Source organism: Haliotis rufescens, unplaced genomic scaffold, assembly GCF_023055435.1.
Source record: "Haliotis rufescens isolate VD_foot unplaced genomic scaffold, xgHalRufe1.0.p SCAF_16, whole genome shotgun sequence".
Lineage (NCBI taxonomy): Eukaryota > Metazoa > Mollusca > Gastropoda > Lepetellida > Haliotidae > Haliotis > Haliotis rufescens.
The window spans coordinates 30,070,561-30,616,773 of record NW_025963846.1 but is presented as its reverse complement, the minus strand read 5'-3'; the positions used below and the strand labels follow the sequence as shown (position 1 = coordinate 30,616,773).

Here is a 546,213-nt window from a genome sequence, read left to right as displayed (position 1 = left end):
GGCCTGTAATCTAACACGCGAGAACTGACCAATGAAATCTGAGAAGTAGGAATACCGGTAGACGCTGTTGCTTGATTGACAATGCCAATCAAGAAAGGGAGGAGCTTGATGATATCGTTCTCTCCCAGTAAATTCCGATGTCAAATAACGACGTTATTTGGACGGAAAAACGATGGTTTGAAAGCGTCCAAATAACATCGTTTTTCCGTCCAATGACCATATACGGAAAAAAACGACGTTTACGTGTTTGCAGTGTGTGTGCCTGTGTTGTTACGCATTACAAGAAAGTGCCATTTTCGAAGTGTTCTTGCGATCATGGCAGAATGGAGATAAACTTACTTGAAATTTGACATTTTTGAACAATCTGGCGTCTCCCGGGAAGCCGGGGGACTATTCATTTCTGCTTTGGTCAAATTGATGCAATTACACTAACACCCGAAACCGAATGTCATGTTTGAAAGAAAACGATTCAATATCAGAAATAGACAGCCTAATAAACGTGTTTCAGATTATGTTTCTGAATTAAGGATACTTGTGAGTATACTGATTTGGAGGTGCAATTGAGGGATCGTTTAGTTTGTGGAATTAATGATGAAGCAATGCAGAAACGCCTCTAAACTGAGAACCTTTGGATTATATTCATTGTGTCTTGGCATGGAGATGGCGTCAAACATTAGAGATGAAATAAACCCCCAAGCAAACAAGACTGCTGTACACAAAGTGAAATCTATGACATGTGACCGATGTGGAGGCACAAATCCCAATGGCAGAAATTGTTTTTAAAGAAATACTGTTTGCAACGGCTGTGGTCAACTGGGACATATTGTGTGTGTGTCATAGGTTATCATCTCAGATTCGACATTCTCCACAGTCACGTGGTCGCGGTTTCAGACATGGTCAACCAGATCCTGGTAGAGGCCGAGGCTGTGGATGTGGAGGTGAGACACATCAATTGATTTCTACTGCCCAGGAAGATGTAGAATATGAACTATTCAAGATGGACACTCATAGTAAGCGAAGAGTTGAACCTTACATGATTGACATGACTGTTAATGGGAAACAGTTATCTATGGACATTGGCACGGGGGTGGCAACCTCAGTGATCAGTGAACGACCATTCAACTCATTATGGAGACCACATGAGAGACTACACCTGTATGAAATAAATGAAATTCTTTGATCGTACACTAAAGAGAAGATTGAAGTCATGGGTAGGAGTGATGTTCAGGGAATGTTATGGTAATCAAGAAGAAACATTATCTCTTGTGGTAGTGAAAGGAGATAGTGAGAATCTTCTAGGGAGAGACCGGTTACAATGTATCAAGTTAGATTCGGAAAGACTCCTGAAAGTGAAAAATGAAGGATTACAGGACATTTTGAGATCACATGCAGATGTTTTTTTTCTAGAAGACATTGCTGAGCTTAAAGGTCACACAGTGAAAATCCAGATATTGACAAATATACCTAGTTTCTATAAACACAGAAATGTAGCATATGCTCTCCGAGAGGAAGTGGAGACAGAGTTGAATCAGCTAGAGAAACAAGGTATCATCAAGCCTGTACAGCATTCCGAGTGGGCGGGACATATCGTTCCGATAATCAAATCAAATGGCTCCGTGAGCATCTGCGGTGATTATAAACTAACAGTGAGCAAGGTACCTTGGCCTGATATATATCCTCTCCCTCGTTTTGAGGATTTGTTCGCATCATTATCTGGTTGAAAGACTTTCACTAAACTTGCTCTCAGTCAAGCCTACCAACAGTTAACTCTGGATGAAGAATCACAAAAGTTAACAAACATAAACACCCACAAGAGACTCTACAAGTATCTTCGACCTCCGTTTGGGATTTAAGCGGCGCCAGTCATATATGGAATGTTTGCTGGGAGACATTCCGTCTGTAAGTGTTTACAGTGGAGAGACTGAACATCAACATCTGGAGAATATTCAGACTGTTTTATCCAGAACGGGTAAAGCAGGGTTACGACTCAATGGGCAGAAATGTAAGTTTCTGGCCAAATCTGTAGAGTATTTGGGACACAGAATAGATGCAGAAGGACTGCACCCTTTGGATGTAAAAGTGCAAGCCATAGTAGCGGCTCCAGCACCTAGAGATACCAAGGAACTGAAATCATTTCTGCGACTGGTACAATATTACCAGAAGTTCTTGCCTAACCTCTCCACTACACCTGCTCCGTTTAATCGATTGCTCATAAAGAATTTTCCTGGAAAGTGGTTACCAAATGAAGAGAAGTCTTTTAAAGCTGTGAAATGTCACTTGTCATCGAGCAGCTTACTCACTCACTATGACCCAAAACAGCAGATCACACTTGCCTGAGATGCTTAACCTTACGGGGTAGGAGCAGTGCTATCTCACATCTTTGATGATGGCTCTGAGAAACCAATCGTGTTCGCTTCACGCTCGCTCACTCAAGGCGAGAGGAATTACTCGCAGCTGGATCGAGAAGCGTTAGCCATAATCTTCGGAACTAAGAAGTTCCATCATTATCTATATGGACGTTCATTCAAGCTCATATCGGATCACAAACGATCTTCAAGATCTGGATCTTCAATCCACACAAAGGAATATTACCAATGTCATCCAGTAGAATACAGACATTGGCCGTAGTGCTCTCAGCCTACAACTATACTTTAGAGTACAGAAAAGGCACAGTGATGGCAAATGCTGATTGTATGAGTCGACCATTGCCTCAAGTAGGAACAGACCCTCCATTACCTGGAGACACCATACGTCTGATCGAAAGTATGGAATCAACTCCTGTAAAAGTGCAACATGTAAAGGCGTTGACAGACAGAGATCAAACATTGTCACGGGTACGAACATGTGTACACAGTGGATGGCCAGATAGTTTGGACAAATCAGATGAGCTCAGTCCGTATATAAAGCGTAAACTTGAACTCAGTGTTCAGAAGCATATACGTGTACGGCCGTACCACCCTGCATCAAATAGGATGACCGAGCGTGCCGTAAGGACTTTCAAGAATGGTATGAAACGCATGATAGGAGGAAGTTTAGAAACGAGACTTTCCCGTTTCTTATTCAAGTATTGACTCACACCTCAAACTACAACTGAAGTTTCACCAGCTGAACTCTTGTTAGGTCGACGTCCAAGATCATCTAGATTTACTCCATCCAGATCTAGGTGACAAGGTTCGTCAGAAACAAGTGAAGCATAAATTCACACATGACAAATCTGCTTAGAGATCGTACAATCCAGGTTGGCGAGCCAATTGTTGTAATAAACTTCAGGTGAAAAGTGGTTACAAGGAATAGTGTCAGAGAGAACGGACCCAGTGTCAGTTTGGGTTGGTCTTGTGAATGGTGTTGTTCTGAGACGACACATAGATCAGGTGCGGCTCCGTTACACAAGTGAGCAGACTGAAAGTGAATCTGCAATACCAGATAGTGTATATGTGCAAAAAGCAGTTAAAGAACCTGTGTTCAATAATGTTGAGCCACCAGCTCAAGGTGTAGTAAATGAGTCCAAAGTTGTAGAAACGCATGAAAATGTCATACCAAAGGCTCAATCATGTGTGGTAGCAGATAGTTCACATTCAAAATCATGTGATAAACCAATGAGAGATCTTGTGATGACAGAATCCAAATCTACAGTACACCCAAGTGAAACTTTACGTCGTTCAAGTAGACTTATCAAGGCTCTGAACAGATTGAACTTGAAGATTTCAAGTGAACAGTGAATAATGACTTTATACGGAGCAATATAAAGACTTTAAATCTCACAAATCTAGTCATTTTCAATGAAATTGTGTTTTCATTACTAAGTACATGTGTAAAGGTTTTAAGTTTTGGAAATGTGTTCTTTTATTGAAGTTAATGATCTTCCCAAATAGATAATATTGTTTATCTCATGATAGGGAACAATGTTATTTTGATATGTTGATCAGTAAACTGTATTTTGTCAATGTGTAAAATGTTCAGGAAAATGCCATGAATAGTTTACATTTATTCAGCATTGGATAAGGTTAATTTTAACGCATAATGTTCAAATGTTTATTGCTATTGGATAATGTTTAGTTTTGAATGGCGAAAACAAAACTAGGTGGGAGGAGTGTAATAGATCTCCCTAATGTACATCGAACATTCCGATACAATATATGCTCCCTCTTTTAACAGCATGGCGATCATTCCGGTGATCAACAAGTGTGCACGCCAACCTTATGAAATATATATAAACTGTTCTAAAGACTGACAGTGTTTGTTATGTGGAGTTACCACAAGTATACTATCTCGTTTTTGTTCTTCTGATTCTTAGATGATGCTAGGCGAGATTGACGGTGACATGGAAGCAAAATTGGGCGAAACGCTGGACTTTGTGGCCGGATGTTGTGCGCTCTCAATCGGTTGCGTTCGGGTCTGCCACGAATTGGTCTCAACGCAGGAATTTTCTTAGCTGTTAATGTTACAGTTGCGTATAGATTCCGTAGATGTGATAACCGAATAAAGTTGTGTTGTTGACGTGACGTCACACGTGGCAAGTCATAAGTGTTGCCCTGTTGTGTCCAAAGAGATGATATTGTGGTTAGATGAACATCAACATGTCTGGCAACTTCCTTTTGCGCCATTCCTGTTTGCAGCATACCCACGGCGTCGTAAACCTTGGTTTTCAGCAAGCTGTGGCATTACATATGTGTAATTTACGTCTTAACAAAAGTTTGTTTTTTTTATGAGCACCTGATAGCTACACAATCATTGTGTAATGTGCATATTAAAAAAAACACATGTCTGAGTATCACCCAATTGTGCGCCGTGTGTGAACATCCACATGCAAATTGTGAGATGTCTTCGTGAATATGTATAGAAAGATGAATCATTTGATTTCAGAATAAATTTACATTTATTGAACTTAAAATGAAGCATAATTACCTTTTCCGTTAGTATATTTTGCAATTTTATTACTACAGTAGTAATTGTGTTCAGTACACCAAGGACACCTCTAGCGACGTCAATTTCTTTATAAACAGACTTAATATCCTGAACAAAAGAGTTTGGGATCATAAATGCTTTGGTGGATATTTTTGGAAAGTTTGTGCTCAGTCCTCATTTAAAAAATTAATCCAAAAAAATATTAAATTATCCTTGACGTTTTGTTCAGTATATACACTCGTAACAACGTGTCTTGGTGTTTGCATGGGTGTGTTGGTAGACGTTGCATACGGCACACTAAGAGAAAATTTGGTGATAACACTTTGTATCACCTATCAGTCACGGTGTCTCTGTAAGACAAAGAAGGAATCATATGTGGTCAGTCATATTAGGTGAGGTGTGAAGTATAGGGCTTCAGGTGAATATATTGATTATCTAAATCATGTTTGTTTGTTTGTTTGTTCGGTGTTTAACGCCGCAATCAGCTCATGTAAAATCAATAAAATAAAAATCATAAATAATTTCGACATAACAGTCACAAAAGCTATTTCTATTACAATGATTAATATTTTATTATTAACAAACGAAATTGCGTTTAAAACTTAGTCTGTTGGTATTTTGTATCTCAAACATGTTTTACACCATTGACAAAAAAACATCCATTTGCCTTCGGGTACAAACACTTCAAGATGTCTGTACAAAATGCTTGCTTGTGGTGGTATGAATAATAAACAGGCCTGTAAACTATGATTAGTAATCACCAGTGATATATGTTCAACATGTCCGTACTACCTGTTTGTTTTTAGAGTGTACTTGTCGCTGACGTGACTACATGGGACTGGCGGGCTACATCTGCCTAACAATTGACCTTGTTATGTTGAAGGGAGGCTCATACGATTCTCGGGAAATTTGTGACGACAGTTAGACTTGCAGGATCTTGTTGGGTGTCCCAAATACCTCCAAGGACGAGACAAGTCATAACGACACAGTTGTGTAAGAATGTGAAATATGTCTCACACGATGTCTCTCCTTCTGTATTTGTATTACAACAAAAGTCAGGAGAGTTTTGTTTTACCTATTTCAGTAAAGATTATTTCTCTTTAACAGCGGTACAACACTTGGTCGTTGAGCATGCATATTATTGATAATCGTCTGATCACTGATCAGTAACTTGAACTCCAGAGACCTGGTGAAGTGAACAGCGATTTGAATGCCTGTTTGGACACGATTTCCTTATAGCCTGGCATAAACAAGTTGTGTATACAGAAATCTTTTCCCAAATCTGGAAAGACTGAGTGACACTGAACAAATAGTTGAAGGGGCGACAGGTGGCCCACTCGTCTAAGGCTAGGCAATTCGCTGTGCAGACTTCGTCCCTTTTGCACGCCAGTAACCTATGATTGTGCGTTCGACTTCCGGTACCCCTACCCCCCCCCCCCCCCCCCCCCCCCCCCCCCCCCCCTCCCAAAGATCCGCATCATTGGCCTTCCAGCCAGCATTGGTTACTAGAGAGCAAGTCTACATCAGAATTCCCACGTAGATTGCACAACATAGGGAAACGAGTTGCAGAGCGCACCCCGCACTAATAATCACAACCCACATGAAAAGTCACACGTTCCGTCACAACATTCCCTGGTGCGGGGTCATCTGCAGATAGGGTGACCATGAAATCGACAACTCAAAAACACATTTATTTCTCAGGAAAAGCCCCCAGGGTGGCACTATGTTTGAGCCTCAACCCCGCACTAGGGAACGTGTGATTATCTGCAGACAGCATACCCATGTATTCATTTATGTGTGAGCCTCAACTTAGTATTATATATTGTTTATTTAAGTGTAATACACACCTGTAGAATTAAAAATGAAATATATGCATGGTATACGGTGCGTCCAGCCATCAATTGGTTTATGAGACACTGAAATGTGTACATATATGTGATTCATTAAAAAAGTAACTTATAACAGCTTTAAGAAATACGTTATAAAATTGTTTGCCGCGTTTTAAACACCCTAATAAGTTTCAAAGCTTGACGATTTTGAAGTTTAATAGCATTCATAACAAATATAAACTCATCATCATCATTAAAATGATAAAGTAAACGATGTTATGGACATTTGCCTTTTAAAGATTAAAACGCAAGTCATCATAAAAGTTAAATTGGGTTAAGAAATAACATTCATCTCATACCGTATCAATATGTATTTTCTGGGACAAAATGCAATATTTACAATACGTCATTGCAGGTGGTTTTGAAGGCTTTGCATATCTGCCGGTTATATATATATATACATGACATTTATATATATATAACATTTCTATAATAATTATGACGCATGGGAATTACCTTATATTTTCGGTGTTTGCAAAACTTATTCCTATTTCTTCCCCTCATCATTCCACAAAGAGATGCGTTAATTATCAACATCGCTGTTAATTAATATCCCTTTAACATAATCAACACAACGTTTAACTGCCAAGTCATCATACAACAGAACTGTACCGTGATAACGTGCTAAAAGCCCTACTATGTAAAAAAAAAAATATTTCCCTCTTACTTACGGACCAGAAAATCCTACAAGCTTTATTCTGTACAACTTCGACTTCCCTATTTGTGATCATACCCGCGATACTCGCACCATTCAACAATACAGTTCCAACAAGCGACTTATACAAATTAGTGAATACATCATATGTCATCCCATCAGCATATTCGAATTTAGGGAACAAGATTGACAGGGCTCGACTAGCTAACTTACACAGACCTACTTGCATGAACATCCATAGATTTTACGGAAAAACTATTATCACACGAGGATAAATTTATGTATGATTTAGTGTTTATTTATAACAACGTTCAGTTATGTGTTTGTTTAAACGGTTTATCCACCCAGTGGTTCGATGTTAAGTGTGGACTTAAACAGGGTTGCCTATAGTCCCCACTGCTTTTTATGTTGTATATTAATAATCTGTTGTGTAAATCAGAATGTTTGTCTTTAGGCGTCACTATAGACGACACCATTATCAATGTGCTGATATTGCTTTAATGTCTGAATCGGAGACAGATCTTATCATCATGCTTGACTGTCTCGGACCCTTATGTAACAACACCACAATATTTGTAATTAGTAACAAGTAAAATATCGAACATTTGAGACGGCTATCAATCTCGAAGACGAACTGCGCATTCACTTGTGTCGAAGACATGCTACAAATTGTGAAAAATTACTGCTATGAAGGCGTATTGTTCATAGTATATCTGGACTACACACATATGACAAAGGCAACTGCTAGCTCCTCTGGCAGAGCACTTAGTTTACAGGTCTCTGAATATGAAATAAAAGGAGATATGCAATACCGTACATTTACAACATTACGTCGCACGATGGTGTGGTCTGTTTTAGGATCTTGTATTTGGGGAATGAATTATATGCCGTGTATTAATGCTGTACATAATCTCTGGGTGCGAAAAAGGAAGCACCAAGAGTAGCTATAAGCGGTGACATTGCATGGACGCCACCCATAGGTTGCCAATGGGGAAGTGCGGTTCGTCTATATAAACGTCTTTTCAATCTAAAGCAAGGTCGTATCGCTCGTAAAAGATATGTATGGAGTAATCTCTGTACAACCACAAGAAAGGAAAACCTTGACTTCCGCACCCACTGTGAATTAAAAGACCTGGTGTCTTGACCACTTTATCCCCCCCCCCCCCCCTCCCCCAGCTCAGGTTTTATTGTTACAGAGGTAAAACATTTGTTTTTTAATACATATAGGTTTTAATGAAAAAATGTAATTTCACACCCCGTTGATCCATCGCACACGGGAAGTAATACATTTAGAGTATATTGATGTTTCAAGCACAACTACACTGTTGAGTATGTCACCCGCCCCATGCCCCGTGCCCACAGAATGGCTTTATGTAAATTCAGATGTGGAACCGCTCCTATCCAAATTGAATTAGGACGGTATACCAGCATGCCTTTAGAAGACAGGAAGTGATTTCAGTGTCTTAACGTTGTTAAAGATGAATGTCATGTCATTATAAATTGTCCTGTGTACAGTGATAAGCGACGAAGTCTCTTAAACAAGTGTCACGAGTTAAATTTAATCAACATGTGTATTGAGCAGAAAATAGCCTATAGTTTGTCAGATAATATTATGTGTCCTCTTACCGCCAAAACCTCAATGACATTTTACAAAAAAGCAAAAGTGTTTTATACAACTTCTAGTCAGCTTCTGCTCTTCTTATAATAGCTAAATATATGAATACATTTTAGGAGAGTCTCTATACAACTCATATTTGGTCCATATATGAATTATATTATGTAACTGTTTAGTAATGAATTAGGGTGAGACTGTAATAAAAAGTCTGCCTGTGTCTGTCTCCATAAGCTCATACAAACATAGGCTCAGGTTGCTATAAACACTACTGTGATCAACACAGTAGAAAGTCAAACTTCCCCTGGTGCGGGGTTATTTACACGACCACGCGCTGTTATTTGTAATCTCAGTAGGCGTGGTATCATATTAGCTTGTGTGCTGATTGATCAAGCTTCATGATTCTCGGGAAATGTGACTCATAGGAGACGTGTTTTTACTACTGGCTGTAATACAATGACGTTAGGTTACGTGACAGGTAACATACATCAGATAACTGCGCATTTTATCTTTGTTAGAATGCCGAACTCTGAACAACATTTCGGTGACAGACTCACCGATCACGCCATGAAGTGAAGAGCACTTAAGCCCACTGCAGGTTTAAGGGCTTAGCACACGCACAGTTATATTTCATTTAACACATCTTGTCTCTATTCAGGTAAACTATAAGAAAATGCACAAGTGAAATACCCCTGCTGCGAGGTAACCCTGGTACATGGAACATAGCCATGTGTAATTTGAGATTGTGTAATGAGTACCACATCTCGTGCAACAGTCAAGACTACACTGGCATGCAGTAGATTTATTCATAAACGTGTTATTATTAATATTTTTTATCAATACTATTGTGCTTCGGCAAAATCTCGGTTTAAGTAGATTTGTTACTTTCGATAAATAAATTATATTTTATTTATCATGACCAAACATAAACGCACAATACAGAATAATTGTTCAGTATATAATGTATTTATTGTTTAACAGTCAGAGCATAACGCAGGTTTGGCTTGCTCGAAATCCCCAATTTAGCCAAAAAAGGTGTTGCTTCCACCTGTAATACACAAGAAGGTATCAGCCCTGCCTGTAATGCGCGTTAAAATGCAGCCACGAACCTTTAATACGCGAAAAGAAAGAATTTTCCGACGGGTAATAACTGTTAAGAATGTAGCTGCCGACCTATAATACGTGTTAAGTGAGTGAGTGAGTGGGTTTAACGCCGCCTTTAACAGTATTCCAGTTATATAGCAGCGTGTAAGCATAATGCGGGAGGAAAGCCCAAAGTGATGCAGGTCTCAGGCGTTGACCACTTCGGTGAGACCCACGAGCACGGATATGGTGCTGACAAACCTAGAAACATAATCGGGGTGAACCGGGATTCGAATCCAGAATGATAGGTTTCTGGCGTGCCCAAGGGACGCAACTCTGCACAGCGAATCGCGGCGCCTTAGACGACTTGCCCACCTGTGTCCCCCAAAACATCTTAAGAAAGTAACTTCATGCTGCTCTTTGGTAAATGTAAAGAAGCTCCCGACTCGTAGTACTTGTAACGAGAGTAGCTATTGACCTGTTTTATGTATTAACGAAGTATCTGGCTGCTAGTAATACGTGATTCGAAAGTAATAGCCCACCTGTAGGAAGTACAAGAAAGTAACTGCATACTGCTCAATGGTATATGTAAAGAAATAAGCTCCCGACCAGCAGTACATTGTCGACCTGTATTATGTGTTAAAGAAGTATCTCATTTTCATGCAAAATTTGGTATTCTTGTTGCGTGTAGTTTTGTGTTGTCAAACGGCAATGAAATACCAGTGTGTATGGTTAATGCTTCAGAAGACCCCCAAACAGTGTAAGTACTTCAGAAGACCTCCAAACAGTGTATAAGAATTCTGACCTGTGAAGATCAGGGGTAGAATGGGTCTTCAGCAACCCATGGTTGCCGTAAAAGGCGACTTTGCTTATCGTAAAAGGCGACTAACGGGATCGGGTGGTAAGGCTCGCTCACTTGGTAGAGGTATGTCATCGATCCCATTTGCGTAGATCGATGCTCATGATATCAATCACTGGATTGTCTGGTCCAGACTCGATTATTTACAGACCGCCGTCATATAGCTGGAACAAACATACAAACGTATAAGCACTGAAAGAACATTGGAAAATGACGATTACTTTTCAGTGGCATCTGAATCATTGTACACGTTGACTGGATATCAATATCATATGTCCTGTGTGGTGAAAACACCGGATGCTCAGACATTGAGGAACTGATTGAGATAAAGTTTGAAGAGATGCCATGTTGAGCAGACCTATTTTTTGTATCATCTGATGTACACCTGTGGTTTCTGGTACAAGCATTCTGGGTAAAACACGCGTGGGAGAAACACGTGTGTTGTGTTGTAAGTGGAGTGTTAAGGTGACGGCCAATGACCGAGCATAAGTGTGCAGCAGTACAACAGGCAGTGACATTATTAAGTGGCATGTAGGTACATATAATACCATTCTATGGATGTAAACACACTTGATGATACATCTGTGAGGTTTTAGACCAAAACTATTTACACCTGTTCACAGCGTTAACAATGTTAAGTTATATTTGTATATTTAGTAGTTATTTTCTTTTATTCTGTCAGCCACACCCCATGCCTTAATGTCACCTTATGTGGTTTATCTTGAACATACATGCAAACTTGTTTTCCCTTTATATGCAATCACAGTATCACACTTTCAACAGTTGGTGTGTATAAAAGTGCCCTTGCCATCATGAAACTAGAATTGCCAAAAAGGGTTGTATTTGCAATAACAAACAACAGTGTCATCCCATGAATACTTTTTGGTTAAAGTGATTATAGTGTTATAAAAGAAAAAGGTTGACAGACAAATGTCAAACCATCTGACAAATAAGATAGAATTATAACTTTTAAAGCCCTTATTTCTGAGGTGTCCATATTTTTTAGGATTTTCTTTCTATATTGGGGACAAAACAGTCTACCGTCTACCTGCATTTAGTTACGTAAACAAATACCCATTATAAAGTGTGAAAATGAATTCTACTGACGAGAAATATTTTTTATCCCATAGGTCCGCGAAATCCATTTGAAAAATGATTTTTGTACCAAACGGTCTTGTGAGTTTGTACCCAAACCGGCATGTGTTTTTGTACCCAGAATAATTGTTTATATGAGTATCAAAGATTCACATTACTTTTTGGAGCAAAATTTGTTATCCCTTCCCTAGCATTATCAATTTAACTGGCCTCTTCTTCAGTGACGTCACTTTCCTGTCAAAATCAAACAATCAATTTGAGTTGTTCCAATTTGGACTGACTACACTCAATGACCATGTACTGTTAGTTATCAATATTATGAACTCGGGGAAATGTTTTATCATAACGTTCTGCTCATTGTTTGCAATGAACATGAAAAATTAAATATAGTCATATATTAAGTTTAGTTTTCTAGGGTACAAAATCACCGAGTATTTTGTGTTCAATTGTGTTTTGGGTACAAAATCAAGGGGAGGCGTAAACGTTTTAGAAACATCCTTAATATTCTAAATTGTCCTTCTTGCAATGGTAGACTTACAACAATATTATGTTGTTATTATTATGGCATAGCAATATGTTATATCGCTTCCTGCTGTCATAGTTTTCATGAAATAATTTTAAAATTCACTGAGCGTGGAATCCTTCACTGTTTTGGCAATCACGAAAATATATGAAACAAATAGGAGTGAAGACTGCTACCCAGATCAATAAAGAGTAAACAGGTGACGATAACAAGGTAGACACAATTTTATGGATAACAACTTCATTAATACGATAAATAGTAGATTATTAAGTTTCTTTTGAACTTGAAACTACTTCGGAACTTTGGTGATGATAGCTCACTAACTTTTGGACATTTTGCCGCGATGTCTTTTATGCAGTACTTGCTTCCGGTTTCAGAAATGATGCATAAAATGGCAAGTATTTTGATTATTTTTCGTTAAATGTATTATTTTGCTTTTGAAGGGTTTACCTAGAATGTATATCAGTTCAAATTTTGCATATCATACAATATTTTTCATTATTCGCATTGTTCATTGACTTTGTTCAATCGATTCTGCTTTTGGCAGAGATTTCTTTTGAATATGTTTCTATTTTTATTTTAAAACAATAAAAGCAAATCAAAGTACACAATATATTCAAAACACATGGAACTAGAATTAATCCGATTCCTCATTGTAAACTCTGACTGGGTTGAAGCGACTCAAAGGGATACAAATGTTATCGTCTTAATAGTGACAGTTCAACTTGAACCTGTGGATTTAATTACGTCTTCATTATCCAACTGTTGAAGGTAAGGGATATAGTAAAACAACTACATTGTTCGGTAATTCAGATTGTCATGTTAATTTTACCCAGACAAATCACTTTTGTAGCTTGTAAGTGAGAATAGCTAGACTCATACTGATCATCATACATTAAAGTTTCAACATTATCACATTTGCTTGAAATGAAAACCTGGATTGGTCAACAGGCATATTTGAAGACCTATCCAGTACACATATGATTGATACAATGTTTAGGTATTGTTTAGCTCGACTAAGACAGTAAAACGTAGTTTCTACACAACCTAATCTTTTATGTAACAGAAATATAAGCGACAAAACCCTTTCCTTATTAAAAAGAAATCTTGTTCAGAATTGAGTCGATTGTACGATTCCGACATTATCATGAGCATATGTTTAAGATTAATTGTCAAATAGTGAACACATGTTCACGAACAGGTGAGCGTATCGAGCCCCACCGGCTGCGGTTGTTATGCCACTCCCCCTCCCTCTCTCCCTCTCTCTCTCTCTCTCTGCCTCCCTCCCTTTGTCATTCTGTATGTCCGTCTCTCTCTCTCTCTCTCTCTCTCTCACTGTCTCCATGAATTTTCAAATAGTGACAACACCAGGTGTTCACGAAAAGGTGAGCGTATCGCCCCACAGGCGGCGGTTGTTATACTTCTTCCCTCCCCCCCTCTCTCTCTCCCTCTCTCTGTCTCTCTCCCTATGTCTGTCTCTCTCTGTCTTTCACTCTCTCTCTCTCTCTCTCTCCCCCCTTATTGCAGACACATAGTGTTTATTACTTAGCTGAAGTTTGAAAACATAAACAAATCATGTCTTCGTAGTAAAGACCACAGATGCAACATGAAAGTTATCACAAAAACAACAATTCAATTTGTTGCCACAACCAAGTAGAAGTTAGGAAATGAATACTTTTTATCTGATTTGGTCATATGTTTTTGATATGTTATGGGCATGGCTTGATATGTTTATATTATTAGCATTCTTTTTAATGAAGACAAAGATTCTGTACATCTTAAAATCGATTTTTAGTGCGGCATTAAACAACAAACAAACATCATCACAATCTCTACGCGTAGCGTCAAGCACTGGCGACCAAGTCCTCTTCTGAATGCCCGTTGACATGGCACAAGACAGACATGCAAAGATCATCTGCACTTGTAATCACAAGGTACATGTATTTGAGACACTTGAGTCACACATTCAATCCCAGTCAAGCATGGTCTGGCGCGAGGTTATCAGCAGGTAGCATGTATATCCAATCAATTATCTGTAATTTAAGTATTGCGTGTACAAGGTCGTTGAAGGACGTCAATTGTTAGAGAACATTATATTGCAACGAACATTCGCCTAACTGTTGCCGCAATTGGAATGCCAAACTCTGAACCACATTTCTATTACTCACTCACGTAGTACTAATTCTTTTTGGATATCTAATTCCTACTTTATGTCAATGTTCTGGTTTGCAATCGGATATTATTTCTTCAAATGGATATCATTTAAGTTTTACAATGTTATGTTTAGCTTCAATCTGACATTCGTGGATCGCGAAGGACTTTTAACATTGGAACTTGTAATTATAATACAGTTTGCAGAACATGTGCTTAAATGTTGGCGCCATTGTCACACATTAACCATCTGTTTTATAATTTGTGAAGTTATTCGCTTTGCTCTATGCTGATTAAGGGTTATCTGCAGAAAGTATTGGATTTAGCGATTATTGTCACCAAAGGAAACTAAAACTTAATATTGAAAAATGTGAAATCCTCATATTTAGTGGTAGCAAACGAGATTATAGTTACACATTTTTATTATCAGACTTTTGCTTACAAAATGTAAATGAATATAAATAATTTGGTGACATCTTTTTTTCTACAAAAAAAATATTTGTGTGAAAAGGGTACGGAAGCCATGAATTTCATTTTGTCAAGAGCTAAGCACTATAATTTGTCAGTTGACTGCCAACTCAAGCTATTCGACCCTATAGTAACGCCTATCTTAACTTACGGTTTTATGACACCCTTATTATGACAGACAATAATAACATCTGGACTGGCTATCCAGACAGTAATTGGCTTCATATTAAAATAAAGAATATCACATGCAACCAAGGGAGGATAAACAACACATGTAAACAAGGTGGGGATAAATCAAACATGTAACCGAGGTGGGGATATACTTCACATGTAAACAAGTTTGGGATAACGAAAATATGAAACAGAGGTGGGGATAGACAGCACAGGTAACCAAGGTGGGGATAAATCACACATGTAACCAAGGTGGGGATAAGCCAAACATGTAACCAAAGTGAGAATAATTCAAACATGTAACCAACGTGGGGATAAACTACACATTAAACCAAGGTTGGGATAAACCAAACATGTAACCAAGGTGAGAATAATTCAAACATGCAACCAAGGGAGGATAAACAACACATTAAACCAAGGTTGGGATAAATCAAGCATGTAACCACGATGGGGATAATCCAAACATGTAACCACGATGGGGATAAACCACACATGTAACCAATGTGGGGATATGCCTCACATGTAATCAAGTTTGAGATACCGCAAACATGAAACAGAGGAGGGGATAGACAGCACAGGTAACCAAGGTGGGGATAAATGACATATGTAACCAAGGTGGGGATAAGCCTAACATGTAACCAAAGTGAGAATAATTCAAACATGTAACCAATGTGGGGATAAACTACACATGCAACCAAGGGAGGATAAACAACACATTAAACCAAGGTGGGGATAAACCAAACATGTAACCAAGGTGGGGATAAGCGAAACATGTAACCAAGGAGGGGATTAACCACTCATGGACGCAAGGTTGGGATAAACGACACATCTAAACACGATGGGGATGAACCACACATGTAACCAAGGTGGGGATAAACCAAACACGTAACCAAGGTGGGGATAAACCAAACACGTAACCAAGGTGGGGATAAACCAAACAAGTAACCAAGGTGATTATAAACCACACACGTTGCCAAGTTGGGGATAATCTACACATGTAACCAATGAGGGATCAATCACTCATGTAACCAAGGTGGGGATAAACCAAACATGTAACCAAAGTGGGGATAGCCCAAACACGTAACCAAGGTGGGGATAAACCAAACAAGTAACCAAGGTGATTATAAACCACAGATGTTGCCAAGTTGGGGATAATCTACACATGTAACCAAGGAGGGATCAACCACTCATGTAATCAAGGGGAGGATAAACCAAACATGTAACAAAGATGGGGACAAACAACTAATGTAACCAAGGAGGGGAGTAACCACTCATGGACGCAAGGTTTGGATAAACGACACATGTAACCAAGGTAGGGATAAACCAGACATGTAACCACGATGGGGATAAACCATACATGTGACCAGGGTGGGGATCAACCAAACATGTAACCAAGGTGGGGATAAACCAAACATGTAACGAAGGTGGGCATAAAACCAAACATGTAACCATGATGGGGATAGACAACACATGTAACCAAGGTGGGGATAGACAACACATGTAACATGTAACCAAGGTGGGGATATACAACACATGTAACCAAGGTGGGGATAAACCACACATGTAATCAAGGTGGGGATAAACAACACATGTAACCAAGGTGGGGATAAACCACGCATGTAACCACGATGGAGATAAACCACACATGTAACCAATGTTGGGATAAACCACACATGTAACCAAGGTGGGAATAGACACACATGTAACCAAGGTGGGGATTGAAAACGCATGTACACACTGTAGGGATAGACAACACATGTAACCAAGGTGGGGATAAACAACACATGTAACCAAGGTGGGAATAGACACACATGTAACCAAGGAGGGAATAAACCACACATGTAACCAAGTTTGGGATAAACCACACATGTAACCAAGGTGGGGATAAACCAACACATGTAACCAAGGTGGGGATAGACACACATGTAACCAAGGAGGGAATAAACCAAACATGTAACCAAGGAGGGAATAAACCACAGATGTAACCAAGGTGGGGATAGACAACACATGTAACCAAGGTGGGGACAAACCACACATGTAATCGAGGTGGGGTTAAACCACACATGTAACCAAGGTGGGGATCAACCAGACATGTAACCACAGTTGGGATAAACCACACATGTAACCAAGGTGAGGATAAACCGCTCATGTCACCAAGGTGGGGATAGACAACACATGTAACCAAGGTGGGGATAAACCAAACATGTAACCAACATAGGGATAGACAACACATGTAACCAAGGTGGGGATAGACAACACATGTAACCAAGGTGGGGATAGACAACACATGTAACCAGGGTGGGGATAAACCACACATGTAACCAAGGTGGGGTTAAACAACACATGTAACCAAGGTGGGGATCAACCAGACATGTAACCACGGTTGGGATAAACCACACATGTAACCAAGGTGAGGATAAACCACTCATGTAACCAAGGTGGGGCTAAATCAACATGTAACCAAGGTGATGATAAACCACTCATGTAACCAATGTGAGAATAAACCACTTATGTAACCAAGGTCGGGCTAAATCACACATGTAACAAAGGTGAGGATAAGCCAAGCATGTAACCAAAGTACGGATGATTCAAACATGTAACCAAAGTGGGGATAAACAACACATGCAACCAAGGGAGGATAAACCACACATGAAACCAAGGTGGGGTTAAACAACACATGTAACCAAGGTGGGGATCAACCAGACATGTAACCACGGTTGGGATAAACCACACATGTAACCAAGGTGAGGATAAACCACTCATGTAACCAAGGTGGGGCTAAATCAACATGTAACCAAGCTGAGGATAAACCACTCATGTAACCAATGTGAGAATAAACCACTTATGTAACCAAGGTCGGGCTAAATCACACATGTAACCAAGGTGAGGATAAGCCAAACATGTAACCAAAGTACGGATGATTCAAACATGTAACCAAAGTGGGGATAAACAACACATGCAACCAAGGGAGGATAAACCACACATGTAACCAAGGTGGGGTTAAACAACACATGTCACCAAGGTGGGGATCAACCAGACATGTAACCACGGTTGGGATAAACCACACATGTAACCAAGGTGAGGATAAACCACTCATGTAACCAAGGTGGGGCTAAATCAACATGTAACCAAGCTGAGGATAAACCACTCATGTAACCAATGTGAGAATAAACCACTTATGTAACCAAGGTCGGGCTAAATCACACATGTAACAAAGGTGAGGATAAGCCAAACATGTAACCAAAGTATGGATGATTCAAACATGTAACCAAAGTGGGGATAAACAACACATGCAACCAAGGGAGGATAAACCACACATGTAACCAAGGTGGGGATAAACCACACATGTAACCACGATGGAGATAAACCACACATTTAACCAATGTTGGGATAAACCACACATGTAACCAAGGTGGGAATAGACACACATGTAACCAAGGTGGGGATTGAAAACGCATGTAAACACAGTAGGGATAGACAACACATGTAACCAAGGTGGGGATAAACAACACATGTAACCAAGGTGGGAATAGACACACATGTAACCAAGGAGGGAATAAACCACACATGTAACCAAGGTTGGGATAAACCACACATGTAACCAAGGTGGGGATAAACCAACACATGTAACCAAGGTGGGGATAGACACACATGTAACCAAGGAGGGAATAAACCAAACATGTAACCAAGGAGGGAATAAACCACAGATGTAACCAAGGTGGGGATAGACAACACATGTAACCAAGGTGGGGATCAACCAGACATGTAACCACAGTTGGGATAAACCACACATGTAACCAAGGTGAGGATAAACCGCTCATGTCACCAAGGTGGGGATAGACAACACATGTAACCAAGGTGGGGATAAACCAAACATGTAACCAACATAGGGATAGACAACACATGTAACCAAGGTGGGGATAGACAACACATGTAACCAAGGTGGGGATAGACAACACATGTAACCAGGGTGGGGATAAACCACACATGTAACCAAGGTGGGGTTAAACAACACATGTAACCAAGGTGGGGATCAACCAGACATGTAACCACGGTTGGGATAAACCACACATGTAACCAAGGTGAGGATAAACCACTCATGTAACCAAGGTGGGGCTAAATCAACATGTAACCAAGGTGAGGATAAACCACTCATGTAACCAATGTGAGAATAAACCACTTATGTAACCAAGGTCGGGCTAAATCACACATGTAACCAAGGTGAGGATAAGCCAAGCATGTAACCAATGAGAGAATAAACCACTTATGTAACCAAGGTCGGGCTAAATCACACATGTAACAAAGGTGAGGATAAGCCAAGCATGTAACCAAAGTACGGATGATTCAAACATGTAACCAAAGTGGGGATAAACAACACATGCAACCAAGGGAGGATAAACCACACATGTAACCAAGGTGGGGTTAAACAACACATGTAACCAAGGTGGGGATCAACCAGACATGTAACCACGGTTGGGATAAACCACACATGTAACCAAGGTGAGGATAAACCACTCATGTAACCAAGGTGGGGCTAAATCAACATGTAACCAAGCTGAGGATAAACCACTCATGTAACCAATGTGAGAATAAACCACTTATGTAACCAAGGTCGGGCTAAATCACACATGTAACCAAGGTGAGGATAAGCCAAACATGTAACCAAAGTACGGATGATTCAAACATGTAACCAAAGTGGGGATAAACAACACATGCAACCAAGGGAGGATAAACAACACATGTAACCATGATGGGGATAACGCAAACATGTAATCAAGGTGGGGATAAACCAGTCATGCAACCAAAGAGTTAATGAACCATACATGTTGCCAAGTTGGGGATAATCTACACATGTAACCAAGGTGGGGATAAACCAAACATGTTACCAAGATAGGAATAAACAACACATGTAACCAAGGTGGGGTTAAACAACACATGTAACCAAGGTGGGGATAAACCAAACATGTAACCACGATGGGGATAAACAACACATGTAACCAAGGTGGGGATAAACCACACATGCAACCAAGGTGGGGATAACCCAAACATGTAACCAAGGTGGGGCTAAATCACACATGTAACCAAGGTGGGGATAAACAACACATGTAACCATAGAGCGGATAACCAACACATGTAACCAAGGTGGGGATAAACCAAAAATGTAACCACGATGGGGATAAACAACACATGTAACCAAGGTGGGGTTAAACAACACATGTAACCAAGGTGGGGATAAACCAAACATGTAACCACGATGGGGATAAACAACACATGTAACCACGGTGGGGAAAAACAACTCATTTAACCAAGGTGGGGATAAATCACACATGTAATCAAGGTGGGGATAAACCACACATGTTGCCAAGTTGGTGATAATCTACACAGTAACCAAAGAGGGATCAACCACTCATGTAATCAAGGTGGGGATAAACCAAACATGGGGATAAACAACTAATGTAACCAAGGTGGGGAGTAACCTCTCATGGACGCAAGGTTGGGATAAACGACACATGTAACCAAGGTGGGGATAAACCACACATGTAACCAATGTGAGGATCAACCAAACATGTAACCAAGGTGGGGATAGACAACACATGTAACCAAGGTGGGTATTAACCACTCAAGGACGCACGGTTGGGATAAACGACACATCTGAACACGATGGGGATAAACCAAACATGTAACCAAGGTGGGGATCAACCACACATGTAACCAAGGAGGGAATAAACAACACATGTAACCAAGGTTGGGATAAACCACGCATGTAACCAAGGTGGGGATACACAACACATGTAACCAAGGTGGGGATAAACAACACATGTAACCAAAGTTGGGATAAACCACACATGTAACCATGATGGGGATAGACAACACATGTAACCAAGGTGGGGATACACATCACATGTAACATGTAACCAAGGTGGGGATACACAACACATGTAACCAAGGTGGGGATAAACCACACATGTAATCAAGGTGGGGATAAAAACACATGTAACCAAGATGGGGATCAAGCAAACATGTAACCACTATGGGGATAAACAATACATGTAACCAAGGTTTGGGTTAAACCACACATGTAACCACGATGGGGATAAACCACACATGTAACCAAGGTTGGGATAAACCACACATGTAACCAAGGTGGGGATAGACAACACATGTAACCAAGGTGAGGATACACAACACATGTTACCAAGGTGGGGATAAACCAAACATGTAACCAAGGTCGGGATAGACAACACATGTAACCAAGGTGGGGATAAACCAGACATGTAACCAAGGTCGGGATAGACAACACATGTAACCAAGGTGGGGATAAACCAGACATGTAACCATGATGGGGGATAAACCACACATGTAACCAAGGTGGGGATAGACAACACATGTAACCAAGGTGAGGATACACAACACATGTTACCAAGGTGGGGATAAACCAAACATGTAACGAAGGTCGGGATAGACAACACATGTAACCAATGTGAGGATCAACCAAACATGTAACCAAGGTGGGGATAGACAACACATGTAACCAAGGTGGGGATTAACCACTCAAGGACGCAAGGTTGGGATAAACGACACATCTAAACACGATGGGGATAAACCACACATGTAACCAAGGTGGGGTTATACCTCACATGTAATCAAGTTTTGGATAACGCAAACATGAAACAGAGGTTGGGATAGACAGCCCATGTAACCAAGGTGGGGATAAACCACACATGCAACCAAGGGAGGATAAACCCCTCATGTAACCAAGGTGGGGATAAAGCACTCATGCAACGAAAGAGTTCATGAACCGCACATGTTGCCAAGTTGGGGATAATCTACACATTTAACCAAGGAGGGATCAACCACTCATGTAACCAAGGTGGGGATAAACCAAACATGTAAGCACGATGGGGATAAACCAAACATGTAACCACGATGGGGATAAACCAAACGAAACCAAGGTGGGGATATACCTCACATGTAATCAAGTTTGGGATAACGCAAACATGAAACAGAGGTAGGGATAGACAGCCCACGTAACCAAGGTGGGGATAAATCACACATGTAACCAAGGTGGGGATAATTCAAACATGTAACCAACGTGGGGATAAACCACACATGCTACCAAGGGAGGAGAAGCCACTTAAGTAACCAAGGTGGGGATAAACCACTCATGCAACCACACATGTTGCCAAGTTGGGGATAATCTACACATTTAACCAAGGAGGGATCAACCACTCATGTAACCTAGGTGGGGATAAACCAAACATGTAACCAAGGTGGGGATACACCACTCATGTAACCAAAGAGTTAATGATACACACATGTCACCAAGGTGAGGATAAAATGGGTTTATATAATCAGTTGTTGCAAAGTTGCAAGTGCCACCATCGTTGGATCCAGAACTTTCTCCTCAAGAATCCCAGATTTTAGTTCAATTTTTACTGCTGAGGCCAAAGCTATCCTAACAGCTTTGACCTATATTAAACAACAAAACCAATATAAAATTTCATCATCTTCTCTGATTCGTTATGTTGCCTTCAGGCACTTAAACGTGTCTCACCATATCACCCTATTATCCTTGACATTTTAGAACTCTATAATGATCTTTCCACTGGCCAATGTGACATCGTCTTTTGCTGGTTGCCAAGTCATGTAGGCATAACAGGTAACTCAAAAGCTGATGCGGCAGCTAAAGCAGCTCTTGACAAACCTCTATCTCCACTTCGTATCCCGTACAGTGATTTCAAACCCACCATCAACTCTTATACTCGGGATCTTATGCAAAAGAGGTAGGACATCCAAGTAGGAAGCAATAAACTTCACGAATTAAAAACCAACAATCGGTCATACCTACTTGGGTTGCCAGTCAAGACATGACGAGGTCGTTTTACGACGGTGTCGTATTGGCCACAGTCGGTTTACACACGAATATCTGCTTAAGGCAGATGAGGACGAAGTGTATCCCTTGTGATGAAAGGTTAACCGTCAAGCATATATTGCTTGACTGTGTGGACTTTGCAATCGCAAGGCATTCACATTATCAAAGTGTAAATCTAAAAGATCTCTTTTCCCGTATCAGCGGGCATCTCATCATAAATTACTTGAAAGAAATTGGTCTGTATAATAAATTTTAAATATGTATGTGAATAATTAAATGCTTGTTTTTAAATTTGGTGTGATGCTTTTAGCAACTGACATTGTTAAAGGCTCTGTCCAGGAGGTTAACGTAGCGTAAAAAAATATTGTCCCCCTGTGTGACACGTAATCCTATAGTAATTGATGTAACTATCATCAACCAGTGTTTTAAGCCAACTCATTGATGAGAATTTTTTAATATTGGCTAGTATTGTGCACAACCACCAGTGGCTAAAGTGATGACGTGAATCCTGCAAGGGTATCATGCAGGAAGCAGAGGTACTGTAAGTCCCCATGATCCCCAGCGAGGTGGCCTAGCTTGGGGTTACTGGTGGCCTATAGCCCGTGTTTTAAACTGTATTAATGATATTGTTATGCTCATATGTTTCTTCAATTGTTTTTAAATATAGTATGCTCCAATATGTTTCATAAATTGTTTTTAAATATGACATTGCATTAATAACTTAATTGTGTATATATTAACTTGGTCTCGTCGCTATATGGCGGAAATAATGCCGATGGGACGTTAAATTTTAACTCACTCACTCACCCATATAATCAGTTGGTTAACTTCACTTTCGACACTTTGTGATGCATGTACATATATGTTTCTTCTTTCTGACGACACATACTCTTCAAGAAAAAATACACAATACGGATATTTTTGCCGTAAATGCAAAATTAGCGTAGCATGAGGTGCCAGATGAAGAGGTGTAATATGTTTTAGTGTCAGTGACAACTTTTCCGGATAATCCCAACTAGGACATGCAAACTATTAGTTGGGAAACACGTACGATTCGGAAAAACGCACCAAATTCATTAACAAAAGGGCCACGGAGCTGCACGTAATGAGCGTGCAACAGCACTATGAACGGTAGGGTTTTGGATTGCCTGGCTGCGTCAATCGAACAGTGGCAGTTCAACAACATGCCAAGATTAACAGAAGTGCAAAGAAACAACGTTATATGCCGCTTGCAGGAAGGGGAATCCCGATCAGCTGTAACCAACCTTTTCTATGTAGCGCAAAGTACCACCAGAAGGCTATGGCATCGGTTTCAACAGCATGGGTCAACACGTGATCGGCAAAGATCGCTACATCCGACTGCTCCACCTACGTGAAAGGACGACCACAGCCACCTCAACCGCATCCCAAATACCTGGACAGCGCACCGTTAAAGAGCAGCAAGGCAAGACGTCTTGTTCGACCCAACATAGGTATGTTCGTCAACACAGGTTATGGAGAGATGTCTACTTCAGCGACGAATCAAGATTTCTCCTTCGTCGAGGGGATGGAAGACCGCGGTTCTACAGACGTCTGAGAGGCTGTTACGCCAGACACACGACAAGGTGCATCACGAATAGACTGTAAACCTTACCGTTAACATACAGTAGTTCACTGTGAATTGTTTACAGTGCTTCTCTGTAATATCTATTTACGGTAATGTAACGCCACAATTACGTAAAACTGTAATAATCTTTTCTGCTATATTAGGTCAATTCAGTAATTAATTTGAGGCATTGTGGGGTCGTTTTTATTGACTGCCGCCTTTGGGGACAGCCTGGAGATGAATGGAATGAATGTAATTTGATAGGATACATGTTCCTAGTTTGAAACCTATACTCACCGCCAAAAGAAACGCGAACCTTAGAAACATATAGAGAAGTGTGTACGTTAAGAACAGATGTTTCCAATGTGTACCACTTAATGACAAAACTAACAATCAGTCAGTGTTACCACAAAGTGTCTTTATTCTTATCCCCATACGCCGCACGTGATTTCCAAACTTTACACGCTAATCCTGCACAAGTGAAATGGTGCACCTCGAGTCATGGATAAATGACATCACGTGTGATGCGTTCAGGGGGGTTGCTTCACACAATGTGACAGAATTGGCGATTGTGCATCGAATCAATCGAATATCTCTTGAATATGAGTAATTCATCATATATTAACCAACATATATGGTATTCGCTTTTCTTTTGTCGATGAGTATATATTAGATATATAGTATGTAGGTTCTACTTTACATATATGTAGCTTGTTCTCATCTCTTTGTCGAGGTATTTGCTACTTGGTCGCGAGTGCTGTTCCCTTGAAACGTCCACGCTCAGGCAGTATGTTCACCGTTACCACCTTCATCTAGATATTTCAAACATCCAATTTTCATGGTGCTTCGTCAGTCTTTGTCAAGGTCAAGGATGAAGGTCGAGGTCAACACGTGGCAGGACAACTCTTAAAATGCATCATGGAAGGGTGTGGTTATCTTTTTAAAAACGCAATTTTAATATTTAAGAGAACACTTATCCCGAAATGAAACCATATGCTCTTATAAGAATTGTAGCCTTTCTTTTAATAAAACGTCATCTTTTTCATCACATTTGTCTCGCACGCATCCATCTTCTGATATTCTCCATACTATTCTGTCAGATAAGGAGGCTAGAATATTATACAAATAAAATAGATTTTGAAAACCCTGCAAGAACTTTGATTGACTCGGAGCATATTACCACTTTACCTGTTGATGACAATAAACATAATATACTTGAAGTTATGGTACAATTACAGAACAAATATGTCATAGATCAAAGCCACGATATAACTGGAATACTGTTAAAAGTGGCGTTAAACACAACTCACTCACTCATAGATCAAAATGATGCATCAGAATCATTTTTCAAAATTGTAAATTGGACCCAACGGCAAGTGATTTATTTGCTTCGTATAACAATAGCCCTTTTCATTTACAAAAGTGCAGATGGTATTTCAACAAAACAACACTTCCATTTTATTGAATTTAAAAAAAATAATATTTAAATAAAATCAATAATCAATCTGGAGACTCATTAGTGAAAGAGTAATTCTATGCATTTGTGTCAAATGTCTGAACACATTGTGATGCTTGAGACGCCCTGGGCAGTGGTGTGCACAAATACATTTACTGAATATTATGCACACATATGCATCTTCAATAAATTTACAAACAGTTCGTAGATTTAATAATCAGAGCTTAATATACAATCCGTTTATTATACACCAGAACACCAAGTTCTAAAATCTATCCATTCATAAAACATCCATCTGGCTGACTGACACCAGACTGTTTTTGAGTAGTTTCATCTCTCCGTCGGTTTTATGTGCGTGTCATTGTTTTTCATTTTGTTCACAAAAACCTCCGTGTCCGTTTCGCGCTCAAATCCCATATAACAATAACCTTTTCAGACGACGTTCTAAGGGACGTAACTCCAATTTCTTACAACGTGGGCTGATATCGATCGCCTCTTCAAAATGCATTGACAAGCCTCCTCAGCCAAGCCAGTTGTAATACCTGTCTGTTTATTACACCCCCTGTGATATGACCCTCACTAACATGTCTCCATGCACATATGTGGCAGTTACAGGTTTTGTTTAATTGTCAACTAACCAGTAATATACCAGTAGTGTATAGTGTATAAAATACATAGTGTAGTTAGTATTAGTATTAATATTAGCATTAGTTATTTGTGTCAGCATTAGTATATAGTGTAAATAATACATAGTGTAGTTAGTATTAGTATTAATATTAGCATTAGTTATTTGTGTCAGCATTAGTATATAGTGTAAATAATACATAGTGTAGTTAGTATTAGTATTAATATTAGCATTAGTTATTTGTGTCAGCATTAGTATATAGTGTAAATAATACATAGTGTAGTTAGTATTAGTATTAATATTAGCATTAGTTATTTGTGTCAGCATTAGTATATAGTGTAAATAATACATAGTGTAGTTAGTATTAGTATTAAAATTAGCATTAGTTATTTGTGTCAGCATTAGCATATAGTATAAATAATACAGTGTAGTTAGTATTAGTATTAATATTAGCATTAGTTTTTTGTGTCAGCATTAGTACATAGTGTAAATAATACATAGTGTAGTTAGTATTAGTATTAATATTAGCATTAGTTATTTGTGTCAGCATTAGTATATAGTGTAAATAATACATAGTGTAATTAGTATTAGTATTAATATTAGCATGAGTTATTTGTGTCAGCATTAGTATATAGTGTAAATAATACATAGTGTAGTTAGTATTAGTCTTAATATTAGCATTAGTTATTTGTGTCAGCATTAGTATATAGTGTTAATAATACATAGTGTAGTTAGTATTAGTATTAATATTAGCATTTGTTATGTGTGTTAGCATTAGTACATAGTGTAAATAATACATAATGTAGTTAGTATTAGTATTAATATTAGCATTAGTTTTTTGTGTCAGCATTAGTATATAGTGTAAATAATACATAGTGTAGTTTGTATTAGTATTAATATTAGCATTAGTTATTTGTGTCAGCATTAGTATATAGTGTAAATAATACATAGTGTAGTTAGTATTAGTATTAATATTAGCATTAGTTATTTGTGTCAGCATTAGTACATAGTGTAAATAATACATAGTTTAGTTAGTATTAGTATTAATATTAGCATTAGTTATTTGTGTCAACATTAGTATATAGTGTAAATAATACATAGTGTAGTTAGTATTAGTATTAATATTAGTATTAGTTATTTGTGTCAACATTAGTATATAGTGTAAATAATACTTAGTGTAGTTAGTATTAGTATTAATATTAGCATTAGTTATTTGTGTCAGCACTAGTACATAGTGTAAATAATACATAGTGTAGTTAGTATTAGCATTAATATTAGCATTAGTTATTTGTGTCAGCATTAGTATATAGTGTAAATAATACATAGTGTAGTTAGAATTAGTATTAATATTAGCATTAGTTATTTGTGTCAGCATTAGTATATAGTGTAAATAATACATAGTGTAGTTAGCATTAGTATTAATATTAGCATTAGTTATTTGTGTCAGCATTAGTATATAGTGTAAATAATACATAGTGTAGTTAGTATTAGTATTAATATTAGCATTAGTTATTTGTGTCAGCATTAGTATATAGTGTAAATAATACATAGTGTAGTTAGTATTAGTATTAATATTAGCATTAGTTATTTGTGTCAGCATTAGTATATAGTGTAAATAATACATAGTGTAGTTAGTATTAGTATTAATATTAGCATTAGTTATTTGTGTCAGCATTAGTATATAGTGTAAATAATACATAATGTAGTTAGTATTAGTAATTATATTAGCATTAGTTATTTGTGTCAGCATTAGTATATAGTGTAAATAATACATAGTGTAGTTAGTATTAGTATTAATATTAGCATTAGTTATTTGTGTCAGCATTAGTATATAGTGTAAATAATACATAATGTAGTTAGTATTAGTATTAATATTAGAATTAGTTATTTGTGTCAGCATTAGTATATAGTGTAAATAATACATAGTGTAGTTAGTATTAGTATTAATATTAGCATTAGTTATTTGTGTCAGCATTAGTATATAGTGTAAATAATACATAGTGTAGTTAGTATTAGCATTAGTTATTTGTGTCAGCATTAGTATATAGTGTAAATAATACATAATGTAGTTAGTATTAGTATTAATATTAGCATTAGTTATTTGTGTCAGCATTAGTATATAGTGTAAATAATACATAGTGTAGTTAGTATTAGTATTAGTATTGTGACAGAAACGTATTTTCAGTAATGAAAAATTAACTACGGTTTTATTAAAAATGTGTGCTCCCCGGGACTCGTAGTAAATTTACCACCTTTATACTCCTTTAAAACTTTCCTTTTGGTCGTGGAATGGGGGGAATGTTTATTTCCAGCTGGGTTCCTATCGCATGGTCTGCACGTGGGTTCAGTTTAGTTTCAATTTCCGATCAGAGCGTCTGAAAGGAGCGTTCTGATTGGGTGACGGGCGGATTGTTGACCAATCGCGTCTAGGATAGGTGCGGGAAGAGGTCAAGGTCGGTTGGCGCGGTAAAAATAAGGGGGCTTGGCACCTGGGTAGACTGTCTTGCGGTTGATCGATACAGGTGAGGTGACCGCACCACTCTTAACTCTGTGACGGAGTTAGTTCCTAGTTGATCTGTGAGGGATCTATGTCCAAATCTTCTGAGGCGGTATTGAAGAGCAACCTCCTCGTGGTGAGTGCTGGGTAGCGCTAATAGCTCTTCCCCCGTGTGGAACCGGGGCAGAATATTTCCACAGCCTCCCATTGCTGGTCGTATGAGGCGACTAAAATGGGCAACCTGTTTGCCGTGGGTTGCGTCCCTGTGTCGGCGGAGGACGGGAGTCTGGTGGTTGAGGGCACTGGTTCCAGGAATAGCGTTCCTTTGCCTAATACACCACTTCGACCCTTACTTCGCCTAGACGGGTGGTAGGATGGGCCCGGTCCTATCAATCGGCTGGCCATGCCGAGCCCTGTGCATTAATGATTGTATTTGCACACAATAATTTGAGAATTCTATTTTACTTGAGGTTTGGCCCTGATTATTATAACTGATGACTCAATTCCACTTCACATGTTTGTATTTCAAATATCTGTATTTAAAGTATGAATTTTGCCTAGAGTCCTATGCCCAGAAGGCGGTGGCTCATGGGCCAATCTGGTGGATAAATTGATTTTTCGATTTTTCTGCTTGAGTATATCATCCGAGTTTCCTTGGTGCTGCAATTCGGAGGCCCGCTTGTTCATAGCATTGTCTTTATGATACTCCATGGTGGGTGGGGAGCTCGGATGATGAAACTAAAAACACTAAACATGGATTACGAAGCCCCCCTAACAAGAAACAAGCGTCAACTTGAAAATGATGATGAACCACGACCATCAAAATCTATTGATTATTGGCCACGTTTTCTCGTTATCGAGACTCTTGACAAATCACCACTTAAATTGAACCCTTTTGCCGTGTCAAAAGGTGTTCAAGGCATTGCAGGTGAGGTACGAAATATCAAACGGTTGCGTTCAGGATCTTTACTTATAGAATGTAGCAGAGAACAGTAATCTACCAACCTGTTGGCAACTGATATGTTTGTCGGTGTTCCTGTTTTGGTCTCTCAAAACAGAACATTAAATACCAGCAAAGGGATCGTGAGAGACAGAGATCGTTTGTTTGCTGACATGACAGAAGATGATATAGTGTCAGAAATGAAAGAACAGGGAGTTACTTTTGTAAAAAGATTTACCACCCGGAAAAACTCTGTAACTCAACCTACAAACACCTACCTCTTCAATTTTTCATCTCCTACTGTTCCTAAATCAGTCAAAGCAGGCTATTGCCATATCATTGTTGATGTTTACATTCCGAACCCTTTGAGATGCTTCAAATGCCAAAAATTCGGTCACAGTGTCAATACGTGCACATTGTCTGTTACGTGTGCTCACTGCAGTGAGAAAACACATGTAACAGAAGATTGTGACAGTACCTATAAAAAATGCACCAACTGCTCAGGAAGCCACTCATCCTTTTCAAAAGATTGTCCTTCCTGGAAACTGCAATGGAGATCAATAAAATTAAATTCACAAGGAACATTAGTTTTGCAGATGCAAAAAGGCTTGTTGTTCCACCCCAAGAATCAAATGAATCTTATGCGTCCATTACTGGAGTACCCTAAGACACAACCCGTAAAGTAACCACATCGACTCAAACCACTTCAATCAAATGTCAAACAGACTTGACATGGATAAACACGGATGGTCCTGAAGTCTTTTCTCCTGACCAGTCCACTGAGACTACAGAATCACTTCCTGTAACACCTGTTAAATCACAATCATCGTCTCAGCAACAATCATTATCACAGTCCGCTTTGCAAGTGGAATCTCAAACAAAGCCAAAAAGAGTGGTCAAAAACAAAATTAAAACTAGAGCTGACGCTTCAAATAAATATCAAAGTGGCAGAACCTCTAAAGGGGCAGATAATCAGATCCAAATTTTCAACAAATTCGGATCCCTTGAGGACATGGACGTGTCTGAACATGTCCATGATAGGGCACACAGCTTGTCGCCCTAGAAAAAGGTGTGGGGTAGATCCCCTATCAATCCCCCGAAAAGATAGTTTATTCAAATAATGTTGTTCAGTGGAATTGTAGAGGATTGAGGACTAATTTTAGTGAATTGCAGTTATTAGTCCAGGATTTGAAGCCATCAGCATTCTGCTTACAAGAGACATACCTAAAGCAGACAGACAATTTCAACTTACGTCAGTTCAGTGCTTATCATTATTTTTCTCCTCCAGGTGATAGGGATACTGGCGGCTCTTCAATCATTGTGAGAAATGGTGTTATCCATAGTCCTGTCACACTTCAAACCACTCTTCAAGCCGTTGCAGTTCGACTTACTTTGAACGTTGCTTTTACTCTTTGCTCATTGTATATTCCACCTTCATCAGCTATCAAGCAGTCTGATCTGCAAGCCCTCTATAATGAGTAATCATGGGCGATCTGAATGGACACAACCACTCTGGGGTGGTTCACACACTAACAATAAAGGTAAAGTAATTGAGGATTTCCTCTCTAATAATGATCTGTGCTTATTTAATGATGATTAAAACACTTACCTGCATCCTGCAACTGGCACCTACTCTTCTCTGGATTTGTCTATAACACACTCCAATCTACTCAATGAATTTGAATGGTCAGTCCACAATGACCCTTGTGGAAGTGACCACTTCCCAACTATCATTAAAGCAATTAATCCATCTGATAATCCACCTTCAACTAGATGGAATTTTACTAAGGCAAACTGGACTTTACATCATTAGCCTCGAATAAGCTCACTCCTGAATTTTTCAGTGATGCTGCTGATCCTATTCAGGTGTTTTCTGATGTTTTAAAAGACATTGCTGACGAATGTATCCCCAAATCCTCTACAATTCCACATATACGTAAACCATGGTTTAATACCGATTGTAAACAAGCTAGGAAAGCTAGAAAAAAGGCAGAGAAATATTTCCGCCATCACCCAACTGTCCACAATTTAAATAAATTTAGAATTCTAAATGCAAAAGCTCGCCGTACTTTCAAACAAAATAAACGCCAATCTTGGCGCAATAATGTATCCAAAATGAATTCCCGAACACCGATGTCGAAAGTTTGGAATATGGTACAAAGAATTAAAGGTAAAGGCTCTAAATCTAGTGTTCATCATCTTAAAGACGGTGACACATTAGTAACTGATACCTGTGATATTGCCAATACATTAGGTGAAACCTTAGCTAAACATTCATCCTCATCAAATTATACACCAAAATTTCAGAAATTTAAGGATCAGCAAGAAAAAAAGGAAATTAATGTTAACAGTGATAATGGTGAGGATTATAATGAAATATTTTCTATTCATGAGCTGCATACCGCATTAGGACAAGCTCATGATACTGCTACTGGTGCAGATAATATCCATTATCAGTTACTAAAACATTTACCTGATTCATGTTTAGAGACATTGTTGACTATATTTGATCATATCTGGACAACGGGTGATGTCCCTTCATCGTGGCGAAATGCTGTCATAATTCCAATACCTAAACCTGGCCGTGATCACACTGATCCAACAAATTATAGGCCAATATCACTTACTAGCTGTGTTTGCAAGACAATGGAACGTATGGTCAACAACAGACCTATATGGAAACAAATAATATTATAACAAATATTCAATGTGGTTTTAGGAAAAACAGAAGTATCATTGACCATTTGGTTAGACTTATGTGAAAAATGCTCTAATAAATAAACAACATGCTGTATCAATCTTTTTTGACTTAGAAAAAGCCTACAATACAACCTGGAAACATGGAATTTTAAAAGATCTTCATGAGATGGGGTTGAAAGGCCGTTTACCTTCTTTTATATCTTAGTTTTTAACAGATAGAAATTTCCAGGTACGTGTGGGATCCACTTTGTCTGATTTTTACGATCAAGATCAAGGTGTCCCACAAGGTAGCATTTTATCAGTGACGTTGTTTAGTATAAAGATAAATAGTTAAACTAAGGTTTTAAATGACTCTGCTGATGGGTCGTTATTTGTTGACGATTTTAATATATCATGTCGAGGTAAAAATATGCACACGATTGAAAGACAGATCAATGTTTGGGCAGAGCAGAATGGATTAAAGTTTTCTAAATCTAAAACAAATTCTATCCATTTCTTTCGAAAATATAAACCACATAAGGACCCAGAATTACATCTAGCTGGAACTCCAATTAAAGTCGTAAAAGAAGCTAAATTTTTAGGGATAATTTTTGATCATCACCTTACGTTTTTACCACATATTAAATATTTGAAAAAAGCAAAAGCAATCCATCATCAAGGTCTAAGACTCTATCTTGGATCTTTCCGAACCTCCCCTAGTGACAGTTTGTACATTGTGGCCGACGAGCCATCTCTTAAACAGCGCCGTATTAAACTTTCGTTACAGTATATCACAAAGTTATATTCTAATGAGTCAAACCCTGCACACAGCTGTGTATTTAACCCCCTTTATGAGGACCTGTTTAGTAAAAGTCATCTCTTATTCCGCCTCTCGGAATAAGAATTAAACCTTTTATTTCTGCTGCTGACATTAACCTTGAAAATATATCTCCTTTCCGTCTGCTTTACTCTCCTCCTTGGCAATTGGTAAAGCCACAGGTGGATCTTACATTATCTAGACTAAAGAAATCTGACACTAACCAACTACAATATCAACAAGAATATAATCAGTTAAGAAGTGAATACAACAGTTACAAATCAATATTTACAGATGGGTCCAAGGATGGAAGTGCTGTTGCCAGCGCAACCATCATTGGATCAAGAACTATATCAAACAGATTACCAGATGACTCTTCAATTTTTACAGCAGAATCAAAGGCCATATTAACTGTTCTAAACTATATAAACAACCAGTCCAAACATAAGGAATTTATATTTTTTTCAGACTCATTGTCCTGTCTTCAAGCAATAAAAAATGTGTCGTATCAGCATCCAATTTTACTTGAAATGATTGAATTACACAATAATCTTGCATCTGGCCAATACGGCATCCTCTTTTGTTGGTTGCCCAGCCATGTTGGGATCAATGGTAACACTTTGGCTGATGCTGCTGCTAAGGCAGCACTCAACAAATCTGTGACACCACTTCTTCTACCTTACAGTGATTATAAACCTGTCATTAGATGTTACATCAGACAACTAATGCAGAAGAAGTGGGACACCCAAGTGGGTATAAATAAATTACATGCAATAAAAGCAAATATCGGTTATACCTACCTGGGTTGTCAGTCCAGATTTGAAGAGGTCGTATTAAGACGATGTCGTATTGGCCATTCTCGATATACTCATGAACATTTACTTATAGGTGAGGATCCTCCATTCTGTATCCCTTGTGCTGAAATAATCACGGTCAGGCATGTCCTGCTTGACTGTATTGATTTTTCCAACACAAGGGATCAATATTTCAAAGTTTCAGCAATGAAGGACCTTTTTACTCAGGTAAGTTCTCATTTTATTCTTGTTTTTTTTAAAAGAAATCGAATTGTTTCATAAATTTTGATCATCATGTTATGTAAATAAATAAATTAATTTTTATAATTGGTAAAATAAATCAGTAACTGAGATTGTTAATGGCTATATCCTCGAAAGGGGTTGAAGTAGTGTAAATATATTGTCCCCCTGAGAGGGTATGTAAGACCACGTCTTTCAAAGTATATTTATTTATACCATGGTTTTAATCGTAGCATATGTGTTATTTTAAATGTTTGCTAAATTTGTCAATAATAGCCAACAGCTGAAGGGGTGATGTAAATCCGGCTGGGGTCCATGCAGGTAGCAAAAGTACTGTTAGTCACCATGGACCCTAGCATGGTGATCTCTCTTCAGTGGCTGGCAATCTATAGCTCATTTTTATCTTGTATTGTATCGTATGATGTTATATTTTTATGGCTTACTACTAGTTTTAGATATAATCTGTGATAAATCTAGTTATTTTACTGTCCTTCGTTGACAGGTTTTTATTTCGTATAAATATGTGTATTATTAATGTACTTCTCGTCACGATATGGCTGAAATACTGCCGATGTTACGTTAAATCTTAACTCACTCACTCACTCACCCAAATCTTCTGTAAATAAAATTTGAGAAGAATTTGGTAGAGTTAAGACTCTTTGGGAAACCGGTAAGATAGTGGGCGGGGCGGGTGACATTTTACAGAAGTGCAGTGCATAGCAGGGATGCAGGATTATCTTAAGAGTGATGTAGGGCAAACTGGCTAGGTAGAAAAGTAGTAAAAACGGCATGTTGGGTAATGTTAGGATTTTGAGGGTGGGGGTTAGGTTTATAATTTGAGTTTCCTTGATTTATTGAATAAACTCTATATTTTGTTACTCCGACTTTGTTTATTTATTTTTCTAATCACTCCTCTACATCCCAAAAGAACTGGGAAATAGGTCGGCTGTAGGTTAAGAATGACGAACACAACGCAAAGCATGAGACATTGTTTGTGACAGCTGTTCTTATTACAGTATTATTATTGATATTAGTATTTAGTATTAGTATTTGTTTTTAATATTAGTATTTAGTATTTAATATTAGTATTTAATATTAGTATTTAGTATTAGTATTAAGTATTAGTTTGCAGTATGGGTTTTAGGGATCTTAATGAAGATTTGATACAACACCTTTTAACTTAGTTATGCTTGGGTCAGTCACCACCCTATCAGCTCCTTTGTGTCAGCCACTTATCACCACATGTAAATGTATATTATTATTATGTTGATCTATTGATCACGTTTTACACCACCTAAGAAGTATTTTGATTTGATGTATGCATATACTATATGTATGTATAATGTAATTCTAATGATGTACCATGTTCTGACGTATACATATCCTCTATATATGTATAAGGTAATCCTAATGATTATGAAGTATCATTTCTCATTTTAATTGTCATAATTTACAAGATTCTTATTGAGTGTTATTGTGCATTTCAGGGTGTAAAAGAAAGGCACACCACACATACTCGTCATCTAATAAAACGAATCACACCGTAGCAGTGTTTTGACATCATTTATCGATGAACACACATATTCTGCTACACATTCACCATACCTCAAACCATTGATAGGCATATGACAAGAGTTTATGTAGAACATATTATAGATTATCTTTCATGTATTTATTATCTAGCGCTCTACCGGAACTGAAACGATTAGTAATGCTGTGAGGTAACTGAAATACTAAGACCCTAACCCAATTCGGTCACGTTGAATATTGCATGTTACCGCACACCTTTTGTTGCAGATTATTGTGTTTGTAGGCGATATACGATACATTAATACTCGTCTTTGTAAAACCGTAATCAAATCAAAATAAATATCATAATCTCATTAAAGGGGAGGTTACTGGATGTGGCCTTACAGTGTTGTTCATGTGCATAGTTATTTCTTGATGTCAAAGATTATGGCTTTGCTTATGAAATACTCTGTATTGTTTGGGATGGATAAAATGCGTGGTCGCTGCGTGGTCGATGTACACCTACATTACAGTCACAGAACCGTGTAAATGAGACAAGAGTGGTACAGTCATGGATACATTGTTGTGTTACCTGTCAAAGATTCATGGACACATTACTGTGTGTTACCTGTCAAAGATTCATGAATACATTATTGTGGTTTATCTATCAATGATTCATGGATACATTGCTTTGGGTTACCTGTCAATGATTTATGGATACATTGCTGTGTGTTGTTAACTGTCAAAGATTCATGGACACATTCCTTTCGGTTACCTGTCAAAGATACATGGAGACATTACTGTGTGTTACCTGTCAATGATTCTTGGACACATAAATGTGTATTACCTGTCAAGGGTTTCGAGCTGTCCACCAGCATGGCCCCAGTGTCTGAGGAGTGACATAAGCCGGCCATATTGCAGGCGACGAGCTTCACTGTGTAGCTGCTTCCATCGTGGAGGTCCAGCTTGGCAGATTGTCCTGTAAGAAAAGCCTGCACACATATACATCTCTGATTGGCGACAAATCATATTTTGTCTCTTAATGCTTATACTGATTTCCTTATTCGACACTTACATCCAAATACGTTGTTAATTACACTTATTCAGTATCACGCCTGACGAAGGGGCAAGAAGTAGCACATAAGCGTCGTTTCACACAATAAAGAAGTTGTTGTACATAAAGTTTCATGTCTTGATGTTCTTCAACCTTCTAAATGACTATCAAAGACTTATCTCCAACTTCTCACACTTTATCTCACCCTGTACAGGTTTGGAAAACAAGATGGCTTCCTTAAGAAACACATCCGGGTTTTGCTTCCGATCTTGAATCCTTATTCAAGTTCTCATTCGATGAAATAAAGTATACATATTTGGAGGTAGGTGATTCAGGAAGAAATTGGTGTGAACAGATTTAGAAACAACTGTGCAGCCAATCGGATATGTAGAAGTGTTTTGTAAATCCTAAAGTGCACATTGGCAGACATTTCATACAGGAGCCCCAATAGTGCAACGTAGACAAACTCATATTAAATGAGGAACGACTCAGTGGATACTGCAGCTACAATACATCATACAGGCTCCCCGTGTCATGATGTATGAATACTGTCTTTCGACTTTAACCAGGTTCGTGCTCAACGGACAGATGATATAAATGATGTGCGTTATAGCTCATAACCTGCTTAATTGTAGGCCCTGACAGTCGTGTACATAGTCTGTCCAACCGGAAGTTGGTGGTCACGTGACAGTGTGTCGAACATGGCCCCATCCAGGGCTGCATTCGTTGCTGCGAGAATCTCGTCACATCCTGGTATTGTCCCTACACGCCATTCATAGTGGTCTAACCCAGACTCGGGTTCGTCGAGGCCTCGCCACTTACGACCAAGGAATGTCCTGAGAACAATAATCACACAGAACTATGTGGCAGGAAAATGTGATCTTATGGTCCAGTAATTCTTTTGTTTTAAAATTACAACCTTAAGATCCGGACAAACTCAGAAATACAGATAGTACTTTAGTATTGTTTTTTACTAATTTTATTTTACAAATGAAAATAATAGCCTATTTACGGTTTCCAAATAAGTTGGATAATACTATAGCCAATGACGGATTGAGTTGCATCATGATCACCTGGAAGCCTGATATTGGACATCTTCATCTCGGGTTCCGTCCATGATGTTCCCAGTTCGTGGAGCTGTCACGTCTAGGATGACACCATCACATGTGGCATTGGTGCACAGACTAGCCATGTTACATGCGGTCACTGTCACGTAATACGTCATGACACACTTGAAGGCAATGTCATAGAAACCCACATCTGCAACAAATGGACACGCACAGGGTAGTCGCATTATGGCTTCATATATATTAATACTACCATTTGGCATGCACATTTTACCGCAGTATACCTTCATAAATATCAGTACCACAGTAAGACACTCTATGTACATTGATAGAGCATACTGTTTTGAATGAACAATGGCTGCGTAGATTGTCTTCTAATATCCCTTTATTGATGTAATTGGATGTATTAAGTTGGCAAGTGCACCTGGTGGTGCTAGCCTTACAAAGGGAATATTATGTAAATACACAAGACTCAGAAATAATAAATGATGCTTCAAACATACATTTGTTATATGCATTTCACATTACCTCAGGAAATTAAAGGCATTCTCTCACAGGCTCTTACAAAATGCCTCTTCAAAATAGACTCTGCCAAATAGAAGATTAAATACTCTTAAAACATTTCCTTTATAATTGTATTGCTGGCCTCCAAACACTTACATTTGAAATAATAATAATTATATTAATAATAATAATAATAATAATAATAATAATAATAATAATAATACATTTCCTATGCTTAACCATGATAAGGCATCCCCAAATATTCCAAAATGACAGGCACATAATTTTACCCTGTATATAAAATGGTTTCTTCCACAATTTCACAAATATGGAGAAAATATGGTTTAAAACAATGATATGTCACGTTAGTGGTTTTATAATCATACCCATTACATTATATGTATTTTACAGCATAACACCCCCTGAATTACAACAACCTTCGACTACATGTGAGTTGATAATTGACTCGTCCACAAAAACAAGAAGAAAATCCTTATGACCATATTACCAGAAATTACACCAACCAAATTCACGGTAATTCTCACTCATTATTAGTGGGAAATATTCAACTTATTCTCTGCAAACAAACTTTCTATAAAGAATGACACTGGATGCTCGTGCCTCGGTACATGTGCTCTCCTGAGAGCGCAGCGCACGACAGACAAAAAAACCTAGTTTTTTAAAGGGCGATCACTCCAGCCCTTTCAAAAACAATGCACACCCCTAATAAAATCACGGGTGCAGAAAATAGTCATGATAGTTTTCAAAACATCCCTCCCAGCCAACACAAGTGAAGAGTGAGTGAGTATGGTTCCATGCCGCTTTCACCAATGCTCCAGCAATATCACGGCAGGAACACCAAAAATGGGCTCCACCCCTGTGGGGATTCGAACCAGAGTCCTCGGCATGACGAGCGAACGCCTCAACCACCAGGCCAGCCAACCGCCCTCACAAGTGAAAAGTAACTTAATCATCATGATGGTATTTAAGCACAACAATGCACTTCTGCACGGATCTCTTGTACTGTCCATGTTGAGTTTTAACTGCAATGTTTCCCACAATACCAGGGTAGACGTCAACAACTCGGGCAAGTCGCCACTGTCCTCGCAGCAAGTTCTGGTCAATGAGTAGAACAATATCACCCACCCACAGCTGTCTTGTCTTAGTATGCCATTTCACTCTGTGCATCAGTGTAGGGACATACTCTCTTATAAATCTTCTTCAAAATTGAGACACCAGGGACTGCACAAATTCAAATCTTCGCCTCAAATTTTTAGTTTCCCGAAAGGAACCTTGTCGCACATCACAGGAAGCACGACCAATCAAAAAGTGATTAGGTCTTAATGGTTGCAAGTCATTAGGGTCATTTGAACAAAACCCAAGCAATCTAGAATTGATCAAGCACTTGACTGTAGACAAATCAGAATATATTTGCACTTGTCAAATCTGTGATTTATGTATTGTATATATATGTAGCTTCTCAGAAAAAAAATTGAAACTGGATTAAACTTCACTACTTGTTCCTATCCAGCATGTCTATATGGCGCCAGAATACATAGTTTTGATGCACAGAAAGAGTTGTGACAGTTTAAGGATGTACATTTCATCAATGTTTTACAAAAGGTATTTCTGTATTAATAAAGAAGTTTCTACCTTCATGCACTGACCATGGGAGTTAATTCATATTTCATAAAAGAAGGGGGTCAAGGGTCAATTCTATAAATGATTGAGGCTGCAAAGATCATATCACCCTAAAATATTTTTGCGACTAAAAAAATTGAACAAATCTTTAAACCTCAAAACCAGTTACAATACATATTTAAAATTGAGTAGTAGTCTGTTGTTTGCCTTACTTTGCTGACATCATCAGAACATAGCAGAGTCTGCTACATTCATGGAATATGGTTTTGACACTCATGACATGATGCGATTGATATTGTTTGAGATTGCTCGAACTTACACCATCCATTGTTTATATAATTAAACACTCAAATGGCTGTCAGCATTTGGTAAATCATCTATGGAGGGGCTATCACAAATGTTTGTGCTTTCATATACTTCAAAAATCAAAAGTATAATCACCTATGATATAGGCTGGTGACATGAGTACACATGGAAAGGAATCAGAAGAAAATCTCAAAGTTGGACAGAGAACATGGAATTCAGGCCAACAATAAGCAAGGGACACATTAAGCAGCTTTAAAGTCATCATATATGTAAGGCTGGATAATGAGCTTTACCAGAAAATAGGAAATAAAAGGGTGCATTGTTGCCAGCAATCTCAAATGCTGACCAGTGAACCATACCGCCTATTAAAGCCGAGAAATAGAAATGGACCCTCAAGTAGAAAAAAAACTCTTTGAAACCACAACATGGAAGGAAATTACACTTAACTCTATTGATTTATTTAGTTAAGACTTTAACATACTCACAGGACATCAAACATCCTTACTGTTTAATGTTTCAAGGTAGCTAAACTTGCTTATTTCAGTTATTTGCCAGTTTCAATGAAACAAAGTTAAAATTCCATATAATTTTGAAAATGTACAGCTTATCCTGACATAAATGTAATTCTTTTTATTCACAATTAACAGTGTCATGCAATGCCAGCTTAAAATAGTGTTTCTCTCCAATAATTTATGGGTTTATAGGGGAATGAAAGATACAATGCATTTTACTAAACAGGGGAGATAATTCAGTGTTGTCGAACACTATCACATTCTTTACAGATGATTTCAGAACCATAATGTTACATTCCAAAAGAGCCAGTGGATATTATTTTCATCTAAGCAGGTTCTCGGACTGGTGTATAGCCCTTATTTCATGTTTGCAAACTGAAAAACTGCACAGTGGGGCATTAAGGGAGCACTGTTAGAAATGTCTAGTGCATGAGGGTGATCTTATTATGGCACTTGATAGTGAGCAACAGAGGAACCTCAAGTGGACTGGGGTTCTTAAATGTACTTAATGTACCTACATGTCCAAGTTCCACAACTTCTACAAGGTAATAGAGCGCAGCGAGGCAAAACAAGGGTTGTCGATCACACACTGCCAACACCGGATTTCGGATCAGCTTCTCCAAATGCCAAATTCGATGTCAAAACTCCTACTTCTTCTGCATGAGTGCACATACACCTCCCCAGTCAACATCAGGCATGCGAAAAGCTGAAGTGTTCAGACAATATCAAATGGCAAACCAGTTTGGATATAACAGCCAGGAGTCAGTTCTTGAGGGGACAAAATAATTATTTGAAAGTCATATGAGTGAAAAATAAGTCTGTTTTAAGAAACTTAATAGAAAAATAGCATCATTCATTCACACAAGAGCACCTAACAGAAAGATATATTGGTATGCTACATTGTTTACTGTAAATAAGAGGATGTGTGACATATTCTGCTGTCAGCAGTGTACATGCTTCATACTCAAGATAACGGCATCGCGTAACTTAACTGGCAAGCGATTGACATAAGGCAGAAATTGTTGTGGCAGTGGTGACTTTATCCTAATTTGTTGTCCAATTCATCAGTTTCAACAAATTCAGAAGGCAGGAGGAGGGCTTGTTGGACAGAGGTACCCTGGGGGGTTCGTGCTGAGTTCGACCACAATACGAAGCAACATTCATTTCCAGGCCATCCAAATGCTCCATTCAACCCAAAATGTCCCCAACTTCACTGTCATTATTTTTAAATTTGCCTCCATGGTGTATCCATGGTGAAATATAAACAGAAAAGCATGTAAAGTATGAATTACTGAAATGTGCACTCACCCTACAGGTTACACACAACCAAATGTTTTCCCATAGACTTCTATAGTAACGTTATGATTTTTTTTTAAATAACTAAGCATTCAACAGCTATTACCTGTATGTGTGTGCACAGTTTGGCCTTAGAGCAGCAATAAAAAAAACGAAAATGACTAGCTTAGTCAGCTCCTTTTCCGAGTACCGGAAGCTAAACACAACACCCCCAGTTTCGCACCAAATGTCACCTACTTGAAAATAGCTGTGGTCACATTCAGCATAAGTCATCATGTTGAAAAAGACAGTACTAAATATAGAAAAACATGGTCAGTTTTAATAACTGGATGGATGTACATTTGAAAGACATAAAAATCTTACAGAATATGCTCCAATCACAGCCTGCAGATATCTCTCGATCTACACTGAAGGTTTTGGTTGAAAATGTAAACACTCGGCATTCGGGAAATTCGTGTTTTCATTTTCAACTCGGAAGCGTGTTTTCTCCTTTACCTAATGGATATGTCATTTCCTAAGGCTTGAGACAGGATTTATTGCAATGCAGAACAGACTTGGCAGAGAGAGTGGCTGCTTGTACCAGTCCGGATTAATGCCGATTGTAAATTGCTAGCCAAATGATATCGACTATGCCGCAGTTTAACATGCATTCCCCACTGAATATACCGAGTCCGAGGCGACCAGACCTTGTTTTATCCCCTGAGTGCCAGCATAACAACAATTAACTTCTTAACGTTTTGCTTGAATAATGTAGAGGATGTGAAGGACACTTTCACAACTTTTGCTCGTTATAGTACACATGCTGAAAGACTGACTAAGACGTATAAGGAACAACTACACAGATGTATTAAATGGTGTACAGTCAAGGAAAATTGTTTATTTTGACGGACAGACAGAATATTCTATACTTTAGGCCCTGAGCCCATAGTGCAAACAAAAAAGAAAAAGATAATTTAATGTTCATGCTGAATAAACGGCAAGAGTATTGTACTCTTCATGTCAAAGGGATAGAAGTTTTGTTTAAAAAATTTAGTACTTGACAAAGGAATTTAATAAACAATTTCATAATATTTGTATTGTCGGTGGACATTAGTCTCTCAAAGGCTTCAGTGGTGGACTTATGAGATGATTGGCGAAACATTATCTTCTTGGTTGGGGATAGCTATTATTGGGAATATCAATAATACATGAACTTCATCTTCAACAAAATCAAGGTCTCCAGCATGTCAGCATAAACAGAGGCGATCTTGAAGTTGAGTTATTGTACGACGGCCACATTCAACTGCACGTCTCAGTTTATTACACCGAAACGTGGTTATATTTCGGTTGATGGTTACAGGTTAATATAGGTTCACACATTCAGTAGAGACTTAAACTTAGAATAATAATTGCAATTAGATTAGTGAGTAAGTGAGTATGGATCTACACAACTTTTAGCAATATTCCAGCAATATCACGGCGGGGGACATCAAAAATGGGCTTCACACATTGTACCCATGTTGGGAATCAAACCCGGGTCTTCAGCGTGATGAGCGAACACTTTAACCACTTGGCTTCCCGACCGCTCCGCGTCTTTAGATGAAGGATTGAAGGAGTGAAGCCAATATTGAAAGAAGCAGTCATAAAATGTCGGAAGATTACCATAAACGATGAGATAAAAATGTTTCTTATACGAGATGCCCAAGTAAATTTACCATTATCATTACGAGTTTTAATCATTTTATATGCTTGGTGGGTAAGTCTATGTTGTGGTAGATGAATCAATTTGCAACAGCATTTAACTGCTCTGGATGCAAAATGAATTATATTGCATGAGGAATCTGCCCCCATATTGCTATCGGTTTACTTGTCAACTCATGAAGCGAAAACATTAAAAAAATCTATCCAAATTTATAACTGTACATGTTGCCGCAGAAAAAACACGATCTTCAGCCCTGTCATCGTCTCTGTATTATATATGAGGAGATATAAAGACTCCACCTCGCCCACCTTCCTTCCCCAATACTGTAGCAAGCTGGATGATGACAATGATGAAGTTTCGGGGGCTCATTATATATACCTTAGACGGGTGTCAGTATTACATTTGAAGTATGATGATAAGCCAGAATCTGATCTCACATAAGCACGCAATGACGAATATTCACAAAAAACAAATTATATACTGAACAACAAAAGTTCCTGTGACAATGAATAAGATTTACAGCAAAGGTATGTTTTTTACCAAATCTGAAACAATTTCGGTTTGCAACAGATAAAAGACTCCTGCAAGTGTTCAAATGCAATATGTCAATTTACAAATCAGTAGCGTGTGTATCCACCTGTGGTTGCGATGCAAGCAACATATCTTCGTCTCATGGAATGGACCAAGCGTCGCACAAAGTCCTGTGGGATATCTGTCCATATCTGCTGAAGCATGTTTCAAAGTTCCCGGCGTATCTGTAGATCACACGGTGGACGTCGAAGGCGCCGATCCATCTAATTCCACTTGTACTCGATTGGTGAGAGATCAGGGGAGCGAGCCGGCCAGGGGATGATATTCACGTTGTTTTGTTGAAGAGAATCCTGAACAAGTCGAGCAATATAAGGCCGGTCGTTGTCATGTTGAAAGGTGACGCCTGGGCCAGGACGACGCAAAAACTGTGGAACAACAGGGCCGATGATCTCGTCGCGGTAGCGCTGTCCATTGAGGTTTTCCCTCCACCACTATCAAACGGGTCCTCTGTCTTGATGTAATCCCACCCCATACCATCACGCTGCCGCCCCCGAACCGATCTTCTTCCATGACACAATGATTGACGTAACGTTCACCTCGACGTCGGTACACTTGAATCCGTCCACCGCTGTGGCTGTGGCTGCCATTAAATTGTCCTCCATGACACGGGGACTTCTTCATCTTCTTCTCAACCGGCTTGTATTTTCTTTTCATATCAGGCCGCCAGGTATCGAACCCCCAAACAACCCCTCCCAGGGCAGACGCTCCATCCACAAGGCCTTGGAGGCGGTCTGGTACACATGATGACATGTTAATTGTTGGTGTTTCTCCCGTTTTTTGTTCATCCTAATCGCCCTCTTAACATCAATAAAACCTGATACGTAGGCATTGCATAGGCATGGGACAAACATGTATGTGCAGTCGTCAAGGTAGTTAAGACTATTGGTAATGAGCAAGTCGCGCGCGAGTGTGCGTTCAGAGAAAAGCGTGTTCGGAGCAGGGTGTTTCGCCTAATGTGTTGACGACTGATATGGTATATATTTAAATGTTGGCCATTATCTGCTGATTTCGTGAGTGTAACATTGTTGGTCATAACATACCACGATGTGGCAGTGGACGTTTGACGACGTGTCCAGCGTCGACCCTGGGGAAATCAGCAACACTGCAAACACGAAAACGTCGTTTTTTTCCGTATATGGTCATTGGACGGAAAAACGACGTTATTTGGACGTTTTCAAACCATCGTTTTTCCGTCCAAATAACGTCGTTATTTGACATCGGAATTTACTGGGAGAGAACGATAGCGTTAAGCTCCTCCCTTTCTTGATTGACATTGTCAATCAAGCAACAGCGTCTACCGGTATTTCTACTTCTCAGTTTTCATTGGTCAGTCCCCGCGTGTTAGATTACAGGCCCGCGTTTGACGCTGCACTCGAAGCGCTTAGCGGAAGTACTGAAATCAATCGTTCTGCGCATGCGGAGTACTTAATGCCTTGACCAAATTTTCCGTTCTGTGCATGCGCGATTTCGCGTATTGTTTCCTAGATTTAATGTCACCACTATTTGACAATGGTTCATTAACACAGTCACGTGAAGGTTCGGACTCGTAACGAGTAACTCCATTTAAATTGAAGAGTATCCCCAGTGATATGGGAGATTCCAAGATGAAACTATTCTATGGCTATCTCGGCTGCCACCCAAACCGATCTAAACGGGACCCGATAGCTTATTGTATGCTATATAGTCATATGGAAGTGGACAAGAACTATACATTGTATTCCGGCCGATTGTTCTTGCATTTACTTATAAGTCAGGAAAATGGACTTAAAAGGAGAGTTGTTGAATGTTATTATTTTAATTATTAAATGTTGCCTATACACTAATCTGGACGAACTTCTCATTGTTCTGTTTATGTCATCCTATATACTATTAGTATGTTACCGTTCTAAAGTCATCCTCTCACATAACATTATATTGTTCATAGTATCAAAGTTTAATCAACAATATCAAGAGCAGCGATTCAAACCACTGAAACACACAAACACAAGGCTGTTATCAAGCGCTTGTGCAGACGTGATGCATCGTAAAAACTGTATCGTGATGTCTTCAGAAATACTATTATACTACGAGATAGTACGGCTAACGCTGACTCACCGTGGAACAAAGACAATATCGCTAATACAGATATAACGTATTTGAATGTTAATACTAAAGACAAACAATAATTATTTTTGCAGCGACGATATAACACGTATACGCGTTTATTGTTAACTTTCATCAGTTTTGCTCTTCATTTTAGTAACTTTGTTTTCACATATATATGTAGCAATACCCGACAAGCATGTCATACATAATTATGGGGCAGTTTTCAATCTTGTACTGACTTACTCTGGTGTTAATGAGCGAAGTTTATTGGCTTGTGTGTAAAACCCCGTTTTTCTGGTAATCCTATTATTACTTAGTTTATTTCTATCTAATGACACCCTGTAGTCATGGCTCCGTGACTATCCATAACAATTAAGATGAACATTCAGTTCAAGTAAATGAATGAGTTTGTTTTGACGCTACAGTCAGTCAAAAAACCAATGCTGTGAGGTTTGATAACACACTTCTACCAGATCGAAAATCGTGGATCCTCATTTTCTGCCTAAAGAGAATCAAAGTTCATATGCTAATCCATCTGCGAATACCGTCCCACTCAAGATGACCTTACTTGTTGCTAAATCTATCATCTATCCCCCCAATCTCACCCCCACGCCCCCCCCCCCCCCCCCCCCCCCCCGCCACACGCAGCGCACGCACGCAAACACGCATACACGTACACACGCACGCACACGCACACGCACACACACACACACACACACACATTAATTGTTTTATTAAATGTATCTTAACTGCCTTTGTTCTGTAAACCTCACCACACACACACAAACAACTGACCTAAATAACCTGGACAGGACAACTCTGCAGGGGGCATTCTCAGTGGCTTCAAACGCGCTGAAATGTTTCGCCTTGCATCCACGATGGTGGACAAGTGAAATCGTATGAAATTTGGCTTTTTTAGGTCCTATCGCTTTTTTGATTACCCAATAAAGTCAATTCATAGTTACACGGTTGAGAAGCTTACGACTTTATAAGACTTATTCATCTCATTCCAAAAAGCTACTCGCGCTCACATAAAGTTGTAGTTATTATGTCACTGTTTTATTTCTTTAAAAATATATTACATGTTCAACAATAACAATTAAGATGAACATTCAATTTCCGATATAAGTAAATGAATAAGTGTGTTTTACGCCACAATCAGTCAAAGACCAACGTTGTCCGGTCTGATGACACACAATCTACCAGGTAGCACATTGTGTACACCCTATCCCCATTGAAGTCTCCACTGTGGGTATTCCTGGGGACGAAAAGGTCCCATGTACCTAGGAATTTCATCAATACATTCATGCGCGCCATTCTCTGCCTAAAGAAGATCATATAGTTAACATGCTAATCCAACTCGAACTACCATCCCGCTCAAGATGAATGTTTTATGTAACATCCAACAGGCCCACATTTACGCACGCACGCACGCACGCACGTACGCACGCGCACACACATATTTGGATTTACCAATCCCTGAATTGAGAAGACGTGCGTTACGAAGCTCCTCCAAGTCATCATCAATATCCGTATATGTCTGGGATATCATTACCCATCCAAAGCCGAATATACATTTATTGTGTTTTCTTGACAACAAATGTTATAATTGGGATAACACTTTCTGAGTAAAGTACAGATTCTCGTACTTTCTTGGGTTGAGTCCCGTCCGGGATTTGAACCCACACTGTGAGTGAGGCACCCAATCGCCAGAACACAATGTTGGCGATCTAACCCAGCCACCGAACCAAAAATGTTAGTCCAGATGACGTATACTTTGTGTACTCCTCTGACAAGAGAAAAATGGCACGGCTTCTATGACCGAAAGCTTTGAACCAACAATGCCTTTAAGAAAGTGGTCAACAGTAACACACATTATATTTGGATACCACTTTCTTAGTAAACTACATATTTTTAGGGTGGAGATAATAGACGTTGATGTTTGATTATCAATGGACAAATTAAAGCCAAAACTTAACTTATGAATGATTGGTAATGGGAAATGGACAATGGGCAAAAGGGAGGCGGGGTAATCAGCGCCATGCCAGTTATCTGTTGGCTTCCCTTCTTGCGTTCCCATCTTTGCTATCTTTTTACTTTTGTTGTTCTTACAGGTACAAATATATGTTCTCTGCCTCATAGCATTTAATAATATGAACCTGATGAAGGAGAAAGTATATATTCCGAAACGCAGTGTTCCTCCGTTGACATCCATAAATATTTTTCCTTTGGTGTATCAGTTCTTAATGCCCTTCAAAGACTCAATCTAGCTTTGTTTTTAAATGTGGTGATATTTGCGTAGAATATAATATGGTCATGCCTATATACATTTGGGTCTTTGTCTACATAAGCATTTAGACATACAATTCAGAGCTAAGGACATTGCTAATTCTGCAGGCATGAAGTACACGTCATAGCAAGCTGTGATCTTTATTCATACTTTAGATATTCGTAATGGAGATCTGTAACTGAAGTTTACCGTAATCTTCCGCAACTCTCACCTCCTGACCAGTTGAACGTCTTAGTGCATTCAGATGCCATTGTAAAAATCCAGGCTGCCCCTCTTTCTGTGATGTTTTGACGGATGAAATCTATTGCGTTATAATAATCTCTGTTTGCTGATATATAATATGTACATGTTGTAAAATATTTACGATATTTTAAACGTGTAATTCGATGCATATGCAATGCAATGTGAACATAAGTGCGGATGCACGAAGGCGGTTATAGTCATAGTTATACTGCGATGGATGTAGGGGAATGGTAGGGGGGTGTATGTATGTATGAAAGCACGAATACCGATACATGAGGGCGGATATAGTTATAGTTCGATGGATGTTGGGGAATGGTGGGAGGATGGATTATGTATGAAAGCATGCGCATGGATCCATGATGGCTGACGTAGACATAATGGTGGGGAAAGAAGAATGTGATGTGTGTGTGTGTGTGTGTGTGTGTGTGCGTGATTGCGTGCGTGCGTGCGTGCGTGCGTGCGTGCGTGCATGCGTGCATGCGTTGTGATACGAGGGTTGGCGAACATGTTGTCAGATGATTGTGTGAGTAAGTTAAGTGGTTGAGGATGTGGCAGGTATGAGTATTGGTACATGCAGACTTGGGGTTGGGGGACTGGGTGTGCCTGTACTGAGGTCTTTTGTTTCACTCTCTTATAGTGTTTTCTTTCACTCAAATACTGTTTTACGCATTTTAATGACTGAAACTGTAGTGACTCAAAGGTCATACTGGCCGGGCATTCAACATATCTACCCCAACTACATACGTAGCCATTTTTATGGTGTACAATTCTTCTTCTACCTCTCTCTCTCTCTCTCTCATACACACACACACACACACACACACACACACACACACACACACACACACACATTAATTGTTTTATTAAATGTATCTTAACTGCCTTTGTTCTGTAAACCTCACCAAGTTTCAGCTTTCGCCTCTTCCTTTGTTGACTGAGGTTTCACATTTGTAAAATGATCTCTCTTATCTGTCTGTACCATCAGCTTCAGCCCTCACCCCCTGCAGTTTTCCCGTCCCATATTGCCAAGCAGGTGACCCACAAGGAGGAATACCGCCCTCCCTCAGTCCAGTGATACTGTTCCTAGCACAATATGTTGGGGATACGTAGCCTTGCTGTGGGCAAACATTTTGTAACAATTTGGCAAACTTTGATATGTAAACAGCAAATATTATTCAGTTTTATTTCAACAAAAACGGAAAAAAATCGGATCCTACTTAATTTGTGGATACCATAACAATAAATCAAGCCAATAGATCGTTTGAGCTGGCATGAATATAATTTTTTTTTAGCAAGTCGATAGTCATAATTCCCTCTGTTGGTCCCACGTGAAATGTTCTTCACGAATAGAATAGATGGCTGATAGACGTTCGACCGAATAATATCATTTGCTAACTTCAACTGTTCATCTAAATTCCATGAATGTATGTTACATAGTTCATATGTTCATGGGCTTCTTCACTGAATGTATAATGTGGAGGACTACTTCACTTGAGGATAAGTAACATAAATAATGATGATAATTATGATAGTATTGCCCTTATTATTCCTTCAGATTATTAAAAAAAAGTTATTATGTTTTCATAGAGAGAAGGAGGTATGGAGATTGTGAGATTATTTTTAGCATCGGAATTGTTAACATAAGTCTTAAAGATATTATGTTTTGTTTGTTTGTTGTTAAATGCTGCACTCAGCAACGTAAGGATATTAAAACATTACATTTAGGTTCAGTTGTATTTTTATATTTGTATCATTTTGCAAATGTTACAGAGACCTGATAAGGGATATATAATAATGTATAGTCGCTATTCTTAAAGTAAGAATATGTTAGATTTATCAACCAGAAATATTGCACACAAGAGGATAATCATATTTCATGACACTATTCAACGTCGAAGTCAACGATATTTTGTAATTGTTATTGCTACATGACACGGATACGTCATGATAAAGCTATTAGAAATTGGCATTTGATGATATAAGATAGCTACGCGATAAATCACAAAGAACAAAGAAGGAAGCGATATTTATTTCACGATAAAAATTGTTCTATTATGACGTCATTTATTGAGATTCGAACATGCACTCGCAACTTGAAAAGTAAAATTTGTAAATTTGACCTTATTTTTTAGAGGTATGTGTCTAGTGAGTTGTTCCCAATAAATGTTGCTGGAGAATCCGAAAGTGAGAGTGATATGACAATCGGTATTGGGAGAAAAGGTACAGATGATTGACGAGAAAATTGTGAGAATATGCGGGACCAAACTCAAATCCTAGAATGGATTTATCTAGCATGGCCGCTGTCGGATTCTATTCAAGGAATCATCATTATTTAAGTACGGGTAAATATTGTAAAGCGTGTATTTTTTCCTAATTTAACACCCTAAAAGAGGCTGTACGTAATGTTGATATCTCATATAGAAATAAACGAGTCTCGGTCGTTGTTTATCGCACAATAAACAACTCCTACTCGTCGTTTGTTTCTTAATTACATGACCATATACACTTACATTATATCTTTTCATGTTTATCGGTCAACAAAAGCGACATAAGCATTTCCATTATCATGTGAAACCCTTGCCAAAAGTAGCGCCAACTGCACCATTGCGACAACATCAGGAGCATGTTTCATGATTCATCATAATAAATGATGACATTGGATGCTCGCAAAAACGCGAGCTCATTCCGATCCACTAGTGGCACCCGCCACAAACACGTGCAAAGGCAAGCCAATTGTTCACCCGAAAAGGCAGAGAATTGCATCTGACATCATTTTTGTCATTGATACGTCAAACCTGGAAATGCCGTCTACACGTCCAACACAAAGCCCAAGCCAGGACCCAAATCCTTCAAACCCGGCCAAAGTTCTGTTAATTACATACATTTCCCCCTAACCTTAAATAATCTATACTAGTTCTGAAGTAAATCGTATTTACCCGTATGAATCGTCTTATGTTATTTATTGCCGATAAACAGAATATGCACACTTTCTGAGAGTACTGTGTGATAAGTCACGCACCAAACCTATACTCTCGATATACATGCTGCTCTTACTTAAAAAAGAATATCGGGTTAACAAGATACGTATATTAAAGTACCATGCTTTCCTGATGTGCTCTCATTCTAATTTGAAATAATGGCATAAATAGTTACCACTCATCTTTCAATATTGTTCAAGGTTGGGTTAATCACGAACATATTTGAATATGTACAACATCTATACTTACTTATCTTTATACTTAAAGGCATCAGGTTTGTCTGTCATGAGACCCCGAAACAAATATGTCCAACACAGCCCAATATTTGGCTCTTGGCTCCTTGTTCTTATATTTTATAAGTATTGTTTACACAACTGTTTTTTTTCTGTAAAATATGTCCATTTCAGAAATTAGATGTTATTCTAGCATCAGGTCTGTGGTACGTTTACTGCATCAGCATTACATTAAAACGATATTACATTATATAAATCCACACAGAGGAAATGCTTAACATTTATCTTTTAAGGAAGAGTGCAGGACGACTTGCTTTATACATATAAATGTGGACATATATGTATGGACATTTGGATGATACAGCCATACCTCCTTAAAGATAGTGTTCGTAGATGACTGTAGAAAATGGAATAATTATGTGAGTAATCGGGTTAATACCACGTTCAGCAATAATTAGCCATATTGCGATATTGGTTTCCAACATACAAGACGGACCATGAAATTATGACTTGAATTTGGACCTCGCTTTCTGGTGTGATGTAACACCCCAGAATCTCCCGTAGAAAAAGGGCTCAAAGCACGAATTAAGATCACGAGATGATACTGATGTATGCATCTGGACATATATTTGCGTAGTATTACTACCTTAATTCATCAGTATATATGTATTTTGCATAAAATGATATTATAGGATCGACGCTGACATGCGCATATAACCTATTCACCAGTGCTGTAATATTTCATTTCTTCTGACACATATCGACACGAGAAATTATATTTAAATTCAAAAGGAGCCCAAATGGGATAGAAATTTGAGTCTGAACCTGTTGAACAAGGCTTGTTTCATTTTGGGCTATAGCATTGCCGCAAGGCCTGGGCGGAAGGGAACACCTGTTTGCACCAATCAGATACCAATCACAACTTCTCTCTCCAAACGAAAACAAAATACGAAAAATGTCGGAAGTGTATCCTTCTAATTTTCTATTTAGATACATGTTTTAACTTTAAAGTAATTATATGTATCTCATGTATTATTGGTATCTGTGATGCTGGTACCGTTTTGTTGCCATTGTGTAGCTTTTGTGGAGTTATTATGAATATCAAATACATGCCTTGAAATATGGACTTGTGAAAGAACTCATCATTGAATCATTTGCATTTAAATTAATGCATATACCATTTACTTGGCGTGTATGGACATATTATCCATCTACTTATACACACTTATTATGGACATATACAGAATTTCATTGTACCTTATTATTTTAAAAAATACCCGTGAAAATCCGGGTTAGAATAGGCATTCAACAACCCATGCTTGTACAAAGGCGACTTGGCTCGCTGACTTGGTTGATGCATGTCATCGTATCCCAAATGCGTAGATCGGTGCTCTTGATGATAATGACTAAATTGTTTGGTCCAGACTGGATTATTTACGAACCACCGTCATATAGCTGGTATATTGCTGAGTGCGGCGTTAAACAACAAACAATCAAACAAAATCTATAAAATTATTAAACACCTTCCAACAATGAGAAATTAAACTTATATTTTCTAAATATTCTGTTATATTTATAACATAATTTGATTCATAATTTAATTATTGCGTTGCTTTCTTCCCTGTCATTCAATGTGCATGTTCAAACCCCTAAACTTTTAATATTTCATTTTTCATAAATGGCTACGTTAGTGCGCTGCCTAGATCTCTCGCGATCGTTACCTATTCACAAGAATAGATTAAAATAATTTGTTTTACTATCATATTTCTGTTTATCTAATTCATAATACGAAATTGATAATTCATTTATAATAGTATAGATCATATTCGTATATATCACTATCTGATGCTAAGGTTTTATTTCAGAAAATATAATTAATTCAAAATGTAGAAAGATACACAATTTGCCATTATTTGACTTTTAAACTGTATAAAGTATGATATAATGATCAGAATGCCTGTAACGGGTAGTATTTAAGAAAGAAATATTTGTCGAGAAGTCCCATTTTTCAGATATGCCCTTCAGTAGTAGTATTGCATATCTCCAGAGAGAGGTTTACATTGTAGTTCTCATTATTTGTGGATAATTCCAAAAGCAACATAGAAAATATATATGCTACCATGACAAAAGAATACAGAGTATACATAACTCGCAATTCTATATATTCAGCAAACAGCCCAAAACCGAAACTCCACAACAAATCCGATTACACTGATTAAGGCTGTCCCAGTTTTCCATGCGATACTGACGCCCGTTCGTCTCCCAGACCATTCAGAATAAATTTAAAAGGAATCCAGCTCAAGTCTAGAACGATTTGGCAAGACTAGATTGCCTTAATTCTATCCATGAAAGTAAGCATTAATAAAAACATATTGTTCTTGTCTGCTTCAGATTATATTTTGTAGATACTTATTTTAACTAGGAAAATTGTATTGACACCGGCGCTGTCCCTATTGAAGCTATCCATAAGAATTTCGAATTGCCGTCCATTGTTCGATGTCAATACATCGATGACAAGTGAGGATATCAGAAAGTAATCGTTGATGCCGCGCTACACTTTGATAAAAATTATAATCAAGTTGACTGGTGTGTACATTACTACAGTGAACATGTACATGATCATGCCCTAATAATCAAATGTCGTAATGTCAAATACTAATTTATTATTGTGTGATGAATTTAACTGGATCAGTGGTAACATGTGATATTAATATTCCATCAATTTCTTTCCTGGTTGGTCCACCCATGTCTACAAAATGAAAATAATACAATTAAAATGGAGCATACAACAATTCTTAATTTCAGGCTAGAGCTGTGGAAATCTAGACTTTCCCAATCATTATAGACTTGAGTTGGTCTCATGTTTTACATTATTCTCTTGGGTCAACGTCACAGCTCATACCATACACTAACAAGACCAGCTTGCCCCCCGCCGGAGCTCCCGGATTTTGGTTATATCATCTAACATGGCCAACTCTGCTCTTAAGTAAACACGAACCTAATCAGCGAGGGGTCCTTTATCATCCCTATGTGGCTGCTTATAAAAATCTGATATCTTTTCCCAAAGACCTGGTTAATAATATATTTTCTGCTGAATATTCGAAACAAATAGAGTGAGTTGGTACTACATGTACATATGTATACGGTTCTATTTTAAATGACTGCAGCGATCCATTATGAAAATAATTTGTTTTAACGCCGCTCTCAGCAGTATTCCAGTGATATGTGACGGCGGACTGTTGTATATGAAATATATGCAAATTGAATCTTGAATCTTGAAAGTTGTAACATTTCCGCAAATAAGTATCACATGCAGTATACAGTATATCAACTGCAATATACTGTATACATCAGTATACAGTGTGTCGCAAGCTCTGTGCTGGGCTGGAGCACACATTTCCTACACCTCTCCCTTCGGCAAACACATCACGAGGGTTGCAACGAGGTCACAGGTCAGGCGTGCACTCGTCAGTTGTCTAATACGGTCAAGAGTAAGATCTTCCGGAAGACCACTGCACTGGAGGTATGTGGATTATTGAGGAGGTACTACGTGTTTGGAACTGGGAGTTGAACACTAAGCAATTTTAGAGAAGAGCTCACAATAAAACGTTATGGACTCGCGGACGGACTTGTGTTTTCATTTCAAGACGTACATTTATCAGGTTGAACTTCCTAACTGTAACAATAACTGAACTTTACGCCTTTTATACACATTTGTGTTGGGGCGACAATGAGACATATTTTGACCTTGAAAATGTCGCGTTACGGCATCGTCGCCCTTTTGTAAAATAAAGAAAAGGATTATCAAAAAGCGTCAGTGCGAACACGCGACAATGCGACAAATGGCCAATTGTCGCGCTTTTGTTAATTTTGACACGTTTTGCTTGTTTTTGTAAAGGCGTCAATGCGACAATGCGACAACGAGACAATGTCCCTTCCATAGTAATCCGTGCAAATAAAACAGAGTAATGAAACAGAAGTCTGACATGCCAGTTAAAAGATAGAGTGTTGCAGCTTCTGATTTCATAGATCTTCAAGAAGGGTTATCAATAATGGGATGGGTGATGAGTTCAACTGCATACGCTGTGGTTAACAATAATGCTCCGAGTCAATACATTTTGCAAATGTATGACATGTATTACGTGAATGAACATATTGTTTATACTCGTCCATGTTTTGGACGGACAAAATAATTTACATGCTCGGTAAAACTGAGCACGGGCATCATTGTGTGTTTCCGTGCTTTGTTCAGGTGAACATTTGACTTGTCCTTGCATGTGTTTGTGACGGGTGCCACTTGTGTGGCAGGATAGGCTCACCTTTTCCGGAACACCCATTGGATGACCTGAACCACTTCGGATTTTTATCCCACATCAGTATGATACACCATGATATAACTGAAATACTGAAATACTGTACAGTTGAAAATGATGTTTAATGCGATTACCGTAGTGTGTTACTGCAACTGTTCATATTTTGTGCAGTGATGTTATGTAATATGTAAAAGAAAGCATATTCAATTATCCAATTGATTTGAATAGAATATACTTGCGTCAGTGTATTTTATTAACGCCCCAAATCGTAATTTAAACACATAAAATAACAGATCACGCATGGTGCCTTGACTTACTACTAGATTTAATGGGCCACCCCGGAATAAAATAGTTCCCCCCAAAGCGAGGAACATATGTTTTAGTATGTTTACAAGAAATATATTCCAAACAATATCCTCATTAGATGAGAAGATCTTTTACAGAATTACCTCAGTAAGTCAATTACAATGACAGCGTCGTAATACATTTACATCAAGTACAATACGTCAAAATGGCCGACACGATAAACGTGACGGGAGATATTTTCGAAGTTGTTAATTAACCTGTGGCTATTTCAAGCCTTTGGCATCACTGATCAACTGGCCGATCATTGAAAGGTGATTGTGAAGATGTGTCAAATAGATACTAAGGTAAATTCATAGATTTCTGTAAATTGTCACTGCGACAGTTTGGATTTTTTTTCGTGTTTTATTCTCTCTGGGATGGGTTGTAGCGAGGGTATCCTTAAATGGGCTTGCAACCACGCTTCCGTATGAATTCGTAACTGGGAATTCCTAGGGTTTTCCCCAGGAATGTGGAAGTAGTCAGTGTTTACGCCTTTTCAAGAATACAGTCACGTGAAGAACGTCATGTGACCGACCTCGCGTCCAAGTCGTATATCTTGTAAACTTCACATTAAAAAAATAGTTATTGTTATAACCAAATGAAACACAACCCATTATCCGATAGGGGTAACTGTACATAGCCGTTACCACAATAAACTTAGTAACATTGCTTGGTTTGACTTCTTGGCGCGTGTCTGAATTCCATTAACATGTAACATATCCTAAAACTAGCTTATCAGCAAATCTCGCTGCACTGCGCGCGACAGATACTAGAGCAAGGCATGCCAGAAATACGAAACCTAAAGCTTCCGAAAGGAAGCCTTGGACATCACGTGCGTCGGGGAACCAGCGCCATCTGATTGGCCGTTAACAGTTGTCCAAGGCGGAGCAAACAGCATCGTTTTTCCGTCCATTTTACGCTTGAAAAACTCGACCCTTTTCTGGACACTTTCTAGACGCTGACCAATTAATCAATTTTAATGAATTTTTAGTCGTTTTTCCGTCCAATGACCATATACGGAAAAAAACGACGTTTTCGTGTTTGCAGTGCAAGTAGGTTTTGTCCGGAGCTACCCCCGCACATGTCTTATATGACATGAAAGCTGAGACACTGGGATTTCCGACGATGTACGAAAAACGAGAGCGACCTAAAGCGGGTCGTGAGTTTAGTCAGCGACGACTTCGATGCGTCACGTCGTCTCTGCGATACCCAGGTCAGTTTTCACACATACGCTTACTGAGCAGTCAGAAGCCACAATAATAGAGCAAAGACGTTCCCATACTTTTGCACATACATACGACAGTCGTAGCTACGAAAGCTTTGAGACTGATTGTTGTTGTTTAATGCCACAGCCCCGCAATATGCAAGCTCTATGAGTCTGGACCAGACAATCCAGTGATCGACACCATGAGTATCGATCTATGTAATTCGGATACCATCACATGCAGCAACCAAGGTAGCAAGCCTGACCACCTGATCCCGTTACAAGCCTGGGTTGCTGAAGACCAAACTGAACTCGGATCTCCGGGGTGACCACTTCGGAGAACGAATCCGTAACCATATATCCAGTTAACTAGCCATTTGCCAATTAGACATAAATGTTGCAACAAGACATACAATGTCAAATGTTTGTAAATAATTTAAAAAGCAACGATCTGGAGTTTTCTGAAGTGTCCATAAAGTGTAGATTTTGTTTGTTTTCACCGATGTTGTCTGGAAATTGTTCCTGTGGAATTAGGCCTTGGTCGCTGTCCTTGTTGGTTGAAGTACTGTTGGTTAACCGTCTATCAGTAATTCGACGACTGTTACACACGAATGAGGTTTGTGGGTGAATGATCCATTTCATGTGATGTTCTAGGTGCCTGTTAGATCTCACGCTAGTTCCTTGCTTGAAATACCCTTTTAAGCTCCCGTTGGCGAAAGCTGAGATCGTTGGAGACGCCGAAACCGACCTCCTTCAGTACAGGTTCGACTTTTAAGGACTCCATCTCTTCATCATATTCCCGATGTTTCACAGTTAAGGATCGTGATCCGCTTAGATTATCACGTTGGATTCCTAGGCGGTGAGCACGAATAAGCTAAGACTTTTCCCTCGTTTAAGTCTATAGACAGTCATTGAGAAGGTATATGATCTTATCTTTACATAATAATGACGTGTCTACCACTACGTGGAACCTTACATTGTGTCAGCGGCTGAACATCTCCAGCTTAGCGAGTGGACATATGACATCTTATTCTGTGTCTTAGTGTCATCTATGTTGTCATACATGATACTGTTTGTCTGATGGATAGTGACGAGCTGACTTTCAATCCCTTCATGCTTGATAATGTCTGAACGTCCGATATGACTGAACTAATTTCACTCGTAAGGTCCGTTTTGACAGTACAAAGCAGACATCCTCGTAGCTTATTGATTACATTATACAATTGTAAATACTTTAATATTTATGCAGATTACCATAACACTGCTGCACAAGGGTCGAGTGTTTAACGCTGTAATCAGCAATGATTCAGTTATGTCACGGCACCCTTTATATTGTTGGTATGTTGATCAAGTGGTTCATATAATGAACAATGATATGATGACATGCAATCGACCTAGTCAACGAGCCTTGCCACTTGATCCATTTATGTCAACAAACAAGTTCAAATGGAGCTCTGTAGCTCACCTGACCAATGCAAAACGATGTGTACGACACAACTCATTTTGGTACAAGTTGAGGTGAGGTGAAATCGGGTTTAACGTCGCGTTCAATATTATTGTACCGATTTACACGTATATGTGTGTGTGTATGTCTGCTTATTTGCAGTTTCATAGTGCTAGCCCACAACGATAGCATGCTGCAGTTTTAACATGCAAACCCTACTAAGTTACAGTGTACTGACCCCGAGCAACCCAGTTCTAGTTGTATTCCCTTAATGCCACGTGCCAGTCAGGGTAACGCTTAGTATAATGTAACACCTGGTCCTGTTATAGTGGAGCGGCTTAGTGTCAAAAGCCGTATGTGTAGCAATGATTGCACACTAGGGTTAAGGCACTGTGCAACTTACACACGTTCCTAGCGATTGTCGATCTGTTTACAGTCTATTTGTGGGGCATGTAATATATGGTGTCCACACAACATTTGGTTGAGATGAAGTGAAGGATGATCTCAGTTTTCGGTTCCTGGGAATCGGCATCTGTTTGGTTCTGTTGATTGTGTTAAGAAAGAACACGCTTTGGTTCTTTTTTCTTGCATTGATAGGCTCTTTTATCCTTCAATTCAAACCGAAAATCACAGACTGTGAATTGTGGGGGTAGAAATCGTGTATTTTGTTCCACGGTGCCAGATAATGTCCTTTAGACAGCAGTTCTGTGCATGGGTATCATCTGTGAAAAAGTTATCTGCAGTCACATTCCTATTTGTGTCAATAAATGGACGACAGAGGTCAATACTTCTACGTCAAACAATTTGTCTGATTCTTTTATAAAGACAGGATTTTATACAGTGTACATGCATATTTTATTAATATAACTTTCTCTCATCACGGTATGGGTGAACTATTGTCAATGTGAAGTTAAATATTATCTCACTCACTCAATATGATGTTGTCAGCATTTACAACAGTAGTTATATTAATGAGGGCTCGAGCTCAATCCCCCTCCTGGCCCAGTTCAGTCCCAGTAAATACTTCAATGTAAGTTGTTGTTTTTTATCATTTTATCATTTGTCAAAAGACAAAATAACTATATTTGATCACATCATATCTGGGACCAGGACCAGGTCTTTATAGGGGTTCCAATTCAGTCCTCTCCAGGTACAGGTCAAGGCAATCTAACATATCTTCTCCCTAAGATCTGTCAGTAATATTTCTTTGTAAGAACCCAAACGCTTTATCCCACCTGTTTACCCGAAAGCGCTAAAAGAAAAACAACATGTCTTTCCTTTTCATTCATGCATTATTTGCAATGCAGTCATCAACAACTAATAGGGTTTGGTAACTTTTTTTGTGTCATGAAATATTCGTAACCGCTCATAAAGTGCTCTCCTGGGTCCACTTTGTATGCCTTTGAATCATTCATCACCCAACCTTTTGATCAGGTCTTTCTTTTTCGTCCGTGTTTTATTTGCAATGCAATCATTTACAACAAATAGGGTCTGGGGTTTCCATCTGTCATGAAATATTTGTAAATAGTCAGTGCTCGCCTGGGTCAACTTTGCCTCGGAATCATGTATCACCCCACCCCTAGATAGGTATATTTATCATCAAGTATAATAACACATTGTGAGTGCGTGAGTATGGTTTTACGCCGCTTTTGGCAATATTCCAGCAATATCACCGCGAATCACACCAGAATTGGGCTTACTTGGACATATAATCGCGATGTGCACAAAACTTTCATGGTAATGACCATAGTGCTAGTCAGTAGTTGTGTGCAGCGGTACAGTACCGCTCCTGGCTTCTGATTGGTCGAGAGGATATGTGACGTCACTTCCGGTTTCGGTTTGGTCACGTGACTGCGCATGCGCACAGGGCATGATGGGTCCTGCGTGCGCATCCAAGATGGCGACCCATCCGTTTCCGGTGGCGTGCGCATCCAAGATGGCGGCACATCCGTTTCCGGTGGCGCACGCCTCCAAGAGGGCGTCGCATCCGTGTCCGGTGACGCGCGCATTGAAAGAGGGCGTCGCCTTCGTTTCCGGGGAGGAGGGATGGGGAAAAACCCAGAGAAATGGTCGTACAAGGTGAACAAGATCGACAGGGTCGTTGTTGTTCTTGGGTTGTTCTAAAAATAGAAATAGAAAAGGCGGTGGTGGTGCAGGGAGGGAGGAGGAGGGAGGGAGGGAGGAAGGAAGGCGGGAAGGGAGTCGGGTTCTTTGTTTTGTTTTGTTTTGTTTTGGTGGGTGGGTGGCGATGGCATGTGGAGATGAAGCTCACTGAGACGAGCTTATCAAACACAGTCGACGACTCTGCCACTTTGTTGCTAGGTTGACGTCATATCGGCGAAGGATCTTGCAACAACATGTCACAAATCATGTCATCGGGTATGGTGATGTGTTTGTCAACTTTGAGGTGTAAGGTTTCGTTCCACAAGGCGATCGTGTATTGTAGCCCACGATGACAGTCGTTCGTCTAAGTTAAAAGTCGGGGAGTGGCGAATTTAAAGGGGCTCAAGGTGTTGGCTGAATTCTAACGGTGAATCGACAGGCACAGACATGAACGTGTTGTAGGTATATGCCTACGTGAAGTACTTCGTGTCACCCCCCATGCAAACGTGGTGCCACGCGTGACGACAAACAGACGTTGACGTTGATCCATAGGATGATTATTATCATTTATTTATTCATGATACCGAGGTGCTGGCACTCGTGTAGGTTGACAGGTGTCCTGTCATTCGTGTTGCCAGGCACCCGTAGTGTTTCACGCGTGTTGCCAGGCAAAACGTGGTGTCCTCTGTGTGTGTGTGTGTGTGTGTGTGTGTGTGTTCAAACAGACGTTGACGTTGATCCATAGGATGAACATTATTATGAATGATGCCGAGGAGTCGGTACTCGTGTAGGTCGACAGGCGTACTGTCATTCGTGTCTCCATGCACACGCCATGTACGTCGTGTGTTGTCATGCAAAACGTCATGTACTTCATGTTGCCATGCAATCGTGATGTCATGCGTGTGTGTCTTCAAACACACGTTGATCCACAGGATTATTGATCCTTTTTTGTATTTTATAAGGAGAGAGAGAGACCGATAGACATACGTGGTGTTTGGCTCGTGTCTCCAGGCACACGTGGTGTTTCACGCGTCTCTATTTCTATATATTTATTTTATCATTTGGAGACGTACCATGGTGGTGTCCCGCGTAGGCGTGTGCCTCCAAGAGGACGAGGGGGTGGGTGTGGGTTCTTTTGGATGGTTGTTGTTTGGGTTGGCAAAGCAAGCAGGGTGGGTGTCGATTAGTCAGAACACCATGTGGATTCCATCATGTCTTACCAGGCAGCTGATTTTTCAAACATGGCCCTTCTCTTTTATCTATTTATACTATATAATATATTACAACGAGCATGTGCACTGACATGACAGACGCACGGACAGACAACGTAGACGACATCTCAACTCAACCTCTACCCTCGGTTCGGCATTCTACTGGAGTTGAGATCAATCAAGACACAAAGAGTCAGTTCAATTTATCCCTGTTTAATAATGAACAACAACTTAGATACAGACAAACAAGGGGAAATAATGCGAATAATGCGAAAAAGTGGATGACAACCTTCGTCATCGTCATCACACAGGTAGCCTGCTCAATGTTGCAACGAGTGCTTCTGTGGCTGCTGCTTCTGTTGGTGAAGGTGTTGCTGCTGCGGCTGCTACTGCCGCTCTGTATAGTGCTGAGATGAGTTCTGGTGCTGCTGCTGTTGGTGAGGGTGTTGTTGCTGCTGCGGCTGCTTCTGCTGCTGCGTGGAGCGCATCGAAGAGTTCTGTTGGTGAGGGTGTTGCTACTGGTGCTTCTATGGCTGTGGGGGTGGTGTCTGCCACTGCTGGTGCCACTGCTGCTACCATTGCTGCTGCCACTGGTTTTGGTGTGGATGCAGCAGCATCTGAGGTGTCCATAGGTGATGGTGAAGGTGGGGGTGATGATGACTGCGCTGAAGTTACTCCTGTTACTACGGCGACGAGTGCAGCTGTTGCTGCTTCTACTGCTGTGGGTGTGGCGGCTGTGGCTGTTGCTGCCGCCCAGGATAGTGCTGAGGCGAATTTTGTTGTTGCTGCTTCTTCTCGGGGTGTCCCCTTCGATGCCCTCACACCTGCCATGCATTGCGCCATCTGTAGTGCATTGATGAATTCTTTTAGTGAGGGTGTTGTTGCTGCGTCTGCAGCTGCATCTTCTTCTTCCTGTGTGGTGGCTGCTTCTGCTGCTGCTACGGGTGTTGTTGATGGTGTTGTCTGCGATGAGTACTGCTGCAGCAAGGGTGCATGTGAGGTTACTATTTCAACGAGTGCTACTGCTTCTGCTTCTATGGCTGCAGGTGTTGCTGCGGCTGATGCTAGTATTGCTGTCCATAGTGATGAGTCGAGTTGTTGTGCTGCTTTCACTGCTTCTGAGGGTGTTGTTGTTAGTATGGGTGCTGCTTCTGCTGCTGCTGACGCTGCAATGAGTGCTGAGGTGAGTACGTCTGTTTCTTTTAACGTCCCCTCTGCTACCACTGTGGTAAGTGCTGCGACGTATGGTGCTGCTGCTTTTTGGGCTGCTTTGAGTATGGATGCTGTAAGTGCTGCTGCTTCAGGTGTTGGGGTTGACTTTTCCACGTAGAGTTCCATGCTGGGGATGCAGATGCCATACTCCGGAGGAAGAAATGTGTCCACAATACTCTTTAACTTCTCATGCATGCAGTCATGGGAAGCTTTGTACAAGGCACTTGTTCTCATCATCTCCCAATGCAGAACTAGCTGCTCCCCAAGGATGTCCGCCATGGCACGACGCAAATGCTCGCTATTGAGAACGTCCTCGTCCTTGTCCCCCTTCTCCTTCTTCTTCTTCTGTTTGATGATGATGCGGTAGTGGCCATTGTTGTCTTACGGTAGTAGTAATCGGAAGATGATGGTGTTGTTGCTTGGACCGTTCAGTGAAAAGTGATGGCCAGGGAACGTTGGGCGTATTTAAAGACACTGACACTCTGCTTTCTGATTGGTGGAAAATCCGACCTTCTGATTGGATGGTTTCTGTCCCACACGCCACCAACCAGTGTGGTACTTGTTTCTTTTCCATGGGGTTAGGCTTGTAGCGTGAGAGAGAAAGCACAACCTCGGTTCGACCAATCAGAGGCCACCCTGGCTCGAACGCGGCCTCTGATTGGTCGACAACCCAGGCTTCGGATTGGTCAGATTTCGATCCGTTTTTTTCTGTAGGGGTCCATGTCGATTCAGTTTCGATCCGCTGTCATGAAAACATTTATAGAAAGTCGTCTCTGTACCCAAAGGGGAGCGTGTCTACAGGTAGGCCTGTGATTTCGTCGTAGACGAGACGTCGCTTGTCGTACACGGTACGATAGTCTTTTCGGGTGGGTTTGGTCACGAGTGCGTTTTCGTGCCTAGCTCCTTTTCGAATGATCTGATGAGGGTAATCCAAACTGATTTTCTCCTCCTCTTTCCCAGGTCGTTGCCCCAGTATCAGTCCTTTCATGGTGTCAAAGTTGAGATGGCGTTGGTTTTGGTAATTCAAAGTGAACCCTCGCACTTTGCAGGTCGTGTGCGTTCCATCGGGTCTGGGGTTCATTAACTCGTAGCCATAGTTTTTGGGACCTCCCGACACAAACGTCTTGATGGTGTTTCCGTCCAGTTCATCCGTAAATTCACCCAACGAATGGCCCAGCTCTGGATTCGCGTCGTGGGGTCGATGAATGTAAATGACGCTGTCCGTGTCAAAATACAAGACCCTGCGTCCCACCAGGGCAAGGGTCTCGTATAGCTTGAGACATGCTTGGGCGGTGACCCAAGCGGCGATGGCGACGTTGAAATGAGAATGAGGGGTTTGGTATTCTTTCTGATGGGTATAGGTCACTTCCACCATGTGTTCGTTGACAACGGTCACATCCTCGATGGTATTGCGTTCATCCCTCCACAAGGCAAAGTACTGTACAGGATCGTTCATATACACGTTCTGACTGTAGTCTACCCGTTGTCCAAACTTGCCCCAGAGCGAATTCAGTTGCATCTTGGCAATCGTGCGAAGTCCTGGAATTTTTTCGATGCGATCCTTGTCCAACCCAATGCCTTCTTTGTCGTAGATCTCCTGGATGTAATCGTCGTGATCCTTACATCCTTCGGGGTATCCGCTGGCTTCGAGCTTCTTGAAATGTCGATCGATGTAAGTGTCAAAGAGTCCCACTTGCTGGGTGTCGGGGTCATGCTGTGCAAAGGTGTCAAAATGCCAAACGTCGTAGATCTGAAGCACCCAGTAGTCATACTTCTTCACGGCTTCCTGGAGTTCTACGGTGGCGTACGTCCCCACCTGTGACCTCTCTTCGTCTGTGTGTTCGCAGGGGGAGTCTGACCGGGTATCGGCACACGTACGGCACAAAGGACAGAGCAGTTTGCCACCCGATCTGTAAGGCAGTAGCGGATGGTAGAGTCGTTTCGGGGGTAGGACACGGCATTGGATCAGGCCTTTCAGTTCAAACAACGTGTCCACAGGGGGTTGATGGAGAAGGGTCGGGTGTCCCGTGGGAAACGCTCCGGTCTTACAAATGTAGGGGTAAAGGGAACAAATATCTATGTACTTGATGGTTTCACCTTTTTGGGCTTCGTAGCATAATCGCGTCGCATTGGTGCGTCCTCCATAGAAGGCGTCGCGAGGGTTGAGCGGTCCGGGGACGTGGATACAGCGGGGTCCCTGCAAGAAAGCACGCAGAGCGGAGTCCTTCCGTTGCATTTTTGTAAACTCGTGCTCCATCAGGGTGACGATTCGTTTCACGTCAGGGTGTTGTCGGTGTAACGGGCTCCCAACGACGAGCCCAGGACGGGATGCGGTTCTCCACGTTGGGTCTTGTGACAGACCTGGCACCCATGCCAGAAACAGCCCAGGAATTCATAGACTGTGCCTGTCGCTGGATCGTAGCCATCCACGGTGTACCGATGGTGACCCTCCCCACACGTGAACTCTTTTTCACCTCCATTCCTGGCGTGCTGGAGGTGCAGATGGGGGTCCGTTTCCATCAGATAGTGGAGCCAGTGCATACAGGCCTGGGAATAGTTTCTCTTGGGTTGGTAGCCTTGAGGTGGAAGAATGGCGATGGTATTGGGTTTCAGGTCGTGTTTTCGAAAGGATTTCATGGTGAACGCTGCAGCTGTCATCACTTCCACAAAGGGATCCATGCCCACCGAGTGGATGGCGTTCTGTCGGAAGTCGGCGCATCCCCGTCTCAAAATGTCCACATCGCTCTGGCATTAGGCTAAAAGTTCTCCTTGTAAGTCGAACAAGGCTCCTTCTTGCACTTTTTGAGTATGCCACTGGAGGAAGGCTGTGCGTTCCGCGGGAGACATGCCATCAGGATTGTACGTGACGGCTGGTGGATAGGGACCTCTGTAGGTCTGGTTGACTCCCGTATTAAAAAAGTGTGGAAAGTACCCTTTCTTCAGTTCTTTCAGCCCAAAGCTCTTGGGTAAGGCTTTCAGGGGGTAAGGGATCAAATCTTCGAAAGACAACCGTCCCAGGGTCATCTGCAAAATTTGTTGGCCATGTCGGATCTTGGTGGGGAGTGTCACCAGGAGGGGGGACAGACCCTTCAGGATTAAGTGTAAATCATAGGATCGTGCATTATGGGCCATCACATAAATGCGATCCTCCTTCTGGACTGTATGGGTGGCGGTGTTCTTGTTCTTTGGCATCTTTGTTTTCTCCACTTCCATGACCTCTTCCCCCTCCACCTCCTGCTGGGGTGATGCATGTCCTTTGGAATCGTACTTTCTTGAGGGGGTGTCATCCAGTTTTCTTTTGTTCCCCAGGCGGGGTGTTGTCCCCTTGCGTGTGCTGCCCTCCTCTTCCTCTGGGTTGGGCTTCTTCCTGGGTTTTTCAGCCAATGTGGTCAACCACACACACACATCATGTCGCGTGGTGGGGCCTCGAAACACGATCTCACGGCTGAGACCATATCCTTCTTCTCTCCATGGACAGTGTTCGCACAAGTCCTTGCTCACTTCACTGATGCACCGTCCACATCCCAGTTGCACCACGCACAAATTTGGAATGTGTTCCCCCATGTCTTGCATGCATTCAAAATCGTAGAAGGCGTATTGGACATTGTCTCGTACGTGATGTTGTTCCTCTTCCCCCTCCTCCTCTGCTTCCTCTCCCTCCCCCTCTTCCTCCTCCTCCTCGTTTTCTTCACGGAGAGGCGTCATGTAACAGCGATGGTCTGGGGTCATGGGTTCTCGACACACCAAGCAGGGATGTTCTTCGTCGAAGCACTCGTGGTGAACCATGGGGGTCTCCAAGACGCGGACAAGATGAAAACAGGTCGGGCACCTGTGAATCGATTGACAGGCGCTGGGTTTTCCCTCTAACGGTGACTGGAGATGTTGAGTATAACACGCTGGATTGGGGAACCAACGTTGACATGTCAAGCAAGGGATCCCGTGCTCTTCCTGGGGCTTGCAATAGCTAGAGTGGAGGCAGCGATGACAGCGGTATTCCTTGGTGCAGGGGTGTTTTTCGGGATGGTCGTAACGTTGGTCGCAGCGTTCGCAGTAATGGTTAGAGCTATAAAAAGCGGGCATGGAAGTGATGACATCGTAGTGCTGATCATGATGATAGACATGCAGCACAGTGGCGTGGGGCGGAGCCTCATCACACTTGTACAACAGTCTCTGGTCCACCTCTTGACTGTAGACTTTCCGTTGATAATTCAGGCGGGTCAAGGCGCGTCCCACGCGTGCGAGGTCGTCCAGGCCCTGACAGGGGCCTTCAGGCAGGCCAAGACGCCGAAACAAGTCCCGTGCCCGTATGTCTTGAACGTCGACGCGATCCGTTCTCTTCAGTCTCAATCGCTGGGTTTTCCATTCTTGGGTCAGAGGGTGAGGCTTCTGGGCATAATGCTGTGCCACCACCAGGGCCCGTGCCAAACAGGATTGATCTTGGTTGTTGATCCGTACAATGCCCCTTTTGCATTCGAGTCCAATCACGTTTTTCAGCGGGGGAACGCCACTGCCCGATCCTAGCCTGTCGGGATCTGCGACGTGTACTAAAGTCACAACCATGGTGGCATCGATGTTCAGGGCTTTGTTGGACTGTTGGACTTTTTCCACGGCATGCAAAATATCGAGCCCATGGAGATCTTCAAAGCGACGAAAGGGAATCCGTATGGGGATGTTCAAAGCGGGATGATCGATACCTAGACCAATACGATCTCCCTTCTGGCCTGACATCTGTTCATAAAAGTCATCGATGACTCTGTCAAATAAAACTGGCAGTTCCATGGGAACGCAGTCCGGTGGTACGGTGTCCAAGTAGTCTGGGTTGAAAGTCAAACGATAGGTATGGTTAGCGGTTCTTAATCGTCTGGAGCGGGTGATGTCTTTCCTCTCCAAACGATAGGGTGTACTCTGCGTGTCCGTCATGGTGGCGATGAGTGTCTGAGTGTCAGCCCTTCCTTTATATACACAGAAAAGAGGATCTATTGATAGAAGGTCTCTGATTGGTCGAAAATCTGACCAATCAGAAGACAGCACCGACCAATCAGAAGACAGCACCCAAACCGAGTTGTGCTTTCTCTCCCATGGAAAATACATTTTTTCCTATGAAAAAAAACAAACACAACAGTCGGACCCATTTGAAAAACTGAGGCTCAGTCCAGGCATCGAAACGGATCCATCGGCGTGTCGCGTTTTGGAGCCATCAAAACAGGAGCCCTTTCGATCCACTCTAAAAAATGAATTGTGTTGTATTTTTTAGGATGGAGAAATCAGCATGCTCACCCCAGGGAGAAAAACAGGATAAAACATGGTTACCCATCAGAAGCTTGGGTTGTCCTTCAATCAGGAAACAGGTCGACAGTGTCTTAAATAAGATAGACACTCTCTGGTCATCACTTTTCCTATGAACAAGAAACAAAAGGGCCGGGCCAGTTTGGAAAACCGAGGTGAAAGTCAGGCGCCGGAACGGACCAATCAGCACGCAGCGTGTTGGACCAATCAAAACAGGCACCATTTCGATCGCTCCCTGCATTCCTACATGTCTGTGCCTGTCGATTCACCTTTAGAAATTCAGACAACACCTTGAGCACCTTTTCGCCACTCATCCCCTGTTGCTTAAACGAACGATTGTCCTTGTGCTAGAATACGCCCGCCTTGTGGAACAAAACCTTACATCTCAATGTTGACAAACACATCATCATAGTCGATGACGTCATTTGTGGCATGTTGTAGCAAGATCTTTCGCCGATGTGGTGTCAACCTAGCAACAGAGTGGCAGAGTCGTCGACTGTGTATGATAACTTTGATAAACTCGTCTCAGTGATCTATCATTTCCACACGCCATCGACACCCACCCTGCTTGCTTTGCAACCCAAACAACAACCATCCAAAAGAGCCCACACCCACCCCCTCGTCCTCTTGGAGGCACACGCCTACGCATGACACCACAATGGTACGTCTCCAAATGATAAAATAAATATATAGAAATAGAGACGCGTGAAACACCACGTGTGCCTGGAGACACGAGTCAAACACCACGTATGTCTATCGGTCTCTCTCTCTCCTTATAAAATACAAAATAGGATCAATAATCCTGTGGATCAACGTGTGTTTGAAGACACACACGCATGACATCACGATTGCATGGCAACATGAAGTACATGACGTTTTGCATGACAACACACGACGTACATGACGTGTGCATGGAGACACGAATGACAGTACGCCTGTCGACCTACACGAGTACCGACTCCTCGGCATCATTCATAATAATGTTCATCCTGTGGATCAACGTCAACGTCTGTTTGAACACACACACACACACACACAGAGGACACCACGTTTTGCCTGGCATCACGCGTGAAACACTACGGGTGCCTGGCAACACGAATGACAGTACACCTGTCAACCTACACGAATGCCAGCACCTCGGTATCATGAATAAATAAATGATAATAATCATCCTATGGATCAACGTCAACGTCTGTTTGTCGTCACGCGTGGCACCACGTTTGCATGGGGGGTGACACGAAGTACTTCACGTAGGCATATACCTACAACACGTTCATGTCTGTGCCTGTCGATTCACCGTTAGAATTCAGCCAACACCTTGAGCCCCTTTAAATTCGCCACTCCCCGACTTTTAACTTAGACGAACGACTGTCATCGTGGGCTACAATACACGATCGCCTTGTGGAACGAAACCTTACACCTCAAAGTTGACAAACACATCACCATACCCGATGACATGATTTGTGACATGTTGTTGCAAGATCCTTCGCCGATATGACGTCAACCTAGCAACAAAGTGGCAGAGTCGTCGACTGTGTTTGATAAGCTCGTCTCAGTGAGCTTCATCTCCACATGCCATCGCCACCCACCCACCAAAACAAAACAAAACAAAACAAAGAACCCGACTCCCTTCCCGCTTTCCTTCCTCCCTCCCTCCCTCCTCCTCCCTCCCTGCACCACCACCGCCTTTTCTATTTCTATTTTTAGAAAAACACAAGAACAACAACGACCCTGTCGATCTTGTTCACAGATCCTCTCGACCAATCAGAAGCCAGGAGCGGTACTGTACCGCTGCACACAACTACTCTAGCCCACGGAGATACCATGCTGAAGTTTTTATATGAAAACAGTGTACTGACAGACACAGTGTATTTTAACAGACACGGTGCACTAACTCTGAGCCAACCAGTTCTGGTTGTATTCCCTTAACGCCACGTGCCGTATATTGTATATTGCACACTACGGTTTGAGTTTGATAGATATGTATGTTTATTTGCAAGTATAATTGGAAATACAGCCATTCTAATCAGTACCAAGATTGTATAAATATATACTTAATAGATATATATTAACTACCGGGCAAAAGAAAGTTTTCATTTTAAAAATAGTTGTATAAAACGCAAAAAAGCTGGTACAGGTTTGAACCCCCGCAGAAAACATTCGCACAAATGCAACATGACCACAACCACAACGCAGATTTTCGAACGCAGCTTTCCAAATCATGCATTGTTGGAGACGTGCGAAACGTGATTTTGAGACATTGGTCCGAATGCACGTGCGTGATTGTGGCATAAATACGGACGTTGGACAGAGCAGGCATTCAGTAAGCAAAAAAACACAAAGAATATGCCCAGACAAGCGCAACGAGACAGAGCGATCGGTATGGCCAATATGGGGGCTACTCAAATTCAGATAGCCAGAACCTTCAACTGCTCCCAGACCACCATCAGCAAGTTGATAATCCGCTACCAACAGTTGGACAGACTCAAGACCGGCCAAGATTGGGAAGACCGAGAGTGACAACACCGGCCGAAGACCGCTACATCCTGCAGATTCACCTCATAAACAGATGTGTGACGGCGACGTCAACGGCGGCAACAGCACTAGGGCTTGCCATCAGCAGACGAACAGTCCTTCGACGACTTCGTACGGCTGGTATACGAGCCTACCGACCCTTCCGTGGAATGGCCTTGATCAGTCTACACCGTCAACGCAGACTGCAATGGGCATGAACTGTACGTCTGTGTCAGCGACGTGACTGGGCGAGAGTGCTCTTCACAGATGAAAGGGGAGAGCGACTGCCGCCAAACTGCATTAGAGAAGTTCACCCGTTTGAAGGTGGAGGCATTGTATGGGGTGGCATTTGTGGCCAGACAACAACATGGCTGGTTTTCTTCCGAGGAAACCTGAATGCTCAGCGAAACTGGGATGAAGTGTTGAGACATGTTGTGGTGCCCTTTATTCAACATCAGCCAAGTGGATTAACTTTGCAACAAGACAATGCAAGGCCTCACACCGCCCGAATTGTTCAAGACTACCTGAATAACGTTAACGTCAAAGTATTGCCCTGGCCACTTTGTTCTCCAGACATGAACCCCATTGAACTTCTCTGGGATCATCTTGATCGTCAGCTGAGACAACATGTAACGCCCTCAGCGAACCGACAGGAATTTGAACAGACGCTATTGAACTTATGGAACAGGATTCCTGTTGACGTTATCCGCCGACTGACAACGTCTATCAGGCGGCGTGTGTTGGCGTGCATGGATGCCCAGGGTGGTCACACTCGCTATTGATGACGTGTTACCTGACCACTGTGTCATGGACTCTTCATGCACTTTTTCAATGAAATCTGATTTGTGTAATTTTTAATTTGGACCCCTTGACTCTTTCTTTGTGTATTGCGGAGAATGCAATATCGGCATTAAAATGCACTTTCATTCTACTTCATGGAAAATTATTTCTGTTTATAAATTAATCATCATAAATCTCACATATGGCTTTGTTTTGGTGTTTGGTCAAGTGAAGTCGGTGAAAACTTTCTTTTGCCCGGTACTTATATATATATAATCCTGGTACCAACGAACACTCTACGTCAAGTATTGCTACGGGTTTTTTTCTGAAAGAGATACTTAAGAGGTCATCGTGATTCTTCTTAAAATAAGACCCCCACCTGTGATATAAAGTTTAGTAAGTTTCGTTCGACTGTGTGAGTATAATATTATCTTGACCAGCCTACAAATCCCAGTTCATGTCCTATCTAGGCTACAAACCCTTTCAGAAGGAGAAACATTGCGGTGAAACTCATTGACTGTCTGATGTGGCCTCCCTCTCATGTATTTCTTAAGAGCTAAAAAAATGACCAACAAAGCACAACAATCCTGCATCAACGTTTATTACTTACATATGGATATATGAACTCGAAAATGCGACAGTGTGCCGCAGGTGGCTTACGGAATGTATATTTGCAGAATGTTACACGAAGGCACACAAACATATTCAATACTGCATACAGTCAATACATTACATTCTTATCATTAACGTAACACCCAAAGCAAGTCCGGTGACCTCAAGGAGCAAGGCCAGGACAGTCTTTCAAAATGAACAAACTTACCACATAATTATGAGAACATTTCAAACAAACATGAGAAAAAAATGGTAACATAAATGTATAGATGGCTAAATATCACCTTGACTCAGGTACACACACACATTTCCCATCTTGCTGTGCAGTCCATTTTATATTCCAGCTCACAGTCCGACACAAAAGTCATCTTTAATACAAAGTTCATTTCCTATAACCTATCCCCAATGGCGGTGCCAAGTGTTTACCAAACAGACATGGACATCAGCAAACAGATTATATGACGACTGGTTCCCGCTCTGACAGCACAATATCTTCTCCATGTGGTAATGTCTCTCTGGACAGTCCACTGGGTTCAAACGTGAGGCACTTTGCACAGAACGTAAGAATCAAAGTACACTCATTTGCAAATATTCACATCAAATTTGGATGCAGTACAAAATCAGCTAAAAATAAAGCATGATAAATGGCAAGTTTTATTGTTGAAATTTTGGATTTTGCTTCTAATTATAAATAATGGAAGCTGCATAAGCATTTAGCATGACACCATGCAGCAGTAGATTAGTTTTAGATATGTATGCAAGCTATGTTCCAGTTCAACATACACACTGAGTGTGACTCTTTCCTTGGGGTAGTTCCACTGACTCGAACGTGAAATTGTCTGTTAACAACTGTGATATGAAATAAGGCAAATGGCCTCTCAAACCAAATTCATGCAGATGTCTAAAGATGACATTGTTCCATGTTTCATCATACGTCAAATTTATCAATATGTCGAGGCACGTTTCTTGTTAATCAAATGCTTATGGGTTAGAATACTGTGCAAATGATTGTACCTGATTAAAGCTGCTCCTGCAATTTAATTGTATGATGTTAATGGATCTATTGATAGGGGTTCAGTGGACACCTTGAGTGCCTGGAAAGTTTCTGATGTATTGGGCATGACGGCATTACTGGCAGTTCAAACATAATACAGACTGTCACAGGTGTTACCAAAGGAGACGACAGCTCCAAATTACACTGTCTGAATTGTCCCAATGTCCTTTGAGGATTTCTTTTCTGATGGTGATCCTGGTGGAAGTTCTTGTGTTTGTTCCTCTGTCTGTGTGGCATGAATTGTTGTTGGAACAGCAGGAGGCAGATTTAGAGCATGAGCAGGGTCTGTAGCAGGATCATGAGTTGGAGTATAATCACAATCTGGAGGACCAGGATATGTGGGAGGAGCATGAGTTGGAGTATGATCACAATCTTGAGAAGGAGCAGCATCTGTGGGAGGATCATTAGATGGAGCATGATCAAAACCTGGAGAAGAAGCAGGGTCTGTAGCAGGATCATGAGTTAGAGCATGATCAAAATCTGGAGAAGGACCAGGATATATAGCAGGATCATGAGGTGGAGTATGATCAAAACCTGGAGAAGAAGCAGGATCTGTAGCAGGATCATGAGGTGGAGATGATCAAAACCTGGAGAAGAAGCAGGGTCTGTAGCAGGATCATGTGTTGGAGTATGATTATAACCTAGAGAAGTACCAGGATATATAGCAGGATCATGAGTTGGAGTATGATCATAATCTTGAGAAGGAGCAGGGTCTGTAGGTGGATCTTGATATGATCAAAATCTGGAGAAGGAGCAGGGTCTGTAACAGGAGCATGAGTTGGAGCATGATCACAATCTGGAGAAGGAGCAGGATATGTAGGAGGATCATAAGTTGGAGTATGATCATAATCTGGAGAAGGAGCAGGATATGTAGGAGGATCATGAGTTGGAGTATGATCATAACCTGGAGAAGGAGCAGGATATGTAGGAGGATCATAAGTTGGAGCATGATCATAACCTGGAGAAGACGCAGGATCTGTATATTGATCTTGAATTGGAGTGTGATCATGATCTGGTGAAGGAGCAAGATCTGTAGGAGGAACAGGAGGATCTGGATTTAGTGCTTGAGCTTGAGCTTGAGCCTTGGCTGGAGCGGGAACAAGAGCTGCACCTGGACCTGGAGCTTGGTCTTGATTTCGAGCAGGTTCTGAAACAGGGGCCGGAGCTATGAGTGAGTGAGTGAGTTGGGTTTAACGCCGCTTTTAACAGTATTCCAGTTATATCACGGCGTGTCAGCTTAGTGTTGGAGGAAAGCCCGAAGTGATGCAGGTATCAGACGTTTACCACTTCGGTGAAACCCACGAGCACAGGTATGGTGCTGACAAACCTAGAAACATAATCGGGGCCAACCGGGATTCGAACTCACAACCATAGGTTTCTGGTGTGCCAAAAGGGACGCAACTCTGCACAGCGAATCGCAACGGTGCATACAGTACTGTTATGGCAAGACTTGACCAAATCTTTGACATTTACGTCAATGAATGTAAACAGGTAAGTATGTTTGATTATTTTGTTCCCTTGTCTTCACATGAGTGAAATGTACATCAAACCGGCAATATTTCAGCCAGAGAGAGAGAGAGAGAGAGAGAGAGAGAGAGAGAGAGAGAGAGAGAGAGAGAGAGAGAGAGATTCTTTATTTCCTCCAGATGTCATTCCGAAGATTACAATGAAAATATATTCAATTACACGCAGTTAACACAATAAAAAGGCATAACATATTTACAATTACACACAGTTTATCAAATTCAGATACCTAAGTGATGACAGATTTTCACTAGAAGATATATATCAAAAGATGCCTTAGTTGTACAGATACGGGCGAATTGAAGTATAATAGTTTCCCAGGTGTGTTGATCCAGATTGTGAGTAAATTTTGTTTCAGCCCAAAAATAAGACTGATAACATATCTGTTTCGTCTTGCATTTCAAAATCAACATATTTTTTAACGTCAAGTACGTCAATAAGAGAAGAGAAAAACGCATTTCTTTCTGATATCAGCGCTTCACAATGTAAAATAATGTGGCTTTCATAGTCGAAAGCATGCCTATTACAGAGCATGCACTCTTTCGAAAGTTTACTGCGTGATGAGACTTTCACACAGAGTTGTAAAGCAGGTCGATATTCCGGGTACAGAAAAGCTTATTGCCAAAGTACATGGTATGTTAATTTCGTATGAATTCTCTTATAACGGGACATGATTGCGTTATTTGATACATTTGTGAGCCATGATTGTTCTTCGTATGTGCATATAGTTTTGTTAACACGATTTCTCCATTTAAATTTGTTGAGGGAAAGTACCATACTGAGTATACGTACGAAGGTAGGGACCCAGATTGTATTTATCAAGTGTTCATTTAAGTTCTCCACAGATTGTCTTTGAATTGACAGGGCTTGCAATGGACGCGCAGAAAATATATTTTGCAAAGTTATTACAGTTCAGATTGCATAAACGACCAAGAAATAAAAGTTTGCATTTATCAATATATGCAGTAATTGTCCAAAGTCCAAGGTTCGAAATAGTAGATTCTGAAGGAGATCTTTTATCAAGACCCTGTACAATGCGTGCAAAATATCTTTGCGTGCCTTCCAACAGAGCGGCATGTTGACCCTTAATGTCATAGAGTAATTCACATCCATAAAGGCTGGTTTTGAGTATCCTTCTGAGACATATTTTCACGCTTGAAATTGGATGAAGATCATAACTATTTAATCCTAAAGATCTTAGGGAGTTAATATCTTGTCTTGCTTTATGACAGTACTTTTCAATTCTTGTTTTACAAGACAGATTGTATGTTAGAAGTATTCCACCATACACCGTAGAGTCAGTTGTAGTGATGTGTATATTACCAAGTTTACAATGACAGTTATACCCCTTGCGTTTTGCTTTGGTGAACACAATAATTGCACTTTTTGATGGATTGTATGTTAGGCGCCCCCTTGAGGCATATGTATGTACAATATCAAGGGATGTTTGTAAGCCTCTCGGTGATGAGCTAATAAGTGTCGTATCGTCGGCAAGTAAGACTGCAGGAATATCCATACCATATGCACGAATGCCACATTGTGCTTGCCTAAGGGCTGTAATGAGGTCATTTATAAAAACAAGAAAAAAACAAGCAGAGATAACTCTGCCTTGGCCAACACCTTGATGAACCATACATCTTGGTAGGAAATATAAGCATAACTATTTGTATAACAATGATGTAGTAATTTCCATGTATTACCTCTAATGCCCAGTTTATGTAGTTTGTAAAATAATCCATCGTGCCATATCCTATCGAATGCTTTTTCATTATCTAAGAAAGCTGCATAGACTGCAGAGTCCCTTTGTATGTAATACTGAATGCCTTCGATCAAGTAAATACTGACATAATAGCTCAATGTTCTTTTCTAAAACCAAACTGTAGCATATCAGGAAAGTCTGGGTTAAGCCTACATAGTTTGTCTTCTATACGTTTGAGCAGTATTTTTTCAAAGAGCTTACAGAGACATGATGTCAGAGTAATACCTCTATAATTTCGAGGGTCAGATTTTTCATTCTTCCCCTTATATATTGGTATGACCATACCAAGTCTATAATCATAGGGTACATGTTGTAGTTTCATCATATGATTAAAAAGTATACGTAAGGAATAAATAAGATGTTCTCCTGCATAGATAATATGTTCATTTGTAATCTTATCCGGACCTGGGGATTTATTCCTGCTGAGGGATTTGACGGCCTCTCTTATCTCTTGACATGTAATTTTTTTTTCCAATTCCTCGTCAGGCTTCTCTCGTACTTGTTTAAATATCTGTACCTTACTAGTTATATCTTCTTTAAATACTTCATCAAATCCTTCGGAATGGTAGGGTTTGGCTAAATCTGAAAAGTATTTACCCCATAATCTGCAAATAGCTGAGGGTGTAGAACCACATTCGTCCTTATAGTTAACTATAGGTATCTCGGCCACCCGCCCTCGTTGTTTTCTAACAGTTTTATGAAAAGAGTTTCTATCAAGTTCAGCTGACCTCTCGATCTCCCTTAGGGTATTCTTTTTGTTGGACCTTTTCGATTTTCGATAGAGGCGCCTGAAGTGTCTCTTTTCAGTTTTATAAGAGATGCGCGAATCTGAGTTTTCATCCCTGGGTTTACCGTTATTTAGCCATGCACGTCGAGCAACCCTCATACGGTAATGTGCATCATTTAGTCCATCAGGTTTCCAGAATGGTTTAAGATAAGGTTTATATTCACTTTTAGGGATGCAATTGGAACTTGCAAGTAAAAGGCATTTACTTATATGGTCGCTATATGTGTCAACATTTTCAGGCTGACAAGACAGATTACAGTCGTGAAAGGAGTTAAGATATGTACCAAATTCACTTTGGTACATGAGTATATCATCTTGACTTGCTTTGTTCCATTTTGGAACAGGGGGGTTAATATTGAGATTATTTCGACCAAAGGCTCTCAATGACATAGATAATAAACATGGGAGATGATCTGACACCGTATAAGGGCATGTATCTATAACATGGAGATCGGTAACATGGTCTTTTATCCAAGAGGGTACCAGAATATAGTCAATCATACTCTTTAAGGTGTTATCCTTGGATCTACATGTATAACGTGGGGAATGGGTTGCGAACTCACTAATGGTGTGTAGGAGGTGTCTATCAGATATAGCAGTGCTAACTAACTTACCCCGGGCAGAGAGATAGTGCTTACAAATATCTGCATTTTTACTTCACACGGGCTACAGGACTGCAAATGCAGTAGCCTATGGTGAATGTGGTAGGTATCCACTTCATACTATTTATCATGTGAAATGCATTAAATATTCGTTTAAGATTTTGCAAATGAGTCCAAACAGATTCCCATACCAGTGTTATAAAATGTTATTATCCATTGCTGATAGAAAACGTCCTAACTGGGCATCGCATATCAGACTTTTGCTAAGTCATTATGATTTTGAGGATGTATGGGCTGCACAAGGCGTTGGCAATGCAGAATTATTTGTACATATGTTTAGCGAAAGAGTTAAAGATTGTTCGTTTCAAGATTGGCATGCATCTCTAGGCAGCAAGACCCTCTCATTCTATTAACTGCATAAGTCTAATATCGTTTGTGAAAAATATTTATCCAATATTAAGCATTGTGAATATAGAAGGCTAATAACCACATTTAGATGTGGACAGAATACTCTTTGTATTTAACTTATACGTAGGGGTGTTGCTAATATTGAGGAGGATGCCGTCTTATGTCATGTAATTGAGGATGAACTTCATGTTATATACAACTGTCCTCTTAATGCAAGTCGGCGGGAAATGTATATCCCAAAGACAGTTAATCATAATTATTTTTGTTTAGAAAGACTCTGTCAAGTATCCAACAACGATGCAATGATAAATTTTGCCAAATTTATAATGTACGTGTTCTCAACACACACACACACAAAAGTATCAATTAGGTAACTCTTAGATAAATAAAATGTAAATGTATTTTGTACAATGGGTCAAATGGCCTTATACAAATAAATCTGTCTATCTATCTGTCTATCTGTCTAATATCTGCATTAAGATCACCAAGGATAAAAGTAACACCCTGTTCACAGAGATCATCATACATATCTATGAGTTCGTTAAGGGCGTCACAATACACAGAATGTAGTACATGAGTTGAAGGTAGGCGACATGCTATTACATAAATATCACAGTAGTGTCGCCGAGTTAGTTTGATAGCTATTGCGTGGTCTGTGCTTACAGTGATAGTGTGAGCTTTCCACTCGCTGTTGCTATTAACTAGGATTGCTAATACATCTAATCCCCGAAAACAGCATGTTTCCGGAGAAACAGCATAAGAGGATATCAAATTTAAATCCTGAAACATATTTAATTTAGACATTCTATTTGCCGGCAGCCAATGCTCCTGTAGGGCCACAACATCAACATGTCGAGACAATGTCTGGCGAATATGGTCTGTACCGTGGAGAACTCCACGTACATTCCATGTTAATAATGATAGCGTCATTAGGAGTACACCCACCTTGATCACAGTGTCCCTTCTAAACTGGATGTGACACATGAATGTTTTATTACCTGTGGGTATGAGAGTCGGCGTTACGAGATGTCATCCGGGTCTTGGGTGCATATTCTCTCGTTTTAATACCTGGAGGCCAAAAATCTGGATTAGTAGAAACGAAGTGTTCATAGTCGATGTTCACTTGCACAGTGTAGGTGTGTTGGTAGTAGTAGGGTTGATTTTTCTTCATAAGTCGGACAAAGGTGACACGCACACGCATATCCTGGGCGTACTCGTATATCAGATCTTTGACAGAGTCAAATGGTTCATCAGCTTTGATGTTGTACAGAACTAGTCGTTTTGTCCGGATTCTCGGTACTCCTTCTAGGGCGTGGTACGTCTTTGCCAGTGATCTGATGGGGTACGATTTCGGTTTCTCGTTGGTGAGGTGGTTATCAGTGGGGGATCGGTAGGTTTTGCTCGAGCTCACCTGTTGCCACGGCTCTGTTTCACTATGTTCATCCTGGTAGGTGACGTCATAGTCGTAGTTCCGTTCAGTTAGATCAAGGTAATCGTGTGCTGATTTATCCTTGCCCGTAGCGATGTTATCTTGGGTAGGTGTTGTCTCACGTTCACGACGCTGGGTGTCTGAGTGAACACATGGCTTTGGCCTGCCTTGCGCTAATCTGTCTTCATCCGTGTTAATATCAGGTGTATTTGACATCGATGCTGTTGGAGACTTAGTTGTGGTAGATGGTCCATCTGTTTTATGTGATTCGACGACATGAGCTACTGTCACGTTAATTTTATTTTCACCATTAGATTTATGCTTGTTAGATATAGTGGTAATCTTGTTTTCGATGACTTTGAGTTTGGAGTCAACTGAGTAGTTCAACCGGAGCATTTCATTTTCAAGTTCAATGATATGATCACGATATGATTTGTTTTGTTGGTTGCACAACTTTAGCTGTGCCCTCAGCTCCGTGCGCCTGTCTTCAGAGTCGCTCAGTTTGTTATTTATTAATAAAACTTCATTGACAAGTTTGTCCTTTTCACAGATAGCCTCCCTGAGTAAGTTCATTTCGCGGGTGAATTTGTTTTCCAATTGTGCTAATTTGTTTTCAGCCATATCATTTCCACGAGCAATGCACTGTTTTATCTGTATAACATGGCTGAGAATTGTAGATATTGAGTCACTCTCCTCGAGTGGTATGACGTCAGCTGCAGTGTGCTCAGTAGTATAGGTAATAGGGGTTCTGGCTCACTTCCACTGGAGCCAGATTTATTACCTATACTGCTACTACAGGGGGGATTTTTTATGTCAAAATGATTATGTGATTTAACGATAGTCATGAGTTGTATTAAACGAAATATCAATATTAATTAATAATGGATAAAATTTACTATAGCCCACGAGGATATTGGAAAGGTGTAGGAGCAATAAAAAAATTAGCCACCACGGCTAAGGTATCTAAAGATGTGACCAAGGATTGGTTAAAGAAACAAGCGATGTGGCAGATATATTTACCGGCACCGCGTTATATACCGAGGAAGAAGTTTGATATTTTTACGACGAATGAAGTTCATCAGGCTGACCTCTTGTTTCTTCCCCACGATGAGGTAAAACGCAAAACGTATAAATACGCTTTAACGGTAGTGGATGTGGCTAGTCGATACAAAGAGGCTGAGCCATTAACATCGAAAGAATCAACAGAGGTAGCTAATGCACTGAGTCGCATATATAAACGCGGGCCGCTAAAATGGCCTAAGCTATTTCAAGTAGATCCCGGTCGCGAGTTTATGGGATCGGTAACTAAACTGTTAACAAAGAACGATGTCAAAATCGTCCGTGGTGAAAGAGAGGCCCACCGCAGTCAAGCTATCGTAGAAAGATTTAACAGGACATTAGCGGAACGTTTGTTTGGCTATCAGTATGGGATTGAAATGAAATCCGAGCGATTGAGATCAACCGAATGGGTGACACGATTATCAGCCGTTGTATCAGCGCTGAATAATGAAGTAACGAGATTAATAGGGAAGAAACCATCCAATGCCATTAAAATGAAATCCGTGACTTCCGAATCTTCAGCACCGAGGAGAGGCAAAGAACGAAAACTTCCAGATAGAGTAAGGGTAAGATATTTATACCAGGCCGGTGAACTCGAAGGAGGCCTACGTCGCGCAACCGATCCCATATGGTCCCTGAAGATGTATAACATTAGTCGTTTGGTTACGAAAGAAGGAGAGCCTATTCTTTATTATCTTCAAGATGGACCGGCAAGGGCATTTGTACGAGAAGAGTTGTTCATAGTTCCCAACGGTACGGTATTACCACCATAACCATAAGCATAGGTAGTTACACCATCCTTATCAATCCATCTCTTTGTATCTAAGGGGGATAATGATGTCTTGTTCATTCTTAATCCATATATCCTATGATCGTAACTTCTTAAAGAGTTCATCTCGTGTTTGAATGTTCTACCGTTGAATAATGATTCTTTATACTGTTCGTGTTTGATATGCTTTTTTACAACATACTTCTTAACGCCCTTGGCTTTTCTTATCTCCCCATTATCGGACTTCTTTATAGAATACATCTTAGGTCTTAATCCTACATACTCCGCTATAGGGGTCCCAGCACATTCATCCTTCATCTTACCTAATACCTTTTTATTTACAACGCTGTGCAGTGGATTATCTTTAGGATAATCGCTCGTGTCGTACATATCTATTTTTTCTGCCATATCTTTATACACATCCTCGGTTTGTATTTCCATCAACAAAGAATCTGTGTCGGTATATAACACCTCGCATCTATCGCCGTATTGCTTCTTAAGTTCGTTGTAATAAAAGTCATACATTAAGTGTTTTGACAAGTCGAGAATACTCATACCGACGTACACCGGTCTGTTGAATTTTATATTACTCTTCTGCATATGCAACGCGGCTAAGTCGTTATCGAATATCTTGCTTCTGTTAAAAGCCGGACTGGCTATAAGTTTCCTGAGTCTTTCTTCCTCATTAGATCTGACTAATTTAACATCAACACGCTTTCTCAGATTCTCCATGGTTTTACCAAATACCGAGTTATTCATGAGCTTATACAGATTCTTTTCGAAATCGCTGGTAGCTATCTTTCTTAAATCTGTGTTCAACCTTATATAGGGCTCCATCCAAGGGCTTTGATCGAACTTTAGAACTCTGTGTATTTTCTTAAGTTTCATACCTAACGATAGATACAACTGGAGATTTCTGTAGTGAACTATATATTTTGTCTTATCCATCAAATTTGGTACGAGTTTTTCTACGTTAGCTAACCTACTATTACCCATCAAGGAGCGTTGATATTCCGACATCCAGTCTTTATTAACCATTAATCTCTCGGGAGCTAGCGGATAACTGTTATGATCTTTATGTAACGAACTTGGATATTCCAAGTCAACTTCTAGTATGTACCCTTTATTCGCATCATTATTATCGATATCATTAACTTCGATCCATTCAAAACCACCTGTGGGTAAAGGTTGACTCATAGCCCATCCGTACAAATTGTTGGCGTTGAGATATAATATGTGCGTGTCGGGTTTACTCGGATCGTATCCTTCCACTAATTTATTATTAGCCTTAGAATACCTTTTAGCTACCATCGATATACCACCTCTTAATCCTTTCTCAATAAACAAGTGCATATCGTAATCTGTGAGTAGTTTTAGTTCTACGCCGGTCTTCTTCAACAATGCATCCCACGATAGTCCGGGACTGGAAAAGTACCATGCCGGGTCCAAGCCGTATTGTTTGAAACATGTCTTTCTAAATATCTCGAATATATCGGCGAGTAACAGTACATCGGTTTTTAAGTACAGATCGTGATAATCGCCTAAATTCTTACAACCTAATTTATCCCAGACCGTCAGAGCGTGTTCATAATCGGCATCTGTTATTCTAGATTCTGTTAAGTTACTATAGAATGATTCGAGGGGTGGTAATTAAGTTTCTTCGAATCTAGACAAATCATCCATATATTCGTAAGGATATACACCTTTTCTCAGCAACAAATGACGAGTTATCTTATCGGTATATTTATTTGTTATCGCGAAGTCATCGGGATTGTTCGCATTAGCTAAATTGTCCAGGGAAGATAACAGAAACTGTACGGAGTCTATGAATCTAAGCCCATTACTTTGCTTTGTTCTAGATTTCCCACCCTTGTCCCTATAATGTATAGGTTTAGTCAACGAGAACGATATGTATTTTTCCAGGAAAGGAAAATGAGAGAACAAGAAATAGAAGAAATACAAAAAACATACAAGAATATAGAAGAATATAGAACTGCATCTACAGATACCAAAAATATTGTAGAACAAAATTTGGGAAGCTGGTGTAGAAAGGTGTCCGAATTTTCGGGAAAAACTATTTCTATACTCGGATGGAAAGGAGAACGTGTTGTAGCTAGATGTATCGAAAATGTAGATGTATATTGTTTTCCCGCTATTTGGCAAACAAAAAGACTGCGAAAGATACTAGAATTGCTAGAAACAGCTGCACAACACACAAAACCGGATAGATATGGAAAGTCTATGTATTGGATCCCAATGGTAGAAGGAGACGAATTGTCTCTGCACGTGGAAGAAACAAAAATGTTCTACAACAACGAGAACAAAAAAATAGAATACAATCCACAAGTTGTAGAAAAAACACCAAACCAAGAACTACTAGCAGCAAATACAAAGATAGACAAATTCGAAGAAGAAGTGGAATATTCTTCCATACAATATATAGAAAAAGCGCCAGCATGGAAAGAATGTACAAAAGCATTGGATTTGGAAGGAGAATACACATGTAGAAAATTTACCAAAGGTATATTTCGAGGATTGGAAAGTACTATTCTGTTTCTACAAACAACAGATGGATCGGAAATTCCAGTATATGGAACATTTTTTGCAAGAAGAAGTTGCAAAATTGGATCCTTTGGATACATATACAGCACCAATACTATGCAAAATAGGAAGAGAAAAGAGAACAATACATAGGAAGAAAGATAGATTGGTATCTATATCTGCAAAACACTAGTACGCAAACATACCACAAGGCAAAACAAGTCTAGAGTGCCCTATTCTATTTGTAGCAATATACAACTTTCCTCCATATTTTTCCCTTCCCCAAACTTTCTCTTCCTCTCCTTCTGCAAGGTATCCATCTATTTCCCATCCCCCTTCTCCACAAGGATACTTTCTGTTTTTCTCTATGTATTCTTTTGCAGTATATACATGTTTGGCATTTCCAAAATCATATTTCTTCCAATCTTCTACACAAAATCTTCTGGGCATACCATTTTCTTGGACATATTCCATAGTTGTTTGTATTCTATACTATATATAGCATATATCCAAATGGAAAATCTATAGCATTCGAAAAGCATCCTGTTTTGTGGGAGGGTCCTGCGGTGGAACAATGGACGCTTCCTTTTTTCTCCGTAGTTTCCATAGTACAACAATTGGAAGGAGAATATATCCCACTATATTTGTGTATTTGGCAAACCATTGCGCTTTCTGTACATTCTTTTCCAAGGACTCTACATCTTCTTCTATATCCTCCACATCCTTCCCAAAGGACTCCAATTCTTCTTTCTCCTTCGCAATATTGTTTCGTATATCCAACAATACTCTATATATATCTCCCAATATGTCTTCGCGAGACACACGCTCTATGGGGTTGTATGGTTCCACCTGTGTCGTGCTTTCTACAGGGTTCTCCGAATTTTTCCATATTCTATACAACCTCCCAGCTCCAATACCATATTTTCTTTTCGCATCCTCCACGGAGATGCTCCCACGAAGGGCACGAATTTCTTCCAACTCTTCTTCGGATAGATTTTTCTTTCGCGGCATCGTATACATATTCTACGAAATCTTGTCTCCAATAGGAATCCTATACATAGAAATTCCAAGCACCAAGAATCCTGTACCTAGGAAAAGCAAGCAAATGCTTGTAGCAAAATATAGCAAAATATAGCAAAAATATAGCAACAATATAGCAAAATATAGCAAAAATATAGCAAAATATAGCAAAATATAGGATTTGCTATATTTTGCTATATTTTGCTATATTGTTGCTATATTTTTGCTATATTTTGCTATATTTTGCTACAAGCATTTGCTTGCTTTTCCTAGGTACAGGATTCTTCTTTGGAATCCTTTGCTTTTGTATAGCATCGGAGTGGTCCAAACTCTACACCTTCGTTTGTGGAAGATAGGATGTCTATACGAAATATTGGACAAGCGCGAAACCCAAAGTCTCCAATTGCAAATTCTACTGCTCTTTCCCATTTCTTCGTATCTTCTATTGTCTCTTTTTTCGGATGTATATGTATCCCTGCTATTCTCCTAGTTTTTGTGTGTGCATACCATGCTACAAATATCTTCCCAAGAGGTCTAGAGGCGACTATACAACATCTATCCAATTTCTTTGCCAAGTTTCTCCATTGGTTTTCTGGTGGTTGTTCGAGAAATAGTGGTTCTTCTTTGGGGGATACCAACTCTAGAATTTCGTCTACAACCCAAGGTCCTATGTCTTCGTCTGGTGCATACACAGATACTTCTATTCGAGAACAACCTCTTTTCTGTACGTCTGGATGCAAAAATGTTTTTCGTAGGTGTCTATTTGGACAATCTACATAATTTTTTTATTGCTCCTACACCTTTCCAATACCCTCGTGGGCTATAGTAAATTTTATTCATTATTAATTAATATTGATATTTCTTTTAAAACGACTTTCGTTGAATCGCATCACTAATAGAAGCAATGATTGGCCCCAGGTATTGGTGAGCTAGAGCCAAACTCATGACTATCGTTAAATCGCATAATCATTTTGACATTAAAAATCCCCCTGTAGTAGCGGTATAGGTATATGAATCCTGCTCCAGTGGAGTTGCGGCAGAACCCTATTACCTATAAAAATTTATATCATTGGCTCCAGGTGGAGTCAATTTAGCTGAATCTTATGACTATCGTTGAATCGCATAGTCATTTTTACATAAAATATTCCACCTGTAGTGATGGTATAGGTATATAAATCCTGCTCCAGTGGAGTTGCGGCAGAACCCCTATTACCTATACTACTTGCTCAGTTGTATCGTCATCCTCTTTAATAGGCGTACACATAGACTGGGTTTCCCATGGATTTAATGCTTGCTCGGCTGAGTACCTTTGCTTGCAATACATGATCCGGTATGCCACCTTCCACATAGTGAAATATGTAGTATATATCCTGTGAGTATTTGTTGAGAACAGCCTGCTTATCATTGTTCTTGGCTCTACGGGATACCAATTTCCCAGGTGGAAAATCATCGCATGTATCCCTTGCATGGTCGTAAATACTTTCACGTATGTGATTTAGCTCACGTGGGTCACTCTTGTATATCTCAATCAAAGATTGTTGGAAAGACTCTTTGTCTTTGTGTCCCAGCTTACGCTTGACATCGTCATAGCTGGCTATATGCTGACTGTCGCTTGGCTGGGTGTTGTAGAATGTTTCCTCAACATCGGTCATTGTTAACCAATCAAGGTAGAAGCCTCCGAGCACGGCTGGTACGTGAGCTCTAATCAGCCTCAAACACGCAGCACATTGTAATGATATAGAAAGTTTTAAGTTATTTCCAATAAAGTAGGAACTGTTATGAGAAAAGTGATTTCATAAATCCAATCAGTACCTTGAGATATCCATACTGGACACGTTTTTGCATTGTGGACATTCTTGTAGTCTTTAGAATATAATTTGTTTTGAAGAACGTTGCAACTGCGACCATTACAGTTCACGCATGCGCATGCGCAGTTATAAAACACACTAATTTAAACGCGTTTGATATCAACACTTTTAGATTTTACTAATTAAAATATAAACCACTAGCAACCAAAGTTTGATCATAAAACATGATTTATATCACTACTTCAACCACCGGTTGATGTACACAGTTTCTTGCTCCAGCGCCCTCAACAACCAGACGCAGTTTCGCTGGAAATGGGTTGGCCAATTTAATCGCCTCGAACAACAAAGCCACAATCTACCCCACGTCTTCACTGGGAACTACACATGAAAGATTTACGTGAGCCATGTTTGGCTAGTGGTTTATAATACACCGCAGGCGACTATTTGTATGTCTAGGACCCTGTTATCGTCGTCTCGTTTCTGAACTGAGTGTCGTTTGTAATTCGTTTACTTACGTTTATCTGCCTAAATATTAACTAAATATTAAAATTGTAGCATCTTATGAAAATAGAATATTTACTGTCATTTCTTATACTACTCAATGTTTGCTGAGGATAAAACAAAACATAAAAATTGAAATGTCCAGTACGTTGCACAGATGAAATCGAGATACTGTCCAGACTTCTCAGATATATAGAATGCTAAACGAGCTCCCGTGTAATACCAATTTTATGAAACGAGTGAATAGTTCTGGTATCCTAACTATTCATGAGTTTCATAAAAATTGGTTTTACACGGGAGCGAGTTAAGTATTTGATTTATTACTTGCCATTTATAACGTTTTTAGAATTACACTGTTGAGTGTGAGTAGGCTGACACCTACACGATCCACAGCATAATCCAATTGAGTTTCACAGAATAATACTTCAAACACGTCAAAAGTTGAAACGTAGGAATTTAAAACCATACAACAGTCCACATTTAGAATTCAGGCGTCCGTTCCACAAAATTATCGTAGCGCTAAGGTTATCGCAACTCACATACTTTAACTTAGAAACGACTGTCGTTGCGTTACAATACGATCGCCTTGTGAAACGGGGCCTTGCACCTCAAAGTTTACAACCAAGTCACAATACCCGATGACGTAATTTGTGGAATTTGTTGCAAGATCCATCGGCAAAACAATGCCATGTTAGGTCAGCCTAGCAACAAGGTTGCTGGGGTCATCGAGTGTGCATAAGCTCTCCTCAGTGATCTATCATCTCCAAACGCAATGCCGTTGAATAAGCCAAGGGATGTTGAGAGCTTTAAATATTTGTTCGTGAAACGTGTTCCGAGAGTACATAAGCACGCTTTTTTGTATTACACAATGTGTAATACAGCTGTATGTTTTCTAAACGGGTGATCTCTTCACGGGCAAGTAATAAAATTGCCAGAGATTGCGTAGACAAGGAGAACATTTTAGGGTTCCAACGAAGCCAAACATGGAGGGGGCTCAATCATGATTTTGGGTGGGATTAGTTTTGTTTGTTTGTTGTTTGACGCCGCACTCAGCAATATTCCAGCCATATGACGGCGGTTTGTATAAAAATCGAGTCTGGACCAGACAATCCAGTGATTGACATCATGAGCATCTATCCACGCAAGTCAACTAAGTCAGCGAGCCTGACCACCAGATCCAGTTAGTCGCCTCTTACGACAAGCATAGTTGCCTTTTACGGCAAGCATGGGTCGCTGAAGACCTATTCTACCCCGGATCTTCATGGGTCGGTGTTATTATTGGAGATAGAAAAGCTGATATCCATGTCCCACAGCGGCAACGATGTCAGGTGTGCTCTACAGGAATGACATTCTGGATGGTACGTGAGACCATATGCCGTGCAGTCGGACCAGACTTCATCCTCCTGGACGATAACGCACGACCTCATCGTGCCAGGGTCGTTGATGCCTCCTTAGAGCTGGAGACTATTGTCGTCATGGGGTGACCAACCCGGTCACCAGACCTCAACCTTTTCGAACATATGCGGAACGAGCTGCAGCTCGCCCCCGCACGACGTCCTGGCCTATCGGCAGATCTACAGGAACTGGGCAGTACAATGACAACATACTTTTTGTTTATTAAGCATGTCTTCACAAAATATTGTCTCTGGCTATATGCACACAATTTTATGTATTACCTTTTAAAGTGGTAATCCTTGGCAAACACTGAGCATTATATTACATATTATACACTCTAATAATTTGTATATACACTACCTTTTTGTGGTTTCTTTGGGCTCCCCATTATATGATCCATGTATTGCTGGAGAATTGGAATAATTTCTATCATTTTTTTATCGACGTTTGTATTGATGTCTTCCAGAATCTTCCGCATCCGCTGCACAGTTTCTTCTTCAAGGTTGTCCGCCAGCGTCTTACCTGAAGTTAGTGCTTCTGCAAATTGGTAGCAATTGGTCATAAGGCTTATTTACAGACATTCAAAAAGCGTTGTTTGACTAGAACGTGCATGTATGGAAACAACTGACAAAAAAAGGAACGACACATGATGATGACAATGATTCACTCTATCCAAATTGTTGTGTTAACGTAATATTACGTGTTAACGTGTTAACCCTATTGTGATGTTCGGAAACCAACAGGAAATTTCGCGATGCAGGTTACACTTTCACTTACCTTGGAACTTGATTTGTGATGTATGATTAGTTTTCGGAAATTCATTGGGGATATCATGTTGACAGATAGTTTATATTATCTATTATGAGTCACATGCGTCCTTTATTACCTGTACATGACTTTACAACTGCAATGGCTATGTTCTGTTGAAGGACGCACACTTTCAGGTTGCGGACCCACGTTAATAATGAAATTGATACATGTTACAAATTTATCAATGACATGTACATCTATCTAATAACACATTTAGGTTTGTAAATAAAGACGAAAAACATATTTAGAACCTTAAGAAACATCGACTAAAAGCGGAGTCCAGCATACGATTTCAAACATATCATAAATGCATGTTTCACTATTCGCGAAAGGGGGAGGGTGTCCTGCCCCATTGGTGGCCCCATGGCAAACACATGCAAAGACAAGTCAAGTGTTCACATGAAAAATCACGGCAACATATGGTACAAGTCAAAATAGCGATTTGCATTGGACATTGTTTGGAAATATTCTCTACTTTTAACTTTAACAGAAGAAGAATCCATATGCGCAAAAACAAACTGCAATTATATATAATGTTCATACAACGACTCCAGTTTAAGCAACGCCCATTTTGTCAGCCTCGGAAAACATCTTATGCTTTAACCACGGCACGAAACTTGAATTGTATATTATTCACTAGTCACTACCAATGATTCTGAAAATATTGATGTAAATGTGTTAAATATGGACATATTTTGTGTCACAATTTCTTTAGTTTAATTATTGTCAGGTCTACCTCTGGCTGTGCCAGCTACAATAAGTTTAGTAGGACAAATTGATGTTGGCAGAGGAAATGGAGGGCTTGGATCTTATTCCTAAGTGTTTTCTTATTACCAAATAAATATATACAATTGTTTTTTTATTTTGAAAATATGAACCCGTTTAGGACCATTTGTGATTTTTACTGAGACATAGTAATAACTGCCTCTCTAATGTATGCACATTTTTAGCATGACAAGATATGTTAATAAACGCGACAAACCCTTTCCATATTCATAAGATATATCTGCTAAACGCAGAATTTATTTTACGATTGTTATTACCGTATTTATTAATGGAAACTACCTTCTACCTAAGCTTGTTTAGCTTTGATTAAAATTTAAGATTGTAAAGTTTCTAGTTTGGCTCGGGTGGTGGGGTAGCCTCGTGGTTAAAGCGTTCGCTCGTCACGCCGAAAAGACCCGGGTTCGAATCCCCAAGAGTACAATGTGTAAGGCCCATTTCTGGTGTTTCCACCATAATATTTGTGGAATATTGTAAAACCGACGAAAAACCAAACTAATTCATTCACTCACCAACTCTAGTTTGACTCAGTGGAATTGTTTAGGGTCACTAATATAAAAAAACAGATCAAGTTGTTAAAATATTTTGCAAAGTATTTTCTGCAAAGCCTTTTAGCCTCAGTAAAGTTCTATCTGAAGGTGTCACAGGTTTTTAAAAAAGATAGGAAAGTGCTCAATCCACAGAGGTCTTCGTGGATGGACCAATCGCATTCAATAGTAAATCTGAAACTGTCATCTGTACCAGTACGGGGATGTCCATATGTTTTGAACCACCATCATATATACATGGGTTATTGTTAGAAATGAATTTTCTAAAAGCTTCCCCTTACTGGTTGTGTGTAGACTATTATGCCAAATTAAATCACCAGTATTTGTACAGGCTTTGGGGAGTTGATTATAGAGCACCTGAAGATCAGAAAACACAGAATACAACAGCTTGAAGAGGGTTAGTAAGATGATTGGGGCTAAAGAGTGAACACCTCCACTGTCATTAGCATCAGGAGGTGAAAAGAAATTGAAGAAGTATGACATTTTATATTAAATTTGTCAGTGTTTGAATGGTATGTTTCCTGTAAACATGTTGCCGAGGGTTTACAATTTTGAATTGATACCCCCAAGAAGTGAGGTACTGGGTATTAGATTTCTGTTGAACATTCTTCTTTCTTTTTTGGTTAACTTTTATTCTGAAATGATTGGTTGTTTAGGAATCGGCTGCGAGCGAGTATAATTTTGGTTTCAGTTTGTCAATCAGGGCATGATTTTGAAGAGGCCATTTTGTATTGGCCATCACAGTTGCTGCATTCAATCTGTACTCTCATGGTTGGTACGCTGACAAACCACGGAGCATGTACGGGTCTTTCACCCATGTTTGAACATTATTAATACTTGATTGGATTGAGGACATACAATGTTGATATCATCATCATTAATTGAATGTGGGACCGAAGAACGGGCAAAAGTGAATAAGTAACCACATACTCGTTGTGTTTAACATAATAAAGAGGTTGACATCCAAAAATTATTTTTCTTATGAATATTGTCCCGATACACGGCGTGGCAAGCCGACTGATACCACCACCTGTCCTGGCGAAGTAAGGGTCAACGTGGTTCGTTGCTTAGAGGAACACTGTTCAATTCAATTCAATTCTTTTTTCTTTATTTCAGTATAAAGGCCATAGGCCCACGTACAAATACTCATTGAAAAATACAGTATGAGGCAGATGACAGAGGGTATTAAGTGACAGTATTTCGGATTGCAAGTGCTTCCAGTATATACTTAACACAATTAGTTACAATACTAGTGCGGTTACAAGATAATAGAGTATTATATTTAAATAAGGTAGGATTGGAAGAGTAATAAATAGGTAAATACTTATTTCTTAAATATCTGTAACATGGGCAGACAAGCATAAAATGAAACTCATCTTCAATTTCCTGTAAATTACAATATCTGCACTGCCTATTACAGTACTCTATACCGCATCTTCTACCTAAATTTACCATCAATGGCAACTCGCCAATTCTTAACAAACAAAACATACGTCTATAATGACGGCTTGTGATTTCACGGAACCAGTGAGCTGTAACTCTTATTTGTCTGAACGACTAAAGTTAAAACTGAAAAAGCTATACACTTTTATAACTGTATATTGTTTACGAACACACAATGCTTTAAAGAAAGTGGTCAACCGTAACACATGTTATGTTTGGGATGACACTTTCTTAGTAAAGTACAGATTCTCGTTCTAAAAAGTGAAATTCATCTGGGATTCCTTATCAACAGCCCACAAAGTTACGTTCTAACCGACTCAGCCACCGAGGCTTCCACAAAATGAAAGTCCGAAAACTGGTAATTAGATCACGTAGATGACGTACTTTGTGTACCCCTCTGACAAGTGTAAATTGGCACAACTCCCTTAGCCGAAAGCTATGAACACACAATGCCATTTAGAAAGTGGTCAAAAGTACAGATTCTCGTACTTTTTTTAGTTGAGTCTCATCCGGGATTCGAACCCACACTACCAGAGTGAGGCACCTAATCCCCACACAAAGTCAGCGACCTGACCAACTCAGCTATCGAGGCTTCCACAAAATGAAAGTCCGACACTTGGTAGTCTAGATCACGTTCTGCGTGTACCCCTCTGACAAGTGTAAATTGGCTTACTTTGTGTGCTGGCGATTAGGTGCCTCACTCTGGCAGTGTGGGTTCGAATCCCTGATGTACTCTACTAAGAAATGTTATGTCAAATATAACATTTGTTACATGTATATTTTTAGCATAAAAAATGTCCTGTGGTAGATACGTGAAGATCATTTCCATATTTGACGCATCAGTGACACAAATTATGTCCGATTCAATTCCCTAATTTGAGTGGTGCCATGTATTTCTGTGTTTGTTCATGTGAACACTTGACTAGCCTCTGCATGTTGCATGGCAACTTATATGATCGACTTGGTGCTTCTTGAAAGTGAGGCAAAGCTCAGTGGACCAGTTAAAAGACATGAAGTTCATAGAAGATGATGTAGATGTATGTCCATAATAAATATAAGTGTCGTTCTGTTGAGTACCTTTCACAAACTGTTTACATGTAAATACTTGTTGCAAATAGAGATTATGAGTGTCAACACTGCCTTGATTCAGACACGAGTTTCGTAAAATTAGTATGATACACACATAAAGATAATACGCTGTTATTATTTAATATCAAGCAGCTAGAAATGACCATTCTGGTGGTCAGTTAATCTACATTTGAATAGAAGCCCTTACTACTTACTGAACAAAGCATCCAAGGTGTATCTTGAGGTTTCGCTGCTTTTTGTGGCGTTCCCCTTCTGAATAAACATATTTGGATCCATTTCTTAGATCACGCAAATGAACACGACCGTCAAATATAACACCCGTTACTACTAGTGAAATTATAATAGAGAGCGATTCTTTCATAAATTTCGAGAAATACGTTTGTTTGTAAATTCATGCCTGCATTAAAGTAAAGCACTCCTCACGAATGACATTATGACACCAAACATGAGACCAAAACACATGAATATACTATAGATATTAAGTCCAATCGTTTAAGGCATTAAAATACTTTTTTCGAAGTGAAATAAGATTGATACTGCATGCTGTCCAATAACATTTCCAATATAAATGATTGCTGTTACTTCTCGGGGGTTTTCAAACTACATTGAATGCGCTGGTAACTTAATTGATTATATTCTTGCAGATACATTAGTTGAGTGGTGTCAGATTTAGTTAGTATAGTTTATGCTGACACTGTATTCGATTTTGTTCTGATTTCCTTAGTTTGACCAAGGCCATGTCAGGGCAAAGAGAAGAAGACAGAAGGGGGGAAAGAGACAGAAGATTTCATTCTTTTACCAATGAATCAATGAATAAATATTGCTTTATGCCATATCAGGTATTCGCGTCGAGAACCAGTTGATAAAGAAACCAGCACATAAATAGAGGATTCATCCCGAGTATTTCCCATATTAAAACACACGAGTGATGAATTCTATGTATCATTTTCACATTACTGAAATAAACATCAGAAATAGTGCGTAGTGATAAGTGTTTTTCATTGCCGTGTGACGGTACTTAGAATCAAAATAAACAACCTGTTAACTCCTTTATGACATAATCTTTCGCTGAAAAAAAGTCTCTCGCATTCTTTTAAACATGATACTTGAACGGAGGACTGCAGAATAATTAACACTTTAATAACGATGACAACAACGATTTTGTGTGATTTGATTATATATCTGGTATAATGTCACTGATATTAAACTTTCGAATCAAACTGCGCTCTCACTTGAAGAAGGTCAGAGTATGCTTGAGTCGGTGTCACTATTGACCAGTTATCCGCATTATTTGATTATTGTCGGAACATAATGGTCATTCAACTTTTGCACAAGGTGTTTACCCGCAGTGTGATTAGTGAGCCGTTTCAATGTGTTGGAGACAGGAGGCATCGCACATCGAGAGGAAAGTTTGTTTTTCCCAATGCGATAGCAGATAAACCACTGATTGCCAGGTTTAAGCATGCCTAAAGTGTGTACGTCAATGTAAAAGGGATCGTCATCTCAACAGATGTCGAGCGGAGTGTTACTTCAGTTCATTTTGATGTCTTCGTGAAGATACGTGCCGTTTGGATTTTGTACGCGTTGGAGCCTGTGGAGTTGGTCATTTTTGATGTTACTCATGTTGCAATAGTTAAGCCGAGATATGACCAAAGATCCAGCAAAAGTGTGTGCAGATTCTTTTGTGAGTAGATGTCGAACGCTTTCCCATGTTGCGGAGATGAAAGAAGCAGGACTTGCAGACATGGCTTACATGTTATTCCATAGTAAGTTCTATCCCTTCTTGTCACATGGACAGTTCGAGATATCCTTGATCATCTCCATTAACATGCAAAGTCCTCAGAACACATGTTGTATTGATCATTGACACCTCTTAGCATGAAATGGATTGTGTTGTATAGCCATAGACAGTTTATAAAGTGCATTGGCTTATAGATTCAAATGGATCCGGACTGCCAGAGGGACTCGATTTATTCATCACCAATCGGGTCGGCTCTTCTGGGGGAGTTGCCACGCCCTACTTTCAATTATCCTCCCCCTTAATATCTCCCGTGAACGTGAAAATTGTAAGGATGACGTGAAGGAATAGCCATACCCTATTCGTTTTAGTGATCTATCGATGCTGCTCTGAAACCCTGTGAGACTGTTTCATTCATAACTTTCCCCATTTGTTTTTCGAACGCTAATGACAAACTTTGATAAAGGAGTGTCTAATTCGTTTGGGGGTATTTTATGCATTTGGCGAATTTCATTTTAGCCATCGATCATGCCGTCCTCAAGCGCCACAAATCTACCTCAGGTATCTTTAGGCTTTGTGCTCGTCGTTTGCTTCACCATGCTCGACGATGGTGTTACGATGCCGAAACGTTGGTCACAGGGGATTCTAGATAACCTACCTTTATCACAGTCAAATTCAAATTCGTTACCATCAACCAGTAACCTGTAATATACATTTGAAAACACTGATATCGCTGTATCACTCCCTCTTTGATCTATTAAAACATTGTCTCCAACATCAAAGGTTTCCATGTTGTTTTAAAACACCTGTTCCCACTTCCGGGATTTTTAATTTGTATGTCTTATTTGCATACTTATGTCATTTGGGTATAACACACACGTTTCATGACATAAGCTTATGTCATTGATAAATGCTTTAGTTAAATGATAAATGATGATATCAAGATCCGACAATAGCTTTCCAAATTGCAAGAGATATTAATTTCTAGTAATAGTTCTATGACAATAATGAACGAATTGCGAACACATTACAACTGGCGGTGGCACAGGACAGCAGATGTTTAGACCGCCAACAGACAATAGGGATAAGATGGGAAAATTTGACATTTTTGGGATCAGTAGTGCGTAATGCCGCCACAATCTGTCAAAAGTTCATTCACTCGATGAAGTTTACTGTGTGTGAGTTTTCGAATTGCAATTTGAGCGATTCTGTTCCACTCTTGCAGCCTCCGTGGTAGGCGGTGTATAACGTTGACGCACACACCTCCCTATCAGGTCCCAGACGTGTTTAATGGGGAAAGATCTTAGGGTCATTGCAGGACTTGGCAGCCTATGGTTGTTGTGCTACTACTGGAGTTCAACATTGACGATTTACTGTATTGTTAGCATGGGCAATGTTGTCCTGAAAGGCAACCTACACGCCTTGCAAACGGCCCTTCAGAACTGTCCAGTGACCCTTCGACAACACAAGGAACGCACCAGAGATTTAACGTCAGATTGCCCCACAACCGCCTATCAAGGAGGTGCACAATGAATCAGACTCATCTAAGAACATGACCTTTCACCCTCGACGATTACCCCAGTTTCGATGTAGTCGGATGAAAGTTTGCAGCAATAACATTTTGACCATGTTCTACTTTTGTTGACCTGGAACGCCCTAAGAGACTGTGTAACATTGAACGTATTTGCCACTGCACACTGACTGTTTCCAGAATGCTAATAACCCGTAGAAGATCCTTGCATTGCAGACGCTCCTTCGCTAGTTCAAACACAAACAATGAATGAAATCATGAAAATCACAACTGTATGTTATGCTGAATCAATAAGATTGACAGAAATGATGGTCAACAAAGATTGACTTAGCTACCTTCCTGGAAGTATCTAAATCAGGAATGACACCCTGTGCATGTGTGTGACACTACTGTGTGTGGCGGGTGCAAACGATAGGTTGTATTTTGGAGCAAGGAATTACAGACATAAACGTTATTGCATAGGATGTTTGTCGCCAAACACATGTCCTTGTTCTAATACTTGGTATTAACATTTATATTTTATGGTCCCTTACTTTTTGTTAAGTGTATATCATAGACCAATGAAGATAATAATACAATTTATCGTGCAATAGTGCAAAGTTACTGCTACTCACGAAAAATGTGTTCTCTCCAAATGGATTCCATTTCCTCCATTTCATCCCTAGGAAGGTCTGAGGACTGAGCTGCAAAATATGGTACATTGCTAGTGTTACAAACATCTAAAATATGGCAAAAGTTGAGTGATTAAACTTGATTAGACATTTTAGAAATTTATCCCATCTCTATCCACAGAAAGTTTACTCGTCAACTATGAGAAAATGATCAAACTTGAGAAAGACTTAAAAACTTTCCACCTTCATGCTATGAACAAAACGAATGAATGAGTTGACATTGGTTTGAAACATATCAGCAGTATTCAAGCTCTTTCCCGGTGAGAAGCATTTCATGAAAAATCCAGAAGTGCATGCATATACAGAAATATCATACAAGGATGATATTAAGACAACATAAAATATCCGTCAAATTTCACAGACAAAGAGGGAAAAACTTACTAGAATCTATGTCTTGTCATAAAAAAATGTTGTATTGTTAAGGCTTTGTACTTGAATAAACATGCTTTCACAGTAGAAACATAAAAATATGTATGGCTTAAGGAATGTGTTCATGTTTTACAAATTAGTTTGATGTTGACTGAACTGCGAAAATACATGGTTATCCAGAACTTGACCCTATGAATCCCATACTTGAAAACCTCTAGTATTGACTAAAATAACTGTTCAATGCTATGTCACCCACCGGGTACGGATAATTTACATGTCTGTCATGTCTCAAAATATATATTGTAAATATTGTATCATGCCACATGTATGATGATCAGTTAATGAATTAATATAGTAGTTTCAACAAAGTGGTAATTGTATTAGTAATGTTCATTGTATTTTAGAACCATGGACCATATATATATATATATATATATATATATATATATATATATATTGTATCTTATAAGTAATGGCGGGATCGAGTTATCGCCCTTGATGAATTGTTTGTTTACTTTAGAATTAAGATAATGATTTTAAATATCATATGATTATCAAGTTCAGCTTCATGTACATTATGAACGGTCGCTTTGTATTGTATTAATATGGGTTTGAAACCTGTACACTACTGTTTCCATAATTTTATTGTCTTGTACATTACATGGTGTCATTATCTATTAAGGCAATAAAGAATCACGCCCGTAGCCTGTGTTGGACCTTGCATTTTGCCATCACAAACCCCGGTTTCAAAATGGAGTCCCCAGTGAGGTCTTTTGCTTTAGAAATGTCAGCCAGAATCTTCGTGGGGTAGACCGCTCCCCTTCCGCTCCCCTGTGTACATGCACATGTGCTGTAATCTGCCAAGCCATGTGTTTCCATATACTTTCACGGTATCTGTGACTGACTTCTTTGTATTGACATTTGTGGATATGACGTTGTGTATTTTGTTTCCTATATAGTAAATGTAACTTGTACGTTATTCCCGTACACATATCAGATTTCTAACATCTGATATTTTGTAAATTACTTCCCTTTGCAATCAATCATGTAATATATGTTACTTCATAGTATCTATTTGTCTTTGCCGGCTTAAGTTTTTCATTACTGTATTACAATTATCTGCATCTGTGTAAGGTTTCGTAATTGTAATTACATTCAACCTTTCTCTACATTTGTAATTATAGATATTTATCTGGCCAGTAAACCTTGTTATGTAGCATTTCACAACTTGTTAAAACATTTTTCGGTGATCACGACATTTGTATACTTTGGTATTGTGTATATTTGCTTACGGCATGTTTAGTTTAGTTTAGTTTAGTTTAGTTTAGTTTAGTTTAGTTCAGTGACTTTTGGATTAACTGTTTTGTTAGTTTCAATAAAGTTTGATATATTTGCCTACCTTCCGTAGACTTGGTTTACTTAATTGGTTTAGTTAGTATTTAGTTAGACGTTTTGATTAGCTGTTTAGTTACTGTATTGAAACTATCATATTTTATTATAAATTCTATTTGCTTCTTTCACCTTTCTACACTTATGCAAATAAACTTGGATAGGTATTAAATTATAATAATAATAATTGGGTAAGAATTAGTTTTTGTTGTTTTTTTCTGACTGCCTTACCACAGCATGACCTAGTTGAAAACTTTTCCCCATCTGCACCTTTTTTCACATTTACATTACAGCATGCCTTGATCTATTCCTTCGTGTTGTCTTGTGGGTCTTATGTTCACACCTAGTATTAGTTATCTTAGGTACTTAACTTCATTATGAAGCATATTAGTATCTTCTTTTATTTACTGAGGTTCTTCTTCTTCTTCTTTTTTCTAGGAAATATTGTTGCAAGCCATTATCACAATTTCTGTGATTTTTCATAGTCGTTGCACATCTTCTTCACATGCTTTTGCGATCTTCATTTGGATTTTTGTAATCCTTCCTATTGACTGCATCATACTCTTTCATCATGAATCTCGAAGAAGAGGAGATGGAAAGTTTGCTGACTATATTTACAAAGATGAGACTGTCTCCAAAGATGACCAGATGACTTTAAAGCATGGATTCAAGGGATGGCACAACAGGAATGACCTATTGTAAAGACAGAGCCTGGTGTCAAAGGCGCCTCCTCAGCCACTAATCCTTGACTTGCTGCTCCACCTTCAACATCTGGCATAACATATCAACACTTTCCCAAGATACCATTCTTTAGCGGAAAGACTGGAAAGGACACTCCATATGCCTTGTTGTTCAAAGACTCATTCTCTAGATGTTATACTCCCGGTTATCAGAAAATCTTTGAAGGGAGAAGCCCCACTGGTTGCCATGAAGCTTGGACACACTGCCACAGTGGAGGACCTCTTGTTCAAGATCCATTCTGCTTTTGGAACTTTGAGAAGGAAGGAGACCCTGATGTCAGTTTTATGGTACTTTCCAAGGAGACAAGGAAGATGTTACAGCATGGGGTTGCCGGCTGGATGGAGAACCTTATGTACCAGATAGCCTCTTAACGTCAGGTGAACTGGGAGGAACAGCCTGAAATGCTCCGAAGCAAGATGTAGGATGGCCTCAAGCCTGAACTGAAGAGCCTTGCTGCCCATACGTATTATAACATCTTCAACTTTGATGAGCTCCGACTATGTTTGAGGGAAGTTGAGTCGACATGAAGCGGGATCAAAGTCACAGCACAGGAAAGAAGACAGCTACCATAAATATGTCCTCTACCTCTGACTCTTCTACTGCTGTTTCAACTAAGTGATGGATTTTAAAGCCATGATGTGGGATATCAAGACAGAACTAGCTGACCTTAAGGAGCAACATCAACATTCAGCTCAAATATTTCTTCAACAGACTCATCACTAGACTCTCAAGGTATTCCTCAGACTTCTTGAAAGAGGAACAGCAAACATTATGGGAAAAGGAATGGACCATCACATCCAACAGGCTCGTTCCAGTCCAAGATGCCATCTGTTATGCCTCAGCAACAGCCTTCTTACAGTCAGCACTCGCCTCCTAGACCACAAGCGCCATATATGCCCCAGCCTATTCCACCACCACAACCGCCTCAAGTTGATTGATATTGACTGCAGCCAGAACCACTGGAATCCATCTGTTGTTACTAATGGATTATGACATGTTTCTGTTTATTGAGAAGCTGTTACGCGGGGTATATCAATGGTTTCTTAAAGATTTGGCAAAGCCAATAATTTACAGAAACTTACGACTCAGATAAACCTATTTCTATATTCTGAATTCAGAAGGAAATTCTCTTTGGATCTTTTGGAGCTTTGCATCATATGCCAAGGTCAGTAATAATTTACATGATCAGAAAAAAGAGTCCCTCAAGGCAGTATTTTATCAGTGACAATGTAAACATAAAAATCGACCGCCCTGTTAAAAGTTTAAAATGTTTCATTATTTATTTATGATTTTAATATATCATGCTGTGGTGCAACCATGCGCACCATTGAGAGACAGTTACAATTTTGTCTATATAAAATACATAAATTGTCTCTTGAAAACGATTTGAAGTTTTCCCAAACAAAACCCTATTATGCTCACTTTTGCAACACTTAGAAAATACATAAAGATCAGTTATTTGAATATTATTCCAATTAAAGTGGTCAGGGAAACCAAGTTTTGGGGTATTATCCTTGATCATAAGTTATGCTTTATACCTAATATTAAAAATCTTGAAGCTAGATGCTTAAGCGCTTAGTATTTTAAAGGTGGTATCATATGGCAAGGGGGGTGGAGACTTTTGCATCTCAATAGAACTTTGAAAAGGTCAAAACACGATAATGGTTGATTCATTTGATTCGTAAATAATATATCAGATAACTTGACACTATTCACCATAAGGGACTTCAGTTGTGGTTTGGAGCATTTAGGACTATTGACAGTTTGTATATGGCGACAAATGAGCCTTGTCTTAATTGGAAACGAATCAAACTGCCATTCGTATACATCACTAAACTTCCAACCGATCTAATCCAATATTTAACAATGTATTTGCTCCTCCATATCAATATTGTATGACAGAAACAAAATTCAGTTCCACCACTTGGCATTTGCATACAATCTCACATCAAAGATAAAATGTAATCATTTTGCTATTGCAGAATACAAAACAACAGCAATGCCTCCATGGCCTCCATGATAATCAGTACAACCAGATGTTAATTTAGAATTGGCAAAACTAAAGAAGTAACTTATCAATTATTTTATCAACAAGAATTGTACGAACTGAAGAACCTTTATCCCTCTCATTTCAGTATCTACAAAGATGGATCAAAGGTAGTGAGTAGGTATCACCAGCAACTGTGACTATCAGTTTTCCATTTGAATTTTACGAGAGAAACTCATGCTATGGCTATTGGCTGCCCAATCACGAAGGCATCAGTGGCAACTGTAAAGCCGGTGCCTTGGCAAAAGCTGCTCTGAATATGTCAACTTGAAAAACAAACTTCCACTTGCACAAACCAAAATCAGTCCGATTGTAAGACAGCTTGGATTTAAGATCACAATCTTAGTTAAGACCGAAATCTTCAACGGTGGAGGTACGAATATCTTAAACACGACTCCTGTCTACAGTTGTCTGCAAACGCGCATAGCTTGCATATAATGACTAGAACCAGTTAGGACACACAACACTTACCACCTCCCTCGATCGCACCTTTGATAGTTTTATCAAAGGTCCCACTTATTTAAAGGAAATATTTTTTGATCGGCATTGATACTGTCATGATTTAAGAATTTTTAAATATTGCAACAGAGACAAAAACCTACTCTACCTACTATAAAAGTATTGAAATACGAATAAATTCATTCATAAATTTGGCTCTAGATTTAGTGACATAATTATTTACGAAAATTAAAATTAACATAATAATATGTCCTCATAGGAAAACATGTAAATGTATGATCGTCATCTGTTTGGGAAAGCTTTTTGTCAAATCCTGAATATATCCTTCATGTTTTCGTTTTCAAAGCACAGAAAGATGGGGGATTTCAAGAATGAATGGGGGAAATAAGAATAATAAATAATATTTCGAGAGAGCAGTTGTTTAATAAATATTCACTGGGTATTACTTATATTGATAATTATACTTTTGATATTTATGGGATATCTTAGACAAATTCTAATGCCTCATCATGTGTATTTGCCTGTGCGATGAATTCTTTTAAATTCATATATCAAAACTGTTCGTCCTCGTCCAATTCGTCGAGTTTAGATTCAGACATGTATGGTTTTGCACTTTATCTTGTATTTATTTGTAGATTAATTTACTGATAAACTAAAGTCAAAATAACTGACACGAAAGTCACCCCCCCAAAAATATGATGGGAGCTCAGCGATTCTACAACATAAATGAATTGGGCAAGATAGATTTTCCTCTACGGGCTTATACTAAGGGAAACCACTCCCATCTTGAGGATAAACTAAGATTAGCTGCCCTTGAGTTATCCAAAAGGTCACGGACGTCAATAATCGTTGCAGAAAACTTAGGTTTTTATCCTTCCCTTGATAAACGAAACAGTATGTTGTTTCACACTTCTTTCAGCATTGAGTCGGGAAGAAATAGTACTTTAGCTATCAACTCGATACTTATGTGGTTCACTATCGCAATTAACGACATTTCCGACGTTAAATCTCTGGTGCGTTCCTTGTGTTGTTGAAGTGTCTATTCCAATCATACACTTTAACAAAATATAAAGGCAATGTTCAAACGTAAATCAGATTATACACGTTATACAGGCCCTGTCTTGCACACCATTTTGTCAAGTTTATTCTGGGACTACAACGATCTTACCTTCTTAAGATCGTTTTGATTGTAGCTTACAATGATCTTAGCCAACAATGGCTTTATGCAAGTGAATGGTGATTGTAGGTGAAGCTTAAGATGGCATACATAAGGATTTACAATTATTGTAGTGCTACGACCCCAAATTGGAACAAAAAGGTTTTGGCTAAACTCCAGTCAAAATCAAATCAAGCCATTAATAAGAGGTCACACCCATTCTGGTCTATATTGCCATGACGAAGTTGTGTTACAGCGGTGCAGCATTGGACACAGTCATCATACTCTCTCATTTATATTGAAAGGTGAAGACGCACCTTTTTGCATCCCTTTTAATAGTCAAATTACTATGAAGCACGTTTTGATTGACTGTGTTTATTTGCACTTTTGAGACAATGCTATTACGATAATGTGCATGCCATATCTGAACTTTTAGTAAGTTTCTAACCACTTGATATTAACATATTTAAAACTCTATGATAACATATACAATTAAAAAGAGGTGGGACACCCGGGTAGGAAGCAATAAACTAAACGAATTAGAAGCAACAATCGGTCACACCAACTTTGGTCGTCAGTCAAGATATGACAAGGTCGTTTTACGATGATGTCGCATTGGCCACAGTCCATTTACTAAAGACAGTTAATGTCACAGGGGTACAGAAAATGTCAGTATCGGTTGTGCGCACCACGTGCATCAATCACTGCTTGACACCGACGCCCCATAGATGCAATCAAGTTGTCAATAACACGCTGTTGGATGTGCTGCCATTCATACTGAAGTGCACCAAGAAGCGCCGGAAGTGTTTGGGGCGGTGGATTCCTTCTGCGAACGTGTCGATCCAACTCGTCCCACAGATGCTCAATCGGGGACAAATATGTTGACCGGGCTGGCTAAGGTAATGTTTGGATGATGTTGTGCTGTAAGAAATCCTGACAAACACGTGCAATATGCGGTCGATCGTTGTCCTGCTGGAACTGTCCGCCATGAACGTTGACGTGAGGAAGAACGTAAGGCTGTAGGATCAAGTCTCTGTAACGCACACCTGTCAATGCACCTGCCACATGCACGAGAGGCGTCCTACCACCGTGATGAATTCCGGCCCATGTCATGACACTCCCGCCGCCAAACTGGACAACCTGCTGCACACAGTTGGGGGCGTGACGTTCACCCCGACGTCTGTAGACACGTGCGCGCTCATCAGCACGTGTGAGTAGGAAACGGGACTCGTCAGTAAACGGTACATTTCTCCACCTCGCACGTGCCCATCTAACCCTTTGTTGGCACCAAAGCAGACGGTCCGCCAGATGACAATACATGATGTCGAACAGGTCTTCGCGCAAAAGGTCCAGCCTCCCTCAGTCTGTTGCGTACCGTTTGATCTGATATTCTGCATACCCCAGGGATCTGTGTGGTTGTAGACGTGGCTGTGGTAGTGCGGTCTCGGAGGTGTCGCAGCCGGATGTATCGATTTGTACTTGGGTTGTTACCCTTGGTCTTCCTGACCTTGGTCTGTCGTCAACTCTGTTGGTGTTGTGGTATCAGTTGGTCCACAGTGCGGAGATTGTCTGTCTGGATACGCAAAGTGCCTGGCCACTTCTTGCTGAGTTGCTCCAGCTTGTTATCTCCAAATGGCGTTGTTCCGTTAAGCTGCATTCAGTCTTGGCATTCTGTCACCGCCTCTACTGCCGTTATAAGGATTGTATGAACATCCGTTGATGTTAATTTTTATACCCATCAGTAGGGGGGCCTGCATGCCTAAATGCAGGACCCTGTGCTGCACGTTTTTTACAGGCAGTTGCGTTTGGATGAAGCTGTAAAAGTGATCCCCAAACGCTACGTGTATGTGCTTTGCATGTGTTTTCGCGAATTATAGACACATCATCTTTCTGTTTGACTTATTTGGTTCTCATTTAATGTAATTATTTTAGATATTTGGCAAAACGTTGTTTTACATCTATGTCAAGTTTCTTTTTTTGAAGAGTATATATTGCTTGACTGTTTGGACTTAGCAATCGCAAGGGATTCACATTATCAAAGCGTAAATATGAAAGATTTCTTTTCCTGTTTCAGCGGGCATCTCATCTTAAATTACTTGAAAATTTAGATTTAAAATTATAAATATGTATGTGAATAATTAAATACTTGTTTATAAATTTGCTATTATAAACTGATATTGAAGGCTCTTTCCAGGAGGTTAAAGTACTGTAAAATTATTGTCCCCCTGTGTGACACGTAATCCTATCATAATCGATGTAACTATCATCAACCAATGTTTTTAAGCCAACTCATTGCTGAGTATTATTTAATATTGGCTGGTATTGTGCAAAACCTCCAATAGTTAAAGTGATGACATAGATCCTGCTGGGTATCATTTCAAGAAGCAGAAGAACTGTAAGTCCCCATGATCCCCAGCGGGGTGGCTTAGCTTTGGTAACTGGTGGCTGATATCCCGTGTTTTAAAACTGTATCTTTGATATTGTTATGCTCAAATATGTTGCATAAGTTATTGATTTAACTTTGCCTATATAACTAAATTGAGAAATAATTAACCAGGTCTCGTCTCTATAAGGCTGAAATAGTGCTGAAATAGTTAGGTTTAATTTTAACTCACTCATTACATCTCTTCTCTCTAGGGTTCATGAATTTGGCGAAGACCTTCATACACAATACGTTTCAGACACTCAGCAAGGTGACAGTGCCAGTGTCAAACACTATCCGCCTATTGCAAGCTAGCTAGGAAGGCAAGGAAAAAAGCTGAACACTATTTCCGTCGCCATCCTATGGTCCACAATTTAAATAAATTTAAAATATTAAACGCCAAAGCTAGGCGTACATTTAAACAAAACAAGCGTCAATCTTGGCACCATTATGTCTCAAAGATAAATTCACGTACGCCAATATCTAAGGTATGGAACATGATCCGGAAGATTAAAGGAAAGGGTTCTAAATCTAGTATCCATCACCTTAAAAATGGGAATGAATTACTAACCGATACTTCTGATATTGCTAATAAAATTGGTGAAACTCTGGCTCAACACTCTTCATCCTCAAACTATGTCCCTAAATTCCAAAAATTTCAAAAGCAGCAAGAAAAGAAACCTGTAAATTTTAGTTCCGATAATGGAGAAGATTACAATGAAACCTTTTCCATTCATGAGCTCAATACTGCCCTTGGCCAAGCTCATGATACTGATACAGGGTCTGATAATATACATTATCAACTCTTAAAACATTTACCGCAATCATGTTTAGAAACCCTCTTGATGATATATGATAAAATCTGGACGTCAGGAGAATTTCCTTCTTCATGGCGTGATGCTATAATTGTTCCCATACCCAAACCTGGACGTGATCATACTGATCCTTCAAATTATCGACCAATTTCATTAACAAGCTGCGTTTGCAAAACCATGGAACGCATGGTCAATAACAGATTAACATGGTACTTGGAATCAAATGACTTAATCACAAATATCCAATGTGGTTTCCGTAAAAATCGCAGTACCATTGACCATTTAGTTCGACTGGAATCATTCATTAAGAATGCCATTGTAAATAAGCAACATGCAGTGTCTATCTTTTTCGATCTAGAAAAAGCATATGACACTACATGGAAGCACGGTATTTTAAAAGACTTACATGACTTTGGATTGCGAGGCCGTTTGCCTCAATTTATATCCAAGTTTTTATCTGACAGACAATTTCAAGTCCGCGTGGGTACTACCCTGTCTGATCATTATAATCAGGATCAGGGTGTCCCACAAGGCAGTATTTTGTCTGTCACATTGTTCAGTATTAAAATAAATAGCCTCTCTAAGGTTTTAAATGACTCCATTGATGGATCTTTATTCGTTGATGATTTTAACATATCATGTCGTGGTAAAAACATGCATACTATCGAAAGACAATTACAATTATGTCTAAATAAGATAAATAAATGGTGTTTAGAAAATGGTTTTAAATTTTCAAAATCCAAAACAAATTGTATACACTTTTGTAGGAAATACAAACCCCATAAAGACCCTGATTTAATTTTAGATAACACTCCGATTAAAGTTGTAAAAGAGGCTAAGTTCTTGGGTCTTATTTTTGACCACCATTTAACGTTTTTACCTCACATAAAATATTTGAAAAATAAATGCCTGAAGGCCCTTGATCTCCTAAAAGTTGTTTCAAATTCCAAGTGGGGAGGGGATCAGAAAACCCTCCTTCAACTGTACAGAGCACTTATTCGCTCTAAACTTGATTATGGCTCCATCATCTATGGTGGAGCCTGCAAAAGTAATCTTAAACTTTTGGACTCTATTCACCATCAAGGTCTGAGACTTTGTCTTGGATCTTTCCTAACTTCTCCTGTTGACAGTTTGTACGTTGAGGCTGATGAACCTTCCCTCAAACAACGCCGAATTAAATTATCCTTACAATATGTCACTAAATTACGCTCTAATACCTCGAATCCAGCATATGACTGTGTTTTTCACCCCCTTTATGAAAATCTCTATAATAAAAAATCATCGGTTCTCCCCCCACTTGGAATAAGACTTCAATCTGATATTTCTGCCGCTAAAATTAATCTTGCAGCTATAGCCCCCACGCAGCTTTTGTCTTCTCCACCTTGGCAGTTGGTAAAGCCAGAGGTGGATCTGACATTAACTAAATTAAAGAAATCGGAAACAAATCAACTTATTTATCAACAAAAATATAATGAATTAAGAAACACATATAATACTTACAAATCTATATTTACTGATGGTTCCAAGGATAGTGGCGCTGTTGCTAGCGCCACTGTCATTGGATCCAGGACTATCTCCTCCAGATTACCCGACAATAGTTCTATTTTCACAGCTGAGGCCAATGCCATTTTAACAGCTTTACAATATATCAGTAAACAGTCAAAATATCAGAAGTTTATCCTATTTTCCGATTCTCTTTCTTGCCTGCAGGCTATCCATAACATCTCATGTCAACATCCACTTTTAATCAAAATTATTGAATTATTTAATGAACTTGCTACTGGCCAATACGACATCGTCTTTTGTTGGTTGCCCAGTCATGTGGGCATCAAAGGCAACTCAATGGCTGATGCTGCTGCAAAAGCAGCACTCAACAAATCTGTGACACCACTTCTTATCCCATTTACTGATTATAAACCTGTAATCAGATCTTATATTTGTGATCTGATGCAAAAGAAGTGGGACTCCCAAGTAGGTATCAATAAATTACATGAAATTAAACCAAATATTGGTTACACCTACTTGGGCTGTCAGTCCAGATTTGAAGAAGTCATTATGCGACGATGTCGTATTGGCCATAGCAGGTATACACACGAATATCTTTTAAAAGGTGAGGATCCTCCATTTTGTATCCCTTGTGATGAAGGAATCACAGTCAAGCATGTCCTGCTTGATTGTGTTGATTTTTCCATCACAAGGGATAAATATTTCAAAGTTTCATCCTTAAAGGATCTTTTTAATATCAGTGTTCATTTAATTATTGACTTTTTAAAAGAAATTGAATTGTTGCTAAAATTTTGATTGATATGTTTTGTATATAGTATAGTTTTTATAATTGGTAAAATAAATTTGTTAACTGTGATTGTTAGTGGCTGTATTCTCGAAGGGGGTTGAAGTAGTGTAAAATTATTGTCCCCCTGAGAGGGTATGTAAGACCACGTCTTTCAAAGTCTATTTATTTCTACCACGTTCTTAATCGTAGTATATATGTTCATTTAACTTTGGCTAAATTTGTCATAATCGCCAACAGCTGAAGGGATGATGTAAATCCAGCTGGGGTCCATGCAGGTAGCAAAAGTACTGTAAGTCCCCATGGACCCTAGCATGGTGATCTACCTTCAGCTGCTGGCGATCTATAGCCTGTTTTTATCTTGTATCGTTATGTATAGTGCTATTCTCTTTTAAAATTCCGTACTAGTTTTATATCTTTTTCTGTGATGATCTAGTAATTTTACTGTCCTTCGTTGGCAGGTTTTTATACAAATGTCAATGTATGTATTATCTTTAACTATTGATAGTCACGATATGGCTGAAATATTGCCGATGTGACTTAAAATTTAACTAACTCAACTCAACTCAAACACTATCCGCCATAATGAAATCCTGACATTCGTCCTGATCTGAAGAAAAATATGACTCTAATGACAACACTCTTTCTTTCACTACATTCACGACCAGATGTAGATATGGAAAAGTTGTTTCGTTTTGAAAATCAAAGGGACCACCAAGTTTGGCTGATCATGGTTCACTTTGATTAGGCAACAAGTCTGATATTCTGAAATGCACCAAAGCACCAATTGGTCGACAACTTCGAGGCCAAATTAGGCACAGTTGTTGTGCTGGACATGGCCACAGATGTTCATGTGGCGCGGTCAGCGAAGACATTTGCTGAGTATGCCATTCCTGGAGTCTCAGATAACTACAACAGTTGCACGTATAGATGCCATATGGGATAACTACCAAGAAAACAACCCCAAATCCCTCACAAATAAGCCTCGTGGTACAGGTCCACGGGCTAGGATTGGGGATAGCAACAATGGATTTCTAAAACAAAAAGGAGTTATTCTGTGACCTCAGTGAGGAGCTTGTCAAGTAACTTGTCAAGTAAGATCCTTCTCATTACCAAATTGGAGAGTGTTCTTTCCAATGGGCTGTGCAATGTATCAGCTCTCCCACCCTGTTACCACTCTGGAGCAGATACAAGGATATTCCTTCATCTGGCACATGCTGTAGCACTGCCTTGCCATCTTGGCAAAACACAACAAGACTCACTGAAACACTGGTGACATTAACCAATCAACTAGATCTGTTCAGCCTTCAATCTATTCACGTGCAGAAGCTGGAATGATTTGTGATTTATAGTAAGTGGTGTGGTTTGGCTAAAGTCAATGAAGCCAGACATTGTCTTTTTACAACTGGTAAAAAAAACTCTCCTGAGAATATACCACCCACTCAGGCACATAAAAGGGGCACTGCTTCACTCATGGTGTCTATCAGGAATTAAAAGTAAATTTTAAGTTGAAAAAATGAAAATAGAAACCCAAAATACAGCTGAATAAACTTGAAACAGTGTTTAACAATCAAAAAGCTCAAAATCTTCGGAATAGCTTTGAGATTCATAGGATTCGCCATCAGAAAGTTGGAATGATACAGTAGTGCGTGATTTCCTGGAGAACACTCCAGAACTCGACAACACTCAGTGTGTTCTGATCAAGCGTGCCCAGTGCCTTAAATCAAGAAATAGAATAAAACCTATAATCGTCAAGTTCAGTTCCAATAAGATCAAAATGAATGTGCCGGAAACTGCAAACGCGTGAGTGAGTGAGTGAGTTGGCTTTAACACGGCGTGTCAGCTTAATGTGGGAAAGCCCGAAGTGATGCAGGTCTCAGACGTTTACCACTTAAGTGAAACCAAAGAGCACGGATATGGTGCTGACAAACCTAGAAACATAATCGGGCGGACCGGGATTCCAAACTATAGTCATAGGTGTCTGGCGTGCCCAAGGGACGCAACTCTGCACAGCGAATCACGGCGCCTTAAACGACTTGACCGCCCCATGCTGCTAATGATTTTACACAGAGAGGGCGCAGACAGGACGCGTAACATCGTCAAGCCTGGAGAGGAGGGAAAGGCGGCTTACTTTGCTTATGACAAGCTGGTTATTGGGGACAATATATATATACACGGAAAGACAATGGCATTTAAGAAATAAGAAAAAATAGAAAACAGAATTCCAACAGAAGTGATATTGTTCAGATAAAGAAATTCGCCCCAGGGTGAGCGATGACAAGTCAACAAGTTAGGGGCGTGGCCTCAGAGTGAATGATAAAGGAGACAATTACCATTTGGAAAGTGTGAGTTTAAATATCTGCAGTGATAACATTCAGGGAGTTCACTTAGCGGAAACGAGCACCTGCTTCATTAGAATCTAAAACCTTGCATAATGACGATTCAGTAGTTCAAGATATTTTACCATGTTTTCCATGTGTTGCTTCTGAAGCATGGCGGTTGATGAATGTAGGACGTTATTTTGGGGGGACTTCTCTGTATATTCGTCAAACTTTGTCAATCTTCCACAAACAGTAGAGCTATTATTATATAATAATATCAGTATTGAGGAACTTGACACTGACAATGCTAAAATTAATTAAAACTTAATATGACACTGAAACAGAAAATTGTGTCGTTTGGAGATTTAAAAGCTGACACTGAATACTTTAAGGTCTTTATTATTGATGATGAGTCGGACGTTGACCTATTTCAGCTCGGTGACATGCATGATACTATAACACCTTTCGTGAACAACAAAAGACATGAAACAAATCTTTTTGACCTATGTCTAGTGGATTTATGTTGAGTATTGGGAATTTTAAATAGTAAATGGCCGTAAATCTAGTGATTTAACCCGAGCGTTCACATGTATTACTCGTACCGTACAGGTTTAATAGCTTATGTTATTGTATCTTCCAGTGTGTTCAATCAATATCTGATTAGTTGAAGACTTCAGAAGTGAATCAGATCACCTCTCTGTTACGTGTCGGTTGCAGTTTCAGTCTGTAAGTTACAGTTGACGCGAGGGGTGATTTCGAGCACTGAACCGGTTGTTAACAATAGATGTATTGTACATTTGGATAGACATTAATATTAATGTTGATACGTTGGTAGAACTTTTGCATGTTTCGGGGTGTTCAGTTAAGAGCATTTACTTCCGGGTTGAGTAGTACATTGAAAGAGCAATCCGTTTGGTTTGGTCGTGAATGTAATGTATTAAAGCCAAGTAAATATACTTTTGTTAAACTTACTCGAAAGATGTAAAAGAGACATTTATCTTGAAAGTAAAAGTGTATCTTGAAATGTTTGTAATGCAAAGTAAAGTGAAAAAAGTTATGTTTTAGCGAATATGAATTTATATATATATATATATATATATATATATATATATATATATATATATGACACGCACCCCTGCACTAATACCTTAAGAACACGTCCCCAAATACGTGGTCTAAAGGTACTAGTGCAGGGGTGCGTGACAGAGGTGTTCATGGGCTGATGAGTTTTTGAATGTGTAATACGACAACTTTGATTTTGATTATGTGAATAACTGTTATGTTGGGTGCCGTAAACGGTGACTTTTCCTTCTCCAGCAGCTAGCCAAGGGATAACGTAAGAGGTGGTTGGTGACTAGCGGGATCGGGTGGCCAGACTCACTGACTTGGTGGATGCATGTCATCGTATCCCACTTGAGTAGATCGATACTCATGATGTCAATCACTCGATCGTCTAGTCCAGACTCGATTATTTACAGACCATCTTCAAATAGCTGGAATATTGCTGAGAGTGGCAAACAAACAGTAGTGTTTTGCCATACATTTGGAGAAGTTGCATGACAGGTACTCTTCTTCAGAAAAGAAAATCACCTGACCCTAATAACTGTTTCGTTTTTGCATATCTTGGGTAAGGTCTTTACATCTTTTGGAGGTTACAGTTAGAACTTGGATGGAAGGACATTTTATTATTCGTGAGTCTTAAGTAGGAGTAAGTAATGGACAGTGGATAATATATGCTCCTCACAAAAAGTTAAGCAACAAGTATTATTTTCCGTGCAACATTCTCATCAGTGTTGAATGCCATCCAATGAGAAGAATTAGGCAGGAGAATAACCTACGAATACTCGACTCAAAGCCTTTTCCATGTAGATTTTCCTGATAACACTGATAACATCGCCTGATCACAACCACCCTCAAAACACACATGCAAAATGCACGACATGCATGTTTTACAGACTTCATCCATGCACCCTGATTGCTTAAAAACTGCCAGCTAGGGCAATTTGTCGACATTAACACTTTAGACATGGCTAGGCGTCACTTAACGCCAACTGAGGTTGCTCAGATTGTTGGAATGGTACAGGGGGGGGGGGTGGTCTCACCTAAACTGCTGTTGTCAATCATTTTAATGTTCACCGCAGTGTTTGTGTGAAATGTGGTGATATAAGGGGGGGGTGGTCTCACCTAAACTGCTGTTGTCAATCATTTTAATGTTCACCGCAGTGTTTGTGTGAAATGTGGTGATATAAGGACAGATATTTTCAGCCCATTGTCAGATTTTAGCCAAGGTTGAATGTCGAGCCAAGTGTTAAGTATTCTCCATGTAAATCACTTAGAGAGGGGATTATATGCATTTTTTTGCAGACGATGTTAGTTTGGTGGACGATTCTGTGATTTGTTTGCGTTTATTGTTTAAAATAGGGATTAGAGGTAAATGTGGGTAAATCTAAAATAATTGGTTTTAAAAACGGTGTTTAGAAATGGTGGTTATTCGCTAAATGTGGAAAAGTGGTTTTATTCTGGGGCTGAAATGAAAACTGTGAATAATATATTTAGGCGTTATTTTTCTTCAAGGTTAGTGTTTTCCAAAGTGTGTGAAACCTTGGCTGTAAAAGCCTGTAAGGTAAGCCTTCATCTCCATAGATTTTTGAGAATCATTCAAAGTATATTTGATAATAGAATTGTCTTTTTGTGAGGCTCGGAAATGTTGGGATTTACTTTTGGGAGTCAATAGAAAGGATAAAGAGTAATTTCTTTTAGACGTGTCTGGTTGCTCCAGGTATACCTTAAGGTTGTGTTAGGTGATGTCTTAATGAGATCATCTTTTCTTGGCTTCCTATGCACGTTGGCATTAAGGAATTTCGAAAGTAGATTCTGCAGCTACAACTGCTCTTAAAAAGTCATTGTCGAGCAATATGCTGACATGAAACCTGCTGTTTTGCAGTATGTTGGTAAAAATTGACAGCAAAGCTAAAATAACGAGGTCTGTAATAAGCGTCATGTCATACAACCCTCGATTTGGGTATAATGCCTTTACTGCTTTAAGTCGTTAGGATGAAGTTGTGACCCGAAGCTGTCGCATTGGACACTGCCATTATACACATTCTCCTTTATTGAAGAGAGCGGATCCCCCCTCAGTGTGTTGCTTGTAGTCCTCTGACTGCCACGCACACCTTATTGGAATGTCTCGATTGTGCATTGATTCGTCATAATTTTGCATTCTGTTCAAACACTTTCTGAACTTTTCAATACTGTTTCTACCAACTTATTTTTAGCCTATTTGAAGAAAATTAAGCTGTTCGAGAAGACGTAGATGCCAAGTTCTGAATGTCAGTTTAATATTAGTGATAATGGACTGATGTTTTAGTTATCTTGTCATCCCGTTTTAAATGTTCTTTTATATTGAAAATGTCTCGTCAAAACCACAAGCATGGCGAAGGCGGTAATTAACTGATCGAGCCACCCCATCATGTCGCTTAAGACACTGTGTCTGTGCCAAAGATGGGCATCCACTGACAATGTGATGGACAGTCTCATTACATTCATTTCATAATCTACATTTCACATTCACATTTGGATGCAAACCACCAAAAACGCCTTCTGTTTCACTTTTCAGACCAGACGACTTCATTCAAGCAAAGGACTCTGCAGGATTTCTGATCTTCTCAACACACTGCACATAAACTCGATGCAGTGGTCGTTCAGATCTCCTGGAAAAACATGACATGGCACTTCGCTTGGTTGACATTCATTTCTGTACCGTCCAGCAGTACAGAACCATCAACAAAATCAACATTGCCATTGATATTATGTTCAACACCCTTGGCTCGTTTTAGAAAACTGTCTTGACATGCTTCACGGGAGGATTATCAGACAAATAAATGTGTGTAAAAGTGCACAAAACAATTCTATCATGAAGAGCCTCCACATTATTCAAACAACGCCCTCTCATCATAATTGGTATTACAATTATTACTAGTATTATTTTTAATTCTATTTCGATTGAAGAGATAAATATGTAGATCTAATCTTTGGTTAGAATATGTAATATTGAACATAAAAACAGCACAACAGATCATGACCGAGGCGAGACTTCTGTGGAAGAAAATCCTATTATACACATGAAGTTTGAAGTGGAAACTCAACATTTACACATGTTAAATTAATCAAAGTGTCTTTATTATGTTGAGGAAGGACTGCGTACACATTCAAGGATCGGGCGACATCTGTTATAAATTTGGCGCCACTGAATCGGTTCCATGTACAGGTATGACAAATGAAACACTTTGCACAACACAAGATTGGAAGTAAATGATTAATGACGCACAGTGCACATTGTAAACATATATACCAATTCCAGCATCGTTGTGATATCACCAAATGCGTAATTAAAAGGCAAAAACAACTGTAATCATACACCTGAGCTGTACAAACATCACTTGAAAAGACATCTATGTAACCATATTTGGCACAGAGGATGAAAGAAAACATTGTAAAAAATGGCAACAGTTGAGTGAAGAAAATAAGAAATTTCTTATGATCAATATATTCCCAAAATCTATTCGTAAACACCAGTGATACTGTTAAAAGTTTCGACTTTGATGGTGTTTTGTTCAATTTAAGAAATAAAGAGCTTTGTTTTGTCATCTTGGAAAGGAATGACAAATTTGTTTTCAGGACCAATTATTGTCACATATAGTTTTAACAACATTTTAATGTTTACGTTTTCAGGATCACAAAGAGAAATATTTTTAAAAGTTACTCATTGGCAAAAAGAGTAAATCATCCCATAATGTTGCTACACATCATTCAGATGTTTCAGGGTCAATGGGCGTGTCATTCTGAGAATGGTCTTCAAGGGTTAATTCTTTACCACATTGTTCTAATAGGTATTAATTGTAGGGACTTGAACAATTTACAGGCTGCACATATCTTTCTAGAAATGTAGTTTCACATAGAAAAAATTGATAGAAAACTTGAATTTGAACTTTAACCTATTCATTTTCACAAAATTGTTGATATACTCAAATCAGACTTTTATAATGGTTCTAATTCGAGAGTTAATGGACAGACAGACGATGGACAATGCACATTTTAAGCTCTAGTGGAACTTACACCGTGCGAAATAACATCTGTGAAGACCATCTGAAGTCCATCAAAGACACAAAGAGTCAATCAAAGAGTTTGGAGTTACGTGCTTCTAAAATACCACAATTTGATATATTTAAGAACATAATCACAGTTGCCTCTGCCTTTTAAATGCTTGAAAACTGTTTTACCTTTGGAACTCAACAATTTCCAATCTTATGTTTTTTTAACTGTCTAGTTCCAAACATCATATTTGGAATTATTTATTGAAAATGCGTAAAAGTTTGGCTGTACAATGACAAAACCTTTTCCATATTCATTAGAAATCACTGCCAAAAGCAGAGTTGATTTTACGATTCTGACTATATCATGAGCATGTGCCAACGATTAACTATGGAATGGTGATGACACCAGGTGTTTGCGTAAAGGCGAGGCTTTTCGCGCAAACATATATCTCACACGTTACAATTTATGTTAGGGAGAAACAATTAAATATCCTTGGGGCAATCTGTGAGTTTATTTTGGGTAACTGCTTAATACGAGGATTTTCTCAGAGAAGCAGAGCCGAAGCATATTTTACTTTGTCACAACACATTGTTTTATTCATAACATCCAGCTTGTTCATCGGTGAACGTCTATTCTGGTATTAAGATCTGAGGCCAAATGAATGTTTTCCAGTATTATCTGGAACAAAACATGTTTATAATCCCAGAACCCCTCGAGAATATAAAATGGTTGGTCCCTTATTGTTATGTGAAATTACTTCATTCGAAGACGAGTGTTATACATTAATGTAGTCATCGGAGAAACCACATGCAAACCATGTATTCCTGATAAAGTGAACCAGAGACATGCACGCATTTTCAAGACATTTCTTCAGTGTAGACAGGATCATTATGACAAAGGTAAAGGCAAGGGACACATAAAACACGAGTAAAGGAAAAAGGAAAAGTGCGACCAAATCCCAACATGCCAAAAGGACCGCACAAACAGACAGTATTCTTGAGATGGGCCGCATCTGAAACAGCAACAAAACTACAGCATATAGAGGAATATATAGAAGATAAGAGGAACTACGGATTACCAGTCCCTCGTGAATGAATTCTGTGTGTCGCTAGCCTTAAAAGAGGGACTTGAAACGTTCATTCACAAGGGGAGATAATCCACTATATCTTAGTTTCGAGAACGTTATTCTTCATATTACTCATTGTCACTCTTTCTCCAACTGGAATCGCAAAAAATCATCTGTGCAAATTTTGGAAGGTCATTAAACTGCACCTTTGTACTCTTGTAGGTTTTTGTCATCTCAGTGCATGGCTGAATATTGTCAACGTCGGACATATTCCAGCTATATCACTGGGGACTGTAAATAAGCATGGGAAAGGATTACAGTTGTCTGGACGAATTGGCTCTAAAGGATATGCAAAGACTAGAAAACAGAAGCATCCCTTCACTGACATTTCTGGAAAGAGCACACATCCGCTATGAGCATGCATTCGTGGTTTGATATGGTGTATAACAATTGTCCATTATCATTATCGTTAGAAAGTCCCATGAAGCATGACATACCACCAAAGTCCAGTGTTATATCTTCGGTTTGGTGAAAACATGGCTTGAAACATTTACTCTTTTGTGCAAATTTTGTAGGTCGCGGGTGCTACCGATGGGGCAGGACATGCTTCCCCTTTTAGTGAACAGCTGGTGTCATCAATGATTTTCAATGTTCAATTCATGTAATTTTCATACTTTTTTATGCCTATTTTCGGCGACAATTCAAGACTTATAATTCTCTGGCGTTCTAGAACCTCACATCCATTTAAAGTTTGTTTGGTTTGTATGATTGTTGTTTAACGCCACACTCAGCGAAATCCCCGCTATAGGTCTTGACCAGAAAATCCAATGATTGACATCATGAGCATCGATCCACGCAATTGGGATACGATGACATGCATCAACCAAGTCAGCGAGCCTGACCACCGGATCCCGTTAGTCGCTCCTTACGACAAGCATGGGTTGCTGAAGCCCTATCTACCCTGGATCTTCTCGGATTTAATGAATGAAAGCCATTTTGTTTCCTATGACGTAAGTAAAAGAACATATGTCTAGAAAAGTGGGTCTTAATAGTTAAGTCAAAAACCGAAAATACTTATGTCTAAGTCTTTTGATAAATATTACTTTAAGTTTTTCCACTAAACCTAAGACACTAAAACAAGAAAACTAAGATGTTTAACTTTCATGTGTGACCTAAGTTGATAAATACGACCCCTGAATTCCTAGTCTAGGCCCATTTCGGAAGCTTGACCACTGTCGCCGCCTGGTGAATATGTTATTATCACTGACATTTGCTATCACCACAGTATTTTTGTATTTGATACACTGCCATTGAACATTGTACTACCACTCCATTGTAATGTGCAATAATCTGTATTGATTTGTAAACCTGATGAATTTTGTTATACATTTTTGAATTGTTTTCCATTTGTTGGTTGTTTTTTGGGGCCAGTTTGGTGAACAATACGATGCCTGAGAAAAAAACAATGTGAAAATATAAGGTTAGGGCTGTTGCGCATTATTAAAAGTATTTATTTTGAGGTCTCTATTTGTAACCACCCAAAAGCGCTAGCGAGGAGGCATGTATTAATTAGTACTGCAACTACCGGGTACAGAGTATAGGCCATTCTTAACTTAGTTGTTGGGAGACCTGTGTTGTAAATATAAGGATAAGGATAAGTTTAATTCCACACTGAAAGGCCTCAGGTCCATAGTACAATTCCGGAAGTGGTTAACAGGTTATATTCTAATTAACATAGCATAATAAAAGAACATTGATAGTTTTGTTTGGAGTATCTTTGTCAGTTGTTGACATGATCCAAATATATTTTTGTTGTGTGGGATTTACATAAAAAGTCAGTTCGCTTTATATTTACTTCTTAAATGATCGTATTTTGGACAGACTAACAGAAAATGACACTCATCTTCAATCACATTTAAACCACATTGCTCTCATATTGTCAATGCTCTGGCTCTGTTTCTATGTCTGCCTACATCGATCCTAAGTCTATGAGCTGCATAAAAACTTATTTTAATATTATATTATTGACATCAAACAAATGGTATTCTGGGGAAATAGTTGTCTAAAAAAGCATGTAATAACTGCATTTTTCTGAACTTAAGATATGCAGTGACCATTTGTGTAAGTAAATATCCTCGAGTCTTTTGCACATCGATACTAAAAACGAATCGGGATTGTTACGTACACATTGGTTATGCCAATGATACCCGTAGCCGTATTCATTGAATAACAACTTTACATCGTATATCCAAGTAAGAATTCCATGTTTTTATACAATAACATAAATTATAACGATTTCTTGGTAATCTATCAATAGGCATTTGAAGAATCTTGGACCAATACTTGATAATTCTAACTTGTTGAAATATGTAAAGTGGTACACTTCCACGTTCACTATATACCATAACACTACATGTACAGTTTTTTTCACGCCAAGTAATAGTTTACAAGCAAAAAGAGGGACCAGTTCAATATTTTTGTATTCAGCATGACCCCAGACCTCTGCTCCATATGAAATAATTGGAGTATTTTTTGTATCAAATATTTAAAAAAAAGTTTTATATGAAAGATCAGTGAACGTTTTTAAACTATGTAAGATTCCCATTAGTATCCTTTTGCCTGCTTTGCTGCATTACACAAGACCAAATAGCGTTAAGATTTAGGGTGGTCTGTAGTGTGTTCGATATGTTTGGTATTGTGTGCAGTGAATGAGTACGTGTTCTGGTGTTTCTTGTTGTTTGCAATGTGGGCAGTTTCCAGTTGTGTGTAGATTAGCTATTTTACGGTGATTATTTAGTTTGGTGTGGCCTGTTTGTAGTTTAGTAATTATTCTGTCGATTTTTTTGGATGGGTGTATTATTTTTGGTTAATTAGTTGGTTTTTTTTAGTACTTTCCTGATTTGGCTATTTAAGTTTTGGTATATATTTTGCCATTTTTTGTTCATTTTTTGTTTAGTGAGACGTTTGATTTCTGATTTTGAAGTGGGTAAGTTTAAGCTTATTTCTGGGAGGTTAAGGGATAATTTTGCTGCTTTATCCGCCTTTTCATTTCCAAAGATTCCTACGTGGGCGGGGGTCCAAATGAACTCTATTTGTTAACCTGCCCTAGTTAAGTTGTTTGAGCTATTGAGTATTTGATTTATTAGTGTTTTTATTGTTGATGTACTACAGTCAAAACCATATATTTTAAAATCAATTTAATGACAGACTATGATTTCCAAGTCCCGATTAGCAAATCAATGAGGTATCAGTTTCACCACATGTGGACAGACCGCCTGTACTTATATATTATTTTTTCATAACTATTCTCCAGTTAAAGTCCTATCCTCTTATCAAAAAATCTGTGAGAGTGATCATGATTAACGAAACTCATTCTCGTCAAAGAATACAGAACAAATGAAGAATCAGATGCATACATTTATTGCCATGCTTCATTCGTCACGAAGTAGATTTACATACATTTGTGAATAGCACTTAAACTGTGATAATGATTTGACCATTGTCCATATTATATTATAAATATTAACCATAATGTGGATTTCCGAATATATAAACGACTCCAACGTTGATATTTCAGTCAAAAAAAAAGTCAGCTGTCTTTTAACGTTCAGGGGAAAAGGGTTTGCTTTCACAATTGAACATTTGTTTTCACCAAAGGACAATCAAATCAAGCCAAAAACTCGAAAAATACACATATCTGGTTAGCGACCGTCATGATACAGCGAGGGGGGAAATTCGTCTGCTCTAACTGTCTTCACAAAAACATTCCAGTCCTTAATTACCGAGGCAGCTGTGACGTAGTAGCATTAAATTCGCTGCGTTTTCAGCATATAAGATGTGTAATCTGTGGAAAGACTAAAGTAATATTACGGCTGACATCTTACTTGCATGGTTGTTTTAATAGAAAACTTACGGTTTAAAAACACAATTGTTCTTATATAATGTCTTTAGGTTTGGTTTATAAATACAAGAGAAGATTTTTTATACATATAAAACTGGTCGAAAATACAGCTGAACAATAGAAAAATAAAAATAGGAGTTGTGAATAGTGACAAATTTTAATTACATCACAGTGTCAATAATTATTGATTGATTCCGTCAAACAACTGTGAAACCAATTATTGCCATGTACGTACATGTACACAGGAAGTCGGCGCTGTCGGAGGCTCCAGGTAAATAAACATCGTGGTTTTATGACGGGAGATCAGACGAACCGTGAACCAGGGGCATGCGAAGTAATTACACCTAAAGGTGGTAGAACCCGGGTATTGTCTCTTGGACTGGCTAATTGATCGTATGTATAATTGGTATATATATTCGTTTTGACACCCGTGTTTCATGCGCATCCCGGCTCATGAGCAGAATACAGACAAATGAGGCCCCGTGATCAGCGGAGCGTGAACACACATTTGTAATTCAATCTAATATACTTTCCTTGATTGATTATATGGCTGCGGTCGTAGATCCGGATGTATCTAAATATGCTCAGTATATACACAGGGTTTATTGTTATACTATTAGGATTAATAGATACAATTGAGTATTTATACCCTTGATCATTTAGTTAGTCACTACTTTCACATTGTGATTGGTATGATTTGGGTTATGATTAAATTGACAAAATAAGAAATCATTCCGTGTATATGTGTATTATATATTGTACCCCAATACTTAATTAAATTGTGTATAAATAAGGACACTAGGTTAATTACTGTGATTGATTATTTGATAAACATATTCACATTTAGTTGCGTGATATGTCACAGAGGTAAAGCTAATTCACAACAACTAATTGTCCCATTTATTTGGCTTCTATCTTTTATATGAAACAAATGCTACAACATCGGGTGATAAACTTCATTGGCAATAGACGTAGCATATAATTGTCCGCATGAACAGTCTACTCTGTTCCAGATATGTTTATTCATTTTGTCGGCATTTAAATCGTTGCATTCCTGGCTCAATGATTCATTTGACGAAATCTTGTTCCCTGTTTTGAATTACTGTCAGATAGTTCCAGAACAATTATAAAATTTCCAGCCCTATGTGTTGCGCATAATTCCGAGATAATTCGAAGTTCATATTCTTGTACGAACACTTATCAAAATTTATTTATACCTAGTACTATTATGTACATATGTATATTAGTTCAAATTGTAATAATGAGGCCCTCTTTATTCTCGAATCGGCCTTTGTTCTACGACAACCGTAAGTCGGTATGGGAAAACAAAATATTTGTTTAATTGTTCAAAGTTCAAAGTCAATGTCATATGACTATAGACAAGGAAGATAAGAAATTATATATAAAGAGTAGCCACTTTAAATGACTGAAATTATTTTAGTTAAAATTTGCTCATGATTTGGTCTTTTCGTGGTGCATAGTGCCAAAATACTCTTAATTATTTACTTCCATGTCATTACTATTCTCACATAAGGTCAAAAGTTGTACAACGTATAACAGATATGATTATGACATGTTGTATCCAAACATTTCCAAACATTTCCAAACAAATCCAAACAAATCCAAGCTCGGAAATATGACCTTGCCAAATATTGGAATGGTCATATTTCCACTGGGAATAGTGGTATTTCCAAGTTTTGGATTTTATGGAATGGATGATATTTTGTCCAGTGTTACTGGTGTGGTAATTCCAGGATAATCTACCTGTGAAAGTTACCTCCAGATATTTGTAAGAAGTGACAATTTGTAACGGATGTGAGTTGAAGAACCACTTTTCCTTACTTGGTAGTCTATTTCCCTTTTTAAAAACTTTCATTTTCTCAGTGTTTACTTGGAGTTTACAATTAGAACAGTATAGCTCCAGTTGATCTATCAAATTCTGTAAACCTTTTGTCATACTAGAGAACCGAACTATATCATCAGAAAAAAGCAACAGAATTATATTAACAATATCTGGATGCAGCTGTATTCTAACATCATATTCACGTTCTAAATTCATATTAAACAGTAATTCAAGATATGGTAGTCGAATATTGTCAAAATGTTTCAAAACTCTGGAACTGAACCATCTATGCCGGAACTCTTGCTGTTATTTGAACTCGTAGATAGCTTTTTGAATTTCCTCTCTTGTAATTGGCGAATCAAGAATTGAAGCAGTTATGTCATTGTCACATGTTTCCTGATCTAATAATTCAAAGTAGGTATCATCTCTAACACCATTAATTACCACTAAACATATTTTGAAATAATCACACCATTTATCAATTTCAATACTATTATTAAATTCATCAGGCTGGATTCTTGTATAATCCCTCAAACTACTGCAAATCTTTTTCTCTACTGAATTTGTTGAGGCATGTGCATCTCTTACTTTAGTAACTGACATTCCCAATCAAACCATCGTGTTTTCTTATCAATGTGAACTACTTTCTTCATTTCGTCACCAGCATAAGAGAGTTCCTTTCTAATAAACTCGATACTTCAATCAATATTTGTGAATACAGCATCAACTGCTTTTTCAACAAGTGATACAAATTTAAAGATAAGTTACACACAAATATTTCTTCTTTATCAGTTCTCCGTTCAAATCTAAATAACAAATAGCATCATAACCATCGATGCCTGAAGTAGCGTGCGTACATAAAGACATTGCTCATCGAAAATGTTGCGACTCGTAACGTGTTTCTATGTTGAATGTTTTACAGAGGTCAAACATAAGTACGGTTGAGATATTATAGTCATTTACGTTTGCCCCTGTACTACTAATGAATGTTTAGTCCCCAATACCAGCGTCACTGCAACAACGGCAATTCACAATACGAATATTTAAGACAGAGGATAGGTTCAACAAACATTTACCAAACTTATTCAAAATATTATCAGCAGAGTATCTCTGTTAATCAAAATGATCTATCAATAAATCCAAAGACGTGTTATCACGACCGTCAAGATAATCCAAAATGTCGTCTTAAAAAATTCGGGTTCTGTCCCTGTTGTAGAGTTAAAATCACCCCCCAAAATACATGAAACGTCATCGATCTGATTTAAAATATCCTGGAGCTTGTCTTGGAACATCAGCACACCATTTCTAGACGTAGCACGTTTATCGTAAGAGGTTGAGCTTCTGGGTGTATAACGCACAACAGTACAGCACGTTTGTTTCAGTACCGTAATTTATCTAAAAGAATGTAAACAGTACAGCAAATTTATTTCAGTACCGTGATTTATCTAAAAGAATGTAAATAGCACGTTCTTTCACCCAAGTCCATTTAATATATTTTGTCAGCTGTTTTCTCACCATAACCATGATACCCTAGAGAGTCTTCCTGCTTTCGTTAACTTATCACCTGGTCTAGTATAATATAGATAACCCGCCAACTTGTTTTGAAAGACTAACTTCTGAAGCAGACAGACAGAAGTTTATTCAATATTTTAGGCCATATGACCTATAGTACAGAAGTGTTTTTTTTTGTATCAACATTGTACAGTCACGTGTAGGTAATAATAACTTTACATATAATATAAACGTCTAATTTCAAAAATCTTCTTCAGGAATATTGACAGAGATGATATTGTATTAGCATTGCGGGAGTTCAACAAATTTTTCATCAGTTGTTCATCTTTGTACATAGTTGAAATCATTGGGAGGTATCTATTTCTAAGAAACTGATAATATTTGCAAATGAGAAGTACATGAAACTCATCCTCAACATAGCCTTCATTACAATAACTACTTTCTTTATCTTGTACATTTTTCTTTCTGAGATTATTAACATTAAAATTATGTAATGATATACGTATTTTAAACAAAGATCTTCTAAAAGTTTTATCCTGAAGTTCAGATACATATTTTTCAGGAACAAGTAATGATTTTATATTCGTATAATGGCATAAAAACCTTGAAAATGATATTTGACAGTGCCAATCTTGTGAAAGTATATCAAGTTATCTTTGCTTAAGATTAAGCATTAAGATAAATAATTTATCATTTCCAACATCTTCAGATATCCATGCATTAGAAAAAAACAGACAAACGAAGAATATTCCTGATATCAGACACCCTGTTGACAATAAGTAGAATCATTTTTCGTTTTAATTTCAGCTTCTACTGAATTTATGTTTTTCCGTAACTTTCAAGAATTACTTCCCTTAGTTTGTCACCTGCGGTCCAACACAGTTGGAAACATGAAGAAATCGGTAGAGGTAAACACATGTATGACGTGCTATGAGACGCATGAAGCAAACACAAACACAATTTCATGTATCCAAGTGATGGTGTAGCAGGAATAAACTTTTGAAACGAATGACGTTAATTCTTTATGTTCTCTCACGAACACACCCATAAACAATATTTACCCTTTTCATCCTAGGCTTTTAACATATTATAACAATGAAGACGAAATCTATTTGAATTCATACGAAGTAGCTTTATGCAATATTTAACTGCCCGTAACTGGGATGAAACAAAAAGACTGGTATGACCAGTTTCTCCTAGAATGGCTTTGTTAGAGGCATATTTACCGACACCTAAAAACGTTTAAAGTACATGGCATGAATTTTTTCTATGGAATCATTATATTGACATCCCCATATTTCTGAACCATACAGAAGAGTTGGTGCTATTTTTCTGTCAAAAATGTCCGAAACAACTCGGAAAGATATACATTTGTTTTCTTTAAAAAGTCTATAGAGAGGAATCACGTCTTTAGATGCTTGCAGAGCTAACTGCTTACATGCTGTTGACCATGATAATCGAGAAGATACAGTCAATCCTAAATATTTATAATATGAAACAATATTGACTGTCTTATTACAATATGTCCATTTTTCAAATATCTTTTAAATACCACATTTTCTGAGGACAATAACATTTGTCTTTTTCAAATTTACTTCAAGGCCCCATTTCTCACAATATAACTGGAGAACATTTAACTGTTTCTGGAGGCCACTAACTGAAAATGATAATAAAGCAACATCAAATAGTAATAGCATTATATCTATTATATCTTGTGACACAATGACTCCGTAATCACATTCATGATACATTTCAGTTACAAGTTCATTTATGAAAAATATAAACAGGACAGGGCTGTGTACACAGCCCTGTCTTACACCAGCTAAAGTTCTGAAACATTCAGTGATTCCTTTATCTGTCTTGATACATGCCTTAACTGATGAGTACATGCTCTGTAGAACATTTGACAATTTGCCTGTTAATCCTTTAGTTATTAATAAAATCATCATTTTCTTTCTATCCACATAGTCAAAAGGCTTTTTGAAATCGATAAAGGCACAATAAAACCGGCCCTTGGGTTTACTAAGATATTTTGTACACAAAGATTGAAAAATTAATATATTGTCTGATGGAGAATAGTTAGGTCTAAATCCAACTTGGGATTCTGATAACAGGTCATTCACAACTAACCATGTTCTAATACGTTTTTCAATCACAACATCCTCACCGGCTGCTTTACCCACTTTTAAATCATTTAAAGCTTGTTTAATTTCATTTTCAGTAATTTCACCTGATAAGAGCTGGTCAGTAAAATGCATTTCATTACAATGTTGACATGAATGGGAATCTAAAAATTCCTGAACTGATTTATCAAATTCATTCACATTTCTGATAAAAGCTGGATTTAATAAATCCTTAAAATATCTAAACCAAGTGTCAGGGGTTATATCACCTTGTCATGCGTTACTTCTCAAATAGTGCTTTATAGTCTTCTAGAACTCTTAACAATCACTCATATTTGCAGCCTTGGTTAATTTCTGACTCATATGTATTTTATACTCATTTTGTTTAGTTTTTACACTTCTTTCTGAATTCAGTTTTTGCACATAAATAATCTTTTAAGTTTGAGTCACTCTTGAATGATCTGAAACGATTTAGTAGCATGTATTTCTTTGATTTAAGTTGACAGCACTCTGCATCAAACCATAACGGTTGCTCTTCAGAGGTTTTATTTCTAGACCATCTACAGACGGCCCCCGCCTTTTCCCCACAGTAGATAAGTATATCAGCTAATTTCATAACTGCAGCGTTTATGTCAGTTTGCAAAACAGAAATAAAGTCGTCAAACATTCGGCTGCTTTCTCTGCTAAAAACATATTCTTGATATGCTGGTATTCTGTCTATAGGAAGCCCATATTTAGGAACAGGAGTGAGGGTAATACCAACAGTGTTCTCTGTAGCTTGCATACTTTGTAACTCTGACGTGAAGACATGTTCCATACTACATAGAACCGGCAAGTGGTCAGACTCGGTTCTGTTAAGAACCACTTCTGAATCCCCGTCCCTGTGAGGCCTACAATGTCAAATAATTGTAAATATGAAACAAGATCACAGTCTTCTAATTTAGCCTATAATCAAGATATATTGCCATCACTTTTTAAATCCTTGTTATGGGCCCCGGCCACACTCCTATGTAGTGCAGTCCTGCTGGCTGCCCCTAGAGCTGGTAGCCTGACTGCGGGTAGTGGGGCGCGAACTTCCCTCGTCATTGATCTTCTTCTTTACATATCTTTAATTCTTGCCTCTGTTTCAAAGTTAAGTAATTGGAAATGCCATATCCCTTTGACCTAAGGGAGTCTCTCTAACTTAGAGACTTCAGCTTATCTTCCCAGTGCACAAGTTTAGCGATCACATGGTACAGGGCGTGGCCTATCCGTGCTACGTTGAAGTATTCTATGCGCCCGCTCAATGTCTCTTGGAACAAGCAGATCGTCCCTGCCATTGTTCAACACTTCCAAAGTTTAGCAATGATACACAAGAGTCATCAGAAAGATGACATATCCCCCCGGCAGCTAACTGTAAAGTAACCACAAGTAAATGTGCAATTCTGTATGTAATGAGTCAAGAGTTGAATGTTCTCAAAGAGGAATACATTGTATACCCACAAATGATCCACCATGGTCACATCCATAAGAAATGGAAAGTAACACAAGTGTGTTTCTGTTGTTGTTTTGTATGCAAACTGTAAAATATTAAGTTTTGTTTGATAAATTCTGATGGTCGAAACAGAAGTCGTTCATGTAATGTTATCAGTGGTTCGGAAAACGTTGTTACGTAACGCACGTGCAATACGTGCTCGGGCTTTGCTACCGATTGTCACTTGTCGTCTGATGAATAAACGAAGTGGGAAGTTGGCAGGTTGTCTCTTGGTAATTGACAGAACACTACACAAACAAATGACAAATTACAAGAAACAATAACTAAACAAGCGTATAGTCAACGAAGTCATCTATATCCCCCTCCCATTTTAACACGTTATGGTCCCAAACCAGGTAAATGACTGGTGTCTTGGCCCATATCAAAATAGCTGCAATGGAAATTCTAAAATAAACATTTCTAAAACTGCTTAATGTCAAATGGCACCAGTTCAGTGTGTGCTTTATACACTGATGGAATAAAAAAAGGATCGCATAGATGGTGCAGACATAAGATTTTAATACAACACTTGATCAAATGAAAGCTACATGGTAAATAATGACTTAATCTCAGTTCTCCAGTATGACGTGTGACCACCATAAGCTCTCACAACAGCCTTACAACGTCTTGGCATACTCCTAATTAATGCCCGGATTGTAGCCCTTGGAACATTATGCCACTCTTGTCGTAAACAGTCAAACATCTCGTCAAGATTACGAGGTTGATTAATGCGATCTCGCACCCGACGACAAAGAACATCCCATAAATGTTCTGTCGAGTTAACGTCTGGACTTTTAGCCGGCCATGGAAGCACAGCGACCTGGTTCTGTCTAAAATAATCGGCTGAAACACGAGCAGTATGTGGCCTTGCAATGTCCTGCTGAAACTCGAACAACCGCCCAATTCTGTTAGCGAACGGAAGCACCACTGGGCGTAACACTTCATCACGGTAACGAACACCAGTTAGACGACCATCCACACGAATCAAATCTGTTCGTTTGTCGTTGGTGATTCCACCGCAGACCATCACTGATCCACCTCGGTATCTGTCATGCTGTTTGACAGTGCATGCTTGGTATCGTTCATTACGTCGTCTCCAAACACGTATCCGACCATCTACATTGTTCATATTGAAACGAGACTCATCGCTGAACATGGTGTATCGCCAACGACGCAGCTGTCTGGCTCCATGCTGCCTTGCCCGCTGTAACCTTCGCTGTTTGTGTTCTTGAGTCATCCTGATTCCTACCACGTGGCGGCGACTTTGTAGACCCGCTGTACGCAGCCTGTTACGTACTGTGCGATCACTTACCCGTAGATGTGTGACAGCTCTGAACTCGGCATTCACTTTTGGGGCAGGTTTAAAGCGATCCCTCAAACAAATCAGACGAATCTGACGATCTTGACGCGCTGTAGTTTTCTTCGGTCGCCCACGCCCACGTCTCATGAGAACATCGCCGGTCTGCCTGTAGAGGTTCCACAGTCGTGAGAGGACACTGATGGACATCTGAAAGTGTCTTGCAACTTCTCGCAGTGACTGGCCTGACCTCACAATACCGATTGCCTGCCATTTCTCCTTCAAACACATGTACTGTCTTGGTATGTTTCACGCAGTCAATGAGATCGGCCTTACAGTAGAAGGCTTTATAACCCTTTGTGCCATGAAAAACAACTGAAACACGTGTACTTCCTGTCTTTCTATAGGTGATAGCCTGCGTTTTTGAGATGTTGACCATGTACTTCCGAAAAATGGCCACAAAAAATAATAACATTCGGACTCATTGAACAAACACACTATGCGATCCCTTATTTATTTCTATCAGTATATATCGACATGCAATGTTTGGCAAGGATATATTTAACAGTTTATTTGTTATACTCCATAAGTGAACCCACCCTTTATTAAAATTTAAATCCAACTTGTTGCCATGGAAACGTAAAAAATAAACATTTCTAAAATTCCTTAATAGCAAAAGGCACTAGTTCAGTATGTGCCTGTTAGACATGCAAAGTTTTGTCAGAAAGTATTTACCAGTTTCTGAGTTACGCTCCTGAAACGAACACCACTCTTATAGAACCTAAGTCCAACTTGTTGCCATGGAAACGTAAAAAATAAACATTTCTAAAATTCCTAAATAGCAAAAGGCACTAGTTCAGTATGTGCCTGTTAGACATGCAAAGTTTTGTCAGAAAGTATTTACCAGTTTTTGAGTTACGCTCCTGAAACGAACACCACTCTTATAGAACCTAAGTCCAACTTGTTGCCATGGAAACGTAAAAAAAAAACATTTCTAAAATTCCTAAATAGCAAAAGGCACTAGTTCAGCATGAGTCTGATAGACATGCAAAGTTTTGTTAGAAGATTTTGAATGGGTTTTGAGTTATGCTCCGGAAACGAACTCTACCCTATAGAACCTAAGTCCAACTTGGGGCTAACGTACGGTTCTCAGTAGAAAGTGACAACTTGGAGACGATGGCTTGCGCTATATACAGTTTTACTTTATACATGTAGATATATACATAGAAAAAATACTATGTGCCAGGTCAGCACAAAGAGGTAGTGCTTGTTGTCTTGGTGCCCCGGAGCACGCAGCCTAACCCTAGCTAGGCTAAGGGTAAGACCTTTCTTTCTTTCTTTTCCAATCTCTCTGGACCAAGGCTTATATAGCCAAGGTCATCTGACATTTAGTGAGTAATAAATATAAATGTAAACAGTAATTCATCAGCAGGTTGGCAGACGGTCGATGTACACAAAAAATGGGATTAACAGATAGGATTAGCATCTTATAAATAACTGCAATTAAGTGTTTCAAGGCATATAGATGTCATGGCTCCAGGGTAATGGGCCTTTGCAATCAAATGTTCTTCAGACAATGGGTGTTGTAAATCAGTCGCCATGACAATATTCCTAAATAGCAAAAGGCACCAGTTCAGTATGTGCCTGGTAGACATGCAAAGTTCTGTAAGAAAGTATTCAACAGCTTTTGACTTCCGCTCCGGAAATGAACACCACCCTTATAGAACCTAAGGAAAATGATTACGGACGGACATACAGACGGACAGACGGGCAGACGGACAGAGAGACTGGTTGATCGCTATATCCCTCCGCATTGTATGCCGGGGGGGATAACAAGGACAAAAAATGTGCCAAATCACATAAAAGACTGTGGCTTAAAAAGTGAAGGAATCAATGAGTTTTCTACGCAGTCACACTCATTTCACTACAACTGCATATACCTCAGTAGATTAGATTTCGATGTCGATTTATCTCTGTAGTGCTATGATTGCAACAGGTACTTGTACCCATTCCTCAGATATCAACAATTCATCTTCCAAAAAACATTCACATTCCATGATCACTCGAAAGCTATTGTCACCATCACAGATGGTCATATTGGTGAGTTATGATCCAATTTTCCAAACATAATGAAGAACAATCAATGCACAAATCAGCGAATATGTTAAACAAAGAAAAGTCTCACAACAAAATATGTGAAAGTACAGAAACATGAACGATTAATGCAATTGAAGAAATAACATGTTTAGCACATCATTTTCTCCAAATAGTGAACTCAATTTGTGATGTAAATAGTCTTTGTCACATTTTGTTCTGTTGAAAGAAAGATGTGTTTATTGTAATCCTTTAATCACATTGTTACGAAGAGAAGTACATTTTACAAACACCTAGTGTCATCACTGATTTTCAGTGGTCTACTTATACTTACATAATTCTCACAGCTATTTTGGCCTTTACGACCAATCGAACAGCTATTCAAGACAGGTTGTTCTCTTACATTGACCTTTTCATAGGTGTATAGGAGAATTTCTAAGGGTGTAGAATGCATGGAGCCTTGCTTGCTTGCTTGTGAACAGAGGGTATGACTTTTTGTGCGACTGTGTAATTTCTCCCCCAATAAGACCACATATGGAGCCTCCATATATAAAGGCTCTGCCTCCACTGTATTTTTATTTCGACCTTGAACATGATAGACTTGAGTAATGTGTAATCAACCTTATTTACGCGTCACTTTCAATGTTTAGAATATGATATTTGCATTAATGATGATCCAATTCTTCAATGTTGTATATACCCATGAGACATGCACTTTAACAACACTTTCCCGCCTGACCGTGTGCTAAATGTTCTCCTCTACCCAGATGAAGGCAATGAACTGTCAATGTATGCAGGGGGATTTCCTGAATGTGCTGATATGTCACTTCAACACTGTGATTTGTTGACAACATAACAACACCACACGGATAATTAATGACAACTGTGCTGAGTGATTTTGATAGTTTCAAGACTACTGTCTCTGGGCTTGGTACTACAGGTTTAGCTTGTTTGCTTGTTTGTTGTGCTTCGCCTCATTCAGCAATATTCCAGCTATATAAGACTGTAAGTGATCAATTCTGGCCCAGACAATCCAGTGATTTACATCATGAGTATCGATCTACGCATTTGGGATACAATGACATGCATCAACTATGTCAGCGAGCCTGGCAACCCGATTCCGTTAGTCGCCTCTTATGACAAGCATGGTCGCCTCTTAAGGCAAGCATGGGTTGCTGAAGTCGTATTCTCTATGCGGATCTTCATTGGTTTTTGTTACAGTTTTAAAGCAAACCTGTCATGAAATCACGTGGGATTATGATGACATCTACATAGACTTTAGTCAGCAGTGTACCAGCTGGAAGGGTGTTTAGCCTACAGAATCGTAACTGCCTCAGTCAATGACATCTGAACAATCTGATAATATTAAAATATCTCCCATGCGTTGCATGTCAACTCTTCCCAAATAGAAAACACAAACTCTGAATCAACAAGCTACAATATTTTAATTTCATTTTTAATACATTGTCTTTGATCTATTATTAGCAATCATGGGGGTCAGTTTAGACATGTTGGTTTACTCAAAGCGGAAAACAATAACATTCATACATCTTCGGAGCAAACAGATCATGGACAATGGACCATACCAAAGGCTCACATGGAACTTTGAACATACATCGTTGTACAAGCATGATATTGTTGATGCATCATATTGTATATGCATAATGTACATATAGTGTATTGTACATGTTGAAAATGGGTTGTATATGGTATTTTAGGTACAGTGGGGTCATCCTTATGCACTGCTCTAGTACTATTCCTCAAAACTGACAAAACGTCGCAAAAGTCTTAGACACAGAAATTGTTCATTTTGGGGATAGATCAAAATATTGTAAATTGTGTCATCTTATATATAGCTTGGTAAGATTTTGTAGTAGTTCCATTTGTGTATGTCTAACGTGTAAGGAGTGAAATTACATCATAGTACCACGACCAACACATATCCCATGGATGAACCATGGGCATGTGCATGCACACTAATAAATAAAATTTGGAAAACCTTTCTTGAAAACATTTATAACACACAAACATGATGAAAAGGGTAACCGTGGATCCAACGAGAATCAGTTTTCTTGAGACGCGACGCATCTGAAATAGCAACGAAAATAGAAAAACCCAACGAGCTAAGGTCGTTGGTGGATTGCGCCAAGAAACCTTGATACGAAATATGTACGTACAATAATTCCCAGAAAACAAGGTAAAAAGTAATTTGGGCTAACATCAAGCACTGTAATAACATGCTCTCTTAAAATTCCAATGAAATGATTTTTTAACCTAGTTCTAATTGCCTACCCTTATCACTTTGTTTCTGAAATTTGAGTTAAAACTTCTAAATTTGAGACTGCAATATATATCTTCAGAGGGTATTTCATACACTATGTAACAACTGTTTGACCCCATTTCAAATTTGGTTTCATGCTGAATCGCTCTTTTCAACTACTGCTAACACACTTTAAATGCAAGGAAAGCATCCCAAACATATATTGTTATATATACATACATTGTGTTGATAACCACGTACTTAACCTACAGAAATAACACTCCAGTGAGTTTATATATATATACAACAATGTTCGATATATGAAGTTTCAAAAAGTTCTCACACCCCACACAAAGTCATATTTAATGACGATTGTAGATAAATGCTGTACCAAGCTTCCCTAAACAGTGTTGTACCTTTGTATATATATACATATATATTCTTAGATAATTACTTGTCTTTTCATAAGAATTTTAACAAAGTATATTGTAATTTCATTACAGTGCTTGTTGTTTGTTGGAATTACTTTATTTCTCTTAACCCCCCAGAGGAGTTTATGCTTTCTGGGGATTATTGTCCGTCTCAAATTAGTGATAAAAAATGAAAAACGTATTATCCACTAATAAGGGCATAGTATCGGAGATAAATATTGTTTGGTTTCTTAGTTAGTCACTATTCTTTTCATTGGAATGTTAAGAAGGTATGCTATAATTTCAATATTTTATTACAGTGATTGATGTTAGCTGGCATTATTTTAATCCTCTTAAACCCCCAGAGAAGATTATCCTCTGAGGTATTTTTTTTCAGTATATCTGTCACAAATTGGTGATAACTTATGAAAAACTATCTGTTTCGAAAAGTATGTACCGCATTAAACGTGAGGTACCAAATTTTTGTATCAAGGTTGCTTGGTGCAATCCACCAACATGTGCCAAGATTAATGATCTTCGAATACTCTTCGTATAAGGTCAAAGAGAATATTTTCGTTAGTGACAAAACCCTTTTCATTATAGATTTTCCATCCATTCAATTTTGATCAAAACAGATATATTACAGCAATAACTGATTGCAACAAATTTATTATACATTCTCATGCTCTTTGAAACTAAACAAGACATGCCCGAAGATACCGGATATTAAATGTGTATGCTTCGAATTATGATTTCGTGCCGTTATCATGTTGGATTCTGTTTTTGTTGTTGGGGCAAGGAGTTATTATCCCAGCAAAAGTTGTCAGTAAGTTGTTGTTAGTTCTTCATGACATATGAAAGGAATCCAGACAGTTACATTTATTCGTTTATTTCATTAAATATACTTCTTCCTATGAAAGGAAATATTGTATGTTGTATTAATGATCCACATATAAATCATACATTGCTACAAATATTGCATAAGTTAACATGGTTTGCATTTATTTATTATTATTTCATTAACTGTGAGAAGTTCACAATATCTAATAGAATACACAATATCTAATAGTATATGCAATGCAGGTAAAGAATATCCACGACCCTCTTTTGATATTAATAAAAACATTGCATATAATGTTATGTATTAAGTATTCTCCTTTCCCATGCATGGGAAATCTATGCTGCATTTGCTGACGACTGTTTTGTTCCCCTTTGACAGTGCACAGGAGATCTGTCACTCATTTGTTGTATTTGAATTCTTCGTCAAAATATAATGTATAAATACGATTGAATTGTCTCGTTTGTTTCAAAGAAACGGTCATGTGCTCCTTATCAAATTAAGTAAACCTCCAATGCAAATCGACATAGTTTCAGGGTCCAGTTGCACAGAGCTCTCTTCGGTAACTCGTAACTCAATGTTATTGCAATGGACTCCTAGCTAAGCTACTATTGGATGATAAATCAATTAACCTATTTGTCGAATAGACGTACCTAATGTACATAGTGCAGAATATATATAGTAGGTGGAGGATTAACAGTAGAGGATTAAAAGTAACAACAATAGCATACATGAGTGAGATAACATTGGTAGGTGTGACAACAAAGGGATGATGCTGTCACAACACGATGGACAGAAAACACATAGCTGGAAGCCAATAGGGGGCATGAGGCCAATAAACAGATCAAGGCTATTTCATCCCACCCGCCTACTATGAACTCATCAAACAATAATCACTTATCCTGTTTATTGGCTTCCTCCACCTACTATATATATTCTGCACTATATCCCTCATACCCTCCAAAACAAAAATACCAAAAACCGACCTAAATTAATAAATCAAATACTTAAAAGCTCCAACGACCTAACTAAGGCAGGCAAACAAATAACCTTCTTGTGGATACCCGCCCACGTAGGAATATACGGTAATGAAAACGCCGATAAAGCAGCTAAACTATCCCTCAAAATCCCAGAAATAAGCTTAAACTTACCCATCTCAAAATCAGAAATTAAAAGTGTAAACAAGCAAAAAATCACCAAAAAATGGCATAACCTATATCTAAACTCAAACAGCCAAATCAAAAAAGTGCTCAGCAAACCACTAACCAAACCCAAAATTCTCCATCCATCCAAAAAAATCGACAGAGTAATCACTAAACTCCAAACAGGACACACCAACTTAAATAACCACCTAAATTTTTTTTAAAAACACACTACAGGTAACTGCCCACACTGCAAACAACCAGAAACCCCAGAACACGCACTCATCCACTGCACACACTACCTAACACATCGAACCGCATTACAAACCACCCTCAATCTAAACAAGGCTCTAACTCTAGAAGCAATACTAAACCCACAAAATAAACTAGAAAACTTCAAGGCCTTAGGCGTATTCTTAATAAAAACGGAACTAATAAAACGCATCTAAAAACACAATAACCTACCAAATCAAAATCACATAAACAAACAAACATCCACCATACCCAGCTCCCTTAGTTCTCCTCCCCAATCCCATCGGCATCTATTCCAAATCTCAAAATTCCCCAATTCTATATAAGCAACCCCTAAAACCCCCCTCTTGGGTTGCACAGACCACCTTCGCCCCTTTCGGAAACACATTAAATGGCCTGGCCGGGCCCGTGTGCGAAATACGCATCAGTCGGAAAGCGCACGTTAAATCTCCAAAGTAAGTAAGTAAGTAAGTACCCTCATTCAGTCTTGCTTGAAAACGGTAAAAGGATCTATACCGAAACGCCGCTTTTCACAGTATTAAAGTAGTTGTTATCCATAAAATTGTGTCTATAATGTCATCCGTCAACTTCTAAGTAATGCCTATCAAACAATTTATTACAATTTACGTCAATTTTTATTACAATTTGCGTATTACAATTTACGTCAAATTTTATTACAATTTACCTTGTTATTACAATTTACGTCAAAATTATTACAATTTGCTGCAAGTATTACAATTTACCTTTTTATTACAATTTACGTCGTAACAAGACCTCAGTGTAATTAAAAGTAAACGTAAATCAGTTAGCGGAATGCCTTTGATGTCTTCAGTACTATGTATGATAATCTTGTACAACCTATCTTAACGTATAGTGCAGCAATTTGGGGAACCTGATAATTTAGTTGCACCAAGCCATCGAAAATAGAGCCTGTCGCTTTTTCTTAAGTGTTGGTAAAACTACTCTTAATTTGGCCTTGACAGGTGAGATGGGTTGGTTATCGATTATTACTAAACACAAAACTGAAGTTGTACATTTCTGGAAGAAGTTGAATTCAGCTCCACCAAAGAGATAAATAGCTTGTGTCAGAAATTGGTCTCTGTCATTCCGAAAGTCCTGGGACAGCAAAGTTGTAGGAATGTTTGGTTCTATGGATTTACCATTTTTGGATTTGCATAATATTGGTAAAAGAGATTTCCAAATTTTGAAATCAAAATTGATAGAACTTGATAGGGAAAACTGGTTTTATGGACTTTGGAGTGACACTTGCCATACTAAAGGTAATAAGCTTAGAACGTTTAGATTGTACACTGAATGTTTCACTTTATGTACGTCATATTCTGGATAGATCACGACGAAGCACTTTAGCTAAACTTCACTGTGGAACTTTACCTCTAGAATTAGAAAGAGGCCGTCATACATCCCCCAAAACACCTATATCTGAACGCGTCTGTAAATTATGTAACGGCCAAACTGTTGAAGATGAAGTTCACTTTTTGGTAACGTGTGATTGTTACAGAGATCTAAGACCTAATCTTATCAGAAAGTATCCTTTTTATCCCTTCTTATATTACCATGCAGAAACAAAACTAGAAATGGCACAGTTTTATGTAAGGAACTTTTACCTACTCTTAATCATACCCAAAACATGCGGACGGAAGACAGGGCCTAATTTCCTTCTTTATTACTGTCTTGGGTGCTAGTTAATAACTTGCAGGCTTGCTCACTGTGTCATTGTAGGTGTTCACCTTTTTCAGCTTCCACTGATTAATAAATATAAAGTTAAAAACGAATCATCATGCACTTTGTCAACACATGACAACATAGATATTGGAAAATTATCAAAGTCAGTGTTTACATCCTGATCCACATGTTCTGCCTAATTGATCCGTTTCCATTTACCAAACTTTCTGGGCATTAACACCAACACATATTTCTCCCTTCGTATGGCTTGTTACAACATAACTTGTCCCACCTGTCAACATTTACAAAATATATCATTATTGTAAAAACATCTGAAACTTGCATGATTGGTCTTCCAACAATGAATGTATGATTCATTTCTATACCCCTGGTTTAGATTTGTTCCGAAAAGAAAGCTTGTGAAGTGAGGTTGTGATTTAGGTTGGTACCACAGACGCAATGTTGTGACAAATGTTTCAATTCAGCTTAATAAAAGCAAACACTTTCTCCAGGTTTTTGATATGGGTGATTTCATAACTGGGGACATGCCAACAGGTGTCTGCTACATAGCTTTTGTATTAAAATGGAAAATTCTTTTAAAAAATAACATCCAATTAAGATATATTAGTTTAGGGTAAATTAATTCATTAACATTGTACGAACATCTATATTTTTCAATTTAATCCTTTAAAAGTCGACATAAGTTCCTTTTTCACAAAACAAAATAAACATTAATGATATATTTGACGGAAAACTAAAATAGCGGTAAATTTACATTTGGTTAAAGGATATAAACTGACGTCCAAAAGAAACTTACCACCTGAAAATATATATTTCAGAAAAAGTAAACATTTGTTTTCGATGAAGTCTATCTAAACCACATAACCTAAATACAACAATAGTGTTTGCAGAAAATGTTAATCGTCTGTTACATGTTTGCGAGATAACACGCGAAAAAATGAAAAACATGTGCACAACGGACAACTGAAGGACACGTGTAGGTAAGGGTATAAAACGATTGCAAGGGCACGTCAGACATCCCCAGTGATAAAAAAACACAAAAGAAATGCCACGACTCACAGTCGAACTACGTGAACGAGTCTTTGGTATGGTACAGATGGGAGCCACCCACGCCCATATTGCACGAACCTTCGGTTACTCCCGTGTTGCCGTTACCAACTTGATGCAACGTTACAGAAAGACAGGGCGGACCGCTGACAGGCCAAGAATAGGCAGACCCAGGGTGACCATGCCTCATGATGACCGGTACTTGCGTACCTTGCACCTCCGAAATCGCTTGCTGACAGTGACGTCATCGGCGACAAATGCCTTAGGTCACAGAGTTAGTCGACAGACAGTGGCCAGGAGACTCAGGGTTCACGGAATCAGGGCTTTTAGACCAAACAGATGACAGCTATTGACAGCGCAACATTGTCGTCTGCGATTGAGATGGACCCGGACTGTACGACGTTGGCAACGACGTGACTGGCAGAGGGTTGTTTTCACTGACGAAAGTCGATTCTGTATGTTTAGGGCTGATGGAAGACAACGTGTTTACCGCCGAAGAGGTGAACGAACGGCGGCGTGTTGCGCTCAGGAGGTCGTACCATATGGTGGAGGGAGAGTCATGGTGTGGCAGGAGAGGACACCGCTGGTCATCGTCGACGGAAACTTGACAGCTCAGCGGTACATGGATAAAATTCTTCGTCCAGTTGTCCTACCATTTCTCCAACAGTAGCCACGTGGTGTCATTTATCAGCATGACAACGCTAGAGCCAATACAGTCCAAACTGTCACTAACTTCCTCGCAGCCAACAACGTCAACGCCCTGCCGTGGCCTGCACGCTCACCCGACATGTCCCCCATAGAACACCTCTTGGACTTGATGGATCGTCGTGTTCGATAACGACTACACTCTCCAGCCAAACGGCAAGAACTGTTCTTGGCCCTCCAAGAAGAATGGCGTCATCAGACGACTGACGTTTTCTGTGCGTCGAAGAGTTTTTGCGTGTATTGAGGCATTTGGTGGTCACACACACTACTAATGACTTGTTATTGAACATGAGCGATTGTTTATGTACTCTGCCTATTGTCTATGATTCTGAAAGCTCGAGTTTTGTACCACACCCAACTTTGTGGGGCTCTGACGTCATTCTCGGTCTCAGTATGGTTGTCATTTTCAGTGTTGATTATGTTGATATATTGGTCTTCTCAATACGCTTTACTTCATGAATGTATGTTTTGTTGTTTTTGAGCAAGAGTGATTGCAAACTCTGGTAAAGTTTCTTTTGGACGTCAGTTTATATAGTATGTCCCAGGAACTTTAATTATCTCCGTCACAGTGCTACTATATGTTAAGTAAATGCTCTAAGGGAGATCACTCTCATCAGAAAGTAGATTTGGAAGACAGCAGCATGGCTGCCATGAGAAAGACTAATGTTTGAGCTTAGTATTTTACATGACATCCCTAAATTAGTATTCAGTTATGGCAGATGCATGATGTGTACTAAATCAATGTCATCGCAAAATACATCATGGGAAAACCATTTTAAGTATCAAATGAATAATTTTGCAAACAGTGATAAGTTTTATTTGAACCCAGTGTGTCTCAGTCAGTCTTTTGGAAAGTGACCTTGCTAATAGGCCTTGACCTTTTTAAAATTATTATTGTTGTATGACGGTAATGACAATGAACAACACACCTGAATGTTTATTGAATCAGTAACCAACAAAAATACAAAGTTAGATGTGTCCATTGTGCTTAATAACAATAACACCTCACTCTGTCGATTCCCTAAGCAGAAAAAATAACAAAAGGGTTTTAGAAATTGACACTTGTTCAGCCTGATTTGTGTCTTTAGTTGTAAAGTCGCCCATCTGTTTTATGAAAAGAAAAGCAATCTGTAATTATGATTGGTTTTGTAATTGGTGATCTCTCAAGATTTTCACTATAATTTCGAAAGTTTTGTCTTTTGGCTTTTCTGAAGCGCTCAAACTTTTCAAAAGGAAAAACGTCTTTCCACTAAATACAACACAGTAATGTGGGTACATCTTTGAGTTTATCAGTATCATTTGCAGCGAAGTCAACTTCAGCTTTCTCAACGCAACCTGACTAATCTTCCAGTGATGCATTAAATTTACAAAATGTTCCTATAGAACCTGCCATGGTGATAGTCTATCCCAATTCATCATCGGCACTGCCGCCATCGTTTTTGATGCCAAATATCACTTAAGAATCTCGCTTGGAATTTCAGTTACGAAGTCATCAAACTTTACTGGTTTTGGTGTTCAGCCACTTCGCCTATCCACTCTTTACTCATAGTAAACAGTACTCGCAAACTATACTTACCGAAAAGCGACACTGAAACAGCATGATGCTAACACTTGTGATGAATCAACGGCAAATAACAGTGTAAAAGATGAGGAATGGAGGTACATCCAAACTGGGAACTCCTTTTCAATAAGCCATAGCTAGAGAGAGTTACCTTCCATAATACATGTTTTTAAACAATGTTTCTGGTGACCTTGACTGTAATTGGAGGTCATTAAGAATACTATAAAAATAAAACCCCACCAAAGAGATCATTCATACAAAATTAAATTCCAATCATATCGTGCCAAGGATAGTATGTACACTAGTCTTTGGGGGATTGCCGCTTCACACTTTGTGACCTTTGCTTTCCATGACATCCAAACATATGTGAGAACATAACTTGTTACAATTTTGGAGTGAGTGAGTGAGTTGAGTTTAACGCCGATTGTAGCTGTATTCCAGCTATATCACGGCGTGTCAGCTTAATGTGGGTGGAAAGCCCGAAGTGATGCAGGTATCAGACGTTTACCACAATGATAGGTTACTGGCAGGCCCAAGGGACGCAACTGTGCACAGCAAATTGCGGCGCCTTAGACGACTGGGCCAGCCGTGCCCCCGAGAAATGTTGGAAGTGTTGCAAACATGAAGTATCAATACCGTAGTAACAATAGTTCCTGACGTTTGACACAATCACAACGTGTGACAAGTATTGAGTCAGTTATGTATAGTCTATTATAAATGATTTCCTAAAATTTAAACCATGATTACCAAGAGTGCTCTGAGAGCACAACATCCCCCGCATGAATTTTTTTAACGAGTCAAATGAAGCTCCGTAAAACAGGGGCAGTAACTCTGTCAACATTAGTCGAAACGAAACGGGACCGCGATATGCGTATCATCAACATGTCGACATCTTGTGTGTAGAGTGTCAGGGATATTCTCTGGAAACTGTAGGAGGAGTGGATTTCACAAGCTTATTACCCTCTCTCACAATAAGGCAAATGAAGCTCCGTAAAAAAGGGGCAGTAACTCTGTCAAAATTAGTCGAAACGAAACGGGACTGCGATATGCGTATCATCAACATGTCGACACCTTGTGTGTAGAGTGTCAGGGATATTCTCTGGAAAGTGTAGGAGAAGTTGATTTCACAAGCTCAGTACCCTCTGGGACGGACAGACGGGCGGGGGGACGGACGGACTGCGCCACGACATAACCCCTCTTCGGCCATTTCTGGCCAGGCGGGGGATAAAAAGGTGCCCCTCTTGTGACCTGGGCCTTGTATGGAGGACACCAACACATTGACGTTATTGATACCCAATTCTAGATATTATGACCATTCAGTTTCGGCAAATTCAAGGCATATTAACACTCCAGTTATCATGTAGGCAAGCTTGTTCTACACCAATTTCATACTGTGTGACCTTGACCTTCAATGTCACCTTGTCAGATGTAAAAAGAATTGCCCAGGTATCCCCCAAAATGTTTCATAAGTTCAAGGCTACTCACATAGCATGTTGAGGTATACCTCGAATTCTGTAAGCGCATAACTTGATTGTGAAATCAGTAAATAACCACACATGATCAGTGAATAATTAAAAACTTATATGTTTCCAATCATATTAACAGCAATACAATATATGAAAAAAATGTCAAAAGAAGTACACACACAACATGCAGTCGTACACACAACGTACAGAAGTACACACACAACATGCAGTCGTACACACAACGTACAAAAGTACACACACAACATGCAGTCGTACATACAACGTACAGAAGTACACACACAATATGCAGTCGTACATACAACGTACAGAAGTACACACACAACATGCAGTCGTACACACAACGTACAGAAGTACACACACAACACACAGTCGTACACACAGCGTACAGAAGTACACACACAGCATGCAGTTGTACACACAACGTACAGAAGTACACACACACCATGCAGTCGTACACACAGCGTACAGAAAACACACAACATGCAGTCGTACACACAGCGTACAGAAGTACACACACACCATGCAGTCGTACACACAGCGTACAGAAGTACACACACACCATGCAGTCGTACACACAGCGTACAGAAGTACACACAAAACATGCAGTCGTACACACAGCGTACAGAAGTACACACACACCATGAAGTCGTACACACAGCGTACAGAAGAACACACACACCACGCAGTCGTACACACAGCGTACAGAAGTACACACACATGCAGTCGTACACACAGCGTAAAGTACACACAACATGCAGTCTACACACTGCGTGAAGAAGTACACACACAACATGCAGTCGTACACACAACGTACAGAAGTACACACACAACATGCAGTCGTACACACAACGTACAGAAGTACACACACAACATGCAGTCGTACACACAACGTACAGAAGTACACACACAACATGCAGTCGTACACACAACGTACAGAAGTACACACAAAACATGCAGTCGTACACACAACGTACAGAAGTACACACACAACATGCAGTCGTACACACACAACATGCAGTCGTACACACAGCGTACAGAAGTACACACACAACATGCAGTCGTACACACAACGTACAGAAGTACACACACAACATACAGTCGTACATACAACGTACAGAAGTACACACACAACATGCAGTCGTACACACAGCGTACAGAAGTACACACACAACATGCAGTCGTACACACAACGTACAGAAGTACACACACAACATGCAGTCGTACACACAGCGTACAGAAGTACACACACAACATGCAGTCGTACACACAACGTACAGAAGTACACACACAACATACAGTCGTACATACAACGTACAGAAGTACACACACAACATGCAGTCGTACACACAGCGTACAGAAGTACACACACAACATGCAGTCGTACACACACAACATGCAGTCGTACACACAGCGTACAGAAGTACACACACAACATGCAGTCGTACACACAACGTACAGAAGTACACACACAACATGCAGTCGTACACACAACGTACAGAAGTACACACACAACATGCAGTCGTACACACAACGTACAGAAGTACACACACAACATGCAGTCGTACACACACAACATGCAGTCGTACACACAGCGTACAGAAGTACACACACAACATGCAGTCGTACACACAACGTACAGAAGTACACACACAACATGCAGTCGTACACACAACGTACGGAAGTACACACAAAACATGCAGTCGTACACACAACGTACAGAAGTACACACAAAACATGCAGTCGTACACACAACGTACAGATGTACACACACAACATGCAGTCGTACAAACAATGTACAGATGTACACACCTATTTCCTCCTCTTGTAGTAGCAGTATTGGGGAATAAATCTGTCCCCATCAAGCTTTTCCTCCCCCTTACCTATACTACTGTTTAATAATAAAAAAGTATCCCTGCAGTGAAAGCATTTTTGGATTTCAGATTGCGTAGTTATACGATTACTATGGATATAACAAACACGCTTAAAACGAAATAACGGATATAGAGAACTCACTTTGTGGTCCCGTGTCAACTGTGTCAAGGATAATGTTTATATTTATAATTAACTCTTTATCCCTGAGCTGCTTGCATGTCAGCATTCTGCCTATCATAACATCCGCGGTTTCGCCTGGCAAAGCTGCAACAAGCATGAAATACTCACATCCCCCGCCAATATGACATGTCGGGTGTGTGCAATGCATTAGCTCCTGTGAACTTTGTTCACTGGGCCTTTTTGCAAAGAAATATAGTACGTTTTTCAAGATCTGCTCCGGAAACGAGGACTACCTCTATTTTCAGTCTAAATCAAAGTCGTTGCCATGGAAACTCGAAAAGAAACCTTTTACAAAAAATCCAAAACTATCAAAAGGCACCAGTTCACCACTCGACCTACCAATGTGCAAAATATGGTGAAGAAATATGGTACGGTTTTCAAGATCTGCTCCGGAAACGAGCACTACTGCCATTTTCAGTCTAAACCAAAGTCGTTGCCATGGAAACTAAAAAAAAAATATTTATTTTAAAATCCCAAACTATCAAAAGGCACCAGTTCACTACTAGACCTATCTATGTGCCAAGTATGGTGAAGAAATATGGTACGGTTTTCAAGATCTGCTCCGGAAACGAGGACTACCGCACTTTTCAGTCTAAATCAAAGTTGTTGCCATGGAAACTTGAAAAATAACTTTTTTGTAAATCCCAAACTATCAAAAGACACCAGTTCATCACTAGATCTATCTATGTGCCAAGTTTGTTGAAGAAATATGGTACGGTTTTCAAGATCTGCTCCGGAAACGAAATGTGACGGACGGACGGACGGCTGGACGGAAGGGCGGTCGGATGGAAGGATGGAAGGACGGAAGGACGGCCGGACGGAAGCACGGACGAACGGCATCCATTCCTATATCCCCCTTCCACTTCGTGGCGGGGGATAATAAACAATTAAAGGCACCCGTGAAGATCTAGGTTAGAATTGGTCTTCAGCAACCCATGCTTGTCATAAGAGGCGACTTAACGGGATCGGGAGGTCAGGTTTGCTGACTTGGTCGATGCATGTCATCGCATCCCAATTGCGTGGATCAAGGCTCATGATATCAATCACTGGATTGTCTGGTCCAGACTCAATAATCACAGAGCCGGAATATTGCGGAGTGTGGCGTTAAAAAACAAACAAACAAATGATCAAACAAGTGATTTACTGGATTAAGTGCTGACAGCTTGTCAGTGAATGGTTGACCTCTCAACTTCCGACCTACCTGACCGAATTGAACCCAGATGACACTTTTCACGCTGATGAGACTAGTTTGTTTTATAGACTTGTACTTCAGATATCTCTACACTTGAAAGGTGAAAAATGTCACGGTGGCAAGTAATCTAAAGACGGCATTACTCTTGTAATAGGCGCCCTCTAAAGCCTGTAAAAGGCGGCCAGTGACAGTAGAACTATAAAAATAGTTGACAAGGTCAGATGTTATACTGCGGTGTTTTGCATGTGCGGTGTTTTGCGTGTGCGGTATTATTTTGTCTTTACGTTCTAGGAGGCTCCTTACCAGGTTACCAATTCTTATTATAAACAAAAAACAAAGAATGATGTTGGATTTAAAGTTTATTTAACAGGAAAAAAACAACAGGGGCAAAATCCTTCTCTTATCTATGACCTACGTAGTTTTCCCCCTTCCCTACCTACGTAAACCTATTCAACCTTATTACTTAAACTTGTACTCTTAACCACCCCTCTAACTGAACTCCCAAAAGTAAAACGTCTATAAAACAAACCTATTCAATACCTACTCTACCTTTCCCCCAACCATACCTCTCAATCTTATATCTCAACGAAAGCCCTATAAGAAATAAGAAATGATCCTGGTGGAGGACGGGGGAGTCGACCGTACCTTACAAGATACTGGTGAGTGACGACTGACGATTCCTTATCCAGGGTAGGCTTATAAAGCCAACATGCGGACCATGTGACCAGGAAAACGGACACGACCAATGAACACGCTCCTTACATCTCGGCTCTCCCAATCATTGCTTCCGCCTAGCCGAGCATGCAAGAAGCGTGGCATAAACTTCTACGGAAGGGCTACAAAGATAGGTACTACGTCAGCCGTTCAACTCCCCCTTAAACTAACCCACCCACTACGTTCTTAAATATATATATTTACCCACAATAACCCCCAGTCGACCACAACTCTTCTAGTGGATTCAAATATTACAGGGACTGGGAAACTTAAGCTTTTAGTGATCGGTAATCCCTGACTTGGTTGATGCATGTCATCATATCCCAATTTCGTAGATCGATGCTCATGATACTGTTACGAGTGACACAGTGCCTCCAGTAACAAAAGGAAGGACCCAACTCAGTTTCACTATTAAGCATATTTAATTATTACCTAAACATACAATTATTCAATATTTACACAATTACAAATACAATCTGGCAAACTAACATACATGTGGCAAAGCAAAATAGCTGAATACGGTACTCAATGAGTTGCAGATTTTCCTCCAATCGGACACAATCCGAACCCTGGTCATAAATGTATTCCAATCACAGTTCGATTATCCCAAGACAAAGACAGTGTGTCCAACTCAAATCACAGTTCCACTTTCAAGTCTCTCACAAATGACCAACATGCCCCGAATTCATCACAGATTCAGAATCAGTCATTTGACAAGCAGTTTTCGTAGCTCCCCCAGTGCAGATTGAATCATCTGGCAGCTGTGATTGAAATATTATGTGGAAGATATTTATGTTTTTGAAATGTATATTCATTCAGTATTTGAAAATGACCATATTTTTCAAGATTTAGTCCCTGAGACTCCCCCTCTGGATCCTCCTATGCACATGTACATGTAAAGTTGAATGCTTAGTTAATTATGTTTTACAAATATAACGTTACTATAGAAGTGTATCTAAAACTATTATTTTGTCGGAAATAATATGTTTCTACATCATGTTACATGTATTTTAGTTGCAGATTTACTATATGCATTTGAATTACATTCATAATCATTTATGCTCAGCAGGATATTTTTATGTATGGAACAATTTGACCAATCACCATTGCTGCTCCTGTGCCCGTGATCACATAAACTTCATGTTGACATATAATTGTCAAACTATAACAAATATGAAGTCAAAGTATGACATTTAAGATATTCTCTGTCCGTTTAAGTTTGTTTCAAGGAGCCAGCAATTAATCTGGCCTTGGTTGCTGTAAATAACGGAGATCAATTCACACACGATTTCGACGAAATGAATATAACAATATTGAATGAAATTCTGAAACAAAATAATAAAATAAGTAACAAACATAAGTCCAAATATACAATGAAATATATTTAATATTCAAGATTAATTTGGGTACTTCAGTACGGAATTGTTGACATGGTATTTCCGGTGTTACTTGCTCACAGTAAGTCTTTGTGTAGGGGAGAAAAACATCAAAACTCTTCTACCCTGTGTTTAGGGTGACCCCCCTTGAAACCCCGCTAATTCTAGGTACGAAAAAATCGCCTTACACACGGTGAGTGAAAGGCCATTGAGTACATCTTAAATTAAAACAGGTATACTACCATTGATAACATATGTCACCACAAAATCAGATAATGCAACAAACAAATGTAGACACGCATTTATCTCATTGAAATGTGGACTTTTCATACAAATCCAATAATTTTTAAAGGTTGTCAATATGAGCTGATATGCATACATGCTTCTTGGAACGACTGACAAGAAGACCTTGATGTCTACTGGCTGGTTTGTGGTTCCAGTTCAGTCTGTGTTCTTAGAACATCGGCAACAGCACCGGCTTCGACACACATAGGAGAAGCAGGGGATGCAGGGGCAGCATTGGCATATATAGTAAGAACCGAAGCCTGAAGAGTCTGGTTCATAGATGCAGCAACGCATCTGAAATTAAGTATGTATTGCTGCAGGCTGGGTTTGTAGATATTGTTTACATGTTATTAGCCCAGTTTGAGTGTTTTTATTGAAGCAGATTTGTGACATATTGCAAGAAAAATCTGCATCAAATAGTTCATAGATCAACATTCACATTTACTCGATGTCACCTTTTGTTGCATGAAATTGCTCAAACCTTCTTTTTAAGGTAGGTTATGAAACACTCTGATGTTTATAGATTCCATATCTACTGATTTTACAGACAGCATATTTATAGTAACAAATCATTATCGGATACATTGATTCATAATGTATGTAAAAATCAAATTTCCCAATATACAAAGGAGCTAACATGGATTAAAAATTAATATTGCATGAACGATGAACACACACTATCAAGAAAGTCACAACTTCCAGATTCCAGCAGGTGCTTTCTTGGTTCCAATTTGTAAACTTTTATGGTTTACAAGAGTTTACATTCAGTGAATTCATGAACTATCTTGAACAATATGTATCTATCTGTAACTAGCTATTTATGACTAACATCCACACGAAGAATGCTTGAGAAGAAAACTGAAGGCATCATCTATGGTGTTATTAATTCTTGGCATAAGTAGTGTACTCAAAGTAGACAGAAAAGCTGTGTAATGTGCTACAAATATCCATGGCCGAAGCACATTTTAAACCCAGTGGCAGTTTCTTTTCGTTTGGCTAATGATATAGCCTATCATTTTGTATGTTTGATGCCTTTTCTGTTCTTTGAATATTATTTTGGTGAATTTGTGAATAAGCGTGCACTAAAGTATTCAAATATACACAGTTTCTATGTTCTGTTTACTTGCACTTTAAACACTCGGCCAGCCTATTGACCTTTTTCACATTTCACTACTTCTGGTTTGAAATTGAGGCTTGGAGAGCATAAAGTGAAGGCTGGATAGCACATGATGCATTTTGGTGATGTCAACCATCCACCCTCCTTACTGAAATAATTCGGCAAGTAAGTCTGGCAGTGTCGTATACTAGATTATAGTAGCTGGACACCGACAGGCACACACCATTCACCAAAGTAATTTATTTTTTGGTTTTAGTCAAGGTGTGAGTTTGAATAAATTTGCGAATTGTATTTGAAGTCAGCTTGGTCTTTGGCGAGTAGAAAATATTGACCTTTGACCACATCTAGATAGATGTCAAAAATTAACTTAATTTTATGTTGATTTTATTCATCTTATCGTAACCAATGAAGAATCTACAATCATATACGCCACACCATGACGCGCTAAAAGTCAGATATGAGGCAGTTTGACTATTAAATGTGAACAACAAGGAAGTTCCAACGGTGTCATTATTGGCATGTTTGTAGCATGGACAGATCAGATATCATAGTTTTGTGGGTCTGTCGATCCTCTATAAGAGGGTTCTTATGTTGTAACAATCTGCCCTGTTTGGACAACGTAACGATCTTAAAAATGGCGATGATCCCGTTCATAAATCTTGCATCTCGACGATCCTTTCTGTCTGATCGATATAGGTTTAACGTAAGCTGAATTTTGATTTCATTATTATGGTACTATTATTATACCAGACAGATTTGTTCATCATATGCTCACCAGATTGTTTAACATTATCACAACAAGTATACTGACCACCATAACAAAACTTTCTTCCAAAAGTTATTTTTAATGTTTGGAATAATCTTTTCGTTAATATAGGCAGCATCAGCGAGGTAAATTACCTCTTCACTAGCTACATTTCAAAAATGAAAGCTGTCCACGTGAAATTACCATGAACCAGTGTCTTAATCCAGCTTACTTTCAGTGCAGCGATAACCATTTCCACCACTGGGACACTGACTACGCCTTATTTAGGATGTAATGACATAGTTTTCCTTTTAACTTTCTCAGGTTTAGATCTCCAGATGAAGTGAAAACATTTTGACTGAAATGTTTCTAGTACAATTTTGGGTGGGCTTGATATACTGCAAAACAGATGATTAAGATTTTACTGCAACATTTCTACCCATAGGAGTCAGGGTTCTCTTTTCCCACATTTTCATTTCCTTTTCTACCTTATCAAACTTGTTTGTATAGTTTAAATTAATCATATTTTCCAAATCAACATCATAATCTATGCCTAATAACTTAAACTGAGTTTCTGACAAGTCAAAATTCCAGTCCTCACATATCTTATATCTTGATTTTTTTTTTACCCTATCCATATCAACTTTTTTTTCAGCATATTACTTTTAATTCCGAAAACCAGGCAAACTTTTTTAACATACTCATTGTGGTGTAGTGGCTTTTTCAGATCAAGCAGAGATTTAATATTACCCATCTGCATACGTTTTATTTTGTTATCATTTCTTATCAATATTGCTAGGATTTCCGCACAAAGAATATGGTGATATCGGATCCCCCTGACCCCTTGAAACCTTAAAAAAGCACTAGCATATCCATTTACCAAAACACTTGATTCAATATTTTCGAAAAGAAGACGTTTAACCAATGTTGAATACTTGGTCCAAAATTTAAAAAAAGTACATTATGCATAAATTTTCTTTCCACAGAATCAAATAATAACAATGAACCTGGTATTTGGTAAGATTCAGTATATTCCATCACATCATAAATCATTCTTGTAACCTCACCTATATATCTACCAGCAACAAAATCTTTTTGATCCTTATGAATAATTAAAGACAAAACATTTTTTTTTCTGTTTGCAATCGACGCTGCAGCTAACTTATAAGATGTGGTAAGAAGGGAGATGAGGTGCCAATTCTTTAAAAATAAGTTTGGTTTATTTTGATTTGGAATCCATGTTATCAATCCTTGTTTGATGGAAACTAAATGAGATCCATTTCTACATGCATAATTTAGAGCATTTATTAAATAGCTATGAAGATCCACCCAAAAGAATTTTTAAAATTCTGCTGAAAATCTTTCTGTGTGCAATCTTCAGTTTTATACAAGTTTATGCCTGACTAAAAGCACCACACCTGTCATTGAAATAGTAGATCTGCAACGTGTGCCTTGAGGTCGATCCAGACAATCAGTATTTTTTTTATCCTTGTGATTATCCTTGAGGTTCACAGGCAAAGTCGTCAATGCATAACCGCAGGAGAGCGTCGATCATTCAGGATGGCAATTCCTCAATCATACATCAGTATGATATGGTGTAATTAATAATGAATCTGATATTTTACTGGTCTGTTCTGACTAACAGTCATCGTTTCAACAACACTGCCTGGTACACCAGCCAAGAGGTCATAAGTCCCCAGACACTGTAAGACGGTAGACCGGCCAAGCCATAGCCCCATCAAATTAGTTCATAACTTTAGGAAGCTACCAGTCATATCATTCATCATTTAAATCTATCACATTTCACAATGTCTGAACTACGTATTTCATTTCAATTCATCATATTTTATCGATAGATTAAAAATTATTCACTTTTTCCAGCTATGTTATTAAAAATAATGTTCTTAGATATACACTTCGACAACAGGTTCACACCTAACACGTCAAAGAGCAAAGTAAAGACATTTCGAGCAAATCTTTAAACTCAACAAAAAAATATCTGAAAGTTGTCAAACTTACATCAAAGTGACCATTTCCATCTTTTCTTGCAATTGTGTGTATTGTCTTTGTTTGTTTGTTTGTTTGTTCTTTAATACCGCACTCAGCAATGTTCTGGCTATATGACGAAGGTCTGTAAATAATTGTAAGTCAAATGACATCTCGTCTTTCGTCTCCTCGATTTCTCGGCTCGGATACGATGTTTAATGCTCAAAATATATGCATGAGAAATCTTTGTCACAGCTTGTAGGCACTCGTGAAGAGCAACCTTCTCGTGATGAGTGCTGGATAGTGCTAATAGCTCTTCCTCCGTGTGGACTCGGGGTAGAATTTGTCCACAGCACCCCATTGCTGGTCGTAAAAGGCGACCGAATTGGGCAACCTGTTTGTCATGGGTTGCGCCCCTGTGTCGGCGGAGGACGGGAGTCTGGTAGTTGAGGGCACTGGTTCCAGGAACAGTGTTCCTTTGCCCAACACACTACTTTGACCCTTACTTCGCCTAGACGGGTGGTTAGAATGGGCCCGGTTCTATCAATCGGCTGGTCATGTCTAGCCCTGTGCTGGAAAATTGTTTGTATATTCTACTACATTATATTGTATTTTGGCTTTGAATGTTAAACTTTCTGCAAATACGTTTGCCTAGAGTCCCATGCCAGAAGGCGGTGGCTCATGGGCCAATCTGGTAATGTCGACCTCTGAGTTCTATATGTCTCCAATTTCTTGTTATGAGCAGAACCAGCCTAGCATTATTATTGGTAGACAAATATAGCTATTCATGCCGTATTTACTGGAGTATATCACCCTTGTATCCCCAGTTTTTGCATGCCGGATCTCTGCTGCAGTGAAACACTGTCCTTGTTGACACTCCGTGGTGGGTGAGGAGCAGGAGTGCTGAATGTTACTACCTACATCATGTCACTTAACCATTCTGGTTCCGTTAGAAATGACAAGAAAAGGAGATTAGAGGCTGATCATCTCTCATATCATGAAGATGTTTCAGTTTCAAAACAAGAAACTTGGGCCAAATTTATAGTCATTGAATCTACAAACGGAGATCCACTTAAAATCAATCCTTTCGTTATCTCAAAGACTATTCAGTCCATCTGTGGAGAAGTTAAGAACGTTTCTCCGAGGTGGTTTGCTCCTTGTTGAGTGTGATAGACGTCAGCAATCTATAAATTTGCTAAAACAGCATCAGTTTGCAAACATCAGTGTCGCTGTTTCAGCGCACAAAACACTAAACTCTAGTAGAGGCATTGTTAGAGACAGAGCCCGTTGTCTGACGGACATGTCTGAGGAAGAAATAGTTGCCGAACTTAAAGACCAAAATGTCACTTCTGTTAAACGCTTCACTGTCAAGAAACAGGATGGTAGAATTGTACCCAGCAACACCTACCTGTTTACATTTGCTTTGTCTACATACCCAAATCCATAAAAGCTGGCTATTTCAATATCGGGGTGGAGGTGTATATACCCTCTCCACTCCGATGTTATACATGTCAAAAGTTTGGGCATAGTTCCAAATCCTGCCGTTACTCTCATCGTTGTCACCGCTGTAGCGAAGATCCTAAATGTGCAAATTGCAGTGGTGACCATCTATCATCCTCTAAATCTTGCCCTGAGTGGCAGATTCATGCAACAATCTTAAAATTAAAATATGAAACCAATATCCTTTTCCATGGAGCTAAAGAACAAATTCTGAGCCAGACTCCAGCAAAGTCATCTACTTCTATCTCCTACTCAGCTGCTGTCTCAAACAAACCAAAAACGGTTTCTATTTCGTGCCAAACGGATTTAACGTGGGTTACATCTGACCAACCAGTGAATACAGATACTACACAATCTCAATCTCTCACTTTGGCAACATCTTCCTCCAAGACTGTGACTCAGTCACAAGCTGAGGTTGATCAAGCTGCTGTTGATATTGCTGTACCTGTTGAAACGTCACAAAAACAACGCAAACGCCTAAATCATAAAAAAACAATCATCACAGAGCGCTTCTCCTTTAGAGGTACCAGTAAATGTTGAGGTTCATAAATCATTTGACCCTCTGGAGATGGAGGTGACTCCATCATCAGAACAGACATAGGAGTCCGTCTTCTTCCCGTGGCCGTGAGAGATCCCCCATAGAACCTCAATGAACCAATCTCTTAAAGTCATTCAGTGGAATTGTAGGGGACTTAGGAATAATTTTAATGATGTACAGTTATTAGCACAAGATTATAAGCCATCAGCATTTAGTTTGCAGGAAACCTATCTTGGAAATGCGTCAGTACAATTCATATCATTCTTTTTCCCCACCAGGTGATAAAGCCACTGGGGGTGCTTCAATTTTGGTGAAGCAGGGCATTATCCACAGCCCTGTTTCTCTTAACTGTAATCTTCAGGCTGTTGCTGTCCGTCTTACCTTAAACATAACCTTCACACTTTGTTCATTATATATTTCTCCATCTTCGAATCTTCAGCAGTCCGATCTTCAAGATTTATTTGACCAGCTCCCTAAGCCCTGTATCATCATGGGTGATCTTAATGGTCATAACCCTCTATTGGGCAGCTCAAATACTAACAATAAAGGGAAAATCCCTGAAGATTTTATTTTAAATAATAATCTGTGCATATTCAACGACGGCTCGAACACATATTTACATCCTGCAAATGGAACGTATTCTGCATTAGATCTGTCAATCACAGATTCTAACATATAATGAATTTGAATGGTCGGTCCATGATGACCTCTGTGGAAGTAATATTCTGAAGGTAATTACCGCTGTTAATCCCACAGATGCTCCACCTTCAACACGATGGAATTTTTCAAAAGCCAATTGGCCATTATTTCAGACTATGTGTACTGACAAATTGAAACCAAACCTTTTCATGGATGTCACTGATCCAATTTAATCATTCTCTGACAAACTGAAGAACATAGCTGATGAAACTATTCCCAAGTCCTCTATGAACCCACATATTCGGAAACCATGGTTTAATGACGAATGCAAACAAACTAGGAAGCGTATGAAGAAGGCAGAGAAATACTTTCGACGCCATCCTACCGTACATAATTTAAACACTGTGAAAATTAATTCTGCCAAGGCTCGACGAACATTTAAACACAATAAACGTCAGTCTTGGAAGAAATATGTTTCTAAAATAAATTCACGCACGCCTATGTCAAAGGTATTGAACATGATCCAAAGAATCAAACTCAAGGGTTCTAAATCTGCTATTTGTCATCTTAAAGATGACAATATTTATTGACGGAAAAATCAGATATTGCCAATAAATTGGGCGAAACTTTAGCTAAACATTCTTCTTCGTCAAATTATAATCCAAAGTTTCAGAAGTATCAACATCAACAAGAGAAGAAAAACGTTAATTTTAATTCTGACAACGTCGAAGATTATAATGAAGATTTTTCACTAAATGAACTACACACTGCTTTAGCACAAGCTCATGATACTGTGACTGGTGCTGATGATATTCATTATCAGCTCTTAAAACACTTGCCTGATTCTTGTCTTACAACACTACTGAATATTTTTGATCATATTTGGACAACAGGACATTTTCCTCCTTCATTGAGAAATGCGGTAGTTGTACCCATACCAAAACCTGGCAGGGATCATATCGATCCATCAAATTATCGACCTATTTCATTAACTAGCTGTGTTTGTAAAACCATGGAGCGCATGGTAAATAATCGATTAGTTTGGGTTTTAGAAACCAATAATCTGATTAGTAACATCCAATGTGGTTTCCGTAAAAACCGAAGTTCAATTGACCATTTGGTTCGTTTAGAATCATTTGTCAAAAATGCTTTTGTAAATAAACAGCATCCTGTATCTATCTTTTTCGATCTTGAAAAAAGCTTATGATACCACTTGGAAGCATGGTATTTTAAAAGATTTACATGACTTTGGTTTAAGAGTCCGCTTGCCTCAGTTTGTATCACAGTTTTTATCAGACAGACAATTACAAGTTCGAGTTGGTTCAACCCTGTCTGATCATTATAATCAGGATCAGGGGGTTCTAAAGGGCAGTATTTTGTCTGTCACATTGTTTAGCATCAAAATAAATAGTTTATTTAAAGTTTTAAATGATTCAATTGATGGGTCATTGTTTGTTGATGATTTAATATTTCATGTCGTGGTAAAAATATGCATACCATTGAAAGACAATTACAGTTGTGTCTTAATAAAATTAATAAATGGTGTCTTGAGAATGGATTTAAAATTTCACAGACCAAGACAAATTGTTTACATATCTGTCGGAAATATAAAACCCATAAAAACCCAGAGCTCTCTTTAGATGGCACTCCAATTAAGGTTGTAAAAGAGGCCAACTTTTTGGGATTGATTTTCGACCACCATTTGACGTTTTTGCCACGTATCAAATATTTAAAGACTAAATGCCTGAAGGCCCTGGATCTGTTAAAAGTCGTCTCGAATTCTAAGTGGGGAGGGGGATCAGACAACCCTCCTTCACCTTTATAGATCATTGATCCGCTCTAAATTGGAGTATGGCTCCATTGTAAATGCTGGAGCTTGCAAGAGTAATTTAAAAAAGCTAGATTCAATCCACCACCAAGGACTCAGACTGTGCCTTGGTGCTTTTAGAACTTATCCTGTTGACAACCTCTATGTCGAGGCTGATGAACCCTCTTTGAAACAACGCCGTGTTAAATTGTCTCTTCAATATATCACTAAATTACACTCTTATCCTTCTAATCCTGCTTATGTCTCCGTTTTTCAACCCCTATATGAAGAGCTGTTTCAGAAAAAAAAGCTGATTCCACCACTTGGAATTCGGAGGAAAACACATATTATTGCTGCAAATATAGATCTAGATATTATCTCATTATATATCTATTATATCGTCTCTTGTCTACTCCTCCCTGGCAGCTGGTGAGGCCAGAAATAGACGTTTCTCTAACCCGTTTTATTAAATCTGACACAAATCAACTTATTTTTCAACAGGAATATGTACAATTAAGAAACATATATGCCACTCACCGTTCAATCTTTACTGATGGATCCAAGGATGGTGGCAAGGTGGCATGTGCCACTGTCGTTGGATCAAATCATATATCATCTAGAATACCATCAATAGCTCTATTTTCACTGCTGAGGCCAATGCTATTCTTACAGCCTTAGTATACATTCAAAAGCAGTCTACATATCAACAATTTATCATCTTTTCTGATTCTTTGTCTTGTCTTCAGGCACTAAAAACAGTCTCTTCTAATCATCCAATTATTTTAGATATTTTAGAACTTTATAATGATCTTTCAACTGGCCAATACGACATCGTCTTTTGTTGGTTGCCCAGTCATGTGGGCATAACAGGCAACACAATGGCTGATGCTGCAGCAAAAGCAGCACTCAACAAATCTGTGACACCACTTCTCATTCCACACAGTGATTGTAAACCTCAGATGTTACATCAAAGATCTAATGCAAAAGAAGTGGGACACCCAAGTTGGTATCAATAAATTGCATCAAATTAAGCCAACCATCGGTCATAATGCGACGATGTCGTATTGGCCATAGCAGATATACACATGAACATATACTGAAAGGTGAGGATCCTCCATTTTGCTTCCCTTGTGATGAGATAATCACAGTCAAGCATGTCCTGCTTGACTGTATTGATTTTGCCATCACAAGGGATAACTATTTCAAATCTTCATCTCTTAAGGATCTTTTTAATAGATAAAGTTGGATTTTAAAAGAAATAGAACTTATTGATACATTTTGATTGTGTACATAGTTGATTTTTATGATATTGGTAGTGTTTAATGAGGAACATAGATGGTTAGTGGCTGTATCCTCAAAGGGGGTTTGAAGTAGTGTAAAATTATTGTCCCCTGAGAGGATATGTAAGACCACGTCCTGAAAGTACGTTTATTAATACCACTGTTTATAAACGTAGTATATTTGTTTTGTTTGAATTATGGCTTAATTGCGTACCATCGCCAGCAGCTGAAGGGATGGTGTAAATCCTGCTGGGGAGCCGTGCAGGTAGCAGAAGTATTGTAAGTCCCCACGGGCCCAAGTTAGGTGGCCCTTTGGTTGCTGGCGATCTCTAGCCCGTTTTTTATAATGTATTGTTGAGTAATAGTTTATTCTTTTAATTGTTCTAAACTAGTTTTACTTATAAACTGTGATATGCTAGTTGTTCTACTGTTCGTCGATGTCAGGTGTTTTATTTTAATGTCAGTATTATAAATACTTCTTGTCACGATATGGCTGAAATATTGCCGATGTGACGTAAAGCTAAAAACTCACTCACTCACAGCTTGTAACCTACCACAATACATGAACCAGTTCCATATTTTTAACATAGATCTGATTTCCTGCGTAAAACGTTCAGAATAACACGATTTAACCAAAACCTTTTGTCAAAATCTGAAATTCATCATACACAAAGATGATATGATTGCTGTAATTTGATTGGCTGCATTGGGTCTCAGGCTAAAAGTTGACTAATCACAAACCTTGAGCAGATTACTGCAAGAAAGCGTATAAATAAACCAATTTTGATCCCCAAAAATCGCCTGTTACAGCTGTGAAAAGACTCCAGAGAAGCTTACTTCTATAGTTGTTAGCGCCAAAACGAACACACTTTACTGATTAACTCTTTTAACGTCAGTCAACCAAAAGCTTTTACTGACACTGAGTTCCCAGAGACTTTTACTTTCCCTTTTAAATATTATAAGGTTTTATATTCCAAGCTATTGTTAGCATTTTCTATAATTAAACTTTATGGAAGAAAATCAGAAATATATCAATTGTCTGACTTAAACTGAAGATCAAAAGAAAGTTGACATTTGATGAACTGTAAAACTAAAACAAAAGACCCAAAAAATGCTGATGCAATTGATTCTGGGAGTTCAATTCAATTCACCTGTTGTCAGTCATGCAAAATATCAAATGCATACAGTCAGCTGAACAACAATGGCGGTCAGTGTACATGAATGGGGGCACCAAAAGTCAGTTCTCACAGAATTCGTGACATAGGCTGTGGCCAAGAAGTTGGTGGAAACATCAGCGGACACTAAGGGGGCATTGGGGTGACGTCATCGATACTTCGTATGACCTCCCCTCGCAAGGATGCACGCCTCAATGCGTGTTCCAGGTCCTGTCAGTTATTTGGATGGTGGGGTCATTTCCTCTGCTCACTACCCAGATGATCTCAAAAGTGCTCGATGGGAGACATGTCGGGAGACCGTGAGGGACAAGGCAGTACGGGCACGCTGACATTGTTAGGAAGTCCTGCGTGAACCGGGCGATGTGTGGTCGGGCGTTGTCCTGTTGCAGGATCCGCCTTTGCTGTCGCTGCAGAAATGGCATAACTCCTTGTCTCAGCACTTAGTCAACATACCATTGTACATTGAGGTTGCCAAAGATACACGCAGTCTCCCACTCCGAGGCGTGTCAGTGTGTGGTCAGTCCTGTTGTACCGAGTGATCAGTTTGCTGATGTTCTGACGTGAGCAGCCGCGTGTGCTGGCACTCTGACCTTGTTGAATCCCCACAATGGCCATACAAATGGCCCTCTATCTCTGTTCTGCATTTATACGTGGCATTTGTTCGGTGTGTTTGGTTCATGTGATTGTGTCTGCTACTTTCGGTTGACTTTTATACCGGCACCTTCTCGGTTGCTCCATGCAGTACCGAAAAACCTGTTTCCATTTTCTTTTTCGCAACACGTGCATTGACAGCTACATGATCTTGGTTCTTTGGAAACGAGTGTGCTTTATTGTTTGCTTCATGTTACAAACACATGACCTCATGCATTTTGTGGTTATTCAAAATTTGCCAATGTAAACTTTATTTGGATCTTTAGTTGATTTTTTACTTAGGCAAATCTGTCATAAATTTCTATTTTGTTTGTTAACTTTTTTTTGTTAACTGTTTTATTCTGCTGGGTGAGCTTTATTCATAACTTGTTTATGTTAACCGCATTGAACATGTTTCCTAATATTATTTTTTCCTTTCGGAACTTTAAAAAAAAAATCATTTACAATCCTGACATTGGATCTGACAAGATTTACAACAGTCGGTACGAAATATCTCAGTTATTGACTCTACATTCATGTCCGACAATTAAGACTCGCTCATCAATGCATCTTGCAATGTTTCTTTTCTTTTTTTTTCTTCTTTTGTTTACAGTTATACTGTTTTTAAGGTATTTTCCTTTTTTCAGCCTGTTTGGTAATATTGTGTTGCCTCTCATTAACCCCACCATCCTCGATTAAAAAAGTCTGCATAAAATCCATTCCACTCGCAAAATCATTCACGTTCGCTTTGAGTCTCAGTAACCAGTCGCAAGCACCAAAAATGATAAATCTAATTACCTCTCTACAAAAACTAGTTTCGAGATCTGCTGTGCAAACACAATGTCTGTTTATTTCGTTAAGGGACAGTTGCCAAGTATGCTGTCTATTCGTGAAATGAGCAACATATATTTCATTATTATTACTAGTAAAGTGCAAGAGAAGAAAACATTGCAAGCGAAAAACAGGAATAAAACATTTGGTGAGAGTATCAGTTACCTGGGGCATTTTTAGGCTTTGCGTTTGTCGTATACTTTGCCATTAAATTACTGCGACAATGTTTTGATGATGAAATGGTGATCAATGGAGAAGTTTAGAAGTATGAAAAGTTTACAACTTTTCCCATGGTTGTTTTCCCTGCTACAATAGCCATACTTGGCGAGGTGCAAGGTACTCCACATTTTCCTGAGCGCTCCAAAAATGAAGCGGCATGAAGCGGCATGAAGCCACAACTTAGTACTTAGTTGTTCCTTGAAAGTACGCCACTTGCTTGTAGCACGTATGTAGATAACATGTTGTCTAGAAAATATTTACATAGTTGTTTTGCTAAATTGATGCCATATTAGAAATATCAGCAGCCCGTTCAGGCCTCTTCACAGTACAGTGCATGGCAAAAATAACATGTTGTAAAGCTTTTCATTTCCTGACCATAGGTAATTGATATAATCATGTTTTGTTGATGTTGTATTTATGCTAGAATCCTTCTTGTGTTATTTTCACGTATCCGTTAGATAGATGCTAGTCACATTGAATAGTTTTGTAGAGTGATTATGGGTTACTTCCTTTGCCCATTTTATGTAAACATTGGATATTGAGATCGTTGATCATCTTCTCTGCCTCCCCGTAGGGACCCGGGGAAGATAAACAAGAATGTGTCCTCAGCACCCCATTGCTGGTCGTAAAAGGCGACCAAAGTGGGCAGCCTGTTTGCCGTGGGCTGCGACCCTGTGTCGACAGAGGAAGGGATTCTGGTGGTTGAGGGCGATGGAGCCGGCAATAGTGCTCCTTAGTCCAACACACCACTTCGAGCCTAACTTTGCCTAGACGGGAGGTAGAATGGGCCCGATTCTATCAATCGGCTGGTCATGTCAAGCCCTGTGCATAAAATATTTCACGCACACTTTTGGTATTTAAAAAAAAATCTATTCTACCTGTCTATATCACATCTATCAATGTATAAAACTTGCTTAGAGCCCTATGCCCAGAAGGCGGTGGCTGATGGGCCAATCTGGTGATGCTGACCTCCGAATTCTGTACTTCTCCAATTGATTGAAATTTAATTTGGTAGAATGCTATAGCTCTTCGTGTCAAATTTGCTGGAGTATACCACCCCTTTATCCCCGGTCTTTGCAGTTTGGAGATCCGCTGCAGCATAAGAATGTCCTTGTAGACACTCCATGGTGGGTGGGGAAAAGGGGTGCTGAATTATTTTCCTTTCGACATGGCTTCCCATCACCCTGGTTCAAAAAGACGACATATAGAGACTGTTGAAAATACTACGCCCACTCGATCAGACTATTGGCCACGTTTCTTGGTTATAGAAGCTTTAGACAAAGAACCAATCAAACTGAATCTATTTGTTATCTCCAAAGGTATCATTGGTATCTGCGGAGAGGTTACAAATGTCACAAAGCTTCGTTCTGGCTCTCTCCTTGTAGAATGTGCACAGAGACAACAATCTATCAATCTTCTCGATTTAAATGAGTTTGTCAATATCAAAGTTGTTGTCTCAGTGCACAAGACACTGCACTCGTGTAAGGGCATTGTCCGTGACAGAGCTCGCTGCCTGTCCAACATGTCCGAAAACGATATAGCCAAGGAACTTGACCAACAGTCCGTCACAGCTGTCAAACGATTCACTGTAAAGAGGGATGGTGTGGTCCAACCGACCAACACCTACCTCTTCACTTTCGCCCGAACTACTATCCCTGAATTTATCAAAGCTGGTTATTGTAACATCGGAGTGGAGGTGTATATATCCCCAATCCACTCCGGTGCTACACCTGCCAAGCGTTTGGACATGGATATACAAGTCCTGCCATGCCTCCGCTGTTTGTTACTGCTGCAGTGACAAACACGAGGCCACTGACTGCAGGAAGGTTGTGAAGTGTGCAAACTGCGGTGGGAACCATATGGCTTCCGCAAAATCCGGTCCTGTGTGGGAACGCGAGTCCCAAATTATTAAAGTCAAGACAGAACAAAATGTCTCGTACATCGAAGCTAAGAAGAGGGTTGTGGGTCTTCCCTCAACCACTTCCACTCTCTCTTACTCTGCTGCTGTCTCCCGTCCTCCTGTCACTACTGCCTCTATCGACAGCCAGACTGATCTCACATGGGTCAAGTCTGTTCAGCCACTTCCTACTGCTTCACTAAAAAAAACAGCTGTGACACCCTCGTCTGTGACTCCTCCGAAAAACAAAACTGTTACAAATGTTGAGTCTCAGACTCCTAAACCAACACATGAACCCGAAACAGAACCAGAACCAGAAATTACCAAACTTACAAACAGGGAAAAGAAATTATTGAAAAAGAAGCAGCAAAAACAGCTGCAAACACCAAAGGCCACCTCTCCTTTAGAGGTCCATAACTCCTTTGGTCTTCTGGACATGGAGGTAACTCCATCTCCACATCATACCGACAGGAGTACTACAAAGTCTTCTTCACGTTCGCGTGACATTTCTCCTGTGGAAGCCCCACCATGAATCCACAAAACATTGTACAATAGATTTGAAGAGGTCTTAGGAAGAATTATAATGAAATACAACTTTTAATCCAAGATTTTAAACCGTCAGCTTTTTGTCTCCAAGAAACATATCTGAAACACACATATCTATTTGATATCCGTCAGTACAGTTCTTACCACTCGTTTTCCCCTCCTGGTGATAAATTTATTCTATCCTGGTGAAGCAGAGCATAATCCATAGCCCTGTTCCACTCAACACTACTCTTCAAACTGTTGCTGTCCGTGTTACTTGGAACATAGTGTTTACACTGTGTTCACTGTATCTTCCACCTTCCTCAACTATCCGTCAATCAGATCTTCAGACTTTGTACGATCAACTCCCGAAGCCCTGTCATCATAGCGATTTAAACGGTCATAATCCCCTATGGGGTAGTACTGACATAAATAATTAGGGAAAAGTCCTTGAAGATTTTATCTCAAACAATGATTTATGTATCTTCAATGATAGTAATACCACATATCTTCATCCCGCCACTGGCACATACTCTGCCCTTGACCCTTCACTGACAGATTCAAATATTTTTAATGAATTCGAATGGTAGGTCCATGATGACCTTTGTGGAAGTGACCATTTTCCAACAATACTTACAACTATAAATCCGTCTGACGAACCACCTTCAACAAGGTGGAACTTTACAAAGACCGACTGGTCTTTATTCGAAACACTATGTTTTGAAAAACTAAAACCCGAAAGTTTCAGGAATGTTCCTGATCCAATACAACTTTTTTTCAGATATATTGAATGCTATTGGAGACGAAAGCATTCCTAAGTCCTCTGCAAACCCTCATATACGTAAACCATGGTTCGATAATAATTGTAAACAAGCTAGGAAGAAAGCTGAAAAATATTTCCGACGACATCCAACTGTCCACAATTTCAATAATGTTAAAATCACGGGCGCTAAAGCGAGACGTACCTTTAAACAGAATAAACGTGAATCCTGGAGGAACTATGTTTCAAAAATTAATTCCCGCACACCTATGTCCAAGGTGTGGAACATGATTCAAAAGATTAAGGGCAAAGGATCTAAATCTGGAATTCACCATCTTAAAGATGGTAATACACTTTTAACTACTAAATCCGAAATTGCCAACAAACTTGGTGACACTTTGGCAAATCATTCCTCATCATCGAATAAAAATCCTCAATTTCAGAGGTTTAAAAAACAGCAGGAAAAGAAAAAAGTCAATTTCAACTCTGATAATGGTGAGGACTTTTATGAAAAATTTTCACTCCATGAATTATATACTGCCCTAGGGCAATCTCATGACACTGCAGCAGGAGCCAACAACATCCACTATCAGCTCCTGAAACACTTGCCCGATTCATGTTTGGAAACGTTACTTAGTATGTTTGATGAAATATGGACAACCGGAAATTTCCCTTCTTTGTGGCACAATGCTATTATTATTCCTATTCCAAAGCCAGGACGGGATCATACAGATCCATCCAACTACTGTCCAATATCATTAACTAGCTGTGTTTGTAAAACCATGGAGCGCATGGTCAACAATCGATTAGTCTGGTACCTGGCCCCGATTTCTCGAAACAAACTTAAGTTCAAAAACTGACTCAAGTCTGAGTTTTTACTCAAATCTGAGAAAACTCAACAAAATGCATTTCTCAAACCAAACTGAGTTCAATTTTCGACTCAAACTGAGTTTACAACTTGAGTTAGGTAGGAAGGTTACTTAAGTTTTTTTGTCGGTCATAAAATGGCGGTGTTGAATAGACGTAGGCGTCGTATGCGTCGTAGGCAGAAACAAATATCAACATTGTCAAGGGGATTAGTCGATAGACAAAATCCTCTTGAGTTCATGGAACCCGAGGAGTTATTCATGAGGTTCCGTTTCCGTGCGGAGAGCATTTTATTTATTGTTTCCCTTGTTTGTGAGAAACTTGAACGGTGCTCCAACCGAAGCAGCCCATTACCTGTTTTAACGCAGGTACTTGTCGCCCTGCGTTTCCTGGCCACTGGATCATTTTATTGTTTGATCGCCGATTCATATTCGATTATTTCAACTTCTTCGGTGTTTCGGTCAGTCAGAGATGTATGCACTTGTCTGATTGAACATCTCCGGCAATTTGTATGTATGCCAAATGGACAAGATGCAGACAAGATCAAGAGAATGTTCTTCCAAATTGCAGGTGAGTGTGTTTGAAAGCGATTCCTCTTCAACTCGCCTCTTCAGTATTAATTACTAGGTCAAATAAGGGGGAGCTACTCTAATTCTTGTCATTTCTATATAAAAAACCTTTCCCTTTCTGAAACGAACAGCTATCATCATGACATAAATCTGGAAATTCTGACGGAAACTTTCAATAAAAATTACGTTTATCATATTTTAACATATACACTTTAAATTTCCAATACCTTTTGTAAAATGCATAAAAATAAACGCCTTCAATCGTTTAAAAAATCAAATTGTAATGAAATATTTTATAAAATATAATCAAAGATAATTACCATAACAGCCAACTCAAAATTCTTGACATAATGTTATTTAAAATTGGCAATATATTCCTGATAATAACAATAATTTATCATTAATGAATCTTAAAAATGAAACATATAATTTAATTTTTCAGGTTTCCCAAATGTTCTGGGCTGCTTAGATGGAACCTTCATCCGCATTATAGCACCCTCAAGGAATGAAGTCGATTATTTGAATCGTAAAGGATTTCACTCGCTCAATGTTCAGGTAATAATATTATGTTTATGACACTTAATAATTGTTATTGACAGAAGCTAAAATCACTTATGTTCATGTACGTTTTATGTTTCATGAAATGTATGAAAATAGAATCTATATTTTAAAATTCACAAATCACTGCCTACACAATGGCAGCCAAAATATGAATCATACCATTTCAATTATTCTTTTGTTATAATTTCAATCAATCTGTTTACTGACCAGTGACATGCAGTGTTTTGTGCTTATAAATGTATTGAACTGACCTATAAATTCTATCAGATGATATGTGATGCCAACTACAAGTTCCTCAATTGTGTTGTGAAGTGGCCAGGGAGTGTCCATGACAGCCGCATCTTCCGGGACAGTAAAATCAGCGTTGCTTTTGAAAATGGTATGAGGTCATAATTCATCTTTAATCTGACATGATTTGAACTGTAAATTATACCAAATGACAAAACTTTTAAGGACACAGTTCATTTACAGAACCAATAATATTTATTGCTGAGGGAAAGGGGTAAACAGCCTTTTGAAATGATTATTTAAAAAAAATGTATTATTATGGTTCCAAGACAATTGGTTATTGCATCACTGTTAAATCAGTAAAAGAATCATTTTCTGCATGTCATGATCAAATGTCACCAGAAAGAATCACACAAATTCTGATCTGCTTCATTTTATAGGAACATACAAGGGCTTTCTTCTTGGAGACTCGGGATATCCCTGCAAGTCATACTTAATGACACCTTTCCTCACAACCTCATGCCGGGCTGAAGAAAGATATAACAGAAGTCACTGCAGAACTAGAGTTTTAGTCGAACAGAGTTTTGGAATTTTAAAACGAAGATTTTCTTGCTTACACAGTGGATTAAGAACAACACCTCAAAATGCTTGTAAAATTATAACTGCCTGCGTGATTCTACATAATATTGGTATTGATAGAAAAGATATAATAAATGTTGATCATGATGATATTGACACAAATAATAATGTCATTGTCCATGTTGCTGATGAATGGACAGGTAGCAATGTTCGTAAAAACTTGTGCCAGCAGTTTTTCAGCTAAATGTTTGTAATATGGAATACTTTAAGTGGGAAGGTGGCAAGGGATTGGCTTGTTCAATTTTCTCTAGATTATCAATGTAAATTGCAACTGACATTTACTGACCTATGCATAAATGCATTGATGCTATCTGTATTTGATGTAGCTCCCAACTGTTTTGATATATAGATGCTTGTATTTGTGGTCAAAAGAATTTTGCTATTAACAATTTGTTTGATAATGCTGGTTTATATCTGGTATCTTCCTGCTTCTTCTAATACTTGTGTACAGGTAAACAGGAGCTATTGGACAGCCCAGGTATAGTCAGGGATGAGTGACTTTGCTAGTTAGACAAAGTAGGTATGTGGATCCGTCAATGTTACTGTCCATAGGAATGCATGAAAATAATAATAATAATAATAATAATAATGATATAGTTTATTAATGTGTCATGTGTACATAATAAACATGGCCATTACTGGCCTAAAAGACACTCCTAAAATTATACAATCAATGAAATACATAAATAAAACATTATAACTAATAATATCTTTATATGTATACAGCAACCCCACCACCTACCCCCCGCCCCACTCCACAGACACATATTCTCACGCAAATTCAACCTAGACACCAGTTCACACAGCTTAGCACACCCCCTCCCCCTTCCCCCATATACATGTCTCAGATCGGCGAGTCACATTCAGTATGTTTCCTTGAATTCCAAATTGTTTTTTCCCAAAGGCAAATTTTCTTGTATTATTTATTTATATATCTTGGCAATTAACATAGCTATTGACATAATTATTAATTCTTGTTATAATATAAATTATTATTCTCTTGAAACTTTACTACACATCTATCTTTATGTTCTTCATTTTGTACTTTCATTTCATTTTACTCTTCTTCTAATGTTACACATTTCTTTCTTAATATTAGTATTTCCAGCTCTAACTTTTCCTTCTCTAATTTGGCAATGATGTTTTTGGATCTAAAGTATTCTGCTTGTTCTTTTAATGTAATTGTTTCTTGTAAAAATTTCTCTTTTTTGGCCCGGAGGGTAAGAATTTCTTCCTCATGCAATTTAGCTTTTTTGGGGGGTGGCTCCTTGAAAGGACCATTGCAGGGACTTGGGGTTGGAACTTGGAGGATTCCCTGTTTGTCAATCACAAGATCCAGTTGCACCGGGCAATCTGAAAGAATAATAATTCATCCAAATTCATAAATTGCTTATCCATGTTTCCACTGTATTTTTATGAGTGAGTGAGTTTGGTTTTACGCCGCTTTTAGCAGTATTCCAGCAAGATCACGACGAGGGACACCAGAAATGGGCCTCACACATTGTACCAATGTCGGGATTCGAACCCGGGTCTTCTGCGTGATGAGCTAACGCTTTAACCACTAGGATAACCTAACGCCCCTTATTTTTATGAGTTTGGTTTAAATCATGATGAGTATCTGTTGATGAATTAACACTTATATCAGAAATATATTTGCATTTAATCATACATAAATGCTGAACCAGGTTTTTTTCCATTGACACCTGTACCTTTATTGCACAAAAATGCGCTATGTGCTGTTTTCTCTAGGAAGTTATTCAATTCAATTTTTAGTACAAAGCTGACATATGTGTAAACACATGAAATCCGACATGTACATTATTTAGAACTTACTGGGCTCATTTGACAACATGTCCATGCCCAACCCCAGATCCTCTGATGCAGTTGTTGCAGATAGTGTTCCACTGAAATCTGAAACATTCATGAACAAAATCATTATAGCCATTCTCTTTGTTTATATGTTTGTTGTGTATTTATTTTTAGGACTCTATTATTGTTATGTATGCAGTGAACATAAAATAGCTATAAGACTAATTATGTATTTTCATTATCATTTTTTGAATTGTCAACATATTTTATCACATTATCACATTGACTCATAAGCATCTGTGATGAGTGTTTAGTTTATTTTTTTCAATTGTTTTCATAATTATAATTCATTATATTTTTTATAAATGTAGTGATATACTTGATATATATATTAAGCATGTGCATATTTATTATACCTTCAGTGTCAAAGCCATCTAACAAACCCTGCAGGGTAGGTCGATCTTGTAGATTTTCAATGATCAACGTCTCGGCAAATGAGGGCGAGACTGGCTTTGGCCCACCACCAGTTTTGGGACGTCTGATGGCATCAGATTTGTCTTTGGCTGAAAACAAATCACCATATAACTTATTACATCTGCTTGTGATGACATTATTGATTTACCTTTGTAAATAACATACTGAAATTAACATACTGAAATGACAATGACAACAATGTTATTGTTTTCTTATTGAGTAAGTTCTGTTATTATTTATTCATTGTTTTAATTCCTGTCAGATATTTCGATTATGCTGGCCTTCAGCTGCATTGATGTACTTGTATCTGTTAATTAGTTTTCATATGCTGATACTTGTATAGACTGTAAATGTCGAACCTCTTTGTTTCAGATTGGCATACTGTTTTTTTGCCTCCTCAACTGTTCTTTTGACCTCTCCTGATTTTCTGTTAAAATAGAAATACAGACCATCATGATACATGCAACAATTTGTTGTCTTACTGACTTACCACTAATGGTGTTGTCAATGCCTCCAATTTTCACCTACCCAACTATCAACAGGTAGGACAGACATATAGACATGTTTATTCATTATCATGGACCCCATGGCAAAAAAATGAAATACTCGTATTATACATAACTATCATATAACTGTTTGTCCAGTGTCAAGTCACTGTAATTGTGTCAATGTTACATAAGTGTGAATTACATTTTAATGTATACAATACCAATATGCTGGAGTATGTCAAATGTATGCATCCATGTACCTGTCTTCATTCATGGTATTTCAGTTGTTTCCTAATGTTACATTTAGTGTGACATACCATTAATTAAATGAGAATCAAATGACATCAAAATTTAAATACCAAAAATAAAAACATGTTTTGCACTAAAATAATGTGTTATTGCAACATTTATTAATAATAAGGATATTAATACAAGAACATTGCATCACAAAATACAAATACATGCAGTGAATAATGATTTTTGATGTGTTTGCCTTCGACCGGAATCGAACCGATGTCTAAAGATTAATCTTTAAGACTACCATTCAAAAGCTTCATTACATCTAACTTAAATATTATAAATAAACACTTTGTTATCATAAACATCCAAGTATGAACCCATCACACATGTTAAAATAATACATGTGTGAACCCATCACACATGTTAAAATAATACATGTGTGAACCCATCACACATGTTAAAATAATACATGTGTGAACCCATCACACTTGTTGAAATAATAAATGTGTGAACCCATAACACTTGTTGAAATAATAAATGTGTGATCCCATCACACTTGTTGAAATAATAAATGTGTGATCCCATCACACATGTTGAAATAATAAATGTGTGAACCCATCACACTTGTTGAAATAATAAATGTGTGAACCCATCACACTAGTTAAATTAATAATTAAATGTGCGATTCCATTGCACTTGCTAAAATAATAAATGTATGCAAATCTAACTCACTGCAAAGGACGTTGAACCCGATACTCCTCAGTCCTGCTACAGACATCAATGGGAGCAGAGCACAAGCACGTTTTGCAAATATTTCAGTACCTACCTCATGATGATTCTTGGCCAGAGATGAATCACAATTGCAAATATTTACTTGTGTTTTCAAAAATTCATTTATCTACTGAGACATATCTCACTCCTAAAACTGTCCAGTATAAATTACAGAAACGTATGTATTATTATTAATATCTTATTATTATCATTGTTATTAGAGCGGAAATACAGTACACCCCAATCACGACCCTCATGCAGCTAAAGCCTTTTTAGGTTTTCCTGATGACAAGGCCCAGATATACCTGAAACTTCCAAACTTACTTTCATCCACTTTAACATGCCACAAATATGATATTTCGGTATAACTGTTCTTCCCGTCTCTTAGTTCCCGACTTCTCTTTAACCAAACCTTCGAGTTTGCAGTGGAATCGAGACAGTAAACAAGGTGTGAATGATTATGGTACGCTTTAAATATAATATCGCGGTGATTAATTTATAGTTGATCGTAACGGCGAATGCTTACTAACACAGTAACTATGTAATACGAAAATATGTTTCTTATTCATCATTCAACTATGACACATCCATTGGTATTAATCGATGCTGATTTTCTTTATCCAATATTCGGTAAACAAAGCTTCCCGTCATTGGCGACTCAAGGGCGGGCAACTCTAAATCATCTCGCTATGGCTATTTTGGTGTGATACGTGTGGATTATGTGTTTTTCATCACTTCCTGTTTTGGATTATGCATATTCAGTATGCATACGACCTCGGCTGCATGGGTCATGCGACAATGCCTACAAAAATTGATTGGAGGTAGGGACTTTTCCACTTCAAAAACATTCCAGAAAATATCATCAAAAGAGTTAACGTGTGTATACTTGCAAGTAGCTATAGTCGTTACATACCGCAACCAGTCCTGTATTCGATCATGCGATGAACTATCGTACTTAGATTTGCATAAGTAAATAGTCGACAGGTGTGTGGATTACGAGATTTGCCGACACCGCGATAATAGAGTCATACAATAACAACTGCAACTATGTGACTTACGCATTTAGGGCATTCACCACCTCCTCCCAGGCTTGTTCTTTGATTTTTCCTCCCTTCGTTGTGCCGCATCCTTTAAATTTTCCAAACAGTCGATGTTGAATTTGGTTCACATTGTCAATTAATAAAATTCGCTCTTCTTCAGTCCAATTCGGCCTCCGTTTGCTCTCAGCCATCGCGGGTATGTTAGCAGAGGACAAAACGTAACATCACGCGCATCCGTGTTTACATTGGAAACGGAAGTCAAATCTCGCGCCAAGGCCGCTTACATCGCATAAAAAAACAAACTGAGATCGAACTTAAGTGCTGAGTTTAAAACTCAGCTGAGTTTTTGCTGAGTTTGATTCGAGAAATGCAGTTGAGTAAAAAACTCAGCTGAGTTGTTTTTGCAAACTCAGTTTGAGATTTGAGTAAAAACTTAAGTTTGTTTCCAGAAATCGGGGCCTGGAGACAAATAACCGCCTGAGTGACATCCAGTGTGGTTTCCGAAAAACAGAAGTACCATTGACCATTTAGTGCGTTTAGAATCTTTTATAAAAAAATTCATTGTCAACAAACAACATACTGTATCAATCTTTTTCGATCTAGAGAAAGCATATGATACGACGTGCAAACATGGTATTTTAAAAGATTTGCATGAATTTGGATTGAGGGGCAGATTACTTCAGTTCATATCTCAATTTTTTAAACAACAGACAATTTCAAGTACGAGTGGGCTCTACCCTGTCTGATCATTTTGATCAAGATCAGGGCGTCCCTCAAGGCAGCATACTGTCAGTCACCCTTTCCAGCATCAAAATTAATAGTCTCACTAAAGTATTAAACAATAGCGTTGATGGTTCACTTTTTGTTGACGATTTCAACATTTCTTGTCGTGGTAAGAATATAAATACAATAGAGAGACAGCTACAGCTCTGTCTTAACAAAATTCAAAAATGGGCAAACGAAAAGGCTTCAAATTTTCTAAATCCAAAACAAACTGTATTCACTTTTGTCGTAAATACAAACATCACAAGGATCCAGATTTATTTTTAGATGGTACTCCTATCAAGGTAGTAGAGGAGGCCAAATTCCTGGGCCTCATATTTGACCATCATCTCACATTCTTACCACACATTAAATATCTCAAGGCAAAGTGCCTGAAGGCTATCGACTTGTTAAAGGTCGTTTCAAATTCCGAGTGGGGAGGGGATCAGACCACCCTCCTTCACTTGTACAGATCATTAATACGCTCAAAACTGGACTATGGTTCCATTGTCTATGGTGGAGCCTGCAAAAGCAATTTAGAAAAATTGGACACTATACACTATCAAGGCCTAAGACTCTGTCTTGGAGCTTTTAGGACCTCTCCCGTGGACAGTTTGTATGTGGGGGTAGATGAACCTTCACTCGAACTGCGCCGCATTAAACTTTCACTGCAATATATCACTAAATTGCACTCAAATAAATCTAATCCAGCATACAATTGTGTTTTCCACCCTCAATATGAAAACCTGTTTCAAAATCTATCAAAACTGGTTCCACCACTTGGAATCAGAATTCAACCACACATCACTGCAGCTAAAATAGATTTAAATATTATATCACCTCACCGTCTTCTCCTCCCTGGCAGATGGTGAAGCCAGAAGTAGACCTCACTCTAACCAATCTAAAAAAAGTCGGATACCAATCCTTGGGATATCAACAATTGTATAACCAATTACGCTCCAAATATAATTCTCACAGGTCCATTTTTACAGACGGGTCCAAGGATGGTGGCAAAGTTGCAAGTGCCACCGTCGTTGGATCCAGAACTGTCTCCTCAAGAATCCCACATTTTAGTTCATTTTTTACTGCTGAGGCCAAAGCTATCCTAACAGCTCTGACCTATATTAAACAACAAAACCAATTAAAAAATTTCATCATTTTCTCTGATTCGTTATCTTGCCTTCAGACACTTAAAAGTGTCTCACCATATGACCCTATTATCCTTGACATTTTAGAACTCTATAATGATCTTTCTACTGGCCAATGTGACATCGTCTTTTGCTGGTTACCAAGTCATGTTGGCAAAAGCAGCTCTTGACAAACCGTTATCTCCACTTTGTATCCCGTACAGTGATTTCAAACCTACCATCAAATCTTATACTCGGGATCTCATGCAAAAGAGGTGGGACACCCAAGTAGGTAGCTATAAACTACACGAATTGAAACCAACAATCGGTCATACCTACTTGGGTTGTCAGTCAAGACATGACGAGGTTGTATTACGACGATGTCGTTTTGGCCACAGTCGGTTTACACATGAATATCTGCTTAAGACAGATGAGGACGAACCTCCTAAGTGTATCCCTTTGTGGTGAAAGGTTCACCGTCAAGCATATATTGCTTGACTGTGTGGACTTTGCAATCGCAAGGGATTCACATTATCAAAGCATAAATCTGAAAGATCTCTTTTCCTGTGTCAGCGGGCATCTCATCATAAATTACTTGAAAGAAATTGGTCTGTATAATAAATTTTAAATATGTATGTGAATAATTAAATGCTTGTTTTTAAATTTGGTGTGATGCTATTAGCAACTGACATTATTAAGGCTCTGTCCAGGAGGTTAACGTAGCGTAAAAATATTGTCCCCCTGTGTGACACGTAATCCTATAGTAATTGATGTAACTATCATCAACCAGTGTTTTATGCCAACTCTCTGGTGAGTTTTTTTAATATTGGCTAGTACTGTGCACATCCACCAGTGGCTAAAGTGATGAAGTAAATCCTGCTGGGGTATCATGCAGGAAGCAGAAGCACTGTAAGTCCCCATGATCCCCAGCGAGGTGGCCTAGCTTTGGTTACTAGTGGCCTACAGCCCGTGTTTTAAACTGTCAAAATGATATTGTTATGCTCAAATATGTTTCATCAATAGTATGCTCCAATATGTTTCATAAATTGTTTTTAAATATGACATTGCATAAATAACCAAATTGTATATATATTAACTTGGTCTCGTCGCTATATGGCTGAAATAATGCCGATGCGACGTTAAATTTTAACTCACTAACTCACTCATCTTCTCTGCCAAAGACAAAATACATTATTTATTAGTCTTGTAGAGCATGTTGTAATTACCGAGAGATTTATAGTGGATTGTTACGATCAGCCCTTTTGTTTTGTGCTAGGATCTGTGACTGTCATCTCATATGCAGATGACAATTGCAAACAATGTCTGATGACTTTCCTGAGAATGAAAATAAACGTCCATAAGGTGACGTCTGTTTTTGTGCTACATGTCACAACACTGCTCACATTCTTTTAATTGAACAGTGATGTAATAATTGTACTTTTTAACTTATCCTGCATTACTCCTTAATGCATTTATTGTTTGTTCTTGACAGAGAGCTGTGTGAAGTATGAAGTATTGTTGAAGACTAGCTGAGAGGCCAACCATATCACAGAGCTCCAACATGACAAGGAAGTGGTGATGTCACAGATCAGTACATTACTGCTGTCACTCACAGAAGCAAGGCCTGTTTTTGATCTCAGTCATAAAACTTCTTGAACCCTGGCGTGCTTAATTATACAGTGATTTTCTCTTGTGACTGTGTTGTGCCTACAGTTTGTATCTTCATATTTGTATATGATTTAACCTTCAGCCTGCTGAATTATTTTCACACTTCTTACCCCTGCCTGCTGGATTAATTTTAGTATAAGGCGCTCTAAAGAGGGTGGGTGATTTCAAACAGTCGGTGCCTCATTAAACAAGGGCCAATTAAAGAAATATTTTGCACATTTATTCCTGATAGAAAACTTCAATGTACTATTTAAAACTATCCCGATGTTTTCAATCATACCAAGGTTAAGACCAAAGTGAACACAAAACTTGTAAATTTTCTTGAACTTACCTGAAGTACATTATTAAAGGTGGTTTGTGTTTCATGCTAGGAACCTTTAAATATCGTAACATTTATGCAAATTGATTTCAATAATCATATCTCCGATATCTTAATTTTAATTGAGTAAAAATTCAGGTTTTTTTTATCAGCAAATAACAGCGCGATGGTAAATTATGAACCATTTCAGTACATTTAAACGTTAAACAAAAAAATAACTTAATTTTCGAGGTCATCATGTCAGTTGCAGAAAAACGAATAATCGGGTTTATCTGACGTGTCATGTTATAAAATTTGCGGGAAACAATTAATGACATAAATATTCACTTATCCTAATTTCAAGCGTTTTGGTTGAATATTTACGATATACAAAAAATAAACAACCCGTGTCATGATGCTAGCAGGCGTCCTAAAACCAAACATGGCGCGCTTCGCCCGATCTCTGCATAACAAACTGCTTTTTTAATATCAACAAAGATTACATTGCCTTTATAAATATAACTTGGCGAAAGTTGACGATCTTCTCAATCCAAGAGTATTTTATCCGTCATATTCCGATTAATATGACGAAAGAAAAACGAAAATAAAGATCGTTAATTCTGACAGCACTATTTCAATAAGTGCAAAGGTCACCGGATGTGATGTCACAGACAGGGGTAGTCTGCTGATAATCTTTCGTATCAAAACAATTACAGTAAATTTTGAAATAGTTCGCCTATCACAAACAGCAAAAACATAAGTCGATACACAGTATCAGTAATCACCACTAACATGAAATAAAAAGGTGACTTTGACGATATAATTTGCGTATTAGTTCAATCAATTAGTTAAATCAATATGCCACATGCATTTTCTAAGTATCTTTTAGTTGAACTTCTGTTGGTATTTAAGAATCACCATTCAATGTTACGATGAATATAAATTGGACATGATTCCTATTTCTGCGATGTACACGCTGACAAGTTTCACTACAACAAGTGTATCCTACGTAATACGTCTATGGATATCGTCGATTAGCATGATCACCCTCTACAACAGGGGCGCGAAAATGGGCTTGACAAAACGTGTTTCAAAATAAGATCTCTGCGTTGCTGAATATGATAGTGTATAAACAAGCAATAAAATGCTACGTACATATTTTCTGTGTAAGTTCCACATTAAATTTGGGATAGTTTTCCTTTCGGGAATACATTCATAGAGTCTAGCATGATTTTAGAATAGTTTCACGAAGGATTTCTAAATTTATTCCAAAAATATAAAGACCACCATGATTGCGTATTGATGATAGATTTGTAATTGTTTAATTATTTACAGCTGTTTACAGGTTTTAAAATTTTAAGTTATATTAAGTAGTTATTTATTTCCACAATGTTTGTGTGTGTGGACAGTACATATTTGTCTTTGCATCAGCAGTGTAACTGATCAAACTTCAATTATTATCTTTAGTTTAAACATCTTTTTTCAACAATTATTATCTTTCACTCTGAAAATCAACTATGTGAAAAAGTAACTCTCTGATGTCATCATTTTAATTTAAGTATTCCATGAATAAAGAATTAATCAGATCCTTAACATATACATACTAAACTCATATCGACATTAATCTTGTGCATTATGTGGTTTGTTTCCAAATAAAACAATTCTGAAATAAAATTTAAGAGGAATATTATACTTTAATTACAGTAACAGTACTTGTTGTTTAACAGTACATTGCATTTTTGTTTGTTTAATCACAGGAACCTGGTAAGTAAGAACATAAGCTGGTAAGTTAGCAGAAAATGCTATCTCAGTCTTCTGGTTGGAATGAAAAGAAACGTGCCTGTGTACATGTTTACCCTTGCCAGATGTATTTTTTCCAGTCAGCCAATCCATTACTTTTGTTCACCTTATGTGGTCTATTTTATACATAGAGGTACTGCTTCCAACCGGTTTTCCATTTGTATGCAATCACAGTATCACAACTTCCTCAGCTAGTGTGTATAAAAGTTCCCCTGGCATCATGAAAAGAGAATTATAAAGGAAAGTCATATTTTCATTCAAAAACATATCTGTCTTTCCTTGAATACTAAAAGCGATTTTCATAAGGACTTTTCTTTGATAGACCATGTGACACGTTAGGTAGAATTATAACTTTATAATCCCTCATTTCTGAGGTGTCCATATTTTTCACATTTTAGATATTTTTAGGACAAAACGTGATCCGTGTAGGTGTGCCTGTTTTGTTATGTAAAACAAATTCGTGTCTTAAAATGAGAAAAGGAATCATTCAGACGATATTTTTATCCCATTGATTAACGAAAACCAGTTGAAATGTACAGTGGTGACTTTTGTACCCAAACTTTCTAGTGATTTAGTACCCAAATGAGTATGTGATTTTGTAAACCTACCTAGAATTACTTCAAAGATATACATTCATATAGGTGTCTTAAACTGAATATAATATCACTTTCCTAACAAAACAATACATTCTAACTTAGATTTAACCATTAACTGGTCTCTTCTTCAGTGACAAGACGCAAATTTTCTCTCAAAACTAAACAATCAATTTCAAGGATCACAGTCATAATCATATTATGAACTTCATGAATTATTTTATTATTTGTTTTGTTCATATGCATGAAAACGTAAATATAATTATAGATCTACAAATTCACAAAATATTTTGGGTACAATTTAATTTGTTTTGGGTACAAAGTCGCATATAGGAGCCTGGAATCTATATATATTTACACTACCTCCATACAGTCGCCGTGTACCAAAAGTTTAATCGGTTCAGAGGAAAGAAGGTTCTCAGAAAGTTTTCAACAACATCTATAATATTTTAAATTGTTCTTTTTGTAATGTTAGACCAATAACAATATAATGTTGTTATTATTATGGCATATCTATACGTTATATCGCTCTCCTTGCGTTCGTTTTCAGAAAATATTTTAAAATTAAAATCATCGTGCGTGAAATCCATTATGGTTTCGGATTTAGACTAACACATTTGATGGCGATAATCACGAAGAAATATGAAACAAATAGGAGTGAAGACTGGTCTCCAGATCAATAAATAGTAAATAGTTGACGAAAAATAGTAAATTATGTATTTTCTTTTGAATTTGAATCTATATCGGAATTTCTTTATGATAGCTTACGAACTTTTGCATATGTTGCTTCCATGTGTCACATGCGGTACGTGCTTCCGTATTGCCAATGTGTTTTTAAATATAACTCACTCACTCACTCACGTGCTTCCGGTTTCAGAAATGATGGTTAAGATTGCAAGTATTTTTACTATTTCTCGTAAACTGCATTATTTTGCTATTGAATAGTTTACCTAGAATGTTTTTGGCAGTAATGTGCTGATCCGTGGCGTCCCCACGCTGTGTGATTGGTTGGCATCTCACATAGAAGAACAACTTCTTCATCAAGACTTCACACAGTGAGTGAGTCAGTTAATGCTTTACGTCACATCGGCAATATTTCAGCCATATCGTGACGAAAAATGTGAAAATTTGAATACATACATTTTTAACTAAATTTAAACCATGTCATCGATGGACATTACTAGAATATCACAGTTTATTATTTAAAACTAGCATACAACTATAAAAAAGATAGCACTATAAATTACGGTACAATATAAAAAAGGGCTATAGATCGCCAGCAGCTGAAGGTAGATCACCATGCTAGGGTCCATGGGGACTTACAGTACTTTTGCTACCTGCATGGACCCCAGCCGGATTTACATCATCCCTTCCGCTGTTGGCGATTAATGACAAATGTAGCCAGAATAAATGAACATAGATTCTACGATTAAAATTGTGGTGAAAAAACATTACTTTGAATGACGTGGTCTGACATACCCTTTTAGGGGGACAATCATTTTACACTACTTCAACCCCCATCAAGAGTAAAGCCACAAACAATCTCAGTTAACAATTTTTCCGCTACCAATACTAAAATATGTATTATTTACAGAACATAGCATCAAAATTTATGTAATAATTCTATTTCTTTTAAAAACCCAATAATTAAATGACTACTCACGTGATTAAAAAGATCCTTTAGCGATGAAACTTTGAAATACTTATCCCTTGTGATGGAAAAATCAACACAGTCAAGCAGGACATGCTTGACTGTAATTCTTTCATCACAAGGGATGCAAAATGGAGGATCTTCACCTTTTAAAATATATTCATGAGTGTACCTTGAATGGCCAATACGACATCGTCTTAAAATGACCTCTTCAAATCTGGACTGACAACCCAAGTAGGTGTAACCGATATTCGCTTTTATTGCATGTAATTTATTTATACCCACTTGGGTGTCCCACTTCTTCTGCATTAGATCTTTGATGTAAGATCTAATGACAGGTTTATAATCACTGTATTGTAGCAGAGGTGGTGTCACAGATTTGTTGAGAGCTGCTTTTGCAGCAGCATCAGCCATTGTATTACCAACAATTCCAACATGGCTGGGTAACCAACAAAAAACGATGTCATACTGGCCAGTCGCAAGATCATTAAATAACTCAAGAATTTCAATTAAAAATGGATGCTTACATGACATATTTTTAATAGCCTGAAGGCACGAAAGTGAATCTGAAAAAATAATGAAGTCTTTATATTTGGATTTGTTTTTGATATATTTTAGTGCTGTTAAAATTGCGTGCGCTTCTGCTGTGAAGATGGAACTATGATCGGGTAATCGTGAAGATACTGTTCTGGATCCAATGATGGTGGCACTAGCAACTGCGCCACCATCCTTGGATCCATCTGTAAATATAGATTTATATGTGTCATAAGTGTTTCTTAATTGATTGTATTCTTGTTTATAAATGAGTGGATTTGTATCAGATTTCTTAAGTTTAGTTAATGTGAGGTCTACAGTTGGTCTTACCATCTGCCAAGGAGGCGATGAAAAAAGTTTTGTGGGAGCTATATCCTGAAAGTTAATGTTCGCAGCAGAAACGACTGATTTAATTCTTATTCCTAGGGGTGGAACAAGAGATGTTTTCTTATTGTAAATATCTTCGTCTAGAGGATTAAATACCCAATTAAAGGCTGGATTGGACTGATTGGAATATAATTTAGTGATGTATTGTAAAGAAAGTTTCAAACGGCGTTGTTTTAGAGATGGCTCATCCGCCTCAACAGATAGACTTGGAATAGGAGAAGTGCGAAAGGCTCCAAGGCAAAGCCTCAGTCCTTGGTGATGGATAGTATTAAGTTTTTTTAAATTACTTTTACAGGCTCCACCATAGACGATGGAGCCATAATCAAGTTTGGAACGGATCAGTGACCTGTATAAGTGTAGGAGGGATGTCTGATCCCCTCCCCACTTTGAATTAGAAACAACTTTCAACAAATCTAGTGCTTTCAGGCATTTAGCTTTAAGAGATTTAATGTGTGGTAAGAAAGTTAAATGGCTATCAGAGATGAGTCCCAAGAATTGGCCTCTTTAACAACTTTGATAGGGGTGCCATTCAAAAATAATTCAGGGTCTTTATGCGGCTTATATTTTCTGCAGAAGTGTATACAGTTAGTTTTAGACATAGAAAATTTGAACCCGTTTTTGAGAGACCATTTGTGAATTTTATTGAGACAGATTTGTAACTGCCTCTCTATGGTATGCATATTTTTACCACAACAAGATGCATTAAAATCATCCACGAACAGTGATCCATCCACTGAATTACTTAAAACCTTGGACAGACTATTAATTTTAATACTAAACAAGGTGACAGACAAGATACTGCCTTGTGGGACACCCTCATCCTGATTATAATGGTCAGACAGGGTGGAACCCACTCGGACTTGAAATTGTCTGTCTGTTAAAAATTGTGATATAAAACAAGGCAAACGGCCTCTCAAACCAAAATCATGTAATCCTTTTGAATGCCATGCTTCCAAGTAGTATCGTAGGCTTTCTCAAGATCAAAGAAAATTGATACTACGTGTTGTTTGTTTATAATAGCATTTTTTACAAAGGATTCTAATCGTACTAAATGGTGAATAGTACTTCTATTTTTTCGGAAACCACATTGGATATTTGTAATTAGATTATTGGTTTCCAGATACCAAATTAATCTATTATTAACCATTCGTTCCATGGTTTTACATACGCAGCTTGTTAAGGATATAGGACGATAGTTAGAGGGATCTGTATGATCCCGGCCAGGCTTCGGTATTGGGACTACAATGGCATTATGCCATGAAGTAGGAACATTCCCTGATGTCCATATTTGATCAAATATGTCTAAAAGTGTCTCAAGACAAGATTCTGGTAAATGTTTTAAAAGCTGGTAATGAATGTTATCAGCTCCTGTTGCTGTGTCATGAGCTTGCCCAAGGGCGGTATGTAGCTCATGTAATGAGAAGACTTCATTATAGTCTTCACCATTACCAGAAGAGAAATTAACTTTTATCTTTTCCTGTTGTGTCTTAAATTTTTGAAACTCCGGCACATAATTAGATGTTGAAGAATGTTTCGCTAACGTTTCTCCAAGTTTATTTGCAATATCAGTTTTATCCGTTAATAACGTGTCACATTCCTTAAGATGGTGAACAGATGATTTTGAACCTTTGCCTTTTATTCTTTGCACCATATTCCACACCTTGGAAATGGGCGTGCGGGAATTTATTTTGGAGACATAGTTCCTCCAAGACTGACGCTTATTTTGTTTGAAAGCACGTCGTGCCTTGGCATTGGTAATTTTGACCTTATCTACTTTATGGACTGTAGGATGGCGGCGGAAATACTTTTCCGCTTTCTTCCTATATTTGTGTGCCTGTTTGCATTCGTTGTTAAACCATGGTTTACGAATATGTAGAATTACAGAGGACTTTGGAATTGCTGCATCAGCAATTTCATTCAGAAGTCCGAAAAACAACTGTATCGGATCTTGAACATGTTGAAAAATGTCAGGTGTTAATTTTTCAGTGGATAGGAATTCATATAAAGATCACTCAGCCTTATTAAAATTCCACCGTGTTGTTGGTGGACGATCAGTAGGGTTAACAGTTTTAAGGATGGTAGGGAAATGGTCACTCCCACAAAGGTCATCATGAACTGACCATTCAAATTCGTTGTAAAGATCTGAAACTGTGATGGAGAGATCAAGTGCTGAATATGTTCCTGTAGCAGGATGTAAATAAGTGTTTGAATCGTCATTAAAAAGGCAGAGATTGTTGTCCGAAAAAAAGTCTTCGAGCACTTTTCCCTTTCCGTTTGTATTTGGACTTCCCCATAGAGGGTTATGCCCATTTAGATCGCCCATGATGATACAGGGCTTTGGTAACTAATCATAAAGATGCTGAAGATCAGCCTGCTGAAGAGTAGTCGAAGGAGGAATATATAAGGTGCACAAAGTAAGTGCAATGTGCAAGGTAAATCGGACAGCTACAGCTTGAAGATTGGTATTGAGGGGAACAGTACTGTGGATGATGCCTTGCCTGATCAATATAGTAGAACATCCAGTAGCTTTCTCACCTGGAGGTGAAAATGAATGATAGCAATTGTATTTCCGTAAATCAAATACATCGCTGTGCTTAAGATAAGTCTCTTGGAGACACAGTGCTGATGGTGTAAAGTCCTGAATTAGCAATTGTATCTCATTAAACATTTTCCTGAGTCCTCTGCAATTCCACTGAATCAAATGAGGCGTGTGAGTCATGGCGGCTCAATAGGTAATCTCACACGGACTTCACACAGCTCTTTCTCGACATGACTTTGAGAACAAAATACATCCATGAGCTTCAAAACCTTGCCAGAGGAATCCAAAATGGGCGATTTGGTTTCAACACTTTGACTTCATTTCAAGAATTAGGTGTAAAGTTTCAACACATGAACTGACAATAGTGAATAATTTTGACACTTGACATTCTTTAGCTAATGTACTCTGACATTTGATTTTTGATACTTAAAAACAAAATTCTAGAGATGTGTAAAATGCCTCTGGTAACCTTGACCTCATACTGAGGTCACCCAAAAGATGATGCAATCGAGACCCTACCCTAGACATCATGGATATTAAATTTTATTTAATCAGAAATACTCAAAAGTTATTGTGTACAAAAAGTGTTTGATACCCAGTTCCTAGACCTTCAATGCCATTACCTTTTGGATGCTTCTCAATGAAGACAAACGAGGAATGAATTGTGCAGTGGTTGCAGAGACAAAGTTTTACTGAAACAATATCCCCACATAATTCCTGATTGTTAATTTGAATTATGACAACTAGATGTGAGTAAGGTACATATTATTTTGTGATTGTTTTACTTACACGGTGTTTCATGTATTATGTGGAATGTTACCTAGTTTCACTGCAGCTCAAATAGATTCTGTGAAAGTTGATTTCATGGGGACCTGAATGGTAGATATATATTAGACTGGAGATAGCTGATATGACAAGGATAATTAACGACACTTACCTGATCATTTTTGTACTTCTGAAAAATGTCTTCAGCCAGTTTCCAGAGTTCAGTACGGTTGGAATGATAATAGCTTTCATTTTTGTTGACAAGTCTTCCTTCGTCAATCACAAGTTTCGTCTGTTTGTCCTGAAGCTTGTCCTGATCATCTTTACTAATGCTGAACTGGTCTGCAGGTTTAGTACTGGATGCAATGATCAAGTATGTCTTGACACCTGAAAAGAATGTACCATGTAGAGGACAAGGACATACCAAGTGATACCAGCAAAAACAGGGTACAAACCAGAATGTCAGCAAGGAATGTAACCACAGGCAAGTGTTTATCAGATGAAAGAAAGCAGCCTAATTTAGGATATGTCATGGCTGACATTCCCAAATCATCAGATCATTTATCTTATCCTGACTCATACTAATTGTTCATCTCCTCTCATTTTTCGATTGATTGATTGATAAGTAAAATGTTTTATAGGTGTTCGGGCAACTAGGACCATTTACTCCTTGCCGTTAATAAAGGTTTGCTAAGTACCTGGATATTTTATAAAGTATAAAAAAATGCCACACGCTTTAATATAAGCGAGAATGACATTCTGAACATCATGGTGAACAATATTCCCAGAACATAAAATACCAGACAATGAGAAGTCAATATTGAGAACTGTTAGTGCATACACCATTGCTGATGAACATACTTTTGGCAATGCATTAAAACATGAGCTACATTATCAAGCTGATAACACACTGTACAATGTGCAGAAATGTCTTTATTAATAACATTTAGATAAGCTCCAAGACCACAATGCCCAAGACGAAATCTGGTTAAGAGAACCTCCTCTCTCCGATTATGTGTAGATATGTGTAATTTAGTGATAGAAGGATCGATGCCAAAGATATGACGTCCTTTTAAGGATGCCTATCTCTGCTGCCATTTTGTTTTAGCATGGGTCATACTGACGGTGCCAAACTCTGCAGAAGAAGGGAAAATTGGTTCATCCTGTTCGGATTCATCAAATTCTAGTGCAGCTTTTGCCAATTTATCAATTTTCTCATTTCCGAGTAATCCAACATGAGCGGGGATCCATGAAAATTCAACATCTAACAGATCTTTACTTAAGTCATTATAAAGGACGAGAATAATGTTGATCAAGTCCTGCCTAGCTGAGGAAGAACCTACCCGAATTCCTTTTAATGCACTGACAGAATCACCGAAAAATACCTCTGAAACAAGCCAAATTAATCCAACGCAATGCTTCAATGATTGCTCCTATTTCAGCAGAAAATACTGATAAGTGATCAGCCAATCGGATAGACAGTTCTCTCTTTTCGTTAACGATGAATATACTAGAACCAACACGACCAGACACTGGGCACTTACGGCCATCAGTGTAAATCTGCATAGCATTCAACCACTGTAGACTTTGTATATGTTCCTCAGCTATAGCTTTAACTCGGGGCGCTGGCTCACATTTATTTACCTGCTCCAGGACATCAAGATAAACTGATGGTAGTTCAAGCAGCCATGGTGGCTTTACAGGCAGAACAGTAGTGTCATCTATTGCAACATCACGCACAGAATGATAGAAAGCAGTTCTCTGAGATCCCATAGTGAGTGAGTGAGTTGGGTTTAACGCCGCTTTTAACATTATTCCAGTTATATCACGGCGTGTCAGCTTAATGTGGGAGGAAAGCCCGAAGTGATGCAGGTCTAAGACGTTTACCACTTCGGTGAAACCCACGAGCACGGGTATGGTGCTGACAGACATAGAAACATAATCGGGGCGAACCGGGATTAGAACCCACAATCATAGGTTTCTGGCGTGCCTAAGGGACGCAACTCTGCACAGCGAATCGCGGCGCCTCAGACGACTGGGCCACCCGTGCCCCTGAGATCCCATAAGGCCCCATACCATTTTTCCAAGTGTCATGAAAATATTCTACACAATCATTCAACACAGTTGACGTTGAGTGTTTTCTCCCAAAAGATTTCAATTTTAACATATATCTAACGTCTAACATTTCATGCCTGAGATCTAAAGGCATTTCAACTGATTCAACTTGTAAAGCCTAAACAGAGGTGTTCCTGAACACTCCAAGACATAATCTTAGGGCTTTCGACTGAACAACGTCAAGTCTTGCTTTTTGTGTAGCACATGCAGATCCATAGGCTTGACAACCGAAATCAAGTCAAAATCTAATGAGGGCTCTATATAACATTAACAAACATTTCCTGTCTGCACCTGATTCGGTACTGGAAATACTTCTCATAAGGTTCAGGACTTTATAGCATTTCTGAATCAGATAGTCCATATGTGGTTTCCAGGTGAGCCTCTTATCAAACCAGAGACCTAAAACTTGACTTCATTGACAAACTCCAATTCAGAACCACACAAGACTTATTTTGAATTATGAGGAATCCTTTTCCGAGTAAAAGTGACAGCAGAAGATTTAGAACCTGAAATCTTAAAACTCAAATGTACACACCAATTCTGTACAAGATAGAGAGATTGTTGAACGCTTTTGAAGACAGTGTCAAAATTACCGGACCTTTTCAACAACGCTCCATCATCTGCAAACTGTGATGTTTCAACCAGGATATTAATATTCTCAAACAAATCATTTATCATGTCATTAAATAATGTTGGGCTGATCACACTTCTTGAGGTGTTCCATTCTCAAAAATATAAATATCTGAGAGTGACGTTCCAATGCGAACTTGTGTAGCAGGTGTGTATATTTGTATTTTAGTCTTTTTGTAAATAAATCTATTTCAAGTTTTGTTTCTGTTGAACTTTATTCAACAGAGGTGTGTGTTTGTTTTTATCCCATCATTCTAAGTCCAGGCCTCAGTGATCAATCACAACCCAAGCTCAACTACATTCTTTGTCCAACCCTCTGCTGATCAATCACACCCCAAGCGATCCTGTGATTGGCCACATTCAAACTTTACCTTCTTGCTCTGACTAACTCCATATTGCCACCTTCACTATGCACTGCACTGGGAGTATTCATAGATCACCACAAAAGGACATATCATGAATGGTGACATTTCAAGGGTAACACGTTTTACACCCTTGTGCCACACATAGGGGTGACTATCGTGATTATTCACTAAATAAACATAAGCCTCACACCCCGTAGCCGTCTTGGTGTCATCTATATAAAATCATGGATAAAGCCAAGAAAACCCGGTTACATGTTTGGAGCCCCCAGTGAGGATTCTTATGTGATGTGATGCTTGGATCCCCGCATGGAATGCAAGTGTATGAACGAACTGTAATTATGGTCTATTTGGCCATCTCGCGAGTGATTGTCAGGTCCATGTGGTTGGGTCTTGTGACCCTAGGACTTACTGATCTTTGACAGCGACCTTGACCAAGAGACTCCAAGGCAGGTCAAGCTGACAATTTGCTGGACTTGGTTCAGTGATTGTGATTGTGAATTGTGACTCATTGTCCGGACTATTTTGTTTCTCGTATCTAATTGGATATATTTATATTGTTCTTCTTGAACTGTAAGTACTGTTTCTACATTTTTTGCAATATTGCTTTGTCTTTGTTTACATTTGACATGTCTGTAAACATTCATCTTTGAATTTTCTGTTCATTATGAACTTGTAAATATTTGCCTGGCATAACGCCTTGTCGTTTCTTCAAATGCCTTTACGGTTTGTAGCATTGCTATTGTTTACATATATACCTGCAGGTTATTTACCCTCAATAAGATGTAGTGTCAACTGCATTTATTTTCATTCGGCGTACACGTATCCATATCAATTTGCGTTTGTTTATACATAGCTGCAGCTTAATTAGTTAGCATTTAGTTGCGCTTGTACAAGCTTCACCGGTGTTCTCGTTTATTTCCATACTGTAGTATCTTTAATCATTTACAATTTTTTTTAGGTGTGACGTGTGAGTATGATTGTGTGAATATACTTAAACCAATAAACTTAGCCAAATAAACTTTAGTTTTAAATAAACTTAGCATTTAAACTTCAGTTTAATCTTAGATTATACATGTCATAGTTAAGTTAATCATTATTAGCTCTTATTAAGGGGTATATTATTCAACCTGCGCTGCGCTGCACTGCACTGCACTGCACTGCATTACACTTAGTTTAAATATCTAACCAGCTCATACACTTTCTTTGTCTTCCCCTTTGCTTGTGGTCTTTATTCATTCATTATGTAGGGTCCATTTGTAATTATCACCCTTTGCTTTCGTGTCTTGTTGTTTCCTTTTTGGGGGGGAATTGGTATTCCCGTTTGCCGTTCGTGATTATTTTGCGTTTGCGATGTTTTTGCTCCGTTTGCGTTTGTCGTGAAATGTCTACATCATGATGGCGTTGCCTTGAGCCGCGACCCGTTTTGTACATATTGTCACGCGTTCCGACACACTGTGGTCTTCATAGTTATTGTAGTCCACACATTTCATTATTCTGCCTCTGCAAACCATGTTATAATCTAATCCTAGGGTCAAATCTTGTTAATCACCCATGTGTGTAATACTTGCATTTGCCATATAAACCCAACTGATGTCCTTTAATTTGTTTATTTGCCGCTGAAAATACAATTGTTGTTCTCTCACTGTATATGTTTCTTTTTGTATGGGATTAAAACATCGTCTTTGTAGTTATTGACACATTCACAAATCACCATCTACTGCACTTCCAAGTCATTGTGTTGTGCCTGTGAAATAATTACTGCCAGCCTTGGATCCATGTTTGATTTTGTTTATTCTTTACTTGGAGTCTTGTGCCTTTGAAGATGAATTTCTCTGAAGAAGAATATGCTAGTCTTGTTGATAGTTTTGCTAAGATGGGTTTGCACCCTAAGGCCGATAACCCCGATGACTTTAAGTCTTGGTTGAAGCAGTATGCCACGCAGGGTGGTCCAGTTGTGAAGAAGGAAGAAGCTTCCGCTTTAGATGGTTCTCAGCCAGAACAGGTGCCACTTAGTTCTAAGGTTGCTTATCGTCACTTCCCTAAACTTCCTGTGTTTAGTGGAACGGCCGGCAAGGATGCTGACTATGATGTTTGGCGGTATGAGGTGAACTGTCTAATGGAGTCCAAGACCCATGACAACTCTGTTATCCTTCAGGCTATTCGTCAGTCACTTAAGGGTGAGGCAGCTCTTATTGTGATGAAGCTTGGTCATCATGCTTCTATTGTGGATATTCTGTCGAAGTTGAAGAGTGCTTTCGGTACTCTCCGCCGAAGTTCTTCATTATTTTCGGAGTTCTACAGCTCCTACCAGCAAAATGATGAAGACGTGACTGCCTGGAGCTGTCGACTTGAGAGACTGTTATACCAGTTGTCGGAACAGAAGCAGATTTCTTCAGCAGAGCAGGATGAGATGTTGAGGTCCAGACTTTGGGATGGATTGAAGACTTCACTGAAGAGTCTTGCTGCTCATAAATATGAGAGTATCTCCGACTTTGATGAGCTAAGACTGTGCCTCCGTGAGATAGAATTTGAACAGAACCGAGCCAAATCAGATATCCAGAAGTCCAAGTCAAAGCCCGCATCCGTCAACATGGCCAGTAACCAGCCCGCCTCCAAGCCTGATGACATCGCTGAGCTGAAGGGGATGATCAAGGATCTGACCACGAGTGTGTTCGACCTACGTGACCAACATCAGCAGCTGTCAGCCCAAGTGTACCAGCAACAACCTTCCTTTGGTTCTACCACCCACGGACAGCAGTATGGGAGAAGACCACTGAGATCAAGAGGTCGCGGACAGGGAGGACGAGGATATCAGCCAGCTATGTATGATCCTCGATCCAGACAGTATCCTGCTCCATCTCCCGAGGGAAGGAGTGCCGCTGCCCCTTCCTACTTCTATCAACCTGGGGCTGGAGCTAATGACAACAGATCTCTCACACCTGGACAAGCATCGGATCACGAGCCTGTGTGTTTCAGGTGTGGCTATCCCGGACATTTGTATTATGGCTGTCGTGTTCGTCTTGACCATCTTAAGAGGCCTTTAAACTCGGCCACGCCTATGGCCCGGGGGCGCCCGTAGGTGTTACATCTAGCCCTCATGTATTCGCACACACTGACTTAGTTGGGAATTCAAATGAGGTAGATATACTTATTGAGAATATTCCTGTTAGGGCATTAGTGGACACAGGTGCCACAGTGTCTATTGTGTCTAGCTCTTTTTATGATAGGTATCTCACTCATATTCCCATACATTCAGTAGATAGCCTTCTTAATATTGAATGTGCAGGTGGTAACTCATTACCTTACTCTGGTTACATTGAGGTTAAGGTCAAGGGCATTGGTGATGGTTGTGATGACCAAGATGACATGACTTGTTTGTTACTTGTTGTGCCTGACACTAGCTATAATGCCAAAGTTCCTGCTCTTCTTGGGACTAATGTTCTTGGAGTGCTTTTGGATGCCTGCAGAAAGGTTAATGGAATCCGATTCCTTCAGACGGCCAACCTCTACACACCTTGGTACCTGGCCTTTAGAAGTATGATGCTTCGAGAGAAGGAGTTAGAGAGGAATGGTGGGAAGTTGGGCTTTGTTAGATCCATTGAATATAAGCCTGTAATCATACCTGCTAATGGTTCTGCCATTATTCGTGGACAACTGTGCAAGGGGATTCCATATCCACAAGTGTGTGCCCTTATACAGCCAACTGTAGACTCTACTATTTCCAAGGACTTAGACATCATACCAGCCGTTGTGAGATACTACCATGACAGACCAGATGAGATACAAGTTCATGTGTCTAATGTTACTACCCAGACCATGATTGTTCCCACTAAGGCTCTGCTGTGTGAACTTCAACCAGTGACAATAGAAGACCTACCAGACATGAGGTGTTCAGACTCTGAGAAGTGGATTGACGACATTGAGTTGGAGGAAGATGGACTTACACGTGATGAAGTTGCACAGGGACTTGAGGTTATAAGGAGATATGGTGACATTTTCTCTAAACACGATAAAGATCTTGGACATTCCAACATGGTCAAGCATCGGATAGAACTCTATGATGACGTGCCCTTCAAGCAGAGACATCGGCGTATACCACCAGCGATGTATGACCAGGTTCGGAGTCATCTTCAAGAACTGTTGTCTTCTGGTGTGATTAGACACTCTCATAGTCCTTGGGCATCCAATGTTGTGTTAGCCAAGCGCAAAGATGGCCGATTACGTCTATGCATAGATTTTCGCCAGCTGAACAACCGGACAATTAAGGACAGTTATGCTCTCCCGAGAATTGAAGAACTTCTAGATTGTCTCGGAGGGAACAAGTTCTACTCAGTGCTGGACATGAAGAGCGGCTATTACCAAGTCGAGATAGATGATGACCATAAGGAGAGAACGGCTTTTACTGTAGGTCCACTCGGATTTTTCGAGTACAACAGGATGCCGTTCGGCTTGTCAAACGCCCCAGCAACCTATCAGCGCCTTATGGAGAAGTGTCTAGAGGGACTGAACTTGAAGATCTGCCTTATATACATTGATGATCTCATCATATTTTCCCGGACATACGAAGAGCATGTGGAGAGGCTGGAGCTCGTCTTTAGAAGATTACAAGAATGTGGACTGAAGCTCGCCCCACAGAAATGCAAGTTCTTTAAGAGGAAGGTGAGGTACGTTGGGTATATTGTGTCTGCTGAGGGGATTGAAGCTGATCCAGAGAAGATAGACAAGATTCAGCACTGGCCAACACCATCTACGCCAGAAGACATCCGGAAATTCTTGGGATTTGCTGGATACTATCGGAAATTCGTCCAGGACTTCTCTAAGATCGCCAGACCTCTCTCAGAACTTATGCCAAAGTCTGCCACCAAGAAGTCGAAGTCTAAGACATCCCAAACTGCTTGGAACTGGGGTCCTGCTCAAGAAGCAGCTTTCCAGGAGTTAAAGAACAGACTTTCATCACCTCCAGTCCTCGGGTTTGCTGACTTCTCAAAACCTTTCGAGCTGCACACTGATGCTAGTACCCATGGCCTAGGAGCAGTCTTATACCAGGAGCATGATGGTCACCTACGAGTTATTGCCTATGCAAGCAGGGGTTTGAATCGATCTGAGCGGAATTATTCAGCACATAAACTCGAGTTTTTGTGTCTGAAATGGGCCGTTTCGGAGAAGTTTCACGACTACTTGTATGGCAATGATTTCGTAATAATGACTGACAATAATCCCCTGACGTATGTACTTACTACAGCACGTCTGGACGCCACAGGACATCGGTGGTTAGCTGCTCTAGCAAGTTACAACTTTACCATCAAGTACCGGCCAGGGAAGAGCAACGTTAATGCTGATGTGTTGTCTCGTTTGCCCAGCAAAGACCCAGTCCAGATGGAAGACCTGTCTCGTGATGTGGTGAGTGCTATCTGTAACAAGATTTGTGCACCTAATCTTGTTGAGAGTTTGTGCTTGTCTACAGAAGTGGTTCCAGGAAGTGAAGCAGATGTAAGTGACCATGTGTGTGCTGCCAATGCTAAGGATTGGCGCCGTTCTCAGCTGAAGGACACATCCCTTGCTGTTATCATGGAGCATCTGGAGAATGCCACGAGACCTGACAGAACCCAGTTCCAAGGAGACCCGGAGATGACTACTTTATTGAAGACATTTGCACATTTGACTTTGAGGGAAGGTGTGTTATATAGAGTCACCAGCATGGATGGATGTGATCAAGAACAGCTTGTGCTACCTTCCAGATGTAGGATTTCAGCACTCAGAATCTTGCATGATCGTGTAGGACATCCAGGCAGAGATCGGACCGTATCCCTACTCAAGGAACGTTTCTACTGGCCTGGTATGACCAAGGATGTAGATGACTACCTGAAGATATGTGAGAGGTGTCTGAAAAGGAAGGGAAACACATCCATCAGAGCCCCATTGGTGAGCATCCAGACGTCGCAGCCAATGGAACTGGTCTGCATGGACTTCTTGACTCTGGAGCCATCCAAGGGTGGTCAACAGTATGTGTTGGTCATAACTGACCATTTTACCCGGTACGCTCAAGCCTATCCGTGTCGGAATACATCAGCCAAGACGACAGCAGACTTGTTTTTCAACAACTTTATCATCCATTACGGTCTACCCAAGAGGATTCATTCCGACAAAGGAGCCAATTTTGTTGGTAAGCTGATGACAGAGCTGTGCCTGCTGCTTGGGATCGATAAGTCATCCACAACACCCTACCATCCCATGGGTAATGGGATGTGTGAACGATTCAACCGGACCCTATGTGATATGTTGGGGACTCTGGAACCAGACGCCAAGAGGGACTGGAAGGCTCATGTTGGACCCTTAGTCCATGCATACAATTGCATTCGACATGAGTCTACCGGACATTCCCCCTTCTTCCTTATGTTTGGGCGTCGCCCAAGACTTCCAGTGGATCTAGCATTTGGACTTGACATCCAGCCAAGCAAGCCCAAGTCATTGCAGCAGTACACAAAGTCATTAAGAGATCGACTCCAAGAGGCATACCATCTAGCTTCACAGAACAGCAAGGAAGCACAGCAGGATCAGAAGACCTACTTTGATAAGAAGGCAAGAACAGCAATTATAGAGACTGGTGACCGAGTTCTGGTTAAAACCGTCGCCTTTGAAGGAAGACACAAACTAGCAGACAGGTGGGAAGGTGACATATACACAGTACTTCGTCAGCCGAACCCCTCCATCCCTGTCTATGTGGTTGGAAAGGAGAATGGTGAAGGTAGGAAGAGAGTGTTACACCGGAATCTTCTACTTCCCATTGGTGCACTCCCTGTACCGGATCCACCAGCACCAGAACCACCGAGACCTATCCCGAAACCAAGAATATCAAAGAGACTTGCTATTCCAGTCAAGGACTCAGAGGATGACGAGTCAGACATATATTTCCCTTCGTCTGAGCCGTCAGTGTCAGCTGCGGATACAGCTGATAGGCCAACTGAGGCTAGAGCAGAAGTTGAAGATTCTGCATTGGACGAAGATGATTTAGTTGGAGATGCAGTTGGGAGCCAGCCAGACCAGCCTGAAGATATTTCAGCTGAGGTTGATCCTGCTGCAGAGGAGACATCAGATGTGGAGACCACTGACGCAGATCCTGGTGCAGCCCCAGAAGAACCTGCCAATGTGGAAGATGATCCTGAGTTAGCTGAAGATGTGCCGGCACAGCAACCCAGAAGATCAGGGAGGACTCGGACACAGCCACAGTGGATGTCTAGCGGTGAGTATGTCATGTCTGCAGTTCCGCATCCCGACTGGAGGAACAGAGCTGAGTATCTCAGTTCTCTTATCAACGCTGGAGTGCTCGCCAACGACAGTACTGATGTACAGAATGCATTTCTCTCCCTTGTTTTAGGCAAATGATGAGGACATCATTTTCATGCCGGGGGGAAGTGTGTAGCAGGTGTGTATATTTGTATTTTAGTCTTTTTGTAAATAAATCTATTTCAAGTTTTGTTTCTGTTGAACTTTATTCAACAGAGGTGTGTGTTTGTTTTTATCCCATCATTCTAAGTCCAGGCCTCAGTGATCAATCACAACCCAAGCTCAACTACATTCTTTGTCCAACCCTCTGCTGATCAATCACACCCCAAGCGATCCTGTGATTGGCCACATTCAAACTTTACCTTCTTGCTCTGACTAACTCCATATTGCCACCTTCACTATGCACTGCACTGGGAGTATTCATAGATCACCACAAAAGGACATATCATGAATGGTGACATTTCAAGGGTAACACGTTTTACACCCTTGTGCCACACATAGGGGTGACTATCGTGATTATTCACTAAATAAACATAAGCCTCACACCCCGTAGCCGTCTTGGTGTCATCTATATAAAATCATGGATAAAGCCAAGAAAACCCGGTTACATGTGGGGGCTCCAAACATGTAACCGGGTTTTCTTGGCTTTATCCATGATTTTATATAGATGACACCAAGACGGCTACGGGGTGTGAGGCTTATGTTTATTTAGTGAATAATCACGATAGTCACCCCTATGTGTGGCACAAGGGTGTAAAACGTGTTACCCTTGAAATGTCACCATTCATGATATGTCCTTTTGTGGTGATCTATGAATACTCCCAGTGCAGTGCATAGTGAAGGTGGCAATATGGAGTTAGTCAGAGCAAGAAGGTAAAGTTTGAATGTGGCCAATCACAGGATCGCTTGGGGTGTGATTGATCAGCAGAGGGTTGGACAAAGAATGTAGTTGAGCTTGGGTTGTGATTGATCACTGAGGCCTGGACTTAGAATGATGGGATAAAAACAAACACACACCTCTGTTGAATAAAGTTCAACAGAAACAAAACTTGAAATAGATTTATTTACAAAAAGACTAAAATACAAATATACACACCTGCTACACTTGTATAGTTCTACCCGTTAAGAAATCTTTTATCCAATCAAGCATACTCCACAAACTCAAAGGTTATACAGTTTAATTACCAAACCTTCACTCCACAACATGTCATATTTTTTTTCATGTCCATGAAAACAGCCATTGAATATTCACTGCTAGCTAATGCCTTTTTAATATCAGTTTTAAGTCGCACTAAATGATCAGCACAATATCTATTTCTTTCTAAATCCTGATTGAACTTCTGAAAACAGATTATTCTTTTCTATGAAGTACACCAGCCGGTTATTTACCATTCTCTCCATTATTTTACACAAGTTCGAGGTATAGGTCTGCAGGATGTGGCTTCAGTAGGATCTTTACCAGGCTTCGGAATTGGAACTACTATTGCTTTTTTCCAAGAAGTCGGAAGTTTGCCTTCAAACCAAATATTATTAAACAGTAAAAGCATGGTTTCAAGGTTGATAAGGGTAAGATGTTTAAACATATCAAAGCATAATGAATCATCTCCTGGAGAAGTATTTTTTGTCCAGAAATAACATTCTTTAATTCCTGGAAACTAAATAATGAGTTGTAATCAGCAATGTGATATGTTGGACAATGTAAGATGTCCGAGAATTCTGATTCAAGTGTTTCTTTATAGCGGAGAAAATCTGAGTTAAAGTTATCTGTACACGATACTTTTAGAAATGACTGAGCCAGTTCATTACTCTTGTCTATATTTGTTGTTGCAGGCATGACGGAATAGCACGATTGGAACTTGAACTACCAGAAATCTTTTTCACTTTCCTCCATACCAGGGATAGAGGTGTATTGTTATTTATAGAACTGGTGTTATTTGACAAAGACAAACGTTTTGCTTCAATAACAGTTCATTTCAGTAATGCGGAAGTGTGCCTATACTCAATTAAATCACACGGCAAAGCCGTTCTTTCAACATTTGTCTTTGCCCTCTTCCTGGCATCATGTGCTGATTGACATTTATCCGTCCACCAACAAACAGGTGGTTTAAGCGGACCTTTACCAGAACTTCTGCCTATAAATCTATTAGAGACAAAGCATTTAGAAGACTGCTCCATATCAATTGAGTTTATAGCAGGCGTGATTGTATCAGAGCACAAAGCAGTAAATGCAGGCCAGTCAACTTTAGAGAAAATCCACCGCTGAGGTGTACCACTCAGTTCAGCGATTGGGTCAAGTTGAAGGCTGGTAAACACAGGATAATGATCACTACCAAATGAATCCTGCAAATACACTTCCCAATCACAATGTGGAGCCAGTTGTGGACTGACAATGGTCAAATCCAGGGTCGAAAATGAACCAGAAGCCAAGTCATACCGGGTCATAAAACCATCATTGAGAAGGAAAAGATTATTTTCATCAAGCAGTGTCTCAATGGCTTTACCTCCAGCATCCAACTTACTAGCTCCCCGCAATGGACTATGACTATTAGGATCACCACACACAACTGTAAGATTGACTGACACATTCAAAGAGAAATATAGTTATCATAGGTAGCAAGAGCATTATTATAGACATTAAAAATGGAGACTGATTTTATATCCTTTAAATGAATTTTGACAGCATTCGCTTCTAATTGGGATAGTGGCAACGTAAGTTCACTAAATGACAAAGTGTCATTTATGAGTATCGCACAAGCACCTCTAAAACCAACCTGACGATCTTTACGAAGGCAGACATAACCTTCCCAACGGAATTGCTGTTTAGGATTCAGGAATGTCTCCTGAAGACATATAACATCAGGCATTGGATCAAGACTGTTAATAAAAACCTTGAATCCCGGACCATTAGCATTTACTGATCTAGCATTCCACTGAAGGATCAAGAGAGCCATAAGAAGGATTAAGACTTCCATTGTTGGCCCTTAACCATGCTCGTCAGATCATCCGGGGACAATTTTAACCCCAAGAGGGACTGGGCAGCTGACACTATCGTCTGGAGACCATCAGACTTGAAAGCACGAGTAGTGCCAAGATTAGCAACTATACAAATAACAAAGTTGAGAAAATCAACAGGAGATACATTGTTAAAAAGAGGTTTGCAAGATGATTCTGACATGATGTCAACAGGATCAGTCTGACATTCAACTTCCAGAGTCTCAGTCTGAGTACTAGCAGTCACCATGACTGGAAAAGACACAACATCAGAAATTGTAACAACCTGAGACAGAGGTTTAGCTGCAGAAGGTGGTTTAGGAACTGCTGGAACCTGAGCAACATCTAAATCTCCTCGCACCTGTCGAACAGCCTGAGAGTAAGACAACTTACCCTCAACTAGGACTTTCTGAATTTGGACAGCTTCCTGGTATTAAAAGCAACCTTTATATGCCGCAGAGTGTGCACCACCACAGTTCTTACATTTAAGGGAACTTTCATTGCACTCCTCGTATTTGTGCTTCCCTCCACATTTAGCGCACACATGATGAGTGCTCCTACACTTAGCAGAGACATGCCCTAAGGACTGACACTTAAAGCATCGCAAAGCAGGAGGAACATACATCCGGATTGGAAATCTCTGGAAGAAAATGACAACACGATCTGGTTAAGACTGGCCAGTAAATGTAAGAAGAATAGATTGCTGGGAATTTTATCAGGCCCACGAGTCAGACGCACAGCAGAGCACATTAATGGTAACACAGGTTTTAACTCGTTCTTAAGTTCATTCATCTCAATATCCAGATCAATACCATAGACGACTTCACATGTTCTCATTAATGATCCAGGTTCATGTGTGGTGACACAATGTTCATCAAGTTCTGTGACCTGCAAAAGTGTTTTGGCAGCCTCAACAGTTTTGGTTGTTGATTTGACCTGCGCTGGATCATCAAATACAAAAGTAAGATCAGACTAAGCAGTAGGAGGTACAGTATTTGGTGACTTGGCAACACTGGCCATTTTAGAGGCCTATGGAATATGATCAATTCGCTTCCTCCCTGAAGCCACCACTTTAAATCCGTCCTCACATTCAATTCTGTTGTCAGCTATTGCCGAGGACAATCCCCAACAACTGACTGTAACAAACAGCAAACACCAAATAAAAATGAAAAGTTTGAATGCAGTCCAACACAAGAGAAATCAAAAGCCAAAAGAACCAAAGATGAAGTACCATAAACAGTTTAACACTAGACAAGTTGCTGAGAAGCAAAAGACGTCCGAACTCGACGGCAGTCAAGACCGAACTCCTCTCATTTTAGAAAGGCAGTGGAAACCTCCTGAACTGTGTTTCCACAGAACAGAAAAAAACATCTCACCCAAACGCACCCCTGATCCATGACACGCACCGGAGCCCTATGACCAAGACACGTAACTGGCTCTCATTTTTGCACCAACTGAGCTTCCGCGTTTTGCAATTTGAGCCTTCCATCCATTCAAAGCCTTTTTCATAATAAATGTTTACTTGGATTACCTTCTTCTAAACATCAACTATGATATATAATAGATGTAAAGATTATTTTTTTTCTTTTGGCTTAATTCTATCAACTAACATTGGCATAAAATGTAGCTTTGTTGTTTTTTACTTGGAAGTCATTTAATATACACAGAGAAAAAAGTTAAGCACACCCTAATATATTTCATTATTGTTTGGTCCCAATGTTTGTTACAGTCGTGAAAGTTCTATTTATGGGAAGAATTATGTTTTCTCGAGATGATATAATCAGACAGGAACCTTCTTCTTCTCATACGCCGAGAACGCTTTTTAACAAGTACTCATCTGAAAGAGCTGTGGTTGCCCGATCGTTGTTTTAGCACCAGAACCGTCAGGAACCGGCTGAAAGCAGCAGGACTTATGGCTAGATGAGTCATAAAGCGTCCCTTGTAGAGAGATCACCACAAAGCTGCTCGTTTAGCCTGGTGCAAGGCGAAACAGAACTGGAATCCGGGAACTTGGAGAAGGATCCATTGGTCAGACGAAAGTCGCTTTCTGCTCCATGTCACTAACGGAATAATGAGAGTTTTGAGGCAGTAGAACACGGCTCACACACTAAGGATCATTACACCGACTGTTGCATACGGTAGGGGACTCGGTAGTGGTTTTGGAATGTATCTCTCATGATTGCAGGCTGGATATGGTCACAATAAGGGGCAACTTTACAGGGGCTCAGTACATCCGGGTCGTTCCTCATTTTGACAACCATCCTCTTGCTGTTCGACCTCAGTATAGATGACAATGACAAGCCTCATGGTTCACATGCAATAACATCTACCCTGGGCAGCAATGAACCCAGATTTGAACTCCTTTGAACATGTTTGGGATATTCTTGCGCGGCGCATACAGGCACAAGATCCTCCTGTACAGGATTTACGCCAATTGGAAGCAGCACTGCATCAGGAGTGGTTGTTGTTGACCCATCAACAGATCAAACATCTGACTGGAGGCATGAGACGTAGAGTGGAATGCTTCATCCGGGCACGTGGCGGTTATACCCGCTACTGATCTGTTTCATGTGTCATGTACAGTAGAGATTTTAAGGAACATTTCCACATGAATCATCAAACGTAACTCGTATACTTAATCCTGCAGCTCCATACGTTTATGAGGTATTTTTTTATGAGTTAAGTCAAAAACAGTACCTGTGTTACCATGATGTTTTTGTCAGTAAATTTCAATCACAACTCACAAATATCTTCCTTGTTTGTTGTCAAACGTTTGTTCTATCTATCCTGTGGTCAGTCATCCCATGCCATGATTTTTGCCATTTGTCATGGTTCAGATATAGGGGTGTGCTTAACCTTTTTCTTTGTGTATATCTGTGGTGTTTGTGTTTCAGATCGAGATCCTCAAACTATCTGTGCTTATCCTTCAACACTGCATCATAAAGCTTAAGTGTAGTCTTACATCCCTTTAGTGGAAAATACAAAACATTGCACATTTTTTATTTGCAGTACAGAGGTAAAAGATTGACCATAAGAGAAGATTCATCTCATCCTCATAGAAGACAACTTCATCACAGAAAAAAATGAAACCACACCAACACTTTCTTCAGAGAAAGATAGAAAGCTTGACTTTCTAAAAGAAGTATTTTCTGATCTTCCTCCATTGCAGGTTACCTCTACAACGACTTCCCTGCACAGTGGCAGTATTGACAACCTTATGAAGGGGTGCAACTATAGCGACTTCAGCTGTTGTCTTCAAATCGAGAAGAATCTACTATCGTTTGTAGAAACAGCATTCTTCTACTTTACAGAGTCATCCCCTATGAACAGCCAACACATCCATGCTAAATTATGACGCACATTGCTACAGCTGTGAAGGGGTCAACAAAGTCTAGGAGAATAGCATGCAGCATCTTCCTCCTGGCAGTTGACTACTTTCGACAGACTGAATATTTTGGCATTTAATAAATTTCCTAAGTGACAATTTTGCACCATTTGACTGTACTATTAAGACATATTATCAATTGGCTGAGTGAATCACATTTTACACATTGACTGTAAAATATACATGCTTACAAAGGAAAAGACTTGTGGAAACAACGTCTATCGCGCATCGAAGAACTTCCCAATCAAGACATAGTGGAACAAGAATGATTCTATTCATTGCTACTGCAAATAAAAGAAAACAAAATGCAAATATCATAATTACAACCTACCAAAGATAAATGTATAATGTTAGGCAGCTCCCTTGTTTGAGGAATGTATCCGTGAATATCAACATAAAGGAACAATATCCCACACGTCTGCAGCTGTACAAAGAAATTTATACGATGTCACATGTCTCTGTAAAATATCGTTTCAGGATATTATAACCCGTAACCGTAAGTAACCCCGGACTACATAGAGGACCACATACAGTCATATCATCAACAAGACAACCCGGTATTGGAGGGATAGTCAAGATGTACATTTACTCTTCTTAAGTGTTTACATTCATGGCGGAGTTCCCTGCTAAGGGAGCAGTTATTACGCTTGAGTGGAAATCACGGGGAGTGGCTTATTGTTTTAAACTGTTAATCTATGACACTCCTCCCCAATAGTTTTGTCGCACTTTAAACATAACTACCATAATGAATCTACACATGTTGAAAGAACTGACAATTGCTCCAGAAGATGTCATTGAAGTGTCTCTTCACACATCTCATTGGAACATTTTAAATGAAAATAACCAATATTGTTCCAGATGTTATTTAGAGTCTCTCATGTCACACAATAACTGGAACACTTTAACTGAGTATGCACTTGCATTAATGATTAAAGATAACTGGATATGCATCTGCTTATGTCTGAATATGGGAACCAATAACAAGATCCAAACTATCAATCACTGATGATTCACTTAGGTGACAATAGTGTGCTATACATCACATTCTCATTACAGTTCATAACTCAGCAGCAATCATTAGATTAAGTCTATACGGCGCCTTCCGGATTCTTGAAGAACGATGAAATTCTTGCGCACCACAACAATTTGACTGAGTAGGAGATAGTGTCTCTGGTAAGACCTGCTGTGGCTCGGGCCTTGTATAAGTAACTTCATATTGCAGTTAAGGGGTACCTGGAAGTAGTGGGATGTTGCCAAGTTCAGGCAACATAGGTTACTTGTCGGGTAATTCAGGTAGAACTGATTGTTCATGCGTTGATGGAACTGTTATATCCTGTTGGCTTTCATGCGTCAGAACATGGTGCAAACGCAGGTGATCAATATGGCGCTTGACAACACCACCATTGTCAAGACGAACATGGAACAACACTGGACCGGTTCTCTCTGTTATGATTCCTGACAATCATTTGTCACTAAGATGAAAGTTTAATACATACACAAGATCTCCAACTTGCAAGTGACGGTCCTTTGCATGTGCATCATGTACTGACTTTTGCTGTTCTTGTTTGTTCCTAACTTTACAGCTCATATCTGGATGAAGAAGATTGAGATGAGACTTTGGTCTTCTTCCAAGAAGTAATTCTGCTGGAGATAACCCTGTTGTAGTCTGCCAGGTAAGTCTGTATTTGAACAAACACCGTGCAAGTTTTGTGACCAATGTGCCCCCTGTCATACGTTTAATGCCAGATTTAAAGGTTTGTACAGCTCGTTCTGCTAACCCATTAGAGGCAGGGGGATATGGTGCCACACATGTATGAGTGATGCCATTACGTTTCATAAAGACAGAGAGTTCCTCACTTGTAAAACAAGTGCCATTGTCAGGGACCACTTGGTCTGGCAGTCCATGAGTTGCAAACATATGTCTGAGACAATCAATTGTAGCAGTGGATGTGGCACTGTTCACTGGAAACACTTCAAACCATTTGGAATCTGCGTCAATACACACAAGGAACATTTTACCCAGGAAGGGTCCGGCATAGTCTAAATGCAAACGACTCCATGGATGTTCAGGCCATTCCCAAAAGTGAAGCGAAGCCTCGCCTTGTACTGGACGAGACTGTTGACACACAGAACAGGTTTTCTGTACTCAATTGTATAGTTATATGCAGAGAGGGTTGATGCCCAACACTGAATTCTGCTATCTGTGAAATACCCTTGTCCCGACTGAAGATGCTCTTGAGGGGTTGTGATCTGACAACAGAGTGAAGGAACGCCCGTAGATCTACTGATGGAACTTCTTAGTTCTGAAGATAATTCTCTAGAGCTTCACGATCCAATTGAGAGTAATTCTTTTCTGCCTGTGACAGTGACCTGGATGCGATTGCTATTGGTTTCTCTACAGCATCATCAGACTGATGTGAGACGACGGCACCTACCCCATAGGGAGATGCATCACACGCCAATACAAGTTTCTTATGGAGATCATAATGCGTCAAGAGATCACAAGAAGACAAATGTCCTTTCACCATGTTAAAAGCTTTTTCTTGTTGAGCTCCCCATGACCATGTTACTTCTTTCCTGAGAAGCCGATTCAAGGGTGCCAAGGTAGTGGCAGGATTAGGCAAGAAACGCTGATAATACTGCACGAGTCCAAGGAAGTTCAGCAACATTGCGTGGAGCTTGAGCCGACACTATAGCCTTCACCTTTTCGTCAAGGGGATGCAAACCCTGCGCATCTATTTTGTGACCCAAATACTCTACTGAGCCGACACTATAGCCTTCACCTTTTCGTCAAGGGGATGCAAACCCTGCGCATCTATTTTGTGACCCAAATACTCTACTGAGCCGACCATGAATTTGCACTTCTGTGGGTTCAATCTGAGACCATCCTTGCTAAGTCTGGATAGGACTTCCTTCATGTTTTCCAAATGTTCTTGTTCAGAGGCCCCGGTGACATTAATGTCGTCCAAGTAGACACAAACATGGGGAATATCTTTCAGCAAACACTCCATAGTTCGCTGGAATACAGCTGGTACTGATAGAGGCCGCGATGAGTGTTTATAGTCGTGAGCTTTTGAGACTCCTCGTCAAGGGTTAACTGTTCGTAGGCTTGACTTAAATCAAGTTTTGTGAAAGTTTTTCCACCTGACAAAGATGCGAACAGATCTTCGATCCGTGGAATGGGGTAAACATTAGTACGAGCGACCTTGTTGACAGTTAATTTGTAGTCTCCACAAATTCGTATGTTCTCATTGGATTTAACCACTGGTACGATTGGAGCAACCCAATCAGAATACTGCACTGGCTTGATAATACCCTGTTTTTCAAGGCATTCAAGTTCATCGCCAACTTTCTGACGAAGAGCATAAGCAACATTCCTGTGCTTATAAAATCTTGGCACACTTGAGGTTATCTCAATAGTAACCTTTTGATCCTTGAATTCCCCTATATCATCTTGGAACACATCAGAATAAGAGTTCAAAATGTCTTGTAACCCTTCATTTCACACATTCAAAATTTTCCCCCAATCTCGTCTGATGGCCTGAAGCCAATCTCTGCCAAGCAAGTTCTCGCCATCACCTTCCACATCTGTCAGCGGGAGAGTAGCCGACTGATTTCCATAATTTACTTGAACATCTGTAGTACCTACTATCTGTATTCTCTCTCGGTTGTAGGACCGAAGAATAGCATTGGTCTCATTTAACTTGGGCCTGTCATCACCCTCCTTCCACACTGAATGGAAAGTACTTGAACTGATACGGAAGTTGCTGCGCCAGTGTCTATCTCCATAGTTAGCTTTTTTCCATTAACTTACACTTCAATGAGATAGGGCACCACTCTGTGTCACTTACTACTCTATCCGTTTTGAACATGTTGAGTTTCTAGCTTAAAAAGTCCATATTCATTGTTCTCATCTTCCTGAGATACATCGTCAATATGATTAGCATGATTACCACGCATGAAAGATCTGTTGTCCTTGTAATGGGTACCACGACCATGACCACGGCCCCTGTCGCGACCACGACCACGGCTGTGACCATGACTTGAAGATCTATCATTCATGGCGCTGCGAGAGCTACAAGCATGCTGGATATGAGCAACCTTATTACATTTGTTACACACAGCGTTTTTGTAAGGGTGTAGTAGTATGTAATTATGTACATATAATCAAGTGTATTTTAAAGTCACCTCTTATTTTAATACCTAAGTTTTAGTCAACCCTCCAATCTAACCTGCTTCACTAATACAATAGCACAGTCACCCTTGCGCTTGCCTTCTCTATTGTTTCTCTGGTCTCTATTGTCTAGCCCCAGCCCCTTACTTTCAGTGACAGGGTGCATTATGGGACTGGTCAGTTTAAATTCACACTTGTAGTTGACTGTGTATGGAGACAAGTTGTCGGTTCATTGCTTAAATAATTGAGTCAATTGTCACAGGTTAGTTTGTTTGAATTGTATATTTATGTGTTCTTATTTAATGCTTTGAAGGGGTTGTTGAGGTGCATATGTATGGTTTCTTAACTTATTTTAATAATACTTATATTGTTAGGTGTGATAAATATATATCATATCAGTCATCGTATTCAGGTAAATGTAGTTAGGCTAAATTTGCTTAAATACTTTAAGTATGTAAGTATGTTTATAATAGATAATCTTAACTAGCATTGCCATGTTGATATTACTTAACTTATTGTGTAACTAAGCATAATGAGTACATTTATTGATAGACCAGAGCTATTTACCTGTAAATTAAAGTTCTGCACCTAACTGCACATGTATGAATGTATGTCTGTATGATGAGGTGAGTGATTAGAATATATATCTTAGGGTTATTGTATATACCTAAGGATGTAAACATAGTGATGTAATATGTTACACTGTAATTATGTTATATATATTTATGTTCAGGTGTGTCCCAGTAAAGCAAATGTCTGATGTTGTGACATCATAGGGCACAGTTCCATACACCTGGTGAGGACATTTATATTTTGTATGTATTTATAGTGATATGTACTGAAATTGTGTGTTATGTGTTAATGCATTTATCATCATTCTCCTAGTATTGATAAACTATGTCATGCTAATGTCAAAACTAATCATGCTAATTACGATTGATCATAACAATGTATATGATCATATATATGATTCTAATATTTGTTAATAAGGTATAAAGTAATGATATACTTGTATGTGTACGTATTGTGCATATTTTAACTCTGTGTATTTATTTTCAAAGGGGGCGGTTTTATTTTTGTATTAAAACAACTGGCATCCCCAAATCAACATGCGTTTAGTGATTCCTTAACCTAAACCACTCCGGTTTGAGCCCCCACGATCACCAGCATTTATCATGGAAATTATCTGCTTGTTAAACATCTTTGCTATCATACACTATTCGAAAGGTCTAATTAATCCTATTGTTTATAAATATGAAAGTTATTTGTATTACATTATTCAAATAATTCATTAACAACTTAATAAAGTTTGTTTTAAATAAACATAATGTAAGCTTAAACATTCATAACGTCCAGATTAAGGACCAATGAAGCGATAATTTAAAGATTTTTGGCAAATATAAGATTTCATAAAATCTACTTACCTATTTCTTTTGTATTTTTATTTGTTTTTGTAGTCGGAACCCTATTTTAAAAGAATTACAAATAAGATCTATCATCACCCAGTTCCCGATGTTAGTCGCCGTCCGCTCACTAACATGAGGAAATACCTCCGTTTTCGAAGCTTCGTATGAATAAATCATACACCAAAGGCTGCTATGTCAGTGTACATTTATAATGTTTTTTTATAGTTTCATCGACATAATCTGCTACAAGGTTCGTGATTGGTCAAATTTAAGCAAGTTACCTAAGGCAGCCAATCACATTACAGCAACCGTCCTGTCCTCGTTTAAAATTTTCAGACTTTGACGAAAGGTTTGGGTTAAATCATGTTAATCTGAACGTTTTAAGCATGAAATCGCGGTCTTTATTAAAAATATGGAACTTCATGGACACATAATGCTAAGTTACGAGCTGTGACAAATATTTCTAATGCATATATTACGGCATTAAAAACATCGTGTCAGAGTCGAGAAATCGAGGCAATGAAAGCCGAGATGTTTTTTTACTTACATTACATGCGATCGCACGAAAAGATGGAAATAGTAATTTAGATGTCATATCGGCAACTGAATACTATCACCTGTATTCATTCGGGATGAAGTTCCAGATAATCAAAGACCACAAACCGCTTCTTGGGATCTTGAAAGCCGACTACCAACTTCAGAATATAGGGATGGCGTATTCGACTAATGCAATACAAGTATGACTTTCCCTACCAACCTGGTAGTGACGATAACAACCGAGCAGATAACATAAGTTGTCATCCTCCTCAGGTTTCATCATTACACAGCAGAAGACTACGTTACCATGTACGCAGTACCATAGGCTCTCAAGTTTGAGGCAATTCAGGCAGCTATGAAGCTGGATTCAGTACTCCAAAAGGTGATCAATGCAGTCGAAACAGAAAACTGGTTGGATCCTGAACTTGAACCATTTGTATGATTCAACGACAAATATGCTGTGAACAACAGAACAGTATTGAGAGACCACAAGATGGTGATCCCCCAGATTCTACAGCATCAGGCAGTTGACCTTGCACATCAAGGGCATCAGGGAATAGTAAAGACCAAGAGGCTTCGATGTGAAAAGGTATGGTTTCCTGGTCATCTAGTCGAGGACAAGATTAAGCACTGCATCGCATGTCAGTCATCTATTGACACTCCTGTTCTCAGAGAACCACACAAAATGTCAATTCTTCGAACTTCTCCATGGGAAAATGCGTCAACTGATTTTCCTTATCCATCTGGCGAATACATGCTCGTAGTTGTAGATGATTATAGTCCATATCCAGAAGTGGCATTTGTTCGATCAACAGCAACCAAATCTGTGTGTCCGAAACTTGATGGCACATTTTTAAAATCTAAAATCATGCTCGAATCTATAAATGTATTTTAAAAGAAAACATCCTTTAACTATCCCAAATGTTGTTGGTTGGTTTGTTGTTTAACGCCGCACCCAGCAATATTCCAGCTATATGACGGCGGTCTGTAAATAATTGAGTCCAGTGATTGACATCATGAGCATAAACCAAGTCAGCGAGCCTGACAACCCCATCCCGTTAGTAGCCTCTTACAACAAACATAGTCACCTTTTATAGTAAGTATGGGTTACTGAAGACCTAAGTTTGAAGTTAGGGATATTGGTCTATATGAGTTAGCTTGATTAGCTGGTTTATTAGGTTTAGGGATTGGTATGACTAGGGCCTGTTTCCAGGGAGTAGGAACCTGTCCGTTTATGTAGATGAGATTGTATAGTTTGAGTAGTGCCTGGAGTAGTTTGAGGGGGAGTTTTTTAATTATTTGGTAAGAAGTTAGGTCTAATCCTGGGGCTGTGCCCTTTTCCCTGTTTTGGATTACGTAGAGGAGCTCCTCCATTGTGATTTATTTCTAGATTGTTATTGTTTGGTTCTTTTGTGGGTTTGTTTTCTGTTTTAAGTTTATCTTGGAATTTTTGACTGAAGTTGGTGTTACTGCTAACGGCCGAAAAGTGGTTGGCGAGATTATTGCTTTTTGGGCGGGGTTGGTTGAGTTGTCAATGTTAGGGTTTTTTTTATGTTGTTTTAAGCCTCAGTAGTATAGGTAATAGGGGTTCTGGACCACTTCCACTGGAGCCAGATTTATTACCTATACTGCTACTACAGGGGGGATTTTTTCTGCCAAAATGATTATGCGATTTAACGATAGTCATGAGATTGACCCTAGCTCACCAATACCTGGGGCCAATCATTGCTTCTATTAGTATAAAAATGATGATGTGATTCAACGAAAGTCGTTTTAAAAGAAATATCAATATTAATTAATAATGGATAAAATTTACTATAGCCCACGAGGATATTGGAAAGGTGTAGGAGCAATAAAAAAATTAGCCACCATGGCTAAGGTATCTAAAGGTGTGGCCAAGGATTGGTTAAAGAAACAAGCGATGTGGCAGATATATTTACCGGCACCGCGTTATATACCGAGGAAGAAGTTTGATATTTTTACGACGAATGAAGTTCATCAGGCTGACCTCTTGTTTCTTCCCCACGATAAGGTAAAACGCAAAACGTATAAATACGCTTTAACAGTAGTGGATGTGGCTAGTCGATACAAAGAGGCTGAGCCATTAACCTCGAAAGAATCAACAGAGGTAGCTAATGCACTGAGTCGCATATATAAACGCGGACCGCTAAAATGGCCTAAGCTATTTCAAGTAGATCCCGGTCGCGAGTTTATGGGATCGGTAACTAAACTGTTAACAAAGAACGATGTCAAAATCGTCCGTGGTGAAAGAGAGGCCCACCGCACTCAAGCTATCGTCGAAAGATTTAACAGGACATTAGTGGAACGTTTGTTTGGCTATCAGTATGGGATCGAAATGAAATCCGAGCGATTGAGATCAACCGAATGGGTGACATGATTATCAGCTGTTGTATCAGCGCTGAATAATGAAGTAACGAGATTAATAGGGAAGAAACCATCCGATGCTATTAAAATGAAATCCGTGACTTCCGAATCTTCAGCACCGAGGAGAGGCAAAGAACGAAAACTTTGAGTAAGGGTAAGATATTTATACCAGGCCGGTGAACTCGAAGGAGGCCTACGTCGCGCAACCGATCCCATATGGTCCCTTAAGACGTATAACATTAGTCGATTGGTTACGAAAGAAGGAGAGCCTATTCTTTATTATCTTCAAGATGGACCCGGTAGGGCATTTGTACGAGAAGAGTTGTTCATAGTTCCCGACGGTACTGTATTACCACCATAACCATTAGCATAGGTATTTACACCATCATTATCAATCCATCTCTTTGTATCTAAGGGGGATAATGATGTCTTGTTCATTCTTAATCCATATATCCTAAGATTGTAACTTCTTAAAGAGTTCATCTCGTGTTTGAACGTTCTACCGTTGAATAATGATTCTTTATACTGTTCGTGTTTGATATGCTTTTTTACAACATACTTCTTAACACCCTTAGCTTTTCTTATCTCCCCATTATCGGACTTCTTTATAGATTAAGTTTCATACCCAACGATAGATACAACTGGAGATTTCTGTAGTGAACTATATATTTGTCTTATCCATCAAATTTGGTACGAGTTTTTCTACGTTAGCTAACCTACTATTACCCATCAAGGAGCATTGATATTCCGACATCCAATCTTTATTTTTCATTAATCTTTCGAGAGCTAGCGGATAACTGTTATGATCTTTATGTAACGAACTTGGATATTCCAAGTCAACTTCTAGTATGTACCCTTTATTCGCATCATTATTATGAATATTATCGATATCATTAACTTCGATCCATTCAAAACCACCCGTGGGTAAAGGTTGACTCATAGCCCATCCGTACAAATTGTTAGCGTCGAGATATAATATGTGCGTGTCGGGTTTACTGGGATCATATCCTTCCACTAATTTAGTATTAGCCTTAGAATACCTTTTAGCTGCCATCGATATACCACCTCTTAATCCTTTCTCAATAAACAAGTGCATATCGTAATCTGTTAGTAATTTTAGTTCTACGCCGGTCTTCTTCAACAATGCATCCCACGATAGTCCGGGACTGGAATAGTACCATGCCGGGTCCAAGCCGTATTGTTTGAAACAGTCTTTCTAAATATCTCGAATATATCGGCGAGTAACAGTACATCGGTTTTTAAGTACAGATCGTGATAATCGCCTAAATTCTTACAACGTAATTTATCCCAGACCGTCAGAGCATGTTCATAATCGGCATCTGTTATTCTAGATTCTGTTAAGTTACTATAGAATGATTCGAGGGGTGGTAATTCAGTTTCTTCGAATCTAGACCAATCATCCATATATTCGTAAGGATATACACCTTTTCTTAGCAACAAATGACGAGTTATCTTATCGGTATATTGATTTGTTATTGCGAAGTCATTAGGATTGTTCGCATTAGCTAAATTGTCCAGGGAAGATAACAGAAACTGTACGGAGTCTATGAATCTAAGCCCATTACTTTGCTTTGTTCTAGATTTCCCATCCTTGTCCCTATAATGTATAGGTTTAGTCAACGAGAACGATATGTATTTTTCCATATTATTAGGAATGCACGTTAAACCGCCGTCGGTCTTTGAGATAGCTTGCATAATGAGATGTGAATCGTATCCTCTAAGGTTATGAAATGCAACGGGGATGGGTATTGTTTGAGAATTCATTTTTAGCTTCAAGTTACACTCGTTATGCGCGGCTCCCCCATAGTTACCCGTGATGTGACAATGATCTCTTACGGAATCCCCATCCAGGGGTTTATTACAAACGTGACAACTCGTTGACTTCTTATGGACCCTCCAATCATCCCTCGTCATACGCATGGGTATCTTACACGATAATTTTTCCCTGATTATTCTCTCTTCATTTTGTAGATATTCTAGGAACTTTCCCGCTGCATCGGGACCTCTGTAAATCACGGGCGGGTTTGTTTTCCCATCATACCTTACAACTATATATCCAAACCCACAAGGAATATGTTCTTGAGTTTTGTATGTAAAACTATTATCAGTATTGCTACGGTTGGTATTTTCTATGGGTTTGATAAGCGCTTCGAAGTCGGCGTAAATTACGTACGGTACTGGCATTTGATTACAATAATGTTCAAATTTTAATATATTTTTTCCTTCTTTAGGCATATCGATCCTGATAGCATTCTGTCCAACACCTTTACAGTCTTCTTTATGCGCTTCTAATAGATCTTGTCTGCTGTACCCATGTAGGCATCTTTCACAGAAATATTTCTTTCCCTTATATTTAGTTTGATCGTATAATAGCTTGTTTAAACTCTTTATCCACGTATAATGATATTTACCATCTTTTTCGATCAGAAATGAATTGATTCTGGGGATATTTTCCTGAGCGGAGCTTATCCTGTGTACAACAATTCCTTTAGAATGTCCAAAAACATTTATAGCTAAATTATTTTGCTTTTCCACCTTATCAATTTGTGATATTGGTGTAGGTTCGTCTATACCATGGAAGTTGAGTCCATCGTTTTGGGGATAGCTAGAAGGTCTATCCGGATGCTTGTCTACGGGGAACAATGCAGATCTTATCATCATTCTTACACAGTCATCGGATTTATTTTTTACGTTAATTATGGCTTTTTTCTTCTTATAATAATAAATCTATATAAGATCCACCTTTGAAGGGCATATAATTTGCTATATCTAAATATAAACTATCGATTTTATCCACACCCTAACCTGAACCTCTATTAGTCCAGCGTTCTAAAGTTTCCTGTATTCTCTGAATTGATGTATCTAATGATGAGTTTATAGTATCGGATTTGGTTATAACTTCTTGATTGCTACGGAAATATGGATCGGTATATTCGGTGCTATCGTCTGTGTTACTTTTACTCAATGTCATTTTAATCGTCAGCTGGTATTTTATACTATGTAAATCATCTAATTCCTCGTTAATTTTACTCGATATGATGGGCTTAATATCGTTAACATCCATGTTGGAATTAATATCCATCTTCCAACCTCTTAGATATTTACCAACGCCGGCGGATGTGGGTACAAATATTAATTCTTGTTGTTGTTGTTGAATATCAACATTATCATAAGGTTGATTATTATCTAGTAAAGCGATCAATTCAGCTCTTCTCATTCGAGAATAACCTCTCAGCCCACTGTTTCTCGCTCGAACTTTGAGTTCTCTAACAGTCTCGGGTCTGTTGTATTCCAAACCGAGTAAATCAATCAATTCAGCTTTTCTCATACGAGAATATCCACGCAGTCCACTTTGCTTTGCCATAGCTTTTAATTCTCTGACAAAAACCATTGTGGTTGAATGGTATATGCAAAATGAGACAAATGTCTAATTGGTTGTTTTTCATATATCTAAATACGTATTCTCCCCAATCTATTCCTCTCATTGATGTAATCTCTCTTCCTAGCATAAATAATCTGGTTCCTGACCCTATCAGCACCGTGTTTCTTGCATAAACAATAACGACCTTTGACCCCTATCCCGCATTCAGAACACGTATAGTTGATGTTTCCGCGCCTGATGTAATAGTTGTGTATGCCGCAGTAAAAAAAATCAACACAGCTTCTATTACAAAGGGTAGTCTTACCCATGAGTGTAAACTTGCAGTTATTCATGGTATATACATCTATCATATCATTTGTCTAAATGCAAATCACAGCTACACTGTGAGATATTGATTAGGCTATTTATAGATCGCTCATAGCCACAGCTGTCACTCCTCTGACTTATGCATGGTATAGCTGAAAATCAATAGAGAACTCAAACCCAACATGATAAATGTGATCTCTCGGTTCTTTTGTTCCTCTGACGGTGTATAAAACTGACTCATTGTTGGTCTCGGTATTGGGTCATGTTTTTTCCCATAAACGAGGAAGTATTCATGCATGGCAGATTCAACATCCTTAAACGTTTGAATTGAATGTCCTTCCTTAATCAGTTGTTCATGAATAAAGTCTAATCTCTTCATTCTCTGTTGTGCATATTGTAACTGGGCTGCTTGGTATTAGCTAGAGCATTAACAACAGCTCCACCGACCATCCTCACAATTGTTGCCATGTTTATATGAATATAAATATTCAAATGTTTAATTACTTCATTATGTCTTCTGGGATAAGTCCTTGTTTGATGAGCATATCCTTCGTTGCCATAGCTAATCCAATATCCAGAACCATCATTCCGATGTCAAATCCATTAAAATCTAGCTTGGGAGGTGTGGCTTTAGTAATCATTTTAGCCATACGGGCATAGCCAATGGCCAAGCCGGTGACCACCGCTGAATGATACGTTGCGTTTACCAACATTTTACCGTCTGTAACTGGAGTAGTCATGCTTCTTATAGCATTATATGAGGACTAACCTCTAATTGAACTTGTTGTTGCGGCGGGGCTGATGTTTTCTCTTCTCCGGTCTTATAAAAGAACCATACAGCCGCTATACCAGCAACTCCTACTAGTGTCCATGTTTTAATTTTGCTTTGCGCGCCAGCCCTCCCTTTCTTCCTGCGGCTATTTTGAAAGGATTCTTTGTCACTCTGGGTTGTTTTTTTGTTTTCTCATTCACATGTGGTGCATCCTCATTCACTGGTGGTGGTTCCTCATTCACTCGTTGTTGTGTGTTCACTTGTTGTTCCACAATCTGTTGTGGTTCCTCTTTCACAGTCTGTTGTGGTGTCACCTGTTGTGATTGTGTCTCCATTATTATTAAGTGGGCACGTATGTTTAAATTGACAATACCTAGCCATTATTAAAGCTGTGGTGAACGGAGCTAAGAACATTCCGAATCTATGATAAAACTCACAGCTCACTGCGCTTATAGCGTGTTCGATGAATGGGTCTTTCTCTAGAGATTCGCATAAATACAGGCGATGTTCTGCCTGGATGGGGAGAAACGTACTAGCTACGGCTGTGTATAGTTGTAATATAGAAGACCCTATCGTTTTAGTCATGGTAGCTCCCAGTCTAGACTCGTAACGCGCGTACAGTTTTTTAATCTCTTCGTCGGTCATGTTATCAATTTTTTTCGATGGTATAATTTTCCCCAAAATATTGGGAACATTTTCCACCGGCTACCAAAGCGGCAAGTCTTTCTCTATGTTTATCTAAAGATTTATCTGTAACATTTTGATCAACATCAGATACTTTGAGCATTTGTTCGATGAGTTCGTCGCATTCCATAATGTAATACCTAAGGAGATATTTAAGTCTAACATAATATAATATGACATATCCAATACAACCCGTAATAATGAACTGTTGCGAAAGAATGAGGATTTCGAACCACATTTTTATGTAATATTAACCGCTAATGTTCAATTTGCTATAATTTTGCTACATTTTTGCTACATTTTGCTATAATTTTGCTACATTTTGCTATAATTTTGCTACATTTTGCTATAATTTTGCTACAATTTGCTATAATTTGTTAAGCAATTGCATAAGCAGCTGGATGATCGGTTTTTAATACGAGTTTACAGTGCTTCGTTGCCGCTAACAGTTTTCTGACTTTATCTCGTTCCCCCTTGGTATAAATAACATCATTTTCGCGTAAACATTCCTCGAATGAATCTCGATCTTTGCAATGAAAGAGTGCTACCCATTTGGTCTGCTCTCTGAGATCTTTCAGGACAGAGTTGTATTTTTGAGTAAGTACCCAAACGCTATGTTGAGTATGCCGACCGGAGAATGCTAAATACGAAAGCATATCTTTCTTTTTTGTTAGTTCTTTACTCGCGCTGCAGTCGTCTATTACGAAAAGGGTCGATTCTCCTTTGTATTTTTCGTGACATACTCGGAGGCAGTCTTGTAAACGATCGCCCGGATTGACTCTGTGTACCCCGTCGTCATTCATTACCCAATCTCTCGATAGGTAGGTTTTATTAACGCTTATAATCGGGCACAGAATAATAATATGATCGAAAACGTCCCGATAATGACTTTCTAAAATATCTAGAATAAAAGCTGTTTTTCCGCAGCCCGTTTGCCTGCATATGATAGCGCAGTGCGGATCTCTATGTAAAAGATTATCAATAGATTGCTTGCACGAATCTCCCATTCTGTATATTAAGTTGCGCATCCATAATCACGTACAAATATATGTTTAATTTACCAGCCGCTTCCTGGAGTTTCTTTATCTGGATGGTGGCACCCTCGCTAGCATTTTCTATTCTCCTCCCACTGCCGTGTAATTGGTTATCATCCGTTGTTCGCATGTCGAGCCATAGCGCGTACTTCATTGTGAGGTATTCACCCATCGATACACTCCCGAGATCAACACCATTTTCAGCGCCCACGCGCAGTCTCAATGTGTTCTTATTACAAATACCTTGGTACTGTAAGTTTTCCCGCTCTTTATCCGTTCTCCAGAGATCCATGTAACAATAGTATACATCGCTATCGTCGATACTCAAAACCTCATTACCGCTAATTTTAATCGCGATTTTCTTAACGATAGCATGACCTATGTTCTGAACGGGCTCCCTGTTAACGTCTGTAGAAGTCAAACTAATCGTAAATGCTAGTCGGCCAGTTCCCGGAACTAACACATCGTGTGCGCCGAGATTAGGAAAGCGAAACCAGAAGCGTTTGATTCTGATCTATGGTACTAGGGTTATTAGTTATAGTTACAGACTGACGAATTGCTTTGACCCCTAATGGATCTCGAAGTCTACGTTGTGGGTTTAACTTGCGTCCGTATTGCGAAGACATTGTTTATATTGAAATTATGTACCCTATGTTTAATATAAAAATGACTGATTTTGATATTAATGACTTTGATCTAAGTACCTTTGATGATCCGAATCCAATCGAAGAGGGTACCGATGAAACCAACTTTGGTGGCACGAATCTTAACGATGAACTTTTACAATCGTCCGTCAATGATTATTACGATGCCTTAAAAGAAGATACCCAAATAGGTCGTGACTATTCAAAGTTTGAGATAGATAGTAAAGGAATATTGCGACTGCGTGGCGCTCCGGATATTGATCTTATGCATTCTCGTACTCGTAAGCCCCTAGCCTTGTCTACGATAGCCGCTAAACACGGCATCAGCACTGTTCGTGATCAATTAGGTTTTGTGGACTACCGACGACTTTCCGCGAAGACTACTAAGGTTCTTCGAACTGTGCGGGAAGAACTCGGTAACACAGATGATTTGGAGGCTTCCTCGCAGGTGGCCGCGGACGGACTCGGAGAAATCTTAGATACCTATTACGATAATTCCACGTTTCAGGTACCATCCTCGGAGTTCAGTATTAGGGAATTACGAGGTCTTGACAAGGCAATGCGAACAATGCGGGGAGAACTGATAAATAATACAGCCAAGATATCCGAAATCGACAAGCATATAGCTCAAGAGAAAACAAAACTCGAACAGGCGGGCGATGAGTTCAGTAGACGCTGCGTAGCAGAAAGATTGCGTAACTTAGAAGACGAAAGATCGGCCCGCCTCCAAGCAGCTTCCAGTAATAGAAAGGCACTTCGGTCGCAAATCAGTCGTATTCGAGAAACTATCGATCAAGTCCTCAACGATGACACTACACTGGCCGATAAAATTAAAACATTGTTCAGAGAACAGGGAATAACAATTGCCAGTATTTTAACCGCATTGGGATTTATTATATCGACTTTGACTCTCTCGTTAACAGGTGGTAGTACAGGTGGAGGCGGATCACCTCCTAACGATAAAAATGGTATAAAAGAGTGGATAAAAAAGCATTTAAAAGCATTGGGTTCAGCACTGGGAAAGCTCACTGAGAAAGCCGCGGCCGCACTTCCCGGTATAATAGGGAGTATAGTTTCCTGGCTATTGAATTTATTAGCTAAGACCACCACTTGGCTTAGTCAAAACTTGTGGGGGTTGATCGTAGCAATTGCAGGGCTGTTGTACGTATTCGCTAAGAACTATTTAACCACCAAATCATGAGTAAACCAACCGAGACTCCACCCACTACAAGCGCTGTTTTTTCATCGATATGTTGTTGATTTTTAGCCTCAATATGCGGTGGCACTTGTGCGTTAGTAGATGGTTGAGTGACAGTAGATGGTTGAGCGATAGTTGGTGTCTGCGGCTTGACTATTCCCTTTTCGCCCGTGATCGTTTGCGTTATTAATTCGACGTTAATATCTGAATTTATACCTGTTTTTTGTTGATCGGTAGCGATAACAATTTTATTATTATATCCTATCACTTGACCGATCTTAAGTTCCATATTACTCGGAGACATGTATAGTCCCGGCGCATAAACGTAGTCCACTTTGGATTGAGCGAACTGTACTACATCTTGATAACGTTTTATAGAAGATGGTATGTCAACTGGTGAATTAATGGCGTCCTCCACGTTTGCGACAAACTGTTTTTGCGCATCGAGCGCCGTCCCAGAACCGATAATGGATGTTCGTGTTTGCGATTGTGCACCGAGCATTGCCCATACATAAGTTCTTATCGATTCATTAAATCTTACAAATCCTGGGTTAGTAAAAAAATTTTCCATTTTATCATTAAGAAATTCATTCCAAGCATCTGTTGTATCGTTTGGATGCACAAACTTTGTTACTATATAAGGCAAGCCACTCTTAAAACTCATAATATCTTCCCTCCAATCATTATTAAAAAGTTGCCAGTTGTTATCCCAATTATGAGTTTTTAAGAAAATATTATGTAATCTTACATAAAGTTTGCTTCTATGCGACCACCTAAGTGTATCTACTGGTTTTTTTACCATTTCTTTAGCTAAAATATCTCTTTCTTCTTTAACAGTTTTTTGTCCACTGTATGGAATACCTAGACCATGGCTAGGTCCTTTAATGCGCCAATCTTTACTCGTAGAAACATTAAATTCATTACAAATACATTCGAAGGCCCTCTTATTATAATGATTATTTGCGTGATTCCATGCTGGATCCATCGGTAATGGAGCACTAATTTATTTAAGTATACGTCTAATCTGATAGTACACGTGAAATAATATAACAGACTCATATAGTTTAAATCCTGGGGCATTAACAGATACACCACATCCCGTTGTGGCACACCATATGGCAAAGTTTAACTGATTCTGCCAAAATTGCATAGGATTGTGAAACCATTCGTGCACCATTTCATCGCTAGTTGCCGTGACCCTGTAATTTTCAAAGATATCTGGGAATTTAACGAAAAATTCAGCACCGGAGGCAGCTACTATAATAGATTGATTAGTAATGTATCTCGATTTCATATTTAAGTTATGATATAGTATCATTGTATATTTAATATGTATGTTACACTACCTGGAATAACAAATGGTCAGTCTATTGAACTGCTTCATACAATCGATAACTCGGATGGACAACTCGAAGTAGCTCTATGCGATGTAACGTATTACCCGCTGTGGATCAATATAATTGCTGCGAGAGGTAATAGGATGTTTTCACTGATAAGCGAACTTACATTTGACAAATTAATTACTATACCTAATGGGTATTACAGCGTATGCTCACTCAATGATGAAATTTTTAAGCCTAATGGAATGAGTCTCACACAAAATGAGTCGAATGGGATGCTGAAATTAGTCACTGGAGAAAAAGGTGTACATATTGAAAAGAACTTATATTATAAACTTGGATTTACTCTCGACTCTGAATTTATACAACCCAACATAACAACACAGGGAGTTAAATTACCTGATTTAGTTCCCTATAAAGAGTTGTTCATCAATCTTGATCAAATAAGCACGACGGATAATATTCAACTAGAAAGTCCTTCAACTTCGCTCAGATCTATTCCAGTTAAAAATGAAAAATATAATAGCGGTAGAACGGAATCTTTCTCAACATTACAATATAAAAAATTGAAGCGGGGTATTATTTCAGACCTCAAAATTTCTGTATTAGATGTAAAACACCAACCTGTACATATAGGATACTTAAGTGTAACACTACATATTAAAAATAATGGTTGATGCATCAGGCCCTGGAACAGTAAGAAAATGTAATACAATTGCGCTTTCCGATCTCGGAGACACGGAAGGATTTGATAAACCCGGTACCGATGGTAAGTTATACGCTTTACACTTACACGATAATGTATACAATCGGAAAGAAGTCACATTCACGGGTAATCTAGGAGATTTAAGCGAAGTAGACTCCTTAAAAACACTTCGTACAATATTACTCGCAACGACGATAATAAATGGGCTATGATCGAAGCAAACATTGAGTGGCTACTGAATATCGTCATTACCCCACCTTATGTGATGATGGGTAAGGGACATAATTTAACTAAGATAATAAATAGTGGCATCGTACTCGCGGCTTATATCCCATCAAAACGAAAAAGTGTGTTAGTCACTTTTCTGCCAGGAAACCCAGGTCATATGTTATATAGTCGTCCGGCCTTAAAAAATGTTACTTTAAATTTGGTTACTGAATTTGAAGGATATAAAGAGATCTTGCGTGCAATACCTAATAGTTCTACGCTTATTATTGAAGTCTTGTTCGGAGATGCACCGGAAGATGCCTTCGACATATTACCAGGTCTATCAATTAAATGGCTCAAGAAACACGAGCGTCAACGTTGCAGTATTATTCATATCGGAGCATCGCCCGTTGCAACCCTCGAGGGGGTCCAAATTATTAAAAGTGACAGTATTTCTCTTACTAAGATATTCTTGCCGTTTAATATACATTTGATAAGGTTGATGTATACTATCAAAACATTTAAGCAAGACCAATTAAAGACTATTATATGATCGTTATATACACTATGACTTTATATCTGGCGCTCGATGAAGCATTTGAAAAGATGGAAACTGTTGATGGATTTCGATTACATCAAATAAGCGACATAAAACATCGAATAGGGAAGGATAGGGAGTTGAGACTTGGATTGTATAAAAAGTATCGCAGAGCCGTGAATACTCTGGACGGAGTTGACACCGCTCTTGTAGTATCTGGCATGGGACTCGGTGTAGCGGGTATCGGTTTACTATCAACTATAATCGCCGCGCCTATCGTGCTAGGCATGGAAATAACCGCTGGAGTCTCGGGACTGGCAGGAATAGCGATAAAATTCATTTCTCGTAGGTTGCAAAAGAAAGCATTAAAACACCATAGTATTCGGATACTCGCCAAAGCAAAGTTGAACAGCATTGAGGATCATATTTCGGCAGCAATGGCCGATTGTAAGATATCCCAGGATGAGTTTCGTTTAGTGCTGTCGGAACTCACCAAATCAACGAAATGAAGCAGGAGATTCGATCAAAATCTCGTAAGACCAGTGGTATTAGCGAAGACGAGAAAAAAAAGTTCATAGAACAGGGGAGGCAACAAGCGCGTCAATTATTCCGTGCCAAAACCAAAGAACTGGTTGGAGATTAAAAATAGATTGTTTACTATCGTTTAATCACATTTAGACAAATGCTTACATAAATATATAAAATGGAGAAAGCTATTCAATGGAGAGAATTACCACAAGGTTTTTATTATATCAGTGATGTCAAACCAACCAAATACGGTTATCAATTGTTTCTTATCAATTTACAAAAAGAGTGTAGTTATATAGTCTGGTCTCCTAGTAAAATGAACGAAGAACTTAATAAAAATGTTGAATATCGCTTTATCGATAAAAATAATAAAGAATATTTTTATTACCATTTAGACTCATCTAAAGCAATGATTGGCCCCAGGTATTGGTGAGCTGGGGTCTAATTAACTTAATCTCATGACTCGTTAAATCGCATAATCATTTTGGCAGAAAAAATCCCCCCTGTAGTAGCAGTATAGGTAATAAATCTGGCTCCAGTGGAAGTGGTCCAGAACCCCTATTACCTATACTACTGCCTCTGATGGCGTGGATTTTGCGCCAGACCATTCTGGCATCTGTACGGTTATTTATACCTTAGCAGAATGTTTTCCAGTCTCTACTTTTGGCTATTTGGACTAGTTTTTGAACCTGGTGGTTTAGTTCGTGGGCTATGTTTAAATATTTGTAGTCGCGTTTTGCTTTATTGAAGGCTGATTTACGTTTTCGTCTAGTCTGTTCTATTTCCTCATTCCACCATGGTACCGTCGGTTTGCCTGTCTTAGATGTTTTGAAGGGGATGGAGGTTTTGGCTGCGTTTATTACATAGTCTGTTAGGTTAGATATTAAGATAGGACAACTAAATAAATAAATAAATAAACAATATACCACAGGCATCTTCTTAGACTTCTCTAAAGCTTTCGACACGGTATGGCACAATGGGCTAATACAAAAACTTAAAAAAAATAGGACTCAAAGGTCAGATAATAAACTACATCCAGGACATCCTAAACAATCGTAAAATAACCGTGGGTATAGACCAAACTCTATCGGACCAATGTCCCCTAGAAAATGGTACTCCAAAAAACAGTATCCTCAGCCCCACCCTCTTCAATATAATGATAAACGATCTATTCGAGGGCCTATCCCCTAAAGTAAACACATCAAAATTCGCGGATAATGGGGCCATCTGGATCCGCACTAAAAGCATGAACATGGTCCAAAATTTACTCCAAAAATCTCTTAATGAAATACAACAATGGGCTGACAAATGGGGCTTCTCCCTTAACTCAGAAAAAACAACAGGAATAGTATTCAAACATAAAAACATGAAACCCGTCTCCCCAATCCTCCAGCTAAACAATCAAACAGTCAAATTTAAAAAACAAACCAAATTCTTAGGACTTATTTTCGATGAACATCTCACCTGGGATGGTCACATCCAAAACCTAACAACTAAATGCAGTAAAGACCTAAACACCCTAAGATGCCTAACTGGCTCTAACTGGGGAGCATCCAAAGATACCCTCCTCTCTCTCTACATATCACTAATTAGATCAAAACTAGACTACGGCTGCGCCATATACAACACCCTAAACAACTCTCTATCTAAAATACTTGACTCAATACAATATCAGGCTCTCAAACTAATTACACGCACCCAACACCTCACTTCAGGCCTTAACAGGAGAAATGCCACTAAGTCTACGCAGGGAACAGCTAAGCTTAAATTTCTGGGCCGCGTCCCAATCAAACCCTCTCATCCAAAACTTAATAAACCAAAACATCAGCCCCAAAAACCAAGCTCTAGCTCGTAAACAACCCTTACTTACCCCAATATCCCAAAGAATAACAAACTACCTTAATGAACACCAAATTAAAAATCTTAAACAAAACTGCAAACAATCAAATATCTTCACCCCTAAACTTAAAATACCCAAAATAGGCACAACACTAGCTAGCCAAATAAATAAACAAACCGACCCAAACATAGCTAAAACTACCACACTAGCATTCATACACGAAAATTGGCCAAATTGGTGTCACATTTACACGGACGGATCCTCAGATCCGACCTCCAAACACACAGGTTTCGGAGTCCATACCACACAACCAACTAAAACCACACAATCCTTCCGACTCCCAAACAACCAATCAATATTCACGGCAGAACTAATGGGCATGGCCTCAGCCCTCCATAATCAAGAATCCAAAAAACACAAAAAAAACCCTAATACTTACCGACTCCCTAAGTGGACTGCAAGCCCTCCAAAACAAAAATACCAAAAAACCGACCTAAATTAATAAATCAAATACTTAAAAGCTGCAACGACCTAACTAAGGCAGGCAAACAAATAACCTTCTTGTGGATACCCGCCCACGTAGGAATATACGGTAATGAAAACGCTGATAAAGCAGCTAAACTATCCCTCAAAATCCCAGAAATAAGTTTAAACTTACCCATCTCAAAATCAGAAATTAAAAGTGTAAACAAGCAAAAAATCACAAAAAAATGGCATAACCTATATCTAAACTCAAATAGCCAAATCAAAAAAGTGCTCAGCAAACCACTTACCAAACCAAAAATTATCCATCCATCCAGAAAAATCGACAGAGTAATCACTAAACTCCAAACAGGACACACCAACATAAATAACCACCTAATTTTTTTTTAAAAACACACTACAGGTAACTGCCCATAATGCAAACAACCAGAAACCCCAGAACACGCACTCATCCACTGCACACACTACCTAACACATCGAACCGCAATACAAACCACCCTCAATCTAAACAAGGCTCTAACTCTAGAAGCAATACTAAACCCACAAAATAAACTAGAAAACTTCAAGGCCTTAGGCGTAATCTTAATAAAAACGGAACTAATAAAACGCATCTAAAAACACAATAACCTACCAAATCAAAATCACATAAACAAACAAACATCCACCATACCCAGCCCCCTTAGTTCTCCTCCCCAATCCCATCGGCATCTATTCCAAATCTCAAAATTCCCAAATTCTATAAAAGCAACCCCTAAAAACCCCCTCTTGGGTTGCACAGACCACCTTCGCCCCTTTCGGAAACACATTAAATGGCATGGCCGGGCCCCTGTGCGAAATACGCATCACTCGGAAAGCGCACGTTAAATCTCCAAAGTAAGTAAGTAAGTAAGTGATGTCAGACCACAATTATTCTCAGTGGCCTTTCGATGTGTTAAATGTGGGAAGAATGTCAGAAAAAATCAACATGCTGTATCATGTGACAACTTTTATAAGTGGACCCATTGTGTTTGTGGTACTGGACTTTCTGTGGCCCGTTATAGAGAAATTTGCTGGATTGAAGAAGACTTCCCTTTCCTCTGTTTAAGACGCGTAGGTCCTGTCATAGAACATAGAAGAGGTGTTTGCTAACATGAACTTTCATGTCAGTTTCCAATCAGGAGATGCAGAAGAAATGAGGGGACAACACCTATCGGAAATTCACATTACAGCTCGCATGGAAAATAGTAGCCGTTTTGGCCCGAGAAATCGATGACGTTTTGCTGAGGTCCCGTTTTAGACTGCATTCCAGAATTCACAATCTCTATTTTCGTTTTCACTCTTGTCTTTTTTAAGGAGAAATGACAAATGAAACATTCTTCCATTGAGAAGATCGTCAACTTTTGCCAGTGCATATATTTGAGGGCAATGTTAACTTTGTCCGAGGTCGAGCGAAGCGCACTATGTTCAATTTTCGAATATCTTCTTGCATCATGACACAGGATTTGTATTTTCGTATATATCATAAACATTCAACCAAAACACTTGAAATTAGGATTGGTGAATATGTATAAGTCACTGTTTCCTGCAAATTTTCTAACATGACACTTAAGATTAACCCAAATGTTCGATTTTCTGCAAGTGACATATGACCACGAAAATTGAGTTTTCATTCTGTTTAACGTTTGAATTATAAAATGATGTTTTTTTCCATTATTTTTTAGAAATTGATACTCAGTTGAAAATATGATATTTTAGATATGATTATTGAAATCAATTTGCACGGAGTTTTCGATTTAAAAAGGTTCCAAACATAAAACACAAACAAGATTCTATAACATAAAACAGGTAAGTCCAAGAAAATTTACCAATTTTGTTTTCAGTTTGGTCTTAACCTTGGTATGATTGAAAACATCAGGATATTTTTACATAGCAATGTGTAGTTTCTCAGGAATAGATGTGCAAAAAATATTTCTTCAATTAGCCCTTGTTTAATGAAGCACTGACTGTTTGAAATCGTCCACCCTCTTTACAGCGCCTCATGGTAAAACAATTCAGCCGGCTAAAGGTTAAGTGAACTTAATGCAGCAAAGGAAAGTTGGAAAATACATTAATCTTTGGAAATATATGGACATAAGACCTGTAAGAAAACTACAGTATGCACAACAATCGAACAAGAGTTTATCATTGTTAATAATTCTAAGACTACTAGCTCTATCACATATCTGTCAGTCATAAATCCTGTATTTTGGCTTTAATCACACCAACTAAAATGTTCAGATTTTCAACAGACGTCCTCTTCAGTGTCAATTACACACAATTAGCTGTCGTCAATTAGTCTCGTAACTATACCTGAGCCATGCCATCATAATGGCGGCAAGATCACTGTTTCCCCTCATCTACTACTAGAGGTAGTTGAATTGGGGAGGTGGGAAGGAGTAATTCATAATAGAGGTAGTATTCTTAGAATGATTAACAATGATAAACTATTGTTCAATAATTCTTTCGAAACTTCTACCTCTATTACATATCTGCCAGAATCTACCAGAGGGACCCTGTATGGATCTGCCTCTAGTAACACCCTGTGTAATTGACAGCAATCCTTTTCTGGAAACCATAATGACCACCCTAGATGACAACGTAGCAGCACCGGAGATTGGGAAACTCCAGTTGGGGGTACAGCAATCTCATTCTACAACCGTCTTCATGATCCGTGTGAAAATGCATGGGGCCGTAGAAATTCCAAACGGGAGGGGCGACGACTGGTAATGAATACCTTGGTGGATTAATCGGAGGTACTTCTGGGACTCGGAAGCAATTGGTACATGGAGATACACGTCCTGAAGGTCTATCGAGACAAGAAAGTCATTCGGTAATATATCATCCGACGCAGAGAGCTGAGGGATATCTTGGTGAATGTGTCGGGTTGTTGGAGGTATGTTGCGTTGAACTTTTTGAAAATAAGCCGCATCTTTGTGGAGTTTTTCTTTGGTACTAGAAAGATGGGCGAGTAGTACCCTGACGCCGAAGTCCGTAGGCGAAGTACTGCCGCCTTTTCCACCAACTAATCAATGGCCTCCATCAGCCGATCACTTGGTGGAGTGTGGAATGTCGGGGATAACATCAGTGGTGGCGTCAATCTCCGGCGTGGGGCGTAGCCAGTTGTCAAAATGTTCGTAACGTGAGGGTCGTTGAGGAAAGCCCACTTGTTGCCATAGTGATGAAGTCTCCCCCCTACAGGTATCTCATCTAAAGGTAGTGTCACCAGGGGAGACAACAGTGACGGCGTGGAAGGGTCCTCACTTCTTCCCCCGCTGGCTCTTCCCCCCTCTGGGATACTTGGAAAAGGAGACCTGGGGAGCTTTCCTGTCCGAATCTCTCTTGTGGGATGGCTGTCTGGGCATGTCCCTACAAAAGGCCGGTTGCACATTCCGTCTGAACAGGTTGTGTGAAGCTGAAATGATGATGTCGCGCTCGGCTTCCCTTGAGTACTTGTCAAGAACTTCGTTGGTACGATCGTCAAACAACTGTTGCGATGACCACGGGGCCCATAAGAGTGTCCTGCGATGACTATCAGGTTGTTCAGTGCAGTCGATGTAATCATGGAAACGTGCCATAGTGATCTGGCCTGATACATATCAGGACTGGGCGAGGACATCCGAGATCCACCGTTGCATACAGGTGAGGACCGATGGCACTGTCCTTTCGTCCCCATCCTGCGGTTCTTTCTCCTCAAAGTACACTGAGAGGGCCTCGCTTACTGTCGACAGCAAAGCAAGCGACAAACAGCAATGTCCGTGGATTGTTGTGTCTTTTACTAGAATCTTGGAGGGTGCTAGCTTCTTGAAGAGTAGCACCCAATCCAAGTCCCTACTCATGGGTGACGAAAACGGCATGCAATAAATCAGGTAACGAGATCGGGCGGCTTGCCAAAACTCTGTCCAGGTAGAGCAGAGGCAAAGTTCTGGTCCATATCTTGAGCCTTGGCTCTGAAGGCATCGGGAGGACACGTCGGTTTGTCATCATCTTTTGATAAATCTTGCAGAAAAATTTGATAGCCAAGCAAACAACTCAATGTCTTTGGGAGGCCTAGGAGGGCTTTCGTCACAATCGATCTCCGACGTCGATTGTGTAGGTGTAGATGAAGGAACTGGTGTACTGGTTGATGCTCCATGGTCCCCTGACGTAGTCGAATCCTTCTTGGTCAACACCGTCGAGGCGAGTTACTCCGTCGTGATCTTCGCTATCAGGGTCGATATGAAAGTGAGACGAGGGCGTCGTTCTGTCATTATCTCTATGACGCTGATCACCCAGAAACTCCCATAGTCCCCTCATGGTCCTCGTCACCACCTGGTCCCGCATAACGGGGGTGGCCGATTGACGAAGATCAGTCGTGGGGGCAGTATCAGCAGCAGCAGAAGGTCATGTGTCTTGTCGAAAACAAAAGTTGACTAAGGGGGTCTTAATCAACTGATTTCTTGGTTGTGTCTGACTCAACACCGCCAGGGCCGGATGTAGAGGGTGCAGAGTTCAAGGATCCACCCGATGACCTTCTCTGCTTTTAGCCCTGGTCAGCAGCCCGCTTCGCCAACGCATGAAGATACAAGATAAAGTTTATAGAAGACAAGTGCTCTCATTCTTTACAACGTTTATCCCACGAACACGTTGAAAACCCGTCCTTAATGATGGAGGAAGGACAATACTTGTGAGGATCGACTTTAGTCAGTTTTCTTTGACACGAGGCACAAATGCCCGACATGTTGTCACATGTATAATCAAGTCAAACCGTGAAACACGTGTTGAACACAAACAATGGGTTACCCAGGATAACATTCCAGGAGTCTACATGTAAGACATTTTATTATTACTTTATAGAACAACAACTTAACTGTAGTCAAGCCATAAGTACAAGTAGAATACAAACTAGCAGTCTACCGCGAAAGACTTCCTTGAGCGACCAGCTCAGAGGCGAGCTGAGAGATTTTTGAAATGTCATAGGGAGGTGCGTGCGCAACGGGACAGAAACAAGTTTAATGTTTACATTCCAGCTTCTGGCTTCCTTTTTAACGTGTGACAAGAAGTGAGGGTATGAGAGATACGCATTTGTACGACTGAAAACAGACTAAAACATAAATATAAATCTAAGAATTTTACTCGATTTTTTACTTATCCGGCATTACTCCTTAATGCATCTTTATCGGACAGAACCAGAGGAGGGCATACCTTCAGATGTGGACTTTCATCTTTTAATCCCAGACTCTGTTCCCTAGCCAATCAATGGCTGTGTGGTTGGCTTTAGGTGACCACCCCGTGTATGGGAACTTCTAATTCCCTCAGCCCGTCCTCGGCTGTGTGGTCGGCATCAGGTGACCACTCCATGTATGGGAAACTCCGTTTCCCCCAGCTCGTCTTCGGCTGTATGGGCGGCCTGGATGACCATTACATGGAAGGAAAGTCCGGTATGGGTTGTGTCAAAGACGCTCGTTTAGGTCGAGACTGGAGCACCGATCTGTATGCAAATGAGGCATGAACCTTCTAGACCAGTGTTTACGCCAGGGGGGGTCATGCTGACCTGCTTGGCCACTACTAACGGACCAAAGCTGTGCGTGCCTTGCACATCCTCCAATGTGACGCCTCGCAGGCAATGACTGGCGAAGGCTGTGTTTGATCGCCAAAAACATCCCTCCATGATGGCACTTAGAGAGCAGTTGCTCAATCGGGTTGTTGGAACATGGGGGGTCCAATATTGCTGCCTCGTAGGCCTGGAGAATGATGGCTCATTGCCAGAGGGGATCGTGTTGCGGCTGGCTTCTGCTCGCGAGGTAGCAGATACCGGTACGAGGATGCGTTTTTGTCTACGGCGCTCCTTGGATCGTTGGATGTAGCAATGAAGCGCTCTAACCGGACATATAGAAAGAGCTCTAGTTCATCTTCCGCGCCCACAATAGATGAAAGAGGGGGGATGAGGAACGATCTATCGGGTTGGCCTGGGAGCTGATTCTTTGCAATGAAGTCTCAGCACAAGCTCAGATACACGGCTCCACATGCTCTCTACTTAAAGCGGACCCGTGTGACGTTTAGGGCGTGTAGCTCACTGACACGGGCTGCTGTGGGGAGCGCCACTAGGAAGACCGTCTTTTTCATCAGATGGTGGAACGATGATGTCTCGAGTTGCTCGAAAGGCGCGTCTCTGAGCAAGGTGAGGTTGACTTCGCCTGTTGGTCTTCCAGTGCCTGGAGTTCCGGGATTTTCATCATTCGTTGGTCTTTAGGATCTGCCAGGACGGAGTTGAACGCCACAAGGTAGGTCATGATGGTACTGCCCTTGAGCCTACGCTTCTGACGCAGATGGAGCATGAACTCGGCCAGGGATTGAGGCAATGCAGATGTGGGGTCTTGGTGCTTGCCCCTGCAAAATCTCTTGAAGGATTGCCACTTGTCATCATAGAGGCTCCTGGTGGTTGGGCGATGTGCCATTGTGATGGCCCTAGCCACTCTGCCTGAGTATCCTTTGGCGTTCAGTGCTCTCTGTTAATGGACCAGATATGAAGTGGGTTGACGTCGGACAGCTCTCTGCAATCAACGAACCAAGCCCTCGCTGGCCACCAGGGCGCGACCAAAGTCAGATCGAGGGTCTGTCTCGATCTGACCTTCTGGACGACTTTGGGAAGGTGTACAGGTGGCGGAAAAGCATACGCTTTTAGTCCTTCCCAGGGGACGCTGAAAGCATAGACTGCCCAAGCCAGTTGATCCGGTACCAGAGATATGTAGGTCGTGGATCTGGTAGTTCTGGCTGGTGGCGAATAGGTCAATGTTGGGGAGACCATGGTCCCGACAAACAAGAGCAAAGGCATCTGGGTGAAGTTTCCACTCTGTGGGAGCCACTCGCTAGGATGTTTCGGCAGGCTGGGATGTGATGGACCTGGAACTGAATCTCCAGATAATCACACCTGGTGAAACAATCAGAACGTCTGTTGAAGGAGCCAAATCGAGGGAATCGTTCCTTGGTTCTGAAGGCACCATACGACAGTGATGTTGTCGTCGAAATGGAGAGCCGGGCGTGTCTGAGAGCCTGCTTCCAGTGAGCAATGCCCAAGATAAGTGCTTCAAGTTCGAGGTTGTTGATGTGCAAAAAGCGCTGATTGGCGGACCACATCCCCGAGGTGACCTGTCTCTCCAGGTGTGCGCCCCATCCCTGGAGGGATGCATGGAAGGATAGGCACAGAGGGGTCATATGCCCTGTCAAGGAGACGCCGCCTAAGACATTCGATTCCACCATCCACCACCGGAGATGATGCTTGAGATGATCCGGGAGGACGATGGATGTGGAGGGGTCTTGGCGCCTGATGTAGGGCGCCAGGAACATCTAAAATGGGCGCAGTTGGAGCCTTCCTCTGTAGGTCAAGCCCTGAGCTGAGATCTGGAGGCCCAGGAGGACTTGCCATCGATGCAGAGTGCGTGGGAGGTGGAGAGTTAGGTGCGCATGCATTCGCTCCCACCGGTCTCTGGGAACGGAGATGAGATCGAGGTCCATCTGGAAGAGGCCCCCGATGAACTGAAGACGCTTGGTGGGTGTCAACTCTGACTTCCTGAGGTTGATCTTCCACCCCAGCTGGCGTAGGAGCCGGAGGGTGGCCGAGTAGTGTGACAGGGTCCTGATGGTCCAGTAGGCAGTCGTCTATGTACGCCTCGAACTGGATGTCCCGGCGATGGAGGTACAAGGCTATCGGCTGGGTAAGCCGTTTGAATAGCCACGGGGCTGAAGAAATTTCAAATTGGAGGACTGTGACACCCTAGCCAGGGTCTTGAGAGCTGTCTCGTCTCGGGCGAAGGCTGAGACTCCTTAGGGACGCCTCAGCAAAAGCTGTCTGTGACACCCTAGCCAGGGTCGTCTCGTCTCGGGCGAAGGCTGAGACTCGGCATTGAGTCCTTGATGTACAGCGACAGGTGTCTGGTCGAGTGCTTGCAATGTTACGCATAAACAAATACAAATACACTGCCCGAATCCCATAAGGTCGGTTGACTTGATTAGTTGATCCCCATGATAAAAGTGACGACTTGTCCGGTGTTGGAACGATGACCAAGTTGGGTACCCGGGAGCATGTGACGATTCTGTTGAATACCGAATCGGTCATGGGGTTGTGATCGTCAACTATGGTGCAGATAATATCTACCAGACGCCGTGTTTAGGGACATCATTGAGAGTCCGTTTGCTTTCTCCAAGGAAATGTCCAACCAACGTTGATAGACGAGGAGAATTAACGGGTGATTTCCACAGAACCGTCACCACGAGGTTAGGCACTTCCAGGACCTTGGGGTGTTGAAGCACCGTTTTATTGACGCCAATCAACCGTCCGTGTTGGAGCGCCGTTGTATGGACGCCAATCAAATGTCCAGCGACCGTACTGGTCTCCGTAGGTAGTTGGCCCTGGGGAGCTGATGATCTCATAGGCCTGTAGAATGAGAGCAGGTAGCCACAAGGACATCATGGAATGCCTAAACGTCTGTCTGTGCGGTTGTCCCAGGTGTGGGCCTGTAGAGGCGCACTTGGGAGAGACGCAAGGATAGGCGTAACCCGAGACGCCAGGATAGATGCCTTATGGACGTTGTAGACGGTGCTTTTGTAAAGGCGTCCGAAGAGGCACTGGCGTCTGTATAGGCGTCCGACGAGGCGCTGGTGTCTGTAACAGCGGTTTCTAAGGATAGGCGCTATCTGTATAGGCGCTAGTAGAGGCGTCTGCAGAGGCGTTTGTAAAGGCTGTCTGGTCTGTAAGTACTGAAAGTACTGGAGGAGGGAGGTGTCTATCATGGGCATCAGTGCCGTAGGCGGGGGCGCCTGTGGGAGACCAAGCATCTGTCCGGAGGATAGTATAGGCGCCGTCTGGTAGGTGAGCGCCACGCCCGGCATCACGGCCCGATTATGTATGCTATAATTTGTTTATCCCACTGTGTGAGCTATGGAACAAATACTACGACAAACGTAATACAACATACAACAAAACAAACAATACCTGCGTAGATACGCCAATCGTGGGGTACCAAGCAAAAGAATATAGAACGCAAACCAGTTCACCAACCGCAGGCAACGCAAAATATTCAAGATGGCTACTTGGAGCAACAAGACACCTGGCCTTATGTTTTCTTTGGAGAAAACGCCAGTAAGTGTCTAATAACGTTATGCACATGTTATCAAACATAGAATGTAAAAATACAAACCGTAGGCACAACACAAAGACAAAACAACATTAACTCAGATAGCAAACACGTGAGGGTTTGAATCAGTTTTATGTTACAGCAAAAAAACAGGTCTTCTCCCATCAAGTGACAAGAGTTAAGTAAGGATCCGTTACATTTTATTTGAATAGTGTTTATGCTTATATTCTGGTAGCTGGATCATTTATGTATTATCTGTATAGTTACATGTGTATATATACTCTTCAAAAAAAGAAACTTGAAAGATGTAAAACCACTTTTTCCCAAATATCTAAAATGATTACATTAAATGAGAACCAAATAAGTCAAACAGAAATATGATGTGTCTATAATTCGCGAAAACACATGGAAAGCACATAAACGTAGCTTTTGGGGATCAATTTTACAGCTTCATCCAAACGCAACCGCCTGTAAAAAACGTGCAGCACAGGATCCTGCATTTAGGCATGCAGACCCCCCTGCTGAATGGGTTTAAAAATCCACATCAACGGCTGTTCATACAGTCCTTATAACGGCTGTAGAGGTGGTGACAGAATGCCAAGACTGAATGCAGCTCAACGGAATAACGCCATTGGGAAATTACAAGCTGGAGCAACTCAGCAAGAAGTAGCCAGGCACTTTGGCGTATCCAGACAGACAATCTCCGCACTGTGGACCCGATACAACAACACCAACAGAGTTGACGAAAGACCAAGGTCAGGAAGACCAAGGGTGACAACCCAAGCACAAGATCAATACATCCGGCTGCGACACCTCCGAGACCGCACTACCACAGCCACGTCTACAACCACACAGATCCATGAGGTACGCAAACTATCAGATCAAACGGTACGCAACAGACTGAGGGAGGATCGACTTTTTGCATGAAGACCTGTTCGACGTCATGTATTGACCCCACGTCATCTGGCGGACCGTCTGCTTTCGTTAGATGGGCACGTGCAAGGTGGAGAAATGTACTGTTTACTGACGAGTCCCGTTTCCGACTCACCCGTGCTGATGGGCGCGCACGTGTCTACAGACGTCGGGTAGAACGTTACGCCCCCAACTGTGTGCAGCAGGTTGTCCCATTTTGCGACGGGGGTGCCATGGTATTCATCACGGTGGTAGGACGCCTCTCGTGCATATGGCAGGTGCATTCGGAGGTATGCATTACAGAGACTTGATCCTACAGCCGTACGTTTTCCTCACGTCAACGTTTATGGCGGACAGTCCCAGCATGACAACGCTCTACCGCATATTCAACGTGTTTGTCAGGACTTCTTACAGCACAACAACATTACCTTGGCCAGCCTGATCACTAGATTTGTCCCCGATTGAGCATCTATGGGACGAGTTGGTTCGACGCGTTCGCAGAAGGAATCCCAAACACTTCCGGCGCTTCGTGATGCACTTTAGCACTTGATGCACATCCAACAGCGCGTTATTGACAACTTGATTACATCTATGGGTCGTCGGTGTCAAGCGGTGATTGATGCACGTGGTGGGCACAACCCATACTGACATTTTCTGTACCCCTGTGACATTAACTGTATCGTGTTCGCGTGTCTGTCTAGGTGACACGATTAATGTTTTGAAGATTGTGTACAATGATCTTCAAACAGTGTTTCAATTATGGTTTCTGTGGTATTTTGAAACAATCGAATCATATTACATTTTGAAAGTCATAGTCAAGTTTCTTTTTTTGAAGAGTATATATATGTATATATAAAGATAGAATAGAAAACGGATTTAGGAACATGTCTTATGAAGTGTATATTCATCGTGAATTAAGTCCCAGATATCTAACAAAAACAAAGTCTTGATTTGGCCGTGTTTTGGCAGTTGTTGTATTGAAAACAACGACAAAAATAATATCATCATGTACATTTACTTTTGATGTTGACATTGGTTATTCGAAGTAGTACTTGCTCAATGTATGTTGAATAAATCTACGCTTTTTTAGTTATTCTGAGTACTGTACAGGCTTGATGTATGCTCCCATGCTCATTTGTATGTTGAATAAGTATGTGTGTACCATTCTGAGTATATAATACTTGATGTTAGGTGAATGGTCACTAGCATATAAACTTACATGTATACGTTTGTTATATAGTGTCCGGGGACCCAGAGCGGAACCTGTACGATATCGATGCGTCATGGTATGAAGCCTGATACAAGGGCGACAGATGGCGAAGTATATCTAGATGATTACATCTGGATAGCAAAAAGACCTGTGTGAGGTTCATGCGACTTTGCACTATGTAAAGTGTACAGTGCGGTGATGGTGGAAGGAGACAAAGTACTTTTTATATATTGTGTACATAATGAGAAATAGATGTACATGTGAGAAATAGATTGTTGGTATGGATGTGTTGAAGTTTTAATGCCTTAAGATGTTAATGTATTGTGGTGTTGATGTTGAGATGTATTGATGTTTTGATGTTGAGATGTATTGATGTTGTGATGTATTGATGTTCGGATATTGATGCAATGATATATTGATGTATTAGTAGGGATTTAGGATAGTTTTATGCAATATTAGTGTATTTGTTATTAGGGTTGAGTAACCTTAAGTATTTGGAAAGTGTATGTTAGAGTGACAGAGTGTGTGTGAGGTGTGCGAAGTGTGTGAAGGGTGATAGTTAGTGGAAGGTTGCTGAATGGGTGTGGGTACATAGGTTATATCATTATCAACATAATTCTTAACTTTATTTAATAAATATATTCTAAATCCATATTAGGGTTGTGTTATTACTCCATGCTGTGACATGTTCTCTGTGATTCCACCAATGGAGGTCTCGTAGTAATCTAGGAGGTAACTGAGTCTGGAATTCTAGGACGTTCGTACTTATAGAGTTGACCCATGTCTGTAGAGGACTTCACATCAGCCTTCCTCTGAAGGTCATATCCTGTAGAGACGTTAAGTTGCCTTTGCAGAGACATTCGCCAGCTCAGCAACTTGCTGGGTTGAAATGAAAGTGATTGAATCATCTTTCTGGTATTGTTGATCCTCTGGTGGACATACATATCCCCTGTCTAGCCAGAATTGTGCTCCGATGTATATAATGTCTTGAACTGGATTGATCTCCGACTTGGCTGGGTTGACTAGAAAGCCTAGGTATGTCATAAGCTGGACCAAGAATATCATATTCTGATGTAGCTGATCTTTTCCTTGGTCTGCCGCTAGGAAATCATTGGGATAGCCATGGATTCGAACTAGCTGGAGATGTAATCATGGTGAATAGCCAAGGGTCTATTGCCATCCCAAATGGAATTCGTAGCATCGGCCATTGATTGTGAAGCGTAGAAATTTCCGAGATGATGGATGTATCGGGCATGAAGATATGCATTTGTTAGGTCTAGGCTGATAAGCTAATCTCCTTTCTTCAACTTCGACCGTAATTTCCATATGGATTCCTTCTGGAATTTGGCACCAGTTACCTCTTGTTGAGGGTCTTTAGATCTATGATCATCCTCATCTGGGATGTATTTCTATTCAGGACTAAAAAGACTGGGGAGTAAAAGCCCTTGGTGTGGTTGGTTTCCTTTTGTTCTCTAGTTCAGAAATTTCGTTCCCTCCGCCGCTTGATCTTTCACAGCGATTATATCCCCATTTCTTGTAGTCTTGTTGGCGAAAAGTGTCCAGTGAAGACTGCTGCTTGTTGGACCTCCTCCCCAGTTGGAACGAATCCTTCTCTGAGGAGACAAACTTCTCAGGAGCCTGTTTGGACGTAGAAGGCTTATAATCCCAGAGCCCTTGCCAAGAAGTCTATATTTGAAGTCTGGAAAGGCTCTACTGTGTCTTGATTAACTTCATCAATGACATGCTTTAACTTCCCGTTGAATATTGTGGTCACTGATATAGGCTGCAATATCATGAACTTCTGATCTGGGCTAAAAGTTGTAGCCTCAGTAATTGTGACTTGGAAGGAGAGTATGTCTTCCTGTATCCTGACAATCGAATCAGGTTTGATGAGTCCAACTTGATCAGTCCTAATAGTCATGCGTGTTTCCAGAGCAATCGTTCACAGGATGGTTGTAAAGGTGGATATGATATGTCTGATATCATCCCTCATATCAGGTATCTGGGATGGTGAATCTGCTGTGACATGTGGATGAAGCGTTGGCCTAAGTTGATAAAGTTCCTCAATTAATTCCCCAAAAGTGTAGCCTTTGGAGTAATATCGATGGGGCGAGTTATCAGTGTCCTCCAAACCCTCTGACTCCACCTCTGAGGGGGGTGGGGGTGGGGGAGGGGACGGTGGGGTGGGGGGATAATCGTAGCCCTCTGCTTCTACCTTCATCCTCTGGTGGCAATGATTCCGTTATAAGCTGTTCCGTTATAAGCTGACTGGTTGGCTGGGTAATCCCGTGGAGGACTGTGTAGCTGGCTTGGGACCAATTGCCTAATGAATGTCATACGGTAAGCCATGGTCGGTAGGCGGTTTAACCGTGGATGGCTGGTCTATGGAGTCCGTGCGTCGGTTGTACGGATTCTTCACGTCTGCCTGGCTGGACGGCTTATCAGTCGGCTCGATTGCCATGGAAGGCAGGCCCATTGGGCCACACAGCATCTTGCTGGAATGGCTGGCTGGCCTTGTTGACGTTGACGGCCTGAACATGGATACCGTGCGGCTCCCTTATGAAAGCCTGCTGGCTTATACCCAGCTGGTCTGCTGCTGGCTGGCTTGTTTGCTGGTCCATGGGCTTACTGTGCAGCTCAGCTTGTTGATCTTGTGTAGACGGGCCTACAGCCATGGACGAAGACCTCATAGTCTTTGCCAGAGCTATCATCGTGATCTTATTGTCCATCTCTGACAGCTTAGACTGTAGCATGTCCTTGACCATTTCCTGCTGTTTCTTTTTACAGTTGGTGGATCATAGTGAGTGCAGGAGATGGTAGGTTGGCTGGAGAGGGAGGCGCTCAAGTGGAAACTGAATCAGTTATGATGGTGTCCACTTTCTTCTTTGCAACCTCGGGCCTCTTGGCCTTAGTCATGGCCTCAGACATCTTGGAGAATGTTTCTTCAGATTTATTACTGCATTGCTCACATCTCTTCTCCATGCTGCAGGTCTTCCCTCTGCACTTTGTGCAGAATTTATGAGGATCTGCTGTGACCATAAACCAGCCTCACGTCTTGCACCCAGGGGTGGAGGGAGGCTGCATGACAACCCCACAAACACCAAACACCAGCTCTCCAGCAGCACTATTATTTAATATTCTGTTATGGTAGCAAACATATCAGAATAATCTTATGTGATTTACTACTACTAGATAGTTACTACTAATATAGTAGGTGTTAACTCTAGCACACACAGGAAAAATAGTGATCTTGCCGCCATTATGACTTCATGGCTTGGGTAGTTGAGACTACTTTGCGACAACTAATTGTGTGTGATTGACAGTGAAGTGGATGGATGTCTGTTGAAAATTAAAAAAAATTAGTGATTGAATACAAAATACAGAATTTATGGCTGAGAGATATGTAATAGAGGTAGAAGTTTTGTCAGAATTACTTCTAGTTTAGGACAATTCGCTTATGTGAGCAAAGAATGTCACATATTATGTATAAGTTACCAATTTGATTCATCAGATGCCTTGATACATGTTCCTTAAATTCATCTCCTGCTCTACCAGATGGTCGATACACCAGGAATTTTGGACCATGAGCTGTCAAAGGTTGATCTTCATTGTTAGATATCTTCTTCAAATCCCTGTTTAGCATGTGACAGATTGATTGTGCCAAATCTTCATTTGTGATGAAATTGGGCACCACTGTAATGTCAGCACGGTTGATAGGGTGGTCTCCTGAAACAAGACAGAAACACCTGTGCATAATATGAAAAACTGAAACTGGTACATTTGTATGGATCTAAAATCTATATGATAATATGCAAAGTCCTTGACCTAGCTGCAAAATACACTGGCAGAATAAATGTTTTCTTCGATACTTTTGAAGCTAGAATTTAATAACATGCTGATAAGTATTGAAAACACTAACGTGCTGCTGTGAATATTTTCTAAAATCATCATCATAGTATTTCAGCTACCTGGTATATCACTTTGGGCTGTAAACTATCTATGCAAACTGTAGTCTATCGAGTTTGGACCAGCCAAACTTGTGACTGAAGGCACTAACGTTTTCAATACACTCAAATTTGCCACTGACATGATGTTTTCCCCCCATCTCAGAAAACGATATCAGTTGATCACCACGATCACGTAACACGGGAAATACCAGTAAACGAATCCGAAATGAAGTACGCAATTTAATACTATCATATCATTTATCTGAATGCAAATCACACATCCACACATCCACACATCCAATGGTGAGACTAGCCAACGCTATTTATGTTGCCAGCTGATCGTAATAGATCATATCTTATGCGTAATTTTGTAGTTAAAAATAGACACAACAGTCATGTTGTCAGGTCATAGCAACATAGTGTGTTGCCAGCTCATAGCTTATGCGTAATTGTGTAAATCGCAACTACCGACAACCCAAACATTATAAATACTATCTCTCTGTTTTTTTGTTCCTCTGATGGTGTATAAAGCCTACTTATTGTTGGCTTTGGCATTGGGTCAAGTGTTTTTTCCATAAACAAGCAAGTATTTGTGCATGGCAGATTCAACATCCTTAAACATTTGAATTGAATGTCCTTGTTTACGCAGTTCATCATTAATATAATCTAATCTCAACATCCTCTGTCTGGCCCATTGTGACTGGGCTGTTTCGAGTTGTTCTAATGCTTTAGTGTGTCGTTTACGCTCCTCTACAATTTCTTTAGCGTTTGATTCCCTCATAGTAGAAAATAAAAAATTACTCCCCGAAAAAGCTAGAGCATCAACAACAGCTCCACCGACCAATTGATGCTATTTTGTGTTCAATTATATTATGTTCATAAAATATTCAAATGTTTAATTACTTCATTATGTCTTCTTGGATAAGCCCTTGTTTGATGAGCATAACTTTTGTGGCCATTGCTAGGCCTACATCTAGGACCATCATACCAATATCATAACCATTAAAATCTAGCTTGGGTGGTGTGGCTTTAGTAATCATTTTAGCTATACGGGCATAGCCAATGGCCAAGCGCCTGACCACTGCTGAATGATACGTTACGTTTACCAACATTTTACCATCTATATCTAGAATAGTCATGCTTTTATGACATTAAATGAGGATTTAACTCTAATTGAACCTCATCTTGTACAAACAGGGATTGTGTTTTCTCTTCTCCTGTCTTAAAAAACAACCATACCACTGCTATAACACTTGTAGCATAGGGAGCCCAAGTTTTAATCGTGCTATGTTCAGTATTTAAATTGTGAGCCTTTGCCTTCCTTGCTAGTGCACCCTTTCTATCAGCTGCGACTTTTAGAGGATTCTTAGTCACTCTGGCTTGTGGTGATTGTGCAATCCCTTGTGCTTCCTCGTTCACTTGTGGTGTCACTATTTGTGCAATCCGGGCTTGTGGTGTTTCCACAATCACATGTGTTTCCTCATTCACTTGTTGTATTTCCGTCTCCATTATTAGTAAGTGGGCACGTGTGTTTAAATTGACAATACCTAGCGGTATTAAAGCGTTGGTAAGTGGCCCTAAGAACATTCCATATCTATGATAAAACTCACAGCTTACTGCGCCTATAGCTTTTTCGATGAATGGGTCTTTCTCTAGAGATTCGCATGAATAAATTGCGATTTTCTGCTGGGATAGATAGAAACGATATAGCTACAACTGTGTATAGTTGTAACATAGCCGAACCTATTGTTTTAGTCATGGTAGCTCCCAGTCTGGACTCGTAACGCGTGTATTGTTTTATAATTTCTTCATCGGACATGTTATCAATTTTTTCAGTGGTATAATTTTCCCAAAAATTTTGGGGGCATTTTCCATCTGCTAGCAAAGCCGCGAGTCTTTCTTTATGTTTATCTGTATGTTTTATCTGTAAATACAGGCTCTTCTTGGAGCAGTTGTTCGATAAGTTTGTTGCATTCCATAATGTAATAACTAAGGTCATATTTAATATTGCATATCCAATACAGTCTGAAATAATAAACTGTTGCAAAAGAATAAGGATTTCAAACCACATTATTACCTAATAACCGCTTATGTTCAATTGATCGCATTTTGGCTAAATTTGCTATTTTTGCTATGCATTTGCTATATTTGGCTAAATTTTGCTAAATGTTGATATAATTTGCTATATTTTGTTATATTTTTGCTAAGCAATTGCCTAAGCAGCTGCTTGATTGGTTTTTAAATACGAGTTTACAGTGCTGTGTTTCCGCTTCCCATTTCGTATCTTTTTCTAGCTCGAGCTTGGTAGAAATTATAACATTTTCACAAAGACATCCCTCAAATGAATCTCATTCTTTGCAATGAAACAGGGCTACCCATTTGGTCTGCTCTCTGAGATCTTTCATGAGTTGTATTTTTCAGTAAGTACCCAAACGCTATGCTCCATATGCCGACCGGAGAATGCTAAATATGAAAGCATATCTTTCTTTTTGGTAAGTTCTTCACTCGCACTGCAGTCGTCTATTATGAAAAGGGTTGATTCTCCTTTTTATTTTTCGTGACATACTCGTAAACAGTCTTGTAAAGGATTGCCCAGATCAACTTTATACACCCCTGGATCATTCATTACCCAATCTCTCGATAAGTATGTTTTATTAACGTTTATAGTCGGGCACAGAATATTAATATGTGCGAAAACATCCCGATAATGGTTTTGTAAAGTATCTAGAATATAAGCTGTTTTTCCACAACCCGTTTGTCCACAGATGATAGCGCAGTGCGGTTCTTTAGGTAAAAGATTATTAATACATCGCTTGCACGAATCTTCCACTTTGTATATCAATTGTGCATCCATAATCATGTACAAATATATGTTTAATTTACCAGCTGCTTCGGTGAGCTTTGTGATCTTTATAGCGATACATCCCCAAGAGAAAGATCTTGGACTGCATTAACTTCTGGGCTTCGTTTTATAGGAGGGAGTTTTTTAATCTCATCCCACTGTTGCTATGCTCGCATGCCTTGACTATGTAGTTGATTATTAGCGTCAGTTGAAGTCAAACTAATTGTAAATGATAGTCGGGCAGTTCCTGGAACTAACAAATCGTGAGTGCTGAGATTAGGAAAGCAAACAAGAAGTGTTTGATTCTGATCAATGGTACTCAGGTTATTAGTTATAGTTACAGACTGACGAATTGCTTTGACCCTAATGGATCCTGAAGAACCTTATGTTTAATATAAAAATGGATGATATTAATCTAGAAAACCTAACTGATACTAGTACAATCGAAGATGGAACTGATAAAACCAGCTTTGGTGGCATGAATCTTAACGATGAACTTTTGCAATCAACCGTTATGGAGTATTTCGATGACTAAGAAGACAAAAATATGTTATTCCAATTGGTCGTGACTATTCCAAGTTTATGATACATAGTAAAGGAATATCGTGACTACGTGGCTCTGTAACCCTAGGGGTCGGGTATTATACCTGTCTCCCTTTGGTCACTTTCTCTTGTTAACCACTCCTTGATTCTGGGTATGATGCAGCTCTCACAAATCACAAGTCAACTTGGCTGCTCAGTCCATTTATTGAAGATAGAAGTTTTAGTAAATATACACAAGGTCCTCAGTTATCTTCTTGTTGCCTGTTTTACTTAAATACAACACATACCTAAGGGATGTATGGAAGAGCCTGTTAGCTTTTCTGAGAGAACCTCTCTGTTCAGCCGTGGATTTCCGAATCCCCGCACCACTCCTAGACAACTAACAAAGTACTATCGATTAGCTCCTCCCACAAAAATCATATTTGACATCATGGGAAATGAGTCATATCGCTCACTCCCTATGAACCCCAATTTCCATTCCAATCAGTTTTTCTATCAAGCTCTTCTTAACCAAACCTTCAGCTAATCATTAGTCAACCAAACATACCCACAACTGAAATAACCCTAGGATGAAAACCCAATACTCTGTCAGACTGGAAGGCGCCGAAAAGATACTTAATCATGTTAATCAGACATTCCAATCAAGCAGTATTTTAACCATATTGGGATTTATTATATCTTCTTTGACTCTCGCGTTAACCAGTGGCAGTGGTACAGGAGGTGGCACACCACCTAGTGATAAAAAGGGTGTAAAAGAGTGGATAAAAAAGCATTAGGAGAAGCACTGGGAAAGACGCATCTGCACTTCCAGGTATAATAGGGAGTATTGTTTCCTGGATCTTGAATTTATTATCTAAGACCACCACTTGGCTTAGTCAAAACTTGTGGGCACTGATCGTAGCAATGGTCGGGCTGTTGTACTTATCCGTTAAAGACTATCCAAATCATGAGTAAACCATATGTGGCAGCACTTCCGGTTGTTGTGACTGTTGTGGTGACTGTGGCTTGACTATTCCCGTTTCGCCTGTGTTTGTTTGCGTTATAAATTCTGTGTTAATATCTGAATTAATACCTGGTTTTTGTTGATCAGTTGCAACCACATTTTTTTATTATAGCCTATCATTGGCCAATCTTAAGTTCCATATTACTCAGGGACATGTATAGTCCTGCCCTGTAAACGTAGTCTACTTTGGATTGGGCGTACTGTAATACATCTTGATAACGTTTTATAGAAGATGGTATGTCAACTTGTGAATTAAAAGCATCCTCTACGTTTGCGACAAACTGTTTTTGTGCATCAAGCGCCGTCCCAGAACCGATTATTCCCGCTTGTGTTTTCGATTGTGCATCAAGAATTGCCGATACATAAGTTCTTATAATTATTGATTCATTAACTCTTTCAAATCATCATCACTTTCTTCTTTAACAGTTTTTTGTCCACTGTACGGAACACCTAGACCATGATTTAATATGCCAATCTCAAATACGGTCATATGCGAACCTATTGTACAGATTATTTGAGGAATTCCATGCTCGATCCTGCGGTAATGGGGCACTAATTTCTGTAAGTGTATGTCTAATCTGATAGTACATGAAAAATGATAAAACATTCTTATTTAGTTCACATTTGGGGGCATAAAGAGATACACCACATCTTGTTGTGGTACACCATATGGCAAAGTTTAACTGGTTTTGCCAAAATTGCATTTGATTGTGTTGCCGTGACCCTGTATTGATCAAAGAAATCAGGGAAATGAACAAAAAACTTAGCACCAGAGGCACTTACTAAAATCGACTGATTAGTTATGTAAGTTGATTTCATATTTAAGTTATGATATAGTATCTTGGTATATTTAATATGTATGTTACACTCCCGGGAATAACAAATGGTCAGTCTATTCCACTGCTTCACGCTATCGACAACTTGGCTGGTCAACTTGAAGTTGCCCTCTGAGATGTAACGTATTACCCGCGGTGGACCAATATAAATGATAGGAGAAGAAATAATGTGTTATTTATGGGTGTAATAGTTAGTAGAATCAGTGTCATCAACATATCTGATGGGTATTAGAGTGTATGCTCACACAATGATGAAATTAGTCTCACACAAAATGAGTCAAACGGGATGCTGATTTTAAACGTTGGAGAAAAGAATGTAAATCGAAAACTAACAAGAAATACACTTTGATTAACAACAGAACATATACTATCCAACAAATCAGTGCATGGAGTTAAATTACCCAATTTAGTTCCCTATAAAGAGTTGTGCATCCATCTTGATCAGATCAGTACAACGGATAATGTTCAACTCGAAAGTCCTTCAACTCTGCCAAGAGCTATTCCAGTCAAAGATGAAAATATAATAGCAGTAGAAAGGAAGCTTTCTCAATATTACAAGATAAAAAGTTAAAGCGGGGTATTATTTCAGACCTCAAAATTTCTGTATTAGATGTTAAACATCAACCTGTACATTTAGGATACTGGCGCGTAACACTCCATATTATTAATATTGGTTGATTCATCATGCCTGGAACGCATAACCTCAGACAATGTAATACAATTGCACTTTCCGATCTTGGAGACACAGAAGGATTTGATAAATCCAGTACCGATTGCAAGTTATACGCTTTACATTTTCAAGCGGAAAGAAGTTGTATTCACAGCTTATCTGGGAGATTTAAGTGATGTCGACGTCAGTGGACTCAATAAAAACACATCATACAATCTTACTCGCAATGATGATAATAAATAGACTATGGTTGAAGACAAAAATCGAGTGGCTACTGAATATCGTCATTACCCCACCATATGTGATGACGGGTAAGGGACATCATTTAACTAAGATAATAAATAGTTGGATCGTACTTGGGGCTTATATCCCCTCAAAACGAAAGAGTGTGTTAGTCGCTCCCCTGCCAGAAAACCCAGGTCATATGTTATTGAGTCGTTCAGCATAAAAAAAAATGTCAGTTTAGATTTGGTTACTGAATTTAATGATATAAAAGATAACTTGAATGCTATACCTGATCTTTCTACACTTATTATTGAAGTCTTGTTTCGAGATGCACCGGTAGATGCCTTCGAAATATTACCAGTTTTTCAATTAAATGGCTTAAGAAACACGAGCGTCAACGTTGCAGTATTATTTATATGTGAGTATCACCCGTTGCAACACTTGAGGGGGTCCAAGGTAATAAAGGTGATAGCAGTTTGCTTACTAAGATATTTATGCCATATAATATACATTTAATAAGGCTGATGTATACTCTCAAAACATTTAAGCAAGACCAATTAAAGACTATTATATAATATAATAATATACATCATGGGTTTATATCCGGTGCTCAATGAAGCATCTGAAAAGATGGATACTGTTGATGGTTTTCTATTACATGAAATAAGTGACATAAAACATCTAATAGAGAGGGAGTTGAGACTCGGATTGTATAACAAGTATCGCAGAGCTTTGAATGTTCACGACTGAGTTGATACCGCGCTTGTAACAGCTGGCATGGGACTCGGTGTAGCTGGTGTTGGTTTATTATCAACCATAATCGCCACGCCTATCATACTTGGTATGGAAATAGCAGCCAGAGTCTCAGGACTGGTGGGAATAGCAACATAATTTATTTCTCGTAAGTTCCAAAAGAAAGCATTAAAACATGATAGTATTTGGATACTTGCCGAAGCAAAGTTGAACAGCTATGAGGATCATATTTAAACAGCACTGGCTGATTGTAAGATATTTCCGAGGATGAGTTTCGTTTAGTATTGTCAGAAATAACCAAATACAACGTAATGAAGCAGGAGATTCGATCAAATTCTCGTAAGACCAGTGGTATTAACGAAGATGAGAAAAAACAACCTAGAACAGGGGAGACAACAAGCACGTCAATTATTCCGGGCCAAAACCAAAGAACTGGTTGGAAATTTAAAATAGATTGTTTCCTGTCGTTGGATCATATTTAAACGAATGCTTACATAAGTCTATAATAATGTCACAAAAGCATTTATGCTCCGGTACAAAATTATCAAATGGTGAGAATAACCACAAGATACACTCTTCAAAAAAAGAAATGCATAGGTGTTTTGAGAATTCCAATTAGATTATTTTTCCCAGGAATCGTCATAAAGACAATTCTTACGTCTGATTCCCATTAATCATGTCATGTTTGTTGTGCATTGCCCGCAAACACATCTCAAAATGTTTTTGGTAAACGTTTATCAGCAACAATGCAAAGGATGCACGGAAATTGCTTTCAGAAAAAGATTTCAGCACAATGCACATGCAAAATGTTGGAAACAGAGTAGAGACACTGACTATAAAAGACCATACAAAATTCATCAGTTCATTACGAATTTTCTGACGTGAACGGAGATTAAAAAAAGCCAAGATTAACTGCAGCTGACCGAAATATCGCTATTGGACGTTTGGAAGCAGGGGAGTCCCAGTCTGCTGTTGCATGAAACTTCAACGTTCACCCAAGCACCATACCTCGACTATTGGATCGATATACCCACACTAATTGGATTCAAGATTATTCTAGAAGTGGAATACCAAGAGTTACCACCCCTGGTCAGGATCCGTACATCCGGGTGCATCACCGTCGGAATCAATTTGCTACAACAATGGACACTGCAGGACAAGTGTCTGGTATGCGAAGGATTTCCTACCAAACCATCAGAAATCGTCTGAGGGAAGTGGGAATTAGAGGGAGATGACCAAAAGTTTGACTCATCTTGCGACGTCTACAACGTAAAGGCATGGGATCTCAGGAACTAGCGATGAGTCACGTTTTCTTTTTCAATGACAGGATGGAAAACAACGTGTATACTGACGTCATCATGTACGTTTTGTGCCGAACTGCGTTTGACAGGTGGACCGATTTTGTGGAGGGAGTGTCATGGCCATATACCACATGGATAGATCACAGTAAAGTGGTTGTCCAGGGCAAACCTACGGCAAACGGATACACAGACCAAATTCCGGTCCTCATCTCCTCCAGAGACCGCCAGAGGGAGCTGTTCCAACATGACAACGCTTGGCCCCACACAGCACGTGCGACAGTTAATTTCCTTGTTAATGAGAACATCAATATCCTACCATGGCCGTCCATATCGCCTGATCTCAACCCCGATTGAACATTTTTAGAACGAACGTGATCGACGCGTCCGTCAACGTCACCAGCATCCCCACACACTGGCACAACTCAAACGCCTTACAGGAGGAATGGCGAAGAATTCCCCACAAAAAAAATCCGACGACTTGTGCAATTTTTGCCAAGGAGGTGTCGAGCAGTAACGGCTGCAAGAGTTGTTGTGACCAGGTACTGACCATGACACCCCCTTGTTGCTACACATGTGCAATGACTGAACTGAATTAATGCTGACAATGACCACAATTCTTTTGTTGATCACTGTGTCTAATTTCATTTGATTGTGTTCACACATATTCTGTGTTGATACTTTTACATCCGCTTAATAAATATCCTCACTTTTGAACAATACTTTTCTTTTTTTGAAGAGTGTATATATTATATCAGTGATGTCAAAGCAAGCATATACGGCCATCAATTATTTCTTTCAAATTACGAAAAAGATTATATAGTCTGGTCTCCCAGTAAACTGAACAGAGAACTTAGTAAAAATGTAGAATATCATTTTGTTCAAAATAATGGTATGCGTATGAGTATAAAATAATAGAGAATACTTTTTTATTACAATTAATTTTAGTCTCATCACATAAAAAAATCCCTCTGTTGTAGCTCCAGGTGATGATGAGCTAGAGCCAATTCTCATGTTGATCTTTGAATTGCATCATCAATTTTGCATAAAAAAATGTGGTCCAAAATCACTTACCTTTACTACTCAAACTCATTTAATTGATCAGCTTTGATTAACTTACTTTTACAGGCCTTTACCATTGATCTATAATTATACATTTACTAACACGGATCAATAGGTCAGGACATATATCCTGATCTGGTGCAATGGATACCTTTAGTTCACTCATCAAAAGACACAAGTTCACCACCAGACTGACCTGTACAGCAAGTTTCATCTAGAAATATTTACATTAAGTACTACTACTAAATGGCTTTATCACGTGTATCCAAACCATAGGCTAATTACTGCTTTAAGTCAATCACCCCTGTAACTAAATCAACCCCGGGTCAGCACACTGCACCTTGCCCGGGGCACTAGATCTTGCCCTAGGAGCCCACAAGCGTCATCCCTCCTTTGTTCCATCATTTATTCGCGCACCGTCTCTCTTCAAGTACACACATATTTTGACAGATCTATTCACTTTGTTCCTTTCTCTTTGTTGACAATCGTGTTTGTTTTGCCGATTTAAGCTTTAAGAACCATCCATTTCAGCACTCATTGTATCGGTTATATTTCGCTCAACTCTCAAAGCTCACCCTGGGGACATTTACCGCCTTCATCAATTTGACTTTCCGTGATCCTTCCCAAGAGAAGAGCAGCCACCAACCAAACATGTCCCTGGCAAGCTTGACTTCAGCTTTCCACATTTTCATGTACATATATGTTAGAGGGCACTTCGAGATATGCACAACACGTTTTTATCCTACACGACGGCGGGGCGGAGATTCGGATGCCTGGTCAACCCTACGACAAACAATTCCAGCAAAGAATGATAAGGGACCGTTAACGCGAAGTTGTGGCTGGTCACACAGCCGGTACGACAACCAGAGTCAGGGGGACATCGCCAGTAAGGTATGATGGGACTTAAAACAAATTTGGTTGTGGTAAGTGTGGCCGAAATTCCGACGGCACTGGGTCCTGCATTCGTTGGAATGGGGTCCAGTAGACCCCATACAAGCCCAACCAATCTTTCCCTGTAAGCAAACCAGTTAAAGGGAAAGGTAAATTCAATGGCCCATGCCCCAGTGGACCTCAATAAAATGGCACCCTGGTTACACCAATATACTAAGCTAAATTGTAGAGGCGGAAATTACAAGTGGGTAGGTTTCAGTTTGGGTTTCAAGCCTGAGTTCCAGGGTAGCTACACAAGCCGCCTTGCATGAAACTTGCTTTCAGCCACGCACCAAGACACGGCAGGCAAGTCAAACAAAAACTACTAAAGGAAGTGGAAATCCAAGTATCCCCAGTAGGTCAGGCCATGTTCAACATTCGGGAAAGCATGCTGATGAATTCCGTCTTATTCACCATTTATCCTGTCCCAAGAGTAAATCCATTAATGACTTTATGGTCCGTGGTGTATACCAGATTTGACAAAGGTATTCATGTGATTCAACAACTGAGAAAGGGAGCATTACAAGCAAAATTCAACATAAAGTGAGTGAGTGAGTTAAAATTTAACGTCGCATTGGCATTATTTCAGCCATATAGCGACGAGACCAAGCTAATATATACACAATTTAGTTATTTATGCAATGTCATATTGGAGCATACTATATTTAAAAACAATTGATGAAACATATTGGAGCATAACAATATCATTAATACAGTTTAAAACACAGGCTATAGGCCACCAGTAACCAAAGCTAGACAACCTCGCTGGGGATCAAGGGGACTTACAGTACCTCTGCTTCCTGCATGATACCCCAGGAGGATTTACGTCATCACTTTAGTCACTGGTGGTTGTGCACAATACTAGCCAATATTAAAAAAATACTCATCAATGAGTTGGCTTAAAACACTGGTTGATGATAGTTACATTCATCACTATAGGATTAAGTGTAACACAGGGGGACAATATTTTTACGCTACGTTAACCGCCTGGACAGAGCCTTTAATAATGTCAGTGGCTAATAGCATCACGCCAAATTTAAAAACAAGCATTTGATTATTTACATACATATTTAATTTTTTTTATACAGACCAATTTCTTTCAAGTAATTTATGATGAGATGCCCGCTGACACGGGAAAAGAGATCTTTCAGATTTACACTTTGATAATGTGAATCCCTTGCGATTGTAAAGTCCACACAGTCAAGCAATATATGCTTGACGGTGAACCTTTCATCACAAGGGATACACTTAGAAAGTTCGTCCTCATCGGTCTTAAGCAGATATTCGTGTGTAAACCGACTGAGGCCAATACGACACCATCGTAAAACGACCTCGTCTTGTCTTGACTGACAACCCAAGTAGGTATGACCGATTTTTGGTTTCAATTTGTGTAGTGATGTGATGGGATGCTTTTATTTAGGTAATGAGGCAACCGGCCTATTATACACGTGCAGAGCATGATGGCATACAAATGTGACAGAGCGCTGAATTATAAGATTTACAATGCAGTATTCAAACTGTTAATATTGGAGTTAATTATATGACACAGGTATTCCCTTGAAAATGGAATTACGTTTCTTACCAGCAAGAAATACATATTTTGCTAAATTGTTGCAAATACTTTGATAAGTCGAGCTGAATAATAAGAACATTTTCTCACAACTTGGAAACATGTGATAATAATTGGGTATGAGATTAGACCGCAGATCAAGATAGAACGGACACACCATACAAAAGTGGAACTCATCTTCGATAGCACTTACAACACAGAGGGAACAGAAACGTTCATGTCTTGGTATATTATGATATCTGCCTGTTTCAACCATAAGACGATGATTGGATCCGAGAAAATTCAAGATATTAATTCGAAATAATGTTACATGAATTAATCGAATCCAGTTATTATATGGAAATGTATCCCTTACTGCAGAGAACAATTCAAGCTTAGAACAAGATTCACAATTATTGTGCAACACTTGATTTTCAATGTCTACGCTCCTTTGCCTAAACTGATGTAAGAATAAGTCAGATCTACCAACACCCTGTTGTAGCCATACCTCTGCAAAATCCGTAAGAAAACAGCAATGATTTAACCTTGAGTGCCCAGCAAGCGTTGCCATTCTCTGCCCTTTTATATTGAAAACTATATGTTTTTTTCAAAATCAAATTATTATCTTGTATCAATAGTCGAAGCCAAAATTTTATAATTTTTAAATAATGTGACACTTTGACGGAGTTTCTCATCAAGACAGATTTTACAAAGCTATTTTGTGTGTTTCTACTCAAACCCAAAGTCAATTTACAGAATTTACTGTGCACATTTTCAATGTCAGGTGATGCATGGAATCCCCAAACTTCCGATGCATATGTCAAAATTGGTAACACTTTTACATCAAAAATTTTGAAACAGACATCTGGTGGCAGATATGAGAATTTACCTAGTCTAGACTGGAGGATTTGAATCACCTTCCAAGCTTGCTGGGCTAATGTCTTCTGAGTTAAACTCCACGAGCCAGAAGAGGATAACTGGACACTGAGATACTTATAATTCGATACTGTGGTGACATCATCATTTCCTATCCTAAATTTTTCTTAAAATGACAACTTTACTTTTATCAGTATTAATAGAAAGTTTCCATTTATCACAATATAAAGATAGTTTATCAAGTCGCTTTTGAAGACCAACAACTGACGCGTCCATTAAAATAATGTCATCGGCGAACAGCAAGATGAACAGTTCTAGAGTATGTAAGGTAACACCATGAGCGTCACACGCCAACTCCCCGACAATGTCATTAATAAAAAATGAGAATAAAAATGGAGACAGTTGACATCCCTGTCTAACACCTGACATACAATCAAAGAAATATGTAAGACCATAATCTAATGAAAGGCAAGATTTGACAGATTTATACATATTTTTAAGAACTCTAAATACTCGTCCCTTGATACCACCCTTCCATAGTTTGAAAAATAAACCATTTCTATACACAGAATCAAATGCCCCTTTTAGATCAATGAAAGCACAGTATAGTCGACTTTTTTGTAGGAAAGATATTTACTGATCAATGTCTCAACAACAAAGATGTTATCCGTGGTCTGAAAACCCTTTCTGAAGCCAGATTGTTCTCCAACGATACAACTTTCCTGAAACGCCCAGTTATTCAACCTGTTACAGAGAATTTTTGCAAAAATCTTACCAGCTATGTCAAGGAGTGTTATAGGCCTATAGTTTTGGAGGTCACGTGAACTACCTTTCTTAAAGATTGGAAGAACAATACCAAAGGACCACTGATCGGGGAATATACCAGTAGACAAAACTAGATTAAATAAATCCAACAGCATGTTCAGACAAACCGGTGGAGCCGACTCCACTGATATACCCGAGAGACCTGGTGCTTTACCTGGCTTCATACTGCCTAGTGCTGATTTGTGTAGTTTATTGCTTTCTACTTGGGTGTCCCACCTCTTTTGCATTAGATCCCGAGTATAAGATTTGATGTTTGGTTTGAAATCACTGTACGGGATCAGAAGCGGAGATAACGGTTTGTCAAGAGCTGCTTTGGCTGCAGTATCGGCTTTTGAGTTACCTGGTATGCCTACATGACTTGGTAACCAGCAAAAGAAGATGTCACATTGGCCAGTAGAAAGATCATTGTAGAATCTAAAATGTCAAAGATTAAGGGATGATTTGAGGAGACACTTTTAAGTGCCTGAAGGCATGACAATGAATCGGAGAAAATGATAAAATTTTAGATTGGTTTTGATGTTTGATCTAGGTCAGAGGTGTAAAGATTGCTTTGGCCTCAGCAGTAAAAATTGAACATGTATCTGGTATTCTTGAGGAGGCGGTTCTGGATCCAATGATGGTGGCACTTGCAAATTTGCCACCATCCTTGGACCCGTCTGTAAAATGGACCTGTGAGAATTATATTTGGAGCGTAATTGGTTATATGATTGTTGATATACCAAAGGATTGGTAAGAGTGAGATCTACTTCTGGCTTCACCATTCGCCAGGGAGGAGAAGACAGAAGATGGTTTTCATATTGAGGGTGGAACACACAATTGTATGCTGGATTAGATTTAATTGAGTGCAATTTAGTGATATATTGCAGTGAAAGTTTAATGCGGCACAGTTCGAGTGAAGGTTCATCTCCCTCCACAAACTGTCCACGGGAGAGGTCCTAAACGCTCAAAGGCACAGTCTTTAGGCCTTAATGGTGTACGGTGTCCACTTTTTCTAAATTGCTTTTGCAGGCTCAAACCAAAGACAATGGAACCATAGTCCAGTTTGGAGCGTATTAACGATCTGTACAAGTGAAGGAGGGTGGTCTGATCCCCTCCCCACTCGGTATTTGAAACGACTTTTAACAAGTCGAGAGCCTTCAGGCACTTTGCCTTGGTGGCATTTAATGTGTGGTAAGAATGTAGAGATGATGGTCAAATATGAGGCCCAGGAATTTGGCCTCCTCTACTACCTTGATAGGAGTACCATCTAAAAATAAATCTGGATCCTTGTGATGTTTCTATTTACGACAAAAGTGAATACAGTTTGTTTTGGATTTAGAAAATTTGAAGCTGTTTTCGTTAGCCCATTTTTGAATTTTGTTAAGACAGAGCTGTAGCTGTCTTTCTATTGTATTCATATTCTTACCAAGACAAGAAATGTTGAAATCGTCCACAAAAAGTGAACCATCAACGCTTTTGTTTAATACTTTAGTGAGACTATTAATTTTGATGCTAGAAAGGGTGACTGATAGTATGTTGCCTTGAGGGATGCCCTGATCTTGATCAAAATGATCAGACAGGGTAGAGCCTTCTCGTACTTGAAATTGTCTGTTGTTTAGAAATTGAGATATGAACTGAGGTAATCTGCCCCTCAATCCAAATTCATGCAAATCTTTTAAAATACCATGTTTCCACGTTGTATCATATGCTTTCTCTAGATAAAAAAAATAATTGATACAGTATGTTGTTTGTTGACAATGGAATTTTTAATAAACGATTCTAAACTCACCAAATGGTCAATGGTACTTCTGTTTTTTTCAGAAAACACACTGGATGTCACTCAGGGCGTTATTGGTCTCCAGGTACCAGACCAATCGATTGTTGACCATGCGCTCTATGGCTTTACAAACACAGCTAGTTAATGATATTGGACGGTAGTTGGATGGATCTGTGTGATCTCGTCCAGGCTTTGGAATAGGAATAATAATAGCATTGTGCCACGAAGGAGGGAAATTTCCGGTTGTCCATATTTCATCAAATATATTAAGTAAATTTTCCAAACATGAATCGGGCAAGTGTTTCAGGAGCTGATAGTGGATGTTGTCGGCTAGTGCTGCAGTGTCATGAGATTGCCCTAGGGTAGCATATAATTCTTGGAGTAAAAATGTTTCATTGCAGTCCTCACCATTATCAGAGTTAAAATTGACTTTTTTCTTTACCTGCTGTTTTTGAAACCTTTGAAATTGGGGATTATAGTTTGATGATGAGGAATGATTTGCTAAAGTGTCACAAAGTTTGTTGGCAATGTAGATTTAGTAGTTAAAAGTGTATTACCATCTTTGAGATGGTGAACTCCAGATTTTGACCCTTTTCCCTTAATTTTTTAATCATGTTCCACACCTTGGACATAGGTGTGCGGGAATTAATTTTTGAAACATAGTTCCTCTAGGATCGACGTTTATTTTGTATAAAACGTACGTCTCGCTTTAGCGCCCGTGATTTTAACGTTATTGAAATTGTGGACAGTAGGATGTCATAGGAAATATTTTTCAGCTTTCTTCCTAGCTCGTTTACAAGTATTATCGAACCATGGTTTACGTATATGGGGGTTTGCAGAGGACTTAGGAATGCTTTCGTCTCCAATAGCATTCAATATATCTGAAAAAAGTTGTAAAGGATCAGGAACATTCCTGAAACTTTTGGGTTTTAGTTTTTCAAAACATAGTGTTTGGAATAAAGACCTATCTGCCTTTGTAAAATTCCACCTTGTTGAAGGATGGTTCATCAGACAGATTTATAGTTGTAAGTATTGTTGGAAAATGGTCACTTCAAAAACGTCATCATGGACCGACCATTCAAATTCATTTAAAATATTTGAACCTGTCAGTGAAAGGTCAAGGGCAGAGTATTTGCCAGTGGCGGGATGAAGATATGTGGTATTACCATCATCGAAGAATCATAAATCATTGTTTGAGATAAAATCTTCAAGGACTTTTCCCTAATTGTTTATGTCAGTTATTTTAGAAGTCTGAGACTCGACATTTTTGACGAGTTTTGGTCTTGGGGGTGTTACAGAGGAGAGTGGCACAGCTGGTTTTTTGATTGAAGCAGTAGGAAGTGGCTGAACAGACTTGACCCATGTCAGATCAGTCTGGCAGTCGATAGAGGCAGTAGTGACAGGAGGACGAGAGACAGCAGCAGAGTAGGAGATGGTGGAAGTGCTTGTAGTGAGCCCTTCAACCCTCTTCTTGGCTTCATGGTACGATACATTTTGTTCGGTCTTAATTCTCATGATATGGGACTCGCGTTTCCACACAGGGCAGGATTTTGAAGAAGCTATATGGTTCCCATCGCAGTTTGAACACTTCACATCCTTCCTGCAGTCAGTGGCCTCGTGCTTGTCACCCAACGGTAACAAACAGCGGAGGCATGGCAGGACTTGGATCCATACCGGAGTGGGTTGGGGATATACACCTCCACTCCGAATTTACAGTAACCAGCTTTGATAGATTGAGGGATAGACGTTCGGGCGAAAGTGAAGAGGTAGGTGTTGGTTGGTTGGACCACACCATCTTTCTTGAAAGTAAACCGTCTGACAGCTGTGACCGACTGTTGGTCAAGTTCCTTGGCTATATCGTCTTAGGACATGCCAGGCAGGCAACGAGCTCTGTCATGGACAATGCCCTTACACGAGTTCAGTGTCTTGTGCACTGAGACAACAACCTTGATATTGACAAACTTATTAACTTTGAGAAGATTGAGAGATTGAGGTCTCCGTGTACATTCTACCAGAACAAAGCTTTGAGACATTTGTAACCTCTCTGCAGATACCTTTGGAGATTGCAAATGGGTTCAATTTAATTGGTTCTTTGTCTTCAGCTTCTATAACCAAGAAACGTGGCCAATAGTCGGATCGATTGTGCGTAGTAGTCTCATCAGATTCAATGTGACGTCTTTTTGAACCAGGGTGTTGGGAAGGAAAATGATTCAGCACCCTTTTTCCTCACCCACCATGGAGTGTCAACAAGGACAGTCTTATACTGCAGCGGATTTCCAAGCTGCAAAGTCTGAGGATAAAGCGGTCTTATACTCCAGCAAATTAGACACGAAAAGCTATAATTATCTACCAATTTAAGGGTCAGGCTGGTTTGGCCCATGACAATTAATTGGAAATGTACAGAATTCGGAGGTCAGCATCCACAGATTGGCCCATGAGCCACCGCCTTCTGGGCATAGGCTTCTAAGCAATTTTTATAGATTGATACATATATTCAAAACATTCAGAATTAATTTATTTGTAAATACCAAAAGATTGTATGCACAGGGAATGACGTGACCAGCTGATTGATAGAATCGGGCCCATTCTACCGCCCGTCCAGGCAAAGTTAAAAGTCGAAGTGGTGTGTTTGAATAAGGAGCACTATTGCCGGCTCCGTGGCCCTCAACCACCAGAATCCCTTCCTTTGCCGACACAGGGTTGCAGCCCACAGCAAATAGGCTGCCCACTTTGGTCGCCTTTTGCGACCAGCAATGGGGTGCTGAGGACACATTCTTGTTTATCTTCCCCGGGTCCCCACAGGGATCAACATTAAGTCGGCATTTAGTCAACCACATTAGGATCACGAACTGAGTCAAAGAGGACTTACAAATGTGGTTAACATTTTTCACTTGATATAATGACATATCAGTGTTTCAGGATCAACTGCGGGTAGACAGTGATTTTCTTCAGCTGTTTTCAGACGCAGCTGGTGGGGCTGACTTTGGAGGGAAATTGTTAAGCAGCAGATGGCCAACCAAGTGGATGACGGATGGAACTAGACACAACTTGAACTAGACACGACTTGACACTACTGGAGCTTACACTGGCCATCTTAACTTTGGGGCAAGCAACTAGCAAACAAAAAGGTCATCTTCAGCTAGCTGAAGTCACAATAATGAACAGTCTACCAAGGCCCCCAGAGTGATGAGTCTACTCCTCCACTGCAAATCCTAATACAAGAGTCATCAGACCCCCCCCCCACCCCACCCCCCCACCACCACACCCCCCCACCACCACCACCACCACCACCAACCCCCCCCCCACCACCCCCCCCACCACCACCACCACCACCAACCCCACCCCCCTGTAAAGTAACCACTAGTAAATGTGCAATTCTGTATGTAATGAATCAACAGTTGAATGTTCCTTAAGAAGCATACAATGTTTACCCACAAAAGATCCACCATGGTCGAAATGGTATAAAATGAAAAGTAAGACAAGTGTGTTTCTGTGGGTTTTTTTATGTAAACAAATGACAAATTACAAGAAACAACAACTAAATAAGATACAATTGTTTTCAAACTTTCAAAATACCTGCAAGTTACTCTGGTCAGTCTGGAAACACCAATAGGACTTGGTTCAAAATAAAAATAAGAAAAATCCCAAAATATCAAAAGGCACCACTTCAGTATGTGCCTGATAGCTTTGCCAAGTTTCCATCAAATACACTGAAAGGTTTTCGAATTCTGCCCCGGAAACGAACCCCATCTCCAATTGAGTCTATTTCCCCACTCCATGCCATAAAAATTTAAAAAAATAAAAATTAGAAAAATCCCAAAGATCCTCTACCATGGAAATTGAATCCTTGCCCTGTGGAGGGTGTAGATACTGCCAAAAAGCCCACCAGAACAGGGGGAACTTTATAGAAGTGGTAGACTACACGGTCCCGCTTGCCAGGCGGACCCCAAGGGTTCGATCAAATCAAGTACTTGAGGTATCAGGCTGTCCCCCCGGAGTGACGTCCAGAGTTTTCTGCACCACAGAAGATCTGTTGGAGGGGTTCTCAAAGGGAGAAGTGAAGAGTACTGGAGGACCCAAATCCAATAGTAGGAACTGTAGCCATCGAAGTGGATGGGGGAGGGGGCGTGACTGTCAGATCGTCAGTCGAGGAGCCACAGGAAGTAGATGCGGAATTCTCAGGCTCTTTTGGGTATTCCCAGGAGGAAATAGTCAATGCCCAACAGGAAGACACGGATCTAAGATGTGTACGAGAATGGATGGAGAAGGGAACAGCCCCCCCAGACGCTGAACTCTATTTATCAAGCCCCGCAGCCAAGTTTTACTGGATCAACAAAGAAATGTTTACAAAAGATAGACATGGTCTCCTGGTAACAAAAGAAAGACTCAACTGAGCAGAACCAAACAAGGCTCATGATCCCCAAGGGACTGCAGGGGGAGATATTGCCTGCACGACATCCCCACAGCTGGACACCTCGGGGTAGCAAAGACAAGAGAGCGACTAAAAGCTAGGTATTTTTGGTATCGCAGCTCTCAAGATGTTCGAGAGTACATTGCTACCTAGGTGCAGACAGTGTTCTTGCAACAAGAAGCCACTGAAACATGTCAGAGGCAAGATGGAATGCTTTCATGCAGGAGCCCTAATGGAGAGGGTACACTTGGATTTCGTGGGCCCACTTGGATTTCGTGGGCCCACTACCCAAGAGTCAGAAGGGAAATGAATATATTCTCATGATGGTGGATCAGTCCACAAAGTGGGTCGAGTGCATTCCCTTGCCATGTCAGAAGGCGGAAGAGACGGCTAGAGCAGCCGTTAATGAGTTTTTCGGCAGGTTTGGTTTTAGATATCAGATCCACACGGATCAAGGAAGAAATTTTGAAAGCAAACTGTTCCGGGCCATCTGTGAGTTCCTGCAAGTAAACGATCCAGAACTACCCCATGTCGACCATCCTCAAATGGTAAGGTGGAGAGGTACAACAGAACACTCATGCAAATGGTACGATGTCACATCGGAAAATCCCAATCCTCATGGGATGAGTACTTGCTACAGCTAGCTAGTGCAATCTGGTCTTCAGTCAACCGACATACGGGCTTCACGGCCAACCGACTGATGTTAGGGCGAGAAATCAACATTCCTGCTGATTTGATATTTGGGAAGCCCACAGAGGAGAGGGGAATAGGGTCTATCCGATTATGTCAGGGATCTCAAGTGCGCTGTCCAGGAAGCTCATGACCTAGCCAGGAGTCGGCTGAAAACCGCGGTGTTGAGAATGAAAAAGGATTATGATCTCAAGACCCTTACGAGAACCTTTGAGGAAAGTGATGCTGTCTACATCCTGAACTCTGCGACCATGTTGGGAAAATCCAAGAAACTGTGCCCAGTGTGGAAGGGTCCTTACTTGATAGTGAGGAAGCAGACCGCCAATATGTTTGTGGTCCAGGGTCCTCGGAAGGAGATGAAGCCCTGTAGAGACAGGGACTTGACTTGGCTCCAGAGAAGAAAACTTGGCAGGCCGGTAGATGACTTGAGGTTAGACTGGCTCTATGAGGAGCCGGGTCAAGAGTCACCCGAAGGTGAGCTGTTCTGTGTGTGTCGGAGACCAGATGACGGGTCCTTCATTATAGGGTGTGATAAGTGTGACGGGTGGTTTCATTGGGCCTGCGTCGGAGTGAAACCGGAAGAGGCAGAAACCATGGAACACTATGAGTGTCCACCATGCAGGGTAGGGTAAAACGTAATTTGCTTAACCTGTGGGTAGATAGGTTGAGTAAATGTGATGCTTTCTCTTGCAGGAAGTTTTTCAACGCGGAATTAGACTGCGAAGAATGTCGAGAAGTAGTAGTGAAGATGAGGGTTTGATGCCCTACTACCCGGCCAAGGAGCCGGTGACAATCACAGACATCCTCCTGCATGGCGCTCCAGTCCCGAAGCGCTGCAGAGGACCAAATTTCATTCTGGACCCCCAGGAATCAAGCGCCCAGGCGGAACCCTTGGTGGACTTCTCCAAGCCACCGCGGATGATACCCAGGGGAAGGGGAGTAACTATGACAGATGTGGAAAAGGTGGGGAGGAACGCCCAGAAGAGGGGTCGGGCGAGTTCCTCCACCGACTCGTGGGACGATGGCCGTCAAGGGGGGAAAAAAGGAAGTCACTGCAGGTCTGGATCCCAGCAGGAGCGGAAGGCGGGGATCGCCAAGTGACTTGGGGATGGTTGCCCTCAAGGCGGCGGTCCCTTGTCAGGCGGCGGTCACTTGTCAGGCGGCGGTCCTCTGCCTCTCGCCGCTCTCACAGCCCTCAACGAACCCAGGGACAGGAGATCCAAGTACCACCACCCCCCAGGAACTCCCCGGCCGAACATCAACACCGGCCGAGCCTCTCTGTTGTTGCCCAGTGTTCCCGTGGGGCGACCAGGGACAGGAACTCGGCGTGCCTGGTGCCGGAATGTGGCGTAAGATCCCGGAAACTTAAACAGCACGTTCAGATAGCCCACTTGCCCCTGTATTTGATGGGGAGTGGGAAGCTGACCAGGGAAGAGGCCCAGGATAGAGTCCGAGTCTTGCGACACCTGGCGTCGCTACTGGTCGGTCCCGGGGCAAACTTGAACGACCTGAAAAAACGTGCCTGCCGTGGTCACCGGGTCCCCTAGACTGCAAGTTGTCACCCGAGGTTTGAAGGGGTCCTTCGCTGCTCTACTAGCAATGCCTGGGCCATCTACCGGATCCTCTAGAGTGGAGGGATGAGCAGACCCCTTAGACCGGCATATTTGTTGGGCAACCGGTGCAAGATCCAGGGGCCTGGTATTTTTACCGGGCCACTAGAAAAAAGGACTTACAGGCCTAGAGTTCTGTCCAGGGCAGAGGGAAAGGGATCTTGGTTGGAGGACCCCAATTGAGAATAGAAACTGGGAAAGCGTCCAAGATTTCCGAAAAGTAATCCATGTCGGAAAATTAAGACTGAAATTCGAGATCTAAGAAGTGTCCACTAGTCCTGAAGAGCTTTGGAACTCAAAGGTGAATATCTCTATGGAAGAGGAAAAGTCATAACCTATGAAAATCCCGGATGTCTACCAGGGCAGAATATAGGGTCCTACCCCACCGCAGATCCCAGAAGACGTCAGGTTCCTGTAAATAGGGGGGGGGGGGATGTGGTGGTCGGCCATGTCCGCCAATACAGCCGAAGCTACCTGAGAGCCGCAGCACATGTCAGGGAAGCTGCAGGACCCGGAAAACCTCCCAGCCAATCAGCTAGCCGGGACCCGATGAGGGAAGCAGTCAAGTTCAAAGCAAGCAAAGTAAGTATGTCTTTTATGGCCTTTCGCTTATCTTTGCTAATGTAGCTGACTCGCAATGGTGTCAACTAGTGCCAATGGTACTATTATCGCCGGAATAGTACCGACACAAGTTCACACTATACTATTGAGAAATTTTAGAAATGTTTATTTTTTACGTTTCCATGGCAACAAGATGGTCTTAGGTTCTGTGAGGGTATGGTTCGTTTCCGGAGCATAACTCCTAAACCGTTCAATATTTCTTCACCAAACTTTGCAGGTCTGTCAGGTACATGCTGATGAACTGGTACCTTTAGCTATTGAGAAATCTGAGATATATTTATTTTTTACGTTTCCATGGCAACAAGATGGACTTAGGTTCTGTGAGGGAAGGGTTCGTTTCCATAGCATAACTCCTAAACTGTTCAATATTTCTTCACCAAACTTTGCAGGTCTGTCAGGTACATGCTGAACTGGTGCCTATTAAGAAATATTTATTTTTTACGTTTCCATGGCAACAAGATGGACTTAGGTTCCAAACTTATCTTCTTTTTTTTACAATTGCCATGACAAGTTCCACCTCGGTTAAAAAAGGTAAGGGGTTTGTTTAGATTTAATTATGTCATAAATTCTGCAACAGGGGCGTGGGATATAGCCACGTTAGTGGCAAACTCTTGTTATTGTTAGGCAAATGAACTTCAGGGGTGACTGATGTAACTTCGGACCGATAGTCCCAACTATCGAGTGGGCCACCTGGGGGTGGGTTCATTGATATGTCATGAATAATGTTATCCATATCGATCTACGATTTTGTAATTCGATATTTGCAAACTGACTTTGTCGAGCTTGTGTTGGTGCTTTTCTTCATTATAAATACCGTTTCTTTGCAGTCATATGTATTGTAAGACCAACCTACTCATTTTCAGTGAAGTTCAACTTGTCTTATATATCATAATTGAAATGTAGTCATGGTAGTAACTGGCAACAGACAGCCACCATTATTCATCCTTACAATCGTTTTATACATCATGCACCAATTAATCCTGATAAATATCAAATTGGATTCCAGTGATTTCCACTTTGATTATTTTAAAAAGTGTACATGTATTATGGTATGTAGTTGATAAGGTAATTTGTCAGTGCCTGTTTCTTTTGCAATTTCTTGAAAAAATATTCACCTCTCTGTCATGTGCCTGCTCAATACTTGTATTGCTGTCACAATTCACAATATCTACTGACGAACCTTCACATTTTGCATGCAGCATCGCTTATCTGCTGCCTTAAAATGCATGCCTATTGCCAAATGGGCGTTAATACGACATAGATATAGGTAAGTATTCAATGGAAATATACTTCATTTTTAAAAGTGTGACACTGGAACATCAAGGGCAACACTTTTAGTACCGATTGGAGTGAACAATCAACTGATCCCACCGCCTTGCTTCATACAGCTATCAAGTGGTTTTCTATTTCCTGATTATATATATATATATATATATATATATAAATTAGGATTAATTAAAATTGAATTATTGTCCATGAAGTATATGTGTATATTGGAAAATGTTAAATTGAATATAACTTGAATATATGTGGAGGTGTTAATGTGTACCAACTATGTGATGTTAATGTACTCGAAGTATTTCATACGGGAGCGCATGTGACGACCAAAATCTAGGGGAGGTGTAAAGAGTGTAAAGAGTTAAGGTTGTCACAGAACAGCCAAAGTGAATAAAGAGAGACTATCAGTTTGGATTAAAATGTATGAGAGGGACACGGGAGAGACCGGTTCGGCATACATAGATGCAGGTTATAAGATAAATCCAGGAGTTAATAGATAAAATTAGTCAAGAAGTGCGGGTCAAGACCCAGCTTAAGTCACCGAGAAGCTTAGCTACAACTCAATCTTCAGACTAATAAATAGTTTTAAAGTGTGAGAACTAGAACGGGCTCACGTGCTAATCAACCTCGTGACGTCATATTAATTTATCATTAAACTGAAGTGGAGAAGTTTGAGGGATAAAACGAGATGGAAAATCGTCATTTGGGGTGAGCGGTTAGCGGGACACTAGTAAACAGGTGAGAGGTCACTGCGCTCCTAAAGTAATATAGATTACTGCCAGCACGTTTGTGTGGTATCTTATTACTATAGTCAACCGTTTAAATAATATTATCTCAACTTGGAAATCGAGTTGTCTTGTTCCTGCCGTGGTGTCTCCTGGAAGTGAAACTCAAGGTAAAGGACCTGATTACTAGGGCTGGGACGGGTAACTCAGGTACTCGGGTCGGGTGGGTATTGAGAAGGACCCACGTACCCACAGGACTACCCGGACCCGTGGTTGGTCATGTGATATATTGTCTAATGACAAAAATGATCTTGAACTATATGGTTACACTACAAGTCACTAATGTTCGCATTTTTGTTTCTGACTATGCACCCAGACTTTTATAGGTTTGAATAAAGATAAAACTTCAGTCAACGTCAGTGTATGCATGAGCAGATCGATTTATACGTGTATCTAAATACATTTTGTCCAGGGCTACAGTCAAACTATTCCCAATCGGACATTTTGTACCTATCTCTTGAGACTAACAGTGGGTACCCGGGTAGGGTCGGGTAATAGGTGGGTGGGTACCCGTGTAGTTAATTCGGACTCGTCCCAGCCCTACCGGTTACATAACAGACAGAACATTGTTTAGGCAAAGAGATATTCTGTACTGTCCATACACTAGCGTGAACGTTGCCAATAGAGTTGAAAGCTATACTGGTTAACTGTCTGTAGGTGTGATAGTAACGCGTACCGCTCATATCGTGCATACTAAAGGCGCTGTCAGCTTAAGGTTGGACCGGCTTGGTCAGAGCACCTATAGTGGGTTAGCGAAGGGAAAATTGAAAAAGATCACCCATTGTATGGTTCCAGATTTTGACATATCCTCAATAACAACAGTGTTGAAATTTGTGTCCACATTATAACTGCTATTTAATGTACCATATTCAACGTAATAAGCGCCCAGGGCGTTCTCAAAATTAGAAATAGGGGGCTTATATTAGAATATTATTTTGGTGAAAAAAATTTGAAAGAGTTGAAAGATCGTAAATTTCTTGATTTATGCTGAAATGTTTACATACGACAGATATATTTTTCCAGAATTTAATTGCCCCTAATTAAGGGTACATATCACATACGAGCGGGTATTATACACGAATAAATAAGTCTTGTGGACATTGATCAATCGGAAGGGGTGCTGATTGATTCACTCGCCAATATATTTGCAAATATCGCCGTGGGCGCTTCTTAGAGCGGGGCGCTTATTACGTCGAATAAGGTATGTTTTATTGTTTGCATGTTTTGATTTCGGACCCTTAGGGTAAGTGTCTCATAATATCATCTGATTTCTTCTCTTTCTTTTTATCAGAACTAGTTTATGCTGTGAATGATTGAAAATAAGATACGATTTCTTACTTACTAGACAAAGGACATCAGCTATTTTGAGCATAAGCAAGAACAAGTGTAATGAATACATACCCATTCCTACTGCCTGGTTTCTGCAAAAGAAAATGAATGGTATGCTTATCATGTATTCATGAAGCTGCAACTGTGTATATGATTTCAAGAAATATGAAGTCGACCTGGATGTGTCGAACTCTTGTATTCATGAAGCTGAAACTGTGTTTATGATGCAAGAAATATGGAGTCCACCTGGATGTGTCGAATTCTTGTGCCTAGTTAACAAGCAAACCTTACATCAATGATTACTGTGTTCACATCGGCAACAAGTGAAGTGTTCACATGTGACAACACATGAAAATTGAGAAATGAGTTAAACAGATTACAAATATGTTAGTGAATCTATTCTGCAAACATTCTGCTCTCACAGGTCAATCTGATCTCCATAAGCTCATTTTGATTGCGTTTAAGTGAGCTGTTTTTTCTGTTCTCTTGGAACACAGTTCAGAAAGTTTCCACTCCCTTTCCTAAGAGAGAAAGATGGGCAAAATAAGAACGAGTCTGAGCTAAAATTATATTCCTTGATAACTGTGAAAGATGCAAAAATGTCTGTCTGTTCATTTTGCAAGATTGCAGAAGCAAGAACTGTCTCTCTCTTTGATACTCTGTACAGGCATGCACATAGCAGGGTTTTGATCATAATAATTGTCAGAAAGCCTTAAGTTCATGAACTGAACTAGTGACTTGAATTAAGACTTTCTGTCTGTGAAACAAATTTATTTTCTAAATTTGGGGGTGGTCGTGTCAGAAAGCATTAAAATATTTCCTATTCATATTTCAGTTCTGGCATGACAATTTCAAATTTTTGCATAATTCATTAGGATCCCTTTCCGCTCCCAATTCCATGTTTAAGAACTAGAGTGAGTGAGTGAGTTTGGGATTTACGCCGCTTTTAGCAATATTCCAGCAATATCACGGCGGGGGACACCAGAAATGGGCTTCACACATTGTACCCATGTCGGGATTCGAACCCGGGTCTTCGGCGTGACGAGCAAACGCTTAATCACCGCCCCTTTTAGAACTAGAGAGTTTGGCAGCCATCATGTGAGCCCAAGGTTTAACTTGTTGACTTCCAGAGCTTCTCGTGAACGTTTTCCTGAACTTTGCACATTGCCGATAACCTGACCACTTCACCATAAGTGCCTTCCATCATATTATACCTTCATTATTCACCATGTTTACCTTGTTTATTGCCTGTTCATGCCAATTAAAATTGAACTACTCTTATGGCCTAATTTTACTTCTTTTCATGGTCCCGCGAGGCGATTCGCTGTGCAGAGTTGCGTCCCTTGGGCACGCCAGAAACCTATGATTGTGGGTTCGAATCCCGGATCGCCCCGATTATGTTTCTAGGTTTGTCAGCACCATACCCGTGCTCGTGGGTTTCAGCGAAGTGATAAACGTCTGAGACCTGCACCACTTCGGGCTTTCCTCCCACATTAAGCTGACACGCCGCGATATAACTGGAATACTGTTAAAAGCGGCGTAAAACCCAACTCACTTACTCACTCACTCCCGCGAGGCGGATTAGCATGAACATAGTGTGATGACCATGTAGGTACGAAGTATAGTGCTTGTAGTGGCTACTAACTATTCATATCCAATGCATTAGCATGGCAACTGCTGACCCTAAGGAGATAGAGGTGGTGGAAAGTGACATTCAAGTTGAAAGTGAAACTGCCCATCGTCGATCTCGTCGAGTTTGACATCCCCCAGGTTATTTATCTGACTATGTAGTGGACAGTTGTTTGTTACCAGAGGGCAGTGACCATAGTAAGCCCTAGAGTATGCCTGGGAAATTGCAAACGGGGACCAAAGGTAAACTGAAAGGCCAATCTCTTCCTACCAGCATAAAGAGAGGGAAAATGCTTCAATGATCAATGATCAAGTTACCTGGCAGATCCCATCAAGGTTTGACACACCCAAAATCTAGAACAGGGACTCTAGAAAGCGTATCCTCTCAGGGCTCACAAAGCACGATTCTCCCGGCCCTTAGCGATCCACAAACGGCGGAGCTTGACAGAAAAAGGAAGCAGACGGAATATGAGGAGTTACAGCGTCACTTGGCGGAAGATAAGAGGGCCGACGTTAGATAGATGAGGACGCTCGTGCTGCAGATAGCCGCAGATCAAGAGGTCATTGAAGCACAGGAGTTAGGGTGAACGGCTGCCAGGGAGAGAGAATTCCATAACAAACAGTTAGAAAGGAGATTACGGAAGGCAAGGCAGCAATTGGAGGAGGCAGAGTTAGTAAACAAAGCAGATGATGAGCCATTTGATACTACTGGTCCAAATATATCAGACAACGCCAACTATAAGTCTGGAAGGTAATTTAAAGTACCGACGTTTACTACAATATTGGATTATTAAACAGTCATACATAACTGGATATAACATTTAAAGACAATCGGTGCATGAAGAAAAAATCTGTCTATTGAGCTATCACTATATTTCATCAACAACCAGACCTGTTCGTCACGGGTGGAACGAGCATTCATTGAAACAGCCATCTGCATAATGCTACCCCTGCGTCACAGGGCCATATGACACAGTTGAACCAATCAACTCAGCTCGAAAGGGTGCACGGGGTTCACGCACGCACAAATACGGTGTTAGCGTTTGGCGTCTCTACGTGCGTGATTCCTGTGCACCCTTTTGAGTTGAGTTGATTGGTTGAACTGTGTCATATGGTTGTTGATGAAATTAAGTGATAGCTAAAAAGACAGATTTGTTATTCATGCACCGATTGTCTTTATATCCAGTTATATACTAGCCACATAAAGAAGCCGTGCACGGAGAAAATATAGATATAAGGGCACACCGTCCATATATGAAATATAGGTTTGAAACAGCAATTATTGTAGACATTCAAACGTTCATGCACGTGCAATGCGATATGACGTCATTGATGGGGGCCTATGGTCGTGCAATGTGTTACTGCACGTGCATCCTGTGCATCCTGTGCAGCTGTACACAGCATGTGCAACTCAAAATTCGCTTTCACTTTGGAAAGCATGATCTGTGGTCATTCAAAACTTCAAAACTTATCAGGTGCAGACACAAGCATATCACAGGCAAATCATGCCAAGATTGACAGCTGCACAGCGTCATGAAGCCATTGGAATGATCCGAGCGGGAATGAGGCAACAACAGGTGGCAACATATTTCCAATGCCATCATAACACGATATCGGCATTGGTGAGGCGTTATCAGAACACAAATGACGTTGCCGACCACCCACGTTCAGGACGTCCCCGAGTAACGATGCCAAGACAGGACAGATGGATTCGAGTTACACATCTCCGACACAGGTTCCAAACGGCAGTAACGACGTCCCAGACAATTCCTGGACTGAGCCGTATCCATCCCAACACTGTCAGGAATCGTTTTACGTCAGTACTAGATTCGATCATGACGCCCTGCCATATGTCCCATCCTGACACACCGTCATCGCGTCAATCGTCTAAAATGGTGTCGGAATCATGTTCGCCAACCTCGAATATGGTGGAGAAATGTTGTCTTTACAGATGAATCGAGGTTCAACATTTCCCACAGTGACGGGCGCCAACGTGTCGACCGGCGTTTGGGAGAACGTTATGCACGCAACTGTATTGTGGGGAGGAATCGTTTTGGAGGTAGCTCTGTGATGATTTAGGGTGGGTTAACAGCACGGCACGGAACCCCTTTGGTAGTTGTTCAGGGCAATCTCACCGGTTGGCTACAGAGATCAGATTCTGAGGCCTGTGGTCATTCCTTTCCTGCAACGTCATGGCCCGTGGATTGATATTTCAAAAGGACAACGCTCGTCCTCACACGGCTGGGGTCGCAATGGATTTCCTTCACCATAACAATGTCATGTTACTGCCATGGCCTGCAAATTCTCCAGATCTCTCCCCAATAGAGCATGTGTGGGATGAAATGGAGCGCCGTCTGCGTCATCTTCCACATCCTGCAGATAATGTCCGTGACTTGGCACAGGATTTGAGGAGGATAGGGCAGGCTATCCCCAGGCCTTCCATACCCATTTAGTGGACTCCATGCGTCGCCGATGCACTGCTGTGATTCACGCACAGGGTGGTCATACCCGTTATTGACTTTGTGACTTTGTCGTTTGACCCCCTACTCCATTTTGATCTTCTGACGTCATCGTAACAGATGTTGTTCAGGTCCCGTTGATATTTTCTTATGGTCAGATCATTCAGCTGCTATAGCGTCTGCATCATTTTGTTCTTGCTATTGTATTTCAATCCAGAATATATTTTCTCCGTGCACAGTTTCTTTATGTGGCTAGTATAGATAATCTCATACCAACTTTGACTGGAGTAGATTCGATAGTTTTTTCAGATATTGTAGTAAACGTTGGTGCCTTAAATTACCTTCCAGACTATAGCTCTACTTTATATATTCCTCTCCTAACATAGTGGTGACAAATCCTACTCGTGTGCCAGTTACCACGAGTAGTAGACACATAGGAGTGACCATTCCCTCTAGTGTGTAAAACCCGACTACTACTGTGCCAGTTACCCCTAGTAGTGCTACAAGGGACACAAAGCAAGTGAAGCATGATCCATACACCATAGTGACATGGTCAGCACCCTTTGTGACTACCCTATCTGCAGATGCGCCTCCCTTTCAACCCCAAAGTGGGCCAAAGAAACCATCTGATTCAGAATTGATATATTGCCTACCACAGCCTGAACAACCAGTGTGTTGTATCCTAATTTGCCCGGTTCAATCGGAATCAAGCCATGCCACATTACCAAGTCAGAACTTAACTGACCTCCTCATTTCCTCCTCCTATGGTATACCATAACCAGCCTTGCCTACATTTGCAAGTGGTAAAGAGAACGATTTTGCCCTCCTCAAGATGGCTCTTGACAATCTTGTGAATGTTCACCCGCATCTGACAGAACACTACAAGTATCAAGTACTGCTTGACCGACTTGGTGGTAAGATAAAACAAGTTGGCAAAATCATATATGCATCATCCTAGGCCATACACGATGGCTGTTCAAGCTCTTAAGGAAAAATATGGACAGCCAAGGCAATTAGTCTTGGGTGAAATCTGATACATCATGAGTTTGCCTCCCGTAAAGTTCAATGACAATGAAGCCTTTGACAGTTTTTCACTATCTGTTCATTCCCTAGTAGGAATGCTACAATCGTTGGAGGGCCAGAATGGCTACGAGCTGAAATGTGGTTATCATGTTGACCGTCTCCTGGGTAAGTTGCCACCAAGCCTCCAAGATAACTTTTTTGAGCATTGTATTAACAAGGGTATCCTAACCATTGATGCTGACCAGGCCTATACCCTCATTGACCTAGCCAAATGGTGACAAACCAAAGCAAGAGCTAAACATATTGCCAGTCAAGCTGCAGCAACTTACATGAGTGACTTTTCTAAACCTGACAGGAAAGACAAACCTACACAAGCTGCAAAGAAGAATTCGCCTACAGCAGTGTTCACTACTGAAACCAAACAGTATCAGTCTAAGAGACAATCCCAAGTAACTGTCAATGCTCAACCAGGGAAAGGTGATGTTATTCAGAAATACCAGTTTTGTCCACATTGCAACAATAATGAACATTACTTACATGGATGTCCAAAATTCACAGCAATTGAATACAAACCAGGTCATTGAATGGATTAAGTCAGGTCCAAGGTGTTACAAGTGCAGACGGCTTCACAAGCCTAAACGCTGTAGCCTTAAGAAGCCTTGCCATATTTGCAATGAATAACACTAGACAGTACTTCGTGAAGCAATTACAGACATGGGGCAGACAAAGTATGTTCGGTGAGAACCGATAATGCTGAAACAGATCAACCAGCCAGACCACCAAGTGTACTACTCAAGGTTGTTAAGGCACTGCTTCATGGCCCTGAACACATCATGGAAACTTATGCTTTGCTTGATGATGGATCAATGAGGACTCTGATCCTAACCCCTGCTGTCAGGCTGTTAAACCGTCCTGGTAAACCCAAAAGTATACTACTTACCGCTGTCCGTCGTGACCCATTATGGTGCAATGGAAGGTCTGTAGATTTACAGGTATCACCCATAGACTTTTGCCTTCTGACAAACCACTCCTTTGATTCATGGGTCGCTATATGGACAGAAACAGACAACCAGATACCTATGAATGGCAAGTGCTACCCTTCGGAACTACATGTAGTCCATGCTGTGCAACGTCCACTCTCTAGAAACATGTTGTTGATGGGAAAGGACAAAATGACGATGTATTTCTGTCAGTCACAACAGCATTCTATGTGGACAACTGCTTGGACAGTGTTGACACACCATCAAGAGGCAAAGAGCTTGTGACAGAATTGAGACAAGTACTTGCTCAAGGTGGGTTTAACATTCGACAATGGACAAATAACGTTCCATCTGTGATAGAAGATCTTCCACCCGATGCCAGATCTGAACTAGGGCTAAACTTCGGCAAGGGTGACACTGATGAACTCAGGTACAAGTGCCGTCCAATTGATTACGATCAGCTGACAATGAATGTCGTGTACAGAATCCTCGCCAGCCAGTATGACCCAATAGGGTTTCTATACCCATACCTTGCACGTGCCAAAATATTCGTCCAATATCTCTATAAAACACGAAGAGATTAGGACGCACCGATTGAAGAAGGTCCCATCATTGAGAAATGGAGAGAATGGGAAAGTGAACTCATTGACCTTACATCTCTTCACTTCAAAGAGCTACACACCAAACAGAGACACTTAAGAGACAACTACCAGACAAATTCATGTATTCTGCGATTCGTCAGAATGCATTTATGGAGCAGTAGCTTCTATTCGCACAGTGAATGGTGACAGATCTATTGTTGTCTGTTTCCTTGCTGCTCGCTCACGAGTTGCTCCCAAACGAAAAGTATCAATGCTGCGTTAGGAATTATCAGCAGCCCTTACCGGAGCTCAGCTAGCCGATGTCCTGTGTAAAGAATTAACCTTGCCTATCCAGAAAACTGTCCTGTGGATTGGTTCAACAACTGTACTGGCCTGGTTGAAATCGGAATCATGTCGTTACAAACTATTTGTGGGTACACATGTCGCTGAAGTTCAGGTGCTCACAAAGCAGAAAACTGGCATTATGTCAACTCAAAGGACAATCCTGCTGACATAATTACACGTGGAAAAACCCGTGAAGGAACTGGCAGAAAGATCAAGGTGACAGGATGGACCCTCCTTTCTGTACATGTCCCAAGATCAATGGCCTACGTATGTACTTGAACATCAACCTGATGACAAAACAGATCCGAGGAAAGGGTTTTGTGGTTCACCAACTGTTACACCCTTAGCATTATCTGACTTTAGCTGATATGACAATTGGAATGCTCTTGTCAGTGCTGCAAAACTGTCCCATGATGGGGCGGCCGTGGCTACAAGATCACTGCTGAACAACATGATAGCATAGAAAGACTGCTTTTTCCAGATTCAGACTGATTGCTTCCTAGAAGAAATGTCAGCTCTGACAAGTGGTAAGGAGTTGCCAGCAAACAGCGAAAATCCTGCAACTCAATCCAATGTACGACTCTGAATCAGGGTTAATTAGAGTTGGTGGTCGACTACGACTCTCAGACGACCTCTCAAATGAGGAGAAACACCTCATTGTTCTTGACTCTCATCATCCTATCACCAAACCACTCATTAAAGACTATGACAAAAAACTGCAACTCTACCTCTCTGTCAGAGAGAATCCTTGCTGAAATCCGACGAAAGTTCTGGATACTATGTGCTCGAGAAGCCATTCGCCATCACCAGCACAAGTCAATGATGGCTTGGCAAACCAGTGGCACTGAAAATATGTAACCTACCACCTGCTCGTCTCAGACTTTACAAACCTGCATCTTATTCCAATGGGAGTAGACTGCCTTTGGCCCAATGAAAGTGAAGAGTGGGACATGTACAGAGAAAAGGTGGGGTGTTATATTCAAATGCATGACCACACGTGCTGTCCACTTAGACTTACTGGAAAGCATATGCAGATGCATTCCTCATGGCCTTTATGTGGCAGAGTGATTTTTTGTACATACGGGTATCCAGCCTTGACTAACCATACCACTGCATGCTTTTCATCCACAGCACTTAGTATCCCACCCCGCGCATAGAGTACTCTATTGTTCTCTGTGGTCACTCACAGCTGACAACAGGTATACCTTTGTTTGCTAGTGATCTGGGGCAGTTGGCAGATTACACTTGACGTGTGTACTTCATAGTCATTTTTGTATATATTTTGAATGGATCTTGTCTTGTATTCATGGATCCAATGGATGTGATTATTTCATGGATTTGAAGATGTAACTGGTACAATCTTGGAAGCCTTGGTGACACGGCACAGGTTTCAACCAATCTGGTATGTATTGTTTATGTGAATGTATAAATGTATGTATCTATATCTATACTCAGTCAAATTAAGTACTTCACATTTTTAAAAGTAATCCCACATATGATATTCAACGGACAAATGTACCAGAGAAAGTAATTTTTAATCATTAATGTCTAAAGAAGGATTTTAATTAACGGTGGTAACCATAATTTGTTCCAACCACCTTCGGTATTCGGTAATAACATCAACAGTTTAAATCATAAGTCCCAAGCATGAGAATCTGATGGCACGCAAGTTCAGCAGCATGTATGGCCACCATGTGCGTTGACAACTGCCACACAACGCCTCCGCCTGGACCTTGTGATGCTTGTGAACAAATGATTGGGAAGACGACGCCATTGTTGCCTCCAAATCGTGCCAGGATCTTGCAAATTCTGTGGTTGGTTCTGGAGAGTGCGCAGACTTCTGCCAAGAGCATCCCAGACGTGTTCGATTGGATTGAGGTCGGGAGACCTTGACGGCCAGTCCACGACGTTGACTCCCGCATTCCGAAGGACATTCCTTGTCAAAATTGCTGTGTGGGGTCTGGCATTGTCCTGTTGGAAGATCAAACCGGGTCCATGTGCTGCCATAAAAGGCAGAAGTTCTGGTGCCAGTACCTGGTCGCGGTAAGCAGCAGCGTTGAGGTTGCCACGAATGACAAGAAGCCTGGAACGTGCATTGCCACAGAAAGCACCCCACACCATGACACTTCCGCCTCGAAATCTGTCAACTACCTGTACACAACGCTGGGCGTAACGTTCATTGCGGCGCCTCCACACCCTCGCCCTACCATCAGCAAATCGAAGATTAAATCAGGATTCATCACTGAAGACGACTTGATTCCAATTCCTCTGGCAGCGACGTCTGTGTCGCTGTGCCCACAATTGACGTTGACGTCTGTGTAATTGAGTCAGAATCGGCCCGCAGTATGGCCGTCGTGCTTGAAGGTGAGCAGTTCTCAGACGGTTTCAAACAGTTTGCGCAATCAGTCTACCCCTAAACATTTCATTTCTGGCTGGCAAAGGCACTGTAAGTCCCCATGGTCCCTATTATGGTGATCTCCCTTTAGTTACTGACGATCCCTAGCCCATTTTTATATTGTGTTGTTCACTGATACTTATGGCTTTTATATATTCTCAACTAGTTTTAAATTTAATCTGTGATATCCTAGTTATTGTACTGTCCTTCGTTGACAGCTTTTCGTTTAGTCTAAATCTATGTATTATTATTGTACTTCTCGTCAAGATATGGCTGAAATACTGCCGATGTGACGTTAAATCTTAACTCACTCACTCACTCATTTCTGGCTGATGTAGCCGTCAAAAATCGGTTACGGAGGTGACGTAAGACAATCTGACGATCCTCTGCATGTGACGTCACACGTGGTCGCCCGAGGGCGATCGGCGGTGGTACCCGTTTGCTGTAGACGCGTCTGTAAATCATAAACAGTCCGTCGACTAAAACCCATCGTCCTTGCGACTTCAGTTACGGACGTTCCCGTCTGCAACATGCCGATGGCACGCTCACCTTGCACATTTGAAAGTCGTGGCATGACAAATGTCCGTAAAGACTTTTGTTTTCTTGTGTTTTTCTTTTTTGTTAATGATTGCTAACAAGTATGGCTGAAAAAACGTACGGTATTATGGCCCCGTGACCAGTTGCATGTGAAAAAACACTTTTGCCACTATAGTGCTGTGCCCATGATTTTGATGGATTTTCCTCCACAAAAACGGGTGTTGTCTGAAGACAATACGTGGCCGTTACTGTTTAAATACACCATAAGGACACAATGATAACTGGTCAAAATGTTAAAATTTTAGGATTGTGAAGTTTTTAATTTGGTTCAGTATATATGCTGACGTCGTATATCTTTGTAATTATCATATGGTATTGTAATTGTCTACTGTTATGACAGAAGATAGGGTTTATGTTTAGTTTAAACTGACTATAGCATCATAAGCATGTTTATTACTGTATCATTGTGCAGGTTACTTACTACATGAGTAACATAGGTTTCTCGCTATTTTAAGTTTATCTAATTGAATGCCATTATATTTAAGGCCCTTATGTTTATTATAACATTGTCAATGTTCTATGTCTTTTGTACAGTATGTCTTACTATTTATACATTGTTGCAGGCCGTGTTTCTTCACCTTTCTCTTCAGAGAGCATAAACAGCCATCAGCTCACACCCTGTAGCCGTGTGTTGTGTGTTAACCACCCTGACAACTGGTGCTACTACATTCGAGCCCCCAGTGAGGATTTGATGGGTCCATGAGGAAACTGATGTATACCTGAGACCAACCACGGCGTTATGTGACGTCACCCTTGAGATCGATCCGCCATTATGACGTCATGTGATCTGCGATGTGTGTTGACACAAGACCGGTAGATATGTAATTACATGTGACTTGAGTATTGATGAGACATTGAAGATTATTATTGTTGTAATTATATATACACTCTCTCAACTTTGAGCATTTGTGAATTGATCATGATCCTGAGACTCTACGCTTGTGATAATTGTAACACGTAGTGTGTATATTAACCTTCAGTGAAAGTAAATGACAATTTATTATAATAAACTTTCTATACGCAGCCAAGTTGAACTGAGAACTGCGAGTGTGTGAAATTGTGTATTCACTGAAAGAATCTTCTAGATATTGCTTCACTTGTTGCTTGTGAATAGCATGTCGTATTTCTGTATTCTTTTGTATACCGTAGTGCACATCGTACTGCTTTGCTGTACTTGACATGTGACGTATTTGACATGTTGTCTTCAGAAATGACTTCTCACTTACATGTTTTGTTCATGCCAGTCTTATGCTTCATGTATTTTTGTTTAGTATCTAAGCACCGTATGATTTGTCTGTGTGTGTTTGTGGCTAAGTCGTTAGTAAAATCAACTACTTAACTAACATAAACTATATAGCTATTACTTTAATTCCTAAACAGAGTGATAGGTTAATTGTGTGGTTAGCTCACTACATGTACTTCATTAGCAGTTGTTGTCTTGCTAGTTTGCTACATTCAGGGAATTGTTGCTTGCTTTTCTAGTGTTGTCTTTGGTGTTGGTTTGCAATTGGTGTTCACTTAGTTTTATACTGAATTACATTCAGTGTTCTACATCGTGCAGCTAAGGTTCATTGTCTTTGCTTAATCATGGCTCATGTAGGATCAGTTGCTTATACTTGGTCTACTATCTGCGCGCGCCATAGTACACTCTACACTGATGCACATTGCATTCTAATATTTCGAAAGTTTTACTTGATGTGGTAAGTCATCATTAGCATGTATTGAAGACAAGCTTTAGTAAGTAGCTTGTGGGGTACCTGTACACTACTTATCTATCTTAGATTACATAGCAATTCCATTGACCTTGTCAATTACTTCTTATAATTTCCGTCGCTATATGGCTGAGATAATGCCGATGCGACGTTAAATTTAAAATTTTTTTAACTCACTCTTATAATTTCCATAAATTGGTATATTACCATAGAACTCCTACACTGTGTGACATCATTTCACTTTGATTTCACACGTGTGTGTAGTTAAACACATTCATTTAGCTAACTGTGTAGTTTTTTTTCTGTGTGATTACATTGCACTCCAAGATCACACATCCCAATTTTTTGGGTTGATTTTTTAGGTCTCTTTCAACCTTTTGTTTGTTTTTTTACTTTGCATTTTCGGCTACACCTCACAATGGCAGAAGGAGAACTTTCTGAGGACGAGGTGCAGAAATTACTTTCTTCTTTTCAAAAGCTAAAACTTCACCCGAAAGCTGACACACCAGAAGACTTGTTGGAGTGGATGTCCGAAGTAGGTCAGGTAAAGTAGGAACATTGTCAAGCACAAGCAGGTTCCGAGGGTTCTTTCGTGCCTACTACTGTCACCCTGGCCCATACTCCACAGCTTCCATACTTTTCTGGTGACAGGAAAGGGGATGCCGATATCGATCAATATAGACACGAGTATACTTGTATGTCTACTTGTTACTCTTCAAAGATCGTGAAGCTGTTCAGCGCTCGTTACGTAGTGGGGCTGCTAGAGGATGTTTTGAGCCAAAAGGGTCACCCTTGGAAAAAGTGGAGCCTGGACAAAAAAAAGATTTACTGAGGACTACCTTGTGGACTGGACTTTGATCACACCTGAGAGACCTAACAAGTCACAAGTTTGATCAAGGTGGATCATTTGAAGACTTCCTTCGTTACCTCAGGTAGGTTGATGCCGACTTAAAGGAGAGGAACCCAGTGCCTAAGAAGAAGCCTGATGCCACAAGTAAGGCCACATTCACTCAGGATTCAGAGCTTAAAGAGATCCGGGGAATCCTGAAGTCCATGTCAACAGAGATTGCTGCTCTCAAGAAACAGAATAAGGACGCCAAGGAAACAGACTCCACACAGGCAAATACAAGAGGAGCAAGGTATAACGAAGGTCAAGGTCAGTCATGGCAGTCAGGTTAAGGTCAGCAATGGCAGATGCCCACTCGACAGTGGATACGACCACAACAGCCTAGAGAAAATCCGCATTTTGGACATGGTGGCCAACATAGATTTCAAGGACCACATACCTTTTCTGATATTCAGGTTTGCTACTGATGCGGATAACCTGGACACATTAGGACAGGATGTAGAACCAGGATAGACAATGGTCCTTTAAACTTCAATCGGCCTATGGGGAGGGGCGGACCATGGGCCTAGACACACAGCATGTCAGCAGTCAACAGCAGTTGGTTGCAGAGTTAGTTGGTAAGCCTACTGAGACTAATATCATGGTCAATGGTGTTAGTTCCAGGGCTTTATTACCCACGTGGTGGAGATACAGGTGGTAAGATACTAAATCCGTACGTCTCAAATGTGTCGTACAAGGTTGACCTTGTTTTATTCGTTTTGATTGGATAACCATGACCTCTGTCACACCGGGACTACTTTTTTCATTCATAAAGAATCGCGAGACGTCATTCATTTTGCCACCACAAGGCAGAACTGATGAAATTAATGAGAACGAGTGATATTTACAAACACTTTATTAAACCAAACAAAAAAGTCACACGCATCAATTTCGGTTTGCATTATATAAAAGTTATGGATAGAGCGTCTACAGACATTATATAATCGAGCTATATCCATTTACAATGTACGACTAGCCTACCGATCAAAAGAGCGAGCGTCCCCATTAGCGTGACGCACCCGACCACTTTCACAACTTTCAATTTGATTTCACGTAAAGGGATAATCGTGGTGAAATGAAGTATGTTTAAACTATCTGGACAGATTTTTAGACTTACTTGGGATGATCCGGTTGTGTAATCAGTGTCCCCTTCGAAGCGTATTTTTTGGCGCTGTTTCGGGAGGTGTTGTTCATGAATGAACGTACACGACTGCACTACCAAATCACCAAAAGTGAACAGTTCTGATACAAATCATTCGAAAACTCCGTGGAAGTGTGCCTGATTTTGTGGCCTCAAACATCCCAAATGTGAACAATATCATTCCCTGTCTCTAGCGTAAAACGCTGTGAGTAGGCCCAGATCACGGTTGTCTTTTCTTATTCTGGTGGTGACCGGTTCGAAACTGTTTGTTGATTTTCACGTCTTCAGTATAGGGTGGTACAGTTAACATGAATGTCTTTGGCGAACACTCTGATTTCCCTCTTCCAAAATTGTACAAACATGATTTAAATTCAGCCGATAGATCAAAGAAACTGAACCATTTTGATTGCACAGACGGGACACCGTCAGTGCGAGTGACCGACTAGCTGTTAGTCTGATATACAAAGCGCGGAGCGCTAATGTGACTTTTCAAATTTTCATATAGGTGTCATTCGTACTAACAACATGGCGCTTGAATTACTTTAAGTTGAAGAATTTCTTCCATAAGGATCTTGAGCGTCGGTGCTGTTTTGTTTGCAAACGAAACTGCAGGGGCATGTTTATGCGTATGCATAGACATGTCAACGATGCCCATATTTGGGCATATATTAATATTTATGTGCAACCAGATTTTGCAACTGGTTTCAGTTTGGTCGGTCAATGAACGAAAGTTGTTATTACATATATTTTTAATTTGGGTAATAAATAAAATACCACACTCATTCTCGTTAGATACCATTTTGACGAAACTCATGATTTTTCTATGGTCCACTCGTTTCGTCAGAATGAGTGTAGTATTCTCTTTTTACTTCATACAGGAGTGACTATTTCTTCTATTTCTGAGTCTTATGACAAACAGAATGTCAGTGAGATTCCTATTGCGCCACTTAAGCACATCCTTAACATCGAGTGTGCAGATGGAGAGTTTTTACAGTATAGTGGGTATATTGTTGTGGACATTCAGGGAACAGGAAGTGCTTTATCTAAAGTCCAATGTTTACTTCTTGTGGTTCCCGACAGTTGTTACAACCAGACAGTGCCAAATACCCTAGGTACCAACGTTCTCTCTGTCGCCATGCTCCAGTGCAAGGAGGAGTTCGGGGAAAGATTCCTTCAGAAAGCACACCTCCATACTCCTTGGTATTTGGCCCTTCGATCTATGTCCCTTCAGGAGAGAGAACTTGTCAAGTACCACTACTCCATAGGACTAATTTCTATAGAAGTTCAGAGTCAGGTCGCAAGATAATTCCACCTAATTCTGAAATTGTTATTCGTGGACATGTGATACAGCCCCTACCTTACAGATCTACTTGCGCCATAATTCAGCCTACAAGAGGATCAGTCATTCCAGACGACCTTGACATTGAACCGACTTTAGTATTATATGATGGAAGAGGACAGAAGATGTGTGTGGACATACATGTATCAAACCTCACAACTCGTTCTGTTTCAATTCCAAGTCATGATCTCTTATGCGAACTACAAGTTGTTAGCACAGAAGATGTACCGTAGATTCATCAGTTTACTCCAAGTAAGAACTCAGATATCATGAATCTTATGGACTTTAAGGAAGCCAGTGTAACAGACAAGGAACTTCAACAAGGGAAACAAGTTATTTCCCACTGCATCGACATCTTTTCAACAGGAGACACAGATGTGGGTCACACTTCTTCAGTGCAACATAGGATCAACATGGTAGATGAGACGCCCTTCAAACAGCAACATGGTCGAGTCCCACCAGCCATGTATCAGGAAGTTAAGGATCACTTGCATCATCTACTCCTTGCTGGTGTCATTAGATGTTCTCACTCTCCATGGTCATCCAATGTTGTTCTTGTGCGCAAAAAGTCAGGAAAATAAAGACAATCCAAGACAACTACGCAATTCCGAGGATAGAAGTGATGTTCGAAGCCCTCTCAGGAACAAGACTTTACAGCACCTTGGACATGAAGAGTGGTTATCACCAAGTAGAGATAGAGGAAACACACAAGGAAAGAACAGCCTTGACCGTTGGACCCTTGGGATTTTACAACCGTATGCCCTTCGGATTATGTAACGGCCCGGCGACATACCAACGGCTTATGAATGAATGTTTTCAAGGTCTCCACTTGAAGATATGTCTCATCTCTTTAGACGACATCATCGTCTACTCCCAATCAATCAGCGAACATCTCGACAGGCTCAGTCAAGTATTCCAGAGGATCAGAGATACAGGTCTTAATTTATCTCCAGAGAAGTGTTTCTTGTTCAGGAAGAAAATCAAGTTCCTTGGCCATGTGGTGACTGAAGAAGGAATTACAACTGATCCTGATACAGTGGACAAGATACTGAATTGGCCTCAACCAACCAGCTCAAGTGATGTCAGAAAGTTCCTTGGTTTAGCCGGATATTACCACAAGTTTGTTAAGGACTTTGCCAAGCCTCTGTCATCACTGATGACCCATGGTAAATCTGGAAAGTCCAAGAAGAAGGTAATGGAACAGCCTTGGACTTGGGGAGCTGAATAGGAACACGCCTTTCAGAAACTGAAGACACTGCTAGCTTCACCACCCATCCTTGGATATCCAAACTATGGAACACCATTTGAAATCCACACCGATGCCAGCGGTCAAGGGCTTGGTGAAGTATTATAACAGGAACAGGATGGTGTGAAGAGAGTCATCAGTTATGCCAGAAGAGCACTCACTAAGTCAGAAGTGAACTATTCAGCTCATCGTTTGGAATTCCTGGCACTCAAGTGGGCGGTTTGTGAGAAATTCCATAACTAAGAACTCGACACTCTAACAGACAACAACCCCTTGACATATGTGCTCACAAGTGCAAAGCTGGATGCCACAGGTCACAGGTGGTTGCCAGTCCTTGCAGCATATGACTTTAATGTTCAGTACCGGCCGGGATTGAAGAATAGAGATGCAGACAGCTTGTCAGCATGCAACCCTGTAGGAGTGATAGTGTTCATTCACGTCCTGGATGTCCAATCTCGTTGTGCAGGCCTTATAATAAGGCCTGCACAACGAGATTGGACTTCCAGGACGTGAATGAACACTATCACTCCTACAGGGTTGCATGCTGACACAGAAGACTGGATCAGGAATTGCAACAGATGTTTGAAAAGGAAGACACCAACAAATGCACGTGCTCCTCTCGTTAGTATCACAAGTACTGAGCCTTTGGAATTAGTCTGTATGGACTTCCTTACTCTGGAGACTTCAAAGGGAGGATACCAACATCTGCTTGTGATAACTGACCACTTCACACGATACGCCCAGACAATACCTTCTCAGAACTTAACTGCCAAGACCACAGCAGAGACGTTCTACAACAATTTCGTTATGCATTATTAGATGCCCAAGCGGATCCACAGTGACCTCCCTTATGAAGGAGGTTTGTGACATTCCAGGCATATCTAAGTCAAGGACCACCCTGTACCATCCAATTGAGAGGTTTTAACCGGACACTGCTTGACATTCTCTGCAGCCAAGCCAGAAGCAGGATTGGAAATCCCACGTGAGACCCTTAGTCCATGCCCACAATGCTACCAGGCACGAGTCAACTGGCTACACTCCTTTCTACTTGATGTATGGAAGAGAGCCTCGCCTACCTATTGACCTTGCATTTGGAATCGAAACGAACAGGGACAAGCACAATCTAACATCTTATGCTGAAGCCCTTAGACAGCGACTAGAATGGTCTTACAATATTGCTTCTAAAGCATCAAGAACAGCCCAAGGTCAACAGAAAGCAGGCTATGACTTGAAGATCAGAGTCGCTATTGTGCAACCCGGAGAGAGAGTCCTTGTTAAGATTCTAGCCTTTGAAGGCAAGCACAAGCTTTCGGATAAATGGGTTACTTCTCAGTATGGTTACTTCTCAGCCAAACATGGGCATTCCAGTGTTTGTTGTGCAGAAGGAAAACGGAGAAGGCAGAATACGTACTCTGCACAGGAATCACCTCCTTCCTAATGGATCTTTGCCAAGGACAGATGAGCCAGACAAGCCAGATAGACCAATTCCAACCCCAAGTCCACATCGCAGGAAAGGACAAACATTGCCTGCCAATGAGACAACTGAAGTGTCGGACCAGGATGAAGTCAAGTCGGTTAGGTTAGTACAGAGAGCTGGACATTTGGAGTACCTATAGTGGCTGATGACATTACAATCATCAGTGAAGAAGCTATGGAAGATGGCGCTTCCTCACAGCCTGCAGGTGACGACCTGACGACTGGATGGGTAGACAGTGCAACTTCTGAAGGTGACGGCCATACACTGCAGGACAGAGATCCCCTCAGTACAGAAGTTGATGCTGGAGATGTAAGAACTGAAGAACAGAATCAGGAACCAGACTTACCTAGAGGAGCTCCCACCTTTTTGACACCCGATGTCCGACCAGAATCAAAGCCACCACCAAGAACCTCTGCTCGATAGAGAAGACCACCGGAATGGCAGTGCTCAGGGGACTATGTTATGAACCAGGCTAATGCAGAGGATTGGAGACGAAAGACCAAACTCCCAGAGCAACTGGCAGAGGTTGGAGTCTTCCAGCAACTTGGTGGAGCCATGTCACAGATGATAGTATCCCTACTGGAAAAACCCGGCAAATGACGAGGACGTCATTTGTGTGGAGGGGGAAGTATGTGGCAGAGTGATATTTTGTACATACGGGTTAGGTTCTAATTCTATTTTAGCTATAGTTTCATACACATTCTATTTCATATTTGAATTAAGTAAATAGTTTATTAACTATGTTTTACGTTTGCCATATAATTGTATTTCAACTTAAACATTAATACCATAGCTTATCTGTTTCATTTTGTCTATTATTTATCCAGCCTTGACTAACCATACCACTGCATGCTTTTCATCCACAGCACTTAGTATCCCACCCTGCGCATAGAGTACTCCACTGTTCTCTGTGGTCACTCACAGGTATACCTTTGTTTGCTAGTGATCTGGGGCAGTTGGCAGATTACACTTGACGTTTGTACTCCATAGTCATTTTGTATATATTTTGAATGGATCTTGCCTTGTATTCATGGATCCAATGGATGTGATTATTTCATGGATTTGAAGATGTAACTGGTACAATCTTGGAAGCCTTGGTGACACGGCACAGGTTTCACCAATCTGGTATGTATTGTTTATGTGAATGTATAAATGTATGTATCTATATATATGCTAACGTCGTATATCTTTGTCATTATCATGCAGTATTGTAATTGTTATGTTATGACAAATGTTATGACAGTAGATAGGGTTTATGTTTCGTTTAAACTGATTATAAGCATGTTTATTACTGTATCATTGTACACGGTACTTATTACATGAGTAACATACGTTTCTCGCTATTTTAAGTTTATCTAATTGAATGCCATTATATTTAAGGCCCTTATGTTTATAATAACAATGTCCTATGTCTTTTGTACAGTATGTCTTATTATTTATACATTGTTGCAGGCCGTATTTCTTCACCTTGCTCTTCTGAGAGAATAAACAGCCATCAGCTCACACCCTGTAGCCTTTTGTTGTACATGTGAACCATCCCGACAACTGTTGCTACTACATTTAGGCGATTTGTTGCGAGGCGTGGTAAACCTTTCGAAATGCTGTCCGACCAGGGAATAAACTTCAAGGGAGGTGAAACAGAACTCCAACAAGCCGTTGCATCTGTGCATCCATCAGTGATTGAACAGTTGGCAAGTCAAAAGGTCAGATGGCAGTTTAATCCTCCAAATGCTCCTCATTTGTGGGAAAGAGAAATTAAATCACTGAATCATGGACTAAGAGTAACCTTAGGTGACCAGTCTGTTACAGAACCAATCATCCAGACAGTCCTCTTTAAAATTGAGGGCATTCTAAACGCCAAGCCATTGGGATATGTTTCCTCGGATGTATCTGATATTGACGCCATTACCCCAAATGTGCTGTTGATGGGTAGACATGACTCGTCAGTACCTCAAGTGGTGTATCCTGCTGGTGAAATATTGGGACGTAGGCGCTGGCGCCATAGTCAGATGCTAGCTGAGCAATTCTGGTCCCACTTCACAAAGTACTATCTGAAAGATATGCAAATACGACGCAAATGGCAGAAACAGACCGGTGACTTAGCTCGTGGTGATGTAGTGATGATTGTGGATCCACAGCTGAATTGTGCTCAGTGGCCAGTTGGACAGATAACTCAGACATTTCCTTGCAAAGATGGACTTGTGCGCGCAGTGAAAGACCAGTTGTGCGCCTCATTCGCCTACAGAAGTGTGAAAATGACTGAACCAGTTCATGAACTGAATCAGTGACTTGAATTAAGACTTTCTATCTGTGAAACAAATTTATTTTCTAAATTTGGGGGTGGCCGTGTCAGAACTCCTTAAAATATTTCCTATTCATATTTCGGTTCCGGCACGACAATTCAATTTTTTTGCATAATTCATAAGGATCCCATTCCGCTTCCAATTCCATGTTTTAGAACTAGAAAATATGCAGCCACCATGTGAGTACATGGTTTAACTTGTTGACTTCCAGAGCTTCTGAATGTTTACCTGAGCTTTTCACATTGCCAATAACCTGATCACCTCGCCATAAGTGCCTTCCATCATATTACCTTCATTATTCACCATGTTTACCTTGTTTACTGCCTGTTCATGCCAATTAAAATTGAACAACTCCTATGACCTAATTGGACTTCTTTTAAAAAATAATAATATATATTTAAAGGTGCAAGCAGCAATGGCGGGATCTAATTAACACTGCGCACAAAAGTCCATGTTCAAATCCATGTCCATGTTACTGACCCGATTCAGTTGTTCTCAGATCAACTGAATAAAGTTGCTGATGAATCCATTCCTAAGTCCTCTGTCAACCCACGTGTTTGTAAACCATGGTTTGATGATAATTGCAAACAAGCTAGGAAATGTCGTAAGAAGGCGGAGAAATACTTCCGTAAACATCCCACTGTCCATAATTTAAACACTGTTAAAATTTCAAATGCCCAGGCAAGACGTCTATTTAAGCAAAATAAACGTCAATCATGAAAGCACTATTACTCAAAAATAAACTCTCGTACTCCTATGTCCAAAGTATGGAACATGATTAAAAAGATCAAAGGCAAGGGATCACATTCTACAGTTAACCATCTGAAGGATGGCGATACTTTACTTACTGATAAAACTGCTATTGCCAATAGACTTGGGAAAACTTTAACTCAACATTCGTCTTCATCCAATTACGTTCCTGAATTTCAAAAATATCAGCTCCAACAGGAAAAGAAAAAAGTAATTTTTACATCTGATAATGGTGAAGATTACAATGAGGTATTTTCACTACATGAGCTACATACTGCCTTAAGGCAAGCTCATGATACAGCAGCAGGCGCTGATAATATTCATTATCAGCTACTTAAACACTTGCCAGAATCATGTCTTGAAACTATGTTGAATATATTCAATGATATTTGGACATCAGGGACGTTTCCACCTTCATGGCATAAAGCCATTGTTATCCCCATACCCAAACCTGGGCGGGATCATTCTGATCCATCAAATTACCGACCTATATCTCTCACTAGCTGTGAGTGTAAAACTATGGAATGCATGGTAAATAATCGATTAGTGTGGTACTTGGAAACAAATAATCTTCTTACCAAATATACAATGCGGTTTCCGGAAAAACCGAAGTACTATCGATCACTTAGCGTTTAGAATCGTTCATTAAAAATTTCATTGTAAATAGACAACCTGCTGTATCGATCTTTTTGGACTTAGAAAAAGCTTACGATACAACATGGAAACATGGTATTTTAAAAGATCTTAATGATTTTGGATTAAGAGGCTGTCTGCCTCATTTTATATCCCAGTTTTTAACAGACAGGCAATTTCAAGTCCGAGTGGGTACAACCCTGTCTGATCATTATAATCAGGATCAGGGTGTCCCACAAGGCAGTATTTTGTCTGTCACTTTATTTAGTATAAAAATTAACAGTTTGTCAAAAGTTTTAAAGGATTTAGTTGATGGATCACTTTTTGTGGATGATTTTAATCTATCTTGTCGGGGTAAAACTATGCACACAATTAAAAGGCAATTACAATTATGTCTTAATAAAATAAACAAGTGGTGTTTAGAAAACGGGTTTAAATTTTCCAAATCAAAAACTAATTGTATACATTTCTGCAGAAAATATAAGCCACATAAGGACCCTAAACTATTTCTGAATGGCACCCCTATCAAAGTTGTTAAGGAGGCCAAGTTCTTGGGACTTAACTTTCCTTCCACATATTAAATACTTAAAAGCTAAATGCCTGAAGGCACTCGATCTATTGAAAGTTGTTTCTAATTCAAAGTGGGGAGGGGATCAAACAATCCTCTTACACTTATACAGGTCACTGATTCGTTCAAAACTTGATTATGGCTCAATCATCTATGGTGGAGCCTGCAAAAGTAATTTACAAAAACTAGATACGATACATCATTAGGGTCTGAGGCTTTGCCTTGGAGCCTTTAGAACGTCTCCCATTCAAAGTCTATATATAGAAGCAGATGAGCCTTCTCTTAATCAACGCCGACTAAAATTATCTCTACAATACATCACTGAATTATATTCTAATCAGTCAAATCCAGCTTTGAATGTATATTCCATCCTCTCTACGAAGATATTTACAATAAGAAATCAACACTCAATCCACCACTCGGAATTAGATTAAAATCTGCAATATCAGCTTCAAATATTAAACTCTAAGATATAGCTCCTACTCAACTTTTCTCATCTCCTCCTTGGCATATGGTAAAGCCAGAGGTTAACCTGACATTAACTAAACTAAAGAAATCAAATACTAACCAAATTTTTTATCAACAAGAATTCGATCAACTAAGAAACACTTACGACACTTATAAATCTATATTTACAGATGGATCCAAGGATGGTGGTGCAGTTGCAAGTGCCACTGTCATTGGATCCAGATCAATATCTTCACGATTACCTGATAACAGTTCCATATTTACAGCAGAAGCACATGCCATTTTTACAGCAGTCAACAATCTAAACATAAAAAAATCATTATTTTTTCTGATTCACTTTCGTGCCTTCAGGCGATTAACAATATGTCTTCGAAACATCCACTTTTAATCCAAATTCTTGAGTTATTTAATGATCTTGCTACTGGCCAATATGACATCGTCTTTTGTTGGTTACCAAGCCATGTTGGTATCACTGGTAACACAATGGCCGATGCTGCTGCTAAAGCAGCACTCACCAAATCTGTGACACCACTTCTTATACCCTACACTGATTATAAACCTACAATTAGATCTTACATTCGTGATCTGATGCAAAAGAAGTGGGACACCCAAGTAGGTAGCAATAAATTACATCAAATCAAACCAAATATCGGTTACACCTACATGTACTTCGGCTGTCAGTCCAGATTTGAAGAGGTCATTATGCGACGATGTCGTATTGTCTACAGCAGATATACAAATGAATACTTATTGAAAGGTGAGGATCCTCCGTTTTGTGTCCCTTGTGATGAAAGAATCACGGTCAAGCATGTCCTGCTTGACTGCATTGATTTTTCCATCACAAGGGATAGATATTTCAGTGTTAAAACAATTAAGGACCTTTATAATGATGTTCATTCTCGTTTAATATTATGTTTTTTAAAAGAAATCGAACTTCTTCATAAATTTTGATGTGTTAAATGTACTATTTTATATATTGAAAGTACTTATTTATAACTGAGATTGTTGGTGGCTGTACCCTAGAGGGGTGGTGGGTGGGTGGGTGGGGTGGGGGGGTGGGGGGGTGGGGGTGGTGGTTAAGTAGTGTAAAATTATTGTCCTCCTAAGAGGGTATGTAAGTCCCACATCGTTCAAATCTAAGGCTTAACTGATACACTGTCGTCAGTGACTAAAGGGATGATATAAATCCTGCCAGGGCCCATGCAGGAAGCAAAGGTACTGTAAGTCTCTATGGTCCCTGGTGTGGTGATCTCCCTTAAGTTACTGACAATCTCTAGCCCATTTTTATATTGTGTTGTTCCTTAATACGTAATGCTTTTAAATTTTCCGCAACTAGATTTAAATCTTATCTGTGATATTCTAGTTATCATACTGTCCTTCGTTGACAGATTTTTATAAAGTTTAAATATTTGTATATTTCATGTATAACTTCTCGTCACGATATGGCTGAAATATTGCCGATGTGACGTAAAGCATTAACTCACTCACTCACTCGCTAGTTTTAAATTAATTTCTGTGATAAGTCTACTTATTTTACTGTCCCTCGGCAGGTTTTTATATAAGTTTCAATGTATGTATTATATTAAACTCTTGATAGTCACGATATGGCTCAAATATTGCCGATGTGACTTAAAATCTTAACTCACTCACTCTAAACCCATTTCCGACCTCAAACATGTTCGAATCTACAAAGAGTTTGTTTGTACCTACTCTGTCAAAAGATAGTCACTGTTTGCAGTACATCGCTGTTACGAAATTGGCGTGTTCCAGGTGTGTCCCAAATTGATCAAATATCACCACCAAGCGGCGTTACTTTTAGCATGCAACCAAGAACAAACAATGAGATGCATATGGCACACTAACTCAAAATCAAAATCCAATATAGGCCTAACTGAAAAAGATATCTAAAATCGGTTAAGACAATTTGTTGTGTTGTGTATGGAGACAATTCTCAGAAAGATTGAATGCAGTGGATTCAGAGGAGTAGGGATTTGTAGACAGGTACCCAAAACGCACTGTGAAAACCTTAAATCCAAAATGGCTGCCAAACCACGTGACCAATAACCAAAGTTAACGAATATGAAATGTCAAGCACCTAAAGCAGCAGATACATGCAAATTTTGAAAGTAATCGGACAAGCGGTTGTGGAGAAATAGGTCAAAATATATATTCAAAACTTTAGTTATGTGCCCTTTGTCGTTGGGCCTACGGCCTTGGAATTTTTTCCGTATCTAAAACTCAACTGTCTCCATACACATATAAAATTTGAACGGGAGTCGGAGTCGGAGTCGGAGTCGTTACTTTGATTGCTCTGGTACAAAAATCTGCGGAATAATAATAATAATAAAGAAATCGGCCGAATACAATAGGGCTTCCAGCCTTTCGGCTAGGAGCCCTAATAATAATAATAATAATAATGTCAGACAATAGTTCCCACCACCCTCGCTCTTCCCTCAATCGCTTATATTTACCAATCATAATGGGAGGGCATGGTTTGATTACCGTCGAGGCACTTCTTGATAGAATTGTTTTGTGCACTTTTGCACACATTTATTTGTCTGACGATCCTCTTGTGAAGCATGTCAAGACCCATGATGACATTCCACAGTTTACTCAAACGAGCCAAGGGCGTGGGACATAATCTCAACGTCAGTGTTGATTTTGTTGATGGTTCTGTACTGCTGGAATGTCAACCAAGCAAGGTGCCATATCAAATTGCCCCGGACTCAGTTTTCCAAGGAGAGGCTATCTGAACGACCACTGCATCGAGTTTACGTGCCGTGTGTTGAGAAGATCAGCGGCCCTGCAAAGTCCTTGGCTTGGATGAAGTCGGCTGGCCTGAAAAGTGGGACAGAAGGCTTTTTGTTTGCTGCTCAGGACCAGTCACTTCCCACTCGAAACCGTCAATGTGTGATTTTGCATTAAATGTAAATATGAAATGTAGATTATGCAATGAATTTAATGAGACTGTCAAACACATTGTCAGTGGATGTCCCGCTGGCACAAACACAGTGTCTTAAGCGACATGATGGAATGGCTTGGTCCTTTTATTACCGCCCTCACAAAGCTTGTGGTTTTGACACAGATGTCCATCCAACAAACCTGATATTGTCCGTTTTGATAAATCCAACAAGTAGAGATTGCTGCAAAGCATCAATAGCTCCCCGCAATATAATGCTATGTGCAGAGGAAGGAAGTGTAAGCTATGGGAGGAGAGAATTGGTGTAAAGTACAAATTGGTTGTTATTAATGTAGTTATCTTTGGAAAGCACAATAAAAGAAACAGTGTCTTTAATTGGTCAGCACAAAGAAAACCCAGGAGGGAAAACTGGGCCTCTCAGGCAAAACTTGATATATACCCACTATTAGTACCAATAAAAATAATCCTATATAGATAACACAACAAATGTCATTCTAAAGCATGCTTTTGCAGCAAATATCAATATTTCTGGTCACAATGTGGGTTGGGTGAAAAAAAGCAAACTTTTAAAATAGTAAACACAAAAAATGTAATGAATCCACTCTAAATATACTTCAGTTCAAATGTAAAAAATCATGCAATCATTAATGGATTCCCATTTATCTAGCAGCAAGTTAGGAACATACAGTTTGGTCACGTTATCTATAAATATTGAGACTTATCTTATATATTGTAAAAACAAAGGCCATAGGTCACTTTTCTCAAAACTACGTTTAAGTAATCACAAACTAAAAATTGAAAAAATTGTAGATATACAAAAACACCAACCCCATTTTAACAACGTCTCTGTGAAACATGTGATGTCTCAGAAGATGAACAACATTACGCACTGTCTTACATAATACAACCAAGAAAGAGAATCACAAATAATCCCCAATCATGATAAAGAATTTGGTACACTCTGTTAAAAGGAGCAGATTCTTAATAAGTTTACCAACAGTTATCCAGAAACAACTTCCAAGATCTGTTAACATATCAACAATTACAAACAAATTCCTTGTACATGTATGTACAACCTTACCATAGTTTTGCTCATTTCTCATATTGTTTCCATATCATTATAATACACTTGTTTTTTTAAATAAAATTGTTATAATGTACCTCCTTTGAATGTTGAATGTTCCTGTGTTTTTTAATTGTCGTTTATTGTGCATGTATTTTGTAGTTTGTGATTGTGTAATATTGCCACTGTTTCTTCATGGAATGTTCCGCAATACATATCTCATCTAAAACATCTTTGTTGTATAATAGTTTCTTACAGTTTTTTTACGGGGGCATGGTTGGCCCAGTCGCCGAACGCGCTGCAATTCGCTATGCAGAGTTGTGTCCCTTGGGCACGCCAGAAACCTTTGACAGTGTGTTTGAATCTCGGTTCGGCCCGATTTTGTTGTCAGCACAAAACCCTTGCTCGTTGGTTTCACCAAAGTGGTGAACGTCTAAGACCTGCATCACTTCAGACTTTCCTCCCACATCAAGCTGACACGGAATACTATTCAACGGCGTTAAACCCAACTCCCTCACTCACTCTTGTGTATGGTTCCGTTTGGTTAACTGGGTTTGTGTTGTGATTGCTTCCGGCTTAGATTTGAAATATGTTTAGAAGAATGTTAGGCACTCGCGAAGAGCAACCTCCTCGTGGTGAGTGCTGGGTAGCGCTAATAGCTCTTCCCCCGTGTGGAACCGGGGTAGAATATTTCCACAGCACCCCATTGCCGGTCGTAAGAGGCGACCAAAGTGGGCAGCCCGTTTGCCGTGGGTTGTGTCCCTGTGTCGGCGGAGGACAGGAGTCTGGTAGTTGAGGGCACTGGTTCCTGGAACTGTGTTCCTTTGCCCAACACACTACTTCGACCCTTACTTCGCCTAGACGGGTGGTAAGATGGGCCCGGTCTTATCAATCGGCTGGTCATGCCAGGCCCTGTGCGTAATATTGTGTATGCACAACTGTGTTGTATTTTAATGTATATCTTGGTCTTGGCCGTGCTTTACTTGTTTGAATTCTCAATTTTTGATTGACTAAATTGCCTAGAGTCTTACGCCAGAAGGCGGTGGCTCATGGGCCAATCTGGTACTTTCGACCTCTGAGTTCTGTATGTCTTCAATATCTTGCCATTGGCCGAACCAGCCTGACATTTTATTTGATAGACAAATACAGCTATTCATGTTGTTCTTACTGGAGTATAACACCTCTGTATCCCTGATTTTTGCATGTTGGAGATCCGGTGCAGGAAAACATCGCTCTTTGTAGCACTCCATGGTGGGTGGGGAGCAGGGGTGCTGAATACATTAATTTCATCATGGCTCACAATCCTTCTGGTTCAAACCAAAATGAAAAGAAGAGACGTCTCGAAGCTGAGATTTTATCATCTGATGATGATGTTTCCGTTTCACAAAATTCTAATTCTTTGGCTCGATTTATAGTAGTTGAATCACGAAATCAACTACCGTTGAAAATTAATCCTTTTGCCATATCTAAAGCCATTGCAGGTATTTGTAGTGAAGTCAAGAATGTTTCACGGCTCCGGAGCGGTTCTCTTTTGGTAGAGTGTGCACGGAGACAGCAAGCTATCAATCTTTTGAGGTGTACTACATTCGCAAACACTGAAGTTGCTGTCTCTGCGCACAGAACGTTGAACTCAAGTCGAGGCATCATCCGCGACAGAGCCCGTTGTCTGGCAGAAATGACAGAAGAGGAAATTCTTGATGAACTCATTGATCAACATGTCACTTCCGTGAAACGTTTCACAAGAAAGGATTGAGATAACATTGTCCCAACAAATACGTATTTGTTCACTTTTTCACTATCGACCATACCGCAATCTATCAAGGCAGGCTATTTTAACATCGGAGTGGAGGTGTATGTCCCCAATCCGCTCCGATGTAACAAGTGTCAGAAGTTTGGACACGGTTCCAAATCATGCGATCGGCCGAGTGTTTGTCACCGTTGTGGTGCACATCATGACGCCTCAGATTGTTCTGCTGACCCCAAATGTGTGCATTGTAAGGGTAAACATGTTGCCTCTTCAAAATCATGTCCTCTTTGGCAACATGAAAAAGATATCTTGACAGTCAAATGTCAAAACAACATTTCTTTTCAGGAAGCTAAAAAAGTCATTGCCAGCCGGTCACCTCAATCAGTGCAAACTTATGCTGCTGCGGTCTCTCGACCTTCTACCACAAGATCTATAGAATGTCAAACTGACTTGACATGGGCACACTCTGAACACCCTGTGCCTGTGGTTACAACGTCAGAGAGTCAGACCAATGATTCTGATACTCAATCATGTGGCATCTCTTCAGCATCTCAGGTTGTGACTCAGGTTATGGCCACAACTAAACCAACTCCTGAAAAACCGGCAAGTATTAAACCATCAACTGACATACCCAAGAAAGAAAAGAAGAAACATAACAATAAAATTACAACTAAGATCCCTACTCTAACTGAAACATCTGTCGATGTTCAGAACTTCTTTGATCCTCTCGAGATGGATGTTACTCCATCTTCCATGAGTGGTGACTCTTCTTCCCGTTCACGTGAGCGATCTCCTATAGAACCGCCATGACCCATTCAAATATATTTCAATGGAATTGCAGAGGACTTAAGCACAATTTTAACGAACTGCAATTATTAACAACAGATTTAAGTCCATCAGCAATTTCTTTACAAGAGACGTACCTAAAAAATACAGATAAATCTGATTTAAGGCAGTATAGTTCGTATCATTCCTTCTCTCCTCCGGGAGATAAAGCTACTGGAGAAGCTTCTATTTTGGTGCGGCGGGGCGTTGTTCACAGTCCTATTCCACTTGACACGAATTTGCAAGCAGTTGCAGTTAGACTTACACTGCATATTGCCTTCACACTTTGCTCCTTATACATTCCTCCATCTTCAAATCTTCAGCGTAATGATCTACAAAAACTGTACGACCCGCTCCTAAAGCCCTGTCTCATCATGGGTGATCTAAATGGTCATAATCGTTTATGGGGAGGTTCTATCATTAATCAAAAGGGTAAAGTCATTGAGGATTTTGTTTCTGATAATGACCTCTGCATCTTTAACGATGACTCGGACACCTACTTACACCCTGCAACTGGTACGTATTCATCATTAGATCTGTCTTTGACGGATTCAGTTTTGTTGAATGAATTCTCATGGTCCGTCCATGATGACCTATGTGGGAGTGACCATTTCCCCACGGTGCTTAAACCAATTAATCCCGCTGATGATCCACCTTCAACTCGATGGAATTTTGTGAAGGCTGATTGGCTTTTATTTCAATCTTTATGCAAAGATAAATTACTACCTTCGTCTTTTCAGAATGTTACTGACCCGATTCAGTTGTTCTCAGATCTACTGAATGAAATTGCTGATGAATCAATACCTAAGTCCTCGATCAACCCACGTGTTCGTAAACCGTGGTTTGATGATACTTGCAAACACGCTAGGAAATGTCGTAAGAAGGCAGAGAAATACTTCCGTAAACATCCTACTGTCCATAATTTAAACACTGTCAAAATTTCAAATGCTAAGGCAAGACGTCTATTTAAGCAAAATAAACGTCTATCAGGGAGAAACTATGTCTCCAAAATAAACACTCGTACCCCTATGTCCAAGGTATGGAACATGATCAAAAAGATCAAAGGCAAGGGATCAAATTCTACAGTAAACCATTTAAAGGATGGCAACACTTTGCTAATGGATAAATCTGCTATTGCCAACTTTATCTCAACATTCGTCTTCATCTAATTACGTTCCCGAATTTCAAAAATATCAGCTCCAACAGGAAATGAAAAAAGTAAATTTTACATCTGATAATGGTGAAGATTACAATGAGGTATTTTCACAACATGAGCTACATACTGCCTTAGGGCAAGCTCATGATACAGCAGCAGGCGCTGATAATATTCATTATCAGCTACTTAAACACTTGCCAGAATCATGTCTTGAAACTATGTTGAATATATTCGATGATATTTGGACAGCAGGGACATTTCCACCTTCATGGCATGAAGCCATTGTTATCCCCATACCCAAACCTGGGCGGGATCATTCTGATCCATCAAATTACCGACCTGTTTCTCTTACCAGCTGTGTTTGTAAAACGATGGAACGCATGGTAAATAATCGGTTAGTGTGGTACTTAGAAACAAATAATCTTCTTACCAATATACAATGTGGTTTCCGGAAGAACAGAAGTACTATAGATCATTTAGTGCGTTTAGAATCGTTCGTTAAAAATTCCATTGTAAATAGACAACATGCTGTATCGATCTTTTTCGATTTAGAAAAAGCATATGATACAACATGGAAACATGGTATTTTAAAAGATCTTCATGATTTTGGATTACGAGGCCGTCTGCCTCAATTTATATCCCAGTTTTTAACAGACAGGCAATTTCAAGTCTGAGTGGGTACAACCCTGTCTGATCATTATAATCAGGATCAGGGTGTCCCACAAGGCAGTATTTTGTCTGTCACTTTATTCAGTATAACAATTAACAGTTTGTCAAAAGTTTTAAATGATTCAGTTGATGGATCACTTTTTGTGGATGATTTTAATCTATCTTGTCGTGGTAAAAATATGCACACAATAGAAAGGCAATTACAATTATGTCTAAATAAAATAAACAAGTGGTGTTTAGAAAACGGGTTTAAATTTTCCAAATCAAAAACTAATTGTATACATTTCTGCAGAAAATATAAGCCACATAAGGACCCTGGACTATTTCTAAATGGCACTCCTATCAAAGTTGTTAAGGAGGCCAAGTTCTTGGGACTTATTTTTGATAACCACTTAACTTTCCTTCCACATATTAAATACCTAAAAGCTAAATGCCTGAAGGCACTCGACTTATTGAAAGTAGTTTCTAATTCAAAGTGGGGAGGGGATCAAACAACTCTTTTACACTTATACAGGTCACTAATCCGTTCAAAACTTGATTATGGCTCCATCGTCTATGGTGGAGCCTGCAAAAGTAATTTATAAAAACTCGATACCATCCATCATCAAGGCCTGAGGCTTTGCCTTGGAGCTTTTAGAACGTCTCCCATTCACAGTCTCTATATAGAAGCAGATGGGCCTTCTCTTAAACAACGCCGTTTAAAATTATCTTTACAATACATCACTAAATTATATTCTAATCAGTCTAATCCAGCTTTTGAATGCATATTCCATCCTCTCTACGAGGATCTATACAATAAGAAATCAACACTTACTCCACCACTCGGAATCAGAATAAAATCTGCAATATCAGCTTCTAATATTCAACTCCAAGATATAGCTCCTACTAAACTTTTCTCATCTCCTCCTTTGCAAATGGTAAAGCCAGAGGTAGATCTTACATTAACAAAACTAAAGAAATCAGACACTAGTAGTATAAAAGTAATACCTACAGCACCTTCCGTGGAAGGTGCCCTATGAATATTCATGAGCCTATTGTTATGCTAATAGACATGCATGACGTCACAATGAGAACGGCGTCATTAGGCATGCATGTTAAGAATGTCAAGAATGCGGCCTTTGTTAAGAATGTCAAGAAGGCGGCCTTTGTTAAAATGTCATGGTTGAAGAATTCTTTAGGAATCCCAGCTAGGTGGAACGAAGTCGGGGTTGATATTTTCACATGAATAAACCAGAATGAATGAATGAATATTGTTTTACACCGCATCAGCAATTTTCCAGCATCGACAATATCTATTATACCATATTTAAACGTCCACAAGCCTCTCTCGTTATTTAGTCACGAGTCACTGATTCGCACTTGGTGGTAGAAGCAATAGTTTTCTTTCACATCTTTAGATTATTTTATATTTCCTGTTTCATTAAAAGGCAGCTTGTTCACTTGAACGCACACGCTAAACAGCCGATGGGTCGTTAAGTACGGTATTCAATCGCCGAGGTAGAATCGACTTTATCGTTTCGTTGTAAAGTAAACATACTACAGCGACTGTCGAACATTGAAATAAACTATGTTTAAAAGTGAACGATCAGTCCAGTTTGGTTCTTGACTTAGAGTGGAAGCAATATTCGCCGTCTCCCGTTGAGATTCACGTTTACATCCTGGTTTTTTTTGGTAACTGAACGAAAATTGTACAACATGTCATCTCCCGATGGACATTGCGCCCGAGATTTATTGGTGAGATCTGAGGTTAATCGTCAAGTCGCTGACGAACGTAGAAGAGGCATATGTATCAGAACCTTTCACAAGGAGGACGCTGTAGTCGGAACTCTGGTTGGTTTACTGATGTTAGCAATCACCATTTTGACTGTCGTTAATGCGGTTACTATTTCGAATTGGAAAAATAAAACTTCACAGCAAATAGACAGTGAACTATTTTTTGACGACCCTCCTATTGAACCAACCCTCAGTCTACAGTCTATCAACGCTTCTTCACAGTGCTCGAACACTCAGTTCGTCTTATCCTATTCAACACGAGCTGTCGTTTGTCGTAGCGAAAATCGCACCGTGCTTGACGTGAGACAGTTTCTGAATGAGAAACCAACAATAAAAGGTATAACGCTTACTCAGGGCGAATGGAAAATGATGTTACGTCTGAAACCTTTCATCCGTGCACAAATCAGATCCATGAATGAACGGACAATGAATAAACGAACACTGCCTGTATGATCTCCACGAACAATTTAAAATTATATATTTGGGCTATCAACAATGGGCTTTAAGACGATGAAAAGAAGAAAGTACTGGAAGTTTACTACAATCATCAATGAAAACCTGCATGCCATAGAATATAACAGTTGTAGCGATATGTACTCGAATAAAAATACTTTCATCTAATGATAGCAGAAATTGCTTGAACGGTAACGCGAAAACCGAAGGTCCTAAGGAGCGGAAAACGACACCAATAAAATATCACATCGATACGCTACATGAGGATGGTGTCGATATAAGAGTATGTCATACGTTGAAATATGCTTTGTTTTATAGTTGAACATTCATGTGTTTCTGATTCTCTGTAAACGAGTGTTTACATGAATAATATACGTTGTGTTAAAATGAATAAAATACGCTGTTTATCACGCTCTGATTGTTTTGTCCTCATTGCTTATCGTTCTTAGATATCGTTAGTTTATCTTAACATGTATTTATGCAGAGACGAATATCGCTCTCTCGCAGTTGAATCATGGCTACAGACACAGCACATTCCTCTACGGAAAAGGCATTAGAAAATTATTATTTTAACCCTCGTAATCCGGGTGCATTCTTTGGTCCAATAAAATTCAAACAAGCATTGCAGAAACAGGGAAACAGCAAGTATAAAGTCAAGAAAATAAGACAATTTTTGAATGACAAAGATGCTTATTCGCTGCATAAGCCGGTGAAATATAGGTTTCCACGTTTGAGAGTTCGGGTGAACAGCCGAGATGAAATGTGGGATATTGACTTGGCAGATGTGAGTCGTTATGCTAAGAAAAATGATGAAATACGATATTTACTAATCGTTATTGATATCCTCTCTAGGTATTTGTGGGTTGTCCCATTACTGAATAAAAAGACTATGACGGTCACCAAGGGGTTGAGAACAATCTTCAAAGAAGGTCTTTTTCCGATAAAAATTCGCGTTGACAAGGGCAAGGAATTTTCTGGAGAGTTTAGAATGTATGTGTCTAATCAAAACATAAAGCTGATTGTGACTCAAAACGAAGATATAAAGGCTAATTATGCCAAGAGAGTCATTAGGACGTTGAGAACGCTCATATCTAGATATATGACACACAACAACTCTGAAAAATATATTGATGTGTTACAAGATTTAGTGTATAACTATAATCATAGTCAACATAGAAGCCTCGGACATTGGGCCCCTGCTGATGTGACCAAGACAAATGAACTCAAAGTGTGGAAGCACTTGTACGTTAGACCCATGCTGATACATGTAAAAAGCAAGAAGCCTTTCCATAAATTTGAGTATAAGGTGGGTGATATTGTACGTATAAGTTATTTGAGAAGAACCTTTAGTAAAGAACACAACCTACGCTGGACTGAAGAATTATTCAAAATTGCTTCGCGAACACGACGACAGGGTATACCTATCTACACATTGAATGATTTCCATGATGAGGCCTTAAAAGGTCGGTTTTACGAGCAAGAGCTTCAAATGGTAAACAAAGACTTAGACCACGTATGGAATATTGAAAAGGTGTTGAAGAAAAAGCGAAAAAAAGGAAAAGAGTATTATTTGGTGCGTTGGACTGGATGGCCATCCAGTTTCGATTCGTGGGTAGAAGAAAATCAGGTGGAAAACATTCAATGAACATTGGTTGTCATTATGGACAAGTATGTGGTCTTCAACAGTTCAGATTCCAAAGTCTATTTTAAAAAACACACCCTATCGCTTCCGCGTCAAATTGTCACATCGTTTTCGATTCGAAGGTGGATGGTAGCATTAGCTGAATTAAAAATTGGTAAATTGGATCTGACAAATATTAATAACCCTTATATAGACATGTTGTTAAAATTTGTGTGAAAGTACATGCGTTGGGGAAGAGTTTAGGCCCTTACTTAGACGTGTCGATTTAAGAGATGGACCCAATTACCAATTTGAACATTTGTGGTTTATGCCAATAATACTAAAAGATGCCTCTGAGATTGAAATATACATAAACAGTGCACATGATATGGCACATTCATTTCTAAAAGAAGACGTGAACGTGTCACTTCTCCTACGACATTATCCCTTTATGCAATGAGTATGGAGCGTCGTATGTACATTCCTGATACACAACGGTGGATACAGTTCTTTGAACGTCGATCTAAAGCTATCAAAGTGGTAGTGAAAGGTCGTCCTCGATCCACCATGATTCCCATCTTATCTACTCTAGAACGCGCAGCAGCAACAACGAGTCGAGGATCTCCTAAAATAGAAGTGACATCACAAAACCACCACCACCCCACCCACCCCACACCCACCCCTCTCTCTCTCTCTCTCAATATTATAGACCTGGGTTGTAACCGTATGGTACCGAACTGATGCCTTCATTTAATAAATACCGCTTATCGTCCAGTGGGGTGAGAGCCGTTTTGGTAGTTTTGATGGTGAATAATTCATTGTTAAAACTTCTTATTTGATGGAAGGTGGCCATCGTTTTAGAATGGTTAAATAAACAGTCCTTGAACATTTGATGACGCATATGTTTTTGAATAAAGTTTTTCTGAATACCCTTTGCTGTACGCTTTTCAGCGATGACACCTGGTGCTTTGTCAAAGATGAATGAATAATTCTTGGCACGAAGTCCCACAAACTCCCTAATCACTTTACCACCCGCCTCATCTTTCATGACACCGATGGTCTTATGTCGGATGGTAGAATGAAGGGGGTGGTCTTTGGGATAATTGGACGTGTCAAAGAGCTCCAGGTGAGCTTGCATGAACTCGTAGGGGTCTCGGAGAAATGTCCCTACCGGAGATGTCAGCTGGTAAAATACGCTGTCCGTGTCCGTCATCAGTAACTTTAGTTGATCGCCATATTGTTTCACCATAACATCATAATGAAATGACAAGAGAATTTGTTTGGCGTGTTCTAAAATGACGAAGCCAACAGACACTGGCTGATCTAATGTTACGGATACTTTATCCATATTCACCGACACTAAATGTTCTGAAAATATTTTAAAGTTTTTGAAATTTGCTTTTGAACTGTATGGTCTCAGTTTGTTTTCGTCCGTGATCAGTTCAACTTGTTGATAATTTCTAACATTTTGTAATTGTTTTCCATAGACCGCATTGGAGAGAAGTTTAAATAAATCTTTCGAAAAATCGTCGGTGGCCTCTTTACGTTTTTGGGTGTTAAAATCGATGTAGGATGCCATCCATTTTTCTTGTGAAAATGTCATAACTTTATGAATTTTTGTGAGTTTGAGACCCAAACGTAGATAAAGCTTTAATGTTTCAGAGTGGATGATATAGTTTGTTTTGTCCTTTAACGTCGAGAAAAGTTTGGATCCAGAAGGTTTTTCTCCTTTCACCCCGAGTTCAGTCAAAAGAGCTTTGAGATGGGGAGAGAACTCGGCATAGGGTATGCTCTCATGTGTTGGGGCAACGGGTTTGAACATAGTGTAGTTCCGAAGGGTAATGTAGGTCAACCTCCATAATGTAGCCATCAGGTCCCTCGGGATCGAGCGAGAGCCAATCGATGTCGTCAATCTCTTGCTCCGATAACCATTTAAAGTCGCCACGTGGTAACGGCTTAGACATGGCTGCCCCGTACAAATTGTTGACGTCATAGTACATCAGATAGGACTCGTCCTTGCTGGAGTCAAAATCAGCCATGTACTTATTGTTGGCTTCGGCGTGACGATGACCTATTATGGCCACGCCTCCACGTATACCTCTCTCGATAAAGGTGTACATGTCGGGGTCGGTGAACAAACTCAGAGACTTTTTCGTCATGCGTAAACAAGCATCCATGGCCATGCCTGGTAACGTATAATATTGAAAAGGGTCCAGCCCGTAATATTCGAGACTCATGGTTCGAAATGCCTCCATGACATCAGTCAGACTGAGCGTGTCCACAGCCACGTATAGTTTCGTGAAGTCTTTGATCGACTGTATTTGAAACGTGTCCCAGAGTTGACGTGCAAAAAGCGTATTCTTCCTCTGAGACTGTTTCCTCGCGAAGAGATGAATAAAACTGATCCCGTGTAGGAAATTTAGTTTCATCCAATACAGCAAAACTAGAGACATATTCGTAAAAGTATGGTAGTTTGCGAGTCAGCGTGTCTACGTGATGAGGAAACTCTTGTTTCAAATGAACGAACTGATTCTGACCTTTATTTCTCAGATTTTTGGCCAACGTATCTAGTGAGGTGTTGAGAAATTTAAAAGAGTCTAGAAACATCAGATCATCAATGCGAAACATGAGAAACTGTTCTGTGTTATGAGGGATGCAGGACAGTTTTCGATCCCTAAACAGTTCTGCAGCCTGAAGAATGAGATGGTTGTCGTATCTGCTTGCATTGTGACATACGCAGACTACTGTTTTGTTTTCCTGGTAATTCACATTACAATAAGAATGACACACCCCTCGAAATGCACCTGTCAAATGATCATGATCGAGATGTCTCTCAAATTCGATTTCGTCCCCGCATAAATAACAACAACTGGTGCTGTCTATCACTTCGCGGTCTGCAGATGTTAGTTTCATAGAGACTGAGTTATCTAAAATATCTTGCATTTCATCGTAATCGTTCAAAAGGTTTTCCATGAAATGTTCAGCTGCTTTCTCACCACAAAACACTTTCAAAGGTTTCGAATATTTCTCAACCCTACATACGATTTTGTAAGCGTAGCCACATGGCACGTGATGTTGAATGCGTTGGGTACCACCACCATGATAGTTTGAGTCATTTACCGGATCGGGAATACATTCAAAATCGGCATAGACGACAAATGAGGTCCGTTTGGTTTTTGACATATGAAAAAGCGAAAACTCTCTCACGGCTTTATCTGGCTCGGGCATTTTGATTGTCTGAGCTTTATGGTGACAATAGGGCTTATGCTTTTCTAAACAGTGATTCGAAGTAAACGTCCACAAACATTTGCGACAGATAACTTTATAGTTATGATCCCCTTTCATTCTTACCAAACCAGACAAACTCGTGATGAGACGTCCCAACATCATCGGATGGTTCTTCATCATCGATATCGGGCGTCAGGAGTAAGAGATCTATCACTCTCTCCTGTGCCACAATATCGCTTTGATCGCTAATACGAGCAGGGAACACGGTGTCTTCCTCGTACCCGTACACGTTTACAGCTAAATGATTCATGCGTTCAAAACGACCGATATCTTTCAACGGCATGGGAAAGTTAAAGCCCTTGACGTGAAGTTTAGATTCATGTGCCGCGTAAGTATGCACTTGTTCTCGCACATGCTCTGACCCAACAGGGTACAGGTGAGCCAGTACACAATACAGAAAAAATTTCTTGTCCTCTGTGTTTTTAATATTCAGCAGAGAACGTTTGCATTGCAGCTGACTGGGAAGGGGAATGTAGGAAGAGCCGCGAAAAGGTTGAAATTTCACAACGGATAATTTCACACTGATGACCTCTTCAAAGTTTAAATTGGAACTATCCCCTTCAAAATTGTCTAAATCTCTCATGATTTTATTCATATATGATAAGAATTGCGTGTCTAAATCGTCGGCCACAGTAGCCGGTTCCATTCTAGTTCTAAAATAAAGCGTGACATAAGTTTTCTCGCCTGTTGGTCCGGTCTTACTCAGTTTAAAATTGACGCATAAGCCCCATTTGATGGCACGTTTTTGCGCCAATTCAGATTCTAAATGTTGAACAACATTGGGTTGAATTTTCAATAAATAGAAATATGGATCGTGGCCTTCCGGACCCTGAGGAATGAAATCATATTCCCTAGCCCGGCCTCCTAATGCTTGTCGGGAATAGCACCCCTGCGGAGCCTCGTTGGGTCTCCGGCGTTTGGCTGCCGAGTCTGCCCCACGACCAGTTTGAGAAGACAGATGGTTTCGTTTTAAGTGCGACGTGAGAGCTTTTGTGGAAGGAAAAGATTTGGAACACGTTCTACAATTTAACGTTTGATTGGTAGAAGCAGAGCTAGTACTCGCAGATTGAGTACTGTTTGAACCACGATGACTGTGGGAAACATGACTTCTATAGGTGAGATAGTTCGGAAGAACGGTATGACAAAATTGACACGTCAAATTATCTCTGTCATGTAAATGATACGTTTTCGTATGCGAATCTAAATTGTCTTTACGATTGAAACTTTTGGAACAGGTGTTACATGTAAACGCTTGAGACAAAGGTCCGCAATTTCTCTGATGTCTAACTAAAGCTCGTTTGGAGCTGTATCCCTTCTGACAAAACACACAGGTATAAACAGGGGTGGTAAAAGGGGACGACATGATGAAGTCCAAAAACACCCAAATAAGAAACCTACACAAATGTCTAGTTGCTGAAACAGACAAACGTAAATATCAAGGACAAGAAAACGAGTGAGCACGTATGTTACAAAACGTCTTGAACAGTATACTGTGTTTCACGATTTACAAAATGTTCTTTGATTACAATTTCACATTACTAATACCTTGACAACGTTTCTTAAATTTGAGAGAAACTAAGATAAATAGACGTGACTTACTGTATCGTTGACATTTGACTGTAAAGTGAGAGTTTTGTTTTTCCTATCTATTTTCATAGGTCTTATCAGCAGCAGTGCCTACATATGCGCATGTGTCACGAGCCGAGATCATTTCGCTTTTAAAGCTGAACTTCTTGTGAAATACTAAGGGTTCGCGCACTCTTTTAGCCCTTGAAACGTTTGATAGATGTCATTTAAATGCATTAAAATATCGTTGAATGAAAAGGGTTAATCTCACGATCATTTGCTTCCAACGAGACAAGTCTGCGTGGTTGACTGGTCAACTCTTCAGTCTAGAGAGAACTTTAGAATTCCTGATAAACTATTCAAAGTGACATTCCACTTCGCTCAGCCGCTCAACATGAAGAGAAAGTTGGAATTTTGATTAAACTATTCAGAGCGACATTCCAATTCATTTAATGAATACTATTTTCAAAATGATAAAACATGTGTTCGACACGGGTGACCCACATCGTCTCCCAACAGCTGCAGCCTAAATTCACGCACGGTTTAGCAATGCCTATGTAATGTATCCATCTATGTCAATCAGTACAACGCGTGTCTCGCCCATTCATACAGCTTAATTCGGATGGGGTAAACATTATTTTCAGAGTACATACTAACGTATTATTTCTAAACAGGGTACTGTAACTTATACATGGGTTACCATAAGGGGGACGGTTATTTCTATAAGACCATTTACGGTGGTATATCACAGCGTAGGGTTGAGGTGGGTAAAAATTCTTAAAGTCGATACATGTTGAAAATTTAGATTGAAAATAAGAACAAGACTGATTTTTTACGACGAAATATATCGCAGAGTTGAAAATTTACATTGAATAAAAAAGAATCAGAAGGACTTTTTACGACGAAATATATCGCAGAGTTGAAAATTTAGATAGAAAATAAGAACAAGACTGATTTTTTACGACGAAATTTATCGCAGAGTTGAAAATTTAGATTGAAAAAAAAGAATAAGACGGACTTTTTACGACGAAATATATCGCAGAGTTGAAAATGTAGATAGAAAATAAGAACAAGACTGATTTTTTACGACGAAATATATCGCAGAGTTGAAAATTTAGATTGAAAAAAAAGAATAAGACGGACTTTTTACGACGAAATATATCGCAGAGTTGAAAATTTAGATTGAAAATAAGAACAAGACTGATTTTTTACGACGAAATATATCGCAGAGTTGAAAATTTAGATTGAATAAAAAAGAATAAGACGGACTTTTTACGACGAAATATATCGCAGAGTTGAAAATTTAGATAGAAAATAAGAACAAGACTGATTTTTTACGACGAAATATATCGCAGAGTTGAAAATTTAGATTGAATAAAAAAGAATAAGACGGACTTTTTACGACGAAATATATCGCAGAGTTGAAAATTTAGATAGAAAATAAGAACAAGACGGACTTTTTACGACGAAATATATCACAGCGTGAATAAAGTAGAGACATATAAGCAATGAGGACAAAACAATCAGAGCGTGATAAACAGCGTATTTTATTCATATAAAAACTCGTTCTAATTGCAACATTTTTACAACGCGTTTTCTTAACTCTGTTACCCAAAGGGGAGTTTTTAAGTAAACATCTCGATAGTCTTTGCACTGGTATTGACACAAAGTAAAAGATGGCGTAGAACTTAAATTCGAATCATCGTGAATCAATTTTAACCAGTTTTCAATCACATGATCATCATTGACTTCAGATAAAGCCAAGTTAAAATATTGATTGACTTTATCTTGTTCGGACAAGTCACGACAAGTGTGAACTTGTTCTCCTTCTCCGTCAAACATACAACCAAAGCAGAATTCAATACACAAACGCTTGATGATTTTACTGTGTTCAAGTGTATAACACAATGTCAGCAAGGATTCAATGTACTGCATGACATCGCCAGCTTCCACTTCATCTACTAGAACTTTCTTTGGGCGGATTTTCTTGACGATGACCCGTTTGCTTGCTTTCACGTTGTCATGGAACTTGATCTTCGCATCTTGCACGCATTGGTCTCTGTTTTGAAACCATTGGGATGACTGCACAATGACTGTTTCGTTGAGCTGGTCAGCTTCACGCAACACGTATTTCCACGTGTAAAAGGTAGCCTTTTCAATGGTCTTTCTGTACAATTCAACATATATTTTCTGACATGATAATGTCTCTGACTTCCATTAATATTTTCCCTAATAAATTCTCTCCTCTCCATTTCGATGGAAATACAATGTTCGAGTCATATAGAGATAGTCCAACACCCCATCGCCTATCATAAGGACTAGCCTCTATTAGAATTCTAGGGTCAGAGTTGATCAGAATGTCTTTTAAATAAGCAGACTGATGATATTTTGCAAGAGATGCTTTTCGCACTACGTCACAGCTAACTCTGTCCCAATTCAATTGGTTAAACTGTCTCACACGTTTACCAAATCGTTTCTGCTATGCAGGTGATGAACATTTAATATCTCCTCGGCTGTGTCCCAATCTTCAAACGTTACTGCTTTGCAATACATGTAATATTGTTCAGCACAGTTAAATTCTTTATCATTGATATGAATGGCAGAAGCTTAGTGTTGACAAAATGTAGAGAACTTGGAAAAAAACAATACGAACCTATCTGCTATCAGTGTTGCCATGATGAGACGTTCACACACATAGACGTTTTCCCAACTCAACTCGACAGTTGAAAATGGAAGGACAAACGAATGTACGCATGCATTATATCTAGAAATAAGTTTTAAACTCATTGGCTGTTGAAAGGGAAAAGTGAGCTGATTGGTTAGATAACCTTTTGTATCATGTCTATAATTAACATTTAAAATGATTGGTTCTGGTTTATTATCTTTGATATCATACTTTTATGGTTGTTCTTTATTAATACATGTTTGAAAATTTTAACTGGTTCTTGCCGTGAATAGCTGGAAACTTTGCTGATGCGGTGTAAAACAATATTCATTCATTCATTCTGGTTTATTCATGTGAAGATATCAACCCCGACTTCGTTCCACCTAGTTGGGATTCCTAAAGAATTCTTCAACCATGACATTTTAACAAAGGCCGCCTTCTTGACATTCTTAACAAAGGCCGCATTCTTGACATTCTTAACATGCATGCCTAATGACGCCGTTCTCATTGTGACGTCATGCATGTCTATTAGCATAACAATAGGCTCATGAATATTCATAGGGCACCTTCCACGGAAGGTGCTGTAGGTATTACTTTTATACTACTGACACTAACGAATTAATTTATCAACAAGAATACAGTCAATTAAGAAACAATTATGACACTTATAAATCTATCTTTACAGATGGATCCAAGGATGGTGGCGCAGTTGCTAGTGCCACCGTCATTGGATCCAGAACAATATCTTCACGTTTACCTGATAACAGTTCCATATTCACTGCAGAAGCAAACGCCATTTTTACAGCACTTAAATATATCAGTAATCAAGCTAAACATAAACACTTCATACTGTTTTCAGATTCTCTTTCATGCCTTCAGGCGATTAAAAATATGTCATCAAAACATCCACTTTTAATCGGAATTCTCGAATTATTTAATGATCTTGCTACTTGCCAATATGACATCGTCTTTTGTTGGTTACCAAGCCATGTTGGTATCAAAGGTAACACAATGGCCGATGCTGCTGCAAAAGCAGCCCTCAACAAATCTGTGACACCACTTCTGATCCCATACACTGATTTTAAACCCATGATTCGATCTTACATCCGAGATCTTATGCAACAGAAGTGGGACGCCCAAGTAGGTATCAATAAATTACATAAAATTAAACCAAATATCGGTTACACCTACTTGGGCTGTCAGTCCAGATTTGAAGAGGTCATTATGCAACGATGTCGTATTGGCCATTCAAGATATACACATGAGTATCTTTTAAATGGTGAGGATCCTCCGTTTTGCATCCCTTGTGATGAAAGAATCACAGTCAAGCATGTCCTGTATTGATTTTTCCATCACAAGGAATAAATATTTCAATGTTAAAACAATTAAGGACCTTTTTAATGATGTTAATTCTCGTTTACTGTTATGTTTTTTTAAAAGAAATAGAGCTTTTCCATAAATTTTGATGTGCTAACTGTATTGTTTTAAAAATTGGTAGTGCACTTTAATAACTTAGATTGTTAGTGGCTATACCCTCGAGGGGGGTTGAAGTAGCGTAAAATTATTGTCCCCCTAAGAGGGTATGTAAGTCCCATTTCATTCCAGGTATTTTTCTGCATACCAGGCTTTTAAACGTAGTATATTCGTTATTTTAATCTAAGGCTTAACTGATACACTGTCGTCAGTGACTGAAGGGATGATATAAATCCTGCCGGGGTCCGTGCAGGAAGCTAAGGTACTGTAAGTCCCCATGGTCCCCAGTTTGGTGATCTCCTTTCAGTGGCTGACGATTTCTAGCCCATTTTTATATTGTGATGTTCATTAATGCTTACTGTTTTTATTATTCACAACTAGTTTTAAATCACGTCTGTGATATTCTAGTTATTCTACTGTCCTTCGTCGACAGGTTTTTATTTCGTCTAATTATGTGTATTATTAATGTACTTCTCGTCACGATATGGCTGAAATACTGCCGATGTGACGTTAAATCTTAACTCACTCACTAGAAGAATGTTACTATGTTCAACCCAAACATCGTGAAGATATCATGCAACCGTATTATCTTTTTGGAAAATAATTGCAAACTACAGAACAACCTGTTGATTTCCTATGTATTCAGAAGCAAAGAACATATACGGGTGTATAATCTCTGCTGGAAGTTAAAATTGTGTTGTCAAAGCAATAAACCATGCAGAAACGTAAACCGCCGCATGAAACGGTATGTACCATACATTACATACAGTGAAGTATTTAAAATTTTCTCATATCAAACCCGTTGTTTTACATGTGTTGTTTATTGAACAAAGTCATACTTTATAGAAGCCTGGTATTTAATCGTGTTGAACAATATGTTGCAATAGCAGTGTGAAAATTGAGTGCGCGTGACAGTCTTGGCCTAAATTCCTCCCTGGAACGTTTCTCGATGGCTGCCTGAATAACATACGATACATTGCAAAGGTAGTGCACAATTGAGCTGTTCGGGTAAGGGAGATAATCACTCACTCTCAGTGATACAGCTTGATAAGATACGATGTACAGCAATGCAAGGTCAGTGCGTGATTTAACACTTCTATACTACGCCTTTAGCTAAAGGAGATAATCGCTCAATGCGCAATAGTTTATTCTTACAAAATATAGACCGGTTAACTTTAGCGAAATGGGATCATTTTTAGCTCTTTTAAAAACAAAATGAACAAATTTTATGGGTTATCAGCATTACGAAAAGTGACTAAGTCTCAGAATAGCAAGACGATTTTGAAGTATCTCTTATTGCTGGAAAAGATAAACATCAACGTTTCACATGATTTGTATGTTTCGTTTCAGTAACTGTGTGGCTTGAAATTTCAAAGAAACCAACATGTCGACTTACATGCTACAAAATTAACCTCTCCCGTATACTTCCCCGCCTTAAGGGCGGGGAAGAATGAAATCATTTATATCATTGAATTTCTGTCCCTTTTGACACTAATGTGACTGAGATGATTGAGGAAAAACATGGCAAATATGCGGACCTCACTTTCGAAATGTCACACTTGCGACCCAGGTACCAAGTTGTCAGACTCCCCACTGTTCTTGGTGCCTTAGGTATGGTACCTCCATATCTGTTGACAGACATTGGGTTTCCTACCAGGAATACAGCCCTTCTGACAATCTGGGTAATGCTGGGGAGTCTTCACATTCTCCGAAAAGTTGTGGGTGGGTTTGACTAGGCAGCGCTTCCTGGGAGAAGTCCCTTTCACTGTCTGGGTTTGTTTTTTTTGGTTTGGTTTGTTGTTTAACGCCGCACCCAGCAATATTCCAGCTATATGACGGCGGTCTGTAAATAATTGAGTCTGGACCAGACAATCCAGTGATTGATATCATGAGCATCGATCCACACAATTGGGATCGATGACATGCATCAACCAAGTCACCCGATCCTGTTAGTCGCCTCTTATGACCAGCATACTCGCCTTTTACGGCAAGCAAGGGTTGCTGAAGACCTATTCTTCCCCGGATCTTCACGGGGATCGCTATCTGGGCTGGGTGTAGAGGGGTCAAACTGCCCTGAACTAATGATGAGCATAACCAGCCTGACTGTGAGGGGATCATCCAAACCCTCCGTACTGTATTTTTTAGGGGCGGTCGGGTAGCCTAGTAGTTAAAGCGTTCGCTCGTCACGCCGAAGACCCGGGTTCGATTCCCGACATGGTTACAATGTGTGAAGCCAATTTCTGGTGTCCCCCGCCGTGATATTGCTGGAATATTGCTAAAAGCGGCGCAAAACCATACTCACTCACTCACTCACTGTATTTTTTATTTTAATCTGTATATAATAATAAGTACATTTGTAATGCATTTAACTCCATACAAAAGGTGAATGCTAACAGTGCTACACAAAATGGGGGAAAACTCTGCAGATACAAGGCCAGAGATAAAAGACAAATAGATGTGGCAGTTCGTTTTGATTTTAGATTTGATAAAAGAGTCTGACCAGGAATGTTTTGAGACCTGACTGTTTCTGCTTCTTTCACGCGTGATGGGGGATGGTTCCATACAACTGGAGCATTGTAGTCAGTTTCCACTGGTCCTTTTAATGATAACATATAGCAAAGCCCTTAAAATGGGCCAATTTCTACTAGTCCTTAGGATACCTTTACCATTGGGCAAATTGGTAAGGACAACAGGACTAGTCCCGATTTCTAACGCTGGTCAGTTTCGTCTTAGGTATACACAGGAGATGTTTTTCAGCTGAACGGAGGGATCTAGATTGTTGATATACCTGCATAAGGTCAGATAAGTAGGATGATGCTGGCTTGTTGAAATGGTACGTTAAGGTCAGGATCTAGTACTGAATATGAACCTCTCCTCGGAGCCAGTGCAGATTGTTGAGCACAGGTGTTATATCAATTAATCTTATTACAGAAATACAGAAAGGCAATAGGCCTAGATAGTACAACCTTTGTGGATAGTGGGTGGACATAATGATTTCTATTTATTTAAGTCACTCATCTTATCATTTCTAAATTTCATTGCATGGAATATATACGCAGTCAAAGGCTTCTGTACATTAATATTTGTAGAAGACATAACTTCATTAAACTTAAATATACTTGGAAATTGGTACATTGATGGGTGGAAATTCTGACAAATTGGACACATGACTGAGAACAAAACGGAACTCATCCTCTATTAGCTGTAAATTACTCATTTGACATAACCTTCAATTTTCTTTGGGATTTTGGAATATCTTCAAGTTTCAATATTTAATTCCTTTGATGATCATCTGAATCTAGAAAATGCACTTTGAGCAATATTCCAGCAATATCACGGCGGGGGACACCAGAAATAGGCTTCACACATTGTACCCATGTCGGGAATCGAAACCGGGTCTTCGGCGTGACAAGCGAACGCTTAAACCACTATGCTACCCAACCGACCGCCATCAATATGAAAATGAGTTATTATGTGGGTCACAATTGGAGTATGCTGTTGTATGTGTGTTCCCTTTTGTTCAAAGCATGTGACAGTCACAGGATACATATTTCATTCCATCCAAAGAAACCTGAATGGTGACAAAGAAGATTTTAATAGGCTCTCAACCGATGGTTACTGGTGTCTTATGACAGAATTTTAAAATCAGCAGTAGGCATTTCGTCAAGGGGCACATGAGTGAAAATGCTGATAGTTCTAACTACCTACCAATGGGGTATATGCGAAGACAATGGCTACATTTTAGAACCAAGAACCAAATCGGACCTAAAACTGAGGTGTGTCAGCGATTAAGAGTTATGTGCCCTTGATGTTTGGAAAAAAGCGATGACAAGACGACAAATAATTATATGTACTTGATTTTAAGAAAACACAACTTAGTTTCTTCTTTTTATTCTCCACTAAAGGTACTCACACAGCTTTCATTCCACCATAATTGAAAAATGTCAAAATACAATTCATGAGGTAATACTTATTTTCAGGATTTCCATATTTCTGTTCAGGTATATGTTGAGCTCAATATGTCATGACATTGCTTATGAGAGATAATTTCATCATATGCTTATGTTGTTTGGTAGCAATTCTTTTTATTTGACCAGGAGAACAAGAATGGCATATGTATTCCAAATCATGTATTTTAAGTAGATGTTATACCTCATTCCTAACCAGGCTAGGGAGGTTTTCTCATCATTAAAAGTATTTATCTATCTCATAAAGATAAGGTACCGGGTAATCACCTCACACTTTCTAATTTATGAGGTAACTCTCTTAACATTACATGCTCGACATAAATGGAAAATCAAATTATACAGCATTTTGAACCTGTTGATTTGTGTAGTGTCTCTCGACTTTCTAAGTTTCTAGTAGCCTGCAACCTCGGGGTATCGCGGTAGTAGAGGAAAAGTTAGTAGTTCATGACAACAATAGCCTTTGCCTCCCAATTTCAAAGGAAAGCGATGAAGCGCGAGCGAGTGGACAATGGAGGGGGGTACTTGAATGTGCGTTAGACCGTTGAATCCTCCCTAAAGATGTGGTAACAATGGGGACAAAGGATGGTATTGATACAAGTGGAGTGAAGTGTTGACACAGGTGCTCGTCGTCTGCTAGCGGTTTCCCGTTCGTCGTCTGCTTGCGGTTCCCCCCGTCTTCAACGGGGTAGATGCGAATAAGAAAAAAGTTCGTCTGCCTTAATAGTCGTCTGCTGGTTTGTTAGTGACAGTTGTACGCAACGAACATGTCTTAATTAGTCTATGATATCATTTTCCAAAATTAGATGGTATAAAAACGTTAGTCCTTGCATAACTAATCATTCGTAGCACAGACCGTCTTCAGCGTCGCATCCATCTACATCAGGCATCGTGAGAAAGTAACATTGTGTAAAAATGACGAGTGAAAAAACGGTTTTTTACTCCTGGAAGTACGTGCACCGCAAACCCGAACAGCTACAGGAAAACACAATAATTCAATCACCGGACTGGTTTCAAAATCGGAAAGAGTGTGTGAAAGATGCTGACAATATGTTTCAGCCAGACAATGATGATACAGCCAAAAGAATAATCATCAAGAAGATCAGAACATTCCCCTTATGTGTCGACGAACTAGATGCGCACCACACGCGCAAGCACGCTGAGAAACTGCTGTCGCTCTGTTACTGCTTGGAAGTGACTAAGCTCATTTGTCAACTATCCCGAGAATTGTGTTTTGGCTGTATGTTTGAAGCAGATGGTGATCAATCCCATACCTGTCGCTTGACGGAAGAGGAACAGGTGGACAAATACTTTACAATGTCAATGAATGATCTCAAGGATGTACATGTGTTAGATCGATGGATTAGCATTTTAGCTGATGACTCATCATTGAAAGATTCCTTTAATTGTGTACCTTATCAGTGTAAAGATTATCGCAATACGTATTTCAAAACCCCAGAATGGTTTGAACAATTGAAGCGACGTGCTGTAAAAATGTTAATATTTGAAAAACATTACTCCTCGTAGTTGAAAATCCTTGACTTGTGTTAATAGCTATTCGTATGGTAGTTGAATTCACATGACTTATTCTATACAATAAAGCATGATAGTATTGAACAATGCATGTGTTTGTTAACATTGCTGTGTATATAAAGAGAGTGTGCGCAGATGGGCGGTCGCAGTTGAGTTTACCTCATGAGACAGAAACATGTCTAGTAAGTCACATGTAACACCGTCGTCGTCTCGTCAGAAAGAGTTAGAGAGCTATTACTTTAATCCCAAGTCCCCGGGTGCGTATTACGGTGCCTCCAAATTTCAACAAAGTTTAAAAAGACGTGGTAAAACGTTGGGTGTGTCTAAGGTAAAAGCCGAGTTGAGCAAGCACGATGCTTACACGCTTCATAAGTCGGTGAATCGCAAATTTCAACGTCTCAAAGTACTCGTCAACCGAGTAGATGAACAGTGGGATGTAGACCTGATGGACATGAGTCGCTATGCTAAAGTGAACGGTGGTGTACGTTACGTGCTGATAGCCATTGACATATTGTCACGCTATCTGTGGGTAGCCCCTTTGAAAAACAAGAAACCCGAGTCCATCGTTGACGGCTTTAAAGACATCCTTTCACACAGACGTGCACCTCAAAAGGTCAGAGTGGACAAAGGAACGGAATTTAAAGGGACATTCAAGGATTTTATAGAGCGTCAGTCGATCAAATTGTTCGTCACTCAGAACGAAGACATTAAAGCGAATTACGCCGAGAGAGTCATTCGAACGTTGAGGTCATTCATAGCGAGGTATCTGACACACAAGAACACCGAGCGCTATGTGGACGTGCTACCCGATTTAGTGTATAATTACAATCACACAGTACACAGAAGTTTAGGCGAGTGGGCTCCTGCAGATGTGAATGAACGAAATGAAGTCAAAGTATGGGGACATTTATACATGAAACCATCAGCATACATATCACACAAGTTTCGTTCCTTTCAATATAAAATAGGGGATATCGTGAGAATCAGTTATTTGAGAAAACCTTTCGCTAAGGAACACAACTTGAGATGGACGGAAGAGTTATTTAAAGTAGCAGCCCGTTATCAACGACAGGGTATTCCTTTATACACACTGAAAGATGTTCACGACCAGTTCTTAAAGGGACGCTTTTACGGAGAAGAATTACAGCGTGTCGATAATGATTTAGATGCCGCATGGGATATCGAAAAAGTGTTAAAGAAAAAGAAAGACAAAGGGAAATTGTACTATTTAGTCAGGTGGGCAGGTTGGCCATCGAGTTTCGATTCCTGGGTAGAAGCAAGGGAAGTGAAGGACAAGTAAAATGGATAAATACATCGTGTTTAACAGTGCAGACTCCCGGGAGTATTATCCGGACAACACGCCTTACCGTTTCCGGGTGAAACTGTCTCAACATTTGAAACTGGAGGGCATGTGGATGGTGGCTCTGTTAGAAATAAAACTAGGACGAGTCGAGTTGAAAGATATCAATAATACCACCATTGACGTGTTGTGTAATCTGTGCGACAGTTCACACGTGGGTGAGAATTATCTACCTTTATTGAGACGACTCGATCTGAGAGACGGACCCAATTATTATTTTCACCAGCCATGGTACTTACCCGTTATCGTGAGAGACACGTCAGAAATCGAAGTGTATATAAAGTGTGCAGAAGGAACATCGCATTCATTTCTGAAAGAGACCGTGAACGTATCACTCGTGTTGCGACGGTATCCCTTTCTGACTTAAGCACGATGGAACGGAAACTGTACATTCCCGACACTAAGAAGTTTGTGGACTTTTTAGTAGATCGCAGAAGTAAGCATGAGGGAAAACAGCTGATCAAAGGTCGACCCAGGTCGCGAATCATTCCCATCTCACCCCTAGCCAAAGTATCACCCAGCCGCTACTCTAAATTGAACGTAACAATGACGTCACCCAATCAGAACGTGGTCCAGAGAGCCGTTGCGGCTCAGAAGCGAACTAAGGCTATAAAACGCAAAGCAGGAGACAAGATTGTCACATCGAAGAAAGTACGTCGCGAGGGTAACAGCTCTAAACGATCCTTCATCGAGTTTAAAGATACCCCCGCTGTCGACCCCAGAGACATCTTCAACCAGTAACCATGTCGGTACTGACGGAGAAAGAGTTTACCGAAGCCCTGCCAAATAGCTTAGATTTATTCGAACTGCCACCCTATCAAACCAGCATCCTTCAACATTACTACGAGAACGTAAGGCCCCTGTCCGTCATCACCGATTCCAGTCCGGTGGAATTTCACATACCCAATGGAGGGAAAGACTACATCGACTTGAGCAAGACTCGACTTCACGTCAAACTCAAAGTCACTCACACCGACAAAACGCCCTTAGCCGATAAAGAAAAAGTAGGGCCCGTCAACCTCACTTTGCACAGCTTGTGGAATCAGGTGAGCGTGTTCCTACAGGGACAACAAGTGAGCTCCAGCAATGCCGGTTACCCTTACAAAGCTCTCATGGAAACCGTCCTCGACTACGGCGCCGATACCAAGACCAGTCAGCTGTATTACAAAGATTCGGGTGTCACCACGGGTGATTTTAACTCCGCTGATCCCTATGCCGGTAGCAATGACGGTCTCATTAATCGAGGAAGCTTCATCGCCGGAAGCAAGTCGCTCACCCTAACGGGGCCCCTCATGGAAGACGTGTTCGGTTTCGACCGTCATCTGGTGAACGGCGTGGCCGTGGGGCTCAAACTGTTTCGCTCCAACACGACCTTTGTCTTGATGTCCGACGAGACCGATAAACATTACACCGTCGAACTGAAAGACGTGTACCTGAAAGTATGCAAACTGAGGATCAACGACGCTCTCATCGTGGCCCACAACAAACAGTTCGAAAAAGCCAACGCCCTGTACCCGTACGAACGATCCATGATCAAAATGGCCTCGGTTGCCTCGTCCAGTCTGAGTTTTAACTGGGACGCCATGTTTCAGGACGAAGTCCCCAGTCGACTCGTGGTCGCCTTGGTGAGGTCCGATGGGGTGAACGGATCCTACACGGTCAATCCCTTCTGTTTCCAAGGCGACATCGTTAAAAGCATGGGACTGTACTTGATCAGTACCAGTGTACCTGGACGACCGTTAGAGTCGAACGACATCGAGGCTTACGCCGGTCTGTACGACTGGAATAACGAATGGCGCAAAGACAAAGGTTTGAACTTGGACCGCACGGAATTTTCCGTAGGTCATGCCTTGTACGTGTTTAACCTGCAAGACATCCAAGGCGACAGATGGGAATATCTGAATCTGGTCAAGTCGGGTAATCTACGACTAGAAGTCCAGTTTGCTCAAGCCCTCGCCCATACCTTCAACGTCATCGCCCTGGCTAAGTTTCCGGCCCTCATCGAAATCGACCAAAGCCGTAACGTGTTTCTAAAGTAGACAATGTACAAACGACAGTTACAGTGTGCCATCCGTAGCGACCCCAGCCTCCGTACACACGTGGTGGGTGTGTACGCGAGAGATACATTAGCTAACATCACCGTACCTTCAAGTGGAAAACCATGGGGGATGTGTGGCTGACACGGACCTAGCACGGGGCGAGGGTCAACATTGGGTTGCCTTTTACTTTGACGGGTGTGGAGTCAGCGACACTTATCTCCCCAAGGAAATGAAGATTGAGAAACAGAGGCTGGAGTTTGAACATATCCTCGATAAACTGCGCGATGGTATAGAGATAAGATTTAAAGAAACTAACTGTCCATGTCCCGGATGTGAAATCAGCCATCCCTCGCAGCGACAACACACGTGTCTATATCCTAAGAGCTATAGCTCCGAGGTCACGTGGTACTTCGATGAGGTCAAGAAAACTCTGACACACGAGGATCTTTTTCGAAAAGCAAAGCAACATATGGTTGAATATGGAATCGTTCATGCCGGCTATGATCCGTCACCTTTCCACGAGGACGAAACGTGGGTTCGTCAAACTTATTTAACTGACGAGAGACAAAAGAAATGGACTGTCACTTTGCAAATAATAATGGGCTGATATCAAATTATCCTCAAAGCAAAGATAATTGATCAATGTATTATCACGGAAGACATTGGATAGGGTCAGTGGCTATATTTATCATATCATTCTCATAATTATGGTAACCTTGATAGACACGAATGATTAGATTTCTATGATGGAGAGATATATAATATATTATTATACAGTTGTACATAGAATCTTCTGAGGTGGATAGATATATAATATATTATTATGCAGTTGTACATAGTATCTTCTGTGATGAAACGCATGTGATATTTCATAGTTAGATGTGTAATAAAAATTACAAGTTTTTGAACTCATCAGGGATGTGATAATTTGTTTTTGTTTTTTTCATCATCATGGATGTGATTTTATATTTATGTACAATCGAGATGCTGCTGACCGATCAAGTCGGGGAATACCATGTGTTCCTATCAACAGACACGTCAGGGGTTGAGCTATCTGTATTGTAAACGTCGAGTGCTAGCCGATGGCATTCACACAGCCCCTCAAGACTTAGAGCTTTGTCCTTGGCCTTCCCGTGATGACAGGTTGGATGACACCTACACCTTCTGGCCGAACTTTTAGAAAATTTAGCAGAAAATTAAACAAAAAAAACAACAACTCCCAAGCGCGTTCCCTCAACTCCAGTAGTGTACATATTATAGTTATTTATTTATTTATTATTATTAGAAGCATATTGTGATAAACATAAGTATTTCTTTCAAAAGTATTTTGGTTTCTCAAATGTATTTACATGAATAAATCTATGTTATTTTTGAAAGAGTGTTGGTTGTCTTGTCTTGTCTTATGCCATGTAGGTCTACTTTCTAGAAGTCGTGTATGAAATAATACACCCATTCACATACCAGTCCCGTACCCACTCGGAACAGAATGTACTGCCTTCTATAAGTTCACTACATAATGCAAACTATAAGAAAATAAGACTGGTTTCCTTAGCTGTTAAGTGCGAAAATAAGTGCGGTTGACGACACGCGTGAGAAAATAAAACTGGTTTCCTTTGCTGGAAGCAAAAGAGACATAGTTAGTTTCATGGGAGCCATTCTACACCCTAGTCTCGGAAGGCGATGCTATGCGCTATTATGTGTATCGTTAGCGAATTGCGGTGTGGGTAGGGTGCTTATTGTAGGCGCAGAGGGGGACAGGCCCTTTAAGAGCGACTTCAGCGTACTGCGATTCTATATACCGCATAACATTCACACAAACAACACGAGACTTCCATTCTATCGATTCAGTGTTTATTACTAATAGTTCGTTAATGGTGATACATAAGACAGTATAGTCATTTTAATACACAGTTTCCAGTGGCAACATGAGACAAACTTTCTATCAATTCACGTTTAAAACTAACAACAAGAGAGATTCCATACTATTTTACAGTTTCTAATGGTTTGAATTTCTTCTTCGCACCGGGAACACCGTCCCTCACTTTGCCACGCACGAACATGGGTTGAGTTCGTTTTCTCTTGCCTTTTCCCACCTGAGAGAAAAAGGGTTGTGAGTTGGGTAGATGTTTCAGTTGACGGGTAAATGCTTGAAATCCAACATCTTTTATATCGTTACTGTGTAACACAAACTGTCGAATACAGTCAATCACATTAGAATGCTTTATAGGGTGTCCGTGTTTATCCAACCATTCGAGGTTAGCATTCCAGTTAATGCGGCCGAGCTCTTTTTGTTGGTTGAGATATTGCCATAGCGACACTAACTTTCCCATTTGGTCGTTCAAGTGGACGCGTTGTAACAGTAGATATAAAACATCTTGACAGTATAGGAGGGGTGGGTTCGCTACTGTTGCATTCCCTCCTCCTGTTGTTTGTGGGATATGTGAGGCGATGTTATCGTGGTTGGCCGTGTCCCGCTCAGCCGGTGGTTCCTCAGTTGTAGTGTTGTCTGGAGTCTGCTGCTGTTGCGGCATAGGGGCTGGTGGGGGTTTCAGGGCTGGAGGGGGGTTGGCTTCCATCTTCGGAGGAGGTTGGATCAGGCGATGGTACGTCTCGCGAGATAACAGGATCATGGGTTTCGTCATGTTCGGGTGCGAAATACCTATCGAGCGCTCTCACACAAGGTGGTAATATAAAGTGAAAAGAAACCAGCAACTCCCTTTTAGCTCTGTATCCTTCTCGTTTGCTGGCTAGTAACCGAATGATCTTTCTGTACCGGTACAAGGTCTTTTTGTCGCGATCCGTCAGGGTAATGTGTCCGATGATAATGTTATGTAACAACGTGATGATGGCATTAAACTGGTTTTTGGACAGATGAGACAGTAATGTTTTACGCTGTACAGGCTTAGACCGACTCAGTACGTGGAGAAAATCCACGTTATCTCGAATACACTCGCTCATGGTGTGAAGCGAACCTTTTTGTACGTATAACCTACAGGCCCGCCGTATGAATCGGGTTGGTCCACTCCAATCCGCCAAGCTTCTTTAAGAGATGTGATGCACGCTTCCTTCGATGAAAACCACGTAGGGCTCTCTTTTAAGGTGATCTCTTCGGTCTGGTGCGGGTTAGCTCTTACGGACAAGGTAGAGGGTGGCGGGTTACACACGATCGTCCAAAAGTAGACCTTGCTCATAGCGCGGCTGCTGTAAGACTGACTCGATTAAAGCTTGTTTGTCGCCTTTTATTTAAGAAAATAGAGGGTGCAAAGTTCACCAGGTAAGATGCCGGTGCGTAAGCGTCCGTATTCCGGGTCACTGTACGGCGAAGCATCCACGACTAAATAGCCGTATTTCCTCCCTTCAACGGCATCCTTGTAAGATTCCGAAAAATACTTGCTTTGACCTGGAAATATTTGCGAGGCCAAAATCTTGTATTCGTGAGCGGAACGGGGATTGCTCATCAAGACGAACATATGCGTATTCACGCTCACCGTCCGTGAACAGCGACCTTTAGGGTAGACGGACTGTAGCAGATTGATTACGGTAATGCCCAGATGATGCGACAAGGTGGTGTAGACGTTTAACATGAGTTTACTGGTACATATGTCCATCATGAGATCGTCTAACATGAGAATCATGTTTTTGCTCGACTGATCGGACCACAAACGCAGTTGGCTTTCGCTAGGTAAAGATTCGTGAAACTGAATGTTAGCAATAGATTGCTGCACGTCGGAGTACAGATCCTGCCACACCCCGTAACAGTACACGATGAGGTAGGGTGGCTTATCAAACACTATCTAACAGGCGTTTCGTCCAATAGGTCTTGCCGCTACACGTGCCCCCGTTCACGGACAAGGTGGTAGGTGTGATGAAAGGGAGCAAACATTTCTCGGACATATTTCACGGAGTATCTATGCGAACTGATACATTCTGTCACCGGTGCGGGCTTATTTATGCAGCCCTCGGTACGAGTGTCCGTTGTTGGCGTCTAGCCAGTCTTTGGAGAGCTCTTTGGGCTTCGTCTCTGACCTGTATGACGTGTTCGTACTTGAATATAAACTGAATCAAGGGAGTATGGTTTAACGGGGTTCGCTTAATGCTTCTATTCGTCGTGTCGGGACGAGCCATACGTCGCAACATTCTCAAATAATGGTTGTGGGGATGAGGCTGTAAGAAACGACGATTCTCACCGCGTGTTACCGGATGCGAGCATCTAGCAATCGCTTTTGGATGGCTTTAGTACCCTTGATTTGCTCGCCGTTCATGCTGCGATTATCGCGCAAGGTTTCTTGGTAATTGTTCGACGAAAGAAGTTGTCTGAAAAACGTGTAATGTCGCAGGACGTATCTCGCCATGTCTGAATCGTACGGTGTCACACTCGACAATGAAACGTACTCGTGAGACTTTGATCTTAAATAATCATGAAAACCGCATAACCCAACTTACATAGAACCATATACATACGTCCATGTCATATATAGAACTGAAACACAATAGACATTTTCTCTGTTTTTATTGACTCGTCTACCACTCTACAGGAGGAAAAATCGTGTTATATCGCAGAACACGTGAAACAGTACTTGAAATAGTCACAGATAAAGCGAGTCACATACGCATCATTGCGTGTTTTGTCTGTACAAAACACCTGTACGATATCTCGTCAACTAGCACTATTTCTACATTTCTGTAACACGTAATATAAACAATAGAATCCACAAGCACTCGAACTAGATTGCTGTAAAACAGATGTGTTATATCGATAACTGCGAGAATGTTTCTTGATAAAATATTCAAATTCACGATGATAATAAATGGGTTTCTGTCCATAACTATAAAAAAACTCGCCGACTCCACACCCGTCAAAGTAAAAGGCAACCCAATGTTGACCCTCGCCCCGTGCTAGGTCCGTGTTAGCCACACATCCCCCATAGTTTTCCACTTGAAGGTACGGTGATGTTAGCTAATGTATCTCTGGCGTACACACCCACCACGTGTGTACGGAGGCTTGGGTCGCTACGGATGGCACACTGTAACTGTCGTTTGTACATTGTCTACTTTAGAAACACGTTACGGCTTTTGTCGATTTCGATGAGGGCTGGAAACTTAGCCAGGGCGATGACGTTGAAGGTATGGGCGAGGGCTTGAGCAAACTGGACTTCTAGTCGTAGATTACCCGACTTGACCAGATTCAGATATTCCCATCTGTCGCCTTGGATGTCTTGCAGGTTAAACACGTACAAGGCATGACCTACGGAAAATTCCGTGCGGTCCAAGTTCAAACCTTTGTCTTTGCGCCATTCGTTATTCCAGTCGTACAGACCGGCGTAAGCCTCGATGTCGTTCGACTCTAACGGTCGTCCAGGTACACTGGTACTGTTCAACTACAGTCCCATGCTTTTAACGATGTCGCCTTGGAAACAGAAGGGATTGACCGTGTAGGATCCGTTCACCCCATCGGACCTCACCAAGGCGACCACGAGTCGACTGGGGACTTCGTCCTGAAACATGGCGTCCCAGTAAAAACTCAGACTGGACGAGGCGACCGAGGCCATTTTGATCATGGATTGTTCGTACGGGTACAGGGCGTTGGCTTTTTCGAACTGTTTGTTGTGGGCCACGATGAGAGCGTCGTTGATCCTCAGTTTACATACTTTCAGGTACACGTCTTGCAGTTCGACGGTGTAATGTTTATCGGTCTCGTCGGACATCAAGACAAAGGTCGTGTTGGAGCGAAACAGTTTGAGCCCCACGTCCACGCCGTTCACCAGATGACGGTGGAAACCGAACACGTCTTCCATGAGGGGCCCCGTTAGGCTGAGCGACTTGCTTCCGGCGATGAAGCTTCCTCGATTAATGAGACCGTCATTGCTACCGGCATAGGGATCAGCGGAGTTAAAATCACCCACGGTGACACCCGAATCTTTGTAATACAGCTGACTGGTCTTGGTATCGGCGCCATAGTCGAGGACGGTTTCCATGAGAGCTTTGTAAGGGTAACCAGCATTGCTGGAGCTCACTTGTTGTCCCTGTAGGAACACGCTCACCTGATTCCACAAGCTGTGCAAAGTGAGGTTGACGGGCCCTACTTTTTCTTTATCGGCTAAGGGCGTTTTGTCGGTGTGAGTGACTTTGAGTTTGACGTGAAGTCGAGTCTTGCTCAAGTCGATGTAGTCTTTCCCTCCATTGGGTATGTGAAATTCCACCGGACTGGAATCGGTGATGACGGACAGGGGCCTTACGTTCTCGTAGTAATGTTGAAGGATGCTGGTTTGATAGGGTGGCAGTTCGAATAAATCTAAGCTATTTGGCAGGGCTTCGGTAAACTCTTTCTCCGTCAGTACCGACATGGTTACTGGTTGAAGATGTCTCTGGGGTCGACAGCGGGGGTATCTTTAAACTCGATGAAGGATCGTTTAGAGCTGTTACCCTCGCGACGTACTTTCTTCGATGTGACAATCTTGTCTCCTGCTTTGCGTTTTATAGCCTTAGTTCGCTTCTGAGCCGCCATGGCTCTCTGGACCACGTTCTGATTGGGTGACGTCATTGTTACGTTCAATTTAGAGTAGCGGCTGGGTGATACTTTGGCTAGGGGTGCGATGGGAATGATTCGCGACCTGGGTCGACCTTTGATCAGCTGTTTTACCCTCATGCTTACTTCTGCGATCTACTAAAAAGTCCACAAACTTCTTAGTGTCGGGAATGTACAGTTTCCGTTCCATTGTGCTTAAGTCAGAAAGGGATACCGTCGCAACACGAGTGATACGTTCACGGTCTCTTTCAGAAATGAATGCGATGTTCCTTCTGCACACTTTATATACACTTCGATTTCTGATGTGTCTCTCACGATAACGGGTAAGTACCATGGCTGGTGAAAATAATAATTCGGTCCGTCTCTCAGATCGAGTCGTCTCAATAAAGGTAGATAATTCTCACCCACGTGTGAACTGTCGCACGGATTACACAACACGTCAATGGTGGTATTATTGATATCTTTCAACTCGACTCGTCCTAGTTTTATTTCTAACAGAGCCACCATCCACATGCCCTCCAGTTTCAAATGTTGAGACAGTTTCACCCGGAAACGGTAAGGCGTGTTGTCCGGATAATACTCCCGGGAGTCTGCACTGTTAAACACGTTGTATTTATCCATTTTACTTGTCCTTCACTTCCCTTGCTTCTACCCAGGAATCGAAACTCGATGGCCAACCTGCCCACCTGACTAAATAGTACAATTTCCCTTTGTCTTTCTTTTTCTTTAACACTTTTTCGATATCCCATGCGGCATCTAAATCTTTATCGACACGCTGTAATTCTTCTCCGTAAAAGCGTCCCTTTAAGAACTGGTCGTGAAAATCTTTCAGTGTGTATAAAGGAATACCCTGTCGTCGATAACGGGCTGCTACTTTAAATAACTCTTCCGTCCATTTCAAGTTGTGTTCCTTAGCGAAAGGTTTTCTCAAATAACTGATTCTCACGATATCCCCTATTTATATTGAAAGGAACGGAACTTGTGTGATATGTATGCTGATGGTTTCATGTATAAATGTCCCCATACTTTGACTTCATTTCGTTCATTCACATCTGCAGGAGCCCACTCGCCTAAACTTCTGTGTACTGTGTGATTGTAATTATACACTAAATCGGGTAGCACGTCCACATAGCGCTCGGTGTTCTTGTGTGTCAGATACCTCGCTATGAGTGACCTCAACGTTCGAATGACTCTCTCGGTGTAATTCGCTTTAATGTCTTCATTCTGAGTGACGAACAATTTGATCGACTGACGCTCTATAAAATCCTTGAATGTCCCTTTAAATTCCGTTCCTTTGTCCACTCTGATCTTTTGAGGTGCACGTCTGTGTGAAAGGATGTCTTTAAAGCCATCAACGATGGACTCGGGTTTCTTGTTTTTCAAAGGGGCTACCCACAGATAGCGTGACAATATGTCAATGGCTATCAGCACGTAACGTACACCACCGTTCACTTTAGCATAGCGACTCATGTCCATCAGGTCTACATCCCACTGTTCATCTACTCGGTTGACGAGTACTTTGAGACGTTGAAATTTGCGATTCACCGACTTATGAAGCGTGTAAGCATCGTGCTTGCTCAACTCGGCTTTTACCTTAGACACACCCAACGTTTTACCACGTCTTTTTAAACTTTGTTGAAATTTGGAGGCACCGTAATACGCACCCGGGGACTTGGGATTAAAGTAATAGCTCTCTAACTCTTTCTGACGAGACGACGACAGTGTTACATGTGACTTACTAGACATGTTTCTGTCTCGTGAGGTAAACTCAACTGCGACCGCCCATCTGCGCACACTCTCTTTATATACACAGCAATGTTAACAAACACATGCATTGTTCAATACTATCATGCTTTATTGTATAGAATAAGTCATGTGAATTCAACTACCATACGAATAGCTATTAACACAAGTCAAGGATTTTCAACTACGAGGAGTAATGTTTTTCAAATATTAACATTTTTACAGCACGTCGCTTCAATTGTTCAAACCATTCTGGGGTTTTGAAATACGTGTTGCGATAATCTTTACACTGATAAGGTACAAAATTAAAGGAATCTTTCAATGATGAGTCATCAGCTAAAATGCTCATCCATCGATCTAACACATGTACATCCTTGAGATCATTCATTGACATTGTAAAGTATTTGTCCACCTGTTCCTCTTCCGTCAAGCGACAGGTATGGGATTGATCACCATCTGCTTCAAACATACAGCCAAAGCACAATTCTCGGGATAGTTGACAAATGAGCTTAGTCACTTCCAAGCAGTAACAGAGCGACAGCAGTTCCACAGCGTGCTTGCGCGTGTGGTGCGCATCTAGTTCGTCGACACATAAGGGGAATGTTCTGGTCTTCTTGATGATTATTCTTTTGGCTGTATCATCATTGTCTGGCTGAAACATATTGTCAGCATCTTTCACACACTCTTTCCGATTTTGAAACCAGTCCGGTGATTGAATTATTGTGTTTTCCTGTAGCTGTTCGGGTTTGCGGTGCACGTACTTCCAGGAGTAAAAAACAGTTTTTTCACTCGTCATTTTTACACAATGTTACTTTCTCACGATGCCTGATGTAGATGGATGCGACGCTGAAGACAGTCTGTGCTACGAATGATTAGTTATGCGAGGACTAACGTTTTATATACCATCTAATTTTGGAAAATGATATCATAGACTAATTAAGACATGTTCGTTGCGTACAACTGTCACTAACAAACCAGCAGACGACTATTAAGGCAGACGAACTTTTTTCTTATTCGCATCTACCCCGTTGAAGACGGGGGGAACCGCTAGCAGACGACGAACGGGAAACCGCTAGCAGACGACGAGCACCTGTGTCAACACTTCACTCCACTTGTATCAATACCATCCTTTGTCCCCATTGTTACCACATCTTTAGGGAGGATTCAACGGTCTAACGCACATTCAAGTACCCCCCTCCATTGTCCACTTCATCGCTTTCCTTTGAAATTGGGAGGCAAACGCTATTGTTGTCATGAACTACTAACTTTTCCTCTACTCGCGGTACTTGTCATGTACGCTAAACGGAACAAAATGTACTCACTAACCTTTATGATTATTCGTTATTCTATATCAGATGTCATTTATTTTATCTAACAATGCATATTTTACTGATAAAAGTGCAATTATTTACATTAGAAGCTCCGAGTAAAAGCCGGGCCCCGCGCTCAGTCAAGATCCTCACAGCGACAGTCCGAGAGTGTAACGAAGGTGTCACGCGCTGGCTGGGAAGGAGCTTGGCGCTCAGTTTGACAAGAGAGAGAACTCCATCGTATCGCGGTACAGAGAAGAGTTGTGTATTGGGGTCCTAATTGGACAAAAATAGGACATAATTCTACCAACCACTTAGTTTGATCATGCCAGACATCAGTGATTTGTCCAGACAAGTGCAAAGACAGCACAAGTAACATTCTAAATGTGTTATCACTAATAGGTTTTGATGCATATTTACCGAAAAGTTAAAGAAAAATATGTTAAAAATCAACAACAAAATATCAGAAAGGATATTCTACGATTGTTTTAAAAAAGATTGGATGACAATAATTTGTCACAAAATGGAAAAATGTTTAAAGTCAACAATGAATATATAAAAAGCACTCCTAGTATGCCCAAAGTGTTTCGTGTGGTTTTTAAGCACTTTTATGTCACTTACTTCAATAAACAACTCAGTATTCAGGGGGAAGTAACTCTCTGATTTTACTTACAGAACATCACATGTGATATGAGCATGATATTGATTGAAGCGCCCTATAATACTCAGTTAAGGCCCAGCAATGACTCATTCACGTAACACAAAGTATGGATTTATCTTTTGGCCACTTGTGAAGAACCTAGTTCAAAGTTTGTCATTATGGCCCTTGTGATCTCCGACTAGATTCTGGGCACAGAGCGGGAAAAAATGTGCGGACTATGTAATTTCCGTTACCTTACTAGTCGCCATGAATATGCAGATAATCTAGTTCAGGTCAATAGAGAAAGTTTACTTGGGGAAGTGCGGGTTATATCGTTGGCCATTGATAGATGGGGGTAAGGCAATATTTAAAACGATGCAAGAAGTAAGTATCAACGCATTAATAACTCCTTACTTACAGCAGACGGAACATTCCGAGGAAATTGAAATTGTTTCCAAAGTATGCACTTCCTGGTTACTGATTTGCTTTAACAGACAGCTGCTAAGAGGTGTGTCCCGCATGAACTACCGGAAATCACAATTGCCGCGATACGATGAATGCCGCGGTACCACGGGGTCCGAGTATACTTCGGGGAAGGGTGCTTGACGTTTAATTAATTTGCAAACTGATTGCTGTTTATCAAGATGGAATGTTTTCATTGTAAAAAGATAAATGAATGTAGGCCTATATGAAATACAAATCTGTTCACGTCAGTATCATGATTTCCAAGCGTTTCCGCTTGCTCCGGGATAGGCTGCGCAGCACAAGCCGTATCGCTGATCATGACGGTTTCGTGCACAGGCTTGAGGGCCGTTCCTCCATCATATAGTCTCTGATGACCAGAGACGATATTTAATGATCACTGGTACGAGTTAACTGTGTCAGATAATGTAAGCACGTTTATCAAACCATTTCGCATATACTTGAAACATCCACACACACAAAAGGCGAAATGGTGAATTGACATTAAAATTTTACCTTAGTCAGTTGTCCTGTGTCACCGTACGTGTTCCCGGGAGTGTCGACACGGAGACCGAAAATAGAATCACTCTTATATAATGGGGCATTCTATTATTCTATTAGGGGTGCATGTGTTTGAATTTTAGTAAACAAGATTTGACAATCGGTTATTTACACATCACTAAACACTGTGACCATAATTATTCAAGACCATAATATTGTTGTCTTAAATTTACCTTGTCTGTTTTGTACATGTTTTTAAAGGTATACCATTTGACCCCAAATCAAAATTCGAACATTCGACATGGTATCTTATTATCAATTGCGCATGACTAAAACGGCAGACTGAAGTCGAGAAGGGTAGACGTCAAAACGAGGTAAGCGTCACTTGTAGTGTTTCATTGAAGGGGAAGTAACGTGAACGTATATTGATTGCGATTTTGTTACGAATATAAATTTACCTATATACATAAGTCAGTTTCCGAGAGAGAGAAAAAATAACATTCGTAGAAAGTATTTGAATATCAAAGTGAAAGTGCTGATATCACACGCTCCGTATCATTCGTCACCACTCGCATGTTTCCTGAACCTATAACAAGGCTCGTTCCACTCTCGAAGGCAGCCATGCGTCGAAATGGTGCGCGTGAATCAGAATGCACCTCAGGATATGGGTACTTCGATCAATATAAACCCGAGTATTTAAATTTATTTTCGCAAAATGCGTTTGTTTAAAAACTGTGGAAAAATGTAGATTGTCAGTTCCACACTGCAGTTTATATATAATTCTGGAAACCGCTCACTTGACTGTGTGATCCGTTCAGTTGAGTCTGACCTCCCATCCATTAATTTCCCTGGTTTTAGAATTGGCACCACTAATGCATTTTTCCATGTTTTGGGGAGGTAGTCCAAATTTGATTGTATAGTTGAAGTATTAGTTTTTGAATTTTGATGGGGACATGATTGAGAATTTTATAGCTTATATTGTCTAATCCAGTGGCTGGGGCTGTGTTTTTGTTTTTTAAAACGGTTTGAAGTTCGTGAATGTTAATGAGTTTATTTATGGCAAGATGTGAGAGTGGTGATCTGTTATGAAATTCAGGTTGAGTGTTTATAGTGTCTTGTATGTGTTTGGAGTGGTTGGCGGAGCTGCTGACGGCCGAGAGATGGGCAGCCATGGCATTAGCCTTTTCTTTGTCTGTTTTAAGTAGGGGAAAGTTGGGCGAGTTGAAAGATTTGGCATTGCCTTTTATTGCTTTCAGTTTTTTTCCACAGAATTTTTGAATTTTGTTTGCCCATCCTCAAGGTTGATGTAAAAGTTTGCCAATGGTTTCTTTTGGCTGCCTTGATTAGTTCTTTGGTAAGATTTCTTTGTTTATTGGCCAAATGGAGTTTAGTTTGATCATGTTTCGACTTATTCAGAGCTTTTTTCCTAAGTTTTCTAGATCTGTATTTTGTGTGGGATTTATTTTGGTTGTGGGAATGCATTTAATGGATATGTTGTATAGTGTATTGCTGAGGTTTGTATTGAAGATGTCGATATCAGCACTGTGTATGTTATGTGTGTCTATTTTATTGCATAATGTGGTGAATTCCTGTCAGTCAGCTTTAGTAAAGTTGAATTTAGTTTGTTTAGAACAGTCAGAAGTGGGGTTGGGGTCAGATGGAGACTTGTCGGGGAGGATGGTAATAGAGATTTTTATGAGGAAATGATCACTACCCCATGTATCATTGTGGGGGTCCCAGGTGAGTTTTTGGAAGAGTTGGGTGGTGGTGATGGATAAGTCCACTGCTGTGGGTGATTGTAGATGGCTGGTAGGGAATCTAGTGGCTCTATTATCGTTTAAGCATATGATATATTTGGTGTCTAACCATTCTTAAATGAATTTCCCAAATTTATCATGATATTTTTTAGTGCCCCACAGTGGGTGATGTGCATTAAAGTCTCCTAGAATGAGGGTGTTTGGGCCTATGAATTTGGAAAGAGTTTCTAAATCTTCAGGGTTAAACGGTTTGGTTTTGGTGTGGTAACAGTTGATTACAGTTAATTTAGTGTCATTGATAGTGATATTAGCCGCCAGGACTTCTAGATTAGGAGTGGGGATAGTTAATTCTTTGTACTGGATGGTGTTTTTTATAAACAGACCTAGTCCTCCATGAAGGGGGCCAGGTTTGTTGGGAGGTCTGGCTATATCTTGCCGAATAAAAGTATAGCCTGGCAATTTGAAGGCTTTTTGGGGGGATAACTTTGTTTCTTGTACTGCTATTACATATTGGGCAATTTTGTTTAGGGCGATGAGGGCCTTAGTTCATGCCCATTAGTGTTGAGACCATTACAGTTCCACTGTAAAAACACCATGTTCTGCTTTATAAATTTGTGGGGATGTTAAGGCCAAATGCATGGTGCTGTGGGGCTGATTTGGAAGAGGGGTTTTGGGACTGATTTAGTTTATTATTTGAGAGCTTTTATGGCAGTTTGGAAGTGTTGATAGGGTTTTTGGTATAGGTTAGACACCAAGGCTAAGTTGTGGATTTTTTGGGGGTGGGGTTTTTGATAAGGAGAGCTGCTGACAGGAACTCTATGATCTTGTTTGTATTGGAATGTAGTTTGTGTGGGGTGATTGGTTTGGGGGTAGTTGACCTTAATGATTGGATTTTCTGAGCGAGTAGTGGTTTTCTAGATAGATGTGCTTTGGCTTTGTGTGTTTTGGATTTGGGTTGTAGTTGAGTGGCTAGAATTGGTATAGCAGATCTGAAGAATGTGTGAAGGGGGCTCTGGTTGGGTTGGGAGTTGGATTGGGGGCGAGGTGGGATGGACGGGGGGGGGGGGGGGGGGGGGGGTAGCATAATAGGGGGTGGGTAGGGGTAGGTAGCAGGGGGGTGGTGGCCTTGGGAAGGGTCATGTGTCTTGTGGGTGGGGGTACTGCTGGAGGGGGGCATGCATGAGTTGAGTTGTCTGTGTGGGGTGGGACAGTGTTTACTGGGTGGGTGGGTGGGATGGTGTTTATTGGGTGGAGGGGGGCCTTGGGGGTTGGGACTGGAGTGGAAAAGAGTTGTTTACGTTTGGACTGGGTGGGCCGGGTCTGGGTGGGGGGTATAGGGGCAGGTAGTGATGTGGAGGATGATGTGTCTGATATATCTTCATAATCTGGAAGGCTATTGTATGTTTGTATTAGTCTGGCCGGTTTGGGTAGGTGTTCTTGTTTGATGTGTTTGTTTAGCCGAAGGATGTGTTTTTGTTTAAGTGGGCAAGTATTTTGTTTGGCTGTATGACCTTCGGCATCACATTGTATACAGTAGGCCGCCCATGTGCACTCTGGGGTTTCATGCCTGAGGGACCCACATTTCTGGCACATGGGCGGTTGTCGGCAGGTGGCTGTAGTATGGTTGTATGAGTGGCATATGTTGCATTGTGGGTTTTTTTTCCTTATTCGGTTAATTTTGTATCTGAGTGCTCCGAAAATTATGTGTGTGGGTAGTGTGGTGCTTTTGAAGGTAAGGAAAATAGTTTGTGTTGTGGTTTTGCCTGGTATGGTTGTTCTGTTATTAATGCTCTTGTAATCTGTAATTTGAGGCTGTGTGTGGAGTTGATTTGCTGTGTGAATGTACTCTAGTATGTCTTCCTGTGTGTCCCTATGGTCTATGTAAATAACCCCTTGTATAGATGTGAGCCATTTTGGTGTTTGCCATGTTATGTTTAGACCATCTATCATTGTTTGTCTGCGTGCTTGGTTGAGAGTGTCTTGTGAGGGAAAAGTGACCTTAAACCCCCTGCCGCATCTGTTTATGTATTTGTATGATATATGTGCTTTTTGCAGGCAGAGGGCGAACTTATTGTTTGAGAAGGTGTCATTTAGTGGTGTTGGTTGAGAATGCCAGTAGTATAAGTTTGTTTTGATTTGGTGCTGAAGTCTGGTCAGATGTTGAGGTGGATGGGGGTGTCTGTTTGGCACATGTTTTCTTTGTTGTAAGTGAGGAGTCTGTTGGGGATTGGTGTGGTCGCTTTGTGGGTTTTGGAGATGGGGGTTTGGGGGCTGTTTTGTTTTTGTTAGATTGTGTTTGGATTGGGTGAGGGGGAATTTGGGGTTGATTGCAAGGGGAGGTGATGCTGCTGTGGGGTTGTTTGAAAGAAAATTCTTGGAAGTCCATTCCGAAATCAAAGGGGTCAGGGTTTTGGTTGTGGCTGGGTGTGAGTCCCGGGAAATGGGTGTCTGAATGTATAGGTGTTGTGAAAATGGAGTCTGTGTGAAGGGATGTAGGGGGGGGGGGGGGGGGGGGGGGGGGGGGGTAGTTGATGACATGATTTGGTAGAGGCAAGGTGATTGCAATATGGCACAAGGTTATAATGACAATACAATATATAGACTACAAAAGTTAATTGGATTGGTCTTTAAGTTAATAAATACTATCAATTAGATGTATCAAAGCGTATAAATAAATACAATAAGTACAAAGTAAATCTAGGGAGAGTAGTTGAATATATACAACATACATAATCTAGAAATATGTCAACATAGTTTCATTCTCTGAACAAATTTACAAACAACACTTGGGATAAATCAAATCTTAAAAACAGGTTACAGGAAGTTGAACAAAAATGAAAACATGACCTCGATGCCCCGAGATTATAAAACTTCCCTGAGTACGATTTTATGCTCAAATCCGGTTTCGTGCTCAACTCAAAACTCAGACTCAATAAACGCAGGTTATAAATAATCTGAGTACGTTTTCGTGCTCAACTTGAGCATGAAATACGTACGATCTCAAGTACGCTTTGGACCGTGCTAAATGCTGAGTTCGACAACAACAATGGCAGCTCACCTGCGACAGACGCGACAAGCGAGGCGGAACAACAGTTGCTCTCGTTGAACAACTTCCTGGATTAGACAAACCTCCTCCGCTTCTGACCACCCATTACCCAGCCTTCTCAATTCGGTCATGCCCTTACTTACTTACTTATATTGGAGATTTAACGTGCGCTTTCCGACTGCAAGCGTAGGCGATTTAATGTGTTTCCAAAATGGGGAAAAGTGAGTTTGTGCAACCCAGGAGGGGGGCTTAAGGGGTTGCTTATATAGTAATTTTGAAATTTTGAGATTTGGAAAGAATGCCAAGAGTGGGTGGGGGACGAACTAAGGGAGCTGTGTGTGTTGGGTGGTTGTTAGATAAGGTAGTTTTGGTTTTAATATTTTATTTGGGGTTTAAATGCGACTAATTAGTCCTGTTTTTATTAGGTATATGCCTAAGGCTTTGAATTCTTCTAATATATTTTGATTTAGGATTGATTCTAGTGTAAGTCGGTTTTAAGATTTAGGGTGGTCTGTAGTGTTGTTCGCTGTGTTTGGTAGTGTGTGCAGTGAATGAGTACGTGTTCTGGTGTTTCTTGTTGTTTGCAATGTGGGCAGTTTCCTGTTGTGTGTAGATTAGCAATTTTACGGTGATTATTTAGTTTGGTGTGGCCTGTTTGTAGTGTAGTAATTATTCTGTCAAATTTTTTGGATGGGTGTAGTATTTTTGGTTTATTTAGGTGTTTTTTTAGTACTTTCCTGATTTGGCTATTTGGCTATTTGGTATTTGGTATATATTTTGCCATTTTTTGTTGATTTTTTGTTTAGTGCACGTTTGATTTCGGATTTTGAAGTGGGTAAGTTTAAGCTTATTTCTGGGAGTTTAAGGGATAATTTTGCTGCTTTATCTGCCTTTTCATTTCCAAAGATTCCTACGTGGGCGGGGATCAAAATGAACTCTATTTGTTTACCTACCTTAGTTAAGTTGTTTGAGCTATTTAGTATTTGATTTATTAGTTTGGGGCGGTTTTTAGTGTTTTTATTTTCCACTGAGGGAGTCGGTTAGGATGAGGATTTTTTGGTGTTTTTTAGATTGCTGAGTGTGTAGTGCTGAGGCCATGCACATTAGTTCGGCCGTGAATATGGATTGGTTGTTTGGGAGTCGGTAAGATGTGTGTTTTTGGTTGGTTGTGCGATGTGGACTCCGAAACCTGTGTGTTTTGAGATCGGATCTAAGGATCCGTCTGTGTATATGTGACACCAATTTGGCCACTTTTCATGTATGTATGCAAGTGTGGTGGTTTTAGCGATGTTAGGATCGGTCTGTTTATTTAGTGTATCGGCTAGTGTTGTGTCTATTTTTGGTATTTTAAGTTTTGGAGTGAAGATATTGGATGATTTATTGTTTTGTTTAAGATTATTTATTTGTGTTCATTTAGGTAATTGGTTATTCTTTTGGAAATTGGAGTACATAGTGGATGTTTCCGGGCTAGGGCTTGGTTTCTAGGGTAAATATTGTTTTTTATTAAGTTTAGGATTAGAGGGTTTGATTGGGACGCGGCCCAGAAGTTTAGGGTAAGTTGTTCCCTACGTAGTTTAAGTGGCATTTCTCCTGTTAAGGCCTGGAGTGACGTAGAGGAGGTGCCATGTTGAGTTCGTGTGATTAGTTTTAGGGCCTGATACTGGATTGAGTCTAGTTTTTTAATGAGAGAGTTGTTTGAGGTGTCGTAAATGGCACTGCCATAGTCTAGTTTGGATCTAAGTAGTGATATATAGTGAGAGGAGGGTGTTTTTAGAGGCCCCCCAGTTGGAGCCGGTTAGGCATCTTAACGTGTTTAGGTCTTTGCTGCATCTGGTTACTAGGTTTTTAATGTGAGCATCCCAGGCGAGATGTTCATAGAAGATTAATCCTAAGAATTTGGTTTGTTTTTGGAATTTGATTGGTTTGTTGTTTAGGGAGGCGGGTTGCATATTTTTGTGTTTAAATACAATTCCTGTTGTTTTTTTAAGTGAGAAGCTCCATTTGTCAGCCCATTGTTGCATTTTATTAAGAGATTTTTTGAGTAAATTTTGGGCCATTTTCATGCTTTTAGTGCGGATCCAGATGGCTCCATCATCCGCGAATTTTGATGTGTTTACTTCAGGGGATAGTCCCTCGAAAAGATCGTTAATCATAATATTGAAGAGTGTTGGGCTTAGGATGCTGCCTTGGGGAGTGCCATTTTCTAGGGGACATTGGTCCGATAGAGTTTGGTCTATACCCACGGTTATTTTACGATTGTATCCAGGATGTCCTGGATGTAGTTTATTATCTGACCTTTGAGTCCTATTTTTTTAAGTTTTTGTATTAGCCCATCGTGCCATACCATGTCGAAAGCTTTAGAGAAGTCTAAGAAGATGCCTGTGGTATATTGTTTATTTAGTTGTCCTGTCTTAATATCTTGTTCTAGTCGGGCGAGGTTATCTAGGGTTGAGTGGCCAGGAGTGAAACCGCTTTGATCTGGGCTTATGATGTTATTTTGGGTTAAGTTATGTTGTAATCTATTTTTAGCCATTGATTCCATTACTTTACATAAGTTTGAAGTTAGGGATATTGGTCTATATGAGTTAGCTTGATTAGCTGGTTTATTAGGTTTAGGGATTGGTATGACTAGGGCCTGTTTCCAGGGAGTAGGAACCTGTCCGTTTAGGTAGATGAGATTGTATAGTTTGAGTAGTGCCTGGAGTAGTTTTAGGGGGAGTTTTTTAATTATTTGGTAAGAAGTAAGGTCTTATCCTGGGGCTGTTCCCTTTTTCCTGTTTTGGATTACGTAGAGGAGCTCCTCCATTGTGTAGGGTTGATTTATTTCTAGATTGTTATTGTTTGGTTCTTTTGTGGGTTTGTTTTCTTTTTGACTGAAGTTGGTGTTAGTGCTAACGGCCGAAAAGTGGTTGGCGAGATTATTTGCTTTTTGGGCGGGGTTGGTTGAGTTGTCAATGGTAGGTTTTTTATGTCGTTTTAAGCCTCTAATGGCGTGGATTTGCGCCAGACCATTCTAGCATCTGTACGGTTATTTTTACCTTCGCAGAATTTTTTCCAGTCTCTACTTTTGGCTATTTGGACTAGGTTTTGAACCTGGTGGTTTAGTTCGTGGGCTATGTTTAAATATTTGTAGTCGCGTTTTGCTTTATTGAAGGCTGATTTACGTTTTCGTCTAGTCTGTTCTATTTCCTCATTCCACCATGGTACCGTCGGTTTGCCTGTCTTAGATGTTTTGAAGGGGATGGAGGTTTTGGCTGCGTTTATTATATAGTCTGTTAGGTTTTTACAATAGGTTTCTGGATCATTATGTTCTATTTCGTTTAAGTTAGCTTCGTTGCAGATATCTTGGAATTGGTCCCAGTTAGCTTTATTGTAACGGAATTTTGGTTCTTGGTTTTCTGTTTGGATTGGTACATTTGTATTTCCTATGGTTATGTTTATGGGGAAGTGGTCACTACCTAGTGGGACGTCGTGCACTTCCCATTCTGTACTTTGAGCTAGATCTGCGGTACATATGGTTAGGTCGATAGCCGACATTTTTTGGTTTATCTTATCGTACCTCGTGGGTTGGTTGCTATTAAGGAGTACTAGGTCGTTTGTTTCTATCCATTCGGAGATTAATTTGCCATGATTATCTATTTTATCATGTATGCTCCATGTAGGATGGTGAGCGTTAAAGTCTCCTAGGAATATAGTAGATTTATCGCTCATTTGGAGTAGTTTGTTTAGATCCTCAGGTTGGACTTTTTGTTCCGCCCAGTGGTAAATATTTATGATGTTTATGTTTCGATTATTTAATGTGATTTTAATGCCGTTGGCTTCTAGGTTTGGCATGTCTATTTTTATTTCTTCTTAATTTATATCTTCCCTGATAAATATGATTAGTCCTCCTGCGGCTCTTCTTGTTTTCGGTTTAGCTCTGTCAGTTCTAACTGAGTTGTAGTTAGGTAGTGTGAATTTGGATTTTTTTGAGAATTTGGTGTCCAGTATACAAGCAATGTGAGGGCCTTTATTTAGTTTAAATTTAGTTTTTAGTTCATGGCCGTGGGAGGTGAGTCCGTTGGCGTTCCACTGAAAAATATTTAGTCCTTCCATTATTGGGTTCGGGTGATTGGTGATTTAGTTTTTAGTTTTTAGTTTATTCGGTGAGTTCTTTTAGATGGAGTTTAAAGAGGAAGAATGCGATGTAAAATTTTAACTCACTCACTCACTAAAGAGGAAGATAATTTTAGATTGAAAGCTACTATTTGGAAGGATTTCATGCTAGCTTTTGGTGAGTGTTGACTATGCATGTATGCTAGGAGTAAGGTGAGGTTATTTAGGTTTTGGGTGTTGGCTGGTTGGGAAGTTTGGTTTGTTTTAGTTTGAGTAGTGTCTATTGTTTCCTCAGTAGTGGAGAAATCTTCGTCATCGGTTAGATTAGGTTTAGCTGATTGAGTTTCCATGGGGGAGGCATGTGATGTGGAGGGTTGTGAAGATGTTTGCGGGATGGGTGTAGCTGATGATTTCTTAGTGTTTGTGTTTTGTTGTTGTGCCTGCTTATGGGAGAGAGTTGTTGCCATATGGGCTGTATGGTGCTTGGATGAGGGTCGTGTTGTGGTGGTCATTTTGAGGTTTGTTTTGCATGCGGGGGTTGATGTTTTGGCTATGTGAGATGTGGGAGGGTTCGTGGTTGGTTGAGTGGCTGCTTGTGTGTGTGAGGTGGGTGCGGTTTCTCGGTAGGGGCCCCAGACAGAGCTGTCGGTTATGGGTGTGGTGTTTGTTTGTGGGATGGTGTTTGGGTGTGGTGTAGGGAGGAGTGGTTTAGATGCAGGTGTAGCAAATTTTCGTGTTTGGATTTTAGCCGTGTCTATGTTTATGTGTTTGTTGGCCTGCTGGGTGAGTGTGTGTCTGTATGGGCATTGGTTTGAGAGTGAAGTGTGTTGGGTGGATTTGCAGTGGATGCACCAGGGTGTGCATGTGCCTGGGCAGTCTGTTTGTGCGCATTTTTTACATTTAGTTTTACGGTATATGCATTGGGAGGCAGTGTGGTTGTATTTGAGGCACTTTGAACATTGCTTAACCTGCTTTATATAGGATTTGACTTCTAAGTTGGTGTGGGCTCCGAAGGATATGTGTTTGGGGGCTTCAGGGAATTTAGCGGATTTTAGTTGATTATGACAATGGAGGTTGGGACCGTTTTCCGTTTCTAGTTGAGGTTATTCTACGCGTGCTGGTGATTAGGGGTTGAGGGTTTTGGTCTTGGTTTATGTTACCTTCTAGAGAGTATAATTGTAAGTCCTCAGTTGTTTCCCTTGGGTTAACCCTAATTACGCCACGTGTATATAGTTGCCAATTGGGTGTTTGTTTGATTACCGTGACGTGGAATATTTGAGTTATTTCATTTGCTGCGTTGTGAGATTCTCGGTTAGGGAAGATTATCTGGTATCCTTTGTTGGCTTTTTTAATATTGTTCTAATTTATTTTTTTCTCTTTTAAACCAAAGTCCTATTTTATCTGCCGAAAGTTCTAGTGAGAGAGTGGTGCCTGAGCCTGCTGAGAAGCAGTAGAGGGCGAAGGTGGTGAGGAAGGCTGCCCCCCAGGGGAGGCTGTGGGCGATGGAGGTGGAGTGGATGAGTCGAGTTTGCGTTTTTTTGTGTTTTGAAGTAGCGAGTTAGCTGGTTTGGTGGGGGTGGTGTGTGTCGTGTTTTCGCCATACTCGGTCGGGACGATGTTTTCGAGTGACCTCCCGGAAGTGTTGTGCGCTTCCGCAGGCGTGGGTGAGTAAGGAGCTGGAATGTCTGCGAGTGTGGCGTTGCGGGTGTCAGTCATGTTGTTTGGGTGTTGTGTTGGAGGGTTGGAGAGCGTGTGTTGTGGTGAGTGGTGGTGGAGTGGGAGTGGTGTTTTGGTGAGATGAGTTGGTTTGTTGTTTTTACTGGGTGAGTTGTGTTTAGGAGGCGGAGGAGGTTGCGGTGGTTATGTGTTGTTGGTTTTAGTAGGAGGGTTTGAGAAATGGATTAGTTATTAAAGATTTATTTTGTTGCTGGAAGGCTTGGATTAGGTGAGACAAGTGGAAAGCGGGGATTAGGAGATATTTAGTCGAAGGAATGGAGGTATGTGAGTGGTGGGCGTGGGTGGTGAGTAGGAAAGAGCGGGGGATTAGGTGTTTTTTTGTTTTTAGGAGCTGGGTCAAAGGGTGTGTTAGAGTGGTGGGCGTGGGTAGTGAGTAGAAATGAGTGCGAGCTGTGTTAGGGAGATGGGGGAGGATAAGGTGTTGGTTATTTATAAGAGTTTGAGATGGAAGGGTGTGATTGAGTGGTGTTGTTTTGAAGGATTTAGGGGTTTGTGATTAATTGGGTGAGAGTGATTTTAAGAGTATGTGAATAAGGCTGAAAGGATAACGTGATAATTACCGATGATGGAGTTTCCTTGGCTGGCTATCAGGCAATGCTCTGTGCTGGCTTGGGAAGTGTTGCTCGCTTGGAGTACAAACTGCAACTGATTGTCTGGCCAAGACTCGATTATTTACAGACCGCTATCCTGTAGCTGGAATATTGCTAGGTTCGGCGTTAAACAACAAACAAACGGTGAGAGTGATTTTAAGAGTATGTGAATAAGGCTGAAAGGATAACGTGATAATTACCGATGTTGGAGTTATCCTTGGCTGGCTATCAGGCAATGCTCTGTGCTGGTTTGGGAGGTTATGCCCTCCGTTGCCATTGTAAATAAGCAGACGACAACATCCGGGTTGTTTTCTTACAATTCTCGACGGAAGAGTTCCAAATTGCCGATTATGTCATAAACAAAGAGTCCTTTAAGCATGCTCAAGCCGAGCGTGAGTTGTGCTCAGCTGAGTACAGACTCAAGATGTTTTATAACCTCTGCTTGAGTACTAATCTCAACTGAGTACGATGTTGAGCATGAGCATGTATTTGAGCACGAAACTGAGTTGAGCACGAACATTTTTTTATAACCTTGGGGACAGGTCAACCTTCAAGCGCGGATTTATATATGATATAAGTTTGCAAAGAGGTGCAGGGCAGTATCCTCAGCCCCACCCTCTTCAATATAATGATAAACGATCTATTCGGGGGCCTATCCCCTAAAGTAAACACATCAAAATTCGCGGATGATGGAGCCATCTGGATCCGCACTAAAAGCATGAAAATGGTCCAAAATTTTCTCCAAAAATCTCGTAATAATATACAACAATGGCTGACAAATGGGGCTTCTCCCTTAACTCAGAAAAACAACAACAGGGATAGTATTCAAACCTAAAAACATGACACCCCCCTCACCAATCCTCCAGCTAAACAATCAAACAATCAAATTTAAAAAACAAACCAAATTCTAAGAACTTATTTTCGATGAACATCTCACCTGGGATGCTCACATCCAAAACCTAACAACTAACTGCAGTAAAGACCTAAACACCCTAAGATGCCTAACTGGCTCTTACTGGGGAGCCTCCAAAGATACCCTCCTCTCTCTCTACATATCACTAATTAGATCAAAACTAGACTACGGCTGCGCCATATACAACACCCTAAACAACTCTCTATCTAAAAAACTTGACTCAATACAATATCGGGTCTCAAACTAATTACACGCACCCAACATGGCACCTCCTACACCTCACTTCAGGCTTTAACATGAGAAATGCCACTAAGTCTACGCAGGGAACAGCTAAGCTTAAATTTCTGGGCCGCGTCCCAATCAAACCCTCTCATCCAAAACTTAATAAACCAAAACATCAGCCCCCAAAACCAAGCTCTACCTCTCGTAAACACCCCTTACTTACCCCAATATCCCAAAGAATAACAAACTACCTAAATGAACACCAAATTAAAAATCTTAAACAAAACTGCAAACAATCAAATATCTTCACCCCTAAACTTAAAATACCCAAAATAGACACAACACTAGCTAGCCAAATAAATAAACAAACCGACCCAAACATAGCTAAAACTACCACACTAGCATACATACACGAAAATTTACACGGACGGATACTCAGATCCGACCTCCAAACTCACAGGTTTCGGAGTCCATACCACACAACCAACTACAACTACACAATCTTTCCGACTCCCAAACAACCAATCAATATTCACGGCAGAACTAATGGGCATGGCCTCAGCCCTCCAGTATCAAGAATCAAAAAACCACAAACAAATCCTAATACTTACCGATTCCCCAAGGGGACTGCAAGCCCTCCAAAACAAAAATACCAAAAACCAACCTAAATTAATAAATCAAATACTTAAAAGCTCCAACGACCTAACTAAGGCCGGCAAACAAATAACCTTCTTGTGGATACCCGCCCACGTAGGAATATACGGTAATGAAAACGCTGATAAAGCAGCTAAACCTTCCCTCAAAATCCCAGAAATAAGCTTAAACTTACCCATCTCAAAATCAGAAATTACAAGTGTAAACAAGCAAAAAATCACAAATATGGCATAACCTATATCTAAACTCAAATAGCCAAATCAAACAAGGGCTCAGCCAAACCACTTACCAAACCAAAAATTCTCAATCCATCCAAAAAAAATCGACAGAGTAATCACTAAACTCCAAACAGGACACACCAACATAAATAACACCCTAAAAAAAATTAAAAAACACACTACAGGTAACTGCCCACACTGCAAACAACCAGAAACCCCAGAACACGCACTCATCCACTGCACACACTACCTAACACATCGAACCACATTACAAACCACCCTCAATCTAAACAAGGCTCTCATTGTAGAAGCAATACTAAACCCACAAAATAAACTAGAAAATTTCAAGGCATTAGGCGTATTCTTAATAAAAACGGAACTAATAAAACGCATCTAAAAACACAATAACCTACCAAATCAAAATCACATGAAGAAACAAACATCCACCATACCCAGCTCCCTTAGTTCTCCTCCCCAACCCCATCGGCATCTATTCCGAATCTCAAAATTCCCAAATCATACATAAGCAACCTCTTAAGCCCCCTCTTGGGTTGCACAGACCACTTTCGCCCCTTTCGGAAACACATTATATGGCCTGGCCGGGCCCGTGTGCGAAATACGCATCAGTCGGAAAGCGCACGTTAAATCTCCAAAGTAAGTAAGAGGTGCATTTCGAGCAGCCTGGTTCCCTGGGTATGCTGCGCTGGCGCTACAGTGACCCAGGCAATGACTGCACAATGGCCACCTCCACTAGACGAACACACATGGCGGACATGCCATGTATTTACTTTTAGAAAAACTCTAGAAGGGGTGCTTCAAAAAATTTCTTAGCCTTTTCAGGAATGCTTTTGCAATGTTTATGTCACGAAAATAACGTCTGTTGTTACCTTTAGTGAAGAAAAAACATTATTTAAGCTGTTTCAAGACTCGAAAATGGTCGTCACATCGGTGAAATGTAAACAATGACACACACCACATTTTCAACAGTGATATGTGCGTTAATATTTCGTGTCAGCTCACTGTTATCACGAAATGGTATACCTAATACATGGAATTATATATATTTGCATCTATATTTTAGCAAATTTGATGAAGTAAATGTCGCCGATTATGCCCCGTTTTCTCCCATTGTGAAATGGTAGTTTTAGCGAAATTATTGAACGTCCTGTATCCTTAATAATGGTATTTACTGATAGGCTCTGTCATTGGATCAGATATTTGGCCACTGGATCTTAGTCACATGAAAAGCCATTTATTTGGCATTTGTTTTCATTAAACACCATTATTACGGATCAAAAGTGTTTTGTTTTTTCTAGTTATTATTCTGGGCGCTAACTCCGCTAAACCCACCACTTTACAATGGGAGAAAACGGGGCATAATCGGCGATATTTGCGTAATCAGATTTTGTGTAAAAAAAAAAAGATGCTAACGGTATTTCATTAACGTGGGAACCAGGCTGCATTTCGAGTCGAACGGGAGCATGAGGATGAAATTTATATTTACTGCTGTTGGAAATGACATTTATGAAGCAGTTTTTGAAAACAACCCGACGTTTGAACCCTCCCGTGGCACTAGCAAACTGGGAATATCACCGACTTATGAATGTGTTGCTTGTGTTTGGACAATCGCAAACCAATTCGGACGATTCGGAATGGACTGGTGGGGATTTAACCGAGTGCTCTGAAACTTGTGTGTTTTGTGTTAATTTTCAACGTCAGGGTGTCTTATATTTGGAGTTTGGGATTTGTCGCGTGTGCTGTAATACTTTGCCGAGCTGGTGTTTCTTGTCACCTGAGAAGGACCTACTGTATGGCCCGATGCCAGCTTCATTACTGTGGCCCGTCACTCCTCATGTGCCGCCGCTTTTCGGGCTAGAATGCACGGAGAAGGTCAGCCAACTCAGAAACAGGAATAGTAGATTTCTAATTCGTCTACGGATATTTTCTCGTCGCTGATGACCAATCGATAAAAACGGTAGGCAAGTTTGTTTTTTTGTTTTTTTAATTGAAGTTTCTTTCCTTACCTTTTTATGTTTTATGGTTTCTCAAAATCTAAGATTTTGTTCCCGATATGATAGTAAATCGGGTTTTAGTTTGGGATTGATAAGAAGCAGTCGCGTTTGCTCTGTGTCAGCGGCCACATCTTAGCAGGGCACGACATTGTTTTCATTGGTGCTAGATTCCTCTCATTTCCGAAAAGAAGGCATCAAAGTAAATAGCGCTCAATAAATCAATTTCGTTCAGAAAAAAATTTTCTTCACTCGCGTTATTAGTTTTGAAAGATCTCCATTCCATATCCAAATCTATGCAAGGACAATCCATTTTGCATGTAGCAGCTAGACGACATCAATCACCAGAACCAAAGCATTTATTTATTTATAAGTCAGATGAAATGGTACAAGATCAGGCCAAAATATTCAATTAATTATAAGCGCTGATAAATGCAGGTATTAAAAAAAATAGAAAAACGAGTTGATCGTAAACACCGATCGAGAATTCGGGGAAACCCCGGAGAGTAGTTCCGGCAAAAGTTCACACGATCGATTTCACAAAAAATGGTCACCTTGTGTGAACTTTTTTTGTCCGTTCACAGGTGTGTGAACTCCAAATATCAGATCACGTGACTACCCATTCAGCCAATCAGCATGAAAGAAACAGTGTAAACTTCAAAGTATGACATTATATATATAATTCTATTTTTCTTCAAAAAAAGAAACTTGACACTGACTTTCAAAATGTAATATAATGCGATTGTTTCAAAATAGGACACAGAAACCATATTTAAAACACTGTTTGAAGATCAATGTACACAATGTTCAAATCATTAATCGTGTCACCTAGACAGACACACGTACACGATAGATGTACACGGTTGTGCCTACCACATGCATCAATCACCGCTTGACACCCACGACCCATAGATGCAATCAAGTTGTCAATAACACGCTGTTGGATGTGCTGCCATTCATGCTGTAGTGCATCAAGAAGCGCCGCAAGTGTTTGGGGCGGTGGATTCCTTCTGCGAACGCGTCGATCTAACTCGTCCCACAGATGCTCAATCTGGGTCAAATCTGGTGACCGGGCTGGCCAAGGTAATGTCTGGATGTCGTTGTGCTGTAAGGGCATTGCCTAAAAGTCAGAAGTCTCTGTCAGAAGTGTTTGGTCCGACTTGGCCCGGGCTGTCAAAGTCACAGATCTATCTTTAAATGTGTTTACACCTACAGACCCTTTTCCCTCCACATTCTCAACATAGTCTCTATCCGAAGTGTTTTGCTTGTGTTGGGTCCGACTTGGCCCGGGCGGTCAAAATCAACTTTAAACACACAGACAAATCTTCAAATGTGTTTACATCTATAGATTAGTGTTATATCTACCTATATACCACTTTATAATGTCACGGTTCATCGTATTTTTAAGAAAACAAGGTGCTCAAAGTCAAGCATTTTTACTGTATTTGCTTGAGAAAATCTCTGTCAGAAGTGTTCAGTCCGACTTGGCCCGGGCTGTCAAAGTCAACTTTAACCTCACAGATCTATCTTTAAATGTCTTTACACCTATAGACTAGTGTTATATCTACCGAAATACCACTTTATAGTGTCTCAGAACGCTGTACTTAAAGAAAACACACAGACTTCGCGTATTTTTGTACTTAAGTCACTTTGAGATTGTTTAGCTTCAAAAACTGTTCATAAGAAACATGTCAGACAGCTTTGACATCATTGATGACTTAGTCTTATGAGATATGTAAACCTTAGGGGAAATGAGCTCAAGTAAATACAGAAACAGAGGGTCGAAAATTGCCACAGTGTTAGGCCCGAAAGTCTGTTTATGATTTAAACTGTGATTAAGGAAGTAGAGGGTAGAGAGAGAACAAGATAACAAATCTTAACAAAACTACCTGCCAAACAAGTGCTAGTTCGTATCCGTAATCCGTCACAAACTGTGATTAACGCATAGTGTGTTTGATGAAGGAAATACAGCCCTTCAGATCTTTGTTTACTGAATACACCTTGACCTATAATTTATAAGATATTGAAGCTACATAGCCGCCCATAGTTTCGATGAAATGTCCTGGCTAAACTTCAAGGTTTCGTGCTCAACAAATATATATGAATGTATACGATGTCTCATCTTGATGTACTTTAATAATGCAATTCGACAAAGAAGATGTACAGATGCTGCGACAGCATTTTTGGCAGTCAACTACAAGTACAGGTAAACATGGCTATTAATGCTCATGTGTGTCAGGTTGCCCTTACCTCGCCGTCACATCTGTACACAAAGCAAGTGCATAGTCTAAACTAGGCTACATTTGCATTTCTTTAGCCGTTTACAGATGCCTCGACAACATTTTTCACACATGAATGACTTCAACCTTGGCTTTCAACTAGTACAGGTAAACATGGCTATTAAAGTTCATGTGTGTCAAGGTTGCCCTAACCTCACCGTGTATTTTATTAGTAATTGGTCGATCCCTCAAAAATCATATTTTTGCCATTCATTTCACATATGCCTCGGTAAAATTGAGGTAGGGGAAGGACTTCTGGTCAGATAACAAGGTATTCAGATATCCAGAAACTCGTTTATCCGGACATTTTAGAAAAAGCAATTGTCCGGATAAGCGAGGTTCGACTGTATAGCGCGTGATACATGACAAAACAGATGTGTTAGGACCTGATTCGCACTTGCTGAAGGGATACCAATGGACCTTGATCATAATACATTGGTTGCTTATTATTATTATTAAACATATTGTATTGTCCAAAAAGACAAAGGGATTTGGCACAAGTAACTCCACCACCTTCTCCCTATATACAGTTATACATAATATTGCATAATGAAAATTAACAATTTACAGTTGAAGCGTCACATTGTGGAAACAAAGTGCGCAATATAAATTTATATACAGTGCTCATATAAAGGATATGTACAATTTGCTGGAAAGGGAAGACAGTGTGCATCTCATACATATGCTAATATACACAGTAAAAAAAGTGTTGCACCCCCACATTAATACGTTTGATACATCACAACATTTAAAACGCCCGACTCTGGTTTTAATGGTAGGTATTCCTTGGGGATCTGATGTTAAATGTGTAATGTTTTCGGAGGGAAGATGATCACCAAAACGTAGCAATCAGCACGTGAATTGCATGGTGCATGACATTTGCAGATTGCAGCATCTTCTTAAGCTCAACATCGCCTATAAAAGATGTTCTCTGACAGCCCAGTTTATTGTAACCCACAATGCCGGGTAGACGATTGTCAGAAGCAGTCAAGTGGCAGATTATTGGCCTTCATGGAGCAGGTCTTTCGTTCAAGGAGATTGGCAGAAGAACCGGACATCACTACTCAACAATAAGACGTTTGGTCAGAAAATACGCACAAACTAATGATGTAAGGAATCGCAGACCCTCTGGCAGACCACGTAAGACCACAGTTAGAGATGACAGAGCGTTGTTGAGGGTGGTAAGGCGTCATCCATTTGCTACAAGCACAACCTTGAAACGTCTTTGGCTTCCTCGTCAACAGTTCAGTACCCAGACCGTGAGAAATCGTCTTAAAGCTGCAGGGTTGAAGTCCAGAAGGGTTATCAAGCGACCTAAACTCACAGACAACCACAAACGACTACGTCTAGCCTGGTGTAGACTGAGACAGAACTGGTACTTGAGGTCCTGGAGAAGAGTCCACTGGTCGGACGAAAGCAGGTTCCTTCTGCATGTTGTGGATGGCAGAGTGAGAGTATGGAGGCGTCCTGGAACAGCTTATACTGCAAGAAACATCATGCCAACTGTACCATATGGAGGTGGATCCATTATGGTCTGGGGATGCTTCTCATTTGATTGTAAGCTTGATTTAGTGACCATACGAGGCAACTTGACAGGGGAGCGCTACATCCAAGAGGTGCTGAATCCAGTTGTGGTGCCCCATTTTGACAATCATCCACTGGCCACCAGACCGATATTCATGGATGACAATGCCAGACCACATCGTTCACGAGCTGTGACCCAGGTTATCCACAACAATGCTCTGACGCAGATTCCATGGCCAGCAATGAGTCCAGATCTGAATCCTCTGGAACATGTATGGGACATTTTGGGACGCCTGATTTATCGTCGGGACCCTCCTCCACAGAACTTGCGTGAATTGGAAGCAGCATTACACGAGGAGTGGCAGCAGCTGCCCATGGAGCGATTCCAACGTCTGGTGAGGAGTATGAGACGAAGACTTCAAGCTGTGATCCAAGTGCTTAGTGGAAGTTCTCGATATTGACTTACTGTGTTCGTCAAATCTCTATATGACATTCTTACCCTATTGGATGAATTTGGTCACTAAAAATTATTGAGATGTCACCATACTTAATGCGTCTTCATTGTTCGTTCATTTTTCGTAAAAGTTCAGCATGAGATTATTATATGCCATAAGGTCATGGAATACCCCATTTAAGTTCATTGTATAGACAATACACTGGTTTGTTGGTATACACGAAATCCTGGTTATAATATTAATTCGGTTATCTTTACACCCTTTCAAAACACCCCTCCATGAAAAAGTATAGGGGGTGCAACACTTTTTTTACTGTGTATATTATACATGTTAGTGTTGTATATAGATTTAACAATATTAATGATTAACAGTTTGGAAACAATAATATGCTAGCTACTGAATCTGTTAGTCGTTTCTATAAATTTGTATACAGACAAAAATATTTTTGTATTCGGGACAAACATCTAAGTTTGGATCACAAAAAAACAAACTATTTAGAGTGTTTTGTCCTCCAAGATTATCGATAGCTGTCAGTAATGTCTCCCTAATATCATCATATAAGGTACATTGGAAGAAGAAATAGAATGAATTTTCACAAGGAGCTCCGCATTTACAGGAAATAGTATCAGATAATTAACACGAAACAGGTTGGAATTTAGTGTGCTACAATTGTGAGTGAGTGAGTGAGTATGGTTTTACGCCGCTTTTATCAATATTCCAGCAATATCACGGCGGGGGACACCAGAAATGGGCTTCACACATTGTACCAGGTCTTCGGCGTGACGAGCGAACGCTTTAACCACTAGGCTACCTGACCGCCCCGCTACAATTGTGTCTCAATCTAGTGTGCAATATGTTTGTAGAACCGCAATTATAGTACATAGGTGGTGATGTAGGCTGCTCAGATGCGACAGCTTTAAAAAAAGATATTGACGGACTATCCCTGATTCCTGATGATAGATTATTCCATTGGCCTAGTGTATCTATAATATAAGACCTTTTAAACGTAGATGTCCTTGCAAATGGAACTACAAAATCATGGCGGTTTCTGAGATTATAACTGACCTTCTGTGACACACCTGGTAGTATAAGATCAGTTACATGAAGGACATGGCTTATTTATTATTTTATACATAGTTAAAAGTTTGTTGACGTTTCTTCTATACGCTTATATATATGTATCTACGTCACACACACACCTAGAACAAGTACACTTATTTGAATATTACTAATATTACATGAATGTTACTGAGCAGTCAGTTAGAGTTTATATTTTTGCACTTAATCAGCAACATTAAGCCTTTCACGTATATTACAACTTTGTAAGTTAACTTCCCTTTCCAGAAATACCATAGCATGGTCACAGAGATAAACTTCTACACCAAGAGATCTGTCATTGACTAAAATCTGCTTTGTTAATTTGATTTCAAGAGATAGCCTTCACCTGGAAGGAATATATATTTGTATTATTTCAATTTTTCTTTTCATATATATCCCTCTGAATTTTGGGTTTTGAAATAGCATGTCGCAGAAAAAACTCCTGTTGGACCCTTAGACTTGCAAGAATACTCTTGTGCTTCTTGCTTTGTCGGACCAAATCCATACTGTTGAATTTCTCAATAGCTTTAAAAGGGTTAAAGCTATTTTTGGAAGTATAAATGGGTTGATTGGTGACTACCACAGAAGTAGCAAATGGAGTTATGTCCGATGAAATTCTCTGTTTTGCTAATCGTTTATGCTAATCGTTTCCGTGTTTTTCGGGTTTAACAACTAACTTGCCTTTGCGTGTGTTTGTGTTCCACCGGTGGTGCAGGATACGCTCACCTCTATGCAAACACCTGTTATCCTCACTGTTTGATAGTAGTTTATACACGTAAGTATGTATAAGTTGTATGTCATCTTAATATATCACTTGTGTTATCCCTCTTTTTGGGGTGTACTACAAACATTAATCAAAGTTTCTTTTGAGCTATCATGAATATCATAAAATACTTAGCAAGTCTATGCTTATCATTCCCTCTACTCCAACCAAAGGCTCTAATTGTGGCTAATTGTTACATATTCTTCACGAATACTGTAAATCATGAAACGTGTAACCAAATTAATGCGAGTTTAGACCGCTGTCTAGACTAACATCTAGTTTCTGAAATGAACATATTTTACAAAAATAAAAACAATTGTTTGATTATATTGATAAAATATATAACTGCAGTAATCTAGTCTTGCCAAATATGATTGACTTGCATTGGCTGTATTTGTTTCAGGAACTGTATGACAGGCCTAAAATGCGTCACGAAAGTAATGCGATTAACTTTGCTTTTGACCTGTAAAAGCTAACCAGCAAACGAAAACACGGCGTTGTTTACAATTAACGCATGTCGAAACAAACATCCTTTTTTATATACTTGAGTAGAAGTATCACGATGGACAGTGCATACAACTGTTTGGCAAACAATATCAAGCAATATTTTAGATTCAGAATCAACATACCATGACATAACAGAAACATATATATTAAATTGTGTATATTCATATTTGCCGCTATTCACGGTAAATTTATTTTACCGTCACTGTTTAAAACTACTCTGAACTACTTGTATGTATAGATCATCTTATGTGTAAACAGTAGGCGGACGTATTATATATCTAATGGTTACAAAAGTCTGCTGAAATCTTCTATTTCTTTATTATGTAAAATGCTGTCAACATGAATAAATGCCCATTATTTCATAACACTCCAAATATAGTTGTCATAATGAACATAGTTTTAAAGTATATATGTCACATGCAATAATACTGTCCGGTATTATTAGTAATATTTTCAATATCAACCACATATTGTGAGAATCCAGTAAAAAGGAACTGAGTAAAACAGTGGTTAAATCTATCCATATATACTAAATTGTATATTTTTGGATATACCATATATACAAAATTGTATATTTTTGGATGTACCATATATACAAATTGTTCAGATTGTATATTTTGGAATTTTCCCATGTGATACTTTCACTGGCCACTGACAAAGATTCGCAGTACTAGAATAAGACACTAAATTAAATCCAGTATGACGTGATTCTGTGTAAGCATACAGAAAATTAAGAGAGCCCGACTTACTCCAGTTTCTGTACCGTACTTGCGCTTACCTCCTTTTGCATCGGTTAATAATCTTAAACATCACGACTGTAAAACAAAGTTGCTTGCTTGCTTGCTTGCTTCCTTACTTACTTACATAGATTTTCTTAAGAAAATACAGTAAAAATGCTTCACTTTGAGCCCCTTGTTTTCTTTAAATACGATGTACCGTGACATTATAAAGTGGTATATAGGTAGATATAACACTAATCAAAAGATGTAAACACATTTGAAGATACATCTGGTGTGTTTAAAGTTGATTTTGACAGCCCGGGCCCAGTCGGACCAACACAAGCAAAGCACTTCTGATAGAGACTATGTTGAGAATGTTGAGGGAAAAGGGCTTCACTTTGAGCACCTTGTTTTCTTTAATTACAGCGATCTGAGACACTATAAAGTGGTATTTAGGTGCATATAATACTTATCAATAGATGTGAATCCATTTGATGATACATCTGTGAGGTTTTAGATGATTTAGACAGCCAAGTCGGACCGAACACTTCTGACAGAGATTTTCTTAAGAAAATTCAGTAAAAATGCTTGACTTTGAGCACCTTGTTTTCTTAAAAATACGATGAACCGTGACATTATAAAGTGGTATATAGGTAGATATAATACTCTTCTAAACATATGAATCCATTTGATGATACATCTGTGAGGTTTAAGTTGATTTTGACAGCCCGGGCCAAGTCGGACCCAACACAAACAAAACACTTCTGATGTTGAATGTAAAGGGAAAAGGGCTTCACTTTGAGCACCGGGTTTGCTACTGCAATATGAGACACTAAAGTGTTATATAGGTAGATATGATATTATAATTAGTCTATAGATGTAAAGTATGTGTTGTAAATTTAGAAGCGCTTTGACAGTTATTAACACGAGTCGTGTCAGTCCTATGACATTCGCGAATACCCACTTGCAGAAAACATCCTGTGTTGCATTAACATGAATTAGGAAAGGTTAATTACGTATGCCAAACACGTTAATTAATGAAAGAAGAGTAGTCAAAAGAAAAAAATTCGAATTCCTGCCCAGGACATCACACTCCTGCACGCTAAGGTCGGTGAGAAACCTTCTCATCAAAGTAAAGACACAGTCAAGACACTGACTTTTCGGTATGAACTCTCGGTATGTAGCTATAATTATCAGTTTATTACATTGCTGAAGATACATTTTGATTCAAACTCAATTAAATGAGCAAAACTATCCGTTTCTGGACATTTGAGATCTGCCTGGATATGCACGTTTCGCTTTATTATTCTGCAATCCATTTTTAGTATTACCCGCTGGCCCGGCCCGGCCCGACTTTTCTTGGCCTGACATTTAGGCAATCCCTGCTGTAAGAAGTCCTGACAAACACGTGCAATATGAGGAACGTGAGGAAGAACGTACGGCTGTAGGATCAAGTCTCTGTAACGCACACCTGTCAATGCACCTACCACATGCACGAGAGGCGTCCTACCACCGTGATGAATTCCGGCCCATACATTGACACTCCCGCCGCCAAATGGGACAACCTGCTGCACACAGTTGGGGGCGTAACGTTCACCCCGACGTCTGTAGACACATGCGCGTGTAAGTAGGAAACGGGACTCGTCAGTAAACAGTACATTTCTCCACCTTGCACGTGCCCATCTAACCCTCTGTTAGCACCAAGGCAGACGGCCCGCCAGATGACGTGGTGTCAATACATGACGTCGAACAGGTCAGCCTCCCTCAATCTGTTGCGTACCGTTTGATCTGATACTCTGTGCTTGTAGACGTGGCTGTGGAAGTGCGGTCTCGGAGGTGTCGTAGCCGGATGTAGCGATCGTGTGCTTGGGTTGTCACCCTTGTCTTCCTGACCTTTGTCTGTCGTCAACTCTGTTGGTGTTGTTGTATCGGATACACAGTGCGGAGATTGTCTGTCTGGATACACCAAAGTGCCTGGCCACTTCTTGCTGAGTTGCTCCAGCTTGTAATCTCCCAATGGCGTTGTTCCGTTGAGCTGCATTCAGTCTTGGCATTCTGTCACCGCCCCTACTGCCGTTATAAGGACTGTATGAACAGCCGCTGATGTGGATTTTTATACTCATTCAGCAGGGGGCCCTGCATTCCTAAATGCAGAATCCTGTGCTGCACGCTCTTACAGGCGGTTGCGTTTTGATGAATCTGTAAAATTGATCCCCAAACGCTACGTTTATGTGCTTTGTATGTGTTTTCGCGAATTATAGACACACCATCTTTCTGTTTGACTTATTTGGTTCTCATTTAATGTAATTATTTTAGATATTTGGCAAAAAGTGGTTTTACATTTATGTCAAGTTTCTTTTTTTTAAGAGTATATATTAAAACAACTCTGGTCATAAGAAATACAGTTTATAGTATAAAAGACAATGACATGAAATGTTATGTTCTGTATCGTATTACATACTGTACGAAATAACCCCGTTAAAAAATATGTGGACGAAATTCCCCCAAGAAGGTGGACGATTTTACCCCCGAGGTGGGCGAATTTGCCCCATTTATGGTACCATTGCACTCGTTCAATGTGTGTGGGCGTCAATGGGCCAATCAAATACCACGCGTTACAGAAAGTGATAGGCTTAACCCTCTGGATGCCGAGTTCTTTTTCTGACGCACATTTTCCTGAGATAGGAAAAGTTAAGGTTGTGCGAGAATTGCGCTCACGCGGCATAGGTCTACGTCTGACTATAAAATTACGCAGATGTGGAAAATATTACATTTCCTATTTGATGGTGTTAATTTAACTGCAGATATTAAACCAGTTTTAAAAAAACAAACACTTCTAAGTGTTGTCCGAGAATATACTCTGCATTAAAAACAAGGAAATTTCTCCGCTTTTTTACGTACACCGATAAAAGTACCGTGCGACGATGTATTTTCTTTATCAGCTTTACGGAAAGTGTGAGCGAACAAAATACGACCTCATATCTGAACGACATAACTATATGTCAAATCGAGTTATATGCGTATGTATAACTACATACATTCAATGCAAAAAATAGCCTGCCGTAAATGACGAAAACTGATTTTCCTCTATGACATCAAAAGGCGAGAGAAAAGAGGTTAAACGGGTACTTAGTAAAGGGGGCATAACTCCGCTATGCGTAGCACTAGTTTATAGTAACTCAGGTCACTTGGTGAAAGTTAGCTGTGGGTAAGGACAATATATTTTCGTGGTGTTTTGTTCACGAGGAACCAAACTATCCAAACACAAAAATATCAATATAGAAACTGTATACATTTAGGTATAACAAACCCATAAGAAATGATGAAATCGTACTTCATAAAAAAGAAGTAATAACGAGATGGATGGTCCTATCTAACCTAAAGATTAGTCCTTAGATTCCAACATTCTCCTGATTGTGCTATTGTAATTTCACTAATGTTACACCATTATTAACAGAGTACTACAGCCTTATCATCAACTGTAAAGAATTACTGAAAAAATGACACAATATGACGTCATGGCTTGTTTTATGCCTTTGGCAACGTCGGAGAAAGTTGACACTGGTATTGCGATTTATATAAATACTCCCCTAATTTTCGTTCATGGTATAGAAAATATGGATGTGTAAAACGGAATTTGACCCTTTTTCGACACAACATGAAATGACTGCTTTAACGATTTGAATAATGTCTTGAATATATAAACAAGTAGATAGTTTACCGTGTATCTTAATTGGACAAGACACACACCTGTTTGGCATCAATTTTACGTAACCATGCACTCATACATTTACTCAAAAGAATATTTCAAAACAAACAAAATTGTATTTAACATTGGACATGTATTTGATCATTATTATGTTATTATTTCTCTTCGTCTTGTCTCAGAATTAAATAATAAAAGATGCGAAGAAAGCTCTATTGGTATACAATTATTAGGATAATCGTATAAGGTTCCACCAATCGGGTACATGGCATGGGTTATATGTTCATATTTTTTTTTCTTTTCTTGGAGAAATAAAGGAAACAGTTTAATAACCTGCAGTCAAAATATTTGAAAAAGAATGAACCTATTGATTATCTTATGCAAAGCGAGAGGAATAATTCGTAGATCGTTTGTGACTCTAACGGGCGCCTGGCGAATCGTTAGATATCACTTTTCTGTATATCAAACAACATATAAAAGACAATTCTAAGACCAAGATAATTCTTCAAAAAAGGTATGCATTTTTTACCGAAAAATATTATCCATTTTAAAAAAGTAATGTCTTCAGTTTTAGTTATAGAATGAAATGAGACAACTATTGATGGACATTGTTTATATGAACTTAAAATATTGACTATTAGAAGTCCCAAGAAACACATACATGTTGCAGTTACATTAACATTTATATTTCATCTTCTAACACTTGTCCAAGGGAAAGAATTATTGTATACGACACTATAAACTATTCAATTTCTTACGTAAACAATGTTCAAACAAACACGAGATTATCAAAGGTTTGTACATGTTGTGAGTGAGTGAGTGAGTGAGTATGGTTTTACGCCGCTTTTAGCAATATTCCAGCAATATCACGGCGGGGGACACCAGAAATGGGCTTCACACATTGTACCCATGTCGGGATTCGAACCCGGGTCTTCGGCGTGACGAGCGAACGCTTTAACCACTAGGCTACCCGACCGCCCCTGTACATGTTGTGACCTATATCTACGTATGATATCATATTGTACATTCTAACATGAATTTGGAATTTACTCGATTCTGATTGGTCAATCAGAGGCTATTAAATCACAATAAACCCCCTATGATTGAAAGAGCTGGTTTGACGGCCGCATCACCGCAGAAGCTAATATTCATAGAATAGTACTATTTTCAGTCATTGTCGGTAGGCATATTTAAATAACTATATCTACAATTACAGGTTACAAAATGCACAGATGCGGTTACTACAATATTCAAAGGATGTGTGGCAATACATTTCGTGCAGAAAAACACGATAGAAATCAACAAAAGGAATGTATTTACGTTTTGGAGACAACAGAGGGCTTGGAATTTTGGCGCTTTTCTATCCACGACTGTGACGTGATATATTTTGCGTCACAAAAAGCGATATGACATCATAATGGTGACGCGCGTTGTAAAGCGAAAGCCTTGCAAATTAAAGCTTGCTTTGTTTTCTTTAGGGATGCCCGCCTCATGTTAGCTTACCAAGTTGCCGTGCTTATATGCTTTCAATGCCTGTCATATGTTGTAAACAAACTGCTTGAGTATATACAGCAACATATTTTGTTCGGTGATTCCGTAATTCAGATCAATAACCCACTCAAAACACTGAACTCAGCCAATGCGGCTTCACTCAGTATATTTCCTAACACCAAAGAGTTCGCATTTTATTTAGTCATGGTAGAATTGGGATAAACATACTGAGTTTTTAATGTAGAGCTAGGTTACCTGTAGATTTAACCCCGCTAAATTTAACATTTGAAACCTCACGCTGCGCGTTCGGTTCCAAATTCAATTTATTACAGGTAACCTAGCTCTACATTGAAAACACAGTATGTTTATCTCCTAATTGACAAATATCAAAAGGGACATTATTTTTGTGAAAAAATGTATAAACGATATGCAAAATCCACATCATAACTTAAACTGTAAACAGCAGGATACAAAGATCGTGTGTGCTTTCATTCCACATATTTAAGGAACTTTACCTCAAAGATATTACCAAATATGTACAACAATGTTGACGTATTGTAACCGGGTTTTCTTGGCTTTATCCATTATTTTAAACAGATGACACCACGACGGCTACGGGGTGTGAGGCTTATGTTTATTATAATCACGATAGTCACCCTGTAATCAGAAACAACAGATAATTAGTATATGCATATAAAAACATAATATATATCATATCATCATCAAAGAAATACAATCATTTCTGTTACATTACTTACAACTAATTATTATTAGATGATATGATAGAAATGGCTTACAGTACATATGAAGTAAAATGGTTACACATACCCTATGTGTGGCACAAGGGTGTACAACGTGTTACCCTTGAAATGTCACCATTCATGATATGTCCTGCAGAAGAAAGAGCAGGAATAAATACTTAGAGTGACTAAATAACATGGAATAAATAACAAAATGCATAGTTGGTGCAATTCCATTAATGTAGATATAACTTGGCATGTATACAAGATAATATTAAAATACACTAAAGCTTAGGTTTAAAGTTCAGCCTCTAAACCACATTCATTCAAAACATCAACATTAATAGAAATATGTGATTCAATGTAAATATAATTACTTCTTAGATGCTTATTTATAATGCATAATCTTTGATTACTATTTAATCCTATTTAGAAATAAAGATAAATTATAAACTAACCTTTTGTGGTGATCTATGAATACTCCCAGTGCAGTGCATAGTGCAGGTGGCAATATGGCCAATCACAGGATCGCTTTGGGTGTGATTGATCAGCAGAGGGCTGGACAAAGAATGTAGTTGAGTTTGGGTTGTGATTGATCACTGAGGCCTGGACTTAGAATGATGGGTTAAAAACAAACACACACCTCTGTTGGATAAAGTTCAACAGAAACAAAACTTGAAATAGATTTATTTACAAAAAAGACTAAAATACAAATATATATACACCTGCTACAGTATGACATCAATACCTGTGATCGACTTTTACAAAAGTGCGTGTTCACTGTCAACAATACGCGGGATTTTACTAGGAAAGTTTATAGACTTCTCTAAATGTGACATGTAAGTAATCAGAAACATTCAGACAATCTGTGTACTGTTATTTATTGTTATATTTTTCATTGAAGCTATCGGAAATAGTTAGAAATTCCGATAAATACCGTTGCCGTTGTGCGTGAGTTTACGACAGTCATGGCGTCACACAGGACGGAATCTATGACAATTTCTGTCGAAAATATCAAATATTTGCAATGTAACTATTTTTAGTTCCCTTATTCTTGCTACTATTCTCTTCCCCTGCATATTCTGAAAATGTTGAGCCAATGAATTCAACGATTAGACGAATGGATAGCTCAAAATAGGAAAAAATGCTAAACTGTGTAAAATCTGAATTTTACTTTGTTAACATTTCAAACAAGTGCAGTTTTTCGAGCACAGCGTTTCTTTATCCACTTAATTAATTTTGCTTGATTTCATCTGGACATTTTGCATTGGTGACAAAGACCAATTGTCATTTGATTCTAAAATGTATGAGGAATTCAAAGATGTATGTATCGCAGCTGAGTTTCATACATAAGTGATGTTACAGGCGTCTAATTACCGGCATACGTAAACACTATCTAATATGGTGGAAAAGTCTCTTCGGCGTTCGCACATGCACATGGTCATTAGTAATTGTCTCCATGTTTTATACAGTAACAAAGGTATCTTTTTGCATTTTTTTTCTTCATCCACAAGTTGACACTCACTATAACCACACAGTTATATCAGGATATAGAGCGGTATATCTGAAGTTTTGTACCATTAAATTCTTGTGAGTGGATAGCAATTAGCAATAGCTCAAAGGGGCACTGATCCAAAGCAATTCCCCGGGACTGGTGGTTGCCTTTGTTATTGTTTTTCCCCCGTGAGTACCCGGATGATACGCAACGCAACTGAGCGTGACTGGGCTACCGTCTGCAAGGACAGCTGAATAAACTTGGAGGCAATATTTGTTTTACTCACTTTTGAACACTGACTGGTTAACCGTGATCTATGAAGATTTCTTCAAAGGGCGCATGTTAATTATTTTTTTCAGCCTAAACAAACAGACAAAAAGAAGGTCTTCGGATGTTTTCATTTAAGGGGTTATGATTGTTCAAGTTTAATAATAACAGTATCCTTGCAGTGAAAGCATTTTCGGATTTCGGATTGCGTCGATAATACGATTACTACTCCCTTGTTGTCATCCACGTTTTCTGGTATAACCCTACACTTGTGTATTTGTCGTCATTCACTTGATGCTCAGTTAATTAATATACTACTGGTATAATTGGTGGTAGCATCGCTCAGAATACCTGACAAAGTTTCCCATTTGGCATTTATTGTGTCTGGGGTAATTATTCAATCTAAATAAAAAAACTATCAAGTGAGGTGAATGTCACGTATTGAATCAACCACAAACACAAATGAAGTTGTAATAAAGATTTATTCCCTCCCTTAAAGTAATTTTAAATCCCAATAACAATATTTAAATTTAAACTAATACCAAATTAACTAACACAACTAACTAATCTAGCTTCTACTACAACTAACAATACTACCATCCACTACTAATACTAATATCTGAATACTCACAGTACAAATGTTTACTACTAATAATACAACTATCTACTACTAACAATACAACTATCACGATACACTATTCTAATACTAATAGTCTACTTCTACCAATACTAACACTAATACTTTGGAATCTCTGATGTTATTGAGCAGTTCACACGAGAATTGTTCCTCGTAATAACGACTGGGGATCTTCCCACCCAGGCGCTGTTGTCCCCACGGAGTTACGGGTGCCTGTTTACACGGAAAACGGAGATACTTCTCTCCTTACGTAGGGTCGGAGAACTTTTCTCCTTACGTTATGTTGGAGGTTGTTACTTCCTCCAGCGTAATATCGGAGGTTCTTCCCTCCTACGCACTCTAAGGTTAACCGGCCAGTTCCGGGACACTACAATATAATATAAGCAATCACAGTCACTGAGGTATGTGTCACTACCTCACAATACATACAGCCATGCACCAATACTCCGATTTACATATTACTGAGTTGAACTGTTTATGCTTTGATCATGTTGTGGTTATTGTTACAGTGGCTTTACGCTATTACCATCAATATGTGTATATAATTACATTTGAAAACAATACATAACTCAAAATTCTATCCTCTAAAATACAATTCTACATGAAACAATAAATGTAAAAACTTACGCCAACCAGAGTAGAAGTCTCCCACAATATTAGTCCATGCCTTACATGACCATGCTGATTCTGGCTGACTGTACAAATTATTACCCTGCCCCGCTATTTAAACTGACCCCAAAGCCCAAGCTACCCCTGACCTCCCTATTGTTACACCAATTAACTCCCCAGCTATCAGCCGTACTCGGTCACGCTTCCCTGAACCTAACCTGTTCCCATAGTATTACCTGACAATATCTAAAAACAACCCGCTAAGCTTAATATACTAATGTAACCATACCGTAATACATCTATCTGAAGTACTAACATATAATTAAAATATACAAGATTATCTGTGATCTTGACAGTGAAATGTGTGTTATGTAATATGCACGTGGCAGCCCAGCAAGAGATGAATGATCAGTTTATTTACTTTTTTGTAAATAAACGGATCGTTCCTAGTCATCAACGGATTAACAGAAAATACATTGATTGATTAATCAGTGTTATCTTGCACAGTGAATATGTCAAAAGTGAGTGTTTACATGTCTAGGTTTACTAACACAAAGGGAATACACACATATCATGACGTGAAGTGCCGATGTAAAAACAACATGCTTTGTTCAAAGGGTTAACCGATAATATTTTGATTGATTGCTCATTGTTATCTAAGTCAATGGATTTTCTGAGGAACCGTGGACATTATGAAAATAGTTGTCACATGGGCTTTCTCAACCGACCTTTGAGACATGACACCTATGTTAAACACCTGAAACAATCTAAGTGATCAGTTGAGAAACGAAAACGGGTTATAATATCCCGAAACAATATATATATTTTTAAATATTTGACTGTTACAGAGACAAGTGACATCGAATAAGTTTCTTTGTACAGCTGCAGACGTGTTGGATATTGTTCCTTTGTGTCGATATTCCCGGATATATTCCTCGAACAAGGAAGCTGCCTAAAATTATAGACATAAATTTGGTAGGTTGTAATTATGATATTTGCATTTTGTTTTCCTTCATTTGCTGTAGTATTTGACAGATTCATTCCTGTTCCTCTACGTCTTGGTTGGGACATTCTTCGATGCGCGATATACATTGTTTTCATAAGTCTTTTCCCTCGGTAAGCATCTATATAATATTATTACAGTCAGTTTGTTACATATGATTCTCTAAGGCAATTTATAAGATGTGTAAATATTTCAGTCATTTTGACTGAAAAATCTGTCCATTTCTTTTACAGATTGGCTAAAATTGATTAAGACGATCAAAAGGGCCTCTAAACATCACAATAGATTATTATGTAGGATTAGAAGCCAAACAATATAGAAATGTACTTTTCATCGAAACATTTTGGTGATGATATTAAACATGAAAATGTTTGGAATCTGTTATCATTATAATACAGATGGACATATTTTTCAGTCAATTTGTAAAATAGTGAGTGTGTGAGTTAAATTTGAGCAATATTTCAGCCATATAACGATGGGAACTAGGTATTGAATATAAAAGATCTGTCGACAAAGGGCAGTAAAATGGTAAGGTATATCACAGTTTTTAATAAAACAAACTAGATCATAATTTCTTTTTAAAAACATATAGCAATAATAGATTAAGTCATTTCAATGTAAACAAGGCTATAGACCACTAATAACCAAAGTTAGACCCCCTCACTGGAGATCAGCAGTTTCTCTCAATTTGAAGAATCACTGAGATTAAAGGTGGTGGTCAAGTTGTCACAGATTTCCGAGGATACCCGTGAAAACGAGTGAAGATAAGATGTAACTGTTTTGAAAATGAGGATCATTTATCAGAGTATGCTCGTTCAAAATGACTGCTACTTGATCGCAACGTTGCTCCAGCCTAAACCATTGATGGTGTTTTGTTTTGATTTGATCTATTGAGGGCGGTAATAGTAACACGACAGAAGTGTAGTTAGCTCTGATAAGATGACCTTTGTTGTCACGTGGGATAGTCTCGTTTCTGTTTCTTTCATTCATGGACACATACCAATCAGATTGTGTCTTTCCGTTGGGCTCCTCCCATTTATTGATTATATTTTCTGCCGTGCGAGTGCACGGGCATCGACGGGTGTGCGAGATTTCTCCAGACGTGGGAAACCAGCACTACGATTATAGATATGTTGTGGGTGACATTATGGTGGGATGATACAATCCCCAACGATATAATTTGTCATTTTTCTATTGAAAACATATTCAATGACTGCTCGCTGAAACCCAGCGCTATTTATTTAGATTCGGGCGCAATTTAATTTATATTATTTGACCTTTGTATTGAATAGCTGACACCGAGAATAACAAACCGAGTGAGATCTTATTCGTGGAAATGTAATCTCTGACTTTAATCGTTAATGTAATACACCGGAACCAGTCGTGCATGTGTGCTACGGTGACATGCACATCATGCCATTTGTTGTTTATTTTGGCGTTTATTGTGCTTTTTTACTGCAAGATACCATTTGCTCAAGTAAATATACTCTACAGCCTGAACATGACTTTAAAACTTTTTGCTTACATGTATACAAGATGAATATTGCACGGCCCACTGTCTCCCGCTCTTTATGGTTTGTATTGCTTGTTAGTTGCCAATATAATGGGGGTTGATATATGCCAGTATCGAATGGCAGTCGGGCGCTTTGCAACTATTCTTTATGCTAGAAATAGGCGCCGTTTTTGACAAGTTTTTGTGTTTTTGTATAGTTTTATACCTATGTTTAGGGGTTCGTCACTTCTTAATAATATCAATATTGCTGCTATAATCGGGGAATATTCACCCACGTCCGGGACTATTACTATTGTACATCTGAACACAAGGAGCTTGAAGGATATGGTTGATCTATTAACAGCAGAATACAGTAATTTTGACATTATCTGCCTTTGCAAAACCTGGTTACATCCTGGCATTTCAAATGATGTAACTATGATATCTGGTTACCATCCACCGATTCGCAAAGACAGACCTACGAGGGGTGGAGGGGTCGCAGTGTATGCAAAAGATCACCTGTATTTTACGCATGTCCCCGACCTTGATCTCCCAAACTTAGAAGCTGTATGGATTGAGGTCATTGTAAATGTTAATAATAAATTGTTGATTGGTACATTCTATAGAGGGGACCTCCGGAACTACTACTGGGTCTTAATTGATGAATCATTTGCGAAAGCTGCTGATAAAAACATTAAAATGATTGAAGTAGGTGTCTTAATGCTAATATACTTAACAGACGTAACGACAAAATTGAATATTTACAATTATTTTACAACCTAATACAACTTGTTGCTGAACCTTCACGAGTAACTGATACTACTAGTACTTTGCTTGATCTCATCTTTACCTCTGTACATGAATCAGGTGTTCTTCCTCCAGTATGCAGTGATCATAGTCCATTATTCGTTTCCCTCAGGTTTGGAAAGACACTTTAGGAATCTTTTAAGCGAATTATTTATGATTATAACCATGCTAACTACGATGGCCTAAGTGATTGTATTGCTGCCACTGATTGGGGAAATATTATTGACCACACTGATATTGACATGTCTGTTTCACTATTTACTTCAAAATTATTACAGTTGATAGATCTGTACAAAAAATGGAAAAAATCTCTTATTGTTCCAATCCATAAAAAAGGTAGTGTTCATGATTGTAATAATTATAGACCAGTTGCCCTGACCACTTCTCTTTCTAAGGTATTTGAAAAATGTGTATTATAGCATGTCTACAATTTTTACTTGGATAATGATATCATAACCACTTCACAATCGGGATTCAAACCTGGAGATTCAACTGTTTATCAGTTAACTGAATTATATCACGTGATCTCCAAAGCCTTGGATGATGGAAAGGAAGTTCGCGCCATATTTTGTGATATAAGTAAGGCGTTTGATCGTGTCTGGCATGAAGGCTTATTAGTTAAATTAAAGTCAACAGGGATAGGGGATAATCTTCTGGACTGGCTTGGAAGCTTGGAATCTTTGTAATAGACAACAGTCTGTAGTTCTTAATGGCTATATGTCAAATTATAAACCTGTTCTAGACGGAGTGCCACAGGGCTCAGTTTTAGGACCTCTGTTATTCCTTATTTATATTAATGATCTGACTCATGGGATAACGAGTAATATTAAACTTTTTGCTGATGATACATCTTTATTTCTAATGATTGAAGATCCTGAATCCACAGCCGCAAAATTGAATAGTGATTTAGAATGTATATCAAACTGGGCAAGTAAATGGCAGGGGAAATTTAGTCCTTCTAAAACGGAAGCCATATTATATTCTACTAAAATTAATCCTAGTCCTAAATTACCTCTGCAAATGAATGATATTCTTATACCTGAAGTAAGTGATCATAAACATCTAGGACTTGTATTCCAGGAAGATGGAAAATGGCACAAATACATTGATTATATTGTACGTAAAGTGAGCCCATTAATTAATTGTTTGCATAGCCTGAAATACCGTCTAAATCGAAGAACGCTCGAAACCATGTACAAATCTTTTATTTTACCTATTTTTGATTATTGTGATAATATTTGGGATAATTGTAATAATGAACAAGTAAAACTATTAGAAAATTTACATTTGGATGCTCTACGAACAATATGTGGAGCAGTACGAGGAACCAGTCACAACAAACTTTATAAGGAAACGGGTTTATGCTCACTGTCCGACAGACGACATTACCATAAATTATGTATATTTTACAAAATAGTCAATGGGCTAACTGCTAAATATTTATCTTTATCGGTCCCACCTAATATATCCAGAATAACTGGATATAACCTTCGTACTTCTAATGACTTCCAGACCAGTGCAGGACGCTTATCCCAGTATAATTGATCTTTTTTGCCATCTGTTATAAAAGTTTGGAATGCACTTGATATTTATATTAGAAATGTAGATTCCTTATCTCGGTTTAAGCAATTAATTTCTAGAGAAACTAAGCTTACTTAAAATTTTACATCTTTTGCTAGTTATGGCCAGCGGCAATGTCAGGTGATTTTATCTACACTAAGGCAAGGTTGTAGTGATTTAAAATCACATTTATTTGACAGATTTCTGATTGATAATCCCATCTGTCCATGTGGCCTAAATAGAGAAGATGCTTTCCACTTTTTTTTCTATCTTGTCCACACTATGCCAAATTTAGAATTGATAAATACTTTCTTGTTAACCAGCTCAGCATACATACTATACTCCACGGCAATAAAGATTCATCTTCCTAAGACAATGAACACATTATAAAATCAGTTCACAGTTACATCATTGAAACAAACCGCTTCACGTAAGTTATGTGTCAACTTAAGAATATAAAATGCATTTGGTATCTTGCTTTCCATTTTATTTCATTTTGTGTTACTCATTAATGTCTGCTCTATAGACTTCATTACAATCTACATGTATGATGTACACTATTAGGAAAAGCAGTAATATAGGCCTTGTTGGGCTGTTTGCTAATCCTTTTTCCATTTTGTAATGCTATGTAATGTAAAATCTGAACATTAATGGAAATAAAATACTGTTTAAATCACCTTACTGGAGATCATGGGGACTTACAGTACTAATGCTTCCTGCATGACTCCCCAGCAGGATTTATGCCATCAATTTGGCTACCAGTGGCTGTACTGTATGCTAGCCAATATTAAAAAAGACAATACAATCTGAGTTCTAAAACACAAGTCAATATTACTTACCTTGATCGAGGATGGATTTACGTGGCACTACTAGGAGGACAATATTTTTCCGCTACTTTAACCGCCCGAGTGGACCCACCATCAATAATCTCAGTTGATATTAATATTGAACTTATTTACAATGCATATCATCTATTCAAAATTTATCTATTAGTTCTATTTCTCTTACAAATTCAATAATTAAATGAGTACTGACTTTATTAAAAAGATCCTTTGAAGAAGATGAATGAAAAAATTTATCCCTTGTGAGAGAGAAATCGACACAACCAAGCAAAACATGCTTGACGGTGATTCATTCATCACAAGGGATATAGAATGGAGGATCTTCAGCATTTAACAAATATTCGTGCGTTTAACGATAATGGCCAATACGACATCGTCGCATAATGACCTCTTCAAATCTGGACTGACAACCCAAGTAAGTGTAACCGATGGTTTGTTTTAATGCATGTAACTTATTTACACCAACTTAGGTGTCCCACTTATTTTGCATTAGACCTCGGATGTAACATCTAATCACAGGTTTATTATCACTGTATGGGATAAGAAGTGGTGTCACAGATTTGTTGAGTGCTGCTTTTGCAGCAGCATCAGCCATTGTGTTACCCACTATGCCGACATGGCTGGGCAACCAACAGAAGACAATGTCGTATTGGCCAGTGGCAAGATCAGTGTACAGTTCCAATGTATCTAAGATGAATGGATGACCCGAAGACATGTTTTTAATCGCCTTAAGACAGGACACTGAATCAGAAAATATAATAAACTGTTTATGTACGGGCTGCTGTTGAATGTATTCCAAGGCTGTGAGCATTGCCTTAGACTCGCCTGTGATATGTAGAGCTGTTGTCTGGTAATCGGGAACAGATAGTTTTAGATCCAATAACAGTGGCACTAGACACATTGCCCCCATCCTTGGATCCATCTGTGAAAATAGAACGATGAGAATCATATTTGCTACGTAACTGTATATAATCCTGTTGATATTGTAAGTCATTGGTTTCTGATTTTTTGTTAATAGCAAGCGTTAGATCCACTGTCGGTAGAACCAATTGCCATGGAGGAGTTGATAAAAGTCTGTATGGAGATACAGCATCCAGTTCTATATTAGCAGCGGTAAAATGGGATTTCATCTGAATCCGAAGAGGTGGAATATGTTTTGGTTTCCGTCATATTGTGGATGAAAAACTGTATCATAAGCAGGATTTGATAGATTTGAACGTAGTTTTGTAATATACTGAAGATAAAATTTACTACGGCTTTGGTGAAGAGAAGGCTCATCAGCTTCGACATAGGGCTCTCGATAGGAGATGTCCTAAAGGCACAGGACATAGTCTCAGGCCTTGATGGTGGACTGTATCTAATTTTTCGAGATTACTCTTACAGGCTCCACCATATACAATCGAGCCATAATCTAATTTGGAGCGAATAAGAGACCTGTATAAGTGGAAGAGGGTTGTCTGATCCCCTCCCCACTTAGAATTTGATACGACTTTCAATAAATCTAAAGCCTTCAGGCATTTAGTCTGTAGATACTTAATATGCGGCAAATAGGTCAAATGATTGTCAAAAACAAGTCCCAAAAGATTGGCCTCCTCAACAACCTTGGTTGGAGTATAGTCAAGAGACAATTCATGATATTTTTGAGGTTTATTACTTCGACAAAAATGAATACAATTTGTCTTGGATTTTGAAGTTTGAAACCATTTTTTCACACTAATTCTGAATTTTATTTAAGGAGAGTTGCAATTGTCTTTCAATGGTATGCATATTTTTGCCACGACACGAAATGTTAAAATCATCAACAAATAATGACCCATCAATCAAATCATTTAATACAGTTGCTAAACTGTTAATCTTAATACTAAACAATTATCCTAAATTAATTATCCTGATTATAATGATCAGAGAGGGAAGAGCCCATGCGGACTTGAAATTGCCTGTCAGTTAAAAACTGAGATACAAATTGAGGCAAACGCCGTGCCTTCGCGTTTGTTATTTTCACATTACTGAGATTATGTACTGTAGGATGTCGACGGAAATATTTCCGCCTTCTTCCTAATCTTCCTAGCCTTTTTACAATGTGTATCAAACCATGGTTTTCGAATATGTGGAAGTGCAGAGTACTTAGGAATAGTGTCATGAGCAATTTCATATAGTTTGTCCGAGAACACCTGAATCGGATCAGGGACATTTTTCATTATATCAGGTGTCAATATTTCCTCACATAATTTGCCTTTGAAAAATTCCATCTCGTTGAAGGCGGCTCATCAGCTGGGTTGTTGGCAGTAAGAATAGAAGGGAAATCATCACTTCCACAAAGATCATCGTGGACTGTCCATGTAAATTCATTTAACATATTGGAATCTGAAAGTGAAAGATCCAAAACAGAATAAGTCCCGCTAGCAGGATGTAAGTAAATTTTTGCGCCATCATTAAAAATACATAGATTATTGTCAGTGATAAAATCTCCAATGACTTTTCCCTTTGAATTTGTGTTGGCACTTCCCCATAGATGATTATGGCCATTCAGGTCTCCCATGATTATACAGGGATTCGGGAGCTGGCCATATAATTACTGTAGTTCAGACCGCCTAGGAGCTGAAGAGGGTGGAATATATAAGGAGCACAAAGTAACTACTACATGCAGTGTGTATCGAACTGTGACAGCTTCTAGGTTGATATTCAGAGGAACAGGGTTGTGGATCACATCCTGCCTCACTAAAATAGAACATCCCCCAGTAGCTGTAACAGTGGGAGGAGAAAATAAATGATGCAAAATGTATTTACGCAAGTCAAACTTATCTGTTGGCTTGAGATATGTCTCTTGCAGACAGAATGCTGATGGGTGAAAGTCCTCTACTAATAACTGTAATTAATTAAAATTGGTCCCTAGACCTCTGCAATTCCACTGTATAAGTAGATGGTAATTGTTCATGTTATCGGTGGTGGAAGGACGGGCGATCTACTTTGCCCTGACTGTGGCGACTTGCTTCTGCTGCGCCCACGGGGATGAGGAGACGCATCCATGTCTTCCAAGATCTGATATTTGTTGTAAACTTGAATTGGATCACGGAGACGCTTTGAGATTCTGTCAGATTTGCGTGAATAATCTACTTTCTTGCTGGCATTTTTAACAGTTGGAGATGGTGATGAATGTTGCGTCTGAGTCTGTGAACCAGAAGCAACACCTTCAGGAACAGGATCAACAACTTCAGGAACAGGTGCAGTGTTCAGAATGGAATATGTGTCTGTTTTGACCTAAGTCTGGGAGTCAACTGATGTAACAGATTTGTTTATTGTTCTCAACACAGCTGTGGAATAAGAAAATGGCAGAGTTTGTGGTTGGCTAGCAAGTACTAATTTCTTTGCATCAGGGTAAGAGGTTTTCTTTTCAAGTTTCACTTTAATGATTTGGTGTTATGTTTGGAAGACAGGGAATACTTTTGAGGAGGACATATTGCAGTTTACACTCTTTGGGTTGTTAGTGCAATCATAACTGTCATGATGTTGTGCAGCACAACGATAACAAGTTTTTGTTTTTTTACATGATTGAGATCCATGTCCAAATTTTGGGAGAGGATTTGGAATGTATACTTCTACTCCAATGTGACAATACCCTGCTTTGATTGCTTTAGGAAGATTGTGAAGGGCAAATGTAAAGAGGTATGTATTGGTCTTGATAATTTCATTGTTTTGTTTCCTTGTAAAGCGTTTGAGGTGAGTAACTCCTTGATCTTTCAGCTCTGAAGTTAGTTCTTCTTCGGTCAGGTCAGAGAGGATTCGATCTGTATCTCTCACAATACCTTTACAGCTTTTGAGGGTGTTATGGGGTGAAACCTTCACCTGGGTAGTGACCAAGGTTTTAAAAACTTGCAGAGTGTTTAATTGTTTTCGAGTTTTGCACTCGATCAAGAGGAAACCATTTCTAATTTTCCGGACATTTTAAACATCACCAGCTATGCCATAGATAGATTTTGCAGTAGCAAATGGATGTAGCCTTAAAGGTTCACCATCAATAGATTGAACAACTAAAACTCTGTTCCAGCTATCAGGAGATGACAAGGAATATTCTTCGTCAAAAGATGAACTTTCATCCAATGCATGTTGTTTTTTAGGGGGTTGTGCCATGGTTAGTTTGTGTATGGTTCATTACCCCACCAAAGAGTGTCAATGACGATGCTTAATACAAGCAGATCTCCGACTTGCCGCACAAAGGATACTGGGATGATATACTCAAGCAAATTAACTAAAAATTAATCAATCCACCGGATTGGCCAATGAGCCACCGCCTTCTTGGCATAGGACTCGAGACAAATTTCAAACTTGAAATACATATAATTGAAATACATACATTTGAAATACAAACATTTGAAATTGAATTGAGACATCAGTCAGAATAATCAGGGCCAAACCTCAAGTAAAATACAATTCTGAAATATAACTTGTGCAAATGCAATTTTGAATGCACAGGGCTCAGCATGACCAGCCGATTGATAGGACCGGGCCCATCCCGTCTAGGCGAAGTAAGGGTCGAAGTGGTGTATTGGGCAAAGGAACGCTATTCCTGGAACCAGTGCCCTCAGCCACCAGACTACCGTCCTCCGCCGACACAGGGACGCAACCCACAGCAAACGGGCTGCCCACTTTGGTCGCCTTTTACGACCAGCAGTGGGGTGCTGTGGAAATATTCTACCCCGTTTCCACACGGGGGAAGAGCTATTAGTGCTACCCAGCACTCACCACGAGGAAGTTGCTCTTCAATAGTGCCAATTTGTAAAATAACTGAATATTCAGGCTTTTAATAAATTTCCTAAGTGAAAATTTTGCACATTTCAACTGTAAAAAAGATAAACACGATAAAATAAGCAATGCTCAGGAGAAATATTTACTTTGTGTTGCAAGTCAAAATAGTGTAAACGAAAATCGCACAATTACCAAGCAAGTGACATATCAAAACTTCGTCACCATTACCGATGCTATCCACAAGGATACCTACATTTCCTTATTATTTCCCAAACTGTATTTCATTTTGTTGATAGATGTGACCATAGGCCCTTATACTATCAATAAAAGTGACAAATGCGCTTACGAATTGCGCAGCACAGGTCGCGAACTAGTCTAGATTTCTGCTATATCATTGGTGTACTCTCAGGAAAAAAACAAAAACAAAGGCAACAACCAGTCCCGGGGAATTGCTTTAGATCAGTGCCCCTTTAACTGTGAAGAAAGTTTTGCGACACCATGGCAATGAGATTACCAATGATGAAAGTTGCTTTTGCAGGTGTTATTTTTCATGTGTAAGAAGCAGCTCAGTGGCTCAATTGGCTCAGTGGCAGTCACTGTTATTAAAAAATTATAGATGGATGTGTTGAACGTAACAAGCAAGGTTGGAGTAGCATGTATATCTTACAGTGGTGTCTATAGAAACTCCGTGTCATGTAAGGAAATTAACCAGATATGGCAGATTAGTGGACTTAGACTAATATTAGACTGTTGGAACTCAGTGTCAATGGGTAACAAGGAAACAGTATGTGAGGGATTATTTATTGATGTCCTGGCTAGTTTGATAATGTGTGGAATCGAATAAACAAAATAGGCATCCTTGCTGGACTCCAACAATAAAATTCAAACACATAGAAAGGATACAAAAACATTTTTATGACCATAATTTTTGTTTTGTTTACAGTGTTAATTTGAATTGGTCATGAATATTCAAGGTATTTTCTATTTCAGATTATTTTGTATGTTGACTTCTTTATTGAGTTGACACTCAATTGGATTTATTATATCCAATGTCAGGAATAACTTTTCAGCTACCGGTAGTTGTTTTTCAATAATTAATTCTTTATCTGTAGATTTTATTTTTATTGCAGGAATCAGCATGGGCGTTATTTGGAGCATACCTCAAGACTTGGTAAATAACTTATTACACTTCCAACCATGATGAAAATGTGCTTTTATTTAGCATAGAGAGCACACCAGAAACCTATGATTCTTATGAGTCCTCTACCTCTATTACATAATTTCCATAATTGTGCTTTTTGGCTACAATAACACTATGAGTCAGGATAAGTACATGATATAGCTCCAGGCTTTGATGTCTACATGTCACAACTTTTGAGGTACAATCAAGCAAGCCCTTACCTCAAGATTCCAAAGAGCATTAAAAGACTCTCTCAAAAGTTGTTTAATCAGGCATAAAACATTGAAGGCCATTTTGTATATGGCATTTTAGAGTCATAATGTCATTATCCAGTCGCCAGATCGTTGCTACGATGGTGCTGACCTCTGTCTCTTGGATCTACGTGGTTTGTCCAGAGGAATAGAACAACCAAGGTCTGTACCCTCTTCCTCCTTGTGATAACTGATGGTCCAAGGTAAAGATCCACCAGTGTTCATTGTCATGTCATGAACATCACTGTCACCGTGCGCATGAGGCTCATCGGCAGTTGCTGATTGTGGTCTTAACTCTTCAACAACATTATCTTCTCCATAAGACCTCTTATTTGGTCACTGGGTTGAGACGCAAGAACTGTGGCTCTCACAGGGTAACAATCAGTGGGACGAACATCATAAATCTTGGATCTGAACTGATTTTGAGTCTGATGACAAGGTCTCTCAAGCATGAGTGTTGTCTCTGTCCGATTTGAGATATACTAGATCTCCAATTGTTATATCTGCAGGGTACGAACGGAGATGTCCATGTGCCTTGGACTTACTGCTTGAAGGATGATTAAGTTGTCTGTAAAGCTGCTGATTGAGTGCAAATTGGGGGTCCCTTATTTTACACTGAACGCCAGTAATCTGTTCACGTTGTCTGATCACCTCTCTAGATGACAGCCCACCCTTTCTAATCCTTGTATTGTTGGCTGTAGCTAAGGTTAGAGTAACTGGAGAAAGAGGACCGCCTTCCTGGCTCAAGTGGAGACATTCGACACCCAGTTCCTCAATAGTCCTTTCAGCGACAGGGTTCTTGTTTACGTTTTTAGGGGAGCCTAAGTCTAGGTGAATACCTTGCTGTGACAATATCTGATTCTTGGCCAGCAAAACGAATCCAGGGGTAGGATCCACTCTGATTGTGCAACCATCTGGGCAAAGATGCTTAAAATCAGCAAAGAATGAAAATGACGTTGCGTAAATGATCATGTCGATCATTCTGTACAAAACAGGTTTGGGTGAAGGATGAAACAAATTCCCTCAACAAATTCCCTCATGACATCAGCTGCAAAGTGGGTGCCAACAGTGTTCGGGAACAAGTTGTTGACTGTGGATGCAATTGTGATGGGATGGATTTCAAAGTTGCACAATGGTGACAGGAAGTAGTGGCATCAGTGATTGCCTGGTCATTGTCAAGTGCATATAAATACCTGTTTAACAGTTGTTTCAATTGGTAGCATGATGGATGATTGAAGCCAATGTGCAGGGCAGTGATGAAACCATTGATGACAGTCCGTGGTATTATAATGCTATCAAGCTTTGGTTGAAATGGTTTCTCATCTGACACAATCAAAAGGTTATTACTGGCAATGGAAGCTACCCTCAAGTAGCGTTTGACATCCCGGATGTCTGTATTTTTCTTTGATGGTCTGGTTGCTTGTGACAGCTGAGAGTGAGTTCTGCGGAGGTCTGGGCATTCCTGTTGATGCCACCATCCACAACATGAGAGGCCACAGATTCTGAGATATACTTACAGGTCTGTTCAGTACACTCAACAGGATGTCTACTCGCATAATCAGAGGGCAAATTAGCAGCACCTTAATTATGTGCCACTCAGATCTGATATCTGCTCAGGATAGATAGAAATGTAGTCACTCTCGAACTAGTAGAGAAGGCACCTCGTAATAGTTTGTTGTGCACCTGAACACAGGAACGACTGTCTGTCAAAACCTGAGTTTGCTTTTTAGAGGCAGTTATATTGGGAGCAAAGTGTTTGACTGAGGAGGCGATTGCACGTGCCTCCAATTTGCATGGTAGCCACTTCAACTGATGTTTCTTCTCACTGAAGAAGCCTGCAAGTCCAGTGTTGCCATCAGTGTTGACATACAAAGTTGCAGCGATTTCTTGTGATTTGATAGAGGCGTCAGTGACAATACACAGGTGGTCAGATGGACGAGGTATGGTAATAGTTTGGCAGGAGAACAGCTGAGATTAGGCACTTTCAAAGGATTTCCTGAGATCATCAGTCCACAGCGTTGTCAAGGGAATTCATCAAGGATGCATATCCGGTCAGAACCCTGCTCAGAGCCTTGTATGCCCCGATGAAGCTGCCAGACGTCCGTACTGTAGGAGGTGGTTGAACAGCAACAAGGGCGGATATCTTGTGAGCACTCGCCCTTAAGGTTCCATCAGACCAAATCCATCCAAGAACAGTGGTAGATTTCGGGCATACAATAGTCTTGGTTGCACTCAGGTGGAGGTTGTTGTGTTCCAAGGCAGACAAGACCATGCGCCAATTGGAGAGGGTTTCTTCCGGAGATTTACCACCACAAAACAAATCATCTGCTAGTTTGATCATTCTACAATCTTGGACAAGATCCCCCAAAACTCAGCTCATCAGCTCTTCTAGGTACACCTCTGACCCTGGCATGCCAATAGGACAGTGAGTAAAGAAAGTAGGCCTTTGTAGGGGGTCTTCATGAACTGTATTGAACTCTGGGATAGGGGTATCTAGTAGAAAGTCTTGAGCAAGTCTGTTTTGACAATAAACCTCCTCTTCCCAATCACCCGAAGGACTTTATCCACATGTGGCATCAGTGTAGGTGGGGGTTTGCAGTATTGGCCAACCTTTCTGAACGATGTGACAGACTTCCGCCGCTTGGTTTCTTAACGAGAAAGGACATAATTCCTGCAATTACCATACCTCTATTTCATCATCGCCAAAATTCCCATTGTGGCAATAGTCACACTATAAAATCTTTAGATTTTTTCAAACAGACGTCCACTTCACTGCCAATTATCCCATAGTTTTGAGGTAAACCCTATCCCTTGTCAAACTGCATCTGCGCATGCCCAAGGCAGGAAAACATCATTTCTTTCCTGTGTATGTTGTATCAACAAGCAAAAGGTTTTGCTCATCAATCCAAACACGTATTGGTTAATAATTAAAAGCTAGTACAAGATCGAAAAGATTACAACAGATGTAGTACTTGTGCATGTGCACGCCAAGATCAAGATGCACGTACTGCAGAGACTCATCAAAAGAAAAATTTGACAACCTCTAAAGTATAAATCCAGGTGGAAGACTAGATCATCGGACAAAAAAATATACATCGATCTCTTAGTCTAAATCTAAATCAAATGTGGAAAAGTGTTCTCTCTGAGGTAAACTGAATTTTTTTTGGCTTTTGATGGAAAATCATGTTGCTCAACCCACCTGCCCAAAACTAAGGAGCAGGCATCCAGCTCTGGTCTTGGGACCGCAGCCTTATGCCCGGGTGTTATGGGTTGTTTGGCCACTCATGGTTTTAAGAAACATTGGAGCCCAAATCTATTCCATTACCCCCCTTGAGTATGAGTGAATGATTCCAATCGCTGACAACAACCATGTCCAAAATGTTTGAAGGAAGACTAGATCATCAGACAAAATGTCTACATCGTTTTCTCCACAAAACCCAAACTAAATCTAAATCAAATATGAAAAGTGTTGTCTCTCAGGTAAACTGACTTCCTAAGAGAAACACATGGTCACCAAAGGAGTGATGTATTAAAAAGAACCCGTTTTTTTTTCTTTTGAAGAACAATCACGTAACTCAACCCAAAACTAAGGAGCAGGCATACAGTTCTGGTCTTGGGACCGCAGCCAAAGATAAAAAAACGTTTCCAAGCTATATCACAGGATTTAAAAAAGCTAAAACAACATGCAAATCTAAAGGATACGACAAGATCTAGATCACATGATTCAGATATGAAACAAAGTCCAATTTACATACACGTCACAGGTCAGAAAGTTCACAGGACAAAGGACGCGTTGTATCTAGGGAGAGTAGTCACTATAGCCCTTCCTCTCCCCATACTTCTCGGGAAAAGAAACATGTTCGGCGTTAAACAACAAACAAACAAACGGTGAGAGTGATTTTAAGAGTATATGAATAAGGCTGAAACGATAACGTGAAAGCTTTCAGCTTGACATTGAGTACTTTAAACTTTAAAGCGTATAATCTATTCACCATAAGTTAGCTGCGTCTGCCAATCAGAGTCGGCGAGTAAATTGGAGTAGGGGGCTAATTTCTAAGGTAACCTTGTTTCAATGTTTAACAACTATTTGTGTTTGTATGAGATGATGTGTGTCTAATTCCATATATTTAACTTCCAAGCATGTTATCACAATAAATTGAGTCGCATATAGGATAAGTTGGAGTAGAGGGTAATTTCTAATGTAAACTTGTTTTAACATTTCATAATTATTGGTCTTTGGAAGTCATCACTCCAAGTTTAATTTCAATTATTTTACCAAGTTAAAAAAAATAATTGCCATTTTCGCTTTTGGCGACTATTTCGCCAATCAGTGTCGTTTTAGCTATAACCCACTTATTGCACATTATAAGTTTCAAATTATAATCATTTTAACCAGTCGAATACGTAAAAAATGAAATAAAAACAGATAGAAAATAAAGGTGCTTTCATGAACAAGCACTTGTTATAAAATGCGCATCCGCAGGCAATATTTAGTAAACAAATAATTAAAACTTATGCAACAACATAGCGTGTGGAGACGATAGACCACTGAAAACAGCATATATATGCACACCCAATGACCCCTGACATCACAGGGCATTGTTTTGCCAGTGCGTCAGGCAAAAAAATTACTACGAATTACATCACAGGGTATTGTAAACTGTTTGACAAGTTTGTGGTACTGTATTCTAAAGGTAGGCCGAAGATTCTAGACAATCCAGTGATTGATATTGTGAACAACAATCCACACTGTCAGATGCCATGAACCAGGTCACTGTGCCTGATCACCGGATCTATTAAGTTATCTCTTATGGGTGAGGTTAAAACGGCACCTCAGCAAAAAGTCACTGATTTCTCGGACGAAAACAGTACCTTGTTTTGACAAAAAGGGCTACTAATTGTTGTCTGTTATCTGGAGAGACATTCTTTTGATGTTTGTTCCTGGCAGAAAGGGGAGATACATATATATGAAATTTCTATAAAATTACTATTTATTAACTACTTACTAAAATAAATATGAAACATAGTATACCTATAGTCCAGTTCCTTGACATTTTCGCCAGACTCAGTTTCAGCTTGACATTGAGCTAATCTGAGTGAAGCTACTTCAAACCTCAAAGCATGTGATCTTTCAATGGATACTTTCAATGATACTTTTAATTTGAGTAGAGGCTAATTTCTAATGTAAATTGTTTTAGGTGATTAACATTTCACAATGATTTATGTTTGCAAGTTTAATTTCATTTATTTTACTTCAAAGAAATCAAAACATGTAATATTTTTTCAATAAATTTAGTTGCATCTCCAAATCAGAGTCGGCGAGTAGATGCTAGTTTCTAATGTAAACCTTTTTGAACATTTCTCAGTTATTTGTTATACATTAGCAAAGATTACCATACGTTTAGTAGATTGCTTATCCTACAAAAATTAAATCACACATTTACTAACATATATAAAACTGAATGAGTGGCTTACAGACGATAAATAACTTTAATACGTGATCAATATTATTCACATATTCCTTAGCTGAATCAGAGACCATGTAACAGTCTATATGTAATATGGTCTCTGTCCGAATGTCACGTCTTCAGCTCCCTGCATGACATCAGCTGCAATCGCCAATTTTGTCGAGGTTGTGAAATATTTCTGCTGTAGGAATATTACGTCCGCTGGAATATCCCTTGTCAATACTGCCTTATCTAGGCATGGTAGGCAAACACATATTCCATACACGACGTAGGTATACTTCCTAATACACACTGTCGAAATCCCCGCGGCTCCCAATATGGCCTGTATTAACTGTAATCGGCAAACCTCGTCTCTTTCCGTAACTGCTTCAGAACTGAGCGCTCGTCATTCGTGACCAACTCGTGTTATTCCGGGACAAGCAAGTCTACCCATAATTCCCTGTATAGCCGAGGGCGCCATTTTGGAACACAAATGTAAACAAACACTCAAACCTCGTGTAATCGATGTACACCGTGATGCTTGATTGCGATATGCCTACCTCGTGTATCGATGCATGTTCTCAATCACCTCTAACTCGGAAATCCCGGTCTAAATCCATCTGAGCCATTCACAACGAGGACGTCAAGTATTTCGAAAACTCGATTGACAGCCGAAGGAAGAGCAGCTTGCGGATGCCACAGGTACGTAGCAGGGCTTCGAGACATAATGTTCCATGATTTCTATACAGAGATCTTATGGAATGGATTGATTTAGATATTTACCTGATCTCCATGTTACTACTGTAAATGTCAAGGGCCTTTTAGTTTTGGTTGTTTTCGGAAACCTTTTGTTATTATTATGATCAAGCGTTTGTTGTGACATTGGATTTGGGCTTGCATAAGAGTTACAGGCGTAGGACTTTTAAGGGTCGTGTCCTTATTCTCAACATAACGCTGGGATTTGATGATAAGGGTTAGTTACCATGGGTATAAATCTGGCAAAGTGCATGTCATACAAAACGTGGCATTCAATTCCAATCATGTGTTGACACCTGAACCACCTGAAAGTGAGATATGGATTACAATGAATAATGGCAGCTTATCAATCTTTAACAAATTCACACTGAAACTTTGAAAGGATTAAGACAAGTTAGTTATTTTCTGTTTCAGCATGTTCAGGGTTTGTGGGGAGGTTCACAGACATCCTCAGGGAGGATACGAAGTAATGAGTGAGTATTTTTGTGTGTGATAATTACAAACTACATGCATTCATCATGGTATATTTCAATGCAATGTGAAACTTCACAATCACAATATTCGAGCTCTGTGATGGTGGCCTGTAAAATAATTGAACATGGGCCAGGCAATCTAGTGATTGTTTTTATCAGCAAAGATCCATGCCCTCAGAGTAAGATGACAACCTAGTTTGACCACCCGATTCATTAGTTGATTTGTGTTTGGATGTTGTTTTGTCGTTGTGTTTGTGTGAATGTATAAGTGTATTTAACTTAAATCATGAATCTTATACTTGTTTCTCTGTGCTTTTACAATGTAACCCAAATTTCCTTGGAAATAATAAAGTATTATCTTATTCATATAATTTCTGAACAAAGTGTCATATCAATGTTAGATCTCTGTCAAAACAGTGCCATGGAAAAGCCAAACAAATAGCCTAGAAATAAAAGTAAATACTGCATTGCATTAATCTGTATTTCACGAAAATTTAGCAATAATTCATGGAATGATATTGACTTGGTGAGGATCTTTCTGCTTTGTCGAACAAGTTATTCCGTATGTAATGTATGTGTTGAATGACGCTGACTTTGTTGTCAAAATATAGTTTTGACATTTGTTAAATATGGGGATAGATGTCATCTCTGAATGTTTGACATGAATTATTATAATTAGGGCAATTCTAAGTCACAACTGGGGTCTTTTCATTTGAATCAAATGTACAACATGTACAGTTTGGACATTTCTGTGATGTCAATGCATCTTATGTTTGTAGAATATCCGGATGAATAAAAGAGACAGTCATATGTGCAGCATCAATGCAAAGAAAGACCATAGAAGAGAAGCAATGAGGAACAAGAGAAGAGCAACAGTGAGTGATAAATATTTTGAAATTATTCTGTTTGGTTCATATGGTTATTTTGCAAATATTTCTTCAGTTTGTTCCTTAACGTTGTGGGCACAGATGTCCTATTATCTAAGGCACTAAAATTTGCTGTGCAGAGTTGCATCTCTTGGGCTTAGCAGAAACCTATAGTCATGGGTTCAAATCCTGGTTCTCCCCGATTATGTTGCTAGGTTTCTCATCGTTATACACTTGCTCGTGGGATTCATCAAAGACCTGAATCACTTATGACTTTCTTTCCACATCAAGCTAACAGACTGTGATTTATCTAGAATACTGTCCAAAGCAGTGTTAAACCCAACTCATTTATTTAACACTGCATCCAGCAATAGATTGGCTATATGACAAGGATTGTAAATATATATTTTCCCATGATGATGAGTTGGAACAATCACTAAATGACATCACTTCCCATGATTCCCAGCAGTCTATGCTTGCCATACAAGCCTAATTTATAGATCAGGTAGTGATCGAGTAGGCTCATTGATCGCATGTAATCATACCACAATGATGTGGGATATTGTCCATAACAGTTATCATCGGTTTGTCTGGACCGAGTTCATAACAATTATCACTGGTTTGTCTGGTTGAGATTTGAAATGCAATTATCTTAAATGTTTGGCATGTAACAAGACTCACATATGATAACTTAAGTGATTTTGCTGCCTTCTATCTGTAAGTATATGTGGCAAAAAATATTTTTGATTGCTAAAATCTTTGTACATAATGCTGCAGAAACTAAAGTCCTGCTTGAGATCCCTGGATGAGTACTCCTGGTGAACAATCTGGAAGAACCAGAGAAGGGAGTCCTTAACAGAGCGTGCACCCCTTCAGATATCAGGGGTGATTTGCAGACAGCGATGACGAGGGTCCTGTTATTTCAATGGAGGCCTACCGAGAAGTTGTATGCCAAATGGTACTGGGACACACAAAGGCTGGTCTGGTTAATGTGAGAAGACCAACCAATGCCAAGCTGGAGTGGGATCCTTCGAGGACATTCAAGAAATTCTTGTCTTGAGCCATGTGGTAAACACTTGAAAGGAATGATAAATTGGACTTATTGTCTTTCAATGTGGACACAAACACCAAATGGAAAGTTCACAATTCTACTAACACTATGCAGCAGAGATAGTCCAACTGGCACACCCTCATCCTGGTTCCTGTTCATCCATGGCAATAAAGAAAGAAAAGGAGGATTGAGGGAAAGTAAGTTCTCTGAACTGGTGAACATAATCCGTGGGTACTGTCACACAAACAGTTATCACACTCCGTTATGAGTATTGAAGAATAGGATGAAATTGCATACTGCATCAGGAACCATCATGTGCGATATACTATAGGCATATGAATAAATGAAATTGATAATTTGATTGTTGCTTATGTTTCATTTGTCAGCTGTGTAAATGGGGATGTTTCATGATTTTGCCTCAGTTTAATAGCCACACTTATCTTATGAAACCATGCATTGCTTGGGCATCTAAGGAATAAATAACACTTGTTTCCTTAGCTCTGAGAACGTCTGATGACACATTGATCTGTTATGTCAAAGGTCAAAGTCACAACCAGACAAAAAGTTTGTTTGTGGTCTAACTCTTCCTTTGGGCAGGGGTCGAAGTTGGAAAAAGGTCATGCGTGACCTAAATATACTACATTTTCCCCTAAATTGCCTTTTCTGCAGAAATCTTAGTAACTTTTATTCATATACTGGTTATATTATTTTCATATTTTTGTCAATGATATGTTGAATTCTACCAAAGGACTGCATATTTGGTTTTTGTGCTGGATAGCTCTTTGAAATGTTTTTGAAATATTTATCACTGATATTGAAGGTCAAATTCACACTCAAAAGTGATAACTCTTGAAGGGTTGAAGTGTAAGATCAAGGCAATAGTGAAGGGGTCATTCATAAAGTATTTCTGCAATTATAACTAAAATGCCTATTTCTGGAGATATTTGTGAAGTATTAAGCATGTAGTTGTTATATTATTTGCATACACATATATGACCAGTGGTTACAACTCCAGTGTCAAATTAACTCTCAATCTCTTTTAATAAAAGATTTCACAGTAGTACCATAAAACTAGGGTTAGGCAAATTTCAATGAAATTAGCATTTTAGATGTAACAAGTACATGTACTGTTACAAATAGTCTTATTATCATCTCACTAGGACCAAAGGCCCAAGTGAGCACATTGTTAATCACTTTTTCTTTTTCTCAGTACAAACTGGAAGTCTGGGCATGAAATTTAAGGATACCATTATACGAGAACTGATGTTTGTTCATTAAATACCATTTACATCTGAAAAGAACAATATATGAAATTGAACAATTGTTTTCTCCAAAAATGTTTTAAGAGGATATTAACCATTAAAGTAACACAGAATATAACAACAGCTATCTGTTATGCGCAGGCTAACATTATTTACCAGAAACAAGACATGAAGAAAATTTGCATCCGGATACCTTCCAGAAACCTTTTGGAAACCTACCACATGCCTTCAGCAACCTTCTAATGTCTTGGTATTTTCAAGTTCATTTTTTTATGTGTTTCACACTTAAGTGAACAAAATGCACCCCCCCAAATTTTGACATTTTTTTGGAAGGTATCCGGGCCGGATCCAAAATGGGTAGGTATCCGGAAAGATTCCGGAAGACGGAAACCTACACTTTTTTTGACCCGCTAGACCCTCATGAGGCCTTCTATGGTGGACGAACCAATGCCACCGAATTATACTATGAGGCCCAAGAAGGTGAAACCATCCGGTATGTCGATGTTCGCTTTATTCCTGCATTTGCAAGTATGGTACCTTAACCACAGGACAACCTACCCACCACGACCATCCTCCTATGCATTGCCTTATCCAATGCTGTGTCCTACCCCCAGCACAACTCCCATCCTCTACTGCCATTCAGATCAGGTGGAGAACTGCTCTTTCCTTTGTGCCGCACTTGTGCCGAAACCCAGTCAGAGACGTCCTTTGAGCACACGGACGAAGATGGGCCAGGATGGGCAAGTACACCATCCTAGAAGTCCAAGAAACCCTGAAGCAGTGTGTCTACAAAGTGATTCAGATCTATGAAGCTTGGCATTTCGACACCTTTGACACTTATGATCCTGAGACCAAGGAAGGGGGACTCTTACCCCGTTATGTCGACCACATTTTTAAGTTGAAGACCGAAGCCAGCGGATACCCCAAGGGTTGTAATGATCCTGATGCTTACATCGAAGGCATCTATCAGAAAGAAGGCATCGTGCTGAACAAGGCCAACATCAAGAAGGACCAAGGACTTCGCGCTCTTGGCAAGGCCTGTCTTAATTCGCACTGGGGCAAATTCGGTCAGCGCTTAGGCTATGGTCAGACAGCATATATCAGCACTCCTGTCAAGTAGTTGAGAGATGTCATGGTCATCAACGAATATATGGTGTTGGTGATCTATAACCCCAAGAAAGAACTCCACAAGCCATATCCTAATTCCAATGTTGCTGTGGCTTCTTGGGTCACCGCACAAGCGCATCTCAAGCTGTACAGCATCCTCAAGCCAATGGATCGCCGGGTCTTGTACTTCGACACGGACATCGCCCAGAGGAATGGAATCCACCCCTAGGTGATACATTGTGTGATTTAACAGATGAGCTGGGCGGAAACACCATCAAGACGTTCGTATAAAGGGGTCCCCAAAACTATGCCCATTAGTTAAAGCAGGCAAGACCCGTTGGAACGCGCAACACGACCAGCAAAGTGGGCTGTTTCACCTTGAATTACAGAGCCTGTCAACACCTCAACTTTGACACCATGAAAGGCCTGATTGTTGGACAAGTGTCGGGGGATTAAATCACGGTGCATCACCCTCATCAGATAATCCGTGCAGGACTTCACCACAGGAATGATCTCCTGACCCAACCCACCACAAGAGATTTCCACATCGTCTAAACCAAGTGCCCGGAAGCACGTCCCTTTGGTTACAGAGACTAGACTTTTTTAATGATGTCCTTTACGCTGTGTTGTCTGTTGGCGTTTTATCTGGAAGACATGTGTGTTCGGAGAGAAAACCATGCACTGGTAACTTCCATCCTATAGCCATTGAAGAAAACAATGGACCGAAAGTGGATCATCATGCACACCCGAGGAAAACAGGATCGAAAATGCAATGATCAGAAGCTAGGGTTTGTGACACTCTGATTGGTCGAACATCTGTTGTGCTTTCTCTCCCATGGAACAGGCCTGTTCCTATAGAAAAGAAACACAACCTCTGTGCCAAACTGGGTTGCGTGTGGGACAGAAACCAACCAATGAGAAGGTCGGGTTTTCGTCCAATCAGGAAGCAGGGTTTCAGTGCCTCTCCTATAAAAAAAGAAGAGCGAAGCCAAGCACACGTCACAGTCCTAGCACTATATGATAGATCATCCATCTTGTCGCGATACAGCTGTATGAACTGCCAGACCGACAGTCACAGTTACCGCTACTGCCCTGAAGTGGCATGTACCGAGTGCCACACTCAAGGTCACCACCACTATGTCTATACAGGCACTTATATAAGGCACTTGCTACAACCGCCAAGCCGTGGGCTATTTCGCTGCAGATTGTCAAGAACCCAGTCAAAAGAAGACTCCAGCAGCGCTATCCATGTCGACACAAGTGCTCTATCTCATAGAAGACATGCATAACGATGTCCGTGCCCTAAAAGAATGCCTCACACAAATCCATGCGGACGTCACACCACGCCTAGGCAAAAGAAAACATGACAGAACTCCGCAAGAAAGCTCCCTTCAAAGCGCCGGCGACGGCATCAGTCTGATGAGGAGGAAGAAGAAATGTCATCTGAGCAAAGTGACTAACGCATGGCACATGCTGCTCAACTGTTTTTTTCCAGTTTCCAATCGTTTCCAGTTTGCAGTTTGTTTTCCAACGGCCCTTTTCAGGGCCACCCCAGTCTCCCCATAGAAAATGTATGTATGGATGGATGGATGGATGGATACACGAGTGGCATCACGTTTGCATGGCGACACGAGTAAAACACCACGTATGTCTATCGATCGGTCTCTATCCATAGAAATATATATATCAACTCAAACGTCTGTTTGAAGACATGCGTGACACCACGTTGTTTGCATGGAGACAACACGCTTGTAGGCATACACGAGTGCCAACACCTAGGCGTGGATGAGCGAGTGACAACGTCACGTATGTCTATCGATCTACACCTAGACAAACGTCTGTTTGTAGTTACGCGTGACACCAGGTTTGCATGGAGACACGAGTAAAAAAAACACACGCAACCCCGTCACACACAAGTGCCAACGCCTCGGCATGGATGAGCGAGTGACAACACTACGTTTGGCTATACAAAAAAAAAACAACGTCTGCTGTAGTCACGAGTGACAACACGTGTACATGGAGTCACGAAGTACATCATGTAGACATTCCTACATCACGTCCATGTCTGTCCATATCATCCACCTTTAGAATTCACAGGTCCATTCCACAACACGATCATGGTGGCTGTGGACATGTCTACCAAAAAAACATGATAGAAATCTGACCAATCAGACGCTTGCGTTTTCGACCCGCACAGGGTGTGTGTGGCCTCTGATTGGTCGAACAGTGGGTTGTGCTTTCTCTCCCATGGAACAGGCCTGTTCCTATTGAAAAGAAACATAAGGGTTGGACGGGTTGGAAAACTGAGGCTCCGAAATGGACCAATCTTGCGCTGCGTTTTGAACCAATCGGCGCGCAGCGTGTTGGACCAACCAAAATAGGGACCATTTCGATCTGCTCCCTCTCCTATAAAAGAGGGGGTTCAGTGTCACTGAAAAAAAATCAGCATCGCATCGAGAATGGCAGAGACGAAGAAGAGCTGTACAGATACCTGTGAGTGAGACATGGTGACTGATAGTGCAGATGCTTGTGGACTCAGGAGTAAGGGTACGGATGCTTCTAATGGCAGGTCACCGCCCAGTGAGTCACTGTCGCCTCGTTTGATGTGTGACCGATGCAAATGATACAGACTGCTAAAGAGATGGCCCATGCGGGCTTCGTGTACATGCAGAGTGCCGATGGTATGTTCTGCTTCCATGCACCGTGCGGCTGAGAAGATTGGCGTCCCACGACGATCCTTGGGTGGAACACCACAAGTGGTCCCCTCACTGCGAATACCACAAGCTGACAGGGCTGGTGAGACACAACAAGAAGCTAAAGCTACACGATCTCTGTGAGGAGAATGCGAATCAGAGCAACGCAAATGAGAAAGCTTTCGTCGCCTTCCTAGGATGAAGTTTCCGTTCCTGTTTCCGTTCCCGTTCCAGTTCCCGTGACGGTCCTTATTTTCACACTCAACATTTCATAGGAACCTTCGTAAAAGTGAGTGAGTGAGTGACCTTCGTAAAAGTGAGTGAGTGAGTGAGTGAATGAGTGAGTGAGTGAGTGAGTTGGGTTTAATGCCGTTTTAACAGTATTCCAGTTATATCGCGCCGTGTCAGCTTAATGTGGGAGGAAAGCCCGAAGTGATGCAGGTCTCAGACGTTTACCACTTCGGTGAAACCCACGAGGACAGGTATGGTGCTGACAAACCTAGAAACATAATCGGGGCGAACCGGGATTCGAACCCACAATCAAAGGTTTCTGGCATGCCCAAGGGACGCAATGCTGCACAGCGAATCGCGGCGCCTTAGAAGACTGGGCCACCCATGCCCCCACTACATGTCATCATCAGATCATGCAGTACTAATGGATGATCAATGAATTCGTAGCAGTTGGTCATGTTTTCTTCTTCTTCTTCTTCTTCTTCTTCTTCAAACAGCCCTTTTCAGCCGCCCCCCCCCCCCCACCCCCCCCCCCCCCCCCCCCCCCCCACACACACACACACACACACACACTCTCCCGAAAGAACGCTTTCATCGTTGCTTTGCCTGCCAACCACAACAAAAAAAACTCCTCCTCCTGACTTCCCGTTTACGTCAGCCCAGCGCCAGATTCATCAGCCCTTCAGGTCGATGCCCTATCCATGAGTTGGCAAAGGATATTCGCCTGCACCTTCCCTCCTTGGTCTCTCCTGAACAGAGTTATGAGGAAGATCGAGGACACAGATTGCATCATGATTCTGATTGCCCCAGCGTGGCCCAACAGAGATGGTTTCCAAGACTGATTCCACTTCTCATAGAAGAGCCTCTCAAACTGCCAGAACGTCACGATCTCCTCCACCAACCCAAATCGGACATATTTTACGGCAACCTGACAAATCTCCACCTTCATGCCTGGAAACTATCGCAACAAAGATGCAAGTTTCCGGCTTCTCTAAATCAGCCTCAGATACGATTGCTAGCACATGGAGACCAGCTCCCTCAGCTATCTGTAACGTGAGATGGAGAAAGTTCTGCCAGTGGCGAATAGAAAGAGGTTTGCGTGACGAAAATATAACAATACCTATGGGGGCTGACTTTCTACTTCACCTGAGAAATGAGAACAGGTTCAGACATGGTACAATTGAAGGCTACAGATCAGCATTAGCCTCATTTCTACAACATGATGGTCATGATACTATATTTCAGCTACTGCGGTTGGCTATAGAGCAACAGGTATATATCTCATAACAATGAAAGATTAACCGGACGTGGCGTCATAGATGACCTCAGGACCGGAAGTGACGTCATGAAACACCCAAATGATGTCACAAGAGGTTGAACGAAAAGTGTCGTCATAGATGTTCTCAGAACCGGAGGTGACTTCATGAAGGTCATTAGAACCGGAGAGAAACATCAGAAGGAAGGTCATATATCACCAAAACAGGTAACAATTGTGAGGTCATAAAAACGGGAAGGATGCCACAAGTGCCAAGTCTTCTACAGGTTTGCCAAGGGTGACATCAAGAAGTATGGCATTGGTTTATTCCCCTTTTCACCCATGTTCCCTTACTTTACTGCTGCCAATTCTCCGGGAGTACAAGATGGCAGATCCCACCTTTCCCTCTGGTAAATACTGGCTATGATGTAATAGAGGTAGGGTTTTCACAGGAATTATCAAACAACAGTTATCATTGTGTATAATTCTAAGAATACTACCGCTATTACATAAGGAAATGGTCCTTCCCACCTCCCAAATATATCTTATATCTAGCTGATTAAAGGGGTTGTTGGAAAGAAGTGATGTTTTCCCGCCTTCCACATGTGCAGGTGCAGTTTGACAAGGTATAGGATTTACCTCAAAACTATGGAACAATTTTCAGTGAAGAGGACGTCTGTTGGAAAAAATCTAAAGTTTGTATAGTGTGATTATTGCCACAATGGGAATTGTGGCTATGATGTAATAGAGGTAGTATTCTCAGAATTGTACACAATGATAACTGTTGTTTGATGTTTTGGTATTCAATTGTTACATTGAGCTTTTCCGGTTTGGCGAATACCCCTTGTGCCTCAAGTTCATCAAACTTTGCTTGTAACATGTCCATCATTTCCTAATTATATTGATTATCTGTTGAAGGGGGAGTGTCGGTCCCATGTTAACCACAGCCTTCATGTCTTTTTTCGCTCCATTGTTGGAGATTGAAGGGTTGAACACATCATCAAACTCTTCATGGAGAGAGGTAAATCTTTGACACATATCATCAGGAAGGATGGAATCTGAGGACACACTTAGAAAAAGGTCGCGAGATACCTGCAGTTGGTGGAGATTTGGCTAGTTCATCACAGGATGTGAATTCTTGAATCCTTGTAATTGGTCTCCCTTGACAAAAGTGCTCATAATTCTTAAGTGTGATTTCATTGTCAGGCACGGGTGGCCCAGTCGTCTAAGACGCCCCGATTCGCTGTGCAGAGTTGCGTCCCTTGGGCACACCAGAAACCTATGATTGTGGGTTCGAATCCTGGTTCGTCCCGATTATGTTTCTAGGTTTGTCAGCACCATACCCGAGCTCGTGGGTTTCACCGAAGTGGTAAACGTATGAGACCTACATCACTTCGGGCTTTCCTCCAACATTAAGCTGACACGCTGCTATATAACTGGAATACTACTAAAAGCGGCGTTAATCCCAACTCACTCACTCACTCATTGTCAATTGTGTTTGCACTTCTAATCACGTGACCATTAGACGTAACATCCTGACATGGGGGTCATGTTTTTGAGATGGGAACCCCCACATTGCTAGGTGTGTGTGAATATTGCTTAACACCGGATCAGCAATTTTGCAGCTATTCGCGGCGAGACACATTGCTAGGACTGTCCAGGCTAGGTTCCAGAGCCCAAAGGGGTATCATGTTGAAGTATGATTGTCTGTCTGGATGCGGCTCTCAGTACGAAGGCCTGAGTACGTCGCACGGAAACAGTTCTGTCCGATCGCTGGCCATAGCCTATGACCTTGGATCCTCCAATATTGATTTGGTTCGTGGCTGATCTAGCCGCGATGTCGTTAAGCTTGGGGAATGGATTTCCTGCAAAAACATCTACATCCAGCTGTTTCACAACAGTTGGAACTCCAAGTTACCACGACCGAGAGTAAACTGAACCTCGCCTACCACTTTTAATAGGGTGACACCATTGGCCTGACGGGCTCGTTGAGATGCCTTAGTGAAAAATGCTCAACTAGACTTGATGCTAGGCCAGATTGCTATTTTCTGTCCTGTTATTTCAAGAAATTCTATAATCAAAAACTCAAGATCCGTTCAGGACATTTGGCAGAAAATAAGGCATCATTATGGTTTCCAGTCTACTGGTTCGAGTCAACGTGATGTTGCAAGACAATTAAACACCATTTGGTGATTATGGCAACGTTGGCAACAGACGAATGCAGTCAGAGACAATCCTCGGAGTGGCAGGCAACGCATAACCAATAATCGACAAGACAACTGGATTCAATTAACACACCTATGAAATTGATTCCGGCCAACAACAGTGCCTTCGACGAATATCTTCACAAACCGTACATCGACGCCTCAGATGTGCAGGGATTGTCGCCAGAAGACCCGCCAGACATCCCATTTTGACAGGAAACCACCGTCAAGAGCCCGTGGTGCAGACAGCGTCAACGCTGGACGGACATTCAGTGGGGACAAGTTCTATTCACTGACGAGTCTCATTTTCACCTCAGCCACAGCTCTAGATGGATTCGAGTGTACCGACGTCGAGGTGAACGTTTCGTCAATCATTGTGTCATGGAATAAGATCGGTTCGGGGACGGCAGCGTTATGTGTGGGGTGGGATTACAGCAAGACAGAGGACCTGTGTGATAGTGGTAGAGGGAAATCTCAATGGACAGCCCTACCGCGACGAGATCATCGGCCCTGTTCTACCGTTTTTGCGTCATCATGGCCCAGACATTACCTTTCAACATGACAACACCCGTCCTCTTATTGCTCGATTTGTTCAGGATTCTTTTCAACAAAACAACGTGAATGTTATCCCCTGTCTGGCTCAATCCCCTGATCTCTCACCAATCGAGCACATGTGGGATGAGCTGGATCAGCCCCTTCGACGTCAACCACATGTCCCACAGACACTCCAGGAACTTCGAAACATGCTCCAGCAGATATGGACAGATATCCCACAGGACTTTGTGCGACGCCTGGTCAATTCCATGAGACGAAGATGTGTTGCTTGCATCACAACCAGAGGTTGACACACGCTATTGATTTGTAAATTGACATTTTGGCATGTTCATGTTTTTTTATGAAATCAAGCATTTTCTGAAGTCAGTATGGCAAATTAAACCTTTAAACACAAGGAGTCTTTTATCTGTTGCAAACCGAAATTGTTTCAGATTTGGTTAAAAAACATAAATTTGCATTAAATCGTTTCCAATGTCACAGAAACATTTGTTGTTAAGTATATTAAATGTTTTGTCTCACATTTGTTTCAGGTAACCAGTGTCGGGAACTGGATGTATCCAGTTGAGTTGGATAAAGAGGTAAGAACAGTTTCTGATGTTCACGAGAAAGACCCTTATAGTACTTAACTGTTTTTGGCCATCATGTTTTGTTTTATTGTCGTTGATGTATATTTTGAAAGTAACAGCGCCCCTACATCATTTTTGATGTTGTCAATTTAGACATTTATTTCTGTAAATATCATACATTTATTATGTATTTAGCATATTTAGTGATGGAATATATTTATCTCAAAACATGAAATTGTCATCCTACTGGAGTGGAATAACACTTTGTGCTGGAACGTCTTCATCAATGATTCAGAGTAAGATCATGAAGGTCACAAAGAAAATATGTAATAAATAGAACAATTGTATTTCCTTGTCAGTTAACATCTATCTCATCTAATGACCTTATGAAAGTGATAGCAGTAAACATATTTCTAATGTTTTCAAAGAGTACACTTTTCCGTCAATCTAGCGTTTTCAACACCAAAACTCAATATTATTAGCTCACTATGTCCGACGGACCAAGGTGAGCTTATGCCATATCGTTGCGTCCGTCGTCCGTACATCAACAATTTATTCTAAAGACTTCTTCTTCTGAACCACTTATTAAAAAATTAACGAAATTTGACTGGAAGCATCCCTAGGTGTTGCAGATTCAAAATTGTACAAATGGTGGGGCTGACTCCCCAAGGAGCTGAGGGGTGGGGCCAAATAGGGGTAATTTGGCTATATTCCTTCAAACGACTTCTTCTTTCGAACTAAGATATAGATATCAACCATATTTGGTTGGAAGCATCCCTAGGTGGTGGGGATTCAAAATTGTACACATGGTGGGGCTGACTCCCCAAGGGGCTCAGGGGTGGGGCCAAATAGGGGTAATTTGGTTACATTGCTTCAAACACAGCAAGAAAGTGCAGGTTTCCGTCTTCCTGAAACCTTCCGGATATCTACCCATTTTGGATCCAGGCCGGATACCATCCGGAAAACTTTCACAACCAATGTAAAAAATTGGGGGGTGCATTTTGTTAAGTGAAACACATAACAAAATTATCTTGAAAATACCAAGAAGTTTGAAGGTTCCTGAAGGTATCTGGAAGGTTTCTGGAAAGTATCCAGATGCAAATTTTCTTCATGTCTTGTTTCTAGTTATTAATTTTAGCCTGTGCATATCAGATAGCTGTTGTAATATTCCGTGTTATTTTAATTGTAATATCCTCCTAAAACAGAGATCTGTGGGAGTGCATTGTTCACAAGTTCGTTTCGCGACATGGGTCCAATTTGTGAAGCTTATTGCTGGTGTCCCCCACCATGATACTGTTGCAATATTGCTAAAAGTGGCAAAACAGCATTCTCACTCAGAAAAAAATGGAAAGTCATTGGCTATGTGCTTTGTCATTTAGCCCTGGTGAGATTAAAAGATTAGTTTAGACGGTATCAGTACTTGTTATATCTGGACAGTGTAGTTTCATGGGAACATGAAACAGAATACAGTTGTCCCAAATTGGCGCATAAGACTAATGGCATCCATAGAAAACACCTAAATAAAGTACAGAGAAAAATATCAATGTCATTTGTCTACAAATGTGGACCTACAACTTTTGTTAAGTGAGCTGTATTTATAGTGAGAAACATTCAGGGCAAAAGTATAATTTATATTTGTTCAGCACCTATGTTATGGTTGATCAGTATTATATTTCTTTATGCTAATGAAGCAAAACAAATCATGTTTTTACGAGAAAAAAATCTTGTTTATTGATTATATTGCATTTCATTAGTACATATCACAAATTGAAATTTGATCAAGCAAGAAGAGGAACTAGCATAAAGTAACCAATGCCATTTTCTAAATGAACAAATTAGTCAAATCTCAGAAGAATTCCATGGAAGAAAAATATCTAAAGTCAATTATGTTTCTGCAGTAAACCACAAAAAGTATAGTCAGCGTCGGTGTACACAACCTGGACATAGTCTCAGTGCTTAGGCATAAATTCATTCAGACTTGATTAGTGTCATAATTTAACCACCTACAGTCACACTGATGTGGCATTATTCATTCAGAATCATCACTTTTTGAGATGAATCTGTTGGTTGATATCGGGAGGATTATTCATCACCCGGTGAGTCCCTTGTCTGAATTGTGTGGGCAAGATCTTCTTAAATGTAGCTGGTGTCAGATTGTGAAATTCAGGTACCTGAAACAATTCATAACATCTTTAGAAACTTGTTATTCAAAAATTATGAAACACACACATATTTACAAATGTTTTCTCGAACAGTGAGGTATTGACAATTTATCTTGCAACTGAAATTTAACCAATCTTTGAACATGTAAATAAGCCATTGCAAACAGAAAAGTGTTCAGAAAATACAAAAATGTATCCGGTCTTCTTGAACAAGCACCACAAGGTTCACCTGAATTTTGCTTGAATGTTTACAGTACATCAAAATGTAAGAAGGGTAAACAAGACAAGGCAAAAATAACTTACATAGGTTCTTATAAATAAAAACAGAACTATTCATAATAATCAAAACACAGGTCATGTAAGTGATCTCAAAATACAACATAATGAGCAAGTGAGTTGGTATAGTTTCATGCAACTTGTTAGCAATATTCCAGTTATGGGCTTCACGCATCGTACCAATGTGGTGAATTAAACCCGGGTTTCAGAGACTGTTTTACCCACTAGGCTACCCCAGCACACCAAATACAATAGAAAGCACATTAGGATTTCAGACAATAGATATTCTCTCCAAATTCATAAATTCATTATTGGAAGCTATATTGAAATTCAATTTTTTGACCAATTAGGATGAGACTGTAGAAGTATTTATCTAAGTTATTATGGATATTTAATCTCTACCCTTAATTGGTAGTCCAACATAGACAGTGATAAGAAATTCAACTGAAAAGTACAACCTGAACCATCAACTAAACACTATGTACATTACATTAAAGGGGCCGGTCATGTATTACCGGTATGTTCTCATTCATTATTGACACTACCCTCCCTGAAAGAAAATGCAAAGCACTTTATATTTTATTGTCCATTTTGTCATAAGCCTCCCCTAGAGATTCTCACATTTTATCATTTATCCTATCTTTTTTTTAAATTAACTTAATAAAGATTAATCTGCCAAAATATTGGTCTGGCAAAGTTTAAATCAATCATAATTACTGGCATTAAGTTTTTGATACATCGTCTGTTTCTAAATACAGTGAAACCCAACTTTGACTTGCGTGACATTACTGAATCATCTACCTAATGTTCTTTATGCATTGATATGCATCTGCACAGAGTGGTCAAAGTCCTTGTCTGACACATAGTGTGCTACAAGGGAGACATCAGTTTGTGTCTGACTGGTATAGAGATTTAATGTGCGCTTTCCAACTGTAGCGTATTTCGCACACGGTTTGTGTCCAGCAAAGCTGTCTGATAATCTCAAGGGTTGCATTGGTAGCATCAAGGGATGTACACTACTGCCTAGAAATTCATTCCCCTTACACGCATGGGCAACGCGTTACGCAACCAGTGTGCATCGGGTTGGTCACGCGTGTGATACCCGTGTGCACCCCGTCCGCCACTCGTGTGCAACGCGTGACACACTCATTAGAGGGGGAACAAACTTTTGACCAAAGGAGGACCCGTCTTAAGCTGAACCTGGAGGTGGTAACAAGGAGAGAACATTTTGTTTTCCTGACGAAACATGATAATACACCTGTATTTGCTAATGTCTCCTTTCTTTATGTGATTTTGTGGGAATAACATGAATACTTCTGTGTTTAAATAGATCTGTCTTGTTTTATACGACCATAGCTTCTAAATCCGATGGTGTTAAGAGAATACATGGTCCTGGAACATGTTATTGCAATTGAAATGCTTTTATTGTGATTTGACATTAACCGTCTGTAGTACGACTTTCAGGGATAATGTATGATGTATGAGGTTTGGCGGCGCATTGTTTTTATTGGACCCTAATAAACTTGGACTCTTTACCTCAGCTCCATAGCCGTGAGGCTGGAAAAGAGCAGCATGTAATTAATGAGGGTTGGTTATATCATTGAGGATACACTTGAGGGAGAGAATACTAATTACCGTACTACAGGAAGAGACCTGTAGACGTAAGCGCGGGGTTGTGTTTTAGCTGGCCGTTCGATAATGGCCGCCAGGAGAAGTGAGCTTTGACTGCGTCATCTAAAATAAATAATAAGATACAGCAGTGTTATTTTCACGGGTCTGTTGAATAAACTCCCAGCGCTACGGTCAATGTATCTTCTACTTGATCCTTGATACATCATTTTGGCATTTTACAATATATAGTTTTTCAACGTACAAAGGAGCACTGATGTAAAGCAATTCCGCGGGAGTAGTTGTTACCTGTGCATTACTGTATTTTCCCAGTGAGTACCCGGATGATATAGCAGAAATCTAGACTTGTTCGCGACCTGTGCTCGCCATTTGTAAGCGCATTTATATTGAAAGTAGAAGGACGTATGGTCACATTAATCAACAAAAATGAAATACAGTTTTGGAAATGTAGGTATATTTGTGGGGAGCATCGGTAATGGTGATGCAGTTTTGGTAAGTCACTTGCTTGGTAATTGTGCAATCTTTGTGTACACTATTTTGACTTGCAACACAAAGTAAATATTTCATCTGAACATTGCTTATTTTACCGTGTGTATATGTTTACATTCAAAATGTAAACAGATTTCACTAAGGAAATTTATTAAACGCCTAAATATTCAGTTTATTTTACAAATTAACTGAAAAATATGTCCATCTTTATTAATATGATAACGAATTCCAAATATTTGTTTATGTTTAATATCATCACCAAGTACAGTTCTGTATTGTTTGGCTTTTTTTCTTAGCATAATTAATATATTGTGATGTGTTTAAGCTCTTTTGATCGTCTTTATCATTTTTAGTCAGTCGGTTAAATAAATGAATGGATTATTCAGTCAATTTGTAAAATGACTGAAATATTTAGAAAATACTTGTGAAAACAACGTCTATCGCGCATCGAAAAACTTCCCAACCAAACAAGAATGATTCTGTTCAAAGCTGCAGCGAATGAATGAAAACAAAATGCAAATATCATTATTACAACCTACCAAAGTTATAATGTATCCGGGAATATCAACATAAAGGAACAATATCCATTGCGTCTGCAGCTGTACAAAAATACTTATTCGATGCCAAATGTCTATGTGAGAATCAAATACTTTAATAATAATTATTTGGAAACAATATTTGGAATAAACATGAAATATATTAAAATATTGAAATATATCGTTCTTAAACGTTATTTAAATGTATCGAATATTATAACCCGTGTTTGTTTCTTAACTGATCACTTAGTTTGTTTCAATTGTTTCACATAGGTGCCAAGTTAGCTGAGAAAGCCCACGTGACAACTATTTTTATAATGTCCACGGTTCTTAAAAACATACATTGAGTTAGATAACGATGAACAACCAGTCAGTGTATTATCGGTTACCCTTTGAACAAAGTATGTTGTTTTTACATCTGTACTTCACGCCATGATATGAGTGTATTCCCTAGGTTTAGTAAACCTACCTTCACATGTAAACACTTACTTTTGACATATCAACTGTGCAAGATAACAGTTATTAATCAATCAACGTATTTCTTGTTGATCCTTTGATGTCTGGGAATGATCAGTTGATTTACAAAAAAAGTAAAGCAACTGACCATACATCTCTTGCTGGGCTGCCACGTGCATATCACATAACTCACATTCCACCTCACTTCAAACCTGGATTTAGATTGAATAATTACCCCAGGTACAAGAAAGACCAAATTTGAACCTTTATAATCTGAGTGGTGCTACAACAAAGTATACATGTTATATATTTATTAACTGAGCAGCAAGTGAATTACGACAAATACGCAAGTGTAGGGTTACACCAGAAAATGTGGATGACAACAAGGGAGTAGTAATTGTATCATTCACGCAATCCGAAATCCGCAAATGCTTTCACTCAGGGATACTTGTTTATTATAAAACTGTAACCATCAGGGGTATTTCCAAATAACGACATCCGATGAGCTTTCGCCGTTATTTGTCTGTTTGTTTAGGCTGAAGAAATTAATTACCATGCTCCCTTTGTTGAAATCTTCATAGATCACGGGTAACCAATCAGTTTTCAAAAATGCGTAAGCTTATCCCAGTCTCTTGTCACGCTCGGTTGCGTTAACGAGCAAATTGACTCACGGCAGCTAGAACGCCCAAGCGGAAATCCAAAGGTCGTATTACCTGAAGAATAAACCTTCATTTGAGAAATATCTACTGCTCTCTTAATTACAGAGAACTTTCTTACCAAGGATTACCAGTTGAAACTGGTCGATTGCTGAACATTCCGAGGGAAGACAGCCAGTGTCCACTCTGTGAATCTTTCGCTGTGGGAGATGAATTGCATTATTTATACCAATGTGAAGCTTTTCACCAACGGCGATATGAACTCTTAAATAAGCAATATCTTGAGTTTCCAAACATTTAAGAAAATTATGACCACTAACAGTGTAAGAAATCTAAAAGGCCTATCTAAATTCCTTAACAATGTGTACATTACAATTGGTAAATTGTATTAGTATCCACGTATCCTATTTTTTTTTTGTTGTTGTTAAATTGTACATAATAAAAATTGTAGATAATTTTATGTCATGTTATTCTAAGAATAAATGAGTTTGAGTTTGAGTCCGACAACCGAGAAGAAGCCAGAAATTAGTGCCCCTTTTTGAATAGTTTACAATCATGTGTTTTAGGGTTAGCTGTGTTGGCTTAAACGTATTTTGATTTCAAAAGAAATCTGGATCGGTAAACAAGCAAAGCTTGCTTATGTAATACCTCTCCAGGTAACAACTTAACAACAGCTGGATATATATATATATATAAGAGAGTGATGAACATAAACATACAAAATGCACAAATGAAATACACGAAGCCAATACACTGAAGCAAGTGGTGTCTGTGAAATAAGGATATGCAGTTTTCCTTTACTACATGCATATAATTAAGCTACTCAAACCTTTTGCTTTTGACTATGATGTCGTGAACTGATTTAAGAAGAGTCATGTTTGTAGAACTGCTTAACTACTGCCACGTAATATCATTTTTAGACCATACCCATGTGTGTAGAAATACACAGTGTTTCTGATATTATCGTATTTTTTGACAGTTATGGAAAAAGTGAATTGCATCTTCAAGGTGATATCCGCAAGTGCAGTCTGGTATGTCTGATACATGTCGTCTAAACTTATCAGCGTTTAAGTCACTGCAGCCGAGCCTAAGGCGACAGTGGACAATTTGGCATGATCTATGAACATATTTGAAGTCAAAATTATTAGTAATTGCATCAGAACGATTAATTAATGATTTGATTTCTTTTAATGAGCGAGCATTAGTTACTTCATCGGATAGAGGGTTCCGCAGGTTGATCATATCCAGAAGAAATTTGTATTAAGCATAGGTCTGTGTTCTGCATTTGATTGTTTGTATGTTGAATCTATTTCTAAAGTTATATTTGCTGTTATCAGAGAATTGAATATACACTTTTCAAATATTTTGGCTAAGCAACTTGTGAGTGCTACAGGTCTATAATTTGAGCATTCATGTTCATCGCTGACACTGACACCGCATCAGCCCAGCAGTGGACTTGACACAGTTATTTGCGCACCGATTATATAACTCCTACAGACAGGGTGGGGTGGTTGTTTAAAGCGAAACGGACGACCCCGTCTGTTATCTAATAAATGCTGTGCGGCGCCTTTGATCTTGCCTCAAAACATACACCTTATAGTAGTAAACGACGATCAGGATGGCCTGGAAATAAACACAATTCTGTCTGCCCAGTGTATCCACAATTAACTAGAATGCTTCATATCCACAAATATATATATAGAAAATAGATATTTGCCCACAGCAAATATTCATTTGCTTAATTGCATCAGTGCGGTTTATCAGAGCATGTACAATGCTTTCTTACGCTTGGTGAGGCAGACTGAAATTGAACATTAGGATAACGTCAGCAGGGATAAAAGAGGTCATACCAACGAACTTTATTTACTAGTGGAAAAGTCAGACATTCCGATCAACCACAAGGCCCGGCCGGATCTCAAGGTTGACCAGATCAACACCCCAAAGGAACATCTCTACGCCAAACAAGGAGTCCCTTTCGTCATGGTGCACAAGAAGGGGGGACAGGACATCGAGTACGACTTCACAAACTACACAGACTTGTACCACTTCTTCCAGAGTAGTGGCGCACCGACCTCAAACCACTTCGTCGCCAATACCGCCGCCCTCCTTGCCAAGAGTCTCTACCAGAATCCCGACCCCCAGGATGAGAAGCTGACCAAGAGACTACTAGAAGGATACCGCCGCTAGACTTCTAGCCACACATGCTCGCCAACCGACGCCGTGCCTTCCGACGCTTTATAAGAATAGGCTGTAAACGTATAAAACAAATTTTGGGGGGGTGCACTTCTTTATTTAATCATTACGCTTTTTTACCCTAATAGTATAAATGCTTCCCCGTGTGCGAGATAGGCTTACGTCGGAAAGCGCACGTTAAATCTCCGAGGTACCTATCTACCAGAACTTTATTTGCTGTTCTGGTCATACATAAATATATGTAAGTTACGTACATGGGGAGGCTAGATTATTTACAGCTTACAGCAATATAGTGCAAATATTATGTTCAATAAAAGAAAACGTTGATAGATCTATAACACACTTTTTTACTATTAAACAAACTGTGGACTTTTAAGACATTTTGGCTTATTGTAATAACATCTAGCTAACAAATCATGTCTATCTCTGAAATCCACAAGCATAGTTGCTGTCAAACCTAAAAAACATATTCAGGGAGGTTAGTTTTGACTTGCCAAGCACCTTAAGGTGAGTTTATTTTTAAACTGTCAAAAGCGATTGTCCCTTCAATACTAGTATATGGCTGGAAGCTGTTTCTCGGACTGTTATGAGTTATGATGTATTTTATGATATTACTGGGGAATGTTCAAATTAGTTGCTGTCATTTAATCCAACGTTCTAACTGTCAACTGTCTCAACAGGACCATAGGTTTGGTTATATATCTCCTCCCTGTCTTTATGTCTTAAGTTGTTAATCGGTAACTGCGGTCCAAATGTATCAACTTATTCATCTATTGTTGCAAACTTGACTGATTTTAACATATCTAATTGATTATGAACTACTTAGTCAGTCAAGCAACTGTATCAGAAATGTAAAACCAGCCGTGTTCCCAATATCACTGAAAAATGCCGATGAAACGTGACATAAATTTACTCACAGACAATATATTTTTCGTGAGAGTGAAGCACAATTTTATTAAAGTTTTATTAACAATTTCATAAACTATAATATATGAATATTAAAATTCATCATCACTTGCCAAGTTTATGAAAATGTCCCCATTTGGGAGATGTCACATATAAACAAGGATTCGAACTAAGTTTGATCGTCTTTGACACTGAGGTTTATCCCCACTTTGCCAGCAAACTGCAGAAGATTAACAGTGAGTGAGTGAGCATCGTTTCTATGTTTATACAAGAAAAGATGTTATGCCGAAAACGCTCACAGTAGTTAGTGAGTAAACTCACGACCTGTCATGACCTGGTTGAGTGACTTCCTCCAATCAACGTGAAAGGATTACCCACAGAGAAAGAAAGGATTAAAGTCACCCATAAATCTTATCCTAACGTAGTATTTCAACTTCTAAATGCCTCTCAAAGAAGGATTCAAATCCTAAAGATATCCTATCTACGTGGTACAGGTACTTACAACCTCTAATAATAAACTGTTACGTTTGGTATCCCCAGCAAAACTCACTATGGTCATTGGGCAAATGTAAAAATCAGAAACCCTAACGAGATTCTGTCTACATGGTCACACCCGGTGATTGTGAAGATCTCAAATTATATCAACAGTCAGACAGCATGGCTGTTCATATTCATTTACAACATCCTCTTATAATTAGTATAAAAGTGTCCCACACAAACCTTCTTTTATTTATTCTTTCAAAATACAAAACAAAGTGGGGTGTTGGGAAATGGGACATAATCCTACGTGAAATAATTAGACATTAGTAGTGGTGACGGCTATATCATAATTGTACTGTCTAAAGCATAAATTTGGCGAACGAAAAACGTTATATTTGCAATCAAATGGAATGACTCGTGTGGGCAAATGAATATGTTTGCAATCCACAAACAATCATTTTATTAATGGCGAACATTTACCAACCCGCGACAATCGTGTCAACACGGGGGTTCCCCTAGCAATAAACTCGCATCTAAATTCACTACTGTTCTACTGTCGGCTAGCCACAATGGCTAGACGGGACCCTAGTAGAATGGTTCTTGCCATAAAAGTCTAACAACCGACACTAATTCAGACGGGCCGACCTTGTATTTACGGTCTGGTGAACACAGCTCAATGGCCGCTCATTAACTCAAATTTCACATCTCACTGTTTTGTTTTATTTCACTATTCATTTGATAATTTTGTCAAATTCCACTGGAACCCGGTCCCGTGTTACACGCGTGGCACACGCGTGTGCAACGGGTTGCACACGCGCTGCACAACCGTTGCACACCCGTGTCCAACGGGTGCTCACCCCGTGTGCAACCCGTTGAGCACCCGTGTCACATGCGTGTTACACGCGTTCTCAACGCGTGTTAGGGGAATGATCTTTTAGGCAGTAGTGTAGCTAATCCTAAATAAACATAAAACAAATGACGCCATCTCTTCTACAGAACACATGATCAAAGCCCGCCCCACCTTTGATGTTAATTACCTTGCTACTCTAAAAACAGCTAATTAGCTAAATGAACTCAATGTCAACTCATTGTGGACTAGGGATTAACAGGGCAATTAGTGTCGGGTGGGTATTAGCGCATGCAACTGTCTGTTAAATACTTAACTGAGAAGTGACGGCTTAGTCCCTAACCGAGAATCTTACAACGCAGCAAATAAAATAACTCAAATATTCCACGTCACAGTAATCAAAGAAACATCTTATTGGCAACAATATACACGAGGCGTAATTAGGGTTAACCCAAGGGAAACAACTGAGGACTTACAATTATACTCTCTAGAAGCTAACATAAACCAAGACCAAAACCCTCAACCCCTAATCACCAGCACGCGTAGAATAACCTCAACTAGAAACGGAAAAACGGTCCCAACCTCCATTGTCATAATCAACTTCAAAAAGACCGCTAAATTCCCTGAAGCCCCCAAACACATATCCTTCGGAGCCCACACCAACTTAGAAGTCAAACCCTATATAAAGCAGGTTAAGCAGTGTACAAAGTGCCTCAAATACAACCACACTGCCTCCCAATGCACATACCGTAAAACTAAATGTAAAAAATGCGCACAAACAGACTACCAAGCCACATGCACACCCTGGTGCATCCACTGCAAATCCACCCAACACACTTCACTCTCAAACCAATGCCCATACAGACACACACTCACCCAGCAGGCCAACAAACACATAAACATAGACACGGCTAAAATCCAAACACGAAAATTTGCTACACCTGCATCTAAACCACTCCTCCCTACACCACACCCAAACACCATCCCACAAACAAACACCACACCCATAACCGACAGCTCTGTCTGGGGCCCCTACCGAGAAACCGCACCAACCTCACACACACAAGCAGCCACTCAACCAACCACGAACCCTCCCAAATCTCACATAGCCAAAAAATCAACCCCCGCATGCAAAACAAACCTCAAAATGACCACCACAACACGACCCTCATCCAAGCACCCTACAGCCCATATGGTAACAACACTCTCCAACAAGCAAGCACAACAACAAAACACAAACACTAAGAAATCATCAGCTACTCCCATCCCACAAACACCTTCACAATCCTCCACATCACATGCCTCCCCCATGGAAACTCAATCAACTAAACCTAATCTAACCGATGACGAAGATTTCTCCACTACTGAGGAAACAATAGACACTACTCCAACTAAAACAAACCAAACTCCCCAACCAGCCAACACCCAAAACTTAAATAACCTCACCTTACTCCTAGCATACATGCATAGTCAAAACTCACCAAAAGCTAGCATTAAATCCTTCTACAAAGTAGCTTTCAATCTAAAATTAACCGATCTTCCCTTCTTCCTCTTTAACCTCCATCTAAAAGAACTCACCGAATAAAATAAAAACTAAAAACTAAATCACCAATCACCCGAACCCAATATTCGAAGGACTAAATATTTTTCAGTGGAAGGCCAACGGACTCACCTCCCACGGCCATGAACTAAAAACTAAATTTAAACTAAATAAAGGCCCTCACATTGCTTGTATACAGGAAACCCAATTCTCAAAAAAATCCAAATTCACACTACCTAACTACAACTCAGTTAGAACTGACAGAGCTAAACCGAAAACAAGAAGAGCCGCAGGAGGACTAATCATATTTATCAGGGAAGATATAAATTACGAAGAAATAAAAATAGACACGCCAAACCTAGAAGCCAACGGCATTAAAATCACATTAAATAACCGAAACATAAACATCATAAATATTTAACACTGGGCGGAACAAAAAGTCCAACCTGAGGATCTAAACAAACTACTCCAAATAAGCGATAAATCTACTATATTCCTAGGAGACTTTAACGCTCACCATCCTACATGGAGCATAGATGATAAAATAGATAATCATGGCAAATTAATCTCCGAATGGATAGAAACAAACGACCTAGTACTTCTTAATAGCAACCAACCCACGAGGTACGATAAGATAAACCAAAAAATGTCGGCTATCGACCTAACCATATGCACCGCAGATCTAGCCCAAAGTACTCAATGGGAAGTGCACGACGTCCCGCTAGGTAGTGACCACTTCCCAATAAACATAACCATAGGAAATACAAACGTACCAATCCAAACAGAAAACCAAGAACCAAAATTCCATTACAATAAAGCTAACTGGGACCAATTCCAAGATATCTGCAACGAAGCTAACTTAAACGAAATAGAAAATAATGATCCAGAAACCTATTGTAAAAACCTAACAGACTATATAATAAACGCAGCCAAAACCTCCATCCCCTTCAAAACATCTAAGACAGGCAAACCGACGGTACCATGGTGGAATGAGGAAATAGAACAGACTAGACGAAAACGTAAATCAGCCTTCAATAAAGCAAAACGCGACTACAAGTATTTAAACATAGCCCACGAACTAAACCACCAGGTTCAAAAACTAGTCCAAATAGCCAAAAGTAGAGGCTGGAAAAAATTCTGCGAAGGTATAAATAACCGTACAGATGCCAGGATGGTCTGGCGCAAAATCCACGCCATCAGAGGCTTAAAACGACATAAAAAAAACCCTAACATTGACAACTCAACCAACCCCGCCCAAAAGCAAATAATCTCGCCAACCACTTTTCGGCCGTTAGCAGTAACACAACTTCAGTAAAAAATTCCAAGATAAACTTAAAACAGAAAACAAACCCACAAAAGAACCAAACAATAACAATCTAGAAATAAATCAACCCTACACAATGGAGGAGCTCCTCTACGTAATCCAAAACAGGAAAAAGGGCACAGCCCCAGGATTAGACCTAACTTCTTACCAAATAATTAAAAAACTCCCCCTAAAACTACTCCAGGCACTACTCAAACTATACAATCTCATCTACCTAAACGGACAGGTTCCTACTCCCTGGAAACAGGCCCTAGTCATACCAATCCCTAAACCTAATAAACCAGCTAATCAAGCTAACTCATATAGACCAATATCCCTAACTTCAAACTTATGTAAAGTAATGGAATTAACGGCTAAAAATAGATTACAACATTACTTAACCCAAAATAACATCATAAACCCAGATCAAAGCGGTTTCACTCCTGGCCGCTCAACCCTAGATAACCTCGCCCGACTAGAACAAGATATTAAGACAGGCAACTAAATAAACAATATACCACAGGCATCTTTTTAGACTTCTCTAAAGCTTTCGACATGGTATGGCACAATGGGCTAATACAAAACTTAAAAAAATAGGACTCAAAGGTCAGATAACAAACTACATCCAGGACTTCCTGAACAATCGTAAAATAACCGTGGGTATAGACCAAACTCTATCGGACCAATGTCCCCTTGAAAATGGTACTCCACAGGGCAGTATCCTCAGCCCCACCCTCTTTAATATAATGATAAACGATCTATTCGAGGGCCTATCCCCTAAAGTAAACACATCAAAATTCGCGGATGATGGAGCCATCTGGATCCGCACTAAAAGCATGAACATGGTCCAAAATTTACTCCAAAAATCTCTTAACAAAACACAACAATGGGCTGACAAATGGGGCTTCTCCCTTAACTCAGAAAAAACAACAGGAATAGTATTCAAACATAAAAACATGAAACCCGCCTCCCCAATCCTCCAGCTAAACAATCAAACAATTAAATTTCAAAAACAAACCAAATTCTTAGGACTTATTTTCGATGAACATCTCACCTGGGATGCTCACATCCAAAACCTAACAACTAAATGCAGTAAAGACCTAAACACCCTAAGATGCCTAACTGGCTCTAACTGGGGAGCATCCAAAGATACCCTCCTCTCTCTCTACATATCACTAATTAGATCAAAACTAGACTACGGCTGCGCCATATACAACACCCTAAACAACTCTCTATCTAAAAAACTTGACTCAATACAATATCAGGCTCTCAAACTAATCACACGCACCCAACATGGCACCTCCTACACCTCACTTCAGGCCTTAACAGGAGAAATGCCACTAAGTCTACGCAGGGAACAGCTAAGCTTAAATTTCTGGGCCGCGTCCCAATCAAACCCTCTCATCCAAAACTTAATAAACCAAAACATCACCCCCAAAAACCAAGCTCTAGCTAGTAAACACCCCTTACTTACCCCAATATCCCAAAGAATAACAAACTACCTAAATGAACACCAAATTAAAAATCTTAAACAAAACTGCAAACAATCAAATATCTTCACCCCTAAACTTAAAATACCCAAAATAGACACAACACTAGCTAGCCAAATAAGTAAACAAACCGACCCAAACATAGCTAAAACTACCACACTAGCATACATACACGAAAATTGGCCAAATTGGTGTCACATTTACACGGACGGATCCTCAGATCCGACCTCCAAACACACAGGTTTCGGAGTCCATACCACACAACCAACTAAAACCACACAATCCTTCCGACTCCCAAACAACCAATCAATATTCACGGCAGAACTAATGGGCATGGCCTCAGCCCTCCATAATCAAGATTCCAAAAAACAAAACAAAAATCCGAATACTTACCGACTCCCTAAGTGGACTGCAAGCCCTCCAAAACAAAAATACCAAAAACCGACCTAAATTAATAAATCAAATACTTAAAAGCTCCAACGAACTAACTAAGGCAGGCAAACAAATAACCTTCTTGTGGATACCCGCCCACGTAGGAATATACGGTAATGAAAACGCCGATAATCCCAGAAATAAGCTTAAATTTACCCATCTCAAAATCAGAAATTAAAAGTGTAAACAAGCAAAAAATCACAAAAAATGGTATAACCTATATCTAAGCTCAAATAGCCAAATCAAAAAAGTGCTCAGCAAACCACTAACCAAACCAAAAATTCTCCATCCATCCAAAAAAATCGACAGAGTAATCACCAAACTCCAAACAGGACACACCAACCTAAATAACCATCTAAAAAAAATTAAAAAACATACTACAGGTAACTGCCCACACTGCAAACAACCAGAAACCCCAGAACACGCACTCATCCACTGCACACACTACCTAACACATCGAACCGCATTACAAACCACCCTCAATCTAAACAAGGCTCTAACTCTAGAAGCAATAATAAACCCACAAAATAAACTAGAAAACATCAAGGCCTTAGGCGTATTCTTAATCAAAACGGAACTAATAAAACGCATCTAAAAACACAATAACCTAACAAATCAAAATCACATAAACAAACAAACATCCACCATACCCAGCTCCCTTAGTTCTCCTCCCCAATCCCATCGGCATCTATTCCAAATCTCAAAATTCCCAAATTCTATATAAGCAACCCCTAAAACCCCCCTCTTGGGTTGCACAGACCACTTTCGCCCCTTTCGGAAACACATTAAATGGCCTGGCCGGGCCCGTGTGCGAAATACGCATCAGTCGGAAAGCGCACGTTAAATCTCCAAAGTAAGTAAGTAAGTAAGCTTAGTCAGTTGTGCATTTACAACCGGCCTGAAAATTAATAATGACGGTTTGATGTGCATTTCTTTGTTGTGTTCACTAGGATGATTAGTAGTGATGGTATTTGAATTATTAGACACTATTTATTCCAATAGAGGAATAGGGTTGGTGAAGAGGCAAAGCTGATTTGAACAACATAAACAATTAATAAACAGAAACTGTACAAAAAACAGATGAACTGTACAAACAATCATGATGCAAATTTTCACTGAATCAAAGTCATATCTTTTCACGACTCAGATCAGGCTGTAAAAACTGCTAATTTTAAATGACCCATCCCGCACCTATGATTTGGTTTGTTGTTTTATGCTGCACTCAGCAATACTCCGTCTATATGTAAATAATCGAGTTTGGACCAGACACTCCAGTGATTGAGATCATGAGCACCGACCCACACAATTGGGATCAATGACATGCATCAACCAAGTCACCGAGCCTGACCGCCATCTGACCGCATTAGTCAACTCTTTAGACAAGCATAATCGCCTGTTACGGCAAGTATTGGGCTACTTTATATTTGTGTGTCCAAATTACGTCATTATCAGAAATAATATGTATTATTATACACATGAATATGATATAAAAATGGCAAATATGGTTGAATATGAGCATTGATCTACGAAATTGGAGCAGAATTGTGAATATTCACCTAATGAAGGAGTAAGTATATACTCCGAAATGTTGTTATCCTCATAATAAAGAAGTTGACATCAATAATTTCCTCCTTTAAGTCCTTATGTGTATCACTTGTAAATAATTTTCATAGACTTCAGGAGTATGTCTGTGATATATGTGTGCACTTAAAAAAAATCATTACATCCTTACCTGGGGCAGGAATAGATAATTTGAAAGAAACAATGGTCAAATTTATAGCCAAATACAGGTATTTGAAGATTTTCAGTTGTGGCGACACCTGCAGTGAAACCCATACATTATTTGATTTGTAGTGGTAAACTGTCTGTAGCTGTAAAGAAGTTCCGAAATTATAGCGAGTCCCTGCTCAGACATTAGGAGGAACAAGATGACATAGATATTCACCCATTTGCAAAATGTACAGCCTGAAGTATGTTTGTTGCCACATATCAATAAAATAGTTCCATATTAGCTGATTTATTTGTTGTAATGCAAGGGCAGAAATAGCATCAGTTATTACTGACAAATATCTCTTGTAAAACCTTTCAACATGTTCAAATGACACATCGAAAGGCCATTGTGAAACATTGTAATCTGACAGCCCTCACTTACTTACTTACTTTGGAGATTAAACGGGCGCTTTCCGACTGATGCGTATTTCGCACACGGGCCCGGCCAGGCCATTTAATGTGTTTCCGAAAGGGGCGAAAGTGGTGTGTGCAACCCAAGAGGGGGCTTTAGGGGTTGCTTATATAGAATTTGGGAATTTTGAGATTTGGAATAGATGCCGATGGGATTGGGGAGGAGAACTAAGGGAGCTGGGTATGGTGGATGTTTGTTTGTTTATGTAATTTTGATTTGGTAGATTATACTGTTTTTAGATGCGTTTTATTAGTTCCGTTTTGATTAAGAATACGCCTAAGGCCTTGAAGTTTTCTAGTTTATTTTGTGGGTTTAGTATTGCTTCTAGAGTGAGAGCCTTGTTTAGATAGAGGGTGGTTTGTAATGCGGTCCGATGTGTTTGGTAGTGTGTGCCGTGGATGAGTGCGTGTTCTGGGGTTTCTTGTTGTTTGCAGTGTGGGCAGTTACCTGTAGTATGTTTTTTAATTTTTTTTAGATGGTTATTTAGGTTGGTGTGTCCTGTTTGGAGTTTGGTGATTACTCTGTCGATTTTTTAGGATGGATGGATAATTTTTGGTTTGGTTAGTGGTTTGGCTGAGTACTTGTTTGATTTGGCTATTTGAGTTAAGATATAGGTTATGACTTTTTTTGGTGATTTTTTGCTTGTTTACGCTTTTAATTTCTGATTTTGAGATGGGTAAGTTTAAGCTTTTTTCTGGGATTTTGAGGGATCGTTTAGCTGCCTTATCGGCGTTTTCATTACCGTATATTCCTATGTGGGCGGGTATCCACAAGAAGGTTATTTGTTTGCATGCCTTAGTTAGTTCGTTGGAGCTTTTAAGTATTTGTGTTATTAATTTATGTCGATTTTTGGTTGTTTTTTTTTTGGAGGGCTTGCAGTCCACTTAGGGAGTCGGTAAGTATTCGGATTTTTGTTTTGTTTTTTGGATTCTTGACTATGGAGGGCTGAGGCCATGCTCATTAGTTCTGCCGTGAATATTGATTGGTTGTTTGGGAGTCGGAAGGATTGTGTGGTTTTAGTTGGTTGTGTGGTATGGACTCCGAAACCTGTGTGTTTGGAGGTCGGATCTGAAGATCCGTCCGTGTAAATGTGACACCAATTTGGCCTAAGTGCTTACTTACTTACTTATATTGAAGATTTAACGTGCGCTTTCCGACTGCAAGCGCATGTCGCACACGGGCCCGGCCAGGCCATTTAATGTGTTTCCAAAAAAGGGGAAAAGGGGATTTGTGCAACCCAGGAGGGGGGCTTTAGGGGTTGCTTATATAGTAATTTTGAAATTTTGAGATTTGGAAAGAATGCCAAGGGTGGGTGGGGGACGAACTAAGGGAGCTGTGTGTGTTGGGTGGTTGTTGGATTAGGTAGTTTTGGTTTTATTATTTTATTTGGGGTTTAAATGCGACTAATTACTCCTGTTTTTATTAGGTATATGCCTAAGGTTTTGAATTTTTCTTATTATTTTGTGGATTTAGGATTGATTCTAGTGTAAGTCCGGTTTTAAGATTTAGGGTGGTCTGTAGTGTTGTTCTGTGTATTTGGTAGTGTGTGCAGTGAATGAGTACGTGTTCTGGTGTTTCTTGTTGCTTGCAATGTGGGCAGTTTCCTGTTGTGTGTAGATTAGCTATTTTACCGTGATTATTTAGTTTGGTGTGGCCTGTTTGTAGTTTAGTTATTATTATGTCGATTTTTTTGGATGGTTGTAGTATTTTTGGTTATTTACTTGGTTTTTTTTAGTACTTTCCTGATTTGGCTATTTGAGTTTTGGTATATATTTTGCCATTTTTTGTTGATTTTTTGTTTAGTGACACTTTTGATTTCTGATTTTGAGCTGGGTAAGTTTAAGCTTTTTTCTGGGAGTTTAAGGGATAATTTTGCTGCTTTATCTGCCTTTTCATTTCCAAAGATTCCTACGTGGGCGGGGATCCAAATGAACTCTATTTGTTTACCTGCCTTAGTTAAGTTGTTAACCTGTGTGTTTTGAGATCGGATCTGAGGATCCGTCTGTGACACCAATTTGGCCAATTTTCATGTATGTGTGCTAGTGTGGTGGTTTTAGCGATGTTAGGATCGGTCTGTTTATTTAGTTTTGTTTAAGATTATTTATTTTGTGTTCATTTAGGTAATTGGTTATTCTTTGGGAAATTGGAGTAAGTAGTGGATGTTTCCGGGCTAGGGCTTGGTTTCTAGGGCTAATATTGTTTTTATCCCCCGCCGCGCGAAAGCGCGAAGCGGGGGATATAGTATTCACGACCGTCCGTACGTCCGTCCGTCCGTCCGTACGTCCCACCTGTTTGTTGCCGCGATATCTCAAGAACTAAACACTGGATTGTCTTCATATTTGGAACTATGGTGTATATACAGACTCCGCAGACACCAGTCGGTTTTGGTGACCTTGATCCCATTTTCAAGGTCACAGCAGACAAATCTGCTTTTAGAGTTGGAAAACGGTGTTGCCGCGATATCTCAAGAACTAAACACTGGATTGTCTTCATATTTGGAACTATGGTGTATATACGGACACCGCAGACACCAGTCGGTTTTGGTGACCTTGACCCCATTTTCAAGGTCACAGCAGGCAAATCTGCTTTTGGAGTTGGAAAACGGTGTTGCCGCGATATCTCAAGAACTAAACACTGGATTGTCTTCATATTTGGAACTATAGTGTATATACAGACTCCGCAGACACCAGTCGGTTTTGGTGACCTTGATCCCATTTTCAAGGTCACAGCAGGCAAATCTGCTTTTAGAGTTGGAAAACGGTGTTGCCGCGATATCTCAAGAACTAAACCTCTTGATTGTCTTCATATTTGGAACTATGGTGTATATACAGACACCGCAGACACCAGTCGGTTTTGGTGACCTTGACCCCATTTTCAAGGTCACAGCAGGCAAATCTGCTTTTGGAGTTAGAACACGGTGTTGCCGCGATATCTCAAGAACTAATCGCTGGATTGTCTTCATATTTGGAACTATAGTGTATATACAGACACCGCATACACCTGTCAGATTTGGTGACCTTGACCCCATTTTCAAGGTCACAGCAGGCAAATCTGTTTTTGGAGTTGGAAAACGGTGTTGCAACAATATCTCAAGAACTAATCGCTGGATTGTCTTCATATTTGGTACTATGGTGTATATGGCGGGGGATATTTCGTCACTCTGTGACAAATACTTGTTTATTAAGTTTTCGATTAAAGGGTTTGATTGGGACGTGGCCCAGAAGTTTAGGGTAAGTTGTTCCCTACGTAGTTTAAGTGGCATTTCTCCTGTTAAGGCCTGGAGTGAGGTGGAGGAGGTGCCATGTTGAGTTCGTGTGATTAGTTTTAGGGCTTGATACTGGATTCAGTCTAGTTTTTTAATGAGAGAGTTGTTTAAGGTGTCGTAAATGGCACTGCCATAGTCTAGTTTGGATCTAACTAGTGATATATATAATGAGAGGAGGGTGTTTTTAAAGCCCCCCCAGTTGGAGCCGGTTAGGCATCTTAACGTGTTTAGGTCTTTTCTGCATCTGGTTACTAGGTTTTTAATGTGAGCATCCCAGGCGAGATGTTCATCGAAGATTAATCCTAAGAATTTGGTTTGTTTTTGGAATTTGATTGGTTTGTTGTTTAGTTGGAGGTTTAGGGAGGTGGGTTGCATATTTTTGTGTTTAAATACTATTCCTGTGTTTTTTTTCTGAGTTTAGGGAGAAGCCCCATTTGTCAGCCCATTTTGTATTTTATTTAGAGATTTTTGTAGTAAGTTTTGGGCCATTTTAATGCTTTTAGTGCGGATCCAGAGGGCTCCATCATCCGCGAATTTTGAGATGTTTACTTTGGGGGATAGTCCCTCGAATAGATCGTTTATCATAATATTGAAGAGTATTTGGCTTAGGATGCTGCCCTGGGGAGTGCCATTTTCTAGGGGACATTGGTCCGATAGCGTTTGGTCTATGTCCACGGTGCTTTTGCGGTTTGTAAGGAAACTTTGGATGTAGTTAATTATTTGACCTTTAAGACCTATTTTTGTAGTTTGGTATTAGCCCGTTATGCCAAACCATGTCGAATGCTTTGGAGAAGTCTAGAAAGATGCCTGTAGTATATTGTTTGTAAAGTTGGCCTGTTTTAATGTCCTGCTCTAGTCGGGCGAGGTTATCTAAGGTTGAGCGTCCAGGAGTGAAACCGCTTTGGTCTGGATTTATTATGTTGTTTTGTCCCAAGTAGTGTTGTAACCTGTTTTTTGCCATTGATTCCATTACTTTGCATAAGTTAGAAGTTAGGGAGATTGGTCTGTATGAATAAGCCTGGTCAGCTGGTTTATTGGGTTTGGGGATTGGTATGACCAGGGCTTGTTTCCAAGGTGATGGGACCTGTCCGTTTAGATATATGAGGTTATAGAGTTTCAGAAGAGTTAGGAGTAGTTTGGGTGGTAGTTGTTTAATTATCTGGTATGAAGTAAGGTCTAAGCCTGGGGCTGACAGCACCATGTTAGGATTCTTAAATACAGTTTCAGCTTGACATTGAGTACTTTAAACTTTAAAGCGTATAATCTATTCACAATAAGTTAGCTGCGTCTGCCAATCAGAGTCGGCAAGTAAATACGAGTAGGGGGCTAATTTCTAAGGTAAACTTGTTTCAATGTTTAACAACTATTTGTGTGAGACGATATGTGTTTAATTCCATATAGTTTACTTCAAAGCAGGTTATCACAATAAATTGAGTCGTGTATAGTATAAGTTGGAGTAGAGGCTAGTTTCTAATGCAAACTTGTTTTAACATTTCAAAATTATTGGTCTTTGCAAGTCATCAATCCAAGTTCAATTTTATTAATTTAACCAAGGTAAAAAAAAATAAGATGTCATTTTCGTCAAGTAATAATTGCCGTTTTTGCTTTTAGCGAGTATTTCGCCAATCAGTGCCGTTTTGCTAAGGTGTCGTTTTAGCTATAACCCGCATATTGCACATTATAAGTTTCAATATATAATCATTTTAACCAGTGGAATAAGTTAAAAAATGAAATAAAAAACATATAGAAAATAAAGGTGCTTTCATAAACAAGCACTTGTTATAAAATGTGCAGCCGCAGGCAATATTTAGGAAATTTTTATATATATTTAGACGGTCCTTATTTTCGCACTCAACATTTCATAGAAACCTTTGTAAAAGGCACTACATGTCATCATCAGATCATGCAGTACTGATGGATGATCAATGATTTCGTAGCGGTTGTCATGATTTCTTCTTCTTCGTCTTCTTCCTCTTCAAACGGCTCTTTTCAGGGCCACCCCACTCTCCCGAAAGAACGCTTTCATCGTTGCTTTGCCTGCCAACCACAACAAAAAAAACTCCTCCTCCTGACTTCCCGTTTACGTCAGCCCAGTCCCAGATTCATCAGCCCTTCAGGTCGATGCCCTATCCATGAGTTGGCAAAGGATATTCGCCTACGCCTTCCCTCCTTGGTCTCTCCTGGACAGAGTTATAAGAAAGATAGAGGACACAGATTGCGTCATGATTCTGATTGCCCCAGCGTGGCCCAACAGAGATGGTTTCCAAGACTGATTCCACTTCTCAAAGAAGAGCCTCTCAAACTGCCAGAACGTCTCAATCTCCTCCACCAACCCAAATCGGACATATTTTACGGCAACCTGACAAATCTCCACCTTCACGCCTGGAAACTATCGCAACAAAGATGCAAGTTTCCGGCTTCAGTTGATTAGGTCATAAAACGGGAAGGATGCCACAAGTGCCAAGTCTTCTACAGGTTTGCCAAGGGTGACATCAAGAAGTATGGCATTGGTTTATTCCCCTTTTCACCCATGTTCCCTTACTTTACTGCTGCCAATTCTCCGGGAGTACAAGATGGCAGATCCCACCTTTCCCTCTGGTAAATACTGGCTATGATGTAATAGAGGTAGGGTTTTCACAGGAATTATCAAACAACAGTTATCATTGTGTATAATTCTAAGAATACTACCGCTATTACATAAGGAAATGGTCCTTCCCACCTCCCAAATATATCTTATATCTAGCTGATTAAAGGGGTTGTTGGAAAGAAGTGATGTTTTCCCGCCTTCCACATGTGCAGGTGCAGTTTGACAAGAGATAGGATTTACCTCAAAACTATGGGATAATTTTCAGTGAAGAGGACGTCTGTTGGAAAAAAACTTAAAGATTGTATAGTGTGATCATTGCCACAATGGGAATTGTGGCTATGATGTAATAGAGGTAGTATTCTCAGAATTATACACAATGATAACTGTTGTTTGATGTTTAGGTATTCAATTGTAACGTTAAGCTTTTCCGGTTTGGCGAATACCCCTTGTGCCTCAAGTTCATCAAACTTTGCTTGTAACATGTCCATCATTTCCTAATTATATTGCTGTAAACAGCCTATCTGTTGAAGGGGAAGTGTCGGTCCCATGTTAACCACAGCCTTCCTGTCTCTGTTCGCTCCATTGTACTTGGAGATTGAAGGGTTGAACACATCATCAAACTCTTCATAGAGAGAGGTAAATCTTTGACACATATCATCAGGAAGGATGGAATCTGAGGACACACTTAGAAAAAGGTCTGGAGGTACCTGCAGTTGGTGGAGATTTGGCTGGTTCATCACAGGATGTGAATCCTTGTAATTGGTCTCCCTTGACAAAAGTGTTCATGATTCTAAAGTATGATTTCATTGTCAGGGGCATGGGTGGCCCAGTCGTCTAAGGCGCCGCGATTCGCTGTGCAGAGTTGCGTCCCTTGGGCACACCAGAAACCTATGATTGTGGGTTCGAATCCCGGTTCGCCCCGATTATGTTTCTAGGTTTGTCAGCACCATACCCGAGCTCGTGGGTTTCACCGAAGTGGTAAACGTCTCAGACCTGCATCACTTCGGGCTTTCCTCCCACATTAAGCTGACACGCCGCGATATAACTGGAATACTGTTAAAAGCGGCGTTAATCCCAACTCACTCATTCACTCATTGCCAGTTGTGTTTGCAATTCTAATCACGTGACCATTAGACGTAACATCCTGACATGGGGGTCATGTTTTTTGAGATGGGAACCCCCACATTGCTAGGACCGAGAGTACACTGAACCTCGCCTACCACTTTTATTAGGGTGACACCATCGGCCTGACGGGCTCGTTGAGATGCCTTAGTGAAAAATGCTCAACTAGACTTGATGCTAGGCCAGATTGCTATTTTCTGTCCTGTTATTTCAAGAAATTCTATAATCAAAAACTCAAGATCCGTTCAGGACATTTGGCAGAAAATAAGGCATCATTATGGTTTCCAGTCTACTGGTTCTTAGGCGTGACGAGCGAACGCTCTAACCACTAGGCTACCCGACCGCCCCTCCGAAAATGAGCGCCTGCGAGCCATTGGTATGCTTAAAGCAGGATCAAGTCAACGTGATGTTGCAAGACAATTAAACGTCCACAGAAACACCATTTGGTGTTTATTGCAACGTTGGCTACAGACGAATGCAGTCAGAGACAATCCTCGGAGTGGCAGGCCACGCGTAACCAATAATCGACAAGACAACTGGATTCAATGAACACACCTATGAAATCGATTCCGGCCAGCAACAGTGACTGAAAGAGGCATCCCTGGCCTTCAACGAATATCTTCTCAAACCGTACATCGCCGCCTCAGATATGCAGGGATTGTCGCCAAAAGACCCGCCAGACATCCTATTTTGACAGGAAACCACCGTCAAGAGCCCGTCTATAGTGGTGCAGACAGCGTCAACGCTGGACGGACATGCAGTGGGGACAAGTTCTATTCACTGACGAGTCTCATTTCCACCTCAGCCACAGCTCTAGATGGACTCGAGTGTACCGACGTCGAGGTGAACGTTACGTCAATCATTGTGTCATGGAATAAGATCGGTTCAGGGACGGCATCGTTATGTGTGGGGTTGGTTTCCAGCAAGACATAGGACCTGTGTGATAGTGGTAGAGGGAAATCTCAATGGACAGCGCTACCGCGAGAGATCATCGGCCCTGTTCTACCGTTTTTGCGTCACCATGGCCGAGGCATTACCTTTCAACATGACAAAGCCCTTCCATATTATTGCTCGATTTGTTCAGGATTCTCTTCAACAAAACAACGTGAATGTCATCCCCTGGCTGACTCACTCCCCTGATCTCTCACCAATCGAGCACATGTGGGATGAGCTGGATCAGCGCTTCGACGGTAACCACATGTCCCACAGACACTCCAGGAACTTCGAAACATGCTCCAGCAGATATGGACAGATATCCCACAGGACTTTGTGCGACGCCTGGTCAATTCCATGAGACGAAGATGTGTTGCTTGCATCACAACCAGAGGTGGACACACACGCTATCGATTTGTAAATTGACATTTTGGCTTGTTCATGTTTTTTTATGAAATCAAGCATTTTCTGAAGTCAGTATGGCAAATTAAACCATTTAAACACTAGGAGTCTTTTATCTGTTGCAAACCGAAATTGTTTCAGATTTGGTAAAAAACATAACTTTGCATTAAATCGTGTTCAATGTCACAGAAACTTTTGTTGTTAAGTATATTAAATGTTTTGTCTGACATTTGTTTTAGGAAACCTATTACTGGAACAGGAATACTCAAATTAAATGGGATAAAGAGGTAAGAACAGTTTCTGATGTTCATGAGAAAGACCCTTAGAGGACTTAACTGTTTTTGGCCATCATGTTTTGTTTTATTGTCGTTGATGTATATTTTGAAAGTAACGGCGCCCCTACATCATTTTTGATGTTGTCAATTTAGACTTTTGTTCTGTAAATATCATACATTTATTATGTATTTAGCATATTTAGTGATGGAATATATTTATCTCAAAACATGAAATTGTCATCCTACTGGAGTGGAATAACATTCTTTAGCTGGAACGTCTTCATCAATGATTCAGAGTAAGATCATGAAGGTCACAACGAAAATTATGCAGGTGAGCTTATGCCATATCGTGGCGTCCGTCGTCCGTACGTCAACAATGTATTCTAAAGACTTCTTCTTCTGAACCACTTATTAAAAATTAACGAAATTTGACTGGAAGCATCCCTAGGTGTTGCGGATTCAAAATTGTACAAATGGTGGGGCTGACTCCCCAAGGAGCTGAGGGGTGGGGCCAAATAGGGGTAATTTGGCTATATTGCTTCAAACGACTTCTTCTCTGGAACTAAGATATAGATATCAACCATATTTGGTTGGAAGCATCCCTAGGTGGTGGGGATTTAAAATTGTACAAATGGTGGGGCTGACTCCCGAAGGGGCTCAGGGGTGGGGCCAAATAGGGGTAATTTGGTTACATTGCTTCAAACACAGCTAAAAAAGTGTAGGTTTCCGTCTTCCGGAAACCTTCCGGATACCTACCAATTTTGGATCCAGGCCTGATACCAATCGGGAAAAAAAATTGGGGGGTGCATTTTGTTCAGTTAAGTGTGAAACACATAACAAAATTATCTTGAAAATACCAAGAAGTTTGAAGGTTACTGAAGGTATCTGGAAGGTTTCTGGAAAGTATCCGGATGCAAATTTTCTTCATGTCTTGACTCTAGTTATTAATTTTAGCCAGTGCATATCAGATAGCTGTTGTTATATTCTGTGTTATTTTAATTGTAAATATCCTCTTAAAACTGAGATCTGGGGGAATACATTGTTCACAATTTCGTTTCGCGACATGAGTCAAATGTGTGAAGCTTATTGCTTGTGTCCCCCACCATGATATTGTTGCAATATTGCTAAAAGTGGCAAAACAGCATTCTCACTCAGAAAGAATGGAAAGTCATTGGCTATGTGCTTTGTCATTTGGCCCTGGTGAGATTAAAAGAATAGTTTGGAACGGTAATAGTACTTGTTATATCTGGACAGTGTAGTTTCATGGGAACATGAAACAGAATACAGTTGTCCCAAATTGGCGCATAAGACTAATGACATTCATAGAAAACACCTAAATAAAGTACCAAAAAAAATATCAATGTCATTTGTCTACAAATGTGGACCTACAACTTTTGTTAAGTGAGCTGTATTTATAGTGAAAAACATTCAGGGCATAATATATTTTATATTTGTTCAGCACTTATGTTATGGCTGATCAGTATTATATTTCTTTATGCTAATGAGGCAAAACAAATAATGTTTTTGGAGAAAAGAAATCTTGTTTATTGATTATATGGCATTTCATTGGTAAATATCACAAATTGAAATGTGATCAAGCAAGAAGAGGAACTAGCATAAAGTAACCAGTGGTGTTTGCAAGGCCTTACAGAACAGACGCTTCAATGCCATTTTCTAAATAAACAAATTAGTCAAATCTCAAAGAATTTCATGAAAGAAAAATATCTAAAGTCAATTATGTTGCTGCAGTAAACCACAAAAGTATAGTCAGCGTCGGTGTACACAACCTGGACATAGTCACAGTGCTTAGGCATAAATTCATTCAGACTTGATAAGTGTCATAATTTAACCACCTACAGTCGCACTGATGTGGCATTATTCATTAAGAATCATCACTTTTTGAGGTGAATCTGTTGGTTGATATCGGGAGGATTATTCATCACCCGGCGAGTCCCTTGTCTGAATTGTGTGATCAAGATCTTCTTAAATGTAGCTGGTGTCAGATTGTGAAATCCAGGTACCTGAAACAATTCATAACATCTTAAGAAACTTGCTATTCAAAAATTATGAAACACACATATATTTACAAATGTTGTTTTCTCGAACAGTGAGGTATTGACAATTTATCTTGCAACTGATATTTAACCAATCTTTGAACATGTAAATAAGCCATTGCAAACAGAAAAGTGTTCAGAAAATACAAAAAATGTATCCGGTCTTCTTAAACAATACCTTAAGCACCACAAGGTTCACCTGAATTTTGGGGCGGTCGGGTAGCCTAGTGGTTAAAGCATTCACTTGTCACGCCGAAGAACCGGGTTCGATTCCCGACATGGGTACAATGTGTGAAGCCCATTTCTGGTGTCCCCCGCCATGATATTGCTGGAATATTGCTAAAAGCGGCATAAAACCATACTCACTCACTCACCTGAATTTTGCTTGAATGTTTGCATTACATCAAAATGTAAGGAAGGGTAAACAAGAGAATGAAAAACTAACTTACATAGGTTCTTATACCTAAAAACAGAACTATTCATAATAATCAAAACACAGGTCATGTAAGTGATCTCAAAATACAACATAATGAGCGAGTGAGTTGGTATAGTTTTCATGCAGCTTGTTAGCAATATTCCAGCTATGGGCTTCACACATCGTACCCATGTGGTGAATTGAATCCGGGTTTCAGAGACTGTTTACCCACTAGGCTACCCTAGCACACCAAATACAATAGAAAGCACATTAGGATTTCAGACAATAGATATTCTCTTCAAATTCATAAATTCATTATTGGAAGCTATATTGAAATTCAATTTTTTTACAAATTAGGATGAGACAGTAGAAGTATTTATCTCAGTTATTATGGATATTTAATATCTCCACTTAATTGGTAGTCCAACATAGACAGTGATAAGAAATTCAACTGAAAAGTACAACCTGAACCATCAACTAAAAACTAAGGCCATTACATTAAAGGGGCCGGTCATGTATTACCCGTATGTTCTCATTCATTATTGACACTACCCTCCCTCAAAGAAAATGCATAGCCCTTTATATTTTATTGTCCATTTTGTCATAAGCCTCCCCTAGAGACTCTCACATTTTATCATTGATCCTATCTTTTAAAAACAATTATTTAGAGATTTAATGTACGCTTTCAAACTGTAGCGTATTTCGCACACGGTTTGTGTCCAGCCAAGCTGTCTGATAATCTCAAGGGTTGCCTTGGTAGCATCAAGGGATGTAGCTAATTCTAAATAAACATAAAACAAGTGACGTCATCTCTTCTACAGAACACATGATCAAAGCCTGCCCCACCTTTGATGTTAATTACCTTGCTACTCTAAAAACAGCTAATTAGCTAAATGAACTCAATGTCAACTCATTGTGGACTAGGGATTAACAGGGCAATTAGTGTCGGGTGGGTATTAGCGCATGCAATTGTCTGTTAATTACTTAATTGAGAAGTGACGGCTTAGTCAGTTGTGCATTTACAACCACCCTGACTGCTATTCGACTTACCAAGTCAGTTTACTATGTAACATGCTTCTTGGGACCAATGAAATGTTTCTTGCTGGATGACAGTTTTTTTCTACTTGATCAGTGATCTATCATCAGAAATATTAATAATGACGGTTTTGATGTGCATTTCTTTGTTGTGTTCACTAGGATGATTAGTAGTGATGGAATTTGAATTATTAGACACTATTTATTCCAAAAGAGGAATAGGGTTGGTGAAGAGGCAAAGCTGATTTGAACAACATATACAAATAATAAACAGAAACTGCACAAAAAACAGATGAACTGTACCTACAGTTGAAACTATCATGATGCAAATTTTCACTGAATCAAAGTCATATCTTTTCACGACTCATATCAGGCTGTAAAACTTGCTAATTTCAAATAACCCATCCCGCACTTATGATTTGGTTTGTTTTATGCTGCACTCAGCAATATTCCGTCTATATGTAAATAATCGAGTTTGGACCAGACACTCCAGTGATTGACATCATGAGCACCGACCCACATAATTGGGATCAACGACATGCATCAACCAAGTCACCGAGCCTGACCGCCATCTGACCGCATTAGTCAACTCTTTAGACAAGCATAATCGCCTGTTACAGCAAGTATTGGGTTACTTTATATTTGTGTGTCCAAAATTACGCCATTATTAAAAATAAAATGTATTATACACATGAATATGATATAAAAATGGCAAATATGGTTGACAGTATGAGCATTGATCTACGAAATTGGAGCAGAATTGTGAATATTCATCTAATGAAGGAGTAAGTATATACTCCGAAATGTTGTTAGCCTCATAATAAAGAAGTTGACATCAATAATTTCCTCCTTTAAGTCCTTATGTGTATCACTTGTAAATAACTTTCATAGACTTCAGGAGTTTATCTGTGATATATGTGTGCACTTAAATAAATCACTGCATCCTTACCTGAGGCAAGAATAGATAATAGGCAGGAACAGAACAAAATAGTCAAAGTTATGGCCAAATACAGGTATTTGAAGATTTTCAGTTGTGGCGACACTTTCAGTGAAACCCATACAGTATTTGGTTTGTAATAGTTAACGGTTCTGGTATTTTCTGTCTGTAACTGTAAAGAAGTTCCGAAATTGTAGTGAGCAACTGCCCAGACATACGGAGGAACAAGATGACATAGATATTAACCCAGTGGTAAACTGTACAGCCTGAAGTATGTTTGTTGCCACATATCAATAAAATAGTTCCCTATTGGCTGATATATTTGTTGTAATGTAAGGGCAGAAATAGCATCAGTTATTACTGACAAATATCCCTTGTAAAACCTTTCAACATGTTCAAATGACACATTGAAAGGCCATTGTGAAAATTTGTAATCTGACAGCATACTTACTTACTTAGTTACTTTGGAGATTTAACGTGCGCTTTCCGACTGATGCGTATTTCGCACACGGGCCCGGCCAGGCCATTTAATGTGTTTCCGAAAGGGGCGAAAGTGGTCTGTGCAACCCAAGAGGGGGGGTGGGGGGGTTAGGGGTTGCTGATATAGAATTTGGGAATTTTGAGATTTGGAATAGAAGCAGATGGGATTGGGGAGGAGAACTAAGGGAGCTGGGTATGGTGGATGTTTGTTTGTTTATGTGATTTTGATTTGGTAGGTTATTGTGTTTTTAGATGCGTTTTATTAGTTCCATTTTGATTAAGAATACGCCTAAGGCCTTGAAGTTTTCTAGTTTATTTTGTGGGTTTAGTATTGCTTCTAGAGTGAGAGCCTTGTTTAGATAGAGGGTGGTTTGTAATGCGGTTCGATGTGTTAGGTAGTGTGTGCAGTGGATGAGTGCGTGTTCTGGGGTTTCTGGTTGTTTGCAGTGTGGGCAGTTACCTGTAGTGTGTTTTGTAATTTGTTTTAGATGGTTATTTAGGTTGGTGTGTCCTGTTTGGAGTTTAGTGATTACTCTGTCGATTTTTTTGGATGAATGGAGAATTTTTGGTTTGGTTAGTGGTTTGCTGAGCACTTGTTTGATTTGGCTATTTGAGTTTAGATATAGGTTATGCCATTTTTGTTATTTTTTGCTTGTTTACACTTTTAATTTCTGATTTTGAGATGGGTAGGTTTAAGCTTATTTCTGGGATTTTGAGGGAAAGTTTAGCTGCTTTATCGGCGTTTTCATTACCGTATATTCCTATGTGGGCGGGTATCCACAAGAAGGTTATTTGTTTGCCTGCCTTAGTTAGGTCGTTGGAGCTTTTAAGTATTTGATTTATTAATTTAGGTCGGTTTTTGGTATTTTTGTTTTGGAGGGCTTGCAGTCCACTTAGGGAGTCGGTAAGTATTAGGATTTTGTTGTGTTTTTTGGATTCTTGATTATGGAGGGCTGAGGCCATGCTCATTAGTTCTGCCGTGAATATTGATTGGTTGTTTGGGAGTCGGAAGGATCGTGTGGTTTTAGTTGGTTGTGTGGTATGGACTCCGAAACCTGTGTGTTTGGAGGTCGGATCTGAGGATCCATCCGTGTAAATTGTGACACCACTTGGGCCAATTTTCGTGTAGGTATGCTAGTGTGGTAGTTTTAGCTATGTTTGGGTCGGTTTGTTTATTTATTTGGCTAGCTAGTGTTGTGTCTGTTTTGGGTATTTTAAGTTTAGGGGTGAAGATATTTGATTGTTTGCAGTTTTGTTTAAGATTTTTAATTTGGTGTTCATTTAGGTAGTTTGTTATTCTTTGGGATATTGGGGTAAGTAAGGGGTGTTTACGAGCTAGAGCTTGGTTTTTCGGGCTGATGTTTTGGTTTATTAAGTTTTGGATGAGAGGGTTTGATTGGGACGCGGCCCAGAAATTTAAGCTTAGCTGTTCTCTGCGTAGACTTAGTGGCATTTCTCCTGTTAAGGCCTGAAGTGAGGTGTAGGAGGTGCCATGTTGGGTGCGTGTAATTAGTTTGAGAGCCTGATATTGTATTGAGTCAAGTATTTTAGATAGAGAGTTGTTTAGGGTGTTGTATATTGCGCAGCCGTAGTCTAGTTTTGATCTAATTAGTGATATGTAGAGAGAGAGGAGGGTATCTTTGGATGCACCCCAGTTAGAGCCAGTTAGGCATCTTAGGGTGTTTAGGTCTTTACTGCATTTAGTTGTTAGGTTTTGGATGTGAGCATCCCAGGTGAGATGTTCATCGAAAATAAGTCCTAAGAATTTGGTTTGTTTTTGAAATTTGATTGTTTGATTGTTTAGCTGGAGGATTGGGGAGGCGGGTTTCATGTTTTTATGTTTGAATACTATTCCTGTTGTTTTTTTCTGAGTTAAGGGAGAAGCCTCATTTGTCAGCCCATTGGTGTATTTTATTAAGAGATTTTTGGAGTAAATTTTGGACCATGTTCATGCTTTTAGTGCGGATCCAGAGGGCTCCATCATCCGCGAATTTTGATGTGTTTACCTTAGGGGATAGGCCCTCGAACAGATCGTTTATCATTATATTGAAGAGGGTGGGGCTGAGGATACTGCCCTGTGGAGTACCATTTTCTAGGGGACATTGGTCCGATAGAGTTTGGTCTATACCCACGTTTTTTTTTACAATTGTTTAGGAAGTCCTGGATGTAGTTTTTTATCTGACCTTTTTTTTAAGTTTTTGTATTAGCCCATCGTGCCATACCATGTCGAAAGCTTTAGAGAAGTCTAAGAAGATGCCTGTGGTATATTGTTTATTTAGTTGTCCTGTCTTAATATCTTGTTCTAGTCGGGCGAGGTTGAGCAGCCAGGAGTGAAACCGCTTTGATCTGGGTTTATGATGTTATTTTGAGTTAAGTAATGTTGTAATCTATTTTTAGCCATTGATTCCATTACTTTACATAAGTTTGAAGTTAGGGATATTGGTCTATATGAGTTAGCTTGATTAGCTGGTTTATTAGGTTTAGGGATTGGTATGACTAGGGCCTGTTTCCAGGGAGTAGGACCCTGTCCGTTTAAGTAGATGAGATTGTATAGTTTGAGTAGTGCCTGGAGTAGTTTTAGGGGGAGTTTTTTAATTATTGGGTAAGAAGTTAGGTCTAATCCTGGGGCTGTGCCCTTTTTCCTGTTTTGGATTACGTAGAGGAGTTCCTCCATTGTGTAGGGTTGATTTATTTCTAGATTGTTATTGTTTGGTTCTTTTGTGGGTTTGTTTTCTGTTTTAAGTTTATCTCGGAATTTTTTACTGAAGTTGGTGTTACTGCTAACGGCCGAAAAGTGGTTGGCGAGATTATTTGCTTTTTGGGCGGGGTTGGTTGAGTTGACAATGTTAGGGGTTTTTTTTATGTCGTTTTAAGCCTCTGATGGCGTGGATTTTGCGCCAGACCATTCTGGCATCTGTACGGTTATTTATACCTTCGCAGAATTTTTTCCAGTCTCTACTTTTGGCTATTTGGACTAGTTTTTTAAACTGGTGGTTTAGTTAGTGGGCTATGTTTAAATATTTGTAGTCACGTTTTGCTTTATTGAAGGCTGATTTACGTTTTCGTCTAGTCTGTTCTATTTCCTCATTCCACTATGGTACCGTCGGTTTGCCTGTCTTAGATGTTTTGAAGGGGATGGAGGTTTTGGCTGCGTTTATTATATAGTCTGTTAGGTTTTTACAATAGGTTTCTGGATCATTATTTTCTATTTCGTTTAAGTTAGCTTCGTTGCAGATATCTTGGAACTGGTCCCAGTTAGCTTTATTGTAATGGAATTTTGGTTCTTGGTTTTCTGTTTGGATTGGTACGTTTGTATTTCCTATGGTTATGTTTATGGGGAAGTGGTCACTACCTAGCGGGACGTCGTGCACTTCCCATTGAGTACTTTGGGCTAGATCTGCGGTGCATATGGTTAGGTTGATAGCCGACATTTTTTGATTTATCTTATCGTACCTCGAGGGCTGGTTGCTATTAAGGAGTACTAGGTCGTTTGTTTCTATCCATTCAGAGATTAATTTGCCATGATTATCTATTTTATCATCTATGCTCAATGTAGGATGGTGAACGTTAAAGTCTCCTAGGAATATAGTAGGTTTATCGCTTATTTGGAGTAGTTTGTTTAGATCCTCAGGTTGGACTTTTTGTTCCCACAGTGTTAAATATTTATGATGTTCATGTTTCGATTATTTAATGTGATTTTAATGCTGTTGGCTTCTAGGTTTGGCGTGTCTATTTTTATTTCTTCGTAATTTATATCTTCCCTGATAAATATGATTAGTCCTCCTGCGGCTCTTCTTGTTTTCGGTTTAGCTCTGTCAGTTTTAACTGAGTTGTAGTTAGGTAGTGTGAATTTGGATTTTTTTTGAGAATTTGGTTTCCTGTATACAAGCAATGTGAGGGGCTTTATTTAGTTTAAATTTAGTTTTGAGTTCATGGCCGCGGGAGGTGAGTCCGTTGGCGTTCCACTGAAAAATATTTAGTCCTTCGAATATTGGGTTCGGGTTAATGGTGATTTAGTTATTATTTTTTATTTTATTCGGTGAGTTCTTTTAGATGGAGGTTAAAGAGGAAGAAGGGAAGATCGGTTAATTTTAGATTGAAAGCTACTTTGTAGAATGATTTAATGCTAGCTTTTGGTGAGTTTTGACTATGTATGTATGCTAGGAGTAAGGTGAGGTTATTTAGGTTTTGGGTGTTGGCTGGTTGGGGAGTTTGGTTTGTTTTAGTTTGAGTAGTGTCTATTGTTTCCTCAGTAGTGGAGAAATCTTCGTCATCGGTTATATTAGGTTTCACAGATTGGGTTTCCATGGGGGAGTCATGTGATGTGGAGGATTGTGAAGGTGTTTGTGGGATGGGTGTAGCTGATGATTTCTTAGTGTTTGTGTTTTGTTGTTGTGCTTGCTTGTGGGAGAGTGTTGTTACCATATGGGCTGTAGGGTGCTTGGATGGGGGTCGTGTTGTGGTGGTCATTTTGAGGTTTGTTTTGCATGCGGGGGTTGATGTTTTGGCTTTGTGAGATTTGGGAGGGTTCGTGGTTGGTTTAGTGGCTGCTTGTATGTGTGAGGTGGGTGCGGTTTCTCGGTAGGGGGCCCAGACAGAGCTGTCGGTTATGGGTGTGGTGTTTGTTTGTGGGATGGTGTTTGGGTGTGGTGTAGGGAGGAGTGGTTTAGATGCAGGTGTAGCAAATTTTCGTGTTTGGATTTTAGCCGTGTCTATGTTAATGTGTTTGTTGGCCTGCTGGGTGAGTGTGTCTGTATGGGCATTGGTTTGAAAGTGAAGTGTGTTGGGTGGATTTGCAGTGGATGCACCAGGGTGTGCATGTGCCTGGGCAGTCTGTTTTTGCGCATTTTTTACATTTAGTTTTACGGTATGTGCATTGGGAGGCAGTGTGGTTGTATTTGAGGCACTTTGTACATTGCTTAACCTGCTTTATATAGGGTTTGACTTCTAAGTTGGTGTGGCCTCCGAAGGATATGTGTTTGGGGGCTTCAGGGAATTTAGCGGTCTTTTTGAGGTTGATTATGACAATGGAGGTTGGGACCGTTTTTCCGTTTCTAGTTGAGGTTATTCTACGCGTGCTGGTGATTAGGGGTTGAGGGTTTTGGTCTTGCTTTATGTTACCTTCTAGAGAGTATAATTGTAAGTCCTCAGCTGTTCCCATCTGACAGCACCATGTTAGGATTCTTAAATACAGTTTCAACTTGACATTGAGTACTTTAAACTTTAAAGTGAAAAATACATTCACAACAAGTGAGGTGTGTCTGCCAATCAGAGTCGGTGAGTAAATTGGAGTAGGGGACGAATTTTGAAGGTAAACTTGTTTCAACGTTTAACAACTACATGTATTTGTGTTTGTATGAGACGATGTGTGTTTAATTCCATATATTTTACTTCAAAGCATGTTATCACAATTAATTGAGTCGGGTATAGGGTAAGTTGGAGTAGAGGCTAATTTCTAATGTAAACTTGTTTTAACATTTCACAATTATTGGTCTTTGCAAGTTATCAGTCCAAGTTTAATTTCATTTATTTTACCAAGGTAAAAAAAAAATAAGGTGTCATTTTCGTCAAGTAATAATCGCCGTTTTCGCTTTCGGCGAGTATTTCGCCAGTCAGTGCAGTTTTGCTAAGGTGTCGTTTCAGCTATAACCCACTTATTGCACATTATAAGTTTCAATTGATATTTATAATTATTTTAACCACTGTAATAAGTAAAAAATGAAATAAAAGCATATAGAAAATAAACAAGCACTTGTTATAAAATGTGCATCCGCAGGCAATATTTATAAGATAATCCTGCATGTAGCTGTGGCCATCACACTGAAGATGCACTTCACTTCTTTCTCATATGCCCAAATTACAATGATTTAAGACAGAATATGTACTATTACGTAAGGGATATGATCTAAATTCAATTCTATTAGGTAATCCTGAAAGGACGTCAAAAATAAACTTAGAAATTCTTAAATCAGTACAAGACTACATTCAGCTATCCAATAGGTTTTGTGATTTTACACAGCATCTAAAATTTATAACACTAGTCCTTCCTGTATATTGCAGTACACTATTACTACTAAAAATGCGACCTGACAGCGCCGACAACGTAGTTTCTATAATAAGAACACGTATATAATTGTATTCCTTGACTGTACTTTTGTCATGTCATATTGTATTCTAATTCTTGAGCGGTATTCAAATAAGTTTTTGCTTGTTTACCCATCCAGTTCACAAGTTGTAAAATAAAATATGTTTAAAACAATATTTAGTAAACAAATAATTAACACTTATGCAACAACATAGCGTGTGGAGACGATAGACCACTGAAAAGAGCATATATATGCACATCCAATGACCCCTGACATCACAAGGCATTGTTTTGCCAGTGTGTCAGGCAACAGAATACTACGAATTACATCACAGGGTACTGTGACTGTGTTTGAAAAGTTAGGTACTGTATTCTAAAGGTAGGCCCAAGATTCTAGACAATCCAGTGATTGATATTGTTAACATCAATCCACACTGTTAGATGCCATGAACCAGGTCACCAAGCCTGATCACCTGATCTATTCGGTTATCTCTTATAGGTGAGGCGAAAACGGCACCTCAGCAAAATGTCACGGATTTCTCGGACAAAAACAGCACCTTGTTTTGGCAAAAAGTGCTACTAATTGTTGTCTGTTATCTGGAGAGACATGTTGATTCCTGGCCGAAAGATATATAAATGAAATTTCTATAAAATTACTATTTATTTCCTACTTACTAAAATAAATATGACATATATAGTATACCTGTTGTCCAGTTTCTTGACATTTTCGCCAGACTCAGTTTCAGCTTGACATTGAGCTAATCTGAGTAAAGCTACTTAAAACTTCAAAGCATGTGACCTTTCAATGATAAGTTTAGTTGCACCTCCCAATCAGAATCATGAGTAAATTTGAGCAGAGGCTAATTTCTAATGTAAACTATTTTTAGGTGATTAACATTTAACAATTATTTGTGTTTGCAAGTTTAATTGCATTTATTTTACTTCAAAGAAATCAAAGCATATTATATTTTCACAATAAGTTTAGTTGCAACTCCAAATCAGAGTCGGCGAGAAGATGCTAGTTTTTAATGTAAACCTTTTTGAACATTTCTCAGTTATTTGTGTTTACAAGTGACCATGCAAGTTTAGTTTCATGTATTCGGGCATATTCAGACCCAAGGTAAAAAAAATAACAAGGTGCTGTTTTCACCAGGCAATAGTAGGCGAATACTAGGCGAGGTGCTATTTCCTTTATAGTATAACCCTCTCTTAAAACTAGCATAGGAATCCCCACATGAGTGGGTATGGTTTAACGCTGTTTTTAGCAATACCACAGCAAGGGACACCTGACATGGACTTCACACATTGTACCCATGACAAGAATCGAACCTTGGTCTTCAGCACTTCAACTACTAGGCTACCCCACCGCCAAAATTCCCAACATGATAAAGTTGTCATCACGGTATTCTTCAACAAGTTCAAGTGAAAATATCCATACCTTTCAAATGTCTTATCTTCCACTTCACAATGTTCACTGTTGCAAAACTCCTGTCATTTAATTTGTTCTTGATTCTTCACACCTGCAAAAGTAAGTTTAGTCGGTACGGTATGAACTAAAAAAATGAGTGACTTTAGAGTATCTAGATAAAGGAATATAAGTAAGCAAACATATTTCTACATCATATACATTAGCAAGGATTAACATAAGTTACAAAAAATAAATGACACATTTACTAACATATATAAAACAGAATAAGTGGCTAACAGGATATAAATAACTTTAATACGTGATCAATATTATTAACATATTCCTTACCTGAATCAGAGACCATATAACAGTCTATGTATTATGGTCTCTGTCTGAATATGTCACGTCTTCAGCTCCCTGCAATCGAGGTTGTGAAACATTTCTGCTGTAGGAATATTACATCCGCTGGGATATCCCTTGTCACACTGCCTGGCATGGTAGGCAAACGCATATTCCATACACCACATAGATATACTTCCTGATACACACTGTCGAAATCCCCGCGGCTCCCAATATGGCCTGTATAAACTGTAATCGGCAAACCTCGTCTCTTTCCGTAACTGCTGCAGAAATGACCGCTCGTCATTCCTGACCAACTCGTGTTATTCCGGGACAAGCACGTCTACCCATAATTCCCTGTATGGCCGAGGGCGCCATTTTGTAACACAAATGTAAACAAACACTCAAACCTCGTGTAATCGATGTACACCGTGATGCTTGATTGCGATATGCTTACCTCGTGTATCGATACAGTGTTCTCAATCACCTCTAACACGGAAATCCCGGTCGAAATCCACCTGAGCCATCCATAACGAGGACGTCAAGTATTTCGAAAACTCGATTGACAGCCGAAGGAAGGAAGAGCCGCTTGCGGATGCCAGGGGTACGTAGCAGGGCTTCGAGACATAATGTTCCATGATTTCTATACAGAGATCTTATGGAATGGATTGATTTAGATATTTTCCTGATCTCCATGTCACTACTGTAAACGTCAAGGGCCTTTTAGTTTTGTTGTTTTCGGAAACCCTTTGTTATTATTATGATCAAGTGTTTGTTGTGACATGGTATTTCTATTTGGGCTTGCATAAGAGCTACAGGTGCAGGAATTTTAAGGGTCGTGTCCTTATTCTCAACATAACGCTGGGATTTGATGATTAGGGTTAGTTACCAAGGGTATAAATCTGGCAAAGTGCATGTCAAACAAAACGTGGCATTCAATTCCAATCATGTGTTGCCACCTGAACCACCTGAAAGTGAGATATGGATTACAATGAATAATGACAGCTTATCAATCTTTAACAAATTCACACTGAAACATTGAAAGGATAAAGACAAGTTAGTTGTTTTCTGTTTCAGCATGTTCGGGGTTTGTGGGGAGGTTCACAGACATCCTCAGGGAGGATACCAAGTATTGAGTGAGTATTTTTGTTTGTGATAAATACAAACTACATGTATTCATCATGGTATATGTCAATGCAATGTGAAACATCACACTCACAATAGTCCAGCTCTGTGATGGCAGCCTGTAAATAATTGAACATGGACCAGGCAATCTAGTGATTGTTATTATCAGCAAAGATCCATGCCCTCAGAGTATGATTACAACCTAGTCTGAGCACCCAATTCATTAGTTGATTATTGTTTGCAGCGGTAGAAACTAACACTTTCAGTCCCCTAGTCCTAAAATGATAGCATATAGCAAAACCTTTAAAATGACAAAATGACTAGTGCCAATTTCTAACCCTGGTGTTTGGATGTTGTGTTTGTGTGTGTATGTATGAGTGTATTTAGGTTGGTTTGTTGTTTAACGCCGCACACAGCAATATTCCATCTATATGACGGAGGTCTGTAAATAATCGAGTCTGGACCAGACAACCCAGTGATTGATATCATGAACATCGAGCCTCGGAATTGAGATCAATGACATGCATCAACCAAGTCAGCGAGCCTGACCACCCGATCCCGTTAGTCGCCTTTTACGACAAGCATAATGGCCTTTTACGGCAAACATGGGTTGCTGAAGACCTATTCTACCCCGGAATCTTCACGGGTCGAGTGTATTTAACTTAAATCATGAATTTTATACTTGTTTCTCTGTGCTTTTACAATGTAACCCAAATTTCCTTGGAAATAATAAAGTTCATATCATTTCTGAAGAAAGTGTCATATCAAGGTTAGATCTCTGTCAAAACAGTGCCATGGAAAAGCCAAACAAATAGCCTAGAAATAAAAGTAAATACTGCATTGCATTAATCTGCATTTCAAGAAAATTTGGCAATAATTCATGGAATGATATTCACCTCGGTGAGGATCTCTCTGCATTGTCGAACAAGTTATTTCCTATGTAATGTATGTGTTGAATGACCCTGACTTTGTTGTCAAAATATTGTTTTGACATTTGTTAAATATGGGGATAAATGTCATCTCTGAATGTTTGACATGAATTATTATGATAAGGGTAGTTCTAAGTCGGAATCACAACCGGGGTATTTTCATTTGAATCAAATGTACAACATGTACAGTTTGGTAATTTTTGTGATGTGAATGCTACTAATGTTTGTAGAATGTCCGGATGAATAAAAGAGACAGTCATATGTGCAGCATCAATGCAAAGAAAGACCATAGAAGAGCAACAGTGAGTGGTAAATATTTTGAAATTATTCTGTTTGGTTCATATGGTTATTTTGCAAATATGTCTTCAGTTTGTTCCTTATCGCTGTGGGCACGGATGTCCTATTATCTAAGGCACTACAATTTTCTGTGCAGAGTTGCATCTGTTGGGCTTAGCAGAAACCTATAGTCATGGGTTCAAATCCTGGTTCTCCCCGACTATGTTGCTAGGTTTGTCAGCATTATACACATGCTCGTGGGATTCATCACAAAGATCTGCATCACTTAGGGCTTTCTTCCCACAACAAGCTAACATGCGCTGATATATCTGGAATACTGTTCAAAGCAGCGTTAAAGCCAACTCATTTATTTAACACTGCATCCAGCAATAGTTTGGCTATATGACAAGGATTGTAAATATATATTTTTCCATGTTGATGAGTTGAAACAATCACTAAATGACATCTCTTAAAAAGATTCCCAGCATTCCAAGCCTAATTAATAGATAAGATAGTGATTGAGTAGGCTCATTGATCGCATGTTATCATACCACAGTGATGTGGGATATTGTGATGTGATGTACAGTGATTTGATTTGGGATATTGTCCATAATAGTTATCATCTGGACCGAGCTCATAACATTAGTCACTGGTTTTTCTGGTTGAGATTTGAGATGTGATTATCTTAAATGTTTAGCATATAACAAGACTCACATATGACAACTTACGTGATTTTGCTGCCTTCTATCTGTAAGTACATGTGGCAACAATTCTTTTTGATTGCTTAAATCTTTTTACATAATGCTGCAGAAACTGAAGTCCTGCCTTGAGATCCCTGGATGAGTACTCCAGGTTGACAGTCTGGAAGGACTAGACAAGGAAGTCCTAAACAGAGGCTGCACCCCTTCAGATATCAGAGGTGATTTGCAGACAGCGGTGACGAGGGTCCGGTTATTTCAATGGAGGCCGACCGAGAAGTTGTATGCCAAATAGTACTGGGACACACAAAGGTTGGTCTGGCTAATGTGAGAAGACCAACCAATGCCAAGCTGGAGTGGAATTCTTCCAGGACATTCAGGAAATTCTTGTCTCGAACCATATGGTAAACACTTGAAAGGAATGATAAATTGACTTATTGTCTTTAAATGTGGACCCAAACACCAAATGGAAAGTTCACAATTCTAATAACACTATGCAGCAGAGATAGAGTCCAACTGGTATCCCCTCATCCTGGTTCCTGTTCATCCATGGCAATATAGAAAGAAAAGGAGGATTGAGGGAAAGTAAGTTCTCTGAACTGGTGAACATAATCCGTGGGTACTGTCAAACAAACAGTTATCACACTCTGTTATGAGTATTGAAGAATAAGATGAAATTGCATACTGCATCAGGAACCATCATGTGAACACTGTTCAATGTGTGGTATACTATAGGCATATGAATAAATGAAAAAGATAATTTGATTGTTGCTTATGTTTCATTTGCCAGCTGTGTAAATGGGGATGTTTCATGATTTTGCCTCAGTTTAATAGCCACACTTATCTTATGAAACCATGCATTGCTTGGGCATCTCAAGATAAATAACACGTTTCCTTTGCTCTGAAAACGTCTGATGACACATTGATCTAATATGTCAAAGTCACAACCAGACAAAAAGTTTGTTTGTGGTCTAACTCTTTCTTTGGGCAGGGGTCGAAGTTGGAAAAAGGTCGTGTGTGATCTATATATACTACATTTTCCCCTATATTGCCTTTTCTGCAGAAGTCTTAGCAACTCTTATACATATACTGGTTACATTACTTCCATATTTTGGTCAATGATATGTTGAATTCTACCAAAGGACTGCATATTTGGTTTATGTGCTGGATAGCTCTTTGAAATGTTTTTGAAATATTTATCACTGATGTTGAAGGCCATTGGCATTCAATTGAAAAATGTTTAGGCCTTCCATTGGGAAACTGGGTGGATTTATGTTTGGTTTATGCTTGGTTTATGTATTTACTTTAGTAGGTTATTAAGGTTGCTGCTAAAACGGTCGAAAGAGGTGGTGACGAGTTTTAGTTTATGTGCTACACCAAAGAAGGCTTTGGAGCTGGCTTCTGGATTAGACTGCTTTAACATGTAAGCTAGTAGGAGGACTAAGTTGTTAAGTATTTTGCTTGCTACATTTTGGGTGAGTTTTTTTCTATAGCTTTTGGTTTTGGGGGCCGACAAGGTAAGATCGTTTATTTCCTCTGAGGATGTGTACGCGTCCTCTTCGGTTTAGTTATCTTTAGTTTGGTCACTCTGTTCGGTGGTGGGTTGCATGCTGGGTTTGGGTGCGAGAGTCTGAGTGGTTTCTGTAGTTTCCCTGTTGACTGGGTGTTCGGGGGGTGCCTGTAGGTTTTGGAGTGTTGTTGCCCTTGTTGCTGTGATGGTCGTTGTGCGTTGTGTTTTGCTTGCGGGTGTAGATGTGGTAATTGTAGGGTGAGAGGCGGGGAGGGTGTGAGTTTGTGGGATGTGTTGGGTGTTTGTTTCATTTGCGATGTATGCGTCTCGCTGATTTTGGTCCCATACGGAGACTGGGTATACTGTTTTGCGTGCGTGAGTGTTGTTGTTTGGGGGTGGTGTTGGTAGTAGTTGTTTATATGCTTGCGGTGTGGTTTTTTATTGTTTGGATTTTGGCCGTGTTTATGTCTATATGTCTGTTGGCCTGTTGGGCGAGTGATAGTCTGTGGGGGCATTGGTTCGAGAGTGATGAGTGTTTTATGGATTTGCAGTGGATGCACCAGGGTGTGTATATGCCTGGGCAGTCCGTTTGGGCACAGTTTTTGCATTTAGTTTTTTTGAAAGTACATTGGTTAGCGGTATGATTCTATTGTAGGACATTAGAACATTGCTTTACTTGCTTGATATATGGTTTGACCTCTAAGTTATGGTTAGCGCCGAAAGTGATATGTTTGGGGGCTCCAGGGTGTTCAGCTGGTTTTTTTTAGTTTATTATCACAATAGGTGTGGGGGTGGTTTTCCCGTTTCTGTTTGATTTAATCCCGCGGAGGCTAGTTATTTGTGGTTGGGTTTGGATAGTGTTAGCTTCTTGGGCGTATATGTCGAGGTCCTCGTCGGTTTTCCTTTGGTGCACTCGAATAACTCCCCTAGTTTATATTTGCCAGTTAGGTTTAGAGCTATTTACGGTGAATTGGAATATTTGTTTAATTTTAGTTGCTGCTATGTTGGATTCCTGATTTGTGAAGATTATCTGATATCCTTTGAAGCTACGTTTGATGTTTAGGTTATTGATTTTTTGTTGCCTTAGCCACATGCCTATTTTACTTATGGTTAGTGTTGGAGCTAGTTGTACTGAGGGGGTGGCCGAAAAAAAGTAGAGGGCCCACGTGGCAATGAGGGCTGCGGGTGAGAGGGTGTGTGAGGTAGGTGATGCCGATGCGTCTAGTTTGCGCTTTTTTAGTTGCATGCTTGGGGAGGTGTCGGGTTGAGTTTCCATGTAGGAAGCTTGAGGGTCTTCATCGCCGTAGCCTGTGGGAATGAGTGAGGGTGTTGCCCTGTCGGAGGTGTTGTGAGCACTTACTTACTTACTTACTTTGGAGATTTAACGTGCGCTTTCCGAAAGATGCGTATTTCGCACACGGGCCCGGCCAGGCCATTTAATGTGTTTCCGAAAGGGGCGAAGGTGGTCTGTGCAACCCAAGAGGGGGTTTTAGGGGTTGCTTATATAGAATTTGGGAATTTTGAGATTTTGAATAGATGCCGATGGGATTGGGGAGGAGAACTAAGGGAGCTGGGTATGGTGGATGTTTGTTTGTTTATGTGATTTTGATTTGGTAGGTTATTGTGTTTTTAGATGCGTTTTATTAGTTCCGTTTTTATTAAGAATACGCCTAAGGCCTTGAAGTTTTCTAGTTTATTTTGTGGGTTTAGTATTGCTTCTAGAGTTAGAGCCTTGTTTAGATTGAGGGTGGTTTGTAATACGGCTCGATGTGTTAGGTAGTGTGTGCAGTGGATGAGTGCGTGTTCTGGGGTTTCTGGTTGTTTGCAGTGTGGGCAGTTACCTGTAGTGTGTTTTGTAATTTGTTTTTAGGTGGTTAAATAGGTTGGTGCTTTTTTGGTGATTTTTTGCTTGTTTACACTTTTAATGTCTGATTTTGAGATAGGTAAGTTTAAGCTTATTTCTGGGATTTTGAGGGATAGTTTAGCTGCTTTATCGGCGTTTTCGTTACCGTATATTCCTACGTGGGCGGGTATCCACAAGAAGGTTATTTGTTTGCCTGTCTTAGTTAGGACGTTGGAGCTTTTAAGTATTTGATTTATTAATTTAGGTCGGTTTTTGGTATTTTTGTTTTGGAGGGCTTGCAGTCCACTTAGGGAGTCGGTAAGTATTAGGATATTTTTGTGTTTTTTGGATTCTTGATTATGGAGGGCTGAGGCCATGCCCATTAGTTCTGCCGTGAATATTGATTGGTTGTTTGGGAGTCGGAAGGATCGTGTGGTTTTAGTTGGTTGTGTGGTATGGACTCCGAAACCTGTGTGTTTGGAGGTCGGATCTGAGGATCCGTCCATGTAAATGTGACACCAATTTGGCCAATTTTCGTGTATGTATGCTAGTGTGGTAGTTTTAGCTATGTTTGGGTCGGTTTGTTTATTTATTTGGCTAGCTAGTGTTGTGTCTATTTTGGGTATTTTAAGTTTAGGGGTGAAGATATTTGATTGTTTGCAGTTTTGTTTAAGATTTTTAATTTGGAGTTCATTTAGGTAGTTTGTTATTCTTTGGGATATTGGGGTAAGTAAGTGGTGTTTGCGAGCTAGAGTTTGGTTTGTGGGGCTGATGTTTTGGTTTATTAAGTTTTGGATGAGAGGGTTTGATTGGGACGCGGCCCAGAAATTTAAGCTTAGCTGTTCCCTGTGTAGACTTAGTGGCATTTCTCCTGTTAAGGCCTGAAGTGAGGTATAGGAGGTGCCATGTTGGGTGCGTGTAATTAGTTTGAGAGCCTGATATTGTATTGAGTCAAGTTTTTTAGATAGAGAGTTGTTTAGGGTGTTGTATATTGCGCAGCCGTAGTCTAGTTATGATCTAATTAGTGATATGTAGAGAGAGAGGAGGGTATCTTTGGATGCTCCCCAGTTAGAGCCAGTTAGGCATCTTAGGGTGTTTAGGTCTTTACTGCATTTAGTTGTTAGGTTTTGGATGTGAGCATCCCAGGTGAGATGTTCATCGAAAATAAGTCCTAAGAATTTGGTTTGTTTTTGAAATTTGATCGTTTGATTGTTTAGCTGGAGGATTGGGGAGGCGGGTTTCATGTTTTTATGTTTGAATACTATTCCTGTTGTTTTTTCTGAGTTAAGGGAGAAGCCCCATTTGTCAGCCCATTGTTGTATTTTATTAAGAGATTTTTGGAGTAGATTTTGGACCATGTTCATGCTTTTAGTGCGGATCAACATGGCTCCATCATCCGCGAATTTTGATGTGTTTACTTTGGGGGATAGGCCCTCGAATAGATCGTTTATCATTATATTGAAGAGAGTGGGGCTGAGGATACTGCCCTGTGGAGTACCATTTTCTAGGGGACATTGGTCCGATAGAGTTTGGTCTATACCCACGGTTATTTTACGATTGTTTAGGAAGTCCTCGATGTAGTTTATTATCTGACCTTTGAGTCCTATTTTTTTAAGTTTTTGTATTAGCCCATCGTGCCATACCATGTCGAAAGCTTTAGAGAAGTCTAAGAAGATGCCTGTGGTATATTATTTATTTAGTTGCCCTGTCTTAATATCTTGTTCTAGTCGGGCGAGGTTATCTAGGGTTGAGCGGCCAGGAGTGAAACCGCTTTGATCTGGGTTTATGATGTTATTTTGGGTTAAGTAATGTTGTAATCTATTTTTAGCCATTGATTCCATTACTTTACATAAGTTTGAAGTTAGGGATATTGGCCTATATGAGTTAGCTTGATTAGCTGGTTTATTAGGTTTAGGGATTGGTATGACTAGGGCCTGTTTCCAGGGAGTAGGAACCTGTCCGTTTAGGTAGATGAGATTGTTTAGTTTGAGTAGTGCCTGGGGTAGTTTTAGGGGGAGTTTTTTTAATTAATTGGTAAGAAGTCTAATCCTGGGGCTGTGCCCTTTTTCCTGTTTTGGATTACGTAGAGGAGCTCCTCCATTGTGTAAGGTTGATTTATTTCTAGATTGTTATTGTTTGGTTCTTTTGTGGGTTTGTTTTCTGTTTTAAGTTTATCTTGGAATTTTTTACTGAAGTTGGTGTTAGTGCTAACGGCCGAAAAGTGGTTGGCGAGATTATTTGCTTTTTGGGCGGGGTTGGTTGAGTTGTCAATGTTAGGTTTTTTTTATGTCGTTTTAAGCCTCTGATGGCGTGGACTTTGCGCCAGACCATTCTGGCATCTGTACGGTTATTTATACCTTCGCAGAATTTTTTCCAGTCTTTACCTTTGGTTGTTTGGACTAGTTTTTGAACCTGGTGGTTTAGTTAGTGGGCTATGTTTAAATATTTGTAGTCACGTTTTGCTTTATTGAAGGCTGATTTACGTTTTCGTCTAGTCTGTTCTATTTCCTCATTCCACCATGGTACCGTCGGTTTGCCTGTCTTAGATGTTTTGAAGGGGATGGAGGTTTTGGCTGCGTTTATTATATAGTCTGTTAGGTTTTTACAATAGGTTTCTGGATCATTATTTTCTATTTCGTTTAAGTTAGCTTCGTTGCAGATATCTTGGAATTGGTCCCAGTTAGCTTTATTGTAATGGAATTTTGGTTCTTGGTTTTCTGTTTGGATTGGTACGTTTGTATTTCCTATGGTTATGTTTATGGGGAAGTGGTCACTACCTAGCGGGACGTCGTGCACTTCCCATTGAGTACTTTGGGCCAGATCTGCGGTGCATATGGTAAGGTCGATAGCCGATTTTTTTTGGTTTATCTTATTGTACCTCGTGGGTTGGTTGCTATTAAGGAGTACTAGGTCGTTTGTTTCTATCCATTCGGAGATTAATTTGCCATGATTATCTATTTTATCATCTATGCTCCATGTAGGATGGTGAGCGTTAAAGTCTCCTAGGAATATAGTAGATTTATCGCTTATATGGAGTAGTTTGTTTAGATCCACACGTTGGACTTTTTGACCCGCCCAGTGGTAAATATTTATGATGTTTATGTTTCGGTTATTTAGTGTGATTTTAATGACGTTGGCTTCTAGGTTTGGCGTGTCTTTTTTTATTTCTTCATAATTTATATCTTCCCTGATAAATATGATTAGTCCTCCTGCGGCTCTTCTTGTTTTCGGTTTAGATCTGTCAGTTCTAACTGAGTTGTAGTTAGGTAGTGTGAATTTGGAATTTTTTGAGAATTTGGTTTCCTGTATACAAGCAATGTGAGGGCCTTTATTTCGTTTAAATTTAGTTTTTAGTTCATGGCCGTGGGAGGTGAGTCCGTTGGCGTTCCACTGAAAAATATTTAGTCCTTCGAATATTGGGTTCGGGTGATTGGTGATTTAGTTTTTATTTTATATTTTATTCGGTGAGTTCTTTTAGATGGAGGTTAAAGAGGAAGAAGGGAAGATTGGTTTATTTTAGATTGAAGGCTACTTTGTGGAAGGATTTCATGCTAGCTTTTGGTGAGTTTTGACTATGCATGTATGCTAGGAGTAAGGTGAGGTTATTAAGGTTTTGGATGTTGGTTGGTTGGGGAGTTTGGTTTGTTTTAGTTGGAGTTGTGTCTATTGTTTCCTCAGTAATGGAGAAATCTTCGTCATCGGTTAGATTAGGTTTAGCTGATTGAGTTTCCATGGGGGAGTCATGTGATGTGGAGGATTGTGAAGGTGTTTGTGGGATAGGTGTAGCTGATGATTTCTTAGTGTTTGTGTTTTGTTGTTGTGCTTGCTTGTGGGAGAGTGTTGTTACCATATGGGCTGTAGGGTGCTTGGATGAGGGTCGTGTTGTGGTGGTCATTTTGAGGTTTGTTTTGCATGCGGGGGTTGATGTTTTGGCTATGTGTGCCCATGTGACGTTAAATAATAACTCACTCACTCACTCACTCACTCACTCACTCACTCATTTGGCTATGTGAGATGTGGGAGGGTTCGTGGTTGGTTGAGTGGCTGCTTGTGTGTGTGAGGTGGGTGCAGTTTCTCGGTAGGGGGCCCAGACAGAGCTGTCGGTTATGAGTGTGGTGTTTGTTTGTGGGATGGTGTTTGGGTGTGGTGTAGGGAGGAGTGGTTTAGATGCAGGTGTAGCAAATTTTCGTGTTTGGATTTTAGCCGTGTCTATGTTTATGTGTTTGTTGGCCTGCTGGGTGAGTGTGTGTCTGTATGGGCATTGGTTTGAAAGTGAAGTGTGTTGGGTGGATTTGCAGTGGATGCACCAGGGTGTGCATGTGCCTGGGCAGTCTGTTTGTGCGCATGCTGACAGCACCATGTTAGGATTCTTAAATACAGTTTCAGCTTGACATTGAGTACTTTAAACTTTAAAGCGTATAATCTATTCACATTAAGTTAGCTGCGTCTGCCAACCAGAGTCGGCAAGTAAATTGGAGTAGGGGGCTAATTTCTAAGGTAAACTTGTTACAATGTTTAACAACTATTTGTGTGAGACGATGTGTGTTTAATTTCATATAGTTTACTTCAAAGCAGGTTATCACAATAAATTGAGTCGTGTATAGGATAAGTTGGAGTAGAGGCTAATTTCTAATGCAAACTTGTTTTAACATTTCAAAATTATTGATCTTTGCAAGTCATGAATCCAATTAAAATTTCATTTATTTTACCAAGGTAAAACAAAAATAAGATGTCATTTTCGTCAAGTAATAATTGCCGTTTTCGCTTTCGGCGAGTATTTCGCCAATCAGTGCCGTTTTGCTAAGGTGTCATTTTAGCTATTACTATACCCGCTTATTGCACATTATAAGTTTCAATTTATAATCATTTTAACCAGTGGAATAAGTAAAACATGAAATAAAAAACATATAGAAAATAAAGGTGCTTTCATAAACAAGCACTTGTTATAAAATGTGCAGCCGCAGGCAATATTTAGAAAAAAAATAATTAAAACTGATGCAACAACATAGCGCGTGGAGACGATAGACAACTGAAAACAGCATATATATATGCACACCCAATGACCCCTGACATCACAGGGCATTGTTTTGCCAGTGTGTCAGGCAAGAAAACACTACGAATTCCAACACAGGGTATTGTGAACTGTTTGAAAAGTTTGTGGTACTGTATTCTAAAGGTAGGCCCAAGATTCTAGACAATCCAGTGATTGATATTGTGAACAACAAACTACACTGTCAGATGCCACGAACCAGGTCACCGAGCATGATGACCGGATCTATTAAGTTATCTCTTATGGGTGAGGCTAAAACGGCACTTCAGCAAAATGTCACTGATTTATCTGGCAAAAAGTGCTACTAATTGTTGTCTGTTATCTGGAGAGACATTCTTGTCATGTTGGTTCCTGGCAGAAAGGGGAGATATATATATGAAATTTCTATAAAATTACTATTTATTTCCTACTTACTAAAATAAATATGAAATATAAAATATACCTATAGTTCAGTTCCTTGACATTTTCACTAGACTCAGTTTCAGCTTGACATTGAGTTAATCTGAGTGAAGCTACACAAAACCTCAAAGCATGTGATCTTTCAATGATACCTTATATTTGAGTAGAAACTAATTTCTAATGTAAACTGTTTTTAGGTTATTAATATTTCTCAGTTATTTGTGTTTACAAGTGACCATGCAAGTTTAATTTCATGTATTCGGGCATGTTCAGTACCAAGGTAAAATAAATAACAAGGTGCTGTTTTCACCGGGCAATAGCAGGCGAGTTGCCGTTTTCGCTATATAGTATAACCCTCTCTTAAAACTAGCATAGGTTGATGGGGACCAATTCCAACCCTGAATCCCCACATGTGTGGGTATGGTTTTACGCTGTTTTTAGCAATATTCCAGCAATACCACAGCAAGGGACACCTGACATGGACTTCACACATTGTACCCATGACAAGAATCGAATCATGGTATTCTTCAACAGGTTCAAGTGAAAATATCCATACCTTTCAAATGTCTTATCTTCCACTTCACAATGTTCACTGTTGCAAAACTTCTGTCATTTAATATGTTCTTGATTCTTGAAACCTGCAAAAGTAAGTTTAGTCTATTAACCATTCTCACAGATTGATGAGTACCACAGATTGCTTTGACGGTACGATATGAACTAAGAAAATGAGTCACATTAGAGTATCTAGTTAAAGGAATATAAGTAGGCAAACACATTTCTACATCATATACATTAGCAAGGATTAACATAAGTTAGGTAGATTGCTTATCCTACAAAAATAAAATCACACATTTACTAACATATATAAATATATATAAGTGGCTTACAGATGATAAATAACTTTAATACGTGATCAATATTATTCACATATTCCTTAGCTGAATCAGAGAACATGTAACAGTCTATATGTAATGTGGTCTCTGTCTGAATATGTCACGTCTTCACCTCCCTGCATGACATCAGCTGCAATCGCCAATTTTGACGAGGTTGTGAAATATTTCTGCTGTAGGAATATTACGTCCACTGGGATATCCATTGTCACACTGCCTTATCTAGGCATGGTAGGCAAACACATATTCCATACACGACGTAGGTATACTTCCTAATACACACTGTCGAAATCCCCGCGGCTCCCAATATGGCCTGTATGAATTGTAATCGGCAAAACTCGTCTCTTTCCGTAACTGCTTCAGAAATGACCGTTCGTGATTCGTGACCAACTCGTGTTAATCCGGGACGAGCAAGTCTACCCATAATTTCCTGTATGGCCAAGGGCGCCATTTTGGAACACAAATGTAAACAAACACTCAAACCTTGTGTAATCGATGTACACCGTGATGCTTGATTGCGATATGCTTACCTCGTGTATCGATACATTGTTCTCAATCACTTCTAACACGGAAATCCCGGTCTAAATCCATCTGAGCCATTCACAACGAGGACGTCAAGTATTTCAAAAACTCGATTGACAGCCGAAGGAAGAGCAGCTTGCGGATGCCACAGGTACGTAGCAGGGCTTCGGGACATAATGTTCCTTAATTTCTATACAGAGATCTTATGGAATGGATTGATTTAGATATTTTCCTGATCTCCATGTTACTACTGTAAACGTCAAGGGCCTTTTAGTTTTGTTGTTTTCGGAAACCTTTTTTTTATTATTATGATCAAGTGTTTGTTGTGACATGGGATTTGGGCTTGCATACGAGTTGCAGGTGTAGGACTTTTAAGGGTTGTGTCCTTATTCTCAACATAACGCTGGGATTTGATGATAAGGGTTAGTTACCAAGGGTATAAATCTGGCAAAGTGCATGTCAAACAAAACGTGGCATTCAATTCCAATCATGTGTTGCCACCTGAACCAACTGAAAGTGAGATATGGATTACAATGAATAATGGCAGCTTATCAATCTTTAACAAATTCACACTGAAACTTTGAAAGGATTAAGACAAGTTAGTTATTTTCTGTTTCAGTATGTTCAGGGTTTGTGGGGAGGTTCAAAGACATCCTCAGGGAGGATACGAAGTAATGAGTGAGTATTTTTGTGTGTGATAATTACAAATTACATGTATTCATCATGGTATATTTTAATGCAATGTGAAACATCACAATCACAATATTGGAGCTCTGTGATGGCGGCCTGTAAATAATTAAACATGGACCAGGCAATCTAGTAATGACAGCCTAGTCTGACCACCCAATTCATTAGTTGATTACTGTTTGGATGTTGTTTTGTCGTTGTGTTTGTGTGTATGTATGAGTGTATTTAACTTAAATCATGAATCTTATACTTGTTTCTCTGTGCTTTTACAATGTAACCCAAATTTCCTTGGAAATAATAAAGTTCATATCATTTCTGAAGAAAGTGTCATATCAAGGTTAGATCTCTGTCAAAACAGTGCCATGGAAAAGCCAAACAAATAGCCTAGAAATAAAAGTAAATACTGCATTGCATTAATCTGCATTTCAAGAAAATTTGGCAATAATTCATGGAATGATATTCACCTCGGTGAGGATCTCTCTGCATTGTCGAACAAGTTATTCCCTATGTAGTGTATGTGTTGAATGACCCTGAATTTGTTGTCAAAATATTGTTTTGACATTTGTTAAATGTGGGGATAAATGTAATCGCTGAATGTTTGACATGAATTATTATAATTAGGGCTATTCTAAGTCACACCTGGGGTCTTTTCATTTGAATCAAATGTACAACATGTACAGTTTGGACATTTCTGTGATGTGAATGCAACTTATGTTTGTAGAATATCCGGATGAATAAAAGAGACAGTCATATGTGCAGCATCAATGCAAAGAAAGACCATAGAAGAGAAGCAATGAGGAAGAAGAGAAGAGCAACAGTGAGTGATAAATATTTTGAAATTATTTTGGTTCATATGGTTATTTTGCAAATATTTCTTCAGTTTGTTCCTTATCGCTGTGGGCACAGATGTCCTATTATCTAAGGCACTATAAATTTGTTGTGCAGAGTTGATCTGTTGGGCTTAGCAGAAACCTATAGTCATGGGTTCAAATCCTGGATCTTCCCGATTATGTTGCTAGCTTTGTCAGCGTTATACACATGCTCGTGGGATTCATCTAAGACCTGCGTCACTTAGGGCTTTCTTCCCACATCAAGCTAACAAGTGGTGATATATCTGGAATACCGTTAAAGGCAGTGTTAAACCCAACTCACTTATTTAACACTGCATCCAGCAATAGATTGGCTATATGACAAGGATTGTAAATATATATTTTCCCATGTTGATGAGTTGAAACAATCACTAAATGACATCTCTTAAAAAGATTCCCAGCAGTCTATGCTTGCCATACAAGCCTAATTAATAGATCAGGTAGTGATCGAGTAGGCTCATTGATCGCATGTAATCACATCACAATGATGTGGGATATTGTCCATAATAGTTATCATCGGTTTGTCTGGACCGAGTTCATAACATTAATCACTGGTTTGTCTGGTTGAGATTTGAGATGTGATTATCTTAAATGTTTGGCATATAACAAGACTCACATATGAGAACTTAAGTGATTTTGCTGCCTTCTATCTGTAACTACATGTGGCAACAATTCTTTTTGATTGCTAAAATCTTTGTACATAATACTGCAGAAACTGAAGTCCTGCTTGAGATCCCTGGATGAGTACTCCAGGTGGACAATCTGGAAGGACCAGACAAGGGAGTACTTAACAGAGATTGCACCCCTTCAGATATCAGAGGTGATTTGCAGACAGCAGGCTTGTCTGGCTAATGTGAGAAGACCAACCAATGCCAAGCTTGAGTGGGATCGTTCCAGGACATTCAAGAAATTCTTGTCTTGAGCCATGTGGTAAACACCTGAAAGGAATGATAAATGGGACTTATTGTCTTTAAATGTGGACCCAAAAACCAAATGGAAAGTTCACAATTCTTCTAACACTATGCAGCAGAGATAGAGTCCAACTGGTATCCCCTCATCCTGGTTCCTGTTCATCCATGGCAATATAGAAAGAAAAGGAGGATTGATGGAGAGTAAGTTCTCTGAACTGGTGAACATTATCCTTAGGTGCTGTCAAGCGAACAGTTATCACACTCAGTTATGAGTATTGAAGAATAGGATGAATTTGCTTACTGCATCAGGAACTATCATGTGAACACTGTTCAGTGTGCGATATACTATAGGCATATGAATAAAAGAAATTGATAATTTGATTGTTGCTTATGTTTCATTTGTCAGCTGTGTAAATGGGGATGTTTCATGATTTTGCCTCCGTTTAATAGCCACACTTATCTTATGAAACCATGCATTGCTTTGGCATCTCAGGAATAAATAACACGTGTTTCCTTAGCTCTGAGAACGTCTGATGACACATTGATCTGTTATGTGAACGGTCAAAGTCACAACCAGACAAAAAGTTTGTTTCTGATCTAACTCTTCCTTTGGGCAGGGGACGGAGTTGCAAAAAGATCATGTGTGACCTATATATATATACAACATTTTCCCCTAAATTGCCTCTTCTGCGGAAATCTTAGTAACTTTTATACATATACTGGTTATATTATTTTCATATTTTTGTCAATAAGTTGAAGGACTGCATATTTGGTTTATGTGCTGGATAGCTCTTTGAAATGTTTTTGAAATATTTATCACTGATATTGAAGGTCAAATTCACACTCAAAAGTGATAACTCTTGAAGTGTAAGATCAAGGCAATAGTGAAGGGGTCATTCATAAAGTATTTCTGCAATTATAACTAAAATGCCTATTTCTGGAGATATTTGTGAAGTATTAAGCACGTAGTTGTTATATTATTTGAACATACATATATGAGCAGTGGTTACAACTCCAGTCTCAAATTAACTCTCAATCTCTTTTAATAAAAGATTTCACAGTAGTACCATAAAACTAGGGTGAGGCAAATTTCATTGAAGTTAGCATTTTTGATATAACAAGTAGCCTGCAACCTCGGGGTATCGCGGTACTTGTCATGTACGCTAAACGGGAAAAAATGCACTCACTAACCTTTATGTTTATTCGTGTTCTCTGTATCAGATATCATTCATGTTATCGAACAATGCATATTTTACTGATAAAAGTTCATGATTTACATCAGTAGCTCCGAGTAAAAGCCGGGCCTCGCGCTCTGTTTGACAAGGGAGAGAACTCCATCGTATCGCGGTACAGAGAACATTTGTAAAAGTAAAATTCTAAATGTGTTATTAGCAATAGGTATCCAATGCATATTAACCGAAAAGTAAGAGAAAATTATTTTTATAAGTCAACATCAAAATATCAGAAATGATATTTTAAGATTGTTTAAAAAAAATTGGATGACAATAATTTGTCACAAAATGGAAAATGTTAAAAGTCAACAATAAATATATAAAAAGCACTCCTAGCATGCCCTAAGTATGTATTTATCTTTTGGTTAATAGTGAAGAACGTTTTTCTAAGTTTGGCATTATGGCCCTTATGATCTCCCAAAAGATTCTGGGCACAGAGCGGGAAAAAATGTGCGGACTACCTAACTTCCGTTACCTCATTAGTCGCCATGAATATGCAGATGGTCTAGTTCAGGTCGATAGAGAAAGTTTATTTGGGGAACTGCGGGTTATATCGTTGGCCATTGATAGATGGGGGTAAGGCAATATTACAACAGATGCCAGAAATATGTATCAACTGATTAATAACTCCTCACTTACAGCAGACGGAACATTCCGAGGAAATTGAAATTGTTTACGAAGTGAGCACTTCGTGGTTACTGATTTGCATTAATAGACAGCCGCTAAGAGGCGTGTCCCGCGTGAGCTATCGGAAATCACAAATGCCGCGATACGATGAATGCCGCGGGACGATGAATGCCGCGGTACCATGGGGTCCGAGTATACATGTACCGTTACAGATAGTCTTATTATCATCTCACAAGGACCAAAGACCCATGTGAGCACATTGTCAATGACTTTTTCTTTTTCTCAGTACAAACTGGAAGTCTGGACATGAAATTTAAGGATATCATTATACGAGAACTGATGTTTGTTCATTAAATACCATTAACATCTGAAAAGAACAATATATGAAATTGAACAATTGTCTTCTCGAAAAATGTTTTAGGAGGATATTTACCATTGAATTAACCCAGAATATTACAACTGCTATCTGTTATGAGCAGGCTAACATTATTTACCAGAAACAAGACATGAAGAAGATTTGCATCCGGATACCTTCCGGAAACCTACCAGATGCCTTCAGCAACCTTCAAATTTCTTGGTATTTTGAAGATAATTGTTTTGTGTTTCACACTTAAGTGAACAAAATGCACCCCCCAAATTTTCCCCATTTTTTTGGAAGGTTTCCGGAAGTTGTCTGGGCCGGATGCAAAATGGGTAGGTATCCGGAAGGTTTCCGGAAGACGGAAACCTAAACTTTTTTTGCTGTGAAACAGCTGCTTTTTTCTCTTGAACTAAGAGATAGATATCAAAATTGTACAAATGGGGCTGACCCCCCAAGGGGCTGAGGGGTGGGGCCAAATAGGTGAAATTTGGCTGTATTGCTTTAAACAACTTTTTCTCTGTGTGAATCGATGCTGATGACATGTTACTTGATTGTCTGATGCAGACTCAATTATCTACAGGTTACTCTTAAAGAGTTTTAATATTGCTAAGCTTGCTAAGCGTGGCGTTAAGCAAGAACACAATAAATCAATCTACACATTCAAAATCTGGGCGGAAAACCTACAATGATGATAAGAAGCATTTGGTTGCTGAAAACAATTTTCTAACCCGGATCTTCACAGGGCCCTTTAGATATACACCTTTGAGGAATTTGGGGATCTTCCCGGATTTTCACGGCTATACTTCATGAAAACCATATTTCAAGTAGAAATTATCTGGCATTTACGTAGTACACAGACATACAAAAATATTTTTTTATTATGAAAATGTTTGCATATATTATTTTTTCAAGGCTTGTATGTTTCTTAAATCTTATTCCCATCAATGGTGAATATATTAGTTTATGTCTAGGAATAGACAATGGAGATATTAGCTTCTTTGTCTCCACTTTACTGTTAAGGAGGATTTTTCATGTTCTTGACAGGCCTTTGTCACTGATATTGAAGGTATAATTCATTCTCAAGATCACACACTCTAAAATATATCATATATCTATAAATTAAGAATTGAAACGAGGTACATGTCAGCCTTGTATTAGGGAGACCCGTGAAGATCCCGGGTAGAATAGGTCTTCAGCAACCCATGCTTGCCGAAAAAGGCGACTTATGAGATGGGGTGGTCAGGCTCGCTGACTTGGTTGATGCTAGTCATCGTATTCCAATTGCGTGGATCGATGTTCATGACGTCAATCACTGGATTGTCTAGTCCAGACTCGATTATTTACAGACCGCCATCATATAGCTGAACTATTGCTGAGTGCAGTGTTAAACAACAAACAACAAACAACGACTTAAGTTAAGTAATGGTTGTATCATCTGAGTGCTTACTTGACAAGTGTTACTCATCGTGTTGTATATTAACACTGGAAGTGTTTACAGCCTTTTTTATTAAGATAGCTCAGGGCACAATGTTTTAGGCATTCAGGAAAGAATGGAGATGGGGCTGCATTTTTGTTTAGATTCCGAATTTTGACAAAATATAACAAAACAGTTCTTTTGAGCCAGATCCAGTTTCAGTTTAACTTAACACCAACAACCAGTATCTGAGCTTCTCCGTTTGCTGTGCCAGGATCCGCTAGTTGTGGGTTCATAGATACTTAATGGCATCTGATATGATCCTTGGTCTGTTAGCAGTAAACACACCTATTTTCTGTACCGTACTTATCGTTTTTATTTGTAGGGAGCAGATGAACTACTGAGAGAAATAAAAGAGAGGTTAAGTCCATTTAAAGAGAAGAAACAGACATTAAATATTTTGGTAATTGGACCAACATCATGTGGCAAATCATCACTTTGCAATGGTTTCAAAACGACTCTTAACCAAAAGAAAGAAGTCGTCCAATTTTTCCGAGTTGGAAGAAGAGAAGATGAAAGTTATACCAAGAATGTGAGTATGTTATGACATGTACAGGTCGTATGTTGGTTATGTTTAAGAAATAAAGGACGAGTGGGATTGGTTTATCTGCTCCCTGAGTGGTTTATTCTCTGTGCACACAAGTCATTTATTGCTTATATGAATATGAGATATCATTATTATGTACAGCCTCCATCATGATGATAAAATGTACAAGCTTAAAAAATAATAACCATATTTTAATAATGATGACCCCCTCCATCTAACCACAGCAAGGCGGGAAAAGTTCATTTTATGCACAGGTATTTCCCGCATATTCTCAAAATCCCCCTATCAATAATAGTGTCGTCCAAAATATCACATCAAGTTGTGAGTGCATGTTTGACTCTCCAGAAATGACGTCATTGTAGAACAAAGTTTATCATGAAATGGACCATTATTCACTCTTCATTTTTCTTTGCGATTTATAGCATAGCTATCTCAAAACAAAAAACAGTCCCATGTGACCTTATCAGAATTTGACTTCTGATGTTGTTCATGATAGCTCACCTGACTAAAATTGGAATGACATAATTTCATGGCATGTTTGTCCGTCATGTGTTACCTGATATATGCATCTTCTTCTCGGAAAGCAATGAAGCTAAAACTTAAAATGCAAATATCATAAAAAATGGTAATACATGTGTCTTACATTATTATGTAGCCAGTTTCATGTAATAAGATGGCAGATAAAAATGTAAACTTAGAGCTGTTGCACGTCACTTAAAGTACTTAATTTTTTAACTTACCCTGCATGACCCCTTAATGCATTTACTGCTTGTTCTTGACCGAGAGAAAGGGCTTTGAGAGGTCTTGCTGAAGAAGAAGTTTTTCTAACTGGTAGAGTGGCTGACCCTATGACCCCGGTAGTTGCCTGTTTTTGAGACTCAGCTCTAATCTACAAGAATCCTTTGAGTGTTTTCAACACTGTTATATCTTTGTAATTGCATTTTGTGCTTACAGTTTGTGACTTCATATCTTTCATATGATGTATGCCATGGCAATAATATTTATCGCACATATTGTTGTTCCAATTAGCCATTTTGAATTTACCTCGTCACATATTTTTTTGGTCGTCATGCATTCTGTATTCTCTGTATTGCTTGGTACTTCAATTTATTGTCGCAACCTAGATATATTATCAATATCAAACTGGTGGTTTTTCGCATTGTTTGCATAAACTTGTTTGTCATAAACCCACATGGCTGGGATAAATGATTTTAGCATACATAATCAGGTGGGAACGCATTGTGATTACACTCTGCTATCATTGCATATACATGCCTGTTATAGCAAGTGTCACGGAAATAATCCTGGGTGGGACCCTCATCTATTGTGTCTGAATTGCACCGCCATCTGCTCCCAGACTTCTAGGTGTAAAGCTTGTTTGATATTATCCTCTACAGCTTTCCCCAAATACCTACAGGTATCTCGCAAAAGGCAGACACTGCAGGCACAGAAACAGTATCGGTCAGAAGATATCCGACTCCGACTCGGCGGTTTATCAACAGCGCCAGATCGATCATTGAGAGTCCTCATGCGTGCGATGTTGGTTAAGCTCATCACAACCCAACGACTTGGCTACCTGGCGCTCACTGAGTGGGACTTACGTCACCAACCCTGGTCATGCACCTCAATCTTCAAAGGCCAAGTCTCCGCCACCCACGCTCAGAGACGAGACTGCCGTCACATACCCCCGACACAACAGTAGCTCTTTGCTCCATCATGCACACGCTCAATCAGCTTGGGTATCAAGGACGCGTAACCCGCATCTACAGATACATCTCAGTGACAGGAAGTTCCTTCGCTTCATCTTTGAGGGAATCCATTATCAGTGGTTGGTCCCCCCATTTCCTCAGCCCTGTGGCTATTTACACGCATCACCAAGCTGATAGCCAATTACCCCCATCTGGAGAATGTCCAGTTTGAGGCGTACATCGACGACTGCCTTCTGAACCACCAGGACACACCTAGCTAATCCTCCAGAGTGACTTCACACAGTGTCCCCTCCATCAGTTTGGCTGGATCATCAATGTCCAGAATTGGAGCTCAGCCCTCTTACGATTTTCAATACCCAGGGACAATTGGGACTAGCTCTAGCTCATTGGAAGCAGACACTTCAATACGCTCAGATCACCATATCCACAGACAAGATCACCATCGTATGGTGCCTCCGCAATCAGGGAATGATTCACTGCTGCGCCCTGTTATGACAGACGTTCAGGCTCTTCTATCTGAACGATCAACTGGACATCCTTGTTGACGCCCTCTCCAGACCAGAAGGGGTAGCCCCCACAGAGTGGAAACTTCATCCGGATGCCTTTCCTCTTCCAGGCCCGGACCTTCATCTCTCCAGTGCCAGATCCTTCAGCAAACCCCAAGAAGGGCTAAAAGTAAAAGTGTACGCTTTTCCACCACCAGTGCTCGTTCCCAGGGTCCCAAGTCTCGATCTGACTTTGACAGCGCCTTGGTGGCAGGCGAGAGGCTGATCCACCCTAACAGCAAATGGCCCTATCTGGCTCCACAAGGGTTACATCTTCATGCCTGGCCCATCTACAAAGAACTCTAAGCGCCAAGAACCTCTTGGCAAGGGCAGCCCAAACCATCACATTGGCGCACAGACCTACCCTGGGCCTTTATGACGACAAGTGGAGCTCCTTTTAGAGTTTCAGCAAGAAGAAACACCAGGATCCTGCCTCTGCGTCACCCTAATTATTGGCTGAATTTCTTCGGTTCGTGCGCCACTAGCGTCTTCTGAAGGGCAGCACCATTATGACCTACCTTGTGGCACTTAACTCTGTCTTGGCAGGTTCAGAAGATCAAAAGATGAGAGGCATGCCCTTTGAGCCACTCTACTTATCGAACTACCACCTCACCAAGAAGAAGTTCCTCCTCTTGGCTCTAGAAACAGCGGCACTAGTCAGTCAACTACACCCTCTAGATGAGATTTCACCCCCACCTTTCAACCTCTCTGGTGCGTGTCAAATCAGACTTGGCTGCACGCATTGGCCCAGTACGTCAGACTTTAACTCTGTTTAATTTCTATTTCTGCAATGATACCTGGACTTAACAGAATATACGCAATCGTTTCATTGTTTGTGGGGAGACCTGAGGTGTATTTATTATCACAGCCTCTGTCAATTCATCCTAAAGGGGTTACTTAATCGTTATGTACCAGGATATTTCAATCTTTATTTGTTGGATGAATTTTTTATACCTTAAAACTTGATCCGTAGTAAACTTTGAGTAACTTGTCAAATAAATCCACATAAATGTACAAGATATAAGATAATGGAGGACGACATGTGCCAAAACCATGCATAAGTACTTTCAAAGTCTAAAACCTGAAGACATGTACTCCAAGAGATGTATTGCTTGAATGTTTGCAAAGTGAAAACAGAACTGAGTTCAATTCTGTTAAAACATTTGATTTTTCATCTTTTTACACCACTATTCTACACAGCTTCATTATTGATCCAAGGAACATTTGTCACTAAACATAGATATAAATGCATCTCTTATCTTCAAAAGGTCAGGACAATTTGTCAAATTTGAAAGCAAAGTTTACTGAGAAAAAAATATGTGAAATGCTCTCCCTCCTTGCTGATCTGTATCTTTGTGAAAACGCTTGGATTGCAAACATCTAAACAAGGGAATTTGGCCAAGATGTTTAACTTAAGTTTCAGGTATATCAATAATCTGATATATTTTACTGTTTAACAACTTCAGGTCGAATGTAATAATGTTTATTGAACTAAACTCAAAACCCAAAACTTAGGCAAACTTTGCAGAGCATAAAATGTAATAATCTTCATAATACCTGACACATTCTCAACCCATATGTATGTAGGGTAAAAACAAACAATCTAAACCTCTGGACGGCATATGAATGTTGCAAAATATCAAATAGACCCTCAGGTGGCATTTTGAGATAAACAAACATGAGTCTGATCACCAATCTCTGAGGACCTTGATAGTCTCAAAATGTTGGAGAAGGCTATGAGCACTATAATCGTGTACAGAGAGTCTCTTGCGTGGTCAAGGCTTGTCACAGTTCGCTGAATAGGTTTTCACACTGAAAATAAGAGGTGAGGGGAGCAACTGGAAAGAAACAAAGTTGTGCAGTTGTTGGACACAGTGGATGCCCTGGATACAGGGGTAGAGTTACATAATGGAACCTGTCGTTAAACTGGATGAGTTTCGATGATCATACACACAATAGTGCACCCCTTTTGGTGAACTTCACATCTGAGCAGCATTCAGATTTTGCATAGAGATAGAGATCCAGCAGTCACATATTGATCTCAGTAGTCCAAATATGCACATGCCCAAGACTGAAAAAAAAAATTCATATCATCTGGCATGGTCAAGGCAACAGTGTGTTATATTTGCAGTGAAATGCAGTTTTTAGTTGATCCTCTTGATGTCCTTCAACATTGAAGTTAAGAGAAAGTTCGCCTTCAAGGGGCCAGAGACCCCAAACAGCTCATGCAATATACAAAAAAAACACTTCTTTCTCCAGGTTGCCTGTATGTTCGTACACTCTCAAACCTGCAATTGGTTCAAATTCTTCTATAGGTATTTTTAACAAATTAGCAATGTCCTCCTCAGACAGGCTGTCGGCGTAGTTTGAGAAGCCTTATTCTGAACACATGTTCTGTCTGATGTGGCAAACATCAGTCGATCCTGGGGGCGGCATCTGGGTTCATGATGTCACTCATGGAGCAAACCCATTCATCAGTTTTCGGTTTGTCAATTTCCTGCATTCCAGGAGTTTGTCTTGACAGCCCTCTTCAGCAAATGCATTTGTGCCAACAGTAAACAGTCAGAAAAAAGTGTATTGACCATATCCTCGGTAAATAAGCAGTTATTAAATTAAATGTAGAGAAGAAAACTCTTGGCTGAAAGTTCCCCTATGGTTATGTAACTGCACCTGGATAGCTTTGTTTGGATTTATTTACGAGTTTTGCCGGAACAGAAGCGTGTTTTTTTTAGTATCGTTGACCCCAAACAAGTTACGGCTACACAAGTTCGCCAGCTAAAATTACTCGTTCAACACACACATGTATAAACAACAAAGATTTAATTACTTTACAATATTTTAATAGATCTGGCACTTCCTATCCTAGCTATTGCAGTGATTATGATTACGATTACTTCTAATTTACAACATTTAATATTTACCCGAAAGTGATGGAAGCTGAAATCTGTGACCCTGCCTCAAGCCAAAACAAACATGGATCCCTTTCCCCTCACACTTGACGTCATAATCAAAATATCAATCACTCTAATTGGCGCCATGTCTTAAAATAGAAAAAAAACCTATTCGCATCAACCCAATCAGTAAGTTTGTTTTCTTCAGTTTTGCCTTTCCCACAGTGTTTACCACTATTATTGATATTAGAAGCCGATCAAAACACAAATTTTCGTATGCGTTGCAAAAGGCCATGTGGACGCAAAAAAACACTCACTAGGAACCTGCTGCGCACGCAGCCCACCCGACCCAGGAGTCAAACTCATGTTACTTTCTGACACCTTTGCGTTTAATGCCCAATGGAATTTGTTTTGACAGATAATTGAGACAATGCCTCAGTGAAGCTTTCCATTTCCAAAGCAGTGACAAAAATGATGCCTGAAGCAATTCCCTATTTTGACTTGAACTATTTTCAGATATTCAGGGATACCAAAGAAAACCAGCAGAGAGCTACAAATGTCGCTAATGTCGAACACGTTCGATAGAGGTGTCACTTCCTGTGCATCTGATGTCGAATCCATTCGACAGGTGAATAGCGTAACGACACCCCAATATAAAACTTGCCATATCTATTTACCAAGAAGGCCAAACTTTTCCGCCAAAAAACTACCAGAAACGGCCATTGTTGACGTTTAGCACTTCACGTTGAGCGGCATGCAATCAGATATTTTCTCTATAACTTCATCATTTTTTATATTTGATCATTTGCTGTCAAAAAGAAAACACACCAGTTCCTTAATTTCTCAAAATTAGCAACTTTCAGTTTAACTAATTGTAAAGAAAATCAATCTGAATCGTAACATCATCGATTCGATGGCAACGGCGGTAAACTAACAACTCCACATGCATCGTGATCCATAATATACTAGTATAACCATTCAGTTACATCTAACTTAAGTTTCTATAATAAGTAACATGGATGTATATATCTTTGTAAAAAAATCAAATTTTTATCGAGTTTGCAAATTTTTTCGTTTGATAAATTTTCTGACATTTGCCTGCTGTTGACAAGCAGACCAATGTAAGAAACACGTTTGGGCGTGGCCTAACTCGCCATTAGTTCAGTTGAACAAAGTCAACAAACGCTGCGAACAATTATAAATATTTTATGATACACAAAATCTGAACTTATATACATTATAGGAAAACCATTCAGTAGAAAAATAATACATATTACTAAAAACAATAAAAATACTTGCAATTTTATCTTTCGTTGTTGAAACCGGAAGCATGCACCACATCTCACACATCGAGGCAAAATATGCAAAAGTTTATTAAATTACCGTCGATAAATCCCGAAGAAGATTCATCAGAAATTCAATAATTTAATATCCATCATCAACTGTTTACTATGTTTGACCTGGGTAGCAGTCTCCACTACTATGTTTCATTTTTTTTCGTGATTACCGCCGGTGCATAACATCAATTTTTTGAAGTCTAAAACCGAAATCATAATGCTTGGATTGCACTGTCAATGTTTTTTCGAATTATTTTCTTACATTGACCACGGCAGGGAGCGATATAACATATTGATATCGCATAATAATAACAACATAATAGTGTTATTGGTCTCACATTATAAAAAGAACAATTTAGAATATTAACGATATATTTGATTATTTTTTTCTGAGAACCTCCCTTCCTCTGAACCGATTAATGTTTTGCTAAACGTCGATTGTATGGAGGTACGTGTAAATATGTATGTGCTCTAGATATGTGATTTTGTACCAAAACAAATTAAATTGTGCCCAAAATACTTTGTGATTTTGTACCTGAGAAAATAAGACAATAAATCTAAAATTATATTTATGTTTTCATGTGGATGAGCAGCTGAACTCAAAATAAAATATTTTATCAAGTTCATTATATGAAATAATCTCGTCTGAATGATTCCTTTTCACACTTTAAGACAAGAATTTGTTTTACGTAACAAAACAGGCAGATCTACACGGCTCACATTTGTCCTAAGAAATTAAAAAATATGGAAAATATGGACTCCTCAGAAATGAGGGATTTTAAAGTTATAATTCTACCTGACTTGTCACATGGTTTGACTAAGGTCTATTCCTTATGACACTGACAGTTTATGGCACTTAAGCAAAGAGTATTCAAGGAAAGACAAATAAGTTGTTGATTGAAAATATTACTTTCCTTTTATAATCCTGTTTCATGATGATAGGGGAACTTTTATACACACTAGCTGAAGAAGTTTTGATACTATGATTGCATAGAAAGGAAAAAAAGGTTTGCGGCAGTACCTGTATGTGGAAAAAACACAACATATTAAGGTGAACTAAAGTCATGGGGCGTGGCTGACTGGAAAAAAATACATCTGGCAAGGGTAAACGTATATAGGCACAATACTTGTTAACCCAACCAGAAGACGATATTGTGAAATCCATCAAATGATCAAGGATGTCAGATACAAAGCTGGTGGTGCATTTATGTTAATTTGTTATACATCACACTGACCGATAGACGAGAACCTGTTGACCACAGTCCACAATGGTTAATGTTCCGTCACATCCGAGCATACTGCACCAAACCTGGAAAGTCCTGCCAGACTAATTACTCATTATTTCACCTCGCCTGATTTCGACATCATGCTTTGTTAACAGTTTAGCTATTGATCCCATAAACTCGCGACCAGGATCTACTTGAAATAGCTTAGGCCATTTTAGTGGTCCGCGTTTATATATGCGACTCCGTGCATTAGCTATTTCTGTTGAATCTTTCGAGGTTAATGGCACAGCCTCTTTGTAGCGACTGGCCACATCCACTACGGTTAAAGCGTATTTATACGTCTTGCGTCTTACCTTATCATGGGGAAGAAACAAGAGGTCAGCCTTCATTCGTTGTAAAAATATTAAACTTCTTCCTCGTTATATAGTGCGTGCCAGTATGTATATTTGCCACAACGCTTGTTTCTTTAGCCAATCCTTGGCCACATCTTTAGATACCTTAGCCACGGTGGATAGTTTTTTTATTGCTCCTATACCTTTCCAATATCCTCGTGGGCTATAGTAAATTTTATTCATTATTAATTAATATTGATGTTTCTTTAATTAGTCTCATGACGAACATTGAATCGCATCATCATTCTTGCATAAAAAATCCCCCCTGTAGTAGCAGTATACGTATATAAATCTGGCTCCATTTGAAGTGAGCCAGAACCTCCATTACCTAAACTACTACTTCCTTTTTCCTTTTGTTATCAGGATCAGATGTCATCATCAATCAGTCAACTCTCTTATTAGTGAGAATGCAGTCTTAAATGCTGTATAGTGTACATGACATGTCACCACAAACAACACATGTTTACTTTGTTACTTTGTCTAAATTTACCAGTGGTTGGATATGGTGAACTCTTCCGAACTTTTGAAAGAATGTTCAAATGGGGCTCATGGCAGATATAGAACTATGAAATATAATTAGTCAACCATGAGCACAGGACCGAAAGCTGGTGTAGTGTTTAGGAGATAAACCTACTGTGTTTTGAAATTTGATGTAGTCCCACTGTAGAATAGATACCTCTTTATTATAATTTTGAACCGAGCGCTTTAGCGCGAGGTTCCAAATTATAATACAGAGGTTTCTATTCTACAGTGGGACTACATCAAATTTCAAACCACAGTAGGTTTATCTCCATTCTACCATGACTGCAACAACGCTTTGAAAACGGCGCTCTCTTGCAACGGCAATAACACAGGTGCACAGGTCCGCGATCTTAGAACATTCCGAAAAGTGTTCACAGGTAGTTATATACCGTATTCGACGTAATAAGCGTCCAGGGCGCTCTCAAAATTAGAAATAGGGGGCTCTTATTAGAATATCATTTTGGTGAGATTAAAAAATTAACGAGGTTGAAAGATTGTAAATTTTGTGGTTTATGCTGACAGACTGAAATGATATAAAATAAGTATCTGTGTGTATTATACACAATAGATATATTTTCGAGAATTTAAATGCCCATAGTTAAGGGTACATATAACAAACGTGTGTGTATTATACACAAATAAATAAGTCTTGTGTACATTGATCAATGGGAAAGGGTACTAACTGGGATTGTTCACTAGCCAATATATTAGCAAATAAAGCCTTGGGCGCTTATTAGAGCGGGGCGCTTATTACGTCGAATATGGTATATAACAAATATTACTAATGTTCAAGATTAAAAAACACCAAAGTCGTGAGTACATGTAGTTCAGAATAAGTGTTCAAAACACATAGTGGTTCAAACGAAGTTGACAAATAACACTCCTAATCTAATCCAAAGAGAGATGTTTAATTTCTATCAAACTGTTGCACACTGTTGAACACTGTGGACTGGCTGTCGTTTCTCTGAAATTTGTGCGAGAGGTCATTTCTTGGAAATCGAACATGCCATCATTTCTATTGTAGGGGTGACGGGTAATAGAAAAAGGTTTTAAAATGCTAAACGAATATATTTCTACAGCAAACTTTATGAATTAACATTCTAATATAGATTTAACATGTCTAAGAGTTATCAGTTAGACAGCAATTACCTCCAGTAAAAAAAAATAACATCAAAGTAAATGCCTCTCCACCCTGAACTTGGATGTGTCAGAACTTGACCTAAATGACGGTTACTCACACCTCACAGCTGTCAATGGCTGACAATCATGTGTTTACATTAACTTGATCTAGTTAAAAGAAGCAAGATGACAACCCCGATCTATGGTGTGGTTCAACATTTACCTGTAGATTTACTGGGATTGATCGAGCCTGCTGGTACATCCATATGATTACTAATGGAACTGAGTATGATTGAACAGCTGCTGTTTAGGCTGCAGACGAGCCGGATATTTAAAAAAAAGATGAATCTGCATGGTGTGACCTGTCAATTACAAGATTTCACGGATCTAAAGCCAAATAGTGACAGAACTTAGACATTTCTGGTCCAGAAATACTAGTAGTAGGTCGTGTATAATTTTCATAATTGTGGTGTTCTGAAATGAATTTAATCAAGTTTGATAAGATGTCACTTTAGTTGGGACATTGTTTTCATGGACTTTTGAAAGGGAGTGTTTTCTGATGCACTTTCAAATCCCCTCCTGCCAAATTCTAACGGTGGTGGTTGATGGAGATGGTAATGGATATCGATCAGAAAAAGGTTTGTAAACACTATGTTGTCATGAATAAAATGTCTTCAAACACATTTTATTATGTTATATTTCACTTTTCATTGTAGGTTATTTCAATATTACCTGTTCGTGAGTTTCAGAAAAAGTTACCAAAAAAACTCTTTCACTTATTTTGAATGTGTGAATCTTTGAATTATACCTCCCCACCCTGAAATGAGAACCGTCCTAACGTGTCCCGGTTGTCACTGTATCTGCACTGCACTCTCAGTTATGGCTGCCAAAGAAATTGTTAATAGTAACAGTGCTGTTAAAGAATTGCAGGAAGCCAGAAGACAACCCAGCAATGATGCACAGTGTGATGCTGTTCAACATTAACACGTTGACTAACTGTCCCTGCTGATGTGATATTGTTTTTTCAAACAATTTTTATAATGTTATATTTTACTTTCATTGTCGGTTGTTTCAATGAGGAAATAGGTTAAATTGTTCCGATTCTGGTCACCATAGAACATTTCTCTAACAGTTTCATTAAAATTTCATTTGTATGCAAAAGATATGCCCTCGTCAAATCTCTTAATGTCATCATCGAAGCAGTTAGGGTTGCGGCCTAGAACGCCCTGAACATCCGATATCAAACTACCGTATTTCCTCTATTTGACACTATACGCCGTCTATTAATTTCGCGAGAGCCCTTGACTCAGCGTGTATTAGAGACCTGTCTGGTATTAGAGACCCAGCGTGTATTAGAGGAAATATAGATATGATTTACAGTTCATATGGGGGTGATCGATCGGCAGCCATTTTCTGTGAATCGAAATGTAGGCTATCTATGTATTCATACGCACAGGTTTTTTTGTGAAAAGGCTAAATATATTTGAAAGAGGTTTCCGTAGCAAAAAGGAAACCTCTTTTTAACCAATCAGAATCAAGCATTCATCAATGTCATGGTAGTATGTTTTATACTCTTTCATCGCACTTATAGGATTTAGCTTCGCATTTCGTAAATGAAGACCTTCGTAAGCATGGCAAATGTAGCCAAATGTTTCACCACCTGTTGACATGATTTTATAAGTTATGGTGTTTTTAGTTACCGTATACGGTGTCATATTTGGTTAGCAGAAAATATAATATTTTTCAGCTAACCTAATATGACACCATATACGGCAACGAAAGACACCATTACAAAAATAGTATGCTGAAAATTTTACGCTATTTGGTATCTTTGTCGCACATGTCATGTCAAAACTTAAAACTCAAAGCTAAACACTTACAACCTAAGACGTTACGGGTCAAGGGGAGACTACTCTTCAAACCTCAGAGGTCAAACTTTAATTTAATTTAATTTACACTTTATTTAATCTTTTTTTAAACCATGAACGTGATCTAAAAAAATAAATAACGTCCTTGCACAAATTAATGATATTAAAACACAAAAAACTGTTAAATAACGAATTTCTGTACCAGAATTTTCATGTAAGATATATGTGAGGTTGGTGTTGGAAAAGTCTCATAATAGGTCAGTAACAACCATATTGGATTTTTACTGACAGTATACGGGCTCATATGGGATTAGTAGTTCTGCTCTCTGATTGGCCAAACTCACTTTGAGGCATAATAATGATATGTACGCGGCTGCCAGCTGTAATTTGTTGTCTGTTATCTATAAGTATAATATTACGTGTCATGTTACATCATGTGAAAACATGAAACATCATCTCCTGAGGTAAGTATTAAAAAACACACACAAAAAACACACCAAAAAACACACTCTTTATCGCACACATAGCATTCTGATTATAGTCTCATTTTGAAGGAAGGATGTGAAGTGTTCAAACTGCGGTGGGAACCATATGATACCTCCATCTCCATATGATACCGATAGGAGTACCACAAAGTCTTCCTCACGTTCGCGTGACATTTCTCCTGTGAAAGCCCCACCATGAATCCACAAAACATTGTACAATGGAATTGCGGAGGTCTCAGGAAGAATTTTCATGAAATACAACTTTTGATCCAAAATTTTAAACCGTCAGCTTTTTGTCTCCAAGAAACATATCTGAAACACACAGATCTATTTGATATCCGCCAGTACAGTTCTTACCACTCGTTTTCCCCTCCTGGTGATAGGGCTACAGGAGGTTCTTCTATCCTGGTGAAGCAGAACATAATCCATAGCCCTGTTCCACTCAACACTACTCTTCAAGCTGTTGCTGTCCGTGTTACTTTGAACATAGTGTTTACATTGTGTTCACTGTATCTTCCACCTTCCTCAACTATCCGTCAATCAGATCTTCAGACTTTGTACGATCAGCTCCCGAAGCCCTGTATCATCATGGGCGATTTAAATGGTCATATTCCCCTATGGGGGAGTACTGACATAAATAATAAGGGAAAAGTCCTTGAAGATTTTATCTCAAACAATGATTTATGCATCTTCAATAATGGTAATAATACCTATCTTCATCCCGCCACTGGCACATACTCTGCCCTTGACCTTTCACTGACAGATTCAAATATTTTAAATGAATTCGAATGGTCGGTCCATGATATTCTTTGTGGAAGTGACCATTTTCCAACAATACTTACAACTATAAATCCGTCTGACGAACCACCTTCAACAAGGTGGAACTTTACAAAGGCCGATTGGTCTTTATTCCAAACACTATGTTCTGAAAAACTAAAACCCGAAAGTTTCAGGAATGTTCCTGATCCTATACAACTTTTTTCAGATATATTGAATGCTATTGGAGACGAAAGCATTCCTAAGTCCTCTGTAAACCCTCATATACGTAAACCATGGTTCGATAATAATTGTAAACAAGCTAGAAGAAATAGGAAGAAAGCTGAAAAATATTTCCGACGACATCCAACTGTCCACAATTTGAATAATGTTAAAATCACGGGCGCTAAAGCGAGACGCACCTTTAAACAGAATTAACGTGAATCCTGGAGGAACTATGTTTCAAAAATTAATTCCCGCACACCTATGTTCAAGGTGTGGAACATGGTTCAAAAGATTAAGGGCAAAGGATCTAAATCTGGAGTTCACCATCTTAAAGATGGTAATACACTTTTAACTACTAAATCCGAAATTGCCAACAAACTTGGTGACACTTTGGCAAATCATTCCTCATCATCAAACTATAATCCTCAATTTCAGAGGTTTCAAAAACAGCAGGAAAAGAAAAAAGTCAATTTTAACTCTGATAATGGTGAGGACTATAATGAAACATTTTCACTCCATGAATTATCTACTGCCCTAGGGCAATCTCATGACACTGCAGCAGGAGCCGACAACATCCACTATCAGCTCCTGAAACACTTGCCCGACTCAGGTTTGGAAACGTTACTTAGTATATTTGATGAAATATGGACAACAGGAAATTTCCCTTCTTCGTGGCACAATGCTATTATAATTCCTATTCCAAAGCCAGGACGGGATCATACAGATCATTCCAACTACCGTCCAATATCATTAACTAGCTGTGTTTGTAAAACCATGGAGCGCATGGTCAACAATCGATTAGTCTGGTACCTGGAGACCAATAACCTCCTGAGTGACATCCAGTGTGGTTTCCGAAAAAACAGAAGTACCATTGACCATTTGGTGCGTTTAGAATCATTTATAAAAAAATTCCATTGTCAACAGACAACATACTGTATCAATCTTTTTCGTTCTAGAGAAAGCATATGATACAACGTGGAAACATGGTATTTTAAAAGATTTGCATGAATTTGGATTGAGGGGCAGATTACCTCAGTTCATATCTCAATTTTTAAACAACAGACAATTTCAAGTACGAGTGGGCTCTACCCTGTCTGATCATTTTGATCAAGATCAGGGCGTCCTCAAGGCAGCATACTATTATTCACCCTTTTCATCATCAAAATTAATAGTCTCACTAAAGTATTAAACAATAGCATTGATGGTTCACTTTTTGTGGACGATTTCAACATTTCTGTTCGTGGTAATAATATGAATACAATAGAAAGACAGCTACAGCTCTGTCTTAACAAAATTCAATAATGGGCAAACGAAAACGGCTTCAAATTTTCTAAATCCAAAACAAACTGTATTCACTTTTGTCGTAAATACAAACCTCACAAGGATCTAGATTTATTTTTAGATGGTACTCCTATCAAGGTAGTAGAGGAGGCCAAATTCCTGGGCCTCATATTTGACCGTCATCTAACACTTTTACCACACATTAAATATCTCAAGGCAAAGTGCCTGAAGGCTCTCGACTTGTTGAAAGTCGTTTCAAATTCCGAGTGGGGAGGGGATCAGACCACCCTCCTTCACTTGTACAGATCATTAATACGCTCCAAACTGGACTATGGTTCCATTGTCTATGGTGGAGCCTGCAAAAGCAATTTAGAAAAATTGGACACTATACACCATCAAGGCCTAAGACTGTCTTGGAGCTTTTCGGACCTCTCCCATGGACAGTTTGTATGTGGAGGCCGATGAAACTTCACTCGAACTGCGCCGCATTAAAATTTCACTGCAATATATCATAAAATTGCATTCAATTGTGTTTTCCATCCTCAATATGAAAACCTGTTTCGAAATCTATCAAACTTGGTTCCACCACTTGGGATCAGAATTCAACCACACATCACTGCAGCTAAAATAGACTTAAATATTATATCACCCAATCGTCTTCTGTCTTCTCCTCCCTGGCAGATGGTGAAGCCAGAAGTTGACCTCACTCTAACCAATCTAAAATAGTTGGATACCAATTCTTTGGTATATCAACAATCATATAACCAATTACGCTCCAAATATAATTCTCACAGGTCCATTTTTACAGACGGGTCCAAGGATGGTGGGAAAGTTGCAAGTGCCACCATCGTTGGATCCAGAACTGTATCCTTAAGAATCCCAGATTTTAGTTCACTTTTTACTGCTGAGGCCAAAGCTATCCTAACAGCTTTGACCTATATTAAACAACAAAACCAATCTAAAAATTTCATCATCTTCTCTGATTCGTTATCTTGCCTTCAGGCACGTAAAAGTGTCTCACCATATCACCCTATTATCCTTGACATTTTAGAACTCTATAATGATCTTTCCACTAGCCAATGTGACATCGTCTTTTGCTGATTACCAAGTCATGTAGGCATAACAGGTAACTCAAAAGCCGATGCTGCAGCTAAAGCAGCTCCTGACAAACCGTTATCTCCACTTCGTATCCCGTACAGTGATTTCAAACCTACCATCAAATCTTATACTCAGGATCTTATGCAAAAGAGGTCGGACACCCAAGTAGGAAGCAATAAAATCCACGAATTGAAACCAACAATCGGTCATACCTACTTGGGTTGTCAGTCAAGACATGACGAGGTCGTTTTACGACGGTGTCGTATTGGCCACAGTCGGTTGACACACAAATATCTGCTTAAGACAGATGAGGACGAACCTCCTAAGTGTATCCCTTGTGATGAAAGGTTCACCGTCAAGCATATATTGCTTGACTGTCTGGACTTTGCAATCGCGAGGGATTCACATTATCAAAGTGTAAATCTAAAAGATCTCTTTTCCCGTATCAGCGGGCATCTCATCATTAATTACTTAAAAGAAATCGGTCTGTATAATAAATTTAAAATGTGTATGTGAATAATCAAATGCTTGTTTTTAAATTTGGTGTGATGCTTTTAGCAACTGACATTATTAAAGGCTCTGTCCAGGAGGTAAACGTAGCGTAAAAATATTGTCCCCCTGTGTGACACGTAATCCTATAGTAATTGATGTAACTATCATCAACCAGTGTTTTAAGCCAACTCATTGATGAGTATTTTTTAATATTGGCTAGTATTGTGCACAACCACCAGTGGCTAAAGTGATGACGTAAATCCTGCTAGGGTATCATGCAGGAAGCAGAAGTACTGTAAGTCCCCATGATCCCCAGCGAGGTGGTCTAGCTTTGGTTGCTGGTGGCCTATAGCCTGTTAAAACTGTATTAATGATTTTGTAATGCTCATATGTTTCATCTATTGTTTTTAAATATAGTATGCTCCAATATGTTTCATAAATTGTTTTTAAATATGTCATTGCATAAATAACTTAATTGTGTATATATTAGTTTGGTCTCGTCGCTATATGGCTGAAATACTGCCAATGCGTCGTTAAATTTTAACTCAGTCACTCTATTTGAAGATGGTGAGAGCACCATCTCAACTATGAAATTGCAGTCCTATATTTTAATATAGTGATGAGGGGTGGCTGAAAAGTTCTCAGCCTTAGATGGAGTGCATTGATGGAATTGATTGCTACTTTGTTTTCAACTCAATACTCTCTAAAGTCCACACACTTCTACCAATTGGTATAGAAGGCCTCCTCTCGTGGTGTAAAAGGTGCTCCACAGCAGATATGACTCTCATTCATGCATTACAGCCGAACCTACAACATTTGGGACACTCGGGCACAGACAATACACCGAGCTCTGAGATATAATACACCACACACACGCATGCACACACGTCGCTATGTAAGTGCAATAATCTTGGACGCGACGTTGAACCCCATTTTACCTCACCTGAGATACTATAATATTGATGCTGACGTTTGTTGACGTCAATACCAGGGGCATGTGAGCTACAGTGATGGGACAATATTGAGTATAGCTACACGATTATACCAGCAATGTTCGCAGGATTGTTAGAAATTTATTTAATCTTGACTTATTTTGAAACTATTTTAGGATATCTTCACTGATCCCTTCTTATTAGTATTGTACTTCAGTTTCAGTTTACAACCTTGGGAGATTGCGTTACTCTGTATGACATGGCTGGAGTGTTTGAATCCCGCCACATCAAAACTGAAGACATATTGAGTATTATCCAAGGAAGGGTCAAATTCACTGGAAAGGTAAAAACATGTCACCACTTTCTCCGAAGAATTGTAGTACATGGCTAGCTCTGTAAAGTGGCAATCTTCCTCAAGCACAACACAATTAGGAAAGTGAATATTGAATTAATACTTAATTATCGATCGTTATGATTTTACTAAAAAAAATTATGAAAGCTTTCATATGAATCATGTTTTTGAATGAAATATTACTTTGTAGTTTCATATGTCATTCATAACTGTTGAGATCTGTCATTCTGCACTTATTTAGATTGACTCAAAATGCAGTAATTATCTTGATAGCAAATATTTATTGTATTGAAAAAAAGGGCAACACAAGTCAACATCAGTTTTTACGCTTCGTTGTACTTCTGAACATTGCCTTCATGCTAAGATCAGTCCCGTACGATTCTGACTTGGTCATATGTGTATGAATCACTGCCAAATAGTGATGATACCAAGTGTTAAGAAAACATCAATTTGGCTCGACCTTAAATTTCAGGATGTCATGATCTCTGCATTCTGCTCGGATCAGTACCTGTGACCACAGAAGAACGACAACCATGCCGACCGGGAACGGATCCTCCTACTCCTTTGCGGGTGTTTGGATGACCAATGTAACTGTCCAGCCTCTGTGAGTTACAGCACAATATCGCAGACTCCAGAGACTATTATCATCCCAGAATCCTGGTACTCTCTACCAGGTATTTACTTGGTAAGGCATGTTCCTGACTGCCATGGTATCCACGCGGTACTCAAGACAGTCTGTCATGCTCTGTGCTACATGCTGACACTCATGCTACTGTCACAGGATGAACAGGCTCAGAAGAATCCCCAAGCCAAGATCCTCCTCCTCTATTGCCACTGAACAGCACACATGAGAAGACAACAACAGCTTGTCATCAAGATAGAATCTCCCATGCTTTACCAAGTTGAGATTCCCGACAGTCGCAGTCTCCACATGGTCCTCAAGACAGTCAGTCTGCAGGTAATCCCATGGGGCCCAGACTCTCTGCCAACCATGCGGGGATCACTGTGGCCACCACATGGTTCCCGCATGGACTATGCGAGCAACAAGTTGCCTACCATTACAGGATCACCCCAGCCTCCGCACAGATCCTACTCCAACCCTGCACAGGCTTCACAGAAACATACATTATCCACAGTCACCATTGGCAACCGTAGCGGGCCATCAGCCTACAGGTTCCGTTAGCCACAACATGACAGGACCCATGTAGTACTATAATGAGTCCTGGTCAGGGTTGGATGATGAACCACACAGGGTCCACATTGACTCCATAGACCACTCGTCGTCATACCTCCTTTCCACGATGCTAAAGATTCGAAGTCAGATTTCTTGGTAGAATATTTTATTATACTACCTCACTTCCATTTATTAACCCTGAGGTAGACACAAGGCGGGACAGACAGCAAGACAACAGGCAGTAGCCAGGATAGCAACTCCCAAGCTGTACCTGGTGAATCCTGACCACCACGGTCACCATGTGACCATGGACAAGCATGATGTGAACCCATTCGCTCCTGGGAGCCAGGACACTCCTTCCCCCACGTCTCTAAGGCACCTAACCAGCCTCGGCCGCCCCCCAGCTTCTCCATCAGCATGTTGGAAGAAGCCGGCCATGACTACGCTATCGACTGAGCTCAAACAGTACAAAGAACAATAGGCCTAGAAGAATCCCCTACCAAGAGGCTGTATAGGGGACGGGTCTGGTCCATCTTTCACCAACAGCAAAGCCGCACGAACACCTGACGGTGCACACTACAAAGCCACAACAAGCAGTCGCCAGTCCAAGTTAGATGTATCAAACCCAAAACGTTCGGATTAAACCCCAGTCATCAGTAGAGATGCTAAGCTTGCCGTCAACAACCCTATTAGTGACGCCAGCATGACAGCACAGCCTCCACGTGCTCATAGCATACCAGAGTCTTTGTCACCACTGGATAACAAACTGCACGGGAACAGCCAGGGTCCCATGGGCCTTTCCAACACCACCCGTCATCATCCCTCCCTCCAAGGTTGCCATGCCCCGGGTCTGTCATTTCATGTTCACCATGTTTGGAGACTTGTCATAGATAACAGCTTCCAATTTGTTTAGACGGGTATGAATCCTGCTTCGTCTGAATTGAGCACCGTCCTGTGCATGAACTCTGTAAGCATCATTTTCAAGACAGTCTATCACTTTACCCAGAACCCACCTACCATTATCCTTCCTCTGGAAATATACATTCTGTCCAATTGACAGGAATGGCAAGTCATGAGCTGTTTTGTTGTAGTATTTCCATACACTCTCCTTTCTCTGTTGCTGTTTATGCTTGACGTCATCATTTCCAACTTTTTGCTCTTGTGTTGGAAGTAGTGTTCTTGTCTGTCAGCCAAACATCATTTGACAGGGACTAAGTCCTGTATCCTGACTAGGTGTGTTTCTCTGTTCCATTAGAACTTCAAATTGATCCTAACCATTTTCAAACATATCAGCATCATGTGTTTCATGACTATATCCGCAGACTCTGCCTTTCCATTTGTCATTGATAAGAGGTGATGAAGTGTTGTGTGAGATTTACCACTTCTTGATAAACTGTTCACATTCACCAGATGTGAAATGGTGTCCACCGTCAGACACAATGGTTTCTGGAATCCCAAATCAGGCAAACTGTTTCTTGAGAATCACAACTACCACACTGGAAGTTGTTCTCTTGTGATAGTCAACTTCTATAAAGTTTTAGTAATAGTCGACCGAGATCAGGTACCGTCTACCTTTGATTTCGAAGAGATCAAGTCCGATCTTCATCCAGGGAGCATCACCATCCGTGTGCTGTTTCAGAAGTGGTTTGGTAGTACGAGCTGCCATTTCCTGACAGGCTTCACAACTTTGAGCCAATTGTTTCAGTTCTTGGGTCAATCTGGGCCAATACACCATTCCTCTCACCTGTCGAATCATCAGTTCCGCTGTGCGACTTGTGAAGTTTCTGCTTGATGTCAGGACATAACTTCTTAGGGATGACAATTGCCTCTCCCTTAACAATGACATCTCTCTCATTAAAATATGGTGTACAAACTTATTGTACTTGGCCCTTACTATTCGGCCAGCCTGATGTGATGACTGCGATCAGTATTTGCAGATTTTCAACTTCAGGATTTGCCCGTTGCCTGGAATCATTGATGTTGTCATTCACCTTGATGTTTATGATTCTTGGTCGATACTCGTCATCAGTGAGATACGCTCTATTCAGAGTATCAGCTATCACAAGTGATGTACCTTTCTTGTAACTGAAGTCAAGATCGTAGCGATGTAGTTTCATCATGTTCTCCTGGAGTCTACGAGGAGCATTACTCAGGGGTTTTCATAGGATTACTTCTAGTGACTTGTGATCATTCTCGACGATTACCTTGCATCATCAGAGGAATCATCATTGATGTCGCTAACTTCTGCACCAACAGTTCTCACATTCTTGGTTTTGCAACAGTTTGCAAAATGGTTTTGTCTTTTACATTTTGAACTGGTCAAAGGATGATTGTTTGATCAGAATATGCAAGTTTTCCCATTTTCCTTTCTTTTGTTTGATTTAGTTTTAGGTGGCTAAGGTTTTGATTTGATTTTGTTCAGTTTACTGTCTTTATTTGGTTCTTTCATGACATTTGCCTGTTTGGACTGACATATGTTAATAGCTTTCTTCAGATATAGGTTGTCATCTGGCAAGAGAAGTTGTTAAGTTTTTCCGGACATGCTGAACACTATCTTGACACGGATCAATCGTTCTTCTTTATCACCATAGTGCCGTCATAAATCGAAGTTCAGTGACAACTTGATTCAAAGATTCAAAATATGGAGCTGTCAGGAACTAGTAGGATTCTACCACTTCGTTTTGACGAGGGTTACAATAGTCCTTAATCACCGCAAACACATACTGGGGATCATCCTTATCTCTTTCACACCATTCAAAATGTTCATAAGCTTTCAAGAGAGCCTCAATTCCAAGATTGATAATAGTTCCCACTTGAGCTTCAGGTACTGTTTAAGCACAGTCAGATGCTGTCATATAGAAGTCAATATGACGTTTCCAGATCCTAAAATTCTCAGCGAGATTACCAGCATGCAAGTTCAGTTCAGGAGGTAATCTGAGATTGGTATTAATAACCAGTCGTGCAGGCGGAGCATTTACGTTTCAAGTAACAGTGGACTGGTCTGACACTGTGTAAAATATTCCGGAAGCTAGTTAGTGTATATATAAGGGGACAAGAGCATGCTTCTCGCATCTCTCACATTTCATTTCACAATTCGTTGGATATTACATCAAGAGAGGCTTTCATGTTAAGATCACCCCAGATTCCCTGCCTTGGCCATCTTTTAAGTTTGACCACTGTCACCACTGGGTGAATATACATCATTATCACTGACTTTTGACCACTGCCATCATTCTATATAATGCCATTTAATATAGTACTACAACTCTAATGTTTTCTGGCATCGTCATTGCAGTTCAGTAATTTGTGTTGATTTGTAAATGTAGTTAATTTTGTAATAAAATTGTTAATTGTATACCATTTGTTTGTTGGATGTTGGTTTCACAATTTTACGTACAGACTTCTGGGTTAACATAGTGTTTCCATTTGGGAATCAACACATAACACAGCAGCTCCTATATCAGATATGCTCAAGAGCTGTCTGCAATCTGTCAAGAAGGATGGTTGTGTCTGAACCTGTGACAGCAACAAAAGACCTTAATGACAAGCTCGACAAGTCAATATACAATGGAACATTTCCAAGTATCAACATTTAATATTGGTGGCAAAAGCTTTCCAATCCAAATGCCCTAAGGAGCCTTTGGAGAGCCTGCTGGGAAGAAAATAATGACGTCACGGAAGGATTCATTTCTATTAAAGACTATTAGGGATTATTTTTCAATCTTTCAACATAACACTCATGTCTGCTTCTTTTGTCATACACTGAACATTGGACGCAAATCACATCTGAGTCTGACCATTGGATTCTCGATGTAATTTCAGAGGGGAAACAGGCTACATCTTCAACATCACTTTCTCCTTGTATCCTGCCCAGTAGACATAAGATTCAGTACTATCAATTTGATTACAAGCGACCGACATAATTGATGCTGATTGTCCGGGAATCCCATTGACATGATATATCTATGAATATATTGATTCATGCACCTCCTTACTTATCTAATACCGACACCATTATAAGTGGGAGTGACGATTGATGACATTCATCGGAAATTAAAAAATACATTAAGAGATTGTTCCATATGCAACAATAGGTTTTTATTTACAAGCATAAAATCCATGAAAAACAAATAGTGTATGCACCATAGCGTGGAGTTTTCTATACCACAGGCATATTCAAGTCCATTACACAGTGATTTGAGATCACTGATTTGGTTGTCAAGTGTGGCAGGGACTTGTTGAAAATCTAAAACTTCAGTTTTAGTGTTAGTGCAGCCCATATACAGGAATTTGGCAATGATGTAATAAAGGTAGTGTTCTTTGAATTATCAACTATGACAACCATTGTTCCTATGTTTGTGGTTTTGAACCCCAGTTCACCCCGAACATGTTTCAAGATTAGTCAGCACCATACCTGTAGTGAATACATGAATACATGACACTTTTTATGGAGAACAAATCCTTTTGTTTTTTGTAACAATGTTTAGATTTACCTCTTGCCCCTTCATCAGGTGAAACTTCTAATTTTCTAATTGCTTATCAAAGACGTCAAAGTGGTAAATAACCTGCATCCTTTCAGGCTTTCCTCCCACATTAAACTGACACGCTGTGATATAACTGGAATACTGTTCAAAGTGGCATTATGCCCAGCTCACTTACTCAATCACTACGTTGTAAAAGTTCCAACTTTGTTTTCACCACAAATGTGCGCAGACATCAGCAACTACAAGCCATGAATGGAGCGGCTTAACGAGTTGGTTGGATAACATAACATCGTTTTCGAATGCTTGAGGTGTGAAATGGCGTCACTGCAGGATGAGCATGGCGAGAAAAGAGCAACAATGGTCATTTTTTTAGCCACTGGTGTACATGTTATAAAACTGTTCAAGGATTGCTGTGTCCAGTGACAGCCATACCAGCACCCGCCTCCAACAACTTTGTTGTTGCTGTGGCACAGACAGTGGTTTTCATATGTTTGGCAATACCCAAGGATCAGTTGAGGTCATCTTTACATATTTCTTCCCAGGGAATAGTCCATGTTTAAAGAAATAATTTCACCAATTTTCAATAATCATTTTATTGATATGGATGCGTCATCTTGATTGACAGTGATGACAGAACGATTCTACAAAGGATTTGTTAGATCAAGGGGACCCCAATAAGGTGGTCTTGCTTTGTTAGGTCAAGGGGACCCCAGTAAGGGGGTCTAGCTTTGTTAGATCAAGGGGACCCAAATAAGGTGGTCAAGCTTTGTTAGATCAAGGGGACCTCAGGAAGAAAGTATTTCCTTGTTAGACCAAGGGGACCCCAGTTAGGTGGTCTAGCTTTGGTTGTTAGTGGTCTATAGCTTGTATTTTGATAGTATAAAAAGTGACATTGATGCATGTGTAGATTAGACTCTTTGAATATTTGTAATGGTTAGTTTTTAATCTATCTATCTAGTGTGTGATATCTTGCTAAGGTAAAGTACAGTCAGTTCCTTTAATCTTAGTGAAGCATCTTAGAATACACTATTAATTCATTGTTGAAAGGATAAGAAGCATTGTCCCCTGCCTGTATAATCACCATAGTACCAAATATGAACACAATCCAGCAATTAGTTCTTGAGATATTGTGGCAACACTGTTTTCCAACTCCAAAGCAGATTTGCCTGCTGTGACCTTGGGAAATGGGGTCAAGGTCATCAAAACCGACTGGTGTCTGCGGTGTCTGTATATACACCGTAGTTCCAAATATGAAGACAATCCAGCGATTAGTTCTTGAGATATCGCGGCAACATCGTTTTCAAACTCCAAAAGCAGATTTGCCTGCTGTGACCTTAAAAATGGGGTCAAGGTCACCAAAACCGACTGGTGTCTGCGGAGTCTGTATATACACCATGGTTCCAAATATGAAGACAATCCAGTGTTTAGTGCTTGAGATATCGCGGCAACACCCTTTTCCAACTCCAAAAGCAGATTTGCCTGCTGTGATCTTGAAAATGAGGTCAAGGTCACCAAAACCAACTGGTGTCTGCGGAGTCTGTATATACACCATAGTTCCAAATATGAAGACAATCCAGTGTTTAGTTCTTGAGATATCGAGGCAACAAAGGTGGGACGTACGGACGTACGTACGGACGGTCGTGAATACTATACAGTTATATAACATATATTGTTTTGATAAGTTAGGTTCTGAAGACTTAGAACTAGATACCTTGATGGTTCCATGTAATGGTGAGCTTAAATTTGGTTGATGTATGAAGAACTTTAGAACATAGCACCCTCCAAAGCTTTGGATTTCCTTTTAATTTCAGATTGATGATTTTATGAATCCCACACCGCCAGCCACTTCAGAAGCACAAAACAATGTGTCATGTCTGGTTCTTGTTTTGAAGCCAGGAATGGAACTTCCTGTGCACTTAAAGAGAATCATTGAACAAATTCATAAGACTGCCGGTGAAGGAGGTACGTACAGAATATTTGTTTTAACAATTTATTGATATTTTAACTGTCAGGCATGAGTGGAGAATATAATTTATTCTTCCACAATCTATTTGTGACACAGTGGACTGTAAAACTCTTCACACTATGGAGAAAAAAATAAGTAAACACTGTAAAACATAAAAAAACAAACTAGAATGGTTATTTGCTCACCGTGACAGTCAGTGTGGGTGCATGTAAATGGACTTTTCATGCTAAATAAGAGGCACTTGAACACCACCATGAACTAGCGACCAACTGTTGAGCTGTTGGTCAGTTGGTCTGGCTTCTGTAGGAGTATATCTCCACTGTGAAGGACTTGTAACTTCCTGGATTTGACCTACCCTGTTGGCTATGAAAGATTTAAAAATTCTGCTGTTATTTCTAATCCAGCAGAACAAGTTCATGTTGTCTTACTAGAAGACCACCTTTTTAAGGTCAACATCAAAGGCTTCCATGATATTCTGTGTCGATCATAGACCTAGAATCGCTGGCATTAACTCTATTCTGGGAATACTGATAGCTTTCATGCATCAACTAAGTCAGTGAGCCTGACCACCCATCCCATTAGTCGCCTTTTATTACAAGCATCGTCACCTTTTACAGCAAGAATTTGTTGCTGAAGACCTATTCTACCCCAGATCTTCATATGCAATCTGTGAGGCATCAACATAGGTATGCAAAGTCAGAGAGCTGATGGGCCAATAACTCCAAATACCACACTGCTGAATTCAGGATTTCTTATCATATCCACTGAAGCAAAGCAAACCATCAAAAAACTCACTTTGCAACTTTGGTCCTGCATGCATTGCTTCTTTTAAAGAGAGATCATTGTGTTTATCTAAGCATCAAACACAATACGAACCTTTGTGGTACTCCATGAGGTCATAAAATGGGAAAGTGAGGAAGATAACACTTTGTTTTACTGAATGGCTCATCATGTGGAACTTAGCGAATGTATCCTTTTTGACAGGTACTCACAAATAATGCCTTCGTAGGCCTTGGCTATTTCTGTTTTTTTGTCAACATTCTTTCAGTGTGTGAAGACATTTAACAGCCATGTGATACCTTGATCAGACAAGCGACCTATGCATGTCCATCCAAATGGAGTTAGTCTCTTAATGACTGGTGCAAATCGAAATAATTCCTACGAATCCTTAACCTCTATTGCATCATGGCCATAAATCCTGTATTGTCCACTATAGACACTATAGACACTATAGACACACTATAACGAAATCGTCAGATTTTCAACAGAAGTCCTCTTCATTGTCAACTACACACAACAAGTTGTTCCCCTAATAACACATGTAGGTCTTCAGCTCATCTGTGCAAAAAGGGGGGGGGGGGGGGACAACGTCATTTCTTCCCTGTGTGTGAGTCAACACCTGTTTTTTTGTTATCATCTAGCACCTGGTATAAGGTAGTCACACTCTTTTATTAATTTCGTCAGAAATATTATTACAATCTGGATGGACAACGTGCGTAAACTAGGGTTTGTTTTTGTGTATTTCTCACGATGGCATCCTCCTCTTCCCTGCTGACATGCCAGAAGTGTGGCCAGTTCAGGATAAACTGGAGATCCACATAACTTCTGTTGGAAGTGTAGGGAGACTTCATGTTCGGCAGAGGCGAGATGTGACTTGTGTCATGAAGTTAGACGCCTCCATGCTCAAGGCGAAGCACAAGGAAGCTGCGAAGAAGAAAGTCCACTCAATCTTATCGGCCCCTGCAGAGACGATCTCTAGGCCTTCAACCCCTTCAACTCCCAAATTAGCTCAAGCATTGGGTTCTCAAATCAGCATGCTGGAGAGACTTTTCGCCCAACAACAGGCCTCCATCGAAGATATAATTAACACCCATCTGGTGGACATCAGTTCAGAGGTAGCTAAAGAAGTGGCAGGCTAAGAAGTCTTCCCCGGCCATGAGGCCAGACGGGGTTAAGCAATCATCAAAGCCTAGGCTATCAAGGAAGTCCAGCACACCCATATCTCGAGACGACCAGGGAAGTGGCAAGAATGCCTTACCCCAGAGCCGACCAGCTGAGCCGTCAAAGAAACCGCATGGGCAGCATGGACCGAACTGAATCGTCTGCTACAGTCACTAGAGCAAGCCAGTCCCGCACAGGCTCCATAGGCATGGCTAGACAAGCCAAAGGTTCCTGCACACACCTGGGGCGTCACAATGAGAGAGCGCAGATCAACCGGTCACGTCACCTCCGTGGGAGTATGGACCGGCGTTGTCCTTTTTAGACATGATAGAATCAATATATCACTACATACCGACCACCCAGCCACAGAATGAACAGTCGCCTCCTCTGGAGATGCTCAAGTATGCCGGAAGCCATGCTCCGTCTTCGTCATCCCACATCCACCGTACTTTACCATGGCCAAGTTACCTCCAGGATCCTAGACCAAATGAGTTACACACGTGCAGAAGGTCCGTCACAATGATCAGCTTCCACTTCCGACTATGAGGAAGAAGCTGCATCAGACACATGTATCACAGCCACTGGATGACTAGTTCAGCAAGCTGGGTAAAGTCACATCACTGACGGTCTTTAACAACAAGCTGGGCACGATCCTAGACGAGGTCAGACAGGACACGACAGAAAGATTTCAAGTGTCTATCATCAACCTTGCAGTCAAAGCACATGGACCACAGCACCCGCCCAAAGAGCATGAGAACCAGCCAGGGATTCCTCTTTCCATGAACCACCATGAAAGAAGTATATATAATCCCATCAGGAAAAGAAGAATCCTACCAGGCATCACGGCATTATGACAAGCCAGACTCTTTTTCTGAACTCAGACTCCAAACGCCATGGATCTGGCCATAGAGGTTCGGAGGTTGCGGGGATAGAAGATGATTTGTTACTCCCCCCTCCAGGTCGCAGATCCTATCAAACTAGTTTGGATTACGATACATGACTCCCGCCATTCAACATAACAGGGTCCAGTGGGAGGGCATCTTTTGTCATACGCAGCAAATTGGAAACACATTACGGCCGACAACTTTTTAGACGTTATACATCATTGGTACAAGATACATTTTCTCAAGCGCCCTCAAATTGTATCCCATCTGGAGGGACACAGGTTTCACCTGAAAGGTGCGAAACTGGATGCAGCTGACCTTGCCATCAAGACCCTCCTCACCAAACGGGCCATTCGGAGATTGAGTATAGACCTCAAAATGCTCAACAAGAAGTACATGGTCCCACCACCACGATTTCAGTTTGAATAAGTCAGGAAACTACGTTCTTCACTTCGGTGAGTGAGTGAGTATGGTTTTACACCGCTTTTAGCAATATTTCAGCAATATCACAGCTGGGGACACCAGAAATGGGCTTCACACATTGTACCCATGATGGGAATCGAATCCGGGTCTTCAGCTTGATGAGCGAAGGCTTTAACCACCAGGCTACCTGACCGCCCCTTCTTCACTCGGAACAGGATATTGGGTCATCAGCCTTGACCTTCAGGATGCATATCGCCATGTGCCAATCCACCGCTCATCACGAAAGTAACTCCATTTCGCAGCAAACGACCGTTGGTACAAGTTCTGGGTCCTACTGTCTGGCATATCAGTAACCCTTTGGTTTTTCACCAGGATAATGGTGCCGGTCATCAACTTCGCCCATTTACAGATGGTACGACTTCATGGATACCTAGACAATTTCCTGGCCGTCAATCAGGAACACACCCAGCTTCTTCAGGATGTGACATTCCTAACCCAACTTATGTCTTATCTTGGTTTCCTTAGCCATCCGACCAAGTCAGAGATTTATCCGGGACAAAACATAGCCTACATCGGGGCCAGATTTCTTCTACATACAGGATATCTTTGCCCCCCGGAGGACTGGTTAAACAAGTCCATAGCCATGATCAACTCAGTCCAAGACCAACCTACCAGATTGATCAGATGGTGCTTGTCTCTCATGGGAACGCTGTCCACTCTACAAAATATGACTCACAGAGGAAGATTACAATTACACTCGCTACAGAATTGGATCAACTCCCTACGATCTCAGACCCTGGATACACAGGTACTCATACCTCCCCACCTGAGCCAAGATCTAACCTCGTGAACTTGACGAGATCATGTAATGAGGGGGATTCATCTCAGACTACATGCTCTCAAACACAACCCGTTCACAGATGCATCAGATTCAGGTTGGGGAGCTCACATGAATGACCTCCAAGTTCAGGGTTGATGGTCGAGGTGGAAACAGCTCTACACATAAACTGCAGAGAGATTAAAGCAATCTATTATGTTCTCCAGACGTGGAAAGATCGCCTCATCAAATCATCCATCCTGATTGCCACAGACAACACGACAGTGGTGGCCTTCATTCAGAAGCAAGGCGGAACCAAATTCAGTTCGCTGATGACGCAAACTACTCAGCTATTTGCCTTCGCCAACTCATTCACCTGCCGGATAGAAGCAAGACATATTCCAGGCAAACTGAACACACTAGGGGGCAGCCTATCCCGGAGGGGGAGGAATGTACCTACAGAGTGGACTGTTTGCACAGACGCTTTTACCTGGATAACCTCCGTTTTGGACAGCCCGCATCTGGACCTCTTTGCGACCTGTCTCAACCATCAACTGAAGATTTCGTAATAGTGTGTCTGCAGCCAAAATACAGGATTTAAGGCTATGATGAGGTAGTATTCTTAGAATTATTAACAATGATAACAATTGTTTGATGGTTGACACCAATAAGCAAATCAACCTTGCAAATTTCGTATGGAATGGTATATTTATTTTGCAAATATGTCCATTTGTTTCCATGCTTTTGCCATTCAATCTCTTTCAAAGTACCAGCCACAGCATAAGTTGTCATTGCCGACATCTGCACACTAAGGACACCACTGATACTTCCAAGCTCAAATTCTACTGGTTTTGTCTCAAGCGATTATGTGCGACTGTTTAGAACATTTGCAACGTCTTCTGTAGTTCACCCTGTAAACCAAACTCAGGGGCAATGTCAGCGTTGATGTATGACTTTGTGCTCGCATCATCCAACATGGTACTGAAATGCTCTCAGTCCTATTTTTAATACCATTTGAACTGTGTGAAGAACTATCAAAGTATTGGACATTGGTGGCATTGTTGCATGATCTCTTTCAGTTTCATCATGTTTTTGAGATTTTGTGTGTCCTGTATCGTGACCCAAACTAACAGAACTCATCAACTTTGGTTCAGTGTTATTTCTGTCTTTGTAGGCACAAGTATATTTGTCAAGGAACTCATTCTTTATGGAGTTTTCATATGTAATAATCTGTTCTGGTCCTTTGAACAACCCGATATACTACCTTCTTTGAGTGGCATTTAGAAGTTGGAGTGATGAAGTAAGACGAGTTCTATGGATGAACAACTTCTTTATTACAATTAGTGCGACGTTTCGGTGTAGATCCTAACACCTTTATCAAGCAAGTGATGGATAGGGCTAAACAACATAGGTATATAAAACACTCATTGACATCTAAGTTGTTACAGACAGACAGACAGACAGAAGTTTATTCAATATTTTAGGCCATATGACCTATAGTACAGTAGTGGTTTTATGTATCAACATTGTACAGTCACGCGTAGGTAATAATAAGTTTACATAAAATATTAACGTCTAATTTCAAACATCTTCTTCAGGAATATTGACAGAGATGATATTGTATTTGCATTGCAGGAGTTTAACAAATTTTCCATCCATTGTTCATCTTTGTACATAGTTGAAATCACAGGGAGGTATCTATTTCTAAGAAACTGATAATATTTACAAATGAGAAGTACATGAAACTCGACCTCAACATAGACTTCATTACAATAACGGCATAAACTACTTTCTTTATCTTGTACATTTTTCTTTCTGACATTGTTAACATTAAAATTATGTAATGATATACGTAATTTACACAAAGATCTTCTCAAAGTTCTATCCTGAAGTACAGATACATATTTTTCAGGAACAAGTAAAGATTTTATATTCGTATAATGGCATAAAAACCTTTTCATCCAAGGCTTTTAACATATTATAACAATGAAGAGAAAATCTATTTGAAATCATACGAAGTAGCTTTATCCAATATTTAACTGCCCGTAGCTGGGATGAAACAAAATGACTGGTACGACCAGTTTCTCCTAGAATGGCTTTGTTAGAGGCATATTTACCTACACCTAAAAAACGTTTAAAGTACATGGCATGATTTTTTTCTATGGAATCATTATAATGACATCCCCATATTTCTGAACCATACAGCAGAATTGGTGCTATTTTTCTGTCAAAAATGGCCGAAACAACTCGGAAAGATATAAATTTGTTTTCTTTAAAAACTCTATAGACAGGATTCAAGGCTTTAGATGCTTGCAGAGCCAACTGCTTACAAGCTGTTGACCATGCTAATCGAGAAGATACAGTCAATCCTAAATATTTATAATATGAAACAATATTACAATACGTCCATTTTTCAATTGTATTTAGAATACCACCTTTTCTGAAAACAATAACATTTGGCTTTTTTCAAATTTACTTCAAGGCCCCATTTCTCACAATATAGTTGGAGAACATTTAGGTGTTTCTGGAGGCCACTAACTGAAAATGATAATAAAGCAATATCATCAGCAAATAGTAACAGCATTATATCAATTATATCCTGTGACACAAAAACTCCGTAATCACATTCATGATACATTTCAGTTACAAGTTCATTTATGAAAAATATAAATAGGACAGGGCTGAGTACACAACCCTGCCTTACACCAGCTGAAGTTCTGAAACATTCAGTGATTCCTTTATCTGTCTTCATACATGCTTTAACTGATGAGTACATGCTCTGTAGAACATTTGACAATTTGCCTGTTAATCCTTTAGTAATTAATAAAAAACATCATTTTCTTTCTATCCACATAATGAAAAGCCTTTTTGAAATCGATAAAGGAACAATAAAAACGGCCCTTTGGTTTGATAAGCTATTTTGTACACAAAGATTGAAGAATAAATATATTGTCTGATGGAGAATAGTTGGGTCTAAATCCAGCTTGGGATTCTGATAACAGGTCATTCACATCTAACCATGTTCTAATACGTTTTTCAATTACAACAGAAAACAATTTGCCAGTCACATTTAAGAGAGAAATACCTCGGTAGTTGCTTGGATCAGATATGTTTCCAGATTCATGTAGAGAAATAATCATTCCTATATTCCAGGAGTCTGGAAAAACACCAGTATCTAGAATTTTATAAAAAAAAACTGCCTAAGATACGGCTTTATGAAATTTGTTATACTTTTCAGATATTCAGGGGGTATACCATCCTCACCGGCTGCTTTACCAACTTTTAACCAATTTAAAGCTTGTTTAATTTCTTTTTCAGTAATTTCACCTGATAGGAGCTGGTCAGTAAAAGGCATATAATTACAATGTTGACATGAATGGGAATCTAAAAAATCCTGAACTGATTTATCAAATTCATTTACATCTCTGTTAAAATCGGGATTTAATAAATTCTTAAAATATCTAAACCAAGTGTCAGGGGTTATATCACCTTGTCTTGCGTTACTTCTCAAATAGTGCTTTAAAGTATTCCAGAACTCTTTACAATCACTCATATTTGCAGCCTCGGTTATTTTTTTACTCATATGTTTTTTATACTTATTTTGTTTAGTTTTACACTTCTTTCTGAATTCAGTTTTTGCACATAAATAGTCTTTTAAGTTTGAGTCACTCTTGAATGACTTAGTAGCATGTATTTCTTAGATTTAAGTTGACAGCACTCCCATGCATCAAACCATAACGGTTGCTCTTCAAAGGTTTTATTTCTAGACCATCTACAGACTGCCCCCGCCTTTTCCCCACAGTAGATCAGTATATCAGCTAATTTCCTAACTGCAGCAGTTATGTCAGTTTGCAAAACAGAAATAAAATCGTCATACATTCTACTGCTTTCTCTGCTAAAAACATATTCTTGATATGCTGGTATTCTGTCCATAGGAAGCCTATATTTAGGAACAGGAGTGAGGGTAGTACCAACAGTGTTCTCTGTAGCTTGCTTATTCTGGAACTCTGACGTGAAGACATGTTCCATATTACATAGAACCGGCAAGTGGTCAGACTCGGTTCTGTTAAGAACCACCAAATCAATAACCCTAGAGAAAACCTCAGATGATACAATAAAGTAGTCAACAGTACTACACCCAGTATGGGAAACAAAAGTAAAATCTCCATTTCTATCAGATGAAGATCAACCATTTACAATATGGATACCTAATATTTTACATAGGTCTAGCAATGATCTACCAACATTATTGATTTGTGTATCACATGACGCACGGGGTAAAGAGAAATTATCAGATTTATGGTCTTTATTAATAGGTAAATAGTCAGTCTCATCATTCATGATAAAATCCTCTTCACTTCCTGTTCTAGCATTGAAATCACCACGTAAGATGAATGTAATCCCCTCCCCATAGTCATGGATTATTTGACAGAGCTGCTCTTCCAACTTGTCAATTTCAGTTCCATCTTCATTAACATAGACAGGAGAATGTTCAGGGGGAATATCGATGAAAATCAGGAATAATTGCAGAGAAGAGGTTGGGTTTGTCAATCTAAAAAAAAGGGCATTATCCCACTGGCAGTAAACTTGTTTGTACTGTGACGATAGATATTTCTGTATGCATACAGCTATGCCACCTGAAAACCGACCTTTAGTTGCAGATCTTTTGGCATTACAGACAAATACATCATACTCATTAAATATGTTTAGCAAGATATCTAATGCATCAGTACACATTGTTTCTAAGAAACAGAAGATATTACACTGTTTGCAGAATGTTATGAACTCAGAATACTTAACTTTTGATTTCAAGCCATGGATGTCCCAGATACAAATACCAGTACTGCGGTTAGGATATTCCAGGGTAACATTATCAGTAGCAGATGTGTTTGTCAGACCCTTTGATATACTGGGATCAGTTTTAGATATACTGTCACTGTTTGTTTTTGTGTCAGGCGGATATGTATTTACCACTGGTAAGGAATCCGAGGATGTGTGGGTGGTAATATTGTGGCATCTCAAGTTGTCAGTCACATTAAAGTCAGATTGAATAGAGGAATTGTATTAATCAAGATCCTGGCCAACAACCAATCAGACTACAAAATCAGAAAACTCCTAGAAGCCATCTACATCAAAAGGATCCAGCCAGCAATGAACAGAGAACGAGGCTATTACATCCCGCCTGCTTACCATCACCTAATTGCTAAATCCCTTTGTCCATCATCCTGAATTAATACATCATCATCTCCATCAGTCTGCTTGTTTACCCTGCTTGTATACTCTGTGTTCATTAGTCATCCACTGGCTTCCAATTAGCTTAATCACCTCTCTGTGTCCATCAACTAGTCACTGTAACAACTTAGATGTCAATAAGTGTATATATACCTATGTTGTTTAGCCCTATCCATCCCTTGCTTGATAAACGTGTTAGGATCTACACCGAAACGTCGCACTAATTGTAATAAAGAAGTTGTTCATCCATGCCCCTAAGACAAGGAAAACAAAGCTTCAATCTTTGGGCTACATTCCATCTATCAGAAACAAGCATACCTTTGAAAAGTTTGCAGTTCCAAATTTCATGCTGTTCAGATCATACACCATAAATAATAAAATCATTGACAAAAATGCTAGACATCTTCTGTTTTGGCTGTGGTCGTTTTCCTGGTGTAGGCAATCCATTTACTGCTTCCTTTGCTACAATCTGAAATTCTGCTTCTACTTTCTCCTATCTGTCCCTTTCAAACATCCACCTTTGATATTGTATTATTACAGGTTCAGTCATCTTTTTTAACAAAGTGGGATAAAGCAGGACTCCTCTACCCTGTCAGATTCTCTGATGTTTGTGACTGCAACATTCTAAATATCAGCACATTTCTCAGGATCCTCAACAAGACCTTCACAAATTGGCTTAAAATTACAAATTTCCTCATTTTGGAATTGCAATCTGCTGCCGCTTCCCACAAAGCTCTCTTCCTCAGACATTCAGAGCAACATCATCAGCTACTGAGCTGTGACCTACAGACTGAATTGAGTTCAATGCTTCGCCCAAGAGATATTGGTGCAGTTGCAACAACTTGTACTCAGGTGTTGCTGATGATTGATCAATATGTCCTTCAGAGATCAAACGTTCATGGTCAGCTACTTCAGATTGTTGCTGAGATGCAACACTTGTTGTTGAATAATTCTGGACCTTTGGTCCTTATTGAATATCCTGTGTAACCTTCTCATGGACACAGAGCTATTTCCTGATCTGTTTGATTCTGATATGCTTTGCAGATATCCCTTTTCCTGATCTCTTTGATTCTAAAAAGCTTTGCAGATATCCCTTAACAGAGTCAAGAACTAAGTTGCTTTCCTCCTCCAAATTGTTAATTTCTTGATCCAACTTTTTGACATTCTCCCATTCTTCGAGTTTAATATAAATCTTTAACATCTCTTTCATAACATCCATTGCTTTTATAAAATGAGCATTCATTTTTTCTACATCCCTTACCTCTTTCTGAGATGGTTGATCATTGCTATTATCAAACTTATTGGTGCAATGTCATACTTTTTTTTCTCCACCAAGCAAATTGTGTTCAAGCTGTCTGTTTCAGCTATTTGTTCATGCTTAACTTGTCTTCAAACTACCTCTTTTACGTCAGTCATGGGATTCTTTGATGGCCACATCTGAATCATTAAGGAGGTGCTCCAAGGACTGCAAGGACCAGATGCTCATCAAATCAGTTCAAATAATCAATGTGAAGGACAAGATCCACCGGCTATTGAGGAGACAAGACCACAGCCGTTCGAAGGCCCCAGGACAGACCACATGATCAGTCCGACGGAGGCCAGGGATCCAGAGGATCCAATGCCTATTGTTGAAAGGGAGCTGTTGAATGACCTTCACCACAAGCCTGTCAGTAACAGCAATCTTATGTCGGTGGATGACTGGCAAGATAATTGGATAATTTGGGGCATCCTGGACGACCTGTTCGTATCAAACTTTCTCAGAAAAGGTTACAGTCCAGTTGTATGCAAGGAACCTCCCCTCTCTCTCAATCCGCTGATTGTTCAATATCAGGAGACAATGCAATCCATGCTGACAGACACAATCTGTACACTTGTTATAGAAGTAGCAGTAGAGACACGAAAAACTCCAAGTTTGTATTCACCTATCTCTTTTGTCACAAAAAAAGAACACAAACAAAAAGTTCCTTTTAATTTACGACATGAAAGAATTCAACAAGAAGTATGTTCAAAAGAATGATCCGCCTGCCACAACAACAAAAAATGATTATACACTCTGGCAAGCATCAATCCTCACGATGCTGAACTTCACATCCCCATTCATCCAGCCTCCAGGAAATTCAGTATTTCCTATACAAAGGTATACATTACCAATGTACCGTCCTACCCTTTCAACGACCGGTGGTTATTTACATGGGTGATCAAGCCATGTATGGCCTTTCTGCACAAGAAAAAGATCCGTTGCACATTCTACTTGGATGACGGGATTCAGGATCATGAACAAGTAAAGCTACTTCAACTGGATTTCACTTGTAAATTACTAACATAGTTAGGGAGGTTAGTAAATTATCAGAAGTTCGACTTCCAACTGTCCCAAGAACTCAAGTTCTTGAGCATCATGTTCCTGACGGGACAGAACCTTCACCTTTAGCCTGCTGAATTGTTTTCAGACTTCTTACTCCTGCCTGCTGGATAAATTCTAAGACGCTCTAAAGAGGGTGGGTGATTTCAAACAGTATGTGCTTCATTAAACATCATAAGACAAGGGCCAATTGAAGGAATATTTGGCACATGTATTCCTGATAAAAATCTATACTACATAAAAATGTCCTGATGTTTTCAATCAGACTAAAGCTAGCACAAAATTGGTAAATTTTATTTTACTGAATTATGTTATTGAATGTTGTTTGCGTTTCATGCTAGGAACCTTTTTAAATCATTATATTTGTACACATTTATTTCAATAATGATATCTCCAATATCTTTATTTGAACTGTGTATAAATTAGATTTTTTATTTTTTCATTTCAGTAAATTTATTATCCAAACGTTAACCAAAAAACCTTCATTTTCGAGATCACCATGCCAATTGCACAAATACGAACATTCGGGTTAATCTAAGGTGTCATGTTATAAAATTTGCAGGAAACAGTGACTTATAAATATTCACCAATCCTAATTTCAAGCGTTTTGGTTAAATATTTACGATATATGAAAATACAAATCCCATGTCATGATGCTAGCAAACGTACGAAAATCAAACATGGCGCGCTTCGCCCAACCTCAGCAGAACTTTTTTAATATCAACAAAGTTTACATTGCCTACACGTAAATGCCTTGGCAAAATCTGACAATCTTCTCAATTAAAAAATGTTTTTTGTCATTTTCCGTTTAATATGACAAGAGAAAAACGAAAATAAAGATTGTCTGAAGCATTATTTCAGTAAGTGCAAAGGTCACCGGAAGTGTTGTCACAGACAGGTGTAGTCCACTGACAATCTTTCTTTTTGAAATATTTCGCCTGTCACATTCAACATAAACAATAATCACTACATAGTATCAGTAATCACCACTAATATGAAATAACAAAGTGTTTTTGACGATATAATTGGCGTATTATTTAATCAGTTTGACCTTGACATGGAAACGGTCGACGATAAATCAACATGCCACACGCAAGTTTCTGGGTATCTTTTATTTGAACTTTTGTTGAAATTTAAGGATCACCATTCAAAGTTATATTTAGTTATATAATTTTGTTTTCACTATAATAATTGTGTCCCACGCAATACGTGGATATCGTCGATTAGCAATGATCACCCTCCACAGCAGGTGCGCGAAAATGGGTGTGAAAAAATGTGTTTCAAGTGCGTGATATATATATTATATATATAAATAAAATGCTACATATTTTCATTAAATTTAGGATAGTTTTCCTTTTATTACATGTATAGAGTGTAGCATAATTTTAGAGTGAGTGAGTGAGTTGGGTATAACGCCGCTTTTAACAGTATTCCAGTTATATCACGGCGTGTCAGCTTAATGTGGGAGGAAAGCCCAAAGTGATGCAGGTCCTAGACGTTTACCACTTCGGTGAAACCCACAAACACGGGTATGGTGCTCACAAACCTAGAAACATAATCGGGGCAAACCGGGATTCGAACCCACAATCATAGGTTTCTGGCGTGCGAATTGCGGCGCCTTAGACGACTGGGCCACCCGTGTTTGAAAATATACACTCATTTTTTTCAGTGAAAGTAGGAAGCTCACAATAGTGTGAAAATGATATGCCGTTATGAGGCCTTCGTTTTTCGAGCTCAACAGGCCTGAGTTATCCCCCTTAGATTATGACGTAATTGGTGCCAATTCAACTGGGTCCATGTCTATTCTCAACGCAAAAGATATCAAGTACAAGTTTTCGGTAAAACAACATGGCCTACGACACACTCCGACGCAGTGGTGACTCAGCATAACGCTATGCTGGCTGGCATCTGAGACGCTAGAATCACACACCTGGACCTACACCACGTGAAGCGGCTCTAACAAAGCATGATGACGTCATAATGTTTATCAATTGGCACCAATGACGTCATATTGCAAGGGGCATAAGCCATGGTGTTTTTGTTATGGAAATAGAACACTTGGTAAATGTGAAAAATATAAATCGTTTTAATGCAAAACATATGTTAATTAATTGTGATATTTTTATATTTTTGTCTATGACACTTCTAGGTTAACACTTTTATTGTGGAAAAAGTACAAGAAAATTAGGTTCATTGCCGTGTGAACTTGCCCTTTAAGCTGGTGAGTTAGCCACATGTTTTTAAGAGAATGCTATCTTTTGAAAAAGTAGTAGGGCACATTGACAATTCCTGCAGTTCTGTTCTGTTGGAGATATCCTACCTTATGTATTTTTTTTCGGGGTTCCCACCAATGAAATAATGTGTAATTCGTCTGGCAGGACTGTACAGTGTGTTTGCAGTATGCTCGGATGTCTGGCAGTGAGCCTCGTGTCCCTGTGGTCAGCAGGTTTTTGCCTATCAGTCAGTGTGATGTGTAAAGAATTTTAGATAAATGCAGATCATCACTTGCCTTGGATCTGACATCCTTGATCATTTGATGGATTTCTGAATATCCAGTCAGAAAAGGTCCTCATCATGTTCCATATTTCTCAGTCTTCTTATCTTGTTCTATATGTCTGTCTTGTGGTTGGAGTGAAGTAAAATGTGCCTGTATACATGGTAACCCTTGCCAGATGCATTTTTTCACCCATGCCCCATGACTTTAGTTCAGCTTATGTGGCCTAACTTGCACATACATGTACTGCTGCAAACCTGTTTTTCCTTTGTATGCAATCACCGTATCGCAACATGCCATAATGAAATAATAATTGTGAAGGAAAGTCGTATTTTCAATCAAAAACATATTTGTCTTTCCTTGTGTTCTCTTTTGTTAAGTGACAGAAATTGTAAGTGTCATAAAAAAAATGAAAAAGATTTTCATAATGATTTTTCTTTGATAGACCTTGTCACACCTTAGACAGGTAGAATTATAACTTTTTAAGCCTTCATTTCTGAGGTGTCCATTTTTTTCTATTTTTAGGACAAAAGATGAGTCGTGTAGATCTACCTGTTCTGTTAAAACAAATTCTTGTCTTAGATTGTGAAAAGTAATCATTCAGATGAGAAAAGTTTGTTTTTTATCCCATCGTTTCACGAAATCCAGGTAGAATGTAGTGGTTTGTTTACCCAAAAGTTCCAGCGATTTGGTACACAAATAGGTATATGATTTTGTAGATCTACTTAGAATAATATTGCCTAAGTTTCAAAGATATACATTAACTTTTGATATCATAAAGTTAATTTTCTATCACTTTCCTATAAAAAAAAATACGATTAACTTGGGTTTAACCAACTTAACCGGCCTCTTCTTCAGTGACAAGACATCACTTTTCTATCAAAATAAACCAAACAATTTCAAGGATCACAGTCATAATCATATTATGAACTTGATGAAATGTTTTGTTATATGTTCTGCTCATTTTCTATTGTTCGCAATATATATAAAAATGTGAATTTTTCGTAATCAGCATTATTTTACACATGAATGGTTTACGTAGAATGTATATCAGATCATATTTTGTGTATCAAAAAATATTTTAGTTATTCTCATCGTTTGTTAACTTTGTTCAACTAAACAATGTTTCTTACTTTGGTCGGCTTGTCAACAGGAGGCCAATGTCAGAAAGTTTATATATTTTTTCCCAAAGAGTTATGCATCCGTGTTAGAGTTCTAGAAAATTAATTTAAATGTAACTGAATGATTGTAATGCTATAAAGATATCATGATGCATGTGAAGTTGTTTGTTTACTGGCCTTGCCATGATCATACAACTTTCATCCAGTGGATTATTTTATGATTCAGATTGTTTTTGTGTTCAATTAAATATTCTGGAAGTGGCTTATTTTAAGAAATTAAGGCACTTGAGTGTTTTCTTTTCCATCAGCTAACCAAAGCGTATGATCGAATGTTAAAAATGATAACATTATAAACAAAAAATAGGACTGCATTCTGCTCAACGTGAAGCGCCAAAAGTCAACAATGGCCGTCTCTAATATTTGTTTGTCGAGAAATTTGGCCAGAACTTTTTTAATTCACGAAATTTCTTTTTTAGGGTAAATAAACTACTGAAAGTTTTGACATTGAGACAGCTGAGCGTTTATGCATGTCATACGTAATAAAAATGTTATGCAAAGCCTTCTTTGTAAATCAGTATTGCGAGTTTCTTTTGTGGGTGTCCTTATGCTATTTGTCTTTAGAATGAGTTCAACATCAGATGCACGGCTAGTGACACATATTGTCGAATTTCAGAAATTCACAAACAGATGTCGAACAACCAATGGCGAGTGACTTCAGGTCTACTCACTTCCGCCAAAGTTCTGACAGTATCGGCCAGACTTCACCTTCACCCCATACACAAATTTCTCAAACCTTTCTTAGATATCAAACAACTCAAACTTTCAACTTACACAACACCTGAAGAACATCTCCAAAGAGGAGGAACTTACGTGAACGAGCTGGAATACAATCAACATCTATTTGTAGACGCCACACGGAGAAAAGCTCTCTAAAGTTCCCAAACTGATGCCCCTACTGAGATCCCACAAAGTTGGGATGGGACTGAGACACAGTGCTGCCCCATCTTACTGGCAATGTTTACAAACCATCAAAAGAAGCTGATTTCGAACATCTGACGCATAAGACCTTGTTCATTCTGGCACTAGCTGCAGCAGCCAGAATGTCAGAAACACACGCACTCGGCTTTAGTCCTACAAGGTTTGACAATGGTGAACATGCATCGGCCCATCCCGGCTTGAGATTGGATTTCGTTGTGAAAAAACAGGTCCCTGGACAGCCAGATAGGCAAAGTCATGTCACAGTGCTTTCATCCATTCTAGGATCAGAGGACAACTGGGACTTATGCCTTTGCCAAGTTAGGGCCCTATGTATCATCTAATCTTCAAAAGACAAGCTCTAGAAGACAAAGACTGCGAAGATTAACATCCTGTAGATGAGAAATGCTTCCTCCAAAGTTTCCATGACAACTATTTCCTTCTGGATGAGAGCAGTAATCCTCAGAGCTTGCAGGACAACAGGTCTGGACCCACCTAAAGCGTCCAACCTAAATGAAGTCAATGTGATAGCATCGAATCTAGGCCTACATGGGAATTGCTCTATTCTAACTATTATGAAAGGATCCTTCTGGAGATCAGATTCTGTCTTTACGGATCATTACGTCAGAGACTTCGGCACAAGATGTTGCTGGCATACACCAATTCGGACCATTGGTAGTAACACAGCAACAAACTAACAAGTTTTAGATGTACATTCACACGTTGTCTTGGTGACGTCAGGACACTTTACCATAACCACCGACTGAGAATTCCCCTGTGTTACAGTTTAATTCAGAGCATAGAATGACATTCTATGCATGCTTTACAAAATCCACAAATCATATGATTTTCTCCTTTCTTTCCAAAGAGGAGGTGGTACCCCAATACAGGCATCATATAACAACAACAGAGCCTAAAAGATGTCTGACCATGTTCCCATGGGTATTTTAAACAGAAGAGACCACGTCAGAATCATACAGCGAGGTGAGACCAGCCACCAACTGTGAGATTCAAGGAAATTAGTATGAGTCAGGATAAGATAAAATATTTATTTTTATGGTAAAAATGTCCATAATACTCATCCTGACTCGTACGCTGAAGCTTCTACCCAGCTGTCTCCGCTCCCTCTATTGTGATTTTGACTTAAGAATCTTAGGGGTAAATAACGACTGATGTGTCTGACGGGTTGGTTGCGTGGTTCCGGTGTGCCTGCATGTGAGTTGAGTGAGATGTGTTTCTGTTCTCTGAGAACACAGCACAGGAAACTTTGCACTACTTTTCGGGAATAAGAAGAGATAAGCACATTAGTATGAGTCAGGATAACTAAAATCATATGTAGATGCTTTTGGAGTCAAGTGTAATCTGTTATTCGAATAAAGAATTCGAATTGTACAGAACCTCTCAGAAGGTATTTAGACTATGTAAGGGGGGCAAGAGCATGCCTCTCTCATATCACAATACATAAAGACCAGCAGTTATGTGAAGATCCTTGTTTTCACCCTGGATATCTAGCGGAGGAAGCTTGAACACTGTCGCTGCTAGGCAAATATTATTATCACTGACCTTTTTTTTGCTAGAACCACTGCTATTATATTCACTACTACCCTAGTAATTGTACTGTCATTGAATTTTGTTCTGCCTCTCTATTGTCTTCTGCCATTGTAATAACTTTCCAGTAATTTGGATTGATTTGTAAACCTAGTTAATTTTCCCATTCATTTGTTGTTTGTTAGTTTCACACTGAATTCTCTTGCGTAATGATTTCTGGGTAAAGTTATTGTATCAATCAGGAAGTCAACATGTAACAGGATTAAACAACACTTGTGGGCCTGTAACTTCATGTACACTTTGCTGCTGCCACTTATTTGTGACATTGTAGTGCCATTTTTTATTGTAAACCTGAAACTGTGCTTTTGAGTTTTGGATTATTTACTGATCTTGTCAGGTCATTTACTGATTTCACAATTTAGTTCTATGTGTACCGGTTTCTTGGTTAACATTTGTGTTTCAATTTGGAAGTCACCCCTTAACATTACATAAACATAAATAAGATTTGTTAAATGTGATTCTTGAATGAGTTTTCTGGATGCAGTTATCTGTGGTTTGTGGTAAAGTTTTAATCTAATAATCAATATGTTTAAAGCTTCATCAACAGGAATATGCATATGGAAATGTTTCGTGTACGGAATTCTACTTTGTATTGTGTCTGTAAACTTTAATTGCTTTTTGGAAGTGTGAAAAAATAGGATCAAAGTTTTCATAAGGACTTCCAAATGTTTATCATTTAGTAATGTATTAACTTATCCTATCTCACACTTTTCATTTCTGCCTTCTTCTTTCGATCCATATGTAAAAAAGTTTCCTGCTTCTAAAAACCAAACATCCAAACACATCCCAGCATCACCAATGTCACCACCCAAACAAATGGGTCACACACTTTAATCCTGTGCATTGTGACTTTGCATGACCTGATCACCTGACTACCCTTGCCATGTAAATTTCTTCCAATCGCCACCCTGTGGTGACATGTATTGACTTATTGAGAATACATGAATTTACTTTATTACTTTGAGTAAGCTACCTCCACATTAATTACACAATTTACAACACGTTTTGATGTGAGGATGGATACCAAACATGATCAACGTCAAGCCTATCCACATGATCACTACACTTACTCCACTGCTGACCCTCACGACCATTGCAAGTGCCACATGCGGGATGAATACCATCCTGCCTTGTCAATTGAAGATGATGGTGTCTCAGACAGTTTCCTCACTAACGATGTTCCCGTCACATTGGATCAACCAGCTTTCACCAGTGTGTCTACGTCAATACCTACATCAGAGCAGCCAGCAGCCTTAGACGTCCGCGTGTGCGTCTCTATAGACCCAGCCAGTTTCGACAGACTCGACAGTCGTCCTTGCCAGCACTTTCCGACAGTCAGCCTATCATCCTCCATTCCTCGAGGCGATGTTCCAGGCATAGCTGTGCTGAAAGATTCGCCGCAGGACTTAGTCACTTTCACGTTAATGGAGCAGGTTTTGCCATTGCCCCAGATCAGTTGTACAAGTTTGTCCTCAACTAAAATTTGACTAGGATGTCCGTGCTTCATCTTAGTATCGACGTTCTAGGGATCAACTTTAGGGGCATTTCTTATCGGAGGATCGGCGTTCCTGTTCTAACGATTGCAACTCTCAATTCGACGCTAAACGTCCGAGGGAACGACACGGCTTAGTAATGGAGCTACAGATTCGTTACTGACCTCTCCTGTTCGACATGATGATCGCCATCATTTTGAGGATGAATCATATGCCACTTCAGCTGATCAATCGTCATCTCAGTATCACTCCCCTTCTATGAGTCACTCGGATCATTGGCATCGTCGGGATAGTTCCCCCTCCTACGATACCCCTCACCCCTCGACCTCAATTCATTTCTTCCCAGTGAGTCCTCAGTGAGGTTCTTTGGAGCACAGAAATGCTTCTTCAAGGACAAGGTCGTGGTCGTCCAGGACGACGGGGTCACAATTTTTCCACCAGGTGTTCCGTCTCCTTCACTGCTTCCAAGGACATCATGGAGTCAGCCAAGCCAGGCGACTGCTCCTCTAAATGACTCACTTCACCCCCATACCTACCATTTTTGTCTTTTTCTGCGAACTGATCCATGCTAGCAGATCCCTTTGTCACTCTCCGTCTGCGGAATAAATACAGGATGTCATTGGTTGACTCCTCCAACAACATCCACATCTCATCAGGGAGTGTCTCCAGCTGATGGTCCTGAAGAAAGACAGCTTGAAGCTCCTGATGATCATCAACATGAAGACGTTCAACGCGTTGTATCTACAAAATCCACCACATTTTCTCATGACGTCTTGCCAGTGGGGTCGCCTAGTGGTTAAAGTGTTCACTCATCACGCAGAACACCCAGGTTTGATTACCCACATGTGTACAATGTGTGAAGCCACTCACATGATGTCTATTTTGCTTCTTTGAAAGATCACCTGGCAAGGCGATTACATAGACAGTCTTGATCCTCAAGACCTTTATCTACACATACCCATCATACGGAAGCACTGCCATTTCCTATGGTTCAATTTTCAAGGCCTCTATCAACAATGGAAGGTGCTCCTGATTTTGATTTCTTCGTCCCCATGGCTTTTCACTCGTATTACCAAGGTGATCACAAAGTTCCTGCACATTTCCTTGGGAGCTCACTTCCACACTCTACAGGTGACAGGGCGCTGGTCCATCAACGAAAAACGACTCCATGTCAACAACCTCGAATTCAAGTCACTGTCTATCTGGTCCGAGCTCCTTCATGCGTAACACCTCATGATCCAGTTGGACAATCTATTGGTCATCTGGTATGTCAACATGGTTGGCCTCACCACTTTTGTCACTCCTGTCGCTGACACACGACTTCTACTGGCTGATCAACTCCCTGAACGTCAAGGTCTAAGAGAGGCACATTCCCTGGATAAACAATGTCATAGCCAAATCCCTCTCCCGACCAGACCAACCATCACCAACAGCATGGCTTCTCCAACCAATGATTTTGCCCACGTTGCCCTTGCCCAGACATCGACTGCTACACCACCAGGTATCTCAGTATCTCCCATCCTTGATCCTCAGGTGTGGAACCACCACACTCATGCCATCTAATGGGAGAACATAAAACACCGCCTATGCCATTTGCAGCAAAGATGTCCTCAGGCAGGTCTCAGAGCCAGATAGCATTTCAAAGGTGTTGTTTTGATGCAACAACATTGTAAACTGCTAAGACTGTGTTGTGAAGCATTTAGAGTACGGTCTAGCGAGCGACGGAAAACTGTTTAACTCAACAATGAGTCAATATTTATGCTGCATCCAGCTTGATCAAGGGTGTACCCGATGAACAATTTGAACAGTAATAGGAATGATGTGGGCGGAATTCCCCAACACTTTCAACTAACCTAGTGCTAGTGCAGGAGTATAACTTCCCAACTCTATTGTGATGAAATCCTACAGCAACACATCTTATTAATGTCACCTTTTAACATGGCAATGCTTGACTGCATACACCATGTGCAACAGCAGAATTCCTATGAATCTTAATGTACAGTTCCTCCCATGGCCCTATAAATCACTAGATTTAAAATCAAAGAATACATTAAGTAAGAGTTGTGTAGTCACCTACAACAGCGTCTTAATGAACTGCAGACACTGTCACAGCTACCACATGCACTACAGACTGAGTGGTCCAACTTTTGTTGAGCGGCTGTTGATATTTTTAACTGTTGACTTCATATCTAGGTGAGCTACATTGCCGTGGCAAGATTTTGTCTCCTCAGAAACGGTTGAACCAATTTAGATATGGCTGAAGTGTTTTAAATCTAAAAGTTAAATCAGTTACTTATTTTGTAAATAATAAAACTGTGCAGATTAAGAAAAAGGTGTTGAAAGGAAGTTACTTTTGCATATATATAACGTAATTAGTCCTCAGTGTTTATATATCAGAAAATAATATAAATGCTGACAGAAATATTTGCCAAGTGGCTGTCTTTATTGACAAGTGATACTGTTGACTACGTACCCCAGGTGAACTGAGGTTGTGTGACACTATTTATTTCTCAATAATATATTTCTTGAATATATATTTCTTTATTATATTTGCCAGAGGGATGGTGTAAATCCTGCTGGGTTACCATGTAGGTAGCAGAAGTACCGTAAGTCCCCATGGTACCTAGTATGGTGACCTACCTTTGGTTATTGGTGATCTATAGCCCATTTGTATTGTGTACTGTTCTGAATTGTTATGAATTTTATTCTGATATGCTAGTTTTAAATCTACATCTGTGATAGTCTAGTGTTTTTATTGTCCTTTGTCGACAAATTTTAATGTCTCTATGTATTAATATATAACTTGATTTAGTCACTATATGGCTATAATATTGCCGCTGTGACTTTAAATATTAACTCACTCACTCTTTATTATATTTTGCAGAATTAGGGTACCATGTGATACTCACCCATCTGGATGAAGTAGACCATTGCTTCAAAGATACACAGAATTTGAACAAACTGTTTTCATCACCGGTAGTACAGAAGAAGGTCGAGTATATTTCTAAACAAGTAGGAACACCACCGAATACCATCAGCTTTGTCCGCAACTATTGCTATGAAACACAAAGTGATATCAATTCAGACGTCCTGTTTCTTCATGCCTTCAAACAGATTATCAATGCTGCATGTGAACAGGAAGAGAAAAGGGCAGAATTTGCAGCAGCTGCAGCTGCTCAAGACTGAGTGTTTTGTCACACTTTATATCTTTACTTTATATTTTTAGCTTCTGCTTTAAACCTATGTGAATGCTGCTTCCATCTTATTAATTTTATTGCAAACATACCGCGGAATGACTCCATGAATTTAAACCAAAGACTGCAGCCCTATACTAATTGTTCAGATTAAGAAGAGGGTTTCAGGCCACTAGTCCCATATGGGAAAGGCGTCTGTTAACTCTGAAGCTTAAACCTGTATTCTTGGTCAAAACACATTTGAATATCCATTAGTGATGTGAATTACTGATAGTGTAAGTAGTGAGGCTAAAAGATGTTATATTTCTGTCATATTGTGGGAAGTTCGGCAGGATTTATATCATCCCTGCAGTCACTGGCGATAGATTACCAGTTAAGCCTAAGATTAAAAATGACAAAAATGCTACGTTTTAAAAGTCTGGTATGCATAAAAATAATTCGAATGACGTGGAACATACATACCCTCTTAGGGGGACAACATTTTTACGCTACTTCAACCCCCCTCGAGGGTACAGCCACTAACAATCTAAGTTATATGTTAGCACTACCAATATATAAAAACATATTATGTACATCCAAATTTATGTATTAAATCAATTTCCTTTAAAAAGTGCAATACTAAATGAGAATTAACTTGACTAAAAAGGTCCTTGACTGTTTTGACACTATAATATTTATCCCTTGTGATGGAAAAATCAATGCAGTCAAGCAGGACATGCTTGACCGTGATTCTTTCATCACAAGGGACACAAAACGGAGGATCCTCACCTTTTAATAAATACTCATGTGTATATCTGCTGTGGCAAATACGACATCGTCGTATTATGACCTCTTCAAATCTGGACTGACAGCCCAAGTAGGTGTAACCATAGTTTGTTAAATTTCATGTAATTTATTGATACCTACTTGAGTGTCCCACTTCTTTTGCAACAGATCACGGATGTAAGATCTAATTGCAGGTTTAAAATCATTGTAGGGGACCAGAAGTGGTGACACAGATTTGTTGAGTGCTGCCTTTGCAGCAGCATCAGCCATTGTGTTACCAATGATACCAACATGGCTTGGTAACCAACAAAAGACGATGTCGTATTGGCCAGTAGCAAGATCATTAAATAATTCAAGAATTTCGATTAAAAGTGGATGTTAGGGTGACATATTTTTAATCGCCTGAAGGCATGAAAGAGAATCTGAAAACAGCATGAATTGTTTATTTTTAGATTGATTACTGATATATTTAAGTGCTGTAAAACTGGCGTTTGCTTCTGCAGTGAATATGGAACTGTTATCAGGTAAACGTGAAGATATAGTTCTGGATCCAATGACGGTGGCACTAGCAACTGCGCCACCATCCTTGGATCCATCTGTAAAGATAGATTTATAAGTGTCATAATTGTTTCTTAATTGACTGTATTCTTGTTGGTAAATTAATTCGTTAGTGTCTGATTTCTTTAGTTTTGTTAATGTAAGGTCTACCTCTGGCTTTACCATTTGCCAAAGAGGAGATGAGCAAAGTTTAGTAGGAGCTATATCTTGGAGTTGAATATTAGAAGCTGATATTGCAGATTTTATTCTGATTCCGAGTGGTGGAGTGAGTGTTGATTTCTTATTGTAAAGATCTTCGTAGAGAGGATTGAATATGCATTCAAAAGCTGGATTGGACTGATTAGAATATAATTTAGTGATGTATTGTAAAGATAATTTTAAACGGCGTTGTTTAAGAGAAGGCTCATCTGCTTCTATATAGAGACTGTGAATGGGAGACGTTCTAAAGGCTCCAAGGCAAAGCCTCAGGCCTTGATGATGGATGGTATCGAGTTTTTGTAAATTACTTTTGCAGGCTCCACCAGTTATGATCGAGCCATAATCAAGTTTTGAACGGATTAGTGACCTGTATAAGTGTAGGAGGGTACAACTCTCAGTAGTATGACATTATGGAAATGTGACAACCATGCACGTAGTCATATGATATATGAGGGATATTTCTTAATACATCCAAGGCAATAGTAAGTTGGTTTCAGTCCCAAGTCATAGTGTCACATGTCAAAGCATATGGGACCCTGATAGGAAATAGTGGATGATAATAAAAGCGTTAGAGATCCCTACGCAGTCATGAATGGAGAGTTGTTTGTCAACTATACATTATCTTGAACCAACATTTTAATAAATTTAAATTTCCACTTGGAATGGACGGAACTATTTTTTACATTTATTGACAAGTGAATAATTTCATTTCTTTCCCGAAAACGTGTCATCAGCGAGGTTCGAACCCGCATCGTTTGATTTAGGGACGTGTAATTGTGTGCTCAATATGTATATATTTTGTGGTAGAACAGATTACCTACAACAATGTTCATATTTAAAGCCATTAGATAAACCTTTGATGAGAAGAAACAAATCAGATTTTATATATATATATATATATATATATATCCTTATTTCGATTCAATGTACAATGTGTGAAGCCCATTTCTGGTGTCCCCAACTTGATATTGCTGGAATATTGCTAAAAGCGGCGTAAAACCATACTCACTCACTCACTATTCGGGGCTCTATAGTTCCTATTATTCTCGTCAGCATGTATTGACAATGTGCAGGCGTTACTGATAGATACTGGTTGAGGACCCAACGAAATTATAAAGAACTGTAAACCTGGCATTGTCAATGTCAGCTAGCGACGGAGCTTGTCATACTTGCAACTGTGGCAGAGAACGTATTCCAAGTGCATCACTCAAGGGCGACTCACACAGTACAAATACAGTCTAAAAAGAGTTCTGGAATATAGAATACAGAATATGTTGTCAAAGTTTAAAAGTAGGGAGGAGTTTTAAGTTGGGGAATATCCTTGTAACTCTCCTTTCCTTAAAAATAATTGGCCGCGGCCCCTGTGGGGCCTCTGCTCCAATATTTTAAGGAATGGAGAGTTACTCTGACATTACTCTCTAGGTACGCCTTTGAGTTATCATGTCCACGTTTATTTCAGAATGTTAAACACATAGTTGACCAGATGCCTACGTTGTTTTAATGCTTGAGAGTTCAAGAGTACAACTTTTAAGAAGTTTTATGGTAGACATGTGGATGCCATTTCCAAACTTAAGTGGCAAATCTTATGTCGGATGTCATTCCATATCTTTTACTTGAAGTGGTAAAAATTCACCCATTTTCATGTTAGCGTTCTGAAAGGATACATTCATTTTTCTTTTCTTTTGCCAATTTGTAATATTCCCATTTCGTTTAAAGTTCTCAGTTTGTTTTAACTGGCCTGTTGCATCTATCCTTACCATACTTGCGGGTCGAGTTCAAATGTCTGCCTACTTTCAGAGTTTTTATCTCTTTATGTTTAAAACAAATATACATTCAATTGTTTGTTTTTGCTAAACTCTAACACAGGTACTCATTTGTTTCAGTCAATCAGCATTGTGTGAAAAATAAAAAATAAAATAGATATGAAAGAAACCAGAAAAGGAAATAAGATCACAGGAGACTTGCACATATGTTCCCGTGTTTTTCAGGGGAACAATTGACTTTCCATTGCATGTGTTTGTGACTGGTGCCAACGGTCCGGGCAGGATGAGCTCACCTTTTCACTAACACCCGTTTTGTCGCTTGTATTTGATTCAATGGGTTTTTAATAAATATTAAATTCCTGTTATGGGTTTTTTTTACTGCTGAACTGTTGGGTAAACGTGATTATTCAAATATATATATATACGTTTGGCTGTTGTTTGTAAAACACATTCATGTAGAATATCAACACATTGGTACAGCACCCTTTATTTGGTGGAATATCAATAATACAAAGGTTGTGTGCAGTTGATGTCGCCTAAGAAAGTGAAAGTTTATTCTTTTCTGTATCTACATGCAATGACTAAATCGGGTCTGAAAGTAGATGCGTTCATTTATATCGTTAATATCATGTGCAATTCTTAAACGATATCTATATTACCCCATTCCATGAACGAAATCCATGTCATATTTTAACCCGAAACACCCACATTAAGTTTCTGCTATTCTTTTCTTGCGGATTTTCACAGTTTGCTTTTATACCAAGCCGTTGGTGTTTTCCTTACAGTTTTGTTTACTTGCATCAATAAGATCAACTAATATCTGAAGGTTTTGCCGCTCATCACCTTTGGTTCAGTTACATATCCTTCTATTTTACTGAACATATGTCCAACGAACTTTAAAACATAAAGTGACATGCCCCGGGTACCTACGCAACAAACACACGTGCACTTCTAGCGTAATGACACATCTTACATTCAAGCATATATATTGACATGGAACACCGCAAATGGGCGCCACACGCTTCAACCAGGTTGAGTGAGTGAGTGAGTAAGGTTTTACGCCACTTTAAAATATTGAATGATTAATTATTGTTTATACATTTACATTAAATTAGAAGCGCCAAACGATTATGACTGAAACCATACTCACTCACTTCAGTAGATTTGTGAAAAAAATCTTTATATACTAAAAGAATATCTGATACTAATGAACGGCAGGTGGTCATTTTCATATTATGAATAATGTTCAAAGACTTCATGGGTCACGGGTTACTGTAACTATGCAGGTGAAAAGATCGTTTTGACCCCAGACTCTCTTATATTTCATGCACTGAGAGGCAATCTGTATGGACACTAAAGATTGACTTGAGCTTTTCCTATGACCGCCATTTAATCTATTTCCGGGCATTTCTGTTGAGACGTTGGTACTTAAGGAGCAGCTTGAAGGGGGTGTTACGTGAATTTGCTTGTCCCATTCAGCTTTAAGGTTGTTGAGGTTGAGGGAATATTCTTCTTCAGACAAGAGATCTTGATAAAAAAATAATCATTCTTAATCTCTTGACATGTGTTGGTGATGTGGATTCATCATTTAGCACTATACTGTCTCCATTGGTTCTTCTGATTCTTAGATGATGCTAGGCGAGACTGACGTTGACGTGCAAGTAAAATTAGGCGAAACGCTGGACGTTGGGGCCGGATGTTGTGCTCCCTCAACCGGTTGAATTCGGATCTGTGATTCGTTGAACATTAATATTTCTTTTAACTTCGTTTTGCGCAACTCCTGTTTGCAGCATACCCACGGCGCGGTAAACGTTGGCATTGCAATTTACGTTTTAACAAAAGTTGTTTTTTTATGAGCACCTCAAAGCTACACAATCATTATGTAATGTTCATATTAAAAAAAATATGTGTATCACCAAATTGTGCGCTGTGTGTGAACATACGTGCAAATTGCCAAAAACTGAGAGCATGTGTTGCTCTGGTCCTGGTCCTTGGGGAATCGTATTGTTTACATGATTCGTAGTTGACTCGGGACATTTATGCTGTTTTGGGATTTTTTCGGGTTGAGGACAAGAAGTTTTGGGAGCCACGAATCGCTAAGAATAGCCAAGAATGCAAAAGAATCGATTACGAAGCTGCTACGGAACATAAGAATTAATAACCAATTGATTACGATACAGACACGAAATTGCAATTCGGGATTCTTCCACGAAAGTTGCTGATAAACTTTCTCGCCGATTCGACCGAACTCCCGCGAACTGTACGAATGTTTGGGAATCCAATACGATTCATTTAAGAACTTTAAGAAATGACTGAGATTTATCTACGAACATGAACAATTTCCTATTCAGGGTGATTCGGGATATTCGTGGTTGTAGTGTAATGGGGGCATTAGACAGGTATGACCTCGTTGAGTGTCCCGAATATCAAATACGAGCTCGAGACAAGGCATGACGACACGGGAGTGTAAGAATGTGAAATATAACGACACACAATATCTCTCCTTCTTTATTTGTATTGCAACAATAGTTAATGGTGAAAGTAAAGTCAGGAGAGTATTTTGCCTATACCAATAAAGATTATTCCGCTTTTGGCCTTCTCAGTATTGACTAATTAGACAGATAATTACATTTAACCAATGTTAATTTACGAATTGCACCTACACCAACTTCCATAAACAAACAAATGCGGGATAGCACACTCTCCAAAAGTAATAGGGGGTATTCGAAAACGGCCGATGGTTACCAAAGTGGTATAAAGTGACTATAGCTTGGATAATTTTTTAAAGATATTCCATAATCGAAATGATTGTCGATACTAAAACCATTAACATTTCATTTATTTTTCAAAATATTTGACACATTTTTACTTTCTGGGGCAGAAATATGGGGCGTAAATCGTGAATTATTTGAAGAAATTGAAACTGTACATATGTTGGCCTGTACGCTCTTCCTTAGTGTATAATCTACAACTGCAAACTCTAACAACATAGAGGTGAATGTGGAAGATACCTACTATCTATTAATGCCTGTAAACGCGTTATGAAATATTGGTGTAAAAATGTATATATGCCTCACTCAAGGTTTGCTAGAAAGTCCTATATTTTGTTATTTAATGCTGTGCAAAATGGTCAAACAAACTGGGCCTTTAAAGTTACAGTTATTTTTATGTGCAGGTTTTGGCTATCAGTTTGAACGAACGTATCAAGTTCTTTCAAACTGTCTTACAATCAGGATTGGCACGGGGCGTTAACTGAATGCACAAAATCATATAAGTACACATTGTATAAATTTACCGAATACTATATCGTAGCCCTAACATAGCACGTTTAGATGCAGTGCCCATCGACCATCCTGAGTTGTATCAGGAAGATATACCAGAGAGAAGCTAAAATATGTGTTATTTGTAAAGAGAGCTATAAAGAAGATGAATATGATCTAAGAGCCCAATTAATAGCACCAACATATTATACCTATCTTAGACACAAGCTTAATGTATTTATATCGTCCACTAAAGAATACACAATACAAAAACGGTTGATGTACATATATTAAGCAATGTGTATTATAAAAAATCTGGAATCCTTAGTCTCCGACGACCTGTAATACCATTGTATATGACCTACAATACTGAAGGAATAAAGTTGATTGACTGATTGATTGGAGTGACGATAAGGGGGGAGACGAAAAAAGGACTAGTGCGCAACAAGTCAATCAATCCCCAGCATGTCGACGGTGTATTGTCAAACAACCAAGAATGACAACAGGTGCGATGATCCAAAAAATGAACGTTGGGGATGACTTGTCTAATAGTGGGTCATGGGGTGACAGTGGGACAACACGTGATCGGCGATCATGCAGAATATTACTAATCGCCTGATGTGTAACTTTAACTCCTGTGTCCGGGTGAAGTGAATAGCAGTTTGAATGCCTGTTTGGGCTCGGTTTCTTAAAGCCTGGTTTCTGATTATTCGATTCTGGACTTAACATGTTGTGTATGCAGAAATCTTTTCCAAAATCTTGAAAGACTGAGAGACACTGTACATATTGGCTGCCTCGAGTTTACTTCAAAACGTTGAGGGGGCACGGGTGGCCCAGTCGTCTAAGGCATGACAAATCTAGTCTAATAGTTGTTCAATTGTCTTAATAAAAATATAAGCCCCGAGACTCTCTGCATTTTCAGATACTGCAGTAATCTAGACTTGTCAAACATTATAGACTTGCACGGGCTGTATTTGATATATTTGTATCAGGGTCTGTAAGACGACTAGGTCCGAGTCCTGTTCGCCCCGAATATGTTTCTAGGTTTGCCCGCACGATGCTCGTGTCTTTCATCAAAGTGATATACGTCTGAGACCTGGATCATATCGAGCCTTCAGCTGATACGCCATGGTATAACTGGAATTAATCACTCACTCACTCTACGAGTTTAAATCATGTAAATAGGCGTTCATAACCTTGTAAACAATGCATTCCAAATCCGATCACAAATACTGCATTGAGGCAAGAGTAGGGACTGTGGATAATGAAAATCAAAGACGCTAAGGGCTCAGAGGGATTTGATGACCTTTCTCTTAAATGACAAAATCAAGTTTAATCCCCTCCACACTACACCCACACATCCTACTCATGCACCTTTTGTGCATGTTTCACGGGAAATTGGGATTCATGACAGCGGTATTTGTATTGATGGCTATTTTAGAATTCCAATACGTAAAGAGCCCCTGGGCGGACCCGCTATTATACTGAACCACAGCCCACTTGAGACACAAGTTCCGTCAAAACATCGCCAGCTGACGCATCAAGTTTCATGATTCTCGGGACAGCGGTATTTGTATCGATTGGACGCATAAGAGCGATCATTCGCCTAACTGTCATTCGCCCTCATTAGAATGCATAACAAAAGACCATATTTCTATTACTCACTCACCATACTCTACGTCAAAGTTCTGGTTTATAGTCACATATTTTAATAGTCAAATACTCCGTGGTGCAAGATATTAACCATGTGGAACATTACGAAGTTGTACATATTATATATAATATACTGTATTTAATCACCTCCACCATCCAACCTCCACCAACACACCACACACCCTACTCCTGCACCTTTTGTGCATGTTTCTCGGGAAATGGTGATTCATGACAGCAGTATTTGTATTGATGGCTACTTTAGAATTCCAATGTGGATTGCACAATACCTTAGTGAAAAGAGCCCCCAGGCGGACCCGCTCTAATACTGAACCACAGCCCACTGACACATCAAGTTTCATGATTCTCGGGAAATGGTGATTCATGACAGCGGTATTTGTATGGATTGGACGGATAAAAGCGATCATTCGCCTAACTGTTATTCGCCTTTGTCTAAGAATGACTAACTATTGACCATATTTCTATTACTCACTCACCATACTCCACGTCAAAGTTCTAGTATATAGTCAGATATTATAATTTTCAAATACACCCTGGTGCAAGATATTAACCATGTAGGTGGACCATATAGGTGTACATTTTATATATAATATATATATCAATCATATTTTGTATTAATGTGTACTTTACAAAGAAAGTGTTATCCAAAATAAAACATTTGTTACATTACCTAACGAGTAACGCTCGCTACAGAAAAACTGTGCTTAACTCGTTTATTATTTTACATTCATAATCGGAGCAGATCAACGGTAAAAATGAGAGTATCTAACTTAAACAGAAGCGTCAAAATATACGAAGACAATGTATTGTCCCACAGAAATACTCTTAGTAGCTAGTATGTGATCGACGTTATGCGTCCACAGCCTGGCACCGTCGTCTCCTCAATTTAGTATCACTTGTGATGAGAGAATCTTCGTCAATAAAATAATAAATTAAAGGATTCTTTCGACACGAGCCTTTAAAAGATTAAAATGCAGGTCATCATAATAGTAGCATTGGGTTAAGACATAACATTCATCTACCATATCCATAAAAATATTATTGGATAGAATGCAATATTTACATTGCCTCTTGGCAAGTGTTTTTAAGGCTTTGCATGTCTGCCTGGTTAAGTGGGTATGCGCGAGGTCGTGGGTATAATATTAGTTTGCGTGCTGACTCATGATTCTCGGGAAGAGGCGATTCATTATAGACGAGTTTTTTTTTATTCTGGATGTCTTACATGGACGTTAGCTGCCAGGTAGCGAATTTTCGCCTGACTGATGCCTTTGTTAGAATGTCTAACTCTGAACAACATTTCCATGACAGACTAACGCATGGGGACAGGCCATGAAGTGTAGTACGATTAAGCCCACAGTTTAAGGACTTTAGATATCATTGAACAAACCTCGCCCCTATTCGGGTAAACAATAAGATCATATATACTTTCCCTGCGAGGTAACCGTGGTGCTTGTGTAATCGCTGAGGGTGTGCACGATTTCAGTTACTCATTAAACACTTACATGCAGTAGAATTATTGATAAATGTTTTTCAAATGCGTTGAGCAAATGACTCATTACCCAGGGTCGCTTAAAATGTGAGTGTCAGTGTCTGTGTAATGATACTCGTCAGAAGCGTGCACTAAGCAAACGTAGAGGTGACTATTTAATCATGTCACAGCAAGCATACCAGAAACACGTTTCATGACATTAGTCAGCCATTGACAATGATAACAAAATATGACGAATGGGAGACTCGTTTATCTGCCTTGCTGAGTGAGTGAAGTTCAATTTAATGTTGCATTGGTAATACCTGGGCAAGAAGAAATGATAAATTTTGGAAAAACCTTTAACAGGCGGATATCGAACATCAGATAATGTATTTGTTCATTAAACATCAGTATATGCTACAAAAAGTAAAAAGAAAATTATTTAAGTTGCTTTGTAGACTTTCCAAAGGTCTTTGGTTCAATTGACAGATCACTGCTCCTAACAAAGATTTTTTATCAAATAAAATCTGAGGAAATGTATGAAAAATAATATCATCACAATATCTCTTATGAAGTGAAAACTGACAAGGGCATTTCACAATCCTTTAACTCCAACATTGGGGTAAGACAAGAATGCATTTTGTCTCCCTAATTATTTAATATATTGCTCAATTATCTTCCACTCTATATGAAATCTGAAAGTTCAATGTGTCGTAGTGCATCCCGCATCTCCAATACAATAAACGCTCTTGCCTTTAGATTGCCGATTGTATACAAGAAAACACAATCGGGGCAGGGGATAAATTTCGAATGTGATGCACATAACTTCAGCAAGTTACATATCAAAATGAAAGTAACATGTCCCATTTTAATTCTGGAAAACAATTTGTCCAGAAACTTTCCATTCTGTGGTCAGTCTCTGTCAAAGGTGTTTACAAAATTGAACATGTTCTCATGGGCATATAAAAAGAACGAAAAAATGTAAACTATAGTTTTGAAAACTCAAAATGTAAACTATGTCGCCCATGGGAGAAGAATGGCAGACCCATGTAAGAGAAAATGTTCCTTTGCTCAAAACTCATGTTTTACTTTAGCACATACATAAATGTTTCTCTTCGAGCATCGTAACACATTGAACTCATTTTAACTCTATCAACTAATTTGTGGCGTTATTAAAATATTTGATGGTTCACTTTTTGTGGACGATTTCAACATTTCTTGTTGTGGTACGAATATGAATACAATAGAAAGACAGCTACAGCTCGGTCTTAATGATAATTACTATTGTTGTTTTCCACGCTCAATATGAAAACCTGTTTCCAAATCTGTCAAACCTGGTTCCACCACTTGGAATCAAAATTCTCACCAGATCACTGCATCTAAAATAGATCTAAATACAATATACCCTTCCCGACTTCTGTCTTCTAATCTTTGGCAGATGGTGTCGCCAGAGGTAAACCTCACTCTAACCCAACTAAAAAAATCAGAAACAAATCCTTTGGTTTATCAACAAGCTTACAAATAAATGCGAACTCAATATAATTCTCACAGGCCCAGTCACTCGTGAAGAGCAACCCCCTCGTGGTGAGTGCTGGGTAACGCTAATAGCTCTTCCCCCGTGTGGACCCGGGGTAGAATGTGTCCTCAGCACCACCTAGACGGGTGGTAGAATGGGCCCGGTTCTATCAATCTGCTGGTCATGCCAAGCCCTGTGCAAAGAAAACGGTCTGCCAATCTTTGATATTTCAAAAATGTAATCTTTCGGACTTGGAATAAACTACTTATTGATATACAAAATTGCCTAGAGTCTTTTGCCAGGAGGCTGTGGCTCATGGGCCAATCTGGTGATAGAGACCTCTGAATTCTGTGATTCTAAGGAATAGTATTTTGGGCCGAACCAGCCTGACACTTCTTCTTTTGGATCTCATAGCTATTCAAGTCGATATTTACTAGAGTATAACACCTCTGTAACCCTGGTGTTGCAGGCTGGCTTCCACTGCGATATCGTCTTTGTTGACACTCGGGGGCAATTGGGAAGCATATTATCCCACCATGTCTCACTCACTCACTTCTGGTTCTAAGAAGACGAACAAACGTCGACATTTAGAGTCAACTTCGTCAGATGAAGAAGTTTCGCCTGAAGTTAAGGATGCTTGGCCTCGGTTTATAGTTATATCCTTTTCTGTTGGACTTCCATTGAAATTAAATCCGTTCGCTATCTCCAAGTGCCTGCGGAGAAGTGAAGAATCTTACGCGCCTTCGGACTGGTTCCATTCTAGTGGAATGTGCAAGGAGGCAACCATCTGTCAATCTGCTGGGTTTACAGCAGCTTGTTAATACTCAGGTTGGTGTTTCCGTGCACAAGACACTGAACTCAAGCAAGACGCATCGTCAGAGACCTAGCTCGCTGTCTTTCCTATATGAGCGAGGAAGAGATTGCTGCTGAACTGAAAATCCAAGGAGTCGTCAATGTTAAAAGCTTCACAAGGAAAACACAAGAAGGCAACATTGTGAATACTCAAACTTACCTTTTAAGCTTCTCCCTACCCAGAATCCCAAATACAAAAAAGCTGGTTACTTCAACATTCGAGTGGAGGTTTATGTACCTCATCCACTTCGATATTTCAAATGTCAAAAGTTTGGTCATGGAACCAAATTCTGTCGTGGTAAGGCGGTCATGTGCTGCCGTTACAGTGGAGCTCATGACACATCAGAGTGCACGAGTGACATGAAGTGCTCCAACTGTGGCGGTGAGCATATAGGTTCCTCCAAGCCCTGTCCAACTTTTGTATTTGAGTCCAAAATCTTGAAAATAAAACATACAACCAATACCACCTATCCAGGATCCAAAAGAATTAGTACAATCTGCAGCTCCACCTCCTGTAAAAACATACACAGCAGCAATTTCCTCCCCAACTCCAGTTCCTAAACCATCTACTGTCTTCATTTTGTGTCAAACCGACATCTCGTGGAACAAAGATGACCATGTTATGCTTGACGCTTTCGATTCCAAACTCTGCACATTGTCTTCACTTTAAGCTCTCTTTATATTCCTCCATCATATTCTCTTCAGCAAACTGATCTCCAAGCCCGTTAAGCCCAACTACCAAAGCCCTGTGTCATACTGGCTCATTTAAATGGACCTAATCCCTTATGGGGCAGTACGCATACCAACACTAAAGGAAAGCTGCTGGAAGATTTTATGTCAAATAATGATTCATGTATTTTCAACGATAATTCCAAAACATATCTTCATACTGGTACTGGGACATACTCGACCATTGATTTGTAAATTTCAGATTCAGATTTGCTTGATTAGTTTGAGTGGTCGGTCCACAACGACCTCTGTGGAAGTGACCATTTCCCTACCATTTTCAAGACTCTGCACATTGTCTTCACTTTAAGCTCTCTTTATATTCCTCCATCATATTCTCTTCAGCAAACTGATCTCCAAGCCCGTTAAGCCCAACTACCAAAGCCCTGTGTCATACTGGCTCATTTAAATGGACCTAATCCCTTATGGGGCAGTACGCATACCAACACTAAAGGAAAGCTGCTGGAAGATTTTATGTCAAATAATGATTCATGTATTTTCAACGATAATTCCAAAACATATCTTCATACTGGTACTGGGACATACTCGACCATTGATTTGTAAATTTCAGATTCAGATTTGCTTGATTAGTTTGAGTGGTCGGTCCACAACGACCTCTGTGGAAGTGACCATTTCCCTACCATTTTCAAGACTGTGACCCCATCTGACGTTCCTCCATCAACAAGATCGAATTTCCAAAAGGTTAACTGGCCTTTGTATGAAACTCTTTGTGCAAACCAACTTAAACATGAATTGTTTCTTGATGTTCCTGACCCTATCAAATGTTTCTCAAATGCACTCCGTAATATAGCTGATGAATGTTTTCCAAAGTCCTCTGCAAATCCACACATCCGTAAACCATAGCCTGCAAACAAGCTAGGAAGGCACGGAAGAAGGCTGAGAATTATTTCCATCGTCATACTATGGTTCATAATTCATTTAATTCAAAATCATAAATGCCAAGGCATGACGTACGTTTAAACAAAATAATCGCATGTCTTGGCAAGCGAACGTTTCAAAACTAAATTCACGTACGCCGATATCGAATATATTGAACATGATTAACAAAAGTCAAAGGTAAGGAATCTAAATCTGGTATCCACCATCTTCAAAATGGGAATGATATGTTAACTGACAAAATCCGATATTGCTAATAAACTTGTTGAAACTTTAGCTAAACATTCTTCCTCATCTAACTATGCTCGTCAATTCCAGAAATACAAAACAACAGCAGGAAAAGAATACTATTAATTTTAATTCAGATAATGGTGAAGATCATAATGAAGTATTTTCTCTTCCTTAACTCCATATTGCCCTTAGGCAAGCTCATTATCAGCTCCCGAAACATTAACCAGAACCTTGTTTAGGAACCTTGTTGAATATATTCGATGACATGTGGACCTCTGGTACATTTCCTTCATCATGGCACAACGCCATCGCTGTTCCCATACCAAATCCTGGACGGTGGTCATACCGATCCCTCAAACTACCGACCCATTTCATTGACTAGCTGCGTTTGCAAAATCATGGAACGCATGGTCAACAATAGATTTACATGGTACTTGGAATCCAATAACTTAATCACAAATATGTAATGTGTTTTTCGTAAAAACCTGAGAACTATTGACCATTTAGTTAGATTAGAGTCATTTATAAATACAAATCATTAACACCAGCATGCAGTGTCTATCTTTTTCGATCTAGAAAAGGCTGACAACACTACATGGAAACATGGGATTTTAAAGGATTTTCATGCTTTTGAATTGAGAAGCTGTTTGCCTCAATTTATATCCAAATTTTGAACTCCTAGACAACACAGTCTGATCATTATAATCAGGATCAGGATGTCCCATGAGGCAGTTAGTGTCTGTTACACTATTAAGTATTAAGATAAATAGCCTGTCTAAGGTTTCAAATGATTCTGTAAATGGATCACTTTTCGTGGATGATTTTAACATATCTTGTCTAGGTCAAAATATGCATTCAATTGAAAGGCAATTACAGTTATGTCTTAATAAAATTCAAAAATGGTCACTGGAAAATGGCTTTAAATTTTCTAAAGCCAAGATTAATTGTATACATTTTTGTTGTAAATATAGGCCACATCACGACCCTGTGTTATATTTGGATGGCACACCTATCAAAATTGTAAAGGAAGCCAAATTCCTAGGACTTATTTTTGATAGCCATTTGACATTTAAATCCCATATCAAATACCTTAAAACTCTCATCTGTTCAAAACTGGATTACAGCTCCATCGCTTATGGGGGAGCATGCAAAAGCAATCTAAAAATTATTGATTCTATACATCACCAAGGACAACGGCTTTGCCTTGGATCCTTCAGAACTTCTCTAGCTCGTTTTTGTCATGTATTGTTATGTATCGTTATATCGTTTTATCGTCCCATACTAGTTTAAAATATATCTGTGTTACTCTAGTTATTTTACTGTTCTTTTCTGACAGGTATTTTGGAAAGTTTACACATATTTCGTATGTATGTAAATAAATTGCTGTAGTCACGATATGGCTGAAATACTGCCGATGTGACTGTAAATCTAAACTCACTCACCCACAGGGCAATTTTTACAGACGGGTCCAAGGATGGTGGCAAAGTTGAGAATCCCCGGTTCTAGTTCTATCTTTTTCTGCTCAGGGCAAAGCTATCTTAACAGTCATTTTTTTTCTGATTCGTTGTCTTGCCTTCGGGCACTTAAAAGTGTCTCCTAAAATCATCCCATAATCCTTGATATTTTAGAACTTTTCAATGATCTTTCTACTGGCCAATATGACATTGTCTTTTGCTGTAACCAAGTCATGTAGGCATAACAGGTAGCTCAAAAGCCGATGCTGCAGCTAAAGCAGCTCTTGACAAACCGTTATCTCCAATATTGATGCCGTACAGTGATTTCAAAACAACTTTCAAGAGTAATACTCGGGATCTCATGCAAAAGATGTGGGACGCCCAGGTTGGAAGCAATAACCTTCTCAATTAAAAAAGCAATTGGTCATACCTACTTGGGTTGTCAGTCAAGACATGACGAGGTCGTTTTACGACGATGTGTTAATGACCACAGTCGTTTTACCCACAAATATCTGTTGAAGACAGGTGATGACGAACCTCCTAAGTTTATCACTTGTGATGAAAGGTTCACCGTCAAGCATATATTGCTTGACTGTGTGAATTTAGGAATCGCAAGGGATTCACATTATCAAAGCGTAAATGTGAAAGATCTCTTTTTCCCCTGTCAGCAGGCATCTCATCTTAAGAAACTTGAAAGAAATGGCTCTGTATAATAAAGTTTAAATATGTATGTGAATAATTAAATGCTTGTTTTTAAATTTGGTGTGATGCTATTATCAACTGACATTATTAAAGGCTCATTCCAGGTCACACGTTTCATGTAACTATCATGAACCGGTATCTTTAAGCCAAGTCAATGCTGAGATTTTTTTAGAAATATTGGCTAGTATTTTGCACAACCACCAGAAGCTGGAGTGATGACGTAAGTCCTGCTGGGTTCTCATGCAGGAAGCCGTGGTACTATAAGTTCCCATGATCCCCAGTAAGGTTGCCTTGCTTTGGTTACATATGGCTTATAGCCCATGTTTTAAAACTGAATATTTGATATTGTTATGCTCAAATATGATTCATCAACACTTTGCATAAATGACTCAATTGTGAATATGTTAACTTTATGTTAACTTTGCCATACCGTGGCGTCCGTAAGTCCGTAAGTCCGTCGTCCGTACGTCAACATTTTTTTCAAACGACTTCTTCTTCTGAACTCGGGGCACGGGTAGCCAAGTCGTCTGAGGCGCCAATATTCTCTGTGCAGAGTTGCGTCCCTTGGGCACGCCAGAATCTATGATTGTGGGTTCGAATCCCTGTTCGCCCCAATTATGTTTTTAGGTTTGTCAGCGCCATACCCGTGCTCGTGGGTTTCACCGAAGTTGTAAGCGTCTGAGAACTGCATCACTTCGGGCTTTCCTCCAACATTAAGCTGTCACGCCGTGATATAACTGGAATACTGTTAACAGCTGCGTAAAAACCAGCTAACTCACACACTCTTCTGTACCACTGATTGGAAATTAACGGAATTTGACTGGAAGCATCTATGGGTGGTGGGAATTAAAAATTGTACAAATGGTATAAGGATAATTCTCTTGACAGGTTTGGGGGATGTGAATGAACAGGGATATCTCGGTTATTTGATTCAAACCGTAACTAAATTATGCAGATAATGATGATGAAGAGCTTCTGTAAAATTCAACAGTTTTGGGTGAAGTGAGCAATACCCATATGTGTCAATAAGTCTACCTAAAATAAAGACGAGATGTTGGAAGTTTTTTGGAAAATTAAGAATACTAGTATACACACATCAAACAAAGTGTTTTTTTATGAGCACCTGATAACTACAGAATCAGTGTTTAACGTTCATATTTAATAAAACACGTGTCTGAGTATCACAAAGTTGTGCGCCGTGTGTGAACATACTCGTACAGATGCAAACTGTGAGATGTTTTCCTGAACATGTATGGATAGATGATTTATTTGATTTCAGGATAAATGTACATTTATTGAACTTAAAATGAAGCCCAGTTACCTTTTTCCGTTAGTACATTTTGCAATTATAGTATTATAGTAGTAATTGTGTACAGACAACCAAGGACAACACTGGAGACGTCAATTTCTTTCCAAACAGATTTTATATCCTGAAAAAACAAAAATTGGGATCGTAAATGCTTTGGTGGATGTTTTTTTTAAGTTTCTGCTCAGTCCACATTTAAAATAATTATCAAAAGAAATATGAAATTATCCTTGACTTTTTTTGTTTAGGATATACACTCGTATCAACGTGTCTGCATGGGTATCTTGTTAGACGTTGCATACGGCACACTAAGAGAATATCTAGTAATAACACTTTGTATCACCTATTAGTCACGGTGTCTCTATATGACAAAAAGGGGCGGTATGGTAGCATAGTAGTTAAAGCGTTCGCTCGTCACGTCGAAGACCCGGGTTCGATCCCGACATGTCCCCCGCCGTGATTTTGATCGAATATTGCTGAAACCGACGTAAAATAATATTCACTCACTCTATATGACAAAGAAGGAATCATATGTGGTCAGTGGAAACATATTAGGTGAGGTGTGAAGTCCAGGGCTTCAGATGAATACATTGATTATCTCAATCATGTTTGTTTCTTAAAGGTAGCACTCAGTTCATGTAAAATTAGCTGGTTCATAAATAATTTCGAAATAACAGTCACAAAAGCTATTTTTATTACGATGATTAAAATTGTATTATTAACAAACGGATGTGCGTTGAAAACTTGGTCTGTGGGTATATTGTCTCTCAAACATGTTTTACACCATTGACATAAAACATCCATTTGCCTTCAGGAACAAACACTCCTAGTTGTCTGTACGAAATGTTTGCTGTGGTGGTATGAATAACAAACAGACCTGTAAACTTTTTGGCAAGCTGTGATGATTAGTAATCACAAATGATATATACCAGCCACATAAAGAAACTGTGATAGATATAAGGGCACACCGTCCATATATGAAATATAGGTTTGAGCAATTATTGGAGACATTCAAACGCTCATGCACGTGCCATGCGATATGACGTCATTGATGGGGGCCCATGCACATGCAATGTGTTACTGCACGTGCTCCTGTGCAGCTGTACACAGCTTGTGCAACTCAAAATTCGCTGTCACTTTGGAAAGCATGATCTGTGGCCATTAAAAAATTCAAAACTTCTCAGGCGCAGACACAAGCATATCACAAGCAAATCATGCCAAGATTGATAGCTGCACAGCGTCATGAAGCCATTGGAATGATCCGAGCGGGAATGAGGCAACAACAAGTGGCAACACATTTCCAATGCCATCGTAACACGATATCGGCATTGGCGAGGCGTTATCAGAACACAAAAGACGTTGCCGACCACCCACGTTCAGGACGTCCCCGAGTAACGACGCCAAGACAGGACAGATGGATTCGAGTTACACATCTCCGACACAGGTTCCAAACGGCAGTAACAACGTCCCAGACAATTCCTGGACTGCGCCGTATCCATCCCAACACTGTCAGGAAACGTTTACGTCAGTACGGGATTCGACCACGACGCCCTGCCATACGTCCCATCCTGACACACCGTCATCGAGTCAACCGTCTAAGATGGTGTCGAAATCATGTTCGCCAACCTCGAATATGGTGGAGAAATGTTGTCTTTACAGATGAATCGCGGTTCAACATTTCCCACAGTGACGGGCGACAACGTGTCTACCGGCGTTTGGGAGAACGTTATGACGCAACTGTATTGTGGAGAGGAACCGTTTTGGAGGTGGCTCTGTGATGATTTGGGGTGGGATAACAGCACGGCACCGAACCCCTTTGGTGGTTGTTCAGGGCAATCTCACCGGTGTTGGCTACAGAGATCAGATTCTGAGGCCTGTGGTCATTCCTTTCCTGCAACGTCATGGCCCGGGATTGACATTTCAACAGGACAACGCTCGTCCTCACCAGACTAGGGTCGTAATGGATTTCCTTCACCATAACAATGTCATGTTACTGCCATGGCCTGCAAATTCTCCACATCTTCCCCAATAGAGCATGTGTGGGATGAAATGGAGCGCCGTCTGCGTCGTCTTCCACATCCTCCAGATAACGTCCGTGACTTGGCACAGGATTTGAGGAGGATATGGCAGGGCATTCCCCAGGCCTTCCATGCCCATTTGGTGGACTCCATCTGTCGCCGATGCACTGCTGTGATTCACGCACAGGGTGGTCATACTTGTTATTGACTTTGTGACTTTGTCGTTTGACCCCCTACTCCATTTTGATCTTCTGACGTCATCGTAACAGAGGTTGTTCAGGTCCCGTTGACATTTTCTTATGGTCCGATCAGCTGCTACAGAGTCTGCATCATTTTGTTCTTGCTGTGTTGTATTTCAATCCAGAATATATTTTCTCGTGCACTGTTTCTTTATGTGGCTGGGGCGGTCGGGTAGCCTAGTGGTTTAAGCGTTCGCTCGTCACGCAGAAGACCCGGGTTCGATTCCACACATGGGTACAATGTGTGAAGCCCATTTCTGGTGTCCCCCGCCGTGATATTGCTGGAATATTGCTAAAAGCGGCGTAAAACCATACTCACTCACTCACTCACTTTATGTGGCTAGTATATGATATCACTTCAACATATCTGTACTACACGTTTGTTGTTAGAGTGTACTCGTCGTTTACGTGATCACATGGGGCAACATTTGCCTAACTCCGAACCACATTTGACCTAGTTATATTGAATGAAGGCTAACACGATTCTCGGGAAATCTTTTGCGACATGTGTTGGAAATGTATGATCTTGTTGTGTCCCGAATACGCCCACTTACGCGACAAGGCATGACGACGCGGGAGTGTAAGAATGTGAAATATGTCCCCACACGATATCTCTCCTTCTTAATTTGTATTGCAACCATTGTTTATGGTGAATGTAAAGTCAGGAGAGTATTTTGAGGATTTCGATAAAGATTACTTCTCTTTTGCCCTCGTCAGTATTGATTAATTAGACAGATAATTCATTTTGACCAATGTTAGTTTACGAAGTGTACCTACACCAACTTTAATATTAAAAAAAAGCAAATGCGGGATAGTATAATCTCCAAAACGAGTAGGGGATATTCAAAAACAACAGATGGTTACAGAAATACAAAGTGGTAGTGAGTGACGATAATGGATGGTTAAGAAGGAAGGACCAGGTGTACCTTGGCAATCAAAATCCCACATGTCGACGGTGTATTGTCAGGGTGCAAACAACCAGGAAAGACGACAGGAGCGAGTCATCAAAATATGAACGTTAGAGAAGACTTGATCAATAGTGGGTCATATGGTAACGGTGGGATACCACGTGGTCCCCGAGCATGCAAATTATTACTAATCTAATCAGTAACTAATTACTAATGAGTAACCTGGTAAAGTGAACAGCGATTTGAATGCCTGTTTGGGCTCGATTTCTCAAGGCCTGGTTTCTGATAAATTCAATTGTTGTTGACCGAGGGTGCACGATGCGGGGCCTGTCGTTAACATGTTGTGTTTAGAGAAACCCTTTCAAAAATCTGGATTGACTGAGATACACTGAACATTTTGGCTGCCTCGAGTTTACTTCAAAACTTCAAAACACAGTCGTCTGAGGTATGACAATTCGCTGTGCAGACTTCGTCCCTTGTACAGGCCAGTAACCTGTGATTGTGGGTCTGAATTCCGTTCGCCCCGAATATGTTTCTAGGTTTGCCCACACTATGCTCGTGGCTTTCACCAAAATGATATACGTCTGAGACCTGGATCATATCGAGCCTTCAGCTGATACGCCATGGTATAACTAGAACTAATCACTCACTCACTCACTCACTTACGCTTTTTGAACATGTCAGTAGCCCGTTCAATAGGCCTTCCTAACCTTGTAAACAGTGTCTTCCAAATCTGATCACAAATACTGCATTGAGGCAGGAGTAGGGAGTGAGGATAATGCCAATCAAAGACGCTAAGGGCTCAGAGCGATTTGATGACCTTTCTCTTAAATGTCAAAATCAAGATTAATCCCCTCCAACCTACACCACAACACACCCACACCACGGGGGAATTGCATGGTCCATGAATATTGTTTAGGGCGTGCTGGGGCGTGAGGTTTTAGTTAGCAAACAACCCGCTGTTATTTGTAATCTAAGTGGGTGTGCGCGAGGCCGTGGATAATATAAAACCTCTTGTGCATGTTTCTCGGGGAATGGTGATTCATGACAGCGGTATTTGAAATGATGGCTACTTTAGAATTTCAATATGGTTTGCACAATACTTAAGTGAAAAGAGCCGCCACAGCTTACTTGAGACACACGTTCCGTCAAAACATCGCCTGTGCTGACACATCAAGTTTTATGATTCTCGGAAAATTGTTTTTCGTGAGAGCGGTATTTGTATATTAACCATATAGGTGTAACAGCGCAAAGTTGTACATATGATACACACACACTCACACACTCACACACACACACACACACACACACACACACTCACACACACACACAAAAACATATATATATATCATATTTTGTATTAATGTGTATACTCATTACCGCTCGCTACAGAATAACTGTACATAACGTGTTTATTATTTTACATTAACAATCGGAGCAGGCCGGTTTGGCTGATTCGAAATCCACAATTGAGATACACAATGCCAACAAACAACATGTGACCAATAATCGGGCATATCAACCGTCAAAATGAGAGGATCTAACTTAATCTGGAACGTCAAAATATACGAAGAGAATGTATTGTCCCCCAGAAATACTCTCAGTAGCTAGTATGTGATCGACGTTATGCGTCCACAGCCTGTCACCGTCGTCTCCTGTTCCAAAAAAGGCAACTATATGGTGAAAGTAAAGTCAGGATAGTATTTTGCCGACACCAATAAAGATTGTTCCGCTTTTGGCCTTCTCAGTATTGACTAGTTAAGCAGATAATTACATTTAACCAATGTTAATTTACGAATTGCACCTACACCAACTTCCATAAACAAACAAATGCGGGATAGTACACTCTCCAAAAGTAATAGGGTGTATTCGAAAACGGCCGGTGGTATTGAGTGACTATAGCTTGGAGAATGTTTTAAAGGTATTCCATAATCTAAATTATTGTCGATACTAAAACCATTACCATTTCATATATTTTTCAAAATATTTGACACAAAGATAAGGCATTTTTAATTTCTGGGGCAGAAATATGGGGCGTAAATCGTGAATTATTTGAAGAAATTGAAACTGTATATTTGTTGGCCTGTACGCGCTTCCTTAGTGTATAATCTCCAACTGCAAACTCTGACAACATGGTGAATGTGAAAGATACCTACTATATATTTATACCTGTAAACGCGTCACGAAATATTGGTGTAAAAATGCATATATGCCTCACTCAAGGTTTGTTAGAAAGTCCTTTATATTGTTACTTAATGCTGCGCAAAATGGTCAAACAAACTGGGCCTCTAAAATTACAGCTATTTTTATGTGCAGGTGTTGGCTATCTGTTGGAACAAACGCATCAATTTCTTTCAAACTGTCATTCAATCAGGATTGGCATGGGGCGTTAACCGATGACACACAATCATATGAGTACTCATTGTATAAATTTAACTTCAATACCGAATACTATATCTTAGCCCTAGCGTGTTGTAAATGGCACGATAAGATGCAGTGCCCATCGACCATCCTGAATTCAATCAGGAAGATTTACTAGCGAGAAGCCAGAATATGTGTTATTTGTAAAGACAGCTACATAGAAGACGAATATCATTATATTTTTATGTGAAAAATAAATGATCTTAGAGCCCAATTAATAGCACTAACATAGTATACCTACTCTAGACACAAGCTTAATGTAACTAACGTCCACTAACGAATACACAATACAAAAACGGTTGATGTACATATATTAAGCAATGTGTATAAGAAATAAACTGGAACTCTTAGTCTCCGACTACCTGTATTACCTACAATATTACAGGAATAAAGTTGATTGATTTATTGGAGTGACGATAAGGGCTGGATAAGAGAGAAGGACTTGTGCGCAACATGGCAATCAAACCCCAGCATGTCGACGGTGTATTGTCAAACAACCAAGAATGACAACAGGTGCGATGATCCAACAAATTAACGTTGAGGATGACTTGTCTTATAGTGGATCATGGGGTGACAGTGGGACATCACGTGATCGGCGATCATGCGGAATATTACTAATCGCCTGGTGAGTAACTTTAATTCCTGTGGCCGGGTGAAGTGAATAGCGATTTGAAAATCCTGTTTTGGCTCGGTTTCTGAAAGCCTGGTTTCTGATAATTCAAATATGGACTTGACTTGTTTTTGACCGAGGGCGCACGATGCGTTGCCTGTCGTTAACATGTTGTGTATGCAGAAACCTTTTCAAAAATCTGGAAAGACTGAGAGACACTGAACATATTGGCTGCCTCGAGTTTACTTCAAAACGTTGAGAGGGCACGGGTGGCCCAGTCGCCTAAGACATGACAATTTGCTGTGTAGACTTCGTTCCTTGTGCATGCCAGTAACCTGTGATTGTGGGTCCGAATCTAGACTGACATCCAGTCTCTGAAATGAAGATATCGTACCAAAAAAAATAGTTGTTCAATTATCTTCATACAAATATAATAAAAGGGAGCCCAGAGACTCTCTTCGTTTTCAGATACTGAAGCAATCTAGACTTGTCAAACATTATAGACTTGCATGGGTCTGTCAGACTGACTAGGTCGGAATCCCGTTCGCCCCGAATATGTTTACGTTTGCCCGCACTAAGCTTGTGGCTTTCACCAAAGTGATATACGTCTGAGACCTGGATCATATCGAGCCGTCAGCTGATACGCCATGGTATAACTGGAATTAATCCCTCACTCACTCACTCTACAAGTTTAAATCATGTCAATAGCCCGTAGGCGTTCATAACCTTGTAAACAATGCATTCCAAATCCGATCACAAATTCTTCATTGAGGCAAGAGTAGGGACTTTGGATAATGAAAATCAAAGACGCTAAGGGCTCAGAGGGATTTGATGACCTTTCTCTTAAATGACAAAATCAAGTTTAATCCCCTCCACACTACACCCACACACCACACACCCTACTCATGCACCTTTTGTGCATGTTTCACGGGAAATGGGGATTCATGACAGCGGTATTTGTATTAATGGCTATTTTAGAATTCCAATACCTAAAGAGCCCCTGGGCGGACCCGCTATTATACTGAACCACAGCCCACTTGAGACACACGTTCCGTCAAAACATCGCCAGCTGACACATCAAGTTTCATTATTCTCGGGACAGCGGTATTTGTATCGATTGGACGCATAAAAGCGATCATTCGCCTAACTGTTATTCGCCCTCATTAGAATGCCTAACAAAAGACCATATTTCTATTACTCACTCACCATGCTCTACGTCAAAGTTCTGGTTTATAGTGATATATTTTAATAGTCAAATACACCCTAGTGCAAGATATTAAGTCTCTGTCTCTCTCTCTCTATGTCTCTCTGTCTCTGTCTCTCTGTCTCTCTGTCTCTCTGTCTCTGTCTCTCTGTCTCTGCCTCTCTCTGTCTCTGTGTGTGTATCTCTCTCTGTGTCTCTCCCTCTCTGTCTCTCTCTGTCTCTGTCTGTCTCTGTTTCTGTCTCTCTCTCTCTCTCTCTCTCTCTATCTCTCTCTCCCTCTCTCTCTCTCTCTCTCTCTCTCTCTCTCTCTCTCGTCTGTACTTTACTGAGAAAGTGTTATCCCAAATACGACATCTGTTACATTACCTAACGAGTAACGCTCGCTACAGAAAATCTGTACATACCCCGAAGGCGTAAATCGCTGCTCATAGTCAATGACTGAATCAATCTTTTGATCCGATCTCAATTATGTGGAGACCGCCGTCAAATAACTGGAATATTGCTGAGTACGGCGTAAACGATACACACGTACTTTTTCAAGCTGTAGCTAAGTATCCTGTTCAAATAGAGATCATATACATATGTCGTTCAATAGGCTATGGTGTAGCGCAGAAAGATTGTTATGTTAGCCTCCAACCCACAAGATAGTTCTGAATGTGAAACACTCGTTGGTGCCTTCTCTGATACTTTACAAACCGTCAACAAAAAATCAACAAAGCCATGCAAAAATAAATCAAAAGTAGGATTAATTCATTAGATCATGTATTTGTTCTTTAAACATTAAATATTCTACAAAGAGTAAAAAGAAAAGACTTGACACTTGCTTTGTGGACATCAAAATGCCTTTGATTCAGTTGACATATCATCACTCTTAACACTGCTATTATCAAATAAAAACGTGTTAAAAATAATATAATCACAAATCACAAATCTCCCACATTATTTGATATATTCTTCAATGATCATCCACTTTATATCAGATCTGATGGTAATAATATAACACTTACTGGTTTAATCATTATTCATTTCTTGTTTGCGATGACTTATCACAATTTGCCGATTAAAACAACCCTACAAGTGCTGCTTGGTGGTCTAAGTATATTTTGTATAACGAAAAACCTAAAGATTAATGGTGACAAAACAAACGTTGCAGTGTTTGGAAAATCACCTAAAATAGACGAAAAGAATACTTGGACTTGGGGATACAAAACAGCTGGTTACGGACAGATATTAATACTAAGGAATTACATATGAAGCAAATGGTAAACTTAAAATAGTGGTAAATATCTCCTTAGAAGGCCCTTTTGCCTACCACAAGCTTCAGTCGACCATTTTAATCAAAATACCTATTGTTCTTGCTTCCAAATTATTCAAAATATCAATCGAGCCGGAAATCCGATATAGTAGCGACACCTGGGATTAGAATCAATACCCCTGAACGTCTCTGATTTATTCATCCTCGAGAAACTGCAGCTCATTGTGTAAATCATTGACTGAAGGATTTACATCGAATGTCAATTTCATCACTTACGTTCTTCAAATACAATTTCCGAATTTATAGGGATCAACAGATAGCTAGGAATCAACATTAAAAAAAATAATTTTTCCTGAACAAATCCTCGCATCAACATCACTCAAAAACATACGTTATCTTAATGGTCTCCCCGTGATCTATATTCGTGTTTTTGTATCTGTTTCTATAGGGAAGTTATGGGGTAAAGCCGAGTGATTATATTACACTAGAAAGACAGGTTAAAAGTAGGTCAAGTAGGTTTTTCATAGTCTGTCCTGTATGTCTTGTAGCAATATTCTAATATGGGTTGATATTGCTGAACCTAGTATGGACCAGATTACTCACACAATTATTACAATTTCTTTATGCACGTTCTACAGTCATCTGCGATCAATGTCCATACATAATATGTTCTGAGCAATATTATGATTCTATGTACATCAGAATATGATGAAATGTATAAAACGCATGTGTTTAACACTGACACCATTGCAAATGGTACCTTGGAGCCCAAATATAAGAAATGCCAAAATAATACAAAACAAACGCATACACGTTACCACCAGTGATATCTTTTAAGTAAAATGTTATTTAGGCATGGTCAGTTCACATTTAGTCTTCTGTCCAAGTCAGCGCTTCATGTCACTTCATTGCAAGCCGTTGCGCCATTAAGGTCAGCCATTTTGGCATCGGCCTTTCCTAGCAGCCGTCTTTAGACACACGGGGTTATAATCTTCAGAATCAGAATCGTGATAAAACAGCCGTGTCGCTTTTAAGGAAAGTTTCAACACTAACGTCAGAGAGAGATTAACAGATGGCTTGTATGTATGGATCAAAAGGTTGTTTAGTAAATGTTTAGTGTTACCAGATGGCTCTAGCTGGACTAGAAGACGGCAGACTATCTCAAGTACATTGAAAAAGAACATAAATAAGCATTGGGACTATACATTTTATTATCACTTTAACAAGTCTCTGTAACAATTTTAAAGTAATACACATTTAACTAAACAAACTAAATTTAGATAAGAATTAATAATAAGAATAATATTTACAATGTAAGAAATTATTTCATAATATCCATACCTCTCTATTTGTTATAAAAGTATAATATAATGACATTATATTACTAGTCCTGACCAGAAGTAGTTCTCTTCATTGTACATTCAGTGAAGAATCCTTTGAACGTTCCTTGTTAACATCCTAACATATCATTATCAATTTGATTAAAGTTGACTGAAGAATATTGTCCATTCATTTTTTCACTCACTGGAAATAATATATAGTTACATATTGTGCTTTTCATCAACGCTTGGTGCCTAATTTGAATATGCATTAATGTGAAATTTCCTGCTTTTGAATTCATAGAAGTCAGGTCAACAGTTGGAAATTAAATGATATGTATTCAATCGATCTTCTCTCGGCCAATACTAAATCATGGAATTCTAAGTCTACAGTCTTGGTGCTATCGATTGTTCATTATTTTTTTAAGTTCAAAGGCAGGGTTATCGCATTGATTTCATGACGCATCTTAGGTCAGGTGTCGACACTCGTATGACGCTTAATATATTAAGATGACATAAAACTGTATCATATATCAAAGTTTGCTAAATTGTTACAAAATATTTAGAGCTAGGGGATAAGACTGCCCATTCTCTACACGTTGCGTTTGGCACAATAGAGCTGGAAGGGACGGACCTTCGCTTCGCTCACCATCTGGCACATTGTGGGGTCCGGCTTGATACGGATGGTTGAGGAAATGACGGGGTGAGAGGCTGGTGTTTGCGGAGGGCAGTTAAGTTGACGGTACAGATGAGAGAGAGATCATTTTTACAATTGTAACCCTTATTCCACAAAGTAGACAGAACAAAGGATGTTATTTTCTTGACCCTACTGATTCTCGAGGATATATACAGTAAAACATAAAATTCACCCCTATTTCACTCTCATCCCCTGCTCAGCTCATCCACATCCAGTGTTCAACTCTGAAATTGATGCATCCATAATATCCGAGGTGTGTGTGTGCGTGCGTGCGTGCGTGCGTGCGTGCGTGTGTGTGTGTGTGTGTGTGTGTGTGTGTGTGTGTGCGTGCGTGCGTGCGTGCGTGCGTGCATGCGTGGATTGGTGGCTATAACAAAGAATATTTCATTTTAAGTTTACATGATAACTTTGATTCTCTTGAGGTAGCCAAATGCCAAACATTAGCGAGAATGCCAGGAACAGGTGGCCTTTTCGTCAGCTGGAGTATCAACAGAGGGGATTAAATGATGATCGGGTGTCCATATTGTGCGACCTGGTAGACTGTGTACCAGCAAACCATATGACGTGGCGAAAAACACTCATTTGTTAATTCAATCATTTTCTGATGTTCATCTCAATTGGTATTGATAAATACGTAACATGTATTTTAGAAAATAAAAAAATATATAAATCTGCCCTAATTAGTACAAGCACACACACGCACGCGCACGCACGCACGCACGCATGCACGCACGCAAGCAAGCACGCACGCACGCACGCACACACACACACACACACACACACACACACACAAACACACACACACACACACACACACACACACACACCTTATTTCTTCACCTCACCACTCCTGGATACAGACACAGTTGAAAATATTCAATTCCGCTACGAACTCTTTCAAGATGTAAGGTTGTTCAGATTGTCAGATCCTCGCAAAAGGTATACGAGCGTTCATCACCAGGTTGCCTTTAAGCGCCAGCACGTAGACTTAACTTGAGTCACTCAAATGAAAATAATACACGAAATCGCATAAGTATGATAAAAGCAAAAGAATTGTTTGACGTAAATGACACCTAGACTTGCTATACTATTATAAACTTACCCATAGGTTTCCTTTTCATCGTTGTTTTTCAAGGTCTGTATGACAGACTTGTCAGGTCGGTAATCCGGCAACAATGTGAAAACAAGGTTGTCAAATTAGCAAAACTGATGAATGTTACTAATATTCGAGTATAAGTGAAATTTCTTTACTTCAATTGAAACTGAATATATGTGTTGGTCTTCAGTATTAACAAAAATTGTCTACGTTCTACCATTAGTAAATTGTAGCTTTTCTAAGCCCATCTGCAAGAAACTGTGTTTCTGACGTCATCACATTTTGGCGGTCAATCACATGCTTGCACTAGTGTTTTTTGTTTCAGCACTTTAAATTGCTGCCCTAGATATTGTCGATTAAACTATGATACAACGGACAATATACACGTTGTATGAACGGTAATAGGCGCTAATACATATCTGATACATATATATATATATATATATATATATATATATATATATTAAAAAACACAGTAAAGTTCTAACTCTCAGGCACAATATAGTAATAATTAAATAAGTGGAGTAAGATTGAACACAGTTATAATAGGCCATAACTGAATAACGGACATGAAGTAGTAACATATAGTTACGTGACGTCATAACATTTAGGAAACTATGACGTAACAATTTGGTTACTACTTCATGTCCGTTATTGTCACTTATGATTGAACATATACTGAACCAAATTAAAAACTTCATAATCCTAACATTTTAACATTTTGACCAGTTATCAATGTGGGCTCTTATTGTGTATTTAAACAGTAATGGCCACGTATTGTCTTCAGATAACGCCCGTTTTTGTGCAGGTGAATCGATCAAAATCATGTGCACAGCACTATAATGGCAAAAGTCTCACACCTCACAAACTTCACATTAAACTCCCCCAAAGCCATGCTTAAGTTACTGATGCAATGCGGCGATAAAGTATGGGTTAACAACTAGCAACATACACAGGACACTGCAGTGTTCTGTAGGTGGTAGCGGTCAGTGCAGAGCATTCCATTTGAGAAGCAGAATGACATAAATAAGCCGTATTCCACTTCAAAACTATCGTTCATGGACAAGGCATAGTTATGATATTGCTAAAAGATAAATGTAAAAATCAGCTGCTTCAGGTGTATAAGTTTAGGTAATATGGAAAAATGTGAGAGATTGATTTTGTAGTGTCTTTTAAGTTACTAGTGTTTTCATATATGATACACTGCCAAAAACGAACAGTCACTATTCATTTTAAAATATATATTTGAACGCACTGAGAACAATTTGCGGTGCAGGTCGCTGTAACAGTCATGACAAAAAGTATAACGAAACCAATTTTATTACAGGTATTTCGCCTGAATATCTAAATGAAGTGTTTCCATGTCTTGTTTCAGCAAAACAGTAATTTTAACCTGAGAAATAGATCTGATATCCAGACAATCAACTGTAAGACACAGAAAATTTACGAGAATTTCCCCTACCTGAAACAACACACTTGAACTTGTTACCTTATTCATTGTTGCCACAGGCTCTGTTGTAGCGAGTGAAACGCTGATAAATCTAACTGACATGTATGGGGGAGATAAGATTGCTTATGTTGTTATCATTTTGAAGGTGCTATACATTTTCTATTTACAAGCAAATACTAATAAATATCAGAAATAATATGCATTTTTACACCCATGGTTATAATTTGAAAATAACTTTCAATAGTGACTTAACTCATATTGAAATGTTTAAATCAGTGCAGTTTTTTAAATAATGAGAACTAACTTTTTATATCAAATGTTGATGTTTTGCAATTGCAACATTCTTAAACAGATTCCATTTAGTAAACTTACGGTATTCGATCTAACCATATGCATTTAGTTATGTTTAGAGTTAACATGTTTTTTTGACCAGCTCTAAGCCAAATAATGCATATATTTTAAATGTTTGTCACATAGGCCAAGGAGTATGCACAGAGACGAGGTTAACGTGGGTGGAACGTCGGGAAAAAAGGAATAGTCATGACCAAGCCCTGTGAATATTTCAAAATATGTTTGTCCTTTGTTAGACTTTATCACAGTATAAAAGTGACCGACCCAAAGCCTTGCTTATATTTAAATATCAGAAAAACGCCTGCTGAAAACATAGCTTCACATAAACATTTGATCAAAATATTGAAGGGTAATGAAGTAAAAAAACTATTTCGTAGCAAACGTGTGTTGTGTAAAACAGATAGTTGTCAACGGTATATTTGCAAATTCATCATCGCATATCCACGCAATTGGGATACGATGACATGCATGAACCAGGTCAGCGAGCCTTACCACCTAATCCCGTTGGTTGCATCTTACGACAAGCATAGTCGCCTTTTTCGACAAACATGGCTTGCTGAAGACCTATTCTACCCCTTTACGACAATGGAATCTGTTTCGGCGGATAAGCGAGACTGCTTATTCTCCGGCGTTGACCTTTGTATAACCATGAATAATTAACTTCGATTTGACATCCTGTTGGAAGTCGCACTTTTCGAATTCAGATCATAATAACGCCAATGCATGCCGGGCACAAGAAAGGATTCTCATGGACGGCACATAGCATTATGTTAGTTCAGGTTCGAGCGGGAAATCTCGCTATTAAGATAATTACAATGCCATGATAAACTGCGGAGATGCACAAATCGGTTCTCACGACCTCTATGTATGATCATGTTAATTCTGGTTCAAGTATATTATGACTGGATAAATGTTTCATGTTATAATGCGACCATTAAGTCAGCAGGACTACCATTAAGATTTGTATATATTTTGCATTTACAAGTGGGCAGAGACGAAAAGGCTGTATGTGGTTTGGAAATGGCAATTCATTTAACAAGAGAAACCACATCTTCTTAAAAAGACATTATTATTTGCACAAAGTGACGTCTTTATATTAGTCATGGGCATGTGACAGTCCCAACAAAAAATCACTTTCGTTTGTATCTAAAGCTTTGACACCAGATCATGTAACCGGATCCTTCAGTGAATGTGCCTTTGAGATTATATATCTTTAAAGTGCTATTTGGTACATTGCAATTAGTTTTGAAATGCTTTCAAAAGCGACTGTCGTCAACTACACGGATACATGCCATGCCGACTGGTGATTATGTCTACCTCAGTGATTCCAGGGGTTGCACACAACAGAAACTACCCGCCCTATACAGCTAACAGCCATCATTCCCACGACCCGCCCTACAGTCAAACACCCTCTAGCGAGACGTGTGTAATCTAAGAGGCTGTGCATGATGTCGGTTACGCGGTGCACAATCACGATTACCCCTACGCGCAGTAGACTTGCAAATTAATGTTTTTAAATGCTTTTGTGTGATTAAGATCGGTACAATCCTGTTTTATGTAACATATGTTAATATTGAAAATTAAATAATACTATGTGGTAGGAAAGTGGCTACCAAAGAGGGATAAACCACACATGTAACCAGGGAGGGATAAACCACACATGTAACCAGGGAGGGATAAACCACACATGTAACCAGGGAGGGATAAACCACACATGTAACCAGGGAGAGATAAACCACACATGTAACCAGGGAGGGATAAACCACACATTTAACCAAGGAGGGATAAACCACACATGTAACCAAGGAGGGATAAACCACACATTTAACCAAGGAGGGATAAACCACACATGTAACCAAGGAGGGAATGAACCACATATGTAACAAAGGAGGGATAAACCACACATGTAACGAAGGAGGGAATGAACCACATATGTAACCAAGGAGGGATAAACCACACATGTAACCAAGGAGGGATAAACCACACATGTAACCAAGGAGGGAATGAACCACATATGTAACAAAGGAGGGATAAAGAACACATGTAACCAATCAGGGATAAACCACACATGTAACCAAGGAGGGATAAACCACACATGTAACCAAGGAGGGATAACCAAAACATGTAACCAAGGTGGGATAAACAACATATGTAACCAAGGAGGGATAAACCATACATGTAACCAGGGAGGGAATGAACCACATGTGTAACAAAGGATGGATAAAGCAAACATGTAACCAAGGAGGGATAAACCACACATTTAACCAAGGAGGGATAAACCACACATGTAACCAAGGAGGGATAAACCACACATTTATCCAAGGAGGGATAAACCACACATCTAACCAGGGAGGAAATGAACCACATATGTAACAAAGGAGGGATAAAGCATACATGTAACCAAGGAGGGATAAACCACACATGTAACCAAGGAGGGAATGAACCACATATGTAACAAAGGAGGGATAAACCACACATGTAACGAAGGAGGGACAAACCACACATGTAACCAAGGAGGGATAACCAAAACATGTAACCAAGGTGGGATAAACAACACATGTAACCAAGGAGGGATAAACCATACATGTAACCAGGGAGGGATAAACCACACATGTAACCAAGGAGGGATAAACCACACACGTAAACAAGGAGGGATAAACCACACATGTAACCAAGGTGAGGATCAACCACACATGTAACCAAGGTGAGGATAAACCACACATGTAACGAAGGTGAGATAGAAAACACATGTAACCAATGTGGGGATAAACAACACATGCAACCAAGGTGAGGATAAACAACACATGTAACCAAGGAGGGATAAACCACACACGTACCAAAGGAGGGATAAACCACACATGTAAACAAGATGGGGGATAAACAACACATGTAACCAAGGTGAGGATAAACCACACATGTAACGAAGGTGAGATAGAAAACACATTTAACCAATGTGGGGATAAACCACACATATAAACAAGGTGGGGAGAAACCACACATGAAACCAAGGTGAGGATAAACCACACATGTATCCAAGGAGGGATAAACCACACATGTAACCAGGGAGGGAATGAACCACATGTGTAACAAAGGAGGGATAAAGCACACATGTAACCAATGAGGGATAAACCACACATTTAACCAAGGAGGGATAAACCACACATGTAACCAAGGAGGGATAAACCACACACGTAAACAAGGAGGGATAAACCACACATGTAACCAAGGTGAGGATCAACCACATATGTAACGAAGGTGAGATAGAAAACACATGTAACCAATGTGGGGATAAACAACACATGTAACCAAGGAGGGATAAACCACACACGTAACAAAGGAGGGATAAACCACACATGTAAACAAGGTGGGGGATAAACAACACATGTAACCAAGGTGAGGATAAACCACATATGTAACGAAGGTGAGATAGAAAACACATGTAACCAATGTGGGGATAAACCACACATGTAAACAAGGTGGGGGATAAACCACACATGTAAACAAGGTGGGGGATAAACCACACATGTAAACAAGGTGGGGGATAAACAACACATGTAACCAAGGTGAGGATAAACCACATATGTAACGAAGGTGAGATAGAAAACACATGTAACCAATGTGGGGATAAACCACACATATAAACAAGGTGAGGATAAACCATACATGTAACCAAGGAGGGAATAGACAACACATGTAAAGAAGGTGGAGGATAAACCAAACATGTAACCAAGGTGAGATAGAAAACACATGTAACCAAGGTGGGGATAAACCACACATGTAAGCAAGGTGGGGATAAACCACACATGTAACCAAGGTGGGGATAAACCACACATTTAAGCAAGGTGGGGATAAACCACACATGTAAACAAGGTGGGGGATAAACAACACATGTAAACAAGGTGAGGATAAACCACATATGTAACGAAGGTGAGATAGAAAACACATGTAACCAAGGTGAGGATAAACAACACATGTAACCAAGGAGGGATAAACCACACACGTAACAAAGGAGGGATAAACCACACATGTAAACAAGGTGGGGGATAAACAACACATGTAACCAAGGTGAGGATAAACCACATATGTAACGAAGGTGAGATAGAAAACACATGTAACCAATGTGGGGATAAACCACACATATAAACAAGGTGGGGATAAACCACACATGTAACCAAGGTGGGGATAAACCACACATTTAAGCAAGGTGGGGATAAACCATACATGTAACCAAGGAGGGAATAGACAACACATGTAAAGAAGGTGGAGGATAAACCAAACATGTAACCAAGGTGAGATAGAAAACACATGTAACCAAGGTGGGGATAAACCACACATGTAAGCAAGGTGGGGATAAACCACACATGTAACCAAGGTGGGGATAAACCACACATTTAAGCAAGGTGGGGATAAACCACACATGTAACCAAGGTGGGGATAAACCACACATGTAACCAAGGAAGAATAAACAACACATTTAACCAAGGTGGGGATAGACTACACATGTAACCAAGGAGGGAATAGACAACACATGTAACCAAGGTGGGGGATAAACCACAAATGTAGGCAAGGTGAGGAAAAACCACACATGTAACCAAGGTGAGGATAAACCACACATGTAAGCAAGGTGGGGATAAACCACACATGTAACCAAGCTGGGGATAAACCACACATGTAACCAAGGAAGAATAAACAACACATTTAACCAATGTGGGGATAGACTACACATGTAAAGAAGGTAGGGGATAAACCAAACATGTAACCAAGGTGAGGAACACATGTAACCAAGGTGGGGATAAACCACACATGTAAACAAGGTGGGGATAAACCACATATGTAACCAAGGTGAGGATAAACAACACATGTAACCAAGGAGGGATAAACCACACACGTAACAAAGGAGGGATAAACCACTCATGTAAACAAGGTGGGGGATAAACAACACATGTAACCAAGGTGAGGATAAACCACACATGTAACGAAGGTGAGATAGAAAACACATGTAACCAATGTGGGGATAAACAACACATGTAACCAAGGTGAGGATATACCACACATGTAACCAAGGTGGGGAATAGACAACACATGTAACGAAGGTGAGACAGAAAACACATGTAACCAAGGTGGGGATAAACCACACATGTAACCAAGGTGGGGATAAACCACACATGTAACCAAGGAAGAATAAACAACACATTTAACCAAGGTGGGGATAGACTACACATGTAACCAAGGAGGGAATAGACAACACATGTAACCAAGGTGGGGGATAAACCACACATGTAGGCAAGGTGAGGAAAAACCACACATGTAACCAAGGTGGGGATAAACCACACATGTAACGCAGGTGAGGAACACATGTAACCAAGGTGGGGATAAACCACACATGTAACCTAGGAGGTAATAGACAACCCATGTGAACAAAGGTGAGGATTAACTACACATGTAACCAAAGTGAGGGTAAACCACACATGTAACCAAGGTGGGGATAAACTACACATGTACCATAGGTGGGGATAACTAGACATATGACAGAGATGGGAATATAGACAACACATGTAAACAAAGGTGAGGATCTACTACTCATGTAACCAAGGTGAGGAACACATGTAACCAAGGTGGGGATAAACCACACATGTAACCAAGGAAGGAATAAACAACACATTTAAACAAGGTGGGGATAAAGCACACATATAACCAAGGAGGGAATAGACCACAAATGTAAACAAAGGTGAGGATACACCACACATGTAACCAATGTAGTGAAAAACCAACACATGTAAATAAGGAGGAATAAACCACACATGTAAACAAGGTGGGGATAAACAACACATTTAAGCAAGGTGGGGATAAACCACTCATGTAACCAAGGTGGGGATAAACCAAACATGTAACCAAGGTGGGGATAAACCAGACGTGTAACCAAGGTGAAGACAAACCACTCATATAAACAAGGAAAAATAGACAACACATGTAAAGAAAGGTGAGGATAAACCACACATGTAACCAAGGAGGGATAAACCACACATTTAACCAAGGAGGGATAAACCACACATGTAACCAGGTAGGGAATGAACCACATATGTAACCAAGGAGGGATAAACCACACATGTAACCAATGAAGGATAACCAAAACATGTAACCAAGGAGGGATAAACCATACATGTAACCAAGGTGGGGATAAACCACACATGTAACCAAGGTGGGGATAAACCACACATGTCAGCAAGGTGGGGATAAACCACACATGTAACCAAGGAAGAATAAACAACACATTTAACCAAGGTGGGGATAGCCTACACATGTAACCAAGGAGGGAATAGACAACACATGTAACCAAGATGGGGGATAAACCACACATGTAGGCAAGGTGAGGAAAAACCACACATGTAACCAAGGTGGGGATAAACCACACATGTAAGCAAGGTGGGGATAAACCACACATGTAACCAAGGTGGGAATAAACCACACATGCAAAGAAGGTGGAGGATAAACCAAACATGTAACCAAGGTGAGATAGAAAACACATGTAACCAATGTGGGGATAAACCACACATGTAACCAAGGTGGGGATAAACCACACATGTAAGCAAGGTGGGGATAAACCACACATGTAACCAAGATGGGGATAAACCACACATGTAAAGAAGGTGAGGATAAACCAAACATGTAACCAAGGTGAGATAGAAAACACATGTAACCAATGTGGGGATAAACCACACATGTAACCATGGTGGGGATAAACCACACATGTAAGCAAGGTGGGGATAAACCACACATGTAACCAAGGTGGGGATAAACCACACATGTAACCAAGGAAGAATAAACAACACATTTAACTAGGTGGGGATAGACTACACATGTAAAGAAGGTAGGGGATAAACCAAACATGTAACCAAGGTGAGGAACACATGTAACCAAGGTGGGGATAAACCACACATGTAAACAAGGTGGGGATAAACCACATATGTAACCAAGGTGAGGATAAACAACACATGTAACCAAGGAGGGATAAACCTCACACGTAACAAAGGAGGGATAAACCACTCATGTAAACAAGGTGGGGTATAAACAACACATGTAACCAAGGTGAGGATAAACCACACATGTAACGAAGGTGAGATAGAAAACACATGTAACCAATGTGGGGATAAACAACACATGTAACCAAGGTGAGGATATACCACACATGTAACCAAGGTGGGGAATAGACAACACATGTAACGAAGGTGAGACAGAAAACACATGTAACCAAGGTGGGGATAAACCACACATGTAACCAAGGTGGGGATAAACCACACATGTAACCAAGGAAGAATAAACAACACATTTAACCAAGGTGGGGATAGACTACACATGTAACCAAGGAGGGAATAGACAACACATGTAACCAAGGTGGGGGGTAAACCACACATGTAACCAAGGTGAGGAAAAACCACACATGTAACCAAGGTGGGGATAAACCACACATGTAACGCAGGTGAGGAACACATGTAACCAAGGTGGGGATAAACCACACATGTAACCTAGGAGGTAATAGACAACCCATGTGAACAAAGGTGAGGATTAACTACACATGTAACCAAAGTGAGGGTAAACCACACATGTAACCAAGGTGGGGATAAACTACACATGTACCATAGGTGGGGATAACTAGACATATGACAGAGATGGGAATATAGACAACACATGTAAACAAAGGTGAGGATCTACTACTCATGTAACCAAGGTGAGGAACACATGTAACCAAGGTGGGGATAAACCACACATGTAACCAAGGAAGGAATAAACAACACATTTAAACAAGGTGGGGATAAAGCAGACATATAACCAAGGAGGGAATAGACCACAAATGTAAACAAAGGTGAGGATACACCACACATGTAACCAATGTAGTGAAAAACCAACACATGTAAATAAGGAGGGATAAACCACACATGTAACCAAGGTGAGGATAAACCACACATGTAACGAAGGTGAGATAGAAAACACATGTAACCAATGTGGGGATAAACAACACATGAAACCAAGGTGAGGATAAACAACACATGTAACCAAGGAGGGATAAACCACACACGTACCAAAGGAGGGATAAACCACACATGTAAGCAAGGGGGGAATGCACAACACAAGTAACCAAGGTGGGGATAAACCACACATGTAACGAAGGTGAGAAAGAAAACACATGTAACCAAGGTGGGGAGAAACCACACATGAAACCAAGGTGGGGATAAACCACACATGTATCCAAGGAGGGATAAACCACACATGTAACCAAGGAGGGATAACCAAAACATGTAACCAAGGTGGGATAAAACACACATGTAACCAAGGAGGGATAAACCACACATGTAACCAGGGAGGGAATGAACCACATGTGTAACAAAGGAGGGATAAAGCACACATGTAACCAATGAGGGATAAACCACACATGTAACCAAGGAGGGATAAACCACACGTGTAACCAAGGAGGGATAAACCACACACGTAAACAAGGAGGGATAAACCACACATGTCACCAAGGTGAGGATCAATAACACTTGTAACCAAGGTGAGGATAAACCACACATGTAACGAAGGTGAGATTGAAAACACATGTAACCAATGTGGGGATAAACAACACATGTAACCAAGGTGATGATATACCACACATGTAACCAAGGGGGTAATAGACAACACAAGTAACCAAGGTGGGGATAAACCACACATGTAACGAAGGTAAGACAAAAAACACATGTAACCAAGGTGGGGATAAACCACACATATAAACAAGGTGAGGATAAACCATACATGTAACCAAGGAGGGAATAGACGACACATGTAAAGAAGGTGGAGGATAAACCAAACATGTAACCAAGGTGAGATACAAAACACATGTAACCAATGTGGGGATAAACCACACATGTTACCAAGGTGGGGATAAACCACACATGTAAGCAAGGTGGGGATAAACCACACATGTAACCAAGGTGGGGATAAACCACACATGTAACCAAGGTGGGGATAAACCACACATGTAAGCAAGGTGGGGATAAACCACACATGTAAGCAAGGTGGGGATAAACCACACATGTAACCAAGGTGTGAATAAACCACACATGTAAAGAAGGTGGAGGATAAACCAAACATGTAACCAAGGTGAGATAGAAAACACATGTAACCAATGTGGGGATAAACCACACATGTAACCAAGGTGGGGATAAACCACACATGTAAGCAAGGTGGGGATAAACCACACATGTAACCAAGGTGGGGATAAACCACACATGTAAAGAAGGTGGAGGATAAACCAAACATGTAACCAAGGTGAGATAGAAAACACATGTAACCAATGTGGGGATAAAACACACATGTAACCAAGGTGGGAATAAACCACACATGTAAGCAAGGTGGGGATAAACCACACATGTAACCAAGGTGGGGATAAACCACACATGTAACCAAGGAAGAATAAACAACACATTTAACTAGGTGGGGATAGACTACACATGTAAAGAAGGTAGGGGATAAACCAAACATGTAACCAAGGTGAGGAACACATGTAACCAAGGTGGGGATAAACCACACATGTAAACAAGGTGGGGATAAACCACATATGTAACGAAGGTGAGGAAAAACCACACATGTAACCAAGGTGGGGATAAACCACACATGTAAACAAGGTAGGGGATAAACCAAACATGTAACCAAGGTGAGGAACACATGTAAACAAGGTGGGGATAAACCACACATGTAAACAAGGTGGGGATAAACCACATATGTAACCAAGGTGAGGATAAACCACACATGTAACCAAGGTGGGGATAAACCACACCTGTAAACAAGGTAGGGGATAAACCAAACATGTAACCAAGGTGAGGATAAACAACACATTTAAGCAAGGTGGGAATAGACAACACATGTAACCAAGGTGGGGATAAACCACACATGTAACCAAAGTGAGGATACGACACACATGTAACCTAGGTTGGGATAAACAACACATGTAAACAAGGTGGGGGATAAACGAAGCATTTAACCAAGGTGAGGATAAACCGCACATGTAACCAAGGTGGGGATAAACCACACTTGTAATCAAGGTGGGAATAAACCAGACATGTAATCAAGGTGGGAATAAACCACACATGTAACCAAGGTGGGGATAAACCACACATGTAACCAAGGAAGGAATAAACAACACATTTAAACAAGGTGGGAATAAAGCACACATGTTACCAAGGTGGGGATAAACCACACATGTAAACAAGGGGGGGATAAACCACACATGTAACCAAGGTGGGGATAAACAACACATTTAAGCAAACTGGGGATAAACAACACAAGTAACCAAGGTGGGGATAAACCACACATGTTACCAAGGTGAGAAACACATGTAACCAAGGTGGGGATAAACCACACATATAAACAAGGTGGGGATAAACCACACATGTAATCAAGGTGGGGATCAACCACACATGTAACCAAGGTGGGGATAAACCACACATGTAACCAAGGGAGGAATAGACCACACATGTAAACAAAGGTGAGGATACAGCACACATGTTACCAAGGTGGGGATAAACCACACATGTAAACAAGGTGGGGATAAACCACACCTGTAAACAAGGTGGGGATAAACCACACATGTAACCAAGGTGGGGATAAACAACACATGTAAACAAGGTGGGGATAAACCACACATGTAACCAAGGTGAGGATAAACAACACATTTAAGCAAGCTGGGGATAAACTACACATGTAACCAAGGTGGGGATAAACCACACATGAAACCAAGGTGAGAAACACATGTAACCGAGGTGGGGATAACCCACATATGTAACGAAGGTGAGGAAAAACCACACATGTAACCAAGGTGGGGATAAACCACACATGTAAACAAGGTAGGGGATAAACCAAACATGTAACCAAGGTGAGGAACACATGTAAACAAGGTGGGGATAAACCACACATGTAAACAAGGTGGGGATAAACCACACTGTAACCAAGGTGAGGATAAACCACACATGTAACCAAGGTGAGATAGAAAACACATGTAACCAATGTGGGGATAAACCACACATGTAACCAAGGTGAGGATAAACCACACATGTAAGCAAGGTGGGGATAAACCACACATGTAACCAAGGTGGGGATAAACCACACATGTAAAGAAGGTGGAGGATAAACCAAACATGTAACCAAGGTGAGATAGAAAACACATGTAACCAATGTGGGGATAAACCACACATGTAACCAAGGTGGGAATAAACCACACATGTAAGCAAGGTGGGGATAAACCACACATGTAACCAAGGTGGGGATAAACCACACATGTAACCAAGGAAGAATAAACAACACATTTAACTAGGTGGGGATAGACTACACATGTAAAGAAGGTAGGGGATAAACCAAACATGTAACCAAGGTGAGGAACACATGTAACCAAGGTGGGGATAAACCACACATGTAAACAAGGTGGGGATAAACCACATATGTAACGAAGGTGAGGAAAAACCACACATGTAACCAAGGTGGGGATAAACCACACATGTAAACAAGGTAGGGGATAAACCAAACATGTAACCAAGGTGAGGAACACATGTAAACAAGGTGGGGATAAACCACACATGTAAACAAGGTGGGGATAAACCACATATGTAACCAAGGTGAGGATAAACCACACATGTAACCAAGGTGGGGATAAACCACACCTGTAAAAAAGGTAGGGGATAAACCAAACATGTAACCAAGGTGAGGATAAACAACACATTTAAGCAAGGTGGGAATAGACAACACATGTAACCAAGGTGGGGATAAACCACACATGTAACCAAAGTGAGGATACGACACACATGTAACCTAGGTTGGGATAAACAACACATGTAAACAAGGTGGGGGATAAACGAAGCATTTAACCAAGGTGAGGATAAACCGCACATGTAACCAAGGTGGGGATAAACCACACTTGTAATCAAGGTGGGAATAAACCAGACATGTAATCAAGGTGGGAATAAACCACACATGTAACCAAGGTGGGGATAAACCACACATGTAACCAAGGAAGGAATAAACAACACATTTAAACAAGGTGGGAATAAAGCACACATGTTACCAAGGTGGGGATAAACCACACATGTAAACAAGGGGGGGATAAACCACACATGTAACCAAGGTGGGGATAAACAACACATTTAAGCAAACTGGGGATAAACAACACAAGTAACCAAGGTGGGGATAAACCACACATGTTGCCAAGGTGAGAAACACATGTAACCAAGGTGGGGATAAACCACACATATAAACAAGGTGGGGATAAACCACACATGTAATCAAGGTGGGGATCAACCACACATGTAACCAAGGTGGGGATAAACCACACATGTAACCAAGGGAGGAATAGACCACACATGTAAACAAAGGTGAGGATACAGCACACATGTTACCAAGGTGGGGATAAACCACACATGTAAACAAGGTGGGGATAAACCACACCTGTAAACAAGGTGGGGATAAACCACACATGTAACCAAGGTGGGGATAAACAACACATGTAAACAAGGTGGGGATAAACCACACATGTAACCAAGGTGAGGATAAACAACACATTTAAGCAAGCTGGGGATAAACTACACATGTAACCAAGGTGGGGATAAACCACACATGAAACCAAGGTGAGAAACACATGTAACCGAGGTGGGGATAACCCACACATGTAACCAAGGTGAGGATAAACCACACATGTTTCCAAGTTGGGGATAAACCAAACCTGTAAACAAGGTGGGGATAAACCACACATGTTACCAAGGTGGGGATAAACAACACATGTAACGAAGGTGAGATAGAAAACACATGTAACCAAGGAGGGGATAAACCACACATGTAAACAAGGGGGGGATAAACAACACATGTAAACAAGGTGGGGATAAACCACACACGTAACCAAGGTGAGGATAAACAACACATTTAAGCAAGCTGGGGATTAACAACACATGTAACCAAGGTGAGGATATACCACACATGTAAACAAGGTGAGGATAATACACGACTGTAAACAAGGTGAGGCAAACCACACATGTACACAAGGTGAGGATAAGACACACATGTAACCAAGGTGAGGATAATACACACCTCTTAACAAGGTGAGGATAAACCACACATGTAAACAAGGTGAGGATAAGACACACATGTAATCAAGGTGGGGATCAACCACACATGTAACCAAGGTGGGGATAAACCACACATGTAACCAAGGGAGGAATAGACCACACATGTAAACAAAGTGAGGATACAGCACACATGTTACCAAGGTGGGGATAAACCACACATGTAAACAAGGTGGGGATAAACCACACCTGTAAACAAGGTGGGGATAAACCACACATGTAACCAAGGTGGGGATAAACAACACATGTAAACAAGGTGGGGATAAACCACACATGTAACCAAGGTGAGGATAAACAACACATTTAAGCAAGCTGGGGATAAACAACACATGTAAACAAGGTGGGGATAAACTACACATGTAACCAAGGTGGGGATAAACCACACATGAAACCAAGGTGAGAAACACATGTAACCGAGGTGGGGATAACCCACACATGTAACCAAGGTGAGGATAAACCACACATGTTTCCAAGTTGGGGATAAACCAAACCTGTAAACAAGGTGGGGATAAACCACACATGTTACCAAGGTGGGGATAAACAACACATGTAACGAAGGTGAGATAGAAAACACATGTAACCAAGGAGGGGATAAACCACACATGTAAACAAGGGGGGGATAAACAACACATGTAAACAAGGTGGGGATAAACCACACACGTAACCAAGGTGAGGATAAACAACACATTTAAGCAAGCTGGGGATTAACAACACATGTAACCAAGGTGAGGATATACCACACATGTAAACAAGGTGAGGATAATACACGACTGTAAACAAGGTGAGGCAAACCACACATGTACACAAGGTGAGGATAAGACACACATGTAACCAAGGTGAGGATAATACACACCTCTTAACAAGGTGAGGATAAACCACACATGTAAACAAGGTGAGGATAAGACACACATGTAACCAAGGTGAGGATAAACCACACATGTAAACTAGGTGAGGATAAGACACACATGTAACCAAGGTGAGGATAAGACACACATGTAACCAAGAAGGGGATAATCCAAACATATAACCACAGTGGGGATAAACCACGCGTGTAACCATGGAGGGAGTAGACAACACATGTAAACAAAGGTGAATATAAACTACACATGTAACCAAGGTGAGGATAAACCACACATGTAACCAAGGTGAGGATAAACTACACATGTAACCAAGGTTAGGATAAGACACACACGTAACGAAGGAGGGATAAGACAAAACATGTAAACAAAGGTGAGGATAAACCACACATGTAACCAAGGAGGGATAAACCACACATTTAACCAAGGAGGGATAAACCACACATGTAACCAAGGTGGGGATAAACAACACATTTAAGCAAACTGGGGATAAACAACACAAGTAACCAAGGTGGGGATAAACCACACATGTTGCCAAGGTGAGAAACACATGTAACCAAGGTGGGGATAAACCACACATATAAACAAGGTGGGGATAAACCACACATATAATCAAGGTGGGGATCAACCACACATGTAACCAAGGTGGGGATAAACCACACATGTAACCAAGGAAGGAATAAACAACACATTTAAACAAGGTGGGAATAAAGCACACATGTTACCAAGGTGGGGATAAACCACACATGTAAACAAGGGGGGGATAAACCACACATGTAACCAAGGTGGGGATAAACAACACATTTAAGCAAACTGGGGATAAACAACACAAGTAACCAAGGTGGGGATAAACCACACATGTTGCCAAGGTGAGAAACACATGTAACCAAGGTGGGGATAAACCACACATATAAACAAGGTGGGGATAAACCACACATGTAATCAAGGTGGGGATCAACCACACATGTAACCAAGGTGGGGATAAACCACACATGTAACCAAGGGAGGAATAGACCCCACATGTAAACAAAGGTGAGGATACAGCACACATGTTACCAAGGTGGGGATAAACCACACATGTAAACAAGGTGGGGATAAACCACATATGTAACGAAGGTGAGGAAAAACCACACATGTAACCAAGGTGGGGATAAACCACACATGTAAACAAGGTAGGGGATAAACCAAACATGTAACCAAGGTGAGGAACACATGTAAACAAGGTGGGGATAAACCACACATGTAAACAAGGTGGGGATAAACCACATATGTAACCAAGGTGAGGATAAACCACACATGTAACCAAGGTGGGGATAAACCACACCTGTAAACAAGGTAGGGGATAAACCAAACATGTAACCAAGGTGAGGATAAACAACACATTTAAGCAAGGTGGGAATAGACAACACATGTAACCAAGGTGGGGATAAACCACACATGTAACCAAAGTGAGGATACGACACACATGTAACCTAGGTTGGGATAAACAACACATGTAAACAAGGTGGGGGATAAACGAAGCATTTAACCAAGGTGAGGATAAACCGCACATGTAACCAAGGTGGGGATAAACCACACTTGTAATCAAGGTGGGAATAAACCAGACATGTAATCAAGGTGGGAATAAACCACACATGTAACCAAGGTGGGGATAAACCACACATGTAACCAAGGAAGGAATAAACAACACATTTAAACAAGGTGGGAATAAAGCACACATGTTACCAAGGTGGGGATAAACCACACATGTAAACAAGGGGGGGATAAACCACACATGTAACCAAGGTGGGGATAAACAACACATTTAAGCAAACTGGGGATAAACAACACAAGTAACCAAGGTGGGGATAAACCACACATGTTGCCAAGGTGAGAAACACATGTAACCAAGGTGGGGATAAACCACACATATAAACAAGGTGGGGATAAACCACACATGTAATCAAGGTGGGGATCAACCACACATGTAACCAAGGTGGGGATAAACCACACATGTAACCAAGGGAGGAATAGACCACACATGTAAACAAAGGTGAGGATACAGCACACATGTTACCAAGGTGGGGATAAACCACACATGTAAACAAGGTGGGGATAAACCACACCTGTAAACAAGGTGGGGATAAACCACACATGTAACCAAGGTGGGGATAAACAACACATGTAAACAAGGTGGGGATAAACCACACATGTAACCAAGGTGAGGATAAACAACACATTTAAGCAAGCTGGGGATAAACTACACATGTAACCAAGGTGGGGATAAACCACACATGAAACCAAGGTGAGAAACACATGTAACCGAGGTGGGGATAACCCACACATGTAACCAAGGTGAGGATAAACCACACATGTTTCCAAGTTGGGGATAAACCAAACCTGTAAACAAGGTGGGGATAAACCACACATGTTACCAAGGTGGGGATAAACAACACATGTAACGAAGGTGAGATAGAAAACACATGTAACCAAGGAGGGGATAAACCACACATGTAAACAAGGGGGGGATAAACAACACATGTAAACAAGGTGGGGATAAACCACACACGTAACCAAGGTGAGGATAAACAACACATTTAAGCAAGCTGGGGATTAACAACACATGTAACCAAGGTGAGGATATACCACACATGTAAACAAGGTGAGGATAATACACGACTGTAAACAAGGTGAGGCAAACCACACATGTACACAAGGTGAGGATAAGACACACATGTAACCAAGGTGAGGATAATACACACCTCTTAACAAGGTGAGGATAAACTACACATGTAAACAAGGTGAGGATAAGACACACATGTAATCAAGGTGGGGATCAACCACACATGTAACCAAGGTGGGGATAAACCACACATGTAACCAAGGGAGGAATAGACCACACATGTAAACAAAGTGAGGATACAGCACACATGTTACCAAGGTGGGGATAAACCACACATGTAAACAAGGTGGGGATAAACCACACCTGTAAACAAGGTGGGGATAAACCACACATGTAACCAAGGTGGGGATAAACAACACATGTAAACAAGGTGGGGATAAACCACACATGTAACCAAGGTGAGGATAAACAACACATTTAAGCAAGCTGGGGATAAACAACACATGTAAACAAGGTGGGGATAAACTACACATGTA

The 546,213-nt window shown here is 39.7% G+C and overlaps 6 protein-coding genes and 4 long non-coding RNA genes across 14 annotated transcripts; 5 read left to right on the top strand and 5 right to left on the bottom strand.

Moving 5' to 3' along the window:
* Positions 1 to 63,830: 63,830 nt before the first annotated feature.
* Positions 63,831 to 65,018, bottom strand: LOC125380894 (ice-structuring glycoprotein-like). The gene has a single exon (XM_048396653.1). It carries the CDS (start codon positions 65,016 to 65,018, stop codon positions 63,831 to 63,833), a length of 1,188 nt encoding a protein of 395 aa, XP_048252610.1.
* Positions 65,019 to 65,496: 478 nt separating this feature from the next.
* LOC125380893 lies at positions 65,497 to 66,975 on the bottom strand. The gene has a single exon (XM_048396652.1). It carries the CDS (start codon positions 66,973 to 66,975, stop codon positions 65,497 to 65,499), a length of 1,479 nt encoding a protein of 492 aa, XP_048252609.1.
* A 6,929-nt stretch (positions 66,976 to 73,904) lies between these two features.
* LOC124119556 (protein TsetseEP-like) lies at positions 73,905 to 330,168 on the bottom strand. Of its 5 annotated transcripts, XM_046482105.2 has the most exons (9): positions 330,026 to 330,096; positions 268,128 to 268,249; positions 266,253 to 266,272; positions 239,837 to 240,067; positions 186,309 to 186,523; positions 99,144 to 99,212; positions 95,455 to 95,512; positions 90,948 to 91,124; positions 73,905 to 76,132 (listed from the first exon to the last, which is right to left on the bottom strand). In XM_046482105.2, exons 2-9 carry the CDS (start codon positions 268,139 to 268,141, stop codon positions 75,627 to 75,629), a joined length of 1,290 nt encoding a protein of 429 aa, XP_046338061.2. In that variant the 5' UTR covers positions 268,142 to 268,249; positions 330,026 to 330,096; the 3' UTR covers positions 73,905 to 75,626. The 5 variants fall into 5 exon arrangements, with proteins under 5 accessions (XP_046338061.2, XP_046338064.1, XP_046338062.2 ...); XM_046482108.2 differs by lacking the exon at positions 268,128 to 268,249 and having other exon boundaries at positions 239,837 to 240,087; positions 330,026 to 330,168; XM_046482106.2 differs by lacking the exon at positions 268,128 to 268,249 and having other exon boundaries at positions 330,026 to 330,168.
* Positions 170,164 to 174,539, bottom strand: LOC124147841. The gene is made up of 5 exons (XM_046518633.2): positions 174,031 to 174,539; positions 171,833 to 171,900; positions 171,416 to 171,562; positions 171,024 to 171,101; positions 170,164 to 170,543 (listed from the first exon to the last, which is right to left on the bottom strand). The coding sequence occupies exons 1-5, from the start codon at positions 174,201 to 174,203 to the stop codon at positions 170,248 to 170,250; spliced, it is 762 nt and encodes a 253-aa protein (XP_046374589.2). The 5' UTR covers positions 174,204 to 174,539; the 3' UTR covers positions 170,164 to 170,247.
* On the top strand, positions 317,533 to 318,828 carry LOC124119552. Its single transcript, XM_046482100.2, has one exon. It carries the CDS (start codon positions 317,533 to 317,535, stop codon positions 318,826 to 318,828), a length of 1,296 nt encoding a protein of 431 aa, XP_046338056.2.
* Positions 330,169 to 370,599: 40,431 nt separating the features above from the next.
* Positions 370,600 to 498,937, top strand: LOC124119557. The gene is made up of 8 exons (XM_046482111.2): positions 370,600 to 370,620; positions 373,119 to 373,159; positions 391,850 to 391,897; positions 418,011 to 418,058; positions 450,528 to 450,734; positions 467,845 to 467,970; positions 475,449 to 475,599; positions 497,835 to 498,937. The coding sequence occupies exons 2-8, from the start codon at positions 373,127 to 373,129 to the stop codon at positions 498,134 to 498,136; spliced, it is 915 nt and encodes a 304-aa protein (XP_046338067.1). The 5' UTR covers positions 370,600 to 370,620; positions 373,119 to 373,126; the 3' UTR covers positions 498,137 to 498,937.
* LOC125381035 lies at positions 379,575 to 382,373 on the top strand. Its single transcript, XR_007221653.1, has 3 exons — positions 379,575 to 380,095; positions 380,875 to 380,970; positions 381,739 to 382,373. It is a non-coding gene; the product is annotated as an uncharacterized LOC125381035 (long non-coding RNA).
* Positions 418,990 to 431,266, bottom strand: LOC125381033. Its single transcript, XR_007221651.1, has 3 exons — positions 430,809 to 431,266; positions 430,491 to 430,572; positions 418,990 to 420,067 (listed from the first exon to the last, which is right to left on the bottom strand). It is a non-coding gene; the product is annotated as an uncharacterized LOC125381033 (long non-coding RNA).
* LOC125381036 lies at positions 430,411 to 446,889 on the top strand. The gene is made up of 4 exons (XR_007221654.1): positions 430,411 to 430,468; positions 443,164 to 444,719; positions 445,450 to 445,545; positions 446,310 to 446,889. It is a non-coding gene; the product is annotated as an uncharacterized LOC125381036 (long non-coding RNA).
* On the top strand, positions 431,477 to 436,775 carry LOC125381034. The gene is made up of 3 exons (XR_007221652.1): positions 431,477 to 431,935; positions 433,084 to 433,162; positions 433,940 to 436,775. It is a non-coding gene; the product is annotated as an uncharacterized LOC125381034 (long non-coding RNA).
* Positions 498,938 to 546,213: the final 47,276 nt, after the last annotated feature.

What these genes read in the sequence shown, in the direction of transcription:
- LOC124119552 (XM_046482100.2), top strand. Translation starts at nt 317,533, where the DNA reads ATGTCGGTACTGACGGAGAAAGAGTTTACCGAAGCCCTGCCAAATAGC.
- LOC125380894 (XM_048396653.1), bottom strand. Translation starts at nt 65,018, where the DNA reads ATGGCGGACATCCTTGGGGAGCAGCTAGTTCTGCATTGGGAGATGATG.
- LOC125380893 (XM_048396652.1), bottom strand. Translation starts at nt 66,975, where the DNA reads ATGCAACGGAAGGACTCCGCTCTGCGTGCTTTCTTGCAGGGACCCCGC.
- LOC124119556 (XM_046482105.2), bottom strand. An exon ending in AGAAGTACAAAAATGATCAG is followed by an intron (nt 99,213 to 186,308) that starts GTAAGTGTCGTT and finishes CATATTTTGCAG; the next exon opens with CTCAGTCCTCAGACCTTCCT. An exon ending in CACCTTGGATGCTTTGTTCA is followed by an intron (nt 91,125 to 95,454) that starts GTAAGTAGTAAG and finishes ACCAATTTGCAG; the next exon opens with AAGCACTAACTTCAGGTAAG.
- LOC124119557 (XM_046482111.2), top strand. Translation starts at nt 373,127, where the DNA reads ATGGGCGTTATTTGGAGCATACCTCAAGACTTG. An exon ending in GGAGCATACCTCAAGACTTG is followed by an intron (nt 373,160 to 391,849) that starts GTAAATAACTTA and finishes CATTTGTTTCAG; the next exon opens with GTAACCAGTGTCGGGAACTG. An exon ending in ATGAAAGTTATACCAAGAAT is followed by an intron (nt 450,735 to 467,844) that starts GTGAGTATGTTA and finishes ATTGTACTTCAG; the next exon opens with TTTCAGTTTACAACCTTGGG.
- LOC124147841 (XM_046518633.2), bottom strand. Translation starts at nt 174,203, where the DNA reads ATGGCTGAGAGCAAACGGAGGCCGAATTGGACTGAAGAAGAGCGAATT. An exon ending in TGCCAATCTGAAACAAAGAG is followed by an intron (nt 171,563 to 171,832) that starts GTTCGACATTTA and finishes ATTTGTTTTCAG; the next exon opens with CCAAAGACAAATCTGATGCC. An exon ending in AGATGGCTTTGACACTGAAG is followed by an intron (nt 171,102 to 171,415) that starts GTATAATAAATA and finishes TGAATGTTTCAG; the next exon opens with ATTTCAGTGGAACACTATCT.